Genomic DNA, 540,371 nt, shown 5'->3' with positions numbered 1-540,371 from the left:
GTGTAAAAGTGACTTAATTTAGACCTTACCATGTTCATGCTTCCCGATGGAGTAGTCTTTCTAGTTATTACACAATTCATTGTGTGATATTCAGTGATATTCATTTCACTTTTAATAGTGTATGTAAAAAGCACCTCACTTCTTTTATGACTTTTACTAAGGAACTAAAAGTGAAAAAGGATTAAATCTAAACATGATCACATCAAAACTAAGGAATCAACTTGTGAAAATATCTGAAAATTGCTAAGTCTACTGATTTAATATCTGAGCAGACTGTAATTTTACTGTGACCTATTCTAAAATGTCAGTACAAAATATTGTACTGTGACCCCCTCCATAAAAGCTACATGCTAAGGTATAATCTGTCACTTAGACTACAACTTGCCATGCCTGAAAAGTAGTCCTAGGACTGTATTGAAACTGCACACTAACAATTTCTGCTGTTGAAAAAAGTGCATCACCATCTGTTTATTTGCTTTATGATTTTATAACAATGTCTATTCACTAAATCTAGCTTAAATTTAGAAACCTCATTTAAATTTAGAAACCTCAAGAAACACTGTAAATATAAATGAAAACAAGATACAACAAAAATTTTAAACACTCATCAGGGTTTCTAAATAACCCTAAAATATTAGTGTGCTTTTTTTTTGTGTCAGTGTAACAGAAAACATTTTCTGAATTACAGTGTTCTGGCAACAAGTTTTTATAGGTGCTGATCTGTCTTAAATTTGTTCCATTGCTCCCATTTTCATTCAAGTGAGATCCATCTATGATGCCATTACCATCACACTCAGGCTTGACCTTCCATTAATTTAACTTAATACCTTTTTAACGCTTATTTCCTCTGCATTCAAAAAAATGTGACAGGAATGATAAAAATAGGACAAATCTTCAGAGAAAAACGAAAAACCAGTAAGACTTTCAGGATGAACATAAACTGTAAAACTAACGAGAAATTTTGACTTCTAACTTACTGTAATACAGGCACCATGGGCAGGTAGGTGAGTTCTAGAAACTATTTTGCAGCGTATTTAATAAAGGAATGCCCGGACACAGACACTAAGGCCAAAAGTTTAGCACAAATCAAATTAGAATTAGGTCAAGGTTTCCTGAACAAATTATTATTTTTAAGTATTTTGTCACAGTAAGTGTATGAGTAAGCTTTGAAAGATTTAAGTAATATTTCTCTCTATGGTACAAAGTGACTACTTAGTTACCACTGAAGAATCTCAAAGGGATTAGTACGCATTCTGCTTCAGAACTTATGATATCTGCCTAACACAGGATTTATTTAAGATCTGGCACCAGTTTTCCTGGAAAGTGAACACTAAATGAAAAAGACCTTTAATCTGAAATAGTGTTAGCATCTGCATATTCTAATACCTAAAGCACATCTGCCTGTTGGATGCAACAGAAAGGTGAATAAATTAGAAAAGACAGCATTTTTATCTTCACTTTATGTTGTATTCTAGAAACTAAAAATCCAATGAGTTCTGGATAATTAATACTTATAGTTTGAAGTGCAATTTTCCTTTTTTCCTGTTATTACACAAATTCTGAACGGCATTTTCTTGTTTTAAAAGCCATATTCTCATAATGGTTTAATCAAAACTGCAAGTTAATATTTGTTCGCTAATTCCCAATTTGCTGCCAAAAGGAACCGAAAATTAACTGAGTTACTTTTTGTAAATACAGCATTTCAGAAGTGTAGCTGATACCCTTCTACCTTGTATACCAAGAACATTGCCGTCATTTTCCATTTCAAGTGTTTAAATGAAATTTAACTAGGAGTTGTAACTTAAATATCCATTAAATACAGCACAGAAGAAGAATACAACCAAAGGGAGCTCAAAGAAGATGTTCAGTAATGTCCTTTATTTTCACCATGGCTCATGTTCCATGCTTACCAGAACGATATTGTCGATACTACTCTTACTGACACAACCCTAGTGCAAGTGCTGTTGTACTAAAGCAGCAATATTCTGCTTCATGCTGCTGAGGCTTCACTGTGCCTGCCTTCTGGGACACCTTAACCCCCGTACCACCCACACATATGCCAGTGGCACTTCCTGGAAGGTCTTCGTTCTTAATGATGTAAGATGTGTGGTTATATTTAACTGAAAATGTCTTGTTAGAGACTTCATTTTCTGTTTGGATTGTGCTACAAAAATTACTTTAGTATATGGTACTTGCTGATAATCAAGTATGTTTCTATCAGATACCTTAAATCGCAAGATTCATACAGGACAAAGCTGTAAAATCACAAGTATCCTCGCTGTAGCGTTTATTTAATTCTGTCTTACTTAAACACAGTTGTGTTCCATTTCACCCTCTCTTCATGCCTCTGATTTTCTTCTAGTAGGTATCTTGTCTTCTGCAACAGAAAAATATTCTGATACACTGCTGGTATCACTAGACACAGACGTTTGACTTAGCTCTTCAGTGTCAGAATCACTATCACTCAGCATTCCTCCGGACTCGTTTACTGTAAGTACAGAAGCTCTTGAAACTGAATCATTGCACGTCCCAGGAGCAGAACAAGCTGCATTCTGAAGCATTCTGGACTCAAGTTCATCTTCCCTCCCAGGAATAGAACAGTTGTTTTCAGCAATACTTTCTTGATGTTTTACCTTTACTTCCTGTTGTGTTGAAGTCATAGCAAGGTGAGTGGATGATGCATTCTCATCTTTAACAGCAAGGACAGCTGAACATAAAGGTGGACTACAGGAAGAATTACTATCAGCAAGTATTTCTGCACTTTCTATTTTCTTAGATGAGTCCACTGGAAAAGAACCTTCATCTTTCGGGTGACTGTGTCTAGACGCAGTCTCTGCACGCTCTGGAGATGCAGACTTTACTAGATTTAGAGGTGTTTTGTCAAGAGATTTCATCTTCTCTTGTTCACTTTTTTCAGTACCATTGCTAGACAAAAAAACGGAGGAGGAAGTCAGTGAATCAGTTGTATTTTTAACAATACTTCCAAATGAAAATACTGGTGATGGCAACTGAAAACAGTTATTTTTGAAGGAAAATACACACGTGCTGGGGAGAAGGGGAGACTCTGAGACATCATCCACCCCAGCTGCAATGCCGGTTTCTGAAGTACTGCAAGGTGCAGTTGTGATGGATTCTGATGCATTAGCTTTTTGCTCCACTGAGACAGATGGTTTCAGCACATCATTTTCTACAGTTTTCTTTGGAGGAAATGCATTTTCTACCATGTGAGATAATGTATTTTGGTCAGCAGGCTTCTCAGGTTGGTTAAAAAATGAGGATAATGATAAAATCTTGGATGAATTGCTGACTCCTGATACTGCAGAACAATTTCTTTCTGAATTGCTAAAGGGAAATGAAAAAAACATTTTCTCATTTTCTGCTGATTCTACATTACAAGTGTTTGAAGCATCAGAAACTGCGGTTTTAGTTACAGAACTATGTTTTCCAAATTTGCTTTCATCCTGGTTATCTGTTTTAGCTTCACGATCACATTTCCCCAGATAAAATTTAGGAAAAATATATTTACTGTCTTCCTTTTTAAAAGAAAACGTAGCTGCATTTTTAATAAATCTGGGTAGTGAGTTGCTACATGCACCAAAAGCAAATGGTGAAGTAGAAGGTCTCTCTGCAGAAACATCTAAAAATTCTGAATTTGAAACAGTTGTAGCTACTGATGCTGCTGGTTTTAGGCCTCCCAAAATGCTAGAATTTGCATCCATTCCATTCGAAACAGTAACTGCTGATGACTGCATTGGCATTTTTTCTCTAATTAATAAATCTTTAGAGTTTTCTGATAAGGCTGGAGTGGTTGTTTCCTCAGAACCTCTCTCATGAACTAAGCTTAAGTTACCATTTTTTTCAGAAAAGTTAGTAGTGGTGGATGGGATCCTATGATTACTGGTTCCAAAAAAGTTTAACTCATTAAAACCACCTTCTTTTTGCAGGATTCCCATATTCACTCTATATGTGTTATTTGCTGTGGTAGGTAAAGATACAGAAGGAATTCCTGAGGACTTATCCTTCGAAGCCTCAGCAGCCACAAATTTATGCTTCTTATTTGCAGGTAAAGTTTGTGTCTTGAACTCATCAGCGAGTTTCTGACGTTCCATGTAGTATTTATAACGTAGCTCCTACAGTTATAGGAAAGATTCCAGTTATTAGGCCAAATAGAGCATTTGTGAATTCAGAGGTTATAAAACTCTTACAATTAAAGAAAATTTATTGTATATTCTATAATACGCATTTATGTTGTATTTTTCTTCTGCTGCTAGATAAACGGCAACAGAGCAAGTTATGGAAGAAATTAAAAACAATTGAATGAGATACATATAGAGCCCTGATGACAAAGCATGCATTGCAGTAGTAGCAAATGGGAAAAGCTGTATTTAAAGTGACTTACAAAACAAGGAATAGCTAAACACACTAGCCTTGACATTGAAAAATTCTCAAAATGTTACAAAAAAGAACCTTTCAAAAACTAATTTAGTATTTCACTGGATATACTTAACCTTATAAGTTGTGTTTTCTAGTCCCATTGCAAACATTCTCCAAAATAACAGAAATACTTCTATATTCAAAGGACCTAAGCAACTTAACCATCTGCCATCAGCATTCTCACAACATACATTATGTGATTCGCTGGCAGCCACGCTTCACTAACCATAACAAGATTCTTCCTGTAAAGAACAATATTCACTCGGCCACCCACCACATGTAACTGCTTTTAATTTAGAAAAATGGCAGCTTTACTAGCATAGTCAGATTTGCATTCCAGAAATAGACAGGTACCTGTCTACTAAAAAAGAAAAAAAAGACACCAAAACACCTAAATAAGACAGTATAAAAGCATATGCAGAAAGTTGTGTCATAACAAATAGTAACTTGTCATACTTAAAACAGATGTTCAATCATACCTCATGACTCATATTTTGAAATGCTGACATTTCTGATATTGACATTAAGCGAGTACAGATCCTGCCACCGTCTGTCAGTGCTTCCTCTTGTCCTGCTACTGGCTGAAAAATGTTTTGCAGCAGACATTATATTCCTTTTTTTTTTTTTTGATAGGACAAAACAGCAACAGCAAAAAATGCGGAGTTGTAGCTACATAGTCAACAACTTACAATAAACATTTTGGATATATTCTTCTGGTCCTGCCATTGCTTTATAGTATGTTTTGTTGAGTTCTGATTTCCTCCAGAAGGTAGGTCTATTAGAAAGACAAGAAAAAAGAAAACAGTTGGACAGCATATTATATATGAGAAATAACGTAGTCATTTTCAAGATAAAATGGTTACAACTAAAAAAAATAAATTTTTCTAAATCAACAAAATACTGCTTTACTATGAACTTTATGCTGTTAAAATAAATATTCTCAAAACGTAAGGAATAACAGAAAATGAAATGTAGGCTGCAGTCACAATCCTGAAGGGTACTAAAGGCACTTAGTAGTGGAGTTATATTACTACAAAAAAAAAAAAAAAGGAAAAAAAACACCAAAAAGCCAGGAAACCTGTGCTACGATGAGCCATATGATTATTTTATTCCTGTGTTTACATCCTGAAAAGTTCCTTTGAATCTAAATAGACTCCAATTAAGAACAAAAGTATATTGTCTTAAGTAGGATACAGTATTTGGCTAAACTTATGCGATATAAAGCAAGAGGCCTGCTTACAAGCTGTTCTAAATGCCTGAAGGCACCTGCCCTCATGTAAAACATACATGGGGTAAAAGCGTGTGTGCGTAAAAGCATTTAATCACAGCATTCAATCTTCTAGTTCAACAATACATTTTTAACACTGGCCATACTGGTTGCAAAAAGGAAAATAATGCTTCCCTCAGCTTCCAAAACCATAGGCAAGGGACTTTCTGGAGAAAGCACATTCACAAAATGTAGTAAATCCTTGGTGAATTTATCTTGCATTAATTTACTCATAAGTTTTCTGAACTTTTGAATGCTCTTGCTATACTGAGTGCTTATAAGCAATCAGTACCACAAGTTGCAGGTTACTAGAATGACATCCTGAATCTTGTCCCTTAAGTCCTTTTTCCCTACCTTTAGCCATGTCCAGATTAACTGGCACTAACTTCAAAGCCAAGATTTCATTAACCACAGGTTTGATATCCATTTTCTTCTGAGTATACTCTGGTGGTTTTTCATAGCTGGATGCTATACTCATCAGGTCAAGCTGAGTCTTCATCCTTGAAAATGAAACAACGAACAGACCTAAACACCCTTTCTCTTAAGGCTTACAAGCCAACAACAAAATTACAGCTGCTTAATACAAAAGCAAACAAAAAACAGTAAAACAGAAATTAGAAAAAGTTAAAGTCTTCAGTAAAATGTTGAGTTTCCTAGACATTTTTCTTAAAACTTACTACTTGACAAATCATTTGAATTAGGTTTCATGCACAATGAAAACTGAAAAAGTGCTTTTCTGAAAAAAAAAAAGAAAGCTGAAAAAAGGAGCTCAGCAAAAAGATTACAAACTATTAACATATTATACCTGAATCTAAGTTACACTCACTTTTCAGAGAACATTGCTAATGTTAGTGTGAGCTACAAAATATTTTCAAGAACTCCACTTCAACACTCCCGCTTAACTTCTGCTTAAAAAGTCATCACATAAGCAATAAGTGTAATTAAAAGTCTTTAGAGAGAAATATTCAGGGTATGTGCACTGCAAACACAAAATGAAGACACTGCAGAATCTCCATAGACACTCTTAAAGAGCTATATAGGAAAACTGTGAAAGTTCCAGATATGCTTCAGTGCTCTGAGTTTAAATAAGATACTGAAAAAATACACAATTACCACATGTTGAATTCCTATACTCAGTTTTTGTCAGAGAGACAATTCAAAAGACTGGTTTATCCCTAATCACAGCTAATCCCTCACTGAAATAGACACATTTCCTAAAATTTGGAATACAGAGCATCCAAAAATCTGAAAGCATTTTAGCTTATTACTAAACACTACTTTCATTTTAAGTTGATATAATTGACCATATACAAAGTAACCATTTTCTTAGTTTTTAAATCTTAAAATTACACAAGAGAACTATGAAAGCATGAAAAGAAATACATATACCTTGCATTCAAGCCACAGGCCACCTATAAATAAAACAAGAATTCGTAAGATACGTATATATTTGGAAATACATTTGTAGAGCTTTCCTCCAACTCTTTCTCAAAAAAAAAGATCACTACTTTACCAAAATACTTGAGAGATTAAACTCCCTGTCTTAACTTCACAGAACCATAGAAGATAAGCCTATGAAGATTCAAAAACAATAACAAAAAAAGAGCAGCCAAACACATGACAAAGGTAAGTCTGGGCCCACGATTTATTCTAAACTGAGCATTAAGGAAGAAAAAATTCTTTGAGCCAAACTGAAGTATTCCAGTAAAACAAATCATGACCTATGTGGTTACCTAATCCATTTCAGATACTTGTGAATACTCAGGTAAGAGAATATTTTCTGCCTGGTGAGAGGAACCTCTGCTATTTACTTTTAAGATATTATTACACTAAGAGTAAAGAAATTTATGTTTTAGTTTTAAAGCAGTCATCATAGCAATATGAAATTCACTGTATTGGACTCAAGTGACAGTTCCCAGAGAATGTGTAATGAAAAAACTGACTGGATTATAAACTAGCTGCTTCCATATAAAAGCCTGGTGAGGTTAGAGTAATGTTGTTGAAAACAACAACAAAAACCACCTTACTGAAATCAGCTGTGTACTGCTACAGAGGACAGGAAGAAAGGTGTTAAGCTTAAAGCCTACTAATTGCTGGAGTCAGAACACTTCTTCCATAAACAGGGGTGGCTTCTACCCAAAAGTCAGGTTTTCCTTAACTAGTTGTTAGCAGAAACTTAATGAAACAAAGTACTTATTAAACTTCTCATTTATCTCAAGACAGAAAAAAACAAACCAAAACAAAACATTGCAGAAAAAAGCAATGTGCTGTAGTCCCTTAGGACAGGTATAAAGCTGGAAGTTACAGGAAACACAGAATTCAGCAGTTAAGTCCTTTGCCATTTACCATCTGCCTAAATTCCATTCAGTTACAGCACAGCACTGGACGTAAATCAACTAGCTAGTTTAAAACTAGATGAAAACGTCTCTGCTACCTTAGGTAAAAATGAGGATGTAAGCTTGTGTCTTGAGCTCCTCTATCATCGCTCTCAATTTTTCCTCTCCAGTTCCCTTAAACACTATGAGGAAGACTTACAGCATCTTTTATAGAAACATATATACTACTCAATATATAGTGTATGTCAGAAGTAGTTGAGGTAGCTTTGAATAGGCTGCATAGCTCCGTGCAAAGATTACAGCAGGTTTTAGAATCTATACAGTCATCTTACTTCAGGTATCCCAACATAGTATTCCACCATGCAGCTCAGACAACTTACCAGATCTGGCTCTAACCTCTCACCGAAAAGCTTTTTTTGGTATCTTCAAATTTACAGATGCAATTAACGTGCTTAATGCACAGAGCATTTAAAAATAAACATAAAAAAGCATATAAACATGAGAGAAGGTTGGTGGCAGTACTAACAAATAACTCCCTATCCAGCATCAAGGCAGCTGACTTCCATAGCTGATAGCATAACACAATAAGTGTTATATCAACAGCTAAACAGCCAATACTAATTTCATCAGCTTTAATCATGTGAAGAAAACAGTGTCTACTGAATTCACTAAATATCTAAACTGTAAAGAAAGATTGTCAGGCTTCTCTAAAATGAAAAGCACTGTTTTAAAAGAGGGTAAAGTGACAAATAATTTAAGCTTTCATTTTTCCATTTGTTGAATTTGTTTGTCGCAATCCATTCGTTATCACACTGAATTGAGTATCAGGCTCTATATGACATCGGAGCTTCACTATAGAACTGATCTCAAGCAGTAACAGAAAGGCCATTACCTCCAGGAAACGCTGAGGGTCACATTCATGTACAAGCTTTTCACAATCCTTCAAAAAATTCTCAATGGTTTTCTTGTGAGTTTCCTTCATCTTCTTCCAAATCTGAAACTCCTTCTCTTTTTTACTTCTTTGATTTTCAAGATCTTCTATCAATTGCTGCTTCTTCATTTCCAGAGTTCTGAAAATTTCTCCGAATTCCAGTGCAATTATGTCTGCTTCACTATTCACCACCATCTAGAAGCATGAGAATACAAAAACAGATGACGATGCAAGCAGCAGTGTCTACATACTCTTTTTTATTTTTTTAAACTAAGTTCAGGACATGTCTATACCATACCAAGTACCAGCGTACTCTATTGTTGTAATTAACCTATTATGAGAATCAAGTTGGTGTTATCGAGCTTTTTATATCTATCTATCTATATAGATATAAATTTAAAAAAAAAGTCAGCATGTGTAACTCACATCAGTATCATTTGGATGACTTGAGACTTCATTCATCAGCTTCTCATTTATTATTCTCATTTTTTTCAGACTACTGAAGAAGGTTAACTGTAAGACAATTGAAATGCTTAGAATGACTTTTAACAACTCCATAAATACATTTCAGTGGTTGTCTAGAACCACAGCATGGGGTACAACATATCAACACAAACAGTCATTCAAAACATTTGATAACATTTAATGCTTCCCTGGAACAGCAGACAAACTTGCTTTTGATATTTCTCTCTTTCTCAAAGTAATGGCTTTAGGCTCATCTACAATACAAATGCTACAATGGCTATAGAGTTATTTCATAGCTAAAACACTGGTTTCCCTCAGCTTTTTTTTTCTTTTTTTAAAAAACACATACAACTAGCACAATTTGTTTGAATGCTGCATTTGTTCCTGCTTGATAAGCACGTGTATGACAGTCTTTTTAAAGTCTCAAAAAAAAAAAAAGTTTTAATAAACAAATAGAACGCTAATCATAACGATGTTATTCTTGTTTTAACCAACATTACCACTGTTTTTTTCCTTCCTTACCACACTATATTATCACTAAATCTTACACAAAAACTGTTGTGCAAAGGCTCTTTTTCCCTTGTTTCCTGAATGACAGGCAATTGGTGGTTGGAAAGAGGAACAGGAAGGAAATCAGTGCAAAAACAACTCATAGCTTAATGGACAGTCAGTGCTGTTCTTCAACTTATAACAACCAAATCATCCCTTTCCACCAATATGGTCTCCACGAAAACATATGCTTTATAAAACTAAGAAGCGTTTCTAAGTAAGTGATTATTTACAGCAAACAGAAAAATCTACTACACTACTACCTTGAAGTTTCTAGTTAGTAGACTGTAAGTCCTACATGTTCTACATCATCTTCCACACCATTGTTTCCAATTAGTTCATTACCTATACATGAAGCAATGCCTCAACAACATACCTTCACTTTCTGCCTTTCTTGAAAAGGTAAACTACTTTTTTCTTTTCCAGTTCTAGCCCTGGCCAGTAAAAAAAAAAAAACAGTGGCTTCAAATAACGTGGGGCTTAGTTTCTAAGCCATGACAGCCCCTACACCTATCACTCTTCATCACCGTCTTGCGATTCTGTTTCAGTTACCCAACTTGCATAGGGCAAGGATGGCTCACTCTACCATAATGCTGGTTACCTTGGCAAAAATCACAACTGTTGCTGCCACTACAAACAAACAGGCCAGGCAGTTGTTTTCACGTAAACATAAGTGCATTTTGGTTTTACTTTTATTGTAAGTTACCTAAACCATCTATTTCTGAATGTGTAATTATTACCTATTACCCCAAATAGACACGTCAGCTCAAAGAGCCTATGAAGGAAGTATCTGTGGGTGTGTTTTTTTTTTTGTTTTCTTTAAACAGAGCTAGCATCTTGCAGAAGCCTGAAAAACTGGATCCAGGCATGCCATAAGCTCTTGGCATGAGCGTGTTGTTTTCCGGCACAGACTGTCAGCCTCTATACACGCACAAAGGAGTCCCAAGTGCCAAGGTATTCTAAGCAAGGGAGCTGCCTGGTGTCGCGCAGCCGGGACCCCGCGCAGAGCCGAGCGCTTACTTTCTCCTCCTGGAACACCGTGTCTATGAGGTTGACGGAGTGGAAGATGCCTTGGTGCTCCTCAGACACGCACTGCCCGCACCCGGCGCGGCGGCACATGCGGCAGTAGAGCTGCACCAGCCGGCCCGGGTGCTTCTGGCAGGTGCCCCTCAGCACCAGCGGGCCCTGCCCCGGCCCCTGGCCCTGCTCGGGCTCCCCGGCCGCGCCGGAGCGGTAGAGCTTCACCACCTCCGCCAGCGTGGTGTTGACGGGCAGCGCGGCCGCGCCGCCGCGGGGCAGCGGGCTGAGCTTCCTGCACAGCGGGCACGGCACCCGGCCCCCGCCGCCGCCGCCCGGCCCCGGCCCGCCCCGGGAGAGCCGGGCCTGGCCCTGGCCCTGCCCCGGCCCCTGCCCCCGCTGCTGGTGCTGCGCCGAGGCCAGGCACTCGAGCACGCAGCCCCGGCAGAAGTTGTGCGAGCAGAGCGGCAGCGTCACCGGCTCCTCGAAGAGGGACAGGCACACGGCACACGTCAGGCTGGCCTCCATCTGCGGCGGCAGGACGAGGCTCCGCCGCCCCAGCCCCGTCCCGCTCCCCCGAACCCCGCGCCGGCCGCGGCAGCCTGATCCCACCCGTCCCGAGCTCCAGGCGCTGCCTCCAGCCGGCCGGAAAATGGAACCCGGCAGCGGCGGGGGGGCGGGACATCGAGAGACGCGGTGGCGGTTGGCGGACGCGAGAGATTGACAAGGCTGACTTCCAGTCAGAACGGGGCGCGGCTGCCGGGGGGCTAGCCGTGGGCGGGGCGGAGGGAGCCGGGGCGCCTGGCGGGCCCTAGCGCCGCCGCCGCCATTTTGTGGGCGCTCTCCTCAGCGGAGCCCCGGCTGTGGGCGCTGAGGGGAGGCCGATATGCGGGGCACACCGCGTGAGGGAGAGGTTGGCACTTGTGAGGTGTTCCTACTCCTCCCTGCAAGTATGCGGAGTTAAAGCGGTGTTAGAGCTCCGCAGCGGTGAGACATGACTGTTATTAACTACCTGCGACTACAGTTCCAAAACCAGAGTGTAACTTAAGTTTAGGGCAAAACCATAGTATAAGTTTGGAGTGATAACATATAGGCATAGCGTACATCTCTGTCTTGTTCTAGGACTTAGTTAACTTTCCTCATAGGTCCTTTCCACCTAGAGTTCTGGCTCAACAATTTTCTACTTCAAAAATTTTGAGTTCTGTCAACTCAAGAGGGACCCAACTAAAATTTCAAATTTATTGTAAGCTGGCAGTTTTGTAGCCTAAAGTCAGTATTTGTAAAAAAACAAGGTACACTAAAAATACATTATTTTCCGAGGGGAAAGACGTAGGTGCAAACAGCATGAAAACAAACATATTTATATACTTTCATAGCAGTGCTTTATTCAGTCATACTGAGCCAGACTGGCAGAAAGTCACAGTACCTGTTTTAAATCAAAGGTTTATGTCAAGCCGGAAACTTTGAAATGCAGGCAAAAAAAATGAAACAAAACAGCACAATGACTTTAGTGTAATATTACCTCATTTACGCTTGCTTATAAATCCCTTACGTAAGAGACTGACAAGAGATACAAATAGGCTAGAAGGTACAGTTGATAGACTGAATAGGCTCAAAATATTTTAGGAAGTGTTATGTTTTCCTTTGGGATGATGACTTGAGACAGGGCTCTGCCACCTTTATTCACTTCAGTATGAGTTGTCACAAAATGTTCTCAAACTACGTTTGCTGGGGTTCAGGAGCACTGTATCTTTGAACCTCGTTTGGAGGTGAAGTGTTACCCATTATTAGCCAGCTCACGAATTACACCATAAGAGACACCCTAGGAATACCTCAGCACCCCGAATATCCATATTCAATTAATGATTTAAATGACAGTGATGCAAATGGAATTGCAAAATGGAATCATTCGGCATGCTGAGTCAGTTTGCAGAAGGCCATGCCATGTTTCCTCTTCCAGTGATCTTCAGTGCATGGCACTAAATCAAGAATACTTGGTTCTAAGTTTTTTTTAGTTTCAAACAGAAAAAGGGAAATGCATTAAGTATGTGTGCTAAATGAAAAAGAATACAAAAGTATTCTTCAGTGAGTGACTGATAATAGACTGGGACAGATGCTTAGCTTGAAAGCAGCTAAAACTACTGTTTGAGAGCATAAAATCTGAGCTTTAAGAAGAGGGGGAAAAAACATTTAAAGGAGGAAATCTGTCTGCTAAAAGTAAACAAAGTAAAATGTTTTTTCTCTCCAAAATAGCAGTGAGTAGGTTCTTCGGCATCTATTGTCTAAGGTATGGGATGTTGCAAGTCTAAATGATAAATATATGCTTACATAAAGTTCTTTTACTAGTTCTTCCATTAATTTACATTTAATTATAGTAACAGAAATATTAGGCAGAAATAGAGAGAAAGCTGTGTTCCTGACAATGTTTGTTTACATATTTTTTCCGGCTCAAGAAAGATTTAAAATTAACAAATGTATAGCACTGATTTTTCTATTATATTGTGTAGATTAAGTATCTCTTACAGTGTGTTGTGTACAGCTTCAATTTCCATTTAAAATAGATTTATACAGCCTTCAAAATCCATCATCTTCTTCATTAATAGTCTTCAGCATCACCAGCACAGATAGCAAGTAAAGCACTCTCATAGTGCCCTGAAGCAAAATGCTGCAAGAGAAAAAATTCTGACTGTACTTATTTTTTCTTCTGTTTGTGTGTGACCAAGACTAGAGTGAAGTGTGACAAAGACTAGAGTGAAGTTATAATGTTTTCTAAAATATTACAGTGTTTTTATAAGGATTCCGGGCCAAGATTTTTTAATTTCACATAACTCAGGCTTTGGTTGCTTGGGCACCTACAAGCAATCCACCTTTGAAAAGTCCAATCAATTCAGTTTAATGCTTCTCAAGTTCAATACCAAAAAATCACGAGCAACTTCTTACAGCTACTGCACATCTTACAATTGGAGTTTAGCAACAAGGAAAATGCAAAGCATCTTAGCAAGAGTCATTTTTGTACAATTCAGCAGTCTGAAAAGGTATGATTTACGGTATGAAGCAAGAGTACAAGAGGAAAAGTTTTTCTGAAGGACGACACCTGAACTCCCAGGATAAGACCAGAAAAGGATAACAACAGTCTGGTATTAGTGTAACCTTGCAGGACAGTGCAAAAGAAGATGGTATCGATTAGTGTAAGAAACCTTTCATGCAAGATATTCCTCAGAATATCCTGCCCTGTTTTATTTCCCCCTCTTGCTACTGGGGAGGGTGAGAGTGAGTTGAGAATCCACTGCTTATTTGCCAAGGTCAGCCTGAGGCACTGAAAAGATGTGTTAAGGATATGAAACATTACTTTTATTTATTTATTTATTTATTTAAATCTATCGTAGTGAATAGAGATTAACCCTCAGTACTTTTCCAGCAGGGCTCTGCACACGCTGCCTGTGCTGAATATATGCAAAGTGTGTAAAAACTTACTTTAATATCATGAAAGAGTGACTTGCCATATTTCTCTTTGTATCGTTGGCGTATATTCATCAAGTCAATTTCACTCCTGGCAATGAGAATCCTTATGACTGTCTTATTGTGGAATCCAAACTCCTGAAAAGAAAAGAAGATGTGAGGAAACTTGGCAATTGGACAGTATGTGTTTGCCTATCTGTACATGATAATACAAATTTTTAATGCATAAGCTGATGAATTAGACCACCCATAAAAATATTCTAGATTTTAGAGTTTAGGCTTTGAAAGGTTTTGTTCTACAGAGTTCACATGCATGAATAATAGAATTCATATTAGTGAATAACAGAGATTCCCCACATATAAGTGTGTCTTAACTATGCACTGAACCTCTTAAAAAGAAAAAACATGAACTTTAGCCAGTTGTCATAGGTAATAGGTTTTGTAGTTAGCTGTTGTGACTTCATTATGGAGTTCAGTCAACCTATATTAAAGCCAATAATCTGTTTCACAACAGCTGCTCCCCAGTGTGAATTCAGTGAGATTTTTTAACCACTGATTTAGAACTTAGCTTGTATTCAGCTGTGTTATATTTTAATTGTTTCTAAACAAATTTTCACGTTGTGGTCATATGGAGAATGGAGACATCTAGTGGCAATAAAAGTAATCAAAATTAATTTGTGGGTCCTGTTTACCAATTTAGATTGTGTAGAGCCAAATGGGTACTTTTATTGTCTAGCTATTCATATTGAAATCTTGTTCCCCAAAAGGCAAGTAATAAGTGATGTTAAAATAGCTGTGTATGGAAAATTTGATACACACTTGCTGGATAGATTAAAATCTTTCCTATAAACCACTACGGACTATGATTTCAAGCATTAGAATCCTGTGTGGGTTTTTTTTATGTTGTACTGTAATGGATGTGTAAAAAGCTTTTGGTGTAATCTGGGCATAGCTTGAAATTTGAAATTTGAAATTCTTGCATTTCTTCCAAGAATTATCCATGTTCATTAAAAAAGTTTGTGAAAACAGAGAAAGATACTAATTAAAACAAGATGCAGATGTTTATTCTTAGTCCTTCAAAACTTTTTCAAGTTATCTGAATGCATTACACACATTATCTGAATATAATACTGAAGAAAACTATCTGCATGATATTTTTTAAATTTTAAAATGAGATTTTAATCTGAAAAGTAGTCTTGATACAGGACCTTTGAGAAACATTACTTTTTCTGTTAGCTGGTATTTCCTGGTACTTTTGGCAACACTTCTTGGCATGTGCCAGAATCCTCTTTTGATCACTCAAAATACAGCCTCTTCCTCTCTGCCTGCAGGATTTTCCTTGGTTCTTTGCTGCCACAGGTCTGATCAAAAGAGCTGACAGCAGTAGCAGCAGCATCTGGAAGAGGGTACTTGGGGCCCTGTTGAAATGTTGCTCAATAGTTTTGCTCGATGGTACTGGCTTGAATCCCATCTTTGCCATCCATGTTCTAAAATGATTCGTAACATTTTACCCATGGCCTGTTTTTACCACCGTCGTCTGAAGATAATATTTAAAAGACTATGCTTAAAAGGTTACATTTTATTTTTTTTATATAACATAATGTCTCATTATTTCCACTAATGACTGCCTCATTATTTTCACTGATGAATGAAAACCAAATGGAAATATCTTCAGTGACCTCTTGTAGGAATTGTTTGTAGGTGTTTCTTTGCATTGGCCTACGTTTCATCTTGGCACTCATTTTGTTTAGTGTGTTAGTACTTACACACAAAGATAGAAGAATCTGCATGTATACATAGAGGCCCACAAGAAAATATGGCAATTTGTTTTCTTGTAACAGTAATTTGTAATTTAGTTACTTGTGATACTTATTAAATCTCTAGAGCCAAAAATAGCATAGTATGAAAAGTGCATATCCAGTTCTGCACAGCAGGTGGAGATACAGTCCAGAGAAAATAAAAGCTTTCAGTTAAAAACAAAAAAAAAAAAAGAAGAAAAGAAAAAGGCATTTACCACACATATCTTTGTAAAAAAATCTAAATATTTAACCTACTACTGTTACTGTTAAATCCTAACTGTTGTGTAGGCACTACTGCTACGAAATTTATCTAGGTACCAAAAGTTTTAAAACACACGATCACACTGTAAAGATTGAACAGATTGATTTGTAAGTATTTGTTTAAGAGTAAACAAGCAAACAAAAAATAGGGAAGCTGCTCTTTATCATACATGGAAGACTACTTACGTGAATTGCATTGTAAAGCCTATAAGCAAAGTAGGAAGGCTTGTCACGAACACAGAGAACTAGGAGAGAAATTACAACAGGTAAATATAAGATTATTATAAAATCATTTCTGTTGGCCTGGGTAGTGCTACCTATGACTCAGCTTAAACTTATGCTACCAGTTTTCACAAACATGATTACATTTATCGGTTAAGTCAAAGTCTGGTACTTATTTTGCATGGGTACTCATTACTTTTGCGTAGGAGGGCTTATTAAATACCAGTGGATACTCTCATATGATATTGGCATAGAAATATTATGAACCTTATTCTATAAATGCAAAACAAAGGCACATAAAGCTTAATGCTTGTTTGTATACCAGTGAAACTCCTGACAAATTTCACCAATGATTTAATGTATGTGCAATCAGTTGCTAATGCATCTATCGTCGATCACACAAAATTTATTATCATATCAAGAACAGTTATTAGTTCTGCTCAGTCAGAATCTCGTGCTGCATATACACATTTTTAGTTTTACACAAATATGGAACAGTAATTCTGTTCAAATACCCTTTTCTAATTATCTCTGAAACTTCTAATTACACAGCATAGGAGAGTAAAGTGGAGAAAAACATCAGAAAAAGAAAAGTGTTGTTCTATCTAATATGTCATATTAGATATTTATTAAGAGATTACTGCTATTATAAAATAATATTTTTATGTTACCTATTGCAACCAGCAATTCTTGAAAGTATCCATCATAACATTCATTAATGGCATCTACCAAGTCTTGCCCAGAAATATTTTGGAACTCCTGAAAAACTTGGGGAAAAAATCTTCCTTTATTATTGTTCATTAACAGCGATCAACTTCCCTTTTTTCCTCCTTCACCCCAGTATTATAACTCTTGACTTTATTTTTTTTTCTCCATTTATTTTCAATGTTTCATTAAGTTTATATACCCCAAGTAAGGCAATCTAAATGAGTAGCCTGAAACCTGGCTTCCAGGACACTCTCTCCTTAGATTTTCCAGATAGGTTTAAAATGAATGCACACCAAACCCTATTTTTCAACAGGGAGCTCTATTAAATTCTCTACCAACCTGTGCTTACGAAACTTGTAAGAATTTTGTGTCAGTAAGATATCTTCCATGCTCATCTTGGCTAAAACTGGCCAAAGGTCCAAAGATTATGAGAAGCACATGATATATAGAACTTGTCAGTATCCAGACATGTACACTCTTTGGATAATGCAAGCACGTGGACTTACAGATACAAATATACAGGGTGTGCGTACATGAGCTTTAGGAGAGCAGGAGAACTTTCAGCTCACTGCCCACTACAGAACTTAAGGAGAACTACATCTCATAGTCTTCAAATCTCTTGGACACAGAGCATAGCCAGATGTGTTATGTTGCATTAATACCACCATCACCAGCCTTACAGAAGTCACGATAGAGGAATTCTTTGTTTGCTCCATGACAGCAAAGTAGTTCTAAGCTGCTGTTGTAAGCTGGCATAAGAAATAGGGCTAGGTGCACAACGACAAACTTGTCACCAAGCGGACTTTTTTCCATTGCAGAGCAAAAGACATCTCAAACTTGTCACCAAACAGATGTCTCTTTTCTATAATGGAAGTTTTTTTCAATCTGTAATTTTGTCTGACTATATAGTTTTAAATAAAATTTCCCAGTATGTTCCTGTGTTTGTGTATCCTCATTATGAGAGCAGATGTGGATCTTGCAAGTTCACCCATCAAAAACTTCTTCGAAACTTCTGTGGAAATGCTTCAACACTGCAATGTGTTTTGACATACAAACATTTTTTGAGAATACTCCGACTGGCTCTCCCGAGGTGGGTCTCCCAAAGTGTTCTCACTCATAGCTAAGAGCTACTTAGGAAAAACAAGAAAAATAGATAGAAAAAATCTGCCTCCTCATGCTGTGTTGTTTGCACAGAGTGCAGCCCTAGCCTATTGTCTTTCTTTGGCCATGCATTCTTGTCTCTTTTATTAGGCATTCTGATGTCTATCTGTTGTATCTACAGCTGTCTGCAGGCATCAGGAAAGTTCCATTTTGCATTACTTCCAAAATCCCATTAACGTCAGTGGGATTCTGAGAGCTCCAAGAGCTCAAACTTAGGTTTCAGGCTAGTACTCTGCTGCACACTGAGCTTCCTGGTATGTAAACCATGCTTTTATTAGCAAGTCAGATTTTTCCTTTCCACTGTATGTTCAAGCAGCTGAACTGCTGGATTACCCATCCACAACTGCTGGTAACTCTTGTTGCAGAGAATCATTTGCAGTATGTTTTTGTGTTCGCCTGTTTTCCGCTGACATGCTTCCCATAGAATCTATTATGCCAGAAAAAATGAAAAAATGCAGAAGATTTTAAGTCAGTCCTAAATCACTTTTCAACATTTGCATTTGTTCTTTTTTTATGTTTGAGAAGCCCACATGTGACTGTATTTACCATTGCATCCTGAGCAGCTGAAGAAGGATCTGCATATCCTTCCATCCTTGTTCCCTGAGGAAAAAAAAAATAAATCATTTTATTCAAAAGTTTAATCCTAAATGTAGGAAGATGATGTTTTCTCTATATGATGCTGTGATGTGATTCTTGAGATACCACACACAGATTTTTACACTGTCAGTGTATTAAAGAGTTGAATTTGCAACCATAGAAAATATCTTCAAGTTGTTATTTTATGTCTTCATTTCTTGTAAGCAGAGGAACTCCGGAATGACAGTCTTATGAGAGGAAAAAAACGTGGAAGTGGATAAACTGTCCCCATAAATATCCCATTTTTAGTTTGATTTTAAGTAAGACTTTACCTTACTACCCCCATGCCAGTGCTATGAATGTTACATTGCTTACAATAATATGTAACTGCGAGGGGAAAACAAGTATAAAAGTAGCATTTGCCATTCACTGCTTATTTCTTATCAATAGGCATATTGCCAGAAGAAGAATTTCTCAGTTTTTTTCTCCCTGCACAAACTGTAGGAGCAAACACATCAAATAATGGCAATTTTTGTCTGCTTATAATAATTGTCTAAGTAAGAATAGGAAATTGTTTGACAACTCGTAGAATGACTGATTTGTAGTTCTTTCCTGTTAAAAATGTTAATTTGTATTTTAATGAAATTGTAATAATTTCACACAACAAAGAGTGGAATTCCTAGTAACGGGATAAATTACTTGAAGGAAATCATGCCGGAATGACTGCATGAAGTTACATACATGCAGGGAAAAAAGACAGGCAAGTGAACAATAACATAAGAGAAATATTACCCTACATGAGTCAAATGCCCACTTTCCCCAGTAACATTTAATAGTGACTACTCTTGGCATAGTTTTGCTGGAGAATCCCATAATATGTGTAATTATTTTTTAAATTATAGAAAATGATCATATTTCAATTCATACCCAAAGAGAATTAGAATTAAAATCTTCTCTTTGTATCATGCAATAATTTAAATTAACCTGAAATTGTAACTCTGTTAATTTGTTTAGGAAGAACTGACTATTCCAGAACCATTTCCTTCTGGAGGATTTTGCTGCAATACACTGACTGATGGCTGATTTCTGTAAATTCTAATGTGCCTCAGTGTGGATATCAGAACTGTAATTACGACACTATAGCAGTTGAGTCGTTTGCTCTCTACGTGTGAAGCATATTGACTTCTGTTTGCAATTAGATGTGTGTGTCATCAGTCCCAGGATTTAACAGAAATCAAAGCAACGGGCTTTGGAAAGAAAACAATGCATTGGAAAAGTTGCTATAGAATAATCTTTAAGTTGGATAGTACTAGAATGAAAAAGGATATTCTTCACTGAAAATATCACTGACTTTTAATATAAGACCATATCCAGACATGGATGAGTCAATTAATAAATATAAAATACACAGTATAGGTTAGTAAAGCTGTAATTTCCTGCAACTGTTCCTTATCTTGAAACAAATAACCATTAGATCTTATTTACAAAGTTGCCGATATCAGGCCTCTTCATGAATATCTGTGGTTTAACAAAGACTAATAATTTAGTCTGAGATAATTTATTTTAAATTTATTCTCTTGACAAGTAAAAATTTCCCATGGTTTTAGTAAAGGTGAGAAGTGAGGTTGCCTAATCTGTAGCTCTTCGTTTTTTAAGCATGGAAGACTTTTCATTATTAGAGGGAAAAGTACTCCAATGTTAGAAAATATTGCCTGTTTTTAGCTTCTACCTTTGAAACATCAGCTTTTTATCTCTGTACCTCAGTGAAGCCTACTGTCATTTCAAATCTTAGTAAGAAATGTTCTCCCCAAACAGACAAACACATAGAGAAATACAGATATACCTTATGTATGCTGTTATTTGCTGACATTTGTTTTGCCATTATTTGTTTTTCTGGTTTACAATACATTTTAAAGATACTGAGCATGGTGACTTCAATGCGAACAGGAGATCACGATCTCACAAGGATGAACAGCTTTGCAGCATAAAACTGCAAACTGGTAATACCGCAAATGTTGGTGTGTGATAGTGAGAATTCTTGTGCCTGCATGTACACATACTATGTTTTAGTATGTGCAGTAGTACAAAGAACGTAATGTTTAAAACAGGGAACTGCATAATACATTCTTTCATAGGCCAGTGTGGATATATCTCCATTTTTGCAAAATGCCTAGGCTGGATGATGAAACATATTCTGACAACAGAGAAAACAGAGTTTTACTTTCATATACAAAAGAGATTTTCATTTTTAGACTCATTTTGAGATGAGACAGATGGACCAGAAGGTCAGCAGCTGAATATCCAGGGACTTACTAATAAAATATGCTGTTGACTTTTGCCTCCATCTGAAAACCTAAGTCAAAGTCGAAGTAAATGAAGTAATGCCAGTTCTCTTCCTCATCTGCTCTTTCCCCTCTCTTTTTCAGAAGTGTATCCCTGTTGAGCTAACTTGAGCTGCAGTCACTTTAGTATTTAAGGCTTCTCAAATAGTATCAAAAGTTGCTCTGATTTTTAATAAATATGCCATGCTGTTTGTTTTACAGTACCTGAGCAAGGTTCATAAGCGTGTCTCTGAAGTGACCTGAAGTCTCAGAATCGATATCTTGTTGAAGATCGTTATTATATTCTAGGTTAAAACAAAAATGTGTAATCTAAATCAAAAATGAACATGCTCTGAATATTACTAATGAGGATTAGCAAACAAAGGATAAATAAATGGGCTGCAAATACGTGCCCATTTTCTAAGGTGATAATTGCACAAGAACCCATGCAGGCTCCACATGGACCTAACCACAGAGGGGCTCTGCCCTGCCTGGGGGCCTCAGCCACTGCCCTGGCAGCCCTGCCACTGCTGCTGCTGTCTGATGGTGGGATACTGGGAAACGCCCCCTCAGAGAAGGTGAGTTCAGATTTCAGCCTGAGAAAGCACTTTCTGAGAAAAACTGTTCGTGTGCTTCTTTTGAAAAAGTGTGCCCAAAGTTTCTGAAAATCTCCAAATGTGGCTGCCAGGTATTTCAAACGCAATAGGCAGCAATGAATCTCAAAAATACTGTGTCATATTTTGAATTTTAAACATTTTGCTTTACCTTTTAAAATATAGTTATGAGGAGGGAGAGGGAAGAAGGGAACCAGTTAGCATTGAAAAGTCATTCTTGTAGTTCAGTTCCGTCCCTCATGCTAATATATCCAGGCTAATACACATATTACAGCTGCTACTGTACACTTGTAAAATACGTTACGCATTAAGTAGGCTTCTTTCATCTGGAATATCTCCATATTTGATCTTGAGGCTAATATGTCAATTAGACAGTTTTCTTCTGTGTCTACTCCCTATGTAGAAAGACGTAAATATGAAAAGATCTCATTAGAAACCACAGCTTTCAGAAAACAGCAATGCATATATTAGATGTAATAAAAGAATAGCAGTTTCTGCTGGAGCAGGGTATGGTACACCTCTGCAAGCTCTACCTTTTTAAATAGAAATTGACTTTAAATTAATAGTAGAACCTTGTACTGCAAATATACTCCTACTTACTCTGAATTTCAGCACGTATGCTAATAAGTAAGTGGGGAAGGAAGCAAGGCTATTGTTGACAGAAACATAATGGGAAGAATTTTAGAGCTTGAGTAAGAATTCAGGATTTGCTGAAAGAAATCGGATGCAAAGACTGAGCATACATGCGCAGCAAGTGTTCAGGCAAGCTGAAGTGAGTATGAACACCAGTACTGTGTGGTGCTTCTGTCTTTAAGGAACACTGGCTCAGATCCTGGGAAGAAAAGGATTATTTATTTTTATTTTTATTTTTATTTTTATTTTTATTTTTATTTTTATTTTTATTTTTATTTTTATTTTTATTTATTTTTATTTTTATTTTTATTTTTATTTTTATTTTTATTTTTATTTTTATTTTTATTTTTATTTTTATTTTTATTTTTATTTTTTATTTTTATTTTTATTTTTATTTTTATTTTTATTTTTTCTTGAAAATGTGCAATCGGTTCAGTTTGAGTGGAGTGATCATTGCTTTGTCACAGGGTAGTTTTAAGTGTTTATTTAAATACACGCTTTGCCAAGGAAGTATTGGTCTCTTCAGAGGTAAAGCCTTAGTTTATGGCACTGGGGCCAGGACATGGGATAAAACTGGTGGGTGCTGCTACCTTGTCCTTTCCCAAAATACCCACCCAAATAAAATACAGGAACCTCTATGTGGAATAATTTCATAGCCAGTATTTAATGCAGCTATTCAAATGAATTTTGTAAGTAACATACAAGAACGCTTGCAAGATCAGGGCCTTATATTTCCCCGTAAAACTATATCTTCAGTTACCCAGTTTACCACAGGTGTATTTGTTGCATGACTAGGATATAATTTTTGCTGTTTTCAGCATACCAATAAATAAACTTCCCCTAGCTCTCATATCCTAGTGTACTGTGAAGTACCTTTCCAGCTGTTTATCAACCATTTAAATATATAAAACATCAATTAAACTTATGTTCAGTAATATAATTGGTGACCATGTGTCTGAGTAATTCTTAATTAGAGATGTACCTTCAAGGCATGCCAGAGCTCATGGGCATCATAGGAGGCAGGTGGATACATCAGGCCAACCATGACTTCTTTGAAGTGATGAGAGAGATTCTCTTTTAGGTCTGTTATCAAATCCTTGAAAAGAAAAAAAATGCATTAACAGGATTATTTCAACAGTCACACTTCACAAAGACAGCTTAAAAATATTAGCACTTTTCTTTGTAAATGAATGAACTGTCCAAGACAAATGAAGGTGAACTGTCTGAGATGAATTCTAGAGAAAATTATGTAACAAAAATCTTTTTAAAAATAGTTCCTACTCCTTTTAGTACATGTGAGATGGCAGTAGACACACAAGCAAGGAGACCATACAGGCTGGTTGATTTTTGCTTTATTAGAATACAGAAGAAAATTCAGGGGTTAAAGTGCAACTACTATTTAATGGCTTGGAAACCTGAGTACCGCAGTAGAGCATCTGCAGCTTCCCTTGGCATAGTCCCTGTGTGAATCTGTGGGAGCTAAGCCCATGGAAGTCAAATCCCATAACATGCAGGCGGTTTCTTTTACTTTTTTTCTGGGTTATTCACTATGTGACTAATTTAAGAAATCATCCTTATTGCTCCCTGTGCATAAAAATATCTGCTTTGGATTACTTACTGAAAGGTTCTGTGCTTCAATTTATGTATATATTATATTCAAAATGAATTCACAACTTCTGGCAGATGCTGGATAAATAAAAAGGAAGCTGTCCTCCTCCCCCAGCTGTGTCTCAGTACTCACTTGCCAGTAAGTTGACTAATGGATGAGAGTTTCCTTCCCACTGTCCCCTTTCCCAGTAGCATCCTTCAAAACACTGAGAATGACAAAAGCCTGACTATTATACAATTGCTGATTCTGATTAAGAGGAACCTTATGCAGTTTTTTCTCTTTTCCTTTTTTTTTTTTTTAATTTTAATTTTTATTTTTTCCCACTGGGCAGCTCTCAGATAGGCTCTGACCTAAGTCTGAAATTAAAGGAGTATCAGAAATGGTTCCTATGATATAAACTGTTGTTGTACAGGTGTGTACATTGGTTTTGATATATATCTGTGTGTTATGAAATTAGTAGCTAGAGTAGCAGTGAAGGAGGATGCTTACACATTAAAAATTGGATTTATGATGAAGAAACACAGAGTCTTCACTGAATGCACATTAGATGCATTTGAGAACCACTAACTCACACATGGAATAGAAATTAATTCATTAAGATATTTCACTTATGACAACATGCCTGTGGGAAAATGGGTTCATAATACAAATGGGTACTAATTAAAAAGTACCCCTGCAATCAGAACTAAGGAAAGTTAAGTATAAAAAATAAGAAAAGACAACTCTAATTTGTCATGATCAATATTTCCTAATTGTTTTTGCTGAATTTTAAAGGCTGTGTATGTCTGAATCATGGAGCTGGTTCTGTTTTTTTTACAAGGTATATTCTGTAGTCAGTGATAATCTTTTAGTTACCGATAGTAGATCTGGAAATGGGATCAAGGTATCTATCTCTTTTTGTACATTTGAGAACTTGCATTGTTCTTCTGATGGGCTTTTTGTATGTTTTAATAACACAAACCTTTAACTGTTCAGTAGTCCAAACATTAAAAAAGACCTTGTTTTAAATATGATAAATTTAGATACAATACATTAAAAATTTTGAAACACCTTTCAAAGAATCATAGATTTAACATTAAGTGGCTCAGACAAGTACTATGCTTACTGTCTGGGTAGGGTTGCATGGTGTAAGGTCTGAGAATGTCTGTGCTTGAGTTGAGAACACTAATCAGTGAGTGCGTAAAAATCCAGCTCCCTGTAACTGGTGGTATGGTGGTTTTTTGGTGTTTCAACCCAAATAGAATATTCTTTTATTATGTTTCTAAAGACTTGGAAAAAGTATTGCAGAAAATATGTTCTCCCCACAACATGTTATGTTTCCCCCAAACCAGAGGAAGGATTAAGTCTTTCCAAAAATTCTTGCTTGGTCATCAAAGGAACAGAATGAGCTATAGAAGGAACTTTGCGTGTCCTTTTTTTTTTTTATTTATTTATTTTTTCCTAATTGTGTGGCAGAAATTCTGCTGTATAAATGACATTTTGAAAACTTCAGAGGTAGTGATAGTTAGGGAAGGGGAACTGTGTGCCAGTCTGTTGGCGCCAGCCAGCTGTCCGCCAGGTTTTTGACTCCAGTGACTGACCTGAGAGAAGGACTGACCGACTGCACTGGAGACAGAAGTAAGGAAAGTACAGAGTGGATCTGTCATACCCTGCCATACATGTCTCTGTATGCCTCAGCAATCATAAGCCGCTGTGAATTGCAGCGCTGCGTTAGGATGTCAATCAACACATCTTTTTCACAACCTGAAAGAGAAACATGACACAGACTCTAAATTAACAAAGTGTTATTTACTTAGGCTTGTGATTGTTCATGTTTTGTTCAAAAACATTAACCTAATTTCTTGAAAAAAATAGACCAACAGATTAATATCCCACTGGTATTTACCAAATCAATGATATTTGCTTTGCTTATGTACCTTTCACTTGCTGGCATAATACCAGCAAATAGTGGAGTCTATGTTATTACGAGATGCATCACCATCTCTCTCAAGCAAAATGGATTTGAAAGCATCAATAAAACAGATAACAGCTTTCATCTGTTCAGAACTAGGCATATGAGAAGAATTTGTGGCTGAGCCTGGGAAGTCATACTTTTATGCCCTCTTGATATTGATTAAATTGTCATTTCAGGATTAGGGACCTCTTCAATGGGAATGACAAATTCAGACCATTTGTTGAAAAACTGGAAGATATGTTCAGAGGAACTATAAAAGATAAATGATGAAGTTTTAAGGAATATTTTATTTTAAAAATCAATTTCTGAGTGCATTTTGTTGAATGTTGCCTATGCTTTTTTTGCTTGGTCACTATACCTTAGAGCTAAACTTTCATAACTCATCAGTATTAGCTGCTTAGGAAAAGAAGATAATGATTAACATATTCTGAAAATTATTTTGTCATTTTATTATGAATATTTAAATGCCTAAATAACTTCGCTCGTTTTTGTAATACCACTGGTATCAGTGGAATAACGTGACTAATCCTCCTTACAAGAATGAATGTTGTATGCAAAACCTGGGGCCAAAGGTGTCAGTGCCTGTAAAGACTATGGAGACTTAAACTATTATAAGCTGAACATCATATTTTGCCAGTTCTCTTTGAAACTAGAACTTTGTTCTATGTACTTTGCTAGGTAAATTAAAGTAGGGTTAGTGCATATGTATTTACAATAGGAAATGACGAGAATCATCTTTATACTGTCATGTTAGCAACATTGCATTAAAAGTGCTATTTGAAGTCTAGCAAAATGTTTAAATAAAACTTCACCTGTAGTGAACTTAATCAAAAAAAGCTAATTCTTGTTGTTCTTAGTAATATCCATTACAGCGTTTCATTAGTCATCGAGACTGAATTCTCCACTTTTCCTTTAAACAAACTGCAAACAGAATGCAGGATTTGGTGCTGTACAACCTTGTGAAAATCCTGAGAGATATAAAAATTGTGATACATGCAAAATCTTAATTTGAGGAAAATGTTTCACATGATAGTGCAAAAAAAAATCTTTCAGATCCTCAGCAATACCAACTTTGTTCAACAGGAAACCAGAAAAAATCAGAGGAAAGGAACAGAGGAAAATGCAGAGGAATAGCAGTGAAAAACACTTCTTTTTCATCCATAGACTGAAAGCAAAAATTGCTCCAGAGGAAAAGGTAGTCAATACTTTAAAAATGTCTTCTCCATTTATTTTTATTTCTTGATTACTACTATTTAAAAGATATAACAGTTTCTGTTAATAGCTAATTGTTGAAGTTACAATTAAAAATTTCTGATTTTGTCATTCACTGTAGTGACATAACATAAAATTCTATTTTTCTGAAGGAAAGCATTCACTACTATAAGTGTTGGTATATGTTTTAGTTTAATCTTAATCATATCTGAGTTCCTGCAAACACATAACTTATTTGGACAGCACCAGTGAGTCTTACTGTGATACCTTTTGAGAATCAACACATATGTGGTGATGCTTTTAATACTCTGAGTATATATACATATATATATATTTGCCTTATTCTGAAATAACAGATGTGTTAGAATCAGTCAAGATACTTACTAATTCCCTGTAGGGCTCCTCCTAGCACCTGAGCATCCATAATAGGGTTAAAATTTGGAGCAGGAAAAATTGTTCCTTGTGTCTGCTAAAGGAGAAAGAAGCCTTTAGTTGAGGTGTTTTACATCTTTAACTGAATATATAATTCTGGTAAAAACCAACAATCATAAGGTTAAACAGTCTTTGCTTTATGTGGAAGAGTATGCTAAGTTTTAAATTTATGAAATGGAATTTGCAGTAAACCCTAGGAAGGCTGTATAAGTTAGGCCTGAAAAATAAGGTTTTAATATAACTAATGTATTTTTCTCAATAAGATGTAACAGCAATGTTGTCTTTCTCTATTTCCTAAACTTTTTCTGAAAATATTCTTTCATCTTTCAAAGTTAATTTGTGATATCCCTGATAGTCTTCAATATCTATTTCTCTTGATACTTCTAATTTGAAAGGACTAATGAGAAAATAATGAATGAGATGTTATGAGATGTTAGGTTGCTTAAAAAGCTAATAATTTTTTAAAGAAATTATGTTACTGCTAAGTGTGAGATATCTTTCTGGTTTGCCACGTAGAAGGCAACACCATTTTTCTAGTTGCTTTTTAACTGATTAAATTATCCTCAGTTCATTCTCAGTGATACTTTGTTTCATACATTCTTATTCTTTTTATGAAATTCATGAATAGTAAATGGAACTGATGTACTCATTTTGATAGAATCACAGATCTAGGAGTATACAGAGGAAAATAACTGAGGTTGAAAGCTGCTTAGCTCTGTCCCTCGGTTAACCTCGTTAGTTCCTCTGAGGACACTACCTGCCTTTTCAGACTTACCCGGTATGAAGATTATCTTTTATGATGATTCCTGTTCTCAGTCAGTACACCTGATTAAAATAACCCTTTTAACATGAAATTTCCATGTCAGTGGAGAGTGGGATATAATTTACAAATGCAAATGGTATTTCTATACAAATACCTAGAATTGGGAGGAACACTAATTACTTTAATTAATTTTTCTTTTTTTTGTTTGCTCTTCATACACTTGAAAGCCTTTTGTATATGGTGCCTTCAATGACATACACATACTGGTTTTGTGTATGGCCACTAATGACGTGCTTTCCTGGCTTGCAATTTTAGCAAAGGAATTAAAAAGCAACAAGCAAGAAGTAGGTATGTTTGAAGAGAAGGAAGATAACATATTTTGATCTGTTTGATGATTACTTCAAACCTACCAAGCAAAAGTAGAGGCAAACAAATTGTCAGTGGCTAAGTGAGGAAAAGAATGTATGGTCAGAAATTTAAGATTTTTAAAGGAGTTACTTTACACACAAAAAAGAAAGTACTTGCTGACAGAAATATCTTTCTGCAGTTTGGTCATCATTTTAGGTACAAGGCCCTACTTTTATAACTGAACATAAAATACATACTACCATTTTACTCATTAAAAACTATCAGGAAAAATATGAGAGAAAATTCTTTGCAGATAGGGAGAGAAACACTGACCATAGAGATGACAATGAGACCATGCCAATTTTTATTAGGTGATACATAATGTACCTAAACTGAATTGCGGACTCACCCACAAGCCATCTTCCACCCCATCTTCCCCTTTCAATGTGGGAATTGTCTGTGTGTCCTGAGCCTCACTGGTCATGTAATATATCTGTTGGTTATGATTAGCCTCAGCAATTAAGTGAGTATTTATGTCCTCGTGACTTCCTATTTTCTTTTAGTACACATGCTCTTCAGATGTTGTCCACCAGAAGTCTCTGAGGCACGTGCCACTGGCAGCAGTGTGGAATTTGAGTTCTGTTTGGCCAGAATGGTACATGAGGTGCTAGTTGTGGTGATTATTTCTCCCCTTTCCTTGCTAGCATGCCAAATAGTGCAGAGCATCAAAGACTGCTGTTCCAGGAGACACAAATGCATGAACTCTGTGGCTGATAGTAAGGTAGCTGGACAAGCCACCCTGAAGCTTACTGATAAACAAAATCACTATGGAAAGAAGTGCTGCTGGAAGATACTGTTAGAATGCAGGATCAAAAATGTATATTGATGTATGCTCTGAGATAGGAAAATGAAATTTAACTTTCTGCCTCTGTAATTCATGCCTTTCAAAATGTCTGAGCTACTAAAATAGCTCATCAATCTTGAGAGGAAAAACAAAATAAGTCCAAAACCAAACTGTTATCAAATATTATGTTAGGGTTGCCAAAACAGAAAATGTTTTGATGGGAATAATAATAGAGAATGATAGGATGTAAATGGATCTTGAGTTACACATACAAGACTTAAAGACTTTTAGGATAGACTTTAAACCAAAGATAGAAAGTGTAAGCATATCTGGCATTCAGTTTAGTGCTCTATGAACCTGTCACAGCCCTTGCTGGTCAGAAGGATGGTGGGGAGAGAAAATCTTGGGGATGTACGTATTTAATCAAATTGAATTTAAAGTAGCAATGCTAGCTCTTCATCTCTGCAACAGCTGTGAACAGGTTTAATTCCCAGAAGTATTAGTTATCTCTAAGTATTTCCTTTCACAATTTCAGGTTTGTGGTTTCACAAAGTGAACCACTAAGTCACTTTTAGTCTTTTCAGCACTTACGATATTTGCACTAGAATCACAAATAATTAACTAAATGAATGCTTTAACTGTGGATTCCTGCATAGTCCTTGGAACTAAAATTTTGAATATGTATCTTTATTCATGAATCAGTCAAAAACAAAAAGGCCTTACATGAATGAGTATTTGCAAGAATATAATGAAGGGATTCATCATAGCAAAAGCAAAACCAGTTTTGAATACACAGATTTGCAGACTCGTAAGTTTTTGACCAAAGAAATCAACACAGCTCTTGCAATTTATCTTTCAGGCAAAATAATGGATACTTGAATGGGCTCAGTTCCCTTGTGGCTCAGTGGAGCTGCTGAATGCTTCTTTTAGAAAGTATTCACCACCTCATTGCTTTAGGTTCACCATCAGCAGATAAAACATGATCTAGTAAACTCCCTAGATTAGATCTAGCAAGGATCTAATTAATGACATAATGCTTTTAAATAGAATCAAATTAAATATGAAGGTTCCCTTTGAGGGGAAGAACCTTCATCCTTGTATTTACTTTTAAACAAATTAAAATTGAATTAAATTTTTCCTGTAGCATACACATAGTAATTGGCTTTGTCATTCATCCCCCACAAGACATTTGTGCCAGTGTTATTTTTGATGAGGATTTCCAATGTCCCTTGGATTTGGATCTTCTGAGTGGTTTCTCAGCAGACTCAGCACTCTGTCAATATATAAGAGTTCTCTGAAGTGAGCTCTAGGTTTTACATCATATGCACAGGATCCTTGGAAGGAATTTCTGCATTACTAATTGATGTCTCCTTGTTGGCGCAGCTCACAGAGTTACTGCTGCAATGTAACTTTATGAAAATACCCTGCTATTTTGTGGTGTATACCCAATCTAACCTTTAGGAAGATTTATTCTATCACAACCTATGTCAGTTCTATTCTGCAACCACTTTCATAATTTCAGTCTTTGACAAGCCTGTGGAGTTGTTCCTGGTTCATTTTATGCATTTAGTTGCACAACCTTCAGGAGTATATCACTTAATAAACTTGATTCCACCTGTTTTCGTTGAATTTTTGATGTATGGTCACCAACAGGTCAGAGCCAAACCTTTACAGCTAGCTTTGGTGATCTGGGGTCTGAGTTCAATATGTTTCGGCAGTGAGAACCTACCACTTACTGTGTGCTGCAACCATTCGTTTTCTGTCCTGTAGCAAAGAATTCCAGAGATCTGTGTGATATTTACCGTGGAAAGCAGAGCCTAGGAAATTTACTGGCAGACAGTTTAGTAGAGACAGGGATTGCTTCTTCAACCATACAGACCTGTCTGTGCCTCTCTGAAGTAAATCCCGCACAGACCATCTGTACCCTTTTCAGAGAGGACAGGGCATAGCACAGTACTGCAGAGGCGATAGTGGCAGTACTATCCTGTGGGGACAAGATGCTACGTGACAGGTGAGAAGGTAAAAAAAAAAAAATCTTGCTTTGAAAGCAACACAGAAATCCAAGAGGTTGCTTTTCTGAGAAACTGACTCTTCTAATGTCCTCTGGTGCAGTGTTATGGGGAAAGTGTAAACATGGAAGAGATAGTGCAGCTTTAAGTTGTTGAGCAAGACTGAATGATCGCAGTAATCTGCACTAAGAGAGAAGCCAGGAGGTTGTGGCAGGCACTGTGTTTTGTAAAGGTTTGCTACAATCTTGTAGTTGTTTAGAAGTGCATGTAGTTACAACATTCTTTCGCTCAACTTTCCTGAATAAAATGAAAAAATACACCAAAACAGTGATCACTGTTGGGAAAGCTGGGGCTCTATTCCCATAGTCTAGGGCCCAGGACGCAAAATTGTACTTCCCAGCTAAGTTATTATCCAAGGTTTGCATGTCTAAATGTGCCTAGGAAACACATGTATAGCTGCAGTGTTCATCACTGCACAAACTGAAAGGGCAGATCAATAGAAGCATTTGGTTACTGGATGAAATTAGTACAGATTGAATGTTGTTCAGAGAGCAGGCAACCACAGGGCAGTAAATTGTCCATTTCCATTACCTTTGGTTAGAGAATTTCTACGGTCCTGTTTTGCAGTAGGCCATTTTTAGGGTTGATTAAACACCTGAGTGTAATTGCATGTGCTGCTGTTTTACTTCAGTCATTTTTATTGAAGTCAGCTGTGACTGACCAATAAACCCCTGTAATGGAAGAAGGCTCAGTAGAGATAGGTATGAGTGATGTGCTTATGAAGCTCAGTGTTTGTGGCAGAGAGTGTTAGGGACTGGTAATAGGAATCATGGGGGTATTGAACAGTGCAGTGCAATTGCTGTATTTTGCTAAATGTTACTTCCATTTGTATTGTTTTCAGTATATTTTGTGTGACTCCAAATTAAAACTCCTGTGTAACATCAATTATCATTGAATAGGTAGGTTGATATTAAATGTTGTACTCTCCACGTGTGGAATATCTGAAAAAAGATGGTCGGAGGCTGTTGGACTCTGACAGAAAGTTTTGAGTCTATGGCCATTTCTGTTATGTTTGCACGTCTCTTTTTTCTGCAACTTCTGAAAAGCACAGGGAAATTAATAATATGATCTCATTATTTTTCTTCTGTATACCTTAAGATGGTCACTACAGGGATGTTGAGTTTTTCTCACTTAATGCTTATTTTTTAAAAGGTACTTAATTCTTCCAAATGTCCATGAGAAGATCCTGAACATCTAGTGAAACTTATCTGAAAGAGAGAAGTCTACCTACATACAGAAGAAATAAACCTTAAATGCCCTCCAGTGAATGAAATGTCCAACAGGATTCAGAGTAATTCAAGCAACAGCTCCCCATCGATCAGGATGAATTATTAGGAGGGACATAGCACTGGTACCATCATCAGATTCCAGCAGCTTTGAGGCGGCAATCACATTACAATAACTCCTTCTGCAGATTAGTTGAAAATATTTTACAGGAGCAGAGAGCACATCATAAATCAAATGAATAAAAATCACTACAGCTCCCTCTGCAAAACAGAAAACATGAGGTGGCAACTACTGTGAGACAGAGCATCAAGAATTACTATGGCTGATCACCTAAAAAACAAGACAAACCAAAACAAATAAATAATCTGTGCTTTTATCAGAAGCCATCCTAGATAGAAACAAGGTAAAAAACTACTGATGTGCCCAGCAAGAGCAGTATTAACCCTCAACAAAAATCACTACAAAGCATGTTGTGGACCTTGAGCACTGGGTTGTTATAAAGACAAAAGAATTCAGAGGCGAACAGGATCAGCTGAACGGTGGATTAAGACACACACACACACAAAAGGCTATGATTATGCTGATAACACCTTTCCTTTTCTTAAAAAATAGTTTGACAAAGGTGTTATTGTTTATAATTCAGCACTTCTAAGTTATAATCTATAATGCTAAAAACTAGATTCTAGCTTTTCATCTGCAGAATAAATTTGTTTTGTTAAAAGTAGGCTCTTCCCAAGTTAAACTTTTCCGGTCATTACTCTAATGTTAATTCAGCTTCAATCTGCTGAAATTGGCTTTATCAGTGAAATTTTAGACGTGGAAAATCTAGTAAAATACACAAATGCTCTTATATGTCCTTAATCATTAAGCTGTTTCTAGATTCAAACCAGATATTAAGGAATCTAGGACTATTTCCATTATCTTGAAGGAATGCAGACCAGGATCTTAGTGCTTTCTCCAGCTCTGGGTTTAATATATCTGAGTTTCTCTCTGTAGGAAAATCCCAGTTTAATTATGTATTTGTAACCAGCTACTGTATACTTAAACTAAAGTTCAAGGAAGTATTATGTCTCCAGACTAAAACCAAGTATGCTATGTGGCTGCTGTCTTCAAATAAAAGTGACTCAGAGGTTCACTGGAGTACAAAAGAACTCATTAACATAGGTGCTGAAATACAAAACTGCTAAAGTCAGGAAAGAGGGCAAAACGTGGGACATAGAAAAAAAAAAAGATCTAAAATTCATGCTCACACTAACTTTGTAATACTGAATTTCACACTTAAAATTAATATTATGTTGTTATTTCCTGTGAACAAAAATTGTATTTCATGGCAAAGTTCAATCTGCAGCAGTGAAAGTTGTATTGCAGTTTTCATGGTGATGTCAAAGGAGAAGTTAGAGGTACTTTCACTGAATTTGATTTCTCTAAATACAATGCTCTGGACTCACCCACACAAGTATCTATAGAAACAGAGATTTATTTCCATAAAGGTGGTCCTGCTGGGACCTCCAGTTTATACATATCTGTGTTTGCTTGAACATGTGCGTTTAACTCTTGAAAAGAACTGATTCCAAAACAGCAATGCTAACAGAACAGGTTTCTGTGGAGATAATGGAATGAATAATAATGAAGGTAGAGACTAGAAAGGGTCTATACAATTTTTGATAAATCTGAAAAACCGTACTTGCACTCTACCTTCCTTCTGTACAAATGCAAGGAAGTTACAACTTTTCCTGACCAAAGCCATAAGCAGTTCAACAAAAGTATCTGTAAAAGCTGAGGCTGCTTTTATCAATTTACGATATGTAAAGTTCTAGCAATTCAGTCTTGTGATGGAAAAAGCAATCTGAAGTATGAACAACCTTCTGATAATATTTGTTCTGTAAGTCATTCTGCTGATAACAAACAATCAAAGTCAGATTCCTTAGTCTGAAAGTTTCCCATAAGGAATATCAACTAAAATAAAATGCTTGCTTTAATAGCTAACTACATGTTATGTGATAGCTATACTTTTGCAAAGATATCCTCTGTGTGCAACTTTATTATTAAAAAAAATGTTCACGAGTAATTTCAGTTCATTGTGAGAGTTTATTGTATATTTTATACTTCATTTGAATAATATATGAGACAGTAATGGGAGAGAAACATTTAAACGTAGAAAATTCAGTCTTTGTCCAAATTCTTCCATCTTTCCCTGTATGTGTATTTCAGAGGGGGTACAGATGTCTTCTTATCTAGTTGTTGGTAGTTTTACCTCTGTACGTACTGTGGGAAGCCATTTCCTGTATGTAATCTCTGCTAATGAAGTTGCACAGTGTTGCTGAATCTGTCAGAACTACTGCTGTGAATAATTTCTACATCTCATTCTTAATCTTGGTTGGCTCCATCCTATCCAGTTGTTTTTACATAACATATGCAAATACTAATATTTACAACATAAAACATAAAGAAGATAATCTTAAAGAATATACTAAATTTTGAAAAAAACCACAACACAACACAAAATTATTCCTTTTTCATGTTACTTACAGTTCTTAATCAATAGTATATTAATCTATTGAGATTTCTTCAAAATTACATTTAGATCTAAAGCATGCTCTTAAGACTTGTCCTCAGTCTAAGGTTGTGTTTAATGAGTAGGCAAGAAATTAATGTGACTCATAACTCCATCCTATGTGAGTCCTGCTTTCTTGCTTGTGATTTGTTAGTGCTCTTAGAAGAGTGATTTTCTGCTGTTTTGTTGCTGAGTCCCATGGGAGAAAAGTGCAATTGCTCCATAATGGACTCTATATTGAGGAACCAGCAGACATCCAGGAGAGGATGTCTGCATGTGCTCCACATTATATCTGCCCATTCTTTCTCCTCAGCAGGGAAGTCTGCTCCACTGGTTAGGAGCCACTGAGCTAGTTCATACAAGCCTCCTTTAATTTATCTCCCTTACCAGCCATGGAGGAAATGAAATTAAAGAGTAAAAATTTACCCAGCCTGAGAATCCACTAAGATATTTTTTCAGAGAAAGTCAGTAATCAGATCTTGATGTCTTTCATGAGGCAGAGTTGTACTACACTGTCTGCATTTGCTTGCCTGCTCTTTTACTTCTATAGTTGAGAAAAACAAAGGGCTAATCTTTACATGTTTTAAAGGAGAGGGAATGGAGAGACAATATTCACACCAACATTTAATTTGCAGTATTTTGGTGCAATTGAGAGGCTCAAGTTAGGATCTAAAGCCCCCTCTGCTTAAGTCAGTCTTAGGGGCTGATTAATGCAGAATGATTACATTAAATGAAGCCTAAAATAGCTGGCATAATCATCTCCCTCAGTGAAGAATCAATATGTAATCTGTCAGGTTTTTCTGATAATGCTACCAAACTAGTGCAATATTGTTACCTTACAAATATAATTTACTAATTTTAATGACTTAAAATTGAAATAATTTGTCCTGTAAGTTCTTATAATTTACTACCCTTAATACCAGGCAACATATCACTTGAAGATGCAGTGTCAATGATTTAAATACAATTGGTCTTGGTAAATCAGTAGATGAAAAGAAACTGAACTTTTTGAGTTCTCCAACTGAAATGCATCTACTAGGTTTATTAGGTGGAGTAGTTCTTGTCTTACTTTTGTTATCAGGAAGAGGTTAGTTGTTATTAATTAAAAGAAAATAGGAAATTAAGAAAATCCCATTTCAGTTATTAACTGGTCTAGTAAAGAGTGTAAGATCCCAAAGAAAACCAGACACATAGGTAAAAGCCATTCAAGATCTAGTTCTCTAGGAAAAAAAAATTATATATATATAATGTTATAGGAAGAAATATTTTACTGATGAGATTGGAACAATTAGTGCAATTATGCTTTCAGACAAAGTAAGTAACAAAAAACTTGTCTACTCTTTAAAGAATTCTACATTGATCCATAAGTTTATTGGGAATGCACATGCAAAACACCTTTAAGAGGAATGACTCATTATTCCTATTAGTAATTAATTAAAGTACATGAAAATCCTTAGTGAACATAATTATCAGTTTGCCAGGTGCAGAAAGCAGTTTCATATTTTGCTGTCGCAAAATAATAACTAATAGTGGTTTTCAGAATGGGGAATTAAAATTGCACTATGAACTTTCATTTTCTTGAAGAGATCATATGGAAGCATCTAGTATATTTCTACAATTTATTAGTTAGGAACAATAATCAATAACTTTTCCTGTGTTATAGTGCTTTTAGAGGTACCACTTTTTAGTTTAAAATATTTTTCACAATGTGAACAAAAACAAATGTTTGTGAGTGATAAAAGTATATAGTTACTTTAGGCAGTTATGCAGACTGTGAAAATAGAAACCCACCAAAATACTGGTGGTTTTATACACCATATAGTTGTATCATTTGAACAACTCATATTTTAATGTTTAATACGATTTGGTGGTAGTATGCAACTTTGTGTCTCGTTCAACAGCTTAGTGCAAGTAAAGAACACCCACAAACTCACAAACAGGTAGCAGGAACTGATAATTCTGTAATCTTTACACTTCATTTCAGACACTTCATATATACTGTCAGTAACCCCAGAATTAGACATAAATCTCAAATAAATTAACTTCACATGAGATTAATTTCTACCAGTGTAGGGAAATGGGTCTCAACACGTGTCAACAATTCAGAAGCAATGAAGAATTTAGAGATTTCAGAGAATAGATCATTATACTCACATAATCTCCACAATACATTTTGATGCAAGTCTTCAAGTTCTGTTGAGATCAAAACAGTAACTTTCCTAAAATAGATCTAACTGCTTAGTGAACTAGATTGTAATAGTTAACTCTTATTCTGTTTTAGAGAATTGAGAGAAACCATCCAATCACATTGACACCAAGTACCAAGGTTACAATGGAGTAGGAACACTGCTTGGTACTGTACGTCCTCAGGTTTTATAGATTCACTGTATACTTAGGCATTAATCATATGTGAGTAAATACGATTGTAATGTAAGTAAACAGAGTCATTAGCACAACACCCTCTGTTCTGCTGTGTTGATTTTAAAAATCAGAATTCAGCTAGTCACAGAATGAAATGTTCACCTGCAGAAAGGGCTTGTGTTAATGATTTACTTTTCAGATTGGATCTGGTTTAGCTACTTTTTTTCTTGTGCTGAAATCACTGAGCTCATCACTTGTAAATATTTCTACCTGGCATGCATAAGAAGATGCTTTATAGTCATTATGCATTACCTGGAGTAATGAGCACAGGTCCTTGAGCCTCAGTAGAACCATGCAGACGAAGATCTCCCTTGATGTTTTCATACAAGTTACAATTTGTAAAATCCTGCAAGAGATGATCAAAAATTCTATAACATTGCTGTGTTTGAAGAATTACACCGAATTCAAACCACCCAAATGATAGCAAAAATACATTTTTCATAGCTGCTACTTTTGTTTTCCCCTGTTAATGACAACTATTACTGTGATAAGGCATTGAGAAAATACAAAGTTTCCTCAGAAAAATGGGAATATAAAATAGAGGTACAGAAACAGTCTGTATGTCCTCTAGCACAAAAGGCATAAGCTACCATTAACCTGATTTCGTATCAGTATAGAGCGTTAATTTTTCTGCAATAATTGGACAGAAATTGTAGCTCAAAATCTGAATTAAATGAATTCCAGTTTTCTTGGTTTTGCTACTATATCCATGAAATGCTTTGTAGCACTCATTAAAAGCTGTTTTTTTTTCTTTTTTCTTTTTTTTTTTTCTTTTTTTTTTTTTCCTTATAATTTAGAAATTTCTTTTGGAAAGAATGAAAAAAATCAATTATTTCTTAGCCTCAGTATCTTAACAACCCTTCTAATCATTCAGAACTTTATCTCAGCTTCTATGTATTCTGCAGTATTGATTTGAATACAAGCTTCTGCATTTCAGTGTGTGCTGTATGTAAGGATTAAATGTCAGTCCTTACGTGTAGGTTGAAGAGTTTCATAGAGAAGCGTATGCATGTGAAACATGGTCTTCAGAATGGCATGTCTTTGCTTTTTCATTAGGGCTGTGGTAGATCTTTTTATTTAGTGTAATCATACAACTTGCTTTAATCTCTGTATTTCAAGCGCTGTACAAAAATGGCTGGGGAGTACAATCCCACTGTGCAGCTAAGCTAAATGATCTGTGAAGAGTCTGATCTGGCTGCCTGGAAGACTGCACATGCAAGGTACTGAAGGTGATACCTGGAGTGAGATCTAGTCTCCTGATAATACATGTTTTTAAACAGTGATAAGAATATGAGAACATTTTAAGCCTCTCTTTTTCAAACTCTAATTTTACATGCATTTCCTTGCTGTGATTAAAATGTAATGTTATTAATCTTCATTACAATGCAGAATGGATTAAATTTACAGGATTACAATGTTTTTGTCTGCTTGTGTCAAAACCTGCACTGGTCAGGAACCATAGGGCTTAAACAAGTAGACAAAAAGTTGTGGTTCTGTGAAATACTGACACTTAGCATATAATATGAGGAAACCATTTAGCTGGTTACAGAACTGAATTTTGGCTTTAATGATTCATTCTGAGAGAAGCCATGGCAGGGTCTTGAGATAAAGTGTTCAACAGAAGAGGAGGTTTCAGCCTCCTTTTCCCTGTGAATGCCCTTTGGTTGTCCTTTCTTTCCATCGCCCTCTCTCTAAGGCAAGAGGCAGGGCTTACAACAAAGAAATGCAAAAAGCATTTGTCCACATAACGCTCAGCAAAAGTGATCCAGTGTTTGTGTACTGGAGTGAACATACTGAACCTAATCTCACCTTTACATTTTCTTCAAGAGCCGGTAGGTCAGAGGTATGAATCATTTCTAGGGGAGGAACTAATCCTGTCTTCTAGGGTAAAACCAAGAAGTTGTGTTGCAAGCAGTTTAGTCATTTCACTTTTAAAAAATATTTGGGCTACTTGGAGACACTGCAGAAGAGAGCAGAAATAATAACTTATGCAGAAAGACAGAAAACACTGCGTTTGTTTAGACCATAAAAAGGAAAAATGAAGGAGAAGTAGGAAATTAAAAAAAAATAAAAATAAAATCTTTTGCCAGGGCAAGTGAAAAAAATAACATGTCATCATGTGGACTGGATAGGTGAAAGGCTCTGCATTCTCTTTTTCTCTTTTTCCCACTATACTTAATCTTTGCCAATTATAGGGTGAGAATTTTGTTGCTGTTTTGGGCACCTGGTTGCTTTTCTTCCTCTATTTTTTGCTAAAAAGTTTGCTGTTTCTGTTTCTTCTTAATTTCCTCCTATCTCACTTTATTACCCATTCTTCCTTTTTGGAAACTTATTTTCTGTAGGAGTAAGGAGTTCACTGTTCCTCTTCTTCATGTCCTTCCAACCTCAGAAATTTCATGCCTGTGCTAAAGGTTCTTCCTCAAACTTCCCTTGTTCGGCTCATTGAATGCTTAAGCTTAGACATTGCAACTGATCATTTCCGTGCTGTTCAAACGGAAACCTTGAATAAAAACAAAGAGATGTAATTAATTTCCAATTACAGATCTATATACTTCTTTAAAAAAAAAGAATGATTCAATTAAAATTAGAAATAAAGATGATTTAATATGAAATTATTCATTTTTCCTGAAAATGAGGTTCTAGCACACCAGTTCTATATTAATTAAAAACAAAAATCACATTACTGCTGTAATAAGCTTCAGGTATTGCTCTGGAGTCTCTTCATATAATTGAGATGTGGAGGCTAACAAATATATTTGTACTTTTTTTTTGTCCAATATTACTGAAAAGCAAGCAAGCTGTAATGTGCTGTAAGCATGGGACTTCTAACTGTGCTGCTGAGCATACAGTTTGTGTGGTGGGAAGAAAATCAGAATATAATCTGAGCCAGTGGAATTGGTAGCCCATCACCAGAGTAGAGGATGCATGAGCACATGACAGAGGTCAAAAAGAAATGGTGGAAAGGTAATCTTTATTTCTAGTGTAATAATAGAAGTCTTGGGCATTTGGAAAATGTGGCAATGTGTGCAATTACAGTTAAACGCACTGTGGGAGCTTATATGCATGTGTAGAATCTGACTCATGATGACTAAATGAAGTATATGGTGGTAAATACTTTCGCACAATCAATCATTATAGGGTCTGTTAAGTCAAACTCAACTTTTGCAACTCCCAAGTCTGTATTTACATTACAAAAGAAACCTTGGGCACTTATCTACCTGTTAATTCCTCTTAGGACTGCCAGGGCCAAGCTCTGCCTTCTTTCTGAGCAGAGCTCTGAGCACAGTATGTGTACACTGGTGGCAATACCGAGTACTGTGATGACTTTGGGGCTGGCAAACTGTGCCTTAGAAGGGTGACGGACAGCTGCCATTTGCAGAAGCTTGCCTTTGCCTGAAACCACTCATGGAGTGATGGCTTACTATCTTGCAGCCAGTAACACAAAAAAGTGTCTTGCATAGCATGCACAGCCTTTATACCACTGTTTTGATTTCAAGCTGCAAAATAAAATAAAGAACAAAAAAGAAAGGAAAACAAAAACTTGTTGTGGCAGACTAGAAACAACCAGAGTGAGGGTTTCTCCACAATACAAAGCATAGAGCCCTCCAGTGTGCATTTTGTGCCTTCCTTTCATGCCTCCACAAGCCATGAGGCAGCTCCAAGTCTCCCAAATGGGGGGGTTAAGCCAGTCCTGTTGCAACTACCATTTGTGGTGTCAGCACCCAGAGAGAGCTGTTGAAAGCAGAGGCCCAGTGGATCTTCCCTCTTCTGTCTTCCCAACTTGCTGTGCCAATAGAGAGAAAAGGCCAGTGAGTGTGTTCAGCTCTTCTTGAACGTCGGGTGACGTGCTTTATTTGGAAGGAGTTAGAGATTGCACCAGCAGCAGCTGAGGCAGTATTTATTCTCTGGGGCAGATGTGCTCTCTAGCATCCCTGGTCACACATCTTTGCCAGGCATGTGTTTAGAAAGACATGTCTCTGCTTCTACATTTCTACTGACAGGCCTGAATTTCCTGCCCACTAAACATGCTTCACAGTATCACAGGATGGCTGAGGCTGGCAGGACCCTTCTGGATCCATCAGGTCCAACCCCTGCTCAAGCAGGGCCACCCAGAGCAGGCTGCCCATGGCCACGTCTAGGTGGCTTCTGAAGACCTTCAAGGAGGAGAATCCATAGCCTTTCTGGGTGGCCTGTGCCAGGTCTCCCAGACAGTACAGAAGTGCTCCCTGATGTTCAGACAGAACCCGTTGTGTTCCAGTTTGTGCCCACAGCCTCCTGGGTTGGCATTGGACACCACTGAATAGAGCCTGGCTCTGTCTTCTTTCCCCTCAGGTATTTATATCTATTGGTAAGGCTCAAGGAGCCTTCTGTAGGCTGAGAAGACTCTCAGCTCTCTCACACTTTCCTCATAGGAGAGATGCTCCAGTCCTTTAACCATTTTCGTCGTCCTTTATTAGAATCCCTTAAGTGTTTCCATGTCTCTCTTGTACTGGGGAGCCCAGAATTGAATGCAGTACACCAGGTGTGGCCTGCTCAATTTTTGCTCCATTGTGAAGCTGGTAAGGATGCTTGCCTCTACCTAGCCTGTTCAATGGCTTTTATTTTAAAAAGACATTTTCGTCCACAATAGATCTTGTGCAGTATTAGAGGACTAGCCATGCAAAGCTGGGAAGGGAAAGAAACTGAAGGGAAGTTAAGGAACTGAAAAGAGATTCCAGATTTTTATGACCTGTAAAACCAGAGAGGATCTAGGTGACTGGGACAAGTATAGTTTGTCTAAAAGAATAATTTTCCAGCACATCAAAAGCACAGATCTCTGATTTAAGACAAGGTAGTAAAATTAATGAGGAATAGTAACTTAGAGAGATTTCACACACAAAACCCCTTGTTTGTATGAGAAGCAATTAAAGAGGTCAAAAACTTGTTGATTGTGTTGAATGGATTGGTGGCTTCTGGCAGTCTGTGCATAGTAGACTGCAATTCTGATGGATAATATGAGATTCTCCTTCAGCTCTGCTGCCTCACAAAAAAATCCCACAGTTGTTCCCTTGAGTGTTTTCTTTCTATCTACTCCTCTAAAATGTGCAGGCTTCATTTAATCTGCTGTTAGGCAAGGGAGAGTGAACATGGATATATACAATGGTCATTGTATTTGCAATTTAAACTGTTTCTGGGTAGTGATTTTGTTGTTGATGGATGAATATGGAAATTTCTTTTGTGATTTTTATCTTACACTATAGACTCTGCCTCTGTAATTGCATACTTTTACAGCCTTTTTATAGCTGTTTCATGTTTAACCTGGTTAGGTTATGTTTAAAATAATGACAGATATTTGCCACTGGGTTTGCTAGGGTTCTGACCACTTGATTTGGGGAACTGGTTGCAGCATGCTCTTCTCAACAGAAAGTCTTGGTTTCTTCCCACGGAAGAATATATAACTCTTCTGTTTTATTTGATTCATTATTTAGATATGCTTATCTAATTTGATGCTGTGTTTTTGTATAAGGTTATTGTTTCGTGGTACAGTTCTAGTGTTTATGGGTAACTGGTATGCTTCAAGGACATGGAAACTGTTTCTATAAATTGGTATTTTGGAATGCAAGCAGTTGATATGAATCTATTTAAAGGAAGATTTTTTGCTCTCTGGACCTCATTTCTGCTGACATGTTTTTCAGTATTTCTAAATTTCTTGTATTTTTTTCTTGAACCTTAAAAGGGTTCAAGAAGCCTTCACTACAGATACATCTGTACACATGGGATATTTCTAACACCTGTGTTAATGAAGGACTCAGCATTTACATACTCAAAGCTTGGTAGTGAAATGGAACGTAACCTTATATTTCCAGCCAAGAAATACTTTTCATTAAGAACCTATTAAATCTGTACAAAAATATTTCAGCTTCTGACACTTTTGGAACAGTTGTGTTTGAATCACCATGGATGCTTTTTTTTTTTTTTGTTTTGTTTTAAGTTTCACAGTTTAACTATATTATTGGAATGAATAAAAATAGTTTAACAATGACAGTGACTAACCTAATACTGCAAGGAAAATCACATTCTTTCAAAATATTTCTCTGTAACTACCATGAAAGGAATTTTCACTACAATAATACTTCCCAATTATTTGCTTTAAGAAAAAAAGGAGGCAGTGAAGCATAATTAATGGTGTTAACTTTTAACTTTAATGGCAATGTGCAAATGTCAGTGGGATGAATATCTGACCTTGGTATTGTCTTGCTACAGACATTTAACTTTCTTTGCAGTGCTTCTATCTGGGAAGCAGATTGTCTATGCCAAACAAGCGAAATACATACTTCTTGAATCTGTTATTGCCATGGCAACTGATAATTGGTATTAAGAATTATTTCACGTACAAACTGAACTGATTTTTGTCCTCGTTCACAGAAGATGTTTTGTTTATGGAAGTTAGTTTAAAATGTTTAATCATGAATAGCACGGTAAGCTGTGCAATACAGATGGAGGGAAATGTCATTGTAATTGTTTTTATGACTTTAAATACAATACACATTTGTCAAACAAATGCATAGCACTTATTATTTCCTCAAAGGTTGAGTATACGATAAAACCATTCTGCTTTGTCTGATTTATTACTCATTTATTTTGGAGTTGGCTTTTATTTTTTTTAATTTGGTATTTTATGTCTAATCCCATCTCCCTTGTTTATCTCTGAACTATTGTATTTCCCAAGATTATAGTAAAACTGAGCAAAAGATTAATGAGTTAAAAGGACGGACATTCAAATGAGCAAACTAAAGGCAAGGTCTTTTCACAACCATAGCTATTTACAGCTTCTATCTTATGCTGAGCTGTATTCTGCATATTTAGCACTGCTTAGTAAATTACCCTGAAATTTGGGAAAGTTTTTATCAGCTTCAGGCTTTGTTGAGTATGAAGCTTAAATGATCTTTTGCTTGTGTAAAAACTGTTTGATCAACTTCATATTTCCCCTGTCCTATCAATGTCTTGCTTCAGAAAAATGCCTACTACCAGTTCATGCCTATAGCACTTTATGCTCTGTGATTATTTTTAATATGTCACAAATGTTCTTTACATAGTCACCATTATTCACAGAACGCTTCCCATTTACAAGAAGATGCTCAGAAATGGCGTTTCACTGGACCATGAAGTTTGACTTTCTTTTCTTCCTGGCTATGTACTCATAAGTGCAGTGTAATATAGCTTTAGTTTTTTGTCCAGTAAGTCAATTATGGTAAACCCACTTATAAAACAGTTGAACTTAGTTCAAATCTCATAACAACTCTCAAATTGCTATGTTACAGAGAGGAAGAACTTCTCAATTATGTGTTTTTTTTTTTTTCCTCCCTACATTTGCAAATACCGATAGCTTGTGCTATCAGTTTTTTATCGTTTGATTCTGCAATCTATAGCAACTGAAGAATGATGATTAGTAGATGTGTTTTCAAAACTTCAAAACTCATTTCTTAGACTCAGATATACAGAAGATTCCTCAGAGGAGATTTTTATGATTTTTAAGCATGGAAGTTCAGGAGTGGGATTCTCAAAATCTGCTTTGATGGCTCAGTGCCTGACAGTTTTACTAGTAATGTTTACTAGGCACTGGGACATTTTAAACTAAAAAAGATTAGATGTTAGGAAGAAATTATTTACTGTGAGGGTGGTGAGGTGCTGGCACAGGTTGCCCAGAGAAGCTGTGGATGCTCCATCCCTGGAGGTGTTCAAGGCCAGGCTGGATGGGGCTTTGGGCAACCTCTGGTGGGAGGTGTCTTGTGGTTCTTGGTCTGAATGCTGTTACTGGATAATTTTGTCAGGTCCTCCTTTTCTGGTATTTTCTTCTCTTGTCTGCCACCAGTTATTCTTTAGAAGCTTCAAGGTGCTCTGCCTTTATCACACCTGTCACAGATGGACAGTGCTGGCTTTTCATTCCCACTTACATGTGGATTCAGACAGTTTCAGTCTGGTCAGTTATCACTGACTTGGGTTCAGATATTTTGTACGTTCTGTGATATGAAGTCAGCTTTTCCTCAGTTCCCCCCTTGCCAGACCCTCTGCCCAAGTTGTTCTGGAGACTTACAGTGCCCTGTGAATAACTCTGACTATGGACAGAACATTTGTGACTTGCAGTGGGCCACTTCGGGACTCTCTCTAGTGTCAGAGTGGGTTTCCTCATTGCTGCAGTTCGGTAATTTGTGTGTCCTGAACAGGTACTGGAATCCAATGACTTTAGATGTTGTTACAGGTGCTTTTTTGGCACTACTTTTTGCCAAACCACTCGATTTGGAATAATCGGCGTCTAGCAGAATAACCCCATAGACAGCAAACTCATCAGTAAACTGTCTCATTTCCAGACGTGGTGAGGCATACTGTGTCTGGTAAAAACAAGCTTATATGGTGAGGGGTTGACTGAAGTATATCCCAGTGAGGCTATCAGGGGAGATAAACTAGTAATTGAGGATAAATGCTACATATTCTAGTCAGCATAAACTAGACTGGCTTTCATTTGCTTCTGAGTGAGAGGGCTCCTTAACTCAGGCTGAACACAGTGCTAACAGCTCTGGAGTGCTTCTGGGACTCATAGTTATAGATACCTACCATGGGTGTGTGCTGTGCTCTGGTAGGGATCGCTGAGACACAATTTGTTGAGTGCTCAGCTTTTTTTTTTTTTGGTGGTAGTTGTGCTGTTTTTATTTATTTATTTATCATGACTTTTTATTGTCTAGCCTGGTTCAAGTGGTTATCTGTTTTCCATTTGAATAGGCATGCACATCTTCACTTAAGTCCTATGTTGGCATCTCTCTGAATTATACTTATTGTATACTAAAGTAAATAGAGGACTGCATGTTAAAAAATAATGATTGATGTGGAAATTGAAATGAACTGTATCAGGAAAAAGCAGATGAAAGAACTTTTGTAGGAACTGAAAGAGAAGTTTAGTAAATAGGGTTGTACTTTGAGGCCTAAGGAGCCCTCATAAGGATCCATATTAAAAAAAGAAAAAAAAAAAAAAAGGCATTACACTTGGTTCTTTCACCCTTAAAATGAATGAAAGTGCTTTCTTTTAACTTTGCCCTTGGAGTTCTTCTCTTAGCAATTTCCCTCAAGTCATTTCTCTTTGATAGTTCAGAAGGCTAAAGTAATTAGCATTTATAAGAAAAAGCTGAGCTTTAAATATGTTCACCAGAGGAAGGAAATATTTGTATCAACAAAGACAGATCTCTGCTGACTGAGAAAAACTGTCTGTAATCCAACACTATGAACTATTTCTTTATTTCAACTTTTTTTTTTTGTTGTTATGAATGTTAGTTTGTTCAATGAGTGGTTGGGCTGAAAGAATTAGAAGGTGTTGTGGAGAGAGTTAATTTATGCCCGAGGAAAATGTGAACTTACAGTACGTACTGTATTTATGATATATTAAGGAAGTTATGTAGTGGGGTAATGCAAATACTGGTAAGTGGGTGAGTGAAAACAAGTCCTCCTAGGAGCTGTTTCCTTATGCTTAAAGCAAGACTGTGTTGAGTACTACTTAAAACGTTCTCCCGGATGTTTTGTAAAGTGTTCGAAAATGCCTTGTTTTATTAATTTCAAAAAATAAATCCACTTTGCTGCAGAGCCATAAGAGAAAAATATTCCATTGAGAAAATATACACAGAAAGCAAAAAAATAAAAATAAAAATCAGAAGATGTCATAAACTGCATTATTATCCCAAGAGCAAGTTCCTAAAGCTGCTGCCTAAAATACTATTGCAAAATGAAAACAAAGGAGTCACTAAGTTTCCTGACTATGAATATGTGCAGATGAAAGCTACATTTCAAAGAATTCTTGGTACTGTGGTACTCCAGTTTAAAAACGATACAATTCCCTGGATGCATAGTTATATAAGGATCAACTCTCAGTTCTGATTAACATGGTATTTTATTACTACCTTCATTAGTTGTATGGCAGACAAATTGTATAGAGAAGTAGTTTATCTGATAACAGTTTCAAAATAATTCAGATAATTATGCACATATAATTTACTGCAAGAACCTCAAGACTGTGATACATTTAATGAAGAACATTTAAGGATTGCTTTATTTGTATAATGAAATGGCCAATACACTCCCATAGACAGCATGTTACTTTTTAATTAAATGTGTATAAATAAAGTATGAAATACTGTAAATTTAAAAAACTCGTTAAACCCAACTGTGTTTGGAAGATGTAACTTCCTACATTGACACCTGGTTTAAATATTACAAGGCTTGTCACATGTTGTGAGTTGTACCAAAACCAGCATATACAAAGAACTGGTGGTTATAGACCACTGATATACACAGACGCCTATAGAAAATATAATGAAGGTTTGATTTCTTGTATGCAAAGCTGCCAACTGACAGGGCCGTTTCCATTATGCAGGCACTTGATCTTGCTGAGGATGGAACATTCCTCTGCCGCGTGCCCGTGTTGGTAATGAATGTTGCTCATCTCATGTGCAAGCTCTCAGAAAGAAGTAAAGTGGCTGCGGGTGTGTATGCGGGACAACTAGGATTTGTCTGGAGAGCAGAGCTTGTTTGTGAGGAACTTTTCTGTTGTAATGACTTGCTTGAATCCGTTAGCGTGTCTCCCACCATAAAGACTGAGAAATACAATTAGCAAGTTATTTACTGCAGAGCTGCTACTGCTGTGACTAAAGTGTTATTTATAGAGCGAATCAACTTCTGTGAGAATTGTTTTCCGAAGATGAGTTTAATAAAGGCTTGATATGATGCTATAACTTAGCGTTGATTAGGTACAATGTTAGGCTCAATATTATTGTTTAACTGTCAAATTACTTCACATAAAAGTGACATTACATTTTGCCAACATTATTCCAGGCAGTTAAGCCTCTTCTTACCACTTCTAATCCTCTGCAGTTCCACTGGCCTTAAAGCCTAGAAGCTGCTTGATGCTAAGCACTGTTGAAATTTCATTTATTTGGATGCCTGAATCTAAGGAAGGAATGATAATAACTTCCATACTTAAGGTAGAACAATTTTCTGCTTGGGAGTGATCTCAAAAGGGCATAAGTGAAATATGATGAAAATTGGTGAATGCAGCAGAAGAAAGAGTAAAATTCATGCTGCCTTTTTAATAACCTAGCTCCAGTCGTCTGGTTTTGAAAATCTTTGCCAGTGCTGATAGTCACAACTCATGCATAAACAGGAGTTGATTTTATCTGGCTTGTGGGTTTTGTGTGTGTGTGTATTCTCTTTGTTGCCCTAGTAACTGGAATAAGGTTGACACTAGCATATGCACTTTTGTCTGAAAAAAATAATAATATTATTTATATATACTATTTTGAAGGAGGAAAGCATAGAGATATAGCCAATAACATAAGTATAACGTTCCGAAGTTAGTCATAAAAAAGTCAGAGTCATCTTAAAATCCCGCAGTGTTGAAAACAGATCTCTTTTCTGTGGTAATTTGAGCTTAGGATTTCTATATTTTGGTCATGATTTTCAGCACTGTGAGAAAGAGTGGATAAAACCACAAAGTGGACTTGACGATGCCTGAGTTATGCTCCCAGACAGGCACTTAATGGGCTGAGGCCCCATGGGAAAGTTAACACACCTCTCTGTGCCTCCATCTTCCCTGGAGAAGTGGGGATAATGATACCTTTTTATAAAGGTACTTAGATGCTGTTCATGAAAAGCATTATGTAAGAACTCATACAGGCATATGGCTTTATCTGGTATGCAGTGTATTATCCTGTGAATATAAATAACTTGCTGAGAAAGAGGAAGGAAAGACTAAGTTAGGCTGAAAACAGTGTGAGCTCTATTTCCCATATCTCCATTACAAGAAGAGTAGGAGTTGTGTTTCTTTTACGGTTGAGAGGCAAATGAAAACTCCATTTATGATAGATCTTATCTTCATACTGAAAGATCACCATTAATTTCCACTCATGTTCAAAGGTGAGGTAGCCTCCAGTCCGCAAAATGTATGTGCACCCAAATAAAATTTTTATTGTCCTCTGTATGCAGAATCTTAGTTTTGAGCCTGAGGATGTATACACCCATTACAGATTTTTCATCATGTAGAAACTTGTGCAACTTTGATTGCATTCCTTTTCATTCTTTCCGAGCCCATTACTTTTACCAAAATGGCTTATATGTTCCTGCACTATTTAGGAATTCAAATGAACATTTCTCCACACAGTGTAGCCATTACTGCATGATGCTGGCAAACCCATTTGTCAGTCTTTTCTACTCCATCTGTATTTTATGATTATTCCATTACAATCACTCTCTTTTGTCCCTTTTTAAAGGATTTTTTGTTAAATACATGCATCCTTTTGTTTGCCTATAGACAGAAACTTACCCAGTAGCACCGTCTGTGCCTTTTGTTGGTCTTGTGCAAAATCTCTAATTAATGTTCCCATCAGCAAACTCAGTAGCGTTCAGTCCAACTTCTGTAAAATCTTTGTCATGAAAACTACAGTCAGTGGATCTTTTTCCCCTATTTTACTTTTTTCTCCTTTCTGTTGCTTACATGCTTCAAAATGTTGTGCAGATGACTCATGTAAACATTGCAGGCTATTTTTTGCCATTTGCCTTGAATAATACTTACTATAATCTATTTCTTCATTCCGTATCCATGCCCTGACATTTTCCTCATCACTGACTGATTGACTGAAACTTTCACAGAAAAGGCTATAATTTGAATACAGCCTTGTGTATACACTGATTGGTAGCTGTTTATCTTTGAACCTTAACTACCCAAAACTTTGATTGCAGATATCTCCACGGTCCTCTGGCCCCAACATATGTAAGAGTCACGCATTAACTTTGTTGAAGTAATAAAGCCAGGCAGGACACAAAGAAGTGGGTATGTATCCTCCAAGAATACTCCTGCTTTTCACGATACAGTGGGATTGGTCTTTCTGGTTGATGACGGAACAAACTTGTAAAAAGACACCATTGTGCAAGTGGCTAAATCTATGGCTGGAGGTGACAGTGAGGAGTGTGGACAAGGGAGTGCTACTGGCTGAATGAATCTGCTGCAGTACTGCCAAACAGAAGCATCCAGAAACATCCACCTGGTACAAATACTGTTAGATTAAAATCAAAACCACCACCAACAAAAAACAATCTAATGTTCATCTTGAGTTTGGCTGTTCCTGTAACATATGAGAAGAATGAGATTTGGAGCTATAGTAAGAATTTGAATGAGTAATATTGCTATTGGGGTGCCTGCCTTAGCCTAAGATGGCAGCAGAAACACAGCAGAACAGGTAAAATGGCAGAGAAAGTCATTTGAGAAGAAGACACTGTGAAGAGAAAATGCGCTGTGGGCAATTACATTTCAATTCACACTTACATGGTAACTGAAATAGACCTGGATATTAGATCCAAAAATCAATGCACTGCATGTAAAAATGCATTAATTTTTGTCTTGCTAAGCCAGCACATCAGTCATCATTTTATGTAATGGTATTTCTGAATATTTTTAGATACTACCATCACAAACATTAAAAATCCCATGAGCGAACTAATAGAAAAATGATGATCTTAATATTAAGGATTTACATTTGATGTTTACCTACCAGCGTAGTGGATTTGCTCTTCCGAATGCTAGTATTAGGCACTGTGGCTCCTTATGACTCCTCAGTTAATAAGGTGATGGGTATAATAAAATTAACTAAAGATATTAGGAATTCTATAAAACAAACTCTGGTTGAAAATCAGTTTTGTTGACGTCCTTCTGTCATAGAGGATCCATTACCTTTCCTCTAAGTCAGATTTAAAAACTGCTGACTCTTCTGCTGATTTCTGATTCAGTCTAACATCTGTTCTCTTGATTCTGAATACATATTTCCTCTCAGCAAGCTCAGGTTTCAAAACTGCTCAACAGAGAATCACTTCTGCTTCCTTTTATGCAAGGCTACAGGCAGGAGTTACAGATGACAGTCTTGTCATCAATCTGAAGCCAGGTTATTAGGAAAAAAAGGTAGCATCTCAGGAATCATTCCTCTTCCAGTAAAGACGCACAGAGTTTTCAAGAAATGATATCGATGGGCATTTTTATTGTATCAGATCTTCAGAAGAAAAAATTGTTTGTACCAACACCACAGAAGGTAGTCAATAGTGGAGTAATTGGTGCTAAGCTTGCTTGGCGCTGTTGAAGTGACCAGGGGCTGCCTGGCACAGCTCCTAAGTTACCTTGGTTGCAGAAATACCTGTATTTGTTAATGCTTCTGCTTTTAGGTGTGGTAAGTTCTCTGGAAACTGATGTAGCAATGACTTGTGTTCATGTGGGCTCTCCCTCCCTCCCTTCCTCTCTCTTGCTAGGAGAGGATTTTTTCAAAAGCTTGAAGCAAGTGTTGTTTGCCTTCAGCCAGAACTTTGCACTGCTAGGGCTCCCGTTTTGCAGTGGTGTGTTTGGGCATCTCTAGTTGATGAAAAAAAACTCAATGAGAGGGATATATGCAGCTTAAAAGTGTATAAAGCATCCTGAGTCGAGGTCATGCAGCTGCATTTTGTAAGCACTAGGTGTTGAATTTGGCAGACAGGCAGCTACACACCAGGTCGAGAGGTGGTAGGGAGCTTACAGCAGGGATTGCAGAAGAGGGGTTACAGCACAGACCCTCGTAAGCCCTCAGTTTAGTCTGGATGCAGGATGCTCCAACAGTAATCCAGTATGCTTAATACTGTTTGAGGAATAATATTTATTCTATTAATCAGATCACTAGGAGTAAATTATACAATTAGAAAAGATTTAACTACGAAAGAAATATTTTACTTTATCCTATTCATACAAAAATGCAAACATTTCTGTGATGGCAATGGGTATGGAAGGAGAGCACATGCAAACATATTTTGTAAGATATTTTTCAAACAAGGTGTTCTTTAGTTGTTTCAGTGTTTTCAGGAGGTCAGCAATATAAATATGCTATTTTACCCCAAGGCTGACACTGCCTGTGCAATTCTCCTTATCCTTCCTGCTTCTCTTGCCAAAGCACTTTCTGCTGATCCTCTGCTCCCTTTACCTGTCAGGGTGTGAGAAATGTCGAGAAAACACAGCGTTGTGAATCCTGCTATTTCTTGGTCAGTCTGGAAAGCAGAAGCTTCCTTTCCAGTCCTGTAAAGGATTCCCTCACTCCTCCAACGATTAGGCAATGGGAAATGACAGGATAACAGAAGTTCACTATTCAGTCATTAGTTCCTTCTCTCCCCCTGAAATCTTCTTAATTAACTCTTCTGCTTTGTCTCAATTAGCACTCATATTTCAGCTTGCCTGGCTTCTTCTGTCATGACTCTCTGAAGATACAATGTTAAAACTTCATAATCACCTTATTAGACTCATTTATTCTTCTGTAAGCTTCTTAAAAAGACAAACATGCTACCACAGATGATTGAACAGGGAAAGACGGTGTTTACATCCACGTACAATTAACTTTACTCAGGTCCTTTCTGAGGCTGCTGTCACGGTAACAGATGCTCATTATCAGAAATCTAGCAATGTTTTTTGCCTTGTTAGATCACTTGCAGCCAGGATCTTACTCTCAGGGGACAGATCAAGATCTGAGAGCCGTGGCGGTATTTTAAAGGAATGTCTAAGCAAGATTAGACCAGTTACAGTTACAGCCAGTTGCTCAGTGCCTTTTCTGGTTGGGGACAGCCACCATCCACAGCACACTACTTGGCTGCTGGCTGCTAGCAGTCAGCAGTGTTGATAGCTCATGGTTTCTGGCATGGGATCGCTCAGCTGCTGCACTGTGAGCTTCCTATGGATCTCCCCTCTCATCCTAAAATTTTTCAGCTGCTACCAGTTGTCCCAGGAGTGCAGTACAAACCCACCCAGTACAAGCAGCCAGCACTGTTTCACGAGTGTAGAAATAGCGTGGCACAGAATGAAATTTTAGTTCTTTCCCAAAGGACTGTCCTTCTCACTTTCCTTACCTACTGATGCTGTTGTCAGTGCCCTGGTGTGCGCTGCTGACAGACTTACCATGAGAGCTCCTTTTGAGAACTAGTGCACAGTGACTTAGAAACTGAACCCAAGCTGCAACAGTTGTGAAAGCATATCTACATGTTTGTGATAAATAACATTACAACTGAGCATCGTATCGGCTATTCTGGCTAGGCTTATCTTGAATAAGCTGAGCAGCGTTTAGAATAGCAGAAGAATTGAGGAAATCCATGAACTTTCCTCTAAATTTCATAATTACTTATAGATCCTTGGCTTCTGTGATGGAAGGATTCTTACAGTTTGGGGGACAAGACCTGGGAGAAATACTGATTTGATCTTAGCTGTGAGGGCACTGCCACCTTAACCATTTAAAAACAAAAATTAACGTGCTACAATTCAGGGGACTTGGGTATGTTGTCAGACCTTCAGAAAATATAGCACTATAATATACCTAAACATTTTTCATGACATACTGCTTTGTTTAGGTTTTACTAAGTTCAGAAATTAGGAGAGTAGCATGTTTAACTGTTTAACATAGCTTTTCTACAGTTTAACTTCTATTTTTTTAATTGTTCTAAAGAATTATTTTCAACTCTTGCCAAGCTGGTTTTGATGAATATGGATTAGCTTAAATTTGTTTAGCCTCAGGAAGGACATCACTTTGCTGGCTTTGTTGCAGAACCAATTGGAGAAAAATATACACCTAAATAGCATGTACTTGCAGAGTAGCAGCTTCCAAACCAGTGTGGTTATGCAGCTGTGTAGAAACACATGCTGTATTGTGTGAAGTTCAACTGATTGCTAAAAATGCAGGGTTTGGATTTGCTGTTAATGCTGTTAATCTCTGTTAATACTGCTGTGAAAATCTGCCTAAATTTTTAAAGTGACATATACTGTCTATGAAGTTAAACTGCTTTTATAATCATTTGCACTTTGTGATGATCTGGGCAGTGCTTTAAAAGAAAATGATCCATCAGCCTAATTATTAGATAATTACACACATTTTACTAGCTAATGTGCAGTAGTGCATTGGTTTTTTTTTCTGGCAATGCTTATGAATTCAAAAAGGGTAAAGGCCTACTCAGTCATTGAAGGACAGAGTACATGTGACAAGTATTGTCTCAGTCCTCCCACAGCTATGTAATTATGAACGCTGTGTATTGAAAAGGAGGATAAAGCTACTTCACTATTCTGTTAACATCCCACTTCTTTTTAGTATAGGAAGAGAACAGTGTAGGCAACTGAACCGAATGTTTAACTATCTTGAGGGGAAATGACACTACAGGCTTGTACTTAAACTCCCATGACTTAGACCTTGCCTACAGCTATATGCTCTGTGGATTTCCAGTACTGAAAAGACAGGAAGGGAAAGGAACAAAGGAAAATTCCAGAAACAGGGGCTAGCAGATAATCTTCGTTGGTTTTGTTTTCCTTCTTTTTTCTCTCCACATTTGGGGTATTTCCAACAATTATTTCTTTAATTACATACCTGTAACTGGAAGGGAAGGAAGTGAAACATCCAGCAGAGCAAATTATTGTCCTTGGTAAGGCAGAGCTTCCATGAGATTTCCACGGAATAATTCCAGAATCAGATCATCAATCAGCACGCAAACAGAACTGAACCCACAGCACAGATTGTCCTCCTCTGCTATGTTTTTCATCTGTCTCTGCACTTGCTGGTTAGGCTGAGGAGGAAAATACATGGGGCCAATGGACATTGCATATGCATAAACATTTCCAATGGTGTGTGTAGATAAAGAAATAGCAATAGATTTCAGCATCCACAGCCCATATGCTCACTTTCCATATTGAGGTATGCACCTTGAAACCTTGCTGGATAAACTAAGCCAGAGTTCTAGGCATTAATGACCTAAAATTTTGAGGTCAGAGCAGTTCAAACAGTGGATCTAATCATAAATTTAAAATCCTGTAAATCCAGTGCTTTTTTTTTTTTTCATTTTTCATATTTACGGATACTAAGCAAATAATTCTGGAAATCTCATAAAAACCACGTTATCACGAGAGCAGAACTTTGGTGTTGAGTAAATTTGATGATATATTAGTGGATTATATTTCTGAAATTTCAGAACTGAAAAGCTCAAAATGTGGCTCTCAATCACATCTTGATTTCATGCTATTATGTGTCCTGATTTTGAAGGTTGCTCTGCTTCTAGCACCTGCCCTCAAATCTTGGCATCGCTCGCTATACAAATAAAGATGAACCACTCTTTTTGAAACTTGGCTACCAGTAATTAATTACTTGTTTAAAAATAAAGCATACAAAAGCCCTTAAAGCTGCACATAAGAGCAGTTTTGACACTGTAGCTAACAGGTTTTGAAGCTTAAAATACAAAGCAAAGCGAAAATATGGATAAACAAAGGAAAAAAATTGCAAGCATTCTGAAAGCATAGGCTTTTGTTTTCTATCACACAGATAGAAAGTACAGAGTTTGAGCTGAACTTTTGTAAGATAGAAATGTCTTGCAAGTATGACAAGATTCCATTGAGCTGAGAATCTTAACAATAAATAATCTTAAGTAGCTAAAACGTTAAGCGGGGTTGCTATAGATGTAGTAGGTAGAATTCTGATTAGTCTCTCATCTGAGCAGCAGTGAGGTGACACAATCTTCTGATGCCTCTAGTTAATCAGGAGTTAGAAGAAAGAGAAGTCAATAAATGCAGAACCAAGTGGGTATGGGGGGATATGGCAGCTATTCACAAACTGCTTTAAAACTCTGTTGAGTGATGAGGTATAAATGGTGGCTGCCCTTGCAGTGTTTTAATTTGGAAGTTGTCAGTTTGAAGAATTTTCTGCATGTAGAGTGGAAGAACTATAAAATAATGGGAGCTTTCAAACTGGTAGAAAGTTTTTCAAGAGAACGCCATCAAGAGAATTGAGATCCTGTCATGGGTTTATTTAATCAACAGCTACTCTTTTTATCTGGGTCTAAACAAAAGACAAAGCTTGACACCAATTATTTCAAGTAAGCACTTACAGAACTGTACATACCGCTTCTTCAGGAATTAATTTAGGTACTCAGTTTCACATAATTGCTTTATTTTTGGTTTCCATATATAGCATATACGTCTACAGTTCCCAATAAATACCTTACATGAATTTCTCGTATTTACATTTTACATATTTACATATTTTTTACATATTTACATATTTTACATTATACATTCTCTGCCCCATATCTTAGACTGGACACTTCTTTCTTTGGTCTTAGCATCAAATTCATCCTGGGTTCAGTATGAAAACACTGTCAGTCCCCAGCGCAGATCAGCTATTCAGCTGCACCTATTCTGTGTCCTCAGTGTCTGGTGTCAGTATGAATGCAGAGAAGAGAACGTACCTCTAAAGAGGGGATGCTGAAAGGCCCCGTCTTTGTCTTGGCCAAGAGAACACAAGTTAAGGGCACATTTTTTCTCTTTGAAACTTCCAGAGAACAGGCCAGAGAGCAGTCGCTTTTCAAAAAAATGTTTGTAATTTAAGTGTTATGATTTAGACCAGACAGCAAAGTAATCACATTCTAACTTCATAAAACCCAGCTCTATACAAATATTGAAGAAAGGGTTGCCACTTAGGAATAAGTGAGTGAAAACTGCTCAAAGTACTTCCATCTATTTTAATCAAGTACGTTACTGAAGGCAACATTATTTTAAAAGAGGTTTTGTGCCAGAAGCTGTCTGCATTGGAATTATAAATCATTTTTATTTGTTTTGTCACTTGTGTACTTCTAACTTGATTAAAACTGAAATTCCTCATTGCTTACTGCAGTTTTGGAATATGTGGCAGGTGAGTTTAGACTCATTTTTATTTACCACAGCAACACTTCTGAAATAAGCAGAAATCAATGTCTCTGAATAGTTGCTGATGCAATTCCAAACTGATTTTAAGATTACTGCAAAATATTCAGGGAAGGACGGAGGAGGGAGGAGGGAGGATGTAGTCTTAGCCTGAGTAAATGTAGAGGTGTAATGGCTTCTGCTGGCTGGTGGTCTAACTCTTACTGTGTATCGAGTAAAATGTGACAGTCTAGCTGAAAACAGGATTTATTGTTTCACTTTCAAGCAAGGCCCCTTGTTTCTCTCCCTATATGCTCTTAGAGGGAAATCATGTTTACAGTTTGCAAGATCACTTTAATTTCCATGACAACTACCTTGCAAGTCAAATGTACAGGACTAGTAGTTCTTACAGTGTCAGGCAAAACAAGGACAGATAGAAAACTTTTATTGTTATTATTATTTTTTAAATGAAAGATGAGTGGCTCTAAAGATTTTCATAAACAACAACCTGTTTTTGACCATGACATTAGGAGCATTGTCAGACCATTGTATGTCTGAGACAGTTTCAGAGACTCTGAGAGTGGCCAATAGTAGCTGCTTAGAAAAGATAGTAAAAATAAGGCAAGGATACAGCAAGCTTGTTCTTGGCAGATTCTTGATGGATTTCTTTCTTTCCTTTTTTTTTTTTCTTTTTTTTTCTTTTTTTTTCTTTTTTTTTTCTTTCTCCTGTACTGTTTTTTTGACTTCAACTATTATGGCTTAGAAAAAAAAAAGAAAAGAAAAGTAAAAAATAATGAAATAAAACCATATGTGTTTGTGTATTTAGGTAGCTTGTGCATCCAGTTCTCTGTGGAAGCATGCAATATTTCAGTAGATGTACTGGGAGGCTTTGGTGAGGTTAGGTCTGGCAGGAACAGAGAGGGTTCCCAGAAAGATAAATATGGGTCTGGGGGTCAGGGGAAGTTTTGGGAGGACTTTAAAGAGGTTTATAGGTGTTCCCACAAGGACTGTGGGAAGAACACAAGGGGATCGGTGTAGCTCAGAAGTGATGTGAGAGCTGGGCAGTGGGTCATGGGGGACTGCTGGAGATTGCTCGTGAAAGGGGATGCTCGGTATGGAGAGGGAGCTGGGAGTGGTCAGAGGATCTTCAAAGACTGAGGAAGGGTTTCCGCCTTTTGCTCTCAGGCCTTCCTCTTCCTTTCCCAGTGCCCTCTGCTAAGAGACCTTTATACCGGCACTTCCAAGGACCTTTTCCAATGCCAGGAGAGGATGCTCACATCTCCCTCCATCAGCACTCATGCCTCTGGCAGCTGCTCAGGAAGGGAGCGGCCTTCTGTAAGGAAGGAGGGGGACCCTGGACAGTTCTGTGGATGCTGCCAGGATGGCTGGGCTGAGGTTGAGGTTGCAGCCCTTGCTGCTTTGGGAGGCTATTTCCCAAAACTGTAGCTAGTTTTGGCTATACACATGTGCATGGTACTCCAGCAGCTGATTCCTATTTCCTTTGGTGTAGGTGAAGAGCTAGTCAATTGTGTTTGGCTTGCTTTTGCTCTGGCTAGCATAAGTTTTCTCTGGAAACATAGATACAGCAAAATATATGATGTCCTCAAGATCTAAATATCTGAGTAATAAGTAAAAATGTTAGGTTTTGTTAGCTGAGTGAGTTCACTGTTGAAGGTAAAAGGGTCCCTACCTGTTTGCTGCACGATTCGGCTGAGACAAAGGTGGGGATGAGGGTAAAACCACCCTATCTGCCATGTTGCATGCTGTAACATGTAGGAGCTCTAGGAGGGACCGTGTGAGAACAAGATGGAGAAGGCTTATTTGTACAGCATCTCCAAAATACTTGGAAAATACTGAACATCTGTTAGCATCTGTCCTCTTTGTCCAGTTAGTTACCCTCTATGGACCGAAGTGACAAATCTAAGGCACCATTAAGTCCTGCTTACTTAGTTGTTTGGAACTAACTAACTTGCATGTTTCATTGGTTACTTTATGGTCTATAAAATAACGACACTGACATTTTCTGTAGATATTACATGATGTGTTTGGTACTACAATATAATTTTATTATCAATGCTAACAGCTACTGAATTGCTGCAGTTCTACTCCACTACAGTCTGTAAGAGCTCCATGGGTGTATAATAAAACTTGTAACTAGGAAAGTGTTGTTGGGTTTAAGCTTATGAATGTTATGCACAGCTTTTTCTTCCTTGTTGTTAGATGCTAGCACAGCTGATGGTCTGATTCTGCTGCTCTAAACCTTGTGAGCCCTTATGCTGGTCCTGTGTACAGTCATGTATGAGTGCCCCAGGAGCTGAGGGGGAAGATGGTGTTAGTGGTACAACCTCAGCTGCTTTTGTAGGAGCATTCACCTTTGCAGGAGAAGTGCTCTACAGGCCAGTTATAGCCAGCTGGAAAACAAACTCAGTTCAAGGAATCTGGCAAATAAAGTTCTGGTGTCTTGACTAGGAGTCTTGATTATAAGTGCTTACTAGCAACAGGAATGACTAATTTAATATGGCTAGGGGAAAGAAGAGGTGAAAGGAAACTGCAAATTTTACAAGAAAATGTGCATACAGTTAGTAACATTAAAGAGCAGTATGCTCTTATAGTGGGATGGGGAGGGGAGAACCAAACAAACTATCATAAAGGTAGGTCCCGAGTACTTTTTCTCCTCGGAAAGTCTAGAAAGAAGTATTTTCAGTTATCTGCAGAGTCTTGTGACAGATGATAACTGAAATGCCTCCTGAGGATAACTAAAAATACTGTGTAACTATAATTTATTTTCAGTGTTTTGACATTATGGGCACCTCTTCTGACCTGACCCTGAACCAGAGGTGAGAGTTTAGAGCATTAAGCATTTGACCTAAAGCCCACTGAAGTCAGAGGTAAACTCCCTGCACATCTGGTCGTGTCCCCAGTGAACTCAGAAGACCTTGTGATCAAGTCCCTGTATCCCTTGAACTGGTTCAGACCTATTACGTACTTCACAGAATATTCTTCAGTTTTCACTGAGATCTGTTTCCTGATATTGACCTTCATTTGTTCTGTTTGTTCAAAACCTAATTTAGTGTGTTTAAGTAATAACAAGTGAGGCCCTGGGCAATTTCTGGGGATTAATGACTGATTGAGAGAGTTGATGGCCTGAGGCAAGACTTAGGGCCATTAACTTTATACAAAGAAAATTTCTGAGGAAATGTTTTAGAATGAAGTTGTTGTTTGGCACTCAGCAGCTGTACCTGAATTGAGAGAGGATCACTCTGTGGGAGAAACAATTACCTATGAAGTCTGGATTGGTTTATGGGAAGAAAAGTGAAAGGAAAGGGAAATGTAACAGTAGGGGAAATGGAACAGTACATGTCCTCCATCCCTTTTACCAGCTTTTTGGCCCTAACAATGTGCTGTGCAAAAGCAAGGCAGTGGACATTTCCTCTCAAGAACCTTTTATTATCTTTTAAAAAAAAATGGTAAAGTATGGTAGAACTTCATAAAGCAGGTGATTCAAGTTTCTCTTATAGTTTTGAATATTCCACAATTCCACAATATTCCAAAATGGATCTTTAAGTCTTTTTTTTTTTCTTTTTATTTTTGTTTTATTTTTTTTTCCTGCTGGTCCTACAAGGGCTTGACCAATATGTAATGTATTATGATCATAATAACCTCCTTTACATCTGTGACTTCAATGGGATACTGGCTTCTAAAGTCTAGCAGATTTTAAAATTCTGCCTTAATGTGCTTTCTGTTTATTAAAACTAAAGAAATGTTGTGCCAAACTTGAATTAATGGTTATGGTTTTGTTTTTGCTGATATTCATAGTCAGTGTTGGCATTTTACTTCATGTTAGAAATGTGTCTTCACTGTGGGTTCTCTTTTGCGTCAAATTGCTGTACTTCATAGTTCATCATAGAAACAAATATAAAAAGCCTTTGTCAAGTGAAGAGCAGTTCAAAATACTTCCGTGTGCAAGCAGAGAGTTTGTAGTGTAGCACACCTCCTCACAAGGCTGCTCTTTCAGGTCTGCAGCGAAAAGCTGGCCTCTTCTTGTGGAACATACACCCCTCGCACTCCTGTCCCATAGAACTTTTATATTTTTATGCTATCCATTCTCATTTCTTTATATAAAATACATTTAAGATTTAAAATATATTTAAGAACATTCTCATTTCTATATATAAAATATATTTAATATGTTAGGTTTTCTGTCTGTGATGCTCATTGCTTGTGAACTGGGATAGGTAGATCCAGCTAAGCACTGTTTTTGAAAAAGTAGGTGGACACAAGGATTTAATTAAAACAGGAATTGAACATACATACATTTTAATTTGATTTTCATTTTCCCCTTCACTACAGTTTTATTTCTGAACTGATTTGAAAAATGACATAATGAAACATTAAGAAAAGATCTCTCATATGAAAAAGCCATGAGTATCTATACCAGCTGAGGGATTTTAAACCTTATTTTCAACTACAGCATTGCATCCACAAAACTTAGGTGAATGCAGAACTCTAAGCTGTTTGGTGCTTACCCAAATCAAAGCTAAATCTGACAGTTTTTATCAGGTGTGGAGAACCATCAAAGTTCCAGTTATTGGGAGTCTTTTCTCCCTTATTAAGTCAATGCATACTTAGGGAAATGGAGAAGTGTTTTATGCGGTGTTTTGAGTTTTCTACTTTTTGAATTTTCAGCAGTTCTGAAATCTCATAATTTCAGACTTTGAAATGCAGCATCAGCATTTTTAATGGTACTTTTCTTTACCTTATTGAAGAAGAAAAGACAATTTATTGAATATGAAGCTTATGGAAGGCTTTTTCCCCTGACAGCACAGACTTCTTTGAAAGAATTATAGATGCTTCTTCCTGTATTATTTTGAGAGTCCTAAAATTCAGTGATATCTGTGAACAGCAGACAACATAAAGCCGCTCCACATACCATTTGAATACTTTTTAGAGCTAAATTATTGCAATGAATTGAAAATGTGGATGAAAAATCTCTGAGAAGTGATTCAAAGCTGCTGTATTCGTCTTTGGTTTTGACCCTAATAATGTTCTGAGGTACCTTTTTAAGTAGGGAAGCTCTTATTAGTTTCTCAGTGTAAGGCTAATGCAGTATTTACTGGATCAGTCTACCTCTGAATGATTATGCATGGAGAATGAGGACCAACCATTCAGTGATCTCTGTCTCATGTGTTCCTTTGTTGGTTTCAGCCATTGCAATGTCGTTCACACCAAGCTGCATGATATTTTTCCATGTGGAATACACTGAAAAGCAAACGTGTTTCTCTCCAAACATCATCTACATGTATTTTAGTGTTAATAATCTTTATTTTTAGTATTTTTTTGTATTTTAGTGTTGATAATCTTTAGTTAAATTTTATCATAGTCAACAAGTTGAGATTTGAGAGCCCCACTACCTTTCTCATACACCTGATTATTCTGTTTTATACTCTTGTATTTTCTCTTAAAAGTTTTGGAGTCTTGCTTTACTTTCTTACGTTGGTTTGACTCTGCAGGTCCTTCTGTAAGCACTGAGGTGTGAAAGTCCTGGCCATGCTAGATGTAGAATGGAGTTCAGTATCTGTGTTTTGCAGAGAGCATGCTTGGTTTCACTTTGCAGATGTTGGATGAAGATATATCCATATCTCCTGAGAGATACCATTTTCTAATTTCACTGCTTCTCTGACTACTCTCATGAGGAACTAAGCCTATGTTGTCATTGTATCTGCATAACAGCATGCAACTTAATGAGTTTTGCCTGTATTGCTTGAAGAGGAGGTTTCTTTTGTTGGTTTCATTTATTCCAGGTGATGGCAGTAAAGGACCTTTGCTCTCCTTTGCTCTTTCAGCATGTGATATGAAGTACAGAAAGCTCTCAGACTCCTACTCCACCTCCGGAGGACAGAACTCCCTTCTACCATTCCTGTTCCTTCCTTGCAGCTCATTATGACATACACCATGAGATGCAAAAACAACATGGCTTGGATTGCAGGTGGTTTTTTTTCCTTCTCATTCTTAATAAATAATAAATATGGTATATATTTTTCACTTGCCTTTGTATGGGGCTCTCACACTGTATGTTCTGGTATAACCTTTCAATGTATTTCATACAGTGCAAGTTGCAGTGTTTGTTTTTAGACTTAAGATATTTAAAACTGCCCCTTGAAGTTTAGTATAGATTGTGTGTTAAGGGACAGAGGATGTCCCAATAAAGCTGTTTATCTGGGATTTGTCACTCAGGCAGACGGTAACATAGCAATGTTATGTCAAAAATGGTTTCAAAATGAAAAGGCTTGCAGTAAGCCTGGAGTGTACCTGCTGGAACTGGAACAAAGCAGCCATTCACAGCTAATGTTTTATTGATGGTCTAAAGGAAAGGAGGAAAAAAAAAAAGAAAAGAAAAATCTACACCAGAAAACACAAATGAATTCAGTGTAGCCTTGAAACTTTTTTTTTTTTTTTAAGCCTGAATTTAATGAGCATAGGACAGGACAGAAAAGAGCTTAGCTTTGTGTTCTCAAATAAGACACGGTGATGCCTATTAATAGAGGATGTGCTTCACTTGTGATTTTGACTAGACTGGGTAGTGCTCTCTTGAAATCAGTGAGGGGGAATGGGCCAAGTGTTTTCCTCACAGAAGAAAGAGGGCTGGGTGTGTCTGCTGAAATTGTTGTCGTAGAGCAGCTTCGGGGAAGGTACCCAGTGTCTATCTCAAACTGCATGCAGCTTAAGGGCCGTAATAAGGGACCATGTCATTACAGTACTGTAATGACAGCAGTCTCGTACTAGTTTCAGAATGCCAGTGGGTATGAAAGTATTGTAGTAGTGTTCTAGCTCAGATCCAGAATGAGCTTTCGAAGCAAATTTCTTGATTGTCTCCTCTTACTGCCCTTTGTTTTATCTTTTTTTTTTTTTTTTTTTATAATGGAGCAGTTTCTCAGATCACGACCTGGACTGATTTCAGACAAAGCTTAACGAGAAATGTGTTCCAGGAATGCATCTAATGCACCCTGGTCACAACAGAGTTGAGATAGAGTTAGCACAAAGGGAAAACTCCCTGAAATATTTTCAGTGTCGATGTCAGGTCCTCAGCACCAACTATTTTGCCTGATGGATTTCCTCCTGTTGGGCTGCTCTGCTGGCTAGTGCAGACCTGGCTTGTATTTCTCTCTGGCAATGTGGATGTTCACACAACATGTGGTGTCAGTGGCTGACCTGTGTGTGTGTCCAGTTCAGTTCAGAGGGAAAGTTAACTCTGCTTTGTTGATGCTAACCCGTGAGCCTTGACTAGGGGCCAATAGGTGCCCTAAGCTTTGCACCTTACAGGTGTGTCCCTGTAAAGTTATATGCTTCCAGCTGTGACATAGCTGTATGCTTTTTCCACCCTGAGAAAAGCTACACAACTGTGGTCCTTTCCCATGAGTTAAGTTTGGTCTTGCTCGTATTTCCATTTGCTGCAGGGAGAGGGAAGGAACAGGGCCAGGAGCCCTGAGCCGGATGCATTAGTACATCACCCAGACGTCTTCTGAGTCACTGAATCTATTTCCCCACTAGCACACACAATTGCATCACAGATCCCTATCATCAGCTGGTGGAGTTCTGTCTGGAACAGATTAGTTTTCCTCCTGTGATTACAATACAATGCATTTCCAGAAATATTTCTTTGGAAACTTTTCTCTTTATACACGCCTGTTTTGGACCAAAAATGTGTTAAAAAACGCCTCGTTTTCTGGTGTTTATATGTGCCTTCTGTGTTTGTGAAAAAACAGTAGTCAGCCTCAGCCATTATTGATAAAACAGGCTTTGCTTTCCTCTGGCTCCTTCTCTTTCTCGCATTATGTTCTTCATAGTGGAAGAACAAGAATAGCTCAGTATATTGGATGAGGCCCCACAAACTCCTTGTGTAATAGGACTGCAGTTAGTTCTCATCTCTACCGGTAATATTTCATCTTCCCTGCCTCAGTTCACATTTTTCTTCTACAAAGTCGCTTCACAGAGTCGGTGTGCAGTCACAAGACATTGAATGAGTCCACTGAGGTCTCTCCTTTGTCATTTTAAACTGATGATATTTATGCTTTAAGTGGAAGTCCCTGTAAGAAATTGCTGCATTCCTGTACTTGCGCTTGATAGTGTTAGATCTCATTCAGTTTGTATTAGTTCAGTTTTCCAGGTCATCTTTATTATTTTTCCCCAGCATATTCTTGCTTTCATTTGCATTCCTCTCAACTGCGTGTCATTAGCAAACTTCAGTGCATTTCTATCTTTGAGCCAAGGCCATTAGTGGAAATATTAAATAAGATTGTTCCCTAAGCCAATCCATCAGGAGCTCCATTGGCAATGCTCTTCGAGGCTGACGATCTGCACTTCAGTGCACCGGATTGATGTGTCTGTATTTAGCCACCTCGACCTTGCCCACGGAATAGGGCTATCATACAGCTTCAAAAGGAATACTGCAAAAAGAGTGAAATCTCTCCTTTATCAAGGGCTACACTGCTGACACACGTTGTCAGCTGGGGCTGGCTGCTCCTCGAGGGGTGGGGAGCCAAGCGCGCTGCGGGCCCAGCAGGGCCAGCACCTTGCCCTGGCCACAGCATGCCGTGCCCCGAGATCTCAGCCATGTTCAAGCAGCAGTGGAGGCTGCCCAGAAAGTTGGCGGTGATGGGGCAGGTCCAAAGTCAAGCTGGGAAGTCAGTCCACAAGGTCAGGGTCTGGATCTGTGGGGTGCACATGCAGGCAGGGCCAGGCTGTGGCTGAGTCATGGCCTGGTGCTGCTCAGGTGTGGCTTGGGCAGATATAAGCATAGGCTGCTGTACTTACCCTAGTAAGTTAAAAATGCTCAGGAATGTTTGCAAACGCTGAAGTCAACTAAATAGCATGGGATAGCCTGCGCTGGTACTTTTAAACCTTTTACCCTTCAAAACAGGAGGCTACCAACTGCTGGAAAACTGCACATTTTGTAATGGTCCTTGCCCAGTACTCACACCTGAACTGTTCCCAGGCCAGAAATTGTTTTGAAGATTGCTATTTAATGCTGTAGCCGTTTAACAGTTTAGAAGATAAACAGGAATGGTTTGGGCTGCTTTTATTTTATAGTTATAGACAGGCATTCAGTGCTTCTCAGCTTTCCTGGGTCATGGACAGCACAGTCGCATAGAAACCAAAAAAGCAAAGCAGTTATACAAGAAACACTTGAGTGTTTGGAAAATCATCCAAGTGTTTGGGAAAATACTGAGTTTCTTCACCTGAAGTTTTCAAAGTATTTAGTAGTGATGTAAGTTACACTGATAAAAGGCGAAATGAGAAGGGTACCGTAATGCTGAAATGGCAACGAGATCTACAGACAGACCCTCCTCTAGTGCAGAGGTTGTTAATGGGAATAGCCATTAAATAACTTCTTATCTTATCTGTTCTTGTCTTTCACGTGTTCCTTAAAACCCCCTGATGTTGAAAAGCTGTATATAGAATCAAACAGGTTAGAGATTTGGTAGAGAAACCTGTAGATCTTCAATTACAGATGTTGACATATAAACTGTGATCATTTTCTGTTCAGCATGTAACAATATAGGAAGACAAGTCAAATATTGTCCTTTGAAATTGTTTGCTTTGAGGTCAGTGGGATGCATGATCTTCAGCTGCAGGAAGCTAATTCATTTGAATTAGTAGAAGAAGCTGGAAAACAGGCTAAGATAACAGTCCAACTGTGATTTTTTTTTCATAGTGACATCTGACCGGTTATTTTTCTTTGACTGGAGGGATGACTGGCCAGTAAAAAGAAACTGAAAATGAAGCATTTGAAATGGAGCCACATGGGAAAGCTGTAGGCAAATTAAGATGGGGACTGAGATAAAATGTGGGAGTTATGCATGGAAAAGACTAAGCAAAAAGTGAGTAACGCTTAGAGGGGAATTACTAAACTAAAAGGAGATTTGAAGTGGTGCTTCTCTGAACTTGGGCTTGGGACTGATCATGTTTAACAATTTCATAAGTGACTGAGGCACAGAAAGTGTACTTTTTAAATGCACTGCTTAATGTACATTTGCAATGTGCTAACAGAACAAGAAAACATGGAGAACAAGAACAGAAGGAACTGCGTACCGCTGAGAACAAAAGTAACTTAGTGCCATGTAATTTAACAGTAAATCTAATAGTACAAAGGACAAGGCAAGCACTTAAGGACTAATAGTAAGCATTAGTAGTAAGACTATCATATTCATTTGTTCATATTCAGGAGAGATGGAATTTAACTGAAATGAGTGAAAAGAAGTGTTAACAGTATTAAATGAAAATAAGAGTTTGTCTCAATGGGACAATAATAAAAAGCAGACTGGCAAAATAAAGACTGAAGAGTATGATAATGGTCAGTGAATATTTAGGATGATAAACATCATGGACAGCACAGGTCATTTTTAGGTAGCGAATAGTGTTGGCACAGGAACAAATAAGAACAAATGGTACATAAATATTTTTAGGATTTATTTTATTATTTTTTTTTCTGGAATAACTAGCTAATTAGATTAGCAGTAGTAGTAGGTTTTCTGACATACTAGCAATGGACATTTTGGCCTCTGAGGACCTTTCTAATCTTATGTTCTTATTAATTTGTATGAAAATAAAATGAAGGAGAATGGAAGACAATGTCTGCAAAATTAGAGATAGTCTCATTTGTAGACAACACCATTGCAGAAGTATTTGGGATAGTAAGCAAAATATTTGAATAACCTCTTAGTCTTTTTTATTAATTATTGCTGAATAATTAAGCTGTATACAGGAATAAAACTACTCTGCAGAAGATCACCTTTCCTTAGTAAATCCAAAGTTTCATTTTATGAAATTCTGTGTAGTCAGAACTGCCAGCCATTGCTACACTCAAAATCTTGTTTATGGACAAAACCAAAAAAGGCCAAGAATTTATTGCTACTGTAATTGAAATCTTAATAGGTTAATCCAAGAACCATTAATAGTCCAAATGTAATTACTACAGAAAGTGAAAGAATAAATCTATGCCAAAAAAAGTTTAATAGCAATGAGCTCGCTGGCCGAGCCGCTTACCATCATTTATCGGCAGTCCTGGCTATCGGGGGAGGTCCCAGTTGACTGGCGGCTAGCCAATGTGACGCCCATCTATAAGAAGGGCCGCAGGGCAGACCCGGGGAACTATAGGCCTGTCAGTTTGACCTCAGTGCCAGGAAAGCTCATGGAGCAGATTATCTTGAGGGTCATCATGCGGCACTTGCAGGGCAAGCAGGCGATCAGGCCCAGTCAGCATGGGTTTATGAAAGGCAGGTCCTGCTTGACGAACCTGATCTCCTTCTATGACCAAGTGACGCGCTTGGTGGATGAGGGAAAGGCTGTGGATGTGGTTTACCTTGACCTCAGTAAGGCTTTTGACACAGTTCCCCACAACATTCTCCTCAAGAAACTGGCTGCTCGGGGCTTGGACTGGCGTACGCTTCGCTGGGTTAGAAACTGGCTGGATAGCCGGGCCCAGAGAGTTGTGGTGAATGGAGTCAAATCTGGTTGGAGGCCGGTCACTAGTGGTGTCCCCCAGGGCTCGGTACTGGGGCCGGTCCTCTTTAATATCTTTATCGATGATCTGGATGAGGGCGTCCAGTGCACCCTCAGTAAGTTTGCAGATGACACCAAGCTAAGTGCGTGTGTCGATCTGCTCGAGGGCAGGAAGGCTCTGCAGGAGGATCTGGATAGGCTGGAGCGATGGGCTGAGGTCAACTGTATGAAGTTCAACAAGGCCAAGTGCCGGGTCCTGCACCTGGGGTGCAACAACCCCAAGCAGAGCTACAGGCTGGGAGATGAGTGGCTGGAAAGCTGCCTGGCCGAGAGGGACCTGGGAGTATTGGTTGATAGTCGGCTGAATATGAGCCAGCAGTGTGCCCAGGTGGCCAAGAAGGCCAACAGCATCCTGGCCTGCATAAGAAGCAGTGTGGCCAGCAGGTCTAGGGAAGTGATTGTGCCCCTGTACTCGGCTCTAGTGAGGCCGCACCTCGAGTACTGTGTTCAGTTTTGGGCCCCTCGCTACAGGAAGGACATGGACGTGCTCGAGAGAGTCCAGAGAAGGGCGACCAAGCTGGTGAGGGGTCTGGAGAACAAGTCTTACGAGGAGCGGCTGAGGGAGCTGGGCTTGTTCAGCCTGGAGAAGAGGAGGCTCAGGGGCGACCTTATCGCTCTCTACAGTTACCTTAAAGGAGGCTGTAAAGAGGTGGGGGTTGGTCTGTTCTCCTACGTGCCTGGTGACAGGACGAGGGGGAATGGGCGAAAGTTGCGACAGGGGAGTTTTAGGTTGGATGTTAGGAAGTACTTCTTTACCGAAAGGGTTATTAAGCATTGGAACGGGCTGCCCAGGGAGGTGGTGGAGTCACCATCCCTGGAGGTCTTTAAAAGACGTTTAGATGTAGAGCTTAGCGATATGGTTTAGTGGAGTACTTAGTGTTAGGTCGGAGGTTGGACTCGATGATCTTGAGGTCTCTTCCAACCTAGAAATCTGTGATACTGTGATACTGTGTGAGAACACAGTTAAAATCGTTACTTACACACTTGCTATCAGGGGAAGGGTCAGAAACAGTTAGGCTTACTTCTCTGGGACATAAGGTCAGTGGCGCCTTCCGGGCGGTGGTGCGGGTGTTGCAGGGGTTTGTCAGCATACAGACTCCTCTGCCTGGAAGAATGCTATGTTCATGTTGATAGCTTCATCTCCATCACTCAGGGATCTGTGTGGGGCCATTAATTAAGTGTGCTACCACGCTTCTATGCCTTTGTTCTTTTTTCATTGTTTTTCATTCTTTATTGGTCTGCAGCTACATCTAAATCTGGTGCTTTCACATGCGTTCGATGCTATTGCTTTGTTCTATCTCACACATAAAACTGCTGTCATCCCACATTTCCTTTAGTGACCATTAGTGAGTTGTTTATAGCAGCAGGGTATCCAGTACCAGGCCTGCGCCCCATCTCACCTTATTTTTCAGTGCCTGTTCTCCTCCATACTGCATCCTTTTCTCCACTTCTCAAGATCTCTGCTTTTATATCAGGCCTGTACTATGCTACTGAGTGCCGTTATGTTAGCCATAAATATCTCATTCTGCATAGAATAATGGCTTGTTACTGCTATCTGTATAAACTGTGATCGTACTATAGGAGATGAATAAAACAAATTAGCCATAGAACCTGGTCAATTAGGAAAAAAAATGCAGTTAAAGTGAAGGGAAGTTGCAGGCAGGTTAAGAAGAGGCCAGGCAGACCAAGCCAGATGATCCTCAGTCCTGGGGCCTTACAAATTCAGTACAAAGCCTGTTATTACAGGGTGACACAGTTACACCCTCTTTACCCTGCATATACGACTTCATGTTACAGCAAGGTCTTTACCCAAGTTATTAGCTGAGAAACAAACCAACCAAACCAAACCAAGAAGAAAAGAAGCATGATGGCTAAAATCAAATTGATGGTACTAGTTTTAATATAAGGAAGCAGTATGTTAATTTTCCATCACATCTGCCTCTTGAATAATATAATCCTCAAACACTTCGGCACCTTTATGGGACCTGATTTGTTTCAATCTGTCCTTGCTATCTCAGTGAGACTGTTTGAACCTGCCAAACTCAGCAGTACTTTTATGCAACGTTCTCTTATGGCATGTATTCTGAATTTGACTCTCATTTTCCGGAGAATTGAGTGCAACTGCCAAAAGTCATTTTACTTGTCATCTTTAACAACCATCAGAAAAATGGAACTATGTCTATAATACAATGAGCTAAGAGGTACGTAGTCATCCATTAGTAAGTCCACTTAGACCGATGTTGTACTGCTCCTCTAAATGAGAGTGACACCTTCTATATCTCAGAATATATTAACTGACTCTGAATGCACACCATTATTTTTCTTTGTTAATTTGGCTTTACACAAGAAGTAATCAAATAGAATGTGAAACCTGAAATTAGAAAGACAGTAGAACCTCTTTGGAAACCTCTCAGTGCTTCATGATCCTTTTTCATCTTCTAGTACCTTGCTTGTTCTTCTGAATATGCTTTGTAAGCATTGGCTAAAAATGTGTGACAGAGATACAGTAAACTGAATAATGATACAGACATACACTGAAACAGTTGTGGCTTGTGAGTTCTTCTGTGCAGAAAGGCTAGCTCTCTCAGATATCTAGGAAAACCCTCACCAGAATGCTGGTGGTCAGATTAGTAAACGTGGACAATCACAGATCCTCATACTATTACCTTCTTACTCACCAAGGTCTTTGAATTGGGTATGTCCAGTATTGAATTCACAGAATGATATTTCTGCCTCCACTGAACAATTTGAAGAAGCCTGTTATAAAACACTTGGTTACAAGTCTCCTCTATTCTGTGCCAAACCCCAAGGAAGGGAAGTGTTAACCTTGTGGTAGGGAATTTCTTTGGACTATAAAGTTTGTTTTACAACAGTTACTTTTTCTGTGTGAGGAGTCACTGTACTCTGATCCAAGTCATTGCTATGCAGACCTTGTCCCAGTTGTGTATATATACATTAATAAAAAAAAAAAAAAAAGAGGGAGATGGGGGTGGAGCTAGAGCCACCTATCATGAATGGAAAGACTCTTCTGGAGAAATGACTCATAATCACCCTTATAAATTTTCCATTAAAAGTCAGAGGAACTGATTTAGTTGCTAGTTGCTGTACTGCACCCACTTGGGTAGCAGCACATAAATTTTACTATTTTCTGTAGCTTCAATTATGTTATTGGATGATAATGTGTAGATGTGTATTGATGTAGATGTGTATTTACTATCTAATGTAATACATACATACATTTTGTATTTAATAATACTAATACATTATGTATCTACTAATACATACATTATGTATTTACATAATGAAGTAGATGTGTATTTACTATCAAAATAGACAATACATCCTAGACAATACATCTACAATAGACATACAACCTTTGTTTTGTTTCTTGATTATTTCTTAATAAATTCTTCTTTTTTTTTTTTTTGTCTTTTTTTTTTTTTCCCATCAACCTTTGGAAAGAAGAAATTCACCCTTTGTTAAACTCTCCCAACACAATAGTAGAGGGAGGCATATGCTTAGTGGACCATGGCATCTGTGAAAGTTGAGTTTTCTGTTAGCAAGGTACAGACTGAATGACAGTGCCTCTTTCTGTTTCTCAGTTTTAAAAAGTGCATCTCCATATTTTCATTGGCATGGCACAGAATTGGCAGCACGGGGTGTCTCAGATGAATTTGTATAAACACTATATTTTTTCTTTGGAGCTGTACACTATCTTCAGAAGAAGGGATAGACATCACTGTGGAACAGGTCATTGAGGAGAACATCTGGTGAAAGTTGGTGCTTCCAAGTCAGCTGAAGCGTCACACAGGAGGCTTTGCCTAACCCATATTCCTGGCTTTGTTACCAAGCAAAGTGAGACCTGAGAGCAGAAAGAGGGCAGTCTGGGAAATGAGAAACAGGAAAGAAATGCAGCTTGTGCTGTGACAAAAATATGCGCGGCAGAAATGACAACTGTCAAGAAGGATTTGTAATCCAGTGGAAGTCTTCTGTCAGTATAGCCTTTGACTGGGAGAAAGAGGAGAGCTTGAGATCATAGGTGGTGATGGAGAGCAAGAGAACACCTGGGATTTTTGAGGACAGGTCTAAATATCGCTGCAAACAGTGTGAATTGCTTGGGAGTTGAAATGCATAGGCCTGCTGCATACATGGAGTCAGTGCTGTGTTATTTTTAGACAGTATGAAAAGCATCCATGTTGCAAATGGGTGATTGTCCACACTGGGCATTTTCATACAATTACATGTAGGATAACAGTAACTTGTGGCTTATGCTTAGTTCAGTTTCTTGAACAGATTATTGTAGGTATGTAAATATGCATAACTGCTAGTACTGCTGAAGGGTTGGAAGAGGCCAGAATTAAAACTGAGGCATGAACAGCTGTAGCTATGAGAGTTTGAACTTGGGAGAAATGTTTCTGGAAATTGTGCTGCCCAAAAGGCGCACAGTTAAACTTGCGGTGAGTAGCTGCCAAGTGAGAGGCAGCTGTGCTGCTGGGAGGAACCGTAAGTACTGATGGTCCTTGCTCAAAGCAATGAAAACTGTAGGTGCCAAGCACCAGCCAGGCCAAAATACAGGATGTATGTAAGGTTAATGATGCAAAGATTCACTCATGTGGCTCCAGAAAGCACATTTTGTAAAATTATAGAGGAAATATATCCCGTCTTTGTGGCTTATTTTCTCCCAGATCAGCTGAAAGGGTTGGGGGAAAATCTAAAATCAGCTAGAGGTGGCATGTAAAGTGAGGGACAAGTCACTCCTGCTTCATCTGTTACTACACGGGTTTAATCTTGGCAGGAAAACAAGTCTGCACCTTAACTTGATTCAAAGTGTGAACTGAAGCTGCTTTTTACTTCTTGGTTGTTGTTTGTTTCTCCCGTGATGGGACCTGCTGACACATCATCAAAAGATGGCAGGTAGACTTAAATTAGCAAGCAAAGCAAAAATCAGCAGGAAGAAAACTTGGAACTGCATAATAAAGTAATGTAAAAGGCTGTTCCATATCAAGGAAGAGTAATTGAATTTGTGAATAGTAGGCAAACATCTTCCAGTAAAAAAAAAAAAAAAAAAAAGAGAGAGAGAGAAAAAAACCTGCCGACATAGGTTTTTCTTCTTAAAAAAAAGATATGAAATAAATCATCTGTCTTAAATTTCTGGCAGTGGAAATATTGTAAGGTAACTTTTGGAAGATGTTGTTGCTCTACAGAAAAGGCAACGTTGGATGAAATATTAACGAATTTACTCAACAGATAAGGAGCAGAGTATAAAATGAGTTGTCACTGTTTTCTTGAAATTTATTTTTTTGGAAGGATCTTAGCATTAAACAAGAAAAAAAAAAGGATCAAGGAAGAGCCACGTTATTCTTTTTTTTTTCCAAATGGCCTGTTGGAAAGGAAAACATGACCAGAAGTTTTACCCAATTGAAAGTTCTTAAAAATAAGAAAATTACCTCATATAATTGTGCTGTCTACTATTTTATAACATATAGCTATGTAAAACAAATATTTACATAATTTATCATAGAAAACTTGTATGTAGTATAAGGACTTTTAATACTGGCACTATACGTAATATTATTATGAACTTAGAATACTAACTCTTGACCTCATTTGAGTAGCAAGCCTGCAGCACAGTTTTATATGCAACTTATATATACTAGAAAATGATTACAGCTATTCTGGATGGCAATGGTACTTTCTTACTGGGATTTTCTTCTATCCTGTAAAATTTCTTATGGTATTTTCAGCACTTATTTGAACTAAAATATTATTGCAAGTAATAAAATAAATATGACTTGATTAAAACCTTATTTACTCAAAAATAGGTTCACAACTCATATGTCTGCTATATCTACCTATGTGCATCTGTGCTGCATATGGTTATTATTAAAATAAAACATTAAAAAGAGCTCAGTAGTTGAAAAGAGTTGCCAGAAAGTAGGATTGGTGATACTAAATATTTCTGTTTTACTGTTTGCTTTTTCCTAAATGGCAGAAGGGTAGGATTAGCCGAACAGTTTGTACAAAAATCAAAAATCCAGCCCTGTAGAAACAGCATTAAGGTCTTCCTTGTGGAGGTCAAGTATTGCTTTCAGGAGCACTGAAACTCTGAAGGAAGAAGGACTAATAAAACAGGGGGGATTAAGGGATAAAAAGAATGATCGCATCTTGCATGGCCATCGTTGTGTAGTTGTAATCATATGTGATGGAATCGCTGGTAAGCAATGTATTCTTTTTTGGTTCTTCCCTCTTTGTCTTTCTATACTTTTAGAATTAGGAGTTAGCAAAATATTTCTGTAAATGTTTCCAAACTTTAACTGTCTGTGGAGAGTTAGTACGACTGTTTTAAACCGAATGAGCTCAGATGAGCTACATAAATCAGATAGTGTATTTTAGTTCCTGTTAGAGAGATGAATATGATCCTTCTGTCTTTGAACATTTTGCCACTGTGCATACCTGTTGTGCATATGCAGTCACATTTCAGTTTCAAAAACAGTCTTCTATACAACATGTTTTCAGTTCACTTCAAACATGTGCATGTGTAGGAGGAAGGGAAAGACAGTGGAGTGCTGGAACAGTCTTGCAAGTAAGTTAATTGTATTATTTATCACTGTTGGGAAATATAAAATGGGTGTTGTGACTGATGCAATAAAGAAATTGCATTAATTAAATTACACATTTATATATTATTATATGTATGCAATTTTACCCAGTCTTTTTGTGGCTGTGGGGTTTATGATATTGGCAGATAGTAGGCAGTCACAGCAGAGAGATGTAATAGGCTACTCACTGATAAGTAGCTGAAAATAGATTATTGATATAGTTCTCTCTCACCCCCCTCAGTTATCTGACAGGGTGCACTGAAAGGTGAAAATCTGAAGAAATTGGGATTAAATTGCCCACCAAGAGGCTAATGCTTACTTTTACATTGAAAGATGAGCAAAACTCTCTACTTCTGTCACTCATGTTGCTATTTATGTGGTTTTGCTGCAGTCTTCTCCCTGCTTGGTGCTATTATTTTTGCTACATACCTATCTCTGTGACAAGTATCTACGTTGCCAATAACTGTGCTATTCTGCCCTCTAAGTAACTCTGTACACTGATGCAGTCATACATGCATATTTGCCAGAAGAAAAATATTCTGTAGAAAAGTTGCAATAATCAAAATATTTTTTCTAGACCATAATTTGGTTCCATTGCCAACATACAGCTCTACTTGCTTGAGTTTTCTGCGATCTAAGCATCCTGCCTCCTGTCTTTCTCTTACTATCACTCAGTAACATGTCAAAAAAAGTACTGACCTCCGAGATTAGCCCCACATTTTTCTACTTCCCACCATCTTGATTTCTAAACTCATGAAGTTGATTCACTTGTAAGCTGACTACAGCTCTTGTTTTGGTGTAGACTCCTTGGAGCAGTTGTCTTCCCCTCCAGGCTAAAGGAGGGAGTGGTTCAATGCTCTTTTGTTTAGTAATTGCTAAATCAATAGAGGCCTCCAGTCAGTAACATAAACCCATGGAGCACAGATGAACAGAGGAGAGGCTATGGCATGTGATTAAATGGTTTTCTAGGTGATGGAGAAAAGGCCCAGAGGCTCTGATGAGTATGCAGTAGGTAGAGCTGTGTATGTGGCAGTGTGCCCTTGAGAAGCAGAAGCAAGAGTTGGAGCACTCCTGGACAGAGGCACCCCACAGGAATGTGGTCCCCATGAGTGCTAGGAATACCTTGGGGTTAGGTGTGGCCAGACAGACTGCATTTCACAAATCATGTGCCTCAGGTAGGGTCAATGTTGTGCTTAGGAAACCACCGATATTTAAATGAGGAAAATCCTTTCTTCTTTTTTTTTTCTTTTTTTTTCTTTTTTTTTTCTTGTCTTTTCAGAGAGAGAAAGCTCAACAACATAAGGCAAAGACAATGACTAAATTTGTGTAATGAGTTTGTTTTGGTTGTCTTTCAGCTAATTCAGTCGTTTGGAAAAACATACTGATGATCTTATCTGTATGCCCTTTCTAATAGCTTTTGTAGGCTTAATAGCTGATGAGTGACCAAACTGCAATTTTTTTTTTCACTCTACTTAATCTTAATATTCACTCTTGATCTTGAGCTGCAAGGTATATGAAAACTAAACAAACTACGGAATGTATGTAAATGAATCTGGCTGAGATGGTAATTAGACATACAACTCATTGATGGGGTAGTACATGCTGTAGGTTCAACAAATAACTATAAAGAATTTTCTTAAAGAATTGTGAATAGGTTTCTTTTAGCAAATACAGCTTTTTCCTCCAAATAAGTAGCCTGCAGCCATGATTCCTAGTGGCTTTGACTAAAATAACTAGATGGGTGTATAAATCATTATACAATGGAAAGATGAATTAGGTTTCCTGCTCATAATTCTTCTGCTTGGGAAGTGGGCTTGTGTTGCTCTGTGATTTTTTTTTTATGAGTGAAGTCCTCGAATGAAACAATTTGAAGAGAATGTGTGGAATAGGAGTACCAGCTGCGAAAGGGAATAAGTGCTGGAACTAACTTCCTTCCATAAAGCCTCACTTTTTGGGAATAAATAGAAGAAGATTGGAGTGCCTTTAGCAGCCTAATCAGCTATTTCCTGTTCTTCTATTACCGTGTTCCTTAGAAATAACCAGAACTCTTGGTTGATATCAGTGTTCATTGTCTTACTGTTTCCAATATTTATTTCTTTAAATTAGTTTTTGGTGCTGTTAATTTTTGTCTTTTGCAGCTTTATGGTCTTTAGTGCTTTCAAGGCCACTGAAGGAATGATGCTAAAACGGAATTTTATTGTTAATTGTTGGAAGCATCAGTCTGAGGTCTGAAAAGAGCATTTGGTGCAGTTTAAGACTGTTAACTATAGAGTACCCCTCACAACCGTCTCTCTTGCTAGAGAGAAATGTTTTATTCTATGATGTAACACATTATGAAAATATGTTTAAGTAAAAAAAGAGACCTCAAGCCAAAGAAAAAAACCTCTTGAGGGATGCCTGAACTCCAAAAAGTAAGGGAGATGAAAGCAATAAGTAAGAATGGTTGTTACTCAGAGAAGACTACTTGAGGCTATTAATTTTATTGACAAGATAAAAATACTTGACTAACTGCAAATAATTAATCTACAGTTTCTTTTTATCTCATCCTGTTTAGTCTGTAAATGTGCTGCTTGTATTCCTTCCATATTTCTTGCAGCTCTGAGAACATATAAAAAATAAGCTGCTGTTTAGTTATATTGACAGGTGACCAAAGCTTTAAATATATATATATATATTTTACTTAAAAATACAATTTTTCAAGAACCTAAGTGATTTCTCAGACTCTGACAGATGAAATTTATTTGTTCAATAGTTATTTCTACTTTGCTTGATTCAAAATGTGAGCTACAAACACTTTGATCAATGAATCGAACAGTCATCTAGGTTCATTACACAGTAGTTCATTCAAATGCATTTCTATCCCTGAAATCTTGTAGAGCAGTACAAGTGAACCACAACAAATCTACTTGTGCTTTTTACTCCAGCTCTTTATGAGTCAGATGGCTGTTAGAGAAAAAAGATCCTTCTAGCCAGGCTCATACAGACCTATTTTAACCTAGCTGATTTCACAGGAATGTTATCAGAAAAGAGTTCGGTATAGACTTCAAAACTTACAGAAGCTGAATAAATATTTGAGTTATGAGGCTGTGATGGGCTCAGCTAATGCAGATACTTTGCAAGCTGCACCTGCACTAGTTTAATACTCTGGGTATTTCTATTTGAAATCTGTTCTTAAGGTACTGTATATTCCTGTATTGCAATATGCCAAGACAAACTTATTTTCAATTAATTAGGTCAAAGTAATTATATATGCTATAAATGCTGGGAACTATTTTTTTGTTCTACTTCTAAAATTCATTAAGGGGTGTTGCTAATGAATGCTGTTTGAAATAGATTATCTTCTGTCCTGGATCAAATTTCTCCTTGTTTGTTGCAGTGAAATGGCAAATGGCATGATAGTTGGGGAAAAAATCATTGAGATGGATACCTTTCAAAACTGTTACGTGACTGTAAAAAAAAAAGAAAGGGGGGAGGGGAGATAGGGGTTGGGACTTGGGTGTGTGAGAATTGCCCCATCAGGGATAGTTTTGAAAGTACTTTTTCTCTCCAAATCATAACAAGAATGAATCAAAGAACATCATGCTCCTCACTGCCACTGGTGGTAATCTCTTGTTTCAGCCAGCTCAGTTTCAGGTTGGCAAGCCCATGCAGGAGAGCTGAGCCTCCTCAGCAGTCTCTGTGGTAGACACGGCTGTATGATCCAGGCTTCTTAAAAAATAAGCTGTTCTTTAAAATGTGCCCTTTTCCTTCTGTGAACCACCTGTACTCATGTATACATCCTAGTCTGAGCATCCGGCGCTAAATCTCATGACTGAAATCTCCTTTGTTTCTCTCTCACAACTTTATTAGCACTTCTAGTTTCCTTCTCTGTTTCTGTTCAAAGATTTCTGCTAGCAGCTAACATGGAGGGAAAACAGTTTTTGATCTGCAGGTCCTATTGTATATTGATCTGCCCTGAGTGTTGCTCAGTTGAGATTTGTGTGTTGTTCCTACCTAGTGCTGGTGCTTCCCAGGCAATTCAGCCCTCAGCTCAGTTCAGGTTTGGTAACTTTCCACATTGCCGTTTCCACTGCCACTGCCTGACCAGGTGGTCTGATCCTGTTCTCACTTCAGGCTGTTCTCTCACTGTGCCTGCCTTTCATCTCTGTTCCCTTTTCCCAGTGCCAACAGAAGTTCAATCATTTTTTCAAAACTGCTTCTAATTTTTCCTGGTGAATCTGTTAAGTATGCCACATTTTAGGGTTTTCACAATGACAGAAACATCTCCACAGAAGAATTGTAAGACATTCTACACCCCAAACACTTTTCTGCGGAGCTGTGGTTTGAAATTTATGCTGCTGCTTTATCCCCGGTCTTTCCAGTTTAGGATATGTCTATAATGTGGACAGTGGTAGAATATAAAACTCATTTTAAGTGTGGTGGAGTTCTGGAAACATCCTGGCTTCATCGCTACAAAATCTACATATTATTTATGTTAGCATAGATGCAATCTCCTGCCAGTTACGTCCAAGAAGGTGTGCCCAAATTTAGGTCAGTGTGAAACAGGAAAACACACAGCACTATTAACGTGAAGGTTTGGCTGTAAAAAATAAAGTTTCAGATAAGAAATCTTCCACTATTCACAGTCGGCTAGGAAAACACAAGAATCAGAGTCTGATTTACACGGGTGCTGCTATATTTGTGCAGATGCCTGCTTTTCAGCGAAGAAGACCTCTTTTCTAAATGACATTTAAATAACACTCCTCTTGCACCTTGCAGAAACATCACTAATGACTGCAGACCAGTGCAAAAGCTTCATGTGCCTCTGTAGCCAAACACAGTTTTTCTTAGTAGTCAGAGCATAAAAACACTGGTTTTAAAGAAGCAGCACTGATGTACATGCAGCAGTCAAGAAAAAAGTCCCTTCTAAATTTCCCGAGAAAGACATTACTACTGATTTTGATGCAAAAAGTCTTTCTTTCTTTTTTTTTTAAATAAATGTAGTTGCTACAGAGATATGTTAATCTCATCACTGCCTTTAGATATATCTTGTGACCTATTATATCTGAGGGATAATTCCCAAACATCATAGGAGTTTTTTACAATTTTCCTTTTCCTTAAAATTCACTATATATGAATTATTCTAATGGAAGGGATTGTATGTGAATGGTCAGGCATGGTTGTAGGAGGTTATTTCACAACTAGAAAATCTCTTGCTGTATAAAGAGAAAGCATGTGGCTGAGAGAGCTGTTTTTTGGCCTTTGCTCTGACTCTTGGGCATCTAGGAGACTCCATCCACTGATGGGACTTCTGATCTCCAAATGCTCTATGGGCCAGCACCCTCCTCTGCAGAGGCAGGGGGAAAGCCCTGCAGCACTGTGTTTTGTAGCTTGCAAGAGGATCCAGCTCTCAGGTACAGTAGTCTGTAGGCTTGTTTTTTACTATCGAAGTATCCTAGGTTAAGCAATGGTCTTAGTTAAGGCTGTGCTGACAAATGTTGTGCTGCTGATCAGAAAATGAAAAAAGTGTTACGGCAGCTGGTCACTGGTAAAAAGTCTTACAGAGAGATAGATGAACTTATGCGCTATATAAACACACTTTTATAAACATGTTTAGTGACATGTAAACAGCTACTATACAGCATAAACTACCAAGTACTGAGAAGAGTAATGATCAGTAAATAGCAAACTTCCTCCAAAAGGATGAGAGATTTGGTAGCTAATTTCTACACAGAGAAACTCAAAAAATTGAAGGTGGAGATGGCTTTCCTATGCAAGAGTTCACTGTTTTTTTTTTTTTAATTTAAATTTTAATTTTATTTTTTTATTTAATTATTTAATTATTATTAGTTTGATATAATTCACTCATGAAAAGACGCACATTATCCCGAATCACTGACATAGGGTAGAATGTTGTTCTGATAGTCCACATACTTCATAGGTACAACACAAACGCAAAAGTTCGGGAAGCTACTGCTGGCCAGGAACTTGAGAACTTTGTGATATTGATAATTGTCCCAAGAGAAAATGATTTAGCTCTGTGGAATTTGACAAGTAGTGGTATTCAATATGTCTGACATGAATGTCTAATGTGAGTTTTTTGTTGCTAATAAACGTGTCACTTGAAATGAACAATAATGGAAAATAGAAACCTTCTTTTAAAGTGTTACCCTAAGCTGTTTGGGGAATATCCTGGGAAAAGAACTGTCTGATACTCAATTGCTGGGCTTTATATGCTTCCTAAGAGTCTGTAGCTCAGGAAAACTTCATGATGTTCCCTTTCAAACATGCTGGTATCTTGTCTCTGTAAAGGTTAGAGGCAAATTTACAGTGTGCCACAGGGCGGTTGAGGACTGATCCATTTCCACTTCATGCAGGGAAATGGAGCCCAATAGCTGTGGCTCTCACTTTGCTCTGGTTCCTTTGTCTACCAAGCCATGGTGGGGAACCTTTCCTATAAAGGTGTGTAACATACAGTGCAAGAGCATAGGCTTTCATTTTGTTAACCCACATGAATAGACATTGAGTGATGTCTGTTTAATTTGTGGTTTGTTTGCACAATATGATTTTTAAGAAAAGAACAACCAACACAAGGGATTTTATTTATTTATTTATTTCTAGTAGAGATAGAAAAAGTAAAGAAATTACTAAACAAAGGAAGAAAACAACAAACACCAGTTGCAAAGTTCTGACAGTCTACTGTACTTTTACTACATAAAGTGGAAATACTGACAATTTATTTCTCTTTCATTGACTACCAATTCTGATAGCTGTTATTACATATTTAGTTTGTATTACAGTTTCTCTAATCATAGAATCATTTCGATTGGGAATGACCTCTAGGATCACCAAATCCAATCTTTAACCTAACACTTCCAGGTCCACCACTAAACCATGTCACTAAGCTCTACAGCTGCACATTTTTTGAGGACCTCCAGGGATGGTGACTCAACCACTTCCCTGGGCAGCCTTGTTTCAATACTTCACAACCTTTTCAGTGAAGAAATTTTTCCTAATATCCAACAGAAACCTCCCCTGGTGCAACTTGAGGCCATTTCCTCTTTTTGTATTGCTTTTTGCTTGGGAAAAGAGACTGACCCCCACCTCACTACAACCTTCTTCAAGGTAGGAGAGTGATAAGGTCTCCCCTGAGACTCCTTTTCTCTAGGCTAAACAACCCCAGTTCCCTCAGTCACTCCTCGTAGGACTTGTTCTCTAAGACGTATGGAATGTTCTTGAAGGACCATATATGTATTGTGTTGTTTTCAGTGTTTTATAACAGAAGAAACATGGTCTATTTACCAACTCTTATGTTTTTCAATTTTGAGTCTTTAATCTTCTGTAGATATTCTCCTCAGCCTTTATTGTAAAAATAGGCAAGTATTGTTTAAAAAAGAGTTATGATAATTACTTTGAATGCATGTTGGCACATATCTATGGGTATTTCTGTGACTTCAAGCTTAATTTGTGTGTGTGTGAGAGATCTTCAGTTTTCCATAATAAGTTAGTCTGACTGTTACTGAAGCTGTTGTTTCTGGCCCAGTCACCTGCCTGACAGAGCCACTCTAGGCTGAGAACATGGCCAGAACTTGCCATGCCTCACTGATCGTTATTATTCTTTGCATTCACAGTACTGTTTTGTGACATTTTCCTGCATACATTTTAAACTTTACTGTTGATTGTAAATGCAATGAAACTAACAAAAGATGCAAACCAAGGGCTTCTCAGCATTATTTCTGTGTTGTAGTACATGGTTATGCTATATTTTCTCCAAGATCCTCCTCCAAGACAAGCCATCTGAACTTGGAATCATCCCTTACAAAGCTGTATTTTCTGTTACGTTTTCAGTATACCATTCTGTTAATTCAAAATCATCTGTGATACAAATCAAAAGCTTGGAGAGCAGAGGGTTAATCTCCAGGACAGGTTCAAGACAAACCAGATGTTGCTGGGAAGGTTAAAGGGAACAGGTGAAGCTATTGCAATGCTAAAGGGGGTGGCAGTAGGACTAATTATCTCAGCTGACTGCCAGGTGCTTGTTTGCTAAAATTTATAAAAGGATGTGGGGGTAGAAAGATATGGGTGGTGTTGTGGGCTTTCCTTTCTGATTTTTGGGTTGGTGTTGGTTTGGTGATTCAAAGGCCCTAGGTAGGTAGTGATTTTAATTTTATTTCAGTGTGTGTATTTTGTTAGGAATATTTCTCTCTGTTATGCGTTCTTCTCTTGCTGTAAGCTTCACTTTGGGCTGTGTAGCTCCATTCCATGTATATAGGCTAATAACTCAGACTAAGTTGCTGAGAGCTGCCCCTGTGAGTCCTATAAGTTTTGCAAGATACTATGACTCAGCAATCAAATATTGATTTAGGAAATCTTCTCCTGTGTATGCTCTTCGGCTTTAGTTGTCTGCCTGTTATTTGTAAATAATGTCCATCAGAAAGTAACACAAAACATGGGAAGACAAACTGCAGTCAGTGGGTTTTGTTGTGCCATTCTTAAGAAATAAGCTCTGAATAAGATGAAGTGCAAGGTGTTTTTTGTTGCTTTTGTTTTTTTATTATTATTATTATTTTATTTTATTGACTGCAGCAATTCAAGGAGGAAAAAGTAACCTCTAAAGTGAGGAGCAGTGCTGCCAGCGAGAAATTGACTCTGCCTCGGCAGTGTGCCGGGGTAAGCTGCAGCGCGTCGGTGCGGTGTGGCAGGAGCAGATTGGAGAATCTGACGGCGGTCTCCTTTCGTTTACTGTCGCGCTGGGTGGCAAGGGTAAAACAGCAATTGCTTATGTGGTTAAGGAATATTAGGAAAGTACTGAACAAATTTAAGCTGTCTTCCCCTGCAATTTAGCTGCTGGAAATTATTGCAAGCTAGTATCATAAGATCAGTCAGTATGAAGAACTGTCATCTGAGAACATCTGTGTTTAAATGATCAAGCAGTGCTATCATAACGATTGCTTAATTTTCATATGTCCCATATATTCGTGTGACTAGCCATAACTAGCAACAGCATAGATTTCATTACTTTTGAAGAATTAAAGAAGTGGCCTAGAAGTGGGCCTTCTCGGTGATATGATTATAGGTGGTGATATGATCATAAAAAAGAGGGTGGTATGATGCTGGCATATCTGAAAAGCTAGGAAAGCCAGCATACTGCTTTAATGTCTGGAAGAGTTCCAGATTTAATGAGCATTTAAGCTCTTTTCTACTGTGGGAACAGCATAATGAATACTGACAAGCCTGGGTTGCATGTTGGCTGATGCAGCAGTCCTTAGGATTCATGGGCTTTAATAGCTGCCCATCCCCAAGCTCTTGGCTGTTTTGAGTAACCCCCTGCTCTTGGTCTCAGTACCCTTCTTGACAATGAAAGCAGGTCAAAGGCTTGGAAAAGTGCTTTCTCACTACTTCTAGAAGTGTCACTGTGCAAACAGCAAAACCCCTCCTGTGTTTCATTGTGCTGTAAATAAATGCTGATCTTTGTTATATGCTATTCTGTGCATACATTTTTGGGGAGGAAAGTGGATGTAAGTTCAGAATGCTACCACTGCCAAATAATTGTAGAATAAGATTATTTTACTGAGTGTAATGTCTAATGCTAGTGAAAGGAACCAGTAGGGTTGTGTGACTGTCTGGCACAACAGCACTCTTTATTACAACAGTTTTTATATTGACTGCAAGCAGGATTGTTTTCATAGTGTTTGAAAAGGAAATAGCCATGTTAGCTAACACATGAATTGTGATGTTCTTGATTTACCTGTGCGTTCACAGTTAAGTAGTAAATGCTTGCTCTTATCAGATGCATAGGCAACATTAGGGAAGAAGTCATCATTCCACAAAGACGAAGGTATGGAGAAAAGTAAATACAGCAAAATATAGAGGAAAAATGCCAGTAGTTATTCTGAATAAGTACAGGGAGTAAGTCTATGGATGCCTATGTATGAGATAGAGGACTGCAGGCTTTTGTGTGTGTGTATTTAAAACACCGCCCAAAATCCCCTGTTCATCTAGAGATACTGCATTGTACTCTAACCCTGAAGGTCACTGTGAAGAAGGACCTCATGAAGACATTTGATTTACTTAGGGGAGCCAGTCTTAATGGCTGGCAGCATGATTCTACCCTCGTTGAATCTGGCCATAACATCTTGTGCATTTATTATTTCCAGAGTAGAGGCTGAAAGGTTCTTTCAGACTGATATCAGTTGGTTCAGACTACAGATTTTAGAAAGACTTTGCTTCAGATTCTGTAATTTAATTTCATGCTCCTTGTTTGGTTAACTCTACCACAGCAGGTGCATAATAAAATATGGCTCTCAACAGGTGAATCTGATTCTGAAAGCAGCACTGGCAGGTGTGACCTCTAAGAAGTTCACAAGGATAGCACCTTTCTGTATTCAAAATACCTTTCTGGAACTCTGGGTCACCTCAAAAAGCAGTAGAGAGTAGTAATGTTTTGGAGTTAGAGCAACTGGTTATGAGAGACTCAGACTGAATGCACAAACTTCCTGAGTAACATGAACCAAGTGCTCTGCACAGCAAGGACTGTCTATTCTTGTAGTATTTTTGTATTTTTTTTTGAGAGCAATTAGTGCTAAAGGCTCCAGCTGAAATCAGGGTTCTAAGTGCTTTTGAATCTGCCTTTTTGTGAGTAAGCTGCTAATAGACTTTTACTTAATCCTTGGTGATAACTCATACTTCTTTTAGGTTGGGAGAGGCCCATGGGGTTGACTAGTTTAAACCTTGGTCAGCTCCCCTGTTTTTACTGTGCTGGGAAAAAAATCATGTAGCACTTTGAGTCTGGTCACAAATATTTTGGGTAAAATATACTTTGCTCTCAATATATATATATATATTGTCTAGATAATGAAGTATTCAGACTACTTACTATACTTAAGGATACCTAAATATCATATTTGCTTTCAAATTCCAGTGCCCCAGATGAGAAATGATAAAGTCAGAGGTGTGGAGTATTAACTTCTGGGCTTTGTGCTGGCAACCAGCTTATCCCCAGTACTCCAGAGCAGGGGTATTTGTGGTTTGGTCTGGATCAGCTTTCACCTTCCCTTCACCCCTGTTAGTGATGTCTGTTCTTGCATTAAAGTAATAACCTTTACAGGAGAATACCCATTCATATATTTTTCTCCAAATTCGAAGCCTATACAGTTAAACTTATGTTGAATACACCCATGTTTCTCCTGTTCAAGTACTTTAAGGCTTGCTGATCAAAAATGCTTATCAAATTGAGCTAAATTAGTGTACTACAGATTTGGGATGCTCAATTTAGTGTTACTGTGACAAATCCATTTGAGATAATAGATTTTGCCCTGGGATTTTAGAAGAACCACAAAAAATCATTCTTGGATTGCTTATTAAAAATCAGTAGTGTTGGGAAATGTTTAATGCTTCAGTCCAGTTCTTGACAAATATGACAGGTCTTCTGCATAATCTGAAAGCCAGCATGGAAGGACGCAAAGGAAGTCTACGGAGGCCTGAAACTGGCCTCTGTTCTGCCACACTATTTCCATCTGTTTTTTTTGCCTCGCCTGTTTTTAATGTGTGGCCCAAAAATGGGGTGGTATCATGGCATTTACTGCTAATACAAAGCTGTTGGTCTCAAGACAAGCTCTTGGTTTCACAGAACACTAGAATTTAGAAAAAGCACAATGTTAGTAGAGCCAGGTGAAATCTAACAGTACAGAGTGTAAGGTAATTCTTAGGAATAATATGAAGCTTTTTGCTGTGAAACGTGGCTTGCCACCTTGTTTCATTGGTAAATCTTAGGAAAAGTATGTATCCCTAATGTCCTAGACTTTGCAGAAAAGACAACCAAGCCTAAGATATGTCGGGTGAGAAGTTTGGCAGGATAGTTTGAAATACTAATGCTAGCACAAAAGGTTAAGTCTTTGCAATAACGTGTATGCTGTTGAAATAGCAAAGTCAAAGCTCTTTTTCATCCCCCGTCATTGAAGCTATTTGAGGACCCAGAGGCTTTGGCTTTTGCCAATCCTAGCAAAACTGAGCACATGCAGGCATGCAATTGCTCTTTACTTAACCCTGCTTTGTATTAACAAAAGGAGGAGAAGAGGGAAGTGGACAGTCAGGACAAACTTGTATGAGCAGACTATGGGCTCACTTAGGCTGCAAGTTAGGAGACAGATTCTAGATATCAGAGGAAAGGTTTTTGAATAAACTTTGACTAGAGTGGGAGGAAGAAGTCTTAACTGATTTCTAGATAGAAGCCTTCATAAATCTATAGCATCTTGCTATCTACTCCTTTGCAGGAAACCGTGAATTATGTCATACAGATTTTTGTAAATCCCATTAATTTCTCTCACACCTCTGCCCTCACCCCGCCCCCCCAGAGAACACTGCTAATTCTGAGTACAGAGGAGGCTGGCATCAGTTTAATTGCCCAGAAAGTCTTGATGTCACCACTTTGAATGCTAGTTAAGCTGCTGCTTCCATTTTCCCTGCTGCTGGAGACTCTGCACCCTACTGAGCAAACAGGAACAGTCTGGAGTTCATCTGTGTTTCAGTATAGCAAACTGAAGATTGTCATTAGATGGAAAAAAGAACAAGCATTATAGCTTCAGACATTGTCTTCTGGACTGGATCCTGCAGGTTGGATTCTGCATCTGAGGTGCTGTAAAATAACTTACTGGGGAAATTAAATGTCTTTTGCGAAGAAATTTTTTTCTGGAATACGCAGAAGAGAAATGTTGCACTTGTTAAGTAGGAAAGAAATTCAAAGATGTAGACATTAATTTTTTAGTATAATGCAACGTGTGAAGACAAGTGTGTTTAATAATGTCACCTTATAAATAAAGAATGCTTTCTAGTACTGTCTGAAACACTTAAAAGTACTTGTTTAGTCAAAGCAACACTGCTTTTAAGTGTGATGAAGTTCATTAAGTCTGTTCAGACAGACTTAATATATTCCTGCAAACTTGCAAGATGTGGTAGGAGCTGAGGAAAAGTGTACATGCAACCCAGTGTAAAGCTAAGCTGAATATTGATTTTTATGGGAGTGTTGCATTTGCTGTAGTTCAATTTGGATTATGTGAAAAATGGACTCCGGTTTGGAAGCAAGTGCCCTCAGAAGAAAATCTGTTTTCCGAAGAAGAATACGTGGTATAGAGAGCTATAAAATCAGTGATAGTGTGTCATTTTGGAGAAAGTTTCAGATATTGATATGTTTCAGGGTTTTCAGTATAACCAAGTTTTAAAAATTGGCTCCCACCATGCTGTACTCTGTCCATTCACTGCCTCTCTGGTGTGCAGTGCATTGTGACAGCAGTGGTGGTTCTTCAAGTTGTGCTATCCAGCCTGTGGCTCAGTGTGCAGGGTATACCAATTTTACTTTTGGTCAGTGCTGGTTAAGAATTTTGCATGCAAAATTGAAGAGGAGGGGTTGGCTCTTTCTTGGAGTGTTCGTTTGTGTTGACTTCGAAGGCCTCCATCAATTTAAATTTATCCAAGGCTTCCCATATTTTTTCCCATTTTTAATGTGTTTGATGGCTAGCATATGAAATTTAATGAGGGAAATGTGACAAAGTGAAATGATCTAGGAGAGGTACAAAACTTATAAGGAACACAATTTAAATTGATGTGATTACATCTTTTCCTCCTGTGTGCTTTCAGGCAACGATCTCCTTCCTAGTGAAACAAAGATTTCTTTATAATATATGGCTACATATTTAAACGGGCACTTAGTGTAGTTTTGGTTTAAAAACAACCTGCTTTCTGTGTGTTATTCTTTAGGCAAGCCCTGTAATAACTTAAATGTGCGAGAGTATGCTTTATTCAAAGCAATGTGCTTCTGTTGTTTTCCTCAAGATTTATAAAAATAGCTTTATAAAACTGCATGCATTTGGATATCATTTTATATCAAACAGGTTCCCTGTATCAGTTGTGGTCTTTGTGATAAAATCCAGAGTCTCAAGCTAGTGGAAAAATAAATAAATATTACTAAGTTCTGCCCTTTACTCTTGTGGGAGAAAGAAAGGTGAAGCATGTTAGAGAAGCTGATCACGAAATCATAAGGAGCTGATGTAAGTGGGTGGAAAGGGAAGAGATGTCCTTGAGCACAATCAGACTAGAATACTTTGCAAATGATCTTTGGATATTCAGTGGTAGTTGATATCCATCACTTAGGTGAATGTTTTGAAGACAAAGCAAGTAAGGAATGGCTGCTGGACTCTAGCTGTAGAAGTATATCAGCAAGAAATACAGATGAGCCTTGCAATTTTGTTCTTAATATGTTTGCTTTTTATAATGGATGCTATCTGACCTCCTAAAGTCCATAGGACAATGTAGCTACCCACAATGGCACCAATAATATTCTGTGATGAGAAACGGATCTGTGGAGCTAGCATATTTATAGAGCTGTTTTTATTGATAATGTTAGTATTCAAAATCCTCCTGTGGAGTGATCATTAAAGCTCATTTAAAAACTCTCAGAGGATTGCTTATGGCTCGAGTACAGTGCAAGGAATTTAAATCTTAATTATATACAGAGGGATATAAGAAATAGAATTTGCAGTCACAATGCATTTCTTGATTGTGAATCCATAATATATTATTGTTTCTTCAGAGAGTTGAAATGATGCCATTAACTTAAGAGACGAAAGTATTCATTAAATCAGTGGTGCAGCGCTGGGCTCTTAATTTGATAAAAAAAAAAAGATTCTTAGAACAAGTTTGCTGCAGTACTACAGCTTTTGTTAGTCTCTGCTACTGGTTACAGTGGTGATATTTTGGAAGTGAGTTGCATATTTCACTGAAGTGCAAAAATTAATCCTTTAAGCCACAGAGCACTCAAGAATTAATCCATGGCTAATATCTAGATTTGACAATTGCTGGTGGTTAAATTTTTTTATGGTCTTCTCATTGTTCAAGATATATACTAAATATTAGCGACTTCTAGTGACAAGCTTTTTGTATTTATTTACAAAAGATATTAAATTTCTAAAATTATGGATTTGATTCCATTAACTCAGGTGCGTATACTTATTGTATGGGAGCCATGTGCTTTTTGACATTACTCAAATGAACTTCTTTGAAAGGTCTGCAAGAAATTTTCACCTAGACCTAAATAAGAGTAATCCGAAGCAGTCTGTGAGTTTGCCTGTTCACCTGTATCACTGTATCAAATATTCAGCCCTGAATATCATTTTTTTTAAATGAAAGATTTGTCATCTAGAGTCTTTATTTCAATGTTCAGTGCTATTTAGAGTATTTTTAAGAACTTGAAACCTAACAGAGTATTTTGGTTGAGCAAGAGAATTATGCTGAATGAATAATTTCGTAGGAAACAACAAAACTTTTCTCAATCCTACCCCAACCTGGATGTGTTCTTGCTGTTGCTTTGCTTTCATTGCTTATGGGGATGGTTCCTTATATTTTTACATCTAATGTGCATGGGTCTTTGCTGTATCTATGTCACAGAAAATAAAAATGTGGATGGAGACCAGGATGTAGCCTAGAATATCTTGTTTATTTACCTAGATTTCTAGGAAAGCTATGGAAGTACTAGGCTATATGACAAAATCTGTTTGCTGTAATCTAGAGAATGTCATCGTGTGGTATTGGGGTTATTTCAATGGAGATGAGTTGGAATTGAGATATGTATTAGAGAAAGGCAGCTAACCTAAACCTCTATCTGGAAAACTTCAGGCTGAACATTCAGTGCTGTAATTACCTCAAAATGACTAGCTGAGGCTGGACAAAATCATTTTCTTTGGCACTTTGCTTTATGCCTCTAGCTTGAAAGAGAAATTAAACCTGCAAATGCTGGAGGTACTGTCAAAACAAGACAACTGAAACAAGAAATATGTTGCTTGCTTTCTAATTCTTATAGTTTTTTTCTCAAGCTCTTTCAGCTTACCTTCTGCAACATGCTATATCATTTACTGTTAATTAAATTCCAACGTATTGTGCAAGGAGATGAAATTGAACATGGGTAAGGTGACCAGCATCTAGAAGTGCACAGTGTTTACGTACAAACACCTAGGGCAGGGTAGTTTCATGGGCAGAGTGAAAGAGCCCAGCAGTCAGCTGAGTGGGAACTTCTGTAAAGAGACCTGGGGGGGCTTGTGTGGTGGTTCTGTGACCTCTAGGCACAGACATGGAAGATGGGCTGGTAGCATGATGAGCTATTCATACCAAGTGAGCATGAACTCAAAGAAATATGCAATTGTCAGTGGTTCTAAACAGAAGTTATAAATGTAAATTTGCCCAGTACCAGAGAACAGTTAATAATTGGCTGTGAGGGGATCCCAACAGTGAGCTTAAGTGTTTTCAGGTGAACTGGATGTCAGAGCAGTTCACGTACTTTCTAGTTTTAACTTATGGTAGACATTGCTAGACTCCTAGAAGCTCTTTAGGTAGGATTGGTGAGTAGGTAATAGACTTAGGTCCTGAAAGAGGGTATCTGTTCAGGTTCTTCCAGTCACTTACCTTGGCCGCTGTAGAAATCTACACAAACAAGGTTATCCTGAACTGCTGGTAACCTTTTCATTAAGAGTATGCCAGGAACTCTTGATATGCACACTTAATAGTTCCTCACTTAAAGCCAGCCTTAAGTAGTATGGGATTTTAAATATTTGCCATCAGGTAGCTTATTTGTACTATCTCCATTGCGCTTGCTCTACTTGAAAGTCTCTATTTCTCGAGTTTCTCTGGAAGTAATTTGAAATAGAGCATGTGGATAGCTTCCCTGTAGCACACCTTGAAAAAAGTTTCAAGAACCATTTTTTTTTCCTGAAGGGGGGTGATTATTTGGAATGTGGTTCAGAGTTATCACCCTTAGACATGTAGGAGTCTGTGCTTAGACAACACAAGGGTGTTTAAAATAGAAATGTACCTCACTTTGAAATGCATTTATTGGCAGGAGTAAACTATTTTTCACTGTTGTGAGACTGGTCTGAACAACATCTTGAAGGAGCACAGAAGAAAGGAACTGTGAATCCAGTTTTCCCAAGGGCAGACTGATCATCTAACCTAACTCTTGCTCACTGTTAGGGCAATAGTTAATGTAGTGATGGTGCTGGCTACACAGAACTTATATTGAATCTTTTATTAAACCTGCCTGGGTATAAAAGCTGTAGCCTGATCTTTCAAAGCTGAAAGGTCTGTGCTTGAACATCGAACTAGGCATAAGAGATGAAAGCATAGTGCAGATATTTTCAGGAGCATGACTTATCTACTGGAACTTTTGTTTGCTTTTTTAATATATTCTTCAGAAAATATCTGTAGATCATGCTTTGGTCCTACTCCATCTGTTTCCATCTGTATATTGGCAGTTGTTTTTAAAGGCTCCATGTTTAAGAGATGTGGGTTGTGGTTGTTCCCCACTTGGCTTACAGAGACTGTTCCAAACTGACAGCTGAATGGTAGATTGTTTTGGCTGAAATTCAGGAAATGGGGACTATTTCTACAGCATAATGCTTAGTGGCTAAAGCTTCACAACTGTTAACATTTCTTTAATGCAGCTCGAATAAAAATGTATAGTTCATCTAGCAGTCAAGGAAAAGGAATATAGTTGCTACTTTTGGTTGTTTTATGGTAATATTGCTCTTTCTCAAAACTGCTCACTACAAATGATGCTGTGATGTATCAACTTGGTGGATGATACAGCCTTGGTAGTATCAGTGAATTGAACAAAGGACAATGTGTCTGCTGCTGTGTATCTTTGTACAAAGCAGTTTCTTTCATTCATGGGGGCCAAGACTTTGAACAAAGTGAAGAATTTTTTATCTGTTATTTTAGAAATGAAAGAAAAGATGAGGAGAAAAGAGTAGAGATGTACTTGGGGTGTATGTAGAAACTTGAAGAACTCTGACGATAAAATGATTAATAAAGTTATGCTATTTATTCACCTTTAAATGGTGCAACAGAAACAGGAGATCTATAGAGAAGGACCTTCAGGAGATAATTGGATTTTCACCTGTGCCAGAATAAAAGGTGTAGTATAATGCAGCCAGCATGGGTGTAGTTTGGAACAAATTTGATAAATGAAATCTGAATTACAAACTTGTCCAAATTCAAAAAAGGAAAATTTAGAACCAGAGCATGCGAAGTACTTTTCAGGTAATGAGTACACTTAGATAAAATCTGGAACTGCTGAAGAATTGCCTGAAATACCTTCCTGCAAACGTTCAGTTGGCTTAGAAAGAATGGAAATGAAGAAGAAACCGTTGGTTGGCATTTTGAGGGAACAAGACAGGCAGATAACAAGTCTTTTTCTAAAATTAATAATAGCATTGTTAGAAATTTAGGTGAGAGATGGACAAATTGGTGACAATCTGTAAAATGTAGTTGCAGAAGTACTGAGGAAAAAGGATTGGACCTGATAAACTTCACAGATCAAACAAAAGCAGGAAATCATCAGAAATTAAATCTAATCTTAATAGCCTTGAAATAAAATGGAGAAAGGCAGTGGAGGGTAAAAGGCAATGAGTTAGTGAATTAAAAAGCCAGAATTAAGATAACGGTACAAGTCTATTCAGCAGTGGGGGGGGAGGAGGGGGGGGGGGCGCGGCAAAACAGAACAAAATAGCAGAAACTGCACTGATGGCAATTCTGTGTGACACTGAGCAAGGGGAATAAGAAAAGAGAAGGCAGGATGGAAATAAAAACAGTTATCAGATAGGAATATACAGAAGTTCATAAAGATGAACCTTTCTGCATGTTAAACAGTCCTATACAAAATTCACAGATGAGCTGCCACCCTTGCCCTTCCTCTCTGTCAAACAAGGAGGGCTATCTCACAGCAGCTGAACCAAGAGATTACAAAGATAATGTTAATGTGACCCAATTATCTTTCAATTGCTAGAGGAAATTCTATCACTCCATTAAGAAGGACGAAAACCAAAACAAAACACTTGTTTACTTTTTTCCCTCCAATTTCTTAACCCTTGTTAGGCAATACAGCAATACCATGTAAATAAATGACACAGTATTGGATGTGTTTTAGTGCACAGAGAGGAACTCTTCTCAGCTCTTCAAATTGGACGCTCTCAACTGGAGGTACAGTGAGGAGTGCAGTGACTGTTCCACCTCTTCCATCTTATTAAAATAAAGTGGATGTCAGCATCTCTGTTCACCTCTGTTCAGGGCAGGAGGCTTATGCTACCTTATTCCTACTTGGATTTTTGCTTTGATCAGCTTTGACACTAAAAGCATTGGTGAGAGTCCTTGTTCAGGAAGACAACCTCTAGACCTTGTGCTCCACTGGTTCACTTTGTTGTTGTAAAGCTTGTACCAAAAGCTTTTCATGCCCCTCCAGAAGTATATGAGGAGGCACAAACGAGCTGTGTGTTTGGCATGTGTGTAGTTGTTTGGTTCAGTATGGTAACCTCAGGAAGAGAGGCATGTATTTCTGTCAGAGTGATTTATACAAATCTCTGGAGACTGAGCAGATGTTCACTGTTCGATTTATTCCCCCCCCCCAAAATGTGTGGGAAGTGAATAAAAAAATCGATCTTTTCAGGTATAATAGATATTGACAGAGAAGACCCTTAAATTATTGTCCTTATACTGGCGGTGGGTTGTGTGTCACCAAATCACTTTTGACCAAACATGGTAGGATTTAAGCAGGGGGAAAATTTGAAAGAACATAGACAATATAGAGAGAATGCCCTTCATTGAAGGTGCGAAGTGCAGCTTATTACCACTAAGAAAAAATAATTACCAGTAAGAAAAAAATAGTATCCTACCTGGAGAAATTGAAGGAGACAAGTGTGAAAAAGATTTCAGATTCTAAAGCTATTTCTGTTTCATATGGTAAAGACCATGCGTGTACTTCCCTCTTCATTATATCAAAGGAAGACATGTCATTTGAAAAATCATAGCTGTCTTGCAAGAGATGGGAAGGATTCGTCCTACAGATCACAAATCTTGGTTCTGTTCAGCTGTTGTGCAAATGGAAAATGCCTTACGGAAGGCTGGGTTTCTAAACAAAGTGTTGCAATTTAAAATTAATAAAAAGATCTTTTTTATACTCTGGTTTTATTTTTGGATCAAATTAATGCCATGAACTGTTTTGTATGCTATCTTAGGTCCATTATATTGAAGTAGGCTGTCTGTGATCATCTTTAGAGATTTTTTTTTGTTTGTCAAATTATCTGACAGTTGTGGTTATTTATATTATCACAGCATCTATGGACTACAACGTGTGTGGACTTCGTAATTCTTTTGTTCCTATCAGCACAAATTCAAATCCAGTTTTTCTTGTGCTTAGTCCAAATGCTCTTGGTTCAGATAATGAGTTACAGTGAAAAGGTCAGAAGCCCTTGAAGTTTATTTCATAAAATAGAGCTTGTTGCCTTGCTGCCATTTTACACAACTGGTGTTTTAGCACCTATCTATCACCTGTACAAATGACATCATATAAAACTTGAAAAATAGCATAGAGAAGACTGCAGTAGATACCTGGTACATTGCAGACAGCACTTTTGGAAGAGCTAGGATCATAAAGTCCCTCAGGTGGGATATTATGGTATAGCTGACTTCTAGCTGATCAGTTTTATTTGGCTGGGTTATCTGAATGCTTGCCAGTATCTTAAATCATATGCTGCCAATCATACACTCCTTATGAATGGGAAATGCTAGTATTGCACTTCTGCAGATGAAGAACCAGGAGGGAATGCATGCCAGGACACAGGGGAAGCTGGTGGAGGGGAAGGGAACCAATATCGAAAGCGCCTGAGGCTCCTCATCCCTGCTATAGCATGACTCAACATCAGAATGAACAAGAGGGGAATGAGAAGGAAATGAGAAATTTAGAGATTATGTGGAGGAGAGGCAACCTGAGCCTTTAGTAGGTAGTTCCTTCAGCATGGTACTTGGACCACATCTGTCGTGTGCACACAAAATCTATCACTGAGAAGTGTGTGGTTAGCGTTGACACTATAAAGAGTGGAGAAGAAACTCCTCCTGGTTATATCACACTGGAATTTTTAAGATGAACATAAAATCCACGAAAGTGGTATTTCAATAGAAACTGAAATAATTGCCTCTGTATTTCACTTCTGTCATCCTTCAAAGCTGCAAAGTGGTAAGAAATTACAGCATTAATGCTCACAGCAAAGCTGAATGAAAATTGACTCTGTTTCTAAGGAGGGATATCCAGTGCAGTAATGCTGCTGTAAAGTAAGCAGTTGGAATTACATTTGTGGAGTTTATAACCTGAACCCAAACAACCTGAATCCTTTCAATGTTCCACTTCTGTGCTCATATTTTAATATCTCTGATGCTGATATTACTCTAATTTTATGGGCTTGAGGGAATGCCTGCACTAGTTGGAGTGCTTTCAAAAACGAAGGCTTTATTTTTAGGTCAAATGAATTTGAGGCAGAAAAAATCTAGACGTGAACTTGGTAATTAACTAGTTTTGAGCAATGAGTGCCACATCTGAGGAGGGAAATGAGTTGGGATTCTTATTTTGGTTGTTACTGAATATGTGGGGACGTTAGTCTGTGTATTATGCTTATATTGATATCACAAATTTTTGCATACTAATAATGTAGAAAGCAATAAAATATGGAAAATATCAGTTATTTGTGCATAGCAAGAACATAATTAACTGCATAAGGTTATTAGCAACTTCTGGTGAAATGTTAATGGAGAAAGAGAAAACAAAAGTGCTCTTTACAGGAAAAAGCATGTCATTTTACCATTCATTCTCTACAACATCTAGCACTAATCCTGATCGTGCCTTGAAGGCATGGCTATTAAATGGTGTCATTGCATTAATACTAGTAATTTAGATTTTTTCAATAGGCTGCAGCTGATGGTAGCAAGGCAATCAAAGGGTCTGTCTAATTCTCAGTTAATCTTGTATTTGAATTATTTTAAAACTTGGATTATGTTAAAGAGGCTCCTGGGCCGAAAGGGAGATGGCAAGAGATGTCTACTGGGAGGAAGCTGTGATGTTCTCCATGTCATCCATTCTCCCATAGTCTTGTGTCAGCATAGGGATGAGCAGTCATGAGATAACATGAGCAAAGTGCACAAATGTTTTAGTGAAAAGTTACTAGCTTTGTTTTACTGTTTTTAGGTCTTAGAGAATATTCTAGACTTAAATATAGTTCCTGTTCCTAAACAAAAGGAGTGCAAGTACAATAAAAAAAAAGCCTTCATCCTGTTGAAATATTCTCAGGAAGAAACAGCGAAAAAAAGTTTGAATCTTCATGAGTTGATGAACAGTTTGTTGCTCTTAAGTGTGCATTTCTTTATCTACAAGATAAGGTAATCAACATCCCAACATCTTTAAGTACCTTAAAAACTAAAAGGATATATCCCCTCTAATATCAGTGCTTCAAAAAGCTATTTTTTTCTAAGAAAAATATTTATTATGGAGATTTATTTTACTTTTTTTACGTATCATGTGAAGTCTGCCCTTTACTTATCAGGTCCCGTGGGACGAGGTACATCTCTCTTTGTGAAGTGATATGCTGAAAGTAATGTTTTATGCTATGAAGTGCTCCTAGAAGAAATGAAGGTGTTTTTTAAACTTTTTCTAATAGTAAGAAACTGAGCAGTGGGAATTCTTTTCCCAGTTTCCTACAGAACTTCTTTAAACCTCACAAGAAAATAAAAGTACTGCATGCAATATGCAGGGAAAATAAAAGTTAATAGACATGCAAAGGAAAACCCATCTACAACCTCTACAGCCAAGAGATCCTCAAATTTCTCTTGAAGATGAGACAAAGTAATTTAAAAGTTCATCTAACCAGATTTAAAGATTAAAAGTTTATATAAAATCTACTGATGTTGGTTGGACAGCTTTCTCAATATTAAGTTTGTAATTAGTTGACATGACCTTGTCTTCCAGATGCAGTTACCTTCTTATCGCTATACTGTTATGCTGAAAATCTGCATTATCTCCCATGCAGTATTATCTCTTCATATTGAAAGCAACATTAATACCTTCATTTTTAGCCATCATAAATCAGATCTTTTTTTCTAGTTGTTGAAAAAGATCTTGAAGTGATTTTATAGCAGAACTCCAATCAGATAATGCTAATCTGTACGGAGTACAGCAATGCATTCACAGGAGAAAATATTAATATTGCAGTTCACCCCAGAGGTGACTGCATTTCAATTTGATAAATTGTTTATCATCATGGAATCATATCTGTCAAGCTTCGAATCTATTTTGGGGACTTTGGAAAGAATGAATTTCTACAGGCATGGTTCATTGCCATTTACAACAATATGCCAAATGGCACATGCTCTATTAGACATAGTCAAAGAAGATTAATTGTCGTGTTTGGCAGAAAAATCAAAAACTTTTTATTAATTGTTTTCACTTCATGGGCTTGTCACAATGGGACAATCCTGGAACAGCCATAGAGCATTCTTGCAGCAATGGGAATATCTTATCTTTTCAAGCATGAGGCGCCTGAATCAGCTTCCATTGACATCAGAGGAAAAGTTAGTGAACTTGCATCATCATAAAATGGCTGTAACAGCTTATTCGACCTCAGAGTTTTGCTGTTGTGAGAACTTGAAAATCATCCAAATTGCAAAACATTCAGTTCAAGGTTCATACTTCTTGCACTGGCAGATTACATAGAGTTAACTATGGCTTTAATATATAGAATGCTTAAAATATAACTTGGATTGTGCAGAATTCTCAAGTCCTTAGAGATTTCATGAAACGTGATGCATGAATGGTCTTTAACCTTGGAAGTGGTAAACTGGTATCCAGATATAACAAAATACCTTAATGTTTGCCTCAACTTATTTAGTCTTTTTTTATAAATCTCTACACATATATGCATGTGTATACATAAAAGTAAGCTTTATTTATTTTTGTCCATTATAAATTGACATTTTTACTGCCCAAAAGGGATTTGTCTTTGAAGATATACTTTGTAATACACCTTCATCCTTCCACTGAAGTGAACTGCCTGTGCATCTATAAGAAATAAGATGCTGTCATTTGCTTTACTGAAAGTGTTGGTTAAACTAAATTTCTACACGAGACTTTAAACCAGAAGTTATATAACCAAAATATATTCAGCATTTCAAGACCAGATGGCTTCTGTGGTTTTTCAAAATGTATGTTCTCTACTATAACAACTTCTGGAATTTTTGCTTATAACTTGAGCAGAAGATAAAACCAGTGCTATATTTGAGTTGGAAGGGACCTTAAAGGTCATACGGTTCAATCTCCCCTGCCATGAGAGTGTACATCTTGTTAATCAGTTTCTTGCTGCATCAGTTACAGATTCAGTTTTGAACTGCCCTAAATGTAGCTCATAACAGTTTTGTTTTCTCTGACTTGGCTTCAGGCAGCATGTGGAACTGGCTGTGTCTACACTTCAGGACAGGTGCAGTCAGCACAGTAACTCTCATCCCTTGTTCCCTGCCTAACCTGAAGAGGAAGAAGCACAGAAACCACATGCACAGCTGCTTTGCCATATGTCTGGGTTTTCTGCTGTAGACAACTGAAGTACGTGTTCATACCTAATCCTGACATACAGCTGGGCTGTGGTCAGCATATGCACTCCAGTGCTGAAGCTGAGGCATAGCCACTAAAGCTCAAGGCTCCAAAATAGTGCATTTTTCTTTTTGCATGAGCAACCAAGATGTTTGACAGCCTTCAAAATAATGTCTGAGCCTTATTTATCTATGAATATTCCTGTGATGCAAAAAATCCAGCATTGGCCTTAGAATATATAACATATGTCAAAGAATGTTAAAAGCAAACTGTAATATTCAATTTTATTTAAACAGCAAAAGCACTGTAATAGAGTCTCATGAGAGATCCTAATATTGGCTGTTTCCTTACAGTTTCAGGACAAGTGAAGGAAAGTGTATTTGTCTCATACTTTCTCTTGAAACTGTGCTTCTTCCATGGCTTGCTTTCCAAGTGTTCTTGTCTCAGCTACAAAATTCTTGCTTTAAAGAACCAATTTCATCTCACTTAATATAAATGCTCTTATAAGAGTTAGCAGATTAGGGGAAAAATTTGTACAGAGCTGCTGTTTCCTAGAATACTCAAGGAATTCTTGTCAGTTGCCTTAACTGCGTAAGTGGTCATATTTCTTTTTTTCACAATCTTTTCATATTTTTTGTGAACTTGACAGTGGCCTTCATTTCATGTTTGGCAATGACACTATTAACCCTCACAAACATTAGTGAACAGTTTCCTTACGTATGTGGGATGTAAGGTATAGTGAGAAGTATCTGAAATTAAGGCCTAGACAGGACCTTCTTGGCAGGTAGGTGAGCTGTTGCACATACACCAGAGGTACAGGTGGTTTCTTTGGAAGTGTTTTGTTTTCCTAGGATCTGTTTATCTATTATGGTCCTATTTTGTGCTGATTAAGGCGAGATGGTAAACACCGAAGTAGCAGTAATTGCATTTTCATGGCTTTACGCAACAGACAATGACAGAGAGAACCAGAAATGAGGAGCCAGCAGTGGAGTATAAGGAAGTCCTAGAAGTCTGCAAGAAGAACGTAGAAGATGCCATGCTGCTGACTGGCACTTCTGGGCAGAGCCATGTGCACTGACTGGGCAATGCAAAAACAAGTTTCACAACTCCCAACAACTAGAAGTGCCAATTAATGTAATTCTATTCTGATGAGCCTTGTGGAAATAATTATATCTGCATCTCCTCTCCTGGGAAATACTAAGGAAGATTACAAGTCTCTGGAGGACAAAGTTTGTAGCCATCTGTTATGTAGGTTATCTCAGACTCTCTTACTCTGCCTTGAACTAGCTGAGGACTTTGCCATGTACTTTTCTTTTTAACTTGCGTAACAGTCCAAATTTTAGAGTTCAATGATATCAACTTTAATAGTTTAAATATTGTTGTGGAAATTAGGTTATTCCCAGGTTTATTCTGTATTTTACAAGTCAACAGTTCATATTACTTAACCTGTGTCTAGAGGTAAAGAGGAACGATGACTTTAATATTAGTAAGATTCTGGAGTGAATTCAGCAGATGGACTAACCCCCATGAGCTGTCTCACAGTAGGATTGATTCCTCTGCTCTTTTTTGAGGGGACCTGTAAGTAGAGAGGTCAGATGTTTTACAACTCTCCCATTTGCTAGCACAGACTGCTTGTTGTTGGGTTTGTACTTCCAAAGCCCTTTTGTGCAGTGCAAACATGCAATTTTTATGTAATGACTTGAAAGTCTTAACACTAGATACGTTGCATATTTAACTGATCATTTTACACTGTCTATAAGTCTAGATTTGTCCCTTGACCCTACTGTGGCATGAAACCCTGAAATCTTGAAATCCCTGTAACTAGAGGGCAACAACAAGTAGAGGGCTAGCCACTGGAGGGCTACTACATTATAGGGTGAATACAAATTACACCAAGGTCTGAGCATCTTGATGCTATTACATTCTGAAACAGGGACTCAAAGCAGGATGATATATTTGTACTAGGAAATATTGGATTTGAGGGTTTAGATTTCAATTTTAAATTGGGAGTGAAAGACAAATTATATCTGACATCATGGTATTGTTGAGAATGGCAATATCTTCCATTGAATGCTTAAAATCAGCTTTCCCTGTATATTTTGATGCAAATAGCCAGCAATAGCTTTTTTTTTGTTCGTTTGTTCGTATCTTTTCAAGAGTTAATTCTAAAGAATGCCTTAGCATCACTTCCAAAATGAAATTGTCAGGAGTCAAAATTATTATTCCTTTCCTACTGCTGTTTCATCCACTGACTTCATATGGTAAGCACCCTTGGTCTGATCAAATGTTGCCTGACCTGTAACCTTTGCTTTTGTAGCCCCATATGAGGCAAGAGCTGAAAAACAAATGTCAGAATTTCACACCTACGCATTGATTTTGTAGGAACTGTTTCTAAATGAAGTAATACATTCTGAAGATCATTTGAATTAATATTTAAAAGACACACCACATGTTCTGCTGTTCTAAGGCTATATTCTGAATGAGGAGAAATAGTTATTTTTGTTTTGGGAACTGCTTTTTGGCTGGAGGAAAAATAGCCTTTCTGTCACTGAGAACAGTAGCTGATTAGATCTCAGATAAAAAACCCAATGTGTACTTAATAATTCCATGAAACAGATCATATTGGAGGCCAAATGTGTGTAAAACAGATTATACTTGTTTGTATAAAGTAAACACTTCTGTTTCCCATAAGTGCAGACAGCTGTGAGTGTAGGTTTAATTCCCCTTCACTTCCAGGCTCTAACCACCCAAAATATTGTTATGCTCAAAGCTTTCATGAACAAACTTAATATAAAATGATACCCTGAGTAGTTTAAAAAAAATGAATCAAGTGATAGCAGTTTGGAGGAGGAGGATGGCTATGAGTACACAGAATGTCATAGGAATAGTTCTTATCAACACAACTGAAGGTTTTGAGTGGGGTTCAAACAGTGGCTGGAAACCACAAGTCGTAGTCTTAGTCATGCACAGTGGAGGTACTGTTAACCTGAGTTCCTTGGCTGTATTTCTTTCAAGAAATGAAACATTTTTGCAGGCTATTGATCAGGATTTTAGGTATGCAATGTACTTTTATTTTTAAAAATGATTGCCTTTGTTAGGCTAATACACATTTGAAAAAAACAATCAAATTATATATAAATTAGAAAGAAAAGGCCTGAAGTTATAGCCATTACCGTTCAACCTTAACTGCTTTCAGCTAGTTGAGGTGATGTGAGCAAGTACTTGCTATCTATGAGAATATCCTGGGTGTAATTTGTGAATATGTAGGGGACAGCCAAGACTGTTCCTGTACAACGGCAATATTAGATTCAGAAGCTTATTCGAAGAGTTGGCACTGCCTCAATAGCTGCTTACGGCAACAATGTACATGGATTTTATACATTATTTTATATGACCTACATAAGATCTACTCTGTATAACGATGCTCTCTATAGTGAATGGAGTGTTGTATTATTCATAGGGGGCTTGCAAAAACATAATTGTGAAGAAATAGCTGATGTTTGACTCATTAAGGCTATACATTTTAAAAGAAAGCCAACATTTAAATTGATCATTTAATCACTGTCATGTATCACTGAAAGAATCTTCCATTATGTGTGTTTGAACAAATGACCTCTAAATGAGGATATTCTGAAGTGGAGCAAGAGAAGGTATTAAGGTCTCAGCTGAAGTACAATTTCTTAAAAACAGTTGTACCATGATGTTAAGACACAGCTGCAATTTTTAGCACTCTAGGCATGTTATTTTGTGGTAACTTTTTTTGTCACCTAGAAAAAGTTGTGTCTCTAAGGTGGTGGGGTAGCTGAGCTCTAGGTATCACCAGGGGAGTGCTAAACAGAGACAGTCTGCTGAACATAGTAAACTACCCTCTTTAACTTCTTACACCAGAGCTAACCTATGCTGTAGCATGCACAGCATGAAAAAAAGCCAATGGATACAAAAAAAAATGAACAGTCAAGAAAGGAAGAAATATATGGTCCCATAATGCTCATTCCTCACCTTCCAAATACTTCTGTGTGTGTGCAAGAAGTAGTTCTGAATTAAAGATGACTAAGTTACATTAATGAAATGTAAGAGTTGTCTAGAAAATGGTAGCTTTTTCTGCCATGACAACACAGCACAACAAAGATCTGTAGCAACAGAGGAAAGATTAAAATGCAAACTTCAGTGCATAGAAAAAACATGCATGATTATAATATTCTTGTCTTCACTGCTACATTTTTTAGGAAAAGAGTTAAGTCAGATCTCTAAGCCTTGTTTGTATAACTCTTTGCAGAGAATTTTCTGAGTACCTTTCTCCTTTCTGTTCACCAACAGAATTTGCAAGAGAGGTTTCTTAAACTGAGTCTCTGTGGAATTACCTGCTTGCTTGTATTGTGAGCACGATGTTCGGTGTCCTGTATGGAAAGCTGAGGAAAGGGGAGATACTCCTATTTTATTGTTATGATATTTTATTCATACCTTTTTAAAGGAACTTTAAATGTATTTAAATATATTGAATCATGAAAGTGATGTCAGCAAGACTTGTGGGAAGGTTGTTAAGGCTTTGGGCTTTGACTCCCTGCCTAATAGACACCTCGCTAAGTGAGTAGACAAATGTGTTCGTATTTGTCACAGACAGTGAATTAAGATAGAAGGTAATCTCATCTCTGAATACTTCTTTAGATACTCAGTATTAATTCTTTATCACAGATTTATTTGCAGAATTCTTGTTGCCTGGACAACATCAACGATCTGCAGAATATAAACTCTGGGAGGTTGGCTACACTTTGGGTCTTTGGTTTCTAGTTTTCACGTAAGAGAAAACAAAATGCATACCCACTTAGAGCATGCATTATTCTAACTGTACAGGATTATCATCTTGTACACTAAATTACCAAAGCTCTTTGCCTATGTGAGATTTCTTATAAGCAGGAAACTTAAATTACGTGCATTCTGGTTACTGTTTCATAGTAAGATCAGTTTCTAGCAGATAAATATTTTGCCAGTCTCAGAAGGCATTTTTGAAGCTTATTTGTCCCCTGTTCTTTTTATTCTGTTATGTTTGTTGGAAATGGCTTCTCACTCCTTTATGATTGCTTGTCACTTAAGTCACAACAAGAGATCTGGATGAAAATGGCAGAATGGAAAAAACAGCATTTCAATGGCTTTTTTGTAATATTGTACAAAACTGGCTGGCCACCTCTTCCTAATTTATAGTAAGGTTGGTTCAGCACAAGCTGATTTGGAGAAGTTTTGAAAGTGTGAATTTTAATTTTTTTCTGATGAATGTATACATGATTCATTTTGAACTTTAATCCAGCCATCATTGAAGTCTCTGGTGATACTGCCATCAATTCCTATGGTGCAGAAGTGGATTTATAACGAGCTATTTAACATGTCACTTATCTAAATTGTCACAGCTTGAAAGGTGTAGTAAAAGACTGGTGGGGTTTTAGAGTGACTGAAGGGCCTGTAAATGTAATCAAAGAGACCAAATTGTGTGTGAGAGGCTGTTTTATCTCAGTGTCTTTCATCTACAGAAACCTGATGGAATTTCAGTAGCTTCTGGCATACAAAAACACATAGTCAAATGCAGTGTTTGGAATGACTCTTCAGAATAAAACCAGACAGATGAGGAGCTTTACTGCTAAGCAGCTACAATTCAGGAGTTCTAAGTTCTTCAAGTTTTGTAACAAAACTTCTGATGCAAGTATTGTTTGTAAGCTATTTCTAACTTGGTTTTCTTATCTGCACAATAATGGGCTCCTATCTTGGAAAAGATCTGAGAATGTACTCTATTATTTACGATGTGTTTTGAAAGAGATGATAGTGATGAATAAGATAAATCATGAAAGCTGTATATAGTTGGTGTGTATTAACAGATTTCCTTTCTGTCTCCTGATCTTAATGTGTTGTTCAGAATTACGTAATTACATACACCTGATCTCAAATGGAATAAGCTTGCTTATTTCAGGAGTTTCTCTCATTCTCTCAGCTTCTAAAATTAAATTTGATTAAATACATCCAAAGATATACTAGTTAAACAACAGCAACAACAACAAAAAAAACCCACCATATTTTCTTAAAACAAACAAAAAAAATCAATTCCTGATGAAACATGGAACAACTTGTAGCAATTGTTAGGCTAGGTATGTATCCTGTTGCAGTAAATGAGGTGTGAAAAAAGTGACTTCATCTTCTTTCCAAAAGACTTAATTATAAACACTCAGGGTGATAGCATACACAATATATTTATTGTTCTTTTACCACAAACTGTCAGCAGTGACCTGCAGCAATGTGGGAAGAGCTGCAGTGTATGTTACACAGAGCTGACCTTGGAATTGCCAGAAGTTCTGAGCAAAAAATAACTTTAAGTTAATGGGAAAACTTTTATATAATATTTTTCCTTGAATTAAGGGATTCTAAAAACTAGTTCAGGAACCAGAACAACAGCAATAATCAAAACTTGGCCAGATTCCTTCATGTCTCTTCAGCCCCAATGGATATTGAATTGTGGAGGAGTTAAAGTTTCATAGGCTGGCTCTGCTACAGAATTTCATTTTTATTAATAATAAATGAGATGTCAGTGAATGAATCATCTAGAGTATTATTCAGCATCTTCGGGCTTTGCATTATCTTCTTTTCTGTTATATATGTTCCGTATAAATGTGTTCAGTGCAACTGCCCATGTTGGTTTAATGCGTCTGTCGTGTGTTTATAAAATAATGGATAAATTATCGCTTTCTCACCTTTGTTTTGAGATTTCAAACTAAATTTCTTTTGATGGTTTCTTTCCCTGTATTCAGATATGGTGCTGCACCATGTTACTCTCCTGGCACCAGTTCTCTTGGCAGGTAGGCCATCTCTCCTCTCACCATCTTATCTGCTGTTAATCTAAAATTTTAATTGACAAAATTTTCTTAAATTAGGTTTTCCTTGTGCAGAAAACATTTCTTAGGAAGACAGTTCCATGGAATGTTAAAAATTCTAGGAATGCTTTAGAGTGATTTAGAGGCAGTATAGTTTTTTATCATTGATTTGTTTGCAAAATGAACAAGCCAATAGAGTTAGGATTTTTAAATACACATAATGTATTTGTCTGTAGTAATGGGCACGGAACCAGATCTGTTTCTTCATCTTACAACGTGTTATCAGTCCTATGAGCTAAATGCCTGTATCCAAGAAAACTGAAAAAGAGGAAGGAAAGATATTTTTCCTAAAAGCTAAATCTTTCCCTTTTCCATGGGCTCTAACAAAGGATAATTGTAGTGTCAGTGGAGAAGACTGATCTGAAAAATCCCAACAATGTATTTTGCTATTACTTGTGTGTTTTTTTCTTAGGTGAAAGAACAGCCAACACTTCTGGAGACCATTCTGAGTAAACTCTGTGATAGGAAATGATGTTGAAATCATCTTTTAGACTTTTTAGGATATGTGACTAAGAAATTATAAAAACATAGGAGGATGTAAGTCAAAATGTGATAACACTGCTTGAGAAATGTAGTATAGAACTAGGCTTCGACAGGTTCAAAAGTTTCCAAGCCTTGTACTGACTTATTTATAAAACTGATAAAGGGTAAACAAGAGCGAACATGGATCTCAAATTTAGGGCTGTAAGCTCAAGGAAAATTGGCATCGATTGTGTAAAGCTTGGAATCCTTAAGGTTGTCTTAAAGGTGACACATCCAATTTCTCATCACTGGGCAAAACAAATGCCAAAAAAAAAATAATCCAACTCTGCCAACTGTTAAACTGCAGAATGAATTTGACATCAGAATATTCTGAACTTGTGTTCTTCATGGCAGTATCCAGGTGCATCTGGGCATAGAATATTATTTACAGTTACTTGCAAGAGTGTTTCTTGTTTCATTTGTGTGGTGTTTTTTGTTTGCTGTTTTTGTTTTCAACTAGAGTCATGCAGTGATTGTAAGTAATAAGGGTCAAATTTAGTCTAAACTGAGTCACTGCAGCACTGATATAACAGGAATGGCCAGGCCAAAGCCCAAGTGTTCAGGTTAACATTCAGGTTTAGAAAACTTACAAGTACAGTCTGGAAAAAAAAAAAAGCATCTCATTCTGGTAAACAAGAATTAAAATATATGAGGACAAGCCAGAATTTGATAGGAGATTCACTGATGGCCATTTGGCATCTGGATGACATTTTATTCTAGGTAATGACAAAACCACAAACAACTGAAATAAGTGGGTTTAGATGGCTTTTTCTTCCATACGGAGTTTTTGGGTTTGGTTATGTGCTTGTACTCTTCAAGCAATGAGTAAGAAGTAAAGAAGAAAGGTAGCAGTGTTGAATAGGGCAAATGCAACAAGAAGAAGATAATGAGGTAAACCTCATTTTTTTTAGTGTTCATACATTCATACACACATCGATGTGTATATATGTCTGTTATATATGTATGTGTATAAACATATTTAAATGTGTGTATATGTATACATCTCTTAGCCCCTGGTTTCATGGTAATGCTGCTCAAAATATCCTCAAATATGTCAGAAAAGTTACAGATGCAGCCAGTTAGTGGCTCTCATGGGTTATTGCTTAATCTGTTTTACTAGACCCAAAATAACTATCAGTCATGTGAGAGAAAAATGAAGTGCATCTTAAAACTTGCATTTCCAATTGCTAATCAAAATCATAGTTTGTTCTAAAGCCTCTTTAAAGTAAACATATATTTTTTTCCCCAGTCTTTGTATCTGACCCTTGAGGATTCTGTAGTATGACATGATGTATCAGTCTGTGCAAACAGGGAGAGGAAAGATGCCTGCCTCTGCCTTAATGGGTTTTTGACCTTCAGAAATAATAAGTAATGTTAGTCATGTGGGGCAGAAAAAAAAAAGGTAAAGAAAAAAAATGATTCATTGTTTTGCTCAGTAAATGTATGTTCATTGCCAGTTTATAGATATTTTGTGCTGCTATCACAGTGTAAAAAAAAAAAGTAATAAAATAAGCCTGTCTATATAAACAAAAAGATTCCTTATAGCAGTTTCCAGTGTAAGATGCACTTTCACTCATTGAGCCTGGCTGTATTTTCAGATTGTCTTACTTTTAGCCACCCTGCTGTTAAGTGATGCAGAGGCAATCACTCACCACCTCCCCAAGCAGATGGATGCCCTTCCAGTCTCTCCACCCCCCACACTTTATTGCTGAGCATGGCATTATACCATGTGAAATTCCCATTTGGTCAATTTGGTCAGATGTCCTGGCTGTGCCCCCCAGGTTCCTGCCACCCCCAGCCTCCTTGCTACACTTGCAGCAACAGTGCTGGTGTTACCAATGCTATTTAATCACACACAGGAGCCAAACGGGCTCCTATGAAGGAAGTTAACTCCCTGCCAGCCAGAACAACTACAGCTCTTTTCTATTCCTATCTCCCGTGGCTATGTATACTGATGATTTCTTGTTAGCAGCCTTTTCCCATTAACCATTTAAAAAAACAAACAACCAAACTGTTCTCATCCTCCCAGGCTTCTTTTCAAATATTTTTTTCCAATTCATCCATTTGTTTTGGATGTTGTCTTTTGTATTATTCTCTGAATGATTTTGTTTCTTGTAAAATTCATTCTCCAATTGACTGACCAAAATAATGATCCATCTGAATGTGTATTAAAAAATCCCAACCTCATTAGGGTTTTTCTTTAACTCTGTATGCTACCTTTCTTTGCTGTCTTCCCTAACATTGGTCACTCGACACTGTTCTCAGTTGTCTGCACCAAAACATTTTTACGTGTTCTGAGCCTGATGTAATACAACTTAAGCAGCATGATTGAGTAGTTCATATTACTTTGTTTACTGTGTATTGCCTCGCATTTTATAATTCTGTATTTCATCTCGCACCAAAATTTCCCCAAAGAAATTAACTTCTCTCTTTTCAGCTATATCTCTGCTTGGTATTGATAAATCATACCAACTCCTGATTCAGAAAAGCTGTGTATTCAAGCTTAAATGTAAACATGCACCAGAAGCTAAAAGATATTGAAATGTGATTAAAGCTGACCCTGAATTTTCTGACTCATCAAGTTTCTAGACAGTAATATTCTCATGCTGCTGGTCAGAGGTCACATCACTTACATGCAAGTCCTTTGTCAGTCTGAGTTACGAGGTTTGCTGATACACCTAGAAGACTTAATATTCATGGACTATGACTGAACAACTCTGTTACTTTTTGTGTTCTGGATTTTCTGCTATAATATATATGATACTCCATTATAACAGTAACCTCAAATAAGCAACACATCTGGAATCAAAATATTTTATTTCCTCATTTTTTTCAGTGCATTTTCACTAAAAATCTCACTCCAATTTTGATCATCTGTAGCTCTTTCTGTAATACAGAAGGTTAGATATGCCTGTATGCACGTAAGTGCTTACAACAGAGAAGTAGTGTTCTGTATTTAATTTCAGAAATGCGAAGGATTTGATGAGATGGAGGGACAGTGTCTCACAAAGTCTGGGTAGAAGGTATTCTCTTCTGTGGGGAGTGAGTATGGGTAGTTGCTGAGTGGTGCTAATGACTGAGACTGAATTTGAATCGTGTCTCAAGACTCTTTAGTAGATCAGAACTGCTTTTTTTCCCCCTTCAGTAGGATAGGGAAGGTGATGTGCAGACGTGACAAGCTGTATGAGGTGTGATTGCAAGTGTTCATGATCAGACATAAGAATGGCAAAAGTGTCTGAAATCTCATGCTACTTCAATCCCTGCCTTGCTAGGTAAATTCCCATCTGTGATGCTGCAGGCCACACATGGCCCATTAAGTGTTTTATGTAGTATTATGGGTAAATTTACTTTCCAGCTTCCCACAGGTAGAAGGCATCACTGTTGCAAATTCAACTGCAAGTATTTTAGTGGGGTGTATCTCTGCTTTTATCATGCAAATAAAAACATTCTTGATATAAATGATTTGAGCAGCTAGAGATCCCTGGGGAGGGCATGGGTATAAGGGGGTGGGAATGAGATCTATCTGCATCCCCAGCAGACTGTCAGCTTGCAAGTATGGTTTCACTGGTGGCACTGCTTACTTTGCTTGGTAGGGAAGAGCTGGGAGAGGGAAGAGTCTCTAGAAGGGGTTTTAAAGTGGGTAAGAGTCTTTAAGGAGGACTTGTTACCCTGTCTGTTTAGCATATATTGCTGGGAAGGAGGTATCATCCTCTGTCCTTGCCTCTGTGTAGTGCATGCTATACTTTGGGCACAATCAGTAACTTGGCATCCTCAGAAGCCATAGCAGTTTTCAAGGTCCTCATGAGCATTTGTTCTGATGACATCTTGGTTATCACTGTACCTCCTGGCAGAAAAAGTAAACACCTCTAAAATCCTCCTGCATGTTACCTCTGGAGGTCCTAGTATGATTTCTGAGATAAAGTGGGTTGATGCACAATGTTGTCTGGGGGCCTTTTTCAGGCTGCCCCCAAGCCAAGCTGGAGTGTAAGCTGGTTTAAGTGATGTAGTTGAAGCCATAGACTGATAGTAGGGAGTATTCAGAGCACATATTTCTGCATGTGCATAATATAAATTGTTTCCTTCGTATACTAGAAAATGGAACAGCGATTTTGGCTATTATTTTGCAAATAAATTTGCTGGGAAGATGAATACAAACCAATTACAAATATGCCATTCTTAAGCTGGTTCTTGTTTGAAGGCTTTGCCAGCTCAGTAATTGCTCTCAAACTAATCAGTTATACAAATTATCTTTGAACAAATTAGAGTAAACTGCTAACCTGATTTCCTGATTATTGTCCTTTTATGTTTTCATAAAGCTTTTAGATTAATTAATTCACAGATGAACATAATTTTACAAGCACAGTGGATGCTTTCTGGAAAACAGTCGTTAATCATTATAATGTATGACCTCAATCATGTCTTGTGTCTTAAGGATATGCTTTTATATTAGTAATTAATGTTAACTTGCAGTGTGTTTCACACTTAAAGAATTACCCTTTTAACTTGCTTTTTGTTTGTAAAAGGCAAATAAAATTGACTTACAGACTTCCCATAGTAGCTTCCTCCTAAGCTGTTTGACTGTCAGAAATAGATGGTGGAAAATTCAAGATACTGTCTGTCATTTATTAGCTGTGTGGAGGATGGGGGTTTGAAGCAAAATATTCTTCCTGTATCAGTGTCAGTACATATGGAGCACGCTATGCAGTACACTGGACTGTGCATTTTGGGGACCGAATGTGTCTGCCGGGTTGGTTGTGCATTTCTCCCAAGTCCTTAGTGAGTTCATCATTCAACCCCAGTTTGATTGTTAGTCTGAAAACTGGTTCTTTATCTTTAGCGTCATGCCTGCAAATGTCAGATTGTTCTGCAGTTAAAAGAAATACATATATGTAAAGTCATTTTGAAAACTTGCATGTATGGATGCGTATGCATGTCTGTGTGTTTTACCTTTCTTTCTGGGTTTGGTAGGCAATCTGCTGGCAGGCTGTTTCTGACTGTGTGACCTTGAGAAATCCTCTTAAGATATCTCCTCTCAGCTTCCTTAATTTTTAATAGAGGTACTGATGCCTGCATGCCTTGTGTTCTGCAGATTCATGCGTGAAAGAATGCATCTTGTATGTGTGTACTTACCTACAGAATCAATGGAGATATGTCTATTTATTTATTTTTTTAAACTCCTATTAAGGAATTCCAGCTACCTCTTATTTTGAAAAAACATAAAAATAAAAATCTAAGGAATTTCTGCAAAGTCTCTCCCAGTGACATGTCTTGATTTTAAGTCAAAATGAATATGTGGAGTTTTAGTCACTTTATTCTACAAAGGTTAAGCTGTTTAGATGGTTGTAACTAGAGTGGAAATTGCTTGCTTGACAAATCTACGTCCTTGATCACTGTGCTAAGATATCCTCTACTGCCAAATACAACTCCAGGTTAGGTAGAGTGGGAGTAGTTGGTTTCTGAAAGACTTCCATGGAATACATTTACTGTCTGTAGAAAAAAGTCCCTGTTTAAAGCTTGTGTTGCATATGTTGGCAATTCACAAGTTTTATGGTATATTTCAGCTAACAAGTTATTATCTGTCTTATTTTGATATAACATCCATGTGTTTCATTAAATCCAGTGTTTAGAAATCCAGTATTTAGTTTTCAATATGCTTGGTATATTCATTATAACAAGTTCCCCTATTTCCTCTCATATGAAACATAATAACCACAAATTCCCATACCTATACTGTACAAACCTTCAAGAAGGGGACGTTATAATGTTTAATGGGCGTTTCATGGAAGTGAGACCAAGACACATTAAAGGTTCTGGTCACTATAATGAGGCAGTGTGATGTCGCTTCCACTGAGCTGCTTGGTTTTGAACCAGCTGTTTGAAAATCTACCTAAAATATTCAATTTTAATGTAATAGATTGCAGAACAAAGTAACTATGGAGAAGCTCTTCTTACATCTTTGTTATAGTAATTTTTGTATACAAATGATTAAATAGGGAAGAGCAATTCTTGTGATTAAAACAATAAAAACAGCTACCCAGACTTTCTGATCAAATGACAACCATAGCCATCTTCAGACTAGTGACCAAACACATTTTAAAAAATAGAATAAAGTTCTTATGGTTGTTACCCTTTCACACTCTAACCCAGGTTATCTTGAGAGCTCGCAGCTTCGGTTCAGGATGGATGCTGGTGGGTAAGGAATATAAAGCAGGTTTTACTTGTTTTGAGTGTTTTATTATTGTCTTAATATCTGTTGCGCTTCTGAAACTAGATGTTGTTTTCAGTGTTTGAAAATCCTCTAAGAAATTAATTAAAGTCTGTTCTTCTAGAAAACATGTTTGCTAGGACAGAAGAGAGAATTTATTGAGCTTAATCCAGGGGGATTTTCCTGAACTAGAATTCACATGTAGGCCACAGTGGTACATGATATATAATACCCCCTAGGGTTCACTGATACAGTTTCAGTACTCATGATCCTTAATTCTAAAGAGTATTTTAATCTTTACAGCATTGTAAAAATACCCATGAGATTCCTGAATGTTTTTGAAGCTACAATGGATCTGAATCGTGAAATGGAACTCAAAGGTTTGTTCTCTTGACCCTCATTGTTTCACATGCTTATCATAATAAAATAATTCCTATTATATTTCACACATTATCTTTCATTACAATGGAGGAATGTGAATGTAGCCAGGGAACAGCTTCAGAAATCTGCAAGGTTGTTTTGTTTGTGTTTTTTGTTTGTTTGTTTGTTTTTTGGTATTCTAGCTCATCTTTGCAACTAAAGATTCAGGACTGTTTCAGAGGAGGCAGTGAAAGGGAGTGAAGGAGAAATAAATAAGTAACTACAGAAACCGTAGACTGATAAACAACTAGCTTCTTCCCTCTTGTATTACATTTTTCCTGTAGCACGTCGATTTGGGAAGTTATTTGAGTGGAAGCATGAAGTATGAATTCTCACTCCGTCTGTCAGTCCTGTTTTGTAATTCTCTTGGCTTAAAATATTCTTTCCTCTTTAATAATAGAGCAGTTTGGCAACATTAATACTGACTTCACCACATCTCTGGTTGCCATTTTATCTCAGACATGGCTGTAGCATTAAAAATGTTCAATGTTTTCTTTAAGATTTTTTTTAGAATTATTTAATGCTTAGGTGAGTTCGTTCGAGTCAGGATGTGCTTATACCTAGGTTATTTTGTGTAATATAACCTTTACTGGCATTATTTCATTGTTGGGGATGGGACTTTGTCTACTTTATGGGGATGGTTAAAAAAGGGTTATTGTTCTTCAATCCATTTAGTAAGTGAAAAGAGAAGGTTCTATATAATGCTCATAAACTTGAAGTAAATCTTTAAGAAAGCTGAGAAAGACAGGATGTGTATATAACGCTAGAGGAGATGCATGCGTGGAAGTGTTTATGACACGCGGTCTTCCAAGGCCTCATCCCTTTAGACTTTCTCTCATTACTTTGAGACCCAGTAAAACAGGATCCAGTCCTTTGGGGGAATCTGTTTCCTGATGAGACTTGAGCTACAGTTGCTGGATAACTGGGGGGGTATTCAGGAGAGGATCCGTGTATGCCTGTGCTGTAACTTCCTCACATTTTATTCAGCATCTGCTACAGCAGCCTGCAGGGCTAGATGGACCTTCAGTCTGGCTTTAGTAAGGTATTCTTATGAGGTCATTTGAAACTTCTCGGTACTCTGCACTTTTGACAAATTGAAGCTACTTGTTTGGCTGTCTGAATGGAGACATCAGAGCTGAAACGTGAAAGTCTTGTGTTGAAAATTCTCATCAGAGTTTCTTTCGAATAATGGTTTTCAAATATAATTGAATAAACCTTAGCATGAAAATGCTACAGAAAATGCATTAAGAACATAGAAACAAAAGGTTTTTAATTAATTAGAAGTGCTTTCTGAATTGGCAGATAACTTTTCCCTGGGGATCTCTAAAATTTGCATAAAATGCTAGGGTACACAGAACAGCATCTTACAACAAATCAGCGAGTTTTCTCTTTAGACTCAGTACAGCACAAAAAAAGATCTCTGAAGGAGTCAGCTTGCTGCCAAAATAATCTTCCAGTGTTCTTTCCTCATTTCTTCTGATTTTGTTGGTTCACTAGCTTATGAACATAATTTGTTCTTCTATGTTTTTGTGCTATCAAAAAGGATGAAAGATTGGAAGCATTGTGATACATTCCCTGAGAGCTCTCAGGGTTCAAGAGTGATCCACAGTATTTTGGTGTAGTTTAGATTTTTTTTTTTCCTGGCTGAAAACACATCTGCCTCCCCTGACTACTGTAATAAGAGCTTTCCACCGGTGCATTATCCTCAGGATTCAGTGGGGAATTTGCTGTGGACCTGCATTTCTTGTTGAAATCCCAGCATTGCAGCTTACAGATCTATCACATGCTCTAGGCAAGAAATGCCACAAAACTGCTCTTTGCGTAGTTCAGGCTGAGCTGAACTGCACCTCTAACCAACCAAAGCAGAGACTTACCCCTGCATCTGCAGTAGATAACCTATACAAGATATCACTTAAAAAAGAAGTTAAAACATACTGTACATACTGTATGCTAAGGTTAAATTAAAAGTCTGTATCTTTTTTTTCTTTTCCTGGTGGCAGTTCTCTAGCAGAGCTGCAGGTAGGGTTTCTGTATTTTGCATACCTTGTATCATGTTTGTGTGAGATAATGCATTGGTAACCCCATGACCTTCCATACCCTGAAAGCATCAGCCTCTCAGTATTTTCAAGGAATCTTGTGATGTCAGATGAACTCAAAAGCAAGTGAGCAAACGGCACTGTATAGCATATGGGTTTCCTAGCCATCCCCACACCATTCAAAATGCAGTGGTATTAAACAGCCACCTAGTCTGTTCGTTTATATTAGGAGCATGTTTATAAAGTTCCTAAAGGGTTAGTGGGATATAATATGAATGAGTAATTTGAGTGCTAGTAACAGTGTAGCAGCATTTCTCCTGGGCTCCTTACATTGCTGATAAACCCTGGCAGAAGGCCAAGCTGTGCAGATCTTCGGAAATCTGGCTCCTTCTGCAGGATTATACTTTGTGCTGTATAGGCATCTCCTTACAGATTAAATTACTGCATGGTTGGTTTACCATATGAGGAGCACAGAGGAGTTAGACTACTACAAGAAACAAGCAGAGCTAATTTTATACTAACAGAGAACCTAATGCATATCAAATGTATCTCATGCTGCGTTAATGACATTGACTGTCCTATTACAAAAATACTTCCTGTAGCAAGCAACCTATTGACTTAGTAGCTTATGCAACAATCCATAGTGTTCGAGGACCTGCCCTCCTAAAGATTAATGCTTTATTAAACTTCTATAAACTGTTTACAAATGCTTCTTCAAAAAAATCTGTCAACAAACGTGACAAGTCTCTAGTTTCAGACCACTTTCTGTCTACTGTGAGATAGAGTAAAGAAAAATACAACTGAATTCAAGCAAATATACGGTACGAAGGCCATTCAGCAGATTATTTACACGTAGACCTAACTTCAAGTCTGAGGCAGTAGGGAGATGGTTGGGCCAGATGATTTTGGAGGTCTTTTCTAACTTTAATGATTCTATGCATCGTTGTGACCACTGAATGCCAACTAGGACAAAGAGATAATGACACCTATGAAAAACTATATCCTGGTCTCATGCTTTTCTGAGATTGTACCATCATTCATACATGCATCCTTGTTATCATCATCATCTTACCTTGCAGGACAGCTAACCTTGGAACAATGATATTTGTACATAATCAGATAGGTCCTACTGTTTACGCTAGAATGTGTTAGAGCAAGTTGTTTTTTGTGTTATGTATAAGGAGTGCATACTCATAAGGTCATGTACTCAAGGACAAAATATGCTGATTTATGATTACATCGCTGTTTAAATTTTTCATACACTTTTAATTATGTAAAATTATGAAAATATGTTGTTCACAAGTAATCTTTCCGGAACAGATCTCCAACTAAATGTTTTGCATTTTGTCTGTAAATAGTATTATTCTTTGCTTGCAATATGTCCTAGTAAGAGTTTATTAAATATTTTTAAAAGGGATTTATTTTTGCAACAAACTGGCTCATGTACATCAGCAGAGCTCATTTTTTTATATCTGTAGCACTTAGCTATGAATACATGATATGCAAACTGTAGCATTGTTGGGGGGAAAATACTGGAATTTGTTCGATATGATATTTATTTAAGAACTTTATGATAAGACTGCATCCATGGGATTGTTGGAAGAAAATTGTTTTTGTGTGATCAGTGTGGAGATAGAAAGCTGTGGGGAAGTTCAGCAAATATTTGTTGAGTGCTTTAAATTGAGCACAGAATCAAGTGACAGTTCTGAAAGACGAAAATGCTTGGCAGGAGGAAAGATGCTTTCGTGTGATCAGCAGTCCCAGACATAATGATTGGTATTACGCAAAAAGGTATACAGCCTTTGAAAGCCCCAGGGAAAATTGTTTGCTTCCCCCCCACCCTACGCCACAGATTTGTGGAGGGGAAAATATAATATTTTTTTCCCTGCTTCCTTGTCATGCAAGTTAAGACATTTTGGAACTGAACAGTGGGGAAATTAGTACCAACATTTCTCAGTGCACATTCAACATTTACTTATTTACCAAATCTATGCATCCTTTTGGAAATGCCTATCTTTTCAGTTTTGACAAGCTCTTTTGCTGCAGTCATTTGTGCCAGAAGATGCTTCTCCAAACAGGCCCTTTCAAAACGTTTTGCTGAAGAAATATTTTGAAAAATACATAGGGTTAAGCAATGAATCCATGTGTCTTACTATTAACAGACAATTCTGTTTCTTTGAAGAAAATCTAATGTTATATCTGTAGCGTTCAATTCTATATGCAAAAAATTAGAGATAATCTGTTTAACTGAAGGTTCTCCTACACTATAGTCTTTTCAAATTCATTTTGTATGAGTTTATTAAAACCCGGTATAAAAAACAGCAATTTGTATTTACAGCATTTAGGTTTCTGTTTCTGAACATAACTGCCTGACAGAAGTGATTTATAGGATTAATGCTAAATTTTGCACTTTTGCTTCACCTGAGGTATGTTCTCTATCAAGGCATTGTTACTTTTGCCTTCCTTCATCAATGGCATACAACTTTGTGTGTCATCATGCCTGTAATGCTCTGCATTGGAAACACACCTCCCTGTTAATAATGCACCTGCTATGAATCACGTCCTTAATGATGAGATATTCATTTTTCAGAAAACTGTCTAAAAAGTAATAGAAAGTTTGCAACAGGAAGTTTGTGGGCTGGATTGCCCTCATCAGTGCTTGATTGAAAATGGTGCCTGATACCTCTTCACTCATGAGCTCATCTGTGTGCCCCTCTACAAAATTAACATCTTTCTGATTGAAGAAGATTTGGCTGTATATCAACTATGCAATTCAAAACAGTATGAAGGAGCATGCTTCTTTGTTGCAGACCTTGAGTATACCACTCAGAATTAATTTATTGCTGTTCCCCTTATCCTTTTTTCTGAAGATAAGTGTAAGTAACAATTCAGATTCAGTAGATCCAGTCTTATAAATTCAGACAATTTATTACAACAAAGAACAGGCCGTTCAAGTGTACATTGGTGGTAATAAAGAAGGCTAGAAAGAGAAGTATAGGCATATATATCACGCTGTAACTTACATTTTTTTCCATTTTTGCAGGCTGTAAATGCAATCACAGAACACTATCATTAAAGAAATGCATAATGTATACGATTGTCAACAAAACTTAGTTCACTGGGGCACTTAATGGGGAACCTTTTGTACCAAAAAATTATAAAATTCTCTCCTGGAATTCTTGTATATGAAATGCATATGTTCATTTTCATTACAGTCACTAGAAGTGGGTGGAACCTCAAATCAGGGTCAATCAGTGGTGCTGGCCATTATTACAGCATTCTGGAAATTCAAATTCTATTTCTCTGTTTTTCTAGATGTTTGCTGGAGAGAACAATTCTGGTTTAAGAAATGAACTCCCCATGCTTCAAATTGCTTTTTTTTTTCTTTTTATTTTCTGCTACTCTTTAAAGTTATTTTGAAAACAAAGTCAGAAAGTACTGTTTGTTGTGCAACTGGCATGTAGAGCTACAGAAAGTCCTTTTAAAATTTTGTTCTAGAACTTCACTCTCAAGAGTTACTTATTCTACTTTCAAGCCCAGCCTTATTTATGATCAATCTATAATGATATGGTTGTGGCCTTTGCCTTTTTCCTTAAATAGCTCTTCTAATCATTTGTTGGTTTTCTACCACAATTGTAACTAGAAAAAACCTTAGCCTTTCCACCTCTGTTCTGGCAGTTGTTGTATTAAAAAACTTTAAAAGTGCATAAAAAATATATGTAGGGGATGGTTGGAGCAGATAATCTTAGAGGTCTTCTCCAACCTTAATGATTGTGATTCTATACAAATTAGGTAACACGAGTGAAAAGATTTTCATTTCCAAAATCTAAAAATAATATTACTTGTTTCAGTAGAAAATTACCTCAGCACTCTTAGAAATACAGAAAGCATGTTGATCAGTTTATTTTGTTTATTTAGTTTGTTTTCTATTTTCCCTTTCAATTATTGGGGCTTAGAAATACGTACCCCGTATTCTGTCAGGTTCATTTGATTTTCTTCATGTTTACTCTTTTGCATGCTTGTTTCCTTTTCTTTTCTCTCTTGTTCATGACAACATAAGTCTAATAGTAGGGTAGATACACTATTTAGCAAATCTTGTATCATTGTAGTAACGCAGTCACTTAAAAATATCCTTCAAGTTTTTCTGTCTCCCAAGATATGCAGATCTATACTTTTTTAACAAACAGGAAAATCTTTGACATTCCTTAAATACTCTGTAAGTCAGTTGAGTGTTAGCTGATTAGTAGAAACATTATATCAATTTTTATGGTGGGGAAATTCAGAAAATCAGGATTGGAGTCCCACTGCACTGTCACTGTGTAAGCACAAGTGGAAATCATTCCTCTCTTACACTAGAAGTCTTGGTCCTTCACTGTCCTATGCGGATCCTTAACATTAGATTAATCCCATTGCAGTGTTCCATTTGCATAAGTTTGCTTTTTCCCAGGACCTCAGAAAAAATTGTCTGCAGTCTTAGATACTCATGTGGGATGAAAGCTTGCTGGCCCTTTGGATACCAAAGCAGCCTGAAAGCCCCAAGAAGCCTTGCCCGTGCCTCTTTGTGAATCATGAGCCATATACTCTTGCCTCTCTACCCTCCTGTTCCTCAGAGCAAAGAAGAGAAATAATGGCATGGCCCCTATAGGGTAACATGGCATTGCTGCTGAATGTTGATAAGGGGAAATTTCTCTACCCTTTTAAGGACCTACAGCTGCAATAAGACTTCATGCCAGCAATAACAGAAACCATTGTCTTAATCTGGCTTTAAGCAAAATAGTTTATTTTCATGTTGCATACTGAGTATGTATTATCATAATGAGAAATTCTGTTTATCTAAAGATATGTGTACATCGTTATTCGGCTTTCCTACCATATTTTGGAGTGCCTGACTATAGAAATGATAACAATTTTTCTCTTTTTATTTACTTGCTGCCAGTAGATAAAATAGCAGACAGAGGATGTTAAGACTGCATAAATTAGAGCACATAAGCACACAAGGCAATAGATGGGAGTTACTATGGAAACTTCAGCTCAAAGTATTTGTTAATGTTAATATTCCACACTTATTCTTGCATTAACAGGTATGTAATGAAACAATTGTTTGAAACACTAGGTAACAGAAATGTCTTCAAAACCAGAAAGTTATTAAATAGCAAGAATAGCGATAAGCAAACTGTATCATTTTGCTAAATAAGCCATCAGCATCACTGTCATCATATACCGCTGGCCAAAAAAATTAACTAAAGATCCGTGATCAGTCATTTATTATTTTGGCTGCAAAGACTGGGCAACACAAGCATAGCATAGATGAAAATATCAACAAAGATAGATAGTAAATGTCATGAAGGGGTTGGTAGCAATTTGTGTGTGTGTGCGGTTAGAATTACAAAGATACAAAATGCTCAACAAAAGACCGGCATTATGAGTTTTAAAGAAATCAGCAGGTCACCTCCAATTGAAATCCTGGGATGGAAAGGGAGGGTGTGTTAACATGAATGCCTCCGTACAGGGAAAGGCAAAGGAGAAATGTTTCTGAGGAGCTAGAAACATGAACTGGAGTTTCAAAAATTTGTTTTGTATCCCCAGTTCTGCTTTTGTTTTCTTTTATCATTTTTGATTGCCTCACCTGTGGCACCTGCAACTCTGTGCAGGTTGGTTAATGTGTCTGCAGGGCAAAAGTTGCCTTCATGTGTACTTGCCAAGCTACCTGGTGGGTGCCCCAGTACACAGAAGGGTGGGTGTTCCTCCTTTGCTTTGCCAGGGTATGTGATGGGTACAAAGGGAGTGCTGATGGGGCCACTGCATTGGGGTGTGAGCCAGACCCTCCGTGCTGGCTTTTGCTCACCACTCTGTAAAAGAAGTTGTCCAAATTGTAGGTCAGGGTAATGGTTAAAAATTTGTTAAAAAATAAATACTCACATAAAGAAGTTAAAATTGTAATACGACGGTGTGTGTATTAGAAGATGCTAAGTGGGAAGGTGTAGCAAGCTGTGGAGGATTGTTCCCTGACAGGAAACAGATGGATCCTTGTGCTTAAAGGGAAATGGAGATCAGCTGTCAGGAAAGCAATAATGTTAGAGTCTAAAGGCGAAATCAAAACTGAGCAGAACAAACAGTACTTTGCAAAGAATCTCTGACATAAAAACTGATAAGAAGCTGTCAACAGGAACAAAAGAAGTTGCAAATATTCTCAGCCACCAGGTTAATGGATGTATTTTTTTGTCAATCTTAGCACTGCTGGGGAAGGAGTGCTTTGCGTTCAACTGTGCTTGGGAAATGTGCATGTTGACATGACAGCAAATATTTTTAAGCACAGAGAAATTTAAGTTTTCTTTTTTGTTGTTTTCCCAAATAAATCTGTAAATGAATGAACATAAATAATAATTGAATAAATGAATGTAAATGAAACCCCTTCAACTGTTACTGGCTTGGCCCCTCTTCATGTTTCCTACTGGAAGCATTTTTCAGAACTGTGGTCTGTGAACGGATTCATGAGATGCAAAATTTCAGGGATAAGTATTAAAGTAATGACCTGTAGTTGCAGTCTGCTTGGGTTCTCCTCACTGAACTATGCTTTCATTGTTAAAAATATTAGAAAAAGGCCGCAATTTTCAAGTATAATTTCTTTTACTGTAGCTTGAATATAGACTTTTCAGGATAAAGTATCTTAAATTTAAAAAGCTAAGACATTCAAATATTTTGGTCAGTTCTTTTTTGGTAGCAGATCAGTTTTGTTCTGGGTAATCCCAGATATTGTATTTTTTCCTTCTTTTTGTCCTAAGACTCTGCATGTTTACACATATTTTCCAAAAGAACCCATGTGTTTAGCTGGGTTAAATGCAAGTATTGCTCAGCACCTTTACATGTTTACTTCTGTGGAAAGTAGTATATGATGAAACTAGAACACTTTTTATAGATGCAGATTTCCATGTAATCTTTTTCCCAGAAGAAGGAACTCACAACTTGGCTCTTTATTGTCTTTGCAAGTTCCTTTCTTTGCTGTATGTCTGTTTACAGCAGTGAACAGTCGATATCGCTTCCCTCTGAGACCGTATGTAGAACTGGGAAGTGCAGTTTGCAGCAGGAACATTGAATAATAGACATCTTGTGGGACAACAAAAGTATGTGCAGAACAGGAAGCAGGTCTGCTTTACCTGGGGTGTATCGCAGCTCCTGAACAGAAGTGCTGGAGCCTGCGTAGGTCTTTGGTCTTGGTGCTTTTGTCAGGGTGTTTGCATCACCTCTTCCTGCCACAGGTAAACCTGCAGTGGTCAGCAGTGTGCCAGAGGAGGAGCAGCTGGCTAACGTTGCGTTAGCAGAACATAAGTTTGATCACAGAGGAGTCTTTGTCCCTGGTGCAGCTTTTCTGCTCCTGTGTATGCCAGTACCATTCTGTGCAGATATTGCCAGATCTAATATTTGTACCAAAAAAACTCAACCCAACAACAACAACAAAAAACAACAACCAAGAGGTTGCAAACAAAATAAACAAATAAAGAATTTGAGATGATTAAATTAATTGGGTGCTTTCTTGTATCTAGCTGAATGAATTTTGCTTGAAGGGCTCCTCTCTTGAGAACTCTTTTTCTCCAGCTTTCATGTTATTCTCCGTAGATTCCAATTTGACCATGAAGCTTGGTCATGATCCTTGTGGTACCTTGATTCTTATAACCTTAACAACAATAAATTCTCATTCTTCTTTTGCCTTGAACTGATAATACACTTCCAGACTGTTTTAGAGGGAAGGTGAAAAGTGAATAATGATTGAGCAAACTGGCTACATTGTCAGCAGAGCTACAGAAAGGTGAAAAAGTAATGATTGCGTAGTTTTTCTTGCATGTTCTGAAGAGCAACAATTGGGTCATCCTACTACCGTGCAACTCGCGTTTGCGTGTATTCCAAAGCACCTATTAGTTAGCAAAATAACTGTTTAGGATCATTTAAAAAGTCACAGTAATATTACTGCCAAATTTGGAGGAACATAATACATTCTTGTCATCAACAATTACCATGTAGTTAAATAATCAAAACATTAAAATGATCCAAGATGGAATGACTTGATCCTGCAATATGCTGGCAGTTGGATAGTACTATTTTGTCCTTTCTGGACTTCATCTGGAATAGTTTTGCTGATGCTGGTATTATTTTTTTTAATAATATACTTTGATATTTAGTGTTTGTAAAATGATTATGACTATAAAATGCTCTGCTAAGAGGAACAAAGAGTCTCTGATGGGATTGATTCTGCTGAACAGCAATGGCAGGTGTTACTTTGCATTACAATAGAATCAGTAAAGACACCCCCTCCATTATGTCCGTCTGCAGTGCTACTGCAATTACTGTCAGTATCGTTACTGGAATTCTTTAAGGTATGTCATTAGCAGTTATGGAGGCTATTAAAATAACTATTGATTATTTCTAAAAGATTTAAACCTGAATGCAGCATACGGAATAGCTGTTTTATCTGTTGTTTCCTGTTCCTGTCTTTACCAAAGTGGTATTTTATTTTCCTCCACACTTTCTTCTTCAGTTCTAAAGCTGTGCAAAAAAAATAATAAAAAAAAAAATTACTTAGAGAGAAACTTATTCTTTAAGATGCTAGACTGTTTTGTCAAAACCAACATTCTAATTGGAATCTCCCTCCTTCTCTTCAGTGCTTTCCTCTCTTTTCTGCCAATGACAGCAAAATTGCTCATCTGGATACCACATCCCTTTGAATTACGGCCTCCTTTGCTGTACTTTCAGTTCTTCCCTTTTTCTTTCTTCTTAATTTTGTGCACTCCTGTGGTTCCCCTCCCCATTACATTAGAAAGGTTGTAAAGCTTCATTCTGTGCAGCACAAGCTGCTCTGCATCCAACTGCAGCTCTACCTACAGCATCAGCTCTACACCCCCTGATGTGTACCAGCACAGAGGCTTGTCCCCTTTTCCATCTCAGTTAGGTCTCCAGTGGCTTCTGATGTAACACTCAGTTATCCCTTCAGTCTAGATGAAAATGCGAGTTTGTCCACTTGAAACTTCATGCTCACCTTCAGGATGAAAGAGGCTTTGCTTTGCAGCTTTCCTAATAACACCACACAATGCTGAATCAAGAAGAGACTACCTTGTAAGTGGATCTGCAATAAGCTTTCATTTTTAGCCTTCATTTCTTACAAGATGAGCTCAGACTATTCAGTTTTCATATACAAGGATTATTTCTGAAAGTTACCCTTTTTTGTCTTTCATGTTCTTAGCAATTGTTTCCGTACTTTTCTCTCTTGCCATATTTTCACTATAATCAAACTATATTATCTGCTTACCGATGCTTGCTTTCTTTGATAATGTTTGAAATGCAGATATTTCTAAATCTAGGGGCATATATGCTGTAAAGAAGAAGGCTTTTGTCTTTAGTTTTCTAAAGAAAGATCTCCTCCTGCTCTACGCTGTAAAAAGTAATATCGTCACTCCTTTAATTGTCAGTACTTTTCTTTATATGTAAAATCCCTCCTCAGACCTGTTGCAGCTCTCAGGGACAACCCACTTCCAGATTTATAGCACGTATTAACAGCACCCTGTTTTAATGAATGCAGTTCATATCCCTCCACAATAACGACTGAAGGCTCAACATTTTCACATCAGGCCATCCTCCTTTTAACTAAAGCACCTCTTTTTCCTGTTCATTTCAGTGAAAGATGGGAATTCAGTATCAAATAAATACCCATTTAAGCACTGATGTAAGTATTAATAGAAATGTAAATAACAACAGAAATAACAAACCCCTTATCTTGGTTATTACACCAGTACCCGAAGGTTCTCTGTACCATTGTCCAACGTGAAATCATTAGCTTTCTCCACCACAAAAGTAAATCAGAACCTCTAATGATCATGGGATATTGTACAAGCTTCCAAGGAGATGGCCGAAGTTATGTCTCTGAAGCAACATACTGAATCTCCAAAAGCATGCTCAGAAAATCCACAGACTTCATCTGTTCTCAATTCTGTTACATTGTAAAAGGTTAACTTTACAGAATAATACTTATATGCCAAAGATACTCAGTCCAGAATACTGCATTGTATTGTATTTAAATTTTATTTTGTTTTATTGCTTTTACTTTCTTTTCTCCTAAACATGAATTCCATTCAATCATATATTTGTTTAATACGTGATAGTATGAGCATATCAGTGTCAGTACTCCAAGCAAGGCTGAAAGTGAAAGATACTGACAGAAAGAGGGAGCCCTCCAGCCAAAAGAGATTAAGTGTCATGAAGTGAAGGTCGCTTTGGGAAATCACGATGGACATTCATTGAAATGTAGGAAATGCCTGTGAGCATGTTTATTTTCATAATAAATATGAATAAGTAAATAATAAGTGAACTCCAAACTTTGATCTGGTCTGCAAGCTGGATTGTCCTTCATACTAAGATTCAGAGGAGAAAGGTGATTTGAGCAATGATCTGTCCACATATCTCAAAACAGACGGGAGTAAGGACAATTGTGGGGCTGAGCCATCATTTGAAAATAGGTGTGGAGGGTAAAGGGTTGTTGTAACTTTCTATTGGATAACATCAGAAAAAGTCTCTGGACCTATGAGAAACTCAGACTCCCCAGTCCAGATCCAAATCCTCATTACAGCTTCGAAGGGCATTATAAGGAGCTGTAAAAATAATGGGTTTGGCAGTATGGGATGGACTTCTTGTTCAGTTCTGTGAAGTCTTGTCATCGGAATTAAATTGGTGCTATGTCAACTCTGTGGACCAAAACTAGTCAGCAATGAGTACCTTCATGACAATCTGTTGAATATTACTAGAAAGTCTGACACGATGGGATTGTAGTTCACGATGAGGGCTCAAAAAATATATGGTAATTATGAGGCAATAATTACAGGTCTGCAACGGTAGGATAGGGTAAAAAAATACCATGTCAATAAATATGAAGAGAAAAAAATATCTAAGGTTTTGGAATGGTAATGAGTATTGAATTGAGCTTTTAAAAAGCAAACTCTGCTAAATTTGGTCTTAAATTTTAGTTTTTGATTTAATGTTCTAGACTTAAAAAATAAGGTCTTTGGAGCAAGTGATTTTTCTGAATATGGGGTATGTGATGCATTTGCAAACCTGTAGTAAGGCTGTTCAGCCTTGTTATGTTATATGTAATACACAAATATTTGGTCCTGGTAGCAAGGGATATTTTTATTCCCCAGTATTTGTAACCCTGCTATTATAACAATTTGCTCTTATACTGGAACAGACAAAATGTGCAAATGTTCAAAAACCAGTCAATGAAAAGTGAAATGCCAGAAGGAATTTCATAGTCCGATTTGGAATAAGTGTAAAACTAAACAAAAACATAAGGACCAATCCTAGTATCTTCATGTCAGAGAACAGCAGTGTCTAAATAATGCCAGTCAATTTGGTGTCTTGCTTTCTGCAATTAGGAGCTGCCATGCAAAAAGGACAGTTTAGGCCCAAACCCTTGCATCTAGGAATAAGCATGCATTTTATTCTATTCATAATGGTGATAGTGTTCAGAATATTAATTGTCAAGCAGAGCCTCAAAAGCCTTTATAGCAAATTCCAGCTTCTCTAACCAGACTTTATTAGTGTGTTTCAGAAAAACATCAGGAAAGCAGTTATTTATGTGGAGCCTATAGGATTAGTCTACTACTGTGTATGCAGGGCTTTAGGCAACAGATCAAAAAGGAATGGCAGAGAGTAAGCATACTCTTCTGTAAGAAATCTGATCCTTAAAATATGATGCAGAGATTGAAGTATGTGACAAAAATGATTTTTCATAACTGGCTTCCTGTTCTTATTGCGTTAGTGTAACTGCTTTATGTATAATTTATAATGTTGTGGCCATGTTGTGGCTGAGATCAAAATACTTGTAGGCACAGATGAAATGCCCAACTATTTTTCATGTAAATTTATTTCTGAATTGTAGGTATGAACATCATTTCACAGAAGTGCTGGGAAGTATGAGTGAAGCACTGAAACAGCTTGCCCAAGAAACTGTGGAATCTCCTTCTTAGAGGATTTTCAAAAATTGGTCTGGTAAGATCCTGAGCAAACTGATTAACTGCTGAGTTCCTCATTTTGTGTTCAGAGGTTGGACTAGATGACCTCCAGAGCTCCAGCGTCAGCTTTCCTATGATTCCCTTTGGTGCAGCAGAAGTGGAGTTTTAAAGCTGAGCTGACCACACACACATTCACGATGTCAGTGTTTATATGTTTGCTACTATGTTGGAGCTCAGAGAGAAGCACATCTTTGCAGTGCCCGTATCTGCTACTCCTCAAGTTCTCTGCAGGAATATGTAAACACTGTATGCCACTTTTGTTTTCCTTAGTATGGACAAAATCTGAGTGAGTTTTGAATTTTGAGGAATTAATAAGTACGGATAAGTTAATGATAATCTTTTTCAGCCGGTACTTGTCTGTCTGCAGTTGTACAATATGAATAATTCTAAGTATTGTCTCATTTAATTTGCCTGGATGTGATTTTGCAAGTAGAGTATGTGCTGAATACAGTGTCATTTTGCCACCTTTAGACACGCATTTTTTTCTGGAGATAGAACTGCTGAGACACTATCTGTTTAGTCAAAGAGTGACCCATTAGTCAAGGACAGCACACGTCATTAGAAAAGCCAGATTTAGCCTGTATTGAAATCTCCAGTTGCCCAATCTTCTGCTGTCTAATACCAGCTCCCTGCTGCCTGTCTGTTCCATAACCCAAATCTGAAGGTGTTGAAATGCTGCATGCCACAGCTCATGCCTAAGTGACGACTAACACTTAAATGTGGGTGAAACCTGCTTTGGTTTGGATTTAACTTGTACAGAACATGCACGTATCTATCATTTAATTTAGAAACAAATTATTGATGTATTCACTTAAGAAACAAAAGTCATGCCATTCCACTACTGGCTTTGTCTTATAAAAGAAAAGACTCAAATCTAGATTTCCCAAACATTGTGGTATCACCAAGCAGAGGATTATCAACGTTTGGGATAGATTCTCTGTATGTAGAAGATAAATTGCACAAGATTTATCAGCCTGGGGAAAAAAATAAAAAAAATCAAGAAGGATATTTTGAGTCTACAAAATTATGGCTTTCATGGAAAAGGGGAAAAAAAAGCCAAACATCTCACTGTTTCTCATAATGCGAGAGAGGAGGAACTAATGAGGTGATCGGGTACTAGATAATTATTGACTCATACATTGACTATCGATTTATTATTTATTTATCGGAACAGATTCAGATATAATAGAACTGAAATGACTGGCTTTAGACTGAGACACTGGTGTGCATGAGCTGACCACATCAAAGGCGTAACTTTGACTACCTGCTCCTTTCCCAGCATGCTGCTTGATTTTAGGCTGTCAAATCAGTTCCCAAACACCATCACTTTTTTCCTAGCTCTGCATAAATGCTCAAGGTTGTTTCCCAGCAGCCAAAGGTGTCGCTGCCTGACATTGGACTGCAGTTAGGATAAACAATAATGTTTTATGGTTAGCATAGTGCAGAATAAAATGTCAGCTTCAATTTCTGGAACATAAGCATCCACAAGCACTGTATCACCTCATCCATCTTGCCATTCGGAGTTATTTTTCATCCTCAGCAAAGTAATGAAAAGAGACAAGTTAAGGGAATCATATGGTTGACAAGAGATGCAGCATTTGCCTTTTTGAGGACTTCTTTGACTTAACGAGTATGCACAGGCAGGGTATGGATATACTCTGATTTCTGTGTAAAGAAAAAAATAATTCTCACTACATAATATCACATGGAAAGGGTTTGTATTGTTGCAGTCCAGGACTATGCAGAGATAGAAGATCCACAAGAACAGAACCACCGTTTTTGATTTAAAAGGCTGGAGAACCTAGAACAGCTTCACTTATTTGGCTAACCATTCAGTAGATAAATGGCAGCTATCCATAAACAATATACAGAACAAGCAGACTCCAATACTCAGCAGAACTGTGTTGGTATTGTAGTGCTATCTCTTGGTAGGGAAATCAATAACTGCAGGATTATTTTCAGCTCATATAGTGCAAGGATTGCCAAAAATGCTGCAACTAAGTCTGCTTTGGTTTAAAAAGATCTGTAAAAGGATAGAATTAATTTTTTTTCTTCTTTTTTATCCCTCCAACATTGAGAAGAGAGTCGATACTGCTGCATCGGCAATTGTATTATAATGTGATTCATGTTGGAGGGACACAAGATGGTTGCAAAGCAGTTACAATTTGTTAAGACAATATTGAGAACCCGTTACAAGGAATGCTGTGCTCATTATCAGTGAAGTCTCATAGTTCATTTCTGTAATTTATGGACTGTGAACTGTGTTAACTCACGGTTTTGCTACTCACTGTAAAGAAGGGTGACAGTCCTGGGCTCAGGTTTGTTAAAAGTAGCAGTTTCTAGGCTACAGTGTGGGTTAGTTGTCTCTGGAAAGTAATAGCCTGCAAGAATGTGGAATGAAATGCGTGCTTATTTCCATTTAGCTTCTGTGGATTTAAAGACTCCCTAGCAGAGTTCTGTTCAGCACTAGGGCTAGCAGATAGGTTGCAATTTTTAGATGCTAAATAAAGAAGGAGCAAAAGATTGGAGATAAGGAGATAGCAGATCAAGTGAAAACAAGTGTTTCACAGAAATCATGACCATGAAGGTGCATCTGATCCTTTAACCCAACTTTTCAGTGTTACAGGCTGCGTCACACTCAGACTGAAGATTTTAGGCCAGCATTCAAACTAGCTTTAAAATTTATGCAATCAATAAAGACATAAATTTTTCATTGCCTGAGATGCCTACAATGTAAGAGGATCGCCCAGGCAATATATATCCAACAGTTCCTCCTTCTACATGCAAAGAATATTCCCCATATCTCTCTTAGTTTCATTGGAGAATCTGTTCTTCCTGACCAAAACTCTCACAAACAGTCCGATACCGTGTATCTGAGTAGTGAGTACTGGGCAGGATTTTTGTAGAGAATGATCTATTTCTCAGCCTGCAGCCTCTAGCCATGGTGTATCGCTGATATATTAGAGTAGAGTAGGAGTACTCAAGGAGGCAATGAGGGGGAAAATAAACTTTTAAGTGAAAAGAGTGACTAGCAGAAGACCTGAGGCCTCGAAACAGAGTTTAATATTGTTTTTATTCAAAGCTGCAAACATTATGACTGTACTAATGCCTATCCAAGCAATTATTTTCTTATAGAGATCTACGAAGGAAGAGGAATGGAAGGACCTCAATTTATGAATTCTGAGACTGAAAGAATCACTGCAGATCCTTCCCAGCCCTTCTTTCACCCACCATAGGGCAAAGAATTTACACCAAAAGCTGGATCAGGAATATATTTTAGTAAGACAATAGATTTCATCTTGAAGATGATCAGTAATCATGAGTCTCTGTTTAGCAAAGGACTACTTTGATCATCCTCCCCAAGAGGAAACTGCATATATTTCCCAACTGAATTTGTCTAGCAGTAGATTGTATCCAGTGAGCCTGTTCTTAGTTGTCTCGTGCCCCACTTGCCAGGATTCATTTTGATTTTTGAGTTGTTACAACGCATCATCATGTCATCTTTCAAATTTGTCTTAAAGCAAGCTTTCAGTAAGGTGAGCTGTAAATCTTATTTTCCAACTTGCATATCTTTTATTCCCCTCTTTCTTTTTCACTTTTTCTCTCTGTCTCTTTTATTTTTATAAGCTTATTATATATATATATTTAATTATAATTTTATAATTTATAAATTTTATAAAAATTACTTATTTTCTCTCTGTCTTATTTTTACAAGGAGACCCTTAACTAGCCCTAAGCACTCTAGGGTTTGGAGCACAATGCTTTATTTGAAACTTCATTAATTTGCGAGAACAGGTCAGGTTTCTTAACAAAATATTTTAAAGATAATTCATCATACCTATAATTTAAGAAGTATTTTCATTTCTTCATCATTCCTAAATTTGCTACTGGGTAAAATACATTTTTAAAAAATAAATCTATTTGTAAGACATTTGTTTTCTTTAGAAAAGACATTTGTTTTCTTTTCTGTTAGAGTTTTTATCACCTCATGCCCACAGAATGAATGGAAAGCATATTACTGACCTTTGGACCAGTTCCTGGGTGACAATGCATTTGATATGTATAGAAATAACTGCACCCTCAAGTGCATCCAACAAACAGTTGAAGCATAGTAATTGTCATGACACCAATTCTGTTTCCATATGAATGTCACTTGTAGGATAAACAGGGAGAAAATTTTAAAAAGATACTGGACAGAATTATTCCACTGAAAAATTTTCTATAAAGAATCAGACACTTTTTTTCTATTAGGAGATGACATTTACTGTAGAAACAATAAATGTTTCTTGCAAATATGAGGCACTTGTAATTGATTTGCCATCCTTGATAGTGCCTAAGTAGTGACTAACAATCTCCAACATAGACTTGTCTACCAATACTTATCATTTCTTCCAGTTCACTCACCTCACTCAAAGACAATCACAGTGTTTCTGTAGCTTTTTTAAAGCTGTCTTCTAGAAAAAAACATCAGTTTCAGCAATCTCCACTGTATCAGACATTGCAGCCCCATGTACATATCACTTTTACACCTTTTCTAGTCTAGTAGTCTAGTAGTCTTTTATTCTCGGCAGAGAAATATTTGAAAAAAGGTGTTGCAGACATTCATAATATGACAATTTCTCTCTTTTATTGAAGCCCTGGGTAAGGAGTGGAGCTTTAAGTTATAGTGCTGTTTGAGTTATCATTAAAACTAATGAATTTTGACCTAAGAGCTATTGATTTATTGGAACTCATTGCTGCACTCCTCCTGTTGGAAAGGAGAAATGAAGCTGTTGGTTTCTTAGACTTTCATTTGGGATTCATTTACTAGTCCTCATGTAAGTTAGCCTTGAAGATAGGGATTTGGAGAAAAAGTCTTCTGTGGTAACAACATCGGTTAGATTGGCCAGGGCAATTGGCCAGGGCATGCTTTTAATAGCATCAGGATAAAAATTATACTGCTCTGTATCTGTTGTGGCTCATTTGAAGAGGGGTTGAGGAGGTGAGATCTGGTGTGGAGACTCAGCAGAAGTGAATTCAAGGACAGCAAGCCTGTGAGTCACCACTGAATCAGGAGGTGTCTCTCAAGAGGGCTCCAGATGGGTGAGCTTTGTGTAAAGGACAAAAACCTTTGGTCCTTTGCAAGACAGCTCCTAGCTCTTGGTGCAACATGTAAGCTGAGTGAACAAAAAGATTTTGGTTTTGCCCCTCCTTGGCGTTGTCATCCTATAAACTGGCCTTAGATTCAATTCAGGCCTGGTAGGATTATAGTACTGGGCCTCTGTGCCGAAGAATGTGGCAGTTTGCCATTTCAATCTGTGCTGTGTGTCTGAGCAATTCTTGCCTGCTCATCTGAGCAACTTTTCACCATATCTGAGCTGGGGAATAAGAAGGAAACAAAAGATGAAAGAAAGGCAAGCTGAACAGAAATTTCAGCTTTTGAATAATCTTTCTTTCATTTGCTTAATTTCCAATCTTATTTGTACAACTTTACTTGCTCAAGCGTAACAAAACTTGTATTTATTTATTCTTTGTATAAACTCCAGCAAAACATTGGATACAGCTCTTGGAGAGAAAAATCCAGTGCTACATTTGTGTGTTTTTGAACATCTGGACACAATTCTCTTCCATCTCTTCAAGGACTGCTTTGTTTACCACATTGTTCATTGTTTTAGATAAGTACTTGGCTTCTAAAGTTGGCTCTTGCTGTGTTTGTTGCTTCTAAACAGAAAAAGACAGAAACACATTTTAACCTTTTGGCTACTTGGTCTTATGCTCTGAATGCATTTGTGAGATGGAGTCTCCCAGAAAGGACAAAAATAGTTACGTTGCCTTCAAGCACGAATAGCCCACAGCTTGGGGTATACTTGGGAGGTACTTACACTCCTCTTCCTTCACCTTGTCTGTAAACAATTTCCCTCTCTTCTTTCACTTAGCTCCCAAAAAAAAAAATAATATTAAGGGTCAAAAACTATGCTAGCAACAACTACATCATTCCTTCATTCTGAAGTATGGGCATGACAGAAAGGAGTCTGAGGGATCTTATAAAACTTTGCTGAGAAAGTTAGATGCAGCATTCTAGCATAAAAATACAAAATACATATATATCTATAGTGAAGAATTGACCTTTATAAAAATGCTTATTTTTATTCTTCTCTTTACCTCTAGGGCTGTTACAGCATGTTGTCATCTTCATAAATTTTTAAAAGCTTAAGCCAAATCCTAGGTGACTGTATGAATTTCTGTGGGAGGGAGCTTTGTTGCAGAAAGTCATAGCTCTCCTTATTTCCGTGTAGGTTCAAGGCAATCATGACTAAATACATTTTTGGCCATCTTGCTGGTGTAGTCACCATTCTTCCAAAATTGTTCATGTTTGCAACACTCTCCCAGTAATTTCTGCATCTAAGATGTACTAAGAGCAAGTTTTTATTACTACTTACCTTCTTGCATGGACACTGAAGTAAGTCACATGTTGGTCCTAAATAACCAAATTATGAGAAAATAACACTGTCTCACTTTCAGAGCAATGGAAATTAAACAAAGAGATCACAGATGAAATTAAAGTCATAGCCATCTTGAGCTAATTCAAAGATAATGTTTTCACTCAGCAAGCAGTTTCTTTGCTTATGTGCACTCTCAGTTTGTTCTTCATACATTTTTCATATGATTTCAAACCCTTCAAAGAACTGATAATTGCACACAACTTCATTTTTTTTTTTTTTAAATCAACTGGTAAGTTGATTTGAAAAGTTGTCCAGGTTGTGATAGCCATAAAGCAGGCTATGTGTAGCCACACTGCTCCTTGTGCACTCCTGAATGTATTGTGCCTGAGGCAAAAAGTTGCAGAAGCCAGGATGCCCTACTGGTTCCATTCCTTGCATGACAAGAGGTGATAGCGTAACCCCACATAAATATGGAATAGGTGCTGGTTCACTCATCTAAGCTCCTTAATTGAGCATGTTTGTAGGTGGGATTCCTTCGGAGCAAGGTGCTGGGGCAATCGGTGACACATTTGGACTACTGAGTTTATGCAGCAAGCTGAATGACAGTACCACTACAAGGCTTTCTCATTTCAGAGGATTAGTTTATGTTGGACCAAGAGAGGCTCAAAACCTGGGTTAAGCATCTTTCTACATTTTGTACTTAGGTAAAGTGAATTATGATCTTATTTCTGAAAGCTTTTTTTTATTTTTTTTAATGATGGGCTTTATATCCTGCCTATACTTCAACATGGGCATTGTAACTTTAAGAGTTAGTACATCTGCCTTAATGTAATTTTAATGTGATGCATTTAAGAAAAAAAGGCAGTTTCACAGGTGGCTGAGAAGTAATTAACATTTGGTTACTGAAAAAACTTGTGTTAATAGAAATTTGCTTAGAGGCATACTGAAAAGTAAGCAGGACAAGCATCAAGGCTGGGTATACTTCTCTGGGATATCATAGCACATGATGAGGCAATAAATGTGTTTTTTAATGTCTTACTTGTTATTTGATATTGATGTAATTTACTTTACAGCCTCCTATTTTACAGTACCTAATATCAAATCACACATCAGTATACAGCAGCAGAATCTGAAAATGACATAATGAAGTACAAGCAGCTGTGAGATGCATCATAAACATGGCACAAAATGATGTGAAACAAATAATATTTTATAGTAGAATTATACAATTTGCTAGAGATATTTATCAGAAATACTTTCTCTGCATTGATTGTTCACAACCCAAACACTTCATGGTATAAATTAAACTATATTATATAACATATTTTCTAAACCTGAGACCACCATTAGGTACTTCTGGATTGTTTCATGGCAGATTTTACTTTGTGTGGTTGGTTTTAAATAAAAAGGGAGACAAAGCCCTGTCATAACTACACTTGGAAGAATTACAGGATGGAATAGTCAATGTTTTCCAGATTTTTTATTTTCTTTTTGTTTTCCGATGGGGGAAAGTTTACTAAGATTCTTCCATCTTTCAAAGAAAATCTATCCACCACAACCTCCTGTGGTGGAAAAAAAATCAGAAAAAAAAAATCAGAACTGAGAAAGGAAAGAAGAATTTTAGCCAGAGCAAGTTGACAACTGTATGTGGGAAAGGGCGTTGAGTGAGAGTCGTCGGGCCTTGGGATAGAATAGTAGTCTGTATGAAAAATGGTATTTTACTTAACCAGTAGTCTTGAAAAGATTGTCAGTCCTGACAACATTTATGAATATGGCTTACACAGTTCCACTTTTCTCTGGTTATGCTGCCATAAAACTTTCTTAATCAGTGGAAATTTCAAACATGGCACTGCTGCCATAAATTTTTTAAACGGTCAGTTAAATGAAGACATTCTCTTGAAGCACTTCTAGTATGTTTTAAATGTTTTTCAATGAGGAGAAGAAGAATTTATAAAATATAAAACGTTTAGAACTGATGACTGGTACAAAAATCTAAACGACTGTTTTATTTTCTGGGCAGAGCCATGTAAAGTTTCTAAATTATTAAAAGCCTGCTTTGTAATTCCCTTTAAATCTCCTGTTTTACATTTTGTTTTGAAAGAAATCTGCAACTACTGTGGCCCCCAACAGTAGTTTACTAAAATATTTTTCAACAGTTAAATTATTATGGGGTTTCTGAATGGAAGAACAATGAAAGAAAAAAATCCATTTATTTTAGCAGAGAAAGAAAACACATTTTTGGAATAATGCGGCTAGCATTTTTTGAACATGCTATGTTACTGGAGATAAATTTATAGCACTTTACAGTCCAAGGGAGTTCAGACTCGTGCTGTTTTTTTATGGTTGTAGACCTCACCGGGCTGCTTCAGTGGTGACTATTTCTACCTGAAGATGCATGCATTTTTTCAGCTTCTTCTACCAGTGTTAGCCTTTGTGTCCAGTAGCTATGACAAATGAAGAAATTACACCTCATCAAGATGAAGTACTGGTGAGTTTTCTTCACAATGCAGACACTTCTCATTAAATCTAGGTTTCCTGCTACTGCATTCTCTTTCTCCAACTATGGAAATAATGTAATGCATATAAAAACATCAGAAGATATTCAGCTGAAAACATAATCCCTTCCATTCATATTTCTAATTTGGCTTTTGATTTCCTTCACAAGCAAAATTATATGTTGTCTGGGGAAAATACTGTTGAGATATTAGAAAGCAACCTAAATCTGAGAAGATCAAAAAACATGGCAAGCTTGTTTTTCTAAAGTCCATATTCGTTCATTTCTGAAGTATGTTAACAGGATTCTTTTTAATCTTCAGGAGTTAAGTCATGCAAAACAATGTTGTACTGTGGCATGGAAACACTTTCAAAGTGTTACATGGTTAGGAACAATATATTAAGTGTTTTCTATGACATTATTTTATAAAGACTACTAATTCATTCCCAGTTCCTCAAAGTATCAAACCGTTACTTTATTCAGCTGATAATACTTGTTCAATTTTCAATGAAAATTCTGATACAAGAAAAGACAGATGAATTGCCGAGTATTAGAGAAGCACATTCTCCTGCTTTTGGCAGTGGCTGCCAAACTGGAGACCTGTCCCATCCCCTCAGTTAGATTGGAGCTGTACTGATGCCTGATTGCTGCTAATTAAGCATTTAAAATGTTGGAGCTTCAGGCTACAAACAAAAGAAAACATCCAAGGTTAATTGTGCCTTAAAGATCGTATGGACAGATATTGCTAAATCCTTACATTATACATTCATATCAAACAATCTTCTGAAGAGCTGGCAGTCAGTATTTATATTTGCCCCATTATATCTTTGCAAATGAAATCTGAGGCACAAATAAGTAGTGCTGTATAAATAAAAGAACAACATTGCTATTTAGATGTTTCATTTCAGTTATATTCCTACTTACGTGTGCACAGCTAACAAGTCCATAGGCTACACTTTATTCAATGTATCTTTTAAATGTGGTAAGAAATAAATTTATTTGCAAGTATAATAGTTACACCAGCACTCTCCCAAAATTCAATAGCAAATTATTGTTTCAATATCATATCTATAAAAATAAAAATTCAACAACTCAGATAAAATTCATGCCAGATTCACTGTAACAACTATTGGGAATTAAACACTCTCTATTGTATTAAAGCTGTTATTTAATTGCATACCAAGTCAGTTCACGATTTTCTCTCACAGCTTCACATGTTTTGAACAGGAAAGTGAAAAAGATTGAGATAGCTTCAGTGGGACATTAAGCACCTCAAAGAAGTGGAGCACCAAAAGTAAGCCTCTATTGTCTTTCCTAAAATGAATAAAAGGAGCTAGCTTAAAATGACTCATTGCATCCAATCCAGGAGCCATACAGGAGATATGATGGCTTTACAATTAACAGTGCAAAAGACCACTGAGGTGATGTAAGGCATTTGTGGAAGATCCTGGTCATTACCCACAGTGCTGAGCAAACCATCTCTTCTGAGGGCACCAGCAGAGACATCCTTGCTGTGTCTGGCACCTGGGACAGGCAACCAGCGTGGTGGTGAGTGTCCTGTACAACATGTGTCCTCCTTAAGTTCAGGGCAATCTCTCAGCTTTGCACTGGGCCTCTCAGTCCTATTCTGTGTTGCTGTTTTATCAGCTTGATAAAGCTGCAACAGGAAACTGTGGGAAGATTTAGATCACAGCTTGTAGTCAAGAATAGTTTGGTGAGATCAACTGTGATGAATTTGAGTATCTTAAAATCAGAAATAGCTTGTGATGTATGATAATACAAATATTCTGAACATGAGTGCGTGCTGTCACTGTGTTAGATCGTGGAGGAGGTGTAATATATCATACCTTTGCACATATTTAAACATAATTTTTGTTTAAAGCAAAAAGAAATTAGAAGAGCATCTCTGGCTGTACTTGTATCAGTACAAATGAAACAATCTGTAGTCTTTAATATGTATGGAAGCAGCCCTTTTAAGTGATTAATATAATAATATTGACTGTAATTAGTATTGTTTTTTATCAGCCTCTAATTTGGAGCACAGTGTGCCTAGTATCTTTTGCCTACAAATCTTGATTGTTCACTTAATAAAGTACCCATATAGGTCAGCCTTCATGTTGTTGCATTACTCTCCTCTGCTGCTCAAGAAACAGTATGTAATCAGAGAGTTTTACTCTTAGATTTTTCCTGATAAAGCGTGAAGAATACATAGGGGATGGCAAGTGCCTTCAAATGCATCTCATCTGAAAGCAAGTGGCAGCCCATTGCACCCGTCCTAGCGCTTGCAATCCGAACGAATTCAGTGCTGGTGGCACCAGCGGGGGCTGCTCTTTGCAGTGGCTGTAGATATATGCAGTATATATCCACTGTGCTTTTCAGGTTCCCTGGATGCCCAGCTAAGATACTTAGAAGTAATCTCTGGATGATTGCCAGACGGGATATAGTTTGTTTCCTACAGATCAATACTCTGGGCTGGAGGGACTGCGCTGGTGGTTCCTCACTTCTGCATGAGCATAATTAATTATATAGGTGAGCTCTGTGTTTAGACGTCCTTTCATCCTTGATCTGCCTAACAGGCACTCTGCTAGGGATTATCTTCCCTCCTCACTGACTAATTTAACAACAGACTTTATCTGTGTCATTTGAGATAAAGATGAGAGACACAGTGCTGTCTATTGGCACTCTGAGTTTTGTAGTGTTTTAAAAAAGTGCCTTTCTAGCATAAACTCCATTATGAAAGATACAAAGGAAGCCCCCACTGCAAGTATTCTAATCAAAGGAGAACTCCCCTGGTGCTACTGAGGACAGAAATTGTGATGAGCTCTGTTCTGCTCTAAACTACTAATTGACTTTTTCTAAAGAACACCTACTAGGAGTCTTGAAGTTTTATGGCAAATGCTAAACAGCAGCTGTTTTCTAATTGTTCTTCCCATTCTATACTCCACACAAATATCTTTTTGAATAATAAGCTGGAGACACTTCCAGTTAGAAGCAGTGCAGATCAGAGAAAACTATGTAAATCTAAGAGGATAGGTCTTAAGCCCACAGAAGACATGAAATTTATGGATGAGTTTTAATAACTCTCTCTTTAAAGTTCTTTTGACTGTTAGTATTTCCATGGCTTGTATTATGGCATGAGAGACTGACATGCTCTTATGACGAATATCTGCCTATTATGACAGAAAAAGAAGTAATTACAGTATTAAATCTGAGTTTTATATAACTAAATCACTATTTAGGTTTTTACTGCGGCGTTTTCCAACCTTAATGATTCTATGATTCTGTGGTTATTGTTAGAAAATCATCATTGATGATCATCTTGATAATTCAAGAAAATGACTAGTAACAGGACATTCTTCTAGACAAAATCAGACCCTTTATGCCAAATTCTCAAATATATTACAGCCACCATGTATAGAATCACAGAATCACAGAATCATCTAGGTTGGAAGAGACCTCCAAGCTCATCTAGTCCAACTTCTGACCTAACACTAACAAGTCCTCCACTAAACCATATCACTAAGCTCTACATCTAAACGTCTTTTAAAGACCTCCAGGGATGGTGACTCAACCACTTCCCTGGGCAGCCCATTCCAATGCGTAATAACCCTTTCAGTAAAGAAGTTCTTCCTAATATCCAACCTAAACCTCCCCTGGCACAACTTTAGCCCCTTCCCCCTCGTCCTGTCACCAGGCACATGAGAGAATAGACCAACCCCTACCTCGCTACAGCCTCCTTTAAGGTACCTGTAGAGAGCAATAAGGTCGCCCCTGAGCCTCCTCTTCTCCAGGCTGAACAATCCCAGCTCCCTCAGCCGCTCCTCGTAAGACTTGTTCTCCAGACCCCTCACCAGCTTCATTGCCCTCCTCTGGACTCATTTGAGCACCTCGATGTCCTTGGTATACGTATATGCTTCTTTGCCTACATTTGTAGTATCTTTCATTGTACTTAGCCGGTTCACTGGCTTGTGTGGGCCAGTGTAGAAATTTGTACATAGTTCTTATCCCAGGGCAAACATCTTACATATGAGTGATACCAAAATTTTTGTATTGCTCCCAAGTAGACTCCTTTTCTGTTAATAGTGGCTAGGTGTTTTACAAACATAAAAGTAGAAAATGAGTCAAAATGCTGGTGGGAGGAATACTTAAAAACGGAAGATAGGAAAGAAGAAAGAGGTTACAATTTTGAAGGTGTTCTCTCTGAATAATTTACCTAACACTTTAAATAGCTGGCCTGGTTTCAGTTCTGTCAAGTCAATTTAGATATCTTAATATATGTTTAGGAATGTAATTAAAAGTTTCATCAAAATTTTTGTATAGCTCCAAAAATATTTCTGATGAAGATGAAGGTGGTTGTAGGGGAAAACACTCCTGTGTATTTCATACAGTACGTTTTCATCAGGATAGCAGTTGGAGCCAGGTAAATCAGCTGTGACATGCTGTATCAAGTTTTATCCACAAATATGCCTTACCAAAAGACTGTTTTTAGGTCTTAAAGTGCAAAATCTAAAGATTTAACAAAAGAAAATCCTGGTGCCGCTATCTATGCATGGGCAAAACTTACCCTTGCCTGAGATGATTGGTTCCAGGGGTGACCAGCAGACCAGAGCATTACAGAGACCAAACTGCATTCTCTTTATGGACAGCCTGAATTCACCATGCCAGCAGGTCTGATCTGCACTTGCCTCAGACAACAACAGGACCTTTTGCTACGGAAACCTTTCTGTCTTGTTTTCTCCGTGGTCTGTCACGCAATTTGGCTGCAAGAGATTGAGTGGACAGGCCAGATTTGCAGGGGGTATATCCGTGCCATGGATAAATAGAGCCTGGTATGGGAGGCACTCCCTGTGGTGCATCAGCTGCTACATCACCCCAGATCTAAGACAGAGTATGTTTCAGTAGTTACACTGCGCAGGCATCTGGCAAACTTAGCTTTGGGGCTGCTCTTACACTAACTACTGTCTCATTATAACTGGAAACTGTCTCCGTTGAACCATGTCTGATCAGAGGTTCAGCGAGTGCACTGTGATAAATTGCTGCTAGGTTAGAGGTCTGGCATCTTTAACATTTATCCACTTTGGTGCGAATGACTATAAAAACCACAAGGCAATAAGGGCTCTGATTTCAAAGAGGACTGCCTGCATGAACAAGGCATGCAGGACCAGTCTCTGTGTGAACTTTTGAGCAAGGAGGCATTTTATATTAAATTGTCTTTTCCATCATCTAATCTTCTTGCCTTGGGAATTCAGTTGTGAACTGACCCCAGTCCATCATGCTATACATAAATTACTAACAGAACTTTGAAGTTGTTTCCACATTTACAGAGGAAGTTCAAAAGTATTTCCTGAAGGGATTTTCAACAGATATGTTTTGGAAATTAAAGAAAATAACAGGCAAGAGATTCAATATCCAAGTGAGTCTTGTATCAAGGAGGACAATATTACCAGTGATTCAGAGTATCCATCATGTCAAAATGTGCTAATAGGCAAACTGGCCTCCCTGCACAGTTATATATAGGTATGTGTTTATTTGTAGATATATATGTATGCTTTTACATGTATGCAGACAGGGATATAAATGACACCTGAGTATGGGGACATTACATTTGAACTTCTTCCAGATTGTGAGTATATGAAACTTGCTATATAGTTATTTTCCCTGTGTAGGTAATGGCTGTCAGTTATGCCCTCCTAACAGTGATCCCACATCAGGTTTCACACAGACAAGTCATCACACATTTTATAACAATTTCTAAAATTTAAATTATTTACATAGAGAATTCTTGTTTCTTAGGTGGGCGGCTACAGTAGTTTATAAATACTATAAAATCAGAAATAAATAATTCATGCATATTTATTTTTTAATCTGGTACTATGAAACCTTTTAATATTCGGAGTAAACATTTTAGGGATTGTTGGCATTTCTGGATTGTAGGTATCTTTTCACAGAAGTTAAGGCCTTGTTGCAGTGATGTACGTAAGCTGCATACTTAATTTTGCGCACATTCTGAACCCCACCCAAATCCTTGAAAGGCTCAGCACAAGATTGTGCTGAATTCAGTGAGAGTTAGTATGTGCTCAAGTGCTTTCCTGAACAAAAAAACAAAACTCATGCTAGGCTTTTACAGCCTCTCAAAATCCCCCCCAAATGCAGGTTTTTTGCTGCAGACAGAACATGCTGCAAGTACCATTGAAGACTTTCTTATCTTTGCTTGCATCTGCTTGCAGCTGATCCAGCACTGCTCCTGCATTCAGAGAATTTAAAGGAGGAGGAGGCATGTGGATTTCCCTCCTCCCAGCTTTTCTCATCCACAAAGCCTGATTCTCATAGAGGGAGAGCCCATCAGATGTCAGCAGATCAAACCGAGAACTTGCAGTTCTGGTTTTGCACTTCATCTTTGCAGGCCAGAATGAACAGGCTCTCATTCTTGCACAATTTGGGGTGTGCTTAATCAATTAGAAAGGAGCTTGGGTTATGTACGTTGTGCTTCTGTTGTCAAATAAAACATTCGGATTTGTTACCTGGTGTGTGATAAGCCAAATGCACAAACTAGGTTGAGATACTGTTTATTTCAGAGCTGTGCAAGTCTGGGGACCAGGTGGTGTTCCACAAGGTTGGCCCGACTCTGGACTTTCCCTGTTTTTTATACAAGTCTACACAGTCTACTCTGCAATATGAGGCTAGTATTAATGTCCTATTAAAAATTTCACTCAGGAGATGTCAAATAACTCTTGAGATGTGGTGATAGTTTTACTTCTGCTCCAAGAACCAACACTTGACATCAAAATTACCTGTTAGAAAGTGCTGCCTTTTTAGAGCAATTTGGTAAGAAAGCTTTTCTACTGAAGCAGCAATGCAAATAACAAAATGCCATGTATCTGTGATGCAGGAAACAGCAGCCCTTCTGTAACTAGCGCAGACATTTCAGGAAGTGTCTGCTGACTGTCACATTTGAAGCAAGGGTAGTCTTTTCATTTCATTTGTAGACTATGACTCTAAACACTACATTAAAGTACAGGAGATAATCATTAGGAATTTTATGAAAACTCAAAATGTAGCCTATGCGTTTGAGAACTTTTGTCCAAGACATCTGCCTTGGTCCAGATACATGCCTGCTTTTGAAACTTTTGAAGTGGTTTTTCAATTACTATGCAGAGTATTGCCATTAAGCTTATGAATGAAAACAGTTACTGTGCTATATGTGGGGTTGTCAGCTTTTCCTAAACCTTCCACTTTTTGAACTGTATTTATAGTTCTGTTTTTCAGAGCTGCCTAGTTTTCATCTCATGATGCACTGACGTACGTTGCTTGGTTAAAGGTTCTTTTCAAGGATGATGGCACATAGAGATACTGTGAAGAAAGCTAAGAAACTTACCTTAATTTTCTGTAGTCTTCATCAGGTGGGCTGTGAACGAAAATAATTTCTTCCGGTACTATGTTTTGCACTGTTTGTCTTTATTCATCCAGACATGACCTTGCAAACAGCAGTATATTTCCTTTTGACTATGAAGACAGATTGCTGCAGTTCCTTGTAGGGCTTACTAGAGAAGTTTTATTGTGCATTATGGATAAGGCAAAATGGAGTAGTGCCTCAGCTTGAGCCAGAACCGTTGTGACCCATGATAAGCTTGCTCTGTTTGCTGTATTAGTTCTTTATAAAATAATTGGTTATATGATGAATAACTGTTAGATTTTTTTGAAAGTCCTTGGTAAGGAGGAGGGATTACATTTGAAACCCTCTTTATGAAACTTTTCCTGCTTCATTCTTGTGCTTTTACACGCCTTTCATAAAGCCATTCAGTGAGTAAGTTGAAACTCAAGATATATGCAGCAGAAGCTAGCTATTGCTGGTAAAAGTGAAGAGATGGGTATTATCAGAGTTCTAACAAGCCTCTGTGGGCATTTATTTTTTTCTTTAGTGGTGCTGGCTGGTAGGATTTGGATGAAAAAGGGTATCTGGTGGATCACTCAACATAAACAGCTCAGAAAAGTCACAGGCTCAGCTAGGTTGCTGAGTGAGACTGGCCAATAAAACTGCTGGCACATGGCTACGAACAAGAAAAGCTTCTTCGTGTCTGGCATCAGGGAAAGCAGTGCTGAGAGCGGGCAGTAGCTACAGCACGAGCAGGCTAACTGGGCTGGGGAAATCCTCCAGGACAGGAGCCAGACAGGCCCAGACTCTCCTCTCCCTCCAGCCCAGGCAGGGAAGCAAGGGAGTAGGAGCAGGGTCCTGTTGTGCTCTGCCTTTCTCCCCTGGCCTCTTCCCGGCCATGGACAGCAAGTTCACCAACACTCAGGATAGGGTCTGATGCAGAGATGTCACTGCTTGCAGCAACATGGCATCTGTTTGGCAATGTCTGTTCCTTTGTCCCTAGATTGTGCTATAGCATTTCTATTAAGCCGTGAGGAGACTTGTCCTTGAACTTCTGCTGTGGAATCAAAACTAAAAAGAGAAGGTAGATTTGTAATAAAATAAACATGTAATTTAGTTATATAACAGGGAGTGATTAGGTCAGAAGGGTTAAATGCCACTACTCCTTGGAAGAGGGGTAGCAGGGTGAGCTAGCACAGTCAGCAATCAATAATCAATGACATGGCAAAGTAGGGAGGTAAGTGGTGGAAGGAAGGGTGTCAGGATAACTTGGAAAAATGGTCTAAAGTCTGGATTAGACATATATAATGATTATGGTTAGCATTTAACCTATATGATCATTTAAAGAAATTATTAATGTCTTCTTTTTTTGAAAGATTAACTTTAATAGTGTATGTATTTAAATTGCTCCAACTTTTCTGGATCTGAAGTGCTATATATAGTACAGTAAGAGTATTATTTTTGATATTTTATATGCAAGCTGGAGAAGACCTCAGGATGCTCATATCTTTCTGTGATGTTTGAAAAGTTTCAGTTTCTACACATGTGATCAGTTCTTTCCCTTTGACAGTGCTATTAATACATACGTATTCCACAATTCATGTGCGCTATATTTCTTATATTTCTTATTAATCTTGTGAATAGTATAAAGAATATGCATGTATTTACATGTATATACATACATGGGGAGGTAATTAATTCATTTGTTCTTGATTTTTCTTTTTGATTCTGCCAGACTCATCAGCATTACTTTTTGTTATTTGTTTAATAATGTTCTGATGAAAGTTGTAAAACCAGAACATTATTAAACTTATTTTTGCTTCCTTAGTAAATATATCTATAAGGTAGATGCTCTAAACAGTAGTCTCTGCATCATCTATCTTTTTACAGAGGAATGTAAAATAAAAGATTTTTCTGAAAAATAAAAGTGCTGAATTTACCTCAGCATTCTTGACATCAACCCAAGAACTCTGTGAAAGATCAGGATCCAAAATGAAGAGTTATCAGTCTGTGAAGTTTAATTCGTGAGGCGTCCCAACAGTACTATTCAAATTTTAAAAGTTATGCATTTGATTAAATATTGCACTGATGTATATGGCTTCTCTTGTCTGCCTGGAGTATCCAACCAAACCAAGAAAGATTCCTCCAAATTTAAAGCCAAATTTTTCAAATAAGCCATTTGTATATGCTAAGCATCTAGTAGTCCAACCTATCGATGCTGCTAAACTATGGAGATAATCATGATTCAGTATGTTTTTAAACCAGACATGTACATGTATTTACTGTTGAACACATATTTAAACAGTTTGCTCCTTCGTGAGACAGGTTCTGCATGAGCAAAAGAGTCCAGCCCCTCCTCACAGACTGCCTGCTGGCAGGATGGGTGGACATACATGCTGTGTACAGGCATTGTATTACAGCTTGTTCTTTTTGTATCATATCACTGCATAGAACTGGGCAGAAAAGGCCATTCTGAATGACATGCATGTTGGTAGCAGGACACTATATCACTGTATCAGGATTATCTTTTTCTTCTATTTTTCTCCTTTTATTTTTACACATATCTTCCAGTGAAGATGAGTTTTGAATGAAAGACAAAAATTTGTGAGATGTTTTGCATGACTTTTAGTGGGTGTTGACAGAAACGTCAATCTGATTCATAAACACAGAAAAATAGATTAATTTTCATCCAGAGTTGCATATAATGTACAAAATGAACTACACGGTACAGCTATTAAAATGCAATATAGTACTCATAAAATAAGAGTCTGTATTTTCAACAGCTCACGTGATAAAGGCAGGATGGATTGTGCCATGGTTTATACAGTAGTGTGTGTAATGGCCATGATTCCTCTTGCTGTGATTGTCTACATTCCTCTCGAGTTTGCAAGGTCTGTTTTGTGATTACATCTGCTTTGTACTCAGTAAAATTTGAATTTTATTAAATGTATTGGTACTCTCCCATTCTAATGTAGATTTCCAAGAATTTTGCAAAGGGAATATTGTTTACCTTATCTTCACGACCATTTTACAAAGATATTTCAGTTTGGAAGGGAAGTGTGTTTCTGACGTTCTGGATTTAAGCTCTGAAAATAGCACATTGGCTTCAGAGTCACTTGTGCCCTTTGAAATTTTTATTCCAATGCCCAATATTTATTTTTACTTGACTTAATAATTTTAAACCAGAAGGTAAATCAAAGTGAATAGTTAGATATTTGAGTTTAAATAGATATTCCTAAATTAGTATAATAGGATAGGTGATTAAGAAATATGGTATAAATTGGGTATATGAGAAATGTATGTAATCATATGACATTTAGCAGTGATTATTTAATTTTAAAGCATTTACAGTGCAATTTGTGACAATTAAATTATATCACATTTGCAATTCATTTTTGAATTATAAAGTATTGTGAAGTACATGAAATTAGCATTTTTGTTTCATTTTCATGTCCATTAAGGTAAAAAAAAAAAGACTATAGTAAGTGACATGTTATAATGAATTCTTTTGATATTCAGAAGAATTTTGCTGTCTTTTGATAAAGAAGTAGTCTATGATTTAGTAGATATTTTTCTGTAACTTAGCATAGGGCTACCAGAGGGCAGCTCCTGACAGATCCATTCAGCTTCTTCAGACTGTTTGAGACCCAAGGAGCTGGGACCAAAACCATGGCTCCTGTGGCACTCCTGTGAGGCAGGTGCAAGGGACTTTTGAAGCGCAGTTGCCTCCTCAATTCTTCTCTAATCTCAGGACTCAGATGGTCTTCAGCACTCTCTCTGCTCTTACTGTCTGCACTTTAGGTAGGATTTAGCACCCTGGTTTCAGGAGGATCTTTTGCGCGCCCTATAAGCTTGTCCTTCACCATGAAAGCCCTCCACTTCTGCAAGTCAACTCTGCCTTAAGGGAAGGACTGGTGGGGCCTGTCCCTTGAGCAAGGCAGAACTGTCTTCTATCTCCCAGAAAACACAAATTCCCTGTACCTTTAATACATAGACTCAGCCTGTGTATATCACAGAATGGTTAAGTTTGGAAGGGACCTCTGGAGGTCATCATATGCCTCAGAAAACTCTTTTATTTAGGAAGCTCAAGTTGCAGCCTTCTTTGCCACTCCACACACCCATGTCCCTCCCACACACCAGGACACAGGACAGGACTCCTCCTGTTTGAGGAATGCGAGTGCACCTACGCAAGGTGCAGAAAGGTGCAGAAGGGTGTTCAGCTGAGCCACCTGTGCCTGCTGTTGCCTTTGGATGCCCTTCAGCGCAGCCCCCCCCACCCCATGGCAGAGAGGCCTGCCCAGCGCGGGGCACGGCACCTTGTCCCATGTGGCTGCCCGGTCTCCTCTGCAGGCCCTGTGCGACTTTCCTCAGGAGACAGCTGACAGCAGGCATGCTGCCTCTGATAGTTTCTGTGCTTTTGGCCTGCCCTCAGTGCCTGCTGACTTCAGGCTGAGCTTTGAGAGCATGAGAGAACAAAAGCAGGTCTTTGGAGCAAACATGAAGTACTTGATAGCAGATGCCTGCTCTGAACAGCCACATCAATGGCATTTAGCCTCTTCAGCAAGCTCTTCTCTGTGCTTACTTACTTTGTACATCTACACCTCTGTCAATTAGCCTTTTATTATGCAGATTTCACTTCAGTTTACTTGGAAAATAATACTGAATAACATATTTACTGGTACTAATGAGTATTGACTTGAGATATTTCTTCTCTATTCATGCCTAATGACTTAAATAACTTCAGCAGTTTGCTAAGCTGCAGCTGGCATCTTTACTTTTGATTTTTTTTTTCCTTCCTTCTCTTCTCCTTTGCAGGGAGAAAAATGAGTCTTAAAGGCGTTACCAGTGCTCAGGTACATGCCGGGTTTCGGGATGAAAAATAATACATCTTAAAAGCATTTAGGTGGGCAAAGTAATGCGTGCTTCCAGGATGAAAACCCTTCCTGAAAGGCCGACTGTCCCATCTGACACACCCTTTGAGTAGGTCATAACTGCTGCTGTAGGAGGCAAAATTTTTCTTTCTCTACATCCTGTCATTAGGAAGTAGGGAGTGGACCAACTGAGCTAATTCTCTTTCCTTCCCTTTTTCTCCAGTCCTTCTGCCTGTCTCTCCATTTAAGGTGAAGAGCACCTCCTGTGCTCATTTCCTCTCCTTTTCCAAGGAGGACCAGAAAGAGGGCAGGTGGGTGACAAGCCCATGACAACTTCTCCCCACCTAGCCTTGGAAGGAGGCAGGAGATGAAGAGTCCAGTGACAACTGAGATTAAGAAGGTAAAGTAGCTATACTGGAGAAAATGGGAAGGAACAGATGTGGGGAATGTACTGATATGGAAGCTGTACAGTGTAGGGAACTGCTAAATAGGTTTAATAATAGGAGTCTTACTTTTTAAAACCCCATTAAATGCTCAGCTGTAGCTGGAGTCACTGCAGATTTGAGGACTATGATCAGGAAATAATGTTTATCAGGACAAAATCAAAGAAGACTTTTTTTTCTTTTGATTAAAGAAAATGAACAGATCGTATTTTGTCCTTATGTCAAATGAGATTGCCAGAATAGTTTAATTGCTGATGAGGAAGAGTAACTTTCAGGCTTTTTTCTTGGATGCCACTAGCTGACTCACTAATTGAGAATCTATGCATTTATATGACAGGTGTTTTACCTTTGATTGATGGTATCTTCTGTTCATTTCTCTTCTGTGCCATATCTGATGGAAACACAGTTTTGATTCCTTATTTCTCTAAAATTATTCATATTTTAAGGGTAAACTCCAACTGTAAGTTCTGTTGAGCAGTTCTTAGATAAAAACCTTTACTCTCTTAACAGTGAAAACCTATATAATGAGGATTTTGATATGTTTTAAACAGAGACTTCTAATCTCTGCATTACACCTTCAAATTAGCCCCACCATTTCTGTAACATCCAGTGTCAATCTATATCCTAATACTTTCTGTAGATCATCTAGTGTAATGCTGTATTGCAGGTATCAGAACCTCAGGCTGCTGTGTTGGCCAGAGACACTCTCTGGAAGACATATCTTACAGGACCCCATAGGCATCTTATGAAAGACAGTAGTAGCAAATTAAAGCAGTCTGATGCACTGTTAATGACATAGCTAAAGAACAATTAACAAGAACAAGCATGGAAGAAGAAAATCCATTTGAATGATGTGCAAAGAGAGGAATTTTGAAAAATTGGAGCTGCTCTGACATACTACATGAATATTAGTTAGACTCCTGTCAGCAAAATAAGAGTAAGAGCAGAGAAAAATGTAGTGATACAAAAAAATGTAGGCCTGTAGTGATATGCACCAATTGAACTATTCTGACACCGGTGTTTGACCAAGTTCTTGTGAAATAGCATTGACAATTCTGAGTATGTGTGTATGGACAACTGTTACAAATATTATAAAACAAAATAGGAATAACCAATTCTGTTTCTCTGTTGTATTTTCTCTTACTAGCAATCCACACAGTGTGATGTAATCTGTTCTTTCTCAATGCATAACATTTTGAGAGGAAGAAGTACGTGAAAAGTGTATTCTTCAAGAGATCTGTAATTTGTTGTCTGAATTTCACATAGGGAATACTTTCATGTCACATACACAAAATATTTATATATATTCATTCAGGCTGAGTGTTTAAAACCAAACAACATATCAAATCATTTAATTAAGAATCAGAAAACATACTGTTTAACAAAATGCTTTGTAAATACTGCAAGAAATGGGAAGTGGCCAAATTTCTACAAATTTCAACATGGCCTGTAGTCTTTGTTCAGTCAAAATTCCTACGAAATTACTGGGAATTGTGACAAATCAGGACTGGGGGGAGAAATCCTGTCATTAGAAGAGGCATTATTTGCTAGAGTGGCAGCAACATTTAATCACAGAACACAAACCAAAGATAGGAAAACTATGTGCAGTTAAACTGAGTGCTCAGATTTTATGTGAAAGTAGGTCTATTTTAGATACAAATCACAGAGGATGTGGAAAAAGGAGAAACAAGACAAAACTGTTGTCACTCTCATGAATAGTTTCAGTTCTAACCGTACATGTGTGGTTTCTCAAAGGATTTAAGTCTGCAGATGGCCCTTCACCTTTCTGTTGAGCACTCTCACAGATGATGCTTTGAAGGAACAAGTTAAACAAAGGTTGTAATGAAGCACAGATTTATACATCATGAGTTATGCTTAACATCCATCTTTCCACTGGAAATAAATTTCATGGTGCTAGGGGTTTCAGCTGAGTCCTGATTTATCCACAGGTAGCAAGTTCTGGCATACCTTGATGTGGGTTGTCAGGGCAATGATTATATATTTCCGTAAATCCATCATCAATTGCTTTTATGAAGGCTTGGTGTCTGTGTAGTATGGGGGGAAAATTGTTTCAGGGTAGATAGATACAAGTGTATTAATTAGCAAAAGCTGCAGACTTTGGAAGATGATGGCCTTATAATAAAACAAAGCCTCAATATAAAGCAGAGGCTGTAACCTTTCTGGTCATTCTCTGAATAGGAATGTGTTTCCTAGAGGTCGCTACTAGAGGTCACTTGCTATTCATATAGCTAACAAATTATAAACAAAAAATGGACCCTTTTACACATTGAAATTTAAAGGATTAATTAATTAATTGGTTGCGAATATTGCAGTTTTAATCTTTCCCTGTCATCTGGGGCTTCATGTTGTTAACTGATAAGAAATCAAAAATCAGTCATTGAGTCCCAAGTAGAAAAAATCCATGTGTTCATTTGTGTTAAATCAATACAGCTTCATTGATGCTGATAAGTACTTTATGTCACATAAAGAACTGTCACATAAAGGCCTTTTTACCCTGGAAAACATAATTGTTTTTCAGTAGCAGTTAAATAATTTACAGATCCAGAATCCTCCATGGTGGATCAGGTAGTCAGAATATTCTTTCTCATCCTGTATGTACTTTGAATCTTTATTTGGCTGAGATATATTAAAAAATAAAGGTGGAAGAAAAGAAAAGGCAATTAGACTCTTTTAGCAGGCAAAACACAGAGCCCTTCCCTCACGCTGACTGCTCAAGCAGTTCCTCGCAGCACATTCAGTCGCAGAATCTGTCCTTACTCAGACACTGTCTCTCACTGAAAGATGCTCTTACACCTTGCCATCTGTCATGTGCCGCCTGCTCCCACGTTAAAAATGGCTCCCCCAGTATAGTCAAATTTGACAGTTATTTCCACTGAGATTGGTGATGGAATAAGCTTTGGAAATGCGTTCCTTTTCTCACGTCTTTCCTTGGATTGATAGCGTCTCACTTTCATATGTAGCCCTAGTGACTTTGTTGGGACTGCTAAAGGATGAAGACTGATGCACATAAAAGTTGTGCCTGAACCTTGTTATTAACTAACAGTGTAGAACAGCTTTGCTTTAAACTTTCCTTTTTCTATTAAACTTGGTAGAGTTGCTCCTCTTTACTAGAAAACCATGCATGTTAATTGGACACTGTTGTACCATTTTCGGGAATATGTAGCAATGATAATGGAGAAAGAGTGAGTAAGAAGGCAAGAAATATAGAACTGTCTGCAAAGATAGTGGCATACTGTATGCTTTCATGAGAAACAACAAAATTACAACATTGTCAATTGCATAGTTTTACTGGGATCTATCAGCTACAACACAAATACTAAGCTGAGAGCCCATACCCATCTTTTCCCAATCAAATATGAACTTGCAAATACTAATCTTTTTTTTTTTTTTTTTCTGGTAGAATAACAAATTGAGATATGTTAGTACAAATTAGCAACTTCAGTGACTTCTGAAACATTTTTGAAATGTTCCATTGTCACTGTGATGCTAATTTTATGCTCAGTCTTCATCTCATTTCCCAGATAATCGGAGTGTTTGTATCTCAGAGCTGCAATAGCTAAACCTCTCAGCAAGCATCAGTGCCACAGGTTGCTCTGCAGTTCCGTGTGCACCAGCTGCAGCACATCTTCAGGGAATGCTGTGGACAGATTCATTCCCCCACCAGTATCTGCGGATGTCTCCAGCACTCCTATCAGCCAGACTCTCAGGTGCCTTGGCCTTTTTGGTGGTCGAGGATTCCTCTCTGGAAAAATGTCCAGAATTAATAGGCAGATTAAAAGGGCACACTCTCAGATATTGATTGCTTAGCTGTGTGAATTGCAAAATAAGAAACAGCATACTAAACTAGATGGCTATTTGGCTGCCACGATCCCACGTAGGACATCTAGGTAAAAATATTAGAGCACATTCAAAGATGTTTTGGATTTGTTGTGATTACAACAGATCTGTGGTGCACTGGGTATACTCCACATATCCAGATTGTCATGCATGCCTGACTTTAAATGTGTTATAAGAATTTGAGGTAACTAAGGAACTGTCTTGGTGTGGAATAAGAAAATAAATTCTTCGGTGATTGGAAAACATGGGTCCAAACCTTGCTGGCTGGAGCCTCTGTTAACGCTCTGAGAAATATCTGGAAATCTAAAGCAAATATATGAAGCCCGCAGGCTTTCTGCAATAGTTTTGGGAGTACATGTTTTCAAAAGCCTTGCTGAAGACTTCTTTAGATTGTGCATGTCTGTCTGTACTTTCCATGTAGGTAGGGTTGTCAATAGCATGCTTGACCTTACTACCTACTTGCTTTGAGCTTATGCTAGCCAGACAAGCTGACAGGAAACCCGTTTCTTCAGCTGGGGCCTTCTGTCAGAGAAGGATTTTATAGGGCATTACTGCTATTCCCTGTGACTGTGCAGTTCTCCCAGCTGCAAGAACTGCACTGAATGTTCAGACGCAGGAAGGGACAGTGGGGTTTCACAGAGTAATGCTAGCTGTTAGGAATAATTATATTTTTCCACTCGGGGAAAATGTTCTAGGCTATCTCAGGTATATCTAAGAGTTTTCATCTAGGTTTCTTTCTAAAGAAGCTCATCTGTTTTCTGTTAGCTCCATGCCTGGCCTAGGAGCACAGCAAGCATTGTGTGAATTCCAATTTCCCAGTGTGGATATTCTAGAAAATGGAGAGAATGCTACAACGTGGGTCTTTTCTGTGTTAAATCAGCAGAGGTTCAGATCTTCCAGTTAAAGACTTCAAACTTGCTTCTCTTAGCTTGAACAGTTTATCATAGGGAAAATTTCTATCAGTGTTTGCTGTCATAAATGTAACAAAGAAAATTGTTGGTCGGATACTTCAGCTGCTATATGGTGATGTAACCCTGTAGGAACTCTGTGAAATCTTGCTGGTTTACAGCAACTGGTGATTTTAGGTGGTAGTCACTGCAATGTGTAGTTATATGATTGTGTCCTTTTATAGTCTTGTCAAGAAGGCATTTCTAGTAGCATCACAAGTTGTTCAGAGAAACCTGCCAGACTCTCGGTGCATCTGAAAGAATATTTAGAAATATTCATGTTCATCATCCTGTATTAATTCAGGCATGCAATGCTTGACTTGTTTGTGTGATTAACTGTTGTTAAGACTTTGTACTGTCACAGAATGAAGTGCTTAGTATACTTTTTTGACTCAAGGAGAGGATTGCTTCTATTAGAAGGCAATGTGAGCAAATAGTAGAGGCAAGATTAATGCATCACCATAATCTGCAGTTATTAACAAACATAAAAAAGCTACAGAGAGCTGGAGCATGAGTGGTTTTTAAAGCAAAGGCAGTAAAATTTTCTAAATGTCTTTTTGGATAGAATACAGATTGCTATCCTTTTGTGGAAATCGTGTTGTTCTTAATACTTTTTTTTTTTTTTTTTTTTTGTATTCCACTGCCATTGCTGCTCTTTGGAATGACAGTCCAGAGTCATACTGCCATAGGGCCTCTTTAAGTGGAAAAGAGAGACCTTTTCCTTCCAGATGGCTTCTGTACCCACGGACAGTCACACTGGGCAAACTGTGATGGGAGACTAGGTAGCATTGAGCAAGATTGTGCAGCTGGAACACCTAATTCGAGTTCTGTGGGCTGCTGACAACCTTCTGGCTGCTGTAGGCAAAGCTGTCCCATATCAATAAAGCTCCTAAAGTAGATGGCAGATCTGTGAGGGACAAAAATGCTGTGCAGTTATCTTTGTCTTTGTGGCTGTGCCTTTTGGTTGGCTTCTCTCTGATTTGTGATCTGTTACTTCTGGAAAATATCTTATGGAATAATACTTCATCTGCTTTGGAAACTTAACAAGTTACCTCAACAGCTTTGTCAGTGTATCACAAGTAATCTTTCTGGGTCTTCTGTTAGCTTTTAAATCAGACCCCACTTAGGGATGCATTTGGATAACCCATGAGAGATGGCTTTGCCTTTGAGAAATGAATTTATGTCTGATAAAAAGTTGCCCCAAAATCTGTCCAGTGTTTTTACTGTGAAAGCCTCTGAAAATCAAAGCTCCTTTCTTCACTTTTTGTTTCAGAGCCTTGTCTTTTCTTTGAGATATTCAAGTTAGTGTTTATATGATCTTTGTAGTTTCCCACTGTTGCAGGCTAGTAAGAATAATTTTACATTTTAAGCACTATTTGTTTGTTTTCTTTCTCTCTGCATGGCATCATTCTTTATTAGATCTTGTTATGTCCTGGAACAGCATCTAAAGAAATGCTATGAGGTATTTTAATGACGTAAGTGACAGTTTTGGCCTTATGTCTCATTATCTGAAAGACAGCATCTCTAGCAGAACAGACATATCTCATCCTGCCAAGGCCCAATGTCGAACATAATGTGTGAAAGAGACTCAAAATGAGGAGAATGGATCTCATTCTTGCTTAAAATGCAATGAATTTTAGTCCTTTAGGGTGAATGACTGTATTTTATAATTCCGGTTGTAGAGATAATCAATAATTTCAAGTGACTGAAGTGACAGGGCAGTACATTTGTGTGAAAAGTGAGTCATTTGGGGAATAAACATGAGTGAGATCACTCAGAATGAGGTGCACGAGCCCACAGCCTGAGTTACTGGTTCAATATCCAGGCAGTAGAGTGCAAGGGCTTCCTTCATGCATGTCATATGGCAGAGATGCTAGAAAATGTGATTGAAAGCTTTGAAACTGTTTAGATCTGACTCTGGAGAGGAGACTGTAGAAACTCTGGTACCTTGTTTTTACTGTCTGGCCTGTCCGCAGTATCTTCCAGAACTGGAGACCTAGAAGCTGTGGGGTGCCCAGGCGAGGGGCAGCTGTGTGGTTTGTGAAACATGGTGCCGAGGACTCGAGGGCCTTTGCAGTCACCCCGCCACGAGATCCTGCTGGCTGCGGGATCCCAGCCCCAGCACGGATGCACGAAAGGGCAGGTGTGTTAGTGCCTGAATGCTGACGAGTAAGACTCATGTTCTGCTCTTAGGGCTAAGAATATCCATTTATCTCAACAGATGCAGGGGCTGGAAGCTTGCGGAGGTGGTTTGTTTTGCTGTAGGGCTTCAAAAATATATATAAATCACATTTGGTTCAAATTTGGTAGTAAAATTTAAATTTGAACCTATCTTTTTGAACAGATCTTTGAAGTGTCACTTTTTACAAAGACCTGAATTCTAATTTAAGAGAGCCCTGCTATGTCCTACAATGTCTGGTGAGGTCACAGAGGGAGAGTGGCTGCAGGTTATTGATTTCTGGACCTAAAGAACGTTCAATAATTATTATCAGTAGTTCACAGATCACAAAACACCTGCTGATTAACTTCCTTATCTGAAAGCCGTTCCTTTTCATGCTGTAAATGATATCTAGCACTCCCTGAAGGGGTCTATAGTTTATAGATTTTATAAGTGAATGAGAGAATGAATGCATTATTTTCTTGCCTTTTTGTGATGCTGTTAAGTTATTCACAGAATGTTCCATTTTAATATAATTTATGCTTTTACCAGCATTTTAACATTTCACTGTAGAAGAAAAAAAATGAGGCTTTTATCATTCATATTGAAAAAAGCTTAAGCCTTAATCCACTCAGAGTCAGTAACTGTTATTTGATCTTAAAGGATGGTACTCATAAACTATAGAAAGGCAAAGGCTAAAATATTCTTTATGGTGTAAATGTTACAGTGCATCTCATATTTATCGAAGGGACCATCATTATGCAGAGCCATTATAGCAGATATTCGTGGCACTGTATCAAGCAGCATCTCTGAATTTCATATTAACTCTGTGAGCCTGAATGAAGTACCTGTATCTTTCCATTATATTCCACTTTTCCTCCTATTTAAATCAACTCCCTCTGGAAGACTGTGTTGGTGCATAAATATGTACAGCTGCAGCAAAGGAATTAATGAAAACCATAATCATGGAAAGGAGTCTGTGTAGGGTCAGGTTGAGTAATCAGAAAGTGTACATGTTGTTTTTTTCTATGATTTTTCATAGTGTATTGTGTACAATCCTCTGTCCATACATTTGACTGATATATAACAGTGTTCCAGGTACTTTTAAACTAATTTTTAAGAAAGTACAGATTAATGTTTGCTCCTTATTCAAAAGGATGCTTCACATTTTTTCTACTGATTATTAGTGTGAAGCAGTTACAAACCTGACAAAACAGCGAAAGTACAGATTTCTCACAGGTTTAGGAATCCCCAGTTTTTCTGATGTTGGTTATCAGTCGGAAGAGCTGAATTAATAAATATAAACAAATGAAAGTTGTTTATTGACATTTTCTTGAAAGTCTTATTCTCATGTTGGTACCTGGGGAAATGAGTCAAAGGCAGGCAAACGGAGAAAGGAATATAGGCTCTTTAAGGTAGCTCCTTTATTGAATCAACCTCGTAACACTGCAAAACTTCCATAAACCAGGTCCAGGGAAGGGAGTGCGCAGTTGTAGATTAACTGTTAATTTTTACCTGATGTTTTGAAACATTCTAAGATTTCTATACCCTCATTTTCCTCAGATGTATTTTTTGATGCTCAGTGGTGTCACTGCATTGCTACATAAGGGTTTATTAACCGAATTAGAACAAATTCAAACATTTGAAGCTTGGAAGAAGGTGTTACTGACAGCGGCTAAAATATATTTAGGCACCCTTTAAAAATTTGTCACATTGGGATTTTCATAGAGATGGAAACAGTTCCTGCTACAGGACTGCAGTTACCTGTTCCAACTGTTACTAGTTATCACTTGTAGTGTTTATATACTGTTTGGGGGGGAAAAAAGGTAAAAAAAAACAAAAAAAAAAACAAAAAAAAAACCATCTATTCCCTGCTGTTGGGTAAAACAACCTATATAATTTCTGAGAATTACTAATATTCTCTCCAAAATGTGCTGTTATTTCAATCATGAAATTACATGCACTTCTGAGTTTATTCCTAATTTTTGGCATTGCATTAGGGGAGAGAGGGTGTCTCAGAAATCAGTGCCTCACTTGGCCTGCCCACCCTTTCCCAAATGGCCAGCTGGCTTGAACTCACCGAGTGTTAATAAAAGAATAAGCTTATGGTACACAAGACCTGGAAAACTAAATATTTGCTCTTATTTTAGGCAAGGCATTAGGTGAAGAATTTGTAAATGTTCATCTAGAAATGAAACATTGCTGCTCGCCTGAATGGCACCCTCCACAACCAGGCCTTGGCTTTACGTGTCTCAGAGAATTGCTTGTGCTTTGGAGAAGCTATTCCCACTACTGAATGTTAAACTGAAAACAAACAAACAAACAAATCCCCATGTAGCTGAGCTATCAGGTTTTCTATTACCTGTTTTACAATGCTGTTTAATTTTTCTGTCATTATATAAATTATAAATGCAATGAGAGAGAATGTCTTTGCTCTTGCTGCAGGCAGTGTTCGGATATGGCACGCCTGCTGTCTAACCCCTGATGCGACTGCTGGGCTGGATGTGGTGTGACCCTTCTCTCTTTTCTCAGAGACATCTCTGAAGGCACAGCGAGAAACACCGTGCTTCTCTCTGGTGCACTTGCCCAGGAGCTGTTCTCCAAGCACTGGGGGCTGTCTGGTTTAACAGGCTGAAAACAGCAAGCAGCCTCCCACAGCCCAGGCACGTTCGGTGGTGTGATGTATGGCAGTGGCTGTACACGCCTTTGCACGCACGCAGGCATGCGTGCCCTCAGTTTAGGGCATGCAGAGGGAAGGAAGGAAGGAGCCTGCTGCTGTAAGAGGAGGGGGCTGCAGCTGTCATGCAAAGCGATGGGCTGAGCACCGCTTTCAGCAGCACGGGGCTGGGGCTGCGGTGGGAGCTGGGTAATGAACCGTGACAGGTAAGGGAGGAAGGAAATCACAGCACTCAGCAGACAGACCATTTAAAATGGTAATACAGTCAGTCGTCATCTCATCTCAGCCCTGACACTCCTCAGCACTTGCCTGTGCCAGTCATTCTGTGCAGATTGTCAGGTGGGTATCAAAACAAGCACGACTGGCACATAAATAAGAAAATCTGAGCAAATATTCTCTCTCCTGCCGGAATCGGAGACAAGCGTGACTGACAGGGACTCACTAATACTGATGATCGAGTTTTTATTCCGTGACTGCACTCTGTAGGTTTTTCCTAGTCATGCCCTGTAAATTTCAGATTACTTATGTAGGTCTCTGGTAAGCTTCCCAAATCATATCGGTGCTTAAGAATATAATTTTAACTCACTGTATTACATCAGATAGCTCTCTGAATGATTTCTCTGAAGCAATTTCAGGGATAAACCTTTGTGGTTTAATGATGAAAGTGCATTGACTAGGATTTAATAGATCAGCTATTAATAGATCAAGTAGTCTGAATTGCTGCTTTCATAATTTTTCTGCTTAAACTTTCTGTAACTAGGATTAGATGGAAAAACAATCCCATGAAGAATTCGTTTTAATTTCAAACCTTTATGCTCAAAAGTAATCCAAGTCTGTTATGTCTTCATGTACCTGTTATTAACAGAAGTGAAGCCTCAGGGCCTGGCCACAATCTGTTGAGTAGATACTATTTTGTCAGAAGTAAAATATAAAATATTTTTCTGTTGTAGGGATAAGAAGTTGGTTCCATGATAGTTAGAGGGAGAACTTTTTTTTTCTAAGTCTGGAGCCACAAACACAACTGTCAGTATCCTACATCTCTGTTGCAGGGCAAATCAGATAGGCTACCTTTGTCTCAACAACTGATTTTGGCAGGCTTTGGACCAGGCTCATTACTATTCTATTTCTTATTTAGAAATCAGGAATACTAGTAGTTGTCTACAAAAGAAGAGCTAGGAGAATTTTTGCTTTTTTTCTTTCAAACATGACCTGAAAATATTTTGAAAACAACTGTCTCCTGATGTTGCTGCAGGTCTTGTCTTAGTTCAACTGGAAATGAGCAGTGAAAACCACACTTCTTATCTTCAAAAGTGATTCCACTGAAGCTCAGATCTGAGAATAGGTGAAGAATCCTGTACGCTCATATTTTGCCCAAACCAGTTTGTTCCTACTCTTCTTTCTTTTAGAGCTAGACCAGAGAAGAAGACTTGTATAAGCCTGAATTTTGTATATATTTGATCAAGGTGTCCTAATCAAAGTTTCAATGATCATTCAACCAGATCAATGTTTATAAGCTATGTTTGTTCACAGTCCTTTATGGGGATTTAAACATGGTGTCCTTTCCACTGTTTGAAGTTTGGTTTGGGAGTTCTTGTGGTTAATGTCACACAGGAATTATTTACATGTAAAATCTGGAATCATGATTAGAAGTAGTACATTTTAGAGTGCCTTTAAATTCTATTCAACTGAAGCCATTTAAAAAAATACTTTCTTCACATGGCCGTGACAGAGAATGTAATACATATAATACTTGACATTTTGAGAGGCAAGATCCTACCTATAGTTACTAATATACAGACATCAATTGTGTTGCTGTTGGTATACAGTCTACACATATTCTGTTTTAATGTCTGAATTTATACACTTGTGGTATCTCCTTTCACCCAACAAAAGCCCAGTGTCTTTTTCAGTAAGTTTGAATAGTATTTGGACAAACATCCAAATTATTCCCTTATTAAATTAATCTTACAAATCTCACTATTAGGCTCATCCAGCTTGCAATCAGAGGAGATTTCTCCGACTGTGTGAATGGTTCCTACTGGATACTGGATTGCATGGAATATTTTGGCTGATTGTGGAAATGACACTTGAGAGGTAGCTGAAATGAACATTTTATTAAGGATTTTTTGTATCTGTGAGTAAAGTTGATTTACTGTATTTAGTACTGTTTAAAACAAACAAACAAACAATTCTTCCACTCCCAAGTCTTTTTATGGGACCCTTTAATTGGGAGAAAAAAGAATGGTTTTATTTTTTCTCTCTGCTTGCTGAAAGAAGCAGTAGGAGAATTGTATTATTTCAGGGTGGTATGACTTGGTATGAATTAACATTTGAACTGTTTCATATTTACATATTTAGTTTATACAACAGTTACTCAGCCCATATTTTGAAGGAAGAAAATAGGTAAATGATGTTAAAGTCATTTCCATGTTTGAAGAATTGTGCCTCAGTTTGTGAAACAAAATTCTCTTTCTCCTTTTAGTGGAAATGGCCTTTTTGTGAATGGGTATCCTGCTGAATGAAAACCAAACGTCTTTCAAACATTGTGCCATGACATTTTGTACTTCCTCTACACAGCATGCATTTACCCTGACTTCAGCCTATTAATGGCAAAGAGGAAAGGACTTTTCAGTTGCTTTGTCGACTGTGATATTAATAGGGATTTTCAATTTTTCTTTTCTCACTCTTCATAAACTGTTGGAATTTCAGGTCTGATGTCTATTTCACTGGTACTTGTTATTTGGTATGACACTCTCAAAGAAAAGGTTTGTAAAAATATTCTTATATTTAATTTCACAATCTAATAGTCACTTCATTACCTCTTATGAGGTTCTAGGCATTTGTCCCTTTCCTCTCCTGTGTGGTTTCATCTAAAAAGGAACGGCAAACTTCTTAACACATTTTAGGCATTGTGTTAAGCTCTCTAACCTGTTCACTGAGGTACGAATAACTACTTGAATACTGACATAGCATTTTGTTATGATATCACTTAGCTGAACAGTTAATGGAGTTTGGGATCTTGAAGGATTTTGCATCGTGGAAGCTATTACTTGAAGCCAATTTTAGCTTTCTTGTTCTTTTCAGCTCTTTCTACTTATTTTATTAATTTGCATATTGTTATAGACCATGTAGTAATTGTCTGCAAGTTGGACGCACAGTGTAACTCTTTCTGTAGCCAATTCACTAAATCCTTGTAACAGATTGTGAAAGTGTCACTTCTCCAGCGTTCTGAATACATCATTTGCCTTTTAACATTCTTGTAGCCACCCTGTTCCAAAACTGCACTCCACACCTGAAGAAATCTGTAATGCTACAGCACCATTTACCACTCATCCCAGTCTTCCTCAGCTCTGCACTTCTTTCCTTCTGCTCTCCACACCTACTCACCCCATTTCTCCCAAACAGGGCACAGCTCTTTTGCCCCTCATTGTTCTCTGTTCCTCAACTGAATATTCTGCTTCTCATTCCCACTTCCAAACCTCCCCCCTTCAAGGAAGAAAATGTAATTTAGGTGTAATAGCATTTTTTTTAAAAAAAGAACCTCATTTGATTTCTTCTTGTTCAGTCAAAGACAAGAGAGAAAGCATACTGTCAGAGGTCATGAAAATACAGTTTTTACTTCATTTTCACTGTAACATTTTCAAGTGTGTTGCATTTCACCTCATTTAGCCTAGACAAACTCTAGATTTCTCCTGAACTTAATATAATTGCTAAGAATTAAATGATTTTGTTTGATAATTCCACCATCTAGTGCAATAAATCTTGTGATTAATTTGGGAAGTAAACAAAGAGGGACTTGTGCTCCATCTGCTCTGGCTAGAGAAGAACTGCCTGTTTAATAGATGTTATAGTTCAAGACCAGATTTTTCTGTCAGTGTTGTCACCTTCTCTTGAATTTGTGGAGATTGCATCAGCTTTATATTTGCACTACACGAGTGTCATGTTTTCCTGGTTTCCGTACTGCATCCTGAAGATAAGCCATCCCAATACAAATCAATCCACCTGCAGTACAGACTCACCATCAGCAGATTCCTACCAAAAATAAATAAATAAATCCACAGTAATGCTCCACGAGCAGCAAACTCCTATCTGAAAATTTCCACCCTGACCCTGAGAGACAACCAAGAGACAGCCAAATCAGACCAATGGTTGAGGCACAGTTGAAAGTGGGTGTGCCATGCAATTCTGTTGAGATGAGTTAAATCAGAGTTGGGCAACTTTGAAAGATCCTAAATGTGTACATGACTGTTTGGCATGGCATCTCATTGACTAATTATTGTAGAGAAAATTATAGTAGAGAATATTTTCAAAGATGCAGAAGCATATTGTGAGATAAATAGGCAGCGCCTGTGTTGGTGAACAACGTCTGATCCATTTGCTTCCAGATCTATTCAGGAACTGAAAAACAGACACAAATTTAGGGTGGGGTTGATGACCTCCAAATCTTTACCCCACGAACACTCCCCTGCAAGCAGCCTGGAAGTTTAGTTTTGTATTATGCCAACCTCTCCCACTTTACAGGGACGCCCCATTTTCCAAAGCTCATGGTTTAATTCCTGGGGAGGTGTTTAGTTATGCTTTATGTGGCTTTTCAGTCTACTTCCATTGCATACATTTCTGAGCACATCCCTCTGCTGCAGTTAGTGATGAATCTGATGTTTTCTACTAATTGCTCATTCTATTCATCTTCACCTAGGTGGCATCTTTAGACTGGGCCAGCTTTGTTTTTGGGATAATTCTTTGTTTTCACAGGGGCCTGTGTTTTTAGTGTATGCATTTCTGCACATGTTCCCATAGGCAAGGCTGTAGATGAGTCTTTCTTTTGAAAGATGGAGTCTGGCAAGATTAGAAGCATTTCTTGGTGCTTGTAGAAGTTAATTCCTTGGTCTCAGGCTGGCGCTGGCCCAAGATAAGTCATGTGCAGGTAGGCTTTATTCCTATGGTTAAGGTGTGCCCTTATACTTCAGGAATGGAGCTGTCAGCTGCAGTCCTTGTGCTTTTTGCAAACATGAAAAAATACCTTTTACCAGCCCACTTCTTTCAAAGGAGGGGAAAATGAAATCAATGTTAAGATGTCTAGGCTCTTGAGAGCCATCATCAACTGGGGTGCTGCCAAGAGTCAAAAAGTTATTAAGAGCCCAAGCTCGTTTCCATTGCCAGTCTGACTTTTGACTTCAGTATGGCTTGAATGAATTCCTTAGAAAATAAAGCAGCTTTGCAGCTGATGGGTAAGCTATGTGGCAAGTAGAAAAGATTACTGTAATATTTTAAACGAACTGTTTTCTATCTGTCCTCGATAGTTGTAATTAACCTGTGTGAAGCCAGTGCTATGTATTATGAAAGAGTGAAAAGTATCTGTGCTGTTTGTAGAAGAGGCAAGTTACGTATTTTACAGGCAGTGTAGCATTTTAAAATATAGACCTTTAAGGCTTTCATTCTAAATGACAGTGGTATGATCTGTAACTGCAATATGCTGCTGGAAACCATCTTTACCATACTCTGTATTACCTCTGGGGCTGTTTGTTCCTCAGTGGGATCTGAAAGAATAATTCAGACAAGTTTCATTTATTGTTCCTTCACCACAATAATATGCTTAGCTAACAGGTTAACAAGTATGCCCTTCTCCTTTTCTTTTTCATACAGAATGATTTAACAGGTCCTAGAAAGTACCTGCCAAATCTTGCAGTACTCTCCAGATCTTGCAGTAATAATAATGCTCCCTTTCCATTTTCTGTCTTTTTTTTTTTCTCTCCTATTTTATTGTCACACTCAACCCTTTTTATAACTCATGACAAGATGCTGTCTTCATTCCAGTCCCTCCAGCAATCATATTATGTGGGTTTGATTTTGTGTTATACATATAATATATTAAACAAGAATCTTAGCAGGAACAAATCATTCTAACTTCACTGGTGCATAAGTTCTGAAACAGAATGTGTGTAAATGTTGAAATTACTTTCCACTATCTACAGATGGAAATGTTGGAATTACAGGCCTCTTAATTTATATGGTATCTAAAGAAGATATAAAGGGAAGGTAGATGTAACAGTAAAGTAGAAAACTCAATAGGTTTTTCCCTTCTGGTTTTATTAGAAATCTCTTCTGAAAATAAGTTTTTAGATAAGTCATTTTATATACAGTTTTAGATACGTGTGTGAAAGTTAAAAGGTATTACCCATACTTCTGTAAAGTTCTGGACAATAATGAAATATACAGTGTCTTGCTGGTGGTGTTACGTTATTGATTAGATAGTCTTAGTAGAAATCAAGATACAATCTGATGTGCAAGAAGTACTTTTTTCTGATTTTTTATCCCTCTGCTTATGAAATTAGCTCTCTGAGATCCAAATATATTCATAAAATCTGTACACATATAATGCCAAGATGTATATTCCTTCATCTACTATGTGTCTCAGGAGTGTGAGTGCCACTAGAAGCAGCCAGGTAACTCTGTAAGTGACAGGGTTTTTTTTATTTAAACTAGTAAACATGGAGTTTTCTCTAGTTTCTATTTATTCATGTTAATGCATTTCAACTATATTTTATTTTTGAATTGCAGCAACAGTGAAAAGACAAAAACAATCTAAATTAGTGTGATGTGTCTGGTTATTTTTTTTCTTTTTTTTTAATTGTAAAAGATTCTGTTTTGTTCCTGTTGTTTTTAAAGTTAAAAGATTCTTAAAGTTAAAGTTAAAAAAGTTAAAAGTTATGTTAAAAAAAACTTAAACTAAAGTTAAATAAAAGTTAAACTAACTAAAAAACTAACTTAAAGTTAAACTAAAGTTAAACTAAAGTTAAAAGGATTTATGAGTTTCAGTCATCCACTCAGGGATGAAAATCAATAGATCTTAAAGGGTCACTCACACACCGTGATCCACAAACATCAAATATCAAGAACAAATAGTAAACAGAGAATATAACTAACTCTTTGAGTAAAATAATAGTGAATACTAATAGTGAATGCATTCAAAGATATCATAAATGATTCAAAGAAAAATTGGCGCTGTAGTATTTTCATAATCTTTTCCGTACGGGTAGGCCCTCAGTGATTACTCTGAACACCATGTCAAATCCAGTATTCCTTGAAAACTGAACCTCAATTCTGACATTGCTTTTAAATTTTCCATGTATATACTAAAAGCTTTAAACAGAATTTCTAATATTATAATGCGGTAACAGCTTTGTCACTGTGGATTTTCTAGGCTTGGCATTTTTTTCTTTAAATAAACCTTTCTAAACGTTGCTGATGTGTCAGGTCACATAACTTTAACTCCAAGGGCCAAGTATCTGACTTTAGGCTCTGGTGCAAGAATTTCCAAGGTATGACCAATGGTTCTACTTTACCAAGCCTCTGGTCATGATGTGACTTGCTTCCTCCACTCATAACTACAGAGAACAAATAATTGGGAGGTGGTGGTGGTGAAGGTCATGGAGGTGGAGGGTGGATGGGCTGGTCTCACTCCACCTGTAGAATCAGGATGGTGGAAAGCACTATAAGGTCCCTGTCAACCTCAGGATTATGTCTCAGCATATCAGGTTTAACTGTTCTGTGCCTGGGCAGCTCTGCCTTTCTCTGCCTCCCAGAGGGCTATCGACCTCCTTTTTACTCCAGCCTTTCACGTGGAAGTGCAGAAACTACAGCAGTAAGAGTTTTTCATCTATTAGAAGGTAAATGTAAAACTCATTGATTAACTGTACTGAAAGGGATCAGTGGTTTACTGCCTATATATATATATATCTTCAGTGCATTCTATGAGGGTCATGTTTAGGACCATAAGAAAGATATAAATAGTGGAATATACAATGTGCCTGCTAGGGGTATAAACATATTAGAGGACAGGATTTGAATTCGAAATATTCTTGGAAAGTTGTAAAACAAAGATTTGATAATACTGGATTAAAGTAATACAGATAAATTCAATCTTGGATTTAAGCAGTGGTAATCAACTGCACAAGTTCTTTTTGGAGAACTGGTAAAAGGTTTGTGGGAAAGGATGTGGAGTTTACAACTACTACAGTCTGACTATAAGCCAGTAGTGTCATGCCATTGCAATAAGCAACACATGTAGCCAAAGGGATGCCTGTGACACAGAAGACGAGTTTTTGTTTGTTTGTTTGTTTGGGTTTTTGTTTTTTCTATTCAGTTTGGTGAGACATCGTTAAGAGTGGAGCCTCCACTGTATGAGGCAGCACACCAAAGAGAGAATAAACAATAAGCAGCTTGTGCACAGGGAAAAAAAAAAAAAAAGACTGAGGAAACACAAGGGGAGTGATTTGAGCATGCAAAAGACAGAGAGCAACAGAATGGACTAGATAGCCTCCTGAGGTCCTCGTTAGCTTTATTTGTCATAGTTCTGGACAAGCATCTCTGCAGGAGATTTTTGCTATTTGCAGTTTTAGAGTACCAGTAGAATTATATGTTTTTCTTTTAATAACGCGTGCATATGTTCATCCATATGTTTTCAGGGTTACTCTTAAAATTCTGGAGTTTGCTTTTTGGATTAAGGACCAGTTTGCAAAATGCTGTTATCTTCATCAATGAGTAAGTGATGTTTCCAGTGATCTCCCATTAACATGATAGTGTGGAAAAGCTTTGTTTTAAAATGGTTGAAGAGTGAAACATGTTACTATTTATTACAAAGACCTGTTACAGAACTACTGAATCATGCTTTATTCCAGCAGTTACAAAGTGAATCAGTTATTTTATACATTATTTGTACGTTATAGTGCTTCTGCTTTACAAAATAGGTGGTTTCAAATGATACGTAACTTTCTCAATGCCAAATCTTTCAATTATTATTTTTTTTTCTTTCATTTCTGTTCATTTGCTTAGTGAAGCATAGATAGGCTAGCTGTCAGGTTGCTGATGACATGTAGCAGGGGAAACAACTCAAAAAAACCCTGCAATTTAAATAAATAAACGTTCCCTCTTGTGTTAGGTCAGCTGAATTTCTGTTTTTGGTCTAAGGATACTGTCTTTGGAGACTTGCCCAGACTTTTATCTAGAAGCTAAAGATCTGTTAGAGATCTTATTGATACTTTATATCAAGTATTTAAAAAACCTCAGTCTGATTAAAGCCAAATGTCTATCCATACTCTTATGAGCAACAACAAAATGAGTGTCAGCCCTGATACCTATATGGTTGCTCTAGTTACTTTACAACAGGGAGACTGTATATCAATGTGTATCTACTTTCTAATGTAATGTCACTACAACCCCATCTTTTATGGACATTTGGAAAGACTTTATGTCAACTCTCTGATAAGGACCAGTAACTACTGGTGAAAACACACTTCAAATACTATAAGAAGATCTCTGCATATAGAGTAACAACACCTGATTTCAGCAACGGGTGCTTTTTTTTTCCATCATTTGAAGTGTTCACAGGATGGTAGGAAGGGCTTTGCCAAAGGACTTTTTATTCTGAGTGCTTCTCTAAGGAAGGAGACTAACGGCCATGCCTTACTCCATGCCAGTGCTGCTGCTGCCACCCTTGCTGATTTGGTGGAGGGTCTGAGCACTACCAGCAGTAGGGTGCGTTCAAGTAGGGTGTTGGGTGAAAGAGCTGAAAGAAATGTGGAAAGCAGGTACAAAGAAATTTTAAATAACTTGTGTTTCTTTCAGTGGTTCTCTATAACACTGTATTATTTTACTTGGATTTTAAGCTCAAAGGATAATACAGAAAAATCTTCAAACAGTTATGATTTTCCTGCTGATCCCATTTCTTGCATATGAAGCTGATGAGTCTGATGGCTGCAGTAAGTTCAGCTATTTGCATATAGCCCTGTTGTTAGAGATTATTGGGATTTAGGGGGTTAGGAGTGTGCTCCATTTCCCCTTTGACAAGATTTTGACTAACAAAAATCAGGTAGGTTCAAAGCACCTACACGTTTTCATTACTAATTATCTGGAAAGTACATTAACTGAGTGGTGACAGAATTGGTAATAGCTACTAATTGTTAGGATTAGGGAAGAGCATGAAGGATTTCAGGGGGGATGGAAGTAGAAAAATGAACAAGTAGTAGATGGATTTTTATGGTGAAGTGCATTGTAAAAAGTGATAGGAATTACTTAGAAACTCTGCTGGGCTCAAGATTAAATGCAGCAACTCAGGAAAAAATGTTAAGAGTCAGTACAGATAAAGGACTGTAAACTTTTATACCTTTGATTTACAATGAGAAGGGAAACTAAATATCATGATGTTTAAATAATACAATAAAATGATGTTACTGCCTCGTTATGTGATTCACTGGTACATTCATCTCAAACGTCATGCACTTCCAGTGAAATTATGTATGTGCACAAGGACATCATAGTTTGGCAATGAAATACAGAGGTGAGTTGTTGAGACACTGTTCTGTTTTGGAGTCAGGCTTTGAAGGGAGGAAAGAACATGACACAGTGAATAAAGTAATGCATGGTTTAGAGAATAATGTATGGTTTACAGCACAAGCTCTAGTTTTCCCTAACCTGGGAATAAGGAGAATGGCAGCACACTTGGAATTAGCAAAGGAGTTTTTATGATGCATTAGTTACCTGTGGAGTTGATTGGCAGCTGCAGTGGTGACATCCTGATTATGGAGCATCCTCATCAAGGAGACTTGGAGTTCCAGATGAGATAACCTCTGAGGATCTTCTAGCCACTAGTCCGTAGTCTGTATTTGGTATGCATCACTTCACTGCCTGTGCACAAACATTTCTCTCTGGTGGATGGATATTTAAAGTTCCAGCTCAAACTTTTCCAGTTGGTTGTCCTTCCTTCCTTCCTGTCTCTCCTGCTTCTTTTTTCTCACCTGTCTTCTGTCTAAATTTATTTTTGTCTTATGCCTATAAATTCAATTTATCAGTTAATTCATGCCTCTGTTACTGCCTTTTGTTATTTATGCCTTTTTGATATTTAGAAAAAGATTTCATTCTCCTGCTAGCCTATGATGCTAATATAAATCACATGGTTGTCTCTGTAGACCATGACAGACATTGCAGCCCTCCTACCCACCACTGGTCTGATCGCCTCAGGGTGCTCTTGTACGTTGTATTTGCAATTCATTGGTATCTAGGATGCAGACGTTTAGCTCTCTAGTTTATGTACAATTGTAGTTTCCTCCCCTGTGTATCATGTCTGTCTGAATATGCTGTTTTCTTAGGGTTTTTATGCTTTGAAAGACTCCATGGTTCAAAAATTATTACTACCTATTTTTATTTTTTTTCAACTTTTGTTGCACTACTTTTATCATATACTCTTGGAAAGGCCTGGATCAGACTCCAGGATGTCAAGATGAGTAATAAAATGAAGTCTAACAAAAACGATCTTTACAAGCCAAAAACAGTGTGTATTTCAACTCCTTTTGTAGAAAATGCTCTATAAAGCATCATTTTTTCTCCGTCTCGACTATAGTTGCTGTTTAGGCTGTTAAAGTGTAATATCTCAGTTGAAAAATTTAATTCTGCTTGCACAGTGGCTTAGACACAGCAGTTTGTTCCTGTATTTAAATGACAGACCTACTGCACCACATTTAATTTAACAGTGCTGACTGAGTGAGTCAGCATACCCTCATGTCACGGTAGAGCTGGATGACAGGGGCAGACACCAGAGTGTGGCTTATTTTCCTCCTCTTGTTACAGTGAAGTGTGAACTGCAGCGCGCCGTCAGACTGCCTGACACCGGCTGGTTCTTAGCTCATCTTCGCCTGTCATAAAGATCTCTTTAGGAAAGTTGTTTTTTAGGCAAACAGTAAATAGCACTGAACCAGACTGAAGAGGAAATGAGGAAAACTAAAACATAGCATCTTCTTAGCTGTTAAATATTTCCTTTAATGGCATAACATGCCTTCTTATTATACCATAGGTATTTACAGGCTCCTGCAGATAGATCTAAGGCTGTTTTCATGTTTCTGCTTGAAATTGAAAGCTGAATCCAATTTATTCTATTACCAGCAAATGGATGAATATCTAGCAACTAAAATATTATGTTTTTAATGTAACTATTTAAAATCAGACATCTCAAGAGAATCAGACCACAGGTAAACACAAATGTCCAGTAGATAATTTTCCTCATTCTGCCAATGTCTGTGTGGTCCTGATTCTAGTATGTGCAAAAAGTTTAGCCAATTCTACTTCTAATGGTTCAGCTGCTGGATTTCTACTACCTTCATTTTGCAGACAGTTGTAATTTTTTACCTATCATTTATTTATTTATTTATTTATTTTCTGTCAATTATTGGCAAAATAACTTTTAAAAAGCATTTATTTTGTGGTCCATGCCTTATTTTATTCACATGTAATGCCTATTTTAATTCTCTGTTAGTATTTCAGTAAATAGTGTGATCATTTTATATATCATTAAGTTAAGCTGGATACTAGCATAGGCCAAAAATAAAACCTCTCTTCTAAGGACTTCTATTATTTTACCAGAACATAAGAATTAGCAGCAGGCTGTGTTTAAAGACCTGTGGTATGTGATGAGCACTGTGTTTGTATGCGTAGAAAGTCATATTTCCCTAAAGCAATTGAGTAAATGTTTGCATAAGTAATTGCATTTGCATTTGCTCAGTTTGTATGTGCCTTTAGGTACCAAAGGAGAGTTAACCCTGCAGGAAATCTTGGCCTATGTGATGGTCTTGAGCTCTCGTGAGGCAGTCTTAACACAAACCCTCGCAAGGTACTGTGATAGAGTTTTAAATCATGATCGCTTGGTTTTCAGTGTTTCACTGAAATATTCTCCAGGACTTTTAAAACCATCTCTCAAAAAATTTAAACTTAAATAAATGTGTGTGCAGGTTTGGTTTGACAGTTGGGCAGAAGTTTGTGCTGGATCCTATTTTATCTGAAACAGTTTGACCATCCATAAAACAGAGCTAAGTTTTATCCAATTTCCTTCCTTTGAGCTAACGCTCAACGGTATAAAACAGTACATCCCAATACATCCTCTCTATCTGTTGCCAACACAATTATATATAAAGCCTCAGTGTTGAATTTTGAATTCTTTGATTTTGTTAAAGAGAGTGACAGAGTTATGAAGGAAAAAGTTTGTGGGAATGCAATTCGTCTTCCCTTCAGAAAAGTAATTTTAAAATAGAAGTTACATTATTTTCCACTTTTTGCTATTAGTAGATCTCCTGGGTACAGTTACCTTGGAAACATCATATTTTAAAGGAATAAGAATATATGGAACATTTTCTTGCACCCATTGATAGTGTCTGGAAAAATGACGCTGCTGATAGCAGTGGAAAAACATTCAATTTAGCTGAAGCAGAAGCCTGACCTCTGAGATGAGGCTTGAAAAGAGGAGAGAAATCTGGTTTGTGAATGTCTGTAGTTGAGGCCTGATGCTTTCAAGCCCCTCTCCATTATAAGAGCAACTGGTGGCTTAACGGAGAAGATTGTATTCATGTATCATCACTTTATCAACTGTAGAAAGATACCCTAAATAAGAGGACAATTAGAATATAATACATACATTAGAATATAATTACACAGTTAAGTTACAAAGAAATATAATGCAATATTCAGGTCTAAACTCAGTGCTTAATTATTATTTACAGATGTCATGGTTATAACAAAGATGAAGTAAACATTGTAAATTCAGTTCTGATCAACCTTCTTGAATTATTAAAATTGCAAAAGCGTTATTACTATTAATTATAGTTCCTTTAAATTTCTGAGAGAGAACACTGGCACTTGCTTGGTTTTGTATGAACCCTGATGGGAAAAGTGGGGCCTTGGTGAAGTGGAGCTGTCAGAAGGCTTCCTAGAATATTTAGGATGTGATTTTCTTAAACTGCAAAAAGACACTTGAATCAACATTGTACTGCAGGTCTACACATGATCCTCTGAAAATTGCAGTCCTCATTCAGTATTTTGGAGAGTGACTTGTTACATGGGCACATAGTGATAGGACAAGGGGGGATCAGTTTTAAACTAAAAGAAGGAAGATTTAGATTAGATGTTAGGAAGAAATTCTTAACTCTGATGGTGGTGAGGCACTGGCACAGGTTGCCCAGAGAAGCTGTGGATGTCCCATCCCTGGAGGTGTTCAAGGCCAGGTTGGGTGGGGCTTTGGGCAGCCTGGTCTAGTAAGAGGTGGGGTTGGAACCGGATGATCTTTAAGGTCCCTTCCAACCTGAACCATTCTGTGATTCTATGATTTTGGTGCTTTGAAATTCAGGCTGTTTCTGTTGAAATGACAATTCTTCAGATGAGGCTGTCCTGAATGTAACAGGAGTACCATTTCAGGAGCTAATACAGTCTCTTGATGTTTCATTCACTGAGAGATTTGACTTTATTTTATATTATGTACTATTTGCACTTTGTTGAATGTAGGAATAGGTAAGCTGAGCTTATTAAACTCATGCAACTGTAAGGTCTGTGTGACTGACAGTCTTTATATTAAAGCCAGTAGCAAAAGAACCAGTGGTGCAGAAGATCTAGTTTTCTGTATTTGTAAACCTCAACAAACAAAGCCTTCAGCAGCAACTCTTATGTACAGATGCACAAAAAGACATGGAATATCTAGAAACAGCATCTTTGAGTAAAAATCCATGGCTCAGTCTGGATCCTCAGGTGAAATTGTCTTCAACTTGTGATACCAAGTCCCTGACATAACACATTAACAAAGCAAGTACATACCAGTGACATCTCATATAAATTTCATCTATAATTGTTTCTTGTACTGTTTCTTTTTGAACTTGATTTTTCAAATTTTTGCCTTTCTCAGAAAATGACAGAAGTCTGAATGAGACAGAAAAGGACATTCTCAGAGCTTCCAGCTCTGTACCCAGTCCTTTTTGGGGGACCAACTTAGTTTAGAATAGCTTTAGTTTGAATTTGTAACTGATAAATTGTGGAGTATTGAAAACACCCAGGAACAGAACAGCTGCAACTCTCTGCTTTTTGGGAGGGAGGAGATGTTCAACAGGTGCCCGGCCAGTCTGCTTCTCAGGACACAAAGGATCTGAAAAAGTGACAAAGAAACAATGCAAGGAAGAAAATATTGGAAGAGATTTAAAATTGCATTAGAGGTTACCGGAAATACTGTGGAGGTAGAATTGGGAATACACTAGAAGAGATAATTAAGATTTTAATCTGTTAATAGGAAGGGCAAGAAGAGTGTTAGGCAGCAGAGTATTGTTTATTCTTTTTTTCCCCTTAGATTCTTTTTACTGATAACTTTCTCAAGGAAAAGACAATCGCCTCTCTCAAATACTGTGTATGAGTCAGCTAGATCTTATTTCTTCTGTGGTGCAAGAGTCACTCTTTGAGAGTGTCTTGTCGTGTCAAGTTAGCCAGTCCTGTTAGTTTTAGGGAGGTGATGTACCACTAAGAATTAAAGATTATGGTCACAGCAGTGTCAGGCAGAACATCAGTCGTGTGCTTGCTAGAACAGCTCAAATCAAACAAATGTTTTACTACCTCACCTTCAACTGACCCCATGGAGAATGAAGCTTATATACTTACCTCCAGTGATGCAGTGAGACTATGTATATAGTTAAAGCAGGTATGGAAGTCAATATAACTAGGCAGTTTTATGAATATCTGAACCAGCATATGCAGGGGTAAGTGCCCAAAGACTGTTCTGACACATTACCTCATGCTAGAGAAAGGAAGTCAGTCTGCTTTCAGTTTAAAAAGACTTGAAAAAAAATGGAGGAAAGGCTGATGGATCAAGACAGCAGTGAAGAGAAATATTTGAATTGTTGACAGTCCAGCCAGAGATTCTGGAGTAATTTTCAAACTTGGTTGATATGGAAGAGAACAAAAAGATGTAAAATCAAAGATGAAATCCCAACTAAAAAACAAAACAAAACAACAACAACAACAACAACAAATAACACACACAAAACTCCTCCCCCCCAAAACCAAGCCAAACCAAACCCTTTTCCTGTACAGCTTTCATTTGGAAAGTATTCTATAATTTCCTCTAGAATATACTGCATTACTCTAAACAGATCTTGTGTATCCTGAATTTATAATTCTGTCTGGGTATTGTAGGGACTACAACTGAAGATTGAATTTTATATGCATGCTACTTTATTCAGGCAATAATGGTAAACAATGCAAAACACTGCATACCAGGGGTAAAAGAACATTTGGTAAGGTTGTACTGGGTTTATGTGGCAAGGTTTCAGTAGCAGGGAGGCTGCAGGGGTGGCCTCTGTGAGCAGAGCCCAGCAGCTGCCCCATGTCACATCACAGCAACAGATCAGCTGCAACAGCATTTGGGAGACAGGAGTGAGAACTGTCCCTGCAGCCCCCAAGGTCAGTGCAGCAGGAGGGCAGGAGGTGCTCCAGGCACGCAGCAGCAGTTCCCCTGCAGCCTGTGGAGAGGCCCCTGGTGGAGCAGGCTGGGAGAGGGAGTTCGGAGAATCTTATCAAGTAGAGATAGAGCGCTGACAGCATTAAACTAGGATGCTACTTAGTGTCTTTGCTAACTATGGTGCATTGTGCAAATTAACTAAAGCAAGAAGCCTTGGGCCCCTTACCAAGGTCAGTCTCTTAATAAGAGTGTGAGCCTATCTTAAGAAACTGGTAGAAACTGGTTCTGTGGATGGACAAGAGCCATGGAGCAACTGAGTCTGCGGAAAGACGAGGTCAACTAGCAGTGACAAGGAAGAGTCATCAACCTTCATCCCCATGACCCCCAGCGACCACCACCAGGAGACACTGCGCAAGCGCAGATGGGAGGAGTTTATGGATATGACTCCTTGGAACTAATTTTAATACGAAGCAGGGACAGGTTATGAATATGTATAGGTGTATTGTGAAACGTCATGCATATGTAACTCTTTGCTGCATATAACCATGGCAAATTGCCACATCACGTGTGCATGACTTTGGTGGGACTACCCCCTGTGCTGCAGCGCTGAATAAACATACCTACTTTACAATCTTACTGATTGTGGAGTCCGTTTTCCGCAAGTCAAGGCTGTCCCCCTGCAGCCCATGGGTCCCGCATGGAGCAGATCTCCACGCTGCAGCCCGTGGAGGAGCCCCCGGTGGAGCAGGTGGATGTGGCCTGGAGGAGGCTGCGGCCCATGGAGAGCCCCCGCAGGAGCAGGCCCCGGGCCGGAGCTGCAGCCCGTGGAGAGGAGCCCACGCAGGAGCAGGGGGTCTGGGGGGAGCTGCTGCCCGTGGGGGACCCGTGCTGGAGCAGTTTGCTCCTGGGGGATGGACCCCATGGTACGGAGCCATGTGGGAGCAGTTCTTGAAGAGCTGCTGCCTGTGGGCAGCCCCCGCAGGCTCAGTTTGGGAAGGACGGCATCCCGTGGGAGGGACCCCACGTGGAGCAGGGGCAGAGAGTGACCATGAAGGAGCGGTGGAGAGAAAGCATCGGGGACTGACCGCAGCCCCCATTCCCTGTTCCCCTGTGCTACTTGGGGGGAGGAATTGGAAGAGGGTGAGTGGGGGGTGAAGGCGTTTCTATTATGCTTTTAGTTTCTCACTGCTCTAGTCTGTTAGGAATAGGCAATAAATTTCATTAATGTCCCTATGCTGAGTCTGTATTATATCAATAATCATTATATCAATATAATTATATCAAATATCATTATATCAATAATTGTTGAGTGATCTCCCTGTCCTTATCTCAACCTTTGAGACCTTTCCATTGCATTTTGTCCCCCTTTTCCTTTGAGGAGGGGGAGTGAGAGAGTGGTTGTGGTGGAGTTCAGCTGCCTAGCAGCATAAAACCACCACAAAGGTCCAACTATGCAGCACTCCAGGCTCAAAGGGATGTAGCCATGGGTTTCTTTTGCCTATGCATCTTTAATCAGTTATGTTTAACAGGGCTTTGTATGTTGTACCATTTATTTCCTAAAGGTTATCTTCTGCCATGCAACTTTTATGCTTTTATTGATTTATAAATTGATTTAGCCAAAAGTCAAAGAGATACTCAGGCTTTCAGTTGTAGCAGCACTCTGGCATTCAGTTCCTTGTGAAACGTCTTCAAATGCCATATGAATAGATATTTTCCATCATGCACATTCTCATTGCTCAAAACAACTGGCATCTTTATGTGGATCCTTGCTAATTCACTGCTGGATAATACACACATTGCTCATTAGTCTATTATCCAGTGCTTTATCTATCAGCCTCTTAAGTACCCATCACTTGAGTTGCAACAGTTGTGCCTCATAATTTTCAGGCCAGTTCGGTGTTGTGTTAATGTGCACTCACAATTCTTTATTGTGCTCCAGCGTCTTTCCTCCATGAAAACTTGCAGCTGACAATAAAAGTATTCACGTATCATGACAGTATAGGATTTGTGTACGTGTGTCTGACTGCAAAATGTGGGCTGCACAATGTAGGCATTGGAAGAGGTAAAAACTGGCTGACTTTCTGAGTGTGAGGTGGGAGTCCAGGACTGGCCAGCCCGCCCCCCCCCCCCCCCCCCCCCCCCCCCAAATGTACGGCATCCTTCTCATACGTGAATAGCTTCTGTTGGGAGGCAGGAGAACAGGAGAGTCCAAGATATTTATAACCTCGACAGCTTCAAAGGGCCACCCTGAATGGCGCCGGTCAGAATGGCTCTGCGATGTGGGAGATCAGCAGATTGCATCGGGCTCTTAAAAGGTCTGCTGGCTGCACACCTTCCTGGCACCAAGGGCTGCAGAGGGAGATTTCATAGCAGCAAAGAATTCCTCTAAACTGGGGAAATGTTCAGCTCCGCTGTTCTGTGTGTTTGCCATTATGTAGCTAATGCCAAATAATGCAAAGCTACTGGGTAGACAATGAAAAAAGAATAGAGGCACCATAACACAGTGCTACACTTTAGTGAATCACCTTTCCTAGTAGGACCGTGGTTTAAAGATTGCTACAGACCATAAGATAAAGCAAATTATTTTTTTGGAGGTGGGAAGAAGGGTAGCTTTTTTTATCTGCTTTAATTTAACGTTCTGGAAACTTCCTTTCCATTTCAGGTAGCTTATTTAAATTTAATCATAGGGGTGTTGAAGTATGGAAATGTTTAGTTGTGATACTGTTGGGAAATTTCAACTTTAACTTTAATGATACTACTTGTGTCTGCATTAAGAGGAGAAGTATCCATGGAAACAGTGCAGTAATTCATAAACTGCAGAGCTGTATAAAGTCTCTACCACAAATATGTCTCAGCAAGAAAATCATTGAGACACTTTTCATGTCAATGTTGCATAGCTGAAGAGCATGTCTATCTCTAAAATCAATGATTTGGGCCATTTTAGGATAGAGAGGATTATTCAGTATTGCATGACTTAATGAACCAACATAACCAATCCAGAACCTCAAAACACCCACCTGCCCAAGTAGATGATATTTCATAAAAATACCTGAAAATAAATTTTCTTGTGAACTAAGTATAAAGTTGTAGTAAAACTGCTTTTGCGAGTCTTTTTTCTTTTCTTTTGAATTATCAGATAGTAGTGAAATAAATGGAAAGAAGAATATTCTACTGGTACCTGCCCACGCTGAATTCTGTGTTCCTATTTAAGTGCTGTTAACTAAATGTGAATCAACTTGAGTAAGGTAAAAAGATTTTTAAGAAGTTATTCTAAGCACTCCCAAGCTTTCTTTCTAGGACAAAGTTGTTTTGTAGTTTATTACGCACCTCTGAAAATATAATTTCCCTCAAGTTAAATGTCACTCTGTTGCTTAAGTAAGTGCAAAAATGTCTAGTGCTGCTCTGTTCTGCGAAATGGGAACCAGGGTTCTAGGCATGGATTTGTCTGACTTCAGTCCTGTCAGCAAAGACCGCAGGCTCGAAGGGTGTGCTGCCTGCAGAGCAGGGCCCTCAAGCTGGTGTTGAGCTGTGCTGCAGCACATTCCTTGGCCGCAGGACAAACCTGGTCTGCAGTCAACTCCCACCCAGTACCAACTGTCTGGCCACCTGCGTATCTTTGCATTTACCTCACAGTGCAGCAACAAGTTATCATGTAAACGTGTCTTTTGTTTGGCAATAGAAGTGCCAGTTAGATTCTTTTTTTTCATGAGAACATCCTCCTGAGAGCTCAAAAGACATGAATGAGGTAGCCTTTCCATGGATGGGGTAGCTATGCCCTGGTTGGAGGCTTGCTCAGTGCTGCGCAGCTCAGGGATTCCACCATCTGAAGGGATGTAGGGTAATATGTGATATCTGATTTTTCTTTATAGTTTTAGCTCTAATAAATCTCATTTTAAGGGAAACTTACTGTAGGGTCTGAGTACCTTTCTTAATGGGTTCATAATGAACCAGCACTTCCTGGTGCAAAATGTGTATATAATGTAGGTAATCAAATAAATCAGCTTTCTGAAATGCCAGAGGGATTAGACATGGCTCACAGTGAGAGCTGAGGCATTGCTCTGCACACATTGCCTTTTCGCTTTGAATTTGGAAGTTCAAATATTGATGTGCTGTGTTGGTGTCTGATAGTTTATTCTGACATTTCTGGTTTACTAGTAAATAACTCCTTACACAAACTTACCTTCATCTGAAGAATGTCCCTTTATGCTAAACCTCAACACAATTTTTCAAATACCCTCCATTTTCAGATTTTAAGATAAGCTGCTTTTGAGATAGACCAGGTTAAATAAGTTTTAGAGCAAATTTGGAACAAGATGAGCAACACCTTTTCTTGAGGCCTCTGTATCAAAAATAGCTTTTTGAAATCACTTTAAATGTGGGGAAAAGTAAATTTTGCTGTCACAGTTCAAGCATGCAATATCTGAAGCAGAAATAACCTTTTTAATTAGACTTTTAAGAAGAAGGTACAGTTGAGCTTATAATACAATACACACTTCAACATTAGTGTTGGAAACTATTCTTATATCGTCTTAATACAATTTTTACCAAACAATGTTATACAGTAATTTCTTATTTCCTGTGAAATAGCAGGTTGGATTTTTCAATCTTGCAATACTTTCAGTATATATTGGAGCATCTGAAAAATAGAAAAAGAAATTACAGCCTGTCTGGTGTATCCACATTCAACAGCTAATCCTCAAAGGCAGGTAACCAGACAAGTCAAACACAATCAGGAAGACCTTAGAACAAACGCTAAAATGCAATTCCCTGTAATGATAGTAAGACAACACTTACATATGTAGCAGCATGTTGCAGATTGTCAGAGTGATCTGCTCTGGATACCTGATTCCGAAGTATGGAGCCAGAACAAGCAGTGGTTTTTATTGCAGGCTCACACAAACAATCAGTTCTGGGCAGATCTCATAGACTGATACGAATTTCTGTATGTCATTAAGTGATCCCTGGATGGTTGTTGACAGAGGAATTAACAGAAAGTTCCTGATTTCCCTCACCATCCTTCAAAATAGATAATTTCCTTTATCCAGGGATTCCTGTTTTCTTTCACCACCGTTCAGGAGATACACCTTTCTGAGAGCCTGCTAATGGCTTTGTCAGCACAGCTAAGCCATGTGTATTGCTCCCCTTGTGCTCTAAAATCACTTCCTTCCCAGGCTGCATTCAGATTGATCAGTAAACAGCCATCTCTATTTATAGTCCTAGCCCCTCTGGTGTCAACTAACGCTTGCACTTTCAAGGCTTCTGCCATCATTCTGCAATCACTCAGCTCACTCTGCAGAGAAATAATCTCTTAGGTGTGTATATGCGTGCGTTAACACCTTGACTACATTTTGTTAGTATCTGTCTAATACTGGTAATGCTAGTGGTATCATTTTGCATTTGGTTCTTTGGTTACAATACGTTTTTGACTTTTGAGGGTTTTTTTAGATAACTTGGAGTAGTTTTCATTGCAATTATTTTGTTTTAATTAATAGAGGTAAATCTTAATCAACATGTAACCTGGCTAGCTAGGGTACTGACTGTAATTTTATAATAGATGCGTGTTGATAAAATCTTAACAGAAAATGCTGTGGCTAGCTTGCCTTAATTTACTTTAATACAGTTTTCACTGTTGTTTACACCAGCTCATATTCTGAGCTATTAGGTTCCATTTTGTCTAAAAGTGTCTTTCCCTTATGTGTTTATTTTCCTAAGTACATACCTCTCCTACTGAAATTCTTCCACATGTATTTATAGTATGTCTTTCTTGTTCAGACATAATTATCTTTTACTATAAATTCTTCTTAATGTTTCATTTTCATAAACATTTCAGGTACATTTTTTCCTTTTTAATAACTTCCCCATTCTCATGCCACCATAAAACAGAATGATGTTTTATATCTGAAGTTAGATTTTCTCAGCAGTTGCAGATAAAAAACTAATCTTCAGAGAAAATAACTTTTACTTACAAAGTAAGTAAAAATTGATTTATATCCATTGGTTGCTTTCTCTCTTTTCAAATAGTTACCAGATATCAAGACTTTTTAATATTCAAGCTGCTTAACATATCCTACCAGGTAACTGTGGAACTGAAAATATTTGATCCCAGGTAGGCTTTTTGCCTGGAATCCAACTGATACTCTCCCAAGATAGCTGAGGAAGGAATAAGTCTTTAAAAATGAAAGTTTGAAACTGGGTAGAACTTAGGGAAATTAGATACTTCACCATGGTTACATTTTGCTTTGCTCCCCTTTTCTCAAAAGCAGCTGTAGAATGTCCTTCTATCATGACTGGGAGTTTATCTGAAGCTCTAAATTAACAAATATAGCTTGTAAAAAGATTTTCACCCTGTTTATCCCTGTCTCTCTGAATAATTACCTGAAAAACTTGTCAATACCTGCTTTTCAGATCCTAAGTGTTGAGATTAGTTTTTGGATTTCTTCACAATTTTGTTCTCCATCAAAAGACTTGGCACAGAAGGCATGCTGTCCTTCTACATGTTTTTTCTTAATTGCTTTTCCTACAATCAAGATATGTCTAGCTGTTTATAGTCAGAGTTAGTGAGATTATCTCACCTTTGAGTCTCTGATCCTCCCCACTTGATATTAACATTCTTCCAGAACAATGAAGGACAGTCTTCTACATGTGCAAATCTGTTAGTAATTACTGGTTGTTGTTTTTTTTTCTGTCTAGATTTTGAATCCCTCAGATATTCTATATGCTATCTGTGGTTCACCTATTTCACTCAGCTCTGTCATGTAACAGGACTTACAGAAACACATCCACATGCTGTTGCTCTTGTAGGAGATTAATCCTAGCTGCGATTATGTCTTTTTAGACTCTGACAGTATGATAATTTTGGACATTTCTCATGTGCCTTGAACTAATGAGGGTATGGTTAAGCTGATTGGTGAACTTGCATGTAAGTGTCCAATTATGCCTGTTTATGTTGTGTTCTTCACAGTGTCTTCATATACGATTAAATTAATTAATCTAAATTTGCTGTTGTTGGTTACTCTGTGAAAGCATTCACTGTCTATTGTTCATTTCCATACCTATTCCTTTACTCTGCCTTGATTTAATCCCATATGGAAAACTTCTATGATATACTTTTGAGAATTTAGATTTGGAAAAGTCCATTTTCAAATTTTGCATGAAATTAATCTTTTATGTTGTGTTCTTTTTCCTCTCAGTGAACTTATTTACTGATGAGATCAGTATTTTGGATTTTCTCTGTATCCTTTGCTACTCACTCATTAATACCTTCCAAGCCAAAGACTGATAATTGCATAATTTTTCTGCTTAATGTCTACAATAGAATTGTGCATATATTGTAATTTGGAGAGGTGTTTATACATAACTTCTTGCAAAGCTGTGCTGTGCATGTAGTCCTGTTTTGGATTCCATCACACCACTGAGAACTCTTGGCTTAGCTAAGCTTCCAACCATGAAGACTGTACAGCTAATGCATAGCCATATTTCATACTGTGTTGTTTTTGTTTTACCACCCAGCACAATTTGAGAATCTTTGCCAGTTACACATTTTTCTGGGTGATATTATGCCTTGTTCTTATTGGCAGATTGCTTCTTATGTCAATCCCCATCCTTTTACTTTCCTAGAAATGATCCCAAGTCCTCTATAAAATTAAGAATTTTAGCCTTTTCTCTCACCAGTTTTGCAGTCTTTCTGGCATTGTCAATGTAAATGAAAAGAAATTCAGTACTAGTATTCCAGTTACGTTGATCCAGATCACTTAGTCTCTGACTTTATTTGGCCTAAAGAATGGACCTTAAAAATATGATCTCTCTTTCTCTGTCACCATCCCAATCTCTTCTTTTTAAAGGAATTCATATGGAAATAGCAAGGCTAGAAGCAGATGAGTAATTGTTTCAAATAGATCTTCAACCTGCTATATTCAGTAGATTAACTCTAGCAGCAATCTAAGTGAATGGTAATTCAAGTGATGTGAAAAACAAAGCTGCACTGAACAAACAAGTATAATGAGTAATGTTCAGGCCATCAGTCTTAAAAAAAAAATAATGTCCTTTGTAGTCATGCAGAATCCATTCATTAAAATGAATCAGTCTGAGTTATGTATGGACTTCGTCACTATGGAAAATATAAAGAACAAATCAGAGTAATTTATCGATTGTAAACAACTAAATTTGTGTCACTGGCAATAAAAAAAAAGAAAAAAAAAAGAACAAGCTTTATTTTCTCACTCTCAAATATAGCAACTTATTCAGTGATTCTTCACCCCAAGTCCTACAGCAATAACTGATAAACCAGCTCATCAATATCTAGTTAACAGCTTTAATTTGGTTTGCTTATTTGTTGTATCTCAGTAGGCTTCTCTTTCCCTTACGCCAACTCACATCTCGCATTGCTGCTGCTACAATGATTAGTACTGGGGCTCTTCTACAACCTTTGCTACTCTTAAGGGTACCTTTCACCTTTCATTTCTTCATGTACTGTTTAGTTTGTGTTACAGCGAGCTGGAGAAATTAAACCGTAAACATCAAGTACGTAGTTAAAATATTGCAGAAGGGTCAAAAGACCAGCCTTTTTATGCTATAGATGGAAAAATCATTTATAGAGAAACATTTGTTTTCAGTTTAGGTTCAGGGACAGATAGCACTGTTGTCTTAGAAACTTGAGACTCTGTGGGCTCCAGCTCTGGTTTTCAACAGAAGTGAGAAAACGAGATTTATATTCTAGGAAAGATGTTCACAGGCACCACACACTTCAAGATTCAAAAGCATTCTTCTTTAGTGCATTATGTTCATTACTGTTGCAGCTTTTCATATCCCCTTTGACTTCCTTTTTAGCTTAGCTTACTGATTCTGAGGCTTGTCCATTCAATAGTATTTGTTGGGGACATTGCAAGGATAAGCAATAACAACCTTTTCAGAAAAGCCAGCATTTGACATCTAAAGAATCTGTGCTTACCACCTGTTTTTCTTTGAAGAAAGTAAGGAACCAGATCACTCACATTCCTCACTTGCAAATATTTACTGGGATAATGAAAGGAAAAACAGGTGTCATACACTAGGACTTTTGCAAAGGCAAAACTTCTCGATGCTTTTGTTACAAGAGATAAAGAAACTTGTTTTTGTTACATATAACAAAACTGTTTGGTATGGCAGAGAAAGTAGGGAGAAAGAAGCTTTATTATTAGGAGATCTGTGGCTCTAAGTCCCTAAGCCCTTTTGCAGCAGGTGCCTGGATGTATACATACACTGCCTGCATCCCAGCGCTGTTCATCAGAAACACAGCTGAGAATGACTCCCAGGCACCACAGCCAGTGATTTTCAGAGAACAGTAGGAGTGGGTATTTCTCATCAGACAACCACTGATGAGAAAAACTGAAGTTGACAGGTAGTCATGGTGTGATCCCAGGGTGACGTGTCACCTGTAACATTTAAATTCTGACAGTACCATATATTTAAGTATAGCTGCCTTGTTCTGCTGGAAGCAGTAAAGCTTATTGCTGGGAAAGTACTGATCAGATCCAGTCAAATTTCATCTACAAGATGCGTTAAGGTCACAAGCTCTCCACACCTTCTTGCTGGCACTTGGTGGGCTTGAAGGAGCTGTGAAAGTTGGGCAGTAACCTCTCTGCTTTCTCTTCTGCCTCTTCAGGTTGTAGAACACATTAATTAATGTAGCTTCTAAATATTCCTCCAGTCATTCCTAGTTTTAGGTTGGTGAACATAAATGCAGGGCTTTGTCTCACTAAATCTTAAAAACAAACAACAATAAATGCCAGCAATAAGCCATTGGGAGTTACCTTTCCAGTTACAATGTGGATCCAAATCAGCTTTGATAACTGCTGAGTGCCATCCTAGTGGGTCCATCTTCACAGAGGTATTTAGCAACAAGCTTTCACGTGCATTATCATGGGAGCAAAATCAGCAGCAGGAACATCTTGTGCCCAAGGTCAAAAAAGTTGAATTGCCATGACTGGAGAAATAAAGTCAGTTGAATCCCTTGTAGTGTGAGGATAACTGATGATCCCACAATTAAGGTGGAAGTCACAGCTTTTGAATATAGAGATTAACGTGACAGCTTCTGCTTGGTGTGGCATGCTGCTGGGAGAGTCTTCAGTGTGGGTGTGGAGGGGAGGAGAAGAGGAGGGGTTGGATTGATATTTCTTTTACACTTCCACCGATGGTTTCCTCAGAAGGCAGGATCCACAAATAACAGTAACTGGTGCAGTCTTACTGGTGAGAAACATGTAAACACTGTTTTATGTGAACACTCTCACAGGCTGAGTCTGACGTTTTTTGTCTGTAATTTATGTTATCTATCTAAGCTGTTTTACATAGCTGCACTTAAGAAGTAGAGGCCTTAGGGTGTAATGCTGTAGAAATCTGCATTTGCTGTGGAAATGTGGCTGTGTAGGCACCTGTCAACTTATATATCCGTTCAGCATGCAAGATGCTCGATGACTGGTACGTAGCCAAGCAATGTATGGCTGGACAGGTGCTATTCCAGACCCACAGCCCCATTAAAGTCCCTGTGTTATGCTGGTCTGCAGAGTAATTACCCCTGATTTAGAGTACCGGTGGCATCATTTCATACCGATAGATTTTAAACAGTTTTTAGCACAGTTGAGTAAGCTGGGTAAGTTTAATCTCAAGAATAAACTTTCAGCTTATCCCCCTCCCCCACCCTAAAAAAGCTTTAAAATTTGGTTGTCTCAGAGCTCTGGTGTATGTGTTTGTTTTGGCTTTCTGTTATTTGATTTCTAGTGGAACGTTATAAAGTTTATGTAATTTTGGGCCTAGCAGTTAATGTGTCCCCTGCAGGCAGACTCCATATGAATTAGAAAGAAATTCAATTACTGAACTACTGATAACTTATCTCAACAGAATGCAAATGGATTAAGATGGCTAAATGCTCACTCGCTTACGAATGTACCATTTAACTTGACATGCTCTTTAAGAAAAAAACAACACAAAAGGCTATTCTGATATTTTATACTTTTAGGTTTTTGTGCATCTCATGTTACACTATTTACAAAGCAAACTATGGTAGTCTTTGTTATAACAAATTAGATGAAAACCTCAAAAACTATTTTGCAAACATGCCAAACAATTTATTAGCTTTCCTGAACAGATAAGGTGGAAATATTTCCCCTTTAAAAAATACGAATGACGCTTTTGCTAAGAAGTATTACGCATTTTAGCTATGTACATTTGTTTTATAGGACATTATTTACCATATGAGTAAAATTTTCTTATCTTTCTCAGACTTTCTTACATATAATATATGGCCATCTCTATGTATGGTCATTAGTTCTTACACATGGAACAATCAGATAATTTTATATTCATGAAAAAATTTCCCTCTCATGCCTGATCCTAATTTCTGTAATAATTAACTGAAACTGTTAACTTTTTTGACTTTCATTCCTCTGCTGATTTATCAGATTTTAAAAAATGGTCTGTGAATAGTTTGTATTCCTCATTTTCGCAACCATTTGAGACAATATGTTTATTAATTTACATAGCTGATGGATTAGCTCACGTTTCACAATGGGCTTAGAGAACATACAAGCTCATTTACTCACAGTGTGTGCGATGTATACTGCTGTAGGCTCTTCACTGGTGCATTTCTCTGAAAAAAAAAAGATTAAGAAATCTGTTATCTGTTTTATAGTTATCATATAGGAGACTAGCTGTCATGTAACTTTGGGATTCTAGTTTGACTGGATTTAGAACCTAAAAGCTAAGTTTACTCTTACCTTTTATTTTTCAAAAATTTATATGCATTTGTCTGAAGGGATGTACTTTTTAAACAAGAAAAGCCTTTTAAGAATGTTTTGCTTGCCTACTGAATAATCACACTGTGAAGTCGTCCTACCAATTATCCTGCCAATTAAATGACGGCTCCTTTTTAAAGTAAAATGTGTGGATAAAAATGTATCTTTTGTAGACTGAAGTTGAGGAGCTACTCTATCTCCTTTATACAGAATAGCTCTAAATGCTCTAATTGACACCATTTGCAAGAATCTGGGCACTTGTATAGGTCTGTTTCATTTCAGTGGGCCTTTAGAAGCAAATTTGTTATGAAATATCCCTGTGTAACTTTTATAAAACAGATATTTCTTCAGACCATAAGGCAGTTTTCTTCTACTTCACATCAGTGAAGACATTAAATGTGACTTGGAGTTGTGGGGTTAGAAAGATGAGCTTCATAAAAATGTTTTTATGAAATAAGGTTGAAACAGAAATAATGAATGATATATATCTGGTGTCACTAACAGCATATTCTTATTGGATTCTTCAGGATGCACAAAGTGTGTTTGAAAACCAATATCCTGGGATTGGGGTTTAGTCCTACAATGTATAGCACTTTATAACCCTGTTGAAAAAGGCATTCATATATATGTATTTAATCGTAAGTATGGAAATATTTCAGTTAGGCTTATAGTCTGGACCAATCCTGCAGTCTGCCAACCCCATAAAAAAGCAGCAACTGTCTGCACGTAGACCCAGCAGCTTTTCAGAGGGAATGCCGGCATGAAGAAGAGGCTCTGCGAATGCAGCTGTGTGGACTCTGCCCAGGCAGCCAGACACACAGGCACACACACAGCCTGTGCTAGCATGGGGTGCGCACCCAGCACCTCGCCCCTGGCTCCTGCAACCACGTAGGCATAGCCAAGGGTCTGGTTCTGCTCTGTTGAGAAACAGCATCCATGCTAACTTCAGTAAGATCTGGATCAGGCCATGGAGCAGATGAGAATGAGACTTTAAAGCGACAGTTTACACCATCACGTTATCTTTATTTCTCTCTGTTTTCTTCCTTAAACCAAGGGTCTTGACCGACCACGGCTCTGTTAACAAGCATAGCCCTGCACTTCAATAGATGTGAACTGATGTTGAATCCCACTGGAGTTTTCAGCACAAACCAGTTTGTGGATTACAACTACAGTATCACGGACATTGTAGGACCAAACTCTGAGAGCAGAAAACTTTCCTGCACACAAATAAATTCAGATGTATATTATGATACAGACAACACATTTACAATTCTTTTCATTCTTGCTTCAGAAGCACTTTATGAATCATGTAATACGTTAGTTCATCCGGAATAATAGCTAGCCTACTAGCCTTACATACTCCTTTGCCAGCCTGATGGGTCCATGAGAGAAGATACTTGTCTTTCTCGTTCTTTCCTTTCTTTGCAGACTAGCATAATCTAGCCAGAAAGCATTGATATACCTTCTGTTTTAATATGCTCAACCATTTTTTCACTTCATCAAGTGAGTGAAAGATAAAAACAGAACTGTCCTGAGGATTTTTTTGAAACCATCCCAAACAGAAGTCTGTGTTCTGGGGATCAGTGTTCTCTGTTACGCAACATAAACAGAAAGGTACCTACAGGCTTCACACCATCAACAGTTTGGAACTTAACAAAGGGTGGTGTGGTTTGCTCATATCTTCAGTCATCTGTGTCAGTGCTGGAAGCGAGAAGTAGTTATCAAAGCTTACTTCAGTCATTCTCAGTAGTATTACTAGTGAAGATGCCAATTAACATAACAATTTTAATACCCAAAGCACCTACAAACTGTAATTCGGATGATTTGATGCTGAAGATGTTGACCTCAGTACAAGTTCTTCCTGTAAAAAATACCGATGAAGAAACAGAGAATTATTTTCTAGGCACCCCTAAGCAAAAGAATACAATGCTGTCTTCTCTGAATTTTTTGTCATTTGCATAGTTCCAACAGAAGACATTTTGAAGTCTTAACAAACTAGTTTTACATCTATTGCTCACCCTGACTGTGGCTTGGCTGCATGTGACAAAAAGGGAAAGAAAGTTAAGAAGGAATGATAATGCTGAAAAAAGTTGCATCTGTAGTTCCACTCGAAATCCAATCAGCCCCAAATTACTTCTGTGTTCCTCAAAGGTAACTTTAGTAGTACTAATCAAGGCAATGCAACGAATTTTACTACCAAGAATGATAAAATTGTTCTGTTGCCAAGAAAATGAATTCATTGATACTGTGCCAAAGCAAGGTGTGCTTCTAATTATTGAAGTTTTCAATTGCAACAGTGCAGGAACTGCTTTAGACAGATGAACCAGAAAGCACACAGTTCTCATGAGATGTCCTTTACTATAAGACCATCCCAGACACATTTTTGACTATAAAGATCTCTTTCTTTTAAGGAACATCACCTTATCCTGTAACAGCAAACAAATTTCAATCTTTTCTTAAAAAAATGATAGTTTACTACTTTACAGTAAATAACAAAAACCTGTGATGGCTGTGGAAGTTATAAATTTCACTAAAAAATACCAAACCATCACAAATGTTGCGGGGTATTCTGTAGAATAAAATGTAATATTAAATTATTTTTTGTTTGTTAAAATTTTCAGAGATATCAGTAGTAAGCAGCTTTGAGGCAAGAAAGAGAAAAAACCCTAATGCAGACAAGCCTCTTTAAAACTCTGTGAATTGCAGTGTTCACCCATCTTGCAGCATGATTTGTAGCTGTGTTGGAAGAGCAATATGGTATTTATAACGTGGGAAGGAAACTAAAAAACATCTAAAACTAGGCAATATATATCAATGTAAATAAGCATGTAAACAACGCTTGCACCTTTCTGGAGGCTCCTTCAGGCAGACTTACTCATCTGTCCGTTGGTGTCTTTGAAGACCATTACTCCTTTAGGATACAATACAAACAATCAAAATTAGACACTTCCATGAAAGAAATTGTGCAAATACATATTGAAAAAAATCCTTTTTATTAGAAGTTTGTCTCCAACAGTAGAAGCAACAAAATCTTTGCAAGAAAGGAAGAATAAGGAATAAGGACAATAGAACTTAGTAATAATTTAGGAATTGTGTAGTATCTTAAGGGAAAAAGTACTAAGAGAGATCAGAAAGCAATTCAACAATGCAGGGTAATTATAAAAAAGAATAATATAAAAAAAAATCAACAGTATCAAAAAGGTAGTAATGATAAACTGCTTCAGTATAGATAAAGAAGGAAGTGATTCTCTAGTGATTCTCAGTATGGGTCCTTTCCCTGGAGGGTATTAAACCACCAGGTTTGGGGGTTGTGGGAGGCAGGGTAGTCTCAGGAAAGATTTGAAGCTTTTCCTCATCTTCTCACAGAATTCCTCTTTCTGTTAAGCTGAAAGCAATATCTAAACATGTCCTGTGATATCTGCATCTGGACCAGTACTTCGTGTACAAACAGTAAAACCAACAAAGAATCAAAATTGTGTAACTAACTAAGGGATAAATATAGAAGGGAAGCCTACAGAATTAGGGAAAACAAAGGCACAAAATGGATTACAGCTATTAGGAAATGTGAAAGGCAAGAAGAAACTCTTTAAAATTATAAGAGGAATGCCCCATTAGTTAATAAAGAAATAGAAGGTAAAACGAAACACAGAAGAAAGGCTGTAGTATTTTATCCTTTTTTTTTTTTTTTGTGTGTGTGTGAATCTGTCTGCATACATGGATAAAATAGGCCAGATGTGACCTGTAGGTTAGCATGATCATTTTAATAAGGAGGGAACACAGGTTCCAACAGGGTAAGAACATTCAGATAATACAACTTCAAGTTATCAAAGCCTGATGAAATTCACCCTGGAGTAGTTAAGGAACTTCCAATGCTCTAGTCATTATTTTGTGAATAGGTGAGATCCTAGAAAACCAAAGAAGTTTTAGTATAAAACCTGTCTCTAATTTTGAGGTTCAGATGAAGGGAACATTAGAGGTCTGGAAACAATGAACCAATATGCTTTGTTTTGTTAACTTAAAAATACTTTAACCAATTATTAAGCAACCTATAAATATTTGGAAAATAAGTAAAGCCAGCATTGATTGGTTCTTGAAAAATCTATCTGATTTTCTTCTTTGACATAATAATTGGTCTAGTAAAACAGAGAAAAATAATAGATATTATAGATCTTGGCATCTTCATAAGCAAAGGAGATTAATACAGTCTACAGTAAAATTACCATTTTGTGGAGTGATGGGTCTATAAGCCCTGTATAGCAGGAAAGAAATCAACTCCAGCAGCAATTAAGAATAAGCTGTAAATGGGCCAGTCTGCAGAATACAGTACTTGTAGGAGACTAGGAAGGGAAGAATACTGTCTGGAAAAATCCATTTTGTGAGTAGATTGGGTTTCTAAGAAGATCACATGCAGACTCACTGAGGGAAAAGCTCCCACTTGATAATTGCAAATAAAGCCTCATAAACTGGGTAAGACTGCTATGTGCCAACAACAGCAGGCAGTAGCAGTGGCTGTGGGCAAGCTTCTGGCCTGGGACAGGATGGCCCTGGCTAGAAGTGGTTATCCCTTTGCATTGCTACATTAGCCGCAGGTGTGATATCTCTTCTCTGTTGAAGGTCTGCTCAGCTTCCACAAGCAAAGACATGCAATTGTTGGAGAATTGTGACGGGAATACTGATGTATGCTTCTGTCCCAACAGCACTGTCTTGGAAGTGTCTCCACTTTTTGGACGGCAGTGGTTCTGCTGATTGTGTTCTGAAAATCTGAATGATCCAGATTTCAGATAATGTTTCAGGAATATTGTCTTAATATGTGATTACACTGTCACCACGTAAAACAGTTGCGATGATATGCCACCCTTCCAGCCTGACACTACCTTGTGATAAAAGAAGAACCAGCTCACAGTACTCTCCTGGGTAATGGTGGTGTTAGCAGAAAGTTCCTGATTTAATTTTTCTGTCAATAAGAGGGAGGCAAAGCAATTTAAAGATCTGAGCAGTTAGATTGAGCAGTGATCAAAGATCCCGTTTGTTCATCCACATCAAACCACATCTGGAGTTAAGTCAAAGATTAAAATACCAGGCACAAAGGACAAATACAGGGAACTTACAAACAGATTCAAACTTTAAACATGGATGTGAGTAAGACGTCACATTTGAGAAAGGAAAATCTACGAGTAAATCTGGAGAACATCATATCTCAGAGATAGTAACTCTGAATTGTAACTTTTCCTTTGACTCCTCTAATCACCTTACATACACCTCTGCACATAACTACTCTACTGGTAAGAATGGCATGGTGGAACCACTGCTCTGGCTCTTTCTCAGCCTCTTGCTCTTGCTTCTTGCCACTAGCAGAGTATGAATAGATAGATGCTTCCATTTTGCCACATTGCCTTCCAGTTGTAGTGCAAATGCCAGGAGGCGGATTTGCTCTCATCTGACCTATTCAGTCAGTCTGTACTGACTGAATACATATATCCAGAAGTCAGCCTATATGAATTTGACAAATTTTCCAAACCAAATGCTGCTCAAGACTCTTCTGCCAGATAACCATGCCAAACTTAGTGAGAAACACCAGAGGAAAGAGAAATAACAGTTAAGAAACTTAATGAAACATTGCCAGTGCAGGAAGGAAGAAGTATCAAGATGGAAGCATATTTCAGAAGAGAGAAAACAGATGGTTATACCTAAATTGCCACATTCTGAGTCTGGAAAAAGGATAAATAGGTAATGAGCCTTAGTGAAAGAATTACTATAGAGATGTTATGGACATAAATAGGTTGTGTTAAAAATTGTTATGAATCCAACATGAAAACATATTAGTACTCAGAGCCATTGGCTACTGACCTGTAGCCACTGCTGGACTCTGTGCTGTATAACATCTATTAAGCATCTGTTAACCCTTTACAGCTAAGTGGGAGTTTTACATAAAGTGTAATCCTGTGGAACATAAGATAGCAGAGGTAGTATGATATTTATGAAGCACACCTTTTAGAAGGAAGTGTTTGCACCTAAGAAATAGCAAAGAGGTTGGGAGATCAACAACATGCAGATCTAGATCACTGAATGCCAGCCATTACATTATAAATGTTTCACTATCATCACATAATGGTAATTCACATATTTAAGTAGTCTTTCTTCTCTTATTCTCACATTTGTAAAGAATCTTGAATCTTTTATTTCTCACTGAACAAAGAACCAAAAGCTAGTGACTGTTACACAAACCCAAGTACAGTTTGATCTCTAACCTAGTCTCATTGGTCTGCAGTCATACACTGTACAATAGAAATATAATACAATTTTGTTCAGTAAATTAATGCAGATTTTAATCCTACACTGGAGCTCATCAGAACTCATTCAAGATTGAGGAATGTTCCCCTCATGAGGGGAGCACAAAACAAACAAACATGACAGGTGTTTTCAATGAGAAAATTTGTTGGTTAATGATCTGAAATGCCAAAAAAGTAGCAGAAATATGGGCAAAAAGGTTCAGATGCAATATGTAATTATTATAATTTGCTAGAACTTTTCAGCTCTTTAAAAATACTGTACAAATTCAGTGAAATTAATTAAAAATTATATTTTTTGTTAGACCTGAGTATTTTTTTAAAAAAGAATTTTAAATATTGTAGAAGGAAATTAATAGATCTTTTTGTTTTTCTTAGTGCTAGAAAAGTTCTTCATTAGCTGAGACATTTGCATGGAACATGAAAAACATTTTTTTTCCTTGTTGTATTAATTACCACAATTGTGAGTGTAGACTGGATAAACAAACTTACAAATGGCTAAAATTAAAAATTCGCCGTTACAAATGGCATTCCGTATTCTAGACTAAAGCCTTTCAAACCTGATGAAACACGGTTTGTAGCAGAATGCGTTCAGCTGGTGATTAGTACTGAGATTACATTTAGTCATTATATTCTTATGCATCTCTCAGAATGCAATGACTTCAGTTTGAGTTTGGTACTCTTTTCAATGAACACACTTCTAGAAAAAGAAGAAAAATTCAGAAATATCTGCCTTTGGTTCACAAGAAATTATGTGTGTTATCCTTGTATTATGCTGTTGAGTGACATTTTTCAAGTCTAGTTATGTAGGATAGATTTTTGAGACTGAAGCTATACTTAAGTCTCACAATTTATTTTGGGGTAATTTATGCAGTATTTTGCAGACAGCTGTGCTTTCAGTTTTGTCTGAATCAAAGGCAAAGATGGCTCAGAAGATAGGTGGCCCCCAGCATGTTTTAGGGTGTTGGGTTGTTTATCCCCACCTGCAGGACTTTGCACTTCCCCTTGTTGAATTTCACGAGGATCCTTTCAGCCCATTTCTCCAGCTTCTCAAGGTCCTGATGAATGGCAGGGCAACCCTTTGGTTTATCAGCCACTCCTCCCAGTTTTGTGTCACCAGCAAACCTGCTGCATTGACATTCTGCCCCACCACTCAGATTATTAATGAAGATACTCCACATTATTAGCCCCAGTATTGACCCCTAGGGAATATCGCGAGCTAGTAGCCTCCAACTAGGCTTTTTACAGCTCATCAAAATTCTCTGAGCCCAGTTGTTCATTCAGTTTTCAAGCCACCTCTCTCTCTGTTTACCCAGTCCATGCTTCATTAAATTCTCTATGACAATGTTATGGGACACAGTACTCTTGCCTTGTTGAGGTCTAGATAGACAATATCCATTGCTCTCCCCTCATCTACAGGGCCAGTCATTTCATTGTAGAAGTTTATCAAGTTAGTCAAGCTTGACTTCCTTTTGGTGAATCCATGCTTACTGCTTCTGATGATTTTGGTTTCCTTCATGTACCTCAAAATACTTTCCAGGATTGCTCCATCATGTTCTTAGGGGCTGAGGTGCGGCTGACCAGCGTGTAGATGCCTGGGTCCTCCTTCTTGCCCTTTCGCAGACAGAAGTCCTCCAGTTCTCAAACTTCTCTCCCAAATGCCTTGATCATTTAAAGATTTTTGAAAGTGGCCTTACAATGACATCAACTCCCTCAGCACTTGTGGGTGCATCCCATCAGGGCCAATGGATTTCTGTATGTCCCATTTGCTGACATATTCTCTAACCTGTGCCTCATTAGTAACCAACACAGATGATTCTTGTCTGCTTGCAAAATATCTGTATTTATGCACAGGTTGTTAGCTTTCCTGGGAAAGGCTTGGTATCTTAATTCTGTGTTTGTTTAATGGCCAGTATGATCAGATTCTAGGATAATTAACATGACCATTCAAATATTACTAATACTGTAAAAGAGTATGGATTGATACACATCGACATTACAAATTGCTTTAAACGTAAGCAACTCTAGGGAATTTGTATTGCTGTGTCACAGGTGAAAATGGTTTAAACACTGTATGTTCACTGTCCACTGAGTTTTTACTATTTTTTTTTACTGCTATTAATGAGTAGAAATATATGTTCCAGGTGATATGTCTTGAGAGGTTTACTCTGAAGGACTCTGAGGCTAACATTACTGTCAGATATTACTGGTTTATTCAGGAATGTCATTTGTTTATTCATTAGCTAGTGGAATACTTTTGTTTAGATTATAAAGTGTTCTAACATGAGATTTCACTTTGTGGCTGTTTATAAAACCAGTTCACAAACTGTTCTTCATTTTGTCACCAAGCACTTATTATACTAACCTTAATTTATACTAAGCCTAATTGTGCTGTATAGCAGTTCATCAGGAAAAAAAAAGAAAAAAAAATACTACTCCAGGCAGTGAGATTGTCAGACATCAATGTAAAAACAGGGAAAATGGCCAAGTGTTGAAGGTATGGATTAGATGCAGAAAGTGTTACCTATAGTTTTGAGTTTACTCCAAATTTTTCACTACATTCTTTGCTAAGTCATTGAGGACAACAAAATTAAGATGTTTAGGCATCCAAATCTGGAAAAAAAAAAGGGGGGGGGGGACGACGACTGAAGAACCTTTAAATAGGACTTCTGTAGACTTTAAATACCTAGATCAAAAACTGAACCCCAGAAACTCCTGCTTGTTGGGCTGTCTAATCAGAGTACAGAAAAACTTACCAGAGAGAGGAAGCGAGAATAAATGTACGTCTATATCTTGTCTGCCTTAAAGAAGCCTCCTTTGGATTCTGGTTTGTTTGATATAAATAAATGAGTGATCCCAGGGCTCCCCTCTCCCTCAAACCATGTAATAACTAGTTTGCAGAGTCATATGCAGGTCATAAAGCAAGCTCTCTTAGTCACCAGTGCTACCTAACAGATATACATCATCATGCTCCTGGCTGAAAAAAAAAATAATAAATCTCTTACCTGTTTGCAAAGAAGAGATGTGAGCTGTAATCCTGTTTGAATGAATGCCCTGACCTACATACTGAGGTCAGACATCTAAGCCTTGAATTGAGGCAAAGCTCTTGACAAATTCTTGTTGATAGATGTTTTTATTTTTTTAGTTTACTCAGAACTTATTCTAACACAGCTGACCTTGTAAAGCTTCTGAGATGCTCCTTCTTACACACATCCTGGCTTTCAGGCTCATTTTTGCGTCAGATAGCAAAAAATGATGGATTCTACTAAATCCCTTATGGCATTATTCCTAAAAGCATAAATGCATAGCAGCAATGCAAATCTGAGAGATGCACGTATTTGACTTGCTGTACTTCAGGTCATATTTAAATGCTGAAGAGCAGCATGAGAGTCCTGCGAGGATAGGTAAATGGACATGGTGGGATGCCCAGATACTGCAGCAGTGAGGGTCTTGATACAGCCATGGCCTTCTTGTGTCCTCAGCAAATCCACCTCCATACCCATAAGTATGTCAGTAGAAAGTATGGCAAAAACAGGTTCTGTCTATAGTGGAAAATAGTCTGTGGGTATCCTAGGAATGTGAACATGAGCTTTGCTGAAATAAGACGCAATTGCACCAGCAAATGAGTCAATATAGCTCATATTATACACAAAATATGCATAAAATGCTACTTACCAAACACTTTATTGGTACTAAACTAAGCTCTATTGTAAATGTTGTCAATATGCATTTTTTATACATTTTTGTTTTATATATTTTTTTATATTTTTATATATTTTTTATACATTTTTATACATTTTATACATTTTTTGCATGCAAGACACTAAAACTTCACATTTATAAATAAAACACATTCAAGAGCGTATCATAACTATAAAAATATGTAGGGGCTTTATAATTATATAAAAACTTTGATAAGCTATTTGAGTTTGCTATGAACATGAGTATGATAATGCACATGGTTTAATCAATACACCTTTCAAAGGAGCCTCATTTGGGAAAATGCAAAAGCCATATCTTGCAGTCAGTAATAAATATTTCATTAAATTATCTCTAATTTAACTTTCACTCCCATTGGCAAACCTCTAGTGGTACATAGTTTTTTCCTCTAGATTTTATTGCTCTGGTAACATGCAATCATCTCACAGCCGTTTGCTTTCTGATCTATGGCATATTGCCTTGCCTTAGATTAATCTCATAATCATTATCTCGTTTAAGTAGGTGATATTTGACCATCTAATCATCTTAAAGAAATTTGAGTAGAATAACATAGACTTACATTTAGCATTCAGAAACATTTTTGAAACAATGAGAAAGTGATTTGACAAAAATATAGCATCTAAGTTATTCTTTTTGTGCATGAAAATGCACACTGCATTTACTGACATAATTAAATTGCCTATGTATCTGACTTTTTAATAATGAAAAAGCAAACCCTGGGGTGCTTAGATTATTTGCTATGTTCATTTAAAGCAAGGAATTCAGTAGTACCTATTCAGTCATTTACTCTTTCTATGCAATGTAGACAGAATGGAAACGGTGCCATAGCTTTCTAGGGTGACAGGTTTGATACAGGTTTGTTATTTTTTCTGTTTTAAGTGTTCCTTTTCAGTTCTTGCATTTGTATATACTAACTACAGAGAAAAGAAAAAATTCAGTTTATCTTGTCATCCAGCTATAGAAAGAAGCAGTATATTCAGATGTCACACTTATCAAGTTGCAATTTTTGATAGATAAATAACATATTTTTTTCAAGGCCTTGTTATGGTTTCTGGGCATATAGCAAAAGCTTTTAGGTGCTCTTGGAAATCAAATTTAGATCTTAAAAATTATTAACTATTTTTCCTGAGGCCAGGATAGCAATACTATAAGATGCGTTGTCTGTGATATGAAATTAATTGAAACTGATGTTAACCTGCAAAGGCTTAACTACCTGCTAATCTTTGGATAAAGACCCTTGACTTGCTTAGACTGAGGGTTAGATAACATGCATTGGTTAAGACATCTGTTCAGTTCTTTATATGTAATCTGGTCTCTATGAAGCAACTTCTTTGGATGCTTGCCTCATTCACTAGATGCTATCCATCTTCTCCAAAAATATGTCAGTAGCTTTTCACATTTAATTCCACTGCTTTCTTGCATTTATGGGTAACTGAGTGAGTTATAACAGTAAATCTGTTAGCTTATGTTAAAATTAATACAAATTCAGGACTTCCAGAAATTTCAAAAATGTATAGACCAGGTATTTATTTGGACTTAATCAAAGTTTTAATGGGCATGGTAGTTTACTCCTATCTGCCTAAATCCTGGGTGTAAACAGTAATCCTCTCAAATCAAAAACCTTCCTTTCCCTTCTAGCTTCAAATTCCAGTACTTGCATAAGGCCTTCAGCAAATGTGCAGTAAACCACCAATCCCACTCACAGTCCTCTAGCTCTCCAAGGAAAAGTATGGACTTAGCTATTATTCAATAATGTACTCTGTCCAGTTGCTAGATTTATGGTTTCTCTTCCTTCTGTCCTTCCGTCCTTCCTTCCGTCTGTCCTTCTGTCCGTCCTTCCGTCCTTCCCTTTTTATCAGTGATTCTACTCCTGTCACTTTTAACTTCCTTCTTTCATTAGCACCCATTAACTACAGTCTCTGGATATGGAAATACTATGGGAACCATTGCAGGATCTTCTGTTCCTCTCTAGGTCTGTGTGCAAACATTGTTAAACTTCTTTCATTCCATATATTCCTCATAACCTTCATATTATGCATTAACTTCATGTTAAACCAAGGGAGAACTCTCTTAACCCCCTGTTTGTTCTTGCTCTGAAGAACAGCTGTTTTAATTTCCAGTATGTTGATTATCCCAACAGATGAAGCAAGTAGGTAGCAATGTCCTTTGGTCATGTGCAGACTCTAACAGATCCGAGCAGCTAAAAGCCATGAGTAAAACCTGGATGTAACTTGAATGAAAAGTTAACATTTGGCAATTGTTTTCACATTTTGAGCCTGGAGGCCAATCATGAATAAAGCGTATTAGATCTCTCTTCATATGGGATAGATGGATAGAAAGATCTATGTTGCTTTTTATGACAGTTTCAGATACTCAACATTGTGAAATAAAGGACCACAGCATGACAAGATTATTTGTTATGAAGTATGCATGAAAGTACCCAGCAGTCAAGACGTGCTGGACTGAAGATATTCAAGAGTTTCCAAGTTACACCAACTTCACTTGCCATATTGTCTTTTTTGTTCCTCGTAGATATTTGGTATTTTAAGTGTATAGCAGAAGCATTCTGAGTCTGGAAGTGCAGTGCACTTCTTCTTCTCAGCACTGCTCCCTTAAGAAAGCCTTCGGAGTTTAGTGAATAGATGGCAGGGAGGTCCCATAATAACACTTACCTGCCACTTTGAAGAATAATTTATGACTACCATTACATGGTAATTTTAGTAGGCCTTTCTCTGATACTGCTGATCCATTTGTCATTTAGTCTGTTGATTAACTTGAAAGAAGAATACTGGATGTTTTCCGTTTGAAAAAGTGCAAAGAAAAATCCCATATACTAAAATATCTCATGGGCTTGATTTGGATACTACAAATTTTAAAATGTTACTTCAGGAAACACACTACATTTTATATGTATCATTCTGTAACATGATTTCAGAGTCTAGTGATTGTTAGAAAGACAGAGTTACTGTTATAACTCCCTCAGTTACCCAAATTAGGTTGCATATGCAATTCAAATGTGTAAAAATGTTAGAACATACCCTCCTAAGCAAAGCAAAATTGTAACCCTGGTGGAGGAATGTTTGATTACCTGGATTTAGATCTGTTTGTGTCTCTTGTAAAGAAGGTGGTTGTTGCAAAGAACATGAAAATTGAAGTTGTTTATCTTCAAAGGTAATACAACCAGTGTTAATTGGTAGGGGAAAAAAATAGATCTATCCCTAGTGACTTGTCTGCAAAGTACGTTGAATAAAGAAACTGCAAAAAAAAATTTTGGCCTATAGAATAGAGTAAAAAATAAATAAATTGTATATTTAGAAAATAACAATACAAACCACAAAAAGAATGTGTGAAGAACATGAAACCTTTTCTGATAGCTAAATATAATAAATAGAAGGAGAGAATATAGAGAATAAAACTGCCTTCATAATGGCAAATTACTAATGGGTTTCAGGCTCTTTGTATTATTTATGCTGTCACACTGCACTGTCATTAAGATTATGGATCTGTGTTATCTGTGTGGTATACTCAAGCTGAAGTGTTGCAATTTCTATGTTGTTTTACCACTCTTACACAAGTTCTGAAGAAAATATGCTCTGAAATGCAGTAGCTCCCGAATGTGTCTGGTGATGGCAAAGCAGCGATACTGTTTGTTCCTCTACATGAGATGCATATATTCAGTGTCAGTTCAGTTTTTAGACATTGTATAGTAGAGGAACCATGGGGTTTTGGTTTCTTTTTTTTTGCCAATATGGCAGCGTTCATTCTCTGCTGATGTCAGGAAGGAGCAGTGTTTCTACTTCTCTTTGCACGGGGACCTGAAATTTAAGATGTCAGAACATAAGAAGCTGCTTGAGGGAGGCATTTTCATATTCATCTATTCCTGAAAGGGAAGTCATTTTTTCCAACAGACTGGCATTTAAAAGACTATTCTCACTTCAAGCTCAGTCTGTGTGTATTCAGGCTCGTCTTTCTGGGCTTGTTTCTGACCATTGCTTTTTTTTTAATTTTTCATCTGGCAGATTAGTACAAATTTCTACACTGTCACACAAGTGCCCTTGGTTATCCTTTTCGTTGAAGCCAGCCCGGTCCCTCCTAAACATCCCTTTTGGCACTCTAGTTATGGCTCACATGCCCAGAGCAAAGGTCTGGAATATTCTATGCAGGCATTGGAATAGGGACTCTTCAATATGGACTGTATACAGGAGATGTCTGGATGAAAAAATAAAGTACTTAAATTACTTGCTTGTGAAGGAAATGAAGATATTATTATGATATCATATTCATAATGATAATCTGCTTGGGTTTAGCTGTTGGGTATCTCAAATTCACTTTTTTTCTGCTGAATAGCTTGCTTTCTTCTTTTGCTCAAGGAGTTCCTGGCTTGGCACTCTGTTCTTGAGGGTTTGGGAAGACTCAGACATACATCAGTCAGCTTCTGTAAAGCTGGAAGCCAAGTTCTTCATGGAGCTGAAACACTCATGTCATAGACTCCTGATCCTATGCCAGTCAGCCAGGAACCCCAGGGCAGATTGCACTGGTCTTTTAGGAGCTGCAAGTATTAAGATCCCAAATGCTATTCACTTTTGTTGATCTGACTCTCTTTGGAAGGAGGCAGCTTGAAATCCTGCAAATCCCCAAGAATGGATTAGTCTGACTACTGAAGTTATTCTGAAGTAAAGGACACAAGCTGGGAGCCAGGATAGTGCATGGAAGGATGTTAAAACTTAAGCTTTTCTCTGATGGACGCCTGTTTGTGACATGGCAAAAGTTTGCAAAAACTTGATGTTCCCATGTAAAGGTCATTGCTGATCCATCCTAATCCCCTCTAATATGGGGGTTTGGTCAACAGAAAGCTAAACATAAGCCAGCAGTGTGACCTGCCAGCCAGGAGGGCCAGCTGTACCCTGGGCTGCATCAGGCCCAGCACGGCTAGTGGGTCGAAGGAAGGGATTGTCCAGCTATACTCTGCACTGCTGTGGCCTCACCTCGAATACTGTGTGCACTTTTGGTTATCACAGGATAAGAAGGACATAAAAATTAATATTTTTATGTGTCCAAAGGAGGACTACAGAGGAGGTGAAGGGTCTGGAGTGGAAGATGTATGAGAGGCATCTGAGGTCCCTTGGTTTGTTCGGTCCAGAGCAGAGCAGGCTGAGGGGAGGCCTCATGGCGGCCTGCAGCTCCCTCACGAGGGGAGCGGAGGGGCAGGCGCTGAGCTCTGCTCTCTGGGGACAGCGACAGGACCCGAGGGAACGGCATGGAGCTGGGACAGGGGAGGGTCAGGCTGGGTGTTAGGAAAAGGTTCTGCACCGAGAGGGTGGTCAGTCACAACACCGAGCCTGCCATAGCTTAAGAAGCATTTGGACAAAGCTCTCAGATACAGGTTTTGATTTTTGTGTGGTCCTGTGTGGAGCCAGGAGTTGGGCTCATTGATCCTTGTGGGTCCCTTCCAACTTGGGATATTCTATAATTCTATGATTCTATATGTTTTTTCTTTTTTTCTTTTCCCTTCCCTTCCCTTCCCTTCCCTTCCCTTCCCTTCCCTTCCCTTCCCTTCCCTTCCCTTCCCTTCCCTTCCCTTCCCTTCCCCCTTCCCTTCCCTTCCCTTCCCTTCCCTTCCCTTCCCTTCCCTTCCCTTCCCTTCCCTTCCCTTCCCTTCCCTTCCCTTCCCTTCCCTTCCCTTCCCTTCCCTTTTCTCCCCTCCCCTCCCCTCCCCTCCCCTCCCCTCCCCTCCCCTCCCCTCCCCTCCCCTCCCCTCCCCTTCCCCTCCCCTCCCCTTCCCCTCCCCTCCCCTCCCCTTCCCCTCCCCTTCCCCTTCCCCTCCCCTTCCCCCTCCCCTTCCCCCTCCCCCTCCCCCTCCCCCTCCCCCTCCCCTTCCCCTTCCCCTTCCCCTTCCCCTTCCCCTTCCCCTTCCCCTTCCCCTTCCCCTTCCCCTTCCCCTTCCCCTTCCCCTTCCCCTTCCCCTTCCCTGGAAAGTTCTCAGATATCTTGATTTAAGATGCTTAACCCATAACTACTCTCTGGGGTTTCAGCCCAAACTGGGCTGAAAGACATAAAAAACCAGGTAATTCTCATAAACGTATTGGAGCTGAGAAGTAAATACAGATGTTCAGAGTTCGTCATTTAAAATTGGAATGAAAAATTTTACCTCTGTGCTCAAAATCATCACTTTTATTTGATAACCTGGATTCACTTAATGGAGCATAATAAGGAAGATAAATTAATGTCTCCTCATTTCTAACCTCTTGTTCCACTCATTATCCTTCCTTGATTTCCACTAAATACAAAGATGCCCCTACTTCCAGATGTTTCTTTATTAAAATATTTCCAGGACAGATTAAAAACACAAGTCATCCAAAATGCTGAAAGTTCTCAACTCATTATCACATTTTACATATCATACAGACATACTGACAATGTTAATTAGTGAGAAAGGCTTGATTGTTCTTTAATTACTTTGCCAAGAGCTAGTACAAAATAGGAAGCCACAAATTATATGACATATTATAAGTGGATTGACTTTAATGATATCTTCATGTACCAACATGCATATTTCATTACTAAGCTTTTAGCTTAGTTATTAGCATTTTAACATGGCCATTAATAATAAAAATGCCAGGTTATGTATATGAAGAAAATTATTTCTGCAGAATTTCAAAAGACACCTGAATTAATGGTGCACTTATTTGTGTTTTGCAAAGTTCCTGATATCAACATCAGGAAACAGTGTATGGATCATAAACTTCTTCCTAAAACCCACCCTACTGTGGTGTCCTTATGCATTTTATAAAAAGATTCCTTACTGAAAAAAAATGCAAGCAATCTATGGAACAGAGTACAATCCTAAGAAAGTGCCCTATTGCGTAGAGAGTCAAATCTGTCTCATCTTCTGTGGCCCCTGAAGATCTGATTTTCTAGTGTTCAGTCTGGGGGAGGATTCCTCTTGTTGTCAGAGGATATTACTCCTGCATCTGTAGGTTTAAGGCTGAGGTGGGAAAGTCCCTAACTTTCCAAGCACTCTGAAAGCAAACCTATATGCATAAAATGGAAATAGTAAACTCACCAAGCTGTCTTTCTGAGAAAAGATAGAGCGCCTGCTTACTGAAACAAGTCTCATCCGCTTTTACATGGATCATGTTTTTACAGCAGTGCTATACTTGCTTGGATAAAATGACTACTGTTACTGATTGATAACAAGACAAAGCTAGTTTAATTTATTATATCTGCTTGTTTATTACCATCATATTATAAAGATGACATTTATGTATCAGCTTTGATTTGAGCAAATAACTTTGACATTCAGCAACAAAAGGTCAGTCCCTCAATTTTGCTTTGAAGTTTAGAGTTCTATTAGTCAAATATGGACAAACTTTTCTCCTCTTTACCTCACCCTATTGTGTACTATAGGATACTAATGACAATATGAAAAACAAAAGAACCGCATGTATCTGGTGATGAGATACTCTTATATTTTCCACTATATTTTCCATCATATGTCCACTCTCCTTTAAAACCAAAAATGGAGACGAGATATTTCAATCTGATTTAATAAAGAAGAAAAGCTATTGATCGCCATTGTGTAAGTAAGAAAACAGTTGGGCTTGACATTTTTTTTTTCAGTTTTATAATACTGTTTTTCACAGAAGAGTTCTCAGGTGGAGTACCTCTTTCACTATACCTACATTCAAGAGTGCTTTGTGTCCTGAATAATTGGAAGTCTATTGTAATTGCCTAGTCATGATATCTAATGCATTACAAAAATGTCACATTTCACTTTACTAAATATGATTAAAAATCTAGCAGAAGCATATGGCTTGGCATTTTGAAGAAGGTAGACTGCACAAGGATGCTGAGTTCCTTCACAAGGTTGCATTCTTCAATTCAAAAAGATGTCTTGTTCGTCCGGGTGAGTAGCTGGGAATACTCTGGGACTGACGGTCTTTCTCTTTACAATTAATTATGCACACATAATCACTTTGAGAATCTTCCAAAGGCTGACACATTATATTCTCGACGGAAAGCCAAGGATTTCTGTACTGTAAAATAACACGAGAAAGGATTCAGAACAGAGAGATTAGGATAATAGGTGAGAATCAGCAAACACTCTTTGGACCAGAATGCTCTTTTAATTTTCCGAAGGGAAAATCCTGATCCACTGATGAAAAGTCATGATTTCGAAAATCTGGAATACTCTTTTCTAGCCCAAAGAAGAAGAACTGAAAGCCTTGAGGAAGAGAAATGACTTGATATATGGTTGTATTTTGAGCATATTCCTAGGCTAAAGTTGACTTGGCTTTTATTTTTTGCTCACTTGTATATAGTTCTAAACAAAAAATAAAAAAATGTGGTGCTTTAGAAGAGTGGTTACTGTGCAAAGTAGACTCTCTGTGGAAGCTTTTATGTATATTTAATTAATCAAGGGCTTATGCATGATTAATATTTTCAGTTGGAGTGTAGGCATAGAAAGCTGTTGTTCACCTCTGGTTCTGATTGAGTTTTTCACTCTCGATACGGCTTACCACTTCTTTATAAGGGGAAAGACAGCTCATGGGCTGAAGTGAGAGTGAATGCATATAAAAAATTCTGAAGGTGGATGCAAGTGTTAATAATTTTCATTTTTTTCTCTCTGGTGCTGAGGCTATTTATTGCCTGCCAGTTTTGCTTGCCCATTTTCAGATATTGCCAGCCTTCACTGGAATGGTGTGGAAAATATTTCCATTAGGAGTAGCAACAAAAAACCAAACTCCATGTTAACATAATTCAGTCCTTTATGTGAATTCAATATGAATTATGTGTTCACATATTATCTTCCAAAGCCTCTTGCCTTATGACACTACAAATAGGCAGCATTAATTTAATGATCAGCTTCTCATTTCATGGCTCTGTGAATGATCCTTTTCCTGATTTACTAGACATTACTCAAACCACACTTTGAAGACAGAACTGGTAATTTATTACTTTTTCTGTCACCTGTCTTCTTTTTTGACAGAAACAAATTTATTTGTACAGTGTTTGTGAATTAAGGGATATGATAGTGTCCCATTTGACAGAAGTGAAACTTCTAGTCAGTCAAAGGATACATTAAAATTATGGCCGAACAGTTTTACAGTTCAGTTAACAGTTTTCTTTTGTTTCGTATTAAATGTATTGGGTAAGCCCAAAGCCCAGCTCCTAAGTCATTGGGTGAAGCTGTGTATGTGCAACATCGAAACACAAGTGGACAATTTCAGTTTCAAGAGAATATCAGCCAGAATGGGATTTTGGTTAAACTGAAGCTACTGGTAACAAATAAAAGCAGAAGCATTGCCACACAAGGAAGGCAAACAAAATACAGCCCTCACATGTTTCTTGGTGGTAGCCAGCTGGTTAATTAGCACAGATGTGTTGGCTACTTAATTAGCAGATTTACAGCTCTCAGTAACAAAAACTGCTGTTTCTTACTCACTGAAGTGATATGAGGAGGTAGAGGGAGGAAAAAAGGAAGCTGAAGGTGAGAAATAGGGGATCCAAGGACAGACACCTGTAGTAAGCTAAACGTCATTAGAGCCTACTCCAATACTTTTGGAACAGCTTATTCAGCTGTGATCCAGCACTGAAATGGTCAGGAGATCCTTGGTTGTGGTTTGGATTCACAGGCAGTTAGGTAATGGAGTCCTGAGGGCAGGATGCTAATGTCAGATCCTTTACCCAAATGCTTTCTCTCTTCTTTGCCCTGCCAGTCTCCTACTTCAACAATTTTCTTTTTTTTTCTGCTATTGGATTTTTCAATAATTTCATTCGTGCTAAATGCCAGTGAGGATGGCGTGCTATATAAGAGCATCATAATAGAAACTTGAACTGCTCTCTCTGGTTTATGTGTATATTATGCCCTGGGATCATGATAAAGTGAGAAAGTATATGCATACCATACTTGCAGTTCTTTACGTAGTGACTAGGTTAGCTTAGATGTTTACATAGCTTCATATTGTGAATTCATATTCCTTTTGGTAAGGAGGGACAAAGCTATTTGTTTGTTTGCTGAAACATAAACAGTCCTATACCTGTCAAGGGACAAAAATCTTTGGATTTCATAGTGTGCTATGGGGATTTCATCTCAGGCCATCATCATGGAAACTTGTGAGATAGATATTTGAAGTACTATGTCTCAAGGTGACCTGGAAAGTGTCTCCATTTGATTTGGAAGCGTTACTTGTCTATTTAATATTTTTAATTTGCGTGTTTATTAACCTCCTGACACACACATTTTGTTTTGCATCAAAATATGAAATTCAGTGGGTATTAATAGATGTGTATTTTTTGAGGGCACCGCAATGGCATGATTAGTTGTGGTTACACAAGATGAAGGTAGTTAAAGCAAAACAAAAATCAAAAGAAAGAAACATCATTGCCCTAGGAGAGGTTGGTGAGATTTGTCCATTTGAGACTGCTGGAAGGAGGCTGCACAGTAGATTCAGAAGAGTCATAAATTTGTAATGTGTAGCCAGTGTGGCTGGAGGGATAAATATTCAGTACCTGTTATTAACTGATAAAGTCATACATATGTATGGATCTATTTTATGTGATAATTAGAGAATCTAGTTTTAGCATCTGCTTTTACCTGATAAACCAACTTTATTATTTTAAATAAAAGAAAGGCAATAATTCACAAGCTATGGGCATCAGGAAGATGCAAAACAAAGCTGTCAAAGAGGAGGAAGGATAGGAGGACAACATTTTAGATGGATACCCACTGGTAAGCAGGAGGTTGTGCAAACAAGAACTGCATGTGCTTGCTTCCTATACACTTTTTTGGAAATATTCTTGCCTGCTTTCAGAATACATTTGCAAACATTTAAACTAAGTTTACCTTTAAATAAAATGGAATTATGAACAAATTTGGACATACCATAGATATCTATTTGGGGATTTATTCTAAATATGAGTGCTTACAAAGATATCTGTTTGCTATAGCTCATAGCTGACAGAGGATTTTACCAGTGCATTTTGATAACCGATTGTTGCAATGGTCAGGTAACAGCCAGTGAATAAATAATAAGAAAAGAGAATTTAAGAATTCATATTTCATGTTACAGTCTTAGTCTGGAGCAATAATATATGCGTGCTGCTTCACCAAGTGCAAAATATTTGGAGCTCTTACTTTTCCTCCCAACAGCAGCAGGGTGGAGGAACAGATCTGAGCTTCAGATTGTTTATTTGGCTGCCGATAAGGTGAGAAACACTTTTAGAAGGTATTGCCTTTTTAAGAGCTTTTAAACTCCCACTGCAGTTTGTCAGCATAATTTATCTGCTGTCTTTTCGAAGTGCCACATTCCTTGAACGTGTTTTTTTTTTTTTTTTTTTTTTTTTGGGGGGGTGTGGGGGGAAGGGAGTTGTGGTATTGTCATGGTGTTGTTTGTTTTTTACCCTCAGACCATGGTTTAGGGAACATTTACTGTTCTGTATGCAGTTTGCTTTCTTATAGAGTACTGTTGATACATGTTGTATGTGTTCTAGGCTTTTTTGTTTGCTTGTTCATGTAGAATGCAGTGCACCATAAAATATAGCCAAGTACACGTGTGACATGCAGATATGACTACTGTGCATTGCCTCAATACACCATATTGCAGTATATTTGCTCACAATTGTTACCATGTGTTATCCAAGCTAAACAGATAAGACAAATATTTCAGATGGTGATTCCTTTGAGGAATGTATCTTAGGAAGGTGGTGCTGTGAAAGGCATAGATATTTTTGTGAGAAAGTGGGAGATGATCTGCAAAATAAATGATTAACTCCTGTATATCAGGGAAGTTATGGTATGGCTTTCAATACTTCTTTGGAAAGTTAAGGCCCCAAGGACAAGCGGTGGGAAGGGAAAACACTGTACCACCTTAATGGGACATATGTATGAAATAGTGTTTTTCTAGCTTGCCCTAAGAAATGTGAATTTGTTTAAATGTTAGCCACGTGACCTAGAGCCCTGGAGGATGAAAACCCACTTCCAAAATTGCCATCGGCATTCTTGGAGGAGTACTCCAATAATGCTCTAGGAATTACCAATGACTGCTCACATGGTCAGAGTAGACTAGGGCAACAATATTAAAGTAAGAGAGAGATTAAGGTCAAACCTATAAATATCTGGAGAAATAATTTGAATGTGATGCTCTTACCTTTATTTTTCAAAGGGCTTGGAATTACCAGTAGATATCTGGTATTTAATTTTGCTTGAAGACAAATGTGCTATTCTTTTATTCCTTGAAATAACAAATGTTTGCTTATCAAAATAAATTATATACTAAATTAAATCTCCTTTATAATGCAAATGTAATGATGATAACTTCTTTGCCTCGCTGAATTTTATTCCACAGCACAGAAATATTTCACAGATTCTGCTTCTCAGCTATGTGGGTCCCTCTGCCAGTTGTTCTCCCTGCCCTTTTACGTGGGCAGGATGAGGGGAAAAGGCCAAGGCAGAGGTCTGCCGTTTCTTCTCAGTGAGCAGTCCCTCAGAGCCCATTGCCAGCTGAAGTATAAGGGTTGTCTCAAGGCAACTCAGGATTTCCATACATTGAGGTGATTCTAATTAACTCGCTGATGACCCTGTCACCTCCCTTCTCAGTCACACCAGGATGATCTCCTCTGCGATCCCTCAGGGCTGTTCCAGCAGCCTGCTGCATGGAGCTGGGCAGACTGGCCCTGCTGCAGCGCCCTTCTAATGAGCAGGCACGCAGCCTGAGAGATGTTGCAGTTTAGGTACAAGATATAACATGTTCTCCTTTCTTGGGAATATTTCAAGTGTGGTCCTGACAGAATTAGTACTTAGCTCAATGCTCTGCATGGTTTGTATCATGAATAATCAAAAAAATGAGTTATAAAGTGATAAAACTCATGAAAGGCAAAAATGACAAAAACAATAATTAAAAGAAGCAGGTGGTTAATGCGAATTTGACTGGTGTTTTACTGGAACCAAATGTGGGGCATATATTTAAGGACAAGGAGTTCAGCCTGTATCTCCAGGTTTAAGAATTCTGCCCACAAAAGCAGTGACTTTGAAACCACTTAGGATTTATAAGGTGCCTATGCTAGTACCTTAGTTTGGATGAAGGGTGTGTTATTGTAACCAGTTTCCCAATCATCCCACTAACCTTTAGTTTATTCCAGGAGCAGTTCTGGAGCACATGAAACCAATTCCTTTTTGATAAAGCTAGACGTGCTTCCAAGGAGTGCAAAAATGTGTTGATGTGTAAACACAGTCTATAGTAGAAGAGATCATTCTGCATATAAGTATGCATTTATTCACAGTTATGTGACCAGGATATCCCATACCGTTCACCTTCCACATTTTCAAAGGATTATAAACACAGACTGTGCAATCATAAACCATTGAAGCTGATTCTAAAAGATACTTGGAGAAAGAGAGAGCCATCTGAATCTGCAGGGTGGTGTTTTTTGTTTGTATGTTTTGTTTTTTTGTTTTGTTTTTTTTTTTGTTTTGTTTTGAGGGGTGGTGGTTGTTGCTTTGATTTTTAATGTTTGATTATCGTGAATAAGAATCTTCAAGAAGACTATTATGATGCGAACTCATGGCTGGAAGATTGACAAATTCAAACTGGTGATGTGCATCACTTTTTTTTTTAAGTGGTGAGGATTATTAATGTTTGGAACAACCTTTCTTGGGACGAGATGAACTTTCTATCTCTTGATGTTCTCAGGTCAAGACAGAATGCCTGCCTGGAAGATGTATTCCGGCTAAGCACAAATTGTAGGTCCCACGGCAGGGCGATGTGTGATATGCAGCAGGTTGAACTAAGTAATGTCAGACTAATAGTCCTTTCTGGCCCTAAAATCTATGAATCCATGTTAACAAATTTATGTATGCTAACCTCTTATACAACTGACACCTCATTTTGAGCCACTTTATAACCACGAGTGACCTGACACGTATTCTATCCAGTTTCTAGTGTGCTCTTATTTCTGGAATTAGTATCACTCCATCCCGCACAGTCCCAAGGCACTTCTTGCAACCATTGCATTCATAAAGATAAGGTGTTCTCTAAACAAAAGAGCCGAATGCTCTTTTGACAGGTGGTGCTGTAATATAACCTTAATCAATCAAGCATATTGCTCATGATTTTTTTTTTTTTTCCAAAGAGCCTAGCAAGGGCGCTAGCTGTGGAGGAAAAAACACATTTGAAAGGAGAGCTGATAGTTTCCCACAGTTGAATTTGTCATTCCATTTTATCTCAGAATGTTTTCAGCACTTTATAAAATTTTAACCTTCTCTTCTGAAGTCTACTGTAGGTGTTTATTTATTTATTTATTCTAGGGAATGAGATTAGGCACAGTAGCTGGTATTTCTAATAATTACACTTTTATTTTTTTTTTTAGTTCCCTTTTGGAAGCCTCAGTGCTCCATGTGTCAGCACAAGAGGGAGCTGATATTTGAAAGGAAGAGAAATCATGATGTTGGGTGCTTTGCCATTTTATTTTAATCCAAATGATCTTAGACTTGTAAGTGTAGGCTACTTTGTGAGCAGTCTTTGTTTGCCTGATCTCTGCCTGTGGAATAGCCTCTGTTTCTCAGATCCACTTGTATGTGGGATTGGTGATGTCTACCTCTTGCCTAACCTCCTGGACACCTAACTAAAACTAGCCCTGAGCAGCAGCTTGTGTAGGCTTGTATAAGCTAAATTGCCATCTTTCTTATTCTGTCTCCAGTAGTTATCAAATGTTATTTCCAAAATTACCTTATGCTAAATACTATACTTACTGCCAAGTAAAGGAGTTTACACCTCTCCTGAAAACTGCAAAGATTCATATAATGGATGTTAAGCCCAACCATAAATAATGCCTTTCAGATATTTTAGTTTCAAGTCAATAACATTCACAGAGGTTTTTGACTTACTTTCCTCCATAGTAATATGTAAATTAAGATACCATATCCTTTCAAGAATATTACTTTGAATACAATGAGATTTTTTGCCTGTGTTGATGGAAGGTTGAAAATTAAAATTCAGTGCTGAAGTGCTTTCTTAACATTCTTACTGCTCAGTGACATGGTGTGTTGTTTGTGTCCTGCAAATTAATATTATCAAGGCCAGTTGCCTGGAGACAGCGTAAGTATTTCTGTGTTTAGAAATGAAAGGAGCTCTGGGAATTGTATGAAAAATATGTTTAATTAATAGGGACAAGTAGGGAATTAAATGCATTTAATTTAAGGACACCTTAAAAAGCACACCCATTTTTGTAGCTGTTACAGAAGCTGTCCCATTAAATAGAACCTGCTGTCCAATTTCTTTCTTATTTTCTCAATTAAATAAAATTTCAGCTCAAAAACAATACAATAGGAGACTGAGGATTAGATTATTTTTAATTCCAGTTGACTCTCTCCAGATTTACTCCATAGGCAAATATGTTTCTCTCCTGTCTCTGAGTTACTATAACTCAGACAGAAATGCCCTGAGTGGTGTAAATTGAGCTGTTCCTCACCCTCTCTCAGCTCCATGCCAAACATCTCTATGATGGTGTCATTCCGCACTTCTCAAATGGGCTGCCAGAGAAAAAATGACACAAAGCAGTGCTCTGAGTGGAAGAATAATAGGAGTCTCTCTCCAAACGTTCTCCTGTATCAAGATGTACTCTTGAGTCTGTTCTGCACAGCGATACAGCCTATTTCTGATGAATGATGCTTTCTCCCAGCCTAGCCTGTGGCCAGCTGAGATCAGGTCCTCAGGATCCATCAGCACAAGAGGACTTATGGTGACCTTCTGAGGATCACTGACATCAGTCACCACTGAAGCACATACTTCTCCTTCCCTTTATTCCCTGCCAAAAATACCATGGCCAAGGGACACAGGAGACAGGAAGACAGCTCAGGTAGCTTTTGGAAAGTTTCATCACAGTGCTTTTTTTTTTTTTTTTTTAATACGAAGCTGAAGTCATGAAGATGCATGTTAGCATAACAAGCTATGCTTGATAGGCTTATAGAAATGTGTAATAAATATTGTTAACAAGTAAGCTGCCTAAAAATTTCCTGCTGTTCAATACCTTGTGATTAGTATGTACCACTGAACAAATGCAGCCCTTATTTCCTGGTGCAGACCAAGCAAACCTCTCTTCTCTTTCCAGCATCAAGGATAGGGATTTTGTCTTCTTCAGCTTACAAGGACCTAATGACAGATACTGAGCAGAGAAGTTCAAAGCCGTTGACTCCTTTTTGACTTTCAGCTGCAGCTTCAGAAGCAGCAAGCACACAAAGCATTCCTCTGCTCAGAAAAAATGGAAAGGGAGCTGAATGTTCAGTATTGATTTAATTGCTGCATCATTTCTGGAGACTGATCTTTTGAAAGGTCTGGATGGTAATTATAATAATGTGAATTTAAAAAATGGCTCAATGTTTGGATTGAAACATTGCATCAGTGTCTGTGTGTGCCAGATACGGACCCCACCAGTTGCAGATAATTGATGTGTACACATACAGTAATGGAAATATAGTGAACAAATCAAAGTTTGCTGAAGGAGAAATGGAAAGAAAGAACAAATAACTTTCAAATATATGTCACATGCTATCTATTGGTCTTATGCATAATATGAGTAATTTGACTCTGAGTGCATTCTCTAAGCTTTGAGAGTTTTTGTGTCTTTAACTACAATTTACTTTACCCATTTGTCCAGATGACTCCTTTTCATGCAACCCCAAAGTGGCTGAATTCATTTTCTCTTAGTTTGGGTCTTACTCATCTGAGGTTGCATGTAGCTCAAAACCGATAGCAAACTCAGGGTTTATAGTAAAAGGTTAAAAAGAAAAAGTTTTGGTTAAGTTGGTCCTTGTCTCTCCAACTCTTTATTTGTTCAATGATAGTTTAATATGACCTATATTTGATAAGGCTGGGGGATGTTGTTGTGGTCTTGGCAAGATCAGGTTCATGGTTTTTCTTTTATTTATGTATTTTTTTTTAATGGTCCAGGAAACACACGTGGAAGAAGAAATACCAAAAATCTCCTGGACGCAGTGCCTGTCTTACAGTGTTAAATAGAAGCCCCAAACCTCAAAGCTATACAGAGACTGACATAGATACACTCATTAGATGTGTATCAATTAGCTTGACAGAGAAAAGGTATGGTATCTATGGAATAGAAGGAACATTACCATGAAGAAACATATTAAGATTATGATCTTTTCATTGCAAGGGAGGCATTTTCATTTACAGACTGTGAAACATCGACAGGCTAATGTGGAGAGAGATTATGATTTGCTATAAAACCAGAACCGTTATTGAATCCTGATGTTTGCTATCCAAGAGAGTTACAAAATGCATTGTGATGAGTTACATTTCGAGGATGTTTTACATGTCTCCCTTCAGGATTAGGACTGAGAGATCAGAGATAAAGGGACTGGTTTGTGTGTTCCCCTTCTGAAAGTCAGGCGTGCGGGGAGCAGGACTACTGTAGCTTTGATTCCAGCTGGGGTCTAGAAAGCAGACCACATTAGATCTAAATTTCCTGGAAGGCCAAATGCAATAGCACTCACGTGATGCTTAGGAAAAGAGACTTGCAACAGCAACACTGAAGGAATTACATTTTCTCATTCCTGGTGTGTCTTTGGGTTTTCACACAGTAGTCTCCTCCTTGATTGCTTCCCTCAGAAATCCAGTTTCATTTCTTTCCTCCACAGTTTTTTAGATGGGAGGACATAACAGAAAAAGCTATATTTCACCAGATAGCACAGCCTCGCTATTGTTAAATGGCAAGAGTACCTCCAGAGCGTTATTGTGAAGGCACCAGTTTTCTAGAACAGGTTTCAGACTATGGATATTGTAGGAGCTACCTGTGGTGAATGTCCTCAATATTTTATCCTAGTTAATTAGCTGAAAATGTAATATGATGGCTTGCCATTTTGTGTATCCCACTTGGAAACCCTGTCTTTTCCATGCACTGTGTAGGAAACCTAGGCACTTGTGTAGTTTTAGCCTGCAATCTTTCTCTAGTGCAACTTCACATTTATCAAATAATTGTACTGCTTCCTTATCTCACAGGGGGCTGCATGGCTCGATACCCAAAATCACTATGAGAGTCACAAAGACAACGGTCTGTTAAACATGCTGTGAGGAATAAATAGAGAACAGTCTGGAATTTTTCAAATGCAAGAGAAGTCAAAACATAAGATATTAGCATCATTACTGTTACTCTCTCTACAAAAAGAGAAATGAAACACTTGACATGTGAACAGCTCTTTACATTTTTGGACTTAAGTAGTAGGAGAAAGGGGGTGTGAAGGTAAAATTTGCATGGAAGAGCACATGCAACTCCTTTGCAAGATGTGCCTTGTGCTGTGTCACAGCTAGGCAGGTACTCTGCAAGCAGGAGCAAAGCAGCACTTCCTTCTTTGGGGAACTCACAGATTCAGGGAAGGTGAAAAGCCTGACATGGGTTCAAGGGGACAAGGAAGTAAGGCCATGAGATGTAGCCTGGCAGCAGTTAAAACACGGTTATATTAACGCACTCTAGAACACAATACATTATTTGCTCAGTTATGCCTCAAGCTTATTCTCAGTCCCCTAGTTGCCGGCAGAAGTGGATTGCAGAGGGAGGAAAGCAACCTTTTCCTGACAATAGCAAAAAGCTGATGTGAAGAGTGAAGAAAATTTAGGTTTGCAACAGTAGAAGAAGGGATTGTAGGGCAAGGTAATGAGTCATCGGTAAATGCATCCTTCATTCCTATGTCTGATATTCCACTATTTTTTTTTTAAGTTTATTCTACTTAAGTTTCATCTTAAGTATTAATGTATTTACCACCAGTCTCAGGAGACCTTTTCTTTGCTGCCACTTTTTATACATGATATACCATTTTCCTAACTAAATTACCATAAACAGATAATTTAAAAGTTATGGTGGTAATAGGAAAAATGTAGGAAATTACCAAATTCTCACAATTCTTTCAATTAGTAAAAAGAATGTCGTTGTATTAGATCCTTGCATTTAGAACTCAAAACAAAACTAGAAAAACAATCTTTTTGTTTTAGTTCTTAATGCCAGAACTTCTGAAATGAAAATTGTCTGATCTGTTTTGCAAATATTACAGAACATAAGCCATTCTGCAGTGTCCATTGTCTGCTGCTGTACAGTTTTATGCACACATTAGGGTATTAGCCTCATTTTCTTTTTTATTAGCCTTGTTGTTTTTAATTTGTTTTGTTTTTCTTTTCTTTAACACTGAAGACTGAACCTGCTGTGAGAAATGTTATCTCAAAGGAACCATCCTGGTGTAAAATGTTTCATCAAGTCTCTTCCAGATTGACAGTACTCTGCCAGCCTTTTGACAAAATAGCAAAGCCTGAACCTTTTTCTCTCTTCTCTTACATCCTGCCTTTATTTCAGTGTTTACATGGCCTGCACAAAGAATCCAAGCCTAGGAGCAGCTAACCACTCTCACAGCACAGAGAATAAACACTTTAGAAATTCTTCCTGTAGCACAAAATTTGCTGCACTTACCATGAATCTTATAAACCCTAAATAAGCTAACTGACATCATCAAGGCAGTGTATAATTACCAAAAAAAAAAAAAAAAAGCGAACAAAGAAGAGACATCTCCTGGTAGTTCTGTAGAATCTATAGGACAATATTAATAATCCAAAATATGGACGAGCATATGCACAGTGTTATTTCTAAATGAAAATGCCTAATTGTATCAATTACACATTCAGTTGGAGATGTATGTTTTCATCTATTAATTTTTCATTCATTTGTATTATGACACTGTATCATATTGCAGCTGCTCTCATCCCCCGGCATCTTGATCCGAGAAATGCTGCAATTCCAGCATAATTTCCAGGGAGCTCTCTGCACTGTTAGCTTCTCCTTTTCCACTTAGCTTCCCTCTCCCTTCTTTCTGCTGTTCCACTTTGTTGAAGATGCTCAGGCATTATGTGGCTGGAGAGTCAGAGCAGCCACTCTCCCAGCCTCAGTTCGGATGGGGCAGTGCTGAGCTGTGTTTCACACTGTCCTGCTGCCTTTCACTTTGCTGGGCTGTGTGTCGAGAAGAAACTCGTGATTAAATTAATTAAATTAAACCAGTGTCATGTAATTTGGTTCCTTCTATTTATTTACAACTAGCAACTTCTGCAACTCTTTCAGTTTTTAGTTGGCTTCTCATTAGCTCCATCATTATTCATTAGCTTCATGATTAGCAGAGTTTCTTTCACATAAACCCCAAAATTAACAACATTCACAATTGCCAAGGAAATGCTTATCAGTTTTTTTTTTTGGTTCATTTGTTTCATTTTGTTTTGCTGTTAACATTCTCAAAACAAAGATTCAGATTGTGCTTTCAGGTATTAAACTGTTATTTATCAATAATAGCACAGTGCTGCATTTTTTTCATGACTTCAGTTTGTGTACCTGATTTCTGAGTAATTTCAAGGCAGGGATTCATTAGATGAACCTCTCTCAGTCAGATTGTATGAACTAGGTACCTAAAATCTGCTTATACTTTCGATTGTCTACACAGTTTTGCATATCTCTTGTCTCTCCATTTTTAAAGAAGCATGGTTTCACTGGCCTTTCTGTATAACTATATTCTCCAAATCTATGCATCATTCAGTGTTCCTTTTATTTTCCTTTCTCCATTCCTGTATTATCAATTTTATAGCAAGGTGACCATAACTGAGCTCAGTATTATAGTGTAATGTTGTTGTAGGTCCACCATGCATCACATCTGTTATCTGCTAGCAATTTCTCTCTGAAATTTCTGCTTGCCACCAGAAAAAGAGTGACGGAAATACCTAAGATGTATGCTCATTCACATACTGATGCTGGTCTCAAGGTGTGTTTGTTTTTTAAAACCCATGCCCCTCGATTCTGCATTTCATAACTCATCATCATGGAAGTGTAAGAAATTGGGTGAAATTTAATTGCACAAAATTTCAAAGATTCAAATTGGTCAGGTAAGGGAAGACCATATTAAATCCATTAAGTTTTCAAAAGCATTGGATGCTGATATTAAAAGGCTCCAGAGGCGATAGCATTCAGTGCATAATGAAGTTCCTCAGAATCAGTTTTGCACGGTCTCCTCGTACAGTGACAAAAGCATCTATCTGTATCTGCAAGTGGGGCAGAGAAAGGCATTCAGTGTGGTAATGACATTAAGCCTCTAATGCCTATAATATTCTCTCAAACAACATATGAAACATTATGTTTATCTGCAGCTTTAATTCAAAAGCAGAACTAAGTTTAAATTCCTCAAAAATGGGCCTGCATGCTGTTTGCCTATTGATAGCTAGCAAGTAACTGTAAAAGCCTCATTTCAGGTAAGCCAGTTTGTCCACATCTTAAATGGTAATGGGGAAAACAGTGGTTTCCCAGTGCTATGGCACTTCTGTCAGAAAACGATGACTTGGAGGAATACCTCAGTCCCAATGCAACCTTCACTGGGCAAGGTGCAGGGGCAAGAGATGCCCCATACCAGCCTGGCAGGGCTCTTCTCTGGGATGGATGCCAGAGCCTCTTGCATGGCCCCAGCTCCTTGGTTGAATTGAGTGGGACAGGAAGGTGCTGCTGGTCACTGGGATGGGTGCTTGGCAGAAGGAACACTGCTCGAGATCCCAAAAAGTACTCTCATATCGCCAGGTGATACTGTAGTAACCTTGGCAATAGTGACTGTGAGCTGCAAGAAGCAGCATTACCTTGAAGGAAGTAATCAGCTGCCCAGATGGTTAATAAAGAATAAATAATGAGACAACTTAGTCTGCGAAGGCACCTCTTTGGCCTGAGACTACACGATAATTTTAGTTTGGTAAGTAGTATGTAATACGTTAATAAATTAAAGCAGAAAGCTTTGCGTGAACAGAAATTGCTCTCATCTGTACAGTGTACGCTCATTTAATAATGTATTGTAATGTATCTTTAAGATATATATATTTTTTTAAACAGGGTAATTAAAAAATTGCAGACCTAGTGATACTCTGCTCCTCCTATAAAGGGTCTGCACTTATCTGACTTGTTTTATGGATTTCAATAAAAGCTTTTTGTAAGTAGGTGCTGCAGGAATATGTTGCGTTTGCATAAGCTCATCCTCTTTGTACAAAATCAAATCCATCAAAGCAGTAAGTACACAGCTAAGTTTAAGACTGTGTTTGCTGTAAGGATGGCAGTTGTAATTAGGGCAGCTCACATGCCTGAGTTTTGATCAACAACATCTGCAGAAAGCAAGCAAGAGCTGCTCATTAAACATTGAGGAATTAATGAAGGTAAGGACCAGGGAAGGTAGACTTGATTCATTCCAAATAACTTTGTACTTACTTCTCAGGTGTAAGAGTAATTATTTCCCAGCCTTAAGCCTCACTGAGCTGGAAATTTTACTTTACGAATATCCACTGATTTGTTTATCTCAAGACTTAACATTTTTCTTGCGTTTCTTCCCGTGATGCTCTATATACATCACAGTCATTTTAATCCAATTGAGAACAATGATCACCTACTGTGCACCCAGATTTCTTCTTAAAAGAGTTTCTGTCCATTTTCCTTGCCACTTTACCACTTTATCGCTGTGAGTACAGATCGTAGGTAAACAGAAGAGACAAACTCCTTTGTTCAGTCTTGCTTTCTTTTGTTATCTTGGGTTATTTGCTGGTGTTGCGGTTGTAAATTGGCAGGATAGAGCACATTAGTGTGTGTGTGTGTGTGTGTGTGTAGAATAAGGCCACTTTTTGAAGTTTAGCACATGAATAAACGGTCACAAAAACAGTACACTTCAGAGCAGTACCAGTGTTTGTAGTACCAAGACAAATACTGTTTAGGGTGTTGTGATGCTATTCCCTTCCTAGGATTTTCAGGAGGTTTTGGGATAAAAATGCACATGTCTTTTTCTGGGGGAACAACCATGACAGCTATGAGATATTTCTACTTCTTTTTTTTCTTTTCATTCAGTCTTTACATATCCTCTATGCTGTACTGCCAGCTTTGGTTAGAGATCTTGCAGAGTGTAATTTCTATGGATGGCAAGCCTAGTTACCAGACTTCCTGGGCATATCAGTGATCACAAGATTAACTCCACTTCAGTTTGTATTTCAGCCTGCGTAATAATGACTTACAGTAATTAACCAGCTTTCTCTAATGTTTGAGTAAGGCAGCTCAGAATGTTTTTCCTATTAATCCAAGCATTCTGCCAAGGAATCTTGAATCTTATCCCATTGCTGATTTCAATTAGACAGTTTTGCTATGGTGCTTACTTAAAATTAGGAAAAGCACTATCACAATTAATTATGAATTAATTATAAATTATTAATCATGCATACATCATGGGGAAGTTGTGTCAGTTGTCAGAGTAGAATGAAATTGGACAGGACTTATCCTACGCTCATTATTTTTGTTTGTTTCTAGGTACTATTACTGAAAAGTCACTGCTTTACTTCAGCAAGAATTCAGACTTAAGGTAGCACTCCCTTAATGTGAAAGTCAGAAGATGGGATGCTGCCATAGTCAACACTGCCCTTCGTACCAAGATGTCGCAATTACTTCTCCCTGAACATGCTCCACAAGGACAGTGACAGCCTCTCCTCCCTTGATAGGCCATATGAAGGCAGTGCCAGCCTCTTGTAACACAGCCAGGGGAACAGGGTATGTTCAGATCCCTTCCTACTTTCCTCCATCACATTTTTTCTCAGAAAGAGCAGTCAGGCATTGGAACGGGTTGCCCAGGGAAGTGGTGGCATCACCATCCCTGGGGGTGTTCAAGGAAAGGTTGGACTTGGTGCTTGGGAACATGGTTTAGTGGGTGACATTGGTGGTAGGTGTATGGTTGGACCAGATGATCTTGGAGGTCTTTTCCAACCTTGGTGATTCTGTGATTCTATGAGCCTGCTCCTCATCCCCACTGTCAGCATCACAGCTGGTGCTCCCTGGTCCTCTCTGCTGTGCTCATTCACTCCTTGGGCTTGGGTTGCTGCACTGTGCTGTCCTCTCTTTGGCCACCTTCAGGTCTGGCCACCAGCTGACTCAGGGCCATGTAGCAGGGGGCATTACCAAACAGCACTTCATGTAAGTGCAAGGCTGCACCTCTTAGCAGTCTTTCAAGTCCCTCCAGCAAAGATAATAATGCAAATACCTATTAAATAACATTTGTAAAGAAAAAAAAAATAATGTGGTTCATGCCCTTCTCCTTTCTTCCATCTAGCTGAGTGCCTTAATATCTAGGCAACTCTACCTATAATATATGTGTAGTAAAAATAGCAATGCCACTTATTTGTAATTCAAGTCACTCTACGAAAAATTTTTGACGTTCTCCCTGCATGTATTTCTGCAGAGCTAATTATGCTCCCCTGCAGGATCAATGCTTTACTAATTTAAATATGTTGTAACAATATTGTCAGCAATGAATTTTACTGCTTCAAAAGGCAAATTGTTCTATGCCAACAATTAGAAAAAAATGCTTTGTTTTTCTTTTATGTAAATTCTTTGACATTAGCATTCACCTTTTCAGGCAGACATTTGATAAGGGACAAGTAGTGTATTACATAAAAGGGTATAAAGCAGAGAAATAACCACATCTGTCCAAAGAGAAAATTATAGCAATCTCTTTGTGATAAGCAGAGGATCCTTAGAAATCAAATACTGAGGTCACATCTGCTCTCAAGAAACCTGATCCACACATACAGTACCCAGCAGATAAGGCATGTCCATATTGGAATTATAATAATAAACCCCATGCCTGTAAAATACATTATACCTGATTTATTTTTAAAATATATGATTTGCTGATCTTCAAATGTCAGGAAGCACTGTGAGCTGCTGGAGTGACACACTGTCAACCAACTAACTCTTTGGGGGGCAAGTACCACTTGCTTGACATGAACTGCCACATTGACAGGCCCTAATGATCCTTCATTTGAGTAAAATAGGTGTGCTGCCCCTCCTTGTCTGTTCTTTAACTTCATAAGCACTGTAGAAGAAAAGGAGGAAGAGAAATGTCTCTTGCTTGGAAATGTTCATGTTTGTTTGATAGAAAAAATGATCAGATTAATTGGCAATTAAATAAAGACCGTAAACTGAAACTGAGGGAGTAACATTCTCCCTGTTTAGCTTTCCACTTTAGTCTCTCGTCTTTTCTTTTGCAGCTTGCGATTATGAAGCAGTGGCTAACAAAACCCAGAGACATCCATTTTAAGGCACTGGAAGTGTTTGTCAATTCAGCTTGAGTGTGGGAACTTTTCTTGTGGTGAGGCTTGGAGCTGGTTTAGTGTATGTGCAGGAGTTGAGGCTTGCTGTTTATTCAGTTGACATTAGGACTTTCAAAAAGTATTTTATGATCAGGCTGGGGAATGTCTGGGAATTGTCTTTTTTATTTTTTCTTCACAGTGGCTTGTGCACGTGTTATCTTTGCCTTTTCTTGGAGTCGTGGCATTTTACATGCCAATTTGAAGTTATGACACAGAGTGGGCAAGAGCGATGCAGGCTGGCTTGGTGACACATGCAGGAGGCTTTGCCCTCACTGTGTTCCTGCCCTTGCAGTACTGTACAGGTGGCCCAGCAGCCCCAGTGTGAGCTCTTGGCCATGACCTACTCTGAAGCAAGTCTCCTTGACTTTCATAAGCAAAGCACAGTGGTAACCCTGAGCTGCAGCATGGTGCAAAACACCTTCACCCAAGTCAGAGTGCCCAGCTTGTCACACTCAACAAGTAGTACCTGAAGTCGTTGAATATCAGTGAGTTGGGTAATAGTCTCTGCTACTTCAAAAACAACACCCATCACTGACTGTGTATGTCAGTGTATGTATATGCTGTGTATGCCTGAAAATGTGTATTAAATGTTGACCACTTTTCCTTCCTGTTATGAACAGGTGGGATTTCACAGCTCAGTTTGGGAGCAGGTGCCTTCGTTCTCTACAGAACACAACTCGTTCCCCTGCAGCTCTGCTTATACCTGGTCCTCAAAGCTTTGCTGGATTGTAGCTTGGAGCTCTCCAGAGGCTGGTGCAAAATCACTTTAAGCTCTATGGAGCTGATGCTTAAATAACATTCAAATGAACTCTCTTCAGCCTCTAAGCTACTGTTGTACCAGGTCTGCCTCACAAAGCATTGTAGACTTTCATGTCTTTCTCTGGAGAAATAAATTTGAGGCTTCATTCACATGAAAAAATTCAGTATGATTTATTTACAGGTTAAGGGCCCAAGCACATCCCTATAAATAATGCTTTGGCCTTATATTTTCCTTTGTGAACTTAGCATTTTATTTTTTTGTGTGTGCTTCCTAGGGCCTTTGGGTTATTATCACAGTGAATACTGCTACATTTTATGTACTGTGTTGGAAAAGACTAGTTGTTTTCCTCAGCCTGAGGAACTAACACCTAAATCTACTCTGTGTAGTGTTGATACTTGATATTCTTTCTTCTGTTAATTTCTCTTGTGATTGTGCTTCTTTCCAAAGTAGATACCTAACTACTAGCACTCTGTTTACTTTGATATGTATTTCAAGATGCTGCAATTAACAGCATCGATATAATTATTCAAATACGATTATAGGTATGTAACAAAAAAGCAGGAAAACCACATAGCAGAATCTAGGAGAAAGAAAAAAAAAGGTATTTATTTTATTCTAATAACTTTCTTCAAAGGCTAAGTATAGGCCTTTTTGCGTTTTAAATTACAGCTATTAATATGATTTACTAGAAGTCGAGCTTTGGCACTTTATACTAGCTGCTACAAATATTACCAGTTTTTACAAGTAGAATATGCATTAAAGTCTTCATTAACTATTAATTTTAACTGAAGTCAATTAATTATTTTAACTTAAGTAAGAGCTTCAAGCCTGAACACCAGTTTATAAGAGGACATTAACAAAATTGCTAGTTACAGAGCAAAAGAGGAGTGATGTAGAACCATGCAATTCCTTTGAAGATGCATATTCATACAGCGATTGGCATTGATTTTGTTGCTGTAATCAATATAAATATCTTTTAAAACCGTTTTTTTGATATTTTAATATCTGACAGTTTTAGCCCTGTGTGTGGAATAAAATACAGTTACACTTTTCTCACTGGGCTGCCAGCTGATCTGTTGGTGGAATGACCCCAAGGTCAAAGATATAACAGGCTACTTGCAGCTTTTTACAGTGTTTTTATTGGGGCTATTTTTATTAGAGTTACAGTGGATGCTGTTATGCCTCTAGTGAGTCAGGGCCTTGGGACGTTTATGCCACCTGTCATCCCCTCTTAACAGCTTTGATCTTGCATGCACTGGTTGGAAAAATTATTGTGCCATTTTTCAGTTTCAGCCTGCAGTGGTTTAACACAGCTCCTGACACTTTTTCACAACATGAGTTGATACAGACAAGAATTTTTGAAGAGAGCCCTAAGGCTAACAATAATATTTATATCTTCTGCCATTCATGGAAAAGCAGAGCCAATAAAGCAGGCAAAGGCTCTGGTATGTGTTCCCTGTTGCTCATTAATGTTTCAGCCGATTCTGTGGGTGTTCTGTGGAAGAGTGGTTGCTTTCATTTTCTCATGAAAAGAAAATACGATATTTCTTATTCAGATCTATTACCTATGAGATTCTGCTTTAAGCTTTTGCTTGAAGGATGTTGTTCATCTCTTTTATGAAGAGAGATATATAACACAGGCATATATGCAAGTAGAACAGTGCTGGGTTGGCCTTGAAAAAATAGATGCACTGCAAGAATAGTATCTGACAAATGCAGATGGAGAAACAGAGAGCTTGGTTCAATAGGAAATGCCTACAACCTTCCAGGCTGCATATCTTTTTGAATGAGGAGAGGACTTGTCCTCAGACAGGCAAACCTCTCCTTCCTGTGGATGCATGTGTATATGGCCATGCTGTATTTCTCGCCCTGAAGGCTCTGCCAGTCAGTATCTGACTGCCTTTATACAAAGAGTGTCCAACTCCACTGTTCTAGTCCTCACTGTCTTGCAACACATGCTTCTGATCTGTCCCAGTGTCACTTCGTTGTGAGGTGCTGAATGACTATCTTGCACCCCTAAAAATGGTAAGGGTGCATTTCTTTCCTGAGCTTCTGCTCCAGTAATATACATGTTCAATAATTTCTCAGTTCTGAGAAAAACACAAACTCACAGTACAAGCACTGGGCATTCCTGGATCCCATCTAAATGGGATTAAAGTGTTGTTTAAAATTTAAATAGACACTTCTAAATGACAGTGAAGAGGGCTGAAATAGATATTTGTCCTGAAATGGCAGATCAAGTAAATTATTCCTTTTCCAAATATACTATTAGAAATTGTCTTGAAAAGATCTGATATTTGTTCTGTTCTTACCAGGGTGTGGGGTTTTTGCCCAGCAGGGCAGCTGGACTCCCAACACAGCCACTCTATCACTCCCATCCTCAAAGGGAAATGGTGAGAAAATACAACGGAAAGGTCTCAAAGGTTCAGATAAGGACAGGGAGATTGCTCAACAATTATTGTCATGGGCAAAACAGACTCAACATAGGGAGATTAATGAAATTTAATGCCTATTACTAGCAGACAAGACCAGTGAGAAAATAAAAGCACACTAAAAACATCTTCCACCTCCTCCCTCTGAGCAGTGCAGGGTAACAGGGAATGGGGGCTGCAGTCAGTCCCTGAGGCTTCTCCGCCGCTCCTTCACGGTCACTCTCTGCCCCTGCTCCACGTGGGGTTCCTCCCACGGGATGCCGTCCTTCCCGAACTGAGCCTGCGGGGGCTGCCCACAGGCAGCAGCTCTTCAAGAACTGCTCCCACATGGCTCCGTACCATGGGGTCCATCCCCCAGGAGCAAACTGCTCCAGCACAGGGCCCCCACGGGCAGCAGCTCCCCCCAGACCCCCTGCTCCTGCGTGGGCTCCTCTCCACGGGCTGCAGCTCCGGCCCGGGGCCTGCTCCTGCGGGGGCTCTCCATGGGCCGCAGCCTCCTCCAGGCCACATCCACCTGCTCCACCGGGGGCTCCTCCACGGGCTGCAGCGTGGAGATCTGCTCCATGCGGGACCCATGGGCTGCAGAGGCACAGCCTGCTCCACCAGGGGCCTCTCCACAGGCCGCAGGGGAACTGCTGCTGCCTGCCTGGAGCACCTCCTGCCCTCCTGCTGCACTGACCTTGGGGGCTGCAGGGACAGTTCTCACTCCTGTCTCCCAAATGCAGTTGCAGCTGATCTGTTGCTGTGATCTGACATGGGGCAGCTGCTGGGCTCTGCTCACAGAGGCCACCCCTGAAGACTCCCCGCTACCAAAACCTGGCCACATAAACCCAACACGTAGGGTCTATTTTAATGTGTGCTTTTGTTCTTTGAATCTATGCTGTAAAGCCACATCAAATCACGTCTTTGAAGATCAGTCTTCAAAGTTTCCCCTCCAATTCTGTCTCTAATTTTTCCTGGCTCAAAAAATCTGGCCCAAAGTCAGTTTCCTTAATGGAGTCTACATAAAGAGTAGAACTGTTATGATGTTGGGATTTCTTTGACAAAATCTAGCATTCTGACACAGCCAAGCTCTTTGCAGAAAGTTATCAGAAGAATACATTTGGAAATTGAAACAGCAGCTTCCGGATCAACATAGGTTTGGAAATTCTAGTATGGAATGAACATATGGAGTTAAAAAGCAAGAACAAGCAAAGGAGAAAGGTAATCCCTTTCAGTTAGGCATATTTAACCCAGTTCTTCAAAGCAGAAGTCATTCTTGTCAAAGCTGGTGAGAAGGTACTAAGGTGCTGAGGTCAGAGGTAAGAATGCAAGTGTTCAGCTGATTGTCTGTAGAGAATCAAATAATAATGTCTCCATAAAACATAAAATACCGGGTTATACCTACATATGAAGAAACCTGACAAAAGGTGAAGACAAATCTTTTGAAGTTGAAGGAAGTGAAATAAGTGAAAGCAAACTACAGTAGCTTCAACCAGTAGTGTGGCAGGCAGATGATGCAGAGAATTTTTTAAAGTTAATTCATTTTAAATGGGCCAAAAGTCCATTTTACTCACTTACCTGCATGTGTTTATAAAAATGTGACCCATGCATTTGGATCCAAAACAATGTGATAAGCTGTGACCAACCTGGAATTTGTGAGTAAACAAATGTCATTGTTTCTATTGTATATATGCAACAGGCCTATGTGATTTGTATGTATTGTTTGACATAGTGTCACACACACATACAAAAATGCATGGTAATTTACTATTTTATTTTTAGTTTCAGGGATGTTCACTTTCAATTCAAATGGACCAAATCCACTAGATAGAAAAAAATACAAAGTGAAGTATTTCATAATTGCTTTTTCATTTGCGTATTTTAAAATTCCACTGTGTAGAGCAAAGTTTGGAATAATTTAACTTGTATTATTTAGAAAACTATCATGAAAGTTCAGAATAATTCAAGTGTGTGTACCTGTTTGTCATAGTTAAATTTGGAGCCTAAGAAAATCGTGTTGCAGTGGTGTTTTAGATCTTCAGTGGGCTCAATCTCAGTTGAAAGTTACTTCATTTGAAAGTCATGGTTCATGTAAGAAGCAAAAATAGATTTCATTTAAATGCTGAAAATGGGCTGATGATAATTTTGAGCCCATCTATAGCAGCAGCAAATTCCAGCTATTTCTCTTTGCACCCATAGTTATTGCAGTCATGGAAAACTGTTTTTCACCAGGTTGCATGTGCTTATTCTTTCTACCGTTTCCCAGTAGTCCATGCTGTCCTAAACAAAGTGAAATAAAGAGGGATGTCATGGGCCACATAGCAAAATCTGGTAGTCATTCAAAGTTAAGATACACTGACAATTTATAAGAAGATGAGAATAATACATTGGAAGAACAGGGTGACCTTAAAACAGCATTAATAGAAATAGAATGAAATGTTCTAGTACAAGGTCAGGTACTTAAGAACTACTAATAAGAAATCTACTGTAAATTGAAAATGAGTGATAAAGACAGAGACACAGTTAATCATAGAATAATTATGTGATGTAGCTCTGAAAAAGACAAAAGTTTTCCTAAAATGTAAGTGTTCAGACATGGGGAAAGTATTTGTGCCAGTGAAAAAGGTCTTGATGAAATAATAGTTGACCATATTCCAAAAATACTAGCAAACTTTCATGCATATGACTCAAAAATTATCTGGTTAAAACAAAACAAAACACAGAAAACCAACAACCCCCAACAAGAATAAATACTTTTGTCATTATTCACAAGCATTGCAGATTATGTTTGTTCTTATAAGACAACACTAAATCACATCCTGGTAACTTCTGAGCCTTCTTTCTTTACTTCAGATGCTTCCCTCCCCTAACTTTTCTATAGCCAAAGCTCTTTATAACTCCTGATCCAGCTCCATCTCTGTTTTTGTCACTTGCTATTTTAAACAGGCTGGTACTAGAAAATAAGTAGATAAAGAAAGAAAGTGGACATTTACAATGAAGGTTTTACAAAACAGCATGTGGGATGATCAGCATGACACAGGGCATATCTTATGGTAGGAGACTGAAAGAAATCTGCTTAGCTTAGAAAACTTGAGTCCAAAGGAGGGTAAGATTGCTTTCTATTGAAGTTATGTTGGTGTCATCAGTGGGGTAAGTAGTTCAACACAAAAAACTACTACTTAAGATAAAAGTTAAAGCAAGCAAACAAAAAATAGAGGTATTAATGGGCCTGAGTAACCTTATGCAGAAACTATAAAATATAAATATCATATGAGTTATATTCTAGAATAGTCTTGAAACTGGAGCAGTGGAGAAGCAAGCACCAAAAATTAATTGCTCTTTTTTGATTAGTTTACAGAAGGGATTAGTTATCTACATTGCTTGTGATATCAGGCTCTTGATGATCTTGGAGAGTATTTCTGATAACAAAATCTGCGATCAACAAGGTCCTTGTTGCAAGACATATCCTTTTTTTTTTTTTTTTTGGATTTTTCCCAATTTCAGTTTCTACAAGCGACATAACTCAAGTCTGAAAACTGGCTTGAGTTTAAAAGTATCATGTATTTCTATTACAGCAGAAGTCTGGTCATCTTGTTTAAGGTGGGGGTTATGTACTATTTGTATATCAATCCCAGCGTGAATTAATCTCAGGCACTTAGTATGGGCTATTGTCTTTTCTGTTCAGAAGCTGCAAAGTATTTTACCAGCAGTAATTAACCTCAAAAGAATTCAGTGAATTATCGAACTCATGCGAAGATACCTATTGAATCAATAACAGAACTGCAAAATAATCCGTGTTTCTACTAGTTAAGAATTCTATTTCCACTCACTAGAAAGTAGCAGCACAGGCAAATTTTTAGTATATTATACTGTATTTTATGTTATTGTAAGGTTCTGTGAAGAAATCATTAGTACAGGTTTGCTTCAAAATATTGGAGAAATACTGTCTGATTTTACAAGAATGGGAGGTTTCTACAAGCTTAATTTGTAAAAAGTTCATTTTTGATATCTTTATCTCAGTTTTAGAGTTATTTATGGTCCCTAGAACAAGCTACATGCCTGAAGAAGGAAATTAAAACAGAGAATTGTAAAAGGCTGGTAGTAATGGAAGAGTGATGTCATGTCTGTTATCTCTTTGCATCACTGGGTGAGCAGTGTTAATATGTCCTAGGCTGACATTTCCAGAATTAAGCACTTGCTTACTGCACTTGCTTAACTCCGGTTTTACCTCCCAGAAATATTGGCAGTAAAGACATCACATATAGAGCCCAGTATCCAGATAAATGGATATGAAAATGGGGCAAGCGAGAACTGCAGAAATAAGTGATTTATTCAACACTGATGTGTTGCCTTGAGAAGTATTTGGTATCTGCTTTCATTGTAAATCCCTCGAACAGCTAAGTGTTAAATAATTTGTATGAAAAGTATGTTAACCTGAGTGGTACTGAAGCTCTGGAGATTTGTGAATGATAAATAAAAGATTTTTGTCTGTTTTAGCAGCATGTGTCCTTACTACTCACTGCCATGCTGAGCAGCTGAAAATGAGATAGCGGGGACATGATGTCATGTTTGTTTAGGGAAAAAAAAAAAATGGAAAAAAAAAGAGATCAAATACGCAACCTGTGAATGCATATTTTTTTACGAGTGTGCAAGTAAATATTATGCTAGTTGTGAAGCCATAATTAAACAAACCATTGAAAAGGCTACTTTTATTAACGTAAGAGAGGATGAAGAGTAATAGACTCATGCTAGACAAGTGAGCCACATGAGACATCTGCTACCTGAAACTACCCATCTGGATGCTTTTCAGTAATCAGATTTCTGCTGATTTATCTAGGATTTAGGCACCAATCTTGATATCACGTGCAAAAGAGAAAATATTTCACGTCAATGCAAATGCAATCCTGCTTTTGATTGCACTTTGGGTTGTGTCATGTATGGCAAGAGCTAGTGCAAGCCAGGGAAATGTGACACAAAATATGTGAAAGAGGTGGAATCTGTACTGAGAGATTAAATGAGCCTGCTGTCATAGTGATAGAATCAAGTTGTCTCTGCCTTGTCCTCCCCTGCACTGCATGAGGGTTGTGAAAAGTTCTGGCAGGTAGGTTTTGATATTCTCAGGTGTGATGTCTTTCAGTCAAGGCAATTGGAAAAAGTCAGATGCTTATATCATTAATTCCTTACGTCCAGTGTCTGTCTTAGAGTTCAGTACCTAAAAGGGGATTAAGCAAGCGCCTAGCGCTAGACACCAATCCCTCCTCCTCCAAATCTCACCCATTGCTGCCTATTACTCATATAACTCTTGAAGTTGCCAGGCACTTTTGTAGAACAAAAGACCTTGATTATTTTCAATCACTTGAAACCTCTTAGCTCAGTTACAGGAAGCAATCTAGCCACTAAGTGCAGTGCAAGCTGCAAAATTCATCTGCAAAGCGGGGTAATTTAGTTTTTACTCTGCTCCATGCTGGAGCTCAGGGGCTGGATGCTACTAGTTCCAGGTTTGGACTAATTTGACGTTAGATCTTTAAATTCTCTGTTTCATTCAGGATAAGGCCATGACTGCTATGCTGATACAGTCTTTGTTTTAGGAAGTTTGTCATCTAATTTTAGATATGGTAAGGAATAACAGTAAGTAATGGATAGGTGTGTGCCAATGTGAAAAAGCAAAAGGAGCTTGTTGTTCCATTATGGGCTACATGCATCTTGATGGTTCTCTTCAAGAAAATTGAAGGATATAATAGTAATTTCTCATGAAAGTTGCATCTGTTAGAAAGTAGCAGATTACTTATCGCTAGAAAGCGATACTACGCTAAAACACATAGAGCAGCCTTTTCTCCCACCAAGATATTTGTTCAAGGGCCTGGAGCTGTGGTTTCTGTCAAATGCAAGTTGGCTGCCCTGTAGCTACCCATAATGTTTGCCGTGAAGATTGAGTTTCGAGTTGTATTTCAAGTGGCATTTAAATTCTTATCCACCTGTATATTAAGCTCTCTTGTCTTGCTTCTCTTTGCAGGCTGTCTTGCCAAGAAAATTGTGGCTCAGTTTTTAATTGTCTACCTTCCCCAAATGCTGTCAGGCTAAGGTACATTATCTTATATATCATCCACCAACAGTTCAAGATTAATTAGTCTTTCACCCATTTTAAAGGTATCATCTATATCCTGAAGGCAGAGTATGGTGTTTGGCAGCCTCTTCAATCACTTAAAATTCTTCTCTGTGTACTGTATAAATAATCTGTGGAAGAATTGCTCTGTTCTGTGAATAGCTACAGATACAAATGGCATATTCTCTACAATTCCGCAGTCTTCAGTCTATACAGATTACCCCATTTGAGTGTTATATAAAGGATAATAAATATTTTTCACGTCTTACAATCTTACGGCAAAACTGACATATTGTTAGCGTTTACTCTGTGATTTCAGGGCTTTATGTATTTTTTGTTTTGCCTAGTTTGCAGAATGATCACTCGATACAGGATGTGGAAGGTCTGTTTGCGCTGCTGGGAGTAAATGTTATTAGGTGTACATAGAAAAAAATGAGCAGGCAAATTCTAAGCAGTTGCAGTGATGCTGTTTGGATGCATTACCTATATGATGATTATTAGCTTTTTAGATTATTAACTTTTGCAAGCAGATTTAATAACCTACTTGCTTACTTCCTTAAGTTCCTGCTAATTAGTCCTATTTCTTATGAATTAGAATAGCTGCCCAATATCCGTATGAAAATATGACGTCTGCCATAACGGTAGTGTGTGCGGTCTGAAAGCGTGCAGAATACGTTATCTAATGACTTCAGTTTTATGTATGTTTTGTCTAAGATATTGAGACTTTAACTCAGTGCCACTAGTGAACAGAAAGCAGGGCAAGTGTAATGCAGACAGGCTCTGTTCGTCTGTAATGCTCTGTGAACTGGCATCTTGCTGTCTCACTGTATGCTAGGGTAAGTCCTATTATGGGGCTTGGCTGTTTACATTAAGGATTGGTGACCAGTGTCTGAGGGTGAAATCCTCAGTAAAAGCCTTAGAGATTAGAAAAACCTAGAGCAAAATGCTATGTTTACTCTCCTCTATCCTTGTAATGCCAAAGGGAAGAAAACTGTGTCTACGGATGCGTTTTTTTAAGCGCAGTGATTGCAGAAGAAGGCTCTACCAAAGCGGCATTTTACAAATTGACCTGACAGTGTAAGGGTTGGATTCTGCCTGATTTCTGCCTTGGCCCGAGGTTGTGTGGGCAGGATTTTGCTGCCAGGAAATGCTCTGGTCCCTGCGCCTGCGAGTCAGCCGGTTGTCACTGCCTGACAGTTCTGCAGCTGATAGAATCTGAGCTGTCATTTATAAATAAATAAACAGGCTTCCTGCATTGCAAAAACACTATTCATAACATGAACTGATGTACTGCTTCCTCGATAAACTGCCTTTGCAAAATCTCTTCAGCCGAACAATAGAAAAATAAAGGCACAAGATTTATTACCTTATGCTTCAATATTGCTTTCACTTCAAAGCTGTTTAAACAAGCTAATGCTATTAACCATGAAAAATATGATTTTTTCCAAATGACTTGCAGGTAAGTCAAAATATCTTCACCTGGTAAGGAGGTGGAATACATGACCTAGTATATATTTTCTATTTTTAATGTCTATGAACTACTTTTGTTGGAAACACAAGGAAGAACAGAAATTACTGCTTTGTTATTCCCCTTTCATTTTTCTGGATAAAGCATACATATCTTCTTCTCTAAGGTCAACATAACAACAACCAAACTCCAATGCACTTCTGTTATTCTCTTATAGAATTAATTTTACTGAATTTTCACTGTATTTGGACCATTAATCTCTTGTAGCATTATTCAATTAATATTATTTTTTGCTGAAGTGAGATCATAAAACATTGGCTGAGTATTTTTCACATTTAAATAACAGTTTTGAGCCCCTCTATTTTTTTTTATATTTATTTTTAAAATGTGATTGGACGCTTTCCTGGAGATTTATATAATGCCTTTGATAAATTCTAAGCAATGCTTTTCTTTGCATTGATGGAAATGTTCTAAAACTGGTTTAAAGTTATGGATGAGAGACATGGCTGAGGTCTTATGAGAATGTACCAAGACACAAAGAAGACATTTGTATTGATAAGTCCCATGCGCACAAGCATACATAAGTTTCATCATAGATTGGATCATCTTTAAAACTCATGGCTGAAAACTCACTCAGAGAGGGGAAAACACATGAAATCTACCTACATCCACGTTAGAGCTTTCAGCTTCTGGTTTGGTGGATCTATGCATTTCAGCCACGTCTCCTATGCTGAATGACAGTTGAGATAACAGATACCCCTCATGTAGCCTGTTGGTCTCAGTTTGTAAGTCACAGACTATGGTAAAAACAAAAAAGCCCATTTACACAGCTCCCATGCAGATGTGCAAGCCTACTGGCATGGCCAAAGGCTGCTGCATGAGCTGCAGGCACTGCATCTGCAGGAACCAGCTTCCAGCCGACATCAGGAGAAGATGTAAATGCTGTATTGGCCTTGCTTTTTCCTATCCTTCTTGCATGGTGAGTTATGAAATGGGCTGCGAAGTTTTCTGGAGAGTTATTAAGGGAGGATTTTTTTATTTTTTTTTTAAGTATTACAAAGAAGTATTATAAGAAAAAGTTGAAAGAAAAGCTGTTTTATGGTCTTTGGCATGCCTCCGAGCCATGCCAAAAAGCCACAGCAATAGGCAGCTTCTCTGCTTTCCTCCGGGCATAAAACACTCTGTATAACAGCTGTCTCGTATTTAATGGATTCGGTAAGTTACCGTTTTAGAAAGAGAATTCTGGAAATCTCAGATCTCTGTGTCATTTCAATATTTAAAGTGTGGTAAGCTAGGGAACTGGTCCATATCTACTTTCTGTGAATATCCAGTGTTTGTTACAACCTTTGCCACTACATTTGTTATGCTGGCCGTATATTCCTGGTTATTTTTGCTGTAACTATGAGAACATCAAATTGTGAGGGTATAGCGGGGAGAGTAACAGAAGAAGGTCATCTTACTGCACAGTGCACACCTCTAATTTCAGGGGAATATGAAATTCAGACACCGTGTGGGTTTTGGACTTTTTCCACAGAACTGTCAGAAGAAAGCTGTGGCCTTTAATGATCACCAAGTATCTATGTTCAATTGAGTGTGACTAGATGAAGCAAGAATTCAAACTGAGTCTCCTCAGCGAACTGTCTGCTGATTGAGATGTAGCTCAGTGAGAGCAAAATGGTCCCATGAGGACAAATTTCTATTGAAAAGGCAAGTGCAAAAACCTGATTTGAGGCTAGAAAGTATTTGCTGGACAGGTTGTGATGTAGAATTTTGATAAAAAGGGAAGGGAAAATGATAACAAAATGCTAGGGCATTTTTTATTTTGAAATAAAAATGTGTCTCTCTCATTTCTACAATAAAGAAATACTCTTAATTTCTTCCCCTTTCTGTGGAAATGCTTTCTATTTGATCTGCACACAGAACTCATGGAAATTCATGTGACTCAGATGTTCCCCTGGAGTTTCAGTATTTCTTTCAGTGAGGTATTTCAGATTAACAACTGTCACCTTGTGTTGAGGTAAAGAGCAGCGTACAAGTTACACACTCACTTGTGCCAGCTTTTCTTGGCACCTTGATGGATTTAGAATTGGCAGGATTTCCCTTCATTTCTACCTTTCTGCTATTCTCATCATCCTATATTGGATAGTAAAATATTAAAAAATATAGCAGAGAATAAAAGAAAAAAGAGAACTACAAGGAGAGGTTAATATACAGCTCAGAAGAATTCTCATCAGATGCAATCTCTTCTGATGTATAGACAGAACAAAATACTGTTTGCCTAAAGCAGCATAAAACATCCAAGTCTTCTCCAACCTTTCTACCTCCTCACAGTCCAGGAAAGTGGCTGAGAAAATGGTGACATTTTAAGGTGAATGACAAGTTACTCTGAAGTTCCTTCCACACAAGGAAAACTTATGAGGTGTCTCAGGCAATGAATAAATGTCCCTGTGAGCCCATGGTTTACATCCTTGTCTTATTAGTCCAGGTACCTTTTCTCATTCAAGTCACTGTCTGCTGAAGCTGCTGAAACCTCGACGTAGGAGAGCTCTCATCAGCCTTTTAGAAATGCTGCTGACGAAGCTCTTCATATCTGAGCACCAGCTTGCTTAATGGCAACTTTCTGCACAGATCATTTGTTTGTTTGTTTTCAGAACAATTTTCTCCATCCTCTTTGGATGCCCTTATTTCACGTGGGTTACCAGTTTGTATTGAAGCTCAGCACTGGCCATGGTCACTGGAAAGTGCTGGGCTCCTCCAGAGACGAGGACACACAGCTGCCTGCAGTTTCTGACAGTGCTTGTTCACTCCAACCACGGAAGTCGTGGCTGACAGCAATAGCAGGTAGAGAATTCCCTGGCCATTAAAACATTTGCTGTTGAAATTAATAAACTAATTTGGTTTCGTGACAAAAGATAGCAATCTGGTTGTGCTAAATTTATGTTTTCAGGTGAGAAAATTCTTCGATACAGTTCCTCCATTCAGATCCACACCCATCTGAGGTGCACAGGACAGAGCCTGTTTGCCGTGGATGATGGCTGCGGTAACATTCCTCCAGCCAAAATATTATCAGCAGTTTTGTAAATGAACTTATGATAATTTTTATAAGCAGTCAGAGCATTCAAATTCAAATTTGAATATGGATAAGTTTCTATATGTGTTTATTGGACTTTTATCTATTTTTCTTGTTTTGTAATGAACACATTGTAGCTGTATAACCGTCTGCCCTGAAGTCTGCAATATATAAAACATAGAGCATAGGTAATGAGAACTGTTTGTCACAGCCTTAGAGTCTTCAGGGACCTAATATAAATCTAAGTCTAACTCCTCCCAGAGGTCTAGTCAGTTTTAAAGCATAGGTTTATATTCCATTTGTATTTTGATAACAAGTCATATTTATTATGGTCTTCCTAATGGCAGGTCTTCATTCAAGTATTAAAGAAGATATAATTCACAGGTGTGAATATACAGGTGTAGTCTGGAACTAAAAATAAAAAGACCCTGAAGAATATCATCCCTACATCATTACTTTAGCCATTGCTAATGAAAAAAATGTGCATTTAAATGAGGCAATTAAAAAGGATGCAAATTAAAAAAAGGAAATTGAAAATGCACATGACATGAACAGTATTTGCACGGGGGCTACCAACTTAAAGGTGATTAAAATGTTTTCACAGATTAAACCATAGCAGGAACATTGCCTGGTTATTCATATAGTTAATTATCTGGCTATACAGTAAGTGATTTTCTTATTATATTGCATCATTTAAAGGCTGGCTGCTACAGAAGCGGTTTGTCATAGTTTTGGATTAAATCTGGTTTTAAATCATGGCTATACTGAACAGTGGTATCTGGCTGAAAGCGTGTTAAGCACTTTAATTTGGGAAGTGCTTTTGAAAAAGTAAATACCTAAATTGGATGGAAATAGACAATCAGATCAATTCAATTGTCCTGGCCAGCACCAAGGCTTCAGAGGAAAGTGTTAGGACTTGGTATACAAAGCTCATTACCCTTCCATGCTGGGCTTATGGTAGCTTAACCCTGAAGCATGAGAATCAGTACTGTTCTACAAAGTTTAGTAGAAATGTTGATAATGCTGTAATGTCCTGTGAAAATAACTTGAAAAACATTAAGTTGCAATACTCTGATAGTGGAAGGCCAGATTCTGCTTTCAGTTGTACTCAGCTTCAGTTGCTTATGTGCTCTGGAGTCAGATCTGGTTCAAGTTTAAGATGCAAATCTACAAACATTAATAATTTTTGCTAATGAAAACTATTATTTACCATGCCTATTGTTGTCTGCAGTACATCACTTGTAGTTTTTGACTAGGGGAGTCACATTTCTTCAATTCACAAGACTGAGATTCTGAGGTAGTTCACCTTCAGGTAGTGTTAGCTGGGAGAAAAAAAAAAAAAAAAAAAGAGGTTATAACAGAGGCTTTAGTATCTCTTCAGGTCCTTTTGATCCTGTCAGTTACATCTGTATTATTTAACAGAGGCAGCTGAGGACAAGGACAGCATGCCATGAGGCTTTATGGGTTGCCTGCATTTCCACCAAAGCAAGGTGCCTTTGCCCACTCTGCCGGGATGCAGCAGTTTTCCTCTCTCTTTGGTGTCACTGGAGAGAGTTTTTCCCTACAGAAGTTAAAACTGTGTGATGGAGCATGTTAACAATCAACCAGTTCAGATCACGTGTGCCCTGGAACTGTGTAGTTTGCTAGTTAAGAATAGAGCCATTTTAAAAGCCGTACTTTGTCATTGACTTTGGAGGCATGTGAGTGGCTGGTGATTACTTACATCGGTGGCAGCAGCCTTTGGCTCTGCTCCACGCTGCCTGCAGAAATGCAACAAGAGTTAGGAGTTGTCACAGGGCACTGGGAGAAGTGGCCATCAGCTGCTCATCGGCTGTTGCACACAAGGGTTCCTGCATGTGCTATGGATCAAGCTCCCACAGGCAGCTCAGTATCTTTCTATAATCAACGCTTTCTTAGAGTCAGCTTGCTGACTGTAAGAGGAGCTGAAGCACATCACATGCAACTTGGTTACTTCATATTTCACTTGATGTTGTGCTTCACAGGTTGGGAAAACTTGTTTTCACAGTAGGAGAAATTCCTTTATGACAAACTGAGGTAAGTACGGGAAGCAGAGTTCGCTGTCTGGCCTGTCTCTATGTATTATAAGTTCAGTAACATGAAAGTACATTAATGAGCCAGTTTATCTGTCAGGAAGCTACAGGCTACCAAAGAGCTCTGTCCTGTGAGATACCAGTCTGCCCACCAACATTTCTTGTGAATGCTGGAGAATGTACAAAATCCCCTGCAAATGAGATGCACTGCAGTTGCTTTCCTCCCCCGATGCTCACTCCTTGGAAAGTCCTGTCTCATTATGTAAACCCCACTGACCTCAGGACCTGTGAACAAAGCTCAGAGGACAATTTAAACAGAAGGTGAACATGGATCATGTTTTTAATGAAGTACGTTGTTGGAGAAAATCCGACTGTAGATGTTCTTGTATAGAACATAGTGGGTAGAAATGGGAAAAGATCTGTTGGGCTGGGAAGTCTCTGTTCTTTTAGTGCAAGTTTATTCTCTATAAAACCTTCCCAGTTTTATCACCTTGGGAGTCTCAAATGATAGGGATCAAAGACAGCTTTTAAAAGGCTATTCGACAACTAGATTTTTGTCTGTGTCAGGAACATTTTTTTTTTTTTTAATATACTCTCTAAATTTTTGCTCTCTTAACAGCATTTAGTTATATTCCTTGTGTCACACTAAATTTTTTTCCACTATTATACACGCCCTTGATGCATATCTGCTTCTAGATGTTATATTCACATGCTCTTTCCTAATCATTGGCCACTGCCACGGATACAAAAGATTTCTCTTTGTCATAGTATGGACTCTGTACTTCGTATTCCTTAACCTCATTTGGAAAAAGTCATTTTTAAAGGTGAGTGAGCAGGCCAAGTTCCTTTATTCTTCCATCTCTGCTTTCATTACAGAAGGTGAAATTTGGTTGCCCTAAACATTGGCATCTGGTTTAGACATATTAAAGCATCCTGCCTGTCCTCCAGCCACCAGTGCAGAACTGTGAGTCTCCTCTGTCCTATTTGTCAATACCATGTGGGCAATTGTCCCCTGAGGATGTATCAGAGAAGACTGGGCAGCTTCATCATAATCTAAATGTCTATACTGAATGTGGAATTTAGACCTTCAAACAGCATCACTGAAAGCTGACTCCTGAGGAGCTGTTAAGGATAATGATTCAAAAGTGTCCATTTGAAGCAATAGCTTATGGTAACTAGGAAAAATCTATGAGTATGTTAATATAGAGATGTAAGATTGTCTAGAGACAAGGAAAAAACATTAAAATGTGTGAGTGCAGGCTGACTAGTGACTACACAAACACATACGTAAGAAATCCTACAGGCCCATTTTGAGTCTCCTTTCAGGAACATAATAGGCATTTTAGAAATTTCTGTTACCCATTTGTGGATTGACCCACTTCATAATTACTGTTAATAACCATTGTTAGTGTTCGTTTTTGTAAGTTCAGATAAAGAGAGTATTTGGGGTATCTAGTGACTAATGAAAATAGTATTGAAGACTACATAAAAATATACGTGAAATAATTCTTTAATCATGTAAGGAATCTTGTAAGAGAACTGGGAATTAAGAAAACAATACTCTGTAGCTCAATATTGAATTAAAAGCATTACTTTTTTTCAAGTAGAAGTATTCATGATAAGTTACATTACTGTATTGATTTTACCCTGAGCGGTAATTATTTTATTGTTCTACAAATCATACCAGAAGACTAATTTGATATAAAACAGTGCTGACATGGAAAACAATAAGAAAGGAAGACTGTGTACTAGTGAATAATATGATAGGATCATATTTTTCCCTTTTTGCTGTAAATTTGACAGCTGTCTCTTTGTAAGAATCAAACTAAAAAGTTCAAAGGAAAGTGTGTAAAAAAGAAAACTGCTGGTCTAGCAATGTTTCATGGTGCTGGCACAAACTATGAGGTAGCCCTTCAGCTTGTTGAGTGCATATAGCATTTTCTACTAATAGTGATATTATTTTGTTACATTTTTTAGTTATACTCTTTTCTTCACATTTTAGCGGTGTTTTATTTTGATGATACCAATATGCTTTATATATGTAGGATACTTTCTGAATCTATTTTTTTTTCTTCCAAACCATTGTTTGTTTTGACTAAACTTTCCATTGCTGCAGCTACTTTCTATTTTTTTCTTGACAGAGCAAGAATTTTTTAACCATTGAGAATCCCCAGCAACAATCTACAAATAATAACATTATTTATTATTTGTTTCAGAAGCTCTTAGTATGTCCCTCCAAATATGAGAAAGAACAATTTCCCTGTAATGAAGGAGTTCACAGTAATACTATTCAAATTATTTCTAGCAATAACAACTTTACAATAAAATGTAATTGTAGCTTAGGAACATGGGAAGTGTAATAACGATGGAAATAGTCTTTTATTAAAAAAAAAATAAATTAAAAAGCATCCTCTCCCTTCCTGAGGATTTGAATTTTGTTCTGTTTTGTTCATTTTAGAAAACATGCAATAAATCATCTCTTAAATTTACTCAATGATATATTGAGAATCTTATATTAAAAATGTTGATCTCAATGTTGTTTAGAGCTAAATAGTCCTTATCTTGGGATAGACACACACATTACAAAATAGAAATAAGTTTGCTTCTAGTGCTTTAGTTCAAGGAAATATATTAGGCAAAGGGAAATATATAGGACAATGTCTATAAAACACCGCCACCAAGATCATGCAGTAATTCTATACTGTTGCTTGAAAAACAAACTCAGTGCCAGTTAAAAGAAATGGGTAGGAATCTCTGTTCTTCACATTTAAGCCGTCAGTCTTGAGGACATCATTTTTCAGACACTTGTGGAACAGCTTCCTTAGAAAATGAACTAGCAGCTGATTAGGGTGTGTGGTGTCCAAAGAGCGATGTCCATCACACTAACAGCTTAAATGGATGCAAGTGTAATTGCTTCTTTTTTCATCAGAGGGTATTAACCTTTAACACTGGCAGAGGAAAACCAGCTGCAATAAAAACCATGCATTTTAATATCCAAGTTTTACTTACAGTTCACATTAATCTCATGGGGACGTGGGAGTAACTTTGAGCATGAGTTTCTGAAGGTACATTGAGCCATAAGGCTTAGTAAATCCTGTCAATACTTCACTCTTTCATGGTCACGTGGGAGAGATTAAGGGGAGTATTGAAAATATTGTGAAAATTAGTTGGTTAAAAAAAAAAAAAGGAGCATTGCAGAGCTTTTATATTTTCTCAGGCCTCCAAGAACGGCTCTTTAAGGGGATTTTTTATTATTATTATTTTTGTCTGAAAGACAGAATCAATCTATTTTAATGGAGTCACTTGGGAATGATAATAACACCATTCTCTTAAGCTACAGGGAAAAGGATCATGAAATTCACTTAGCTGGATAGCCAAGAAAGTATTTCAGAAGATGATCATTCCTAATTAGTCATAGGTTCAATTTTTATATTTATCTGAGTAGCGGTTTGCTATGAGTCCAGTCTGTTGCAGCTTAAACCCTGCCAAAATGCATTTTAGCCTGAAAAATTTTGGAGAACTAGCGCATGTAATAAATGGATGGACAATCAGTTACAGAGATGTGTCAGTTCATAACACTCAATAGGAACTTGCTTCTGGATTATTACAAAGTGCAAGTTGCTTACAGGCTTTGTAGATTAATGCATGAGATCTTTATTGACTGCACAAGAATTACAGTTCAAGAAGTGAATACTCTTTTTAATTAAAACCTTCTTAATAAACACAATTTACGTTCCAAACATTTTTTTCTTTTATTTTAATTAAACAAACAAATAAATAAAACTTTTTTTTTTTTTTCCACTTTGCAGTATGTGTACTTCCTCAGAGAAGCATCATCTTTATACCAATTGGAAATAAGTTATGCTTAAACATGTCTGTCATTCTATCTCTCAAAGACAATGTCATGGATTATTCTTCAAGCCCATAATCACCCCAAAGTTTCTGGTTACCATCATGCTTGAGCTCAGTAAAAAATCAATAGCATGTTGCATGGATTAACACCATTTAGATAACAGTATGATTATCATATTACATGGTTTTATGGAATATAAAGTTCAGACTCAGAACTAGACTATTGCCTGTGCAGGTGAGAAATGGGCTAAGAATCTGTTTAGGATTTAGCCAGACATTTCATTTTCTGAAATTAAAGGTCAAATTTCCTCCTGATGATCTTTGGAGCAAGAAGGGGCAAAGGTGGTAAGAACTGACTGCAGAACCTCATGGTCCTGACATTCATTGCTATGCATTGGGACCAACTCTTTACCCATATAACCCTGCGTGAATGGCTGCAGTTTGTCAGCTGGAGACAGAAGGGAGGAGGGAGGTTCCTGGATCTCGTGCTGCAATGCATAGGCTATATCTGGGCTTTATTCTTCTCACCCGTCTGTGTAAATCCTTGTAACTTTCCATTTACGAAGCTCAAAATATACAAATAGACTTTGCTTCTGTCTTTGACTGATGTGCATCAGCAATGATTCAAGCTAATAGAGTAAGATAATCTCCCATCTTTAAGCACTTCACATCACTGACTGTTGCAACTCTTAGACTTGGTGTTTTGGAACAGTTGCTGCACTTGACTCATGAACGGTGGAATATTGCTTTGGCAACCCTTAGAACAAGGGTCCTGGTGGGATCTAGAAATGCTTAGCATCCCACTGCACATCTCCAAAATGCTCTCAGCTTGCACCCTCAATGTGTTCCACGTGCTACTTTGTGTGGAGTTGACAAGGCAAGGATCTCCTAGCTACTGCTGTAAACCAAGTGGACTCGCTGCTGGCAGCAGGGAGTAAGGGTTTACTGAGACAGGATTTCAGTGAATGTGGATACTCTGTTCGTGAATTTAGCATGAGTGTTCCATTTACTATATTTGTATATTTAATATGATTATTGCACAAATAAATCTATAAATAGTATACATTTAAAGTAAATTTATATAGGACTTTCCAAAGAGGTTTTAGATGGAGGTTACTTTTTTGCAATGTTTAGTTTTTTTTTTTTTTTTTTTTTTTCCCCATGCAGTATAGGTCTCTTTCTGATGATTGTTTTCTGTTCAGCTGATATAACATTCCCCATGTTCGAGAAACATAACAAAGACTTAATATTGATATTCACATTTTTACTGTTAGTACACAAGTTTTATAGCCTTTGGCCAAATTCTCCTCTTGCTTACACTGAAGACAAACTTTAGTTTTTAAATTTTTATGAACTGTATATGAAAACCCATATACGCCCACTGGTGATTTTTTTCGTGCTAGTAGAGTGTATTTGGTTTACGTGTCAAGGTTTTGGTAGCGGGGGGCTGCAGGGGTGTTCTCTGTGAGAATAATCCAGAAGCTGTTAGGTAAGGGTCAGTTTCGGCTGACTCCAAAGGGACCCGCTGCTGGCCAGAGCTGAGCCAGTGAGTGATGTTGCTTGCATCTCTGTGAGAGCAGAGTTAAGAAAGGGGAAAAACCTGCTGCACAACATCAGCTGGAAGAGAGGAGTGAGAAGCAGCCCTGCAGCCCCCAAGGTCATTGTAGCAGGAGGGCAGGAGGTGCTCCAGGCAGGCAGCAGCAGTTCCCCTGCGGCCTGTGGAGAGGCCCCCGGTGGAGCAGGCTGTCCCCCTGCAGCCCATGGGTCCCGCATGGAGCAGATCTCCACGCTGCAGCCCGTGGAGGAGCCCCCGGTGGAGCAGGTGGATGTGGCCTGGAGGAGGCTGCGGGCCATGGAGAGCCCCCGCAGGAGCAGGCCCCGGGCCGGAGCTGCAGCCCGTGGAGAGGAGCCCACGCAGGAGCAGGGGGTCTGGGGGGAGCTGCTGCCCGTGGGGGACCGTGCTGGAGCAGTTTGCTCCTGGGGGATGGACCCCATGGTACGGAGCCATGTGGGAGCAGTTCTTGAAGAGCTGCTGCCTATGGGCAGCCCCCGCAGGCTCAGTTCGGGAAGGACGGCATCCCGTGGGAGGAACCCCACGTGGAGCAGGGGCAGAGAGTGACCGTGAAGGAGCAGCGGCGAAGAAGCCTCAGGGATTGACCGCAGCCCCCATTCCCTGTCACCCTGCGCCCCTCAGGGGGAGGAGGTAGAAGAGGGTGATGAGGGGAAGGTTTTTTCAGTTTTTTAGTTACTCACTGCTCTAGTCTATTAGTAATAAGTAATAAATTTCATTAATCTCCTTATGTTGAGTCTGTTTTGCCCATGACAATAATTGTTGAGCAATCTCCCTGTCCTTATCTCAACCCTTTAGCCCTTCCCATTGTATTTTGTCCCCCTTTCCCTTTGAGGAGGGGGAGTGAGAGAGTGGTTGTGGTGGAGTGCAGCTGTCCAGCTGAGTAAAACCACCAGATAAATTGCTCACTTTTTTTCTAACATGTTTGTGGGAGTTATTGTGGCCATTAGCATGGATCAGAAGAGCGTATGTTGATATTCAATAGAGTAATGCAGAATGCCTATTTCCAAATTTGTCTTTCAGAGTCCTGAGATGGCTGCATCCCAGACGCTCCCATTACACAATTCAGTGAAACACCATGGCAGCTGGACCTGTAGCTTTTGGGAGGTGAGTAATAGGTGACGTGAGAAGTACTCTGAAGAATGGGGTTTATGTAACTGAAGTCAGACAAATTTTGAGCCATTTTTCAAGACCACAACATATTGTGGCTTATTTAAATTATGATGTGCAAGTGTAGCTGTAAGTGGACATATGTGAATAGCTTTAGCACAATCTCCGTGATGCACCTGCGAGATTTGCTAAATGCAGAATTGGAACTGTGTCCTGGTTTAGCTGCACGTCAGTGAAAAGACCAATTTAAAGGCTTTGTTATGGTGAGTTGAGCACTACATTCTAAACTATGCTTTTCAGCCACTCTAAATATTACCTGATAATTGTTTTTGACTTGAGGTGTCTCATAATTAGTCCCATCTTGTAATCAAATTGTGGTAACTTTTGGAAAAGCACCATTTAAAGAGAATTTTATTTATCATTGCCAATGTATTTTTCAATATCTTCTTTTGGCTGTGAGATGATTCTGAACTCATATACTGTTAACACTTTCCACTTGCATGTATGTAGTTCAGATTGGTACTAGGTTCTTTGCCATGAGCAAAATGCTTGGCTGTAATATGATATACTTAAAATAGAGAGATGTAAAATCCACATACACTGTAGAATCATTTCTTTAAACTTAGTGATGACACAAGGAGAGAAATGCAAAAAAAAGAAAAAAGTGTGTAAATAGTAAATGCTTATATTGTTATTAGGTTTGGAAATGTTTACTCATGTTAGGAATGAAACTGTGGCCTCTATGAAGTGGCTGGAGTTTCTGCCAACGGCTTCAAGAGGCAAAGTATTCCTATCAGAAGTGACGAGCTGTTGGATAAAAATGTCACAGGTTCTTAACAGCATCACTTCCAAGGATTCTTTTGAAAATCTTGCTCTTTTTCTTGATGCCAGTTACTTAACAGCTCTGCATTAAACACATTTTTCATAAAACAGCAACTACTGCAAACTCCCCAATTTGCCATGCATTCATTAAAAAGACCAAATCACTTATAGCATTGCATAAGAGCATACCTGAATGAAAAAAATAATGGGTTTCAAAGTAAGATGTCAGTCTGTGACCCCCATCAAAGGACACAATCATCATCAGCCAATTCATACTTGTCATGTGTACAATTTGGGCTCTCCAACTGCAGTGGAGGCGATACTTTAGCTAAAACGTACCCATACGTGACGTACTATACAAGTCTGTGGTAGCTCTTGGGTGTGTTACTGCTGCCTGACAAGGTCCCGTCTGTCAGCTGAGCTACAGGAACAGCCACGTCTATCTTCTTAGCCTGTCCCAGCTTCAGAGTGAAGCAAGCTGTCTGAAATTCAAGTTAAGGAAGTTTCAGCTAATGTATTTTACTTCCTAGTCTGAAAGCCAGTTCAGCTCAGAGCACATAGAACAATATTCCCACTCAGCTTGGGTGCACTCATCATTCCTCATGCCAATGGATCATTCTGGCAGTCTTTTGGTAACACTGATTGTTAAAAAAAATACAGCCCGAGAGTATTCTTCTGTACCAACTCTATTCCCTCAGATTTGCTTTCTACAAGAGAACCCCAGCACCCTCTTGCTAGTCAAATAACTAAAGTAGAAGTTCGCAGAAATTTGCCCATTATATTTAGAAAATCATTTGAACATAGTGGTAATGAATTGCTGTCTTGCTAAACTGTTAGAGATGTTATATAGCATCCCAGTTGTATTACCATGCAATTATCTCATGCAGATCTGCCTGGGAACAAAAGGGAAATTCAGAAGAGATATTTGCTTTTGATTTCCTGCCTTTTGTACTACTGAAGGCTCATTTTTAAAATTATAAGACTACACCTTTGCGCATAATGTATTGTCATTCTATTTTGACAGCTGATGAGCTTAGCATTCTGTGATGACAGTTATTAGAAATGATTTTAAATAACACGTGCAAACAATACCACTGTGTTTCTGAGTACTTACTCAATGACTTGTTTACTGGCACTTCCCTTCAGTACTGCACAAACTATAGTGACAGATTTTTCTCTCAGAAATCATCCATCATTGCCTTGAACTTGTCAAGATGAGTAAGACTGCCATACTCATCTATAATGGCATTCATATCTTTAAAGCCAAGGCTTTCATAAAGATATTCAGCCTATTGGAGGTAGAAAAATTTGATTAGATTCTTTGAAACAGTTAAAATCACTCCTTAGTTGAATGCCTAAACTCTAGAAACACAACTCTTATAATTTCTAAAAGCTCCTAAAGAAAAAAAAAATTGAATACTCTATCTGTTACTTTCTTTTGGACTGGCTTAAATAAACATCAGTTGTCCATACTGTGAAAAGACAATAGGTAAAACATGCCTTTTTAGCTGCTTCTTAGATTTAGAACTTTATACCATATCCATTTTCATACATATGTTAACCTAAAGAGTTAATGCAGCAATTCACAATTCACAATTCTAAGGAAAGCGAAGAGACAGTGCCATAGAAGACAAAATAAAGTAAAAATAGTTTTTTATTGAGGATGTTTGGGTATGGAGCCAGTGTATGGGGTGTGTGGCCCCTATAGCAGTGTTGACCATTCGGTCCCACTCAGTCCACTCATTACTGAGTGATCAGCACGCTAGCTGATGCTGCTGGGGAAACTACCTTCCCCTCCACCCCACTCCATTTCCCATGACAAATCTGCCCACGTGCTGAATATGCACAGGATCACAGAATGATTTGGCTGGATGGGATCATCTACTCCGACACGCCTGCCATCAGGTTGCTCTAAGTCCTGTCCAACTCAGCAATGAACACTTCCTAGGATGGGGCATCCACAACTTCCTGATATCCAGTGCACTGGTTAGCTTTGTCCCACTCATTTGGAAACTCTGTGCAGACTCCTAGACTGAAGTTTTTGTTAAACTGCCTGTAGTATCTACCTATACTCTGCATCAGGCACAGCAGGCATGGGGTACGCTGCTGACTCAGATTTCCACTGGGTATCAGCATTTGTAAACATCATACATCTTGCTTTTTGTTTAATCTGTATGAGGGAACGTAGGCTGGAAAACTGGAAAGCAGATAATCTTATTCAGTGAAGATGTAGCCAAGAAGCCTGAATGATTGCTCTTGGGCTTCAAAAACATTAACAACTTTCAGGGAGCGTCACTAGGCAGCTGTGCCTGGGCTCATGCCAGGCAGAAAGAGACATTCCTGGAGAAGGAACAAGTTCCCAAGGAGAAGGTACCAGCGGACGTTAGATCAAGCTCCATTTCTGTCCGTACCAGGAGAAAGTTATCCCAGATTACTGTAAGCACACTAGAAATGGCTCTCTAATTATAATTTTAATTGCCTATAATTGCCATGTTGCATTCAATTGCATAAAAGTCTGCCTGTTTCTATGGCAGATGCATATTCATTCAGCTTAAAAACCTTTCAGAGCTTGAGGTATGTAGGTTCATGGCAGGCACTGCTCTTGCTCCAGATGGCTGCAGCTATAGATTTGTAGCAGATTTTTTTAGGAGTACTTTTTAAAGTTCTTCAATCATGCTTCCACATTTTTGAGGACACACGATAATAAGGAGCAATGATATTGGCTAGTGACCCCCCAGCTCCAGAACACCTCACTTCTGTAATTTATTTGAAAATGAAAGGACAGAACTGGAGAACCTGGAAAGATTAAGATAAATGAGAAGGGATGCAAAATAAGATGAACAGAACTCAAAAGTATAGCATATGAGCAGACAGGAATGAGATGGGAGAAAAAGTTCAGAGAGGTAACATTTGGTTTATTTTCTTGTCGTTTGCAATACAGATACCATTTTTCTATGGAATAAAGCAAAGAAATTACAAATATCATTATGATTTTCTGAAAGTGGAATTCAAAGATAATTATATGATTATTTCTATTACAGTGTTTATAAGAATAGATGATAGAACTGGTTATCATATTTAAAGGTCTGTGTCAATACAATATCTAAAAGCCTCAACATTTAATATATTGTAGTTGCAGAATTCCTGTCAAGTTTGAAAATGTGATTTTTCCTGTATTACAAATAACAAATTGAGGAAGAGAAAGAGGTAGTGCTACAGAAGGACAAAAATGTTGTGAAATTACATGCGCAACACTGAAGTTGGTAGAGAATGGATTAAGTAGACAGGAATATTACGGCAGGAATAGAAAGTGAAGAAAGTCTTTCAGAGAGTGTCTGGAAGCAACAGGTCTTATATATTTCAAATGATAGCTTTTGAGAAAGAAACTGCTTTGCTAGACTGCTTGAAACATGCATGCTTAAAAGATGTTTCAGTACTTAGTCACATTCAGTAAAAAAATCAATTTCTTATGTTCATATGGCATTTCATGTCTTTTAATTTGTGCCCATTGCTTTTTGTCCTGTCGGTGGACACTGCTGAGAAGAGTCTAGCCCTCTCTTCTTCATCTTCTCTAAATGGGCAATTGTATGCATTAATAAAATCACTCCTGAGCCTTTTCTTCTCCAGGCTGAACAGTATTAACTCTCTCAGCCACTCATATAAGAGATTCCCCAGTCTCTTAATCATAGAATCAGAGAATGGTTTGGGTTGGAAGGGACCTTAAAGACCACCTAATTCCAACACCCCTGCCATGGACAGGGACACCTCCCACCAGACCACGTTGCCCAAGGTCCCATCAACCTGGCCTTGAACACCTCCAGGGATGGGGCATCCACAGCTTCTCTGGGCAACCTGTGCCAGTGCCTCACCACCCTCAGAGTAAAGAATTTCTTCCTAGTATCTAATCTAAATCTACCCTTTTTTAGTTTAAAGCCATTACTCCTTGTCCTCTCACTACACTCCCTGACAAAGGGTCCCTCTCCCGCTTTCTTGTAGGCCTCCTTTCTTGAAGGCCACATCCTCATGGCCCTGTGCTGGACTCACCCACGTAAGTCCTTGTCTTTCTTGTACTGGGGAGCACAGAACTGGACCCAGCACTCCAGATAAGGCCTCACCTGAGCTGAGCAGAGAGGAAGGATTGCTTCCCTCCAGCAGCTGCCAACACTTTTGCCTGTGCAGCTTAGGATACTGTTGGCCATTTTTTGCCACGAGGGTGTGTTGCTAGCTCATGATCAGCTTTTTGTCCATCCCCAAGGTCCTCCTCAGCAAAGCTGCTTTCCACCTGGTCATCTCCCAGCATGTACTGGTGCATGGGCTTACTTATTCCCTGATGCAGGAAAATCAGTTAATGACTAAAACAACATGGGCAGCCAGAAGGGAACAGGAAAGTACAGATACTTTTCAACTGGTGTTTTAGTATTCATTCAAAAATTCCATTACTGACATTAAACAATGCAATTATCTCAAATAGGTGTGCTCTGTAGATCATTATTCTGGAGATGTTGTAGTTTTGGTCAATCCGTCTGTTATGACCACTGGTCTTTCAGCAAGTGCATACGGTTTTATTTCCTAACAACTTGAAAAGTAAAGAGGATAATTGTGTCTGATTGTCACAGAAGCCAAGCTCATGTTAACCTCTTGTCTGGGGTGCCTAAAATTAGGAGTTCCACCAGTCTCTGTGTCTAGAGGGAAAAGAGGTGAAAAGCACCTTTGGGGGTATTTCTGATCCTGGTTGAACTGTGTAATTTTCTTTACTGCCTTTCTCTTGGGAGATCATAGGAGCCATCAATAGGCTACAAAGTGGGGTGAAGTTTTCAAGAGCCTTGAAGTGGGAGGGAGGAATTAAAACCTCAGTGATAATGAGGGACATTAACACTAACCTGTGTAAACCTTTGGCCACCCATTGCCACAGACCATTGCCTCACTTGCCTACAAACATGCTTGTGTGTTAAATCACGTGTTAGTGCTGCCTGATGGGTAACCTGTATGAGACCTGATTGACTTCAGGGCATCTCTGAGCACTTGGCAGAGCTGATTACAGACTGAAATGGGAAGGGATTTCAAACCATACAGGTGGAAAGCAGCATTAGTTAGGGTCCTTCAGAATAGTGTAGTGCCTGCTCTTCGTGTTGAATTGAGAAAGAGCGTGTGTTATGTCAGGGCATTCAATAATCGTGTTAAAAATGGAACGACGTGTTAGAAATAGACAAAGCGCAATGTTATGATCACCGATACAGGAATTAAAAGTCAAGGTAACATCTGCTTCAAAAAATATATGATGTATTTCAATTTGCAAGATTTCAGATTGCTGGATGCCTTTAAACTGGCTGGTTCAAAAGCTTATGGAGAAATGTATAACACTTAATCACTGTCAAAACGCAGGACTTTCTGGTTCAACCTCTAATCATAAGCCAATAGTTAGCTGCAATAGCCATTGTCGGAAAGAACACCCACAGCTTTTTTATAAATCAGATGTTAAACAGATTGAATGAATTTTTGTTCATGTTTTCTGTGCACATGGTACAGGTCATAGATGAAGCCTTGTTTTTTACCTTCAATCTGACCATTGGGTATCCATTTGGAATGGAAAAATTAATCCTGTCTCTTCTATTTCGTTACATTCTAAGACAGACCATTTCCTGTCTCAGCAATAGAATTTGCTAATTAGCAGCTCTGAGGCTGTAGCAGCATATCTCAGGAAGAACCCAAAACTCCTCAAACCTTTGAACATTACACTTCTCTTTTGGATATGCAGAATACATTGATTTCCTTGTCAATAACCTGTGAATTGATTCTGTCCTCAAATTTAGGCAAGCAGTTTTTGTCGGTTTTATGTTTCTTGATAAACAGTGAGGCAGATATTGATTGCGGTGGTGTCCGTTCCTGTTGGCATGAGGAATAGATATTTGTTTTTGAGGTGGCTGAGCTTTATAATATACTATACATGACTGGCAGCTGCATTACAAAAATGAGTCACAAAAGATTTATGCCATACACATATATATTAAGTCACCCACTAGTTTTCACTAGATGGCTGAATAAATTAATTTTCTGACAGGGAAATCCACTGACACCATCAAATTCATCAGGAAGAAATGGAACTCAGGTCACTATGTGTGCTCATTCCTGGATAATACAAGAGAAGTGGTGGCATTGGCTCAGTTAGACAGACAAAACTTTGTCTTTTTCTAGGCTTACTGATCCTTTAGCTGAATCTGATTCCTACAGACTTAAAGTATCTAATGCTGGTGCTTAAATTGAGAGAGAAATTGTTCTCTACTTCCTCTTTAGGCCATGGTATTGCAAAGGGAGCTTCTCAGGCAGTGATCATTGTAGAGGCAGGTGCTGGCTGCTCTGCCAAATGAATTTGGGTGGCTACACCCAGCTTGAATGACTAATTAGATATGGATTGGCAATGATTAGTTTAGGTAACAGGTTAATAGGAATGATTAATTTAAATGTACAGGTCTTTAATTCTTTCCTGTGCTATCTCATGGTTTTGGTATGAAGGGTACCCCCATACCTGCCTAGCAGGTTAGGGCTTGGGATGCTTTGTTGAGGATCTTAGCTGTGGGTTCCAGTCCTTCTGGCTGAGCTCAGGTTTTCACTTTGTGATTTTTTTATCCAATGAACTGCGGAACATGCAAAGGTTTGGTAGGTTAATAGAGATGATTGTTCAATAATCTGTTCTTTTGGCTTTATTTTATTTCAATAAGCAATGCTGTTAGGCACTGTATAAATGATGTGTGCTGAGAAACCTAATCTCTGAGGGTGGCCATCTATGCATCATATACATTGGTGCCTAAACCTGAGAAAGAATAAGACTTGGCATGTGCCCCTCTTTTTAGCATTTTTCAGTGGCCAGTGTAGGCAATTTCCTACGAAATATTTGTAGGATATAGGATTTGAAATGAATTGGAAATCCAATTTTGGATAAAAACAGAAGAGGGAAAGATTAAAAAAGCACTATATGTGTTTCTTCAGCCCTGGGCTGTAGAATCCCTTCTTCAGGTGTGGCAATGAAGGCGAGCACTTCTGAGCCACGCTGTTCTCTCAGCCTCTTCAAGCACCTGCTTATGTTGGCAAAACGACAGATGTTACAGGCCATATTCTCTGCATCTCCAGAACGTGTTCGTGGTTTCTAACCAAATAGTCTGAAGACCCTAATCCATTCCTAATGGGCTTCTGTAGCCAAAGTAAAAGGCTTGGTCATGCTAAATAAATTATCTGATATCAAATCAAGGAGAAACACCAATGCAAAAGAGTTGATGGTGGTTTAATTGTGTGTAAAACAAAACTCTTTTCTGTCTTTAAAGTCAAGAAAACAAAAAATTTTAAGTTAATGACAAAGCTCAGTGCTGCTTTTCAAATTAATGTGCACTTCAAATTACTGTCTATATGCCATTTCTTATAATTGCCTAGTTGTACATTGGGAAAAGTTTCTGGAAACAAAATCACTGCAATGACTTTTTTTTTTTTTTTTGGTAATCATATTTTGCAGCTGTTACGGTGCCTAGAGTTCTGTTTCTAGGGACAGTGTAACTTCTCTTCATTATTTTTTTTTTAATCCCCTCCCTACCCCATCCTCCTTTTCACAATTCTTTATCCATATATATATATGTGTGTGTGCGGTGAGAGGGAGAAACCTGTTTAAACTTGCCTCACCAATCCACTGCTTTGAATTTTTAATGATGACAGCTAACTAATAAAAGCTCTCCAAAGGTAACGAAATCACAGTAACATTCTGATGTCTCCTCTGTAGTCTGCTATGGAAACAAACATCTGTGAAAGATGATTTCCTTTAATGCTGCCTGATGAAGATGACCTTTTGAGTTATCACAAAAGTGAAGCTTTAACCACCTGCTTAGGAATAAAAGGCAGATATTTACACAGTAAATATTTTAACTACTGCAGGGGGAAAAATAATAATAATAAAAAATGCTTTAGGTAAATCTTCAAACTGTATGATTGCTGATAATTGGAACTTTTCAAAGTTAACTTGTTGCATTTCATATTCAAATTAAGTAGGTAATAACAAAACAAAGGAACACCTCTCCCCCATTTTTTTTCAAATAAATAGAGCTTTAAACAGGCAATGTTTAATCTGCAAATTGAGAAAAGAACTATATTAAAGAAAATGTAAATTACTAAGACTTTAGTAAGCACTGCAAAGTAATGACAGCAGTAAAGACAAACAAACAAAAAACTGTTAGAGGAGCCTCAGGGTAGCAGCTGGAGTATACAAGGTGATGGTGGATTTGGGCTGATGCAGAATAGTAAATCTCTTCTGAAAGATGTTCTGGGTTAAGTCAGAATCACAAGATGCATTTACAGAAATCTGCCATTAGAAAGAGTGGGAGATGGAGTTTGGCATTCCTAACATTTGGAACAGTGAATTACTAAGCTTTGAGTCTATATCAATATAATTTTTAAAGGGGAAAAAAATGGAATATGCTTGTTTGGGGATTTTTTTTTCAATTAAAATCCAGTTAGATTTAGACATATATCAACATCATTCCACATAGTGTAAATATCCCCATAAATGCAGTACAACTCTATCATACTTAGATTATTCTTTTTATTGCAGAATTAATTATATTTTGCTATTGAATTCCACTTTTTACTATTTTTCTCATCTGACTGAATGAAATATCAAACTTCTCAATGGAAAACTGGTTCTCAAATCAGCTACGGTCAGAGCTCCTGTTCTTATTCAGAGGAAAAGTTTGTACCTCCCAAAATGTGTTTCTCCAACATTAGCTAGGGGTGTTGATTAATCTTGCCCTGCACACCTGATGAGCCATAAGTAGTCTCAAAAGATACCACATGCTGAGCAACCAGCATTCCTGGGAGACCTCTCCTTTCATGACCTTGCTTATGTTGTCAGAGGTAATGGGGTCGCAGCACATGGTTCGTTTAATGGGCACCTCTTCTTGGTTTGCCTGTCCCCCTGCGTTTCCGGTTCAGATAGGACAATCCTTTTTTTTCTTTCTTTTTTTTTTTCCCCTATTGGTATCATGATTTAGCCTTCACAAAGTAATCTCTAATACTTAGGGAGCAGACTGCCAGCAAAACAGTATGTGGGGATGATGCCATGTAATTGTTAACAATAAATAAATAAAAAGTCTGAAGGCAGGAAAATGTATCTTTCTTATTTGCAGACATTTATTCAGTGACTGGAAAAAAAGAAAATGGATTTTTCAGAGAAAAGCAATTATAAAAGTTGGTTAACTATTAACCACAGTATTTAATAAACCTTAAATGATTCAGAGAGAAGGTAAAGCATTAAAATCAGCCTTTAATTATAGAGGCTGGGCATTTCTGGTGGGAGTTCATGCTAAATGTCTTTTCTGTACAAAATGTGTGAATTAATTTCCTTTAATATTTCAGATAGACTGTAAGATTCCAAGAATTATTTACTTAATTTTTTTTTTGGGGGGGGGGGGGGGCAGGGTAGGGTGTTTTTTTGTGTGTGTACGTGTGTGTGTGTGCGTGTGAAGTTCTTTGCATCTCATTTTACAAACTGAATTTGGAATAATCTTTTCTATGGTTTCCCTGGTGTGATTTTCTGCTAGTTGACAGTTTCTTGAGAACTATTCTTCCAGCAAAGCTCACTAATACAGTTTTTGATATGCACGCAGCCCATTTGGGTCTAGGCTGTACAGTGGATACGTGCTACTAGATCACATTCTGTTCACATAAGCTGTTCTAAGTTAAGTTTTGAGAAAATGTTTCTGGATTTGCCTGGACACACTCTCAGAAAATCCAGTAATACTTCTTTTTACCAATGTTTTGGGAAGTGAATAATTGCACAATGTCTTGAATTTCAGCTTGAGCTGTCCTAAAAATGGCCTGTACCATTAGGTAAGAGAAAATAAGTTTCTTTTTCAGAGACCAAAAATGAATCACTGAAGATCATGGGTATCTCTATAATGTTTAGCCATGGGTTAATGATACTTGTTGCTTATGGGAAACTCATGCTTGAGAGAAGAATACATCTGATAGTGTCTAAGATTAAGTGTGTTAGTTTGAGTTACTCTCATGAGAAACTCATGGCTTCTGATAAAGTACCAAAACTTAGAGAGAATGCAGAAAGGCCACATGCATATTATGTAGAAAATAGTTCAAGTGTATTCTCAGCACCTTACATATATAACTGATAAAATTCAATTATTGGTTCCCAGAGGCAAGAATGTTCAAAAACGTGAAGCATCTTCTTTAAGGATCGATCTAAATTTCAATGAATATTACTTTGGGGACTTGCAAAACAACATAAAGCTCTCTTTGTTGGTTTATGGTGAGAAAAATCATGAGGACTGAAATATTGATGATTCAAGGATTTGAGGGCTTAAGCAGTTTGTGTATGGTGAGATTGTTTTATAAGACCTTCATTAAAATTTTGTTTGAGCAGTTAAGGAGAGAAATAGCAGTGCTAAACCCATTTTCTTGTAGTTGGACTACTGGATTATGACCCACTTATATGCTAATTGAAGCTTTTAACCTGTTTGAGTTTAGGACATAGGCCCATATCCACAAAGCCATTTAAGGGCCTAATTCTTATTTGACCATCTAATTGTCACTGATTTGTGGAGAATGTACTCATCGGAATGGCAATTAAGTGCCTAAATACCCATGAATAACTGAGCCATGACGCTTTTCTCTGGAACTGTAGTTCATGTAGGTACTTATGTTCTAGTTCTTTGGGATATGGCAACACCCTTCTCACCTTTCCTATTTAAACAATACATATCTGCTAGTTAGACTCTGCTAGCACTAAATGGATAGGCTTTTATCACTTTGTATTTCTACAGCAATGTAGACAAAAGTTAGAAATTCATGTAAGCAAAGATAACACTTTACCTTTCCATTTCTGTAATATTCCTTGAATTTCTAGTCATTGCTGCTCATTTCATGAAATGTTGATGCAGCCAAATTAAGCACTTTTGAATCAGCAAGGGATTTTTCTTAACTGGAAGTGCAATATCCAGTCAGCAGAACCACCTGATTACTCCACATTTCTATATTTATATAGCTATGCTCACTTCCGTGTAATTGGGCTGCTACTATTAGCAGAAACCATTCAGACTTTATTAAACGTATTTGTAAAACCCATTTTCATTAAGTATGTGACATCTGCATTTCTGTCTGCTGGGCTCTGCTTTCCTACTTCAAACAATCAAAACTAGACACATTATACATCTGCCATCTTTCATAAACTAAACTGCCTCAAGTAGGAACAATGCATTTATATTTTATAATGAAAAGAAAGTCTCTGAATGCCAACTAGTAGACACAAAAGATTATCTTCCTATTTACCAGGCTTGGATTGTCAGACATTAAATTTTTTAGCAGCCACTTCTGATGAATTATTGATGCTCTCACTATTTAGAAAATGGATCACATCACTAGAGTAATTAGCACCCTGCCACTTCTGCCTATCATATTTAATGTGTCATGAGAGAAGGCTGTGTTGAACTATTTTTTTAAATGAGTGACTAGCTTTGTTTCTTATCCATTGCCCTGTTGCATATTACCATCTAGCACATGCAGATGGTATTCCATAGGGTGCATGTTTCTTGTAGCAATTTAATGATGTGGATTTTTCCTCTGAGGATTACTATGCCAAGCTAAAGTTTGAACCTGTATTTTTTACACACCAGCAGAATCTGTTGACCATAGCAAAACACATTCTTCCATGAAATATGAAGCTTTATCAGGCTAAAAACGACTCCTTAAGTCTGCCATGTAACGATTCATGTTCAGCTTGTAGCAGGAAATACTTCCTAAGTAACTGGCTTACAATACAATTTAATATTGTTAGCTCAATATTTATTTGAGGTTATCAACATATATGGTTTTCTTTTATTTAAATTGTTGCGGATTCATAAATCTCTAAATTAATTTAGTAGAGATTAGCCGTGGTGTGAATTGTCCATGTAGTTTGGCTTCAGTGATACAGAATTTAATTTTTACATGTAAACTGGATGCCTTCTGACACTGTCAAGCTGCGGTAAAGGTACAAGGTGTATTCAGATCAACGTAACCAAGTGGCGGCTTCTATATGCAAGATACTTAGACATCCTGAAATGAGGTATTTAGAAATAAAGTTGGTTAGCAGACTTTTATAATTTCAAATCAACAAAGTAGAGTTTTGCTTTGAAGTTTGTATTTTACAAAAGCACTTCTAGAAATATGAGGTTTAGAGTAGAAAGCACTCTCAAAATAAACTATACCTTAAACATAAACACAGGCCATGGAGATCTCATCAGAAATAAAATTATTTGCCATAAGTTGCTGTCCTTCAACAAAAATTAAGATGCAGCTGTGGGAGTTATTCTTTTTTCTTGATTTAAATACGTTCATGTGTTTTGGAGTTTGTCATGCCTTAGTCATCCATTTCTTCCTAAGAGCCTGCTAGAAATGACTGAAAACACAGGGAAATGTGTACTGACAAAGTCATTTTATCAGACCAGTAACTTATAAATATAATGCCTGTTACTTAGAAATACAGTTTTTTAAAGATATCTGCAAGTGTGTGCTTGCCTGGGTTATGGTGCACTTAACTGAGCACTCAATTGTTCTCTGCATTTAAATGATTTCTGTGCTTGGTATGTAGGAAAATAGAAATATTAGTGGAGGTACTTAAGAAAATAGGAAAGCAGAGGGAAATATCACATGCAGTTCATGAAGTCTTTAAGAAATCAATAACTGTGTACCTAAATAAAAGACGGAATGTGACCTCACTCTGGACACGTGTATTTAAATGGACAATGGATCAACATGATTAGATGCTTAACTGGGCACGCTAGTCCTTGAATGTGTAATTACAATACACAGTATTGAAAGGTAGCCTGCTCTGTTTCAAAGTGCTTTGTTTTCTGGTTTCAGGTATTTTAAATTACTGAGGAATATATATTACGTAAAAAGGACAATAGTGGCAAAAATTCAAAACCAGATGCAAACAAAAATCTATTCAACTGAATAAATAAAACAAAAGCGTAAACTGGGGTAATACAGAGCAAAAAACAGTAATGATAAACAGGACAAACCTAATGACCTTCAGTCACTTTTCCAGACAATTTATTCTCAGTGGTAGACATGCTTTTAAATTGTCCTACAATTGCAAAGTAAAATTGTTTCTTATTTCCCCGTGCCAAGCTGGAGTGGACTCTGCTCAAAGACGTGATAGAGGCTGAAGAAATGGCAGCTGCCCTCCCCTTGGCATCTAGCACCTTGGGGTGGGAAAGCTGCCTGGCAATTTCTGCGATCACTTGGCAGCTGTGGTAGGTGCTGGAGCACCTGTAGATTCTCTAAATTGAGTGCATTAAGCCTTAGGATATACTTAATGCATTAGTGGAGGACGTACTGCTCCTCAGCTCAGTGTGACTTGTCTATTATGCTGTCAAGCTGCCTCCACTCTGCTAAGGAAACCGCAGATGTGTAACAAGCGGAGCGTGCGGGAAGTTGGCAGAGGTGGTTGTCGGCATGCAACCTGCTGCTTGCAGGGGAACAGCGATAGTTTCGTCTCTGCCGGTCAGCGCTGGGATCCACTTAAATATGTGAAGGGTCTTACAAATCTCTCTGTACATCCAAACCATCTCAATTTCCTATCTACGCCCATATCTCTGCAGAGGGCTTTACAGACGTTAGCTATTTTGTTGTCTTTGTGGTGGTGCTGAAATACATCAGTACGTGATTGCCTCTGAAAATGTTAATTTGTGATTACTTCTTATTTTGATTGATAATAAAGGCAATGGGAGGGACTTGATACTGTCTACCCAATACAAGCTAAAACAGAATTAGCAAAGAACATGTGTTAATGACCAAGGAAGGTACTGATCGTGCTGCAAATGCAAGCACCCAACTCATCTATTCATTTTTACTGTTGCGAGGCTCAGTCTTTCTCTGTAGGTTGGAGAGCTGAATACAGTGCTGTTAAAAAGGAGGTGTGTGTCCCTCCGAGGGCTTTCAGCTTACCTTAAAGCTGAGGCAGGAGGCTTTGATGTGGGGTTGGACTTCAGGACCTGGGAACCAGGTAGCAGATGTATTGGGCTGGCATGCCAGATGAGCCTCTGTGCAGCCCATCTCTTTGGCAGGTTGCTTCTGGGTAAAGTACCTCCAAGGAAGCTCCTCCTGAGTGGGTGTCCACCTGTAACAGAGGGTGGTGGCATTGCCCAAGGAGGGGCTGCTTTCTGAGGCATCTGAGCTTATGGTTGGCAAAGTACTCGCAGTGGAAAAGCAGGATATCTGCTTCCTATGAAAACTACCGGGTGGTAAACTGTACATGCACTGCCTGGGTTCAGAGGGAAAGACAGACTGAGAGATTCGAATTGAGCAAGCCAACTGGCCAGTTTGCCACCTTCCCTGTTACTATCATCCCTGTCCATATGCTTTTTCATATCTATTAAGTTTTTCCTGAGCAGAACTCACTTTTTACACTGTCATCAAAAACTCAGTGCTGGGTCCTTTGCATTTCATGATTCTGCAACACAGCCTCTTGCTTGCTAATTCTTTCTGTCATAGATTCTGTTTTAGGAGGAGGATCTGAAACCTCTTTTGTTCCAAACATTGTGCTATTAGCCAAAAATCTAGGAAGTGCTTGATACCACAGTGTGCATTTCACTTTAGCTCTAAAGTAGGGAAAATAGTTCAATGCAGCAGTTCCTCTTCACTGGCAAGTGAAGTAAGGAGGAAAAAAAAAAGACAATGTACATCTGAAATGCAGGGTCTCCAAGCTTATTAGTGTGCACTCCTGCAATTACCAATACCAAGGCTCTAGCACTGAAGTGGCATCTCTGATCAGTGGTGGGGCTTGCACAGAACAAGAGTCACTCTGTGTGCTGCCAATTGCTAGCTGCATGTCTTGGTTTATATTCCAAAGTGTGCAATGCCAACATTTAAATACCACTCAAGATAAAGTCTGTAGGAGGCAGTGGACTGCTGCTATGTTCTCAGAATACAAATAGGAAAGTTGCTATAAAGAAAAAAGTCTGTGTTAAAAATCACTTAAATAGTTATTTTTGTATTGTTGTGTAATTAACTTGGATGTACTTCAAAGTACAATTGTGGTTTACAAATCCTTTTTTCCTGAGTAAAGCCAAATAATAATGAACAAAAGATGCGTAGCAAAAAAAAAAAAAATCACTTCAATTGCTTCCCCAAAAGTAATTATGTACACAGAAAAAGTAAGAGATATTGCAAACTAATCACTGAATTTAATATTCTCATTTAGCTTGGATGGCAGCAAGGGTCCTGAATACTTAACTCCTCTTTCTACTGGGATCATAAAACTCATGCAACATTGTATTTTTCTTCACATAATGTCAATATGAAAGTCTTGGATTCTCTGCTGTAAAAATCTCTCTGTGGTATTTGACATAAATAATATCACACTGAGTAATGGAAAGAACAATATAGAAAAATGTTCCGCAGTGACTCCAAGCTTCCTTCTCATTGAATTTTGGTAATACATAGGCATCTAAAAGTCTAAAGTTATATAGGAGGACATGTCTGTTTAAATTCGGTTTTAATGTTCTTTAGTTTCCAGCACTTCAGTTCAAAAAAAAAAAAAAAAAAACAACCTACAAACCATTCAGTAGTTACCTTCCCTTAAAACTGGCTAACTTATCCAGTATCCCCTCTTTACCTGATCAGGCACTTGTATAAGTTCTTGCTCAATACACCCACACAGCTGCCAGTTGGCTTTCTGAAGCTTTACAAAGATCCAGAAACTAGGTCTAGTGATGCCTAAATCCTTCAGAGGACCTTTCTGGTACTTGTGCTCTAGGCATGCCCCTCAACATTGACCATGGTGGCCCTTCTTCCTTCTCCATACTTGACAGGATGCAGACAAAAAGAGATGGTGTTGCACTTTAGTAGTCAGAGCAGTCACCCAAATAGGAGGCTGTTCCTGTGGGGATCTGGGTGGATACCTCCATTGGGATTCCAGGTCTGATGACCAGGGTTTCCCCTGTGTATTAAGAGTCATCCCAAGGAGTCTAACTTGCAGCTTTGCCTGTGTTCTCATGAAGTTCACAGGGGAATCTACGAAGATTTAATATCCTGAAATGAAGTTTAGCAGATAATATAGACAATTCCATTGGAGAAAGAGGAGGAAGTGCGCATTTTCTGTGGTAGATTGCCAGTAGGGTAATTAACGGGTCTGGAGAGATATATAAAGCCTCTCAATTATTTCTGGATATTGTACTCTTCAGTTGGGCTCCCAGATGTTTATGATTTTACCTGATTTGTGTTTAAATGAAAACTATGTACACGTATGCTAATAAGCTCTATCTGGGGAATCCCAGTACAGAAACTAATTATTTCTTCAAACTGATCTGACATAATGCACTATTGATACTGATGGGTGATATTATAATTTTGATGTGATTAAGCTGATTGCAAAAGCAGAGTCAGCTGTCAGTGAGTAAGGCTATCCTAACATTATAAATGAGTGATGGTCATAAACTCTTCAAATTGTCGGGGCATAATCGTGTTATTATCTCTTTATAGTAAGAACCTACTGGACTGAAAGTTTGATTGAAATTGATTTGTCTTTGTAACTCTCTCCGAAGCACAAATGTGCAGTTGTTGTACTAACGTGACTGCTTTCTTAAGTAGTTGTGGTAAAACAACATCGGGTCTAGTCCATGTGGAAGCTGGATCTTCATCAGCAGAGCCTCTTCCTTCATGACTTTGCCTGGAAGGGGAAGCCTGCAGTGATGCAGTTTTAGTCTTTTATATGTCTGCATGGTGACTGTTTTTGTGTTTGGGTTATTGACCTATTTTGGCCTTGAGGGGAAGTCTCTGCCCTTTTGGAAAATTCAAGGGTATAGGATGAGGAAAAGAGTATCATAAAAATGTATAATAAAGCAGACCGGCTTCTCTGCATCTGTCAAGGCCTAACTTGGAGCCTTCTTATAAGAACTTATTATTACTAGGATTGCAAAGTCAAATACTCAAGTCATTAATGTCAGGATTGTTTTAAGGATGTAAATTGCAACAAGGTTGACATGGTACTGCTTTTACCTTGCACCAGACCCCTGGCTTATTCAACATGCAGAATGTACATCTCTCATGCCCCATACTTACTACCTTTAATCTTATTACTCAGTATAAGGTGCTCAGCTTTATCTACTGTTCATTGTTCTAGCACTACTACAAATACAAAACTATTTTCCCTGGGGGTGTTTCTGTAAACCTTCATTATCATATCCAAGTGCTTAAACTGTAATTTATCACAAGACTGAGAAAAGGGATATTTTTCCATTAGTTCCATTTTACAGATAGAAGACCTTGCACTCGGGATAGCATCAGAGTTAACCACTAGTGGAGCAGCTTCTGACTTTTTTTTCCAACAGTGAGCATTGCAAACTTCATGTGTTGCATTGAAAGCACAGTGCTAGCCGGCTTTAGTCACAGTGGTGGCTCCTGTGCAACTCCAAATCTGTAGTCTCAGGATGAATGCTTATAAGTAGAATATGTATTGGTAACCGATTATGGAGTTTAATTAAAATAACTAGTCTAACATCAGAGATGTATTACATTTCACAGCTGTGTGTTGCTGTACACTTATGTCTCTGCTTGCTTAAATACTGAAACCAGCAGATCCGCATTAGTATTACATTCCCACTCTGGCTCATAAGGAGATGTTTTGTTTAGCCTCAGTGGAGCTCGATGTGAGATGGCTTAAGTATCTCAGCACAGTACTGCATTGTGCTATGCAGATGTGTCCTGTGTCAGATGCAGCAGCAGAATCCAGCTCTGTGTGATGCCATTTAACTTCCATGTTCATAGGGGTAGCTTCTGTCTTTGTGAAAGCCCTTGTCTTTGTTCACTGCACATTCTGACCCCTGCAACAATGCAAGATCTGATAGATGCAGGTCCCCCTGCATATTTAACACTGTGGGGTAAATGAATGCAAAGCAAATTTTTAAAAGATTTAGTTTTCGTGCATTTCGTGAAAGGGTCTTGATTTGAAAATCTTGACCTTGTTTGGTGGGGTTTCTGGAGGAAAATGCGCAGCCTGGAAATTCTGATCCCTCTCACACAATTTATTTCTTGTTCTAATGCTCTTCTTACTGAAATCTGCTTACTCCACTGCTTACTGTGATAATGCCTTCTTGCTCACGCTGTCTTCTCTCTGTATGCTTCTTACATAGATCCTGTCTTTTGCCCAGCAGTTGCCCTCATTCCTTAATAGGCTAAAACAAATCCAGGAATGTTTCTCTAAAAGGATGTGAAATGTTAGACCTTTCCAATGCATTTGGAAATACAAATTGCACTACTTTGACAATCAGTTTAACAAAAGGCACTGTAGTTCAAAAATAATTATAGTACAAGCTATATAGTACAAGCATCAAGCTGTGTTCTCTTGTGTGTGTTTTTTACCAACTTTGGTGAGTCTGGTGTGGCTCTGTACAGAAATCTGATGACCTGTTGAGCCTAGGGAGGAGAGCGCGGAGCTCCTGGCACAGAGCAGGGATCACACTTTGACTTAGAATCACATTTCACTTATTGCTTAGCATCAGAGGGGAAGTAAATTTTGTCATTCTTGTTCGTGGGGTATCCTGTGCCTCCCTTCTTAGTTCATTTCAGCTCATCCTTTACCTCCCTGTCTGGGAGCAGAAGTGAAAGCTGTCTGAAGCCCTGTGCTTCACGTACAGAGAACCTGGCACTCCCTGCTCTGAGCAGTTCAAGAGATCAGCAGAACATCTCCTTTGCTTCCTCAGGAGGATGTGTGGCTTGTCCCACAGCCCAGACACTGGCTTCTGTTCACTTTAGCTCTGCTCTTACACTCTCATGGGTGTGCACTTGTTCTGGGCTCATTTGTTTTGCTTGCTTCCTGCTCTAATTTTTATTAGGTGATCTTCAGGCTTTTGTTTATTACTTCTGAAAAATCAAAGTATACAATATTTTCACATGCCTTCTGTGTGTAAGATCTTAAAAGACCCCCAGCAAGTTAGTGAAGAGACCTTTATCTCTCAGATCCTTGCTGAGTCTCTGTCAAAGCGCATTTTCCAAGACCGTCACACACTGTGAAGTTTGTCATACATTCTGTATGCTGAAAGCTGATATTAAATTAACTTGTCCATAACTGTGTGCTGCGTAATAGCAATCTATCATCCTTCAGTGTTGCTCAGCTATTTCATAGAAACACTGAGCTTGTTTGGGTAAGGTGAAAATGACATTATCCTCCTGAGAACACTTCTTTTTCAAAATGGTATCTTCAGCCATTTATGGGAGAGAGGCATTATTTTCTGTACAAAGAGGATCATAGCATACATGACCTGATCTTCTACTACTTAAATGCCCCTAACCTCCATTTACTTTGCAGTCAAAATTATAGGAAGGCAAAATCAATACTGACAGTTCAAGGCAAAAGAAAATTAAGCCAAGAGCTTTCCTTCTTCTGCTTCTCCTTTAAGGCAACCTGTGGTTTTGAATGTAGGCCAAAAGTTTTGGTTTTGCAGGCTAGAGATGAGTGGATGCACCAAAGCCTGCCTTAGTAGCGAGATAAGTTAGCATACACAATGCTAGTACATGAACGAGGGTTCTGATTTTTGCATGCCTCTATCAGCTATATTACAAATGCACACTTTATTGTGCGACTTCAGACGCTGACTTCAGACAGTGCTAGGAGCCTTATTCTCCCAAAAGTTTGTTCTTTTTCCTAGCCCTGATTTGAGAGGCTGTCATGATAGTTTTATGTCAAACCGGGTAAAGTGACCCGAGTCTTCTCTATGGCTATTTCATGAACAGTTGTAATGTTCTAATATTTTTCAATCTTTTGACTCATGTCAAAAAATGTTCTTCATTTCCATCTTCATTTCCTTTCAGTCTCATAGCAATGTATAGCTAGACATAGTACTTTGCCTACTTTAATATGTGAATAATCTTTTCGGACCCATTTCCACTGCTATCTGTGCACTACAATTGCTAACTGTATTATACCATGGAATATGGTATCCAGCAGTCCATCAATCCTCTTTATTCATCTAAAGGCAGAAGATATATAGTAATTGCTTAATAAATCTGCCATTTCTTTATCTCAGTCTCCAATTCTCTATTTGCATTTTTAGTAGTTTTATCTTTAGGGCTGGTTGGTCATCTAACCAAGACAGGATGATAGCTAACTTTTATAGTACAAAAAGCAATAGGATTCTATGGTGAATTAATATTTTTTATTAATAACGGGTACTAAATCTTGATACAATTGTTAATGTCATACATAGCTCCAGCCCCTGCAGAGCTAATGTTGGGTACCTGGGATGGATTGCGTATTCTCTGTTTGCCTCAGGGTTGTAAGGCAAGGATATTTCCTGCATTTCAACAAAAAAATTGGCAACAAATTCAGTGATGAATTCCAATAAGATTGGCTTTCCCTGTGATCTTTAGCAACTCTTTGTCAAAAGGACTACCAAATTTTTAATGATTCGTTAGTGGCATATTACTGGTGCAGGGAATTCTTTTTGATTTCCTGCTAAAGCAATGACAGGTTCACTAGGTGGGCTCGTACTGCTGTGCTAGAGCAGTAGAGACAACATGCTTAGCAGAGGATCTGAAAGCAGATAGATCTTAGTGATTCTAGTTTTTTATGTATATTGACAAGAATTATTTGCTTTGAAACAACCTAAAATTTCTAGTCAAGAAAAAAAAAAGGAAAAACACAAAGGCTTCCAGCTTGTTTGTTTATCACACTTTAGTTTTACACCACATTCTGTACTGCATCAGAGAAGCTTAAGAACACTCCATTACTTAACTGAAGTTTAATTTTATGTTCATTGTTTGGCTTCTGAACTTGCTGTCTGAGTTGTGCTGGGGAGGATTTGCAAGGAAACATCAATTGCTGGTCTTGCTTATCTGTGCTGCCTGCCATTTCTGAACTGAAGTTTCTATTGAAAAGATCTTCAGATTTGATAATGAACATTTTCAGAATTTAGGAAGCGTGAACTGAGGCAGAATCCTAAAGCATATCTCATTAGCAAAACAGGTTTTTAACATGTTTGATACATCCTACCCACTCTGCTCCTCAGGCTTAGGTGAGAATGTCAAAGCACGTTCAAGATCCTTGTCTCTATCTTGAGCATGAGTCCCCAGACATCTAAAAGATCTTTAAAAACTGCGGCATAAAGACTCTGATAATTTGCAAGAAGCAACTTCCTACATAGGATTACATCTCATTTCTGATGACCATAAATCTCTTAAGGCTGTGCTTGAGACAATGGAATAAATACGCTGGGATTTTCACAAATCTTGCAAAAATCCTCTCTTGCCAAAATGTTGCCCTTGCTGGCATAAATACATAGCAATAAAGAGAAACTTTAAAAAGCAAACTAGAAATGACACCAAGTCAAGATAGTGATTGCATGTACTCCTAAAGAAATTTTAATAATGAAAACATGGGGACAATATTTAGTTATTTGTTAATACTTAAAAATATTAAAAGAAACCTGTGGAGGACTACCATAGAACTGTCAGAAGGTACTGCTGCTTGCTACTATTACAGTCTACATCAAAATCTAGGAAAAAATGTAAAATCACTTATTTTGAGTCACGTGCCAAAGCAAGTGGAAAAATTTTTTTTTTTTTTTTTTTTTTTTAAGAAAGTAAGCACAGTGTAACACACAGGTCCAGTCTTGCTTGTGCTATATGGAACCTAAGAGATTTAATTCCTAAGAGAGCACAGGTCCATATGGGAATGTACAGTGGAAGAATTACTGCTTTATCGTTTCCATTTTCAAAATAATGGAAAACATAACTAAGACAGCTTTTTTTAAACATTTCTTCATAGGATCCTACAGCATAATCCTTTTCATACATAAAAAGGATCAAATGGCAGGTGTGAGACATGAATCAGGCTTCCTGGGGTGTGTGGTCCAACACCCACTGGATGCAAGTGGGGAGGCTACCTCGGATCTTGAAACAAAATACTTTTAATGTTGACAAACAAGCACAGCAAGAGACAGAAATGTGTTCTGTACAGAGGAAAGACAAATTCTAAAACTGTAGATCTTACAAACAAGAACACTAAATTCAGACGTGATAGAATTGCTGCTTGAAAGGTGGGAAGGCCACATGCAGTTAGTTTACTCTCTTTTAGAGAACTGGATACACCAACTAGAATCAGGGGTCCTAGTGTAGTGAGATTGCGGTGTGCATATCTCCCTCTCCTATAACACAATAACAGTCTCTTTCTTATTCTTTTAGCTTGATTCTGATTCATCTGGGGGCCTCTAATTCCTTTCCATTTTTCAGACTCTTCAATAATTTAAAAAAATTTCATTGCTTTTATTGTTCTTGATTATTCAATCTTACTTGATAAAATTGGTCTCTACTGCCCTATCTCTTTTTAGCTTCAGCCTGGCTGAATTTGAGTTGTCTCAAATTCCCTTTGCAGTCAGTCCCCTTTACAAGATTTCCTTTCCATTGTAGAAGTTTGATCGCATTTCCTTAGAGTATTTTACATTCTTTCAAAGCTACTTGTATTATAAGAAATAACTTTGGTTCTTGCGAGTGTTTTTTGTTGAATGACAGTGCTTTAGCCAAGTGTTCCTTAGTTTCAAATTTACCTGTTTTACTTTTTCTCATTTGGCATACAAGTTCTTCTTAGATACCTTTTTTCCATGTTGCCTGGTCAGCAAACAGAAGTATGAATTCAACTCTGTTTTAAAACATAAATCCTCCTGATTTATCTGGGAAGGACTGAGACTATTTGTAGATGTCCTTGGACATATCTCCATGTTCCAAAGCTGCAGTTCTTCTCCCAGACACTACCTTTGCATTTTTCACAGGTCTCCTGAAACCTCTCCTGCTCTTCTCCAGATGTAGAACAGCATGCATGATTCATCAAAAAGACAAAGTGAATAACTTCTCTGTATTTCTTAAGTATATTGTTCTTTACCATTATTATTGATGCTCTTTCTGCACTGTTACTATCCATCTGATAAAATGGGCATTCTGGTGTTTTTAGTTCTATGTAACATTTATCCTTCAGTCAATCTTTGATATATTTGAGGGGGAAGGATGATGGAGGTGGGTGGGGTTTGTTTGTGGTTTTTTTTGCTTTGTTTGTTTGGTTTTCAAGTAATAGTGCTTTCTAAATGCATTCATAGAGGAGAAAAGGGAAGCTAGCCTTTGCTATCAGTATAATAAGGCTTATGTCTGTAGATAAAACATAAATGACTTCACAATAAAAATCTTAGGTCTGTTGATAATGAGACTATGCATTCTGCAATGATGGCCACAGTAAAAACCTGAAACCTCTGTGCATAAAAATATAAAACTTATCCATTTTATTTTCTGTCTTGTGACAACAAGCCGATTCTGGGAAGTGACCTAAATTGCTAGGTGTCAGCGATGAACATGAAGCTGGGGTATAATGCAGAGGAATCAAAGTAGTTTGAATTGGTTCTTTTCTACATGCTATGTCTATGAACTACTTCGTACTTTTTTTTTTTTTTTTTAACAAAGAAGAAACTAACTTGAGATATGAAAATGTTACAAGGAATTATAAATTAATTCAGGGATTTCTATAGGAACTATCATTATATATACTTGAAAATGTCATTGTGCAGAACATATCCTCATCTAGCTTGCTTTGGCTGATTGGCTGCAGAAGTGCAAAATGTGGCAGGTAGAGGCTCAACAGGGAAAGAAAAGTTGATCCTAGTAAAGCGCAAAGTTTTCATGGATTTCAGCAGAGCCAGGATTTCACCTGAGGAGACAGGTATCACTCCTGCTTGTCCTGGGACACAGCTGGAGCTGGCAGTGAGTAATTTCTCAGATGTTAGATTTTTGTAACCAATGAAACAGTGATAACAATAACCATTCAAAATACTGGTTTGCTCTGCAGGAAGGATATTCAGGTCTGAATGGATATTATATGTAGATCAACAGTCTTTTGCACTGGCCATAGATATGCTATACTAATAAACTCAAATTCTGGGTTTAAAAGGAACTCAATTCTGCAACGGACTCAGAAGTTAGACTCCTTGTTACCGGTTTCACTGCTGGAAGAGTAACTTCATTTCTAAGGCTTCAGGAAAATAAAAAACTACTTTGTATGGAGGTTCTCTGAAGGCCTAGAAACACTAGTGCCTCCAAGAGGACAGTATCCATTTGTTAACTGCTCAGTGTCATCCCTGGAAAGTTTTTTGCTTCTTGACAAGCAGCAACAGTGGAAGGAAATCAGGCTGCATCTTTAGGTTATAAGTTATTTTAAAAAGGCATAAGATCTGGACACACAAATAGAACATGTTAGCTGCCCAAGGTGGAAAGTGTCTGAGCACAGAGCACACTGCATGCTGCAGCTATGTATTTATTGCAGGAACAAACACTACAGAATTAGTGTCATTGTGCACTCCAGACAGTATGTAGTATGGACGCAATTAATGTAATGTAAACAATATGGACATGGGTTAATCCTTGTTGTTTTTACCAGGATCACATCCTGGAGCACAAGACAATGTAGGTATATTACTGAGTTCAGATATGTTAAGTCAAACATACCGTAGGCCAGGTAAGGGAGAGACTAGGACAACTATGAACTGTATGTTACTTTTAAGAGATCACTTAAAACTAATGTAACTAATGTTAACATTAAAAACAAAACAAACAAAATAACTGTATCCTGTAAGGGTACAGAATATTTAGGTATAACATTAATTATGGACCAAAATATCCATCTACAGCATCTGTCTTGTTTATTTGAAATGTTCTCAGTTCAGATATGTGAGTGTTTAGAAGTCACTTTACTCTTGACAGTCTGTGTAGTATCTGTTCCTGTTTTTTGTTGCATTTCTTTTGCAGCTGTGATTTGTGGCCATTTGCATTTTTGCTGACAGGTACTAAGAGTAAGTCAATATTTATAAAGTACTTCTTCTATGCCTTCCTTTTACTAGAGACTTCACTGATCGTAATGAGCTGCTGCTTCAGAAAATGAAATACAATTTGGGTGCACATGCCAACAATAATTGTACTTGTCAAAAGAAACAGATAATGTTATAACTACCCAAAATTTAATCACAGGAAACGTGATAATTCATATGGGAAATCGTGTTTTACAATATCTTTCATTTCATGGTGTTTAGTGTAGATCAGGGGGGAAAAAAATTACACTGTTTAGGCAAAGCATGCAGAATGGTATAGAATGGCAATTATGTGCAAAGCTTTTAAAATGTCTTGGTGTATCCTGCTGATGGAAATGTACCTGAGATTTCAACAATAATACCAAACAAGAAGTTGAAGTAAAAGTTGATTATAGCTCATGATTGTATAACATACCTAATTTGATTCAGTTACAAACCATTCAAAGATTTTCTGGCATCGCTGCTGGGAGTGTGTATAATGTAGCATTTCAGCTGTGGACAGTGAGATTCAGTTGGGTCATTAGTGCAACTCTGGACTAATCCATTAAATCAGATTTGTTGCACGTTGATAGCCACAAAAGTGATATCTGAATCTGGGCCAGATTTCGTATGCTAAAATCCACCACAACTTCAGATTCTGATTTACAATAATGACATTTGAATTACTTTTTTAAAAAAATGATCATCAGTCCATTGCGCTCAAAGCTAAATAAATAACTGGATTTGTTGGGATAGGGGTTAACTTTTTCCATGACTAGCGCTTTTTTTTTTTTTTTAAAGTTATTGAAATAAGATTTTTCATTTTCAGATTTTTAGTTGACGTTTTCACAGTGACCAAAGTATGTTCTTAAGAAGTTGTTTGAAGAAATTGATAAATGACATGAAGCTTGCCCTTTAGAGACAGGCTTGAGATGTGTGAGCCTGCCTGGAGGTGAATGCAGAGAGCTCCTGATTTCAGTGCCAGGACAGGGAGCCTAGCTAGAGTCCAAGCTGGGTGGCTTAGCTCCGAGCTTCTACTTGTGAGTCAGCTCCTGCCAGGATGATGAGCCTGGATGATGAGCCATCATCCTCTGCTGGTATCGTGGTGCGTTGTGGTACCCTTGAGTACAGGAGACATCTTGTTTAGTGACACTGAGTGGCTGATTCACTACGAGTACAAAACTACATGTAGTACCAGGAGAATGCACTAATGTAAAACCCAGAAGAGCCAGTACTTTCTGTATCGTAGTGCTCCTATTGGACGCACAGAGAAAATCATTATGTCCTGGAACGATCTCCTTGAATTAGGTCAATGCATAACACAGATAGTACGTGTGGCCTGGAACAGAGACGGAGCCTGCTTTGCTTTGTATGCAGTAATCTGGGGATTTTGCCCTGCAAAAGGGGAAGCTAAGAAATTCAACAGCCTCTTGAGGTTTTCATAGTGGTGGTGGTGGTATCTGCCTAGAAATGGAGTGTTGCAGGAGAGAGGCAGGCTCTACGAAAGAGAATAAGGAAGCTCAAAGTGGTGAAAATGAGGAGCAGCAGGAGGCTTTAATGAAAACAGGACATGGCAATGAAAACTAGGATGTTTAAAATGAAGTTGATGTTAAAATGCAGTTCAGCATAATCGCTAGATACTTTTCATCAAACCTGATAGATATTTCTTTGTTCAGCAAGGAAACTTATGAACAGTGCTATGTAACAATCATGGCAGGAGGTTCTTTGCACTCAATACCTTATAATGTGTAAAGGAAAAAAATAGTTTGTGGATTGTCTTACCAAACTCTGCTATAAGCCCTTGGTTTTGTTCTATGCTATCAAAACAAAGAAGATGCAGAGTAAGATCTTTCTTATACTTCAATTTTTATTGTCAGATATGAAACGTAAGCAGGTATACCTGAAAACAGTTCTGCTGACTGGTGTGCATGATCATAACACACCTTGCTTAATATTTCAAGGGCACTTTACGAACAGTAACTTTCCCCCTTCAGAAACTAGGTCTCAAGCCATATACAGTGACTTAAAGCTGATATGACAATATAACCCTAAAGAATCCAGCAAATAATTTTGAGGAAACCATCTCTTTATACTGAAGTTTCATGCAGCAAGAACTGTGGGGATGTAATCTAAGAGTCTAGAGCTCTGTAAGGGTACTAACCATCAGATGAGTTTGGCAGCTCTGTAACTTTGTTCTCTGTGGGTTCCCATGGTGTATTAGTGAGGTGATTCATAAAACAAGTCAGCTACAGATTTAGGATTAGTAATATCTGGACTAAGCGAAAATCTCTTTTAATCACTTTATATTTATACAGAGTCAGATTTACTATTGCATTTGAGGAGCATTATACCTTGAGAACAGTATCCCCTATACACTATAGACAGTCTGCTTTATCACATACACATTTCAATATGATACAGGACTTGTACTAGAATGTAGTCTTAAGTCAAGGCAAGGTGAAACTTCCTTCAGCCCTGCAAAAATGCATAGGAAAGGGTTAGAAGGATTAAACTCGTCATTTTAGTACTACTTACTGGTTTCTTAAGAACTGATTCTTGCTTAACCTTTAAGATTCTATTTTGCAAAAAGAAGTCAATATTGCTCTATAATTTTTCCATAATTTCATTCAGCATTTGAGGTACCAATAACTCTTGGTTTAAGCTTGATAAGTAACACAAATATTGTTGTTTCCTTCATCACTTTACTGGAGTTGGTGACTCATGAAATGGCTGTGACGCATCTGATGCTGCTACACTGTTGGCAGTGTTCATCTGTCACCAAATTTGATATAGGTACCAAAGATGTAAAAACAGTTTGAGGGAACAGAAGTTGAGAAGAGTATATATGTGATTTCTGAATGCACCATGTGTTTTCCTGAGCCATGCCCTGTGCTTTTTAAATGGTGTTGTTTGATTCTAGCCAAGTGCTACAGGAAATAAAGAAGAGATCCACTAATGAAAGCATTTTGAGTAGAAATTTCTTCCCTACCTTGATGGAAGAAAGGTTGGTGTCCTACCTGTTTCCCTACTGTCTTTGTAGAACAAATAAGAGCATTAAACACTGCTAGAGTTTAAAAATATCAAAACTGAGTTTTAAGAGATCTCAACAGTTTGGAAATATATTCAGCTGGAACACCAGGAGACTAAATTACTTTGGGACATCATCAGTAAGTCCATTAAAATATCACCATCTATTACATAAAGCAATAGAGAGCAAGAGGAGCTCATTTAGAATTAAATCTCCCAAATTCAGTAAAGAAAAGTGAACAACCATCTTCTTCCATTCCTAGTGTCTGCCGGAAGTAGATAAGGGAGAGCTTCCTGTCTTCTGTCCATTTGTATTCCTTCCTTCTACACCTTTTGATTGCTTTAATACTTCAGGAAATTGTGTTGCATTAAACTGTAGGTCTTTCCACTGTATAAACTTTGCAAGGGTTATGCAGTGTTTTCCAGACTCTTTAGTATGTGACTGGATTAAATGAGACGGGATCTTTCTCTAGAAAATAATATATTGCTAAATGGAAGTGAATGATATATGAGCTGCTCTCCAAGGAGTTGAGGTAGGTAAAAGGAGTGTATAGCATTTGAGATGAATGATCAGCATATGGAAGCTGGGAAAGTTAGTTGTTTGTGTATCAGGGTCAATGGGGTTTCTTATTTTCCCTTCCATGAAATAAGGTTATTAAGCTCCTTCACAGACATACTGGAGAGAGTCCACTGAAGGACCACATATATGATGAAGGCACCTCTCCTATGAGGAAAAACTGAGAGATTCGGGGCTGTTCAAGCTGGAGAAGAAGAGGGCTTGGGGGATCTTACCAATATCTATAAATACCTGAAGGGAGGGTGAAAAGAGTATGGAGCCAGGCTACGATCAGGCTCTCTGTGAACATGAGGAAGCGTTTTCTTCACTGTGCACATGACTGAGCATGGGAACAGGCTTCCCAGAGCAGTTGCTGAGTCTTCATCCTTGGAGATCTTTGAGAACCACCTGGATGTGGTCCTTGGCAGCCTGCTCTGGGTGGCCCTGCTTGAGCAGGGGTTGGACCAGATAGACCAGAGAGCCCTGCCAGCCTCAGTCATCCTGTGGTTCTGTGAAAGTGGAGGTAACAAAGCAAGATGAACATTTTAAACATGTAAGAGTAAACATGTAAGAGAGGTGTAAATAAGGTTAAATACTTGGGGTTAGTGTGTGTATGTATATATGCATAGAGAGAGATGGGAGTATGCACTCATTTTTCCTGCAGCATTTGGGAGATGGTGAATATTAGTTAAGCTTTGTAGCCTTTGAATTACAATTGTTCAGAATAAAAACAGAGATCCAAATATCCTTGTACATTTTAGAAGTTCAGAACTGAATCTATTCCAGTGTAATCCAATCTAATATTATGACTTTCACCTGTCCTTGAATTCTTGATCATCACTAACAGAAGAGAAGAATCTCTTAATCTGTATAATTAATTCATGTACTGAACACCAAATCGCTCTCTAAATATGTAGAAATAAATCACAGAAGGAAAAATCATTTCAGTACAAAAAATATTATAATGCAGAAGATTAAAGAACTTAAAAATAATAAAAAATAGTAATTGGAGAGTTACGTAACAAACAAAACCCCTGAGGAAATGAGGGAAAACTCATATTTCAGGACTATGGCTCAAAACCTTTCTTTTTATTGATGGAATAAGCAAGATAAAGCAAATTTTATGGTAACTTCATCTGGGATAAATTCTTTTAATTTTAATTAAACAAATGCATCAGTGCCTTTTAAGTATTAGATGGAGGTGCTAAGTCACATACCTCAATGCAGTGACAGGAGCAGTACATTCTCTAGAACAGTATCATTCATCTGCTGTGATGATACATGGCTAGCAGTATCAGATACTGACTGTGCATGTGATCTTTTGAGTACATCTGTGTGAAATTTTGCTATCAGAGCCATGTGAAATGCTTCTCACATTTGAACAAAAAAGCAGAGTTTGTAAGTTAGCACTGACCTAGGGCAAGCAAGGCTTGCTTCTTGGTGATGAAAATGGCGTCCTCTCCCATTCTCATAGCCCATTTGCTAATAGGATATATTCTAGTGACATGCAAACCTTTTCGGGACACAGGGCAACAAGATTGCTCTCTACCATGTCTGCTGTTTCAAGGGAACATCTGGTTAACAAGCTTCAAGCTAGATGTTGATTCTAACTTGTGTGTCTGATTTTTATTTTTTTATTTTTTAAATTGGGTGGGGGTGAAGGAACCCAGGGAGCAAGGAAAAACAAAGCAACTACCTTGGATGATGCTCAGATAGGTACAGAAGTATTTCAGGGTTCAACCTTAAGTGTGGAACTATCAGAAATTTACATTTGCTACTTTGGTTTGGCTTTTTTTTTTTTTTTCCCAATGGCTGTTACATATCAATCAGAGTAACTCTGCTTCAACTATTTTTCATTCGGATGTAGAAGAAGGTGGTGAAAGGCTATCTGAATATTTCAAAAAACTTTTTTTTTTTCCCTTATCTATATTAACAGTTACTACTTCAAAGAACTCAAATGGGAATGTTACCTCATTATTCTGAACTCATCCTTAACTTGTCACATTTTTCAGTTTCTCTTCATTACCATGCGGTCAGTTCTCTATGGTTGATGGAAATCTTGTAGGTTTATGGATTTGTTTCATTTGTCTCCAAGCAGGCTAAAAGCAGTGCAATTGTGTGGCACGCACGCCAGGAATCTCTCTGCTCCACAGCAGCCTTGCTAAAGCAAATACAAAAGACTCAGATCAGACACCAGGAGAGGGAGACGTTAGCACATCATAGGAACTGCTTCTGAAGTTTGAAGGACCTGCCTGTGATGCTTTTGCCTATACATCTGTTCTGCCTGTGGGTCCTTTAGTTATGCTTGCTTCCACACGTGCTCGCCATCACAGCCCATACCACTGGGCTCCAGCAGCTGTCCCACACACTAGATGACGTAAAGAAGTTATGTTGGACCAGATGATCTTGAAGGTCTCCTCCAACCTTAATGATTCTATGATTCTAGGTTTGTTTTATTTTCCTGCCCACTCCCTTTCTATTCAGTCACATTGTTGGAGTAGTTAGAGCTACATTTACAAATACCTTGTATAAGTGAGCTCTTGTACGTATAATTGGTAATTGAAGGGCGTGTTTTGGCATTCTTAAATGTTGTTTTTTAAACCTTTTTTCTTCATCGTTCTAGCATACACTAAAAATAAAGACTTGATTTGGACACCTGTATTGCCTCTCCATGTATTGACTCTTCTTACAACAATTGTCAGTATTATTTTTCTTTCATTTATAAGGGCTCTGTCAGGTTTCTGAAAAAAAACCTGATGAGTGTTTCAACTGTTAAATGGAGATTATGAATTTCCTTCAAATAGGAAAAGGCAAAAAATGACAATTACACTAAAAAATATGAAAATAATGCCCCATTCAAAAGGGTAAAACAAACTGCAAAAGCCTAGTGAGTTATAATTTTCTTTCACCTTGAATTTTGGATTTTCTCATTCAGAGCTGATTCACTGGTGTGCATATAACACGAACTTTACATTTGTAAACAGCTATGTAATAAATTTAGTGAATGGCTACTGGTCTTGAAATTAAAATTCCTATAGGAATTTTAGGAATAACAGTTTCTTAATGCATTTTGTATTTTTAAAAGCTTTTAGCTTTCACAAGTTAGGTCATTGCTATAGTATTTTTATACAGAGTTTTTTTGCAAGGGAGGAACATTAAATTTGATTGTATCTAATTGGTTACTTTGAGCTTATGTGTAGTCATTTATCAGTTTACTTTCACAATATTCAATATAGAATTTTTACCTTCTGAAAGTGAAGGCAACCTTTTTCTCCCCCTTTCCCCCTCCCTCCCCAAGATCATAGCCTTCCATTAAAGATTAAAAAAAAAAAAAAAAAAGTTTTATGGGCTTAAAACATGGATATTAATCTTGCACGTGTAAATTATGACTGTAAACCTTCATCATCAGGACTGTGTTTTAGATGCTGTTAGAAAATGGACTAAGAGAGGGATTTGCTAATTTAAATTGGCAAACTTAAAATTAGCCACTTAAAATAGACAACTAGGACCAGCATGAGATGGAACAGATGTGATTTATCTTTCAAATAGATCAGTCTAATGCATGTGTAGATTCCCTGATTTAGCTGGAGTTACTTCTGCTTAGATATACAGTAGCATATGGAAATTAGACTAGAGTCAAATATTGTCTTTTATGCTCTTGGGAGTTCTTTATTTTTTAACAGAAGAAAATGAAAAGTCACATGTAGAGCAAAGCAAGGTTAAAAAAAAAGTAAAAGATAAAATCATATTAAACACTCTATGCTCTATTATCTTCCTATTGCTCTGTTGTAAGAAAGGAACTAAAGCACAGAAAAGCTGTAAAAATGGAGGAAGGAACTGAAGTCAGAATATGATAGCTTATAAAGAGATGGTACACATAGCCAGGTAACTGTCCATACTGGAAAGTGCTACACAATGCCTCTTCAGTACAGTGCTTCCAAACCTTCTTATAAACATCCGTGTATAGAACGTCATCCTATAACTATTTATTAAACAAAACATTTGGGATCAAATTGTTAGTTTAAATTCTGTTATGAATGGAGAAAGATGGGACTATTCACTCTGCAAATCATAGTTATTTCCCTAGCTGCCTTCTAGTTCCGTGAAGAAAAGTAAATTGCTTTGGATCTAGCCTGCCTCCACATCTTGAGTGGACCAATTCAGAATGATTTACTGATCTCACTGCTAGCTTGTTCTGTTTGGCTAAACTTCATGCTTGTTTGCCTTGGTGAGAAATTCCACATGCTTTCTCCTTCAGGCTTTTAGGGACCATAACCTACTCACCAGGTATCCCAAAAACTATTTCAAAATGAGTATTCCAGTCGTGCACCAGTTAACAGTATTCATTGTTTGCCATACACAGCCTCTGCTCTGAAAAATCCATTTTGTATTGAGCTATTGGCCATTCATTTGCAGAAAGAAATACAGCATAGAGGACTTCTAGAACTGACTGGACTGTGGGATATTATTATGACCTGGATAACTATCAAACAAAGCAGTTAATTAGCAGTATGAATGAAAATCTGACTTAAATCCTGCACAATTTGGGGAAAGTTTGAGAGCATATACTCTGTGTGAGACAATATGCTGAAGTTCTTATATTCTTTCTCAGAATCATAGAACTGTTTGGGTTGGAAGAGATCTTAAAGACCACCCAGTTCCAACCCCTGCCATGGACAGGGATGCCACCCACCAGACCAGGCTGCCCAAAGCCCCATCCAGCCTGGCCTTGAACACCTCCAGAGATGGGGCATCCACAGCTTCTCAGGGCAACCTGTGCCAGTGCCTCACCAACCTCAGAGAAAAAAATTTCTTCCAAATATCTCATCTAAACCTACCCTCTTTTAATTTAAAGCCATTAGTCCTTGTCCTGTCATTACACACCCTGACCAAGAGTCCCTCCCCAGCTTTCCTGTAGGCCACCTTTAGGTACTGGAAGGCTGCTCTAAGGTTTCCCCTGAGCCTTCCCTTCTCCAGGCTGAATAATCCCAATTCCCTCAGCCTCTCTTCATAGGATAGGTGCTCCAGCCTTCAGAATATTCTGAAATATATTTCTCCAAGATAGTCCTATTTCTTCATGCATCTGTACCATTTTTCATCTTAAGGGTTATTTTACACAACGATGTTTTTTGCCTCTTTTTCAGTTTTGGCTTTGTTGTTAGGAAAGCTGCATCCTTTGATGTGTGTATTTTGAATGTTCCATGAGGTACTTGAAATGCTTGACGCATAGGAAACTTTTTCAAGCAGCCTATGGTAGAAGAAAAAGTTATTCATTAAGCTTTTGTTTATTTCTTTTAGAATTCTGAATAATTCTCACTTATTTTGGTGACTCTCTTGCACTAGTATCTTATAGACTTACTTTTGCTAACAAGCGATTTTTTAAAGACCAACAAAGTATTCACTTTCTTGTAGCAGTTCTTGTGATTGCTTGGAGTCCTTTCAGTTGGTCTTTTGGTGGTGGCAGTGGCTAGTTGTTTGTTTTTTTTTTTTTTGTCATTCTATTTTTTTTGTCACTATAATGACTATAATAATCCAGAGTTAAAATTTATGTCCTGCCTTGCTCCTTCATGATCTCTTCTGAGTTGACATATAATCCTAGAATAATTCATATTTTGGCATCCTACATCTTTCATGATTTCCTTTCATTATGTGTACATATGGCTGGGCTATACACAGACTGTCAAAAGACATGCCTTGTTAAAAAGTACAGGTGAAATAATGTTAAATAAACATTCTAGTTTGCTTGGAATTGACCTTAGCTTTATAAATCTTTTATAGGAATGCAAGGTCATATCTAATGATGATTGAAGTCAATGGAATAAATTGTAATTTAGAGACCAATAATAGTTTTCTACATTTTTTAAAGAAGAATTAAGATTTGTTAACATGAACATATTCTTACAAAAACAAGTCTAACAGACATTGAAAATCAAAACTGCTTGGATTTTCACAAGAGTACTTTTAAAAATTGTAGCATTTACAAAGTATATTAAGTGTTGGAAGTTACTTGACAACTTGAACCTATTGCAGGATTACTGAAATATTGCAAGACATAAATACAATACAAAATAAATGTATTGAATGTAATTTAAAGAGTGACCTAAACAAATTATGTTTTGTCCTGAATAAATAAACTCTAAAGTGACAAAGAAGATTAATAATTTTAAAGGGAGTACTGGTGTGTACGTAGTGAATAGAGTACTGAAACTCATAACTTAATTTCACTTGGGCTACCTATTCAGGAAGGGATGCTGTGTTGCCCATTGGCAACCCCTGCCTGTATAAAACTTTAAAGAAAAATACACACGAGTGAAATACCGTGGCTAATAGGAAAACATGGCATAAAAAAATAAATAATAATAATTAAAAAAAAAAGACGATAAGCTATTCAATTAGATCCTGTTCTATTAGAACAAGAAGCCTTACACCAGTTTCAATACATATTTGGAGATGAAGATAGTCTATAGAACTGTTTATAAGGGATCTTTTTATTTGAAATGTTAGGTTCACTGTACTAAAGAAAAGAGCAAACAAAATATATAATTCTGAAGGTTTCTGTATGAATTGTCTATCAATATATGCCCACTAATTAATGAAAGATTTGATTCATTTTTCCAGTGCTAGAATAGGGTAATGACCTAGTCTTTCCAAAAGAAATAATCACAGAAGACTATTGCCATGAATGCATCCTTTAGCAATAATTATCTTAGTCAGAAATTAAATAGCCTTAGTAATAGGATTTAGACCTGAATTACTCCTACTCTTGCCTACAAATTGATTGTCTTTCAAAATATTATTTTATATTAATTATGTATCACTGTAAAATCACCCTATATTAATCCTAATAAAACAACGTTAAATGCTTTCATACCTCCATATTAATTACACGTATATGGAAAATTGGTGGAAGAGAAAATAGATATGTGACTTTTCAAACTAACTGATATTTCCAGTGAAAAGGTGGTTGTAACCATGGAAATGAACTCCAAGTTTTCTAGCTGCTGTACTAGTAACTACTTGTATAAACAGCCCACCAGAAGTGGAACAACAAAAAGCCTTGAAGACTGTAACTGACCAAGCAATGTTCATGAAATCATTTAATTTTAATTTAACTTTAATCATACTACAGGTCAGATGAATGGCAAAGCAATGTAATTACCTCTCCTGGCTTTTACAATGTGTTGTGCTTACCAGGGTCTGAATAAAAAAGTATATCCCTAGGCCTCACTTGGAAGTTAGACTTTTTGGTTCTAACTGGGTTCTATCTGATGTGATAAAATTCTCTTTAAAACAGATATGCAAATGTTAGATTAAAAAAATACAACAAAAGATTGAGGAATGTTATCATGAAAAAAGTGAAAAAGATTGTGTGTAGTAAAATCCCACCAACTTTACACTGAAAACTGTTTTTTTGAAGTCTATTTTGAAAGGGAAACACATGCAGCATAGATTTTAGCAGTATTCTTATTAGCTGCAAAAGCTGAGCACCTGTTTAACACTAATATGCACATTTTATATGTACATTATTGACCTCATAGTGAGTTACAAATCTGAAACATCTAAATCCATACCTTGACTATCAGACTAGTTCACATACTATTAATACAGATGAAAACACACAATGTTTTGAAATGAAATAGTGAAATTGAAGGAGAAAATTTAACCAAACTAGAAAATCAAACTGGCTAGCCGTGTTTATTAATGCCTTAAGCCATCTCTAAACACTGTACAGAAAAAGGAAAACACAGATAATGAAAATTGTCATAAAATTTAAATAATAGTCATTGTAGAGAGTAATGCTTTTTAAATCTTTCTCACCATTTGAGTAAGTACTTTTTTTTTTTTTTTTTTCTCCCTCAGTTATGTTAGAAGGAATCAGATGTCTTATTTCTGTTGACAACTTTTAGGCTTCCTTTCTTCTCTCTCTGCCCACTGCTCGTTAAAGAAGTTAACTTACGTTGTCCTTGCCTTACATATAACTCAGTTATCTCAAGTAATGACATGCATGGGGCTGCCCATGAAAGTAAAGATCACTCCACCTGAATTGGGTGGTAAGAGTGGAATATCTTCATCTTAAAAAGAGAATTTCTCAGAGGAAGGAAAACATAAGCAATCCTATATCAAAGAGAGAAAGTGATGAAAGATGAAGTAAGTAAACATTCAAAATAAAATATGGTGGCCTTTCTTTACGTTGTTACTGCTTTGCAAGGTATCTTTTTTCTCTCTTTTTTGATCTTGATGTGGCATGCCTTATGAACTGTCTAACTGCCCAGGCATGAAACTACTGAATGGCAAGTCTGCAGCTGCTGAAATTGATCTTATAGGAAGGCTAATGGAAAGAAGGCTAAACCTTTTTGCTGTGGATGAGCACTTCTGGAGATATGCTGTTTTTCAGCTCTGTTAGGTCAAATTTGGAAAGATCTATTAGACTGTAAGTCTTGATTAATGGGAGAACTTGAAGGTCTGGTACCTTGGCACAAGAATATTTTAATGATGTTTTTGCAAAAGTTCTTAATTCACCTAATTTGCTTCAACAAAGCTGTTTGAGATAAGATATTATTGCTCACAGATGACTAAGCCCTGCATAGTTTTGTTGGTGTTCATTTGCAAGGGCTGTTCACAAAGTTCAATCCACAATGACTCCTTTTGGTGGGATGCTGAAGGAATTAGGGGAACAGAGAAGAATATGTAGAGCGCAGCTGGTCTGGGAGATGGAAAAGCAGCTTAGTGCTGCCAATGTATTATTTTTTGCTATCCAAAAGCTGTTTGAGACCAATACCTCCAGAAAGAAGTTCAACAAAAGGCCAATACTTTGCTGTGCCTCAGTGGAGAAACAAAGGTGCACTCAATCTCCTTGCATTACAAGTGTTTTTCTACAGAATGAACTCTGTCTATTACAGACTCTGTTTCCAATAGCTGTACTGTGTTCTGTGGGGATGGGGCCTGTTACTTGTGTGTGTAATACTGCATCCAGAATACACAAAATCTAAATTTAGCACTGCCCAGTTGAACTCCCGGTTGTTTTTTTTTTGTTTGTTTGTTTTTCTTTTGTTTTTTACTGGCAAGAAAGAAAAATGTGTAAGTTTGAAAATATATACTTTAGTATTGTGTTTGCAGAATCATATTATGAACAATCTAGTGAAGCTTCTTGAAAATATATATAACTGCAAAGATGAAATTTGGAATACTTTGTAGCAAAAGATAAATTGTACACTTGTAGTAAATGTTTTGCATTTTGTGAATGCTTTGAAGAAAGAGTAGTTTCTTGAGGGACAATTTGAATGTTTTATTACAATCTTATAGATTCTGTGAAGCATGCTGTAGTTGAGGCAAAAAGAGGGTGGAGGAGGGAAAGGACACTTTTTCACTGTACTCGTGTCCAATGGCCCTTGGGAAAGGTGTGCGCTCATAATAAGCTTACCAAATAGGTGTAAGCGGTACTACTTTTTCTTATGTAAGGAAACTGATGGACAAGGAAACTGATAGATAACAGGATTCTTTCTGCCATTAAAATACACTTTTAAAAGTCTCATATTCTTCTGGCAGCTTGAAGGACAGAATAAAATGCTAGTATGAGGTGGAAGAGAAATTGCTTTAGACTGCTATTTCACATTTAAGCAAAATCTGTTATACTATTGGTTTCTTGTGTTGAAAAATCTATAGCTGTTTTAAACCAAACCAAACATGCAGAATGACAGAACATAGTACATACAGGCTTGCTATTTGTGTCAAAGTCTGTGTACTTCAGTCAGGACACACCAAACAAGGAATGTGAAAATATCTCCCTGGTTATAAAAATCCTCTTTTTGCAGCTGTGTCTAAACTGGGGGCTTCTGCCAGTAGACAGGTAACAACAGCATGTGCTGATCTAAACGTTATACTTGATTTCATTTCTTATTAAAAATGTCCTTTTTGAGAGAAACTGTCAACAGGTGGGTGGATACTCCTGTGTGTGCCATACTTTGACCTAACTTGTAGAGTAGAAGCGCTTCACATAGAGTAATCAGTGTTCTCATACTCCAGAAGCCATTGTTCCTTTTCTTGTCATGATCTTATCCCATGTAATTTGGGCATTTTCCCCCTAGTCCAGTGGTCCTACAACATTGCTCTATACTCTTTTTCTTTTCTCAAAGGTTGATCCTGTACAGTCAATAGTGTTCCCATCACTGTTTTAGAAACAGTAGGCATAATTTCTATAGAATTATAGCTACTACTATGCTAATTTGAAAATGAGAAACATGAAGGTAATGAAAACACACAATAGTGTTAGGATGTCTTGTCCACTTGCCAACTAGTTCTGCACCTTGGCAACTGCTATGGAAACACAAAAATATGAGGGCATCCTTGAAAGTACAAGGGAAACATCCACCTCCCTGCTGATGTATGTCAGTGCAAAAGTGGTTTACAACAGGGATGGCAGTCAGTTATGTACACTGATGATACTGAAGCTTACAGAGAAGGTATTCTAAACAATGCAGAGAAAAGAGACAACAGAGCCTCAACATGAAATTCCTTGATGTGTTGTGGGTGTGTAAACAAAATACCTTTGGGAGTACCAGTGAATCACTGGAAGAGTTCTATGATATTATTATTGGTTTAATGGAAAATAATGCTCCAATCCTGGAGTATGGCACTGTTTAAAAATAATAATGATAAAAAAGAAATTGAAAGCATTAGGTGAAAAGAATAAATATGAAATAGGGGGAAAAAAAGTTGAAAGCAAGCTGTCTCTTCCACAGCTAGACAAGTTACAGAAGTCCAGTGTGCTTGGCTGACAAAGACTTAAAATAATGCCTTAGAGTGCCATTTGTCCATTGTAAATTGTGGTGCAGCGCTAGTGCGGTCAACAGTGGATTATTGCAATTGTTTGCTGTAGTTGGCTCAAACACTGGTTTTAAAGGATCCGCAAAGGCCCATTTTAAATTAGGACTGTGATGCAGCATTTTGTTAGAACTGTGTTAGAGCACTTTAACACAAACTGAACACACCAACAATAACATTCAAAACTTATCAAAAAAAAAAAGGAACTAAATTTTGTACCCTAAAAATGTTGAGTAGAAGCTTTCTGCTTCATCTTTTACTATATCTGACCTTTGGTGCTGGTTTCAAAGTGGCAGAGATCATAATATGACTGCTGTCTTGGCTGGGTGGATGGCTTTGGTGCTTAGAAATACACTGAGCTGCCTAGGAAGTATAAACAGTTCCACACATGTGGAGGTTTTGTGGGTCTTTTAGTAGCATTTGTTTGCTGTCTGAAAAGGACGTACAATCCCCTTGCACTTCTCATTACAACTTTGGGCTGGGCTGTTTTCTCCAGGAACTATTTATTTTGGTCTTGTCTCCTTTGCTATTTCAGAATTATGACCCATGCATGAATTTTCCTTTTGTTTTCCTGAAAGTGAGTTTATGATGAACAATGAATTTTTTTTTGCCTTTTTTTTTTTCACAAACTGTTACCTCTAGGAAAATAATAAGTGTTCAGCCATTCTGCGTGAAATTTCCTAAAAACAGCAGTAGCAATGTCTGATTATATGGGCCACATATGCTCTTCATTAACAAGAGAAGACCTTTCCTTTGACAGATAATCTGGTTTACTAGGCACAAACACATAGATCTATTAATTTAGGCTTACAGAGTGAGAAATTGTCTGATTTCCTCAGTATCGATAGAACAATTGCAGATGTTTTTCAGGTGCCCTGAGAAGATGATGAGTGGCTCATGTGGCTCACTTGAATTCCAGCTCTGTTGTCTTCTAAGGAAGCATGTGTTTGCAAGGAAGGCTCTGGGACTTGCATATCTAGCACAGTGTTAGTGCAGTGTGATAGCACTACTTGCCTTCTTACTGCAGTACTGTAGGAGGGAAATGAGATGCTAAGAGGAAATAAAAATGATTCTAAAGACAGGCACAAAAAACTTCTACTGACATTAAAATGCTAGTCGCTTGTAGAATCAAAAGGGTGCATGGCTCTTACTGACACTCTTCTGGATGCTTCTCAGAGAACAGCAGTCCTAAAACATGTGAGCAGTCACATTGAAGTGCCAGAAAAGCTCACTATAACTCTAAGGATGTAAGTTCTAGTGTCTGCAGAGTTTCCAGGATCAAGAGTTTTTATGATCCAGTTACACTGTAAGAAACAGAGAAACACACCCGTTGTCAAGTGATATCCACTTTTACTATTAATAGTTTAAGTAGAAAAGGAATGGAAAAATTATTGCTAAGACGACGCAAGTATAGGAATTGTGTTTAAGAGATGCAAGATGAGTTACTACATCTTGACTGATGTTTAAAAAAAATAAGAAAATGTGATTTTCAGTAATCACTAGGGGGCACTCCTCTCCTAAATACATCACCAAAAAGGACCAGACAGTACATTTCTCAGTGACAGGAATATGAACGTGGGTCTGCTAAAAGTTTTCTGTTTCTCAGAGTAAATGCTAAAAGGTAAAAATATGTTGGTAATTGCCCTTGTGTCACATTCCTCAAATTTATGAATCTGACTAACTTCAATTTAAAATGGAATTTAGAAATGTTGGTTTCTTTTTAAAAAAAGAAGAGTGTTTCTTGAGGAACTAGTACTTTTAATGTATTCTCCTTGATTTCTTGTCTGTTTATGAAGAATATTATTAAATATCTTATTCCTGCTTAGAACTCAACAATGCTTGCACAAGACTGTCATGTTCTTAATCTTCATTGTTAGTTTGTAATCATTAACTTAACATTAGTTAATCCTTCCCTTATTCGTTATCCATATACTTTTGAAGAAATTTATAATTTAATATTCTTTGACTTAAAAGAACAAAATATGAAAGCTTTCCAAATATTCAGTGTGTGATCATTGCTAACTAGAACTCTTCAGACCTTTAACCCAGAAGAGTATTTTGATTCCCTACAAGTACCTTGGCACTGTATGTAGGACAATACAAAACAAACAAACAAAAAACACACAGTGCGTAGGACAATTGGTAAGTGGGTCAATCAGCGTAGGATCAGGGAAAGGAATAAATCATGGAATGGCTTGGGTTGGAAGGATCTTTAAAGGTTGTCTAGTTCCAACCTCCCTGCCATGGGCAGGGACACCTCCCACTAGATCAGGTTGACCAAGGGCCCGTCCAGCCTGGCCTTGAACACTTCCAGGGATGGGGCAACCACAGCTTCTCTGGGCAACCTCTTCCAGTGCCTCACCACCCTCTCAGTGAAGAATGTCCTCCTAACATCTAACCTAAATCTCCCCTCCTTTAGTTTAAAACTTTTCTCCCTGGTTCTGTCATTGTCTGCCCAAGCAAAAAGTTGCTCTCCATCTTTTTTATAGGACCCCTTTAAGTATTGACAAGCTGCAATGAGGTCACCTTGGAGCCTTCTCTTCTCTAGGCTGGACATCTGGAGCTCAGCCTTCCTTCATAGGAGAGGTGCTCCAGCACTCTCATCATCTTCGTGGCTCTCCTCTGGAGTTGCTCTAACAGGTCCACAAATTTCTTGTGCTGGGGGCCTCAGACCTGGATGCAGCACTCCAGGTGGGGTCTCACAAGGGCAGAACAGAGGGGGACAATTCCCTCCCTTGACCTGCTGGCCACTCCTCAGTTGATGCAGCCCATGATGCAGTTGGCCTTCTGGGCTGCAAGCACACCCTGCTGGCTCATGTTGAGCCTTTCATCCACCAGAACCCCCAAGTCCTTCTCTGCAGAGCTGCTCTCAATGAGTTCCTCTCCCAGTTAGTGCTCGTGTCTGGGATTGCCCAAACTCAGGTGCAGCACCTTGCACTTGAACTTGAACCTTATGCGGTTCACATGAGCATGCTTCTCCAGCTTGTCCAGATCCCTTTGGATGGCATCCCCTCGTTCTGTTGTATTGACTGCACCACTCAGCTTGGTGTCATCTGCAGACTTGCTGAGTGGTGCACTCAATCCTGTTGTCTCTGTCATTGATAAAGATATTAAATAGTGCTGGTCTCAAGAATGAAGAAGGAAAAAAAAAAGAAAGTAGTGTCACTATAAAACATGAAACAATATTACAAGTCAGCACTAGTTGATTTCAGTACTTAAGTTTCTTCAGTTTAGTTTGCAATAACCTCTTAGCAAAACTCAGCCCAAAATGCAATATAGGGTTAGAACAACGGTCACATTAGTCAACATACACATATTCTTTTTCAGGCTGGGAAAAGTGCAGTGAACAAGTTATAGAAAGGACAGTTATATTTTAAATACCAAGTTTGTTGTTAAGAGAAAAGCATTAATTGCATGCTCTGTAACTGCCTGTCTCTTTATACCCTCTGTGTACATGGCCTAGGATCAGGGATAATCAGATTCAAACATAATTCTAAGTCTTTAGTGATTAGGGCAGACTTCTGGCATACTTAACGTGACCTGGTATGTAATGATCAATGTAGTCTATTCATTTAGTGTTTTACGTGGCAGTTATAATTTGCTTCTGTCATTCTGATTCTATGTACCATTGTCAGAACAATTTCTGGACAGCAGATGTCAAGATGAAAATTTCATATGCAGAAGTTCTATGGCACTGTCTAAAAATGTCTTTGCTCTGTCCATCAAAATATTTCTTATCAGCATAGCTTCCATTTTAGTCTGAGAACTAATATATATTCAAAAACCATTGAACTTATTCTCATGCTACTAAGATAGTTACAAGTTTGATGTCAAAAATTAGAAAGTTCTATGTCATTCTCTCACTGCTGGTTTTCAAGCTTCTCTTGGTGCATGATTCCCTCCCTCTACCAGGAGCACTTCAGATGACAATGCAATTGCTTATTGTGAGTCTCTCACAGAAAGAAAGGATTGAGTCATCTCAGCATCATGACTCTGATGTGAACTAGCACTGTAGGTGGTCAGCAATGTAAAATGATGGGGAGTGACAAAGAATGGGGCTGTTCCTCTTCCTTGATTAAAAGGATGTCTTCTATCCCGTGACTAAAACTGTTCCTATTATGTAATTCTGAAAACTGAGAGACCCTGTTATTAGGAACAGATGGTACTTCGATAGAGCTCTGATAAACACAAGCCTAGATGCTATGTAGTATTTCGGAAAAACTGGGACACTGATTTCTTAGAATTTGGCTGGATTTGTATAATTTAATGAATGTAATTTGTATAATTTAATGAATGTAATCCCTCCTTCAAAGGTGTTGATATTTTGGGGGTTGGATTCTCAAAAATGCATGGATCTACATTAGGAAAACATGGTTTGCTTAGCATGTGGGAAAATTGCCATCTTAGAGAAATTTAGATTTGAGACTGGATTAATGGCAATTCTCCTGGCAGTATCTTGTGCCCTTTGAGCCAGATCATCCTAAAGGAAAATCATCATTATGTAAAGGGCATGCAAGTTTCCAGCAGGTTTGTAAATTGTTTTCCAGACTCCTCCTCATGTGTAAAAAATTTCATGCCTTTCACATCTTCTTTCATGTCAAATCTACAAGGAAAATCGTTGTCCTAAATCTTTCTGTAGAATCAAAACTTTTAAAATATTGTGTATGTGTGTGCATGCTTTGATAGCACTGAAATGAAATGTAAATTTGAATTTAATTTAATCTGAATATTCAGAATTTGAGTCTAAGATAGCAGTAGAAGTAATTTGACTAAATTAATTCTTTATTGTCTAAACACTTTGGGTTCCTTTCCTCGCCTATGGTCTACCTAAGAAGCCAGCTGGTAAGAAATTTCCAGGTCTCTGAGCAGGCTCTGTGGCTGAACTACAGCTTCTACAATCCATCATGGTCTCCTTTGAGGTTTAGACATACATCTGGCCCACAGAGATTGGGAATATGAGGAATTTAGTCTTTGAAATACAGCAACTACACATTGCAGCTAATTAATTATGACAAACACACAAATTTACCGTTCAGTTACTTTTTGACAAAATGGAATCTTTCAATTTGGTTAAATAAAGTGGTTAATTTTTATCTTGCTATGTGAAAATCCACACTGTATAAGTAGAAGCATCATCCAATAGGGGGAAAAATGATTTTGCAGATTTTTTTTTCTTTACCATTTAACAGGATTACCTGTTAACTGGAGTACCATGTTCTGCAACTAGGTCTCCCTTTTCTTAATTCTTTAGGTTTCCTTCCTTTCATCCATCCATCCATCCATCCATCCATCCATCCACCCATCCATCCATCCATCCATCCATCCATCTTTTTCCTCCTTTCAACCATCCTTCTTCTGATTTTTCATGTATCAAAGGTGCCAAAAAGATTAAAATAGTAACAAGAATGATCGTAAAGCAAAATATGTACTTCCTACATATCCTGATTAAGACAAAATGCCAATCGTGAAACACTGCTGACCATTCAAAATGAACAAATTAACAGCTCAGTATAGAGAGATTTGGCTGGACATTGCAATAATTTACAAATTTGTACCAGTCTTCCGAATAGCTTCATCAACGCCAGTAATCTGGAAGGGGGGCTGTAGTCTACAGCAGTGTTGTTTGTGTTGTGTCCTTCTTGTTTCACATCAATTTTCCACCTCTGAAATAGACCAAATATATGATTATTTATTAAGTTAACAATGCAGACAAAGCAGTCAACTGAAGAAAGTGAGAGGAGGAGAATAAAAAGATTGAAAAAAATGAGTAAAAGAGAAACTGGATATTTGTATTCTGGAAATCACAGAAAAGGCAATGAATTGGAAGAGAGTGATTCTGAAAGGCAGTGAGTGACAAAGACAAAAAAGGTAATCTTAATAAATGACATTTCTCTAAGCAGGCAATGTGCCATTGAAAGGTGTCCCACACCAAACTTCATAGTTTCATATTTCAAAATCAGGCACAAATGTGCAGAACCTCTTCTGAGTTATATCCCGAAAATCCTGCCTTATTCTTTGCAAGATTTATGATGCACTTTATTTAATTTTAAATTACACAGTAAGTTAAATGATTACAGCACACGCTTATAAAAAAAAATAATAGTTTCAAAGACTTAGACTGCATATCAAGGCTATTTGTAAAGGAATTGCACATAATTGCCCCTTATTGTCTCTAAATGATTTGGTAACAAGGTAAGACATACAGCATGTGTAATAGCGCCTACAGGCCCGAAACAAATTAATGTAATAGGCTCAAATGTGTACTTTCATTAAATTAGGTGTTTGATTAGAAATGGACTTGGCTCCAATTGAAGATGTGGTTTTGAAGAGGAAAAATATGCCAGTAAAGTAAAACCATGTAATTATGTAATATCTTCTGCAGGTATAGAAACAGAGCCAAAGAATAGATGTAGTTTGTGATCTGACTGTAAAGTAAGTAAGATTCATCTTCTCCCCTTGCCATACAGATTCCTTTAATGTTTACACTTGCTCCTAAATCTAACACAATAACTAAACGTCTTCATTTGTTTTTTAATTATGGTTGTGTCAATAAATCTTCTTATTGATACTCCCTAAATCCCAGTAAATTACAGAGCAAAACTCTCTTGAATACATGTAGTCCTCCAGATTTAGAATCATAGAATCATTTATGTTGGAAAAGACCTTTAAGATTATCAAGTTCAATCATTACAATTTAAATCGAGGTCCAACCACTTTACATCAAGGTAAAGCTTTGTTTTAAGTGGATGGTGGGTTCAACCAGACTGAAAATTGCATCACTGTGGCTATCTAATTCCATAGTTTAATTCGTCAGCCTACAGTTACTCAATAAAGTATTCCAGGTCAACCCATCATCACTACAAGATACATGATACTTGTTGGGGAAAGCCTTTGCCCAGTTTCTGGCAAAAGAAAAGGTGATTATGTTTGATCAGCTAAGCTTTTACTTTCTCAAGACTTTAAATCTTTCCCTTAAATCTTTATACTTTCTGAATTTGGAAAGATTTCTGTCTTTCAAAAGCACAAAGCTAGGCCAAATTAGTAACTATTTTTGTAGCTACCAATTTTTACTCTAAATTATATGTATAGTCCCGGTTTCTTTTATTAAGCAAAAAAAAAGTTAACTTTTTTTTTTTTTTTCATAAATGAAACTTTATATGAACATTTTAAAACATGATTAAAATGCTCTGGATTTGGTGAAATGCTCTGTAACAGTCTTGGTAATATGTCGATGTCTACATTAGATGTGTCATAATATGTGTTATATTCAGAAGATAGGCCTTGATAAATGGCTGTATCCAACAAACAATATCCAAACATTGTACTGTATCTGGTGCTTTGAGTAGCATGCATCAAATGTTTCATAGGAAAAACATTATTTTCTCAATAAGAGGGATTTCAAAAAAGACTTAAAATATGAACTGATACAAAGTAGAATATTTCTCAATTTCATAAATTTGATCAAAAATTGGTTTAATCAATTTGATTAAACAATGTCATTTTAATTAGTGTTTTGGGAAAACAGAAAAAACTAAACTCAGTTTTGCAGAAAAAAAGTAGAAAGAATCATTTAGAATGTTGAAAAATGAAAATGCCTTAATATTAGAATTTTATTTGCCATCAAATCATTGTTTTGCTTGTTACGTTATGTATAGGCTAGAGCCATTGTTAAGAGAGACGTATAAGAATTTTAAGAACCCTGTCTCGTCAAAATAAGATGTAAAATCAGACAATGGCTTGTGGTCAGGGAGAGTAAACATTAGAAAGGAGATTAATTAGCATGCCAAAAGATCTTTGCTAAAATGAGGAGGCTACAATGGGGCTGAAAATCTCCAGCTGTGCAGAACTATCAGGAAGGAGGAAAAAGTGGTAAATGCAGAATCAAAAAGGACCCCTACCTGTTTAATCAACTACAATGATTAGAATAATTCATGGATTTTTCAAATTGTACAATGAACAGACATTTCTTGAGATGCTGGTGAGCTCCATAGGAAGGAAAAACAGGAGAGCTTGTTTCAGAGTAGTTCAGAGGAGAGAAAAAAAAGTTTTCTGTAGATATGTCACATGCATTTTTTCATTTTTTATTTTATTTTCAGTCTTCTTCAAAAGAATGAAGACTTAGCCTGCATAGTACCTATCTAGTTTGGGATCTGTGAAAAAGAGTTTCATTTTTATGTACTTCATCTTCTAGTTTTGTCTGTACTAGAAACACTTGTCCAGATAAGTTATACAAGTGGATTTGCAGTGACATAGCTCACTCCAGGCCCCTTTTTCCAAGCAATTTATAGCTTATTTCAAACCCCCAAATCCATAATAATTATTATTTTTTTTAATGAACCCAACAATAATACATTTTTCACCTCATAGTTTCATCCACAGTACCTTTTTCTGAACATAACTCAGATTATTATTTCCTACCCCTGGGGAGGAAAAGATTTTGTTTTTTTACAGAACTACTGAAAACAGTTAGATGAGAAGACTTTGCAGATTATAATGAATAAAAATAATTGAAAGAAAATTGACATGCAGACATACAAGATTACTCTTGACATCAAGACACTGTGTTCTAGATTTTAAAATATAGTTAAAATTGTTCACTGGATATGAAGAGAGTTTTACATTTTTGAACATCAGAAAATACAAAATGTTATTACATGCTTTCCTGTAGATACAAACTTAATTTTAACAGTGACAATAGCTGAAAATACTCAGTACTGAAAGTGAAAAATAAAGATTTCATATTCAGAGAAGAGGCTTATCTTGAACAGACTCTGGTCAAACAGCTGCTGAGGTTGGTGTGGAAGTTAAAGGATACATTTCTGCAGCTTGTATTTTATGAAAAGTCAGATTCCTCTGTGTTTAAAAGCTCTGGATGAAGAACTCAAAACCCATGAAATTCTCCTATCTGCACAGGCCTGAGTTCCAGGATTTATCTATGTGAGCTCTTTCATCTGCTGAGGTAGCCGCGGCTGTATAGAATGGCAGAAAGATTAGGTGAGATGTCAGGCAGAGATGTCGCACCAGTAGGAAGCCGTTCTGTTTTTCAGTTCTAGGCTTGTGAGGACTTGGCTAAGCCCTGCATTGAGATGGTTGTCTGCCCCTGATCCTGGACAAGCCCATTCATCATGCCTTATTCTGATGGGTGTATAAACTGTCAGTAGCACAGATAGATGTGTGCTTTATGCTGATCACCTGAGCTCCTGTGCTGTCTGGATCCTTGCTTGTGCTTTCTGGCTTTCTGACAGTAGTTGTGTCAGCAGAGATGCGCAGATGTTTAGCAATCCAATTACATTCCTGAAGAATGAGCATCTCAGAGCATTTACCCAACAGGGTAAATATTAAGGATTAAATTGCAATAACAGCAGAAGAATAGGGAAAGTCATAGAAGACCAAATTTATTAAATCTCGAGGTCTGCATCTGCCTGAAATTGAAGATGAAAGTCAAAGAAGATTACTAGAGATGAATATTTCAAAGCACAGTTCAAGACACAAGTATCAAAAGCCAAGGTGAATCTGAGATGCAGCTAGCAAAAGACTTCAAGGTTAATGAGAAATCATTATGAACATTGTATTAGTATAAAGAGGGCAAAAGAAAGGGAAATGGCCTTTGTGCAGGTGGAATGTAGAGAAAAGGTGAAAGCAGGGAAACGGAAGGAACAAGTATTTAAAACCTGTGTACCAAAGGTCAAGACCATGTAGCTGGTTAACTCAGCTGTCACAGCAGTGACAAGGAAGCAGCTTAGATAAGACTTTGTAGCAACTCTGTTTTATAATTTTTGTGAAAAATATGATAATTTTCATCATATTATGAACTCTCCCCCTGAATATTTATACAATTCCTTGAAAAAAAGTGTCAGATTTGCTAGCAGTTGCTTTTGAGAAACTGTGGAGAACAAGTAGGGTAACAGATGACTGTAGAAGTAAATGAAAAGGGTTTTAAGAAAAGTACCTTCAAAATGACAGTGTGTCGAGAAGGGATCAGAAAATTAAATTCCTGTTGTCCAACTCTCAATTTCAAGAAAACACAGGAAAAGATAATTCAGTACACTAGTTCTAAGCATCTGGATGGTAAAAAGAAGATGCATAGCAGACAGCATAGATTTGACACAAGAAATCATATCAAGCCAAACTAATTTATTTTTATGAAGCAATCCTTCTGCTCTGATCAACACTGGGTAGGCATAAACAAGGTGTTCCAGTGTTCAAAGCACTGATGATGAAAAAACAGGGAGACTGATTTGAAAAATTCAACAGGATAGTAGGGAAAGTGATCAGAGGTCTCAAAGCCATGGCGCAAGCTTGAAAGAATAGGGTAAAAATACGATAAAAAACATCACAGACAGGAAATACGGAATGGGAATCTGATAATACAGAAAAGACTACAGAACAGAGGAAGATAGTAATTTGTTTTTCATGTTTATGGTGAAGATGATTGACCATCAGATGTAAGCTTAAACTGAAACCTTAAAAACTCAAGTATTGGAAACATCTTCCAGAGCCAGACTTGTAAAAGTCACTGACATAGAATAAGTGTGCAGTTTCCATCACTGACTGGGACTCAGTGGTGGTCTAATAATAGATTGAGATTGACATCTGCCAGGATTGACAAAATATAGCTGGTTTTGCTTGTGGGCAATGGAATGGCTACGTGTTTCCTTGGGAGTTCCTTCAGGGGAAAAAAAAAAAAAAAAAAGAAAGATTTTTAACTGCAAGGACTATATTATTGTATTTACATAAACTTCATGCTTTAGTGCCTTAAATGAACATATTCTTCATTTGCACAAAGTGGGTAAAGCACTTTTGAGGCACTGTTTTCAGGGCATAAATTTCTTTGTATTTCTTAATAATTTCTCAGCATGTCCCCTCTGTTTCATTATCAACTTATGCATATAAACTTTTCTTCCAGTGCAGCTCTAGGCATCTCTATTACAGATTCCAGCACCCTTTCATACAACATACATAATTACATATATACTTCCTTTTTTTTCTCTCCATCCTTTTCCATAAGCAACATCCATATTGTTTATGACAATCTACTACCGTTGTATGTGTATATTACCAGCTACACCATCTTCTCTGCTATCCCCCTGACTCCATCAGCTAGTCAGCTTTAATATTTGAAAAATCTGTCATACTGAAAGCTTGGAAAACATATCATATTTTGAATTTTGAAATTGAGAAGAAAGACATTTTTAATAATAATACCAGTATTTCTTAACAGAACAATGATGAAAAGAGCTATAGCTCAGTTTCTATGATCTCAGTTTAAAATTATGTACCTGTTACCATTAATTTGATTCTCTTACCACTACAGCGGTACTGGATTCCCTGGCGCATCTTAACGATACCATTTTTAGTCACATAAGTATGTAAGAATGCAGATATACTTTCTGTGAGAAATGTAGTTATATTTAAAATAAAGAATAATTCTCAAGATACGAAAATTAGATCTTTGAAGAGTGGTGAAATTATTGAGGAAAAAAAAAAGAAAACTTCTTAGTTTCATCTTCAAAATGCCATTTCAATCAAGCATCATTTTTTGTGTGCTTGAAGAAATGGAATTACCAACTTGTGTAAAGTCCTTGATCAGAATGAGGCTCTTAAACCAATTATGTGGAGATCAGAGTGCTTAAAGTTATGAGGAATACATTTAGAATTATTAAAGGCTTCAAATAGCTTGGTTCAGGCAAAAGTACATATAATTGATCATTTAGTATGTGTTGTCAGTAGAAACTGTAGTCATCGGTGTGGAAGATCACTTTTTAGACAAATCGCAGTGAAACTTTTGTAAAACCCAAACCACATCAGAGCTCACTTTTCTAAGAATTTTTACTGAAAACAAATCCCAGCCACTTTTATTTCTATTCTCCAGTTATGGAAAGATGCACCATAACTTAAAGTACTGAATAATATTATTATAACTGAAAAAGTGCAATACAGATGAAGCAAAATCAAAACAAATTACCTCGACTGCTAGGTAAATGAAGCCACAAAATTGGGGATTGGGGTGTTTTTTTTTAAGTTTAAATAAGTGTTTTTTACCAAGGGGGGAAAAAAAGCTGAAGAAGAAGAAGAAAGATCATTAGTTTTATAGAGAAATTTCGTCTTTGCCAAAGGGCAAAGGGGCTTGTAGGAAATTAACATGAAGATTGACAAACACAAACTGGATTGTCAGAAAGTGATTGTATAAGGGACTGACTCTATAACCCCGCTGAGAATAACATGGCTGTGATATTGATTCTTGTTTAGCCTCTGTACAGTCCTTCCATCCCTTTGCCTTGAATTTTTTGATTCATTTATTAGAGAATATAGTATTATTCTGGGTAGGCTGCATTTTCAGTCAGGACATAAATCTTAATCTTGCAGTCATCCTCTGTATCTATCAGACTGGTGACAAGATTCTCATTGATTTTCGTGATACAGGTTTAGGAACAGAATGGTATGTATTATGTGGTGTAAGATGTGGGCTAGGGGACTTAATTCATACTTCGGTATCTGTCTATAGTTACAGTTTATGACCAAACTCAAAATTTGCTAGGATCGCTCAGAATCTCATATTCACACCTCTTTTTGCATAAAGTGGCATTTTTCTCCTTACTGAATCTGGGAATGTCTGACGGAGTTGAGCCTAGTTTCAACTCCAAAGGTAACTGTGTTTTACCATGGAGTACAGTTCCAGGTAATGCACCAGGAGTGCTGTGTTCTCTTAACACACCTAGTAGCCTTCTGGTGGGTTAGCCTGAACTAAAAGCCCGCCTGCCCACTTCACGAGCAGGGCAGGGAGAGAGAATAGGAAGACCAGGAATGAGAAAGTTTGTGGATTGAGATGAAAGGCAGGGAGACTGCTCAGCAGTTACTGCTGCAGACAAAAAAAAAAAGACCTGGAGAAAATTACTTTATTGCCAATTACTAATGTAACTGCTAATTTGGATAGTGGGAAACGAGAAGAGGAACATTAGGACAACCTTTCCTCCCCCTGTACCCAGGCTCAACTTCTCCCTGTGCCCCAAGCAGCAGGATGGGTTTGGGAGGGTGACAGGGTCCAGTCATTGAGTAAGGGTTTCTCTTTGCTGCTTCTTCTTTCTCTCATGTTTCCTCTGCTCTGGCATGAATTCTCCATGGGCTGCGGGCCTTCAGGAAGACGTGCTGTGGTGTGGGTTCTCCACAGGCCACCGTTCCCCTAGGTATATCCATTGGCTCTGGCGTGGTGGGCTGCGGTGGATATGGCGGTGCATCTCCTGCTTCCCCCAACTTTGGTGTTGGCCCTTTTTGCTGCTCTTTCCTTCCCCAGCTCCTCACAGCACTTTTTGCCCCAACTATGCTTTCCTGGAGGCACCACCAGCCCGGCCCGCTGGGCTTGGCTGTGGCCTGTGTGCCGTGCCCATGGTGCGGGGCTGACATGGGGCAGCCCCTCGCCTCCCCCCACAGCCTCCCCCAGCCACTGTGCCATGGGCACCCACCTGATGCACACCCGAAACGACGCAAGCAGTGCGAGTCTGGGGAATCAGGCACGCATCGCAGCGCTCGGTGAACTGGGTCACCAGGCGGGCTGGCGGAGCTCGAAATCAAATATGGAGCAAGCCACACCAGGGAGGAAACCGAACCAGCTCTGCACCTCGCCCATTTCTAAATCACATTTAACCAGCTCAGGAAGGAGGGCGGCTGTCACCGAGGGCTGAGCTGCCGTACGGCCGCCGCAGCTTCGAGCCCCACCAGCCGGGTGAGGAGCGCCGGGCTCGGGCACCTCAGGGCCGGCAGCCATCCCCCCCCCCCCTCACCTCAGACCGTTAGCCCCGGCGCGGGGCGGGGCGGGGCGGGGCCGGGGGGCGGGCGGGGCGCGGGGTGGGGGGCTGCGGGCGGCGGCGCGGGCAGGCAGCGGGCAGGAGGCAGCGGGCCGCCTTTCCGGCCGCGGTGAGGAGCGCGGTTGCGGGGCTCGCGGCAAGGTGACGGGCTGGGCAGCCTCCTCTTCCTCTCCTTCCCCTCGCCTCTCCTCCCTTCCCCCTCAATGCGGCGCGCCGGGCTCCCTTTCCACCTGCCCCTTCCGCACCCCTGCCCGTTTCGGGCGGGCGCGGCGTGGGTAACCCGCCCTCCCCACCCTGCCGTGTCTCCTCTCGCCCAGATGCTGAAGGTAGCAGCCTTGGTGTGCGTGTGCGCGGCAGCCTGGTGCAGCCCGGCGCTGGCGGCGGCGGCGGCCGGGGGCAGACCGGACAGCGGCAATTTTCTGGACGATAAGCAGTGGCTCACCACCATCTCCCAATACGACAAGGAGGTCGGGCAGTGGAACAAATTCCGAGACGTAAGTTCAGCCCTTCCCTGGGAGCGCCCCTCATGGGGGCAACCGCAACTTTATTTTCGCCCCCGATTTCATTCCGGTTCTTTAAATCCCCGGCGGTGCCCGGGCGCTGCGAGAGGAGGAGGACGAGGAGGAGGAGGAGGGGGGAGGTGTCGCCGGGCAGTTCCCGGCGCGATGCCGCCGCTGAGCGGCCAGCCCGGGCCCGCTGTGCCCCGCGGTTCGCCGGGCGCTCTGCTCGCACCTCCGGGGCCCTGCGGCAGCCGCTCCCCGCCCGCGGCTGGTGGCGGCGCGGGGCGGCCGCTGGAGCGGGGGTGGGCTGAGGAGGGGGCGCGCGGCGGCCGTTGGGCCCCGGCGTCGCCCCGCTGTGGGCTGGCGGCGGGCAGAGCAGGGCAGGGCGGCTCCTCACCTTGCCGTCCTCACCTCGGCGGGGCTTGGAGCGCCTGGCAGGCGGTGCCAGAGCCCCCGAGCCGCCCCGACCCCAGTCTCTCCCGTTACGAAACCCGTCGGTGGTTGTCCCCCTTGGGAGCGCCTCGCTTTCCTGAGGAGTTTGTTGTAAGTTTAGCAAAGCCCAATGCGTCTTCACGAGGCCGTCCTGCGGTCTTTGATGTCGCTTTTAATAACCTGAATTCCAAGCGGGCAAAATCAATCTCTCCTTAGCCTCGCTGCATTGCTTACTGGGTTTCTTTGATTTGGTTCACAACTTCGGTGTCAACAGGTTCCTCGTGCTGCAGCTTGCTGGTGATGGGTTTGCCATCGCAAGCTGAAGTCGGGGGCTCCAAAAAGTCTCATATTTTTATAAGGAGTCTCATATTTTTATGAGAGCTATAGTGTACTTGCCATGCATGTGGATTTTGGCTTTATATATATGCTGCATGTGGGATGCAAACTTGGCTATTTATGTTAAGTAACTAGGGAGGAAGAGTTACTGTAAGAGTTGTGGGAGAAGTTAATTCCACAATAGCTTCTATTAAACAGAATTAATTTAGCATGTGACAACACTCATGTTAGTGTTCAGATGTTTTTGTTTACTTGGAACAGCTTAAAATGTAATAGTCACATGAAAAATATTCAGTGTACTGTACCTTGGGACCTGTGTTTTTAGAAAAAAATGCGCAGTGCCATAAAAATGTTTTAGGATGAAAGGCTGCTGCTGGAAAGCACCAAAATAAGTACATCAGTTATGTTCTATAATGGGGCAAAGTTGTCTATGTGAGGACTACCCTGCGAGGCTGAAGAAGCTAAGTGCTGCCTAATGCCCGTCTCCTGGGTGCCCACTGACATATACTGTAATATTGGATATTAGCCAGATAATTTATTCTGTGACAAGTAGGTGTCCCCAAGGGTTTTAGGAGTGACTGCTCTGAGAAAGTACTGCATACTGATTCACCTGAAGCAGCTTACAAATAGGCTGGCTTATTTATTTTTACGCTGTTGAAGTTCTATAAGACTGGCTCTTGAGAGAGGAGTCTGCTTTTACTTCTTGTGCAGAATGCTTATATCCTATTGATTGTTACTTGATCTGGAATATTTATGGATGAGCCTCATGCTTGACAAGGCTCTCCCTTTAAAGCGTGGATGGCTTTCAGTAATTCAGAGCTGGAAAAAAAATAAATTATGAGTTAATCTACCTGCACAATCATGAGTTATAGAAAAATATCTTGTAAGATGCACTGATCAGCTGATCAGTTATCATCCTTAAATATAACACTGTGGAGAAGTTTTATTAACATCCTCCAGTTTTATATAATTAGCAAATTTACTTGAATGACTGACTGTAATTTGTGGGTCTTGAATTTGTGATTAGCAATTTGATTAATGATTCAAATGTTTCCCCCCTGTTACGGAACAGTGCAAATACACCTTAAACATATGGAGGGGTAACTGTCTTGCAGAGTTAAAATAAACATGGGCCTTGCATACATTTGTAACTTAATTCTATGTTTTCTGAACAGAGCAACACATTTGTTGTAGGCTTTAAATACCCTACAGATATATGGGTGAGATTGAATTCTGGTGTGAAAAGAAGTATTTAAAGGCTTAACTTTAGACTTAACTGACAAGACTGATTAATGTGGAAGATAATGACCCTGACTCTGGTCATTGACTCAGTTTCTTAAGAGTTTTAGGTCACAGCGAGAAAGAACATAGTCATTGAGAAAGGGAACACCTACAAAGCCTAAGCCAGAATATGACTTTGAGATTTTGTTCTGTTTTAAATAAAAAAACAATCTTACCAACCTCTAAAATGTCATGCTTGTCAGTAAAGTTTGTTATTAACATGATACTAATATTAGCTGACGTCATTTCAGTACTTTGTACAGTCAGAACTGTAATGACTCTTCAGTTCTCCTGAAAGATCTTGACCATTCCAACAAATCTGTTGAAAATGATGAAACAAATCTAGGAAAGAACTTTGCTTTACTTTGCCTAAACGTGGAACAGTGGGAAGTTGAGTGCACATCAGATGCTCTTTTCACATCTTTTCTTGTGCAAAAATTGAGAATAGGCTCTTAGAGATGAGACTTGGTGGGATGGGGATAGGGGAAACATGTTCTTCATATGGCAGAGATTAGCTCTCCCACCTTATACGTGTGATTATGTACAAGGCTCTGTTTGTTTGCTGGGGAGGAAGAGATTTTAACTCACTCTGCTTTTTCCTGTAGTCCAGTTGCTGAGTAGCGGCAGCTCTTTTGTCACTAAGTAAGTCTTGGAGTTGATGTGTTTCTTACATTTTTTCAAGCTGCCTGGTTAGGCTGCTTCAGCAGCCATGATGCTGGGATGTCCTAGCCCACGTGTTCATATCCCTTGTTTATCTCATGGCTGGGAATTGAGGTTCTTTAGTAGACACTAAGTTGGGGGCATCTTCTTATTTCATATTTCGCTATATTTATGGTGTTCTGTGCTAATGGTCTCATCCATGATAGTTGGACTTATATTTTTAATAGATACATTTTATAAAAATATGTACTTTGTCTAGAATGAAGATTATTCCTTTAAAAAAATGTAATTGAATAATGGTGTTACACTTACACTCTTCAACTTTTCACATCCTAAATCTTACATATTAAACATTGATTACCTATAATGCTCTGAATCTGTGGAGGAAAACAAAATTTAGGAATAGTTTATTTTCTCTATGATGTGATTCCAAATAATGATATTAATTTTAATGTTAAAACCAAACATAGTGTCTTTGTCATTTATAATCACTTCGTTGTTTTTTTTTGTGGTCTTTACAACCAGTCTGACAAAATTTCACACAACTGTCTTTTATATTGCTATCTGAAAGCCTTTCAGAAACTTTTTTTTTTAAATTCCATGAAACAACATTCTTTAGCATACCTGATTTTAAGTATTGATATTTGCAACATGTCCATATGTGTTAATTAAAAAGGTTGTATAATAAATGTTTGACATGCTAAATTTGACTTGGTGCTTAAGGAGAGCATTACTGATGATCTGGCTTGCTTATTAGTGATTTTTACTTTTTCACTTCAACAAGGTGATAATTTTAAACAATTCCTGTACTTGTAAATCTAAGACGTGTTAGGAACTTTGTAAGGAAACATGCTTGTTGTATATAAATGAACTCCAAACAACTCAACTATGGCATAGCACTGTTTTGAAATGGTGTGATCTGTTGATCAGTATGATCAGTTGCATCATCCTACAGTGTTACTGTCATCCTGCTGGATTGATACAATTATCAAAGGTAAAAAATGTAGGACGAAATTCAAGTAACAGACCTTAAAACCTTGTGTCGGATGTGAATGGGTAGTTTGCACTGTTAATGCTAGCTTTTATTCTGTTTCATTGTGCCTTCACCTCCAAATGTATTCTAAAGCACTTGGCAAGTTTGGGCAACTCATGTTGGCTTCCCAGATGCGTCCTTTGGAGATAAGTGGAAGAATGTTTTTCCTCGGTGAAATCTAAGCCTTGGTGTTTGGAAAAGAAGTGAAACAAATACTAAGTCTCCATACAGATTGTGTAATTGTTAGAGTATTCATTACTCTTTTTTTAGGCTCTGTTTTACTCTGTTTTTAGGCTAAAGGCTTCTTAAAAACAAATGCCACCCCCCCCCCCCCCCCCCCCCCCCCCGCAAACCTAAGCTCCCCACCACCTCCTCTACATGTGATGTTTCTTTAGTGTTGTGAGCAGAACATCTCTGCATGATTGTTCAGCCGTATGACTGCATTTCTCTGCAACTAAAAAGGCCGAGGGCTGTTTTAAAAAGGATTAATCACAAGTTTTTTTGCACTTTGTTGTGTGATCACCATGAAAATATTTGGAAGGTTTTCATGTTTCTGGAGTGGAGTGCTGATAACCTGATTTGGTGAGAAGAAGGGCTCCTGCTAAACAAGTTTTTTTTTTTTTTTTTTTTGATTTGGCTAGAATCCCTCTTATTTTATATATTTCTTAGATTTTTTAACAGGATTTTGCAGATAGCTATGTTTAGTCTAAATGAATGAATTTTTTGTTTTAAGGCTGAGAAGGTTGACAGTCTAAAGTCAGAGGAGCAGTTATGTTTTTGTAGTTATGTTTTTGTTGAATTCATGATAATGGGATTGGCATCAAATACCTGTTTTAAAACTATAGAGTGATAATCATCCGGAGGGTCTCCATTCTAGTTTTTTAGCTAGCAGTATAGCATTTACTTTAGACTTTGTGGATCAAAACTTTATATTACTATTACAATATCACTTAAATATTGTTACAATATGACTTAAATATTTTCACTTCTCAGACATATGGTCTGATTTTTGGGTGGTCTGGTGCGGAGCCAGGAGTTGGACTCAGTGATCCATGTGTCTCCCTTCCAACTCAGGGTATTCCATGATTCTAAATAAATGCTGTTACACAGGGTGACTGGTACATGCTGTGCTATTTGGTTGACCAGTGAAAACTGAAAGTTGACTTAGGTTTACCCTCTAAAGAAGTTTCTTTTCTATTAATAATAATAATAATAAAAAACTTCCTGAGAAACTTTTACTGGAATCCTGTGAAAATAATAAAAATTTTTTTTTCCCGTGTAGTCCAAAAGACTACAGTTTGGCTGAATGCTGGCGCTCACTTTTCTTTCACTGTGGACAGTGATTAATGTTACTTATATATTACTTAGTGACTATGTATATATTACTTGTGAGTGTAGGCTTTGTTTGTGGCTTGTTCTTTGGTCCAGGTCAGTTTTTGTCTATAATTTTTCTTCCTATTGCTTGTTTTCTTGGTATTTTCCAGTCTGTCTATGAACTGACAGATCATTCTCTTTTCATAATGTCCATATACCATTAATGCAAAATGTGGTTATGTCATTATACAAAAAAATGTAGTTTCTTTAAAGGTACATACTGCTGAACTTTGTTGTGAAACTAGCTGCTCTGCAGTCTGTTTAATGACAGACTAGGATGTAGGCTTTTTTCTTTTTCAGTTTAAAGTAAATCTTGAAAAGTAGTTTTGCTGCTTCAGAATCATCTTGGACTAAAATACAGCCAGCAGCCAGTTGTGATCTTAAAGTGAGCTTTTGCTTAAAAAGAAAAGGATTGTATATAGTAAGTAGGTCACTAATATGCACATGATAGAAGGAAAGGGAATGAAAAAAGGATCATGAAAGTACTTTCTCTAAAGTCTTTAGGATTGGATAGCGCAGCACTCATCAGTCTTTCATTGCTGAGGTTAAGTCATTAGCTGTCAAAATTGGTTCATTAGGCTTATTTGTCTTGTACTTCTTACCATTCAGGGTAAATAAAAATATTTCTTTCCCTATTAGTGGGTGCGGCAGCTCTTCTACTACATACATGATAGAAAATCGTCATTATGGAAAAATGGAATTGCAGAACAAGAATGATCAAATTCTTCATTAAGTTGTCCTAGGCTTAAGTTAGAGCAAGAAGAAAAGGATGAGCAAGAAAAAGCTTCAAGATTCTTTCTGGATAAGGGCACCGAATCTCAGTTTTCCACATGCCAGCTGGTTATTTGACAATTGGTTATCAGCTATTCTGAAGTGTTGTCAGTGTTTCTCTTTTTTTTTTTTTTCATTGTGACTTTTACTTTGTATAATCTTAGTTTTATTAATATGGTGAGGGAGGAAAAACTTTGCAACCCAGAATATCTGACAGGAAGAATGAGTATTTTATACTTACAGTGGTCGAGTCTTAATGTAGTTATTATAACTGTATTTTAAACCTTGAAATATAGGAAAATATTAAGAATTTGTATTAAAATTATGGAAATTAAAAAAGCTATTTAGTTGTCTATCACTTTTTAACTGAACACGGTATGTTGTATTGGAAACCTTAACTTTTCATTCCTTTTGCATTGTGGGTAAAGGCTTCTGATTCTTATACGTACTTCTACGTTCTTCTCAAGTATGGATTCCTTTTTTCTTTCACCTGGTTGCTTTTCCTCCAGTCTGTTTTTGCTTGGTGTTTCTTGTAACAAATACTTTTTTTGTCTGCAGAGACAGTCTGCTAACCTCAAACTATTGTTAATACTGAACTCTTAGCTGTCTCTTGGAAGGCATTAGCTTGGAAGCTCTTTATATAGCTAACGCCGAGGAGTTAAGTAAACTGTAATGTGCTTTCCCTTAGATTGGCCTCATAATCTAACGGAAAGCTGATAACATCGTTTCATCTTATCTTTATCTCCTTTCTGTGAAGAATAATCTTTATTTTATTTGCTGTAGGTTGTTTAGTGGATATGGATACCCAGTATTCTCTTGTCTTACCATTAAATCTTATTGGGATTGACTCTAGACATCTGTGCTTATTATAGTGTAGTATAAATAGATTTGTAATACACTAATAGGTGGTAACAGTAACAGAAATTGCATGGTCTGTCTTGGATTTATAATCAGAATGGAAAGATGTCTGGAGCGAGAGGTGTATTATCAGGAGAAGTTGAATGTAGAAAAAAACAGAATATGAGTACAATTAGAATAAGTTGTTTTTAGACACCATCAATTCTTTTTTCCCCCCCATGTCTTCCATCTCTGTTACTTGATAATCTTTGAAGCATTTGTAATAACTAGCTGTGGAAAGAAGAAGTAATAGTTTGGTTTAATTTCTTAGTAGTTCTTGGCCAGTTTTCAGGCTTAACTCTTTCCTTTAAATAGACGCTTACGTTTAAATAGTTTCCCTCCCACTAACTCCCACCAAGAGGTGCTGGGTGCCTACAGTTCCATACAGGAAATAAGGAAGGAAATCCCCTTCCAAGAACAGTGGTTTTTTTTTTTTTTTTTTTTTCCCATGCATAGCTTTAGAGCAACTCCTATACTTTCAAGTATAAGGAAACTTGTTCTAACCAGTTGATTTCTTTGTCTTTCCTACCAGTACATGAAAGATACTTTTTAGTAACATAGCTTCAATTTCTCTTTATGGGTATCTTTCTAATGTAGACATTTAAAAAAAAAAAAAGTGTACAGTCATGTTTTTACTATTGTATATATGTTTTAATCTCACATAATCACCCTCCTTGGAGATCTTCAGAAGCCACCTGGACATGGTCCTGGGCAGTCTGCTCTGGGTGGCCCTGCTTGAGCAGCGGTTGGACCAGATGGACCCAGAGGTCCCTGCCAGCCTCAGCCATTCTGGGATTCTCTGATATCTGAATGCATTAGTAACCACAGATGAACAGCTTCTTTTTCTGAATCTGGAATTACCAGTCTCACTTTGACTATGCTTAATGCTAAAATCTGCCTTGTTTGCTGTAGACACAAATATGAAGGCAACAATGCTGGCAACAATAAATGCTAACATAATATATGGTATTAAATGTTATTTTCATACGTCTTAAATTTCTAAAAGAGTCTTGTTGTTAGTAATAGTGGTGTTCAAAGCTCCACTGGGCATCCTTACTTAACGTGTATGATCTTTAGTTACTTGATAGATATTTCTTTTGATGATTTTTCACTCTTGCTTTCCCAACTCACCCCATTTGACACTGACACATTACAGTAGCAAAAATTACCAGTTGAATTACTGGTGTATCTAAGGTTGTGCAGGGTGAGGTAGGAGTCTTGGATAGGACACAAGGAGAGCTGGCATGAAATTCTAACCCAGTACAAAGTTTTCACATTTCAGTGAGGACGTTTTCATTACTCTGTTGATATCTTCACAAGGTAAGATAATACGTTGAAAAGATACCAAAAAGTTTGGATGATTTGCCTTTTCTTTTATGGAAGCTATTTTCTTAATACATTGTTACTAAAGGTTATCAAGTGCTTGTTGTTTTTCTGCAGAAAATCCTCATGACCTAGTTTTTTATTTTCTTATGTGATGTGCAATCATTGGGTCAAAGTAGACTGTCAGTTCTCAGCTTGTTCAACATCTCTCTAAAAAAGTCTGCAAGTTATTAAATAACTTTATGTATTGCATTTGTAATCAGGCCTGTCTCCAGCTGAAAATACACTCCTTTGATATTTGTTGAGTTTGCATTAATGATGAAGTTCATTCTATTGTTAGATCTGTCTAGCGGTGATAAGGGCAGAACTTACTCCTCAGTATATGCTTCCGAGAATGGACAATGCCCTGTGTTTTAACAGCTATTTAGTAAAACTGGGGAAAGTTATTAGTGTGAAGAGTGTAGGAGAGTGCATGTATCTTTAAGGATTTGGTGGTTGTGTTCACGACTAAGTGATCACTCTTGCAGAAAACCCAAACAATGATTCTTGTAAGCAGAATCAATCTGTTGGTATGCAGAGCATCAAAGCCAGGAATCCATTGTGTAAGGCCCTTCCAGCCTTAAGCAGAGGAATACATTAACCAGTTTGGTCAGATTTAGGAAGCCCATGTGAAACTGAAGGAACTCTTTGTTTAGCGTCCAAAGGGACCATTGGATTTGATGATATGCTTGCGTGAAGATAGTATAGGTTGTTTTAAACCTGAAAATTCTAGTTGGCAAAAGCATTGCAGGCTTCAGGAAGTTGTACTGTGTGCCAGTGGCATAGACCAGGAAAGACTTGATTTCTAAGGCCTTTGATGTCAGGAAAGTAATTAGCTGCAATATTTCCAGATGATGTAGGCAGCAAATCTATGCTGTTTTGCAGCAGAATAAGGAAGAATGATGTTTAAGCTCATGTGAACATGATCTGGGGATATTTACTTCTTTGGCCCCAATATGACGAGTAGGACTTGATCAATCTTTCTTACACTTCATTTTAAAAAAGAATTCTCTCCTACCATTTTCAAGGCGTTGTCTTGTGTATATTGCCAGTAATTGTGGCCCATTACTTTAATGAAATAATAACAAAGAATGTTGGAATAGAAGCCAATTTAAATCCTAAGAAAGATGGAGAAATGGCTTCTGAATTTCCATTAGGATATTCACTGTGGTATAAAAATCTGATTGTATTTGTTGTCTTAATCCAGAGTGTAAGTCTGTAAACGTAGTAGGGATTAGGTAGCTGGTCTTCAGGGACCTCCACGTTGCATTTAGTCAAAAGCTACTATATCTTTGTCTTTCCTTCCTTTTTCTCATACACTAAATGTTTACAGTTCCTATTTTTTTCTGTTCCTGCATAAAGGTGATTGTTTGTAAGTGTAATTCTTGCTTCTTTTCCTCTGAGTTTTCTAGATGTGGATTGCAGCGTAGCTTCTTGAATTTTAAGACATGAGTAATGTTTTTCCCCAGGAGACTTGAAAATACTAATGTTATGGAACATCTGAAGTTCAGCACATTGAATAGTTCAGTTCTTTTGTTTTTTAGAATAAATATGAATACATGCTATGTGCATGTGTGTGTGCACATGTACTCCACATAGGCATACGCTAACTGGTATCCCAAATTGGTAACAGCTGAAAGGAGTTTTATTCAGTTTCCTGTTGGGGAGCAAAGTACTCAGAATGTTCGAAGTATTTCATAGGTCCAACCTCATCATGTCTGCTGATCCTGTCTTAATTTCAGATTTTGATGTCCCATCCACTGTAGAGCATTTTTTTGGTATATACTGAGAGTGACATGGATTTAACTATGTTTGTGGAATGCAGAATAAAATGATAATTATGAATTCATATTTCAGCTATGCGAGGCAGTTGTCTACAGTAGTTTCAGTTAACTGGCTGGAAGAGATACCAGTTTTTGTTACATGCTGTTATGTGTCACATCAGAACGTGACAAGTATGACTACAGATATCTAGAGATTTGCAAGAAAATGTTTGTGTCAAACTCCAATTTGCCCAGGAAACGTAGTGGAAGGTATCAAAAATATTTTAATGGAATTCGTTATTCTGTGAAGCAAAACTGTAGTTAGATTTTAGCAGTGCTTATCTCTTCCTAAAATGTGATAGTATTTTCCATAGTTGATGTCTTAAAACAATCTTGCTTGTCAGAGATTCTTTTAGTTTGAAAGTGAGTGAATCTTTTGAGTTAGAAAGAGTTGGACTGTGACATTAAAGCCTAGTTCGGGTGTAGCTGGACTATTCGACAGTATGAATATTAGGAAACCTTTATTTTAAAACATTGAAAATTACTGTCAAGCAATACTAAAGCTTCTCTTCACAGATATTTCTGCTTTTAAATTTTTAGTTTAATGCAGATGAAGGATAGTAATTTGTATACATTTACAGATCCTACTGTTGATTATCTGAAAGAACATTTCACTAAATAAATATACTAGTGGCAGCTAAAATTGCTATAGTTGTAAAATTACGCGCATTGTTTATACAACAGGTTTAAAATATATCAGTGTTCAGCTTTTACTTATACTGGTTCCAAAACATACATCTACTTGATTTTCAAGCTTAGTTATTTTCAGTTTTGACAACTGAATTTTTCAGTTGCTTTATTTAGGTAGCTTTAGCCAAACAGCTTGCTCATTAGACCAAAAAACCTGCCAAGAGTAATCAAGCATAGGGATGAAACAAAAGACATTGTGATTTACTGTTTTATGCTTGGCATTTATCAAGAGAAGTGCTTGATTGAAGGGAAGAAAAAAGGAAAAAATGAAAAAAAAAGTCTTCATAATGCTGAAGTAATTACTATCATAAAAGTTGAAAACCTCACTGATGTGCAGGCAGCTAACCCTATACTTCCTGAATTGTTGTAGAAAATCTTACAAACAGTGTATTTTTAAGGAGTTTTGCAAAAAGTGAATCACTTTTTGTGAAGTAATTTTTTCCCATCTTTTTTGAGCCTTCATTGTGGATTTTACTAGGGTAATGTCCTATTAAGCTGGACTACAATCCAGTTTGTATGGAGTATTTTCTTGTTCAATTGACGTCAATGAGAACATGTTCACTGATGTTTGTGAGAGGTGGTCTCTATCTTTAATTATGCCGGTTTACTTACTGTTCAAATAATGATTTTAAATAAGTCTATAAAAATAGACTTTGGAATGCATTTTGCAGCTTGGAAAAATAGAAGATGAACTTGAGCTGGAGAACAAACTAAGTCATCCATTTCATTAGGAAATCCTATCTGGTGGTCTAAATTAGAATACGTATCAATAGGATTTAAAAAAAAAATCCTTTTCTTTTTGCTTTATCGTGTATAAGGGAATTCTTAATTTGTTGCTATGTCTTGGAGCACAGTGAAAACAGTGCCTTTATTTTCTTAAGCCACTGGGTCTGATTGGGATTTTAGTTCTGTTTTTAAACAAATTGTTTTCTTGAGTAAGTTGTTCACTTGGTTTTTATTCTTCTCCCTCCATTTCTGAGGGGAGGGTAGAAAACAATCTTTCAGTTTCACTGACCTGAATCAAAATACTTTGTTTTGGCTAATTCATCTGAGATGATCTCTGCATGTGTATTTTTAGCCTCTGTCTGTTTCGTTTGCTGGATTGCTTCCTGGAGTTGTAGGTAGGCACCTCTGTGCTGCCCTACATGCCAGGCTTCTACAGTGAGTTACATACTGTGTGATGCCCTCAGCTTTCCCTTCCAGATGAATCCCATGTTGCAGTGTGCAAAACAGTGCAGAGATCCAGTTAAATGGGAGGATGGTAATTATTAAGTAGAAAAATGAAAATCAGACAAGCATAAAAAAGCTCTGGAATGCATAGCAAGATAATATTACTGAGGCTAGATTTTCAGGCTGTATTAGAAAGGCCATTTATATAGATAATATTATTAAAACTAAAGCTGAATAACCTATTTGTGAGAGGTATTAAAGCATCTGCTACACAGCGTAATTCTCTGGGAAGTTATTAGAGTTTATGGTAAAGCTAAGCAGTGGGATGGATTTACATGCTATTTGTTTCTTTTATCTGAAACTGGATTTTTTGATTTATTTTATTTTTTTGAGATCTGATGATGGACTAGATTGATTATCTAATGTAGTAATTCTTAGATGTCAGAAGTAAGGCACAAATCTGTAGGTAGTGCTTTAACTTGTTTTGACAAATATATGGTGTTTCTTTTTGTGTCAGGAATCTTTCTTGAGCAAGCTGGAGAGTACAGAGAAGTCAGTGATCAAGAGTAAAATTAGAACCTGGATTAAGTATGAAATACCACAGTATAATTCAAGAAATATTTTTTTTTTGGAAATCTGTAGTCTATTTTCTGTTCTTAGTATGGTGCATAGTACTTACTTCACTTGTTTTATGAGTTCTGAAGCTCTGTTACACCTATCTCAGCTTTATTTTCTTACAAGGTAGCTGTGTCACCTGATGCTTCCAGTGTTTGTATTTTTCCTTATCTTTACTCAGAAAGCTATTAAGCCATTCCCTGCAAACCTCCTGTATGTAGGCAAACAAACACAGAGAGAATGTTGTTTATCTTTAAATATTTCCTCTAAAGCTAAAACATTTTATACCACTTTCCTTTTATAAGATTCATCAGAAAATGAGGAATGGGGAGCAAATGAAATGAAAATCAAAATTGTATTGCCATTTTGTTAACTATAGGGATTTGTAGCATGTACATTCTTTGGATGGAGGCATCTTTGATACAGATTACTCTAGTAGATGTCCATTTACACCAGGTTAATGTCCCTGATCATTCCCATAAACTTTTTTATGTATTTCGTTTCTTGTGATCTCCTTCAAACATAACAAGTAACCCCCAAAAAGGCACGTGAAGTTTTACAGCTCAGAGTTCTGGTAACTGTGGTACCATTTGGTCTTTGTTCTGAGTACCTGTGATCAGAGGTTTAGAGATGATCTCTGATCTAATCAGAGATTAGATCTTCATCTAATGGGGTGTGCAGCAGTCAGAAATAGCTCAGTTCAGCTCTGAGGGGACTCTGTTAAGATACATAGATATTTTCCTGACTAGAAAAGCACAGGTGAGGTGATGTTTTTTCATGAAGTTAAATCTAAAATAGTTTTATTAACTTCAGTGACAATATTTTTGCTCAGAGGCTCCAGGCAATGGCCAATGAATGTTAGTGCTGCTTTAAACCAGTTGAAATTATTTTTATGTGGTATAAAGGAATTGAAAAAACATGGATGAAGAAGTAACTCATTTCTCTTTCACCCTGGATGTAGATATTCAGGATCTCTTCTATTTTAACTCTTAACACTTAAATGCACAAGACTATAAACTTTGCAGTTGAAGATCAGCAGCACCAACCATGTAACGCTTTATGACAGAGTTACTAAACATGTAACTTCTTTTCCTCTGTAAACATATATTAGTAGAAAGCTGCTCAGCGTAGTTACATCATCGGAAATAGAACATTTATCTAGCGTGACAAAATTGCATCAATTCAGACCAGAATTACGGATCTTATCATCACTTATACCATGAGTTTGGAAGAGTTTTCTATCATTCTGTTCAAGATTTAACTTCATTGGAACTGGAGTTCAGAACTGGAATATTTTGTCCTTTTTGACAGTAGAAAGTATAAACCCAGAGGACTTTTTCCTTGCCTTCTGCAAATTTAAGTTTAATCTTAAATAAGGATTTGAATGGATGTGGAAATGTTGAGCTTGTTTAAGTGAAATGTCTGTAATAGAAAATTGTTCTTTTTGTGTATGTATTCTGTGGACTTTGTGACTTTAACATAAAATTTAACACTTACTGCTTTTCAAAATATAGTTTGTTCCTTTTTTTTTTTTTAATTTTTTACGTTTAGGAGTTCTGGTGTTTCTTTTACAAGCCATCACAATATGGCAGGGAAAACATCTTGAAGACACTGTAGGTTGATCACTGGAAAAAGGATTTAAAAAATGTTCCAGTTATATGTGATTAAGGGGAGGTTAAGGGCTTCACTCCAGTGGCATAAAATTAGTTTAGGACCAGATAGTGTGATTTAGCTGTGTAGTGTTGCTCTGAGGAGAGCAACTGTTAGGAACAGTTGTAAAGACTGGCTGGTAGCTCTGCTGCCAATAGATTTCTAGGACCAAGGAGAATCCTGAGATGATCTGCAAACTCTGTTTTAGTTTTCTAAGAAAATTAGGAGCAAATACATGGAGTCTTATGGAACAACAAAGTAAATGTTTTGTTTGTTGGACATAAAATAGTATAATAATAACTTAATAACCACCTCAATAACCTTGGCTTTAAAGTTAAAAATAGATAATACAAATATGAAGTAATTGTCCTTTGATTTACTGTTTCTCTCCTAATTTGATGTACATATTCAGTTTGCTCAGTTTTCTCTATTTTTTTTTTCTTACAGCAGTTAAATCAGAACCCTAGGGAGAAAGGTTGAGAATAGGGGGCTCTTAAAGGAAAAAAAAAATACCATGATTTATCTTTGCATGAAAAGAACAGAATATGGTGTTTGATGATTTGTTGTGAGTGTGCAACAGCCCAGCTTGTCAGAACACGGAACATTTACCCAAAGGCACCAGGGTATCCAGAGTTCTTATCTCGGTGATGTCTGGCTTTCCTAGCTAGACAACCTGCTTACTTATGTGTGCTTATTTGGGGAAATGAAGTTCGTGTCTCATATCTGTCAGATTCCAGGTTTATTTCTAGGAGTCCATCTTCTAAAACACTAGAAAAAGAGACTCATTTATTTCCTTAAAAGCTTTGGGTAATGTAATGAAAATCAGACCGAGCAATTTATATACTCAAAGTCTTAGTTGTCACAATGAACAATAATGTCTGAACACGTGAGTTTGTTGCATCCTTCGCAATGAAGGAGCAGGTGGTCTGGCAGGCTGCTCTGTTAATACAGCATTTAAACATAGATTCATTTGTAGTCCAGTGCCATTGGGTGGTGTGATTGACATCAGTCCTAGAGGGGTTCTGACACGGGGTTTCTGAGGTGAACCTGAGTAAGACAGTGCAGTCATACTTAGTTACTTTCTACTGAGCTTATAGATGTTTCCACATGATTAATTTGAATTTCTCATGTCCTAAGTGCACATATATGCCCTATCCAGCAAAAAGATTAGGCTGATGGTTAGCATAAGCCTTATATGTAGGCTTAATTTGAAATCAGTTGCTATGATTCTGGTAAGTGAGACTCTTCTTTCTGTTAAGACTGTTACTGTCTGGCCATTTTTTTTTTTTCCCTGCTGCTCATTTAAATAGTTATTTTCAGAGGTAGTTGTTGAGTTTGTTTGCTTTTAGTATAGGTAAGTCTGCTGTTGGTGGGCTTGAAATTTATTTGTAATTATTTTTCGTATTTTTTTTCTAAAATCAATTTTGTTTAAAATAAATAACTTTTAATGAAAAATATGTATTTTATTCAAATGGCAAAATTATTAGGATAATTTCTGTGAATTCTTGCACACATTATTGGAGAAAGATGTGCTACAGTGTTATTGTTCCTTTATTAGTGCTTGTTCCTTTATTAAACACTCTTCCTAACACCTTGGTTGTGAATGCCCATCATAGAAGCTGGAATGAAGATAATACTGCATTGGCTACAGCGGATGAAACTTTTAATTTTCCTGTTGGTATTTTTAATTTTTTTTTATTTTTCCTGAGTTCAGAAGGTATTTTCTTTCCCCTTGCAGCCAAGAGTTCATTTATTATGTAATTTAGTAACTCCAAAATATGTGTTTAGTTGGTACTAATATTTAGATTAAGATATGCAAAACCATTAAACTGTTTTACTGTGTTGACTAAAAACTTTTCTTTTTCCATTTAGGTTAAAAGTGTACCCCTTAGTTTGGTTAATGGTTAGTACAGCTCTGTGGAATGTGTAATGAATAAGTAAATTATAATTAAAAGGAAATAATGTGGAGAGTGAAACATTCTATGCCTTACTTTCCTAGAAATATTTTTTAAAAAATGAGTAATTTAATTGGATTATTCATGTCTTGTTCCATAAACTTCTTAAATGGCAAATGAGAAATGACAGTCTCTGTTAATTGTAGAGCAGAAAGAAAACAAAAGTTGGAGGCGTTAATTCTGAGGTGGTCAAACAAGCTAAGTCATTATATTTTGGTGGGAGAAAAGACTGATGTATTGCAGTGTGTATCCAATTATGGTACTACTGTGATGTAATCCACATGATTCTGAAACCACTTTTCAGAGATCAGCTTTTAATTAGCATTTAAAATAAATGTTTGCATTTCTTCTTTTGACTTCTAAAGGATTTTTGCTCTACTGAAGAACAAATGTTTTTAGCCATAGATGTTAGTTGCATGGGAAATCAGATGTTAAATTTAATGGAACCAACAGAAATACTCAAAATTAAGTTTTTTTTTTTTTTCTGATTCTGACTTAAGATTTTTCTGCATTGTTTGGTGTGTGTAGTATTGTTTGCTGTGTAAAACACTCTTGATACAAGAAGATTATTCTGACACTTCAGAAAGTAAAACTCTGCTACTTTGGAAAGATTAATTGTAGCGCCAGTGTTTTTGACAGTCTAGTTCGCATTTTAGTGTGATACAAAAACAAAACACTATAAACTGTCAAACAACTTGAAATACACTGACTGAATTCCATGTTCTGGTTCTTTTACTGGAAAATGTTAATATCACTGCTTTTGGGGACCAATGAAACTTGCAAATTTATTTTAAATTCACTTATATACATGGTATAACTACCCAAAATGTAGAATCTGTGGAGGGATCTGCTGTGCAGGGGCAAATAGTGATCTAGTGCCTAGTAGTATCAGAACAGGTGTGTAGAAACTTCTAGATTAATTTTGAGATAGCCATTTTTAGATATACCTATCCTGAGTAAACACTGTGCTTTTCAGTATTTTAAATTTTATTAATGAAGAATATACCTCTAGAAACGCAAAGTAAATATCTTTTCAGTAGTTTACATGGGTCATTTTATTTGGGACAGCTTTGAGATTTTAATGTTTAAAAATAAGCCTGAAAGGGAGATTACATTCAAATTTCAGACCCCCGTCCCCCTTACATATTTAAAACTAAATGTCAGTTTGTGTATTTACAGAAACATTTAACTTGATTTTGCATGTTGGCTTCCAGGACATAGGTTTTATTAAATTTTTGTATTTATGAACCTCCTTAAGAAGTTTTCTTCTATAACTGTTTGTGTGTTGCAGATCTCTCACAATAACTTACTGAGCTGAAGAGTAAGCAGTAGCTAATCAAGCGCAGCAGAAATCAAGGGCATGACCTCAATTTTCCTGTCCCTGGGGAGCACTTACTATATGGATTGTAATATGAATATCATGAAAAAGTCTGTGGGCTAGTTTTTCTTTAGCAGACAGTTCCCATATTTTGTATGCTTTCATTTTGTTTTCTGGATATTTGACCTCTCTGGGAAACCTTTCTTTCTCATTCTCTTACCAAAAAAAAAAAAAAAAGGCATTGATTTCTGGAGCTGATAGCTGTGCAGCAAAACTAATTTAAGTACATACCAATGAGCACTGGTCATGTGCCATCACAAAAGCATCAGCGCTGTGAGCACTGGAAGGTGGATTCTGCACTCCTGGGTTGTTGAGGAATTTCTTTAGACATGCATCAGCTGTCAGTTGACATATGCAGAGGACAGACTCTCCTTGACTGTTGCAGAGTATGCTGTGGGTACAAAAATAACATGATCAACCATTTTGAATCAACCATTTTGAGGACATAATAGTGGTATGGGTCATATTTGCAAGAGGAGTGTTTAGAAGTTCTCTGTTTGGCGAGAAGGTTTTGAAAGGACAGAATTAGAGGTGCACAGAAAAATATTTGAGATCATCGTTTTCATAAAATGATATTCCTCTGCATAGCTTTCAGCATTTTAGAGAGAAAAATGAAGCAAAATGACAGATGTCCCTCCTTGAACATGCTCCACAAGGACAGTGACAGCCTCTCTTCCTCCCTTGATAGGCCATATGAAGGCAGTGCCAACCTTCTGTAACACGGCCAGTGGCACAGGGTACATTCAGATCACTTCCTACTCTCCTCCATCATGTTTTTTCTCAGAAAGAGCAGTCAGGCATTGGAACGGGTTGTCCAGGGAAGTGGTGGCATCACCGTCCCTCGGGGTGTTCAAGGAAAGGTTGGACCTGGTGCTTGGGGACATGGTTTAGTGGGGTGACATTGGTGGTAGGTGTATGGTTGGACCAGATGATCTTGGAGGTCTTTTCCAACCTTAATGATTCTATGATTCTATTCTATTCTATGACATCAAGGAACCATTCTTGGAGACATGGTTGCTAACTCCTATTTGCAAGATGTGAAGGGAGGGCTGAGCAGCATTGTAGTTGTAGAATTGTAATCTCTAAACTAACTCTGCCCAGAAATGTAGTAAGAACAAGACACAGAAGAGGGAAGTAGTCAAATTAATCAGAGGAGACTGCTTCAGAAGAATAATATTCACCTACATAGAACGCAGACTGCACCTGGGACAATCACCATCCAAAAACTGCGCTTTCACTGAAGGTACAATGTTGTGGGATGTGGATAACTACCCAATGGCAAGGAAGTTGTGTTCTGGATGCAGTCCTGCTAGGCACTGCCATCTGGAATAATAAAGAAGTGACTGTGCTTACTTGAATGCTTTCAGTCTCCCTCTTCATTTTCCCCCAAAGTAGATATAGAGACATGAAAAATACAATGCAAATACAAATCTAACACTTCAAAACTGTTATTTCCAAAACAGAAAAAATGCAAACATAATGCCTTCTAATGCTAGTCATTAATTTAATAAAGGCAGCTCAGTCTTTTCTTGATTTTTTTTTTTTGTGTGTGTGAGTGTGTGCTGGTACATCAATCTCAACATGAAGTTCAAGAATTGAAATTTGAATTTTCTTTTTTAACCAGAAAAGTAGCTACATGCATTTTTGAAGCAATATATTCATCATTGGTTAAATAGCATGACTGTTTTGATTTCGTGTTACTAAATAATTGACTCATTTACATGTTCCATGTTTCACAGGACTATTGATGAATTCATTGAAAATAGCTAAGTTTAGTGCATGTAGAAGATGGTTTTTTTTTTTAGAAAATAAAGTTATCCAGTGGGATTTGTCTTGTTTTTTTAAATTAAAAAAAAAACAAACACATTTTTTGTACGCAAAATTGATTATTTTCATCAAATCATGTGATCTGCACTGAAATATATAAAATTGTTTCCTACAGAAAATCTCTTAATGAAGATAAATCGATTGTTTACAATGTTAGTTAATATACTTGCTGTAGGAAGCAAAGTAACATTAGTTGATATACTTGGTAGGAAAAGTTGCTTGCTCAAACGCCTCAGTGTTACGTAGCAGCATCTGGAAAAATGTCACCAGACACATTGTTTGTACATGAAGAGTACTCACAGGTTATGTAGTTATCAAACTATCAAAAAGACTGAAAAATACACAATGAGAACTTGAATGAAAACCAGGTGTATGATATATGGCTTTTTATGCTGCACTGGTGTTATGTGCTCCCAATTCTTTCAGTTCTTTGGCCATTCTAGAATATATTTGTAGTTGATGCATTTCTTGGTTGTTTCCGTCAGTGTGCTTTCTATTTTTTTCCCCTCAAGTATTACTGATTTAGTACAAAAGTATAGAGCATCATGTTAGAGTATGGTTTCAGGATAGGCATTATATTTCTTGTTACAGTTACATTTTGGTATTCTTTATATGTGTGTGTATATAGTATAGTTCTTACATTTGTATTAAAACAACAACAAAGCAACCTAATCTATACATTTTTTTTTCTGGTTATTAAGTTAGTATTAATGGAATTGATTAATGAATAATTATTTATCTTTAGCATATGTAGTCCGATTAGAGGAACAAAGCATGCTTAGTATTTTCTGTCTGTTCTTAAGGAGTAAGTTATGTGCTTGGCATTTCTGTATACTTTTCCTGTTTTGTTTTTCTTGCTCTCTCAGGTGTTTCATATATACTTGTCTTGTGACTGCTTTTCTGTTGCTTTGTTAGGTAATGAATGGAACAAAGGAATCTAACAGGTTTTCTAGGGGAAATGGCAAAACAAAATGTTGATAAATATACAACATAAGCTGTCAAAGGGTATTTCTCTCTGATCTTGAGAACTATAGCAGCAGTATGGTAATTTCTTCACAACTGGATTTTTACAGACAGTGCTGTCTTAGATTCATTCAGGAGTAAAGCAAGAAGGTAAGTATGTGGCTGTTCGCAGCAGGAGCAGGTTTTGTGTGTACACATCGCACTAATATGCACATTTATAGTGTATATTCATATATAGCATACATCATATATATGTGTATGAAAATGGTAGATTTTTTCCAGCATAGAAATCCTGTGACTGTCAACTATAGGATTTTGTAGTCTACAGGAAGAAAGAAGAAAAGCAGATGAGACCAGATGTTCATTTTACTTTTCCTTTAATTCTGATTACGGAGCTAAGCTTGAGGAAGGGATATTCTGGATTCTTTTTATTGGATTCCTTGCCATATATGTCATAGCATAGATTAAGCCTGTAGGAAAATTAAAAGCTTTTCTTTTTCAATTTTGCAGATAAAATTTCCATTATGTTGTTACAATTCTAAGAGGACTCTTGCAAAAATACGTATTTGTTAGATTTACTGCATATACAATTAAACCTTTGTTTCCATATATAAGTTATTCATTTAAAGTTGGGAAGGTTTGGAAGACTTAAATCAGTTTGTGATAAATGGACAATATGCCATCCTTGCTAGCTCATATTTAGTAGAGAGAAGCTTGGAATTACTTTTATCCCTGAATTAAATGGAAAATCTTGCTGCAAATCTTTGTCATTTGCTCAGAACGTCAGCAGAGCATGAGTTATGCCTGTGGGTATTAATTTCTACTGAGCACTTTTTCTATCAGTGGTGGAAGTGTCTTGCAGTTTTACCTTGAAAAGTAAAATAAGCTACAGATGCAGATAATATTTTGCTGGAGTCACGAACTGTCTGCTGAATCAAGTCATGATTACAAAATTGCTATCAACAACTGATACATGTGTATGAACTTCAGTGTAGAATAAGTAGGGAAGGGGAACATCCCATTCCTTTGCTTTAAAGCAAATGCATTAACTATTCCTTCTGATATCTTCCTGTGGAGGGACTTAAGGTGTGTCTGCACTACAAAGTGTTCTCAAGAAATGTGTAATGGATGAAGAGATAGAAGTAATAATGAAAATATGGAAATAGTATAGCTCTAGTAATGCAGAGCTGTAAGCAAGCAGTTTTATCCCGTTTTTGTTGAGTAAAGTCTACAAAAAGCACTATATGCTCACACTTGTATTAACTGTGATATTGGAACTCCATATGCAGAAATGATGTGGGCATCTCCACATGGTACTTTGCTTGATTTACATGGTTACACAAAAGAGTGCCTTTATATGGGGTAATAAAATGTAAAAGTATTTTTTTCAACTCCAGTTGAGATTTTTTTTGCAGAACAGTTATTATGCTTGCCCGTATGCAGCAGTTAGTTCATTAAACTTATTTTTGAATGATGGGTATTAAAAATAAAAATAAAGGTACCTGTTGTGGCTAGCAGGATATTTATTAACATTGCTTTCTTAAAAGTTCAATGACAATGTTATATAAAAGCAGATGTTCAGTGACTGAGTCAACTTCAAATCGCTGTTCTTATCAGTAAGATATTTAATTAGGTTATGAATTTTTAAACCTGAAACTTGAAGAATTATTTCATTTGTTTGTGTACCTGTTTTTTTTTGAGTTGGTAATTACATTTTAATTCAAGAGAAGAAGACAAAGTAATAATTTTTTAAAGCATAATTGGCTTTTTTCATGAATTTTGCTTTTTCTTTCAAGAATACTTGAGAGCTGTCCAAACACTTACCAGAGAACCAGAGGAAGATCCCATGGAGATCAGTGGCTCTGTTTACAGTTACTGATTGTAAATCAACTGTACTGCTATAGCATTTCTGATGTTTCAGCTGAGACTCAATTCAGGACCCACCTGAAGATTTAGAAGGTTTTTTTTTGTTGTTTGTTTGTTTGTTTTTTAAGAGTCCATGCTTTCTTGAATTTCTTTTGTTGTAGCAACTGAATTGGGTATGAGAAGGAGAGAGTCCTGATGTATAGGGGAAATTCTTCAGTGTTCCTCTAGCCATGGTTAACCTGACCTGTTAACCAAAGGAGAAAGAGCAATAAAAAGAATTAGACTGAGGAAAATAAGAGAATATGCACATTGTAAATGTTAGAATAGAAGGGAAAGGTGTTTTTTTTTTCTGTATATCCATTTCAGACAGTGACTGGAGAGAAGAGAAAAATTCAAACAAACAGAGCGAAAACAATGTTTGAGTTTATGTCCTCTGCTATGTATGCACGAAATATTTAGGTAATTTGCCTGTTTAGCAGCCAAGTGAGAGAAGCCTCTTTCTATCCACGTGCTGCTTCAGGGTTCTTAACAATAAAACAGCCTCTGGGAAATAAAGACATGAGTTCAAATTCCTTTTAAAAGTATAATTTAATTTATTTTAGACTACTGCATCTCCTCTTTTCCTGTAAGGACGGATTAGGAGCTTGACCCCAAAGTACTGGAATAAGATGATACTAATGCAGGAAAGCATGTGATTGATACTGGATACTGCTATTGCTGTTGCATATCAGCTTTATGATTATGAAAATATTTAAGACAAGTTTCAGACTCTCTAAGTGTGTTTAGAATACTTATGGTAGAATTGATATTTTAATAGGAGTTACCAATTAATATTACAGTAACCTTTCTACTGCTAGACGTGTTCCTGTACCTTAGACTCTATTTCCTGTCCTTTTTTTTCCCCATTATAAGACTAACTAGAAATGGAGGAATTAAGTAAGACATTTTATCTTTTAAGCCTTTCAGCTTTGATTAACGTGACAGTTGAAAAGGGAGAAATCTTTGCAAAAGTTTCCATCTACTGAAAGGTCATACCTTTTCCACATAATTTGATTTGTAATTAGAAGCAAGAGTTGTTTAAAAGGGGAGTGAGTTTAATGGATACTATGCTTGATTAAAAGAGCAAATCTGCTGTCAGTACAAATTCTACTTCCCAAGTGCCTGGATTTCCTTCTCAGAAGACCTTTTTCCTTTTTCCCCCCATATGAGCCTTTCAGAACCTTGTGTAGGATGCTTTTTCCCTCTGTCCTAAAGATTGAGAATACAGTCCAGGCAGAGGTAAATTGGTAACATGATCATCAGAGGAACAAAAAGCCTTCAGGCTGCGTAGATGACCGTGTTGGTTTTGCTGACCGTCTGTTAACCTGTCTTAATTAAGAAGCTGTGGTGTGTGCCAGGTCTGTCCTCTGTACTGGTTCACTGCTAACCTCAGTAGCTTGATCTGATAATTGTTTACATTGTCTGAGCTGAAAACAGTAAATGCTTGTCTTGCTTCTGCTTTACCAGGATAGGAAGTGTGCTGGGGAATGGTGTTGAGTTCATTTATTTTTTTATTTTATTTGCTTGATTACATATGGTAACAGTCATTTAGCAGAAATATATTGTGTGTGAAATTTTCTAGCATTGAATAATTCTAGGTAGGGTTTATCAGGATCACTTCCAGTGCAGATTGTTATTGTACTACTAGTGTTGCTTTTCTTCATTGCCGCAATCCTAGTTTTCATGGATGAATTTTGCTTTGATCCAAATGTCAAGTACCCGAAAACTTCATCGTATTTCTCTGTGTTAGGAAGAAAAGTGTCCTGTGATAGGGCAAGAGGAGATTTTTATTTTTATTTCTGAATAGTTTTTTTATTTTTATTTCTGAATAGTTTTGTTAGAGGAAATAATAAGTGAAGAAAAAAGCTGATATTTCAGTTTCTGCATTCCATCATCCCTCACTCTAAAAAAAATACCAAAAACACTTTTGTCATAATTTCTTTGCCATTGGGATACAAATTTTGAGAACATGAAAAACAATCATGTCATGAAAAGTAAATACTGTTTCTCAACAATGTCAAGAAAGATACCATGTGGCTCCTCATGGCCTTTTAAATCTATCACCCTGAAAATCAGGTATTAGTGGACGACCTATGAGGAAAGACCTGCCTTGTACAGTTCATATATCTTTATGTATTCATTTTTACGTTAAAATTATATCTGGGTGAGAAATAAAACTAGGATATGACTTCCATGGCTTGTGCTAGACTGGGAAGGCCTTTCAGTGCCAGAGCACTTATCCTGGTTCCTTTGGCCATCAGAAATTTCTTTCCCGTTATTTTCCTCACCTAATTTCTTTCCTTACATTTCTGATATTTCTCTTCTTCAAGTCTTCCAAGTTATGAATGCTATTTTCACCAGACTAAATAGCCAAAAATAAAACTCTAATGTAAGACTTGAGGCTAGACATGTAAATTGTCTTTCTGTTGGAATAGTGTCACAGTATCACAGATTTCTAGGTTGGAAGAGACCTCAAGATCATCGAGTCCAACCTCCGACCTAACACTAAGTACTCCACTAAACCATATCGCTAAGCTCTACATCTAAACGTCTTTTAAAGACCTCCAGGGATGGTGACTCCACCACCTCCCTGGGCAGCCTGTTCCAATGCCTAATAACCCTTTCGGTAAAGAAGTACTTCCTAACATCCAACCTAAAACTCCTCTGTCGCAACTTTCGCCCATTCCCCCTCGTCCTGTCACCAGGCACGTGGGAGAACAGACCAACCCCCACCTCTTTACAGCCTCCTTTAAGGTAACTGTAGAGAGCGATAAGGTCGCCCCTGAGCCTCCTCTTCTCCACGCTGAACAAGCCCAGCTCCCTCAGCCGCTCCTCGTAAGACTTGTTCTCCAGACCCCTCACCAGCTTGGTCGCCCTTCTCTGGACTCGCTTGAGCACGTCCATGTCCTTCCTGTAGCGAGGGGCCCAAAACTGAACACAGTACTCGAGGTGCATAATGTAAATCGAGTACTCGAGTGGATAATGTAAATTAGATATTGCCATATTACAAGTGAAAATATTGATTCCGTTTGCCTAGAAAAATATCAGCATTAAAAATACTTTAGAAATTTTGTTTTAGGGGAAAAGGAACAAATGTAAATTACTCTTGTTTAGAACAACAAGCTATTTCTACTAGCTTGCAAAAATCTAATTTGGATGGAGGTTGAATTAACTGTGCTAGCAGCGTATTGCTTCATTTTTGTTTGGAGATCCTTAATGTTGCAGCCTAGATTAGAAATACCATAATGCTGTATCTAAGGGGAAAAAAAAGTCTCAAGGACCCACCCTCCTCATCCTCTCCCCTGAAATAGTTCATTTGGAGAAGTTCAGTTCTGTTTGCTTAAATTTTGTAAAACATTAATAAAGAAAACCTGTTCATTAACCTAGATCGAGAACTATTGGGTTTGTGTGTCTTGGGAGTGATCAGGGCTGCCTTGTTTCACTGAAAAATGGGAAGTGAAACATATTCAGACTCATCTCATATAAGTCTCATATAAGACTCATCTTTCTTAAACAGTAATAGTTTAAGTTATATGCTTAGCATAAGCTGATTTTCTGTAGACTTCCTTCATAGTAAGTTGAGACAGATACCTGCTTTAAACAGTTTGTAATGTTGTGTATGATCGAGTCACCTTTTCAAGGTGATACCACCTCTTTCTCTCAAGAAATCTGATTGCCCTAGATTCTGTGTAGATGAAACAGCTTATTTTTGAATGACTGAAATTAGATGTAGTTATTCTGTATTAGATTAATTTATGGAATAGACTGAGACCCAAATTACAGGTGTTCTGTACAAGTAGGAGCTATTTTTTTTTCTGAATTAAGTCCGTAATAGAATAAAGTTCAAACCCTGCATGTTAAAGAGTTGCTTTATGTGTAGAGTATTTTTTTAAATGAAGCATTATACTTTGAAAAAAAAAAAGAACACCTGACATGTATGATGGTTATTGTGTAGTTAGCTGACCTTTCTCTAAAACCTATTATTCTAAACATACTGAAATGTGAAAATAAATATTCTGTTCTAACAATCTTCTATTTCAGACAGATGTAAGGTTATTCCCCAAGAATAAGGCAGATTTCCAAAGTTATTCCCTGCAGGGAAATCCCAGGATTTGTTCTTTTCTATCTTTTAATTTTGATAATATTGTTGGTGAATAGGTACCCTTTTATGACCACATTTGTGTTAGAGAAGATATATTGTATACTTCTAAGTAATTATTTCTCAGATTTTTCACAGAAGTGACTGCTTTACAGATGAGCTTGTTTAAATGCAAAATGTTGCAGCCTTTTTTCTGTATGGTGCAAAACTGGTAAAGGGTATGGCCTGAAATTCTTGGAAATCTGTGGAGTACTTCAGTGGACCTCGAAGGCAAAGTGCTATTCATTTCAGGGAGATATACAAAGAATATTCTCAGAAGTGATACAGTTTGTTAAGGAAGTGTAGCAGTATAACCGTGAATTGCTTTCCTATCACTCAGCTAAACTACATCCATTCATTTTCTGTGGTTTCAGGGAGAACCTTCAAAGGCTGCTGATCAGAGTAACAAATTGAGGGATCAGTAGTAAATTTTGTAGAAAATATGGTAATGAAAGCAGATGAGGTTGGTGTTAAAAACAAAAGCTTTATAAAATGATAAAATGATACAAGCACGAGTGGTAAGATGCATGGGTATCCATGTGTAGGTAAACCTGCTCAGCAACAAGAAAAAATCTGAGAACAAGAAATGAAGCAAACAAAGCATGTTTTCACGTACAAGATGTCATACTTTATCTAAGAATACATTGCATGTTTTTATAATGTTGCTACTCTGCATACAAAGAAAAATTTTCTAAACCTGTAATCTTTGTATTGCAACTGGTTATTTTTGAATCCGAAGAAAAACAGCATGGCACAGTACATGCAGTTACCTGTGCAGAGACAAAGGTTGGGACTTACCCCCAGAATGCCTCAAAACATTAAGAAGATGGATATGGTCACTATTTTTAGCATGTTTTCTGAAATGAAGCACCTTCACACTAAACATTTTCTTTTTTTTGGTCCTACATATCCTTAGCCTGAGAAGCAATGAGAGTTCAAAGAGAAAATATTCTGACTGTAAGATCCTACCTAAGGGACTTTGTGGAATGGGGCATAAGGCTTGAAAGGATTCTGGTGGCTCATCAACACCTGAAACTTCCTGACTAAAGGCATTCTTTATCTTACAGCCAAAAAATGAAGAGGCAGCTCTCTGTCAATAGATGATTGCAAGCATTTCTACTAGAAATGTATACCGATCAAATCTGTTTTCTTTTTTTTTCTTTCCTTTTTTTTTTTTTTTCTAGCTAGTTAGAAATGATTTTATTACGAAGTGTAAAAACTCTTGTCTTCACTTTCAGGCTACAGGATAGGCTAAAGAAAATTTTATAAAAGTCTAGGTTTGACTCTTATTTCTATATAAATGGGCTACATAAAATACCTTTTTAAAGTCACTTGAATGCATTTAATGGAAACTCTATTTAATGAAGTAAAGCAAAAAAAGAAATTTTGAACAGTTGGGAATAACTAAGTGCTGGTTTGGAACACAGAGTAATGCCTATAAAAATTCCTGAGAATTAGAAATGTTTGTCTGCAGAGGAATTAAGATAATGAGGACACAATCATCACTGCATTTGAATTTCAAAGCAAAGAATAGCTGTTACTGTACACTGGAAGAAAGCCTTAAAGTTTGAATTTTTATTTTTTATTATTTTTTTTCTTTAGTATTCATTTGGATAAGCCAGATAGCTTCAATTTTTTGGATGTTCCAGCAACCTTTTAAGAAAATCCTACTAGAATAGGAAGTGTTAATTCCAGAGCCTGATCCCTCAGTCTGTATGAGGTTTGGTTAGTTGATACTTTGAAGTTGGTGTCGTTTGCTTTTTGATTCTGTTGGAACATCAGTTGTTGAGAACAAGTTTAGAGGAGGTTCTAAATAGGTCTAGTTCCATTTCCTATTCTCTTCAGTGAAGCTAAAAAAAAAAAAAAGGCAGTATTTGTGGGTATTTCTTTCCGAAATTGTATTTATTTTTTAAGACCTCCAGTACAGTTTCTTGGTAAAAACAATTGATAGTGCAGTCGTTGTCTTTACAGAGAATAGTTAATCCACTCTAATAAGAAAACAGTTCTTGTGCGCATTTGCTATGTTCTAGTGTCCTACTGCAAAGTAGTTTTACTCTCAAGTCTGACTCCTTTTTAGTCAAGTTGAATGAATTCAGGCCTTAGACTTGTGAATTCATCTATATTAGTGTAGTCTAATGACAAGTTCTTTGTTTTTTGACAAGCCCTGAGCTCTTTTTTTACAGAGTTCATTTTGTCACCAGAGTTCAGGCATCTGTGGTATTTTTTCTCTTCTTTTTTTCCTCTTCCTTCTGGAAGTATATTTTGTCCACTGAGTCTAAATACGTTCTAATCCTTTTGGAAGTAATTAACTTTGTTCTGAAGACTTCTAGAAGTGCCTTTTATCTAGAATGTGCCTATCCTCTAATAGTAACCTGCAAATGTTTACTTTCTTAAGACAGGAAGTCTTCCTTTCTCTCTGTATACTGACCAGTAAGTAACTGCCTTTGTGCATTTTGTCTTCACTAGTTTGGAGGAAAAAAGTTTATCTTGCAGCCTCATTAGAGCTCCGTGTGTTGGTAAAGCCAGCAGTCTAGTATGGTTACTTATTTGCTCATGATAGTTTTGTTCAAATTAATCCACTTAGTAACAGTATGCTTTTTTTTTTTTTCTGCTCCTTTCTAGGAAGCCTCCTCTTAAGACAATATAATTACACTGAAAGTACGCTAATAACTGGGCTGGTATAAAACTATTATAGGACAATCTAAAATATCTAAGAGATCATAAACAGGACCAATTCCCTAATTATTTTAGACATAATTACTCCCTTGTAATACAGAGCTAAATTATTTTTTTTCGGTAAATGTTTCAGTTGTTTCTTGTAAAGGACAAAGGCATTATGAAATCTAGAAACAAGGAATATCTTCAGTTTTACTGACACAAACAAGAAATTTAATGATTCAGGAGACACAACACATCTTTCTTGTTTACAATTGTTTCATTATATTGAAAATTTTCATAAGAAAATAATCCTGGTGCATATGAAGTGGCTTAACAGCTGAAGTAAGAGCTTGCTAGTATTATTATTTACTTGTAAATTGGACTATTTATTTTTAGATAACAGAATTGAGAATGCTCTGGCCATGACTGTATAATTTCATTACATGCTCCCACAACATCACAGATAAATTTTCTGGGGGGAAAAAAAAAAGTTTTGAAATTTATGAAATGAACACATGGCATGTGTATCAGCCTTCTGTTTGTTTTGACCAAATTTACAGGGAATTTCGACTTTGTACTCTTTTAAAAATATATCCAGATAATCATCATTGCTAAGATAAATTTCAATACTACACTTGTGTCTCATGTCACTGGCCTATTTATTATTCTAGATTATTGTAGATAAATATGAATTTAAAGTAGTATGTGGAGGTATGCTTTTCTTTAAAGGTATGTATCTATTCAAGGAGATGTCGTGATTTCTGAAAGAACATCACAAACTTGTATACAAAGGAAGGAAAATGATGCTGAATTTCTTCTGAAATGAGAGAAATGGGTAATTTCAGCATGTAGTTTAAAGAACAAAACTATTTTGATGCCAGAATTCATGACACTTACAAAGAAACCTTGAATTCAGGACTAGTGGAATAACTTCACTGATAACTGGTTAGGTCTTCATAGTATGGATTTGTCTGAAGAGAAACTTGATGTATTTTTGGTTGTGTTTTTTTTCCTCTCAGTAACTTTATATATGTACATATATATATATACACATATAGACAAACATAAACAGACACATTAATATATATATATATATAATCTTGTTTGCATGTAGTAAAAATATACATGGAAAAGGGGACTGTGAAACTTGAGTATCCAAAATCTTTTTTTTAATGACAGAATGCTGTCCATTTATCCTACCATATATTCAGGTATCAAAACTGCTTAAGATAGAAATGCAAAAGTCACAAAGGCCATTATGCCTTAAGGTCATTTTAAAATATTACAAAGGCACTCAAGTACAGCAGATAATGTTGCAGACTTTCTTAGCATTTCATCAATTTTTTTTCATAAACTTCTTCATAAACTTCTCTACTATACAAATCAAAATAACTGGATACTTGACAAAATGATATAGGGTAAAGATGCTATTAATCTCTGATATAGTTAGAATGACTGCAACTAAAGAAGATAATTAGTTCGTGCTCTATCGACAATTCCCCAATTCATCTCTAAAGCATATTCAGAAAGACTTAATTTTGGCAGTATGTACATTGCAGGCTGTATTCCACTAAGTAGTTGGCTCAGGTGCAATAATATGTCTTGTTATGCAAAAGTCACTGCAAGTCTTATTTTTTTCACTTAGTTGCATGTAAAAGTTCCTTTTCTTGGCTATATTATACAGAATACAACAAGCAAATATTTAAAATTGTTGCTTTAGTTGGTAGGTGATCATTAGAGCATAACAGACATTCTCATCTTGCATTTAGTCTTCCAAAAGTTCAAGCAGCTGCCTTGAATCATGTATTTATTGCATCAGGCAGAACTGGCAGCTTATTGAGTGTTTGCAATCAGAATACTTTTGTCGAACATGGCAATAATGGGACTGTGGGATTGCTAGAATCTTCGTTGTGATAAACTGTTAGTGTCAACGTCATTTTCTGAAAATACAAGCTTTATTTGCTAACTCTTGAAGTCTTAAGTCCTTTTTAATTTTGCTACGCTTGGAACTCTGAGCTAAAGGAAGCCCATCTGAGACTCTGCCAAGCTAATTGGTTTCAAAAAAAGGGTGGCAGTACTCCTGGGTTTGATGAAGAGAGCATCCAGTTGTTGTAAATACTTGTTTCAGCCCTTTGGGGAGAGAGAAAATGGAAAGGATTATTATTATTATTTTTTTTAATAACTTGGTGTCCTGATGCATGGTGTCAGCTTGGTGTTCTGCTCATCAGAATCTGAGAATCACATTCTCAAATAACGCTTGGCTGACCAGTATCTACCTAGAACTGAAAATGATGAAATTTTGAAAATATAGTATTTCCATGCAGCACAGCCTGATTCAAGGTGCAAAAAGGCTTTTTTCCTCATACGACATTTCAGTAGCCATTGTTTACTTCATTTTTGTTCTGTCCTGTTGTGACTTTATTCATTGAAGTCTACCAAAAAATGTTCCCAAACAGCATGCTAAATCAAATTTTGTATGCTTAGAGGTGTAGTGACAACAATCTGCTTTGGAGTTATCACTTATCGGTGATGATACACAATCTTACAAGTGCTTTTGTGAAATTCCAGTAATTTTCTTTCAGTTCCATTTTGTTCTCCTCTGATTTGCTGAAGTCCAATGGCATAAACCAGCCTGTTATTTCTGTCTTCCAAAGTTGTCCATCCTCATTCTGTGCATTTTTTCTCTTTCCAGAAGATTAAACAAGTTACACTCTTGTAGTTTTTTTTAAATGCCTTTTATCTGGCCAAAGTCTCGATCTCTACCAGTGGTCTGGTAGATATTCTAAGGTATGTAACCAGAAACCGTATAAGGAATACCGAGAAACCGCTACAGTTGTGTACATAATAGTTGTGTAAATCGTAAATGAGGGGTGAAATGAAGAACTGAAGAAATTATAGTGACATGTACCTACCGTGTTTTAATTTCCCTGAAACCAATGTGTGTTCTTGTTGTCCTCTAAAAGTAGCCAACGCTGGAGTTGGCCACCAGGGGGCAAACCAAACATACACGCTCTCCTCTACATGTTCTTGAAAATCGGCTGCAATTGCTCATGTCAATAAAATTTGCTTTTTCCATACAGTAATTGCAGATAATTGCTCAAGATTTTTTTTTTTTTTCAGGAGGCTTTGTTGTCTTGATTCATTATATGGCCACAGTAATCTGAAAGAACCGTTCTGAAACAGGAAGTAACTGTTCTCTAGGAATAATACAAAACATGTACAGCTACACTGTTCATCTTACTGCTGACTGGGTTTTGGTGACATATATAACCATATCTAGTCTGAAAGAATGTTTTAACTATTTAACCAAGAAGGCAATTCTGTATAGTCACTATATATAGCAGCTTAAATGGTCTTCTGTTACTGTCTACTAATAGATGTATTTTAGTTTTCATTTCATTCTCTTTTAAAGAATATCTTTCCTATTTGACATTACCTAAAGCTGTCAGATCAAATTATACATGTAATGCCTTTCTTGTTAGAATGTAAAGTTAGTGGCATACTGTTTTCTTTATACATATTATTTACAGTAGGAATTTGGTGTCAATTTATACACCAGTTTTAGAATAGGTGAGTGTACATTCTTCCCAGTGTTTATCAATATCAAGGAATGACTTGGCATATTTCTGTTATGAATTCAGGATTCTTGAACATGGTCAATTTTATTTCATAAAAACCAGTATGATCTGGATCAAACCACTGTAAATAGGTGAGATACTGCATGATAGAAAAAAAAAAATGCTGTGACAGGTTTTGTATTGAGTAACTTTGACTTGCAGAAATTTAGGATTTTCTAAACCTCTCGTGAATTTCATTGCTCTCTGCAAAACAGTGATTAATGTAGCTAATATGCTTATTATACAATTTGTGTCATTCTTTGTCAACATTTCTGAAATTATTATATCTCGTATGTTGTTTGGTATTCAAATGATCTTCTAGAAAATTTGGACTTGGTTCATTTAGAATTGCTCATTTTATAGTGAGACCACTTAACAGTTGGAAAATGATCCTGACAGAGTGAACTAAGTATTTGACAGCTTTGAGTGAGTGTGTTTTATAGATAGTAAGTTGTAACATAATTAGGTATTTGGTTCCTTCTGATAGAGGGGCACTTTGAGCTTTTACATTAGAGGCTAAGAATTTTATTTGGAACAGTGTGTATATATATGTACATATTAACAGGTGTTACAGTATAGAACCAATTTTTGACCAATTAATTTGTATATTAGGATTGGCATGATACTTAGGCATGGAATGTTTGATAATTTAAAGCAGAATGAATGTAAGTTTGGAAAATGATATGTAATGCATTTATTATAGTTTGTTTCTTCCGAGGGAGCTTGATACTTTTTCATAACATCTTGACCATATCCATTACACTTCACGATGCTTTTCTTTTGAAAGAGCGTGTGGGCTAGATGAACATGTTATTGTGTTGGAGGTGTGTCCCCAAGTCATTTAAAAATGCAACAAAACAAACTAAAGACTAGAATCTTTTACAACAGAAACAATTACAAGCTTCAAGCATTTGTTTCACAAAGAAAAGATGTACATTCACTTTCTCATGTGTTCAGAACTGACTCTAAGGCTATTTCAGAAACAATGTTTTGCATTTCTTTTATTGTGTGACTCAAGAGGTTGGTTGATGTTCTGGAGCAGTACAATTTAATGTTGAGGGAAGGAGCAATCTCTCATAAGTCTGTAGAGGAGAAAGAGGCACCTGAAGTCAGTAGGCAGAGAAAAAGTGATCTGAATTGTGTAACTTTTTTAGATGATGCATAGCAGCTTGTAAGGCAAAACTGTTATTAATCAAGATTTAGTTAACAGTTTAAAAAAACAAAAAACAAAAAACAAACCTGATTATTCACCTACTTTCCACTTAACTCTTAAAGTCAGTCTGTTCAACTGCATGCAAGTGAGAAGGTGTAATCTTACAGAGGATTAAGTTATCTCAGTGTGGTTGTTTCACCTGGTTGGGCAGCTAAATTCCACCACACCGCTCTCTGACTCAAAAAAACAAGTGGAGAAAACACTATTAAAAAGGGCTCAAGGGTTGAGGTAAGGACAGGGAGATCACTCAGCAATCATTATCACAGGCAAAACACACTCAGTACAGGGAGGTTAAAGTAATTTATTGCCTATTGCTAACAGACTATAGCACTGAGAAACTAAAAGCACACTAAAAACACTTCCCCCCCCCATCCAGTCTCTGCAAAGCCAGTTCTCACTCCTTGCTCTCCCAGCTGCTGTTGTGCAGTAGGTTTTTTTCCCTTCAAATCCAATAGTATTTTGATATCAAAACCTTGCCATGTAAACCCAATACACTCATAACAAATTTCTATAGGATTTGAAGAAGATTCAACTGAAGATAATCTAAAACTAAGTCTTACCTTCCCTTTACCTTTTGAATTAAAACAGAGTAAGCATGAGAAGAATCAAACAACTGTGCATTATTTTGGAAATCGCTATAAAGATGTTATGATATATTTACAACTCAGCACATTTTCTTTTCCTTTTTTTGAAGTAGATGAACACATGAAAATACTCTGTGTATTAAAGATATATGCTTATTTTTTAAAAAAACTTAACACCTTATTTAATATGAATTTTTGAGATAGTTCTTCAAGAATTTCTAATGAATTGCCATGAAATCCACCACAGCATGTAGGATTGCATTACAAGAAGGAATTGACTACATTACAAATTGGAACAATAATCTGCATAAGTTTTTATAAGTTTATCACCCCCATTAACATTATAATTGTATAATGCCTACTAAAAATTTGGCAGTATTAGGGAAAAAAAAGTCGCTTATATTACTATTTCAATTGCTTAAAACTGAAAGGATGGTTTTGGTAAGTACCAATTAAAGTGGTATATCTATGGAATCACTCAAGATTCTTTTCTGAAAGATTATTGAAATCTAATTTAGAATTAACTTAGAAATTGTTATTTTCATGGCATTAATGCCATCTCTGGTTTGAACTCCAGTCTGCATTAATGATACACATTTCTTTTCCTTATACAATCTTTTCCCTGAAATTGTCTTGGTCTGCTTGTTCATTTTATTCTTGAACAGATGTAGGAATGTCTCCTACATCTCCAAAAGAATATCTCCAAAAGAAATTGCTCTAGAGAAGAAAAGTAGCTTGGAAGGTAACCACAAAAATGAGAACTTGCTGTATTTGTTAGTATATTTCTTGTGCTTCAGGAACAGAGTATAGTGAACGACTTCTAATTTCAAGGGAGATGATTAATAACGTGAGTATCAACTAAAGTACAGAGACAAATTAAATCCCCCAAAATGTTCTGTTCACATACCAACAGCAGGATTTCCAGATGCGTCAGAAGAACTGACATAAATGTCTTTCTCTGCCTTTTCTGTTCCAAGTAGAAGGAATGCTCGCTGCCACTGGATGAGATGAGTGACAGTTCAAGGATGGAATAGGAGGGGGGCAGGGACAGGGAGGAGGAGAAAGGCTTTTTAATAATCTTATTCCATAAACTACTGTAGTTTATAATCAAAACTGCCTTGAGTGTGATGTTGACAACTTGAACCTTAAAGTCTTAGGGTGCATGTTTTCTGTCTGTGGTAGAAATCTTTTAAAAACCTGACATTTTCAGATAATCCTGAGCTATTTATTCTTCTGTCGTTGTGAACATATGTTTATGTGACACAGCATTTCTTCTGAAGGTAATTTTGTTTGTTTAACAAGCTGTCTTACGTTCAAGGTTTTTGTTTTGGTAATGTGCAGTTAGTGAATTATGGACTGCACCGTAATGAGTAATTATTATGGGAAGAAGAGTGCATCCACTTCATAATTGCCTTTTGCTTCTTAATTTAGTCAAATCTGTAGTTATAACCATTCAGCTATTGTCTCTCTTCTCTACAGTCTTCAAATAGGATCATTTTATATATAAACTATTTGGACTATTTGATCTTGTAAATATGTTGGAGATTTAAAGATTAAGGTCTTGTAGAAGAAAAAAAAAATCCCTTCATTGACAGACAAACCCTCACGTGCAAACTTGCCTGTTACTTTTATGATGCTGGCTATCAGCAGGTTGTTTTGTAATTCTTCCACATTGGAATTGAATCTGGAGATGTTCAGGGGTCACTTAGCAGCCATCTGATCTTCTAATAAAACATAATTGCACCTAATCCTTCTGCAGAATACTATCTAAGGTAACTAAAGCTATGTCTTTGGAATATTTTCTAAAAATGTAGCAGCATTGAGAGGAGAAATAAGATTGATTATTCTTTGTCAGGAAAGAGTAAGGCTGTTTGGAACCAAGATATTCAATCAATTTATCAAACTATATATATATATAATATTTTCATATGTTTTTATATATAAACATTTAGATCCTTATCAGATTGCATGCAAGTTTCTGTACTTCAGTTCTTTCTTTCAGTATTTTCTTTTTATAAACAAGTTATTTGAATTATAAGAGGAATCAGATAAGAGGCTTTAAATAAAGTGTATGACTTAAATATGTGGTATTGAAGGGCTATGAAACAACAGCAGCACAAGATATCAATGTTGGAAATGGCAATGACATTCATGTTGTAAAGCTGTTTACCTATGTATATTTAAAGGGAAAAGTATATTAGGCAAATGATGGATGACTGCAGTTAAGATATTTAGAGTACAACTCAGTTACCTAAGCACAGGTATCTAGTTTCAGTTCAGTTGCTGTAAATTATTCTGTCTGCTTTCCACCTGCCAATTCCGGAGCAGAGATTTCCCTTAGATGCTCTGTCATGTATGACAGCCATGTGCAAATGCGTAGAATCTCCTAGGTAACACAGTGTTTAGGCAGCTACATCCCACCTCAAGTCCTAATGTGAACTTTTTCTTAAGATAAGCAACACATGAGAAGTTTGAAAAGCAAATTTTAATTTGCAAATGGGAAATCTGAATATCATTTGTGCTTTTGAAACTACTGCCAAATGGAGAGATTGAATTAACACTTCAGTGTCTTTACTACGTTTTCCTTAAAACATTCTGACTGCTTTGAGGCTTTTTGTAATTTAGGATGCTGTTCATTTATGAATAGTATTTGTTATTATTTGGCCTAGCTTGTAACCTTCATTGGTCAGTCACTAAGTTTACATAAGCACGTAATAGCCAGCAGTCTAGTTTTCCGTCATATCACAGTCACCAAAATAAGCTCCCAATATGTGTGGTATGAAGCAAATTATAAATCTTGTGTTACTGCTTTGCTTGGTCTGTGGAAATTCTCCTGTGTTATCGATCAACTCTTGCTTGTCAAGACAGCTGTTAGAATATTGTGCAGTGTTCTGTTGTCTGCATTACAGATGAGCAAGTTGAGACCCCTATCCTACAACTTAGCTTCCCTTTTTAAATTATATTTAGGGATAGCTATTCTGTGTGAGTAGAACTGTACTTATTTGTAGGTTCCTGGTTTTGTATGTAACTTGATTGAAGTGTATGCTGTCTCCTTGCACCCAGCTTCTATCTCTGTAGCTGTGTGTCACCTTGTGTGCCTTCTCCATTATTTCTCTCTTGCTCTTGTTTCAGTTGTTTTTAATTCTTTTTTTGTTTATAAATATTGGAAAGATAAAAAACTGTTTATGGTCAGGAACATAATGTCCATAACGTCCTACAAGAAATAAACCTGATGGCTTCCTATATGTAGTTGCATTTCTATATTGGTAATTTGCTGTTGGTATACTACTATTGTTTGCTGTGTTGCTCTTGTACTACTGCAATACCTCAGTTAAGTCTGTCTCATATCACATACATGGTAATAACTTATCCATATTAAATATGTGGGAACAATACACAAATTGAGCTAAATGTTCCTCTAGCCCAGTAACTAACTTGTTTGATGGTTGGCAATATTGACATGTAGAACAGCAAATAAATGCGGAGAAGTAGGTAAAGATCCTTAAAATAGCTTTTCCATGCTCCAGTTCATAAAAATTTTCTTAAATACTAATTTATGAAAATCTGTACTGTTATGGTATCTTTTTATGTTTTTGTAATGTGATATTGCTGCATTTTTGAAAGCTTTTCGTATTTTTTTTTAAGTGTATTGTTGTAGTCAGGACTGAATTAACAATTTGCTCCCATATTTAAGCATTTTTATAAGGTAGATTCTTTTGTACTTTCTTTTGGAATCAAACTTTTTGATTGGTATATTACTTTTACAACAATCAGGAGAGACATACGCAGCAATTCAGGTAAGGTAGCCTATGGTGGGAGGGGTTGGAACTAGATGATCTTTAAGGTCTCTTCCGACCCAAGCCATTCTATGAAATAAATAAAGCAAAAGGCAATATGTATTTTTTCAGTAATTCTGGACTTATCCAGAGGGTAAGTAAATGAAACATATTCTTTGAAGGCCACATTCCAAAAAAATTTGAGTTTATACCTCATTTAGGTTTGCTACAGAGGTAGTTGAAACTGATGTTACAGAGCTGTCTCATAGATACCAAGTAAAAAATAAAGTAGGGAATATCATTTGGGAAATGGTGATGACAAAATCGAATGTGTAGGCACATGGCAGAGTTTTGGGACTAACATGCTCTGCGAGCAGTGTTCAGCAATAGCTAAAACATTGGTGTTATCAATGGTGTTATCAATGCTGTTTCAGTCATGAATCTAAAGCACAACACCATGTGGGCTACTTTAAAGAAAATGAATTCCATCCCATCCAAACTCCATGTTACTGGTTCATAACTTAAATGGCTTCCCTCAAAACTAAACAACTTCTGAAGGTTTGAGTCTGTCTTGTAAGAATGGACTGGCAAGTGTTCTATCTCCCCTTGTTTCTTCCATATTTGCTTCCACTGCCATTCTGATATGAAACCTGCTATGAGAGACAAGACTTATCACATAGTTTTCCTTCATTCTGTCTTTAAGAGCACTTTCCAAATTTTGATTTTCTGCTGTAATCATACATTGCTCATAAATGGCTGAAGCCAAAGATTGCTGCTGCTTCTAGACACTGATTTAGCTTCTAATTTAGAAGCATTAGGTGATGAATACTTCAGAATTGCTCACCCATATCTATTCCTGTCTTAAAAGGACAATTACTCACTTAGTCAGTGTTTTCTGAGGTGAGTGCTTCCAGTCCTCTGGACTTGCAGGCCAGTACTCAGTTTGGATTACTGTTATTTTTTTTTCTTTTTTTTGTTCTTTCACTGTATATTCTGTCTTTTTTGACCAAGACAGCTGGGGTCAAGGCAGATAGCTTATTCATTTTGTATATACTTAAATAAATCCATAAAACTTGTTTTTGATAGGTTTCATCTTTTAAAAATTATTACTGTCCTTTCCCTAATGCAAAATAAGCACTTTGATTTGGCAAATTGATGAAATTAAAATGTCTGTGTCATGTTTTGAGTCCTGATGAACCAAAATAAAGAAATACATCATTTCTGTATGGAAACTTGCTGAATTCTTGCAGGTGTTGAATTGAGAATGATTGATTAAACTCTTCAAGAGGTTTTGGAATTATGCTGTTGGTTAAGGTGTGCATGAAGATTTTCATGAGTTTGTTTTCCTTCATAATTTTCTGGAAAGTTAAGGTACCACATGTACTGTCAGTTTTTAACACTTTACTGCATAGGGTATAGGAGGGGACTTTTTTTTTTCCCTCCCAGTACTCGGTGGAACTTGCTTTACATAAACTTTGTTACAGAACTTGTACTATGAAACTTTCACTGTAATGAATGATGTCACAGAGTTGTGTGTGACCAGCTTCAGGAATTCGTCCTTACCATGTATTTGTGTATTAAAAGTATTGCGTACCCCAGTTCTTTGCCAAGGATGCAATCCTTGTAAGATTGCAATATTGAAGACTATTCTCTTCACTGCTAGCTGTGATTTTTGTGTCATTGTATTAATAATTCTGTTTTTAGTTGCTGTTTGTCAGTGTACCGTAAACAGTGGAGACCTACAACTTTTGTTTACAGCAGTTACATCACAATGCTGTTGAAGTTATGTTCGAACATTCTCTTGAATTTACTCTCTCCTTTCTCTTGCTTGTTACCTTGTGGGATAATGCCACTGAATGGAGGAGAGAGGGAAAATGATGGAACAACTTATTCCTATGAATAAAGTTTCTACTTCATTTTGTTTAGTGTGTTTTTTTTCAGCAAGTAGTCCAGTTAATATGCAAATATGCACCCAAAAATTCAGAGGATTCAGAACATTGCCATTACTATCTACACATACTCATTGTGTCGTTACCGAAACTTTACGGAAATAACTTGTCTCAAAGCTAGTATGTTTTTAAACACAACCATAGATAAGATAGCATCAGCATGATTTTATTTTATTCATTTTTTCCATTTTTTTGGTGATTTTATTTTACAGGGGAAATAGCATTTTTAACTTTTTCTTTTTTGGATAAGGCTATTCTTTTATGTTTTTGAGCACTTAAAACTGGCAAGGAAGAAATCAGTACTTCAAGGACAAAGTGAAACTAGCTTTTTATGAGGAAGCTGTTGAATATAAAGTGATGCTGAAAAGAAAAACAGTTTTTGCATTTTTCACCCACTGCTTTTATTGAATAGTAGTTTTGTACTAAGTAAAAGGAAAATAAAAGCTTTTCTAACAACTGTGACTTTTCTCTTGGCCAGAGTTCTTCCAAAATTAATAAAAGACTAAAGTTACTATAAGAACTGTGTATTAATTTATAGCTTAGGAGCCAGCTAAAAAGAAGGAAAAAAAAAAAAGTCTAACTATACAGTAGCAACTAGTAGCAATAAAAAACAAATGGAAGACCTAGTTAAGTTCCTGTGTAATTCTATGTGGCACCTTGTACATATTGTCATTCTCCCTCTTCCCTCTCCTCAGGATATAGTAGAATGAGAAGAAAATTTCAAAAGAGCAACAATAGTAATACACAGTATGGAAAAAAAAAAAAGGCAAATTCTCATAAGGAAATGCTTAATAATTTAATGATTCTCCAATTGGGAGCAGAAATGGTAAGGAAGAGATGTTGATCTGTTTTTTTCCCCCCTCTAAAAACCTGTGTTTATCTATTTGAATAGTCTGTTTATCAGACTAATATCAGTCTGCTATTTTATCTGTATCTGTTCAATAACAGATCACAGTTCCTGGATCTGATTGTAGATGAATGGAAGGGTGGTGATTCCATGGGAGAGGGTTTAGATGTTTCACCATAACACCATAAATTTAAAACAGGTAGTCATATGTAAATTGAAGTATTTAAACACACAGGAAATCTAATGGAATAGGAGTCAGAATCATCTGAACTGTAAAATAGAAGACAGTAGAATAGTTTTGACAAAATATGAAAGATGTATGCGGCATAAGTCATGGGATGCTTCTGCACACATTAGTGGGTTTTCAATCTTAACAGGGACCGTACATTTTGAGAACAGAACACTTTTCATTTAATCTGAACTCTGCTTCATTGGAAAACAAGTAGGGTCACAGGGGCACTAAAAAATCTATTTTTCATGACTTAGGCCAGCCCTAGCAAATATACAATCGTGATTTTTTTGTTTAATCTAACACCAATGACAATGCTACTACTGGTGATCAAAAAGAATCCTGAAAAATATGTGATGATATTTTTGATGTATTTATGAAGTCTGTTGCTGTACTTATTACTTCATAATAACAATCATCCTCTGTAGAAACACGATCAGTTTCTGGTGCATTCAAAAGAAAATTAACATGTATTTCATATTGTAATTTTTCTTGATACTTGCTGAAAGTCAAGATGGCAATTTAAAAGATAACAAACAACCAAACAAAAATCCCAGCAAACCAAGCTAACAGAAAACAGTTGTTACTTTTCCTTCAGTTTTTTATAGTAATCTGTTCTTTTATTTTTAATTTTTTAGTTCAAGTTTAAAACAGCAAACAAACCAAAAAGTGCTGTCAACACAGCTCCCTAACCTAGGGAAATTCATGTCTCCTGTCTTTATCACTGTACTTTCTATGAATAGAACTGTTGTAGGTTTCAGTTATTGAGGAAAAAGATTGGAATAATCTTTACTGTAGAATATCACTGCTTTAACATTGAACTCACTTTTCTTTGTGGAATGACTGATTAAAAAACACACCTACCAGCTTCTGGTGAATCATACTGCTAGGGAAGACTTGAGATTTCACATCGGTTTGTCCTTATTGAGATATCTCAGTATTTTTCAGGACTTTGATATGGTATGGGTAGGATTTGATGTGACTCTTTGCTTTCACTAGATAAGATTTTATTTATTTATTTTTATATTTTTCTCATCTTACTCTTCTTAGTTTATGATGATTTTTCTGGGAAGGTATGACTAGAGGAGGGGGCATTGCATTTTGGGAAGGCAAGTGGCAATGCGTTTGGAATATAATCCTTTTAACTTTTTTTTTGTCAAAGATTTTTAGAAGATACCCAAGAAAGAGAAATACAAAAATATTCCGAAGAAAGTCTTCCAGGAGTCATCATGCCTGGCAGATGTTTCATCATGGCAGAGCTAAGTTTGAGTGCACTGTCAAAAACTGGGTCTAAACAATGAGCACTGAAGCTCATTGCTGTGGAATAGAAGGACTGGTACTTGGCATAAATTATAGAAGTTGCCCAAATAATTAATTTCTTGCAAGTACACTTGCCTGAAATAGACACAATAATTGAATGAATAATAGTTTTTGTCAGTCAAAGCATTCACGTTTTGCCCTTACAGGAATTACACGGTCAGAATCAGAGGACATTTGACCCAAGCCCCACGAATGCCTGAAACTTTCAGATATGACAGTAAGTTGAATTCACAAAATAGAAGTTGGCTGCCGTAGAGGATCTGAGCACGTGAAATGTATGACTGTTTCATTTAGCAGTCATTTCAGTGGTACCATATACAACTTAATCTTTGTTGTGGCTGTAACAATTCTGCAATAAGTGGTTTTTATTTTTTTAAATAAATAAATAATTGCTTACAGAAATTCAGCTGCATATCATAGAGTCATGGAAACATTTAAGTTGGAAAAGACCCATAAGATTAAGTCCAACCATTACGTAATGCTACCAAATATACCACTAAACGATATTTCTAATCGCCACATCCGTGTGTCTCTTAAATACCTTCAGGGATGGTGACTCCACCCCTTCCCTGGGCAGCTAGATCCAATGCCTAACTACTCTTCCTGTGAAGAAATTCATCCTGACATTTAATGTAAACCTCCTCTAGCGCAACTTGAGGCTGTTTCCTTGTGTCCTATCACCTGTCATCTGAGAAAAGAGACCAATGCCCTTTTTTGCTGCAGTCTCCTTTCAGGTGGTTGTGGACAGCAATGAAGTCTTCCCTCAGCCTCCTTTTTTCAAGATTAAACAAACCAGTTCCCTCAGCTGCTCCTCATATATGTTGCTTTCTAGAACATATATGGGTATTACATACCTAGTTACATAGATATTTTAAAAGTAGCTTTATTCCTTTTGCCTTAAATGAGGTTGGGCCATATGTCACCATAATTTCTCCTTTCCTTCTTAAATGCCCTTAGAGGATTTTGCAGAAATAATAGGCTGAAAGTCTGCAATGTTTCTGGCATCTTGATTCATATCTGCTTGATCGTGTACGTAGGAGAGCTGATGTTGCCTCTTAATGGAGATGGAGTGGGAGTATTGAAGCCTGTGTTGGGTGATTTATTTTTCTCCTTTTTTTCTTAGAGTTTACTTTATAAAGTGTTACACTTGCATTATTCTGATCCTTCTCTGATACAGCTGCAATAAAGCAGTTCTGAATCAGGCCAGTGGGATTTTAAACATGCATTTTAATGATACACTAAAAGATGTTGTCCCTTAAACGCAGCGTGAATGAGCATCATCATTTTTATAGTGTTATTTTCTTGTGAACTTGCATTGTGGCATCATGTGGTTTATAAAGTGTCATGGTTAGAAAAAAGCTGATGAATTGATGGGGGAAGGTTCTGAAAATCAGAAGTTCTTAGACAGCACAACAGTATGTTGTTCCATATAGTGGATACATTGACATAAAAGAAATGTGGCAAATCAGGTTTTTCATTCCTTTGAAATGCAAAAAAAAAAATCTACTCTATTTAGCAGGGATTTGTTGCAGGAGCTGCGTGTAATATGTTGAAGAACAGAGATACTAAAAACCCCATTGGACATGGCCTGAGTGACCTGCTCGGCTTGACCCTGCTTTGAATGGGGGTTGAACTAGGCGATATTCAGAGGTCCTTTTGAAGTGAACTTTTCTTTCTCTGATTCTGTGAAATACAGATTCTGTTAGTTCCCTGAATGAGCACTCAAAGCTATCAGTTATTATTTTCAACTTTATACCTTAAAGTCGGCTGTTGATAAATACTTAAACGTCTTCTGTGTTCAATTGTGTGTGTTGTTTTTTGAGCACAGACTTGTTAATGTGTTCCAGCTACAGGGATAACATGCAATTCTTGTTTCAGTTTAGAAATGTTCTATAAATGTTCTATTGCAAGTCCAATGACAGCAGTGTAAGTGTTACACACATATGAAAAAAAAAAAAAAAGAACTTGTAAGCTATTTGCTTTAAGTTCCAAAACTGACAGAAGCCTTGCACTGCTTTCCGCATAGTGAAATGATACTAATCTTACAATTGACTGCCTTGTAGCATCCTGCAAGTGCTTTTACTTGCGAAGAATAGGAAAATATACCTATGGGTTCTGCCCAGTGCTTCTTTTTTGCAGACATACTTTATTCAAGGTGAAGTAAAACCATCCTCAGTTTATAATCAGTATTATATTCAGAGGCTTTGGTTCCCATGATAGTTTGTTCCTTTGTCTCAGCAGGATCTGAGTAAGACTTGAACATTGTGTTCCTTGTTGTTTCATCTTCATATTTCTCCTGCTCTTTCTATTTGTGTGTTTAACAGATTTTTTCCTATAGTTGGAAAGTATGTAATGGATATGTTACATTACAATACAAATCAAATTGTGGCAGGCACAACATTTATTTCTGATATGATTTCTGTTGTCTGTATAGCATCAATTTATACTTCCAGAAAAATGGAATGAAACTAATCTATTTGGTTTAAACTACAAATTATTGTATGACTAGAAATAGGTATTCAGTGGTAGTAATGCACCATTTTAAAGTCTTACTGCGTCTCAAGTACAAATGTGGTGGTCTTTTCTAAAGAGAAGTTACAAAACAGCTCATTAACCTTACCAACAAAGCACCATCTACAATTTGTGCTTAAAATTAAACTTAAAAATTAAAAACTTTTCTTTAGCTGATAGTTGCTTATGGTTATATGTGAGCTTAATTGTTTGTTGTTTCATTTTCATATTCAGTTTTTCTAGAAGAATATTTTCCAGTTATAATGCTTAATAACAAAATCACCCGATCTGACATATTTTGCTGCAAAATTAAGTATATAAATTGAAAGAAAAGCTTCATCATATAAGTGTATTGAAAAACTGTATGGATTTCAGCTCATCGTTCTTAAATGGGACTTCAGTGGTTTCAGTATATTCCTGGAAAATAACCTGCTTAATACTTTATAAACAGTTGGATAAGAAGGCAATTACTTAAATTTTTGTGTATGTGCACGCGCACACTTTAAGCCATCAAATGGTTTACCAAATCTAATCGTTTGGCTGTTTTAGACACATTCTAGTCTGAAACAAACAAACAAACAAAAGACAACACCAAAATATTCCGTTATAAAATTGACATCAATTACTCCAAATTACTCTTCGGCTGGAGAAGCTGGCTGCTCATGGCTTGGACAGGTGTACAGTTGTCTGAGTGAAGGACTGGCTGGGCTCAAAGAGTCCTAGTGAGTGGAATTCAATCCAGTTGGCAGCCGGTCATCAGTGGCATTCCCCAGGGCTCAGTACCAGGGCCGGTTTTGTTCAACGTTTCTTTATCGGTGATCTGGATGAGGGGATTGAGTGCACCCTCAGTACGTTTGCAGATGATACCAAGTTAGGGGGGACTGTTGATCTGCTTGAGAGTAGAAAGGCTTTGCAGGTGGATCTGGATAGTCTGGATCGATGGACTGAGTCCAATCACTTGGCATCCAACAAGGGTACAGGGTCTTACACTTCAGTCATAACAACCCTGTACATTGGTATAGTCCAGTTGCCCAAGACTATGTCCATATGGTTCTTGAGTATCTCCAGGGTTGCAGAATTGCACGATGTCTCTGGGCAACCTGTGCCAGAGGTAAATCACCCTAACATTCCTTATGTTCAGCAGAACTACCTGGGTTCCAGTTTGTGCCCATTGACTTTTGTCCTGTCAGTGGGCTCCACTGAAAAAAGCCTGGCTCTGCATTATTTATACTCTCTCTTCAGGTATTTCTATACATTGATAAGTTCCCTCTTGAGCCTTTTCAGCATTTTTAATGGTGAATGTGATTTGTTTCTTGTTTGATTTAGATTTATTCCTTAACAAAAGCAGGTAGGCTTTTATTTACCTCAACTGCAAATCTGTGCTTTTTTGCTTCTGTTGCGTGAAGTAAATCTGCTGATGAGCAAGCTACTGGATGAACTGGAGTCAGAGTTAAACCACAAAGTGACCTTTGCTTTTCCCATATATTTTGAGTTTCAGCAGTGATGCAAAAAGTACCTATGAAGAACTTTAGGCAAGTTTTGGCAAGTAGCATAAAAGTATTCAACTATAGTATTAGTGCAGTTAACAGTGGATGTAATTAACATCAAAATATTTTTCTTTGTTCTTCCTAGTTTATTTTATGGTAGTTCAGGTAGATTCTAAACTTTGGACTTCAGGATAGTTAACATTTTTATAGGCATAGAGAAGGTTCAGTCCATGATTTTTTTTTCCCTTTTTCTGTTTGGACAAGGTAGATAAAAGATGTATGGAAGCTGCAGTGGTATAGACCAGGCAGCTGACTTGCCCAAAACTCAAATATGAAGTCATTGCCAATGTCTGTCTTAAATTATTTTAATTATTTTCTTCCTGATTGAATACAAGAATACCCAAAAGACACCTCAGTTCACGCCAAGTAGAACATGTTAATAGGTATTTATCAGGAAGTTTCCATCCAGCATGAAATGTATGGAAACACATGGAAGTAGGAGGAAATACCTTTATACTTCTGGAAGAATCAGGAGTAGAATGATAACTTGGCATTGTGTATTTTGGATTAGATATGAATAGTTCTTCAAATAGGCTAACATATATTGTGAATTTTGACCCAGAAATGAAGGAGAATATTTTGACTGCAAATGCAGTTGTTAGGAGCAATACTGTATGAATTCCATTGATTTTTAAGTATTTATCATGGTAGTGTCTTTGAGAAGTCAGTATTCAAAAGACCTAATAAGAAACATAAATATTCCCTTCAGACAGCATTACAAAATGAGAAGGAAAATACCATTACATTAACAGCATTTTTGCTTTTTTTTTTTGTCTTCTCAGTCAAAGCATTTGTTGTCAGTACTTTGCAAAAGCCATTTTTTCCCATGTGCCAACTAACCATTCAAATACATAGTTTAGCTTTATTTCTCTGGTTTCGAAAGAATCTAGTTTTAGCAGTAAACTGCTACTCTGACAAGAAATGACTAGAAAATCTTGAAATTACTGAAACTGGAAGCCAGTTTGCTAATGTTCAGTAGGCTCAATATATAGGATGCACTGAATCTATTGCCTTCCAGCATGTGCAGGTGATGAAACTTATGTTTCATTTATTGGGAAGAATAAGTAGAAATATTGACTGTTGTCAATTCCACATGATATTTGCACATTAGAAACAGTAACTTATTGGTGATGATGATCCAGTGTTTTGTTATTCATATATTATTATTATATTCATGTATTATTCATGTATGCTATTAAGAATACAAATATTATTACTGCAATATGTATCTCAAAGCTTTCTGTTTAAAGATATTTTTCATCTTGATGTGATACACTTATGTAATTTCTCAGAATTTATGTATGCACAGAATTTCTCATAGACTCCAGCTTCTTTTTGAAAGCATTCTGAGTTGGCTAACTTCCAGTACAAGGATGTTTAGTTAAGGACTGCAGTTATGATAGAATAGGAAACTAATTTGGTTCAAACAAGTGTAATTTCTGAATTCTCTTTGATTTTAATTTGGTGATTTTATGAAGTTGAAGTGGGGGGTGGGGGTGGGGGGAGCAACACTTAAAGGTTGCAGGGTCTTTGTGTTTCCTGTCCAGGGTGGGAGAAATGAGGTTATTATTATTATTATTATTGTCTTTCACCTTTTTTGTAAAAGAGGAAGCTAGACTAAACAAGATGAGAATTCCATTTCTGAAGCTGTCTCAGAGTAGACAGCTTGATTTATATGTAAGGAGATGATGATGATTATTTTCCCAAGGGTTTTGATCACAATTTTATTTTATTTTATTTTATTTTATTTTATTTTATTTTATTTTATTTTATTTTATTTTATTTTATTTTATTTTATTTTATTTTATTTTATTTTATTTTATTTTTTAAAATTTAATTTTATTTATTTTATTTCAATTTTATTTATTTTATTTTATTTTTATTTTTTAGAACACACTGATAACTTTGAAGTTTTCTATGCTCCTTGAAATACTTTTAATTTCTTTGAAATCTGAAATGCGTAAAAGTGGTGTTATTTTTCACTTACTGTTTGAGAATGGAAATTTTCTAAGTTGTTGGTTGAATTATTTTACCTTATCGTACACACTGTATACCAGTAACAACATGATCTCAATTCACTTAGTCAAGACGGTCACTTAGGAAAATCTTCTATTTTAAGAAAACTCGAGATAATGCTGTGTTAATGAAAGTTCCCTGTGGCACATCATGGTGAAGAGGTGCAAAATATCAAAAAAATCACTTAATATTTTTCACAGTAATTCTTTTTTTTTTTTTTATTTGAAAGTGAAGGTAAGAGTTTTGCTTAGATTCTCAGACATGTTTTTAGGAGCAAATCTGCATGGATGCACAGTATTAGATGATTTTTTTTGAATTCTTTTGAATTCTTATGAAGAAGGATGTTAAGATTTTTTTCCCACTTCTCTCTGTCTCTCTTTTTCCAAGAAATTATATGTAATTATAGAAGTTAAATTGCAGAGCATCTTTAGGAAAAAAGGTGTGTATTTATGTGTATGTTATTCACACATACATAGGTTATGTACACTAGCTTACAAATCCAGATTTATTGCTTGAGTTGTGTCTCTGTCACACTAGGAAGCTTGGACTAGAATCAGACTAGAAGTCTCTAGCTGGAAAGAATTAAGGACATAGGACAGACAAATGGCTACATCTTACAAAAGTAGTTTTCTGTTCGTGCCATTTGTCAACAGTAAGTATTTTGTTAATTTTTCTGTGGCAAAACTATAACATCATTAAATTACAGTTTCCTTTTGATTTTTAATGATTATCAGCAAACATGCATTGAAAAAAGAATCACATATTAATTGCTAGGTTTCTGCCTTTTTAAAAATTATTTTCTTTTTTTTTTTATTCTTAGCATTTTGGTGCATGTTTCCTTATCTGTGTTATTGGCTGGCTTACTATCTCACTTTGTACAGTGGTTTAGTATTATAATTTCTCAATCTCATGAGAGGGAAGATCATCTGTTTGCATTTTTTGATCACAATAACACTAGACTCCTCTTACCTCTCTTTTTATATCAGTACCCTTTGGTTAGAATTTCTCCAGCAGGGCAGCTTACGGACATACTTTTCCTCTGAGCCTTTTAAGTACTTTATCTCTGCTGCTATTGAGTCAGCTGATTATTATTTTTGTTTAATTTTATTTCATTGTGAGATGGTGGAAAGCAAAACACTATCTCAGGCCTAGTTTTTGTTGTTGTTGTTGTTTGTTTTTTTTTTTTGAGGTAGAGTATCATCTGCTTCTGGATCTAACATTATTGAGGCATATCTTCTGATATCTGAGAGTGGTAATATGGTAGAGGATTTGGGAGGTTGTCTTTTATTCACAAGCACCATGATTTTCATGGAGTACCCTTATGTTTTATAGAGAAACCAGGAGTCTAAATGCATAGGATTGGAATAAGGCTTTAGATCCCTACTGACCATGTACTCCAAAACAAGTTCTCTGGAGTATTTTGTGGAGAAGGTCACCATATCAGTGCAGTAGTTGGTAGCTGTTGACCTGGAAAAATAAAATATATATATTTTTAATCATTTATCACTGTAGTGTTTTACAACTGACAAAATTATAAGTAGCCAAAATGGAAACTCAGTCTGTCTTTAAGGTATCCCCAAGAAGAAATTAACCTAAATGTTAATTCACACAAGTGCCATTTCAGGTTGTTGGTTTTGATTTCAGCAGAGGGAAGGTGGCACAAAGAAATCTCTACTGCATTAGAAATAATGGTTGACAATCTTCAGCTGTGATTGCCATTTATATATGAAGTACAATATTACTGAACATTTCCAGTAGACTAAAGAAGGGAGTTGCAGTCTTGTCTTAAATCTTAACTTTAGTTCTTGTTAGCATTGAATTGACTGTAAAGATTTGGTATATTGTTTTCATTTTGTAGCTATCATATTGACAGCTATGACATTCTGTTCCTGCCTGTTTGTCACCATAACTAAGATGACTTCACAATGTAGTGCTTCTAGGTAGACCCATGGTAAAGGGACTAAGGGTTTGAATCTCTAGTCTTCATGTGTAACTGGTTTATTGCAGAACTTAAGTAACAGGGAAAGGAAGTAATGTGCAGTATTTTAGAGGTTAGTTTCATGGTAGGTCAAGATTTGCTAAAAAAAAGTCAACATTGCATCTGCTGCATTGAGCTGTCATTCTTTACAAGGTTTTTACTGCTTTTTCCTTTTGTTTTTATGTTCTTTCCGTCTAATTGATAGCTGTGAAAACTGCTATTTGTAAGATAAATCAGAAACAAATATTAACGTCAACATTTCCAGGAAAGGTCATGCAAAGAGGGCACAGACCGAGAAAGCCTGATTCTCCTTCTACATATATAATATAGCTTTTAGAATCAAAGCAGAATTAAACATAGATAATGAGTTATCTGTAATATTTTTTTTTCTCTGTAATCTTTGGTTTCTCTATTTGGAACAGGTAGGCTCTAGCTGGTTTCTACTACAGCAGTCTCCTCGGTGCCGAGGTTTCCTTGGGCAGGGATTCAAGGTTTCTACTGGCAGTCAATGTTGAATTTGATGTGCCATCTTTAATAAAAGCTGGTTAGAAAAATGCTTATTTTGAATAGTGACAGCACTGTACAATGGGAAGCAGGGATGCGTTTTATTAGTGATGGAAGTATAACCTAAGACTAGTCTTCTTTTAATAAGATAGATTTTGCTACTCGGTATTTCCTAATGAATCAAACTCTAGATACAGACGGTCTGTGTTGAATCAAAAGTAGTGGTAAATAATATCCACCCTATTTCTGGTAGTAAAAGATAAGTCATTTTTTTGTGTTACAACTTGGAATGGTATGGAAAATGTAACTAAATATATGCTGGATGTGTGAAAACCACCATTTCAGCAAATTGATATAATTAGTTGCTTTCAAAGTCCCTTTTCTTGCATACATTATGTGCAACTATTCATTCATATTCCTTTTTTTTTTTTATTTATTTGGTCTAATAGCCAGTGATGAAACTAATGGTGAAGTCTGGTCCGAAGGTGAAGAAAATCTTCAGAAAAACTTTTATTGGCTTATGTGGATTTTGGGTCAAGTCTATAGGGAAGTGTTCCTGAAAGTAAGGCTGTGAAAGCAGATGTAGTAAAATGAAAAATGGGGGTGAGGATCTTTTGATCCTCAACAGAATTCAACAGAATTTTTCAGCATAATGCTATAGGGGTAATTAAAGTAATAGAGAAGAGATAAGTATATAGACTGGTTTATAGGTACTAAAAAAGTAAATTTAATTTGGTCTTATTTCTTTTTAGCTCAATTTAGGCATTAAAGATAAAGTTCAGTAAAATACTACTGATGACTTCTGAACAGAAAAGAGACAGCACTGTTTGGAGAGGAAGAGTGGATGATGGTGTGTTTTTTTTTTTTTTTCTTTTTAATTCTTAGTGTAGAGAACTTTAACAGGGCTTAATTCAGAAACTAATACAGTGAAGTAGGAAAAGGCTGAAGTTCACAAATTGCTTCCTATTTGGAAAGATCCCAAAATACATTGCACTTTATGCTTTACAAATGGTTAACATTTGGTAACACTGAAATCGGTCCCATTCTGGGACAGGATATAGCAGATTGTAGTGCTCAGCAGTATAATTCTATTTTAAGGCAAATTGAAGGCACTCACTGTACTTGAAGCATAGGGAAATCTCAAGAATACAGAATGTAATTTCCTAATTGGGCATCAAAAAAAATCAGAAAAGCTAATCTTCCATTTTTTATATGGAAAGAGTCATGTCAGTTGTAATTATAGCTGCCAAGAATTTAGCCAGAGTGAAATAGTCAGGTCTTCAATATTAAATCCCATAGAAGAAAAAGATCTTCTAGCTGCACAGTCCTTTCTAATACAGTGCTCCTATATGAATTCAACACTAACTTTGTCTGTCATGTACTGAAGCATCAGCAGAGCTTCCTGCAGCAACTGGGATTATCCTTTGTCAGTCATCCTGGCAAGGTCCGAACCTACCCGGTTTGAGATTAAAGGCAATAATAACCTGCCATAGGACCTGAGGGACTGAGATAACAGAGTGGTTTTGTGGATGGGAAAGAAGATGATAGGGTGCAGTAAGGTTGTGAAAGTAGGACAACATAATTTCTTTAACTGTTAAATAACCATTTATGTTAAGTCTGGCATTTTATAGTAATAGATGTAAGGTGCTACCAGAAATTTGATACTGGTTACAGGAATACTGGTTTACAGGAAAGAACCAAGCTTATTGATAAACCTAGCATTTCATTTTCATTTGAATAATTTCATGTGAATAATCCTTCAGTAGAATCAATGAAGGGGGGTTATGCATTTGAAAATTTACCAGGTGTCTCTGTCAGTGAAAATATTACTGCTGATGTCCTTGATGTTTAGAGAAACCCTGAAGGCTCAGGGATTAGACCAATAAGTTTTACAGTTTTACTTCATAATGATTTTGACACAGTAATGAGCAGGAGATATTTTTTATTGATTAGGCCAGAGGACTCATTGGGTCCCTCCCCCCATGACCTACACAGATAGTAACAAACATTTAAACATTAAGGAAATAGGATTTTTGGAAAAGAATCTGCACTAAGTGAGACAGAAGATAATTTAGGCAACACTCCTTACTTGTCTGTTAAAAATTGAAAGTAGAAACCATTCCATTCCATGGGAATAAAATTTGCTAGATGATGGTGCTGTGCTAAACTGACTAAAAATAATGTTAAAAAAAAAAAAAAGTAAAAAAAAAAAAAAAAGTAGTGTTTCAGAAAATTTCCTGATGCCAGTAAACTGGGGGATTTTTGCATCTGTGATGGTCCTGATTGGTGATCTGTCTGGGCAGACAGCATAGTTCCCAGGAAACAAGGAAAATTATCAAAGCTGAAGAACGGGATAGTATGTCAAAAGACTGAACTAAGGAAAACACACTTTTAAAATAAAGTTGAAAAAAAATCCTGGAAAATTCATAAGATTAAGAATAAGTTATGAAAGAGAGTAGATGATTAGTAAAGGAAATTCTGAGAATGTGATGGTGTCTATTAGTGGCAAGGTGCCGCTGATGCAGTGTTACTAGATGATAGACGTTTTTTTCTTTAAGAAGATTGGTTTCCAGTCTCAAATTTATGGTAGTTTTTCCACTATCAGGCTTATCTTAACAAAGGGAAGGAGACTTTCTTTACTCGTGCTCAGTCTGCTGAAATTTCTCACTGCAGAATTTTGTTCTTTTATATATTCAGAATGTCTGTAATATGAGAGAATTTGTTGCAACTTTCAGGGAACCATTTAGGAATGGGCTGTTTCTTGCTCTTTGTCTTGCTGTTCAACAACGGATGCATTGTCAATCATCTTACAGTGCCAACAGTCAAAGTTGTTTGGAGTTTCCCATATGAAACAGGAACTTCATACTATACTGCATATGAAGATGTCATATATTGTATCTGTATAATGCAGTTACTAATGATCTAAAAGAAATGGGTCAAATACTTAAATTGCATGTAAGAGTAATTCCTTTAAGAAATTTAGCACTTGGTAACATACTGATTCATTATCCTTGATGAATCTAATAAAAGAATTATACAGATATTTCAAACTTACTTTTGTGCTTAAAATTCAGATTCCTTTGCTGAGCTGCCTTTCTTTAGGCCCCATCAGTGAAAGTTACTTCTTTAGAGGCTGACAAATAATGTTCTCTTACAGAGAGCTGCACGTTGAATTGCTCTTTTTCTGAATAGCTTCTGTACCTCTCAATGAGGCTGAGGCCACAGTCTTTGCTCTTAACAAAAATGACTGATAGCTCTATTTTCTTTAGAAACAATGGAAGATAGCCATTTTGGAGCCATTAATTTCCCTGAAGAAGGCTATTCTTATGCAGCAGCTTTGACAGTTAACATTTAATGATGAAAGACAGTTGTAAAAAGTATACAGCACCAAAGTGTGGTTTTGTATATACTATCACTGCTGCTCAATAAAGAGGTTAAGGATAAAGTTAAGGGTAGGATCTGTATTACCTGCAGGAGAAAGAGACAGCTGAACAAGCAGGGAAAGGAAAATGAAAATAAGATGTGTATAAAGCAGAAAAATGTAGGTGCCAGAAAAGGTATCTGGCACATTTACATGCCTAAAAGAACACTGTAGTGCCTGACTTACAGAAACTGCTTTGGGCTATTCCAAAGCATTTGAGCTAGAATTTGGGCTAGATCAGCTGCTCTGTAAATGAATGAGCAGGAGGGAAAACTGCATGTGTCATGTAAAAAAAAGGTTGTATGCTATACCTGGAATTACTAACAGAGAAAAGAGTGAGCTAGACACTTCTGAGCCCTGTTCTCTGATGCCTCCTCTGCTGTTAGTAAATCTATGCCTGCCATTCAAAAGACAGAGGAAGGCCACTGTAGTTATTCTGTAGTTTCTGCTGATGCATGTTAGGTGTAGGGTGCTTTGACTCCTTTATCACAGAATCGTCTAGGTTGGAAGAGACCTCCAAGATCACCTAGTCCAACCTCTGACCTAACACTAACAAGTCCTCCACTAAACCATATCACTAAGCTCTACATCTAAACGTCTTTTAAAGATCTCCAGGGATGGTGACTCAACCACTTCCCTGGGCAGCCCATTCCAATGCCTAACAACCCTTTCAGTAAAGAAGTTCTTCCTAATATCCAACCTAAATCTCCCCTGGCACAACTTTAGCCCCTTCCCCCTCGTCCTGTCACCAGGCATGTGGGAGAATAGACCAACCCCCACCTCTCTACAGCCTCCTCGTTTCAGATTTTCTTAGTAAGTAACTTCATGGAAGTTATTATTTAATAAAATAATTTGGGAAGTCTTAGAAGTTTAGGATACAAGATATCATAGGCAATGTTTACTTCTTGTGATGATTTATTTTCTTTTTAGTGTTCTTTGTCATATCTAAATAAGAATTTTCTACACATGGTTAGGATATCCAGGCACCTTAATTCTGCAAAAAAATGTCATGGTGTGTTAGAGAAGAAAACACCTGCAATTACTTTGAAACTTTTTTTTTTTCTTGGGGGGGATTGGATCTCATTTGTCTTTCTCATGTTTGTAAATATGATATCACTGTAATGCATTTTATCTGAAAATTTTGAAACTCTTTTGTTTAGTCCATTTTAGAATAGTTTTTGTCAAGGTAAAAAGTAACTAGAATGAACAGTGTTGGCAATGTTATTTATTGAATATCTGCAAAGTAGGATAAAGGAAAATGTCAGAAGACAGGTCTTTCTTAAGGGATGAGTAAAAGCATTTAAATGTAGGTCATACTAGAGCTAGCCTTTGTGAAATTGGCAAGTCAGAAAGCTTTTTGAGATGGAGAACTGTGCTTATTGTCTCAGAAGCACCATAATGCTACATTAATTTTGTTAGCTAATACAGCACTTTTATTGCAAATAAAATTATTTCTGGTTAGGCAAAGTTCAGAGTAGGTGAAGTAATTACTGGTAGTATGAATTTTGGTCTTCATTTTCACTTAGGCTTCATTATCTCTTCCCCAGGGCTCCATTTTAGGGCCAATTCTCTGTTTTCATGAGTGTTTTGGAGGCAGGACCTGAAGGTATATTTAACAAGTTTGCAGGTGACACTAAACTGGGAGGAGCTGTTGACTCCTTCAAGAGCAGAAAGGCCTTGCAGAAAGATCTTGACAAATCAGAGAGCTGGGAAATCAACTGTATGAAATTTAACAAGAGCAAGTGCTAGATCTGTATTTGGGAAGGGACAGCCCTGGCTATAAGTACAGACTGAGGGATGAGAAGCTGGAGAGCAACCCTGCAGAAAGGGATTTAGGGGTTCTGGTTGACGGCAAGTTGAATATGAGCCAGCAGTGTGCCCTGACAGCCAGAAGGGCCAACTGTATCCTCGGGTGCATCAGGCATGGCATTGCTAGTCGGTCGAGAAAAGGGATTGTCCCGCTCTGCTCTGCTGCTGCCTCACCTGGAGTACTGTGTGTAGTTTTGGGTGCCACAATTTAAGAAGGACATAAAACAGTTACAGAGCATCTAAAGGAGGGCTACAAAGATGGTGAAGGGTCTAGAGGGGAAGTATATACGAGGAGTGGATGAAGTCCCTTGGTTTGTTCAGCCCAGAGCAGGCTGAGGGGAGGCCTCATGGCGGCCTGCAGCTCCCTCACGAGGGGAGCGGAGGGGCAGGCGCTGAGCTCTGCTCTCTGGGGACAGCGACAGGACCCGAGGGAACGGCATGGAGCTGGGACAGGGGAGGGTCAGGCTGGGTGTTAGGGAAAGGTTCTGCACCAAGAGGGTGGTCGGTCACTGGGACAGGCTCCCCAGTGAAGTGGTCACAGTACAGAGCCTGCCGTAGTTCAAGAGGTGTTTGGACAAAGCTCTCAGAGACAGGGTCTGATTTTTGGGTGATCTTGTATGGAGCCAGGAGCTGGACTCGTTGATCCTTCCAACTCAGGATATTCTGTGACTGTAAATGTAAGTTGAAAGAAGGAATCCAAAACTTACTGATATTTGTTAAAAGAATGGCACGTTCTTAAAGTAAGGCTGTAGCTGTGAAGTATGTTTCCTGTGGAGATAAACAAAAGTGTAAATTTCTTGTTTAGCACAGAGGACATAGTTAAGCTTGCAAATATTTTTCTAAGAAATGAAGCCTGACTGAGTTTTCTTTAAACAAACAAACAAAGATGTAGGTGTGAAATTCCTCTTTCATTTGCAGAGTGACTATTTCTTTTCCATGAGGCAACTTATCTTTTCCAAGTTTATCTAATCCAAATAGTGGAACCCAATTCCAATGGTGTCAAGCTAGGTTAGACTACTGCTATAGAGTATGTATTACTTGATGAAATATTCTTAATTTTCCTAACCCACAGGGTACATTGCATTTATTGTACTGAATAAGATACAAGTCATACAGATTTTACAGGGATATCCATTATGTTGTATTATGTTTTCCAAATGGCTAAGTTTGTTCTTCTCTAATGTTGGCAAGATGTATGAGAAAGATGTTTTTGCATCCCAGAAATCAAAAGGGATAACTGACTTATTTATAACATAGCTTTTTACCAGCATTCTTCTTCTTACCAACATTAATTTCTCTCTCTGTATCTGAAATCTACTGATGAGACTGTTACTGTTTTTAGAAATGAAGACAACTATAACACCTCAACCAGCAAAATATTTATAGTGCATGTACAGAAATAATTTAACAAGTAATTAATATAATGCTAAATATATATTAAAAACCAAGCAAAATGCAAACAACAGATCATAAGCAATATGTTTGGAACTAGTTATATTATCCTTGCAAATAGGTTTGATTATGTTAGGATCCTGTCAATAACACACTGAAGTGAATAGTGATGTTTAACTACTCTCAAACTTCACAATGGGTATGTTCTAATTCAGATAAAATCAATGTTTTGTATCACGTATCACAGCAGCAGTAAATTTTGGGGAGGTGAGCAAATTATAGCCTTGGAAAGCAGGGGAAGAAAAAAAGTCACATAGGTTATCAACACATTCAAGTAGCGAATGACAACTAACTGTACTCACAACTCTACACCCACATATCCATACCTTTAGCTAATCATCAACAGGTGCTACTTACTAACGATCTAAAAGTGGTAAAGCCTATGAAGAAAACTCACAAGTCTGTTCCCCCACCCTTACTTGTAACCAACCAACCCCACTTTCTGAGCATCAGTTTAGGAGCAAACTGTGCAAGGAGATGCTGGCCTGATAACTCAACTGCTCTTAGACATAGAAAGCATGTTCCTTTCTCTTCTGAAAGATTTTTTTTTTCCTGGTAAAAATGTTGTGTTTTTTTTTTTTTTTTTTTCCCTTGCCACACTAGTTCAGTCTTAGTATTTTTCACTAAGCCTGAGCTGCAGAGAAGGTTCTCCCATCATCAAGACTCGGTGTTTTCCCAGGCTTCTATAATAAGAGATATGAATAGTGAACTGTGATAATAACCTGCTCTCCACAGTTGGTTATGTTTAAAGGGCAGGTAGTAATAATTCAGGAATGTGTATGTGTGCACATTTAGTGTAGGGTTTTGGAATCATGCATGTACTATCTCGTTTTTTTTTTCCCATTTTGCAGTTGCTATATTTCTTAGACATACTTGACACTTTATATAAGCTTGATGAGACCTTTTCTTTGCTTTTCTTACAGATACTGGGATATCTGCATAGTTTTCTATCACAGTATCAGGACTGGTTAGGAGTTGGATGTTTTTTCTTTTGATATGGCGTTAAGTGCTGCTGTTTCAGTGGTATAGAGTTCATTCATGTTAAACAGTTTTACATCAAGATAGCATTTGATTTCTGCAGGTTAATGGCTTATATCAATACAATGATTCTAAATGCAAATATACTAAAAGTTTGTATGACTTTTATTGTTTTTGATAAAGTGGTGTACTTTTGTGTGTTATGGGTGTACATTGTTTTGAAATCGTTATTGTTCAAGTTCTTAGTTTAATATGCATAATTTAGAGAGAAATTATGAGAATACATACTGTCTGAGTAGTTAGGATGCACAATGCTGAGATCATGTAAAGGCTGCAATTCAAAATGTAGGAGAAATAGGGTAACATTTTAATTTATTGCATCCAAATTACAAATGCCTCAATGATGGGGTGCTGCTAGAAGCAGTTGGGGTACATATTTCACTTTAATGATAATATACTACAGTGTACTGCTACATACCCATGATCAATTTGGGGTTCCTCATTCTGAAGTCTGGTGTCTGGGCAACTAGTTGTTACTTGCTGTCAAAAGGCATCTCAGCCTGAGTCAATCATGGGGAATTCTGTGCATGTTCAACTCAGCTTCTAAAACTGGTTCTTCTCAGTTCTTCCTCTGAGTTTTTTATTGATCAATAACTGATCGTTTATTATTATTATTATTTTATATTATTTGATATCATTCTGTGCTTGTACTTGAAAGTGCTCTTATGTTACCTTTCTGCATGTCCACCTGGGGGTCCTGTTGCAATCTCTTGTTTTTATTCAACAATCGTCAAGTTGTGGTTTTCTGATAATAGGCCTAATGCTTATTAATGCAATTAAGTCACAGGTGTGGACTTGTTCTAGGGTCACTAGATAGTTCACTCTACGAAAGTAGTGACCTATTAGAAGATGTGTTTATAGTGGTGTATGGATACTTAGAGATGTTACAAATTTAACGCTTTGGTAACTACTTTGTTGTTGTTGTTGTTACAGTAATATTATTGGTAGGCTATCAAAATTGCATAACAAAAATGGGAAATTATTTTTTTCAGCTTTTATGGACTTAAAAATGATTGCCAACTTTTTCACTGTTGTTTATGCAATGCTTTTCACTTTGTCGTAAGCATATAAGTTTGCTTAGTTTTTCAGATGCATTTAAATAGCAATAAACAACTCTTTGAGTCTGAAATTCTGTCCTACGATACAGTCTTAGTGGTGATATGTCTAAACCAGAATGTTGAAGATGTAATGCTGGCTCAAGCTTCTACTCCCAACACTGACTGCCCTGAGCATTGGAAAAGCAGTCTGTTGAATTGGTTTTCAGAGGAGTGTAGGAGAGTTTGCAGACAGAAGGAAGCAAAATAGTAGGTTTTTGTTGTTGCCTTTTTTTTTTTCTTTTGCTGCCTGGCTGTGTTTACTGCTTTGCAGTAAACACAAATATTAACCCAGGAGGTTTATGCTCAAGTTCCAGGTGTCAAGGTCAGTTTCTAAGTACAGCAGAGTTGTGCGTCTTGGAGGCATGGAGAGTTCAAAAGAATTCAAGGTTTGAGCCAGTGGACTTAACAGTATAAATGCTTGAAGGGAATAGGCTTTAGGGAGATCTTAACGCTGACTCTGATTATTGGCATAGGTACAGACTATAGTCAATTTTTCATCCTTTTTAGGGCATTCTTCCCCTTGATGTATTTCATCTTCTGGATCACCTGGGAACAGTAACTGTTACTTAATGAGTATGGTGGTTGGAAATGGTCTTTTCCATTCTGTTCTGTGGTTATTTATTGTATCAGTATGTTCAGTCTGTTTAAATAACTTCTTGAAAAAATATATTATTTCTATTGCAGAACTCTGCGCTTTTTTTTTTTCATTTACAGAATGAGACCAAAGAACACAGCTTCTTGTCGTTGAGAATGCTTTATTTCAGATAATTCTACCAATAAATGAACCTAACAGGAAACAGATTAGGTTTCATCAAAGAATACATGTTCTTCCTCATGAACAGATACTGATGAAACAGTTTTGAAGGAGCTTTTAAATTTGTATTAATATTTTTAAAGAGATGGGAATGCATGCTTGATTTTGTAGCTAAAGCACTTCAATTTTAAAAACGTTCCAGTTCAGCATTCTTATTTTATCTAAATGGGAAACACAAACTAAAGTTTTAGTTAAAGCTTTAGAACACAGCTTGTCTTATAATCATTCTTGCACTGTTGTAAAATTAGTAGTCTGTTGTCATTGTGGTAGTTTTACTGGAAATTGAGATATCACTTCTAAAATACTCAAATTTTTATGTATTAGAGCCTAGTGTACATGCAGATACAGTTATGGACTATTTATAGAAACAGCAAAAAAAATTAGAGGTAAAAATATTAATAATACTGATCTGTGAATAGACATGGGATGAGAAAATGGTTAATAGCCTGTTTTGAAAAAGTAAGTACCAGTAGAGCTATTAGATCTAACTTGAGCAAAGTATGTATGCATGACTGTTGTATAGTTAAATGTTTATGTTTAATATAGTAAATAATAATAATAATAAATAATAATAATAAATTCTCTCTCAATGTATTTCCTATGTAAACAGGTGTACATAATTACATTTGTGAGTCGAGGAAAGTAAAGTACATTTCCTGTCCTGTTATGTCTTGTGTTATCTGATACTGCCTTATGTTTCTCCACCAATTTGGCACAAACTCAGCTTTTAGAAAGATATGAAATTGGATGTAGAAGGGAGTCACAGAAAATAGAGTCAATTGGTTTAAGTCTTTCCCAGCATGTCCTGAGGAAGTCGACAGGATGTTTTTTTCCAGTTACAGATTTTGTAGCTAAATAACTGCGTATGTTGAGAAATGCCATGTATGCTGACAGTATAAAAGGTCATCCCTAATATCTTTGCTCAGTCTTATGGTGAAATTTTGAACAATTCTAAGTATTATTAGTATTCTGCATTTAAAGTATCTCATAATTTTACATGAACTAATAATATTTTCAGTATAATACTTTGTTGTTATGTCTGTGCTGTGGCCAGTGGTAAGGAAAATTTGGACATCTACCTCTATTTCTATGAAAGGCTGACCAAAGGAAAAAATTTAGTAACATACTCAGGTCATTCATCCAGGTATATGAAGTATTTTGTACACTTTGCTGTTAGATTTGTAAATTCCTCAGAATTTAGTAACAGACAATGTGCGTTAAGTGTTCATACTTTTTTTTCATAGCCAATTGTAATGACTGCTTTTTCTACAATTTTTGTTTTTTATGTAACTCAGTATTATATATTCATGAGGCTTGCTGGTTCATATGATATTTTTAAGCTTCTGTATTATTGACCACATCTGTAAGTAACATAATTGCGAGAGGACCACTAAGAACAAGAGGACATAAAAAGGCATTGTTGGTTACGTTTTATCGATAAATTAAGGTGATAACTCTTGAGAAAGAGTCCCCATCTTGAATCAAATAATAGTTTGTCCACATTATGAATAGCTTTAAGCTCTAACAAAAATAACACCTACCAGGGTGCAGTTGTAGAATGATTGAATTTTGGAACAAATTTATATATGTTCATATAAATTTGTAATATATTTTAATAATATCCTTTTTTTTTCCTGAATTTACTGTCTGTGGATCTACCCAGTTCACAGTAGAAATGGTTTTCTTCTAATACAAGTTATATAAGCTCGACTATAATAAATATATATAAAAATAACCTTCCAGTATTGATATTCACAAAAAATATTGAATCTTCTATCACTGGTTTAATTACGGATTCTGAAGTGCAGATTGTGTTCACAGATACAAGGTTCAAGTTAAGGTGTGCTACATTGACCATTTTCCTCATTTGGACATAACTGTTATTTCACTGTAGAACATAGTCTGGTTGGTCAAGTGCTGTAAATCTTGGTAGATCTACACTGAGTATTTATTCTTGTGTTTCATGTGCCTGGAAATGGACTCGAAGAGGACTCTTCATTGATCTGTACAGGGACTCTGGTGAGGCTGTTTGGCTTGTAGTTACCTGGATCTGCCTCCTTACTTTTTTTTTTTCTTTTTTTTTTTAAGATTAAGATGCTAGCTTTTTTCCATTTCCCAAAGATCTTCCTGGTATGGCTTACCATTTTTCACAGATAGAAATGATAGCCTCACAATCATACTGGCCATCACTTTCAGCACAGTTGGTTGAATTCTCTCTAGCCTCATATATGGGATGTGATCTCTCTGTAGTCTGTTATTTATTGTTATGTCACTGTTGGCTGGACTTCTCTTCTCCAGACTGTGCAATTGTATGCAGAGGTCAGAAAATAAGTTCTGCCCTTGTTACCAAAGGTTTGTGCATTAGTGAACAGGCACCTGAGGAAGACTTCCTGAATGGGCACATCAAAGTCCCATGGGTGGCCTGCTACCATGCATATCATCTGTTTCCAACTTTTTGCTCAACTCTGGGCTTCTACTCTTGTAGTACAGCTAATCCAATGTAAGGCCCTCCTTACAAGTTGAATCTTGACAACATAACAGGAGAAGCATGGCCAAAAACTTCCGTATTTATTTGTAGTAGAAAGATAGTTCTTATTATTTTATTTAAGTGATCTATAGAAGGTGCTCTTTTAAAGAAATAATGCATTGAAATTTTTATGGGGATCTAGAGGGTTCATGCTTTAATATTAATTCATTCAAATTCAAAAGAAAAAATCAGTATTCTTTCAGTATTTGTGAATATAAGCTTTAATGAGCACTTGGTATTTCCTGGCAAATGATTTCAATGCTGTTCTGTTGAAACCTGCTGTTAGTAATGCCGCTAGTATCAAATAGACATCCTCCACAGAAATCTTACTGAATGAGATCTGTGAAACAGAGAGGGCTGAAAAGTTGTGGCTCTTAGCCCAGCCTCATCAACAGTGCTAGAAGTGTGAAGCAAAGAAAAAGGAGCGAGGTGCACATTGAACATGGGGAATTTGGTGCCAGAGTTGCTAGAAGCAGCTTTGGATTCTGATTGTGCTGTGCCAGCCTCATGAATACAGGCCTTTGAGGTGGCATGGCCCTCAAGTCTGGAGCAGCAAAGGAAGCTGACAGCATCCTCCCCGGAGGCTGGCACTGAACAACAAACTAACATCCTTTCACTTGTCACTCCAGTGCTCCACTCGAGGCAAGATGCCAAACAAATAGGAGTTTTGTAGCAAGACCCAGTCTCACCTACTGGTGTTCAGCTCCTGCAGTACCAGAGGAGCAATGTTGGTATTACCTCTGTGGTTGTTCATTATTCTGGAGGTTGTTTTTTCATGCTGACCTTTTGACTTATGGGACTGATCTTTAAGATTACCTGATTCCAAGGAATATTGGATGTGAATTGCCACTACTTTTATCTGTGTCTGAGATATTTTGTGCACTGAACTGCCTGTAGTGGTTTTAGCTAAACTAACTGTATTTCTAACAGTAGACTTAAGCTGAGGAAAAGGAGTCAAATCTGGCAATGGTCAGCTTTCTATACTAACCTGTAAAAATCTTAAAGACTGTGGTTTTATTTCTTAAGTCTAGGCAATAGATCTGTTGTTTGTTTTTTTCCTTTTTTTTTTTTTTTTTTCTCTTTAAACCTTTATTCACTGAAGCAGGGTTCCTGCTCTGTTCTCCTTTGGAGAGTTGGAAAGGAATCCTCAAAGGTGGCTTCATGGGACACATAACAGGCGTTTCAACTGGTGAGGAGAGATGGATCCTGTTGAGAAGAAAGTACAGTGCTAAAAACTTACTAAATAAACAGTCCCTGGAGCTAGTTCTGCTGCAGGTCCTTAGCTGTATGACATCACATAACGTATGCATGTATTGTCCCAAAGGTTGTGCAACCCATTGAATACATCTGGGACAATTTAAAACAACAACAACAAAGACAAATAAGTGGTGCTTAGGAGCACATGGTCTGCTGTGTGTGTTAGGCTTCTTGCCCTCTCAGATGTGCTGATACAGATAAGATGTGGGATAATAAATACAGCGTACAGAGCATGGTAGATGTTGGTCATGTTCCCTTGAGTGCGTTGCCAGTTAGCTGGCTAAACATTAACTCCACAGCCATACAACAGAGCGCTCACATTGGCTATGATAGATTGGATGGCTATGCAGGACAGCAGAGATGAAAAGCAGCATCTGATAGACAGGTATCCACATGCTGATAAAGAGCTTGTCTGCCTCCTGGATGAGGATTTCAGACTGACTCAAATTTCAGGTTACAGAATTTCATAGCACAGAAACATCACTCATGCCCACCCTACTGCAGTGTTTTCAGTGATGTGAGCAAATACAAATTCCTGCACTAGATCTTGAAACAAAGAACAGATGCTTCTTTGGGACATTTTCTCTGTTGCTAGGAGGCTGAAAAGAGGCATGCTTGCTTAGCTTGCTATAAGGGAACACTCAAGAATATAAACACATGTTCATAAACTCTGCTGTTGGAGAGGTGAGAAGACATGAAGGAGGAAGTACTTGGTGAGATCAAGTCTGCTGCAGAGCTGAGTTTGAGGCAAGCAAAGACCTGTAGTGGTGGACTTGGTGCTATTCATCTGGCTTGCTGAACTGGAATTTTGAATTAGAGTAACAATTACCTAGCCTAGGACTGGTTTAAAAAAAAAAAAGAAAGCTTTGAGATCGGATGACAAAGGGATGTATGTACTTGAGATGCAGATATAAGAAATGGAATAGAGAACCCATTAAGAATTCCATGAAATTAAAAACAGCAAAATAGTCTCATAGCTAGTGACAGCAAGGAAAAAATGATCTGTCCAATTGAATCTAATATTGCAGGTTCTAAGTTACATTAGCATTTGCAGCCTGAGACACTTCAGTTTCTGAAATCATCAAAATATGATTTCAAAAACAAACTCCTAAGGAATAGGGAGGGTGGCAGTAAAATGTATTTTTTTCCATTACAATAACTTGTATAAAGTTTGAGTGAAATTTTGTATGGGTGGAATTTAGTTTGACCTTGAATAAAGTTCTGGTAACTGTTAAAAGTTTTGTTTCTTGAAAAGGCATTGTATATGAAGCAACACCATCACACTGAGACTGTTAGACTTCTCCTTGAAATGCTGGTTTTAAAATCACATAGTAATATCCCAAGTGTAGAAACTGCACTGTAGAAACAAAGTTACACTTGAAAAAATACAGTTACAAATTCAGAAAATTGGCTTCAATTTAAGTGGATTCTCTGAGATAAATGAGCTTTGATTTTAACATACAGACTTTCATGCATAGACAGTACTAGAAATAGGAATGTGAACATGAAGAAAGGCTTGGTTTTCTATATCAATTTTTGCATGTGTATCTCAGTCTGAAAATATTTGCTAAGAAAATGCCTTGCTTGCTTTAGGATACCTGCTGTTTTCTGAATCAGGTTTATCATAGATAACATGTATCATAATATTCTTTAGCAGTATGGATTTCTGTTAGATAATAGTTTGAGTGGTCAGCTATATGTGGCAGCACCTGAAGAAAATGTTGCAGAGGAAAGAACAATAAAGTGATGTAACTAATATTCTACACAAGAAAGAAAATTTGTTTTTATCTCAATTGAAAGCTGAAAATTTTACCACTTAACTATATTGTTAGATATAATTTTTTCCAGTGAGTTTTTTATTTTCCTACAGTGAAATATGTATTTCTTAAAAATAATATATCAACTACTTTTTAAGAATAAGAAAGAAGAACAGAAAAGTCCAAAAAGAACCAACAAAAGTATTTTAGTATTCTATCAGTGGTTTTTTTTTTTTTTTTCCTTCTTCTGATTAAAATGTTCTGGTATGATGCTTTTGGTCATTCTGAATTCTTAAGTCTGTCAGATTTTCAGAATATATATATATATATCTTTTTTCTTAAGGTGGGCCATTTTCAGGAAAAAAATAAACACGTATATTAGCCTCAAAGAACATACGCAATTATAGCATGAACTTTAATTCTTAGAAATGCTGTATCATTATGACCCTGAGTAAGCATAATGCTTAAACGTGCATAATTTTTAGACATAGATATTAGCTCAATTGAAATTCATCATATATGGCTCTTAGAAGTGCTATGTATGTGCTGTAGACAGAGATTTCCAAAAATTACTCGAATTTCACATAGTTTCCAAAAAGATCAGTAAGGATGAATTTTCTATTTAAAATCCCTGGTTACCTTTACACAGGTAGTGTTGAAAAAGGAGTATGGTTACTGTGACAAATTAATGACTTTATTCCATATACCTTCATGACTTGCCCTTTAACATGCCCAGGACAAAGGCAAGAAGGCCCCTGAAGAAAACCGTAAGTCACAGTCTCTTTACTGAGACATTACCTTTTGCATTGGTAGATCCAAGGTTACTTTGGCTAGAGATGCTGTAACACAACTCAGTCTTCACTGTCAACTGTGTATTTGTTCATTCTTTTTTTAATCTTATATTAAAATAATGAAAAATGAGGCTTTATAAATTTGTTATCCTCTTGATGATACCCTGAAGAGGATATTGAATGTTTCAATAATCAACATCATATTTACTGAAGTTTAGGAAAGGTCTGAATATAACAGGAAGACATTTTTTTTTTGTACAGCTGATACATCAAATAGCTTTAGGATTATTTCCAAAGGTGTCAAACTGTGATCTATTGAACCAATTTCCTTACTTCAGATGGAGACTTAATTAACTATTTTATCTAGTTTATAGAGGCACATAAAATTTTTGTTTAAAATATCCAGTAATGGATTTTCTTTAAATAACAGGTGATTTGAAAATGTAGCTGCTTGGGAAGATCGGTATAGGTATATGATATTTTTCTAGTGTATTGAAATAGGTTTGGGATGATGTTTAATTCAATATATTAAAAAAAATAAAAATAAAAATCAAATGTAATTTTTTAATGGCTTGATTTCTCTCTATTGGTTACAGAGCAAAGTGCTTAAGTGACATGCTTCATTCACTTGTAAATTAAAAAGTGGCTGGATATTCATTATGAATTGGATTTGTCAAATTTTCTTTATTGCTCTTCATACTCTGTATTATGTTGTTGATGAAGATTCTGTAGCAGGGAACACGTCAATAAAATAAACAAAAAGACTCAGAAAAGATTCAGAGAAGCATAACAAGAAACACGTAGAGTACCTTTGTAAATGGAAATCAGTTAGCTAGGACTTTAAGTTCTAGAAATCTCCGTGAGATATATTTGGGATCTATGAAGTTGCATGCAGGTATAGAGAAGGTGAACAAGAATTGATTTTTTTGTCTTTTCCAATATAAAATGAGGGTTACTAAAATGATCTGAGTGTATTCCAGGTTTGAAACAAAATGACAAAGAGAGTTTTCATGCAATGTGCATTTAAGTTGTTGAACACCTTGCTATGGGCTGCTCTAAATTCTGAAAGCTTGTTTAGTCTCAAGGTGAAATTGGACAAGCTCATGGAATAGCAGAGAGAACTATTAAATACACAGGAAACACATCTTGTTTAGGAAGTAATTTAGCTGCAAATGGTTTGAAGCCAACTTGGGAAAATGTAATAATGTATACAAGTCCAAACTCTGCATTCTTCCCTAGGCATAATGCAGGATGCTTCGCCTAGAAGGGCTCTTAGACAAGTTGGCCCGAATGAAACCTCTTTTCTCATAGATTTATTATTTAGTTAGTTATTCTAATTTTTCAGCATTTTAATGACAAACAATATCTCTGAATAAGTTCATTCTGGGTGAACATTACTGCTTTACTAAAAATTTGAAGACAATTAGCGCTTTTTGAATAAATCTTCTAATAGCAGTCTTCAGTCTGGAGAAAACAAAAAGAATAAATGATGTAAATTGTGTATTTTACTGTTCTAATATCACTTCCATCGGGGCTTTTTTATTTATTATTATTGCTTATTTATCTCTATTTCTTTATTCTTATTATAATATTCGTTATTATAATAATTATTTTAATATTTTTCATTTCTTTACTCTCTATTATCCCCAAATTCAGCTGAATTGCATGTAGCATAAAAATTAAGAAAACCTTCTATTCATAGAAAATCTCGATATATTTCAGAAATGAGCAGTTGGTAGAACTTAAAGAGGATACTGTATATGGTCATTTTGAGAACAATAAGTTACACAAAACTAAAGATAAAAGCAAAATTTATGACCAGCTGCTTTGGTCATAAATTTTTCAACACAAAAGAAAACTAACAGAAAATAGAGGATTTTCTGTTTACACTCTGTTACCCTATGTAATGTGGATAAAGTGTGTGATGCCTGTTTGTAAAATGTAACATCACATAATACATATTTTTAAATTAAAGAAATAAAAAAATAAACGTTAGCCTGTTAAGGTATTTACATATCATGCTTTTTCAGCAACTGGAAGTTTTAGAAATAGGGTATGTGATTCATGGAGCAGCATGGTATTAAATCCATCTCAAACCTATTCAGACCACCACTGTAGGAGTAACATCTCCATATTTACTATTAGGAGGAATATAATTGGAAAACACTGCCATAATTGTCATTTCTACTCATGTCTTGCATCATTTTAAACTCATTTGATGTGCCATCTGGATTTATTTACTTTCAAAAATAGTAATTAAAAAGGCAAATATTGTTAATCAGCATCAGAATAAAGGAAAGCATAAGTGTGGTACATAACTGTGATTCTATCCTGTAATTCCAGATTCTTATTTCTTTCTTTCTCTTTCAAAGAAGGAATTCCCATAAAAACACCTTTTACTGATAAAACATCATCAGTGAAAGGCAGCTTAGGATGCAACCACTTTTTTCCCCCCTTTTGAGGTAAAACTATTGAACTGTTAAAACCCAAAGAGCATTTTGTACCTGTAAATACCTGCTTGATGTTTGATTATTCTTTTAGTTGTGATTATGTGGCTTTGACAACTGTACGAGGCTCAAATTTTTCCAATAGTTCAATTATTTTATAAATTGAGGTTTTCCTGTGCTCTTCTTGGTGATATTTTAGCGAGTGAGTTAGAACTGCTGGATATGATAAAACACCCAGTTACTGAACCAAATTTATTCATAAATTAAAATGATGAGTACAATTTCTTCAATGTTTTGTTCTAGAGAATTATTACTTAATTTAAGAGATGCTTTTATTCTCTTTAGTCATCTTTCTGTTCCACCTATTATCTGAGGTTAATTATTAATTTGAAATTAATTTATTTACATCTTAGCTATGAATTTGTCATTTATTACCATTTTTTTAAAAACATTGAAAGTAGTTTATTTAATTCAAGTCTTTCCTTCTTGTAGCCTAACGCAGCTGATGATGTAATTAGGAGGATATTTTATTTTTAGGAAGATTATTTGTAGAAAATTGAGCTAAATAATTTTTTTAATGGCAAATTTTACTGATACAATTGGAAACTGCATAAGAATTTCCTAAAATTCATTTGCCGTTCTTTAAAATTTTATTTTATTGATTGTGACTTTGTAGCTTTGGGTTTGAAAAATTATTAAGGGAAAAAATAAAATTTTTCAATATTTTAGAATTTAAAGTACAAGAAAACTACTGTACTGTTTTAAAATCAGCATTAGAAACATTGCTTCCATAAGTACTCTGAGAAATACCATTTTTATTTTTAAATGCTAGTAATATTGAGTAACATTTTTACTTGATGTGTGCAAATAGCCTCTGAATTACAGTTTCATTCTCTATGTGTAATTTGTCCCATTATGATGACTGTAATCTTTCTCTTTTTTTTTTTTTTTTACTGCTTGCCTTTTCTAGGAAGTAGAGGTTGGTATACATCTTCTGTCTTTCATGATCCTGTCAATTTTGCATGAATACATTGATTTCATACGTTTTACTAAATGTAGGTTGTTTCTCCCTCTCCAGGATGATTATTTTCGTACATGGAGTCCGGGTAAACCATTTGATCAAGGTAAGATTCTGCTCCTAGTTATTTGTGTGGTTTAAGATTTCAATATTTGTAAATGTGCTCCTGTTTTAGGGTAATCACAGAACTCTCTGAATTTGTGTTCTCTTCTCGCTCTTCAGATGATTGATGTAAAGAGGACCAGAAATTCATTTACAGACTAATCATTATTTTATCTCTCTGATTTTTGCAAACTTTTAGTGATTAGAGACAGACAGGGGGCAGTAGAAACATTCAAAGTAGCTGAAAGTTTCCCTTATCTAAGCAAGTTCATGGGGTTTGGAAGGCTTTGTTTTGTTTGACATATATACTTAAAGTTAAATGCCATTTTCAATAAGACAAATGGCATTTTCTTTTTTAAAGAAAAGCAGACGTACAATCTGATATTTGTCTTTATCAGTTAAAAAAAACCACCAAAAAAACACATTAAAATGGTGAAAATCTCTGTCTCATAAAAGAGGTTCTAGGAAAACTTTAGAAGTCTCTATCATGTTCATGTGCCCTTTCTTGAGGCAAAATACAGAATGTGGACAGTGCTACAGCAGAACTTGAACCTTAGAGATATGAGCAAATGCAGGCAATTTTGACATTAAATATCACCTCCTCAGGCATTAGAAGTTAATATTTACTGTCAAAGTAATCTAATTCCTGCATGTTGTTTCAAAGTATGCGACTAATGGTGTGAAACTAATGAGAATCATGATTTCTGAATTGCTGCAAGGAGCCATGTCAGAGACTTGGTCTTCTTTTCTGGTAGTATCAATGGCAAAAATAGACACAGTGAAGAAACAGTGTAGGGGCTTGTACACAAGAGACTGAGATAAAAGTATGTTGCAAAAATAATGTTTACATAATTTAAACAATTTTTGCTGTGATGGATACTTTTAGGGGAGATTTATGAAGAACTGTATTTTATAACGAGTTAAAACTAAGAGACCAAGAAGAAAATGTAAACAACTGAAAAATTTGGAAGGCTTTGTAACATGAGAAGATGACACAGAGTATGGAGAGTAATTGTGATATATAATAGCAGATACTGCAAAGAAACTGCACAGTAGTATTCTGTGGTTCTGTAACTATTTCATCCATGTTTAATCAAATTCTAGTACAAATGATTGTTACATTGCCCAGCAACTAACTACTGGAGTAAGGAGTTGAGGCTCAAAGTTCAGTTTGCACAGAATAATCTATGAAAGGAAACTGAACTTGTGTGTGAATAATGGGAAAACGTCATTACTAGACTGAGACTTTGCTTGTCAGGTTTTAATTGGAATGGCAGTATTCTTCTGTAGAGATTGTCTTAGCTAATGCCAGTATGATGTAGGAAAATAAAACCCAGAATATATACTGTTTGACTGTGTACTCTTTTGTTGTGGTTAAATATTGTTCTGAATCTTTTACTGAAGATTCCACCGTGGAGCTGTTAGAATTGTTCTAGAGAAGCTTGAAGGTTGGCATACCATTGTGGAAAGTTTTATTTTTAATAAATACTGATAAAGTGAAAATAAATTATTTGCTAGTAGATTTCAAATTGGTTCTTTCACCTGTCTGGTAAGTTGCAACCACACCTCTTAGAGATGGACTTTCCACCATGTTCTGTGCCTTTGTTGCTTTAATTCAGGATTACTGTATGCACCAGGCTTGTTTTGCTAGTGTGTTGGGGGAGAGGAAAGAGAGCAAGGGAAGAAAGACAGGTTTACATTATCACTGCTCTGCGAACTGTGGTGATTTTGTTCCTTTTTGGTGGCAATTTGTAAATGTTAGTTTATATCCACGGCAGGCCAAATGTTTTTGAACCTGCCAGTTTCACAGACCATACCTCTCTTCTTATTCTATATTAATACATTAGGAAAGAGTACTTGACTTTGGTCCTCTGACTTCTCAATGAAAAAAGTTTCTTTCTCTTAGTGAAGGACCTCTTTTCATTGAAGGACCCTCATCTCAGAAGCAGTCTTATCACTTCAGTACAAGATACCTTTAGTTTATGCCTTTTCTTCTTTGACTTTTGATAGAAGGGCATGGTGTGCAAGTATGTGTTTGGTATGAAAATAGGAATAGGTTATAATTTGATTAATGACTTACTGGTGGCAAAATCTTTCATCCGAAGACATTGTGTTGAATGTACTGGGGGTTTTGCTCATGATTCATTTTGTTATCACATAATTGAAGTGTTCTGCTTTTTTTTTTTTAAACTGTTTTTTGGTTTTGCAGAAGATATTTTATAATAGGATTTTTCTACCAGATCTACATTTTTAAATACTCAAGATCGTTATGTTACTCTGAGCTCTTTGGGGATCCTGATGCTAATGCTTGTGGAATACTTCTCTGAATTTACAAACAAGCCATCGAAGAAAACATGTTAGGGTTATTTTTCATACCTTGTTACCAAAAATGCATTGTGTATTGGGTAGTGAATATTTTAAAAGAATGCCTACAGAGTTCACATTTCTATTTTCATATGTTTGTTAACTGAAAATTAACACTGAAGAGTGAATTGCCTCTGCTGAGTAGTTTTTATCCACAATTTACTGTGTTAATTGCAACTGAAGAACAAGTAATGCTAACTGGGGTAATTTTTTAAAAATTAAAGGGACACCAAAATTTTGTTTGATATATAAACAATTTTGTCTTAATTTGTCAACGTGTCATATAAAGATCATCAGGTGTTTACCTGCCAGTATACTGTTGTTCAGTTTTAACAATGTAATAGTTCCACTACAGTCTGTCAGTGAATTAACCTCAGCTGGAAACACCTAGTCTGAATTTAGTAATGATACTGAATTGAGCTGCATGTCGAAAGATTTACAGTTTCTGAAGAAGTTAAATGTTTTCTAAACTCTGATTGTCATGCAGATACTCTTTGTTAAGAAGAGGTATGCATGCTGTTATTTTGTTTTTGTTTTGAAAGTAAGTAAAGAACATTACTGAGTACATTTGGGAGAAGTACTTTTGGTTATAATGGGAAATGACTTCTTGAAACAGCAAAATATTAAAATAAAACTGTACAAGTACTATGTACTTGTTTTTACTTCAGTGTCTTCAGATGGAAAAAGTGATTGTGTGGTATTTTGTGGGAGGAACAATTCATATGTATAAAGTAAGGCAGCCTTAGGAGTTAGTTCCTTAGGACTGAATGCAATGAGGAATGACTATATTGTTCATGGCTCTCTAAAGAAATCAGGTCTCTTAGGATTCCCTGTGTTTGCCAATAAAAGAGAGAGAACAGTGGCAATCTCGGCACAATTTTATCCTAGTATTATTTAATGAGATAGGAGGAAGTGAGTGTTGGTAGACTACAAATGTAAGCTTAAGTCTTAGATTTACATTCTGACTGCAAGGCAAGCTCTCTGTGTAGAGAATCTTTACGAGGGCTTCCCCCTTGATCTTCTGTTACTGTGCAGCAAATAGTACTGATGGAGATGCAGGTAGTCTGTCAATATGCACTGGGCAGCCAAGTTGTTTGAGGATAGAAATACATAATTTTCTAAACTTCTCTGTTTTTTGTTTCTTTCCATCTTTCCATTATATTTGTTGTATCAGTATTTGGCTTTACAGAAACTTACCTATAAATCTGTGAAAGTACGGAATAAGCAAGAAATCTTTTTGAAATTAAAGTTCTGAATGCCAGTTCTGCTCAGTTGTGTTTTTTGTTTGTTTTGTTTTGTTTTTCTATGAAAACAGTAGATTATAGGAATTATTTGTGCTTTTACAGAAATACTTCTTTGTTGGTTTAAGTTATAGCAACTTTACACAATTAAAATATAAATGTTTGGAAATTTTAAAATCTATACATGGCCAAATATGAAGACCATTAAACTGCGTAAACCTCAGGCTGCCTATATATAATATGGGTGGTGGTATAATATTTAGCTCTGTATCTGGGTTTTCAAATTGTTAGCTGTCTTTTAAGAAGACACTTGATCTCTATTCCCTGCCCTTGTCTTTTAGTCTGTGGTGTGGGTAGTTGGTACTCATGTACTTCCTTGTCAATATCATCAGTAGTCATATCTATGGGTTCTCATTATATTTATTCATGTATTATGTTGTATGCCCATTTTTGTACTAAAATCAACAATATACTTGGACTCTTTACAAATTATATTTAGCCAATGCCCTTGTTAATTTACAGGTAGTATTTTTAAGAAACCAATGCTTTCCATATATGTGTATCTTTGTGATCTGTACGTAGTTATTATTTTCCTAAGATTTCTAAACCTTTTCTAAGATTTTCATAGATTTCCTATATAACTCCCCCCCCAAATACATCCTTAATTTGAACCCAAATCTCAATGCTAGTATGTTACTGTATTTTTAAGGGTGTGGTTCAAGGAATTAATACAGTTCTGTAAATGGTAATAAATGAGTGACTTAATAATGTCTGAATTCACTCTTCTATAGTGTGGTATGTTTTGAAATGTATTCTTATGTTAATATGACTAAGATGTCAAAATTGCTCCAGAAGACAGATCTCTGTAGTTCTATGGGTATTAATAGGAGTGATTATATGGAAGTATCCAAGCATTCCAGGAAGTTAGCCCTTGCTTTGAAAATGTATAGTGCTGATTATTCAGTTCTGCTGCAAAATCTAAGTTACTGTAGAAGATGGAAAAATACATTATTACCTCCATTTCAATCCACCAGTGATATTCCTTAAAACATGATTTGTCCAAAGAGTACTTGATCCCACTGAACTTTCTTTTGATTATAGACATATACAGGTAGACAGATGTATTTAAATGAAAGTTTTTACTGTGTATCATATATATTTATATACATTTTTACTTATATCAATATAGAAGTTGATATAGACAATAATATGGAACAGGTATTATTTGTGGAATAAATCTGAAATTCTTTTATATTTAGTTGCTGCTAAAAGGTGGGTTTTGTCATTTCAGTGGTTTTAGAAACAAACAATTATCATGATTTGTGTTTTTTTGGGCTATTCAAAGTTCATTTTAGTAGCTTTAATGTATGTTTTATCAAAATAATAAAAAAGCAAAAAATATTAGCACATTTTCTTCATATACCGCCTTTATATCAGATAAAAATATACAAGGTACTTTTAGTACATTTTATTTTTAGATGGCAGATAGAAGTAGAGCTTGGAGGGTGTAGCTATTGAATAAAGTTGCATACACAAAGACACTGGTGTAATTTTTTTTTAGTGCGGAGGATGTTTTCCTTTGCTCAACAGAAATACCTTGGAGGAACAGTGGAGAATTTTCATGTAATGGAAAAATATGAAATGACATTTCCATGGAGGATGAACACCCTGAAGGTGTAGTTGGTTTGTAGATATATTTATAACATTTCTTGTAGACCATTCCACTGAGGTTTTTTTTGGCTTATATCAGGTTATATTAAATATCTGTTTACAGGAGAAATATTGTAGATACCATTTTAAAGCAGTAAGATTTTTAAACAATTTCAAACAAATTTTAGTTCTGTCTTCGCCTTTTAGCTATTTATGTTTCATCTACCTAGTTCTGTAACAATTTGGGTAACCAAGGATATGTGAATACATGCATTCACATCTCTGTACGTTTCTGTATGATGAACCGAAAACGTTTAGAATCATGTTCAATAAAATCATTTGATTTCACTCATTTGTAAGCCCTGGTAAATCATAAAGGAGTTTAATGAAGATCCATTAGTTGAAGACTGAAAACAATCACAGATTTAGATTTAAACTTTGCTACTTTGCTACAAAAACTGGAACTTCAGTGCATGCAGCAAAGCTATCGATGTTTTAAAACTAGAGGTATATATTAATCTCTTTCAAGAGAAATTGCAGTTCTTCGCAATTAAAATGTCATAGCACTTTAAGTATTCTCTAGCCTTAATAGTAAATAAGCATGAAATATTTTTAACAGCTTCTCAGTTTTGTTTTTTGAAATTCATAATGTCCTCCTAAAAAGACACTATTCCTTTATTTGAGCTAACATTTTAATCTGGTGAGACTTTCCACTTTAATCTGGAGACTTCCAGTTTCAGGTATTAGGTATGTCTGGGAATTCCTTTCATCTGGAAAATGAACAGAATTCTGTTATAAATTCTTGCTGCTTTTTATTACTTTCAGCCAGCCTTTGACTGAAAAGATCTTATGCAGATGTGTGGAGAACACTTTTAATGGTGTTTTTTCTTCGTTATGTAATGCTGTGCTTCAGTAGTTCTTTAGTTCTCCTTTATGAATTTCTCTACTGTGATAACACTGCCAAAGCAGCTTCTCCTATATGGTTCACAGTCTGAGCTCTTAACTCAGGTTCAGTGGATAATGTTTTTCTAGTTGTGGATCTCAAATTATTTCAGTATTTATTTCCAAAGAATCACTGAATGGATTCTAAATTCTTACATCTGTTTTAAGAAAGGCTATATGAAGGATTTTTAGTAAGGTTGAACCCTACTCATGAGATGATCTTGCCTTCAGTAGCAATGCCAGTTTAACTCTTTATTACTGCTCCCTTGACAGCCCATCTTATGTTCTGATGCAAGGTCTGTAGTGCCATCAAATCTTGAATAATCATAAGTTAAAAAGTGATTTTTTTTTTTATTATAATCCAGCTAGATCGTAGATTCAGGTAGCCATTCAGATCCACAGAATAGTTAAGTCAGCAAAGTGGAAATGTGACAGGGGGCTGCAGTGACTGAGTAGAAGCAGAGACCTTCTTAAACTGACAGTATGCTAAGTAAAGGGTATCTGGAATTGTTTTCTCACATTTCACAAACCTGATAAACGTTTAGTCCTTCAAAAACTTCAAAAACCCTCCTAGAAAGACTCATCCTTAAAGTCCTTCTACTCCTGTCACTGGGCTGTGATGTCCAGCTAAGAGTCTTGAAGTCACAGGTGCCATCGTTTCCTGAGGACTGTGCCTGAAAATGTTTTGGTATGTATTAGGACTGCTTATTTTTCACAGGCTCACTTAATGGTCTAGTGAATTTATGTTTGCAACAGGGATTTAATAGGAAAGCATGTAAAATGGCTAACAGAGTTATCAAGAATATGAAATCTGAAATTATTGCTCACTGGTGAGGGAAAAAGAAAGCCTAGTAAATGATGTTTGAAAAAAGAAAAGAAAATGGCTATATATGTTTTTCTTGAATGTAAGTAGAAGCATTATACTTCTTAAAGCACATTTTAAATGTTAAAATTTGCCTTTTTTACTCATTTGTATTTAGCCACCTCATTAAAAAAATGTTTTCTTACTTAAGTTCTATTCTTGCTTCTTGTGCGTTTCTGCAGTGTTGTTTGTCTTTGGTTGAAATATCCATAACTCTTTACTGACTTTCAATTTACAATGTGGTAAATAACATAGATCCAAAGACAAAGTAAGTTACGTACTCTAAGACACTGGCATGAAAAAGTCCTTTTAGTAACCCCTGCATTTTTCTTGCGTTTTGCTGGACAAGGTTGTTAAAGAAGTGTAAGATTTCAGGATTGCTCCTGAAGATCTTGGGAACTAATTGGAATCATGCTATTATTTATCATCCATGCAACTGTGAGAACCCAGCTTGACTTCTCTTCTAAAACTCTGCAAGGGAAGCAGTAAATAAATACAATTTTATTAAGTGGACTTTGAGTGGATTTGATTTGAGAATCAGCGGGATGGACTAATGGACAGATCCAGAAATTATCAAGTAGCTGAGTTGGAAGGGACCTACAAAAATCATCTGGTCCAACTACCTGACAACTTCAGGGCTATTCAAAAGTTAAAGCATGTTATTGAGGGCATTTTCCAAATGCCTCTTCAACACTGACAGGCGTGGGGCATCAACCACCGCTCTAGGAAGCATGTTCCAGTGTAAGACCACTCTCACAGTGAAGAATTTTTATTTTTTTTTATCTCCAGTCTAAACTTCCCCTGGTGCAGTTTTGTGCCCTTCCTGTGTGTCCTGTTTTCAGTTACCAGGGAAAAGAGACTGACACCTCCATCTCCCCTTCCGCTCATCAAGAAATTTTAGAGAGCAGTGAGGTCGCCTCTGAGCCTTCTTTTCACCAAACTAGAAAACCCAAGTGTCCTCAGCCTGTCCTCACAGGATGTATCCTTCAGCCCTTTCCCCAGCTTTGCTGCCCTCCTCTGGATGCTTTCAAGTACCTTAACATCCTTTTTATATTGTAGAGACCAGAACTAAATGTAGCAGGAGAATCTCCTCTTTTGACTGACTGGCTGTGCTGTTTTTAATGAATCCCAAACTGTGGTTTGCCCTCTTGGCAGCCAGGGTGCACTGCTGGCTCACATGTTGAGTCTGCTGTTGGCTAGCACCCCTGGATCCCTTTCTGCAGAGCTGCTCTCTTCTGTCTCCCAGTCTTTACCATTGTCTGGCATTACTCCATCCCAGGTGCAGGACCTGACATTTTCCTTTGTTGAACTTCATGTTGTTGCTAGTCATCCAATTCTCCAAGATATCTAGATCCCTCTGCAAGGCCTCTCATCCCTCCAGGGAATCACCATTATCACCAGCAAACTTGCCGAGGGTGCATTCCATTCCTGCATCCAGATCATTGATAACAATGATGAACAGAATTGGCGCTAGAATTGAGCCCTGGGGAACACCACCAGTGACTGTCTGCCAGCCAGACGTAACCCCATTCAGTGCAACCCTTTGAGCTCTACTGTTGAGCCATATCATCACCCAGCGTAGCACAAACCTATTCATCTCCCAGTTGGACAATTTGTCCAGAACAATGCCGTGAAGGACAGTATCAAATCTCTTACTGAAATCCAGAAAGGTTATCTCCACTGCCTTCCCTTCATCCACTAACTTGGTGACCTTGTCAAAGACAAAGATTGAATTGCTAAGGCAGGACTTTCTACTTTCCCTTGATGAGCCCACATTAACTATGTCTGATAAGAGCTTTGGCATTTAAATGCCTTTCAGTATCCCCCAGGACAGTCTTCTCCAGAACCTTTCCAGGGACTGAGGTTAAACTAATAGGTCTGTAGCTTCGTGGGTCTTCTCATATGCCCTTTTGTAGGTAGGTATGACATTGGCTAGCTTCCAGTTGTCAGGAACCTCCCCAGTTTTTATGATCTACCTCATTTTTTTTTTTACTTTTTTTTTAGAAGAATACATTAAGTATTTTAAACAACAATGAAAAGGGAAAGGAGCATGTACGTCCATACATTTATTTAACTGTGTATCTGTGAACAAATAATTTTATTCAGCTAGGTCTTGTTGTAAATTACTGAGACTTTCTCCAAGTCAGTCAACTCCAAGTCATGAGTTTTAAACTGACATTTTAAAAAAAATTGTGTTCATGGATGGAAACAAGCAGACTGCTTCGTGTATTGAACATATGTTGCAAGATAGATAAACACAACTGTAAAAATTTCAAAATAGGACTTAGCTGAAACTGCAAAATTTATCAGTATGTCAGATAAAAGATGAGTAATATTACTACCAAACGTATTTGTCATGGTAATAAACCCAGGTCATTAGTAAAGTTATCACTGGTATTCATTAGACACTTTTCTGTACTTGTCTGCTAATACAGAAATGAGTCTCAACTTTCAAATTGCTATATTGAGTCAAGGTGCATTTTGGAGAGAAATGCCAGCTTTGGCTGTGGGACGTTCTGCCTGAAGCACTGCATGCTGTGCCTCCCTGAGGCCACCCAGCTTGAATTGTTCTTGCCAGCTACTGTCCACTCCATCCTATCCATGTACAGGGAACACACAGCTTCTTCATCTTCTGTGCTATGTCATGTATTGATAGTTATGAGTCAGGACATGGATGCATACTCATAACTAAGTTACAGATTTCTTTACTGCAAGCTAGTAACTGCAGAACACCTGTACTTGTGTCTCTATTTCCAAACTACAGGGATCACTTACTCTGGAGACCAGAAATACTTCATGCAAACATGAGTCTAGTGATCCAAGAGAAACCCTGCAAAGAAACATTACAAAGTGAATTTCTAGTGGAGTAGGTCCATTTTGTTTTTTACATTCATAATCCCCACCCCCCCTCCAAATGGCAGCTTAATTCTATCTGGAACTCTTGCAGGTTTGGTATGTTTGTGGTTATTAGCTTGTTAGGAGTGAAATATTTTTAAATACTGAAAGCAGTATTTACTGCTTACTGTAGTATTTACTACAGTATTTAAATACTGAATTTCAGTATTTAAATACTGAAAGCTGAACCTGTTGGAATTTTCCTTTAACTTCAGTAATTTAAAGCTCAAAGGACTTTCCATAAATGGTCTGGCTGAGCCAGGATTTGTGCAAAAGCTTCACTGACTCAAAAAGAAAAAAAAATTATCTTCTGTATATTGCGCTGCAGGATGTGATTTCAATTTTTGTGGCTTGTTAGAGAACATATTTTATGTCTAGATCATCATTGAATTTTATAACAAGTACTCTTCCTGATTATTTTTGTTATGCTAAGCTTCTCTAAAATACACATATATATGTATTACTGATGTATTGGATACTTTATGTGAATAATATACTAGATTCTGTTTTAGCTGTTTAAAAAAAAAACATTAAAAATTAAACTAAATTAAAAATTAAGTGGATTACAGTCAAAACATTCTGATTTAAGTTTTAACATTTTTTAGCATAAAAATGATGGAAATAAATACAGAAATTGACCAGTTGTACAAGAGAGTGAAATAATCAAGATACATTTTATTTCACGTTGCTTTGAAAGAATAAGCATTTTGCCGTTTAAAGATAATAGTTGGGAGAATTTTCAAGACGTTTCTTTTCCACTCTTAGAGGAATACAGACATTTCTTTCTCCTGATTGAACCGACAAGTCAGTTATGATGCAGACAGAATGTCTCTAAATCATGATTTAATATTCTTAGGAAAACTAGTACAATGCTTAACTACTTGGTAGTGCTACATTACTATTGTGAACTTTCATGTAGTCTTTACTACTTTACTTTATCTGCAGTTACTTCTTTCTGCCAAATCAAGGAAATGGTCATTGCGATTTAAAAATAAAAGTGCTTCACTAAAACTGCTGAAATCTTAAATGATGCCAGCCAAGTATGCACATGCATTTCCATTAGTCATACCTGTTTTGGATAATTTAGCAGAATATTTATTTAGCCTGCTGTCAATTACATCAGTCTGAGTCCAAAGTAACTCTGTTCTTTGGCAATTTAAATTAATAGGATCTTTTCTGAATTTGTGTAGGTGTAACTAAGGGCAGCATTTGACTTTTGCTTCGTGGACTTTCTCATTTATATCAACTTTTGAGCTGTGGGTAGAATATTCTATTGTAAGTGTTTAAGGAATACCTACCAGTGAGAACACATATTATGGTAATGTTATTGAAACACAAATATGTGTGAGGAGGAGAATTTCTTATAATTTAGAAGTTATACAAATGCTACCACAATATCAAAAGCTGTTGGAGGGCACCAGTGGTTGTTGCTAAGCACACAGTTTGAATTTGGGATGAAGCATGTAGGACAGAAATGTGGAACTTGGGCAAAGATTTTCCCAAGGGATTGCATTTTTAATGATGGTACCTTTGAAAATAATGTGGCAGTGCAAAATTTTGACATGAGACTTAATGTATCAACATTTTTGTCCAGTAATTTGTTATAGCGAAAGCAATTTTCAGAACCACAACTCCAATGTTTTCTTCTTATTGGCTTATTGCTTTGCAATTAGTTTGGTATTTTGAGTGGAGTATGTATGATGGGATGATGAGGAGTTGCTTTGGGTCCTTAATGGTTTACAAGCCGTTTGGCAATCAGCAGTACAATATTCTTCAAGTCCAATTATTGAAACAGTTTTATAAGGAAAAGAGGGGGAAGAATACAATTACTATTAGCTATTTTATGCACATTCATTAACAGACACATTTTTATGATATAAATTATCTGTCATAGCTGTTTATCTTGGGATATACCCTCTTAAAAAACTTGCTTGCCCTTTATTTCATGTTGAGGTTGCTATGAGCAAAGTTTCTGAAGTTTGTGCAAGGCTTCTGCAATAGAAAAAGAACTGTTGGCAGAAAGTGCCCTACACAGTTTCCCTCCTCACTCATATCCATGCCCCTGTGAGTTAGCATGGGGTTGTGGACTAGGATCTATAAATAAGGTTTATGCTTCTGCTTGAATGACCAAAAAAAAAAAAAAGTGTGGCCCAATCAAGACAACTGTTTTGAGGAGTGTCCAGAAAGTATGAGGAAAGTATTTTGAAATTGTGAAAAAAAAAAAAAAGATTAAACTTTAGCGAGCTTCTTCCAGACGAAGACAAGAGACTGCCAGATACAATATTATGAGTCGGAATAAATGTATTTTTAGATACTTGTTCTTTGAAACTTTACTGCAGCAAAACGGGTGAGCAAAAAGAAAATATGCCAGTACTTATTTAATGTCAAATGGTTCTAACTCACCATTCGATGTTTTCTTTGCTTATCAGAACTTCATCTAGCTTAACTCCAGGTATTGCAAGGCAACTACACACGCAGTACTAATGTATCAGAACTTATTAGAATAAAATGCTAGGAACAACAAAGCATCTGAGAATAAGCATGATAAAAGGTTTTACACAATTGTCCCTGGTTCATCAGGATGGAGACTTCCTGAAAAAAATCTTAAAAGCAGGCACTTCTTGGGTGGATGCAACCTCCATGCACACAGACACATACTTGTTGAAACATTTGCTCACAAGTTGAAAACCAAACTTCTAGACTGCCTGTAGCCTTCAGGGGTTTGAATCTAAACTCCTAATTACTTGCTTGGCCACCAACAGAAACACTTTCTCTCTACTCTTCTTACTGGAGTTGTAGATTCATGGGAAGATTCCTTTTGTGAAGGTTCAGCTGTAGCTACCCATTCTCCTTTTCATGTTATCTAGTGAATCTTAAATGGCAAATGCAGTCCCTGGGAGAAGAAGCAAAAATTCAAGATTCTTCTTCTCAGAACATCCCCATCAGGTTACGGAGGTAGGCTGTTTCTTGTTTATTCTCTCATTATTCATGTATATGAGATTGTTAGCTGCACAATGGTTCATTTTCATGTAAAGATAAAAAATGTTTACTCTCAGGTATGTTGCATAGCAAGACTGGAAACTCTTGGAATGAAAAGCAGTATGGATTCAAACCATCTGTGTCTGGGGAGAGCCTGTATGTATGTATGTCTGCAAATTCTGGATGCAGATCACCATACAATTAGGGCAAAAAAAGGACCACTGTTACTGCAATTAAATATCTCTATTCTGTTTTAGTTGACAATATCAGCTGAGTGTTTATATGCTCTATCATGCTTTCCCCCCTGCTGTTTCTGGAAATTGTGGTGCCAGGATCTTCCTCACCTCTCTAGACCCAACACAATTCTGAGTGAGAAATTCTGCTTAGGAGTTGAGGAATCATCATATTTCAAAGTGGAAAACCAAACGTACTGATCATCTTTAGGTTTCTTCAGGAAATAAGTAACTTATGAAAGCAGGTAATATGAATCAATCTGTTCTAGATGTCTGTCTGCCTAGGGTTGTAGCTTAGGCATATGACTATTAATATTTTATTTAAAACACTTAGCTAATTTATATTTTTGTCCCTTGCCTCTTAAACTAAAGGAATCGAACCACTCATTGGTTGCTCAAAACATAACGTAGGTTTTGGTGAATTTAGTAAACCAGAAAGTCCATCTAGTTCTTTTTCTGCCTGTCTGAAACAAATCTTGAACTTCAGAGGAGGGGAATAGACCTTAGGTCTGAAAACTTTGCCCTTTAACCTTCTTTTTTTTTTTTTTTTCTTTTTCCCCTTTTTGCTGTTTATGGAAAATTGGGAATATGTCTAATTGTAAGATTCTAGTAATTTATCGTGGTTTCTACAACGGAGCTCTTATCAAGAGGATTCCTATATTATGTCTTGCTAATCTTGATTTCCTATTATATTCCCAATAAACATGATCTGGATAATGTCAATTTCTGGGAGCACTAGCTGGAAATTAACTTAGAGAAGAGATGGAGAGAAGCTTTCCTGCATTGCTCTTCCAAATCTGAATGATAAATAAATAGATCCATTAGTAATTGTTGAATCATTTTTTCTGAATATTAATTACTTCCTTAGGATGTGAGGATAACAAATCCATATCCATCTATAAAAGTCACCAAGTGAACCTAATTCTGTTCCATAGCTTTTCAGCATAGCACAGATTATTTTTAATTAACAATATAAGTTCTTGGAGAAAAATTATACGTTACAAGCATTTTATACCTTTGTAATTGTTTTTGTGGCAATGAAATTTTTCTACTTACTGAAATTTAATTACCACTGCATTTGGTATTAATTTAGGCAAATATAAGGACAAATGTTAAATATGCATATAGGCAAATAACCTATTTTTTTTTCCTGAGTATTAGGAGCTAAATAAAGCTGAATATTACCAAGTTAAGAAAGCTAAGATCAGACCTATATCTTTAGAAGCTGGTTGTATCTGATCTTCTAGGATGTCAGCTGATACATTATAGCCACAAATAAAGAAATGATTTCTGGTAAGCCATAAACAAACATATTGCTATGTTCTAGAGGCTCTTCATCGTAGAGGAGCCATCACCTATTTTTAGTGACAGTATAAATATGCTGTATGATCTAAGTTTTCATTTCAGTTATGAAAAAAGGGTGTCTGGTCTTCATGATTATGATGATAATTTAGTAAAAGTGACTCAGATTGATGTCTGTTTCATGCTGAAGAAAATAACTGAGGGATGCAAAAATTGCTCCACAGTGGGATTTTGGCACCTATGATGTTTCCAGTGTGAACATTGTACTGCTTTATAGCTGCCTATTTTAGCAGAAGTTGAAAGCAACGTGTTTTGTTGCCAGTGCAAGACTGCATACTCGGAGTGAGGTGGGGTAATGCAGGCACATTTTGTCAGCAAATACTAAAAGATGCAGAGAAGAATTAAAGACTTAATGCCATATATTTTCTGAGTTAACTTGACTGAGTTATAAGCTTACATTACATCAATGATACTTTCCCTAGAATCCCTGGAATAAATTTATGTATTTTCATCGTAGTTTAAGATATTTAGGATGACTCCGTGTGGAGACAGGTCTTAGGTATGTCCCTGCAGTGTAATGGTAGTCCAGTTCTTACTCAGCATGAAAAACTTAAGACCATTGTTTTAGTAACTGTTTTTCTTGTGGTTTGTCATTCACTTTGCATGAAAAATATCCATGTGTGTGCTTTGCCTACTCCAGATATGACATAAAACAGTTTTTGTAATTATTTTGTTTCATGCTTGTTTTTACAGAAAGAAATGTCTGTGCTTTTATAAACATCCAATTTATTTTAGTCCTTTCACAGCTGTGCAAATTAATAATGTAATTTGTATTTTTTTTTTTCATTTTTATAAAGCACGTTAAATACTAAAAATGTGTGATTGTGCAAAATGTGCACTTGGAATTGCTCAAGATTTCCATCCAGGGCATCATAAACACAGAGTCAGTAAATACTCGAAGGTCAAATTGTTACCGTAAGGTTTGGATGGGCCCTGGAATATATCCCCTGCCTTCCATTCCTTTTGGTATATGACAGCCTTTGGTAGGAGAGTGCCCAGTCTAGCCCAGGAAGTGGTTCACTTTGGAGATGCCCAAAATAGTTCTCTCCATCAGACTCTCCAGTCAACTCTTAGCTACAAAGGCCTGCCTCTGCGAAGTTAATGCCTAATATTCCTCAATGTCTAATTGTTATATGTGGTGTCTGAAGTTTCTTATCATTCATTTCTCTGAAGCCAGACAAAGATGTCAGGACAGTCTTCTGCCTCTGCAGAACTGATTTCTAATATTAGGTTCTCAGCAATGTATACCTGTTGCTATCTTTAATTTATAAGGTGCAGTTTGTGACTGAGTGGTCCTCAGAAATGTTTTTCTTTTAAACACAGAATTCTGAACAAATCTGGTTTATCTTTTGTGGAAACTGTCTGTTAAATACATAAGGAAACTAACCGAGTATCAGTACTCATTGAAACTCATACAGACTCTTTTGCTTCCCAGCAGTGGTTTTTTTTTTGTTTGTTTTTATTTTCAAAATCTAGCATATTCATCTGTGTTGTCACTTATGTGGTCAAGGCCATTTTCTAATTTGATCTCCTGGTTAGATCTTTGGGACTTCCAACTTAAAATGGTGGTTTTTTGTTTGTTTTTGTGTTTTGTTTGTTTGTTTGTTTTGTTTTTTTTCCCCCTAGGAATAAAATCATTTTGATTTCAACAATAAATTTGAGGTCTTCTTCCCTAATTTGATAACCATCTTTATGTTGTCATAAAGGCCAAGTGATAGTATCATCTCTTGGTTATAAAGTTGGGTTCTGCCTTTAGCATTGCCAGAAAGACATGTTACAGCTTGATAAATTTTGATAGAATTATCAAAATATATCTTCAGAGTCCCAAGAACTCAGGAAAAGAAATAACCATTTAAATCACGTTTGATTTAAAGAACACTTGCATGATCACCCCCATTCATCCCTTTTCCTGAAACACATTTTCTACTTGATACTGGACTCAGCATCCTTGTATGATTCCAGATTTCTTCTTGCTAATGTGTTTTTATTTCAAAAACCTATGCAGTTTTACAAAATATTTACCTGAAACTATGTTGGTGTCATATTCAGGTATTGCTACTGTAGTGTCTCCATCTGAGAGCATTCTAGGAAGAGGCGCTTGAGCAGTACATTAAATAATAATTTGTTCATGTTCATTAGGGAGAGACATTACATTCTGCTTGACTTAAAGCAGAGAAAGTATTTTCCACGGATGTTAAAACCCAAAGTACGTTGGAGAAGGATACTGAGTATGCTTTCGTTAATTTGAACTCCAATTCTATTATTCTAGTTCAGTCATTCTAGTCATTTATTGCTGCATTTCCTTCCCACTGGTTTAGAGTTGTTGTAATCAGAGTTATTAACTACAGCTGGATGGCTCATTGTGTATTTCTGGCTGTTTTGCAGCAGAAATAAAATACCTGGAATAGGAATGCATCTATCTACCTGTATGTCTTAAGCTGTAATTAAAGAAATCTTTCTTTTCAATCTGCACTGAATTACTGTTATATTAATGATTTCATCACATTTCTATTTTGTTAATAATATAAAGTATATATTTTGTACAGCTGAATACATTGTTAAGAAGGAAATAAGAATGAAAAATTCACCATTTAAACTGTATTTAATCCTGCTTAGCCCCCAAAAAATTACATGTCAAAACTGTAACTAACTGTCAGGCTGGTCTTGTTTTCTGGGTGCATGCTTTGTCAGCCTTATATTAATATCACTTAGCAGTTCAAATGAAGTTGTGGTTAAAAGTTTACTTTTGATCATGAAGAACACAAGAATATAACTTTCCTTTCAGAAAATATGTATGCAAATACACATTTTATAAACAAATGTGAAAAACAAGGGGAAAGCATTTCTGAAAAATAACTGAAGGCTGGACAGTAATCTGCTTAAGTGAAGGTGAACACAGTATAACTGAATATTAGTTGTTTACAGCTTTTTTACTTGATTTTGAAATTGGCCATTTAGGGTTTTCAGTACTCTTTCTTTAAGCTAGGGTTTGGTATATAGTTTCTTAGGTTTTTGTTTGTTTGTTTTGGTTTTGTGTTTAATCCAAATAAAATAAAACCAAAGTGGGGTGACATGGGGAAGGCCTTCCATGTAAGAGAAGGATATCCATAGGAATAAAAAAAATAGTTTGGGAATATTTAGATCTACCTGAAAACACTGTGGTGATCAAAGAAGGGAAAAGTTGTTTTTTTCTGGTGAGAGTGAATATTGGCTGAAATTTTAGAATCTACTGTATTGTCATGTAGACTTGATTAGTCAAGAAATAAGCTATGCAAATTTAACACTAAGTAATGAAAAGGAGTGTTTGACTTTTTTATTCCCAGAAATTAGTATTTGTAGTTTAAAGTGTAGTTCAAAGCTGAGGGTGTATTAAAGAGCAAAGACTGAGCTACAAAAGAAACAGAAATAAGAAAGCTAGAATATTGCAGGCAGAATTTATTTTTACAGAGGGCTACATCCTGAGATCTCTGATGCTGTTGTCATATTTGTACTCCTACCCTATCTTTATTTTCTTTCTAATTTTCTTTCTTACTTTCTTGGTTTTACTATTTCTTCCCTATTACATGTGTCTCATTTTCTGTTGCTTTTAGGCTTTTGGATTTCCCTCCTTCTCGGTTACCTTTCCTCTATTCTTCTAACAGTGCTTTTTACATTGCGTATAAGACCTCTTCAGGAGTTAGAAAATGCTGATTCAGACTTTGAGTTGATCAGTGTCAGGAGCATGACTTGGCATACTCATACAAATCACTCATCCGCATATTTTAATATACTTTTTCTTTTATTTGAATCTCATCTGAGTTATAATTTCTGAGTAAATTCAGATATTGTCATTATTTACCTATTAAGAATGCTTAGTTGGAAAAACCCAGCTGTATCTTAGTTAGCAGGAAAGAGAAACTACTTTTACGGTAGAAATACCAGTATTTGGGGATTACAGTGAGAAAGTGGCAATTGTTAAAAAAGAACATGGCGGTGAGTAATTTTATTAGCTACACAGCAGCTAAACTTAGTCAATGGATGCTTTTCCTCTTCTCTGTGTTAATTTGCAATGGACCAGCATATTACTATTTGTGTCTCACTGAATTATTACTATACAATGTTGGTTCGTACATGTTATTTCATGGTAGAAATGACATGAAAAGGATTGAGAAGTATGCTTTTTTTAACTAGCATTCTGGTTTACAGCTTTTACAAAGATTTTGTATGTGGGAGGTGTAGCAGCCAACATCTGAATGAACAAATGTTCCAAACTCCTGATAAATGCCATTTGCCCATCTTTTTGGCATATTGTTTTATTGTCATTTCAGATGTGTTACAGCTTTAGAACTATAACAACCACAAACCTAATTCTGTTTAGAAGTGATGTCACTGAAATGGAGAACTGAAGGCAACAGAATCCAATTCAAAGCATTTTCGTTTAGACATTAGTGCTTTGAATGACAAAATGGATGTGCAGGATTCCTAAAAGTCTTCAGCAAATTCTAATATCAAGAGTGTTTTTAGCTGTAGTGAAAACCACCAGCCTTTGCCTTTGTTACAAACCCTGATAAGGAGAGAGTTGTGTAGGATACTTAGTATTTTTATGAATAAATAGCAGTGGTATTGTATGAGAGCATACAGGAATATGCATGGTTCATGAAGATCTGTTTTCCTTGTTAAGGAATTTTGTACAGTTTCATTTTGCCTTATTATTGAATATGCTGCATTTTATCCTGATGAAGATCAGAGCCGTTCCTTTTGGCTACCTGTACAAACATCAAGCCAGCCCTCCCCCATGTACTTGGTGGGTTTTGTGTGTGCTGTATTTCTTTTTTTAATTGCATGCTTCTAGATAATTGTTAACAATTTTCTAAAATTATTTTTAGCTTTAGATCCGGCTAAAGATCCATGTTTAAAGATGAAATGTAGTCGCCATAAGGTCTGTGTTGCGCAGGATCAACAAACTGCTGTTTGCATTAGTCACCGAAGGCTTACACACAGGTAAATACTTTAAAAGTTAATCCTATAGACATTTTTAACAGTGTTCATGACTGACTGTAAACCATAAGTATACTATAATTAGTTTAGTTATTTAACAACATATAAGCAGTGGATTTTTATAAGTAATTATGTATGCATAATTTGATTAGATTGTTTAATATTTGATTTTTTTAATAGGCTGGTAAGCTAGAGGGCGTACATATTTAAACATCACAAGCTGCTGATGCAACTATATTTAAGGAAATACTAACTGTGCAGTACCAAATAAATATTGTGATTGTGGTAATGCCCTGCTGCTATGCATTGTTTTGACTTTTTCACTTCTTATATGAGGCTAGAGAATTCAAAACTGTCTGTTAAACTTTTATATAGTGTGCCTTTTTTTCTTCTATGCATTCTTGTTTTGCATTGGACTTATTAAATATAAGGAACATACAATAGTTATTCCAGAATCAGAATGCAGATTATTTTCATTCTTACCTTTTCTTTTTTTTTTTTTGCGGGGGTGGGGGGAAGTGGAGGTGGTGGTGGTGAAGGGAAAGAACAGTTCCAGATCCTCTATTTATGTAGGTCTCAGTGTGGCAAATTTTTTGCACTTCTCTGGTTTTATGTGGGGTAGATAATGTATAGGTAGGAGGCCTGAACGATACCCTTAGTTGAATCATGAGATTATTGTTTGCTCAGGAGGTGAAGTGAAGTTGCATTTTTGACTTGGAATTGTTCATTTTTTTCGTGCTTCATTGTGGGAAACAGCACAGTAGAAAGGATAGAGCCTTAGTATCACTAAACTTCAGTATCATGATTGAACTAAATATTTGATAAAGTTTCTTGCTCAGTAGGGGCTGAAAAGAGCTAAGGAAAACAGCGTCTTTCTTGTGTAATGTAAAAAGATAATTTTGAACTTTTTAGAGAGCCAGTACCTCATTGTGAATGATATAAGGAATGTTCTTCCTTGTGGCTAGTTATGTTTAAATACACCTGTCTATAGCTTTTTCAAATGAGCAAGATAGTACATAGTGAAATTAAAAGTTTAAATTATCCTAGATCTGTAGCTGCAGATAATTAACAAAAACTTATTTGCAGAGCTATGCTGTTTCTATCAAATAATCTCAGGGTAGAGCTAGTCATTTTGGTTTGATAAGGTATTATGTATAATAAGTTGAAACAATTATTATCAGAGAAAGCCAGGTAGTCTAATTTCAGCTGCATGTGAACTGCTGGGAATATGTCAGTGTAGATTGTGAGAAGACAACACAATTGTTCAAAATTTCTGAGGAGATATTAGACACATCATTGAAAACAGTGGAAAAAATGGCACCTCCACTTTAAGTATACAAGCAGCAGGTAAAGACTGAAAACTTTTTACTCTAGATGACACTGCATACGGTGGTTAAATTAATAAATGTATTGACATCTGCCTTCATACCTGTATTATTCCTCCCACAGTCCCTGGCACTCTTTTTGAAAGGTAATATTTTACAGGGCAAAGCCTCTCTGAATATAGCACAATCACATAATGGGAAACTTTGAAATGACAACTTGATGATTAACCCTTGTAATAAGCACTGCACGTCTAGTCTTGTAAGCTAGGTTAAGCAATTCTCTGCCTACTTGTCAAGCAGGCAAGCCAGGCCAAGGATTTCCAAATGTAGATATCCCTGTTCTCGCAGGGTATTAGCCTCAAGGAGAAATCAATTGCTTTGTGTCTTCTTTCTAATGCAGTCTTTGACTTTTTTGTAGTGTGGTGGCACAAGAATATGAGTAGCGTATTCACAAGCAGTCTTGTCTGCTAGTCTTTTTTCCTCTGTTAACTTCTTTGGCCTTAACTTTTGTTTTATCCGTTAACTAATACCTACAATTTGCATATTGATTGTCAACGTAGCCACCTGCTTTTTTTTTCTTTTTTTTCTTTTCAGTTTCCCAAAGGATTGGTCAACTCAGTTATATGTTTAGGTAAAAGCTGAATGAGACATGTTATATTATCAGCCACCAGGTTGTTTTATCTACCTTTGTCCATTTCTAACATATCCACTGTGTGTATATGATTTAATGGGAGTAAACCTTCACAAAATTTCATCCCAATAATTTTCTTTTACCACTTCACTTCCTCTGTGTGTGTGCATGTGGTATTCTTCAAAGATTCGATAATTTAAATAATATCTGATTTAATTATTTTTTTAAGCACGTGGGGGTGTCTCCTGGAAAATAGTTGAGTCTTTTTTCATGGATTACTGAGAACTCTTTATAGGCACTATGCCAATAGATTTCCATTTGGTCATATTTGCTATGTAGATGTTCCAGAAGTTATTCTCAAGAAACCTACACTGGAAAATTAGTTTTAAACATGTGAACTGGTACAGTGGCATAGGTTATGCTCAAGAGAAAGTCAGGGAAGAGGAAACTGCGTACCTCCAAGGCAAGTGAAAGGTTTGTGAGCACCTTTGGGCTACCTCTGGGATAGAAGCCTGAGATACACTGATATAACTGAATAGATTATTCTGAAGAGTCATCGAGTTGAAACTCTCTGACTTAGTTAAAAGTTAAATTTTCCATTATTAAAAGCACTGTTTTGAAGCAGCAATATTTCTTTGTTCAGAAATTTCTGTAAAATAATTTTGTCACTCTTTAAGGTAATAACATAGACAGAGAGGTTGATAATCAGGGGAGGTTGATAATTGTATCAAATGGCAAATTCACATTAGTAATTTTTGTTGTTTTATTAAAAAAATGGCTTGCAGTAAATATGCTTACGCTTGGATATTCTACTATTGAATAAATTTATCTGACTGTGCTGTCCCATTTTTTTGTTTGGTCATTTTTTAAGTCTTTACAGCACAATTTCCAAATGATTGTAACCATGTATAGCTTGCTGAGAGTATCACAGTGAAGCATGTGATGAGTAGTAGATATCCCGGCCATCTGGAAGGATGTTAGCGATATGATGTGGCATGGTCCAACTGGTTTAATTAATCTGACAATACTCAGTACTGACTCAACCTGTGGTTTCAGAAGTATTTCAGTTGGTGTTAGACTGTGCTCTGTTGCATGATTCAGGTATACTTGTTCTGCAGTGTGATGGGAAGGGGATGAAGGACGTCAGTGCATGTAAGTGGCAGCTTGAGAAACTGGTGTCTCCTGGTGATTAGCTTTGCTCTGTAAGTTGCACCCCAGTTCTAGGAAGCATGTTTTGCTACAGCTGTGGAAACTTGAAGCTGTGTGAGGAAGAGAATGAGAAGACCTCTTGATATTTGCTCAGGAAGTAACTTTTCTTGTAACAGTTTGTACTGTTAATATGTTAGTAGTTCTGGACATCGGAAGAGCACATCAATCAGTGCGCTAAATTTGGCACTAAAGCTGGAAATGCTTGTAGAATTTGGGGATGACAGTGAGTGTTTTTCTGTAGATCTCAATGGGACTTCCAAGTTATGTTTCAGGATACTTCTTCCGTCACCCTGTCAAGACAGATCTGAACGTGTAGAAACTTACTGCCTCCCTCTCTTTTTTAGGAAGTGGTAAGTGATTTTTCTGTGAATAGATAGCTGTTGTCACTGACTGAAGTGGTGTTGATGCAGAAGACTGCAACCATTCAGAAAATCTCTTTTGAGGTCACAAGCTTTGGTGAGCTCAGGAGGTTATTGTGGCATTCTGAATCATGCTGCTGTGCTGCTTTGCTTCAATTTCAAAGTTTGTCAAAGAGTATTTCTCTAGCTGTAGTTCAACACTTTTATTAGATTTGCTGTATTAAATAGAATAGTCACAACATTTCTAAAATAATTTCTAAAAAGTATTTTTAATAAAGTCTATTTACTTGAAGATGCCTAAGGTGAGACATTTTTCCTTCCAGTATATCAGAATATTCAACTTCTGCCATGATCCTCTTTAAACAGTTTAAACTGTCTGAGCAGTTTTGGGTTGAAATGATGTCTGTATGGGATGCTGAAAGGCTGTTTCCTGATAAAGGCAGAGACTGTTGAACATCACCTGGTGTGACCTAGTAACAGTGCTTTTGTTGCTACAGTATCTCTGAAGGAAAAAGGCAGACATACCAAAATACTGAGAAGCTTATGCACTTAAGTAAGGCTTAGCTTTTTTTTTTTTTTTTCTAAAGGGTGCCTTTAGATTCCTTGTTTTCTAATTCTGATAGTAGAACAGATACATATACTTACTTTCCTTCTTGTTGTTAAGAGTATTTAATCACACAAATAGTTTCATGATAATATGCAGAGGGAGAACTATTTTTAAATCAAATGCCTATATTTTACTTTAAAAATTGCTCGTAATTATGCTTTATATAATCTTCATTTATATTTAATTCAAATGGGGGAGATTACTTAAAGCAAGTTCTTAAATATTTAATGATTATTTTAATGAAATGTCACAAATTAAGTGCAAGAATTACAATTTCATGTTTTAACTTTTTTGCAATTGAGCTTTAATCATTCTTAACAAGTCAAGATGTAAAATATATTATTTTTAGTAAGGCTGACAACAGAAGCAATTTTGCTTGTAAACTTAGCAGAAGAGCAAGTATTTGAATTGAAAATATTAAAAATAGTGAAACCTTGATACACAAACTGGAAATTGATAGTCTTCTCAACATTTGCTAATTCTCAAATTGCAGTTCTGACTTTGCAGCTCACCACGATATTTTTCTACAGGCATTCTCCCTCTCTTGATTATGCATTTGAAAGTGTGACAGAAAGTTTCAGTATGGCCCTGCAGAATCACTTTCCTTATCTTACATGAGTGGGAGAAGATGTTTGCTGCAGTATGCTTGCCTTTGCAGGGTTTCAAAACCAGCCACTCTATCTCACTGTTCTTTTCATGGTGTTGGGGGTCAGACAAGCCTATGGTTTGCTATTTCTTCAATTTATATGGCAGCAGAGATAATGTTTCCCCTCAATCTTGAGGTGTTGAACGCAGGGCTTGTTTCCTTTTCTGCTAAGATGGCAAGTCCTCTTCTAGCGAGCTTCTACAAAGCCACAAAATCCTGATGCAAGAGCTTCCTGTACTGTAAATACTGAACATTATTTGACAAAAAGGTCAAAATAAGTGTTGTATGTCATTGGTCATGAGTGTAGTTTGCAGTATCACAGCTTTAGAAATCATTGAGGCATGATTAGAGATGCCAGGTGTTTGTTGGCAGCAGGTAATTGCATTTGCATATCTGCTGGACATGACTTTGTTGGAAGTTGTGTTCTGTATGTGTTGTGTTCTTAGCTGTGCCCTGTGGAGAAAAAAAAAAAAAAAGTGTTTTAAACGGGAAAACATGCAGGATACATATTAATATTATTCATCTAAATGCTTCCATGTGGATTGCTGTGGGAAAAAAGTAGCTGCCTGTGTTAGAATGTGTAAGAAGCAAATCAAAGTCTGATGTGAAATAGAATTTTTCATTGATTCTTTGAAATGCTGGAGATTGATGTTAACTTTTCTTCTTTGCCTAAATGATGGCTTTACCATCCCTTTATGCTTTCACATTTATCTTTATTGTTTAAATGGTAGGCTTTATGGGGAAAGAATCTATAAAATGTCTGTACGTATAATAATGAAATGCTTTGGAGCATACCTCATTCAGTTACAAACACAGCTTGTAGAATATCATAATGCAATATTGCCAATATGGTGAATACAGTGGTGTGAATGTTATGGTTACGAGTGGGATATTCATCATAGTAATAGAAATTTGCCTACTTGTTTTAGTTTTCAATCGCTTCACTTTCAGGAGATATAATTATTTGATTCTGCTATACTGAGAAAGCTGGGAACAATGAGTTTAGCCCTGTGATCTTGGGGAAGGGGAAACAAGTTACTTTAATATTAAACCAGAAGAGAGTTGGACGGGAAATAAAAAGGAGTCAAAATAAGGGGGCAGTAGGTGGTAATGGATATTATTGAATACCTACAATGGAGTATGTGCTCTCTATATACTCAGAGCAGCAGGTGGTAAAGGTAAACCCTTAAATCTTCATGTACTTGTGGTTGCTCCTTTGAACAAAGAAAGTGATACTGCAGCTCATTAAGACCATGAAAAGCTGATAGCTAACTGGGCTTGGAAAAGTGGAAGAGTTAGTCTAGCAGCAAACTATTGTAACTTTGCAGATCCTGATAAATAGTTTGTTAAATAGATTTAAAATGGATAATTGAAATATGACAGGACACATCACAATTTTCTCTTAAGAATAATATCCCATGAATCACAGGCTGTTGTGTTAAACTATGCAGTGTCTTGGTGCTTGCTTGTAAGCAAGCAAGTTAGCTGCAGGTAAAGAGCAGGACTCTAGAAAACATGAAAAATGGGACAATAGCCTCTCAGTAGCAAATTTAAATATAACAATATACATGGGAGAGTGCCTGTGGTTTTAGCTTGTATTCAACTGAATTTCTTTCACTGAAATTCTTTTTGGTACTGCATATTTATCAAAACAAAAATATTTAAGCCTAATGCTTATACAAGAAAAAAGAAAAAGTTTGCTTCAAATGTTCCTCCTTGCTTTTATCTCAAATCAGCTGCAGGAGACAATTTCCAAGTGAGGTTAATTCAGTTGAGAATGAGTCATTATACAGTCCATTCCAAGAATTGACTGTTTGCTAGAAGAAACTGGTGAAGTGATGACTTGTTCAATAACATTTAGAAACACATTTTTATATAGCTCTGGAAATACAGAAAATTGTAAGTTTTCAACCAAAAGTATTTTCCTGGTAAATACCAGTGTCTTGATGTGTTATACCTAACCTATTGACTATTCTTGCACTGATTGATCCTAGTAGAATCTGATCAAACAGAATCTCTTTCTCTTCCTCTGTAAGTTAAAGAAATATGCTGGATAAATTTGACTGGATAATTTAACTTCATCAATGCTTGGATGCATTAAATTTGTCAGTGCATTAAATGAATGTGCCATTTTGCTAGGGAAATGTAGATCTTTGTTTTGTGAATTCCCAACCATACATTATGCATCCCCTTCCACCCTCGATTATGAAGGTTCTGCAGTGCTTTTTATGGATTTGTTTGTAAAATGCAGATCAGCATGACAGTTCCATGCAATAGGATAAATAGATTGCAGTTCTCTGCCATGTCACATCCATGGCTTGTTAAAATGGAACTAAAATGCAGAAAGACCCACAGTTATTACTTGTGTACATTTTCTCTTTCTATTCAATTTCTTACCAAACACTTCTTAGATTTCAAGAGCAGGAAACAGCTGTAACACAATTCAGGTATTCTAGTTCCAGTACTTTTTTAACATCTATTATGTATAGGGAATCTCTAGGGAAATACTTAGAAATAAGGGCTCATTCCTTGAGTAACATTTTTTTTTATGATTTATTTTCTCTTTGCATATTATGCATTGCACTCATTTACAGTTCCTTCTTTATCTTGTTTTTATATATTTTTTTTGCTTTTTTATGATAGCAGCCTATGCAAACATCATTTTAATAACATAGGGAGGGTGTGTAAAAGACGACTAGGATTGCCCTGCCATAGAGGTGTGCAGCTTTTTGGATCTTTGGAACAAAATTGACAAGAAATGGACATCTTGAAGAGTGTGTAAAGGGATAAGAATTATGTATTAGCTTGTAAAAGAAGATTAGATGGCTATTGAATATAAAACTTAAGGATCTTCCTGAAGGTAGAATGAACAACCACAGTACACAGCTGTTTTAGTAGGTTTTCTGTGCAATATTTTCCTTCCCAAAGTGACCTCTGTCCTACCTGCAAAGTACCAAAATGGAAATTTTGCATTCGACCCAAGTTGTTCTAGAAGCTTGGTCAGTTTATAGTCAAGAGTCCTGACAATTCACTAGTCATGGACAGAGAGTCATAAAAAGCAAGCATTCAATGAAGTTAAAGCAAAAAATTATAACTGCTCTTCTTGAAATAGAGCTTTACAAGGCATGTTCCAGAGAAGTGTGTGGACTGAACATCTATAAAACGTGGAGCTTGGTAGGTGATGAGCAGTATAGAGGGCCCAATGATACAAAATTTATTATTTTAAAAATTAAGGAGAGAGTGATGAGTGCTATTTGGGTAAAATGCTACCTCTGTTGTTACTTGTTACTTTGTTCTAAAGACTGAAGTTAGTTTTAGGAAGAACTATTCCCTAGCCCCCAAGTTTGTGGGGAGTAGGACCTGCATTCAGTGATTAGCAGAAGCTTCTAATATTCCTGCCTGTTGGTGTAGTCTTTAAGTTACCACATGACTTCACTACAAACGTGTGAAAGAACATCACTTTATTATAACACTGAAGCTAATAATGGTAAAAAAAAAAAAAAAAAAAAAAAAAAAAGTTTTAGCACTTAATCTAATTTACTAAGGCAAGCTAGTTGCATAGTCTCATAGTTTTTGTGCCAACACTTGATCTTATGAAAACTTCCTTTAGGCTTTTGAGTTAAATGACATTTCCAATTTCTGATTTGGTTCAAAGCATTGGTCATCTCGTCCATTATCTTGCCTTGGATTCCTGCCCTCTTACAGTGTTTTGGAAGAATATGGGAAATGGGAAAGATGAAAATTTGATCTAAATGCTTCTTTATATGAAGTTCATCTTCCCTAGCTGCGTTCACCTTAATGTTGTAACATGAGGAAAATGTTCTGTCTCAGCTTTGAAGTGATGAGTGTTGGGCCCTGAAGCATGAGATTGGTTAACCTTTCCCTGTGATGGATGATGTGACAGAAGCCCAGAGTAAATTTCAAATGCTACAGAACTGTAACACTGATTCTACTGCAAAAATGAAAGCAGAACCTCTTCTGATTCCATGCTGTGCTACTGCGTGGCTGAGGTGATTGTGTCCCCAGGCATAAAAAGTGAGTAATTCCAAATATGAGAGACGCCCATTCTGTAAGAAGAATGCACACACATAGAGGCATGCATATGCATATGTTATGCACACACACATACATGCACATGTAAATATAAATATATCTGTACCCACATATATGCTTCTTTTTTTTCTGTTCATATCATATGTATGTTCATATCATATGTATGTTCTGTTCATATAATATGTATAATAGATTTCCAGAACATCAGAATATGGAGTTAACAATTAATGAATGCCAGATTTTCAGGGTAGGAGCATATTATTAACTTTCAGTGAGGCTTTTATCACTTTTGAAAATGGGAGTTAATCCACAGTAACATCTAGATCTTTTTAGGTCATTCTCAAAAATTTTTAGGCTCTAGGATCTCAAAGGATAGGTCTTATTCTCAGGAATAATCTTCTTGGTTAGAAATACAATTTATATTTTGAGGTTGCTCACAAATGTTTCCCATATGTTTGATTATATGTTAAGTGAAAAAATACAAAAAGCTGAAAATGCCATGTAGGCTTGAGAGGTAGTTGCAACACACAGAATAGCATTGTTTCATTTGCAAAAAAAAAATAGTTTAAGAATTGTTTAAAGGTTCAGTTTGTCAGATGAGAATCAATCTTTCTGAAAATACTAAGAGGTCTTGTAGATCAGTACACCATGATTTAAATAAAATCTACTGTATTTGAACAGTGTATAATGACAATGGTACTTTTTCAGTAAATATTCTCACTGGAGGCTTTCTCTGTGCCCCTTGTGGAACCACGTATGCATTGAGTGATGAAGAGAATGTTTGTTAGAGACTTTTAGACTTTTCTCTGAAGACGTAATATTTTTGCTATTTCATTCATATGTACTGATTCCTTTGTTAGCACCTTACTCTTCCATTAATATATGAAATTAAAAATGGGGGGGGGGGGGGGTGTTGAGTTTAGGCCTATTAAGTTTCTGATTTAAAAATAAATAAAAAAGCTGAAATTGCAAGTCTGTAGTTCCCTGAAGTGAACCGAACAGTTTTCAAAGAGTCTTAGAACTGGTGGGGAAGATACTGTGGTGTTTTTTTGTTTGTTTCTTTTTGCTTTATTTTTAAATTACAACCTGGAACACCCTTACTTTCTTTTAAATAAGAAACAAAAACAAAAACAAACTAACAAAAAAACAAAAACAAAAAACAGAGAATAAGGAGCAGTACAGCTTTGTGGCTTTTCTGTATCTTTAGGTGCTGCAGCATATTTTTATGATGATTACAAAAAAGGTCTCCCAAAAGAAATGAAGTAAAACAAAGGATTTGCTTTGGGCACGTTGTGTGAAAGTTGCAAACACTTTTAGGATGTCATCATTTTACATTATAACGCTGCTGAAGAAGGCCAGCTGGTGCAGTTAAGTCTCTTAATGGAAATCTTAGTCTGATTCATTACTGTGATTTGTAGTTGTATACAGAAACACTTAATCATTCTTATGCTCCAAGCTCTATTGAATCTACTGAAGGTTTTCTGTTTCTTTGCATAATTTGTGCTGCCAGTCTGCCAGCTTGGCAGTGTTTCAAGCTTGTTGCATTATCTGTGTTTGTTTGCACAGGAAGTGATGCTGCACGTAGGCTGAATTTACAGTAATTCTTTTGTAATAGGTTAATGAGCAGCACTACTTCATTCACAATGCTAACATTATATACCTTTGATTAGTCCAATTATTGTACAGCTATGCCATTGTGATCCCACTTACACTCTACAAGGTACTAAAAAGGAAATTGCTTAGTCATAGCTTAATTGAGCTTGTTGAGAAAATAATTTGGACTTTCATGTGCTTAAAAAAAGGGGTGAAAATATGTAAGTTTCTGAGATTTTCATATGCTCCACAATTTAATACATTAAAGGAAAAAAGTGAAGCTTCTTTGTTGCTAGCTGTTTCATTACATTGGGAAGGAAAAGCACTGTGCATCATGTTTTACATGTGCTGTGAGGGACTTCTCTTTCCTTGGTTTTAATGTGTTTCTTCCATAAATTTTGGTGGAAGTTATGGATACACAGCTAGAGGAAAACGGTACCCTCTAATTGTATTCTTTCTCAGTTTATAAGTAACTTCTGTTAATGTGAATGGAAGATATGGATGCAGATGGCAAGAACGTATGCTGCAGTACCAACGTTAGCCATGTTAGCATTATCGCTTATTAAGGTTTTAAGATACCCGTAAAGTATTTAAATTTTGTGTAGCGAAACTTCTAAACTTGAAATGTGCTGTGCTTAAGGAAAAACAAAACAAAATAAAACTGTCTATAGAAGTCTAAAAGAGATTTTTTTTTTCTTTATTTTTTAGTGTATTTTTTTTTCTTGGTACATAATATATGTTTTGTAGAAGATTAAAGCAAACTTGAAATAAGGGAAGCCTAAACAGAACCTTTTTATTTATTAGTAGAACACATCTCAGAACATTTTTTCCCATTCAAAATCTGTGATATGCCTTTTTTAATGTAAATGTGGAGTTAAACTCTAGAATGATGCAGATGGATTTCAGTTAATTTACTAAGTCCTAAGCCTACTCATGTTGTACCTGCTCCCTTAATCTTGTTCAGATTCTCAGTGGCCTGTGGGGGCAAGAGGATTCACTGGATAATCAGTCAGCATGATGAGTTTTTCAGTGATCAGGAATGTCCTACTTTCCACTTCTGCAATGAGATTATCAGTTAGGATATATATGTATATAGGCAAGACAACGGGCTCTAGCTTTCTGTATTTTTTTCCATCTTGCTAGTCATCGAAGGCACACTCAGCTGTACCACCTTCTAAATGTCAGTAAGTTTTTCTTCAAAAAGTTGGGCATAGGAAGGAATTACGAATGTGAAGTCTGATCTAGAAAAGCATTGCTGTTAGAGTGTACAACTTGTGACTAAGACAGTGGGATGTTAATGTGCTGTCCCATTAATGAGAAATTGTTTATGAGCATTTATTTTATTTTTCTTTGGCCTTTTCCTTCACAATATTCCTGCAAATCTGATACTTAAAAAGATTGCCTTTTGACAAAATTAGGAGGGTTGTTGAAGATGGTGCTTATAGATGATTTTTCTGTCCTTAGCTATCAAGTTGTAATCGTAGTCCATAGCAGTAAGATTCACTGTGGACTTTTATGTCAGCACTTGAAATATTACGAAGTAATAAAAGTAATGGAATGCTCCTTCATCAGAAAATGCATGCAAAATGAATTTAGGAACTGTTCAGTATTCCTTCTTACAATTACCTACCTAAAAGAAAGCTTGCACTTTTTTTCCGTTTTTGTAGTGCTTTATAAAGTAGTTGTCACTATCAATTTTCAGTGTTCTGTAGTAATCAATTGTAAAATGTCTGATACTAATATTTTATAATCAATTAGTGCCTAATTTGGGATTTGTTTTTTTTTTTGTTGTTGTTGTTGTTCTGTGCTTCAGTGTTACTGAAATACCCAGCTGTAATGGGAAAGAATAAAACTCCAGGATGATTTTTTGTGAAGGTTTCTTTTATGAGTTTAAAAATCTTCATGTGGATTTGGATCTGATTATTATTAGGTTCTCTTATTACCAACTTACATCAATACTAATACATTTCATTTCATGTGAAGGTCTTGTTTCATGAGTTGTATTTAGAAGCTCAGAATACATCTGTTGTTTTGCTTATATACCAGTGGTGTTCAAACTGGTGTTTGAAATTGAGTGGGGAAAACTGTTCAGAGAGCAGAAATCATTCCACTAATTTTCATTTGTGAGAAACAATACCTTCAAGGTTTCCAATGGCAAAAAAATACATTGCAGCTGGAAATGTTTGTCATCATAGCATGGAGTATGTGCATATATTGATGCTTTACATTAAAACATACTACTGCTTTTGGAAACCAAATAATTCAGCACGCTTTGTGATGATAAAGACATGTCAGGAGTTGCTAAATATTTGGCTTTGTTTTGCGTGGTCAATTTTTGTATTTCTCTTTCATTTTAAACAAGCATCAAGAACCATTTAATGTGTCCAAATTTTCAAAAGTACATTCTCTTTATAATATGTTGTAATCTCCTAGTAGAGAAGAGTAGCATTAAACTTACATGTATGTTTCCTTCTGCTGGCTACTATGCATACTATATCAGATCCTTATTGCCTAAAAAATATTTTGTCATTTTGAGGTTTAACCCATACAAATAGAAACTTTTATGTATTTATCCTTATACATACAAGTACTTTTTCTAAAACTGTTATGCAAAGTGTATAGTAGTAGTAATAATAATAAATTCTTACAGTCACAATACATTTAAGACTTGATCTAAAGTTTCCTTAGTCTTTGGGATCTACTCTCTTAATTGAGATGGTGTGGTTATTCATCTGTAATTACATGTGTAATTCATCTGTATGGTTATTTCATTGAAGCTGTGGGTTTATTGCACATGTGCAGATCGTCTGCACAATGCATGCACCATAGAACCTATGTCCAGAAATCTCAGAATAATGTTCAAATTCTGTCTAGACAAAGCTTCTGGATGAGGGGAAATAAGTTATATCTGGGGAAACCAGCAGTCATGGTAGCCATGACTCCAGTGTTCTCTGGTTTAATTCCTCTGAGGAAAACTTTCAAAGACAGGCCTTCAGTGATATATTTGAACATCTATGGACAGGTAAACCCCAAACAATATCTCCCTTCTAAGCCCAAACTCGTTGATGCAAAGACGAAGCAAATAAGATGAAAGCTGATCTTAGAGGAGAGTTAATTAAGCTGTGGAGTAGAGCAATAAGCATACCACTACAGGAAACAGATAACCTGAGGATATGAACGATTGATTTTTAATCTTTTGGGCATGCTGTTGGAGTCTATAAAAGTTATGAATATACAAGCAAGATGGTCTAGATCACAGTCTCTTGCTCATGGTGGTCATAAACTTCTGTGCTACAAAATAGGACGTAAGGGCTTGCTGTCCTCCTTATTCATTGTTCTTACAACTTCTGCCAGTATCAACACTTGTGAGGTGACTTGAGCCCTCTATCTCACACATTAGAGGCATCTCCTGAAAACTGAATTCCCTTTCATATTCTAGAAGTATACTGATATCATATAACCATTTCCTTCAAAGTACAAATGCTAGAGGTTTTTAAACTATGCTGCAGTGCTTCTTTTGTGCTCCCTAGTTCACCTTGCTTATCTTCAAATTGTAAAACGAGGTAACACAAGTTACAGTGACTAGTGTCTGTATGTTCTACTGAGAACCAAGCCCAAAGTGTCATTATGACTAACTCAGGGAAAAGGTATGTAGATGCAGCAGTTATAAAAACAAACAAAATGTTAAGAATGGTAAAGAGAATCATCTGTTACAAAATCATTTTCTGATTGCAGTCTCACAATTTATTTGTGTTAAGTCCTGGTTATCTCTGGCCACCTTGATGCACATAGCAAAAACAGAAGCAGTGCAAAGCTATTAAAAATATGGTCAAAGACCTAGAGAGGCTTCTAGATGAAAAGGCACTGAAAAATGGGCACTAAGAAAAAAGGTAAATTAATGAGAAAGACTGATAGGATTTTATTTCTGGAATTACTGCTCAGTTGCTTTCATTTACTCTCTCATAATGAAAGAACCAGGAGAAATGCATGACGTAGCAGATTCAAAACGAATTTCAGGGACCTATTTAATTCTGACATGATGTTACTCCTGCAGAGTTCTTGGTCAGCGCTGAGGTTAAAAGAAATGTTTAGATATTAATGTAGATAGCTGGCACAGGCCTTTAACCTATCATACAGATGCAATGACTCATTTTTCTGACATGCAGCAACCTCTTCTTGGCAATTAAGAGGTGTAGGATTTGCCTGTTTCTTATGGTCACTTTCTGTTTTTTTTTTTTGTTTGTTTGTTTTTGTTTTTTTTTGTTTTTTGTAAGGCTGCTCTCTGAAAAGAGGTGCTGCATTTGATCAGCAGACTGCACTGGACAATAGTCCAATTAGATACCACAATGTATTTTTTTCCAAAGCTACTCAGATACCAGAAGATACAGTTATTTATATATACTTGAAGCAATAAAACCAGCAATAAAAAGAAATTGAAATAGGGAAGGAAAAAGTACCACTGTCTGATCTCAAGAGCTTTCAAAGCAGAAAATCATGTCTTGTTTGTTTGTTTGCTTGTTTTTATTCAACAGTTGTTTTCCTAAGCAAATTATGAAATGCTTTCTGTGTCCCACTGCACTTACACATCATCTCAGTAGATCACTGTTTTACTTTCTCATTTAACCATGGCCTCTTTCTCAGTCTTGCTACATTGCAGTTTTTATACTTAAAATCTGGATTTATTGTCTTTTATTTCTAAAGCACAGTATTTGGAAATGCATTCAGCTCTGAGGCTGGGAGTGGTTATTTTGTTATTTTGCACAGTCATGCCTTTGAAGATTAAATTAGGCAGCTAACTTAGGATACATGTTGTGTTTTGGCAAGCATAATACCAGAGTCCCCCAGTTGGGGCACCAGCAAGGACCCCAGTTGCATGGAGAGGGAGTCCCTATAGAAGCAACAAAGTAGAGAAATAGTTGAGGCCTAAGGTATCTTATTTTTCAGTTTTTCTGAAGAGCTTGAAATAATTTTCAAAGTATTTAGGACAATTTTTCAAATTCTGCATGATGCAGAATGAAGTAGGGAACTAAAGTCAAAGTTTAAAGAAAATCCTTATGTCTAGAGTACAATTCTCTTCCTGTTATTGTAATATAAATATTTATTATTGCTATTTCATCTTTGAGATCATGTTTTTGTTTCTTTAGGGTTTGATCCCTTGACACTTTCCTTGTAGTTTTCCTTAATATTCTCATCTCTTGGAAAATAACTCTCCTTCATTTTTATGTATTACTTTGCCCTTTCACAGTACTTTGTTTCCACTTACAGCATGGATTAATGTTCACGCAGTCACACTTGCAAACCTGAAGTAAAACCTGGTTGGAAATACTTTATGGAGGCTCGAATGGAGAATAGGTAGATTATGTATTATCCCGTAGATACCATTTTATTGAAGCAACATTAAAATTTTAGGGAAGGAAAAGGGAAGAAAGAAGGTAGACTGCGGATGTGTTTGTATACTAATGGAAAAAAAAATCAAAGAAAAATAGGAACCTTAACCTTCTCAACAACAGAAGAATTGGCTACCAACTTACTTTGTAGAATAAAGATTTTTTTAAAAGATATAATAGGAAATACAGTGTCAACATACATAAGAGAACTTCTGTCATGTTAGACTAAATAATGTGAGACAACATTCCATTAGTTTGTAAAAACTTATTTTGGCAATCTTATTAGTTTCTCTTTCATATCCTGGCACAGAAATTTCATCATGGATGTCTCTATTTTTTTTGTATTAAATTTCATCTTTAAAATTATCTATTTTATCTCTATGTGTGAGTTAGCAGACAAGAAAACTTAACATTTTTAAGGTCTTTGATTTTCTTGCTTCAAGCAACAGCACTAATAATATTTTGTTTTAAAAATAGCTTCATTTATAGAAGCCCATGAAAATAATAGGGTTTTGTTTTAAACTTTTTTTTTTCCCTCAACACAGCAGTGTACTAAACTCAGATAGATACCCAGAGATAGAAGGGGCATCTATGACAATAGTAGGCTAGTAAGTAAAACCAACTATTGGAACTCTTTCAAACTGCATATTAGGATTAAATTTTAAAGAAAGGGGGAATTGCAAGCAATGTGGAGTCAAAATGGAGTCTGTGTATTACTGTCTCTTTTATTTATTTTCGTATGTTTAGCTGGCACAGTGCTTTGTTGAATTAGGTTTTACATATATCTAAGTTGACTTTTTGTGCTCATAGATTTTGTCAAGACAATTTTTAATTCTTGCTCAGGAAATTTCTATATATTTGGCATTATGGGTGACCACAGACAAATTGCACAGTGAATGTATGATAGAGATGGTGCTCTTTGGTGCTTTGGGCTTGCCATGCATATGCATGAATTTCACTGTGTAGTCAACTCAGAGGTGAATTAGCGTATCTAACATCTGAGGAGAAGCACTCCTGACCTACAAGAAATCTAGACTGTCTTCAGTAATAGGCCAGAAAATATTCCTGGAGTTTTGTTTTATTTTATTTTATTTTATTTTATTTTATTTTATTTTATTTTATTTTATTTTATTTTATTTTATTTTATTTTATTTTATTTTTTTATTTTATTTTATTTTTTTTATTTTATTTTATTTTTTTATTTTTTTATTTTTTTATTTTTTTATTTTTTTATTTTTTTATTTTTTTATTTTTTTATTTTTTTATTTTTTTTATTTTTTTTATTTTTTTATTTTTTTATTTTATTTTATTTTATTTTATTTTATTTTATTTTCTAAAAGAACATCATTAGGGTAACTTAGTATGACCCAGCAGATGATTCTCTGTGTTTGAGTTTCACGATAAATCTTGCTGTGCTATCATCTTATTTGTTACTGTATACTTGTTCTGAGCAGACCTCTGGGCCAGCTTTATCTTCTGATTTTTTTGATGTTATTAGACACTATTCATGAATCCCCAAAATACCATACTAACATAAAGATAATTCCAAGATGAAAGAACTTCTTTCTCTCTCTACCGCCCCCTTCCCTCCCTCCTTCTCTCTCTCCCACCAGGGGTGTGAGAAAAGAGGTGCTGATACGTGACTCTCCCATCTATCTAGAGAGTAGTTGGAATGTTGCATTATACTAAGCTGTCAGTTAGCTAGATCATCTAAGGGAATTCTGTTTGTCATAGAAATGCCATATCTATTAACCAGAGCCAGAACATAGAAGTTTAGTTTCATAAGACACTGATATGCAGACGTAGATTATACTCATAAAAACTTATGAGCTGTAAAACAGTTTTTGTTTGCAGCTTGCAAGGGATCTTCTAACACTGTATTAACAGCATCATCTGAAAACATCATGGCCTTTGCAAAAAGTGAGTTAATGTAATCACACTAGCAAAACCAGTTCAAGGTGATACTATTTCATTTTTTATTTAAATTCCATACAGAGATTACGTGTAATCCTGAGGACCAAGACACAAGTCAGTTTTCTGTCTGTGTGCTATGTCTTAGAATCTATAACTACAGGCATGATGGTTTGATGCTTTTGAAATGATTAGAGGAAGATGATGCATTCTGGCAGTAGAATAAAGGACAAGTAATGCTAGCACTAGAATTACTGAGACAGCTGGCTCATTTCAAGCCTTATTGCTCTACAGCACCAGGCAGTAGATAGTATATAGAGAGGCTTGGTTCTGTTTATTACATAGTTTTCCTCAGCAGAAGTACTCCTGATTTAGACTAGTAAGAGAGTTGAGTACTGTTCAAAGGTGTTTAATTAAAACAAGTATCCAGGGTAGGTAGAATTATTTTACACAGTATGTGTAATATAGCATATTAATGTAAGAAAAAACAAAACACGCAAATTATTATTACTGTTTAAGTGAAACAGGTGTGATATTTCTGTAGGTGGGGAGAACGATTAATTAAAACTGGCAGATGTAACAATTTGAACTGTCAGGTGGTGGGAGCAGCATCAGCCAGGCAGAGGAACACAATGCTGAATGGAGTTAAGTACCAGAGAAAGAAAACCAAAGCAGGTTTAAAAAAAAAAAAAAAAAAAGTGTAAAGCTCGCTTTAAAGCTGTGTTACAGAGCAAGGAACATTCATTAAAATGAATGGCTGCAAGGGTGTGTGCCATAAAGAGACTCTAAAGGAACCCTGATCCACTCAGGCAATTAAGGGGTACTCAGATCCCTGAACATGAATATTTTGAATGTATTATTTGGAAAAGTGGCTTTTTACTCCTCACAGGTGTCATAAGGAATTGGGAATTGCTAAATACAATCTAGAGAAAGACAGAGATCCTAAAGCCTCTCCTTGCATTCTGGAATTGGCTCAAAATACTTCTGTTACATACACATCATAAGAAAATAAGCTACTGAGCATGAAATACACTGCCATATTCCAGAAAAAAAGTTTCCACTGATGTTTCCAGAAAAATATTTCAGGTAAATTCTACTCTCTAAAAATGGATTATCTCACCGTGTCTCAGTTGGTGTGAGAAAAGACATGACAACTCTGTAAATGTCATCAGTATAAATTAACAAGGGGGAAAGATACACAAACAGCAACTGTAGTGAATGCAGTATATATTTGTTTTAAATTCAGGGCTAAGAGACTCAAATAGAACATGCTGATTTTAGGATACTTCCACAAGTTATTTTGTGCAGTACCCTTTTTTAGTTGAAGTGCTAAAACTGAAGCTGATATAGTTAAGAACAATCAACGCATATCAAAGTGTGTTGATGCAGGAAAACATCCAAAGATAAGAAGTGCAGTGAATCAATTTGCCAGTCAAACACTTATTAAAATACATGTTTGATTGTCTCTTCTTGGGGGGAAAAAAGGCAACTAAGGAATTTTTGTGGTGGTTTCTGGCAGCAGAATAGAAAGGGAAAGCTCAAACTGCATCCATTGGTATCAGCCGTTCAGTGTTAGTTTTCCCTTTAGTCTCATGATTTTGTCAGTTAAACATGGGATGTGATGGAAAATAGCCAACTTTTACTTGGCTCACTATAAATCAGTGACTTGTCGTTTAAGCAAGGTGTACTAACAGAGATAGTGTTCTGCTGTTAATCTCAGAAATTGTCACAAGCTGGGAACTAATGAATCAAGGCCACAGAACTTGGGCAGATTTTGAATGTATTTGTGTCCATGTGTGTATATCTCAATGCACATTAATATAAACATTGTTGTATATGTATCAAATTGTAAAGATAAGAAGGAAGCATGCTATAACAAACCGCCACATTTGAACGTACTGAAAAACCATTTAAATAGGCCTGTAGTATGACGTTTGGATCTGAAATGCTAATGCCAGCTATGTAATTTGAACAAATTAGGAATTTATGAGTACTGGTAAAAAATAGTAAAAATGTTAGAGTTACTACACTAATGTAGGCATGTTGTAGTGATGCAGTACCTGGGTGTTTTAGAGCTCCCACTTGAAAGAAAGCTGTTAAAGCTGTTACGCTCCCCTCCCCCCCCCCCGCCCCCAATGGAGAATGTAGAATCATAGGACTGGTATTACATATGCTACTGTCAGTCTTGAGTTGTCTCTAAATTTAAAGATTGCTAATTAGTGGGGGAATGCACTGATCTGAATGAAGTGTAGAGCAGTTGTACTATCTCTAGTTGTTCTCGTGGAACTACTACCACAATACTGTGCCATTCGAATGCCCGCAATTCAGGAAAAATACTGAGAATTCTAGGGGATTCAGAAACAAGCTACAAGAATAGCCAAAGGTCAGAAAATATACCTTATCGTGAAAGACAGCAGGGTACATCATGCATGTTTGTTTGACATGGGAAAAAGGAAGAAGTCTTTGCACTTACTGTTTGAAAATTTATTTGGAGGCAAACTTTTCAACAGGCTTGCCAAAGTAGCATTAAGATTTAGCAGAGGAATCGAAACTGGATGGTCTAAGGGTACCTTCTTCCAGCTTTGCAGTATGCAAGTTTCCTAATGTGTTATGCAAAACCTTTCTTTGTTATAAAGTAGGTGATGACAGTAGAAAGGGTATCAGTTTAGTCAGACATGAAAGTAATCTTCTGTAAATAGTGTCATACTGTCTTTTCTGTACTTGCTTTGAACAAGGCATGTTGCCAGTTTTATCAACAAGTTTTTACACATGATGTGACCTGTACATGCATTAATCATGAATTCTGAAATAAGTATTACCATATGATTGTTTTTCCAGCTGCCAATTCAGTATGTATTCAGTTCAGGTTTTCTTTCAGACAGATATATGTGTGTGTAGTTCAAATACCATATGGACAGCACATCTTGATAACAGCAAGTTTAGAAGAAATGTTTAATATGTAATTGTACCTGCTTCTGTAAGTTGTGCTAAAACCTATAGGGTTGGTTTTTAAATTTAAATTTTTTTATAGAACTGACCACAACTGCAAATGATTGCCTAGCCCTTCTGAAAAGCCTTGCAAATAGAAACTACTTTAAAAGTAATTTCTGTAACCAGAATGATTTTTTTTTTTTGTGAAAGAACCCTGTAAAATGAAAATCAAAATCATAAAAATATTTGTGGTCCTCATTCCTTATCACCAGGTGTGCTGATAATGTATTATATTCAGCCATTTACTGCTGGCTTACATTATTGGTGGTGATCTCTCAAGTCCAAATATGTTTGAAAAGCATCCAAGTGTGCTCTGAAGTTTACAATAAATTCATGATTGCAAAGTCTACAGTAGAGGAAAAGGGTCAGTGGAACTTCTTAGTTGTGGTCAACAAGCTCTTAATGATAATACATTGTTATGATTTATTCGTATATATAATTAACTGTAGTGTTTCTCATTCTGAGAGATGGGCTTTTGCCCCTGAGCGTGGTGCTGTTTCTTATAGTTTTGTTACTCTTGAAGTTCTTTTCACAACAATGTTGTGAAAATAGCATATACATGAGTTTATCAGAAACGATGATAAGTCCATAAGCCTCCATTGTTGTTTTTAATCTTCCTTAAAACAGACAGGATAAAAAGTGAAGAAAGATAATTTCAATTCCTCTAGCAGTCTAGAAGTAATCAAATTTTAAAAAAAAAAAGTTGTTTATTAAATCTTGTTTACAAGGATTGCATTTACTGGTATTTTTATGAATCTGAAGGTGAGAAAAAGTGTCCTTTGTTTTGTAGCTATTGTATGTCAGCTCTCGCAAAGGCTGCATAGGCTTTTTTTTTTTTTAAATATACAATTTGCAAACAAGTGGAATAATAAATTAATTGCTGAATTATGTGGTGTTGTGAAGACAGGCTCATGTAAGTTCTGTGTAAATGGAAAATGTATGTTCATGTTCCCTTCCAGCAGCCTTACAACTTGTTTCTGTGTGGGAAGAGACATCAGAGGACTGAGACAATATTAGTTTGTACATTATAAATTCCTGACGAACAGTGAGGATACCAAGATTATCAATGTTATTCAAAGGAACACAAGGTGATCTTATTATAGTTTCGTACTGGTGTCTTGGTACCAAGGAATGACAACCGTGTAGGAAAGTATGGCTAACCAGTCTGACACATAATGATGCTATTCCTGAATTGTATTTGCTCTTTTTAAATTAAAAATCAAACACCAGCAACAACAACAACAAAACACCTTGCTTATTCCGTATTTCCCTGCACCAGGTCCACTTCAGGCTGAAAAACGTCAGCTTGATTTTCTAGAGAGTTGTACTGCTTTACGTATCTTTAGTGACAAGTGTCCTGGGCCATATCAGAATGCATTTGACTTCATCTTGTGCTGCAAATGAATCTGGATTTAATGAAATAGGAGTTTTTTAAACAGGTAGGGCTGATGTTATAAAGCCAGGAATGGCAAATACACTTGTCTAAGAGATGAAATAGAAATTCTCAGAGAGGGCTAAATATTCTTTCCTTAGGCGTGTACCTCTGTTCTGTGTTTACCTTTTTATTCTCTCACCAGCTACCCTATCAGAATAATGTATAGCACTCAACACTCAGTATTCTGTCTTATCTTTCTAAAAATCTGAATTTTACTATGGTCTTTTAATTAAGAAGCTTATAGGTTTTTCCTTATTCCAAGACTTGAAAATAAAGCAGATCTGAGAACTTCCTGCTGCCAGTTGGCAGTTTCAAATATTACCTGCTCTGATTATGAAATCTTATTTTAAAGTGTAAGTTAGCAATGCGATTAGTGTTTTAAGATGTAATATACGATAAAAGCACATTGATATTTGTAACTATTTTAAAGCTAGTGGAGAGTTTTTCTATCTACTAATCTTTGTTGTATATGGGAAAAAAAATAGAAACTTTGTTTTAATATCAATTCCATAAAAATTGGTGAAGATTGATAGGAATATATTCTTAAATTCTAATATAGTTACTGGTTTTAAATATATAGTTCACGTGCAGTGTACATAAACTGCTGAAAAAAGGAATCTTAAATAATGTGGAGGAACTTGTACAAATTTTACCACTATTTGTCCCTATTTAAATGTAAAGCTGGCTGTTGCAGTTGTGTTATGTATTCTGAGTTGTCATAGAGCAGAGGACAAAGATTCTGAAACATCTGCCTTAAGATAACAATATTAAGTGAACAAAATCCAAAGAAGTTTTCTTGGAACAACAACAACAACAAAAACTTTCTGGGAGAATGAAAAAAATCCCTTTACTTGATCTATAATAAAACAAAGAAGATATTAGAGCTACAAAATGGTGTTAAAGTCTTCAGAGGAAAATGGATTTTAAAAAAAAATCCATAAAGTCCAAAAAATCATAAATCCTGGATTTTTAGAGAGTATCACTTGTCCTCAGATTTAAACAAATTGTGCAGGACTAGTCAGTGGGACTTTGGTATGGTATCTTGCTGAGATCAATCACCTAGAAGTCAAATGAAATGCAGGTGGCATACCTGTATGGCAACACTTGACAAGCTGAGTAATCCATTTAGATTTAAAACGCACAAGTTCATATCTGTTTTGTTTTGTTTTGTTTTACTATTGGCTTTACAAATGCTCTAGTTTACCAATACCTTTATTCCTTTGTTTCTGCTTCCATTTTAAATAAAGCATAATTGCTGACATATCATTAAGAACCTTTATAAAATCTATAGCTGTAAAACGGCCTCTGTAGCAGTTGTCTTGATTTCTTTTCGGTATATCTAGCATTAGTCAGCTTTCACTCCCTTTGATGTTGAGAATGTAATCTCTGTAGACAAAAACTGTAAAATGTTCTGTCTTACCCACTAATGTTTAAAGTGGCACTGTTCTCCTTAATAAAATTTATTTTTCCAAAGGTTCAGAATCTAAGGAGATCTTCAGCTTGTTTCCATGTTCTTGACTTTTAAAAAATTGATCAGATCATTTGATCAAATATTATCATATTATCAAAAATTGATCATATATGAATATATAATTGTTGTTGTTGTTGTTTTTTATTTTTTGGGTTGCATGGAATTGCATCTTCTGGAATTGCATTGCCTCAGGATTTATGCTATGTCACTGCTGGGGAGTGATGTGTTTTCCAGAAGGTTACAAATGCTTTTCCTGAAAATGTAGCAGCATCATCTTGAAGTAATTTTAGCATTCATATATGAATTTGAGAATGCCTTCCATTAAATAACAGATTAGTTTACTAGGAGGAATGAATCTTTATTTAAAAAACGAGATGAATGGATATGTTTTTTAGAGAAAATGAACAGGTACAGAAAAAATGAATTTAAATGTTCAAGCTGTACATTATTTAAACTCTTGGTTCACATCAGTCACTTTGTAGAAGTAATGTTTCTTTAGTTATCTTCTTTACTATTCAGGAATAAAAAAGACATGTTCTTCTGAAACTGATTATTAGCCCAAATATTTTCTACCAATAAGCCTACCAGAAGAGTTGAATATAACGTTTTTAAGTATGCAGACAAACTTCTTAAGTACTTAAAGAAACAAAAGTTTTCAGCTGCCTGTTGGCACTAGAATTCAGGTGATTGACACAGAAGGCATATATGATGATGATAATAGAGAAAATGGAACTCCTTCTTTCAAATATTAATGTGATTCTTATAAATAGACTTTTCTTCCTTCTTTCCTATCTTCATTTTCAAGCAGACACTGTGACTGATCCATGTGAGGGAGGAAAGAGCTGGGAACACAGGCAGCTGGAGTGAAACTTGCACTTAGAAGGCAATGAGGAAGACAGATTGCATGAGAATCACTGTCTGTAGGGTTCTGGATGTTAGGAGTGGAATATGAATTTACTTCTGTAGTGGTAAAAAAACAGTTTGTGGCAGTCAGTGTTCTGGGCCTGTATGGAAATTAGTTATTTCTAATTAAAAAATTATTCTGTTGTTCTGTTCAACATAAAATAAGTAGATTTGGAAGGAGTGGCCATTCAAATGGTAGTATGAATTAAAATATTTTCATTATTTTTCTTATTTGGGCTGTAGCAGTGATTATTAGTTATTTGATCCTGTTATATTTATAATTTTTCTTCACTCATTTATGAACCAGGCATTAAGATGCTCATGAGAACTGTATCTGTAATTGGACTATCAAATGCATTTTGGCATTTTGCTTTGCATAGTGAATATGCAGAAAACCGTGATCGTGATAAACTTACTTCATGTACTAGGGTCTGTTTATGTTTTGTACAGTTTCTGAAAACATTAATCCTTGAACACTTCTAGTAGTGGTTGTTCCTGCTATTATGTGAATCATCAAAAAGTCCTCCTTTTGGGCTCAGCTTTGCTCTATCATATTGTGATGTATTTTGTGAGAAATTATTATTTGCTATGGTAATTCTTGTCTACCAAACCTAGAAGACTTATCATGATTACTAAACCAGGTATCAACCTAGATCATTGTATAGGTTTTGGTTTTGCTCTGCACTAAGCTAACAATTTATCATAGAATCATAGAATGGCCTGTGTTGAAGAAAATGACCTTAAAGACCATCTAGTTTCAACCCCACCCTGCTCTGGGAAGGGTCGCCAACCATTAGAGCAGGCTGCCCAGAGCCACATCCAGCCTGAATAAGTAAGTGTTATAAGAACAATGGAGAAGGCAATCTCTTTAAGATATCAGAAAAAAAAAAAAAAAAAGCCTCTAACTGTGTGGGTATTGCAGGATCATCCTGGTGGCCATTCTCTGGAGCTGCTCGCACATGTCCATGTCCTTCTTGTGCTGGGGGCCCCAGAACTGAATGCAGTGCTACAGATGGGGTCTCATGAGGACAGAGAAGATGGGGAGAATCACCTTCCTCATCTGCTGGCCACACTGCTTTTAATGATATCATCTTGGAAATCAGCTTATCTGCCAACATGATCTTTTGGCCTCCTTACGTTGCATTTTTCTGCTGAGTAATGATCTGTGATAAGATTTCTCTGTCTGGCCTCTAGATGGCAGAGTAATTTGGGCATGCTGTAAATTCATGGGCTGCCAAATGGATACCTGTGTAGAACACAGCTTCTGGAGAAATGAGAACCTTTACTGTAAAAAAATAAAAGAAAAATCGGATGTTTCCTACAGTTTCATAGAAAACAAAGTTAATAGTCTTCCATCAATGACTAGTTGTTTTGTTCCCAAAAGTTTAGTTTATTTTTTTGGTTTTGTTTCCATTTTCCGAAGTGTAAGGAGTAGCCTTAAGCAATTTAGAATGGACATTTACAGAGCCATGTAATCACGGTTAAATTGTGTAGTGCAGTATGTTTAAATTGTATGCTCTTTGCAAGCAGGCTTCTCAGGATTACAAGCTGCTGTAATGTAGTTGTTCTTCATGCTTTGCTCAGCTATAGAGAACCTGCAGCAGTGGGAGGTTTATGACTAGTATTTATGACTAGTATATATTTATATATATATATATATATAGAGAGAGAGAGACCTTCTCGCCGTACATACAGCAGTGTTCTGTAGATACAAGTTAGTACATTTAGGAAACAAGAAGAGAACCTTTAAAACCTGAGGAACTGGCTTTCAGGAAGACATTCTCTTTGCAGTTTAAATATGCATCCTGCGTATTTTACCACTTGAAATGAGAAATAAGGTTATTGCTTTACATCCTCTTAACTGTGTGTGAAGTCTCTAACTGTTTGGCATCAGTACTGTTATTACAGTATTTACAATACTTAAGAGGGAAGTTGAAAGAAATTATGGATGTAACAAAACAACCAACATCAAAAGAACTGAAAAATACATAAATATACTAGTGATTAACCAATTCATGGTTTAACTGTCCTCTGAGGTGTTGTTGTTTTGTATAGTGTAGAAGAACTTGTCACACAGCCATCTTAATCCTTTAACAAGTGTATATTCTGTTACTGTCTCTAGGTAATATTTGAATATCCTTTTTCTGTCTTTGATCTTCAACTAAAAAGGATTTTAATGATAACTTTTTAAAGACAAGCTACAGCTGGGAGGGAGGACTGACATGTTAAGTTCAGAAGAGCTACCATCTCTTATAGTTTGGAAAGAGTATTTTAGAGCCTTTTCTACAGAGGTCATTTTTTCCTTCAGTTCGCAAAAAAGTTCTCACGAAGTACTAGCTATTTTAAAGCAACATGTACCTATAGCCTACCATCTGGAAATTAGGGGCTTTGATGAAAATCTTTGCATGCTTCAGCATCTGAAATATTCCCCTCTTTCCCCTCCAAAAAAGCCAAAACAAAACAAAAAGCTTCTAAACTTGTGGTAATTTACATAGTCACGTATAACACATTACTCCTAGAAATGTGTTTACTCCTGTAAACTTTGCCAACCCAAAGGAGGTTGGTGTGAGTTCTGCATTCAGCAGTTTGTATATTAAAATCCCTTTCACCTCTCAGGCAACTACAGGTAAGTTAAATAATGAGAACTCATTTCTGGGTTGCTGTGCATTCTTTGCTTTTCTGTCCCATTAAAATCCTGTACGACCTAACTTCAGTCAAAGTGAGGGAAATACTATTCCAGAAAATTTCAGCAGTATTACTTACAACTGTTTCTTAAGAATATATAGGGCTATTTTTTTTTTAGGTTTTAGTTTATTATGTAGACATCTAGAAAAAATACTTGTTTCTTTGCTTGACAAAAGTAGGCAGAATACTGCAGAAAATAATGGAGCTATATGACAACAGGTCCAGAAACCATCTAAAAGTATTAAGCATTTTGTTAATATTACGTGTAGGTGAAAGGAGTAAGAATTTGTATCTTCAAAGCATCTGCTTGTTTTCCTTTTCATGTGCAAATCAGTAAATAGCATTTTGATTTTACATGCACAGAAAAAAATACTCTGAATTCTAAAATAATACTGAGTATGTATGTTTAGTGATCCTGACAAAAATGATAGATCACATGCAATTTTCTGGTCTGACCTCTTGGGTGTACGTGCTGGGGAAAAATAATAGCTGAATTTATATAATCTCACATGCACCTGCTAAATGTTATCCTGGTCCATCAATAAATACAAACACCTTGACAACACTGTTAATTTAAATTGCTAAAAATGTATTTTTTATTATATTTTTAGAGCAACTTTCTTAGCCTCTGCTTCATTCATCTCAGATTTATTCAACTATTATTAGTTTCTCAATATAATTTTTTCTTGTATTCTATGGGAATAATGCAAAATAGTGAAACAAGTCAAAATAACATAGAAACACACACAAGAGCTGGCCATGTGGCCTAGTTTTGGCTGGGACAGAGTTAATTTCTTTCTAGTAGCTGGTATGGTGCTGTGTTTTGGATTTAGTACGAGAATTATGCTGATAACGTGTGTTATAGCTGTTGCAGAGCAGTACTCACAGAGAGCCAACAACTTTTCTGTTTCTCGTGCTGCCCTGCCAGCGAGGAGGTTAGGGGTGCACAAGGAGCTGGGAGGGGACACAGGACAACTGATCTAGACTGACCAAAGGGATGTCCCATACCACATGGCATCATGCTGAACAATAAATATGGGGGTAGTTGGTCAGGTTGGGGGGGCTGCTGCTCAGGGATTGGTTGGCTGGTGGTACACAATTGCATTGTGCATCACTTGTTTTGTGTATTTTATTGTTGTTGTTGTTAGTCTTAATAATATTATTATTGTTATTATTTTCCCTTCATTTTCTGTCCTATTAAACTGTCTTTATCTCAACCCATGAATTCTACTTTTTTTTTTTTTTTTTTCCTGAATCTCTCCTCTGTCCCCCTGATGGGGAGTGAGTGAATGGCTGTGTGGTGCTGAGCTACCTGCTGGGTTTCTTTTGATATTTGAAAGGAACATCTCAAAAACATACTGACAACTGTAGTTTTGTTCCAGGATGCTTTCACATGAAAAAGAAAATTTGAAGGAAATGTAGTCAACTCTAACAAAACTAAATTAGATTTTGCAATACAAGTGCTTTTTCTAATTATGTTAATCTGACACAGCCTGATTGTGTCCCCCAAAGACCATAGCAAAATATAATCAGACAGTCTCTATATCAGAATAATTCTAAACTATCTAAGAAATGCAAATATAGTTATCAGAGAAAAAATGCAGGAGTTCTTTGAAACATTAGTTCTTTAGTAAGTCAAATTTGTTTCTGTCAGTCTGCATTTGAAGACCTGTATTTGAGGATTCTCAGATCTAGCTATTAACTATCAAGTTCCATCAAGTCAATTGGATACTCATGCATTTTATATGTCATCAAATAAGTCACGTTTCCAAAGAGTCAGTAGCTTGTAGCTGAATTTTCAAGGCGTTATATTAAGCATTCTTAAAGTATTCACAGGCATGATCATTGTGTATACAGAAAGGTAAGTTTATGTATGCAAACAGGTACATAGGCTACAGTAACTGTGCAGATTGTCTAATTACGTTTCCAGACCTGCAGTTGCATGTGCAGTCTATGAGCATATGCACAATTGGGTGTACGCAAATTAATGCAATCACAAGTGTTGCTGGTAAATTAAACCCATAGATTTAATTCTACTATTTGGGTCTCAGCAATGTCAGATAATGTGGAGCTTGTGTATTCAGTACTTCATTAACTTTATTACAAGAGAGATCCCAAAACCCTTTTCAGGAAATCAAGAAGTACAAGATTTGTCAGTGAAAGAGGCTAACTTTTACGTGGCTTCATATATTTGTTGTGGCAAAATAGTAATGGACATGAACATTTATACTGACTGTAATGGAATCAGAAAATTAAATGACACAATTTTAGTAACTGCGAGTTGCAGTAATCTGGGTGGGTTTTTTTTTGCTTATCAAATGGAAAAAAAATTGAATAGAAGGAAGAAAAAAGTGAAATTTTACAGTGGAGTAACTTTTTTTTTTGTTGTCTGTTTACTAATTCTTTTACTAGTACTAATTATTTTCCTTATATGTAGAATGTAACAATGTATTGCTTTATGTGTATATCTTAAGTAAATTGTAACTGAAATTAATTACGTTGTCATTAAACAGTCCTTCTGGGTCTTATTTAATGACATCATGGGCATACAACAATGATTTTAATTCAAGATGATTTATACCATAATAATAATGGCTTCTTAGTTATTTTCATGCTAATAGTTTGTATGTAAGTTCATTGCCTAGTTGGGAAAAAAACAACAACAACAAAACAACACAAACCAAAATGCCAATATAATGGCAACATAGAAATAGTCAAGAGAAGCAAATTTGATATAATTAAATAATGATGAAAGGAAATGTTAGAGTATGTAATTTTAAGGTACTATTGATAGATTTTATGAAGTGCATGTGTGTATCATAACTGGTATTCAAAATGTTTTTTATTGATTTTACTTTTTTCCTGTCATCTCATTGACTGATCATCAGAAAATAGCTGTTGGTCAACTACAATTATACAAAATCTTTTTTTCTGCATTATTGTACTAAACCTTCTGATCATACGTCCATCCAAAGCATTTGTATGACCCAGTATCTCTGGACTGATACCATTATTTATAATTTATTTATCATTTTACCTTCTGAGTTAGGAAAACACAGATACTTTTGTTTAAAAGAAAAATCTTATTAGTTATATGGAAACCAAGATCTTAAAAGTGATTTGCTGAAGGTTTCAACAGAGTTCTGTGTAGAATGTAAAAGTTGACTCTCTTCACCCTAAATGAGTGGCCTGGGATAGTCTGCATTTAAAAGCCTAATGAAGCTGAGGCTGGTTAAGAGAAGCCGATCAGGCTACGTTGTTCTTCATACGTCTCCAATGGTCATCTCACAGACGTGTGATTTCTTTGTCCTCAGCTTGTTCTAGTGTCTAGTCTTGTGATTCTTCTTTAGACATCATTCTCTTTCCTTCCTTCAGATGATTTTAATAATCCTTTTTCCTCAGTCTGGATGTGTGTGTTCCCTCCCCCATCTTTTCTCAGGTGTATACTTCATTTATGGCATGTACAAGGATAGAATAGTGGGGGCAGATAAGCTAAAAAACTCAATTTCTTCTAGTACCATCTTTGATATGTTTTGAGAAACTATAACCAGTAGCCTCTGTGTATCCCACAAATCCTGTTTGTAATTTCTAGTTTTTGCTGATACCAGTAGAATTCTTCCTACTGATGTCTGGAACTTTTGCAATTGTTTTATTCAATGTTCTAGAGTTACCGTGACTCTGATGAACAGAAGTTCCATCAGGTAGCTTGATAGCTGGGACTGTCTGGTCCTGTTACTAATCTCAGGCTACTGGGACACTTCTGGGAATCATGAGCTACAGAAGAAACAAGAAGTAAGAGAAAGATGCAGCCATCTAAACACAGTCTCATTAGGCTGGAGCTCATGTGGATGCTTGGAAAATTCTCAGTCAAGTGAGAAGAAAAGCACTAATCAGAGATTACTTTTTTCAAGTTCATATCTTTTTTATTACTCCAGACAAGTTCTTCTCAAGCAGTGAATCATGACTAAGTAGCAGAACAGTTCTTGATGATCTTTAGCTGAACCAAGCTGAAACAGTTGTGCTCCATCAAAGATTTGATTTGAGCTTTTTGAGCGTGAACACTTACTACTTTGTTGTGTCATGATAAGTCATCGCTGTATTCTAAACATAATTATGGGTAGATTCTTGATTAAGATTCAAAGCAGAAAACATGTTATAAAAATTATCCATTATTGTTCTATTTTCTTATTTACATGGAAGCCATTAATATAAAAAGCATGTTGTAGGCTAGCCTATGAATTAGGCAACTCTCATAAAACAGATCTTTAAGGATGCAGTGGTTGCTAAATGCTTTCATAGGTGCAAAAAGCAATTGGAAAAATAATCAAATAAAGGTTAATTCAGAGCTAGATGACTCAGAACTAGATAATTCAGGTAGATGCATGCGGGCATACACATATACACACATGCAGATCAACCCTGTGTTCCAGTGGACTGCCTTTATTTACCTTTGAACTTTACCTTTGGTGGTGGAGTCTGAATTTTAAGAAATGTAATCTATTATACTTTGACAGTGGTCAAAGTAGGGTAAAACAGTACTCTGAAGGACCAGCTGTTTCTATTGAAGTATTTATGATATAATATAATTTATATATTCTATAATGCTTAAATGTTGTCTCTTTAAACATGAATATTAATAATAGCTCTGTTCATACTACTTAATAAGAACAGAAATGAGCAAATACCACACAAGTCAGACATCTTTTACTGATCAATAAATGTAACAGTCTCCGAAGCAACATCTTAATCATCTTTTCAACCAAGATGTCTTAAAAATTGAAGTAACTTGCAGGTGTATCAAGTATATGGTATGATAGTGAGTGAGCATAGGCTGACAGTGCTTTACTTAAAATAAAATTTAATGGCTGAAATTATGTATGGCTTACTGTTTGTAAAGGCACATTACAATACCCTGAATATGTTCTTTTTTTACTACTGCTTATCAGAATTACATACTTTTTGTTTACTTACAGTATGAAAGAGGCTGGTTTAGGCCATAAACAGTGGAGGGGTGTTCCCATTTCATCAAACTGCAAGCAGTGTCCAGTAGTTTATACCAATCCTGTTTGTGGATCAGATGGTCACACATATTCTTCTCAGGTAAGAATTAAATAAAGAACTGAATTATTCTTTTGTTGTTCACTTGAATTTCAGCTCTTGGGAAATAAAATACTCTGTTGTTACACAAATCAACTTTTATTTCTTTTGACTAAAGTATGTTCCAGACTGCAACCTACAGCCACAGTAGTGTATTTTAAGAATAAGAGGTGAAGTGGTAGCAAACGCCAAGCAGCATGAAACAATAGTACCTGAAAAAGCATGGTGCTACTGTGTAGCAGAGCTCCAGATTAGGTCTGTTTGCTACAGATACCAATGCAGGGTTTTGAATAGGAAGTAGAGTGTTGGTGTCCCCAGTTTGTGGTCAGGGAAGCATGATATTCCTGTTGACCACTGAGGGGATGCTTCACATTCCAAGAACTTAGGCATAGATGTAAAATACCCAGATAAAAAATGTAATAATATAAATAATTGTTGTGTATATTTACTTCTTGCAACAGCATTTTGTGTATTTTAAGACCATAATCAAATCTTCCTTCTATATTCCTCAACCCTCCTTTCTTTTCTGTCATACTTATTTGGAGACAGAATAATAATTCAAAAACAGTACTGTCAGTTTACCCAGTCTTTTGTAGAGAAAAGATTTTGGTCACACTGAAGTCCAAAACCCATGAGCCTGCATTAGTACGGTACTCAGCTCAGACTTGGGACATCTCACTAGGAGGTGGAGAGACAGACTTTGTAATGCTGAAAACAATTGTTTTGTTTAGTGTCCTCTCTTAAAACTTTCTGTAGAAGAAATTAAAAAAAAAATCAGAATATAACTACTGTTTCCTCAACTTTGACAATTCTAACGCTTTTATCCTTGTTTATGTTAGAAAATATTTTTCTTAAAAAAATGCAACACTTAGGGAAGTGTGCAAGAATCTTAAATTTTCCTTAAAAATTATAATAATTCTCATTCTCTACACCCTGTATCTGAGGCTCACTACATAAATTTTGGACACTCTAGCTTAGCAGAAAGATCATTCCTTTCCAGTGATAATGTAACTTAAAGGTTTAATTTAGGTATTTGGAAATGTTCTTATTTGGATTTACAGTAAACTCCTATGTTTCATCAAGAGCTTGAAATGTGCTTGCATCTTACTAGACATTAAATGACTTTTTAGATGTCATTTACCATTTCTTTTGCTGTATCATGTGAAGGTTGAGCCAGTCTTTAATCCCCAAGACTAACCTTCACATGGCTATAAACCAGAAGGTAGTTCCTATTTTCTAATTTAAGTAGACAAGATAGATAATTGGACAAGTAGATAATTGGATATAAACAATACTGAATGAGCAACTTTTTTTTTGAAGTATTGTTAACTTTATCTACTACAATCTCTTCCTACTGTCTTTCTAATGTAACAAACATTGTAGCTGATTTTTACCCTTACTGCCTATTTCAGTATATTATCAACTTTCTGTCTCACAGAGAGCCTGGAGGAATTGTAGTAGTCTTTGAGGGAGGACTTGAAGACAGGAATTAAAACAGACCTTAGTTATCCTACTGCCACAGGCTCCCCTGTCCTTGCCTTTGGAAGCTGGCAGGTTGTCTGAAAGAAGGAACAAATAAATTATTTGTAACCTCTCTCTGACCAACATGATGGGGGGCAGAAGCAGTTCCCTCTCATAAAAAAAAGAATCATAGGGAGAAGTGAAATGGGTGGAAAGGTAAAGAAAGGAGTGTTTTCTCACAAATTAAGCTCAAACTGTAACACTGTAAAATGAAAAAAAACAACCAACCAACCAAACAAACAAAAAAAGAAACCCACGACTACATGCCAAGACAAGCCTGGGTGCTTCTACTTCTCTAATTGAAGATTGAACTTCTGTAATTGTACTGGGGAGGGGAGGGGGGAAGAGGGAAAGCCAGTAGCTCTGTATTTGCACAGAGATTGTTTCTATAGCTGTGAAGCAATTTTTCACTCATTTTTAGAATCAATCCATTGTCCATAATGAAATATTCTGATATATGCAATATTGGTAAACCATACGTGGTTGAACTCTGATATACTAGCAGAAAATCTCAGAATTGATTCATATTGTGTGGAAATATGGGAATAATTGATCAGAAATAAATGATCCATTTAGAATCAAATAACTTCAGTCACCGTGTATTCTGAATAGTCCTATAAGTGGTTTACAGCCGCTCTGGGTCTTGTCTGAAGCAGATGTACAGAAGTCTGTAAATAATGATGAGATGCAGGTATTTTTACATCAGTTCATGTGTTAAAGGCAAGGCAAGGGTGTGCTGCTCAAACAGGGTGATGAGAAATGAGTGGAATGAATAGGTATACTCTGCTTCCTTTCCAGTGCATTATTAGACCTACAATCAGTACAGTAGTACATATTATCCAACCTCTATGCCTGTTGCATGGACATAATGCAGAGGTAATGCAGCACAGCAGAGCGCATTTGCAGAGCTTTTCCTTTTGTCTTTCACTACCTTGTAATGGTAGATTTTAAATGTAAGTTTATGGTAGCAAAATGCTTAAAAAGAAAAAAAAACGTTAATGACAACAGAAGATTGCATTACTATAAATATTTATATAATTATTTTTTTCAGTGGTGTTATGATTTAAAATTCCATGCTGCAGTTGCATCAAAATAAAGGTCCTTGCAAGGTTATTTCAAGAGAGTCATTTTTAAAATTGACATAAATATGAATGTTTGTGTTCCTTTACTCCAGGCAAAGTTTAGTTTCATTGTGGCATGCAGCTCCAGTAGCAGTTTATATAGCAATTTTCTTTTATTTAGAATGCATTTGTCAATGACTATGGCAAAGCATACAGTACATTTTCTGAAAAGAAGTCAGTAAATTGTAATAGTGCCTTGGAACACAGCTAGGCAGCTGGCAGTTTTCTGATGCTGATGGACACTACTTTGGGAGTACGGACCTCCCTTTTCAGGCCAAACACATGCAAATGTTTGTATTTAATTATATAATTATAGATATTTCATACAGTTTTTTTGCTTTGGAAAAAAAACCACTTATAATGGTACATAGTAGAAAGAATTTTACCTTGTAGAAAGTCTAACTTCTAAGCTGAGCTTATCCAAGTCAGGTAAGGTTGTTTTCCATTGATTTTTAGCAGTCCAGGTTAAAGTTTACTGTGCTTTCAGCCCACAGTTATTCACATACAGTCAGCGTAAAGGAAAAGTAGCAAGTATTATTAGCAGTAGAAGAATATTGAAATAAAAATATTACTTGCTGAAATGTTGAGTACTCAAAGTGAATGTTAATTGTTACGTAAGAAGAAATTCACCATAAAGGGAGATCCTGCAGTTTCCTTAACAGGGTGGCATCATACACCTTTCAGTTAGTAGCCTTTAAATAACAATGCACGTGTTTTAAGTTTCATTAATCCAGTTTTACCTTCTGTATTTCTCTAAACTTTGGCATTTGAAAGTGCATTATTCGTTTTAACTCCAGGAATTCTCAAACAGTGCTGTAGCTACCCCTGTATATTTGGGGCTTTGTTACCTGCGTATATTTGGCATGGGGATCCATACTCCATGGGAAATAGGGTCACCACTGCCAGAATAACTCATGCAGCCTGTTTCTGGCTTCATCTTTCCTGGAATAAAAAGGACTTGGAGTGCAGATGGGGTGCAAAACGCCTCAGATGGGGTGTTTTGTTGTAGAAGCCTACCTTCTGTCATTGTTTTAGACAGCTATGCACTCAGTGCTGTCCAACATGCATTCAGTGAAGCTAGTGTATCTGTGGATGAGGTGATGGCTGGGATGCTTGGAACAATTCACCATATTGTACTATATTGCAACCAGACCTTCAGAAAATGGTGCAAGGAGAAAAAAATATGGTCACACATCACATGAGATTGTCTATAGTGAGATAAAAATGTGTCTTCATTGATCCATGGAGTACACTTTATCAGGTTAAATGAGTCTTTAGAGAAATAATGGAAACTCTTTGGTAATTGTTTAAATGTTTAAAAACTAATACTAAAAAATCAGGTGTGAGGCTGTCTGGTTTTCCAGCTTCTGCTAGCAACGCCTTTTGCCAGTAATGTTTGAAATTTTATCTGGAATCTTGAAATTGATAGGATAGTATAGGATATTCAGAAAAATAACAAAATCAGACAGAAGTGTCAGAAGGGTGACTCACTTTATTTAATCCATTTTTCTACTGCTAAAATTCCAAATTATATATTAACTGATCTCTCCTTATCAAGTGCATTCAAAATAAATAGCTGTGAAAGCTGTAGGGAATGGAAATGATAGCTTAGATGACAAATTACATTATAGAACGTTCAATATTTTGAAATTCTGAGCAGATCAGTATTTCTTAGACTAGGATGACATGTTTATGCTACCAAGAATGGAATTTGGCTCCCTTTCTTCACTTCCAGAATACTATGTTTGCTTAATGTAAAACTATATGTTGGATTTACATTAAAATATACATAAACTTTAAGACTTCAATAAAAAAAAAAGCTGCTTTATGGACTGTAAAATGTTTTCTTAAGCCTTGATCTATGTAATGTTTTTACATTGTTTTTAACACAATGTTAAGTTTTCTCTACAACAGAACAATCTAGGCTGGAAGGACAAACTAATTAAGGAATAGGGCAAATTGACAGGGGAGAGTGAAACTACTATCAGCGTTTAATATTTTTCATATCACAGCAGCAGTATACTGTTAAAAATAATGTAGAAAGAACTCAGATTCAGAATCTATTCATGAAAATCTAAGTTTGCATATTAACTGTCAAAAGAGTCAGCCAGTCAAACAAGAAAAATCAAATAGCTTAAAGTAAAGTTCAGAAGATAGTTCGGATTTCAGATTTCTTAAACTGTTAAGTTTCATTGAAGACATTCATAGTTATCTGGGGATGAAATAACAGTTTTCCTCTGAGTGGCTTTTAACCAGCAGCAGTTAATCTTTTGAAAATAGCATTCAAAATGTTCTTACTGGAATTACAGCTGAAATAATCAGAATCATTTTGCCGCAAGGCTTAATTCCAGCCGAATATATACAGCATACATCATATGCAGACAGAAATGTATAGAGGCTGAACACAGGAGTTGCCAATGGTGTAGATATTCTGTTGGAGTGGTGGTGGTGAGCAGATAATAGTTCTGAAAAGAAACCGAGAGAAAGATGGGTCTGGAGCATTAAGAGACAATAAATAATGTTCTTAAGTTTGCATAGCCATTTGAAACATTAAGGTACCTGAGAAGGCAGTGGAGAAGATGGTGATGAATTGCATCAGTTGCAAGGAGGGGATCAAAAGAAAAGGTTGTCTCAAGATTTACCAAGCAGAAGCTCATTAGTGAGCCTGGTTTCAGTGGAAAGAAAGATAAAGAAGGTAGTAATTGGAGAAGTAATTAGGTGGGATTAGAGGATTTTTTTCTGTGATCATGGGGACTTCGGTTTGGGTATTTTTTTTTGTTAAAAAAAAAAAAAGAACCCATTTTTAAGGGAAAAAAGGGAGCAGCTAAAGGCACTGAGCGTGAAACAATGTGGTGTCAACCTAGGGAATGAATTTTGAGTGTTAATAGCAGACAATAAAAATGGCATTAAAGAAAATGAGATTGAAAGTGTCAAATGACAAACAATAAAACTGTGTCAGGTCTTGGCCCAGTAAAAACATTTAAATATTATAGTAATAATTCTCTGAAAGAAAACCCCAAGGAGTGTGCCAGTGTAGTAGATGGTATGGAAAGTACATCTAAGCACTTTCTAGAAAGGAAGTCCAGTGGTACATGGAGTAGCCATGGAGGAGAGACGTGACTACCCAAATTGTCCTGCTACACAAGGCAGGTGCTCCAATTATACGAGGAAATGGAAGAGAATGTATCAACAAATACATTTCTAATTTTACTGTAGATCGTATCACAGAAATAAGTAAGTTTAAGATTTAAATGGGTCATTTTCCTAAAATTATCTTGTAGGATAAAATATGTAGCTACACAATAGTATAATTTAAAAAAAAAAAAAAAAAAGTCTTACGAAGAGCCCGAATAAGTGTTGGTTGGCTGTAATTTATTTCCCTTTTCTGAACAATCTTTAATTTTCTTAAAAATTAATTCTATTTTTCCTTCTAAGAAGGGTTTTTAAGCAACATATATGCAGCAAACATGAAAGAAAATGTACTTAACATTACCTAGCCATTTTGGTTTTCACTGACAATTATCAGAACAGTAAGCATTTGAAAAGCTACAGGACTGCAAATGAAGTGAAAATTACTAGAGAAAGTGTAATTATTCAAATTAAAATTTATTAGAACTTGCAATTAAATTTAGTAATCAAACAGAACAAAGTGTTCAGCTTCTAACAAAAATATTTTTACACACTGTTCATGTAGGTCACATTAGCACTTAGCACGAAACTGAAATGACTGTTAAGTTTCAAGTAGTAACATCATACAGCCTAACAGAAATTTAGACCAGCAGTGCTATGAACTAGTCACACTGTCACAGAGAAAACAAAAAATCTCAGTCCTGGCATATGGCATATCTCAATGAGGTATAATATCTGTAACATTTAAGAGTCATCTTACAAGGCTCGCTATTTTTGTATTTGCGATTTTGAAAAGTTCACAATGAGATATTGTGGGCATGAACCAATAATCATATAGCTACAACTCTACTGAAAATACATTCAGTCCTATTAGCATGATTCAAATATTCCTTTGCATTTTCAGTATTGCTGATGCTTTAGTATGAGAATGATGTTTTTATATACTAAAGATTATCTGATCAAAATTACTCTGTAAATTAGAATTTTAAAACTGTTTTTGAAAGCAGGAGGATGTGTGTGTAGTATTCCATTTTTGTGTGTACTGATCTTATTTAATTGTTTTTTAATATGACACATTTAACATTCGGCATTGTGAAACTAACATTTTATTGCAGCTCAGGCATATTAAATGTATAGCATTAAAGTAATACTGTTCTTCAGTCAAACCACAGAAAACTCTATTAGATTCAGGTTTTCTAATGTATGGATGTTGCAATCCCCAGTAACCACATTCACATTCCTCACAAAATAATTTCAGATTAAGTTATCCAAAGCCACATATGGAAACATGAATCCAGAAGATTATGTGAATTTTACAACACTGAGTGTGACTGTGAAGTTCCTCTTTACTTCAGGACTCTTTGGTTGAAGCACTAGTTAACACCCTCTACCTTCCCTCTCAAAAAAAGCTAAAAATATATATATATAAAAAAAAAAGAAAGGACCAGACAATATTCAGAAACATTCTGAACATTTTAGCCAGCTCTCAGACAAAATCCTTAAGGTTTTCCTGATAATATGGAGTCCCTCAGGAAACCTGACTTCTTCCTACCTTCAAAAAGTGGTTCTGTTCTAACCTAATTTCAGTTCATTTATAGCAAGAGAAGAACTGACCAGCCTGTTTACTTACATATCCAATGCCTTCTAAGCTGTTTTCTGCTAAATTTACAAGGAGCAAATAATAGACCACTTTTCTTCCACAAATGTCAGGTTAAAACATTCCTTGCCTGCTTGACTTGCTTGTTTGTTTTTCAAAAGAGTACAAACAGATGTACTCTTGGATGAGTAAATTGGAATAAAAATATGAAAGTAAAATAATGTAAAGAACAGATCTGGGCATTGATATACACCAGGTGAGAGCTGAGAGACAAGGATCTGAAAAATATGATTGAACATCAAAGGTATATCTTTGTATCATAGCAAAGTTCCAGGAAAAAATAGAACATCATAGGCCACCATGGACTTACTGGAACAGAAAAATAAGTTTGCTTAGCAAAATCTGCCCCTCTATCTCTTGGAACGTGACGTATGAAGAATTGGCTTTGTGTTGACCTAATTTTAATCCACATGTTTGACAAAGTTAGAACATGGAACCCTTCACACATCTTATAAATATATTAGTAGAAAGATTTGGGCACAGTTCTGTGTGTCTCTACACAAGAAATATCTCTCTGAGTTCAAAAGGAGATATATGTACAGAAAAGCTGCCATGTTTTTGGACTATTAACACCCACCTGTACAATAAATAGGGTGTTCCTTCCCTGGCAGGATGAAAACCATTATGAACATGGAATTTCATAAATGTCCTTCAGTAATAGCACCATGTAGCCTACTATTTCAGACTTTTTAATCATTAGAATCTAGTATTTTGAATTTAAATGAATCCTAGCATACATTTTTAGGTGGGCAAAAAAAGAGTAGAGATCTGTAGAGGCAATGTGATGGAAAGAAATCTGAGAATGCTGAGGCGTCTCTAACTACTGATCAAAAGGGGATGATTCTGTAGGGCATTGATTTGGGTTTCACCTGAATATAATTATACAGATTTTTTTTTTTTTTCAGTTGACATGGTATAGTTTAAATATCTTAGACTTGGACAGTATAACCTATCATGGACCAACCAAGACTGTGCACATTAATTTAATTATTTTTCCTGTAATTAAAGACTAATGAGCACGCCCTTTGGATGATATTTTAGCTCACATATAATTTTATAAATATTTCAACTTAGATATAATTAGATAAATTGAACTTGTTTAATTAGTACTGTAATCAGCCAGCATGGTTTAGGAAACTATATCATATTAAAAATGTAGTGATAATGCATGCTAATAACCTGTAAGCAGATTTTTTTGTAATAAAAAATTCCATGCTATTACAAGCCATTTATGTCTTACTATAAGGTTTTATAGCTTTCCCTCTACTCTTATTTTACCATTGCCATTACTCAGAAATTTTCATGTCAGCTGAAAAGCATTGAAGTTCTTGACAGATTTTCAACCAAAATAGTCCGCTCTTTCTAAGATGATTTAGGAGAATTAAACGTTTTCCCATTTTTAAATTCTCTTTGAATATTCATTTTCAAACTTGAGGTGGGAACTTGGAAATGTAAACTGAGTTTTGTCTGAGCATTATTCCTTCCTCTGCCTCTCAAGAAACTTTCTCCAAATTATAAAACTGAGTGCCAGAAACAAGGTAGACCAAGGGTCTCATGTACAGATTTGAGTGATGTTCTGTGCATCTGTATCTTGTCTCTGATAAAAATGATGAAGAATTTTATAATAAGGAGCTTGAAGTGCTGGAATTTGGGCTGTATGAGTGAGGGCTCTTAATAAGAGATGATATTTAGAGTATAGCCTTAAATATACCTGTGTATATATGTCAGAAAGAGCAATTATTAATATTGAACATGTTTATAGTAGGCTATTAGTATATTTTTAAGCTGTATCAGTGTTTATAATTTGGGAATAAGCCAAGAACAGAAAGAACAATATAGATGGAAGTAATATGGCTTTATATTTTTACCCCTTGTGCTATTTTTTAAGAAAAACTCACAACTCTCTAAATATTATTATTATTTTTTTTTTATATATTTAAAATATCTTGTCTTCTACAGAGTTATTGTCTTCAAGGAATATTGAAATACTAATTTGGAAATGAGGTAATATATTACATTGTTTTAGACCAAAAATTTCTAGAAGCGTTATTATTAATTCTTTTAAAGAATTTTAGTTTGTTGGAAATAGCACGTTTCAAGTAGGGATATCACAGAGTTATGTCATTTAGCATTAATTAAGCTTTATGTTCTCATTTTACAATATAAAGTAAGAGTCTATCTGTTTTCAAAATTTAAGAATGAAGTGGTGAAGTATGTATTTACCAAAATAATAGGTATCTAAAAATTCAGATGGCTGATATATAAAGTAGATGGGTGCTTAGAAGGATTTTCAAAAGCTCCTAAGCAACATATGTCTCAAAAGCATGTAAGTATGAAAGTAAAGACAAGTAGGTGTCTACATTAAATAATCCTGGTAGGTATCTATCTGCATCTTTCTGTGAATTAATGTGTTTTCTAGGGTGTCCAAAAGAGATTGAAGTTAGTTGACCTGATTTCAGGCTTTTCTTTGCATGCTGTTTCACTGTACAGTGCAGTAGAAAACAAGCAAGAACTATAGAGGTGAAGAAGGAGGAAAACCGCATACAGATTTTTATTTTGTCATGTAAATTGTTTTCTCTAGTTCATAGCTTTTGGAAACAGTGTATCATCAGTTCTTTCAACCACAAAAGATTTCCTTTGCTCAAGGTCTTAGTTCAATAGGCACATGTACTCTTGTTCTCTGGTGAAAATGCTAGTTGCATGTCTTTATGGTTGGTATTTTTTAAAGTTATTTTCATTTTAAACAGTAATTTATTTGCTGAAAGGGTTTTTACCCAAACTCCTATTGTTTGGGTAAGTAACGTGATTTAACAGATTGTTCCTGAATTAGGAGAGATCAACTGTTGCTGAAAGGATGTTTGGGCATTTTTGATCTGTGTGTGACAGGTTAATTTTTAATTTCTAAAGCTTGAATTATTTGAAAATATGGTATCTTGGCATTATGTGTAGCTGAATTTTTTTTTTTGCGTGTGTGTGTGGGGGGGGGTTAGTTCAAAATTCTGTATTGCAATTGCTCATGTCTTCTCAGTTGCTCTTTGTAAAGAATTATAGACTGGCATAATAATTTCCATATAAGGTCTACCATAGTATTGTCACAAACTCTGTGCATAGTTTCGCTTACAATTTAAACCAACCTAAACCGATACCACTGGAAAAAGAAGCAATATCAACCATTACCTGCTATCTGCCACTTGAATTTTGGTGGTTAGTTTCCCCTCTTCCTTGTTCCATATCAAGCAGTGCTCCAGCAGTACTGGATCTGGTGCATAACCAGATTAATGCTCACTTTTTTTCCTCCTCACACAATTAGTGACAGGAATCACCAGCCCAATTAGAGCATATTGTGATTTTATACCTATTTTACTTTAGGAGACTCAAATCTGAAGCCATAAATTCATGTAGCAATTTGCACAAAGTACAGTAAAAGCAAAATTTGGAGCAAGAGAATATATGTAGTCTTTGTGAAATGAAGATGAAGTGGAAAAGTAGGGAATGTGGGTAAGAAAAAATGCATGAAATGAAGTTGAAAACATACAATACTGAGTGCTGGTAAACAGAGCTGTCAGAGGTATCAGGTTCTAAAAATGAAGAGAAAACCGAGATTTCTATTGGTGGTTTAATGTGGAGTTTTGTGGGAGAGATTTTTACTATGAGTAAGGAACATAATGATCCTGGAAGAAATATTTAACGCTATTATTTTTTTCAGCAGCTTTCTTTGTGGTACCTCCAGCAAAGAGCTCTGTTCTCAGAGACCCTGTTGATTGCATCATACAAAAATCTTCTCCCATTCATGGTCATTTAGAAAATAAGGAAGAAAGAACAACAGTCTTTTATTGCAGGAATATGTAAAAATTTGAGACAATATTCCAAATTCTCCCCTCTCAACCCTTTTTTTTTTTTCTGTAACAGATAGGTTTCTCTGCTCAACCTATGAATATTCAGTTGGTGAGTAGTAGTGCAGAAGGCTGTGACGTACAACTTGTAGACTACAGTAGAAGGATTTTGGAATTCTTTAGTCCCTACTGATATCCCTTGTTTCACCTTATTCTTCTCTTCTGTACTCTGGAAAGCTTGATTAGAGCTGAGCAAACGAGTGTGAAAGAGTTGAGGAATCAAAAGGGGCCCTCTTGTTTTCTACTCTCTCACTGGCTAGTGTGAGAGTCATTATCCATTACCATGGTTGGTAATAATAATAATAATAAAAAAATCTATTAACTGTTTTCCTTATATGGATGTATATAGCTAAGAGTTTGTAGCATATGAACTAATGATTATGAGATGAGTCTGAATTTAATTATTCATCAAAGTATTTTTTCTTAGAATTGGATAGCACGACCCGTTTAATTTTAAATGTACAGAGAAGTCATGGACCTCTAAAGAGCTCTCATTATTCAGATTAGGTACAATTAAATGTGACAGTTCTCTTTCAAAGCTGAAATATTTTTTACAGTTGCATAAGTATGAGTTACTGGTTGTCTAACAGGTAGTTTACTAAATGCTCAGCATTAAACGGGACAGGTGTTCTGGAAAGCCTTTTTGTAAGTAACATACTTCAGCCCATCAAAAATTCTAGAAGACTTTAATTTATGCTCCATCTTGCACTGCAGATTTATGTTTATATCATAGAAAAGGGTACATTGACATATCTGACCTAACTTCAAGCTTTCAATGCCAAGGACTAAAAGCAATATTGACATGGCTTGAAGCACGTAATGGATGCAATATGTATACGAGACTGAGGTGAATGCTCTGGCAGCTCTCTTCAGTGTCTTGTGTACTGCCAGGGTGTACCAGATCTGCCTCTAGCTGCTCACTATGTGAAGGAAAGGAGGAGTTGTAGGGAGTATCTGAAGTGTGCTCTAGTGCATGAGCTGCTGTTCCTTACTTGCCAGGGAAATTGCATGTATCCTTAATACTTGGCTTTAATTAGTTTATTTAAAAGCTGATAGATATTCCTAGCAAAACAGAAGAATACTTTGTGGAAGAATACTTTACCTTGTCTCTGAAGTAGCATTCTTAAAAAGGGATAGAATTAAGTGTATGAGAAAAATCCAATTGGTAACAGACTGTGAAATGCCAAAGCTAATGTTACACAAGCACTGTTTGTTATTCTTCTTAGGTAGACAAATAATGTGATCTTACCTTAATTTGTTACTCACTGTTTCTTTCCCATTTCTCTTTCCTCACTTAAAACACAGAATGGCCATACATCTCTCTATCTAATCAGTCATTTGTTTTCTCTGCACTGTTCAGTGCAGTCTTATGTCTTTGATCTGTATGGCTGCAGTATAATAAACTAAATTCCTCTTCTGTTTTAATATCTTTATTTCCTGTAGTTTCTGAGAGGTCTGCAAATAGTAACTAATTTACACTGTCTCATCACAGTCACTCTGTGTGATATGGGAGTGTTGCTTTACAGATAGAAGACTTGCAGATAAATGAAAGATGAAATTATTTGTGAGAATTTGATGTCCAATTAAAGAATCATCTTTTCATGTTTCACATAGAAAAGCATTTATATATTCAATTCCTATTAATTTTAGTTTAGCATGCTCCCAAATCACATCTCAGGTTTTCAAGAGCTCAGGGAAGCAAAAATACAGACTTAGTACCAAACAGAAGAATTTTGCTGAAGTAAGTTATCTAACATTCTTGGGCCAGCATAAACATTAATTTCCTTCTCTTTCATGTGGTTTCCCTACTTAATTCATTACACATCATGCAAGCAGTAATCTCTTGATACTGAGCAAGTCTATACTGTACTTTCTCATTCAATAAGTTTCATCTCATCTGGTTGACCCATTTTCTCAAAGCAAGACAAACTACACAGGTGTCGTTCCTGACACTCTTATCTGATCCTGTTTGTAAAGATCCCAAGGATTAAGATTCAATAAACATTTCCAGCAATTTATTTTAATACCTCACTACCCTTATTATTAGAAAGTCTTCCTAATATCTAATCTGAAACTCTTCTGCAGCAATTTAAGCTAATTATTTCTTGTAACTTTCATCATAGTACTCTCTTCAAAAATGTTTCAGATACCTTTTCTTTGACAGCTGTTGTGAGAATCCTCTTTTCTCAAGCCTGAACATACCCACTCCTTGAGCATGTTTTTCAGTGATGCCATTTTCTAGGCCTCTAATCTGTTACTCCTGTTACTCCTTTTTTTTTTTTTTTCCCCTCCTTTTTCTGGACTTTTTCCAGTTACTTCCTGTCTTATTGGAAACCTTGTCCTGAAGCTGGACAAGGTGCACTATTTTAATGCTTGCCAGAGCTGTGTGCATTTTACATGTTTTGTAGGGTGCAGTCCTGTTTATGTATCCTGATATGGCATTTTTCTTAAAGACCATGCAATTGTTCATAGAATTATAGAATGGCTGGGGTAGGAATGGAGTTTAAAGATAATCTAACTCCAACTCCCTGCCATAGGCAGGGACACCACACACTAGATCAGGTTGCTCAGGGCCTCATCCAGCCTGGCCGTGAACACTTCCAGGGACGGGGCATCCACAACTTCTCTGGTAACCTGTTCCAGTGCCTCACCACCCTCCGAGTAAAGAATTTCTTCCTAACATCTAATCTAAATCTTCCTTCTTTTAGTTTAAAACTCTTCCCCCCTTGTCCTATCACTATCACAATGTCATCATTGTTGACAATGATCTCTCTCTCTCTCTCTCTCTCTCTATATATATATATAATTCATTTGGAACAGAATTCTAGCCAGTTTTTCCATAGCTTGTATTTTAAAGGTTATTATTATGTGTACCTGAGAGTGGAACAGCAGTTTTCTGTATTGAATTATATATAAATACATATATATTTAACCTATTTCGATAATAAGAGTATTTTTATTCTATTAATGTATTCTAAAGTTATTCTAGACTCTTACATGTCTGGATATGTCAAGGATAGCTTTCATTTCATCTTCTAAGACATTAATGAAAAGACAAAATCATTCTGGGTTGTGATGCACCCTTGCTAAAGTCTACTTCCAGCGCAGCCTTCCATTCTAACTGTGAGCCATTATAATCAACTTACAGTATGATTATACAAATAGCATACTTACCACTATGGCTTACAAGGTTGCAGTGTAAGAGAGCATGACAAGTCTTGGTAAAATAGAGGTACTTGCAATCTGTTATATGTTTTCTAAAAACTGCCCCAATAGAATTGATAAAGCTAGATCTGTTATGATTTGCCTGATAAAACCTTGTAGCATGGTTCATCTTCTTTCTTCTTCTAGATGCCCACAAGTTATTTGAGTATTTTTTTCTGTGTGATTTCCCATAAATCAAACTTAAAAGTTGTTTTTCCTACAATTTCTGAAATCTTTTCCTTTCTTATTAATTGTCTTCCTTTCTCATTCATTTCCAGTCTAACCATACATTTTCTGTCCTTTAAAATTTTTCAGTGGCTAAAAGTTTGCTCACACAGTTCTTCAAGTGTATAAGGGTGTAAATATAAAATCTGAAATTTGAAAATTTCTAAGTTGAAAATTTCTAGACTATATAAATATTCTCTGAATATTCTTTTTTTTTTTTTTTTTTGCTCTACATAGAGGCTTTACCTCTGTATATGTGATACTCATGCTGACATACTACACTTTTCTGTAGAGGTTTATTGTGTATTTTCAGTCAAAAAGTTTTCCCAAGTCACAGGTTTTCTCAGTGTCCCTCCTGTATATACACACACATACTGTCATTCACACTTGAAAATTAGATCAATTGGTCACAAGAACATGTTTGGGGATTTCTTAGAGGTGAATATATATGTATAGAAGTGCATGATATTTACTTGGAGCTCAGTTTACAAATACAAGGCAAGTTGGGATTGTTTTGGAACTTACTGTAAAAGTAAAGTGTATTCTGCCCTTTTATTCCTACCAATGAAATGCACAAAAAATTACATTTTTTTTCCCTTGAATTTTCATTTTTTTTCATTATTTTGCCATGGAAAAGAAAATACTATATATTTTTTCTCCATTTTGGGGTGAAACTAGGTTCTTTGTACATGCAATGTAGAGAGATCAGTTTGGCAGCTGTTGAAGGGTAGCTACTTTGGAACGGAATGTAGCAGAGCTTAATGAAATATATTACTGTCATTTAATCTTTCCAACTCTGTAAGAGTAGTTAGAAGAACAGAGCTTATGTATATCAAAATAACATACATTGTAATTGTTCCAGAAATATAACTATTCTCATCTTTACTGTAATAACAGTAAAGCTGCATGAGTCATGTCTAAAGATGACATATATTCTTTGATGTTCTTCCCACAGATTTTAATTGCTTGTCTCTAGTTCACTAAACATCTACTTAGGGCAAATCTTGGAGAATGTTGGGTCTATTTAAAACTGAGCAGGTTTTCAAACAGGCAGAATATAAGTAAACAAATTGCATCTTTCTGTGGGAACCTTGACAGTGCTGAAGTGAGGAACTTTTCATGCTGAAATACATTGCCAAGAGACCCTGACATGGTACATATTCTTTGTCTGTATTGAAACATTTTTTTAATCACTGTGTAGCATATTGCTTTAAAGTCAGAAATACCTATTCTTCTGTCTTGAAACAAAATGTGAAAATTCAAACAGTTGAAATGTCCTTAGAATTAAACATAAAAATGAGACATGCTCTAATTCCAATGTAGAAAACTGGTATGCTAAGAGGAAAAAGGAATCAGAAGACAGAAAAACTAGATATATTCATAAGTAAAATGGATTTTTTTCATGCATATATCGGATTGTGGTGAAAATAGCACAAGTAGTTAACAGTTTATAAAACCAAGTTAAATAAGGAATATTATGAAATCCAACAGATGAGTTTCTTGAAAATTATGTGATGACTTATTTTCCCCATGTAAATAATAAAGCCAAATAAATTGCAATTATTTTATTGCTATATATAACATTATACTTGCTAGTTTTATGTTCATGTATTTTTCTGCTGTTTCAAGTAGTCCAATATTTTTTCCCACAAAATTAATGATTTCGCCATGTTCCCAACACTTCCTCTGCTAGTAGTGTAAGACTACTTTTCATTGTGTCCTCATATACTATATGCCACAAATTTCTTTCTTTTTTTTTATGAGGTTTTTTTATGTTACTTACTTTGCTGCCGGTTCATTGAGACTAATGTTGAGGGATATCTTAACTTGCCTTGGTTTGATTGAGCTGCCTTTGCAATATCCCAGTGTATTGTCGATTCGTGGAACAAAGGCAAGAGGTTTAAACCGGAATTATATTCCTGCTGTCATTAGCTGCTGATACTAAATTGTCAGAAAAACCTGTTGATTTATTTCTGACTTACTCAAGGACTGTGATTTTGCTTTGTTACTGGAGATGGGGAATGTAACTCTACTGGCTGCCTGTCCACAGAATGTGTTCAGTGAATGTAAAATTGTAGCACAGCTGTGAATGGGAATACCGAATTAAAAGTGTTATGTACTGACCTTGCACTCACTAGCTCGGATATCAGGTCCTGTGACAGGTGCCAGGCATTGTTTTTGTTAACATTTTAAGAGGGCAGTGTTACTTTCAAATAGAACCAAGTAGATACTTTAAAGAAAAATAAATCAGAATGACTGAACTCACACATCATACTTACCTTGTTAGCTGGAGCAACTTTGAAGTGTTTACTAGTTTCTGTAGCAACATTTGAGTGAAACAGAATAGAAGCACTAGAGTCTTAAAAAAAAAAAAAAAAATATCTTAAGTCTCAAAAATGTATTCTTGCGTTTTGAGTTCCTCATGTTCTGATTCTCAGTATATTTAAAAAAAAAAAAAGTTTTATAATTCCAGTTTCAAATGATGGTCTCATTAAGTTCAGTCACCAACGGGAGTATTCAATGCCTAAAGCTCTTTTTGTAAGTAGCCTAAAGGCAAAGTATTTGTAGGTTTGACTCTTTAAGATACTAGGATTGAACAATAAAATTTTCAGATCTTAAAAAAGGGAAGATATCTCTTTTCCACATAAATATTTATTAAGTTCAGGGTATGATCTATTCTACCAATGCTGAAGATTGTCTCAGGATTAAAATATGAATTAGGTCATGCGCTGTCTGGAAAGAGGTCTGGTGGGCATCATGGCTAGTCAAGCACTTTCCTGTACAATAAGGCATACTGTATGAAGCCATTTTTTTCATAGTCAACTACTGTAGAGAAGGCAAAGCTGGTTTCTTTGCTTTAATTTTCTGGTCCTTTATGAGACATCGGTCATATTTGTACAGCTTTCAATTGGAACAGATCTATTCTCCTTTTTTCTCCCCCTTTTTTTTTCTTTTTTCTTTTTTTTTTTTTTTTATTAGAATTAAAGATTGTTTTAGCCCCGCTGCCCTTTATCTATGCCTTTCTGGGGAAAAGGTGGCATGTTCAGAACTGAGCTGAGATGATTATTTTATGCAAATGCACAAAATTTCAGGTAGCAAAACATCAGATGAGTCAGGGAATATAAGGCACAAGTTCTTTTGAAATTGTTTTTCTGAAGTTGTGTAATGCATAGAAAACACTTCCATGTTTTTATTGGTCACTTGAAATGGTTTTTGACTCCTATACTTTTTTATTTTATGTCCTTTATCTGACTAATAAGGCATCTTCAATCCTTTGTTCAAAGATAAAATGTTCTCTATAACCATCTTCCTTTCCCTTCTCCTCTTTCCCACTTTTCCCTTTCTCCTTCCCTTCTGCAGATACTTAATTCTCTTTTTTTCCTTTGTTTTTGTTTGTGTTTTTCCTGATTGTATGTTGGTAAAAGATCCTACCGATAGATCTGTATATCAAGAACTTATTTTGGAATAACAGTGCAGTTTTTCAATATGAATGTCCATGTTTATAATAGTGTTATTTTTAATAATGTTTATATGAACATTAACTATAGTGGTTTTATGTTCTTGAAACAACAATACCATTTCCTGGTTAGATTTAGTTAATTTGTGTATGGTTTCTGAATCAGAGCTATAAATGTACAGATCAGAACCACACAAAATGAATCTGTTTCAATATTGGAGAAGACTGCCACTGTCTAGAATAGCATCAACCACAGATTTCTATTTTATTTGTTACTGCTTTTCACTAGAATACTGTCATTTTGAAGGTAGATATTAATTCATAAATCCTGTAGTAACTCCATTAATTGCTTCCTATCAATAATGAATTGAATGCCTTGTATATTTGCTCATATAATGAAAATGAAACCAATATAGTCTAATTCTGTTTGATATATGTAACCAAATCAGTCTAACAACAAAAGTGCATTCATACTTGAATTGAGCCTGAAATTCCAGCCAGGTTAGGGAGTAGAACCTTATACCTTTATCTAATCAGATTCTTAGTACAAAGGTAGCACATATGGCAGAATTTTTCCTAGCATCTATGTCTACTGACATTTAAACACCTTATTAAAGATTCCTTCAAAATATTTAAGGATTAATTTATATTATAAAAGATGTTTATATTAATGATAGTGATTTTCTTTCCTTGCAGTGCAAATTAGACTATCAAGCTTGTGTCTCAGGAAAACAAATCTCAGTGAAATGCGAAGGACGTTGCCCTTGCCCTTCTGACAAATCCACAAGTACAGGGAGAAATGATAGGAGAGGTGAGTGATGATAATTTGTATGATATTTTTAACATCTAATTTCTAGAAGGAAATAAGATTTTGTTCATAGAACAGCACAGTGATCACAAACGATTATTAAAAAAAAAAAGTTTTATGCAAGGGTCTTTTCTTTGCAGTGGCTTTTGAAATTGCACCTACATTAATACACCACTGTGATTTTCAGTGCAGCTATTTTAGTACGACTTATTGTTGTTCTTTTATTACTCTTTAGTACTCCTCAAGATACTTGTAGCTGCACTTAAGACAAAGAAATAATCACTCCTTGCTCCTTACTGCTTTCAACTGAATTTTCAATAAAATAAAGTGTAATAGGAAAAAAAAGGCAACTTTAAAAAGTCCTTATTAAAGCTTATAGGAGCAAGCAGTTGCACTTAAACTACAGAAATATTGGTAAAGGCTGTCATATAAAAGTGAGTTATTTGAAAAGTGGATAGGATTAAATCAGCTTCCTTTTGGATCATGCATGAGATTAGGCTGCAGAAAAATGCAGTTGCTTTGCACTACTGCTTCTTAGCCACTGGTGCAGCTGGAGAAAAAAAAATGTGGCCAAGCATATTTATATTTCAGTGATTCCCGGGTGACTTTGGAAGGTTGTTGTTAAACAAAACAAGATACAATCTTTGGTGTTCATAAAGAAAGCCATCATAGCATGAGGTTTTAGGCCACCATGGACCTGAATTTGCCAAGAACAGCATGATTGGAGGTCAGCATTTTGTATTTCTTTAAATTTATTTTCTAGGTGTATTTTTTTTCTCTTTCCTGTCTAGTCACACCTGTGATGCACAAATTGTATCCTCATACATTTCCAATGTATCTTCATTGGAAATACACCAGACATAGTTTTTGAACTTTTTTTTTTTTTCCTATAGCAACCTTTTAAGGACAAAAGAAACCAGGACTGCATTCCTGGCTTATGTAAACATTGGTATTTTATTATGCTAAACTATTAAGCTTGATGTACTATTCTTAATTTATTGTGCCAGAGAATCATTATCACTTCCATTATAGCTGCTGCCAAAATGGTTTTTACTCCTAGTTTAAAAAATGAATGAATATTCTTTGAACAAGGAGTAAAGGTGAGCACTGTGAACATTGAGCTGCGTGCACACAAGCCAATTAATAAACTTTTCCGAAACATCCCTTTAGGTCAGTCTTGGTATTCTGTAATATTATTGATTGTGTATAAATATTAATTAAATTTGCATAAGTAAATATTCCCCATGCTGAAAACTCTCTGCAAAGCGATATAGCCTTGACATTTTTTAAAACATTAATTTACAATTTCATGTACTAACTGTAAATAAATAAAGAATAACCTGTTGTTTACTCTCATTGCCTGCCCGAATTAAAAACATTGTGGAAGAGACAGTCATATGCAGTTAGTGTGGCCCCTTGGATAAGACATAGAGCATAGTATTAATGAGGTTGTGGTTTGCACTAGCAACAATTTCTGCCTTTCCAGCAGTGACGGAGGGATATTTGCTTAACAGTGGGCATGAACTAAAATTAAGATAATCAGCTGAGAAGTATCCCTCTGTGAATAGTAGGTCTGTCATTCTTTTAGTTTTTGCATATGATATCATTATCCTCATTTTTTACTAACATAAAATTAGCATTTTCTCTGTGTTAAGCTGTTTCACCTGTTACGGGTGATATTTTTTATCTTGGTGTGTGTTTTCTTAAGCAGACTATTTTTGGTATTCCTCTATGTTAACATTGAAAACAACCTATAAATAAGTTTTATTGGCTTCAGCAAAATGGAATTGTTTTTAATTAGTACTGGTAGGAATGAACTCTTCTTGACAATTTATTTTGCCAAAGGATCAAGATTACTTATGCTTAGTTATGTAAAAGAGAAAGAAGAAAAAGCCTATATGAGTATAGGAATTAACACTAATCCTGTCCTAACAGATTGTTGGGGCAAGCAAAAACCAAGGCTTTTCCAGATGCTACATTTTACTGGAATATTGAAATTCGAATATCATTTCTTTACAAGGCTAAAGGACAGGTGACATGAGAAATATGAAAGTGAGCTGACTATCATTACTTGAAATTTCAGCCATAATTGTAACTGAATACAAATTTTCTGCTTAAGAATCCAGTTATTTTCTTTAAATTGAAGTCTGTTAAGTGTTCTTGGCTGTATATGCACCTGTGAATTTCTTAGAAATTTGACAAAACCAAAGAGGCAAAGTAAGATTAGTGCTTCAGTTTCAAGGATAATTTAAGTGAGGGTTTCATAAAATATTTCGCCAGTCCAAAACATTTTTTTCATTTGTTAAGATTGATGAATTCTGCCCATTTTTATTTTTTGTTGTATCTAGGAAGCAAGTATATCTATGAACTTCCACAAAATACTCTTGTTATGAAAGTCTATACTCCTTTGGGATTTGGTGCATCCAGGTCAAACTGGCTTGTACATTTGTGCATGTAGGGATTTCATGGAGCTGGAATCTACTGGTTTTCATTTTCCTAAGCTCTTCTGTTTGTTGGTTTTGTTTGTTTTCTATTGGTTAAGTGGGACTAGAAACAAGGAAGGCTTCTGTGACACTGTCCGCATTTTTTAAGACTGGGGAGACTTCTGTCCCCTTGGTAGTACCTGGGCACCATTTTTTGCTCTAGATATTACGTATGATCTTTTGCGCTGAGGCAGTCTAAGCCCTGTCTTTCACCTATCATAAAGGACAGTGTTTTTGCTAGTCCTGATCTTCAGTCTGATGATCATACTAGCAAATATGCATGATGCACAGTGTAGGCTTACCAACTATCACTAGGATAAGGAGATGAAAACATTCAACGGGGTAAATGTAGATGTTACACTTGTTTTTTTAAGATGTACAAAATCACATTAGTCTTTGATACTGTTAATTCTGCACAGCTTGTCTGCTTTACCTTCTAGCAAGTCCATTGTCCATCCTCCCACCCATCCTCAACTATCTAGAAAACAAACACCAAATCAATCCTTTTTCTGCTTTACTCTTGGGTATAAAGCATGCATATTCTCCATACTCTACTATCTAAAATGAGGAGGAGATCGTACACTAGCATCTGTGCTACATAGCATCTGCAATGATGTTTAACCTGTTCTGTAACTGCCATGAGCGAGATAGAGTAAATGGAAACCTGCAGTGCATCTGGATACCAGGATTGTTCAAGAACCATCAAGATTAGAGCTTTTACCGTGTTTGATTTCATCTCACTCACCCACGTGCACACCCAGTGCTACTTTCACTAGATCTCAATGTGCCTTCCAAGCAGAGAGATCACTGCTGACTTAGGACAGCCAGGTAGAAAGTCATGTCAGTTCCTGCTGTGCAGCTGCTTGCAGTTACCTATCTCAAGTGGTTTTGGCCATGGTCTTTGGGAATCCCCCAGCGTTCTTCTCAACACACCTCTTTGATCTCCAGGATCTTTCCTCATTTCCAGGATCTTTCCACCACCCAGGATCTTTCATGGACCACTTCTTTCTGGAAACTTATTCTTCTTATCAGGATCCGTCAATCCCTACCACACTGTTCTCCCAGCCTAAATAGTCTATGTGCAAAGGCACATGTGTTCATCCTGCTATTTGTTATTTCTGTCCCATGTCTCTTTATCTAATGGAGAATAAGTGACATGCCACTTCTGTTTAGTACAGATTTGATCAGAATTTATGCCAGTCCATACCAATTGCAGCTAGCTTTATGCTTGAGGGTTCAAAAGTTTGATTTTTAGACATTCACAGACACACACACAGACTTACCTTCTTCCATGTTAGTGTTCACAATTTAAACTCTTTTTGCAGCTACCACAACGGTACATTTATTTGAGGCTTTGGTTTCATTTAGTACTTTACAACTCACCAACCCACTCTTTCACTAAATTACACAGTGTATTATGAACCTCTTGGCAGTTGGCTATTTTGACTTCACTTAAGTCTTCATTTCCTTTCAGCCAAGTTGAAGTTAAAATAATAACAGAAAAATTTCTTTAGGAAAAATTAAGTTAGTTAATAATAAGGAAGTAGAGGCAAAGGAGACAGGGCTTTTGTATTAGAATGTATTAGAATGTTTTGTATTAGAATGTTTTCTTGTCTCATTAACAGATTTTCCTTTTACTTAGGGTGTTTCCTTAAAATAGTTTTGATTTTTTTTTAGAACAAAAATAGTTTTACTGACTGCTCTTTTGTCATTAAGCACTTTTTACTAATTTTTATTTGATTTTTTTAGCCAAGTATTTTCCCAGTCAGTATTAAGTAGCAGTAAATTCTTAATTGGATTCCTCCTGATTGTCTAGTCCAGTACTGATTCATGTTTGATTTGTATCGATTTGATTTGAAGCCTATGACTAGAAGCTCAAACAGAAAATACAGTATAACAAAAGTACATATTGCCAACATCGCATTCTTAAGAAAACAAAAATTTAAGTTTTAACGTATGATTATAGGAGGTGGGATGGGAGAGTGTTCTCAAAAGTTCTTAATTCATTTCACGGCTTTGGTACAGGAATTCTACTATCTTCTTAAAAGAAAGAAATATTCCATTTTGTAATTATAAATTGTTAATAAGGGCATGAAAAACTGCAAGAACAACAAGTCGAACAAACTGTATGTAGTCACAAGTGAACTTCATGCTTAGCAGTAATATTCTATAATGCACGTTAATATATTCAAAATGCTTTTCTCAGATGTGCGAATTTCCTTTGATGTTAATGAACACCACTAATGATCACTGCAATTGCATAACAAAATCAGAGATACCTTGCCATGATCCCAGAAGCATTAAGGCTTTCTTTCTAGTTTATTTAATGTTGCTTTTGTTATTTTGAATTTTTGATGAAATGTAAAATGTATCTCTTCAGAGCAATATACTCATATTCTCACATAAGTATGTACAATCTATTCAGTGAACACAACCTGTTAAATTGAAGCCTGTTACATTTTATATTTTTAATTTTTGAATATGTATTGAAATGGCCCTCATTCAGGAGACAGCTGGTGTTACTTCATACTTTTTGTTATATGTGATGTAATTCAAAAACTGAGACATTTTAATGAATAAAGATATTCTTATCAATATGTTTCTTAACAAAAACTTCTACATGCATAATGGAAAGTTTCATTTTTTCTCTCTCATACAGAGTGAGTAAACCATGAAGGCAAAAAAGCTATTGTAAAATTTGCACAAACTTCTCTACTTTGATGTTAGTCCAGCTGTATTCATTGACTTTGTCAGTTCTAATTATAATGGAATTACTCTGAAAATGTATCTTGGCCCACTGTACTGTCTTGTGCTGTGTTAACTTTTTTCACTCAGAAGGTGGTGAGGCTCTGGAAGAGGTTTCCCAGAGAGGTTGTGGATGCCCCACCCCTGAGGTGGACTGAATTTTAAATCCCACCCCAACCTCCAGAAAATAAAAAAGGAGGATCCAGACAATAGCCCTCTGGAGTCAGCTGTAGCAGTTAAAATTTCTCAAAAGCTGCAGAAAGATGCAGAGAAAGGAATATGTCAGTCCTTGAAAGAAAATTGTCCCTCATCCATTCAGAAATTGAGATAGAAAGAGATTATTCACTGCACTCATTGCATCAGTAAGATTTCCTTATTTAGCCAAGACATTTCCTTCTGTTTCTCCTTCACTTTTTATGTAGATTATATGGAGGCCTACTGACTAAATAAATTATATATATATATATATTTAATACAAATAATATGAAAAACAAGCAGGAGGTAAGATTTTCTTGCTGGACTGTCTTTTTTTCTTGTCTGGACCAAATTCCTAGTATACGTCTTTCTATCTCACAGAACTGTAATATGATATGAAATTTGCTAATGCAAATGACAAAATTCCAGTACGTCTAAAGAAATAGGCCCCATAAAGATACACCTGGTATTTCTGCATTTACAGGAATGTTCTCAATAAACATGTTTTGAATGCCAGGGTGGCAGATGAGTGTATGGCTGACAACTTTAACTCTGGACAAATTGCTTTTAGGGGTATCTGAGAAAAACAATCAGTAGTCAGTTGGATAGAATTTACTGTACAGGAATTTGCTATACTGATGTTGGAAAAAAATAATTTTCCTTAAATCCAAAAAGCTTGAAAACCAGTGATCTATGTCTATCTTCTAGGGCTAAAGTAATGCTGATAAATGTGTCACGACATCCCCAGGTTCCTGGTTTCCCAGAACCTTAATATAGTCTATATTATGGATTTGACTGATGTGTGCTGTAGCTTCCTCCTGATTTGTCTTTGGATGTTTTCTTCATGGAAGCAAGGTTGGGATTCTGTCCCAGTATACAGTCAAGGTCCAGCTGAAACGTACACTCATACCGAGAAAGCTCAGAACTGGTTGAAGGTCCTGCAGTTGAGACTGAAAAAGGTGTAATACAGTGGGTAATATATTAAATATTAATTTTCATTAGCTACTGAAATAGAAAAATTTGCTCACAAAAAATTTTGAGTGAATTTCTAATAAATTCTATAGTAAGAGATCACTTGGTATTTTCAATAAAGTATCAGAGGTAGGCATATTTGTGAAAGAATGGGCTTCTCTGTATCTGATCATCTAGGGAGGACAATGTAGGTAACAGGAAGCTGCTATAAAGTTTATGCTCTTTAAGTCTAAACTTTTGGTAGAAGGAAGTCAAAAGGCAACACTGCATGCTGAAAATATTTTCAGTTAGCATATTTGAAAGACTAATCATAGAACATAGCTGCTTTCTCAGCTGCATCCTATTTTACACTGAATACTGCCGAATTGTTAATTGCTGTGAGGAGATGATGATAAGTAACAGTAGGATTAAAGACATTGTGGAATCTGTTACATTCTGTGTGCATCGATGCATGAAAAACAAATATAGGAAGTTTTTTCTTTTTTGTTTTTTTTTTTTGACAAAGAACAAAACAGCACTCCTCCAAATCCTCTTACTTTATTTACATACCAGCATCCTCTCAGTGCATGACCTCATCCATGCTTCATATAGTACAGGTGTAGACGCCAAAAAAGAGCTTTTGCTCCCTTTGCATGCAAAGAGAATGTTGAATGTTTTCCAGAGTTTACAAATGTAGAGGTTTAGGGCCAAAAACAGCATTTGTGTTATGGAGAAGGAAATAGGAAGAGCCATTATAAGAGACAATAAGCCAAAATTCCCATCTCAAAGTTGAAGAAATTCATGCTGTGTGGTCAAGGTTAAAATTTAACTATCAAACCTCAAATAAAGTGACCCTTCAAATGAAATATATGTTAGGTTGTAGTGCTTTGTAGTGCTTTTTCTAATGTGCTGTAGTGTTTGAGATGTATTTAGTAATATACTAGTATGTTTTCAAATATTTCACAAAATATCTAATCATAGCATCTAATTTTACAAAGCCATACTTGTTTCAGAAAATATGTGATTTCCCTATAGAAAGAAGTACTAAGAGAAGTGTGCTGTTTTTCATCGTGGAGAAATTACTCTCTTGTTAACTGCCTCAGATTAATATGCACAATAAATGGAAGAAGGAGTCTTACTTAGTAGTTTGGAGGTATAGACAGAGGAACATTTGATACATGTTAGTTAAATTTGCCTTAGGTAATAGTGAGCTTTCTAGCCCACTGTTTTTCTCAACTATGTATTTGTAATTCAATAAAATACTTTGTTATAATTGCTACTGCAATTCTATAGAATGCAATATTAAATGAATGAAATCCTCTATACTACTTTAGTTGCTTAAATTTCATTAAAATTTTTTGATAATTTCCCTCAAAATAATACAACTATCAGTGGAAGCACTCAAAACCAGAAATTTGTCTCATTCATTTGAGAATGTACTGTCTGAGAGTGATGTCTCTTTGTGGTCTAACCACAAAAATCAGATCTGGGCTATTATTTTCTTTCTTGCCTTAACTACTGGGGTCGGTGTGAATGTTGCTATTTATTTAAATGCAGATAGACTCTCACTCTGTGGCTCAGTTACCTTTTTAGAGGAAAAGACATTATCTGTAGGAGAGCATTCTTACTCTGCTAATGTTTTTGAAAACTTTTGTGATTTTAAAGAAACTACAGAAGTAACATGTATTATTGTATATCCATTTTAGTTTTTTATAGGATATTGACTTAGCAGTAAATGTCCATTTTGCTTTTATTGCTTTTTATACTATAATGCGTAGTATTCACTTTCAAATCTCAAAGCAGTTCATCTTAGACCTATATTTGTCCAGGCATGCAAGCTGAAATGCTATTTTTCACTTTGCTTAATTCATCATGTGCTTTTACCGGTAATTGTGAGCTGTAAGTATACATTATATGTACAGCAAAGCCATTTGAAAGTAAAGAGAAAATTGATGCATTGTAGATTTTTATGCTTTGATATTGGGTCAGGCCATTAAGAGTATCTTTTCTTTTCTCTCTAAGATGTATATAAGTTGCCTTATAGACCATTTTTACTTGATCTGTAATAGGAAGCGCTATTATTTAATCAGATTTTATTGCTTTAGTAGTATCATTATATTTTAGAAATGTGTTTTTTTCTAAGATAGGAGAGTAATAATCTTAGTGAGGATTCATTTGTATCGAGAAATTATTTTCATATCTGTGATATAAAGGGAATTTCCTAGCACAATAATACTATATTATTCTATCTGTAAAAGACTGTTATTTCATATTCATTACTGTGTTTGTGTAATATCAGAAGCTTAATGGAACAAATTTTATTCCTTCAATGTTAAGATAGATTTTCTTTATGAACCTTTTGTTGATTCTTAAATACAATCTGTCTTTGCTTGAGTGACACTGAGAAAAGTAAAGTTGTCAGCAGTATCTTATTAATTAAACGCCATACTTAAATGCCATTAAACGCCAAAACTTAAAAAAAAAAAAAAAAAAAAAAAAGGCTTCTTCACCCGAATTAGTAGTAATCTAATGCAGTGTGGTGTGAAACGAGAGAGAATTTATTTGGAATGAAAAGGTGTTTATGACCTGTATGCTCACAATCCCCTGATCCCCTTACCTAGCTTGTGCCTGAGCAAACCATGTGTGCAGGGTTCCTTCCCCTGTAACCCAGGAAGGGTTGGTAATGAGAGGGGTACGGGATGCTTGCCAGGTCTTGTCTGTGTGTGATGTAGCAAAGCACACATGGACTTGGCAGATGGGAAGCTCAAGGACCTAATAGTTTAGTCAGATTAATGAGACCAGAAGGTAAAATGTATAAGAAATACTTAGGGCCTGTGGCTGTGTTTGAAGAGCTGGGGAAATGGAGATGTAGCTGTGTGACCTGTTGTTAGGTTGAAGAGATTACTCCATTTATTATTTTTGCTTCAAGTGTGTGAGTTTCTCCTGTAATTTCAAACTCTGTTTTTGGTATGAGTAGAACTTCAGACCTTTTACATGCAACAGGACAAGAACAAGGGTGTATTCATTTTGTTTTGAATGCCTTATATACCTCAAAAAAGATAAGTCAAATTGGTTAGGTCATTAACAAATGACCTTTAAGCTAAAAAAAAATTCTTCCTTTCCATTCTTACAGGCATTAGACTATTTGGGGATAAGGAATATAAATAAAAGGGTCCACGGTAACTAAATCAACAGAGCAGTGGCCAGCAGATCAAGGGAGGGAATTGTCCCCCTCTGCTCAGCCCTTGTGAGGCCCCACCTGGAGTGCTGCATCCATGTTTAGGGCCCCCAGCACAAGAACAGTGTGGAGCTGTTAGAGTGGGTCCAGAGGAGGGCTACAAAGCTCTCCAGAGGAGAGAGTGGGTCCAGAGGAGGGCTGGAGCACCTCTCCTGTGAAGACAGGCTGAGAGAGCTGGGGCTGTTCAGCCTGGAGAAGAGAAGGCTCCAGGGTGATCTTATTGCAGCTTTCCAATATTTAAAGGAGTCTTATAAAAATGCTGGAGAGCAACTTTTTGCTTGGGCAGATAATGATGGAACAAGGGGGAATGATTTTAAACTAAAAGAGGGGAGATTTAGATTAGATGTTAAGAGGAAGATCTTCACTGAGAGTGTGGTGAGGCACTGGAACAGGTTGCCCAGAGAGGCTGTGGATGCCCCATCCCTGGAGGTGTTCAAGGCCCTGGGCAACCTGATCTAGTGGGTGGCATTCCAGACCATGGCAGGGAGGTTGGAAGTGGATGACCTTTAAAGTTCCTTCCAACCCAAGCTGTTCTATGATTCTATGAAAAAGAACTTTTTATTGTTTTCAGAATTAAGTGAAATCCTTAGAGGAGATTGTTTGCTGAGTGTTGTCTACCTTTCAACAAGCTAACACTAAATGGAAACCTGGGATATTACATACCTATTGCTGGAAATAATTCTTTGCCCACAGCTCCAAGCCTCTTTGCAATGGCAGCCTTCTCCAGAACAGCTTCCTCTTTGCCTTTCTGTAGGTCTGCTTTGTTATTTCCAAGTCCTTCCATTTTTAATGACTGCTTTTGAAATTTTGGATCTGCACAGATTGTCAAACCCAGGTATATCAGGTACCCAAATTTACATTTAAGTGGAAAACTCTTCAGATGTCAAGGCTGTGAAGAGCAGTCCTAGCCTCCCACGTGCTGTGCTTTGAGATATTTCTTCTGTTACCAGCAAATGGGCATGTAATTATGGATCTGTCCCTCTGTTAAAAGCATTGGAATAATATGTTGTTCTCATTTCTAAGTACCTAAGATAGTGTGAGTGCTACATCTTTGCGCAGTGTGTGGGTATTTTCATCCTTGGACACCAATGTATGTCCTGTACCAGCTGAGGCTCTGAAAATGAAAGTGTTATGTTTGAGGACAGAAGCACAGATGGGATTTCTTTGGCCTTGTCCATGCTGTCCAGAGGGAACACTTTTGGAGTGAACTTTCCAAACTTTGTCTCAGGTAAAACTATTTGATTCAGTTCAAATAAGTATATGAGAGTGAACTAACATACATGTAGTGGATGATGCACTTGAGGATTAGGATTTATTGTCTTTTTTTTTTTTTTTTTTTTAATCCTTAATTTTTATGGACTGTTCAGGCAGAACCATTTAGACGTTCTGGTGCTTTTAAGGTAACGTCTTACAATGACTGAGTTTTCATTCAGAGTTACTTTCTTCCTTTTTGAAATAAACTATGCTCTATTCATATAGTTTTCATGAGAGAAAACAAACTCTATAGGAGATCGCTTTTAATTGATTTACTATGAAAGTTTTCATTAGCCTGGTTGATTTTTTAAATTTCCTTTCCCCTTGTTTTGTAGTGTAAAATAAAAAAGGAAAGTTCATGAGTATTATGTGTTTGAAGAAGGCAAAAGTTTTATCTTCATAGTAGATGATATTGCAGGATCATCCTGTGGTTTTGTAGCCAAGAATATTCTCTGTGTGTGCTGCTGCAATTTTAAGAGAGGAGAATTAGACAAGTCATCATGATGAAAGAAGATAATTAATGCTGTTTAATTTTGTGTTTGATAATCATTAATTTTAATGTAGGTCATTAAACAATCCATGAACAATTTCAGTATTAGAGTCTCCAAAACATGCAAATTGTTAGTGAAGTTTAGCCTGTGCAGCACAATAAACTATATTAAACTATTTTAGATAGTCATAAGAGAATGGTTTTTTTTTTGGGTATGTTCTTTGACTTCTTTGCTCTATGCCAGTCAGTATTTATGGATTATAAATTTGGAAGCTTAAATACAGTTCAGACCATTAATATTGTGTTGCATTTCATTATAATGGCCATAATTGCCTTAATTATGTAAATGAAGGGGCCTTGCCAGTTTTATGATACATTAAAGGCTTTAGAAGTGTGTCACAGTAGTTCTATTCAGAGTAAATAACCAGAGATGTAGATCATATGCTAAGTATCTGGATTTGCATTATCTTTCTGTTTGTGCAGTGTCTGAATAAGCCAACAACATGCTGCTGTGTTTGTGTCTCTATTACTGATGTGATTGTAACTTTTTTTCACTGATACTATTTTTATGCCATCGATATGCAGTTCCATTTAAAAGTGATTCATTGCTCATCAATGGGAAATAAGTGCTAGAAAAATACATTCTTTATCAGATGATTATTTTAAACTAGGTTATTTACCCCTCCTGCTTATTTTTGGAAGCTAAAACTTATGGTGGCAATCATAACCTACTGCCAATCTATTTTGTGCTGTAATCATGTTGGCTTATTGGATGCTGAAGCTACAAGAGATCATTAGGAAACTCAGGCATGGAGTGATGGTTCAGTAGCATTCTGAAGGCTTGTTGGGTCAGTGAGTTTCACTGAGTTGTCTTCAAGTCAAATGTAAACCCACTGGTATTTAAAGAATGTGTCATTTGCAACCAGTTCTCAGCAACAGCAATTGGATTTTTAGTAGTTTAATTTCCTATTTATTTCACAACTTCAATTGGGCTGTGTATGCTCTTTGTTAAATAGTTGTAATATCTCTAATCTGAAGTGAAAATTTTTGAAATTCAGGAAAATTTTGACTTTTTTTTTTTTAAATCCTTTAAAAGCCAGGGATTAAAAATTATGTCTTTGGCTGTTTTTTTTGTTTTTTTTTCAATGTTTCTGTAGTTACTATACTGAAATGACAGAAATAAAATGGTATACAATATCGCTTTCTTAATTATTATTTTTATTACATTTTTTATGATTCATATTAGATCTCAGGAAAAAATATAAACACTTATTTTTGAAGCAGATCTCTGTTATGAAAAATAATTTCTACTTAACGTAAGTCTAAACAAATATGCCAATAACTTATGCAAGAAAGGAATTTCACCTGGTGTCAACTTGTTCTTATTTACCTAATTTAGTCTTACTTACCTAATTTCATCTTTCTTCCAATAATTAAAATATAATCAATTCTTCCACCAAAAAAAAAAAGTTTTCACTAAAAAAAAGAACATTTGCTGAGCATGTGAACAGGAGAGAAATAGACTTACTATTTCTTTTTTTTTCTTTCTTTAATTATTTTTTATTTTAAAGTTATTGTAACTCAAATGGTTAAAAATGAATATTTTGTTATTAAAAGGAGGACAGAATGCCATAAAAAAGACTTTGAGTATGCATCAGAGAAAATGCTGAAGGGAAGCTACATGTATCCTGTCTTCCTCAAGTGTTTTGTGAACTGTTAGTGTGTAAATAGATTAGTGGAAAACACAACAGATTTTCTGGTAGATTTTGTTCTGATAAATTTCAAGTGAATATGGTAATTAAGCATTTATGCCCCCAGTTTTTGATAGTATTATTTGCTTTGGGTAAAATGCCCACAAAACTATGTCACATATCTTAATGGAAAGCTTGTATATTTGTTGACTATTAAAAAAAAATAAAAAAGAGAGAGAGAGATTCATGGGTACAAAATTAGTATATTTTGTTGAATACTGTTTCAAAAGAAGCTGACATTTCAGTGCTAGTGATTTGAACATCCAACATCCTGTATTTTGTTTTGCTATTGTGAAAATGCAGCTAACTTCAGACCTAAAAGCTGAAAAAGTAACTTGAGAGTTGTCTTAGTCACAAATGGCATTTAAGATAGGGAAGAGTTTAAATATCTGAGAAATATAATACTTCTAAAATATCTTCTGAAATTATGTTGATCCTAGCCTGTTCTCTCATCAAAACATAATTAATGGCTCTACCAAGGCATATGTAGCTCATATGGTTATTTTTATTTCCTAAATATTTTAACTCATTTTCAGAACTGACACGTTCATTTGGTTGGCGTCATATTTTGAGGCACTAATGGAACAGTTTATATGGCTAGTATTTTTTCAGTGATGCACTGAGAAAGTTTAGCTGTGCAGTGAAAGTTCAATGAGACTTAGGCCACATTTATGTCATCTGATTATCCTACTTACTGTCAAGCTGCGGTAATTTCTAAAAGTATGAAAAGATGATGCAACATTAAAAGGAGATTTAACAATATACCTCCTTGCCAGGGCAAACCTTACATGCAACAGAGTGTTTGTCTTTGAGAATGCATCTTCCTCTTCCCTCTTGCTTCCAAAAATAATAATAATAAAAAACAGCCTTGTTGTTAATGCCTAATTGCCATTTTACAGTTTTCCACAAATCCTGCCAACTTTGACTCTTGTAGCTTACTGCAGATTTACTCAAAATTTTAGTAAGAAAACATACACAAATATGCAGTATTATCAGCATCATCTAAATATACTTCAGTCTAAATATACTGTAAGGGGTGTATTTTTGTATCTCCAGGACTTTCACTACCGTGAAAGCAGATTTTCTTTTTGGAAAAGAAAAAAAAAAAAGTGTACTTCGATGAATCAGCATTATGAAAGCATACATTAATAAAATGATTAGATAGATATTCTGCGGCTCAATTATCACAATTACCCAATTGTGTTGCTTTTTTTCTGCTTCAAGAATTACATGAGGTGGGCTACTTCACAAGTCAGAAATCCACTAAATAAAACATTAAAGCTTTCACAGAAAATGAAAAACCCAACTTCTTCCCTGAAGGCACCAAGATCCATGAAATTAAGTATGGTATCTGTTTTAACCATTGTTCCTGCTGATACTGCAAGATCAAGTGCGAAACCCACCTTGTATGCAAGCATCAGCAGTTGCTCAGTTGTATCAAACTGTAAGCTCTGCCTCATTAGCATGTGGCACCTTTATGATAGTCTGAATAGTGAATGAGAAGCAGTCAACTTTAAAAAATAGCTACCCACTAAAATCAAGTGGCTTTGAAAATCAGTTTTGTATTGGAATTTATTAGTACTGACATTTTTTTTTTAGAAAAAAGTCTTGTATTTACCATTTAGAGGATTGCAATGCAAGTCAGAAGAAATGCTGTATTGATACATATTGAATAATAATCCTTATCAAAATGGTTAGCATTACGTATCATATATATGTAATTTATATAGAGACTTAATGAGTAATAAACTTAGTTCACTGTAGTTCTGTGTGCAAATGTATGTATTCTTCCTTTAGCCAAAACACAGAAAAATACATTCTGACCTCACATTTTTTAGGTACAAAATGAGAAATGTGTGGCCTAGCATATAACATAAAATGTAATCATGAAAATGTGATTTAAAGCTCAAAATATATTTATCACCAAAAAAAAAATAAATTGCTCATCATCTTTAAAATGGTGAAGTAAATCCATGCATTTCCCAGAAAGCTTGATATTTATGGAGTTTCAGTCCTTCTAGGCTTATATATTAACTAGGTCAGAGTTCCAAGAATGTGTTGGAAAAAAAGTTTGCTTACAAGCACATAATGCAAAAGTCTATAATGCTTCATATATATGTTAAAAATATAAAACTCAGCTTTGCCTTGCAAACACAAGTATTCCTTTTCCTGTAGCAACTAGAACATTGAAACTCTTCTGTGGAACTGAGAATTGCGTTTTACTCTGGGAGGTAACTTAACCACATACAAGATATACTGAAAAGTATAATCATTAGTAGTGGTCAAGAAACCCAAGATATCTAAGATATTTTCCAGAACATTAGCTCATAAAACGCATTTGCAAATAATGAAGATAGAAAGAAAAGGCTGTTCTGCAAGCTGTTTTAGCCTCTGTGATGTAAAATTCAATTAATCTGGTATAAGCTTGTTAATAATGATTTATTCTTGATGTTTGAACAAAGAACACAAGGAGCCTTGGAAGTAATTATTAAATTGCTAACCATATGATTTTATACGTAGAATAATGGTGACTACAAACAGCATATGGATAAGATTAGACTGAATTTCATTACTACAGATGTCATAGGATAATACTCGCTGAATCTGCCATTCCTTTTTACTTTACCTCTAAAGAAGACTTCTTCAGACTGAAAGAATGCCCCCTTTGCCATTTAAGACTTAAGTAAGGAAAATATTAATGCATATATCTATTAAGAAGACATTTCCAAAGACAGTGATGGAGTTGGATTGCATTTTCTAAGCACAAAGCCAGTGTATGTGCAAATTAGTTGCACTTTGCATGCTTTGAGTCTGATACATCCCAGGTACTTGCAGCTTAATGATTTATGACTTGAATTTTACACTCCTCTGGGACAGCTGAACATAAAATGGCCTGGTCAGAACTACTGCTCTTGCTCTGATATGCTTGGATCTTCAGAAATCCTATGAAAATTCCTCTTTTATTCCAATCCTATGAAATTCCTCTTTTATTCCCAGAGTTTTAGGGTAAATAAAAAACACATGCCTGAGAAAATGAAATGGGGTAACCCATGTCCTATATAGTTGAGTGGTTTATTCCAGTGTATCATGTGGAGATAGGAGTCATTCCATTACATAAACAAAAAGTGAATAAAAAACTGTTATCAAACATTATGAATACTTATCAGCATTCTTCTGAATGACTAAAGTTCCTTTAGCAGTGGAAGACAAAGAGTAATGATGAAAACAAAGTACTAATGCCTGATGTGTTCTCAGTAGTATAGCAATCAAAATACAGAATTTAAGGTTTTGAAGGGACCGTCTAACATAGAAATGAATACTCTAATTAAGACAAACAAGAATCCATAGTAAAGTTTAATTTCAAGATTAGTGATATCAGTGATATCTTATTTTCTACTATCAGTCTCTCAGTGTTAAACTGCAGTTTTTATTTATTTTTTAATATGTTTAATTCATGAAATAGCAGGTCATCCAAAATGAATGTTTTCTTAAAGACTGTTTCATTGCTTCTTCCAGTGCTCTAAGGGAAAATGGTTAGACATGAACATGCATATGTTCATATCATATGCATATGATATATGCATATCTACGTGTTTTATTTGTAGTGATTACATAAATGGTTTGGTTATTACTGAAAATTTTTAGAGGAAGCATTATCTATATTACGACTTTACAACTTACTGTATACATGATAGAATTTTGAATATAGGTATTTTCATTAAAAGTTTCCTGCAACTGTTTAATTAGTCTTTTAATTAATTTGACAAAGGAGTGGTGGAGGAAAACCATTTAATATATTTATGAAAATATAATTGCCAAAGAACATTTTAATATTCAATTGTGACAGTAATTTTTTCGTCTTTTGGTGTTACAAGTATCCTCATAATTCAGGCAAAGTTTGTTCTCTGCTACAGTTCCCTTCGCTTCATTTTTCTTGTACAATTGCCAATGAAAATGTACAATTGAAATGTACAATTGCCAATGAAAAAATAAAAGTTTTTCATTTTAATATTTTTTCCATAACAGAATACGTTATTTTGCTCCAGAACACAATTTACTCAGTAAGAGTATAGTATGATAAATGTAACAGGTACTTTGGTATAGAATTACTTGTAAACTGAAAAATATTTAATTTCACAGAAAACTTTTCAACGCCAACATGCTTAAAGAGGACAGCTGTGTTGTAGAAGAAAAGGTGCAGACAAAAATGCCTGGCTCATTAGCTCTTAACAATTCAAAATGTGAGGGATTAAGGAAGGAAACACTTTAGAAGGGGGAGAAAAAAAAATATTATCAGAAAGAAAATGTTTCTTTAGTTGTGCTTCTAGATCAAGTGTCCAGTTCTTTGTCCACCAATCAGGTACTTGGCTGCCTAGTGCAGAAAGGGGAGGAGAGCAGGACTCTTTATTTTATTTTATTTTATTTTATTTTATTTTATTTTATTTTATTTTATTTTATTTTATTTTATTTTTTATGGCTAGATTCAGTCATATGTTTATGTTCTAAACTTCTGCTGAAGAGTTTACCTATGTATTTTTTGTGGATGGTAGATTAGAAACAAATATAATCTCAATACCCAAGATACCTAGTTGACCAACTCTCAGAGAGGTTTTGGAGAGTTAGTGTGAATTTCAGGTTGTTACCACTGCATGTATCCACAGGAAATTTCCTCTGATTATGTTCAGTTACTGCCGAGTAACTGAATAATCAGAGGAGCTGTTGCTCAGATTATCTTCACAGATGATCAATGTCCGTGTTTTTTGAAAATGTCACGTTTTATGTTTCCTTGATTAATAATTACTAAGATACCTACCTACCTCTCTGACATATCTGAGCTGAAAGTAGTGACTGGACATCCAGTAATCATTTATTCTGGTGGGCTGTTGACTTGTGTTAGATATTTAATGCAACAATGTAATGGGGGGAAGGGGAGCATTTTGAAATTTAATGTACCAGGTGTTGTACACTGCTATTTGGATGCAGATCCCTGATGCTAACGCATATTGAAAGAAACATACTACTAAGTCAATAGGCATTATTTTAATCTGATTGCTACGTTGTGATTCTGTTTTATGAATCTGTCAACTTGCTTTTCTGTTTAATAGATCTGCTCAAATATGGCATAATGTGTCTTGAGGCATCCACAGCAAAATTCACAAATTTACTCTGAAGCTTCCCCCCCTTCAAATATCTTTTCTGTAGTTAGAACAGAGGAGACATTGAAGTACCAGTCTTTTTTTCTCTAATTTTGATTTTTATTCACTATTTTGTTGAAAACAAACAAACAAAAAAACAACAGTTTGTTTTTCTCTAGACCTTGTCAAAACAAAACAAAAAGCAAAGAGCACTCTATTTTAGACAACAGCATCATTTTTCTGTATAGAAAAAAACAAAACAAAAAAAACATTATTTTCATGGTGGGGATTCACTATTAGTGAAGAACTGAGGATGTAAGAGTCCTTTCTGTATGGTATATATGTTATAGTTGTACCCTTCAGTGCAGCAGTCCCTCATGTGGTGAAGCAGCTGCTGCTCTTCATAGTCTGCTTTCATATGGCTATGTATGTTAATCACTAGATCCTTCTGAAAACATGCAAAAAACATAACATGTCTAAAGTCCACAGTGGTTCATTACTATTGTAAAGATTTTAGTATACATTTCCCATAAAACATTGCAGGTGACTTTGACTCTGTATATCTAGAATGTTCACTTTTTCTAAGAGTAGTTGATCAAATTTTAATGTTCCTTACTCTGTAGTTTTGATCAAATAGTTTAAATATTAACTGTTCTGATTGAGGTTTAAATTGTGCGAAATAACTCATTTACATCTGTGCAACTGCAAAAGGAGAGACACTAGATCAGAACTTCAAACTCAGTTAACTTTAGAGATTTTAACAACATGTACCTTATTAGGTTCTTTTTCTTTCTGGATTATAACTACAGACAATGAATGATGTGTTCAATCTAGAAAACAATCAATCTACTTCAACCAAAGCAAGTTTTCTCCTCCTTCCTTCAGCAGTGTAGATTTGTGAATGATTGCTGTACGCCTCTGACATGTGATATGTACTATCTTGCATCAAAAGAGATGTTTACATTAAAAGTGAAACTACCGGTGTAGAAGTTTAGTAGAAGACTAACAGATATCTCTCTCAGGTGCCTTCTCTTGAAGTTTTAATGTCTTCTTAGCATAACGAGAATATTATTGCAGGTAGCTGTTATATGCAATTCATAGCCTCAGCACCTGGTGATGTACAGTCTGACTATTTTGCTTATTGCTTTTTTTTTTTTTTTTAATTTACCAGGAGAAACTTTCAGAAGACACTTAGGCTTATAAGAATTAATGGGAATATTTTGATCATATTTCTTATGATTCAAACAATCTATTATATATATTTTATTATGATTATGATTTTAAATGTTTAGAAAAGTTCAGTTTAAGTAATCAGTATGAATCTTGATATTTGTTGTTGTTTCTTATTATTTTCCCAAGCAGCTACAGGCTTTTAGTTACAATCAGCCACTGGTAGTCAACTTTAGCATTATTTCAGTACTAATTTTTGCTAACCAGAATAAATGATCTAGCTCTGATTGTTTGTATATTTCTCAATGTTGACATTTCTTATTGATAACAATAAAAAATAGGGAATTGCTTGTCATAGTTCATAGTTAATAATAACTGAAAATTTATCTTGAGCTGTGTTCGTTGAAAAAATACTGAATTTAACAAATATTCTCCCAAGCAGCTTTCTTAATTTGTAAGTAGTTGTGTTTTCTTAAATGAATAGAATCTTCCAGCTTTCTCAGCAACTTACCTGTTCTAGATGCCAAAGAAAAAAATCTTCAAAAATTCGTGTTCTTAAAACACATCAATTTGTTAAACAAGGGAGTCTTTATTCGTAGTTAGTGAATTTGCTGATTCTTTTGAACACCAAGTTGTTAAAAGTTTTAATGTTGGTAGACTATATCATTCTACATCCATCTCTCTTTACAGATTTGAACTTTTTTTTTCCCATTTTTTCCAATTCCCATTTTCTTTAAAAATCAACAGTTCACAACTCATTGTTGGATGAACTGATTTAAAGGCCACCCTGTAATTGTATTATCTGAGAGGTAATAAAAATAAGTTAATTTCTGTGATTTTTAAATTCTTTTTTCTTATTAACCTGTAAAATAAAACCAATTTCTTGTAACCTTTGACACTTTAATGTATTTTTTTATATTTTATCTTTATGTTACGATACCATTTGAAATTGCACATGAAATGTCTCTGGGTTTGTTGGTTTGCCTTTGTTCGTATTATAATTTCTCATTTCAGCTTGGAACTATTAGGGTTCAATATATACGTATATATTTTAAAGAAATCAACCATAACTCGTTACTGTCTGGTTTCAGAAATTACGAGTTGAACTTCTATTTTCCTGCACAGAATGTTAAACTAGATCATGCTAATGACAAATGTTGGCCATGCTACCTAATGTCCTGCAGCAAATTTATTTAGTTGTAGTTTCTCTTTTTTTTTTTTTTTTTTTTTTGCTTACTAATGTATGATTATCAGTAGATAACACTTCTAGCTGTCCTTGACCTTCTAACAGGTCAATGGTGGCAAAAACTTAAAAGTGTCTATAACTGTTTTGCATACGCTGCAGTCCTAAATTCACCACAGAAATAGCGGTGATACTCTGAATATGTCTGCCTTCCACTACTGCTGTCAGAGGTGAGCCAACAGAATGAATGCTATACTCTTCAACTGGTTCTGTACAAGGTCAGATAGATTTAAACTAAAGTGTCAATAAATGTAAACTAAGTTTTCCATTGAAAAGGACCGGTAACACCCATAGCCTTGTTCTGCTGCACGTGCTGTAGTGTTGGTCTGTGGCAAAGGGGCACTGAAAGGACCTGTTGTTTCTATCCCAGTCTGTGATTAAAATCAAATAATTCATCCATTTTGGATTTTTATTCTAGGGGCTACAGTAAAAAAAAAAAAAAAAAAAAAAGTTAAATAAATCAATAAATAAAGCCTGCATGTATCTTAACGTTATAGGAAACAACCAAGCTCATAAGTCAAGTTTGAGCACGTTAAATCAAGTTAAATCAAAAAAGCTCCAGAATAGTCACATTTTGGTTGTCAGATACAGCTTAAAGCAATTTCCTGCTGATCTAATACTGTAATTCCATAATTGCTGTATAGTTATATTTTAAATAAAATTATTCTCTATACTTAATGATCTTTTCAAAGTGCTTACTATATGCAGGCCTACTTAAAACAATAAAAATCTAAATTAGTCTTTCATGATTGACTTTAAATTGCAACAAAGGTACTCTGTGTTGTGTACAATGTATTTATTCTTTGTCATAGTTACCAACTCTTATTATTCCAAGAGCAGCCGTGGAAATTTTTTTATTGTTGCTTAAGGAGGTCTTTAATATCAAATGAGACTAACCCAGCAATTTATAAGTAGCTTACATCTTGAGAAATAATAGCAGTCTTGGCTCTTAATTCTCAACATATCTGATGATGTCCATTTGTAATAGATCTAGGCAGCAGCAACTGAATAAATGCCAAGTCCACTCAAGCATTCAACTGATAGGCAAATGATACTCTCCAAATTACAGGCCTCAAACTGGGAGGAAGAGTGGGCTTCGCACAGTGGAGTAATGAGATTTTTCATATTCATTGAAGGAAAAACTGGCCATAGCGAAGTCAGTGACAAAATTTCCCCCAGAACTGGAACCTGAAGTTCTGTTTGTTTAATGAAAGAAGAACAGTGGTAAAAAGTCTTAAACTTGAACCAATTCATCTCCAAGCAAATTTTCTGTGTGGTGGTACCTGTTACTGAATCTAGTAATCTCTGTCTGTACGTATTTGCTGTGCCTTAGTTTTACCTTGCTGAACAGGACTCTGCTGTAGTCTGCAGGTCATTGAGGTGCAATATCAGCATCTTGAAACCAAGGCAATGAGCTGTGCAGGCAGGAAAGCAATGTCATCCTGAGCTCAGCACTATGATAACAAAGCCACATTTTTTTTGACCATGGTTGGGTTACATACGGCTGTCAGTTACCAGTATGTTTAAAAACTACCTGAACAGCCTAGTGGTCCAGCTGGCCCAAACAGAATACAAAAGTTTCTCACAATTCCACCGTACCATGCTAATCTTTGTGGTAATCACTGTTGAAGAATTGAGACTTCTAGTTTCTTTTACTTTTTTTTTTTTTGTGACCACCAAAATTTATATATCACTGTGATATATGTATGCACATTTATCTGTAGTTAATGATGTTATTTCAGAAAAAAAAATACTTCTAAGAGCACTGCCAACAAAGGGCAGAAGGGAAACATGCCTGAAATTGCAGTTCATTAACATAAAATATAGCACTATGTGAATGATAACCAGAAAATTATTAAAAAGAAAGAATTTTGACAAAAGAATATATAAAACATTGACATAATTTCACACCATAAATATTTCTCACTGCTTCTACTAGAATATCCTTAAGACCATTATCAGTGAACATTTGAATAATTATTTTTTTAATATATATATTTTTTATTTTTAAGGCAACTGATGCATTATTTTCGGACTCTTTCTAACCAAGTACTGATGCCACTGACAGTGTAAATGGTTCCACAAATTTTGCAAGCAGTATAGAACAGTGATGCCATTATTAGGGTAACAGTTATTTCAAAGTCTCAGATGCAGTGGAGAAAAGGTTCACAGCTGATGATATTTGACAGTTCTTTTCAGCTGTAGGCAAAGGTGCTGATGGTCAGTGCATCCACTTACTTCAAAGATCCTTCCTGTTTTATGATTAACAAGCAAAATTATAACTGAATAGATTACTGCCTAGCATCTCTCAGAGTCCATGAGCTTCTTTTCTTGAAAGGTCCTCAATCACCATACAGAAAACAATGCACATTCTTGTTTTGTAGATTTTGTACGCAATGCAACACATTTTGTTGTTTGTTTTTGTTTGTTTGTTTTTTTTTCAAAATTTAATGTGATATTTCTTTAAGCAGGAAGATTATATTTTTTATTTTCTTTCTATGGTCTGTAGTTTATGAAGTGTCCTGATTGAATAATTCTCAGGTAGTACTGCATTCATTCACTTTTGAAACCAAAAAGAAAAAATGAGTTTTGATTGTGAATAATGCCAACAAAATTGTTTAAACAACCACCACAATGTCTATTGATCACGTTGGCATTTCCTTCCTCTTCAGAGGACCAAGTAGTTGGAGCAGACAACAGAAAAGTAGGGATGGAATTCTGTACTGAAGTGAGCAAGAATTTTACTGCTGATTTCAGTATGATAGGAATTTTTTCTGAACATCAGAAAATATATCTGGATCCTGTGTCTTAACAGCTGGTTAACATTAAACTAGCATTTCAGTGTAATTGTAATCTTTTGCTTTATATCTAAAAGCATGACCTCAGATTTTATTTTAAGAAGTAAGGATTTTTTTAATTACATTTGTCTTGGGCTGAGGCCACCAAAAGAGAAACCAGATTACTTTTTCTTACTTTTTCTCTCTACAGAAATTCATATCTGGCTTTAAAAAGCCTCATGCACATGTGTTTAGAGATCAAGCAAATGTTCTTATGTGCTTCACCACACATCCACTTTGTCCATTCTTGGAGGCTGAGTACTGAGCTAGATGAGTCTGACGTACTGTTGTCACTGTTAGTTTTTTTTCATAACCTGCACAGACCATATCTTGTCAGAGGTCGTAAAGAAGTTGGTTCCAGTATTTATAGGCCATATCCATTTCACAAGAAGAAAATGACAGTTTACCTGGCTCAAGTAAACAGTGGAGTCTCATAAATAGTAATATTACTATGCTGTTTTGTAGGGAACAGAGCAACTTCTTAATAGGATTCACAACTTGTGCATTGTAAGTTTACCCATATGGGATGTGAGTAGGTGATTTATAGATTTCAGGAGGATCTTTATCATGCATATTTTATTTCCTTGTCCTTCCATAAAAATAAAGTCTTTATTTTCTTAAACATGAAATGTGCAGTTAGAAGTGGTCAGATTTCTCATTACCATTTAAATTCAGTGAACCTAAAGCATCTCATGGATCAAACGGGGAGAAAGCATACCACAAAAATATCGCTGTCTTCTTTCCACAGCATCTGTGATAAGTTTCTTCTGGAGACAAGACTTTAGGCTTGATAGAGTTTGGTCTGACCCGAAGCTGCCGTTCTTATGCATGACTCTGCAGCCATAGAATTGGCATTGTTAATGATGGGAAGTTACTGTTTTGCTGCATTTGTTGTAGTCAAATTTTTCTTTTGCCTCTTCCCGTCTCAACTAAGCTTGTTCTCCCTGCAAGAGGAAGTTAATTGAGTCCTTTAGTTTTTCTTCATCTTTCCTTCATCTTTCAGGTTTTCATCAGATTGAAGCCTGTTTTTCCTTTCTGATGGGCTCAAATTGTAATGCATACCATAGTTCTGATGGCTACTAGAGCATTCCAAAGGAACGCTGTACACTTCCTAGATGCCGCAGGATGTGTACAGGTAGCAGAAAAAAGCACAGAGCTGTTTGGAGACCAAGCATTCATCTTAACAGAAGAAATGCCATACATTCTGCTGGAGAAAGTTTATAGACTTATGAAATCTTAAGTGCCAACATTATAAATGTAGAATCCCTCAAAATTATATTTGGTGTTACAGCAAATGGTGAAAGCTACAAGGTCTCTACTTGCCTTGCACATTAGCTTCACTGTTTGCTTTGATTTATTTTTTTTTAACTTATACAGGATCTTCTGTTGCCAAGCCAAGTAAGTTAGTTTCTCTTTTTCAGTGACTTAACTGTCAAATTTTTATTACCTCTGTGAATGACTAAGGAAGAGCACTTTAAAAGAGTTCAGGAGAGTTATTCAATGCAGTGGGTCAAATGACAAGTATCTTATAATTTTAGACTTTGTTCAGTTTAACTGGAAAGGCTGTATAGATGAGGAACTTTGTATTTTGGTGTTTACTGACAGGGTATTTTACATCAGAGAAACATAGTTTAAACTTTCCAAAAGGGATATGCTGTTGCTAGGTTCAACTGGATTGTATCTACATGCATGGACTCTGATCTGAAATGGGAAAAAGGCAACACTGAGGTTAGAATCCAGTCTGCTCAGAGAAAACCTGTATTATTTTAGCACATGAGTCAGAATAGGTTAAAAAACAAAATGAAAAAGGGAAACCTTTTTTGGTGGAAATTTTTCCATTTTTTCATTAATTATATCTTGAAACTTTTGTCTTGAAAGAAGGATGCCAACCTCTGGAAGTCTCATTTTCTTTTCTGTAGAAAGTTGGAAGTTTACTAATGGTAAACTTCTGCATATTTACTTAATAACTGCTTTATAAAGAAGCATTTTATTATGATAGCCAGTTCATCTTCAGCATTGCAGTTCTACATCTCCCCCTGAAGAAGGGCATTAAATCTATCCCTTAAACTAAGAGAACACCCAGAGTGTATTTCTTTTCTGAATGTTGTCATGCTTTGCAGAATAATTCACTGACCATTATTAGTTTGCTCTGGAGCTATTTCTTCTTATACTGAACAAGCTGTAGTCTCTATTTCTGGACTACAGGCTTGGGGTGAATGAATACTGGCCATCACATAAAGGGTATATTTGAACTGTCAAATATTGTAGCTCATTGGTTTGCTTCTTGGTTCTTGTCCTTGGTTTGCCCTGGGTTCTAGCATTTAACTGATTGTGTTTAAAGAATCAACAGACTCTCTGTTGGCATGAAGTATCCATTCCCCTTTCAGGTATGCCTCTGAGAATAGTTTTCTCCATGAAGTGCTTGCTGTAGACTGAATGAAAAAGCAGTATAGTTCTTTATCTTGCAAAGTTTCCCAGTGCACTGGTATAGGCACCCTCTAACATTTTCACACATCTATGTGCCACACCAGTATGTGCTTCTCATATCCTTCTTACGTAGTTATAAAACAGAACTTTCAAAAAAAATTTTCCTTTCCTCTCCAAAAATAATAGTTGTAATTCAATGGGGTCATTGTTGGTAGTGCAGGATTTTTGGTTTTAAAAAGATGTATAGGCATGAACACACCAAGGCTAAATAAATTTCTGTCTTTCTGAATATTAATAGATAGCTTATAAAAATTCTCTGAACTTCATCAGACATTCACGAACAATCCATTTAGCGTTCAGTGTATAGACTAGCAAAATATAATTGCACTTAGCTAACATATTTTCATGTATGCATGTGTAAACATTTTGGTTATTTGTACCCTAATCATATATTTTTAAAACCATTACTTTCTTCATTGATTCTTCAACTTCTGATTACTAAATTTGTGTGAAGACACAGCTGCAGATTACATTTAGTTGAGTTCTGTTTTCAGTGAGCTGTTGGCACAGTGTAGTAATTTTTGCATCTCACGGTGCATGTGATTCCTGTGCTGGGGGAGTGGGTCCTGCTATTATATTATCAATGTAATGGATTGACTGCCATAGTTTTCTTCAGTAGTACAGAAAGAGCTTGTCTTGTCTACCTCTGATGGCTTTTAAAGGCACAAATAATTCGGTAAATTGAAGTGATTCTATTCTCAGACCTCACTGACAGGTCCACAGAAAACTGTAATGTACAATCTTATGTGACTATGGATAATGTTAGTGGTTAAGCATTCAAGAAGAGCACACAAGAAAACAACACATACAAAGTGATTTAAAACATTAGATCACAATCTAAATACAAAAAGAAAATTGCTTCAATACCAACCTTAAATTTGTCAGACATTACCAGGATCCAATGTGATGCAAAATTCCTGTATGCCAGACACTCGCAGAACACATTTTAGTTAACTTCTATTACTATGTGTTTTAGTCTAGTCTTCACTTCTGCTGTCCTTTCTTGCAGACAAAAAGGTGTAAACCAGTGGGCAGTCCTATCAAGGCACAGTGGTAATTTTCTCTTACAATAGGAAGGCCATCCGTTCCTTCCACCCAGTGTGCTAGACCTTTGAAGCCTCTAATCAGCATAGAATTTTTCTGATTTCTGGTTAGAAGTATAGGAATAAGACAAATAATTCATATTTATTTTTGTTTTCTTTACATAGAGCATTATCTGTTTTTTGTTGTTGTTGTTGTCTACAAGGTTGGAAAAACTTTGTATCAAATACAAAAGAGATAATTATGGGACGCTGTCAGTCTTGATCTTGAAAGGAAGAAAATGTCCTGACTTTATACCAATGTTGTACAATGCTTTCAGGAAGCCTTGAAAATGAATTTGGAAAACTACCTCATCTTTGGGAATGGGTTGGCTGGAAAGCTTTCACCACTAAAATGATTGCTGTTCTATCCCTATTTGATACTTTTGGTATCTTATATTATATGAAATATTAGATTCAAAGGAATACAAAAAAAGTTATGGGCATGAAAAAATCTTGAAAGATAACATATTATAGTGGACTGCCCCCTTGCTATTTTTTTTTTTGCTATCTAGCTTACTAAGTGTGCAATTTACAAATTAACAATATAATCCTCAGAAATTAATTGCTCAAAAAAGCAGAGCATGATGAGAAATTATAACCAACACTTAAGGTTAGTAGTAGTTAGCAAAGGAAGCCATATGTATTGACTGCCCTCTAGAAAATAAATTAACAAATTACACAGTAGAGTTGGGATACTTCTGACAGATTAAGGAATTACTATCATCTTATTTAATTACAATGCTTTAGGAAGTTTACGTATTTTAAGTTGAAAATAGTATTTTAGCGCATAAATTCTGTATTTTGTAGTTACTACTATTTTTCCTGCACTCAGAAGCGGTCATTATATTTAAATCTGGAGTCTTTAAAATTGTGAGGACACAAGAAAATCAGTTTTATTTTTTGAAAATGTAATTTAATTGAAATCATTTTAAATTTTATGAAACATTAATCATGCGCAGAATGTCTGTATGGAACATTAATTTGAGACAGTAGGAATAAGCAGCTGCAGTTCCCTGATATGGTATCTACAGCATTTATATTAATTATCTCATAACAGAGACTAACTGAAGTAGAAAATTCATTATGTTTAGTAAAATAGTAAGGAAATCAGAATGCTTTTATTCATTAATTTCAAGGTATCTTCCTAAAATCATAGGCCCTAGAGGTAACAGATGGCTAATAAACTCCATCAGCTTATAGAAATGGAAATATATATATGAAGCTTTTCAATTTACAACTTTTTTTTTTTTAAGTTCGGATTTTACACATGGGACTGTGAAAAGATAACTTAAATGATTGTCCCGTCCTTTAGTTATGAGCTTGAAGGGCTTTTTGTCCTTCAGACAAATATATTGTGTTTTGGCAAACGCATTTATCTTTACCATAAATTGTGCTTTGCATTTGTGACAGAGATGATACTGAGGTAGAAACGCTGCTATTTATTGCAGGAATTGTTAGACCATTGGCCTACTTCTGGTATTCTTAGACGTTCAGAGTCCCCAGATGAGGACTAACCCTTAGTCTGGAGCCTGGCATTTTCAGTTTGAAGAATCAGTTACTTAGGGTTAAATTCACAAACGTGTGCAGAATGGAAGCCTTACAGAGCACTAATTCTGGGTAGGTGTCTTTTATATAATGTTCCAGTTTACTTTAATAGATGCTGTGTTTAAAGGCAGCACTGAATTCTAATGCCAGTATTAGGGTTACCATATTTTCACACTGGGCTCTCTGGAAAAGAAATACATTTATATGCACTACTGGATGTGAAGTTTATCAGTGCATCTCAGGGGCATTAGATTTACTGTTCAGCCATACAGTAGTACCTGAATGGTAGGTAATGCATTGAAAGAGCATCAGGCTCTCTAAGCATCAGCTGTGAAGTGCTCTAAATAAGCATTCTCACCATTGAATTGGAATTGCTGCTATAACCAGTATCTGGATGTCTAGCAATCCTGGACAGCTGGGTGCGATCTCCAAGTTACAGCATGGAAAAAATGCTCTTGTACTTTTGGGAGAAAACAGTTTAGAGTTATGAGATTGTAGTATATTGTTGATTTTAAAGAGGGATAGTCTTCTGTATAGTGAGGAACCTTCATGTGAACGGCACGATAATCACAGGACACGAATGACTGGACACTGCCCTAAGCAACCTGGTGTAATTAGACCTGCTTTTAGCATGGCTAAATGACTTCTGGAGTTCAATTCCAGCCTAAATTATTCTGTGATCATCTGTAATGATTCCAAGACACAGAGAAAGCTGGGATGATCAGAAGTCTTGCTTTAGTACACACTCTTTGTTAAATTGCCCATCTCAGGTAGGAGTAATTCCTAGTTCGCTGTAGGAGGGTGTTGATGTTATCCTGTTTTTTGCATTGTCCATGTGTTCTCTGTAAGTTTACTTTTTGTTATTTTATTATGTACATGAATCTCTAAATATAGTCCTGCCTGAATGCATGAGATTGTATGTGCTGGGGATACTTCTTTTGCAATTGTAGATATGTGTACCTTGAAACACCTGATGGCGTTGTGGTAAGCACAAACATATCATGTGGTAGCCAAGTACTACATTCTGCCTTGGAATTCTGCCTTCTTTCAGGGCAAGGTTCTTCATATCTCACTCTGAAACAAAGGTTAATCTTTCTTCCACAACTTAATCCCATTGGCTGCTAAAACTTTACAGTCAGTAAATCGTAATTTTCAGGCTAACTGGCCATTAGCAGATTTGGGAGCAGAAGAGAGTTATGGTATGATCCGTTATGTAAAGACTTAAGAAAAATTCTGGCTGTGGGACACAGAAGATAGATCAGTGGATCAGTTTTACACTCAAAATACCATTAAATTGTATTTTAATAATTTCTTTAGGTTTTTATAGCTTCCTTCACAATTGTCAGGCCTTCTGTTCTTAGATTTTAATTTTGAACTGAAGTCTGCTGCTGAAAATGTAGGTGAAAGTATCTCTTCCCAAAGTAGACAGAGACACAGGTTCTGTCTCCAACCTCATGGTGCCCTGCATTATTGTGAATGATGCTACATAGTGTGGGGTGTGTTTATCACTTTTTTTTTTCCAAATCACGTTTTGACCCTTCATTTAACAAAAATTACTCCATAATGCAATTATGTGCTTTTTATGTGCTCTTTAATGTGCTTTTGTCAACATAGTAATGATTTACACTTGTTGAATTACAGATAATTTTATGTGTGTGTATACCTATATAAAAAGTGTATACTGTTAAATTACCTTATTTTCTGTTATGTCAGAAAGCTTAAAACTGGTTTAAATATGTTAGAGAATTCAATTCACTACATTAGTCCCAAAATATGTTCTGCATGTGTTTATAGCTTTCAGTAGCACTATTTTTACTTCTTCATCAATTAGCTTGAGTTGAAGGCACTGAAAGAACATATACTGATTAGCATTTTCACATATTCTGCTTCCAATCAGTAAATTATATTCAAATGCCAACACAAATTGTAATATTTACTGTATGTGAAAACAAATTGAACAGTTGGTTCCACCTAATATTTAAATAATATTTATTATAAAGAAAGACATTTCTGGATTGGGTACCTACAAGTTTTCAGATCTGGTCATGTTTTTGCATAGCCATGTAAGTTGTTTTTAAAGGACAGTCAGTTTTTATTACTTCACATGATAGGAGACTCCAGTAACCTTTGAGCTGACTTCATTTTACCCCATACTAATTCTCTTAATGGCTGCTAGAATTGATTGTAATAGCAGGAATCCCTTACATTGGCATTAGACAAAAACAGAAGTACTTCCTGGCAGGTTCCTGAGTGGATTCATGTGATTTAATATGCATTTTTTGATTACTGTCTAACCTTTTATGACCTTTACTGTCTGTCTTTCACCATTAAAGATTCATCTCCTAGTCTATCAGGTGAAATAATAGTCTGAATAGATCTGAATTACTTCATCATGACCTATTTTAAATCAGCACAGATCAATGCATACAATGTTTTCAGCAACATGTATCTTTTCAAGTTGATCACTGGGAAGAAAAGTCCCTAAACATATTCTAAAGTGCATTAATTAATACAATTTTTCATAATATAGCATAACCTTGAGCAAGCACATTTCATTGGTGAATAGCGTTCTAGTGAACAGAGCATTAGGCTGATCGCCTTTGCTAGAGAGTACAATGTTTATTCACAAGCATCCTTGTGGCTGGTGCTGTACTGAGACAAGCTAAATCAAAACCAATTTAGATGTTTTCAGTAATTATACCTGATTTTTTTGTGACCTAAAGATTTTACCTAAGGATAGCTTAGAGTTAGTTTGTACAGCCCAGGGTTACTTTGTGCAGCCCAGCTTCTCTGAAAAAAAATTATATATATATATATATTTGTTTGTAACTGTGATAATGTCTCAGTGTTATTTGCCACTTCTCATGACTTTCAGAAAGCTACTTCTTAGACTGAAGTGTTTTTTAGGTCCGTTCATCTGAATGTTTGTGGAAAGCTGAAAAAAACCTTACTGATCTGTTTCTCAGTGGGAATTCTTTATTTTACTATTTTAAAGATTATTTTGCTGCTACTTTCCTTTTTACATGTCAGTATCACAGAAAGGTTCTTACATGTCATAGAATTATAGAATCAAAGAACGTCAAAACAGGAACAAAAATTTGAAATGTGGTTAAGTCATTTTAGAAATTATTAAGAATCTTCAGTTTGTCTGTATATGTATGGCTGATATCCTGTCTCCCAAACGGATATGGTAACCTCTAACTGTAGACATTTCTGTACTACTTTAAGGATGTTTCCCCCCCACTAATACCCTGTGCTGAACCCAATGATCTTTTGACGTCCCTTCCAACCTCGGCTGTTCTGATTGTATTGATTCTATGTGTTCCTTACGTACTTATATAAATCTGTTTTCTGTTCCGTCATTTTCCAGTATAAAATATCATGTTCTGATAAGGTCTCTCTTTTTTTTTTTTTTTTAAAATCTTTTAATTCTCATTATAGGATAGTATTGGCCTTTTTTCCCTGCAAGCACTACATATATACATATATATACACACATCTTATGAAAATAATTCTTATATATACATATATAAATAAATATTGAAAAGCATTTCAGAAACATAAAACAATCTTATGAAAATAATTCTTATATATATACGATTCTTATTTATTAATGTATATATACGTATATATACAATTCTTATATATATACATATATATATATAGGAATTATTTTCATAAGATTGTTTTATGTTTCTGAAATGGTTCAATAAATATAACATAATAGAATATTTAGAGAGGATCATATGCAGGAGTAACCATAAAAGTGAATGAATACTGGCAGATACAGTGAATTAACCTTAAGTAATTCCACCAAAACCACCTAACAGGCATCATAAAATGAGAAATACGTTCTTAATTTTCTTCTGCTGCTATTTTAGTCTTAGCATAGCTAGATCTTGAAAAGCGTTCTGAAAAACAGGAAGTATACTGAAATCTGAAATTTAATTTTTCAATGGAAAATTCCAAAGTAGAGAAAAGGGGAGAGGGGAAGGAGGGAAAACAAAAAAAAAAAAAAAGAAAAAAAGAACAAGAAAAAAAAATCTCTCGAGTCAAAGTAAAATTGCATGATTGGTTAGTGGTTATTTAACTTACTCAAAATTTCAACATATTTTAAGCATCCCCTGGAAATGAAATGATTGATAGAAATTTTCATGGCAAAAATTCTAATTTGCTGGCTGGTTCTACTATTTAAATCTTCTTCTGGGATGTTAGTAAATGAAATGAATGTTCTTTGATAAAAAAAAAAAAAAGTGATACTCAAATATTGAAATATTAGATGTTGTTCTAAACCCATGATTTAACTCATCGATGAGAACACTGTTTGTCCATGTAAATTATTAAGTGTGCAGATCAGTGTAATTCTGCTGCATTTCTCATGTATATTTCACATACAGAAGACATCTGCTTTTACTTGACATATTAGAAGTGTCATGAACTGAAAATTCACTGTGCATTTAAATTGGTAATACAGTAAATGTAATTACCTGCTGTGTTGAGAGCTGACTCCAGCACTTGAGTAGCTATGGGGTGTAAAATAGGCAAATGATAGTTATAATCAACTTGTTTTGCATTGCCTTGATTTTTGAAGATGATCTATTCCCATGATAAAATTATCAAAATAATTAAAATTAACCAAAAAATACGATAGTTTTCTCGATCTTTGTTTTGATATAGAAACCATAATTTAAAGCATCAACCAAAGTTTGGGAAAAAAGGTTATTAGAAGTTGAAGTTGGAAGAATGCCCCTAATCTGAGATCTGATATGGGATGTGTGTGATGCCCAAAATGTGCTGTAGGTACATTCCATTTTGAAAGGAATATAATTCACAAGAGCACAGAAAATTACATTTTAGGTCATATTGTACGTGGCAGTGGCTAGTACCAGATGTTGAAACAGCAAGCCATATCTTATTCTTATACATAGTCATTAAAGAAACACTCTTTGCTTTTATTAGTGCTTAATGAGTTTAGGAGATGATTATCTTCAGTATGTCTTATGTATCTGGTTCTGCAAAATGGAGGATTCATACATTATCTCCATCATGCAATTGTCATGTGCTACTTTCTGTTAATATTGTTCAATCTGAGCTTTACTTATAGCTGGCACTCCCTCATGTGCTCTTATATGCATATATGTGTGTGCGTGTGTGTGAGAGAGAGTTCTGAGAAACATGCTCATATGCTGCCTCTGAGTAGGACAACTCAGAATCAGAGGTTAATCAACACAGCACTGCACATGGACAAGTTAGACGAAGATGAAAAGAGCCAGGTCAGTGCACCACACTAATGTAGCTGTGCTGTTTCTGGGACTTGTGGTATTGTTACACAGCATTGTGCAGAGTAGATAAATGGAAGTGGTTAAATAGCAGGCTAGATACCCCTAATGATTATGCTTTATTCCAAACCCTTTGATTCAATTGTAAAAGTCTTTCTGTTAAACCCAGGGAGGGTAGTTAGAGGAGAAAACAACATTATGCTATTTCTGCTGTAATGAGAGGGGAAATTAAAAAGGGGCAGGGTGTTCCAAGTTAATGTCAGATTCTTTATGCTAGCCTGTCAGCTGGTGCAAGAGTGGTAAGGGAAGGTGTCGTTGTTGTAGCAAGTGTAGAAGTCCCATGAGTTTGAATTATGATGTGGAGTCTTGGCTCGGGAGACCACTTTCATCTGGTTGTCACAGTATGACAGTTTTGAATATATATGCCTGTGGGTCGTTAACAATTTTTTTCTCAGTTCTCTATTGAATTATCTGAAGAAAAAAAAATGGTTCCAGTACACAAGAAAAAAGCACAATATGGGTTTAAATAAAATGTCAGTTTGTTCATAATATATGCAAATGTATGTATATATTCCACCTAAGTCTTTCATGGAGAGAATCAAAGTCCTAAGAGAGATGTTTTAAGCAAAGGATGAATAAACAAGTGCAGGGATGCCTGCTGTTTTAAAGGCATTGACAGTTGTTGACATAATGACATGTTTCAATCTTACTCAAATAAAAATAGGTGTTTCACAGTGTTTGATTTAATAAAGTGTGCTGAAGGCAATATCACCAAACATTATAGATTGCTACATAATAAAGGTAAAGCAAGTTGAACTAGAGATTTATTTTCAAGAACATTGCTGTGAAGCTTTGCTGCCTTAGGTTACAAGCTTCTCAGGTTGTAGCTTAGTCAGTTACTAGCAGACTCGGAAAATGATCCTGTTTTAGAATATGGACTATAGAATAGAATATTTCAGTTAGAAGGGACCTTCAAAAATAATCTAGTCCAACTGCCTGACCACTTAAGGGCCAACCAAAGATTAAGACGTTACTAAGGGCACTGTCCAAATGCCTCTGAACACTGACAGGCATGGGGCATCAACCACCTCACTGGGAAGCCTGTTCCACTGTTTGAGCACACTCACAGTAAAAACATTTTTCCCAATGTCCAAGTCTGAACCTCCCCTGGAGCAGTTTTATGCTGATATCATTTGGAAACTACACCTGTTGCCAAAAGTTGGTGGAGGTATTTTGTTACCTAGGGAAGCAATTCATCCAATGCCTTTTTGCTAGTTGCCTTCCTGCTGCTTTTGCAGTCTTCCAGGTTCTATTACTTCTCTCACCTTCTCCCAGCTTCTCTCAAACACCTGAAATGGGAAAACAGATTTCTGGAATGGATATTTCCAAGCACACCTTTTCTTTGCCATCTTCTCGAGCAGCTTAGTAGGCTTTGTGTCTGCACAGCTCTACTACATGTCTCTTCTGCTGGCCGCAGTACTAACTACCAGTACTGTACAACACTTCAGCCAGTCTGTTACCTGTCTGTAGCTCTTGATGCTACAGATAGCCTCTTCAATTTTGTGTGCTTTTTCTGCCTTTGCTGTTTCTGGTCAAAGCCATCCTTTTGATCACCAATGTGTCGCACTGTTGCCTGTTATAGTTATGTGCTCATGATCCTTGGCTCGCAAAACTGTGTTCAATCAAATAAGCTTTCAGTACACTTTTGAAGGACCGTATCTGTCAACCCTGTTTCCTCTTTTCACACTCCAGTGTAGGGAATCAAGTGGGGTGTTCCTGCATTATCTGTCTAAATCTCCAATGTGTTTTGGTAGGGCTGACTGTACTATTGCCTCAATAAACATAACAATGAACCTCTGTCCTGGGACTCTGTCATGCAACCTCTACATCCCACTACAGCAGGATGTGAAAATATCTGTATTAGAACTAGTTGTTTGCAGTAGTTTGAAAGGGATATTGTTATTTTATATATTGTTGATGATATTGATGTATAATTGCATTATACATCATAATTTTATTTTTGAGGACCCCAATTGGGCTTTGAAGGCCTAGCTAAGTAATGAAAGTAAATTTTATGAAGGAAAGCAAGCTGTGGAACAAACATGTTTATATTATTTTACATGTGCTACGTTCTTGAAGCATAATTTGAAAAGTTGTATTTGGCACTCAGGGGAAAAGCATTTAACATTTTGCATTTTGTTTTCCAGTATGCAGTGACCTCGAATTCAGGGAGGTTGCAAACAGGTTGAGAGACTGGTTTAAGGCGCTTCATGAAAGTGGAATTCAGAATAAGAAGACTAGGATTATTCAGAGGCCTGAAAGAACCAGTAAGTGATTTCTACTTATGTTATTTGGTGATCCCTTTGAAACTTTTCCATACTTCTGTATTTCTGTTGCTAATACTTGCCTTACCTATGTGTGTTTTAAAGAGGCCATACCTTTGTGCTTTCCTAAGGTTAATTTTGTATTTATGAAGCAAACCCATATGGCTTAGTAAGGATATATGATGTTAACTTTAAACTTTCAAAGCTGTTTGGCAAGACTTTTACTCATAGAAAATATGTGGCAGCTACCAGTCACAAAGCTATCATTTAAACCTTTATGTATGTGAGAAAATGAGGGGGAATGGGCTAAAGTTTTGCCAGGGGAGGTTCAGGTTGGATATTAGGAGGAATTTCTTTACTGAAAGGGTTGTTAGGCATTGGAATAGGCTGCCCAGGGAATTGGTTGAGTCACCATCACTGGAAGTCTTTAAAAGACGTTTAGATGTAGAGCTTAGTGATATGGTTTATTGGAGGACTTGTTAGTGTTAGGTCAGAGGTTGGACTCGGTGATCTTGGAGGTCTCTTCCAACCTAGATGATTCTGTGATTCTGTGAAAAGTGACAGTAGATATGTGCTTGATAATTAGCTAAATAATTAGCTTGATAATTAGAAAAAAGAAAAGAAACAAGTAGGGGTTTTGAGCAACTTTTTCATAGAGAAAAGGGAGTTGCAGAATGGCTAGCCATGAGAAATAATATAGGAGCTCTAATTATGTGTGACCCATGATTGCTAGTTGATGTCACTATAAGTACTCGTACAGAAAAACACATGAAAAGGAAGCTTGTATGTAAAAAGCAATTTTCAAAGATGTACTTCGTATTGGAAAAGACTAAGGAGTACTAATGAATTTGAAACAGTAGGGGGAATAATTGTTTTTTAAATATCACAAATATGTAAACAGACTTTTCGTTGTAGAAAACAGTAAAGTTTTTGAAAGGTTTTTTAAAGTTTTAAAATATAGTTATCAAATTTGTTTAAAATAGCAAATTTATTTAAAATGTGCAATATTAGTTTTAAGAGCGACAACCTACTCTGGAGGAGAGTCAAATTAGATTTTGTAAGTCTTAAAACTCTACCTTACGTTCATATGAAGAGCAAACTATGAATTCCTCCAGAGAACAAATTTCACAGAACTTGGCCACCACTGGCTGATTACTTTAATTCCTTCATTATTAACATTTTAAGTGTTTGAGACATTTTAGCTTTTGCCTGATTGCTATTCGTAGCCAGCCCCCCCCCCCCCCCCCCCCCCCAGTTTATTTATTTGTTTTAATTGGAGTCATCATTTCTTTTTGTGATTTTTTTCATGATAAAATTATAATTCTGTAAAACACAACTAATTAAAGATGATTCTGTCTTATCTGGGAATTACTTCTCTTACCACTGAGAAAAAACTCTTTCTGAAGTATGGTGGTAATGCAAGAATGTTAGGTGGTAGTATAGGGATGTTACTTTTTCTTGATCTTGAGAAAAACATATTAAGAAAATATATTTCCAGTTTATGTTCTGGATGGTGCACATAACTGCCATGTGTTGTTCTTCTCATCCAGTAATGAAATCAACAGAAATACAAACTGTAAAGCTCATTAAATAAGCTTTTACTGTGTGGTAACAATAAAAAAAAAAAAGTATCTAATAATATAGCTAATGTTAGCTCATCACTCAGTTAAAGCTCAGCTCTAGCATCGAGTACTTTTATGTACCTGTACATTTTATACTCACATTTGTTTTATAATTTGTTTGCTAATTTTTATTTTATAATCAAAATTATGGACTGTATTTAGACTAAAGATCTAAGACTTTTAATAGGTGTGACTCTAAAAGTATGAGTCCTTTACATTTTTGGACCTTGTGAAGTTTTTGACGTAGGAATCTGTTGTATGTTCAGGCTGGTTGGTTTGTTTTCAAACTTAAGTGGTCACAGAATAAAACAGTGAAGTTTGGAAGATTGAATATTTTTTACCTAATATAGATTTTATGTCTAGTACATCCTAAATGTTCATGTTTATGAACAAAGAATATTATGTTCAATGCAGAAAATAATAACCATGTGCTTGGATTATGTAGATCAAAGCAGTTGTGAGATACCTGGGTGTGTTTAACATAGGTTGGTCAATTGCATAAAACTTTGGTCTGGGAAGTCTGTGAGTATTCACTTCTGTAGCAAATATTATGATCCAATTCAAAACGTTAGTGTCTGTGGGGATCTTTCCTACCTGACTTGATCTTATAAAGGAATCTTTCTAAGGCAGGTAGAGAGATTTATTTGCCATTAAAAGCCTTTAGAAGAGGATCTTATCTTCAAATACAATTATTGCAATTGAGGGAAAAAAAAGTTTCTGGCCCAGTTTTCAGAATTTCCTTTTGGGAAGCCTTCATAGTCATGAATTTTTCTCCTTTGACATTTTAAAGAATTCACACATGGTTTACAGGTAACTGAAATTCAGGAACGATTTAGACTGGATCCCACCCTACCAATTTTTTGAGAGGCAAAAATGGTTGATTTGGATGGCTAAGAATAGTCTTTTCAGGGCTCTTTTTATTTGACAGGTAAGGAAGTAAAAGGTGTGGAAAAGTCTGTTTGTGTTGCACTACAGTATTTAAACTCCCTGTGAACATGGTACTGTCAGAAATGTTTGACTGACACTTGTAACATGGTACCAGAAATCAATCACAAATATCTAGAATGTAGTACAAAATATTAATTCAAGACAAAGCTGGTTTTAAATTTGGCTTTCTGTTTTGAGGAATTATACCTCATCAACCTTAAAACAGAGATAGCATTGTTATAAGAATGTTGAGAAGTTTGCTAATTGTTATAGGAATGCTAGGTTGGAAATGTGGAGTTGTGATGATAGGCTTTAGCATGTTTGTTTTCTTTTTACTAAAATGAGCCAAATCAAATTTAAGAAAATGCTTTCATGTTAGGTGTTCAGATTGCCTAATATTTTCTTCTTTTGGACAAAATTGCAGAGTTTCACAAAGACATTTGAACAATGACTATTCAGAGTGTAGTTTTTCAGTACTACAATCAGTTACTCAAATTGCTTATATCTAATTGTGAAACAAATGTTTTCAAATATAAATGATCCTATTTTCTTGATATTTATTCAGTTTTATAGTTGGCCAGTACTTACTTGATCTAATTAATTTGACAGTCTACTGACTGACAAACTGACAAACTGGCAAACTGACAGTCCTTCTGTAGACAGAAAGGGATTGAATGAATATACAATCAGTATTTCATGGTAAAATATTGGTATTTCAATTGGTATTACCTTTTTGGATTTAGGGATATAAAAACTGTTTAAAAACTGATTTGGTTAATGCAACTCTGTATTTTTTCTGTTTTCTGTACATTTCTGACCTTGAAAGCTCCTCATTTTGAGGCAGCAAAAGATACTGTAATTAACAACATTCCTGTGGTTTAGAAGAAAATACTGGATCTCTATGTCCCTGTAAAAACACAAACTAAAAATGAAAAAGAATGATAATCATTCAGCATGGTAATATCCTTTCTAATACCATTAATAAATTCTTACAGTTGTTTGTCAAGAGCTAACTCTGAAGGAGTATCCCTAAAAAAAGTTGGTCCCTCAAAAGTTGGTCTCCAAAGTCTTAGTGGGTCCATAACACCAGGCGTCTTAATTTCTAAGTGCATCAAGATTAAACAGAGTCCGCCCCCTCTTTTAGGGTTGTGTGACAGCTTGGTCTAGAAGCAAATGCAAAGAACTTCTTAATTATGTATTAGCATATGAATCTTAAAGAACTACACAGAGGAATAGCTACAACGAAAAGATACCTGAATGCAACTTCCCCATTCAAAGTCCTAATCATTCCAACAGAACCCTGGACTTGTTTGTTCCCATTGGGAAGTTAAAAATCTGTCATGGCACCCTTTCTTCCAGGCTGCCTTTTATTCTTGTCATAGTTCCTTCCTTGCTGAGAAACCATTCTGCATTTTAAAAAGCAATTTGTGACATCCTTTCTGGTTGTCTGTTTGCATTTATTTTTCTTCCTTTTTCAGTCTCTCTGGTGGCACTTGGAACAGTATTTATTAAAAGACTCAGTCCTTCTGCCCAAGGTAGATATGGTGAAAGTTGATTGTGCCTTGCTAGTACAGTTCAGAGTTGTTTCACCTATTAAATGCTCCACATTTATGGTTACAATCATGGTTGGTATTTCTAAACAGCCCAAACAATAGTATTTAAGTTGATGTTCTTTTAGAGGCATCAATATTCTGATATCAAGTTAAAAATATAAGGTGCCTACATTGTTGTGTTTTTACCAAGTTACACAGGTTTTTTTGACTGACACATTTTTTTTTGTCTGAATCTTACTAGTTATGCAAACTATTATATTTCTAATAATTAATAGCATTTTATTTCCAAAATCCCTTTTGTGCTCAGGTGTATTCTGATTGTATGTCTCTAGAAGGATCATTATTATAAATGCTATATAAAACCTTAAATCTTGTCCTCAACCCATTTATGGTCTAACTAGATGACACAAAAGGGAAAAGAACACTTTACCCCCATTCTACAATAGTACCCCCATTATTATTCCCTTGTGGATGAGAAAATAGAGTTGAAAAAATAGGTGAGATTTTACTCGTCTATATAAAGATTTAAAATAATTACTGTATTTCTGTACTAATTTTGTGTGATAAAACTCTAGGGAATTAATCCATCAAATGCAAAGCACAAAAATACCATAGTCCCATAAGTATTTCAGTTAACAGGCAGTCTATTTCTGAAGAATACTTGTGTTCCTTGTGTTAAGAGATGAAGGACCAGAGGCTACTGATAATAGGGTATCTTCTTATGGCTTGGTAATAGTATGATTATTTGGATTCAAATACACTAATACTTTTGTAAATAACAGAAAAAATATAAGTCTGAAAGAAAATTACTTGCAAATGGCTCGTCTAAAATTAGTATGGAGAGATACTATTACACTGGAATTGTCAAATATCCTTATAAGCTCAAAGCAAGAAAAGACTAATTTTGTAGAGAAAAGTGAAAATAAAATCAATAATTTCAGATATTACTTGGAGGTTTTTACTTTGTTCTGACTATCTGAAGTTCCTCATTGAAGAAGAGACATGACACAGCTGTCATTATGCAGAGATAAATTAAATTTCCCTGGTTGTCTTTACTGAAGCATATATAGAAACCCCAATGTACAGACAGAACTGGTAAACAGAACAGTAAACTACTGCTTACTGCTCTCTGTAGTCTCCCATACAGTCACTGTATAGTTTTAAGAGATAAAAAGATTATAGTTTTAAACATCACTTTTGATGTCTTGAAAATCCTGACTTACTGAGAATTTGGCTTCTTTCAGAGATTATCTCAGACAATGTCCAATATCCCCTACTGGAAAGTTCTACAGGCTGGCAGACTGAATCATACTATCTGAACTGCATCACCTTTTCTGGAAGGAATAGGTTCTTCTAGTGACTATCTGAATTTTCAGGTTAGCATACTCAGAAGTACATATGAGCAGGAATTTTAAATTAATCCACCTTCACCTAAAATTAAGAATTTGAATGAACTAAATTTGTATTGTTGGCTGACATTTTATTTCAACTCAGTCTTTTGTACAGGATTATCCCTGTACACAATGAAACATCCATAGATGCTTATTTTAGCATTTTATTTTAATTCTCCCTCCTCAAGTATCTTTTCCTTAACAATCACTTCATTAATAAAATGGCCCGTCTGATATGATGTTCCACAGAATACATTTAATCCATGCTGTCAACCTGTTACAAATGGTAACACCCCCCCCCCCACCCAGAGAAGGAGAGGCTTCAGGATGCAACCTTTTGCAAATGTTTAAGGGACTTTGCAGCTGTGCTCTATTTCTTTCCCATCCACAATTCGATGCAAAATGAGAGTCAATTTCCCTAGGCATATCATAAGACCTTTGGTACTTTCCCCATGTCTTGCATTAATCCTTGCTCTACTCCTATCTGTGTAATCACAGTGAGTAGACAGGTGACAGAGTACTATGCCTGATGCTATCTCTTGGGCTAGTATGGAGCCAGATGACTCTCAGCTAGATCAGCATTTTAGTGAGCAGCAAATGTGACAGAAAGCATTCACATCTGCTTAATCGTCCCCAAAGTTAGTCCTTCTAGCTCTAGTCTGTCCTGATAAAACTACATTGGGAAAGAAAAGCTTTTCCCAGCTTTTGCACTGTAGGCCTCAGCTGTGAGATTTTGTTAACTGAAAGTTTTCTAATAACCAAGATGGTAGACAAATCCATCACAAGTGCAAGACCTTTTTGCTATGCAGCTTGCAAGCTGAACAAGTAAAGGCCATGATCTAGATGGCAGTTTGCACTCTAGCATAGAGTACACGTGTGTTTATTTACATGTGATTTGTCAGTGCCTTTCATTATGCTCTACAGTGAGCTGATAGCAGAAAGAATCACACTGTTTACTTCTCTTGGTATGTATAAACAACTTTTATATAAAGCAGTGTGTGAACCATATGTATATATGCTATTTCAATTTCCACATAAACAGTGACAAAAGCTATCTTCCTCAATGTACGCAAAGATTTATTACTTATGAGTGTAATAACCAGGCAAACAATATTTTTACCTTGAAAAGCATATTATGTTTACTAAGTTGAAATTCTCCGCTGAAAAATAATCAAAAACATAGGAGCATTTCTCTCTGTTCCTTTTGATGTAATGTTTTGAATGCTAATATGGAAGCCATGGATGAGGGGTGCGTTTCTCAATAATATTTCCCTTGGGATTGTTTTGGCTGAGGAAGGAAGCTTATGCTGGTACTTCACATTTTCTAAATCAAGTTCTCTTGCAGTATATGCATTAGGTGAAATTCAGCTAAACCCTTAATACTTCTTCTATTCACTTTCACTGACTTTCGACAATGTTCAGAAATAGCTGCATAAAAGCCCACTTCATTAGCATATATGGAAATAGATTTCACATAAGCGGTTAAAATGAGAGAGAAAAAAATCTTTCCCCTAATTCAGATATCTGAGCAGCAATTTTGCTCTCCTCAGTGTGATGTCATGATACTTAACATCAGCAGGAATGAACTGTTATCCTTTTACTGTATTAATTCTTCCCCTTTACTTTCTTCATTTTGTTTTGTGTCACAACTGTGAAAAATGCATAAGAACATTCTAGTTGGCTCTCAAGTGATAATATATGTTGTCTATGATTTGGGGCAATTAATTTCTGAGTTCTGGGTCACCTGATGATATTGTCTCTCATGTCATAGAATCATAGAATGGTTTGGGTTGGAAGGGACCTTAAAGATCATCTAATTCCACCCCCACTGCCAAGGGCAGGGACATCTCCCACCAGACCAGGTTGCTCAAAGCCCCAGCCAACCTGGCCTTGAGCACCTCCAAGGGTGGGGAGTCCACAGCTTCTCTGGGCAACCAGTTCTAGTGCCTCACCACCCTCACAGTAAAGAATGTCTTCCTAATATCTAATCTAAATCTACTCTCTTTTAGTTTAAAACCATCACTCCTTGTCCTATCAGTGCAGTCCCTGACAAAGAGTCCCTCTTCTGCTTTCTTGTAGGCCCTGTTTAGGTACTGGAAGGAAACAGTGTCAAAACATGTCAGCAGATGTTTAGCTCTAGATATGTATTTAAGAGCTCTGCTAACTCTTTTTCTCAAGTATATCACCTTCAAGAGTGAGAGGTGTATTAATTTCTCAATATTATAGTTGAGGAAGAAAGTCATTACTGATTATCCTAAGTTTGGCCAATTACTTAAAGGTTCTTAAAGGTTGAACCAAAAATTTGACTTCAACACAGTAATCTCTTAACAGTTGGTACTATGAACATGGAACTCAGGATAATGACCTTTATGTGTTTTCACCATTCTGGAGTAGGTGGACAATGCCATTTTAAGTCAAACGAGGGTCATTTTTTCTCTGTCAACACGTGCCAGGCCTACCTCTGAAGTACTTTATCAATTTTTATTTATTTCACCTAAAATAATATTCGACCTAGATTTCAGACTTCCTTCACTACACTGCAGTGATTGATGGTCAAGAAAGTTTGCCTTGTTTCACTTTGCAAAATAAAAGCAGAGATGCTATTTTCTCTATTTAAAACACTAAATACTACAGTTTGTAAATACCACAGAAGAGAAAGAATTTAAAAAGAACAACTTTCAACTAAAAAAACCAAAACACTACTTTCAAGGTAAAGTATGATTAGTTTTTGAAGTGATTACATGATACAGTTATCTGGTAGAAAGCTAGACCCTGTAAACCACAATGCTTTTTTCCAGTACATGATGCTATTTAATAGATAGGTTATCAGAGCTTTAATATGAGTAAACTTTATTTTTCAGACTTCGAACTAACACAAGAAGGTTGTTGTATGAAATTTTGTTGTAAATCCAGTGAGACATCACTACTAGACACTTTGTTAAAATCTAAAACCTATGTAGAAATGAGAAAATTTTGAGGAATGAGAATAGAAAATGAATTTAAATCAGGAGATAATGCTAATTTAGGAAATCAAGAAAAAAGTCACGAATAAACTATTTTGCAGACATATAATATCATTCCAACTATAATTTAGTGTTGCATGAAACGTTTGAAATGTTCAATGGTCCTTCACTGTGCTTCTGATCAATGTATTCTTCTTAGGGCAAAATTTGAACCAGACAAATAGACATAAAATAAGCAGTAAGCAGAGTGTTCGTTTGTTGTTGTTTTCCTTAGAAGAATTTATTAAACATATAACACCAGCTTCTAGTATCCTAGAAGACAAGATACTTAAGGATTTGAGCATTTCCAACAAGGACCACAAATACTGCATCTCAAGCAAGAAAGTGCTACCTCTTTCCGTAAACCCACACTTAAAATTCCACATGCTGATAAACTCTTCTGCACAATTATCTACTTTCATCCACAAGATCCATCCCTGAATGCACGTTTGAAGTGGCTTGTGTCTTACCTTCCATTCTACCTTCCATTTATTCAAAAAAATCTGTGTCTTCTCCTCATGGTTGCTCTTTTTCCGCAACTTGTCTTAAAGTTTGGTGAGCTGGCCAGAATTCCAAAATCTGAAAAATTTTGTGAGCACAACAATAATTCCTCCCTTCATACAGGTACACAAAAGGCAGGATAGGAAAGAGTATGTTTGATATCAAACCCTTTCTGAATCCAAGGTGGAGGATCTGTAGCTGAAAGCATGACTAGCAGAGGAAAGCGAAGTACCTGAGAAGTGTTAAGAGGCCTTCAGAAACAGAGCCTTAGAGGTAAATAATGTTATACTGAACATTCATCCTTAGAAAAAATGTTTTAAGGTGGAGGAACCTCCCAGGATTTTTCAAACCAGAAACACTTGTTAAATAATTTTGATGTCTTTTACAGATAAAGCTGAAAAACACATGCACTAGTATGTCCTTATCCATTCAGTCTGGTCCTGTCTGTCTCCGCTCTTCATAATCCACAAGAAAATAATTTATTTTGTCTTAGTGTCCTTTGGTTGAATGCTTGACAGTGTTTTTACATTGTGGTAAACACATCAAGAAGATCAATACTGAAGGGATTCTTTAAGGGATTTTTTCTTCCTCTTGTCAAGCAGAAATAATAATGAATGCAACAGGGAGCAAGATTAACTTAAGCAAAAGGCATCGTTAATTTAAGATTCCTGGGGACAGGGAGTTTATGTGGTTGTCTTAGTTTCACAGGGAATTTTCCTTTCTGAAATAAATGGTTGTTCTACCATAGCCTGGCCATTTCCACAGATGTATATATATGAAGAAAAATCAATTGATTTCCAAACCTAATTTCTGAGTTACACAGTTTGACCTGTTTTAGGAATAGGGCCATTTTCCAGATTTCTTCGTTGTCTTCAGAACAACAACTAAGAAAAGCAGGCTTGATTTTAACAGTAGTAGATGCTAGGAATTCATAATCATGTATCTCATTTTTTAACTGCTCAGTTTTAGCTGGAAAGTTATTCTAGTAGAGTAGTATTCAGTATTTTAGTAGAGTAGTATTCAGTAAGGACTAAATCTTGTTCTGTATTAGGATATATATTCAACTGCTTGTCCACATGCACCATAAGCCCATGGTAGGATCCGTGGCACATGAACAGGAAAAAATGTGTTTTTACACGCAGTTTTTATCTGCATGTGTGAGAGACCTGGCAGTTTCTGAATTTCCCTTCCATGTCCATATGCAAGTCTGCTTGTACTTTACAGTTGGTGCAGGACATGAGATCTGAGATCTGCCTACAGGGATAATTAATTCAGCCTGTTCCTCATGGTCCATTTACCAAGGAACAATTTAAGGAAGATGCAAGCTGTTTGAGTAGATCTGATACTGGCAGGAGGCAGCTCTTATTGGTCACCTTGTCTATGGTCTCCTGAGATGTGCAGTACATCAGGTAAAGATAAAAGGAAGAAAAAGGTGGAGTCCAGTGAGTTACTTGGGATTCATTCTTTTCTTAGTTCTGTACACATTGCAAGCCACTTAAGTGTCGCTCCACTCTCCTGATTTATAATATCACTAAATTTCCTCAACATAATTATTTTCCAGAAAATCATAGTGGATCATTTATTACTGTACATAATATGCGTGCTATAGGCATAATGTTTGACAAGAAGACTCATATTTCTAAATGCTTTGAGACTGATAGTAAAATTAATTTTAAGCAGGTTAATTTAATGATTTTTTTAAATAAAGCTGACATATAATTTATACACAGTATTTCAGTAGCGTGCACTGCTTATGTACTCTAACTATGTACCACTGAAGCAATTTCCATGATACAGCATTCTTGTATGGCGGCTGAGCTCAGCACATGCTTTGTCTTTCCTGTTATCTGATTTATTTATTTATTTTTATTTTTTTGCCTCCTAGGATTTGATACCAGCATTTTGCCAATTTGCAAGGACTCCCTTGGCTGGATGTTTAACAGGCTTGATACGAACTATGACTTGTTGTTGGACCAGTCAGAACTTGGAAGTATTTACCTTGACAAGAATGAACCATGCACAAGGGCATTCTTCAATTCTTGTGACACGTACAAGGACAGTTTGATATCTAACAATGAGTGGTGCTACTGCTTCCAAAGACAGCAAGGTAAAAGATGGGAACAACCTGCATATGTATGTGACTGATCTTTTAATAGTGCTCTATCTTTTTCTTAACATAGTAAGATGATTACAGTGAACTACAAGCTTTTAAATGCTGTATCATGAATCTTTGTAAAGGTTTCTGATCTACCTTAAATACCTAACAAGAAGACAAACAAACAAAGAAACAAACAAAACAAACAAAAAACACAAGTTAAATGAAAAGCTAGCCAGAAAATCAGAGATTCTAAATAAAGTGCAAAACAGTGGCTAAAGCTTTTACAGCAATATTGTTTTTCATGCCAACTTTCAGTAAGTATTGCAGAGGAAAGAGATCAAAATAAAGAACAACATTACTTTTATGTTATTTCTTTCCCTATCTACTTCGCTTATATTGTAAAATAAGCCCTTTTATTGCTAAACTAGGGCATCTTAATGTTCTATTTTGTAAACCTATTAAAATAACTGAATTAACATTATGGATAAAAAAAAATCGGTCATTTGGACCTAAAACTACTTGAGTTTTTCTGCCTAGATGAATCTCCAGCAAATGTCCTGATGTGATTCAGTTAAACAAATTAACACAACATATAAGCATCATTTTTCTGAGGATCATATACCAATTTTAGATCTAGGTGAGTCATAGCATAAATTATATATTCAAACCAGTAGTAATGAATTAATGAATTTCCTCATCAAATATTGGCTGAAAATAGACAGAACTGCCAATTCATTTTTCTTACTAACATGAGAGAGATTTTCAAAGGAATAAATAGCAACTCAGGACCAAAGTTCTGCTGATAATCAGTAGAGGAGATAAGACTGATTTGGTGGAAAGTTTCAAAGTCATTTCAGCGTATTTGAAAATTTTAATCTAATTTTTTGAATCTCACTTGTGACATTAAAACTTTCACAATAAATCCCCATTATCACTCTATATTCATTGTTTGTCTCTGATTTCTGTGGAAATAAAGATTTTTATCATGCTACACCATCTGTAAATCTGAACAAAAATAAATATGTACTTCCCTAGGTATATACTAACTGCCATCTTTTATGTGGTAATTTTGCCTTTTAAAAGTTAACATTTAATCTTTTAACACACCTTCATTGTTTTATAGTAGCACAATATTTTGGCTTCCATTTTTATAAGCAGTGTACTGCTACCAGAATTAGTCAATAAAACACTACCCAAGCAAAATTGTTTTTAAAGTAAATAACATAATGTGTTTTGTTTGGTTGTCTTTTTAAAACAAACAAACAAAAACAACCCACAATCATTTCAGCCGAATATATAAACACCCTTATTCTTTGGGGGACAGCATAATTCTTTTCAATTGTCAAAGAAAGTACAGCACATAAAATGTTGTTTAATACTGTCCAGGGTTCTAACACTAGTTGGCTGTTCTACCTGATCCTTGCAATGTGTGTAGAGTATAACCTGGATATTAAGAAAACACTTCCATAAATTAGCTTCAACTAATTTTACATTCTTTTATTTTCTAAAATGCCTTCTCACGTGTACTGCTACAATCTGATGATGGTATAAAGCCTGATCTAAACACTACTGTATTATATTAATGGTACTCCAGTGGCTAAAAAAAATGGAACCATGCTACCAGTGACACCGACTCTCCACATTGCAGAATCCAAAATTGTCAAACTTTTCCTTGCTTCTTTTCTCTTGTTTCCTCCGTCTTTCCCATCATATAAAACAGATATAAAACAGATTAGATAGCTTTTGAAACCACGGTGTGTCTGGGTGTGTAGTGAAGAAGTATCATCAATGTTGTAAATAAAGTGAAATCTTATTCATTGCGAAGTCCTGGCTATCCTTGCACAACATGAGCTCCATCCCTCTGAATTAACACTGTCAACAAAATCTTTTTTTTTTTTTTTTCTGAAGGTGTAAAGAGAGAAAATGCTTATAGTTTTCTTTTGTTATTTCTTGTTTTCATGCACAACTGTCAGACTTCTTGCACAACTGTCAAACTTCCTAGTATGCGTGACCCACTGAATTCTCTAATCATAATTGTAGCATTCTGCTAAATCTTTTAATATCTTCATATTTGGCTTTTACTTTATCGAATAATCTAAATAAGGTCTTTAACAAGACCTTTGCTGTAAATCGCAAAGAAGTGGCTAGGTATAGAAATTCAGTGGCTTCTTTCTGATGTACACTAAAATAAGTTGATATTACAGAAAGCTTCATGTCATATAGACAGCTATCTTTATTCATCGAACTTTGTAGGGGTTTTCTCGGCAGATACACAGTTTTACTAGAAATGCTGTTGATTAACCAGGTTCAAAGTGAATACAAAGTTTTAATCAACTGTGCATCATAGGGGGATAGAAATTCTATTATGCTATTTTTAAAATACATTTTTTATTTGCTGAAGTCGTCATCTTCATCTGAAAAGACCTCTTACTCTTTGATTTTAGCTTACCAGATCAAGACTGTCAGTATCAGACAATTATTTGATCTCTTCTTCATTCTTTCTTTTTGCTTTAGGTTTCTTGTGATGAGTTAGAGTACACTAGATCCCTTACTGCACATTACTCCCAACTTCTCGTCAATACAAGCAATTTCTTAGAATACTAAAATCACATCTGTCTTGCTCAAAAAATCTCCCTGTAACAACAGTCCCACCTTGACTGATGCTTAAATTCTTACTTAGGTCTCAGTGGTGCTCATTGCATTTTTCCTTGGCCTTATTCTTCTCTAAGTGTAGTTTAGCATTTCTGAGGTATATCCAAGACACTATAATACATTTCTGCAGTACTTCAGAATTTGCACTTTGCCAGTGCTCTGCTGTCTTCCTGTACGTTTTGTTCCGTGTTGCCTTCTAGTTCCACCTACAGATTGTGCAAGTGCTTCAGAACTTATTTTCTTAGGTCTTTGATGCTAGCCTAACACTTCAGTGCTTGTCTAAATGCTGAGGCACTTGCTCTGTTGGCCTTTTTATAGGTTGAATTTCTTTCTGTCAGTACTTCATCGTTATTACAGCCTTGTTTTTGTTGCCTCACTGCTTGAAAATAGAGTAGGAGAGTAACCAATTTTACCAGGAATATTAATGCTTGGAACATAAGCATCTCTTTACTGCAGGCTTCTGCATGTGTCTGTTAGTCTAGCATTTCCCTGGATGCCTTTTTCCCATAGGCTTTTCTGTCTATCAGGGATGAAAGACTACTTCATGACTTTGAAACTAGTCCATCTTGTAGAATAACAATAATTATTGTGATTCGTATTTGTTACATCACTCTCTTGAGACCACAGGGCATTAAATATGATTATAGATGGTTCTAAAGGTATAATGTGTCTTGCCACATAACTGAAGTTCCCAGGAAGATTTCTTGAAGTGCAGTATTGACTGCTTCAAATCCCTATAACTAGAACCTCCATTGTCCTAGAACAATTATAAATACTTGACCCTGAGCAGAGGCAAGACATAACATGGCAGCCTTATCTGCAGTAGAACATACGTCAAAAACTAGGGGATCTGCCAAATATTATCTACTTGATAGATGGAAAATCACTGTTTTGTAATTTAATAAGATGGAGCATCTGTGAAAGCTGGAGACCCACGTTGTTGAGTACCAGTTCCTTGAGGCATTTCTGTTATAAAATTCCAGACATTCTTTGTCAAATCTACCAGTTTTACTCCTGTTGCTCTCTTAATGTGCCTCTTTTTGGTAAACCAAAGCTTAATCATACAAGCCTTGCATCGCCTCTTGACACAACTGAATATTGATGTCTCAAGGGCCAGTATTAATAACATGGGATGCTCTGGTGTGCATCAGTACTTCAAGCACTGAAGAACTGTGGATGGCTGTTAAATGATTCATGAATCACTCATAACAATGCAGTGATAATGTCAGAAATATAATTCCTGCCAGATTTGTTTAAGTAGAATTAAGGATGGAGATTATTAGGTCTCTTATTCAGATTATCAGAAAGATTTTTCTGATGTCAGGATCGTTTCAGTCTCAAGGGAGACAATAACAATGATTTTTGTACAGAATAAGTCTCCTTAGCTCAAGACTCCTAAAGGTTATCTAGTGATGCTGCCTTTGTATTGAAGTAAGTTCAGAAATCCAAAAAAAAAAAAAAAAAAAAAAAAAGCTTTCCCAAAATCAGGAACTGACTGGAAAATACAAATTATCATTTGGGGAGAGATGAAAAATTATATGCTATGGATCGAAAGGAATTGGTTGAGCTTCCATCATGCCACTCTCTCATTAAGCATTGTTAAGAATTTTTTGCCACTTTTATCGTGAGAAGCAAAACTTAAATGTGAATCTCAGACCTAACCTCTGCGAAGAATTTTGGGTAAGTAACTTTCTCACATTGCATTGATACCATTTGATTAGTGGTGTTCCTGTTTCTAATTACAGCAACAAAGATTTATAGCTGAAAATAAAGGATTTTCGTTTAGGCATAGGCCATCATTTTTACATTTAAATGATAGTGCTTATAAATACAACTCTGTTTCTAATTCAAGATTATCTTTTTCATAGAACAAAATACATGTATTTTTCTTGTTAGACTAATTCTTCTCCTTCAGCATATTTCCCATCTTCTTTGATAGATCCTTCTAGCCTGTGGTACTCCTATGCATGAATGACTGTCATTATTTGATTTTAGAGTAATTGGAAATACCTTTTGTTTGAGAAATAATTGATCGTTAGAATGTTGTAAATACAGCTGTGTGGAAAACTAATACATTACTAAACACAATTAAAATCTTAACTCTTTAAATATCAGGAAAGACAGAAACCTTTGTTTTGAAAGGTGCTGAACATTTCTGTCATAATAGTGAGCACAGTCATCATCAAAGTACTTCTTACACCAAGAAATGTATACCTTTATATAACTTCAGCAGATACTCAAAGAGTGAAAACACCATACCCACCTAACAATGCCAGGTACTAGTTGTTTTGAAGGGGATGCACAGAAAATTTACTCATTATCTGGAAAGGCATTCCTTGAATTTTATTCTGGCACTAGGACTCCTGTGAACAATATTTTGCCTTAACTCTAAAAACAATAATTATAGATTTAATGTGAAAACCAAGTCCACTAGAGTTGAGGGCTCTATAAACTTTTATGTCTTTAAATGTATGAGATATGTATATAGCATTTAAAACATAAAGCCAAAAGAAATTAACAGCCTGTTCTCAGTGAGGTGTTATTACTGTGTTCCAGTTTCTATTTATCCAGTTAGGTAAGAGCTCATGAATAAAACCAAAGGCCTATTGGTATATCTAGGCTATGCCAACCAAGAGGCTCTGTGTTCACCAGAAGTATATTTTGATCCACAGTTACTCTACTTATTTGTCCCTAATGTTTGAGCATTTCCACAAGAAAAATATCCTCAGGTTTTATAATGTATTCTTGCCATTCCTGAACTTCTTTGTGCATCCTGTGCTTGTCCCAGCTACATCCTAAATTCTTTCTCATCTGACTAAATGGTGTTTTCCTTTAGAAAAATTCAGGAAAGGCAGATTTGAACTTTCACCTCTCAAGTGATTTTTTGCATTACCTTACATAGTGAATGATTTCTGGTCTAAGTGTGTACTTAGTCAATAAGCTACGCCAATCTTACAGATCTTTTAAGTAACTTAGTTTTTTCCTGTGTACACGGACAAAAGTAGTTTCAGAAGGCAACCTTGAGTTACTTGCATAGCAAAGATGTATTCTAAATAACTGGTCTGCTAAAATGAAAAAAAAAAAGAATGTAATATTCATAGCATGTGAGTTTTTAGTGAGTTGTTATCAGAATGTTGTCTGGGAACAGTGTAAGTTAAAGACACACGTGAATAGTATTACTTTTGATTTAGACTGTTACCACAAAAGCATCTCTCATTCTAATGTAGTACACTGTATTAGTGTTCAGAAATATATATTTCCTTCCCATTCATGGGACATAGTCAGACTTGCTTTTATGGAGAGTAGAAAAATAAATTATTCAGAATTTAACTAAGCTATAGCTCTGAACAATGGAAAACTGAATTTTAATAACTTCTGCATCTTACAGACATCTGAAGTCTGGTCAGTTTTTAACTTTGCTGAACATAGGGCTTTGGACCCCTGGGGTTCTGTCTTTAATTATTGCAATAAAACCACAGTCTTGCAAATTTCAGTGGAGAAATTCTTATTTTATTAGTATAATATGTGAAGTACAAAACTTGAACATGACTTCTAACAAAGACAAAAGGGAAGGAATGAAAGAGCCATCCCACTTCTAACCAATACTTGAGTCAAGCTTCAAAGTCACCCTTAGATCTCTGTAGACTGATAAAGTAGGGTATGATAGAGTTACTATTTCAGTCTAGCATTCTTCAGTCCTCCAGACTAGTAACCAGATGTTCAACTACAGATGGGTTAACTGGGAGTGGCCTTCTGCACAAATCCATGATGGTGATCTGTTTCATAATTTTGGAGTTGTAACAAGCTGGAGTAATTATTTTCTTTCAGAGTTTAGGATGTGACTACTAGTGCAGGATCTGTACCTTTCTTCAGATCAGTAGTTAGACAGACCTTAGAATGTAGCAAACCATGAAAACCTAATCATATGCTTTCCTTCCTAGATACAGTGTAATCTGTTCAACATTTTTCTTGTCATTTTAGACCCACCTTGCCAAACAGAACTCAGCAACATTCACAAGCAGCAAGGAGGAAAGAAGATCCTAGGTGAGCCATAGATCATTCTTTTGAAGGTTTTATTGCTTACATAAATAACCCTAGTGAAACAGCAACATAAAATCAATATTAATCCAACAAAGATAGACCGCAGTAAATTCTAGCAACAAAATTTATGAAGTTTTTGAAAGCTATTAAACTTGGTTTTATTACCTTACCTACCAAAAGATATTACGTCTCTTCCATTATCCTAATAGAACGTAGATTTTTACAGTTATAGAGGGGACAGTCTAAGGCACTCCTAAATTAGTATCTCTACTGATCTTTACTTGTAATATTCTTTAAGTAATTTAAATCTTTGTTGTGAATCAGTTTATGCTGCATTAATATTACTAAAACGTAGGGTAAATCTTCATTTTACCCTTTTCAACTGTATGAAAGCTGCAATAAAAGGCTTGGCCCGAAGTAATCAAAACTGTATTTCTGCTAAGGATGGTTTCAAACAATAACTGTGCACTTCAAAATGTTTTCAGATTCATGTTTTGTACATTGTCATTTGTCTAAATTTTATATTTCTTTTAAAAAGTCTCTGTTCCTTTCAAGTGAGGAACCATGACTTACTCAGCCTTAGGAAATTCACTGCCTCACTAAATAAGTTCATGATAGTGCCTCTAGTTCTGTTGGTGGGGGACCATTTTAGCTTAGAGTCTAATTTGCATAGGTATTATGTCTATAAAATGCAAATTTACCTTTTTTTTCACATTTATTGTTGAGAAAATTGCTGTGTTACACTTACACTACATTTATCTTCTATGGTGGAATAAATATTAGTGGGTAACTAAACGGGTTATTACATATATATCTAAATTAAAAAAAAAAAAAAAAGCTACTAAGCCTAGTAGCAGGTAGTTTGTTAGTCTGGGAAGCCTAATCCTTATTATTCAGACTTCTTTGCACTCCACTGATTATAGAACATCCCATTCAGAGTTGTGAGCTATGTCCCTTTCCCCAGCATGCAGCAAAGATCTCAGCTAAGACATTCAAGGAGTAAGGAAGGTGTATCAGAGGATCAATGAAAAATTTTAAGGAAGATTGTCCACTCTTTTTCTTGAAGGCAGTCCAAGGCTGGTATCTGTCATTTATAATCCAGTCAGTGGAGAATCTGGAATGTGGAAATAGCAAAAGGTAGTTATTTTCTGCTATGATTGTTACATTGGCCAAGGGGCAGTTATTAATATTCTTATTCAATATTTATATATCACAGGGCAATATATCCCCATATGTGATGAAGATGGGTATTACAAACCAAGTCAGTGCCATGGAAGTGTAGGACAATGTTGGTGTGTTGACAGATATGGCAATGAGGTAACAGGATCCAGAACAAATGGTGCAGCAGAATGTGGTAAGTTATGAACCTTGCATGGACTTTGGTTTAAAGGTATTACTTTGATTTCCAACCAGGCTACATTTCTTCAGTAAGAACAGGCGTGGGATGCAACTACATTAATTTTATGTAAATATAATTTGTGATTTTTATTACTTCATTATTTTTTGCAACTCATATTACTGTGTCAGCTATTAATAGACCTCATATATGGGCTTGGCACAGTGTATATAAACCTAGGGAAAATTAATTATCTAGAGTAGCATTATACAAGTCCAAGAATGCTTGATGAAATCCCTTTGGGTAATCAGTATGCTAGTTAATTCAATTTGACATTTTTTTCAGTTTGTTTGAAGGAATTGCCAAAAGTTCCTAGCAACCAAGTCTTCCCTTGCTTTTCCCTTCCAATACCCTATGACTTCCAGGAACTCCCATGTCGCCATTATTTTATGTCCCAGACATCAAAAATGGCAAGAAAATATTTTTTTTGCATTACTCCTCTTCCCTTCTTTTGCAACAGAAGAACATAGCCTGAAACACAGGGTAGATTTAACACAGTATTTGGCATACCTGTTCAGGCGTATTTTCCATCTAATCCAGGATACTTTCTGAATAAATGTACAGTTCTAGATAGTTAAAGATAATATGTAAAAACTGAACAGTGTATGGTATATATCATCACTAGTCCTTATTGTGAACTGTAAGTTGGTCTTAAATCTCTTTCAGTGTTTCCTGGCACTCATTATAGTTCCACAAATCCATAAAATTCATCTCTTTTTCTTAACATTGAAAAATTCATCCCTACTAAAGTGGGTTTCTTTTAAGACAAAAGATTATTGATGTTGTTTAAGTTTTCTTTCTGTCACAATGTTTAGTTTAAAATAAGTAAATTTCTTGAAATTAAATTTTCTTCTGTCTTATACATATTACGCTATAAATATGATATATATTGTGTTAGCAATAATGTAGTGTATTTTGTGTCTTTTGTATAACTATCATACCTTTTTAGCTATTGATTTAGAGACTTCAGGTGATTTTGCATCTGGTGATTTCCATGACTGGACAGATGATGAAGATGATGAAGATGAAATAATGAATGATGAAGATGAAATTGAAGATGATGATGAAGACGAAGGAGATGATGATGTAGATGATGATGATGATCATGATGGATATATTTGATGATATTAGGAGGGTCAATAATTGTAACTTTCTAAAATTCACAAGATGACATTTCATAAAATCCCTTTGCTCTTCAAGATCGAAAGGATTCTAACAAATGTGTATATTTTGTATGATTATTTCAAACATTGCAGCTGGAGTCATAGACTTTTTTTTGTTTAAATAAGAAATATTACATGCTTTTGAGTTGTTAAATGCCTTTGCGCTGAAGAAAACGCATTGAAAGTGTAGTCAGAAGAAGGAAATGTTATGTGCTACTGAACTTATAAATGTGCAAAACACTTTAAAAACAACCAGTCTTTTTAAAATTTATGTGAAGAGTTATTTGCCCGTACTTGGAATTGTGTGTCCTCTTCAGGACAAATAATGTAACTTAACTTTACTTTTGTCAGGCCCTGCAGGCTTTGCAAATTGCCTGTTTAATACATCAGAATGTATTATGGTAGAAAAACCTCGGTGCACAAGTAGCGTCTTACCAGCCTTTAATTAACCAAAGGTATGGAGAAAAATTAACAGAAGGGAAAAATGAAGCAAAGTCCTTGTTTGTGTTTGCATTTGTAGTTATGTTTTTTAATATGAAGTGGCTAGGTTATTGAAAGGGTTTTTCTAAAGCAGTAGCATGGACAAGCACCAACTCTGTAAATCTAACATTTTCTTATCCTTCCTTCTTTTTTTTCTTTCTTTCATGTCAAAGTCATGTAGGTGTTATTGTTATTTACTCAAACATCCCTTCACCCATTGTTGTTTCTCTGTATTTCTCTCTAATCAGATTACTATAAAGTATTTTACATGGGGAAAAATGCTTAAAATTGTATTACCTTTATACATGACTGTAACTCAGAGTATTGACACTTGCCCGAGCATAGTTTTAAGAAGCGTATAATTATACTTTTTATTTTCTTAATTCAGGAAATAGTTTTGCATCTTTATCTAAATTCATGTTGTTTTCTGTTACTAGTGCAGAAACTTAGAGAACGTATTGTAAAGGTGCCTTGCAAAATAGAGATAGAGAGGTTTTAGCATGCATACCAGTATAGGATGTTAGGCAATAGCTAAGCACACCCAGTTACCAAATTAATACCAGTATAGGTACTGCTGCTGGAATGAAGAAAATGGATTGTTTTAATTTTTTTCTATTGTTATGTAATTACCACGTGGACTAGATTATAATTATTGTGTAGAGTAGCACTTCAGATTTGACTGTAGAGAAAATTTCTTTAATCACTGTATTTATGTTAGCATGTTAATTAACTGTGTAGACATTTTGGGACTCCACCATCTTCATTCATATCATATCTATTGCTTTCTGTCCACAATAAAGTTGACATGACCTGTATAATGTAATACTACAGGTTGTATAATTTCCAAACTGGATCACTGGTTTCCCATCATTAATTAGAAGGAAAATCAGTTTATTTGAATTATTTTCTACACATTAAATACTAAATTTAATGTTTATCCTATGTAATATTGAAAAGTATAATGCATTTTCTTTTTTACCGTTTCTGTATAGTTTGCAAAATAAAGACTCTTGTAACCAACTTTCTGCCAGCATAGCCCATCATTTTGAATTTTTACAAGGTTTGAAATTTTGAAACAGGAAGAATTCATGCTTCAGTTACATTTCACGTACAAAAATATGTATTTGTTTGTATTAAAACCATTTATCAATATTTTATTTCCAGTAAATAATTTTGGATTAAGGCAAAACCCATAAGGAAAATTTATTTTTCTGTATTTTTCTGTACATTTGTTATGTACTTTTGTGACATTGTCTTCATTACATAGTGAAGGGAGACATACTTCCTTTCAAACTAATTCATAATTTGTGGGGCATAGTTGTATTATTTTCTTAAATAAAAGTAGTTAAAAGTTTACCATTCTGATACAATGGGATTTTATCAGAGAACAGTTTCTTATGGCTGAAATTAACTGATATATAAATTGATTTTAAATAAAGAACCTAAAGATAAAATGTTGTCATTATTGGCTGATGTAACATACTTTTTTTTTTCTTTCCTGATGTGACAAATGGTCACTAGCTGACAAAGTTAAAATGTATTTCATTAAAACCTGTGACTTAGGGAATTAAAGTATGAAAAGAGAATTCATAATTTATTTAGCCTATTGGGATTACAGTACGAAGACCTTCTAAAGTGAACTGTCATGCAGAAGAGCATGAAAGAGGTTTGTATTCTTTCTTCCCTGAAAATTCCATATTGAACTGGAAGAGGAGTACTGGCTTGGATTTTAGTCCTTGAGTATGACAGCTATCTATCACAGAAGTCCGAAATATGTCTAGATAGCTAAACTTATTAAAGAACAGTGACAGTGAAGATTCAGGGTCATCTTTGAGAATTTTTGTGGTCAAAATCTAAAGCAGCAAAACCAAAAACATAAATTGTTTCTCATTCATGAGGAAAAGCTAGAGAAGAGATTACTAATGTGAGACTTCCTTTGAAAATGTAGGTAAGCGTGGATCAATATTATGGAGCTGGATTTGCTTTCATGGTACCAAATGAATTGGGAGCTACTGCACTGCAGTGTTAAAGAAATGCATGAAATCAGGAGCACGTAGAACAAATGAAGGCAATGCCTAAAAATATATAATGAAATTAGTATGCCATTCAAAAGCTTCTTTCCATCATATCCAAGAATTTGCACAGTGTATCCCCATGAATACAATCAGGCAGAAGGCAGCAGGGAATCCTTGATTTTAAAACTTCATTATTTTTATGGTGTCACTGTCATTTTGTGTTTTTTGTTTGTTTGTTTGTTTTGTTTCTTGATCTTACAGTTGTGCACATATATATTATAAATATGCAAAGATATGGATATAAATGTGGAGATTTTTCAGGCAGTGATTAATCTTTGTACTTAACTGAGAATATGTGAAAATGTAATTCCCATATTCATTGAAAAGTAAGAAATATTGCATTCCATTAAATTAATTATTATATACTCTCCCAAGGAAATATTATTTTTTCAGGTCAAGCCATATAGATGTGCTTAGTTTAGAACCAAAGGAATTAGTGTCATTAGCTTACTTCTATAAAAACTAGGTTATTGTACAAGACTGAGGAAGTTGGAACAAAATGACAGTAGAAAAAAAAATTTACTTGCTTTTTACACATGGACAAGAACTGTAGTTCTAGAAGCATGAAAGAGTTAAGTGCACAGGTGGAATAATAAAATTATAACAGAAAGTGGATTAATTTTATGTTTTACAGGAAAGTTTAAAAATGCTTGTATTTACAAGGATTCTTCATTAGAAGAATATATATATTATTACTAAATGTTTTTAAAAATTGGATTTAGAGCTGTTGCAGCACAAGCTTACTTGAAATACAGTAATCATTTTTAGCGTTTTTCTACCAATCTGAATATAGAAGTAGAAAATTGTCCACAAGTGTCCACAATTTTATTTCATCTAGTTCACTGAACACTAAGTACTTCGTCACCAAATTTCCATTTGAAGAAACAGATCCAAATAAACATGAAGAACAATTGGAATTGGTAAGGAAGAATCTCCAACTTAACTAGTTAACTATTTTATCATTTATGATAAATCAGAAGTTAAAAAATAAAAAATCCCACTCCTGAAACTAATTACTGTACTGTACTTGCTGAACTAATAGCATAGCCCTTTGTTATGAGTAGAACTCCACTGACATGATGTGGTTGTGCTTGTTGCACGGGATGAGTGCATTTTGCTAACTTGTTAATTCAACCGGTGAAATGGCAGTAGAAATGACTTTGAACTTAAGGAACTGGGGCAAGAATGGGAAACAGTTTTGCCTACACTAAAAGGTGACACCTCGCCTTGAATTTTTTGTTGTGTTCCAGATGCTAATTGAACCACATCCTGGAAAGGAGACTACCGTACAACATCTGTCTGTCATCCTGAAGGTGAGTTTTACAAATAAAATGTGTGCCTATTTTGATAAAGAATTTCTGTGCTATATTGGATAAAGCAGGGTGGTTTATATCTCTTCACCAGCTTTCCATATCAACCCACAGAAAATTTTGATTAAAATTTCAGAGAATGGTATCTACAAATCTGTCATGCCTGTAGGGTAGTTTATTTTTTCTCAAGGTAGTTGAAATCTATCAGTTAAAATAAAGATGGACAGAGAGATGGCACCATGTCCCTGTCTACCCATAGCATTTAGTACCATTCATGGCTACTTTGTGAACTACCAACATTCTTGCCAGCAAACTGCAGTCTCCTGAATTAAAACAAACAATCAAACAAAAACACATCGCTAATTTGAGCCATCATACTGTTCATGAGGCAAATGCAGTTTAAAAGATTTGGCTAAACATTTTTAAAAAGATCTGGCATTGAAGGTGTGTTCCATAGGTCTTTTTATTAGCATCAGATACCTGTTTTTAGGAATACCCTCAAATTCCTTTCCCATTTCAGTTTGTTTACATAACATGCTTACCTAATGACAGTTTTTGGTGAGGTTGCATTGCCTGTTGGTCTTAGTCCTGGTGAAGCAGAGGAAACTGGATCTCTTCTTCTGTACAGTAACACTTCTGTTACTGCATGTCCATGTGCCTGAGAGGGCTGGAGGGCCGTGCTAAGATTTATGCGGTTTGAGGTGGTGAAGTAGTGATTAAAAGAATAATTAACTTTTTTTTTTTTTCAGAGCTAGCAAAGATTTCTGATGCTTTCTTTCAAAAAAAAAAAATCAACAACAACAACAAAATAACTCTTTAGTAAGAGTCTATTTTTGCAGCCATGATGCTACATTTTTTTTCTTTATTGGTAGAGAATAATGCAGTTATCTAACAGCATGTGATAATTAAGAATCGATTGTTTTGGAATAGCATACAAAACTTCTTTGGGGCTCACTCAGTTTTACTTCACTTCTTTATGTTCCTTAGTGCTGCTCTGGTGATAAGCAACTGAAACAAGCTTTAAGAAAAGAAATCTGTATTTTGTTGAAGTTCTTTATCTGTTTGCTAGTGTAAATATTAATTCTTGATGAGAACAAAACCCACAGATGACATTAAAGTTGTCACAAGTATAAATTCAAGCCAAATCTCCCAAAGCAAAACATGACTATAAAAACACTCGTGGATCATATGAGGTATGATTTTTTTTATTTTTTTTTTTGGCCACCAAGGATGAAATAGTTAAAAACTAAGAATTCTTATTGTTCTGTGGCAACTACTTGGCAAGTAGAGTTGTACATATATGTAAGTGTATGTATTTGTCTTGGGTTGGGCAGTTTTCATGTTTGTTCAGCGTGATGAAAAGATTTGTACAAAGTTAATGTCACTGGGCTTTGCCTTCATTGCAATTAATTGACCAAATAGATGCTACAAGTTTATATGTTAGTGTAAATTCAAATGAGAGGATGGACTATGTAAAGTGACACTGATAATACCAGTTTCCTGATGTGCAAGTGAACTTGAGTGAAAAAGCACTAAAAAGCCAAGTGAGTAGGTCTGGGGGTTCAAATGGTATTCTGTACTGAAAAAATAAGTGACTGGTTCATGACTGTTAAGCATACAGCTTGAAAACATTACACATGGCCTATCTCACATAACCAGCTAAGGACTTGTGTGGATGCATGGCCTCAGGAATGTGGAAGGAAGACAACTTAAGAGTTGCTGGAGGTTGATGTGTCTAGCTTAGCCTCTCTTTGCCCTGCGTGTACTAATCAGGAATAGAAAATTTGGGGATCCAGCTGGGGTTTGTGACAAGGTTTTTTTTTCTTTCTCTCTGAAAAGCCTATGTCTCTGAAGGCTCTCATCAAATGTGGATTTGAGTGTTTTGGTGTTCTGCTAAGGATATGTCCCCAAAACTGTTCATAGATTGGTCTTTTCATCCTTTCTATTCAAACGTGAAGCCTTAGCTTATGATCAGCCTTTTATTTAGTACCAGTTTCTACCTATGCTACATCATGAATATAGGCCAAAACACCTGAGTCATTCAATCTAGTTAGCCTTGTTTCCCACAATTTCCCAAAACACTCAGAAGTGTAGACTAGTTTCCAATGAAAAGAGGGAATTAAGTGTTGAGTAAGGCTGCTTCCTTCAGTAATAAGAACTCTAGGGTCTGTCCATAGAAATCTTGCTAGCATAAAGAAAGGTGACTCCTTTGAAAGCAGAGCAGCTTTAAATGCACTGTTTTAATAAGACTGATTATCTTGGAATATTTTGCAAAGAAAAGCTACCTCCAGTTTTAATTTATTTGTTCAAAATGTACCTGAATATAAACTTTGCTCATGGGAAGTTTATTTTATTAGTTAAAAGTAAGCAAACAAACGAATGAACAAACAAAAAAACAAGGGGAGGGAGTTGGGGAGAAGTAATGCTGTAAGTAAGGCAAATTCAAAGTAAAGAGGCTGAAAGAAGCTCAAGAGAAAAACTAGAATAAGGTGGTGTTGGCAGCATCTATGTATTTGAGCAGCTGACTGATTCTGTCACTGAGAACAAAATAAGGCACTGAGAATTCTAATTTCATTGCTTGTGCTGCTCTTTCCCCTCATAAGTGCCCCTGCACGTTTTTGTTAGGCTCTGTAGCATATTCATAGCGGAAATTACTTCTGTGTGCTGAGAGCTGTGCAGCTCCCATAGTAGCATCATAGCAGAAAGCATCTGCAGGCAATAACACCATTGAGCAGCCTAGAAGCTGAGAATGTTACACTTTAAAGGGTTCCTTAGAAGAAAAAAATTATAGCAGATATTTGCCGAGATGTATTCTGGTATATTCATTACAAACACTTGCCTGAGTGCAGGGAATGGTCCAGAGCTGTTGTTCATGTAAATGGTAATTTACTTAAATTCTGAAGTAAAACTGGAATAATGTCATTGAAAATTGTATATCTTGTCCATTGAGATAGTTTGATTATGTAGTAGAAATTACATTAGGACTTTATCTCTTTGTGTAGCAATTTTCATTTCAATCGGCAATAGCAGAAAAAGCATTGCTGTCTAACTAAGTTTCCTGTATCGGTTTTGAAAAGATAAAAGAAATGTCAGTGCTGGCACAAGGTATGTCTTAAGGCCAAGCAGCTAATAAGTAGACTGCAATTTACAGTTCACTCCTGTGATTCACAGATCTGACTTACACCACAAGCACTAGCTGCCTGGTTAACTGTTCTCTGCCCATATTTAGATTTCAGTTATTATGAGAAAGTGAGTGAAACAAGCTCTTTCCCCTTCTCTCCCCCCACCCTGTTCAAGTCTGTAATACATGTCTTTTACTGTTAATTAGAGGTCAATTTATCTTAAGTTCTCTCCCACTCCACTGCTCTTTGAATACCACTACATAACAATGGGGAAAAAAAGGCCTATTAATCTTCAGCAGCAGGAATAAAATTGCATAAAATTCCTATTATTTGCTGCTCTACAGGGATAGGCCTTTTCTCTTTTTATGTGCAGACAGAAGCCTTGCCATGCGTCCCACATCTTCTGTGGCGTGCAGGACATAGCAGTGCAAATGCTGCTATCACGAGCAGCGCAGGCTTTCAGAAGCCTCTGCTAAGCAGCATATCCCATCTGTGTGCCATCCTCCCCAGCACATCCCTGCAACCAATTTAGCTGTGTTGACACCTGACTATGAAGGGATCAGCTCTGTCACACAGTAAAGATTTGCTTAAGGGGAATTGCACGAGCCTAAGGGTTTTATGGTAGTGCTGCTGCTGCTTCCCTGGATCTTATGAGAAAAAGGAAAAGATTTTTTCTCATTTTGCATAGTCAGATTATACAAACGGGATAGTCCCACAACTGTGGCCTCTCTGGGATCTCTACTTTTTCTTCATAAAAGGCATTTGCTCTGTCAGGCATGCCAACTTAACATTTCTGCTGGTTGGACTGTAAACACAGAATAAACTTATTTTCACTATCACTTTGTCTATCTCAAAAAGAAGTAAACGTTGTACTTGTGAGATTTACTTCTAATGTTGCTTCTTCACTTTTCAAATATTCTTGGCCCAGCTGTTAGAAAAAATAAAGAAATGACAGCAAAGGGAAGAAAAAATAAGGCAGAAGTCTGAAGAATTGTCATCTGCTGAGGGTAAGAAACCTCCATAAGATTTCTAAAGGCTCTGTTAGTCTCCTGATCTGTATCTGCATCAGTCAGTAGCCATCACTTTATCCCATATTTCTGAGATTCCATTTTGCTCATGGAGCAAACCTTCTATGATCTGCGTTGATTGCCAAAGCTGCATTTTTCACATAGGAAGAGGTTCCAGTCGCCATCGCTTGGGATGGAACAAACAATACTGCAGCATGTTTAAACAAAATGTCAAAAAATGCTGTTTTCCTTCTTCAGAACACCTTTTTGCGATAAAAACACTAAAAAAAATGAAAAAAACATATTGAGAGTTATGGATTCTAATCACCGTCTTAAACTTAGTACTTTTTTTTTTTTCTCATTAAGAATGCTGATATTAGAGTTTGTCAGGTACTTCCCTTAGAAAGCTATGACTTCCAGTAACTTCTTTTACTTGATTCCAGTGGCTAAAATATTGATCTTGGAATGATTGCTGCATTGAAACACTCCAGTGAACCTTCCAGAGCGCTCTGAATTTCTTCATAGCTATGTTGATAAGAAATGAGCTAAGATGTAGTTTCAAGGCAAATTTAAATTTGAAATTATCCCAACTGAAAGCTAAGTGGTGTTTAGTAAAAAAGTCAGCTACAGTTACCCAGAGAGATGTGAATTTATGTGATTCCAGGTGGGCTATAGTTATTCTTAAGGGCCCAAGTCCTCTCCAGGTTTTCATAATCCACCTCATAGACTGCTTGTAACTTTAAAAATTTTCACTAAAAAATGCATGTTTGGAAAGTGTGACCTGATTTTTTTTTTCCATCTCTAAAATATGCAAGTTTCTTTAGACACTAATTTCACATACATGGCAAGGTCTAAATTAAATATTAGTGGTTCAGAAATGGATAATTAGACTAGAGTTGTACAAAATGTACACATTAAAAAACAAAACAAACAAAACACCACCACCACCACAAAAAAAAAAAAAAACAGTCCATTAACGACGTTAACATTTCTGTTTTTTTGCAGAAATGCTTCTAGCCAACAGTCATGTGTCCTGCACCAGTAAATGGCTCCCAATCTATACTGAGCTAAGCAAGCATATAGCAGATCCTGACTGTCCCCCTAGAAGCTGTCTGAAAGAACTGAGGAGAGCCCCTATACATTATTTCTAAGAGTCACCCTTCAAGTGGCATCTTCTCAGCAGACTTAGGAAGTGATGAACACATCCTCTGAAGAAATAGTCTTGACTACAGAGGGAGCAAGCAAGACTTTCAGTTATGCCTCTTCTTACTACACCAAACTGTAACAAGTTGTTCCCTCTTCTGAATGTGACTTTACTGGGGAGACTTCTTTTTCATTGTGAGGACATTGTAGTTCTGCTCTCTTTGGCTATTATCTGTTGAAAACCGTCATATCTAATAACCATCTACTGCACAAGTGAATTTTCCATGTATTTGGATTTATTCCTTGACCATATCTATTCTTCCACTAAATACTTTGTTTTTGAAGGATTACTGCAGCAGTCAGGAAGCTCCTTAGTTGCTCTTTGTTCCAGTATCTCATAAACTCAACAGATCTCTTTCTGCAATTTCCACAAGATCCTTTCCATATGATCCTTCACAGAAGCAGATGGCCATCTTCATACTCCCTAGGAACTTGCAGTTAACTCAGAAAGTAAATGTTCTTACAAGTACTTCACACCATATTTTTTCCCTCTTACATCACCTTTTCTTTGCTCTCATGCTTAATCCTCTGGGTTATTTCTTGAAAGAAGGCTTGTTGAGTGGAACTTTGTCAGATTCTTTATGAAGTCCAAATTAATCAGGTCTTGCCATTGTTGACCTTCATTACAAATTCTTGGAAGTTAAACCTAGAGTTAGGCAAGATCTCCTAGAAGGCTTAGTGCCCTTTTCTTTTATTGGTTGAATATTAGAACTGACAAAGACACATCTGAATCAAGAGGAAAAAAAAAAAAACAAAAAAAACATGACCTATTGGCTGGAATTTGTATTGTGTGTAACATCTTACTTAAGGATCGCATCCAGTGGTATTAAAAAACAGACATAAAAAAGTAAGTTTCCCTTTCACCAAGCTATATGACATTAATAGCATTTGACAGGCATAAAGGGGTCACTGATAATTTACTCTACCATACTTGTGAAGAAAAAGACCTTTATAGTTGTTCTAACCTAACATTATTTTTTTTCATGAGAAATCATTTAATACCTCACTCCTTTTACAGCCTGGATTTTTATTACAGTCTCAGTTAAATATTACAAGTTTCTTTGAAACTCATTTATTTGTCTTTTTTATTTCTGGGGAAAAAAAAAAAAAAGGCTTTTTAACTAAAGTAATTTAAATAGATTTTATGACATTTTCTTTCTGCCATTTTTTTTTCCATAGAGCAAAATATATACATCCAAAAATGTATATTTAATACTTTATTGTTTTTTAAATGTCTGTGGGTAAGCATACTTGCCAACATCTGCCAGATCCCATAATGTAAGTAGTATAATGCTACAGTGACTCTGCTGGCAATGTTAGAAATAGCTTCAGTTTATTGTTCACCTTGCCAACAGTAGGAAGTACTGCAAATTTCATCTGGGAATCCTTCTCGTACAATTTCCAGACCTAAAAGTTTTCAGTAGCAGCCAAACTTCTTTACTTCTTAGAGGCAAACCTCAAAGTCTTTACATCTATCTCCACTTCAAATTAAGTTCCCGTTTCTGATCTGCTTGCTTGCTTTGAGAGGAATGACCACAGACATTTTACATGGTGACAGTGATGTTTTACATTGTTTTGTTCTTAGGATTTATTCTTTCTCAGCTAATTAAAAGTATCTGTGAGGATAGTGAGTAATGAACATTTTCAATAGAGCAAGAAAATGCCATGACTTCAGAATGTAATTAATTCTATGAAGAGGTGATTCTAGAATGGCTGTGGTAGTGACTACTCTCAAAGAAACACTAGATGACAAAACAAACAATGTTGCATGTGTTTGCTGGTCAGAAGATGAGTTTTAGATTCTTTTCCTTAAGAAAGAGATATGATTTCTCCCTTTTAGTGCATGAATAGAGAGGCCCTGTTTCTACACAAAGAAATAATTAATAAGTGATATTTTGGTAATGAAAGCTTTTATTCTACAGCATAAGTTCTAGATTTTGGTGAAATTAAGTAGTAGCATAACTGCTCATTTTGCTTTTAACATATACAAACTACTGTATAAGTGTTAGCTTATTAATATTTAAAATGCACTGTCTGATAGCTTGGAAAAACCTGTCAATATTCTCTTTGTATGTGGGTTCTACTCCTGATCATATTGACCAGTAATCTTGTTAAAATCTTGAGCCTGGAAAACAAGTTAGTGAATGCATTGAAAACAAAAAAATGACAACAACAAACACAGCAAAATAAGTTATCAGATAGGTTGGTAAATAGTTAAACTATTTGGGAAACATTTTAGATTTTGTTCATATTTTGCTTTTTACTTTTTTTTTTTTTTAATGAGCTTTGTAATGTGTCTGGACAGCAGAGCTCTGATATGATTCCCAGAAGTGGCAGGATCTCTTTCCCTGGAGACATTCAAAGCCATCTGGACATGGTCCTGGGAAAGCTGCTTTAGGTGGCCTTCCACGAGCAAGGGGGTTGGACCAGATGGCCTCCAGAGGCCCCTTCCTACCTCAACCATTCTGTGACTCTGTAAAATCATAATGAGAAAGCTATTTTCTATTCACTGCTTTGCCATTGATCTGTTCGATAGACTTTAGCACATGCCAACCCTTCTTCCCCACCTATATCATGAGAGTATTAGAAAAAGTTATGCATTATTCAGACATAGATTTTTTTGAAAGCTGAGCTGTAAATTATAATTTAATGGTTTTGCATTTTTGAAAAGAAGAGTGGTGTCCCAGCAAAAATAAAAGTTGTCTAACTAGCTTAAAAACTAGTTAATTTGGATGGGATCATAAGCTCAGTACTGTGTTGTCACTTTTACACAGTGGTATTAAGAGAAGACACATGATTTATATGCTATAAGAATACAGTGACTGTGCTCCTGAGAAATGCATAAGACCTGTTCCTGCATCCATCTATGTTTATGAGGAATATTAGTTGTATTAATTTCAGTCAAACTATTTGAATGGCATTTAGTGCAGCTGAGGGTGTAGGTAAGATCATACGTCTATTTTAGTGGTTGTACTTTGAGTCACCCTCAAAACTGAGGGTGCCTGGTAGTGATGGCCAAGTGGTAGGTAGTGAGCCTCCAGCCAGAGTGGGTGCTGGAGGTCCTGGAGGTGGAAATGATGGCAACACATGGTGTAAGATGCCTGGGTGAGGTACATGGGAGGTGAGGAAAGGGGCATGTCAGTGAGGATGGACCATGCAGTTAGATGGGATCAGAAAGAGTATAGGCGGACGGGGGAGATAACATGGGTTTGAGGAGTCATCATCAGCGGACACTCAGGTTATGGACCTATGGACTTCCCTCCGCACAAAACAGAATTTGTATCCCTTTCTTGGGTTTTAACTACTGGTCTATATAGCATATGCCATTTATGAATTTTAACTCAAAAAATATAAGCAAACTGCTACATTTGTAGAGTGTTACTACAGTCCATGTATCACTACTGTCCAACAGAACTTTACTTAAAATCATGATTGTTCCTATATTGATAATTCCTGCTGAGGTGGCTCTTTCTCTTTTAGAAAACATATATTTCCATCTTTGTGACACACGAGTTTACTGCTAAGTCTTCTCTGCCATTGTGTTTTTTTTGCCTATGCATCCTGCCTGCTAGTGTTTTTAGTAATTACCTTCTTTTCCCTTATACTTGAATTATTTCACTACAGATTTGACCTTAAAATAATTCTGAGATGAAAATCTTCATTTTATTTCATTTACCCAGGAGCAGACAATTGTAGGTTGGGCTACTTACAAAAGAAATTTCGATTTCACCCAGAAATATTGAAGCAAATGTCACTGGGAAATGCAGTGACAAGAGAGAAAAAACCTCTCCAAAGTTCAGTTCTTAGACTGGGGCTCTTTACAGCAGCTTCTTAATCGGTATTGAGGAAAGTATTAGAGAAACACTTGAATGATTCTTGTTTGCAGTACCCCAAATATTTATTGTATGCTAAATGTCAACAAAAAAAGTAATTGTGGCTAAGCAATAAAGGGAATCAGGATTTGAGTAGCTTCACTTTTCTGACAGAAAAAAAAATGTTTGATAGTGATGGCAGGGACTGAGATGTACTGGCAGCATGCACGATCTCTGATTATTTCTATAGTTACAATGAGATGTTGTAGCTCAAGGATGAAAGAAGAAACTCTTTCAGTATTATTTCCAATATAAAGAATGATTTACAGGCTACCATTCAGATTTTTTATTATTATTATTATTATTATTATTATTATATATTGCCTATTCTCCACAATTGGTTGTGATTCAGAAGTAAAATGCAGAAGCCTTTACACAATTTGCGAGTAATTCTTAGTCATCTGGTAAATGACATTCTTTTCTGAGAAAGAGCTGAAGAATCTGTCCTGTGTGAAAGGTAGCCTTCACTTATTGCCTCAGTATTACAGGATGTGTCCAATAACTTTACTTGTAATGTAAATGCTCAAGTTCATGTTTGCTCCAAGTTCAGAATCCTTCACCTTGAGATTTTTTAATGCTAGTCAAAACCTAAATCTCCTTCGTAGGAGCTTGATGAGTAGCCATTGGACAGATAGTAGAGCAGATTTCTTAATTCTTTCACCACCCTGAAAAAAATCCCCTACTGGGTCTAAGGCACTTTCATATGATTTGCAGTCAAAAACAAAACAAAACAAAACAAACAAAACCAAACCAATTAATGAAAACACAAGCATTTTATCACTAAACACTTCACAGGCTTGAGGAGCTCATTTGCAAGTTCACTGTAAGAGAATTGTAGCTAATCCTAAACACACAAGAATTAGCAAGTTCTCACATTTTTACATCTGTATTTCTGTTAAAAAATACAGAAAGTGGCCTAAAAAGGGTTTTTTAATCACTTTTTTTCTTTCTGTTAATTTGAAAATGCTATCTAATAAGTTACTTACAAAAGGGTCTGAAATATATACAGAGAAGCAATGTGTATCCATTACAGGAAGATTTATATTCATTCCCACTGTGACAAGGTGGCTGTGCAGTAAAATCAAATAAAAAATGGACATTAATATATGTGATCCACATCTGCTATCAGATGCCACTTCTGGAGTCCACAGGCACCCCATGACCCTTCAGCTATAAATCAACACCACGGTTGTCCTCAGCTGTCCATAGTGAACAGGACTCAGTGGTCTTTTTATCCCCCATGCTGCTCTGCTGCAGGATGATGGAGTAGCACTGCACGGGAAGCTTGCTCTTATTCCTCTTTGCAGCCAACAGGAGGTTTAGAAAATACTTTTCAGACTTATAAATTCTTCCTGGGAAACTATACTGTTGACTGTAAGGGAATGGCAGAGCTGTACTTCTGGGACTGAACACTGATGTACAAGGACAGAAATGCAGATGAAGAGGGTAATGACACGTTTGTTGATCTAGTAAAAAGTTTCAGATATATTGGTCTAATTATAGTTAAATACCAAATGTGAGTGGGTAGTCATTTAAATCCCCTAAGCCAGATGGTCTAATTCATCTCTCATTTAGAGCACTTTGATTTGAAATTTGAAATGGTCTAATGCACCATTTTATCACATTTAGGTCTATAGAAAGGTGGGAGGGCAGTATATTTCACACTCAGAATTCTTCAATCTGGATGTATGAAGTGAAGACTTAGCCACAAAGAAAACACCAGCGTCTTGCTGTTATAGCAATAATCAGGGCATGCTTTCTACTTATGCTTTTCTAGTGCTAGAGAAGCAGTAGACAAAAATCAGTAGGAAAGCCAAATCTCCTTAGCTGCTCTTTCTAAAGCATGTAGCTTTGTACTTTTTTTTTTTTTTTTTTTTCCTGCCCATAACCTAAAATTGCCGTGGGCACTACAATGGTCCTGACCAGTTTGGTTTTCTCTTTTAAGACAGATGAAGAAGAAAACCTCAGCAGGTCAATCTTGATGCATAGCTGAACTCTGAAGACTGGTTAACTGACTTTCTCTAATGAGAAAATCTATCTAATCTAATGAGAAAGTCTGACTATGGGAGCTTTGGAATGGGTTATGTCTGAACATCTACCAGACCTTTCCCCATTGGGGAAGTCCAGGGAGATGAAGAGATTAATCTATAGGCTAAGGCTTGCTTTCCCAAATTTGCTGTTATTTATAAATGTGTTTATCTGGAAAAACACTGAGTAAAAGAATTTTCTATTTTCTATAGTTATGAGGATTTTTGAAGGTTTGCTGATGTCATAAGCAAAGACATTGCTTGAAATTGTTGAAAGGAATTTTCCATGATCATCTATTTACATTAACTTAGCGTGAAGTCATCAACCCATTTTATACAAGTGTTAAGCCCACAATAAACAAATATCATTAATCAGACCTCCATTTCCAATCAGAGGTGATGTATTATCTGAAAAGAGATTGTGTATTCAGATACACATGTTCTGAAGATAGAAAAATCATGTCAGTTTTATGCATTTTTTCTTCAGTTACTTAGACCTGAACTTTGGTACTGAATACTTGTATGCACCTGAATCCCTTGCTTCTCAGTTAGTTTTCAAAATAGAGTCACTGTGCAGCTTTAAATTCTACGCTATTACAGAAAATTTATAAATGTGTGGGGAAAACTTGACTGGAACTTTTTAAAAAGAATTACCTGACCTTGGTATTTTTGGGTTTACCATGTAATAATTTCTTTGATGGTCTCAGTAAAAAGTTTCTAAACTTTTTTTCTAGTGGACAGTCGATACTCCCCACTCAGATTTACTGTGACGTTCAAGAAGAGTGCTGCTTTCTGCTTAGCTTCCTCCTGTGACTGATTTGCTAGGTAGCTGCATTCATAATACTCTGCTGTCTCAGCTTGACAGGCTTAGCACCATTTGCTCTTCCTCTGAACTTCCTTAACTGTCGTTCTGGCATATTTCAGGCTTAGATACTTATAACTCATTTTAAAGGCAAACTTATAATGACATACTGGGAAAAATAGCTCTCAGCAGAATTGTCAGAGCTGGTGGTCAGAAGAATATATGGATCCTTTTAGTAACAGGAAAGATGGCATCAATCTGAATGGGTCTGACGGAGATAAAAATGAGTTTTGCAAAGAGAGTTCTGTACTAGTATTCAGAAGTTGTTTTCCCTGGATCCATATTTTAAGTAATTGATTTATTACTTATCAGAATTATCTACTATTGATAGTCCCAATCCTCAGGGGCTTTGTCTTAGCTCAAACTATACTTCTTCCTGGTGCATATGTGAGAAGTACTTACCTGGACAGCATAAAGGAAAACACAGAAGGGTACATGGGTATGTCAAACTGAACCTTGTTCTTACCGTGGTACCTAACATTGCAGATTACTGTATTGCTGATGTAAATTCTTTAAAACTGTTATAGAGAAACGTAACATATGACAGTAGTTACAAGGCTGACATTAACATTGTGAGAAGCTTCAGATGCCAACTCAAGGGGGAATGATGAACCTTTAACAGATATTTTTTCAACAGCTTTAATGTCTCACTTAAGAAGAAAAAAAAAAACATTTAGACAATATCCACCTGTGATGCCACTAGCAGGTTATTTTACTAATTTTCTAGTCTAGGCATATTAAGGGAAAGCAGAATAAACATAGATATGATTAAGATATCTGTCCATAACATTAAAGGTGCATGAAACCTTCAAGACTGGTTTGTAGTCCTGTGTGTAGCCACTGATAATGTTAACTTGTGCTCTTCTTAATGAGCTCTTGCTGAGGGATCTTGATGAGCCTCCCTGTAAACACACCAAGCTAGTGAACAGGGAGGCAAACTTGCTCCAACACTAACAGCAAAACCATAAAATAATGACTGTAACTCTTGTGCCAGATTATAGCAGCCCCCCTTGTGCTTAGTCTCACAATAGAGGATAATAAGTAAAAGGTTTATGGGTTTATGTATGAAGAAAAAAAGTAGATTCTTACCAAAGTCCAGGGACATGTTTCCAATTTTTTTGTTTGTTTGTTTCTGAGACCACTGAGTATAGTGCATGGCTGATTTTGCACATATAATTCCAGGTGTAGTGAGGAAATATAACCTGTACTAGTCTGAATGATGGCTTTTCCAAATTCATGGATCCTAACATTTAAATGCATATTTTTATATGCATTTACTGAAAAGAAATTCAGTTTGTGTGCCCCAGGATGAGGTCCTTGTTTTGGACACATCTCAGTGAGGAGCTGTGAGGACAATCAGCACGTCTTCAAAGAACATTCTGAGTCTGAGCTAAACTGTATGTGTAGATCTACTTCGTCTCCTTTTTGTTTCAGCTAATAATATATTGTCTGAGATAGTGCCTCAAAGTAACTTCTGAAGTGCCTGTGTGCACAGGAAGATGGTATCTTGTTCTTCTAAATATAGGTGAAATATTTATAATGGCTGCTGAATTGTGTGATTATTCCCCATTTATCTGCCCTGAAAGTGATCTCAGCTGAAGCAAAAACACAAAAGAAGGGCTTGCACGTTGAGGGTGTGTGAAGAAGGAACATAGTTTTCCTTTGGTTATTTTTATATATATATATTTGGTTGCACAAGCACATAAGCTGTAAAGAATCAACAGTAATGACTGCAGAATAAGGTGTTTGTTGAAGTTATCAATACTAGAGGTATATTCATCTTATTCTGAAGTTCAATAACACCTCTTAAATAAGACCAGTCTGAAAAATCCTCCACAGCAGAAAATGATTTATCTGTGTGCAGTCTGAAGTGAAACAGGTTAGAGTTTACATAGAACTCAGAATAAATAAATTAAATATATATATATATATATATTTGTGCTCATACATGTAGGTATACTCTCAGAGATATACTCAAAAGTAAGAGTATTGAAAGCACTCTTTTTTTTTTTTTTTGGTGTATCAAAAAAACTTGAATTGTCTTGTGGTCAGCAGCTGACACTTGTTTCTATGTACCGGTGTACCATAAAGCTTTTCCTGCTTTCATCTAAAGAATGTAAGATAATGCTCTAGGACCAAATCTTAAGCCACTGTAGTCAATGAGCAAAATTCTCCTCTGTCAGATTAGTTGCTGCCCTGAAAACGTGTTTCAGTGATGGATCTTATCAAACCACAGAAAGTGGTTTGTTTTTTTTTTTTTTTTTTTTAAATACAGCTTTAGGAAAATCAGTGAAGGTGGTCCCTGCAGTTTTACAGGGTGTAAAGTCAGCAGAGGGTTTTGTTTCTGAAGTTGCCATAACATATTTAAAGTAACCTTCCCCCTTCCCCAGACAGTGTTGTCTGTATGGATCTGGTCATTCAACTCTCTGTGGCTCACTTATTTATTTGTACAAAGGATATTAAATATTCTGTTTTCTTGAACCCTGAGAGACAAGAAGTACATTTTTAAAAGATTCAACAATCTTCTTAATAATCATGCAGGTTACTCTTCTCTCTTCTCTAAATACCTTCCAATTACTGTTTTTCTTTTTGTTTGTTTTGTTTTGTTTTATGTAGTTTTAAGCCTGGAAATGAAACATGGTATTCTGTTACCATTCAAACTTTCTTTTGGCATATCTGAATAGGACTTTTCCAACTTCAGACTAAAATTGTTTCAGCTGTCAGTTATTTTTAATCATTTGCATTCAGTTACTTCTAAGCTATTTCCATGGAATATGTATTTCTGTTTTATCTAAAGATTAAGTAGCCTGCATTTTTCAAAATTCGATTTAATGGTTTTTTTTTTTTGTGTTTTTTTTTTTTTTAGTACGTGATTGGCAACAGATCCGTTTGATCAGTTTTCTTGTTTCATTTTTATTTACTTGTTTGTTTGTTTTGTATCCCCTTCTACTTCAGCTTAATCTTTCTATATCACTCTGCGCTGTTTATTACATTATTGTGATGATTAATGAAGAGGAGAGGAACACAAAACCATACTGATTTCTGTGAACTATCCTTTCCTGTCTAGATTAACCAACTGATGATGCAGCCTTTCTCCTAGGGTATCTATCTGAAAGACTTTTGTTAAAGTCAAAGCCTTTTATTAACAACTCAGTCTGTTAGTGTCAGTCTGCTTACTATGGAAATAGAGTATTTGGAGATGGTGGAAGAGAAAAGGAAGAAGGAAGCATAATCTGTAGCTACGTAACACTCTTCCTGCAGTTGGATGGGTTTCCTCTTATTCAGTTAATTTCTGTTATTACAGTTCATTTGTGTAATATTTTGTTTTAATAAATCCAGTAAGATGACCAAGATAATGATGTGTCCATCATTTGCTTCCAGGAGAAGAAATTGGCTTCCGGCAGCAGCTAATGTTTTGGTAAATCAAACTTGATGAACAACTGACTAGAGTGATTTCTACTGGAGTAGAAAATTCTGTTTTTGTTGATTCATATAGTAATTATTATGGTCTGTTGCTACTAGTATTTCCTTACCCCTAGATAGCTTGAAGTTTTTTCAGACAGCCTTTGAAATCTGCCTTTCTTATGGATTTCCACCAACCTTGAATACCACACTGTCCAACCACTTTATAAAGTTCTGGAAAGCACCCATACTGCTGAAGGAGAATCCAGACAGAGAAAATAGTTTATATAAGGTCAAAAGATTTCAAAGCAAAATAAAAGCAAACCTTTTCTGTTTAGCCTCAGCTGAAGGTCTTCCTAGTTTCCCTAGTAGTATGTATGTCATAATTTTTGTGAAACTTAAGAAAAGTTCCCTGTGTTTTTTTTCTGACACCACTTTTCCAACAAAGCAGTGTAAGCTACAGCAAGTATTCTGACACACAATATCTGCTTTCAGATATTTCACTATCTCCTTGTCTTTCCTTCAGTTTGTTTAATTAGGCCAATAAGAACATAGTTTCCTTTTCTACAGGGAACATGGTGACAGTGACAGCAATACCCACATCTTGCTATGCTTTCCACCTGAATACTTCTTTACTGCAAGAAATGTGCCTTCATTCTAAAACCAGGAAGCTCATTTCTTTGTTAAACATTATTCTTTCTTGGTTAAGGAATGAAGTTATGGTAGGAGAAATGCAGTTCTAGTTAAGAAACATTTACTAAAATGACCTATCTGAAGAATGCACTATTTTTAATATTGAAACATCCCATTGTGAAAGTGAAATTGGTTTTATCTTGAGGTGATTCTTTTATTTTCTGGATATGGTTACAATTTGTCTCAAAAGAAGCTCAGGAAAAATGCATGTCTGTGCTCAAATATGTTTTTGTACACATACATAGGAGGAAATTCTGTCTTACAGAAGACAGAAGTTTTGTCTTGTCACCTGGAGAAAAGATTCAGGACCTGAAAAACCTGATATGGCCTTAGTGTCTCTATAATGTATTACAGCAATCCATCAAGACTGAATCCATGCTAGGAGACTGATCTGAATAAGCAAGTTGACATGTTGATCATATATTTCTGATTTCTTGGTTCAGTTGTGAATTCTGTGGTGCTTGAGAAGATGGAAATAATCTATCTCTGCTGTTTTCTCTTCCACTAATGGGTGATCTATTTATCTGTGTGATTTAATGTTTCAGATATTTGTAGAAATCCTTGTATTAGCTGCGTATCACAACTTTTTTTCCTATTTGTTAAATCTGTATGACATTTTTCCTCCCTATTCTACACTTGCTGCTTTTGAGTGTTTAAAGGTGGTAAGCAAAAAAGGTGACTTTTTGCCTGTCAGGTAGCTGACCTTTCTGGCGACGCAAAGGGAGGATTTGTAACAGATTTTACGTGTCTGCTTTTTGAACTATGGTACCATAGGTCAAAATAATGTGTGATAGATGCAGTGTACTGCAAAGGGTAAGGTTATGTTTCAATCTATACTAGCAACATTGATAATCACATTATCCTCCGTAAATTTGAAATTCTGTTGACATTTTGCCATTTGTAACTTTATTAATTTCCCTATGTTGTGTTACATTTATTTTATAAACAGCATATGCACAAAGCTATGCCATAGTCTACAAGAAAGGGGAAAAAATCTAATATTAAGCCCTAAAGGCATCTGTTCAGTAACCTGTATCTGAGAGTAAGGCAACCATGCTGCCATCTGTTATATTTTCTGTGTGATGGCTATTGCCCTCGTTGTAGGTTATTGCAGGTCTCAAAGGGCTACGCTCACTTTGCCTCTAAGCTATTTTCTAGAAAATAAAAAATATCTTGCATTTTCTCCTGTCACTGCACAAACTGTATTGTAAAGATTGCCTCAATTACTAGATCACTTATGTTATTTCTAAGCAGAATTGATTTTGTTTTCATGTTGTATAGATGAAAGTGAACTCTCTAAAAGGCTTTTAAAGTGCTATGTTGTTTTACTTTCAAGTACCTGAATGCCTTGCATGACTTTGCATAATGGTAATGACATTATTTACTATTTATTTCAGATATTTAGTGAGAAAAAAATCTTCTGAGAACCCATCTGCCATCTGTGTACTACAAAACGAAGACATTCCTTAGAGTTGAATGTTACAAAACAAAAACATGAAGCAAAATGTATAGCTGTTATTTTTTTCAATCCTGTTCCAGCTGCTAATCTTTCATGATCTTTGTCAAAGTAAGTCAGATGTATTACAAAGAAAGAAGTGGCTTCAGTCAGTAAACTCATGGCTCTGCTAAGTGTGAAAGGTTCAATACTCTGCTGTGATCCTTCTTAGATAGCCACTTCATTTCTTTGCCAAGACTAACAGGCAAGAAAAAGCCCCCACCTATTCACCTGCCAATATGTAGTTATAAAGCTTTGGCTTTTCTCTGCAGTGGAGTTTTCCACGCTTTTCTGAGTGCAAGAAAAAAATCATAAATCTCTGAGAACAAGACTTTTGTTTTCAAGGAAAGAGACAGCCTGGTCTTTTCGGAGCCCTTCCACGACCCCTAACTCATGAATGGCAAAAATGTCATTTCCCTGCTCTCTCTCATTTTTTTTAATTTTATTTTTAAGAGAACAAAACCACATTTTCTCCAACATGAAATATGTATTAAAACTAACAGAGCTTTGAAAAAAAAATGTTCCTACATCAAATAATAGCACTGAAAGAGACGGGGGTTGGAATGGGGATTGGGAAGTGTATTTTTAGTCATTTTTGCAAATTTCTTTCAGAAAAATCTAATCAGTTAACACCTGAATGTTTTGGAAGGTGCATTTGTAAATTGAGTACTTACAGTTCAGTGTTGTATCAGGTAGGAGGGATGAGGAACAACAGATGTTCATCCAGACAGACTAAAATAGCATTCTTCTGAGTGAGATCCTTTGTTATTTACCACCAAACGAATTCCTGCAACATTGACAGCAATTTGAAGTATAATATTACAAAAATCCTCTGCATTATTTAGCATCTTTTAATGTGACTTAACAGCTGAAAGCAAAGAGGACAATCTGCATCCTTGTAGGTAGGTAGGTAGTGTTACACAGACTAGTTTTAGGAATAAAACTAGAAAATACTTTCTGAACTGCAGCTTTTAACAAGTAATACAGGCTATCTCCTTGCATATTTTACTATGTGATCCGCTGCATGAAGAAGTGAGTTGTAAATATGCTATGATACTTCCTGTTCCTTGACTATGATTGAATGAAAGCAATTGCAGCAGAGCCTGGTATGTCTTTAACCAAGATATGCAGTTCCTGTGAGGTGAGCAATAGATTAGATTAACCAGTGTCTCATTTCAGGCTCAACCCTTATCTCTTCCCATTTCATCTATTGTAAATGCTTTCCTGTAATTTAAAATCATATTTCAGCATTCACCTCAGTGATTTTTGTATCCTGAAGAGCAAAGGAAAAAGACTGGAGGGGGAAAAGGAGGTGAAGAATCCTACAGCAAGGCTTGGAAATGAGGGAGGGAGCTGACAGAACTTGATTGAGGTGGATCAGCCACCGGTGTACCAGGTGTACTTAGTCTCTAAACCTGCTAAAAGTGTTGCACCGCTGATTCGTTGTAACTTTGAGTTAGAGTAGCTACAGAGGCTGGTTTAGAGAGTGTCTCAATCACTTGAACAGGTAAGGTATGGACTACGTTTCTGAGATATTTCCCTGTAGTTTTCTATGAACAATGATAGATTTAGATTCCAGTTTAATCTTAGCAAATGGCTTCAGTGAATCATAGTATATCAAAATTTCGTTTATAGCATTTGCAGAGTTTTCACTTTTAATGGAAAGATGAAGTGCAATAAGCAGAGATAGCTATTTCTCCCTGTGATTGTGCAATACACATTTTGAACTTTGACCACTTTCAGCTACAGGAAGGATCATCAGGTAACTGTTCCTCCTTCAGGCAGATAATATAATGACAGGTACAGTTCAGAAAACAGCAGGCAGTTCCACATCTGATGACCTATTTTTATTCATTTATTTTTTCATCTTCCATGACAATAGTTTCTCACTGCGGATTTGGGAAATATAACGAGAACATGAAATGTGAATGAGTGCAAGTATTCTTTTCATGACTTTCTTAGTGTTGGTATATAATTTATTTAATGTTTGTGCAAGAAAAGGGAATGTGTGATTAAATACAACTGGCATTGTTTTCTAGATATACAATGATGTATCTTTGTTAGAAATGATGATAGAAAACACCTATTAAATAATCCAGTCCAACTCCTGAAAATGGCCATTTTGCAGAAATCTGTCAAGAGAAGAGGAGGCAGAAGATACCTAAAGCATATTGTATTGCTCAGAGTACTTTTGAATATTTCAGAAAGAAAGGTAAGGGAGGCTGACATAAAAACAAAACAAAACTAAAAAAAAAAAAAAAAACAAACACCTGACCTCAATCACTTTATCCATGTACAGTATTACAAACTGGAATTGAATGTAAGAGATAGTAGTGATAGAAGAGTAACAGCTTCTTTTAAAGCATTAGATAATGGCTGAGGTTGGAAAGGACCTCTAAAAGTCATCTGGGCCATCCCCTGAACATAGATAGTATTGGTTGTTTTTTGTTTGGTTGGTTTTGGGTTTGGTTTGGTTTGGTTTTTTCCTTATCCAAGTTACTGATTATGTTGTGGTATAACGTGTGGAGTCATGACTCAGTGGGCAGGCATTGGGATCCTGAAGAGAAATGCAATGGTGACGATTTTATTTATTTAAGGGCTATTGTAGGGTTTTTATTTATCAGTCAGTGAGGCTATGGCTTAAAAAGCAAAATTAAAGACATCATCAAAAGAGGCGAGGCGAGGTGAGGAGAGAGGATTGATCCATTCAGTTTTAGAAATGATTTGTTGTTTCTGAGAGACTGGTATTCAAATATTTAAAGCCTCCTACAGTCTCTGTTACTTTTCTTTATTGGTGTGCAATCCAGCTCCTAATCTACCAAATTCTCTTCCTGCTCACCTTCTCTTTGAACTTGACAGAAGCAGGAGCATATTTGGAAAATATTCTTTACAAGGCTTCCTTTAGATTTATAGTCTACATTTGTTCAAGGATATAGTGTCTAGGTTGTTGCCACATGCTATCAGACCATGTGTACATTTTGTCCCATTTTATATGTTGAAAAGTAGAGTCCATTGTTATTGCTTTAAAATGACAGGAAGAAACAGAGCTTTTCTAAAGGTGGTTTTAAAAATCTAAACTAGAAAACCTTTTCTTCTGCATTACAGACACCTTTTCCCCTTCTATTAAGAAAAATCTATTTAAAATAAAGTTGTTGAAAATAGCTAAGGTTAACTCTGATCTGTTATCTGAAGTCTTCCAACTCTGTGTTTGGTAATTAATTCATTATAATTGCCCATCTGCTTATCCCCAAACTCAGACTTTGACACATTCTTTCTCCTTTAGCCTCTTACCATTTGCTTCCTGAAGTTTTCTCCTGGCTCTTTCTGTTAAACCTAGTCTACTTGTGAATCACTTCTTTCCATTTTCTGCTCTTTATCCAATTGTTGTGCTTTCCTCATTTTTCAGAAATGTCAGGAAGAGGCTGTTGCTCTGAGGAAATGTCTTAACATTAATGCTGAGGAAGACATTTGCAAAGAACGAGTGAAGAGACCATGAAGGATCACTGTAATTTTACTAGGGGAGAGAGAGAGAGAGAAACGCTTGTACCCTTTACTCTTCCTCCAAGTTTATAAAAGAAGTCCTTTAAATAAGCTACTAATTCTTTTGTTCTCTGATATCGCTGAAGAGAAGGAAATTTCTTCAGACCAAGGGGTTTCAGAAAACAGACCTATTGTGAAATTGGGCATGGCAATTGGTTCCTATGACAACTCAGAAAGAATGAAGAAAAGGTGATTACAGGTACATAGATGTATAATTCTGTGCTGATTGACTCAATGTTGTTGCATACAGTGTGCCCTGAAGTACCAGCTGTCAGGACTGTGACACCATTAGAGTTGTTGCCACATTTATTAACCAAACCATCTGTCACTGTAAGACAAACTTGGGGATTTTTTTTTTTCCCAAGACAACAGAGAGCATCCAAAAATCATCAAGACCTGATTATTCAGTGTGATAAACACCCATGGGACAGCATCTTATTTGATATGACATAACGGGCTTCAAAACACAAAGTGGAAAAAAACCCAAACTCTTAATTGTCTCTGACCATAGAAACATTTGTAAAGTTAAAAGCAGTTCAGTCTGTTGCAGGTGGGAAAATAGGACCTTTATCAAAAGACGTTATTGTCTGCCCCATCATTGTTAGAATTTCGGATCAGTAGAATCAAATCTCAGAAGCTGAAAATACTGAATGACAGTATCTGATACATCAATTGATGGTACTAATGCTGGACAGCTCATGTCTTTATTGAAGAAAAATTACTTTTCTGTAAAGCTGTGCCAGGACTCTCAGCAGACTAATGCCTATTTCAGATGATTTTGAAGGTAATCAAAGATATCCGTGGACAGTGGCTGCAGCATTCAGTAATCTCCCTGAATGGTGACAAGATAGTGATAGGAAAAAGTAATAGTGTAGTTCTTCAAACACTATCTGATACCTTATGGTTTCACTACCTTACACATCTCCAACCCCTTGATATACCTAAAAATCAGCACTGGGTCCTCTCTGAATTCTGTAATAGAATTTATTCCAAATAATATTTTATTTAAAGCTGCTGAATGACCTGAGTGTTTACAATTATTTTGTGACTGCAAGAGCTCTTGAGATGTTCTTGATTGCACTGCAAAAAGATACTTGTGCTAATCAGAAGAGCTAGACCACGAGCAGAAGTGGGAGATTTTCTGACAATCCAGTAGTCTCACCCTGTTGCCATCTTCAATAATGCACAATTGTAACACATTTGAATGACTTTGCTGACATTTTCAGCAGCTAAATGAACCCCACTGTTTTCTTAATGACTAAAATATGCATGAGTTGAAAATGGCCTTCAGAGCAAAGGAGACCTGTCATTAGTCTCATTTCTAACTATACTGGAGGAAAAGTTAAACCCTTCAGGAAGTTACGAGTAGCACACGGAAGAACAATTTTCTGATATGTGGGATTATTATGACTTGTCGAGGCGATCGGCTCCGGGGCAGACGCGTTCTGTAGCGGAGGGGGGGATCGGGACAGGCAGGGCTTCTTTTCCAGCACCGAGGCCACTCGGGGGAGCGGCCAGGACCCGCAGCCCTCGCCAGGGAGGCTCACGAGGCGTAGGCGGAGCCAGCAGCGCCCCCTCCCCGGCTGTTCAAAAGCAGCCCTAGGGAGCGCGGCGAACAGGGCGTGGCGCGGCAGTTTGCGCAGGCAGGGCGAGCAGGGGGGGCAGAGCGTTCCTCGCCGCACATATGAACAACTACTCTAATGACTGTCGACCGCCAGCTAGGCTGCGATGGTCTATACCAGGCAGAGTGCTCTCTCTAGAAAGTCTGTAACCACCCGGACTGACTGCCTGCTCAAAAATGCGGCCGTTCAGGTCTCTGGGTGCAGGGAGTGTTTGAGCCTGTTGCTGCCGTCTGAGGGAGGCAGAGGGACTGCGTGTGTGAGGTGCGAGCAGGTGGATGACCTGGTCCACCGGGTGGCAGAACTCGAGGAGGTGGAGAGGTTGAGGGCCATCAGGGAGTGTGAGCAGGAGATAGACTGGTGGAGCAACTCCCTGCAGGGCCTGAAGGAGAGGTACTGGGGTAAGACACCCCAAATAGGGGTGGACCCCCTGCCCTATCGCAGTCGGGCAGATGGAGGGGACGTAGGAGTTGAGGAATGGAGACAGGTCCCTGCTCGACCTCGCAGGCAACACCCCCCCCTACCGGCCCCACCTTCCCAGGTGCCCTTACACAACAGATTTGAGGCCCTGGAATTTAAGGGACCGGTGGGTGAGGATGAGGTAGAAAGTCTACCCAGGAGGATGCCTAGGGCGAGGAAGTTGACTCCACGCCTCAAGACTGCCTCCACCAAGAAAGACAGAAGGGTAATCGTTGTAGGCGACTCCCTTCTCAGGGGAACAGAGGGCCCTGTTTGTCAGCCTGACCCTACCCGTAGGGAAGTCTGCTGCCTCCCTGGGGCCAGGGTCAGGGATGCTGCCAGAAAGCTTCCCAACCTGGTCCGCCCCTCTGACTACTATCCTCTTTTGATAGTCCAGGCTGGCAGTGACAACATTGAAGGCTATCAAACGGGACTTTAGGGGACTGGGACGGTTAGTGGATGGAGCGGGAGTACAGGTGGTGTTTTTGTCTATCCCTACAGTGGTAGGGAGGGGTACAGAGAGGACACGGAAGGCCCACCTGGTTAACATGTGGCTCAGAGGCTGGCGCCAACACAGAAATTTTGGTTTTTTTGACCATGGGGTGCTTTACTCGGCACCCGGCCTGATGGCCGCAGACGGGTCCCTGTCTCTAAGGGGAAAACGGATCCTAGCACAGGAGCTGGCAGGGCTCATTGAGAGGGCTTTAAACTAGGTAAGAAGGGGGACGGGGCTGAAATAAGGCTTGTTGGAGCTGTGCCAGGGGGAACAATGGCAAGGCCTGGGGAGAAGGCAATGGCCCGACTGAAGTGCATCTACAGTAATGCATGCAGCATGGGTAACAAACAGGAGGAGCTGGAAGCCATCGTACAGCAGGCAGGCTATGACTTGGTCGCCATCACGGAAACGTGGTGGGACCACTCTCATGACTGGAGTGCTGCAATGTCTGGCTATAGGCTCTTCAGAAGGGACAGGCAGCACAGAAGGGGCGGTGGTGTGGCTCTCTATATTAGAGAGTGTTTAGATGTGGAACTTGAGGCTGGGAATGATAAGGTCGAGTCCCTGTGGGTTAGGATCAGCGGGAAGGCCAACAAGGCAAGCGTCCTGGTGGGGGTCTGTTATAGACCGCCAAACCAGGATGAGGAGACGGATGAGGCGTTCTACAGGCAGCTGGCAGAAGTTGCGAAATCGTCAGCGCTTGTTCTCGTGGGGGACTTCAACTTCCCAGACATATCCTGGAAGCACAACACAGCCCAGAGAAAGCAGTCTAGGGGGGTTTCTGGAGAGCATGGAAGATAGCTTCCTGACGCGGCTGGTTAGAGAGCCTAGCAGGGGAGGTGCCCCGCTAGACCTTCTGTTCACAAACAGAGAAGGACTGCTGGGAGATGTGGTGGTCGGGAGCTGTCTTGGGCAGAGTGACCACGAAATGGTTCAGTTCTCTATTCTTGGCGAAGTCAGGAAGGGGACCAGTAAAACCGCTGTCTTGGACTTCCAGAGGGCAAACTTTGAGCTGTTCAGGACACTGGTTGGCAGAGTCCCTTGGGAGGTGGTTCTGAAGGGCAGAGGAGTCCAGGAAGGCTGGGCACTCTTCAAGAAGGAAATCTTAATGGCTCAGGAGCGGTCTGTCCCCACGTGCCCAAAGACGAGCCGGCGTGGAAGAAGACCGGCCTGGCTGAACAGAGAGTTGTGGCTCGAGCTTAGGAGAAAAAAGAGGGTTTATAATCTTTGGAAAAGAGGGTGGGCCACTCAGGAGGACTATAAGGATGTTGCGAGGCTGTGCAGGGACAAAATTAGAAAGGCCAAAGCTCATCTGGAGCTCAATCTGGCTACTACCGTTAAAGATAACAAAAAATGTTTTTACAAATACATCAACACAAAAAGGAGGTCTAAGGAGAATCTCCATCCTTTACTGGATGCAGGGGGAAACTTATCTACAAAAGATGAGGAAAAGGCTGAGGTGCTTAATGCCTTCTTTGCCTCAGTCTTTAGCAGCAAAACCAGTTGTTCTCTGGATACCCAGTACCCTGAGCTCGTGGAAGGGGATGGGGAGCAGGATGTGGCCCTCACTATCCATGAGGAAATGGTTGGTGACCTGCTACAGCACTTGGATGTACACAAGTCGATGGGGCTGGATGGGATCCAGCCGAGGGTACTGAGAGAACTGGCGGAGGAGCTGGCCAAGCTGCTTTCCATCATTTATCGGCAGTCCTGGCTATCAGGGGAGGTCCCAGTCAACTGGCAGCTAGCAAACATGACGCCCATCTACAAGAAGGGCCAGAGGGTAGACGCAGGGAACTATAGGCTTGTTAGTTTGACATCAGTGCCAGGGAAGCTCATGGAGCAGATTATCTTGAGTGTCATCACGTGGCACTTGCAGGGTAACCAGGCAATCAGGCCCAGTCAGCATGGGTTTATGAAAGGCAGGTCCTGCTTGACGAACCTGATCTCCTTCTATGACAAAGTGACACGCTTAGTGGATGACGGAAAAGCTGTGGCTGTGGTCTACCTTGACTTCAGTAAGGCTTTTGACACCGTTTCCCACAACATTCTCCTCAAGAAACTGGCTGTTCGTGGCTTGGACTGGCGTACGCTTCGTTGGGTTAAAAACTGGCTGGATAGCCGGGCCCAAAGAGTTGTGGTGAATGGAGTCAAATCCAGTTGGAGGCCGGTCACTACTGGAGTCCCCCAGGGCTCAGTACTGGGGCCAGTCCTCTTTAATATCTTTATCGATGATCTGGATGAGGGGATTGAGTGCACCCTCAGTAAGTTTGCAGATGACACCAAGTTAGGTGCGTGTGTCGATCTGCTTGAGGGTAGGAAGGCTCTGCAGGAGGATCTGGATAGGCTGGACCGATGGGCTGAGGTCAACTGTATGAAGTTCAACAAGGCCAAGTGCCGGGTCCTGCATCTGGGGCACAACAACCCCAAGCAGAGCTACAGGCTGGGAGATGAGTGGTTGGAAAGCTGCCTGGCAGAGAAGGACCTGGGAGTACTGGTTGATAGGCAGCTGAATATGAGCCAGCAGTGTGCTCAGGTGGCCAAGAAGGCCAACAGCATCCTGGCTTGTATAAGAAGCAGTGTGGCCAGCAGGTCTAGGGAAGTGATTGTCCCCCTGTACTTGGCTCTGGTGAGGCCGCACCTGGAGTACTGTGTTCAGTTTTGGGCCCCTTGCTGCAACAAGGACATGGAGGTGCTCGAGAGAGTCCAGAGAAGGGCAACAAAGCTGGTGAGGGGTCTGGAGAACAAGTCTTACGAGGACAGGTCTTACAAGCTGGGATTGTTCAGCCTGGAGAAGAGGAGGCTCAAGGGCAACCTTATCGCTCTCTATAGGTACCTTAAAGGAGGTTGTAGTGAGGTAGGGGTTGGTCTATTTTCCCAAGTGCCTGGTGACAGGACGAGGGGGAATGGGCTAAAGTTGAGCCAGGGGAGGTTTAGGTTGGATATTAGGAGGAACTTCTTTACCGAAAGGGTTGTTAGGCATTGGAATAGGCTGCCCAGGGAAGTGGTTGAGTCACCATCCCTGGAGGTCTTTAAGAAATGTTTAGTTGTTGAACTTAGTGATATGGTTTAGTGGAGGACTTGTTAGTGTTAGGTCAGAGGTTGGACTAGGTGATCTTGGAGGTCTCTTCCAACCTAGACGATTCTGTGATTTCCCTTCTAAGCCATGTAAACCAACACCAGACAGAAAACCTAAGGTCAGTAATAACTTCGTATGAGTTTGTGAATGCTTAATGACAAAATTTGTCTTTCTGTTCTTCATCATTAATTCCTGGTAGGGCTGTGACAGCATTTTATTTGTAATCTTTATTGTTTAAAGTTTAGGAGAGAAAGTGAAAGAAAAAAGGTTTCTTACATAGGAAAAGTAGTCACCACTTCAGACAATTAGCAAAACTAGGTCTTGGGCTGAATCTTTTTTTTGTACAAGATGTTGGAATTCTCTCCTCTCTGTGGTTCAAATGCCAAACAGGATTTTTTTATTATAATTTTTATTTTTAATCAATAATTGTTTACCAGACAACCGAATGAAAAAGCTTCTAAATCTTTCAGGCCCAAGAAAGGTCTTAAGTTTCATATGTACACCTGCAGTCAGTCACTGGCATTCATTTCTACATAGTCATTCATTTTTAGGCATTTTCTTGCTGTTAGCTCTGTCAACACTCTTGGTCATTCTGTTCTTCAGATCTTGCCTTTCTGACTTGAAACCTGCAGCTTCTTCTATGCTTGGAACATGACAAAGAAATTGATGGTGCCCTTTTTATTACACTCTGTGTGAGTATGCATATGTCTGCACATGTGCACACATATATGTGTGAATGAAAAAACATGAAAAAAACATGGGGTGGGCTTCTGGCTTTAAATCTCTTGTTGTTATGATATGGGACACTGAGATATTGCCTGAACCAGAGTCATAACTGAGGCTAAAGATAAAGGAAAAAAATCCACTTATTTTATATATATATATATATATACATATATATATATGTAAAAATGAAGTTTTCACATTGTTGTATATATTCTTTTCAAAGTTAGGGAAAAGGTTTTTGCCATACCGATTTAAGAATTAGGATATACCAGATGAATTCTTTAGAAGCTCTCTATGAAACGTCATGTTGTTTGGCCCATCCTTTTTCTCACTTTCTGCAAACAATGCAGATCTTCCATTCAGAACTTCTCTGCAGGTTTTTCTTTGAGGGTCTCAAAGCATATTTAAGAAAAGGCAATTCTAAATAACACAAGTGACCTTTACAGTATATACCAAAGATGTCACCTTATGTATCTGTACACATTCTATCTCTGCTTTATGTCCTCAGAACTTCTACCCTATGCATATAAATATTTAGATTTTTCATCCAATAGATTTATTAGTTTTCAGGTGCAGACCTCATTCATTTTTGTATGTGAACATTTGTCACCTTTAAATTATTCTCTACAGCATGTCTTTGTCACTACTTAGAAGCTCAGGAGCTCTGAAATAATGGATTCATCAGCTGAATGACATTGGCCTCTACTGAAGTTTCTGTGCTTTCTCTTGCACAATAAAGAACTATACAAATAAATGTCAGGAAAACCTTGATGCTGAAAGGAGAGATTTAAAATGAGGTTGTAGCCAGCTGAGGGCAAAAGATTCCTTGTGTACTAAAAATAATAACAGAAATTAGTAAGTGCTACCCAGAGGAAGACTTTAAATTTGACACAGGCCATAGACAAAACATCCAGGCAGGACAAGAGAATTATCATATATAATTTTGTATGTTGCTTGAGGATGTTTTTAGACTAACTAAAGAGGAAGATTTGCCCCAGAATGAATAAACCACAGGATGCTCTCTACTGTCTTAGTAAAACACAATAGCCTAAGCCAAGGAAATGGCCAAAATTTATGTGACTTGTGTTAAGTGAGATGTAAACAGTGATCCCAGGTGCTTTGCAGAGCTCTGAGAAATTAATTGGCTTTATTTATTCTTGCAGGTTCACTCTTGTTCATATATTTGCTATTTCAAATATATACTGATGCATGCCAAATATATATAATATGTATAATTATTATAATAATAATAATAATGCTCTTTTTCTTGGTTTCAAGTGGAAATTGCTAGTCTCTTCCTCACTTGAAATCTTGACTACGTTGTAAAGCCATTTTAAAAGCTCATTATGAAAAATTAGCTTTAAAAGCAACAACAATAACAAGTAAAATATGGGTATGCATATAGCTGCTCTTCCAATAACTGAACATGATTTTACATGTGTAAAATGACAGGTGGCAAAAATAGAGAAATATTACATGTATATACATATTGTTGAAGAAATACCTAATTAAAATAAGAATGACAAGAATTACTTCTAAGCTTGTGCAATCATATTCTTGATCTCACCACAGAGATTTTTCTAGGCACTTTCTCATTGCTTCCTCCAGTATATCTTCCTTTTATAGCATTTAAGTAACACGTCTTCAAAATAGTGGTGGAGAAAATATCTCTCAAAGGAGAACTGATTCTCAGATACAAATACTTTGAAAGTATTGGAGGCTTTGAAATGTTTGGAGGCTAGGAAGGTGCTTGATACATCTCTGTACAGCTTCTCTGTGCAACACCTACACAGAGCATATAATAAAAAAGGTGTTGATTCATGAGCAAGGGTTTAATATTGATAAGCAAAGTGTTATGGTTATAACTAGCGATATTCCCATGTCTTTCTAAATAATGCATCCTTGCATACACTTTACGTAAATAACACAATATAAATATTGTAATGACGTATCTTTCAGTAATTAGAATGGAAAAATGACCTGTATGCTTTCCTCCTCCTTTTTGCTTTTTTTTTTTGTTTTGTTTTAAAGTCCTTCAATTCCTTTTGGATGTTCGGTGACTATATTCTGAGGCAGTACATTTAGCAAGTATGTGTTTCTTCAGTGACAACTTTCAAACTCAAGAAACATTAAGTGCTCCTAAAGCTCATACAGAAAATTCTGTCTACAAGGAATTAAGAAATTATTGTTTTTTCAATAACTTATAGCCAAGAAATGGTTGCCAGCTACTCCAGATCCCACAGAAATCAGCGGAGAGATTTTCACTGACTTCAGTGAGTTTAAGATCAAGCAAATTAAAAGCTGACAGCCTCAAATTCTCTCTCCCTAGTAGCAGTAATACTTAATACCTGTTTGCTACTAACTACATCTGTTTCTCTGTGCTCTGTACTTTCCAGATGTTCTGATGAGCACATGCTGTGTTTCTTCCCTCTGGCCCTGAAATGTTAACAGATTTCTACATGATATGTGCTTTGACTCCAGGAGACTACCATTGATGCAGGAAAGCAAGAGAGCTTTACTTTTTTTTTTTTTTTTTTAATACATTAAAGTTAATTCTCAATAATTGAATCAATTTTCTGATTTTTTTTTTCTTTTCTCAGTCCTATTATTGTGGCTGCAAAAACTCTCTCTCTCTCTCTTTTTTTTTTTGACTAGATTTTTTACCTGATCATTTTATTGCCTCTGTTACATGGGGAAGAGATTGTTCCCTGATGGGGCTTCATTGTTGGAAAGCAGAGATTACCTTTCATCGTTAATAACATAAACAGGGAAACATTGGGGATTTTTTGTCATAATGATAATGTATTCCATTGTGTGTGTTCATAGCCACTTTGTTTAAAATATGCTTAGACACAAATAAGTTGGCTGAACTAGTTTTTAAAGTAATTAATATATTAAAATATTTTGATCCTCAGTTTTTTTTTTCTGCTGAGACACTCATTATCCTTTCTAAATGGCAGAAATGAGAGATGAGGTGCAGATACAAAATTCTGATATGTTTCCCAGTTTCTACAGTAAGTCTTGACTCAAAAAATAATAATAATTTTAAAAAAAAAATCAATATTTGGATCCAGTTACATCTCTTCTGTAAGGATAGGAATCCCTTGTTTTCCATGCAGTATTGAGGACTTGACATTTTCCTGTTGGAAGTCTTTCAGAAGAGAGTCTGTCTTTCTGTAATAGCTAAATTCCACTTAGAAAAAGAAACATATATATTTATGTTTACCATGGTTATTGCATTTTGTCTTGATAGGGCATAGGATTTTGCTTAATTGGCAGATCTTTCTTTTCTACTGATCATTCTACAAAATTAAGCAAGCCATATTTATATCTTCTAATGCTTGACATAAAAAAAAACAAACAGTTGAAGGAAATTAAATAATTTGATTTCAACTATTTCCAAGTAACATAAATGTCAAAATCAAGCACAGCTTGATATGGGAAGTAGAAGTTCTGATTTATTATTCCAGAAATGGTTATTTTACTAAGTCAACCAGGTAAGCCAAAATAACGCATATTCAGAAAACTAATCACTGTTACTTAGAGGGCATTTGTCATGATAAAGTTTTGATATTATTCTTCACTGTTAAACTGAAGCAAAAAATGTTGCAGTAGCATATTTTCAAGTGGCTCCATCCACTTTCTGAATGAACTACAACTTTGTACAAGCACTATTTTTGAAGATTATCCATGTCCAGCTGCATGCGTGATGTCATCACAAAGCAGTTGCAGGGGATTCTCTTCATTGAGTGGTCTAAACCCCAGACCGACGTGGTCTCTTATGCCAACAGACTGCACAGTGGTAGCCTGAAAGTGTGGGAGTGGCAGCTGGTGTCACCCTTGGCAGGCAGGACTCGCCACCACCTGGCCTTGGCTGGATAAGGGAGAAAATGCAGAAAGTGTTAAACAATAATTCTGAAAATAAATTAATTTGAAACTTTGTATAGTTCTATTAAATCATCAGTGTAACAAGAAATGAAGCAAAGTGTTAGCGTTTGCACTTATTGTTTCAGCTTTATATGGGATCATTAATCTTCATTCAAACATTTACTGACTAAATGATTAACACTGTTAAACTTGAGCTTTTCTTACCAGACAATTGAGTAAAGATAAATTTCTTATAGCAGCATGCTTCAGCTATTGGAGAAGGAGGTGAGGACACAAAAATATTAACTTCTCATGACATTTGTCCTAGGAAAGCCATGCAGAAAAGTGAAAAATTGCATAAGGTGGCACAGGTCTCTATTACAATCTGAAGGCCAGAAAAGTTTTGGGAAAATTTTGGGGATATTTTCAAACAGGGGTTGAGATATAAACAGTAGAATTTGCTCTGAGGTACATAAGATATTAACAGCTATCTAAGAGTATGATACTACAAATTTGAATATATGTTTCCAAGTCTCTATTTCCTGTGAGTTTGGATTCCTGGTCAAAAAATAATGCCTATGAAATAGGACCTGCCATGACCCTTACATCAGATGTTTTATGTTTTCAAATGAAATGTGACTAATCTCTTATTAATAAAATGTCATTTTAAACAAATAAATGATCAAGCAGTAACCTGGAACATATTTTGTTTGCACACTTTTGAGGTCCCTGCATAGGTGCCATTTGGTCTGTTACTGGCAAGTGTATACCCATCCCAGAAGAGACCTGGAGTTAGAGAGCTGCTGAAATATGTGTCACGTTAAGCAGGACACCTCAGAGAGAAGGCAGGTAGAAGTGTTTTTGCAAAATCATTTCTCAGAATGGTTCATAAGAAAAAGATAAGTGGAAAAAAAAGAAAAATTCCATCTGATCTTAAATAGCCATTCAATAGATTTTATTTATTTAATTATTTTCCCTCCTTAGAAAATCACTGTCTTGGCAAATTCAAAGCTGTAACAAACAACTTGGATGATAGCACAGTACCTCAAGAGCTCTTACATGTGGTTGCATAATAAAACTGCCTGAACTGCATTTGATGCAGAAGAAAAGCAGCATTTTTCAGAACTTGATTTCTTGGGGTGGAAGAGAGAAGGAAGTCACTGAGGTATATGGAGAAAATGATAGAAGGTTTTTTATTTTGGGATTTTCTATTATTTTCCTATGGCTTTTCTTAGACATTCAGGCAGCATCCTGACAAGTGGAGGCCCTGTATATAGCCCAAATAACCAACTTTCAGCTTTGTGTTCTGCTCAGTGGAGCTCCACTTTAGCAGTAATTTCAAAACCTCATGGCATCAAATTATTTCAAGTAGGTTGAAGAGAAACATTTTTGGAAACTCCACCTATACCTTGCAGCCTATGTGAAATTCACATTGGAGGCTTTTTTTTTTTCTTTTTTCTTTTTAACTTTTCTGTGCCTTTTTCATGCCATAATAGATCTCTTGAGAGTGCAGGAAGAAAATAGGACCCACAAGAAAAGACAACCTATAAAAATCAGTCTTGAAACAATGGCAAGCTAAAAAGAAATTGGAAAACCCACTGCATAATGAGGAAGGAAGTAATGCAGAGGTGATTTAAAATAAAAGTTGAACATGAAAGCACAACAATGTTACATTGAACTTCCCAGTATATTTCTTTAAGGTATGTCACCATAGCCATCAGTTAGGTTTTGACCACAGCACAATCTCTTTGATCTGAGTTTGTCAAGGCAAGAAGCACTTTCTTTGCACTAATTGAACAGTTTCCTCCCATGGGCACAACATAAGTCAGTAGATTTGCAGTACTATCAGTGGGATAACTTTGCTTAATAAAAGCTACCAAATACGTTCACTGAAGTTCTGGGCAGTTTGGTACTGATTCTCTTTGCTGAGGAGGTTAGAAGTTACTGAGGCCAGGTTAAGCTCTTTTCACTAGTTAGTGAACCCAGAACAATACAATAAGTTAAATGTCACCAAAAAATGCAAGTACCAGAAATGCTGGAACATAGTGCTTTGCACAAATATCTGTATGAGTCCATTTATCACATCAAAGGACACTTCCATTCTTAATGGCATTATAATGAGGAAAAGCTTAGTATTTAACTAAGTTCAGCAACTGATAATACTTGAGAATTTTTAATGCATTACTAATGCAACAGTAATTGCTGGAAATACATATGTACAGGAATCAACTGAAATTTGATTTTTTGCTTTCTGTTTTTGGTTGCAATAAAATTTTCAGCTGTGATGGTAACAAAGGCCAGACATCAATATATTCTCCAAGACTCATTAAAAACATACTTCACCAACATACTTTATTTAACCTGCTGCTGCAAGATTTACTGGGTGATGGAAAAATCTCGACTTAGCATTATAAAGTTTTTTCTGCTTTGCTAACTCGGATGAATTCTGATGCTTCAAGAAGTGATCTCCAACTTTTCCATGCTAATAGGATGCTATGAGCAGCATCTCATGTTGCTTTTGCAGTCAGCCTAAGGGATCACATACATTTGAAAAGAGGAAGATGCAAGCAATATCAGCGGGTCCTGTGAGCAAACAACCAGCTATGAGTCATAGCTTGGGAATCACAGACCTAAATCCAGCAACAATATTAATGTGTTGTTGAACTGCTGCTCTGAATTAACGTGGGACTTTAGTACCAGGGTCTGTTTCTCTATTGCAGAGGTGAGGATGTTGAAAAAGGCTGTGACACTTCCTTTTCATTTGTAAAGCCAGCTAAAATGCCTGCACATTCTTAATTAAAAGTGACTTTGCTGAAAATTCTAGGAAAAAAAATGTTAGCAAATCTAAAAGATGGCTTGGTTTGGTCTTTACTATTTGACAATTTCAGTCAAGAGTTAATTATTGGCAAAGATCTAGTGCTCAATGCATTACAAAAATATTATTCTACTGCCAGGTACAAGGGAGAAGCAGTATAACTTTGTCAGGGAGTATCAAGTTTAGTAAAAATATCTATAACTATGTGAGAGGAAGTTCCTCACTCACCATATGTCAGATGACAGGGTTTTTTTGTTTGGTTGTTTTTTTGTTTTGGTTTTGGTAAGCACTACAGCAGTGTAACAGCTTTTGCTTCTCAACATATATCAGAAGCAGTAGATATTTCGTACAAATAGACACGTTTTATTCTGCATCAGAGCTGAATGCATTCGTAAAGGTAGCCCCACTATGCTTATTCTCTTCTTCTTCAGTCCTTACATTTTACCATCATTGATATGCAGCAAAATTAAAGCTGTCATCCTTTCCTTAGAACTGATGCATATGCAAGGATAATGACTTCATGTATAACAGTGTTGACCATCAAATTAGACTGAGATTAGTTTAGATTTAATATCTTTGTTCAGTTGACCTATGGTTGACTTAAGCAAGACCAGGAGTGAAGTGTCATAGTTTCCCATTAAGACCAAAGAAGCAAAAGTCAGATAATTATCTGTACTTTCTTGAATACTCACAACTTTCTTGATACAAAAAAAAAAAAAAAACAACACAAAGTCCAACAGATGTAAAAGGTGCCATCTTGCGAAAAAAAGCTGTATAAAACTCTTTCTTAAATTTGCCTCTTATAACCCAAAGCAGCTAATGAATATTTCCCAAGACATTATGCTTTATACACCTGATTAAATATCAATTACAGTTACACTTGCAACGTTATTATGATCCCAGTTATCTTACAAGTATTTTACAAAATTACTCAGTGTGACAAACCACTTCTTAAATTATCATTCTTGAATAATATCAAAATACCCTCATGAACCTTAAAGCATTTCTAGTCCAAGAAATGAGTATGTTATACCTCATTAGGAAACCAAATGTATTGCTTTATTTTAAAGTTGAATTATTTTTATTTTTTTTAAACTACCCATAGAATTGCCAGGCTGCTACGTGTCTATGGGTATATCTTTAGACACTCTATTGTTTCATAGTATTTAGAACTGAGAAGTAATGATTATGTCAAGACTACATGATGCAGTCAGCTGTGATAACAGGGAACTGAATTAAGCAGCTCCCTCAGTTAGCTTGTATTTTGATATTCTGTTGCCCGCTTCAGCTTAACTTAGGATTCTCTGAGTATGAATACTACATATAAAGCATTAGTTAGAGCACTTCTTCCATCACAGTTATGTGAACTGGACTTTCTTTACATGGGAAGAAGTGTATAGGGAGGAAGGTTTTATGGCTGGTTCTCACTCTAGTATTGAGTGTGGAAACAGCTGGAATATGCACAGTGGATATGTAATTGAGATGCATTTTTTGCAGTAGGGACCAGATATAGGCTAGATATAGCTTTCTATGCTCCTCTCTTAATCTGTCATAAAATGGAAACATATGAACAAAGAGCTATTTGGACAGCTTTGAAAGCAAAGACGTTGAAAACAAACAGAAAAACTTCATGCATATTAAATATGAAAGAATTTGGATCTAGGCAACTCAGAACATGTAAAGGGTGAGATTCTTAAGAAAATGGTGCTCTCATAGATCCCAATAAACTTACTGAGAAAGTGTCATATGTCTTCATCAAATAGACAAAGTTTAAAAATATTGCTTGAATTGCTTGAATACAAAACAATCTGTTTATATCTAATTTATGTAATCAATATATATAAAATTTACTTTAAAATAATTATATTAAAAATTTCTTTTGCTGTAAATAATCATGAAGCCTTTTTTTTTTTTTTCCTTTCTTTCAGTGAGTAGAAGTATAGAAATAGTGGGTACTTGAATGTCTCTAAAAATCAGAATTTTCTTAAAGCCCTTGAACTGTGTGGACTATTGGTAATGTTATGAAGTTGTTCCCACCTGATGTCTGACCAACATCTTTTTTAGAGGAATGGTTCTTTGCTGTCAGTGGAAACATTGCCTTCAATATACAAACCTTTGTGAAAGGTTTCTTTCAACATGAAAATGGTATTTATAGCTTTTTCTGTCATTTTTAGCATTAGAACTTGGAGATGGAGCTACCTCATCAGAGAGGGCTGTTCTACAGCTGAGATTCATTTTTATTGAAGGCGGTGTGAGGCAGACATGAAAGAGGGCAGAATGAAAAGGTTTGTGCTCTGTCTCCCCATGATGTAGATAAATGTAGGATTGTGGTGCCTTTAGTGTTGTTGAGCCAGAACATTTCTCAATTACCAAAATCACAGAAAAAATAAAACAGATTCACTACTGGCAAAACACTGTGTATAATATACAAACTATATTTTTCCCGTTGTGCAAAGAGTTTTACAGTCTATCTTTCTCAGTAAGCTTTGAACAGGGAAGGCTTTCTTGAATGAGAAATCACCAGCAATGCAGCATTATTTATGCGATTGTTTGCACACTACATATGCTGCAGAAAGAAAAAAAGAAAAATGCTATTGTGCCTGTTGCTGTGTGCAGTCTCATTTTTAACAATGTGATAAGTTTAAAATCCCAGTGTAAAGTCCAAAAATGCTATTCTCCATCTGTTTTCTAATCTGAAGTATTATAGACTTCATATTTACTCATTAAATGTAAAGTTCCCCTTAGGTTTAAAAAGAGTGAAGTGTACTTACTGTTCGACCTATTGTTCTTACAAAAGTACATGACATTTATTCTGGCAGTTTGTATACCTGCCTTGTCTGAGTAGTTCTTCATATAGAACAGCAAGCATGTAGGTAGAATAATCATTCAAGAATAAAAATTTTCTTCAGTCCATTAGGAAATTTGGCAATGGAAACACAAAACTAAGTCTTATTTTTAAAAGCTTGGACTGTAGAACCCCCTGAAATGCTATAACAGAAATGGTAAAATACCTTTTCACAGGACAACATTTTACTTAAAAGGGAGACAAACTTTACATTATTAGAGACAATCATGAGAAACATTAATGAGTGCAGCTTATCACTAGAAACACTTCTCCAGAAGGATGCATTTTAGGAGATGGAATTTTTAAGAAGTTCCTGTATTCCACATCCTGAAGCTTGAAACTCCCCTGTGTTGCAGAACCTGGAAGTATGAATTTTATGGTAAGATAACAAACTGAGAAACGTGCCTATTTTAAGCATGCTCCATGTAAATTGTGAATTTTCATTAGTAAATATCAATATTAATCAGCAGGTTTAAGTCTTCTGTATTTACCTGCAATAAAAATATATGCTTGTCTACAAAGGCCTAAAATTATCATTGCTTGTTTTCCCAGAAGATAGTCCCACCTGAAAAAATTATCCCACTGTGTGTAATATTTTTGTATGTACCTTTTAATTGATAACTAAATATATGTGAACATTGTTTATTTTTAAAGAATGTAGAGTGACATTCCTGTGAGCACTGTGCTATGAGTCAGTGTGTCAGGGCAGTTTCTTCAGTGGTCTAATGTTCAGAGGTTCATATCCTAGCAATGATATGCTGCAGGTGATTCCAGTCCTCATCTATGCTCTTGCCATATGTCTGCGTTTCTCTCCAAGGGTATATCCATCAAAGATGCTGACAAGCAGCACTAATCAATGTGTATCAAAAAGGACTTGGTTACAGCTCTGGTATGAAGCTTGGAGTAGCTGTGTCATGGGAGGCACAGGAGATGCCTCTAGTTAGCATTTATAGCTGAATAGATACATCTGGGGAGGAAGACCTGCAATAGCTGTCTTTTGAGACACTGAGGCTTTTTCTATAATGGCCTGTCTGTTCCAGTAAATGAAAGTCAGTTCCAGGTGTCTCTTCATTACTGCAGTTGCTAGTCTGCATAAAAATACATCAAGGTATTTGAATAGCAAATGATGTAGTGTTAGGAAGAACCTGATCATCATTTCTCAAAAGAACAAAAAGATAACAAGGTGACATTCGGACTTAATGTCTTGGGCAGACTCCACAGACTTGTGGAGTGCTAGCAATTTCAAGTTTTCAAGGTAAAATCTGCAATAGACAAAGAGAAATATAAATATTATTTGAAATAGATTCTGTACATCTTCTTGCGACAAATCTGCAGTATTCTTTAAAGAGAATATTAATGCATACTTATCTACTTGTGTTTCTGTTGACTTATAAGTTTGCAATAGACAGCCCTTAAGTGAACTAAAAGCAAGCTTCCATGCTAGGAATTTATTATAGACCTGTCAGTTCAATCTTTCTAAAAATAAAAATCTAAACTTTGAACACTAGTATAAGACTTTTTTGTACTAGGTTTGCAAAGTATAACATGGGCAGTGGCTGGTTATTTCATTATATCAATGTTGTATATACTGCTGTTTG

The 540,371-nt window shown here is 36.7% G+C and overlaps 3 protein-coding genes and 4 long non-coding RNA genes across 17 annotated transcripts; 4 read left to right on the top strand and 3 right to left on the bottom strand.

The window, feature by feature from the left end:
• Positions 1 to 1,859: 1,859 nt before the first annotated feature.
• LOC106032340 (tripartite motif-containing protein 59-like) lies at positions 1,860 to 11,658 on the bottom strand. 5 transcript variants are annotated; one of them, XM_066996753.1, is made up of 9 exons: positions 11,003 to 11,657; positions 9,395 to 9,481; positions 8,930 to 9,163; positions 7,091 to 7,113; positions 6,056 to 6,201; positions 5,124 to 5,209; positions 4,914 to 5,015; positions 3,043 to 4,130; positions 1,860 to 2,925 (listed from the first exon to the last, which is right to left on the bottom strand). In XM_066996753.1, the coding sequence occupies exons 1-9, from the start codon at positions 11,525 to 11,527 to the stop codon at positions 2,340 to 2,342; spliced, it is 2,877 nt and encodes a 958-aa protein (XP_066852854.1). In that variant the 5' UTR covers positions 11,528 to 11,657; the 3' UTR covers positions 1,860 to 2,339. The 5 variants fall into 5 exon arrangements, with proteins under 5 accessions (XP_066852854.1, XP_013030732.2, XP_047932182.1 ...); XM_013175280.3 differs by having other exon boundaries at positions 2,746 to 2,925; positions 3,932 to 4,130; positions 11,003 to 11,658; XM_013175279.3 differs by lacking the exon at positions 1,860 to 2,925 and having other exon boundaries at positions 3,069 to 3,342; positions 3,932 to 4,130; positions 11,003 to 11,658.
• Positions 11,647 to 33,602, top strand: LOC136790823 (uncharacterized). Its single transcript, XR_010831523.1, has 3 exons — positions 11,647 to 11,986; positions 27,400 to 27,511; positions 33,137 to 33,602. It is a non-coding gene; the product is annotated as an uncharacterized lncRNA (long non-coding RNA).
• On the bottom strand, positions 13,539 to 38,281 carry ANXA10 (annexin A10). 2 transcript variants are annotated; one of them, XM_066996768.1, is made up of 12 exons: positions 37,920 to 38,281; positions 27,913 to 27,997; positions 26,011 to 26,105; positions 23,736 to 23,849; positions 22,425 to 22,515; positions 21,732 to 21,811; positions 19,156 to 19,209; positions 18,943 to 19,036; positions 17,412 to 17,507; positions 16,705 to 16,763; positions 14,474 to 14,596; positions 13,539 to 13,664 (listed from the first exon to the last, which is right to left on the bottom strand). In XM_066996768.1, exons 1-12 carry the CDS (start codon positions 37,935 to 37,937, stop codon positions 13,596 to 13,598), a joined length of 978 nt encoding a protein of 325 aa, XP_066852869.1. In that variant the 5' UTR covers positions 37,938 to 38,281; the 3' UTR covers positions 13,539 to 13,595. The 2 variants fall into 2 exon arrangements, with proteins under 2 accessions (XP_066852869.1, XP_066852868.1); XM_066996767.1 differs by lacking the exon at positions 13,539 to 13,664 and having other exon boundaries at positions 14,282 to 14,596.
• Positions 38,282 to 63,105: 24,824 nt separating this feature from the next.
• LOC106032332 (uncharacterized) lies at positions 63,106 to 139,814 on the top strand. 2 transcript variants are annotated; one of them, XR_001204795.3, is made up of 6 exons: positions 106,995 to 107,321; positions 114,427 to 114,503; positions 128,500 to 128,609; positions 137,404 to 137,542; positions 138,757 to 138,842; positions 138,953 to 139,814. It is a non-coding gene; the product is annotated as an uncharacterized lncRNA (long non-coding RNA). The 2 variants fall into 2 exon arrangements; XR_010831173.1 differs by lacking the exons at positions 106,995 to 107,321; positions 114,427 to 114,503 and adding an exon at positions 63,106 to 63,892.
• A 41,569-nt stretch (positions 139,815 to 181,383) lies between these two features.
• On the top strand, positions 181,384 to 294,278 carry LOC125184306 (uncharacterized). The gene is made up of 4 exons (XR_010831172.1): positions 181,384 to 181,438; positions 221,254 to 221,490; positions 245,400 to 245,483; positions 291,943 to 294,278. It is a non-coding gene; the product is annotated as an uncharacterized lncRNA (long non-coding RNA).
• On the bottom strand, positions 275,112 to 299,303 carry LOC125184304 (uncharacterized). The gene is made up of 4 exons (XR_007168095.2): positions 299,021 to 299,303; positions 291,116 to 291,223; positions 276,710 to 276,900; positions 275,112 to 275,248 (listed from the first exon to the last, which is right to left on the bottom strand). It is a non-coding gene; the product is annotated as an uncharacterized lncRNA (long non-coding RNA).
• On the top strand, positions 299,263 to 499,279 carry SPOCK3 (SPARC (osteonectin), cwcv and kazal like domains proteoglycan 3). Of its 5 annotated transcripts, none has more exons than XM_066996139.1 (11): positions 299,263 to 299,280; positions 299,680 to 299,856; positions 370,360 to 370,405; positions 389,795 to 389,909; positions 422,086 to 422,212; positions 441,113 to 441,227; positions 477,317 to 477,436; positions 488,315 to 488,536; positions 495,161 to 495,223; positions 496,437 to 496,574; positions 497,566 to 499,279. In XM_066996139.1, the coding sequence occupies exons 2-11, from the start codon at positions 299,680 to 299,682 to the stop codon at positions 497,736 to 497,738; spliced, it is 1,296 nt and encodes a 431-aa protein (XP_066852240.1). In that variant the 5' UTR covers positions 299,263 to 299,280; the 3' UTR covers positions 497,739 to 499,279. The 5 variants fall into 5 exon arrangements, with proteins under 5 accessions (XP_066852240.1, XP_066852238.1, XP_066852242.1 ...); XM_066996137.1 differs by lacking the exon at positions 299,263 to 299,280 and adding an exon at positions 299,378 to 299,503; XM_066996138.1 differs by lacking the exon at positions 299,263 to 299,280 and adding an exon at positions 299,388 to 299,471.
• The last annotated feature ends 41,092 nt before the right edge of the window (positions 499,280 to 540,371 follow it).

This window comes from Anser cygnoides, chromosome 4, assembly GCF_040182565.1.
Source record: "Anser cygnoides isolate HZ-2024a breed goose chromosome 4, Taihu_goose_T2T_genome, whole genome shotgun sequence".
Classification (NCBI taxonomy): domain Eukaryota; kingdom Metazoa; phylum Chordata; class Aves; order Anseriformes; family Anatidae; genus Anser; species Anser cygnoides.
This window is presented reverse-complemented; position numbering and strand designations above follow the sequence as displayed.

Bases quoted from the DNA above. Each gene is read 5' to 3' on its own strand.
- LOC106032340 (XM_013175278.3), bottom strand. From the start codon at position 11,527: ATGGAGGCCAGCCTGACGTGTGCCGTGTGCCTGTCCCTCTTCGAGGAG. The intron at 6,202-7,090 runs GTATATGTATTT...TTCATTTTCAAG, and splicing joins GCCTGTGGCTTGAATGCAAG to GATGAAGACTCAGCTTGACC. The intron at 4,131-4,913 runs GTATGATTGAAC...CTATAACTGTAG, and splicing joins TTCAAAATATGAGTCATGAG to GAGCTACGTTATAAATACTA.
- ANXA10 (XM_066996767.1), bottom strand. The intron at 23,850-26,010 runs GTATGACAGATC...TTTCTTTTCAAG, and splicing joins ACAGAGACATGTATGGCAGG to GATTTGATAACAGACCTAAA. The intron at 16,764-17,411 runs GTAACATAAAAA...TTTCTCTCCTAG, and splicing joins AGAATTGCTGGTTGCAATAG to TTCTCTGTGTTCGTGACAAG.
- SPOCK3 (XM_066996139.1), top strand. From the start codon at position 299,680: ATGCTGAAGGTAGCAGCCTTGGTGTGCGTGTGCGCGGCAGCCTGGTGC. The intron at 422,213-441,112 runs GTAAGAATTAAA...CTTTCCTTGCAG, and splicing joins GTCACACATATTCTTCTCAG to TGCAAATTAGACTATCAAGC. The intron at 488,537-495,160 runs GTAAAAGATGGG...TTGTCATTTTAG, and splicing joins CTGCTTCCAAAGACAGCAAG to ACCCACCTTGCCAAACAGAA.